This window comes from Cydia pomonella, chromosome 3 (assembly GCF_033807575.1).
Source record: "Cydia pomonella isolate Wapato2018A chromosome 3, ilCydPomo1, whole genome shotgun sequence".
NCBI lineage: Eukaryota > Metazoa > Arthropoda > Insecta > Lepidoptera > Tortricidae > Cydia > Cydia pomonella.
In genome coordinates this window covers 23,003,769-23,530,651 of record NC_084705.1, presented here as the reverse complement: position 1 = coordinate 23,530,651, position 526,883 = coordinate 23,003,769, and the positions used below count along the sequence as shown (strand labels likewise).

Sequence of the window (526,883 nt, the reverse complement as noted above, 5' to 3'; positions counted from 1 at the left end):
AAAAAAATATTATGTTACATATTAATCAAAATCACAGGCATCTTTTGTCCTAAGAGATAATGATATCTATATTTTAAAGTTTTTTCAATATAAAAGGTAACAATACAGTTTATTATCAAGTTATAAATATTTTTATTCCTATATATTAGGATCAAAAGAGCTTAATTCGTTCGAAAAACATAAAATAGGCAGGAAAAAAGTCATTTTCTATACAAATTTATGTATCGGACGGGGCTTGTTGAACTAACTGTGACACTTCCATATACCTAATATCTACATACCTATATGAATTTTATTCAATGAGACCACAGGTCGGTAATTTCGGTTCATTATTGATGTGGGTACCAAATAGTTAACCTATCCTGTGCGTGTGATTATCTTTTGATTTTTTTAAGGCGTTATTTATGTTTAGGTCGCCTATTTTTAGCGCATGTTTTAATTCCCAGATCACCTTCATAATAATAAATAGAAGTCATTAAAATCTTCATGATAAAAACAATTTTATATATATACATATACTATTTATTGCATTTAATATAGCTTTTTATATATCTAAAACATGATCTTTGGCACATCTGATTTTACTCCAACATTGCAATTAGTGTAACTTGTAATCATATCACATATATTAGCCTATAAAACTAAAAATACATGAATATATGACAGACAAAGTTGTTATTACATCTATCCGATTGTCGGACACTTTCTGCTCCACAGCTCAGTGCAGCGGTCTTGTTGATGGTCACCGGGAAACTACAACTAGTCACAATTATGTGGCGGATCCGTGCCTTTTGATTTTGAGCCTTTCCAAGGAAATGATATGACGCCCAAGGATTTTTTGCTCACGTTCACCCTCTAAAACAAAACAGTCACATTTTAAACAATACTATAACCTATGTCCCTAATAACTAACCTTGCTAATAGCTACCAGAGTTCTAAATTGCCAGCTAAAACAATGTTAGAATTTACATCTATGATGAATTTAGATTGTAATTTTGGACGCGATAGGGCGGCCGTGCGACTTAAGAGGGTGGTAAGATTAAATTTATGTATTTGAATTTGGCAATAGTACACTTATTTTATTTATAGATTAAAATATTTCTTACCTTGAAATAATTGTTGTTTCTTAGTTTAGTAAAATGGATTAAACTTTAACCGAGTCTGAGCGGAGATACTGTGCGGTGGATTTTTAATTTTAAATATTAATCAATAAATCTATTTCAAGAACATAAATCGTTATTTAATCATTTTATATGAAAACTGATAGTTTTGAAAATGAAAATAGTTTTGCGTGAATGACTTTGACAGCATTGACATTGCAGACTTTTGTCTATGTTCTAACCGGCCAGACCCAAGTGCAAGGCTTTATGGAGGGTATTTGTGCCTCTGACCTTCATAGATTTTATGAACATAGACAAAGACAAACTGAAATAGGTAATAATTTATATAAAATAATAATAATTTACATATGGTAGTGTGACATAAATCAAAATATTTGATAAAAATGATTTTATTTGTTCCCAAAGTTGAATAGACAAAGTCGGATAGGAGCAATGTTGCTGTAACAAAATATTTTTATATTAATAACTGGTATCTATTTCCAGGAGGTCAGACCACACATGCGCAATTATGAAGCGTCATGTCTTTCTAAGGAAGTCGACAGGCCTTGGGCAGCACCAAGACAGCACATTTACTTTACTCTTTGGCACATATGCAAAGCGACGAAATTAAAAACACGTTGTAACATTCTTGACAACTTTTGTAATTTGGTTGGATTCATTGTTGTGTTCACAACCTACCACTACCATACCATACCATACTAAATTCATGGTGGGAAATAAAAAAAGTGAGACTGTCACAAGGACAAAAAATAATAACGTTTTCTCTGTTACTCCTACTGAAAAATATAATAAGACTTTCCCGTTCGGGCATGAAACATGGGTGAAGGATAGAACATACGCAATGCGATTAAATTAAAAACACGTTTTAATATTTCTAACAACATACAAAAAACAACCTACGTAATAGTCGGGTTCATTCTTGCCCACCAAACACGGGTGGATAGCAAAAATATGGTGTGGCACGTAGGATTTTTTAGAAATAAGCAGAAATCAAATGGGGGTTTAGGACAAGGACATACAATTACAAATAACAGCGTTTTCTTTTCCTTTATCTTTTTTTTTCATACTGGAAGTTCCATAAGACCATCTTGTTCGGTCATCTCCCCTCCCCCCTTATCACATTTATAGTATTGTGTTCATCTGAGGTGATAAGATAACCCATGGACAATTGTCCCTCTACGAGATAACCACGAGATAACCAATATCAATCTGACACGTACATTGATTCACTTGGGTGGTTTCGTTCAAGATGTTTCGACAGGAAAAGCCTTAGCAGACTTACCTATATATTCCTGAAATGAGGGTTCATACCTACCGACTAGAATTGATTTCATGGTGATATCAGATGGGTATATTTAGGGGTCCCGAATGTCCCCATAGTCACCAATGAGCTCGTCTGCCAAGCACTCCCGGCAAAAAAAATACTGACAGATTTCGTTTTTCTATGTATAGCCCCCTTTTTCGCACTAGAAGTGGCCTTTTTTGTACTTTCGGCAAGTTCCGCCGCAAAATTCGGGCTTGGGCATCACTTTTATGGGAAAGCAGTGTGCATTTCTTCGTGGTATCAAGTCGGTAAGAAATTTTGCAGTCGGCTCTTCTACCATTGGCCCTAACGTTTAAATAAACGAATATTAAGTATAGGTATGTATACCAAAACTGTAAAAGTAGAATACGATTGGAACAACAGGACCGGCCATACCTATCAGGAGAGGATTTAGACAAGGTAACCCAATTTCCTTAAAAACAATTTTCATTACAGTGTCGAGGGAAAACTAAACTGGCAGAAAACTGGATTAAATATTAATAAGAAATACATAGACATAGTATAGTCTTGCGGAAATGTTTTAGTGTTGCAGTCGATGATTAACTGTCTTCACGAAGCAAGTCAAAAAATTTCTGCAAAACAAATATTATGACGAACTATCAGCGAACCATCCAACAAAACAACCACTTTACATTAATGATATAGATGGATCACATAGTACTTCGTATATTTATGATTTATAAACCGCCGGTTAGGTTAAGAACAGGATATTCTTATATTTTCTTCCCCTCAAAATGTAATATCAAAATGGTTTAGCACGGTTAACAATTCGAATACATATCTAATCGTATGCCACAACCAACGACCGTACATCTTATAGAAATAAGTCTTATAGAAAATTGGGCTGAATAATTAAATATCCCTAGCATAACTAAACCATCATTCTCGCTCATGAGTCGTCATGACATAAGTAGTACTCCTACGAAGGGTTGGGTTCCAAGTGGTGCCCTGCAAGATAAAGTTTGAAACGAAAACATTTGCCTACGCCCTCACATCAGCAAAATGCTTGTGCAGAGACGGCCTAATCGATACACCCATTTGTTGCTCCGTAGACCTTTTTTTTTTCTTTTATTTATTTAGGGACTTTTAATCTAAAGATTATGCCAGTCCCATCGTACCTTAAACTATGTAAATTACAATCAATCATCAATCACGGCCTGACAGTATACTGACTAATAGAATTATAGATAAATAAATATCCCTCCTTTGCCTCTTCTGAATTTGGTGTCGCCAAGATGCTTTGGAATGCGCCTACATCTAACCTATTAAGATTTATTGACTTCAACAATATTTGTCTTTTACCTTCGTTCCGCACACATTCCACCAATACATGTTGAACAAGACACCAAAAAGATTGGTTCCGCTACCTAAAGGTTGTCTGGAAGAGATCGCTTTTCAGCGATAAGTTCGCCTGTTGTTTACCTCTTCTTGAGTTGGTTTATTCATTGTATTGTTTTCTGTACCAAGGTTTTCAATAAATAGTAGAGTAGTATAATGCACCCTTTAGTTTACAATCTAACCTAGGTTAGGTTACTTTGTAATCTTCCTACCGTCAGTTTACCGAGAATTAGTCTTGCAATACAGCGAGGAAATGCTGCCAGCATCTACGGCACCATGCCGCAGGGGGATATGTTTTAGTATTTAATTTTAAGTTTAGTATTATTTATTTTTAGATTTAGCTTTTAAGTTTTACAGTTTAATTATATAATTGAATTTGTATCCACATTATTGTAATAAAATTACGTATTTGTTATTAACACTATTATGTTTAGACGAGTATATTTGTGATCAGCATAATGTCCTATAAAATCAAATTACAAAGCTGATTCTCACTGAGCTATAAAATAAAAATTTAAGCCCTGGAAAACCTCGGTAAAACAAATCCCTATGCTTCGTTTATCTACATTGGTCTCTGCGAACGAACTCATTCGGGTGTCGCAATCTGCTGGGAGATCCGCAGATATTACTACTTTGACGCCATGTTGACGGGAGCACAATCTGCTTCTACAGAACTGTGGATAGTTATTGCTATGACTCAATTATTTAGATTGCCCCAAGTTTTTCTGAATAATCCTCACTGTTTCCTTACTGTTACCGACTGATTTTGACGACTGATCTGGCCTAGTGAGTTGTGACCCTGCCTATGAAGCCGATGGTCCTGGGGTCGAATGCTGGTAAGGGCATTTATTTGTTCCTTATATATACCGTGTCTTTTTTCGTTAATTTCAAGGGTGCATCCCTGAGCTTAAATTAAGTAACTTTCTCAAAACCACCGGTATTCTAATTAACTCCATTTCGGAGATAATCAATATTTAATTTTTATCTTATGAGGCCCTTACGAGCGTGTACACTTAGCTTAGAGCATGTTTAGATATTGATTAGTGTTAAGTATGAGTTAATATATTTTCTACTAAACGAAAATACTATCTCGGACGATTGATGTTCAAAATGACATTGATATGTCACAGTTTTCAATTGTTTCGTTGAGTTAAATGTAATGCCCGTATTACAACAACGCTATATGCAATATTTAATTACTGTTTATAAAAATACAAATAATTTAAAACTCGATTTTTTTAAAAATAGCTTTATTTACAAACCAACCCAGTACCTTACAAACGAAATAAGTTTTTGGCAAACATTTCATTTTTAGTACAAGGTTTTATCGCTGACTGTATTCTTCTTACCACAGCCAACTCTCGAGAAAATTCTAAAAACCCCAAACATAATTAGGTTGCATTGTTTCATCACAGAATTACTATCGCCACCTCCTGTCTCCATCATCAGCTCAATGGTACCATAATATTGCATTGTCATCCAACACATATGTATGCAAATTTTCAGTTCTATCGGAAATCCGGAAGTGGGTCAAAATTATCTTTTAAGATTTGGCCCACATTAACAAACTAACATACTAACAGGGAAAGTTATGTAAATAAAAGCTTGTAGACATGATATTTCCAATAATTTACATAAAAAGTTAAGAAAATTTGTGAACAAAAGTAAACAACTGGTATAGGTTGGAACAGCTCAAAACTACTTTTGTGACCGGTTTCAGCGATATAATCACTACCGGGAGTAGATAATTGTTTACCGAGTTTTTATGCCCTAAAATTGGATGATATCTTCCCAGATGGCAAGTTAGCAACTTACTTAAACTACTAAATGCTCGTTGAAGCTTGACGAACGAATGTTGAGCCAGAAAGACTGCCGCGAACACCGAAATTCGAAAATCAATTATTAAGGCCTCGTAGGTTTGTGTTCTTCTCTTTACTTTCACAGAGCGTAAGCGGGAGCGAGATGGATGTGCGTGCTCAGGACCGCGAATATCATGTTTTTTAATGTTGATTTCTCGTAAATTATAGAAAAGAAAACAGTAGGTAATCGGTGAGTTACGCATTTTTTGAAGCTGTTTTCATATTTTTAGCCTTTGTGTATAAATTGTAAAAAAAAAATATGTGCGATTTAGATTTTTTTATCGAGCGAAAGTCAAAAAATCCCTAGAATAACTCCTCAAGTTTGCTAATAAAATAAATTTTTGGCAACCGTATTGTTATCTAAAAAAGATATGCGATTTTTTCAAAAAATCCGCTCTCTATACTTAGTATACCTGCCATGTTGGAGTGAATGGAAGTGCACGAAATTAAGATTTTCGAAGTACGCCCAGTTTTCCTAGCTTGCTTCATTTATAAGATTGAGCGTGTTAGTGGCTACTGTCAAGGTACATTTAATCACCATCTGAAAGCGACGATAGAGCTACGGGTAACGCTTCTATTGAACAAATATCAACATAATCTACACTTTGATCTATTCAGGATGTACGGAAGATGATGAAACCATGATGGTTGAAACTACCTACGCATTCTGAAATCGTAAGAAGCAAAACATACTATTTCAACACACAACAATTAATGTTATTTAAATGAGAAAATAATAGTATTTTTTGAAAAGTTTTTGTTAATTCATTAATTAACTAGCTTATCAACAAAAAAATTAAAAACTTGAAAAAACTAGTTTCATACTAGTTAAAATGAATCGGGCTCTGCTCAACCACACAGTTTTTTTAAAAATAATATCAGCCAAATAACGCGCGGGTGATACTCGTATAATTTTACTATAAAAACCTCACTCTCGTGCGTGGTGGGGCAGAACAAATCAGCAGTAATAACCGTTTATTTATTTATTATAAATTAATGTATATCATATATTATAGTTTAAGAAACCGTTGTTTGAATGAATGTAATAAAAAGCATACTTCTATATTACCTAATCAACGACATATGCTATTTTTGGTGTAATGGTTATTATGATATTATTGATTTATTTAGACTTCGTCTAATTTACACTACAATAATTTTTACATACTAACTAATAAAACATGTTTGCTATAACTAGTGACTTGACATAATTATTTCTTAGCCTCAGTAGAATTAAAAGCTTCTAGAAAAGTGGGTTAGATTAAGTTAAAACTGCGACTCACACAAATGAATATCTAGTAAAAAGTAAGTTAGGATAGATAAGATAGGATATAGAACTGCAACCCTGCAAAACATTTTTTTTTTTTGATAGTATTAAGTATAACGTTATTTTAAAATATTTTATAATACAGGTTATTATGCAATGTGTCTTTATGATAATTGAAAAATTTATAAAAATAAGCGTTATATTCATTATGGTTTAGATTAAATCATAATATAACAAAAGCAATGTATGATAAATTTACATTATAACATGTAATGATTAATGATATATCACATGGCATTATGGCAAGTGTATGATGGTTTTATTATAATTATATTAAACATTACACAACCTCTCCTAAGGGCAAGGATGTTTGTCACAACAAAAAGTCTTGTACCGTGCTCAACCAATGCATTAGAACCAATGCACTAGTGTCGACGCGTGCGACGAAGTGTAGTCCGCTGCGCTATCTCTACAACTGACCTAGACGCCTATTCCAACTTGCATGTTGATGACAATTAGATCTCTCTTGGGCGTAATTCGCTCTTGTATCTTGTTCTTACTTATGGCTGAGTTTCCGCCAGAGAGAGCGATAGGAAAATGCGTAGCGAAGATGTAGAACGTTGTGAATGTTTCCACCAGAGATGTGCGAGGTAGTTGTTGAGTGGTGAGAGAATGCGTTTATAGCAAGGGTATGTAGCGGGCTCCTCCCTCACAACACATTCCTCGCACACATCCTCCCTTGTTTTGTATGTACAAAAGCCTCGCTCCGCTGTTTCCACTAGAGCTGCGCTGAGCAAGGAAAGGTAAATGAAGTGTTTCTATTGGTTTATGGCAAATACATCTCTTGCTACGCATCCTCACAATTCTCTGGTGGAAACGCAGCCTAAATATCGGCAACACATTTTTAAAAACCGGTCACCGTTAGACATTTAGATATATGCAGGTCATATCGATCCCTATCTCTAACTTCACTTACATGACAAAATAGGTCAAACACAAAACACAGGACGTCCCACAGGAGAGAAAACTGTACAGTTCGGACGAACACACAAGTTTTATCTCCTGTGGGCAGAGTTAAGAGCTTGTGGGCATGTAGGTAATGATTTTATCATAATTATCCAAAATTATGGAGTACCTTTTCATGGAGATAAGGGTAAAATAAGAAAATTAACCTTTATAGCCCTTAACGTTTGAGTATGTCTACAAGAAAGGCGCGAACACAGTTTTGTGTTTGATCCAAATAGCTTTGTAATATGTTTAAAGTGTAGGACATCGTTTTTGCTCGCAGAACACGCTAGTTAGGTCATAAGATGACGCCATGCATCGTATACCTAAATATTTACAGTTCAGATCGTGAGTATAAATCGTATTCTAACGTTTGCAACAGAAAACATCCAAACGCGCTCGAAATAGAATGGCAATAAATAAATCGTTGCAGCTTTGCAGCTTGCCGCGTGCGAATTTATATTATCTAGACGAAATTAAATAAAGTTGCACCATTCTAAAACGCGTTTATGCTTACGTAAAATCTTAAACAAAGAAATAGAGTTAGATTGGGATAACTCAGCGATTTTATATCCTACCCTCTTAGAGCAGAGTGCTTAAATACTTATATAAAACAAAGTTCCTGCTGAGACTTTTTATTCGAGGTTTTTAAGCGATAACGTAAATGAATAGCACATAAGGCACTACAACGAATGAATTTACAAATAAGCGCTTTATCAATTACTGGCCACCTTATACTAAAAGGGATTCTGTTTAATAATCACACAATCTAACGAACGATCAGAACGATAGTTATTTAGTTTACTTGAATTGTGTAAAGAAATTATAATTCTTATTTTACCCATTTTAGTATAAGGTGGCCAGTAATTGGAGGGTGGCCAGTACTAGATGATTTACCCTATTATTTTATTTATTTATATAGTCGACCTGCTATTTAATGCCCTTTACTACTTTATTTAATGCCCTTCTAGCTAAACTTACGGTAAGTTTACTTATTATTATCAATAAGTTAACGTTATGTCTACTTATTATACCGTAGGACTTTAACTCAAAAGCTCCAGCCTTCAGTCAACCTCTGGCGGCAAAAGAGGTCGGACGCTCGCCTCGCTGGCTTTCCCTCCAAAACAACTTTTCGATCGGAAAAGGATATAACATTCGATTTTGTATCCTATGATGAATACTAAAGAGTTGACCACATTAGAATAACTAATAATAAGTTATTAGTGAAGCGTTTATATATAAGTGAATTTTCAGTGATGTAGGTTTATGGTTGGGATATAATAAATGCCTGGTAAGCTAAGTTTTGTCTGCCATGTTGCATGCATTACAAAAAAAATATTTTATTTTTTTCCAGTGCATATTTAAATAATATATAATACACAAACCCTCCAACTCACCAAACAAGAATAAAAAGGCCTCTTCCAAAAAATAAAGAATACCTAATAGTCGTAGAAAAGAAACCACAAGTAAAATCTCACAAAAAATAATCATTGACACTCGTTCAACACACGGAGTAAGTACCTACAATTAAGTATGTTTGGTAAATTTTACGTGAAAGATATTTATAAGATTGAAAGCGCTTGTATTACTAAGTAACTTCAACAAATGTCTTATTCTTATTCTACCTATCTTATACTTTTTTAAAGCTATCTTGTAGTAATAATGTATTTCAAAAAAAATATGGAACTATTCTATATCTTGCCACAAACACAAGAAAGATATTTTCTCGCTTACCTTATTATAAAAAAAAAAAAAAATATTATGGTACACGATGCTGTTAATTTATTTAGAGAAAAATTATTAGATTACATTTTTTGCCGGTTCACTGTAAATATAATAAACATAATACTTTTTTGCAAGCAACAGGTGGATATGGAAAAAGGTAAGAGTCCAAGAAAATGTACATAAGCAAAGCTTTGTGCATAGGTATCTTAAATACGAATTGCTTTACATTTTTTCCTTCGTATTTAATGTGGCGTAGGTCCATGCGGCGTTAAAAAAACAGTTGCCAAAAATCAGCAAACTTGACGATTTTCTCTAGGAATTTCAACGATTCGTTCCTAATACCCTACTCATAGCGTTGTGTTCCTGCGGGTGAGTAAGGTTTCCAGAGCTCAACGAGGGGAGGGAGGGTTGTTAGGGTCGGTAACGCGCATGTAACTCCTGTGGAATTGCAGGCGTACACATAGGCTACGGAGACTGCTTACCATCATGCGGGCTGTGTCCTTGTTTGCCACCGACGTAGTATAAAAATAATAATAATAAATAATAATAATTCGCACTTTTGTAATTATTTATGTACAAAAGCTAAAAGTATGAAAAAAACTCCTAACAATGCGCAATTTTATTTTTGAGGGATTAATTTTTTCTTACCGATTACTTTTTTTATTTTTTATACAACAGATTAAAATTCAAAAACATGATATCCGCGGTCTCGAGCACGCACATCTATCTCGCTCACGCTTACGCTCAGTGGGAGTGAGAGAAAAACACGAACGAATGAGTAAATAATAAATACATTGTAAGCATATTTTAAAACAGTGACCTTTATTTTCAGCAGATATAGATTCTTCTGACTTGAAAATTACTACCCATAAATCCTTTGTAAACACGGCTCCCACTCAATATGAAGCTATTATATAGGTAATACTGTCAAAACGGGTCGACATTTTCTATATAATCTCATTCAAATGGAAGGACCCGGGCACGTCCTTAAACTACGTCTAAAAGAAAGGTATGGGCAATGTGAATGTCATTTCGCTTTGTGTGGTAGGGCACAGCCAGTGGATGTCATTCCAGATCTAGAGCAGAGCCCAACTGGGGAAGTACCTCCACCTTACAGAAAACCGCAGTCAAATAACACTAGACCCTAATAGTCAGAGTTCCTGTCGGTGAGTAAGGTTGCCTGAGAGCTCAACGAGGGTCGAACCCGCCGTCGTCGTCGGTCAAACCCGCCCCGGGTTTAGGGTCGGCAACGCGCATGTAACTCCTCTGGAGTTGCAGGCGTACATAGGCTACGGAGACTGCTTACCACCAGGCGGGCCGTATGCTTGTTTGCCACCGACGTAGTATAAAATAATAATAATAATCTCAAAGCTACCAAATCTCGTGTCAGAAGCGATTAGCGTCACACACGCTGCAGCAGATGTCCCAGATGTAAGAAAGAAAGAAAGAAAGCTGCCCATAGTGTCCATGTCCATTACTTGTTTTGGGATATTATTGGCCGGTATGACTTTAAATAGTTATCATTCAAAATCATTGTTTAAAATGCCACTACTAATAGTACCTACACTAGTCTATAACAGACTTGTAGAGGTCAAATCATTAACTATAATTTCGCAGATCACAAACTAGAACTAATGTGACAGTCCTTATCAAAAGGGACCTTATGGCGGTCGGCGCTTACGCCATTATTAGCGGCGCGTCAATAGTAATGCTATGATGTGGACTGTCATGAATAGTCCAAGATCCCAGAGCCGCCAGACCTTACTTATTTTCTCATGAATAAAATGTGTGGCATAATTCCCTGAGTATCTATATAAAAATCAAAAGTGAGAATATAAGTAAAGTTACAATATTATTATGACAGTTTTAAAGCGTCTGGTAATAATTATCGCCGGCGGAAATGGTCTGGCAATAGTGGCAATGTTGATTATCAATTTTTAACAATGTTTTATAAAACATACATAAAAATCAGCCAGAGAAAAGTTAGTAATTAACCTTTAGCACCTTGTACCGGACAAATAGCCGTCGGGCCAATATAGTAAGTATGCAGACAATTAAATGTACATACTAAAGTGTTAGTATGTACATTTAATTATGAATTAAATTTATTATATTATGAATAAAATGTATGGGATAATATAGTGATATTATCCCATACATTTTATTCATGAGAAAATAAGTAAGGTCTGGCGGCTCTGGGATCTTGCTCTATAATGAATGACGTCCAATGAGGGTGCATGAACTGACACGTATTAGAAATTGAGCACAAAGTCCTGCATGCAATGTGTCCAATATCGAAGTAACCTCAATCTGCCACTCTGCGAAAACGCAATTACTTGAAGACAACGGACATAAGCGCAGTATCTTAATAGACGGGGTGCAATCGTTAAGTGTCTCCAGGCGATTATTCCGCAAACATAAAAAATATCAAATAACGTTTAATTAATATCGAAAGTACTCTACCCAATGTGTAAAATTAAATAAATAACATTTCTTGTAATGAAATTTGAAATATGCAAAGTTTAAGTTTAAACTATGAAGAGGACCCGTCGATGTATTACGTAACAAGGACGTCATGTCGAGCAACTTTAAACAAAAAAAAATGTAATTACGGCTTTATAACTACTTTTACTAAAAATACTTTTTTATAAAAAATGTAACAATTTATCATATATATCTTACTGTAGATAAATTAAACCACTTAACGAACACCGTACTTGGATATCTCTGTTTTTTTTTTAAATAAAGTCATTGGGTAACGGACTTTCCATGGCTGTTGAAAGTGTTCTGATATCCGCTATATTTACTAAAAAATCGAATGAAAATACTTTAACGATTACACCCTGTACTTTTACATCCCTTTTTATCCGTGTATTTTCATTTGCATAACGAATATGACGTGTAATAAGGGTCAATAATGAAAAGAACGTTTCCATTGAATATCCACAGTTATATGTAAATATATAAATGAACCACTCAAATAACTAACAAGCTACGATTATACGATATAGGTATATTTCATTTTTTTTAAATAATATATTAATAATATCATTTTACCCATATTATATTTATATTTCATGGAAATACATACTAAAATAAAAACTAAACTTAATCACTAAACCTAGAAGTATCAGTGCCCCTAGTGTAAATTTAGTCGATAGCGAAACGTGACGTACGCGTTTGCGTTAAGTCTCATTTTGTATGGGTTTTTGAACAGCGCGCCAAGCGGGACGTTTTGGAAAGTCAAAAATCTCATACAAAATGACACTTAACGCAAACGCGTACGTAACGTTTCGCTGTCGAAAATATTTACACTAGGGGTACTGAACTTAAACATAAATATAAACTAAATATGTATAAAATAACTACCTACCTACTACCACAGGGCTGCCCCGATGCCCATCACGCTCGCTGCGGTGCTGCGTTGGATTGCAATGGATAGTCTTTGCATCAGAAAAAACCCGGAGTGGGGGTCAAGGCCTCTTTCTAGCAGGCGACGACCCAGATCCCGGAGGAAGGACTTAGCCTCAGCGCACCAGCATCTTTAATATAATATCATTAATAATATATGTAGAAATGAAAAAGGCGTTATAAACTCTAGTTACCTACTCATTTAGTTTAGATTCATGATGAGATTGATGATTTGATAAAATAATAAATCGTAAGGATAGTAAACAAATAATAACACCTACCTACGTATTCAATGATATAATTACGTATACTTATCGTATGCATTAGTAAATGGCATTAACGAATCCTAAAAGACAGAAATATGCAGGCAGCCAAGTAAAGCCGTTTGCGAACATGAAATTCTAATGGAAAACCCACGTCAAAGTCAGCCGGTGTGAAAATGAATTGGCATACCCGTGTTAATGGGAGAATAATGTGAGCGAGTCCTTATGCACCTGTGCTTCTTTTATTTTATATGTTATGTATACAGGTGGGAAAAAATGAAATTCAAAGATCTTTTTAACTATTCGCTTGTCTAAATATATTCTTTTGTACCAAATATTCGATGTTATGGATATTTTGTGCGACAGACGAGTAAGACCTAATGTTTAAAAAATGAATTAAGTTTTGTTTCTTTAAAAATGCTTACTTTAAGTAAAATGAGATAACTTTAGGTTTTAAGTAAGTCACTTTCCTTCCAGGGCCCATTAATTTTTTCTACACTGTATATCCCTGATTAATGTAGAACAAACAATTTTCATGCATCCGCTTTGCAATCGTTTTGCTAAATAATAGGCAATACTGAAAGTTCTTAGAAACGGCCACTTAAAGATCATGTAACAGAAAAGGCGTATAGGCTATGAAAATATAGGCCGTTATATTTGTTTAGATGTATACGTCGTTCGGTCGGCATTTTTATTTCAGGACTGCTGGAAATTTGAAAATTGTTTGTAGAGCTTAATTCCAATTTAGACCCCGAGAAATTTTTCTGACATATTTTTTATGGTTGCGAGACCTGGCCTGTCCTCGGAAGACATGTCCAGCAGCTTCACGTCACCGAAATGAAGATGTTGCGATGGATGTGTGGCGTTACGCGATTAGATCGCATACGTAACGAACACATTCGTGGCAGCCTTGGAATTCGTGACGTAGCGGATAAGCTGCAGGAAAGTCGCCTCCGATGGTATGGCCATATAAGCCGCAGACCAATAGACTACGTCGGAAATAGATGCCTCAACCTCACTGTCCAAGGCCCTAGATCACGCGGCCGCGGTAGGCCTAAGAAGCGCTGGCTGGAGGTCATGAGAGCGGACATGGTGGAGAGCAATCTCACATCTGAGGATGCCGAAGATCGGGCAAAGTGGAGAAGATTAAGTAGGAGAGCGGACCCTGGCGCTAGGCCGGGAAAACGCTAGGTTGAAGAAGAAGAAGAAGATTTTTTTACAATTTTCACACTTCAAAAAATTACATGACAGTTGTGCGGTTTAAAAAAATCAGATTCTGAAGTCCCTCAGTATTCCTATTATACTAGTAAAAAACTTGCATGAATATTTATGCGAATAAAAACTTTAATCTCGATGCGTACCTAGTGAATTTCATAATTACCATAAAAAAACACTAATGACTCAAAATCGCCATACAAAAAGGGCTTTGGCAGAATGAGCCGTGTGCGTTTCAGGGTTATCCTATCGTAATGAAAATTTGTACGCGTGATTATTGATCACGCGTATGCATTACAACAAAGAAAGACGACCCAATCACTACAGTTTTCTCTATTATCAAAAAACTTTTAGTTTGTCCCTCGTAATATATATATATATATATATGTAACTAGATTACAAAAGTTTGGATTTTGAAAATCCTACTAATAGGTAAATAATTTTATGTGAAACTTAATGTATTGTTAGTTACTAGCATACTAACTCCTGCCCGCGACTTCGTTTGCGTGGGTAGAATGATGATTAATATAAACTAGTCTACTTTCTAGGGCCTCCAACTATCTTCATACCAAAATTTCATCTCAGCAGTTTAAGTGCGAAGGGGTAACAGACAGGGAGACAGAGCTTTCTCATTTATAATAATAGTAGGCATCATTTACATGGTAAACTTATTTAAATACGCAATTGAAAAAGCGTAGAACCCTACAAATTTAACTAGCTATAATGGCCAAAAAGCATAAAATGAATAAATTGTAAAACATAAGGCGGTAATTTCATTAAAAACGCACCCGTGAACATCAGTTACTCCGCCTAATTCTGTGTACCTACTTACTACAGGGTGACCTTAACCATTGGACAAACCCTGAAATCCCACAAAGGGTTACTTCTCAGGAATGCTCTGACGTTAATATTTTTTAAATTAGAACAAAAGATAAAAAAAATAACGAACAAAAGTTATTTGCAATAATCGACAACAAAAAGAAACAGACTGTGTTAATCTTTGGCATTGTTTTTGACAATTTGTTCGAAACATTTAATAATGATGAAATTTTTAAAAGTCAGAAGCTTTAGTAGTGTCATAAATAAAAAAGATAATCAAAAAGGTCGAAGAAGGTTCCATACTATTCTTTTAGGATATTACCTTAGGAGCTACTAACTCATACAGGCTGCTCCAACGTAAAAAATGGTAATTTGTTAATTTCTTCGAAACCGCTACACCGGTTGTTAAGATACTTTGTACACTGGTTCGAAATACCTTAATGCATATGTACATTTCGGCTTTGTCCAATGGCTAGGGACACACTGTATAAAGTGGAGTTCAATAGAAATTACAAATAATATAAACTAATATAGAGTATGTTCGGAAAGAGAAGAGTCGTGGAATATATTAGGCCCCATACATCCCACGACTAGTAGCAGTAGGTTAAGACAAACCAAGATAAGTTGGCAGCAATTTTGATAGCCCAGACGGTGCACGAGTTATTTTAAACGTCAAGCTTCTATGAAATTATTACATTTACTTGACAATTGCACCAGCATCTGGGCTATCAAAATCGATGCCAACTTATCTTGGTCCTTTCTCTAAATATTGTGTAAAATTTAAAAATCAATGTTTTACATATCGTTGGCTGAGAATACGTTTGTGACATATTATGTCCATTTTTGAGCAAAATCGTTTTATTAGTGATTGCTATAATAATAATATGCTATAATTGACATATTTTTTATGCCATATCCGCATTTTACCGCTATGTGCACGACTGTCACGCAACCTAGCGTCCGCAAGTCTAGGGGAAAACGTCAATTCACTACATCTTATAAAACTACTCCAAAACTAAAAACTACTGAACGGATTTTCATACGACTTTCATCTATCAATAGAGTGATTCTTGAGGAAAGCTTAGGTATATAACTTTAAAAAAGGTTTTGTGTAAATTGGTTGAAATATAACGATGTTGTCGGAAAAAATCACGCTGGTTAGGAACTTTAATCGAAAACGCTGCCTAATCCTGAGCTATAACAACACAATGTATGGTGGGATTGTTTCTCCTTCATAGGTATACAAAAAAGTTCGGGATGTTAAATATCTATCTTTTAAAGATAACTTACTATACCCATTCTTAACTTCTAGAAAAGATCACGTAATATGTGGCATTAACAAAGCTATTTATATGGATACATTATTAACTTTTATCAAATTATAGTTATATTAAACATTTCATACAGATTACAATGGTCCCTTACACCATACAATTTAAATGAATATTTCAGGAGAAAACGTAAATTGAAAATTCATTTCAAGCCATATAACTTGTACGAAATATTAAAGACGCTATCCGCAGTTAGTTCTAATTTTTACCACCTTATGCGCTGGGATCACTTTACTTACCCCCACCATGCACTTTGCACGGTCCCAATTTGACAGAAAATCATCACAAAAATGGTGACATATCCAAAACTTTGTGTCATGACATACATTGTACGTTTAACATTTGTGGCGTATGGTATGGTACAAACGTAGTCCCACCCGACGAATTTCCCTTGATCAAATATCAATGACTGCGTTTGATCTTGATTTTGCGCCTATGTGCTTTCACTCATGTGTTCCTACATTGTAGTCATGCCATGTGAAACGTAGTTAGACACCTACTTATCGAAACTCTATTACAAATGAAAAAACATACTTTGGCAACAAATAGATTAGAATAACTAGGTGCACATCTTTCTGATACATATTATTTGTTGGTATTTCCACCCACCAGCTGTAACTCTATGTATATTTAGTAGGTTATTATAATGCTCTGAAACACGAAAGAGAGGAATATTAAGAATCTAATTACTTGCCCATTTTCTGCCTAATCGAACATAGCGGGAAAACAGAAATGTCTGTTTACTCGTACGTATAACGTACCTACACAACCGATCCTTCAGAACAACCAACCCAACCACATCCGACAACCGATCCTTTATCTGGGTGCCCCCGCCAAGACGAGCAAAGCGAAGCGCAAGGGCCTTACAAAACGAAGTGAAATCACATCAAAAACATTTTCTTATAAAATGTTGCTAAGACGAAACCATAAGACTCGCACTTTAAAAAAGTAATCAGATCTTTTGTAGAGCCAAAAGCTTCTAAATCTACAAGCCCTAACTTCAACGGCCTTGTCGAACGAAAACAAAACGGCCAAGCCACATATTTTTACTGAGGTGTAGAGTTTTGTAAGGCTTGTAGACTTAGGAACTTGGCTCTACAAAAGATCTGATAACTTTTTGACAGAGTTTATGAGTCTTATGGTTTCGTCTTGGCAAAATTTTACATGAAAATGTTTTTTATGGGATAAAATTCACTGGAACCATCCTATATCCCGCTCCCTTACCGAAATACCATTGACCTAGCAGAGCAATTCGCTGTTAATTTCATTTCACCTTGAGCTCTTTTAATCTTACCTTTTCATTAAACGTCCTTTATTTCAGGAAATTGCTTTAGATTCTTTGAATTCCGTGGGAAAATCTGGATAGCCATACAGTATCTAGATGAGTATTGAGAAGTGATGCTCAATAAATATGCTGTAAAATGTTGCGCCAGGGGAAATTTCATTATTATGTGCCCGTGTTCATGCAGCAACGCCGCGCCTGAGACTTCGAAACTTCGATTTCTTCCTAGCGCTGTATGCCGGAAATTTCATCATATATACCAGTAATACGTTTCCTTTTTGAGATGAAACCGCCCGCAGAATTGATTCCTTTTCATCAGCTCACAAAGTTAGGTTCAAAAGTTTTTCGTGGTGAGTTTGTAATTCGACCTATTCCTTAAGATTGCTCTCACAAAAAAGTCGAAATAATGTAAAATTGAAAATAATGTAAAATTCCTCGTTGAAATTCAGGACTTTACGCTTATTATTAGAAACAATAAGTACTTGTTCCAGTAAAAGCGTCTTCTTATCTTTAGGAATACAGGTTTAAATATTAGAAAAGTGACTTATTAAATTAGTAATGATTTTTTTTCCGATGGTCGTTGAAAAAGGTTTGGTATTCTAAATCATGGCCAACTTTTCTTTAGGAGCTCGCAAGATTTTTTAAACGCGGCATGCGTTAATTAATCCCGCCTTCTGACAGTTTTCATTTCTGAATACGCGACGCGCCTTTTTGCAACGTTTAATAATAATTTGGTTATGTATGTGTCATGTTTTACTTAATTGTAATTTAAGCCTTTCTTAAATAAGTTCATTCACATATAAGTTTTGACGACCGGTCTGGCCTCGTGGGTAGTGACCCTGCCTATGAAGCCGATGGTCCCGGGTTCAAATCCTGGTAAGGGCATTTATTCGTGTGGTGAGCATGGATATTTATTTTGTTCCTGAGTCATGGGTGTTTTCTATGTATTTAAGTATTTATAAATATTTATATATTATTATTAATATATTAATATTTATTTATATATTATTTATAAATATTTATATTAATTAATATTTATATATTATTTTAGTTGCAGGCGTACATAGGCTACGGAGACTGCTTACCATCAGGCGGGCCGTAAGCTTGTTTGCCACCGACGTAGTATTAAAAAAAATTGTTGTCTTAGTACCCTAAACACAAGCCTTATTGAGCTTACTGTGGGACTTAGTCAATTTGTGTAATAATGTCTCATATATTTACTTATTCATTAATTATTATTAATAAGTGATCCGAGTATAAGGCGCGAGTAACCGCATACGGAGCTTGCGCTAGAATACGAGTAACCCCCTTTTTAGGGTTCCGTAGTCAAATGGCAAAAAACGGAACCCTTATAGATTCGTCATATCCGTCTGTCTGTCCGATTATGTCAAAGCCACTTTTTTCCGAATCTATAAGAGCTATACTGTTCAAACTTAGTAAGTGGATGTATACTATGAACCGCATTAAGATGTTCACACAAAAATAGAAAAAAATAACAATAAATTTTGGGGGTTCCCCATACTTGGAACTGAAACTCAAAAAATCTCTTTTCATCAAACCCATACGTGTGGGGTATCTATGGATAGGTCTTCAAAAATGATATTGAGGTTTCTAATATCATTCTTTTCTAAAATGAATAGTTTGCGCGAGAGACACTTCCAAAGTGGTAAAATGTGTGTCCCCCCCCCCCCCCCCCGTAACTTCTAAAATAACAGAATGAAAAAACTAAAAAATATATATGATATACATTGTCATGCAAACTTCCACCGAAAATTGGTTTGAACGAGATCTAGTAAGTAGTTTTTTTTTAATACGTCATAAAATTTAAAAAAAAAATTTTTTTCATCAAACCCATACGTGTGGGGTATCTATGGATAGGTCTTCAAAAATGATATTTAGGTTTCTAATATATTTTTTTTCTAAACTGAATAGTTTGCGCGAGAGACACTTACAAAGTGAAAAAATGTGTGCCCCCCCCCTGTAACTTCTAAAATAACAGAATGAAAAATCTAAAAAAAATATATGATATACATTACCATGCAAACTTCCACCGAAAATTGGTTTGAATGAGATCTAGTGAGTAGTTTTTTTTTAATACGTCATAAAATTAAAAAAAAAAAATGTTTTCATCAAACCCATACGTGTGGGATATCTATGGATAGGTCTTCAAAAATGATATTTAGGTTCCTAATATCATTTTTTTCTAAACTGAATAGTTTGCGCGAGAGACACTTCCAAAGTGGTAAAATGTGTGTCCAAAGTGGTAAAATGTTGAACAAGATCTAGCAAGTAGATTTTTTTAAATACTTACGTCTTAAATGGTACGGACCCTTCATGCGCGAGTCCGACTCGCACTTGGCCGATTTTTATAAACCGAACAATGAAAATGTTATTGACTGTTTGACTTTCATTAAGCGATATCTTATCTACGGGGAGTATGTGCATGTTTGTATAATAACCAAAATAGTTATCATTTTCTTTGATACGTTACCTTACCGAGAACAGAAGCGCGATTCAAACTTTCTAGGGAAAATGTTCACGTTTCAGAGAAACGTTTCATAACCTGGATAACGGTTTCAGCATGTAGAAATCTCACTGTTGACAAATGGCATCTATAACCGTTTCATAACAAGAAATTTCAATCTGATTAGGCCGCCCAGCCAGCGTGTACATTTGTGTTTTGAGCGTCTGGTCCAAAAATTGTGTAGATGCCTTTTTCCTGGGTTAATTCTACCTCTATATGGCGTTTCCACCTTGTGGCATAACATTCGCACGGTGAAGTGTGTAACTTTTAATACTTTCTGTGAAGCATTTTAAACGACATACATACAGTAAATGAATACTTAGGTAAAGTTGTAATAATTTAATTCTCAGATGTGAGTTGTAATCACGTTATAACTTCTAAAACTCCTATTAAACTCCTCTTTAATAACCAACTAAAGTATTAACGTTGATGTTAGCTCGGTTATTGGCCTAACCTTTAACGACAAAGTTGTCACACATTAGTAAGTTTTAATACGAGTTAACGTCTGTTTTTGTAAAGTTAAATACTTGTTTCAAATTATTAGTACGAGTATTATACAATGCCCAGAGCGATTACCGAAATATTTTTTGATATTGCGAAACGTCGATGCCCATATCAAATGACCCTTTGTTCTAGGATTTTACCAACTAGACTTATATTATAACGACCGGGATATTGACCGTGATTGATTACCTTTTGTATTATTTTAGAGCTCCCGATATTTAACAACCGACCAATCTTATGCATATTCTGCATTGAAATATGGGAACTCGAAAATAAAAATAATAAAGAATGATAAATAATAAAGATTATCACGGTAATATACAAGTCTAGTGAAACTAGACGTAAATTATTTAAAACTGTTATTTGCAAGCTAATTAGCAATATCAGTATCTTCACATTAAAACTGACTTGTTTGATCCTCGTTTTTTTTTAATTGCACTATAAAAGTCATTGAATTTGTTGTATTTTTTGTTTAGATTATTTAGATTTATTACTCATTAAGATAAGTATTTTTGAATTAAATGTTACAATGTTATATTGCATACGTATAATTCTATCAGTCTGGTTGACGTAACTGGTGACCGAAGAGCGGGCGGCTTCATAGCACAACGTATCAGTATGCGATACGAGGAAATGCCGCCAGCGTCCCGTCCTTGGAACACTGCCTCGAGGGCCCATTTTAGATTTACCTAAGCTAATTATAGTAATCCTCTGTATGTGTCCATTATGTATGTTGTTATTGTAAATAAAATGTTAATCCTTATTCCATGTATTATGCAGATCAATAAAATTATAATTTGTTCCATAGCGCTGTCAGTATTAATTCCAGTCTCGCTGCAAAATTGACTGGAATCCGCGGATTTACATAATGCTTGTCACGTGACAATTATATTAGATATTATTTATACCTAAGAGCATGGCAGTAAACTTTTACGTAAGGCCTAAACTAAATAGTATATTTCAAATGAATATGCGAATACACATCATTAATCTAGCCATGCAACGGCATTGTACTCGTATGACTTATATCCAGTTTGTCCCTAAGCACCATGAATAGCAGTTGGTATGGCAACGACGGTCAACCGTGTAGCGTGTGGTTAATAAATTACCAATGTCAAGATTACCTTGGATTATCGAAAACTTATTTGAAAGCCGCGAAAGGCTTAAGTTGTCCCTAAGTTTATACATAAGACGACTGACTTAGACCGAGACGTTCTGTTGAAGGCGCTTTTCTGCGAGTATGTACGTAAAACTTTTTACCATTCAGTACCCCTAGTGTAACTAAATTCGATTTTGAAACGTGACGTACGCGTTTGCGTTTAGTCTCATTTTGTATTGGATTTAGAAAGAGCGCGCCAAGCGGGACGTTTTGGAAACTCAAAATCCTATACAAAATGAGACTTAACGCAAACGCGGTCGTCACGTTTCAAAATCGAATTTAGTTACACTAGGGGTACTGATCTCCTACCGCAAGGTTCTCCCAAGCAGTCACCATCAGCATGATAATCTTGAGAAAAATGGACAGATACGAAGAGTAACCACGTCCTGACGACCCATCCCATAGGTATTTGAGTCGTCCCTCTGACGACTCAAATATAGGCATATGCCACGTGATGTGGTTCGTAATATTTCCCTGCTTAACATAATCGGCAAATCGATATTAGTGTGAAACCCTGTTAGATCAGGCTATTATATATTAAGGGCGGTAAACAAGAATTGACGAACAAGCCTTAATTATAAGCCCGAAACTGAAGGTGAGGGTTTAATTAACACGAGTTCGTATTTCTTGTACCGCCCGTGACACACACAATGTTTTTCATCACACTTGTGAGGAAAAGACTAAATTTTTAGCGAAACAGTTTTTAATACCGTGACATTTCAAACATTTGTCCGCCGTGTTGTAATTTTTGACAGATAATTGGCATTCAGCAACGATTGAAAATGATTAAAAATATTTTAAACGACTATTATATTCATATTAAATATTTATAATCATACATAAAAAAAATATTAAGCGTCATTTAAAAGAAATACTCATTTAAACTTACATGCATTTTTTTAAAGAAAAAGTAACGACTTTAATGAAGGAGACCGGTGAAAGAAAGATTACTTATTGTTGACTTTGGATTTCGTACAATGAAAAAAAATGTCTTGATAATCTAATTTACTTGCCAAACCCAACTAAGAGGACAAATTGCCAAACGTGAATTATGCGTCGTTGAAGAGATCCATCCTGATCATCATCAGCAGTTCCATTTCATCAAATATTACTTTTTTAAATGCTTGATTTGTTGAAGAAAATACAGAAATCACTATATGTATGCCTTTCACATTTAAAGAGTTCCCTTGATTCTTTATAGATTCAACCATCAATCTCGAGCTTGACAAAAATTTGTCTTGAAAACCTATATGAGAAAGACGAGAAATGTCAAGCGGGAACTATGAGTCGTAGAAGAGTTCCATTCTGATCAGCATCAGCAGTTCCACTGCACCAAATGTCACTTTTTTAATGTAAATGCTTTATTTATTGATGAAAATTCAAAAATCACTATATGTTACGAAAGCAACTTATTATTATATAAAAATATTCCCAATGCAGTAGCTAAACGCAGCCGTCGGGCATAGCTAGTATTCGGAGGCTTTTCAAAAGCACCAATAGGAGTGCTCCATATATATTGTAACGCGGCCAATTAGAGGCACCTAAATTTAAACCACCTTTTGTACTGATCAAATATTGCCAATCTCTCTCACGGCGGCTACACTATATGTTATGCCCTTCAGATTTGAAGAGTTCCCTCGACTCCTCATGGATCTCCTCATCAGAACTGACTTTTGACTAAAACGGGGCCAATCTGTATATATATAAACTCAATCAAAAAAAAATTCATAATCAGTTCAGAAATGACGGAGTTATAAAGTAACAAACATTAAAAAAAACATACAACCGAATTGAGAACCTCCTCCTTTTGGAATCTTGAAGTCAGTTAAAAAGGATTATGCCCAATATGCCCATGAGCACAATGAATAAAAAAAGCTATTACACCCGTGGGCACAATGTAGGGTATTCTATTTCAGTATGCTGGCATACAATAACACCGTTCACGAGCTAGTCTGATGAAAAATAAATTTCGGTATCCATTTTTTCTCTTTTAAAACATTAAGCTTCCACTTGATACTTTATCATTTATTATTTCAATATCGGCCGCTGAACGCGCTGTTATCTAATGGATCGAGAAACAGAGTGTTTTTTTATCACTTTTTTACATCAATTACCTTCGAAACCATGAAGCTTATTCACATTGTAATAACAAGTTACGAATTAGATCTGCTTTTTTTTGTAGTTATGACCATATTTTTGTGTTATGAACTGTCAGCGTCTTTTTTATACTACGTCGGTGGCAAACAAGCATACGGCCCACCTGATGGTAAGCAGTCTCCGTAGCCTATGTACGCCTGCAACTCCAGAGGTACTCCTCATCAACATGCGCGTTGCCGACCCCAAACCCCCCCACCTTGTTGAGCTCTGGCAACCTTACTCACCGGCAGGAACACGACACTATGAGTAGGGTCTAATTAATGACTGGTATTATAATTTGGATAACTCTCTTACTTTTGTAGACAATTTTTAGCTCCTAACTGCTGAAGTAACTCTGTCTGTTTGTTACCTCTTCACGCTTAAACTGCTGTCAGTGCTGTCACTGAACCGATTTAGATAGATAAATAATCTCCATAGGCAGAATAAAGGGGACATCAAAGTTTTTTTTTACAAAAGCTATCATATTTGCCGCCCGGCACGCTCTGCCGATGCCGATGCCGCCCGGCACGTTCTGCCGATGCCGTTCGGCACGTTCTGCCGATACCGCGTTTTGTGTGTGATTTTAGTTATAGTTTTGCAATACCCTAACAGGGTCTCATGTTGTGCCTTAATTTTGTAAGCTTCACCTGTATTTGTTTGTACCAACATGATCGCAATAAATATATGATATGATATGACCGCTCGACACGCTCTGGCGATACCACTCGGCACGCTCCGCCCGCTATTTTGTCCGAGTACAAGTCGTTATAAACTTTTAACCCAATTCTGGCCCCCTACCTTGTTACCTTTCTTAGTAGTGCTCTACATCATTTGAAGAATATACGAGAATAACGTTACAAAGGGGATCACATATACTTAAAGTTTACTTAATAGCCCCAAGAAAATCATAGGTGAACTAAGTATATTTTTAGTTAACTTAATTGACCCGGGTGATCTGAGCTCGGTGAACAGAGTCAACTATTACTCACTTTACATATATTATTATACTCTTTGGCCACCTACAGGTTAAGGCTGTGCATTGTCTGTCAGGTCAATAAACGAATTTGTTTTATAGAGGTGTAACGATTTACCAATTGGTAAAACAAATTGAATTTGACCTCTACTCATTAAAACCAAATCGAACCAAGCTGCCGGTTGGGAGTGCCAATAACGGCTGGGATGAATAATAAAGGATGACTCACGTTAGAAATCCCAAACCCCGTTTATATCGTTTGATCAAATTGAATTATCCTTTTCAATTAAGATTGGGAATTCGCTGGTCAGTTTGTAAACCTAATTTTTTCCAATCTGTTATAGAAAAAAAAGGAAGATTCAGTTACAATATCACAAGTAAACGGTCAAACCCGCCTTGCGCAACGAGGGTCCCAAACAAATTTACCAATGTAAATAGTTTGATTCCCGATCCTCTATTCATGAAAATCATTCTTCATCCGTTGTATTGATGCTGACTGTACCTTGTGTAATGTCTAGGCTACATTTCTTTTCTTCTTAGAGGGAAATTATATATTTAAAAAAACGTATTGGGTTTAAGTTTTTTCAAACATTTTGTTTGTTTTATACTATACGTACAGTAAGTAAAGAGATACAACTTAAATATACGAGAATAGCGTGTTAATGTTGGTGCACCATAGCCACGTTTCAATCAAAGCTTATTAAGAGAAGTTTCACTGCAATTTAAATATATTTTAGTAAAATTAAAAAGGCAACAAACGTTGAATTATGTAAGTAGATTATAAAAGTTTTTTTTTATGTATGTGGAGTAATAAGGCTGACTGAGCTACATCCAAAAGTAATAAAGGGCCTATTCTACTATCTATTTCTACTTATCGGCGTTCTAATACCTAAGTAGCAAAAAGTTGGACATTTTTTATAGAAAGTTTTAAGTAAAGCAATTTGTTAGGTTTAATCACACTTTAGCATTTGCCAGTTCTTGCTTATTAAAAACAAGCTGTCTTTAACTTACCTTAAAGTAAAACTTTGTCATGGTATTTTTTTAGGAACGTCTTTGAAACCATAGCTTCTAGATATGTTACAGATCCTTGAAGTAAAACCGCTGCTGTAATAGCAATTTAGTAATTTAAATAACCGGGTTGTATGAGTATAGTACTGTAAACTTCAAAAAACTTTCGTAAAAAAAAACTTTTAATAACGTTGATGAAAGCCTTAGTTACCCGCGTTATACAAAAATCGCTTGACACCGCACTAGTCAAAATCGGCTTAGTAGTTTTGGTGCTATGGTGGAACACAAAAAAAACATCCTGTCATCTATACCTACATGTACAGTATATAAGCATAAAGCCTTCCCTTAGTCGTGTAAAGATATTCAGTAGTCATTATAAAATCTCCGTCCGATTATCTTTAAGATTACTAAGCTGTGATGCAGCTTAATTACTTTAATTTTTTCATCATTATACGGATAACTGCCAGAAGTGCTGAAACAAGAAAACTGAATTTATGGAAGTTAAGAGTAGATATATATTTTCATTAGGCACCTACATTTTTTCGGACAAACAGGGCGAAGTCCGCTTGAAGAAAAATGGGTCCCTTGAGAAATTATTATGGCAGTTGCGTAGGCGTTTTAGCCTGGAAATTACGATCAAAATATGTTAAATGATTCCCTGGTTAGGTATTTAACTACAACTTTTATCTTATAGTGTTTCCGCAAGCAGTGATGTGGTCGCGCAAGCAATCAGTGTGTAGCGCGGTGAGCGGCGCGTCGAAGGGCGAAGACGATCCGCTCGGCGGCGGCCTGCAGCTCTACCCCTTCGCCATCGCTTTGCGGGTGCGAGTGCTGCAGGTAAAATTAATACGGATAAGTGTGGCTGGCGTTCACATTAGGACCTGGTTACACATTGGATGGTGTTTATTGCGAGTTCATACATTTGCCACTAAACGAAATGAACTCGCAATAAACATTAATACATGTGTAAACAGGCCCCTGTGTGAGCGTCAGCCATAGATCTTACAACACTTCCATCATTATTTAGTTTCTAGCATGAAGCAGCGGTTAGTTTTTCGGACGGTGTGCGGCGTCGAAACGCAAAGATGACGCGCGCAACAGTAGCCTACGGCTGCGTGCTCTGGAGATAAAATCACATTTTCTGCACTAGTACATTACCATCACACACTCACTGAGCGCATAGCTGTTACAAATTTCGAGGTCACACTTCTGCTGGTTCATCAGCATTGAGCAATAATCGTAAATTGATCCTGCAATGGTTCGTAGTCCATAGTCAAGAACTTGGTAGTTATACATCTCTCTTTTTTATGAACAATAAAATCTCCGTTTAGCCAACAAATAAGTTTGAAACAAAGCATTAAAACAGTATTTTGTATAGATCGTGTGCGGTATCGGCGGAATAGTGGTGGGAGCTGTGGGCTGGTTGGAGGAGAGACAGCAGGTCGAGCTCGGGCTCGGAGTGCCGGCGGGGGGCATCACAGTACTGGCGGCAGGTAACCACTATAATACATTGTTCATACACAGAGCAGTAAGCCGGCTGAAGATTGATTATAGTTATGCGTGACTAACTTCTTACATTAAGCTCTTATCAATCTTACCGATTTCACAGTTAAATATAAGTTACATCCCATGAACCACCAATACCACTAGATTTACAATTTCTATCACTCGTATTTCAATAATACGCTTACTGAATTGAATGTCTTAAAAACCACTTTTAAAATTTCGTAATTAAATGTTTTGCCAAGGATAGGTAATTGCTTTCTTACACATAATAACTTGCGGACTCTTATTTCTCTCTCATTTTACCGTTTCATTCTGAAAACAACTTTATTACACGTAACGATGGTTTACATTTCAAGGAAAACGAGCACGTAACATCATTAATTGGTTTCGCGGATTGTCTTTCGTATAATTTAGGGCTAAATATATTTTACTGAAGGTACTTTTGACGTGCCTCAGGAAATCTCATTTACTCGCAGACCGACTTGTTTGAAAAAGCAGTATTAGTTTCAACGAGCTTTATGAACAAACGGGACTCAAAGACATGCAAATTTCATTTTTGATACAAGCAGCAAGTAAAAGTACCTACTACTGTACTGGCTGTACTTTTCTTTCAACAGGAAATTAATACTTATCGTAACAATTCTAACAAAACCCAAAGACAATTAGGTTGCGTTGTTTTATCACAATATTGTATTGTCACCCAACTTACATAATGTATATGTGAAGATTCAGCTCAATCGAATAATGGGAAATGGATATAATTTAGCTTGTAAGATTTGACCAGAACAAGCATAAAATATACAACAAAATGTACCGTTTTACATTAAATAAAATATACCATACCGAGTTGAGTAGTTAGTTTAGGAAATCGGTAACTACTCAACTACGGTATATTTCATTAAAAAGAAAAAAATAAGGATTTTATGAAACGTGATAACTGGAAATTTCTATTGAAAGTTGTATCCCCAACTTGCATTTTAGATTTTAGAATGTTCATATTATTTCCACTCAGAACACGAGCTCTTTCATAAAAAAAACCGTTTTGTTACGGTATATAAGGTTGTATTGAGAAACGTAACCAAACGAACCAAACATTTTCGGAAAACTTTTTTTCTGAGTAAAAATAGAAAAAGCTCGTGATTCTGAGTAGAAATAGTAGAAAAATTCCCAATTTTAACAAAAAACATTTTGGTACAACTTAAAATAGAGATGCTTAATTATGTGCCCGCTCACTTTAAATTTGCTTGCATTTTATAAATAAATAAACTCAAACACGAATAACATCGGTTGGAACTCGCGTGACTCAAATTAGGTATAACCAGTATCAGTGAAACCTGCATAAAACGAATTTTAAATGCGAAAAAAATCGTTGTAGAGTCCTTAGGTATTTATGGAAAATATATAATATATTACAGGTTCTTCTTCGAGTTATACTAAATGGCAAGCCATTCCTGGCCCCTGAAGAAAGACCTATTATTCTCTGTTATGAAAGTTCTCAAAATTAGGCCCTTAAAAGGTATGTGGCTCACCTTATTGGCTTCCAACGGCTTAAGTTACGTAATGCTTTAGGAAAGCATCTGGGGATACCGCCGGGATTGATCGGAATCGGCAATAAGGCTTTGAAAGGTAAAATAAATGCTTCCAAATCAATGGCTTTTCTTCAAATACTTACCTTGTCTTTTTTACGCAAAGGGAAAAACAAAATGATCTCAGAATTTAATGGTCAAATATTCAAAGGTAAAATATTTAATGTGGCCTGACAGACGTTTCTTTTCATGTATTCAAAAACTTAAGCAAAAGGAAAAACTGGAAACCATAAATATTATACAAAAAGAACGATTAAAAACTTTGTTGCATTTTGTGGCCTTTGATACAACATTGTCGATGTAAAGTGAAAATTGCATGGACACATTATGAATGGAATTCATAATGCATTTTTGCAGCTGGGTGTACGTGGACAAAACTTTTTAAATGGCAAAGCTAAGTTTGTATCGCAATTCAGTTTGTCTTTCTTGGTGCCTACTTTTATAATTCATGAATTTGTGTAAGTAGTTTTACTTAGCTATACCTACTGAACAATACAATAATTTAAGAATTTACACGAATTAGAAATTAGGAACATATAAACAATAAAGTTACGGTAAAACATATTTCTTAAAAAAAAATTATTAAGGCCAAAAAACTGGTAAGTACTTATTTTTACATGAACACTTGATGGAATTAGTCATAGAGGCCATCATTTAAATTCGACGTGACGTTTAATTTAAGTTCGACGTGAAAGGTCGAACTACTTACTAATATTATAAATGCGAAAATCTGTCTCTTCTGTCTGCCTGTCTGTCCGTCTGTCTGTCTGTCGGTTACCTCTTCAGGCTTTAAGCCACTGAACCGGTTTAGATGAAATTTAGTATGAAGATAGCTTGAGGCCCGGGAAAGGACATATATCATCACACGGACGAAATCGCAAGCAGAAGCTAGTAAATATACTCGTATACTTTGTATTGTACTTATAATTTTACTTGAGGTACTTTCAATTAACAATTTATGTTAAAGAATCGTTATTTATGGATCAAGTTAATGAATATATTACCTATATCAAAAATCTATTCAGTTAGTTCTCAAAAAAAAATTAGATCGTATTTGGGAAATAAAACGCCCTAGAACTGAAACGTATTACTTTCAATTATGGGCGTTTTTCAAAAATGAAAAAGTATTTTTCAGTTGGTATCTACACTGTCGCATGAAGTTAAAGTTGTATCTTAAGCGATGTCACGAGCTGTCATAAAACGAATTTGAATTGAGCCACATTTCCCTTTTTATCTGGAATCTGGTAATACTTTACCGATTTCCATGGGTTGAGTTTTACGAGCACCCTGAATTTGTAGAAAGCCCTGCATGGTTGTAAAGGGGCCTTCCGGCGGTTGAAGGCCGTTTCATAGGGTTTTGATTAATTGGATGGCATTATAGTCAGTTTTTTAGAGTTCCGTACATACCAAAGAGGTACAAAAGGAAACCTTATGGTGCGACTCCTGTCAGTCTGTCCGTCCGTCTGTCGCATTGCTAAATATCTCAAGAACTTTGAAATTTGGAACAGTTATGAAGAACGCTAACCCCGACACGTAGAAAATGTTGATTTTTATTTTATTTTATTAATTATGGAAAATGTCTAGTATGAAGAAGGGGCAAAATTTTGAATTCTAGTTACTTACAATGTTAAATGGGGTATCATTTGAAATATGTAGCTTAAATTGTACATGCTAATACTTTTTTTTTGCGTTCCATTATTTCATGAAAGTTCTATGAAATAAAATGTTAAAAAAATACCCCCCGCCCCCTTATCTTCGAAATTCACCAATGAAAATGATTAAATTTGTACATTACAGAAACAATATAATCACACCTCTATCTTGATAACGTGTTATTTAATGAAAAAATTGTGACGTGTTCGAATAGACATTTGTTTTGTTTGTGTGTGTCTTTTAAACATGTATTGTCTTTTCGAACACGTCACAACTAACTACATACAACAGGTGACTTAAGTTTTTTACCTATATTTGATTTCAATTATCTAGGTCCTCCTTAGATTTTTTTATGCTCCTCTCTCATTATTCTTTATCCTTTTTTGGTGTTTTTTTATTCCTATAAAAAAAAAAAACAAATGAATAATATTATACAGAATATGTTTTTTTAATATCGGAATCTGATTATTCCGTGAAGAAATATTTTTTGAAGACGGTTAAATCATGGCGATATAAAAGTCGGTGGTTCTATTCGAACTAAGTGCCAAACAATGTTAATGTGTAGGCTGGGTTTGAGTTTGAGCCTATTTTACGAGGAGAACATAAGTAGCACAAAGTCAAGGCTGCTCTGTAAATGTAATGATTCTATACCTAGATATTTTTGTAGCACGAACGTTGACGTCTAAGTGTATGACAAAATAAAAACATCGACAGTCCTGTTATCGATAAGTGCCACTTCAACGTGATAGAGGTAATGCAAAGAAAAATATAGGGTAATAGGGTGCGTTAAAAATAGATAATAGTAACAAAATTATAAATTTATTTATATTTTACATACTTTAGAAAACAAATTGAAACCCTTTTGTAACTTTCTTTCTTCGTGTCACTGAATTAATTCTCCCATAAGTCACTCCATGATAAACACACACCCAAATTGTCTTTCAAATTGACGCAGAATGATACAACATGTAGTATATTAAACCCATTTTTGATCCCATAGTAAATCTGTGTCTGTGTCTCTGTATATGGCTACAGTGTAGGTGTATCTTAGTTTTTTATTATTAACAGTATCGCACTGATGTATTAATGACCCTCTTTCTCTTTTACTTAAATATGTATACTTCGTTGAAGTAGTATGTACTTATCGATAACAAGATTGTCGATATTTTTATTGTGGTAAGCACTAAGCAAATTCTGTTCCTGCTAGAAAAATATCTAGGTATACAGTAATGAATAACCTAGTAGAGTGACACCAACCATACGCGACAGTAAATATGAACTATAGGCTAATCAAGCAAAGAGCTTCGTATGCTAAATGACCAATATTTAGCAAATTCAATACCTATATTAATGGATATACGGCCTCGATCCTAGCCTAGTCGGCAGTGACCCTGCCTAGGAAGCAGGCATTGATAATTATAAATAAATGTCGGGTAAGCGCAATAAGACTACGTTTGACCTTGCAGCAACTTCAGTGTACTACAGTCGTGGCTTCGGCGGCTGGCCGTACTCGAGGGCGGGTGCGCCGCGCGCGTGGGGCGCCCCGTGGCGCGCGCTGGGCCCCTCGCCATGCGCCGCCGTGCCTCTCACGCTGTTGTGGACGGCAGCTCTAACAGCCCACGTTGCCATGCTGGCCTTTTGTATCAGATCGCTCTTAAATATCGGGTAAGTACCAGAAATATACTGCACCCGTAGCTACGGCGGCTGGCTGTCGTCGCGGGCGGTCGATCCGATATCAATTGGTTTAATCATGCTTTAATTTAACATTTCAGTGTCACCTAAGTTGCTATAAGTTTCAACTCAATCGGCAACCGGGACGAGAACAAAATTTTACGTAAGATTTGATTAAAAACATTGAGACAAGTGGTGACAGAGAAAAGTTGAATTTGAAATAATATACAATGTACGATACACGTGGTTCCCCTTAATGTTACATTTTATTAGGCATTAGTAACATTATTAGGTGTGATGAACACGGATATTTGTTCCTTAGTCATTATTCTTCGGTGTATATATTATATATGCAGCGAACTGTTAATACTTTATAAAATTATACACTCCAAAATTGACTGTTCCACCCTTCTTTCTCTTCTAAATTTTATCACTCGATACAAATGTCACAACGCCTCACTTAAAATATTTCATCTACAGATTTACAAAAACAATACATCATTTTATAACACGATAACAAGAATGAGTCGCTTATATAACGAAACCGTTACCGAGAATCCATCCTTAGATGTACATATTTGAATGCAGCTTACCCACATTCAAAAATAAAATCCGCAAAATGTTGTGTCCATAAGCTACGTTCATAATTATCAATTTTCGATTTATATTTTAGTTTTACTTTTGACTTTTTATAATTTGGTTTTAGTATTAGACTTAGTTTAATAACTAGCGTATGCAACTCTATTTATGCTAAATCTAGCTACTGTTTATTTTACCTTTTTGTCCACAATCTAGCGTAGAAATTACATCTCACCTCTCTAGCGATAAATTGTACTTTATATGTCCTTATCCTTCTGTGCACACATATTTTCGAGTTATAGCCTAGATCTGAACTGTATGCTAATACTATAATTTCCGATATTGTCTGTAACTTGTTTTGTGAGCCAAATAAATAAATAAAATCAAAATTTCGTTGTATAAGTATCCACAACACAAACGTTATGAGCTTACTGTGGGACTTATTGTCAATTTGTGTATTAATGTCCTATAATATAATTAGCCGCAAAGAACGTTTACGCCTTACAAAGAAAGGAACGAAATAAATTTAGCTTGTTGTAATACAACAAATTCATAGACAATAACCAAGAATGCTGAATATAGAATGAAAACGTTAGCAAGAGCACAATATTAGATATTATGCAGCAGTCACGTAAACAACTATTACAATTTTGACGCTTTTATATGTCGAACATTATTGAACCCGACTTGGTTGGATCTATTATTCGAGAGACATAATGTAAAGTTGTATACTCGTAGTAATATACTTAAAGGTACAAAAATAGTGTCCTCAGAACTAAGACTCACCAAGACTGATTCGATCACGATTCACATTTTGCATTAAATACAAGTAACTAACTGAAAGTAGACTTTAAAAAACTAGCTACAGATAGCTCTAATAACTCTTTTCTAGAACCTAACATGTTGACGGAATCGTATTTTCTGTGATTTGGAACAAACGCGAGCGTAAAACTAAAACGTTGTCGTAAAGGAAACGGTTTCAAAGTGAAACACGATAATAATTTAATACCTAGACGGTAAACTTTATAACAACGACATGATAGTACTCAGAATGATCAATTAAACGATTTAAAGGAGCAATAAGTCTCAAAACAAGAAAGAGCACTCCAGTTAATAGCGCATTGTCGGTAAGGCCACGCATTGTTTACGCGAGCCCAAGCGGTTCCTTTATTTATAGACGATTGGATCGCATTTCTACGGTTTATTCGTAAATTGTTTGGCTTGATGGACAATTCTAATTGAATGCTCTATGTTCGAATAAGCCGACAGATGTAATTGTTTCTTTGTTAAATCGACTAAGCAAGGGTAAAAATCTAGCATTGATGTTACAATGCAATATTTAGTGTGCAAATTGGAATAAAGTTGTCAAAAGGAACAAATTGGGTAGAAACTAACTAATTAACTGATGGCTACATCATACATTTACCTGTGCAGGTAAATACTATGTCGAACTCAGATGTGACGTGCCCAATTAGATTAATCGATCATTATTTTTGGAGACAAAAATCTGTCTGGTCAAGATCTACCTATTTAGGTAACATTACTATATTAGGTATTTACCAAAAATCAATTAATAAATGGATGCCAAGAGTATCGAAACTACCAACCAATTTCATTTAATATTATAAGCTTAATAATTTTAATCAAATGGCCCAAAGAAGCCATCCTATTGAAAATGAAAACCTAATCAAATACCTAGTAGATATTGAAGCACAATCTGTGTAATTAAGTAGCTGTGGATTTCGGCGTAAAACTAAGTGGTTTCAGTTACAATTACAGTTGCTACTGGAAGAAACATTTATATCCCGTTCAATTTGCCTACGAGCTTTACTATCAACCATAGCCGGGGATTAGAGAAACCCTGAGCCGGTTGTAATGTGCGTGGGTAAAACGGAGATTTAGATCCTAATTTGTCTTTCTAGTTCTCAGTTAGTCTTGGGAGTGCAGTCTGTTGTTGTTAAGTTGGAGTGATGTTTACCAAACACATGAGTCCCGTAATTCTAAAAATATGAAGCATTTCCAAAAGAGTCTTAGTAACCCGGATTTCAAATTATTGTAAGCGAGTTTCGAAAATCGAATTTCTAATTATTGAAAGAGAGAGGAGCTCTCTCTTTGCTACTGTCAATAACGGATACAACAAAAACATACAATGGATTTACTTTGACAGATGCGGCAGCAGTACGTGCATAGGCGTGGCGGGTGCGCAGTTGTCTGTGTCCGTGTCGACGCTAGCGGCTGCCGTGTTCATGCTGCAGCTCGACCTGCGGTACGATGCGTCGCTGTCCCCACCGCCGCGTCACTCTGATATGCACACCTGCACTGCTGTGTCTATGGTATTTAGCTGCTACTATCTTGCCACAGCAGCAGCAGTTCACATAAGAACGTGTCCGTGTCAACGCTAACGACCGCTGTGTTCATGCTGCAGCTCGACCTGCAGTGCGACGCGTCGCTGTCCCCGCCGCTGCGTCACTCCAACATGCACTCCTGCACTGCTGTGTCTATGGTATTTAGCTACTGCTGTCTTGCCCCAGCAGCAGCAGTTAACATAAGAACGTATCCGAGTCAACGTTAACGTCCGCTGTGTTCCTGCTGCAGCTCGACCTGCAGTGAGACGCGACGCTGTCCCCGCCGCCGCGTCACTCCGAAATGCACACCTGCACTGCTGTGTCTATGGTATTTAGCTGCTGCTGTCTTGCCCCAGCAGCAGCAATTAACATAAAAACGTATCCGAGTCAACGCTAACGTCCGCTGTGTTCATGCTGCAGCTCGACCTGCAGTGCGACGCGTCGCTGTCCCCGCCGCCGCGTCACTGTCCCCACCGCCGCGTCACTCCAACATGCACACTTGCACTGCTGTCTCTGTGGTATATAGCTGCTACTATCTTGCCCCAACAGCAGATATTAACATAAGAACGTGTCCGTATCGTTGCTAGCGGCCGCCGTGTACATGCTGCAGCTTGCCCTGCGGATCGACTGTTGCTGTTTATATTGTATGTGTACCTAGTAGAATAACATTTGATCTGTCACAATTTTAACATTTATTTCCTTATTATAAACATGTTGTACACTTAATACAGAAATAATCATAAAAACGCTGCTTACCGTAAACTGCTTTAAAGGTATGTTTGTTCAGGACTGTCAGGAAACAAATAACACTCGTCAATGCACAATGTAAAAAAGAAGTTAAGGAACTGGTTTGCTTCCCTCTCATACAACGACACGGAAGATATTATGCGAATTTAAAGCTATGTTAGTGGGTATAACTCACATACACACACACACACACACACACACACACACACACACACACACACACACACACACACACACACACACACACACACACACACACACACACACACACACACATACACATACACACACATACACACATACATACACTACACACATATGTCAAAGCTGAAAGATTCCAATTTTATCGTTAGCATAGAATAAGTACTCCTTTTCATTTACTTTGTTCATCGTTGTATTTACCCTAGCTCTCAACCTTATAATGTAAAATGTAATTTACTTTAACCAACCTAATAATGTTAAATGTACTTGTAATTTACTTTAAATGTAATTTAATTTAACTTCTGATAATTTGTTATACATCCTAGTATATAATTGGGTAAAATGTTTATGTAGAACCGGCTCGGTGGGTCCCAAGATACAGGCTCAGCCTAGTTTGGGACACACAGGACAGCATTTGTGCAACTTTTACTATGTATTATTTTATGATAATAAATTATTCTTATTCTTATTCTTATTCAATGTCAACTTATCTTCCTATAAACTTAAATTGTTCTCGTCCAAAGTTGATAAACTTGGTTAACAAAGTATGGATAATTTCTGTTAATTAAAAGCCGTAGCTGTAATGCAGGCTGAAAATATCAAGTTATGATATAATTAAAAAGAGAGACCTCTAATTGGAAACTTTACTCCACGGCCACTAGAACGGGTAGTTATAAAAACTTGTTTTATCGTTAAATGCGCAATTCACAGACACCATATAAATATTACAGTATAAGAGTCGAGTCTTACGCAGTTTTCACACTACTAATAGCGCAATACACGTAAATAGAGTCAGACCAAGATAAGTTGGCAGCGATTTTGATAGCCCAGACCGTGCAAGTGTCAAGTAAACGTCATCATTTCATAGAAGTTTGACATTTAAAATAACCCGTGCACAGTCTGGGCTATCAAAAACGCTGCCAACTTATCTTGGTTTGACTCTAGCAATGTACCGCTCGCGCACCGGAGCGGCGTGCGTATCCGCATTAAATGTAAGAACGTCTTACCTTGAAATGGCTTGTAACAAAAGTTGAGAGCCCATCACATGGTTATTGTTTTATGTTGCTGATCGACAGGTGCCGCTGACGTCGGTGGCGGTGCACAGCGGGAACAGCGGTGACGCGGAAGGCAGCCCACACGAGAAGACCAAGGAGGCCCCGTCGCCGCTGGAACCCACCTGATGCAGCAGCACCTAAATCCATTCCACATGCGAGCTTGTACATCGGATTCCTTACTACAAATAAATCGAATGAATCGAGTGAATGTGTCATAAGGATATGCCGGTCATAGAAAAACTCGCTGCGTCATTTTCTAACGCTCGTGTAGTGTGTGCTGACTATAAATTATTGAGGGTTGCGCCAGCTTGGGCAAGTCAATTACTGGGCAAACAAATAACGTGACCTCAAGATCCGAAATAACTGCATAATGAAAGATCGTTCTTATACTGATTCGTCAAAGCAGTTAACTCGCTCGCGCTCGGCGAACGGCTGAATGTTGCTGGACTCAAAAGCCCAGTAGAGCTCTATAAATATAGTCAATGTGGACTTACTTGCGTTATCAAAGCTTTTGACTGAAACTATAAGTTACCAAAATAAAGATATATTTTTTTGTAAAAAGAGTATTCTTGATGTGTTTAATTATGTATCATAACCTGTATTTAGACCAATGTGTTTAGATGGTAATTCATGTAAAATTTGAATATAATTAAAACCAAAATAAACTTTTACAGTACATATGGTACTACTTTCCCGCACGCGTGCGGGAATGAGCACTTTCCATACATATGTCGAAACTTTAAAGAGCCATATGAACTGTAAAAACGTTGTACGATACACGTGCGAATAGGTAATTCGCAACTCGTGTCGATTTAAAACACTTCCTTCGGTCGTGCTTTAATTTATCGCCACTCGTTGCGAATTTCCTATTTTCTGCACTTGAATCGTAAATAAGTTTTTTTTAGAGCGAATAATAATGAACTATTAGAATAAAATTACTTCTTGGTGTACAATAACTGCCCAAATGTTTATTTTACAATACAATACAATACAAATACTCTTGATTGCACACCTCAATACAGAAACAGTACAAATAATACAACACATAAAGAAGAGGTAAACAACAGGCGGTCTTATCGCTAAAAAGCGATCTCTTCCAGACAACCAGATTCTCTTCCAGATTCTCTTCTTCTTCTCTTCTATTTATTTTAAATATTTATCGAGATATGATGATGTTTATTTACGGTGATAAGTACATATTAATTTCTCCTGTAAATATATTTATTGCATTTTGTTGTATAAGATAAATTCGTTACCGCAACAATGTAAATTTCTGTACCTTGTATGTAAATAAACGTTTTACTTAACTTATGTTTCCTCTAATTAACTACAATATGCGCTCCCTTTTCATGCCATATAAGATTACGTATATAAAACAATAGCCGTGGCAGGATAAGAGAACATCTTGTCCTTTAATAATAGCTTTCCGCCTGATTTTTTACCCGTAAAAAAATACCCGTGAATTTGTCTTATTTTATATAGAATGTTAACCTGTTTATTGCTGGTCTCAACTAAGTGTACATATATAAAGCACGAAAGCATTCGTTCCATTGAATAGGAAATAGGTATTCGTGAAAAAAAAAACATTTTCTTATATGCAAAAATGAGAAGAGACGAATGCTGCAATTTTATATAGCGCTTACTAATGACGTGGCACAAAATCATATAAAACCAGACGGAAAAACTATTAAGGCACAAGATGTCCCCTTATCCTACCACGGCCTTTGTCATTGACACTGCTTACCCAAAAATATTACAAGGAATATTTTATTCCTTAAAAGTAATATTAGGTATTCCTAAGTCTAACGTTAACCGTGTATCTACTTTACTTAGATATATCATGTTATTCTTTATAAAGGCCCTCGCTTCTTCGCGATAATCGTTTCCCGCTGATGTATATTCTGAGTCGACCTTAATCGACAATGCTCCTTATAGGCAAACATGAAATTCATTATCCTTTGTGGTAAGCTGAGGAGAATCTCTTTATATATTTTTATTCAAATGAAAAGCCTATACACAAATCAAATTTGTTATAAGCGCTGAAAGTTTTCAAGAACCAACCTACTTTTATTTAAGTACACAACATAATCTCCGAATTCTTTTAAAATTTCAGTAAGTACATTTGAACGCAATGTACAGAAAATTATTAGCTTAGCACCCCTGCATGCATAAGTATTGAGGGTATGGAGGGTTGCAAGCTAATAGCTAGGTTTTCTTACTGAACCTGGTCAATGCAATATAATGCATAATATGTCGGTAAGCAAGAAAAAAAATATTGAATTTATATTATTACTGGTGAAATACAAATAATATAACTTAGTTAAGTATTACTCAAAAACTGCTGAAGGAGCATTCCACGGGCTGTCCCGTACGGACGCATTTTATTTCCTGTGTTGCGACTTTTTTTCGGCATTCCAAGCTGGCGATTATTTTTCTCTGCATGTTTATGACCATTAGTCACAGAAAAGGAAACTCTTGTACCTGCAAATATTCAGAAAATTCGCGTTTGTACACTTTGTACGGGGCAACGGTAGACAATTTCATGGAAAGCTCTTAAACCGATGAGGTTCGTTATAGTTTTCCTTGAAAGTATTTACTAAGCTTTACTTTCGCGATTTCTTTTATATTTTTTGGACCCATGGTTCAAAAATTAGAGGGGGAACACAATTTTTTTTCTTTCAGAGCGATTATTACCGAAAATATTACGTTTATCAAAAATGATTCTTAAAGACCCATATTCGTTTTGAAAGACCTATCCAACGACTCCCCACACTATTAGGTTGAGAAAAAAAACATTTCCATTTTTGGTGCAGGGGAGCTACCTTAAAAAATCATTTTTTTAGTTTTTATTTTACGTCTTTTTCGGCGTAATTGGTTTACCTACACATTCATGCCAAATTTCAGCTTTCTAGCACCAAAGTTAGCACTAACGGTCACGGAGCAAAGCTGCGGACGGACAGACGGATTGACAGACAGAGAGACGGACATGGCGAAACTATAAGGGTTGACTACGGAACCCTAAATACGAGTAATTACATATAAAGAGTTACCTCTATATTATATTTAAGCGTTATAAGAAAGCTACAATTTGGCATGGATATATAAATGATACTTACATAAAACCTATTTTTTTTTTTAGTTTTTTGCTCTAACCTAATGGTGTGGGGTATCGTTAGATACTTATCCTCGGTCTTAATCTTCTTCCTTTCCTTCTTTTTTCCTTCTATGATAAAAGAAAAGGTTCAAGTCGTGTCACACCAGAAGGTTAAGCAGTTTTCAGAGGACCGAATCAGTTGGAAATTGGTCCACCAGAAAGAGCACAGCCCTTAAATATGAAGAAGAAGATACTTAATGGGTATGCGCGTCTTTGTGCATAGAGGCACAATCCTTCAGAAGTTGCTGCCGTCATGGCCCACGTCAGCTGTCGCAGATGTGGTCGCAAATGTCGGTCCCACATTGGGTTGTACACGTACAGTCACGAGAGATATTGTCCCTCGCGTACAGACGCTGCTTAAATCATCTGTCAAGATTTAACAGGCCTCATGATGATGTTGATGATAGTGTGTAACGTCTATGATCCATTTGTTTATTTCTCTAAGCCGCTTGACTCCCACGGATGAGATATCGGGCCGGCAAAGAGAAGCAAAATTCAATTCTAAGTTTAGAACTCCAAGTCGTTTTTAGTTGGCAAATTTAAATCTCTGGAATTGAGTCAAAAGGATTCAAATTTATTTTATTTTAGGTACCTGGGAAAGCCGATCAACCAAAGAGGATTTTGATTAAATTGTAAATTACATCTCAGCTCCAATTAAGGAACGAACGTAGTTAGTTAGATTGTATTTTTAAATTATACCCAATACCAGAACTCTCAAAATAGTGAATAACGTTCTACCTATATAAAGGAATTGCATTCAACAGCATGGTAAGAGATAATGTTATCGATATCGCTAAACATTTTTTAAGGTGAATTTCAACTTTAGGATCCACAAAATATGAGTGATATTTGCAAATTCAAGAATGAGTAAAGCTAGCTTCAATGATACGTACCTATCTATCGGCAACAGGATTGGATCGGAGTTGAAAGAGAATTCATCGTGGCGTGGGACGTGAGATGTGATTAAATAAATGTTTATTTACTTCACATATTTACTAACACTTTTCTGGTTAGTACTCATACATAAAGGTAAATATAAAACAACTTTTAACAAAAATAGACGTCACAAAATTTTTAAATGCTATTATTTTACGTAAAAAGTAATGAAATAAACGTATTTGTATTTATAAAAATGGAGGAACACGTAAAAAAAAACTAAACACTTCTTTTTCCTGCTCGGCGACTGTAATGGTTGAATTAAGATAACGTATACCAAACTGTAATTGGGTACTTTTGATGTATGGACTTTCGAAACGGTTTAGTCGACTATAATGAAATTGACCAATCACAGCTCACCGCAGTCAAGAGGACGAAACAAAACGATAGCTCAAATTAATTATTTACTCTAGGTTGTATAGTAGAAACAATTGCTTCATAAGTTAATAAACGCACATGTGACACACTTAATATAGCAACATCCATAGACTACGAAAACCGCTTACCGTTGCTATTGTTAGTCTCCACAGGCCACTGTGGCCAAAATCGAAAAAAACTACCAGCTTAGGGCCTCATCAGTTACTAGAATATGTTGTTGACCACCCCGCCGGGCTAGGCCCCGGCGGCGGCGGCCGGGGCGCGAACTAGTATGAAGGTATCGCGGCCGCTCGCGTATACTTTTGGTTTGTTTACCTGTATGATTTTATTAGTTTAATGTATTATTTTTGTTGACTCGTAGAAAAAGTATTGTTTACAATTGTGATACAATAAAGCTTTTCAATCTAGTACCTCACCAAGCTTCGTTGCCTAATAAACACGGTACTCGACTGAAAAGCTCTCCATTATATCACAATTTTATAAAATACTATTGTAATTTTGACATCAGTTAAAATACATCTTAACGAAGATTTTGGACCATAGTTGACAGAGGTATGGAGTACGTATAGCTAATAAGTAGTTTACAGCATTTAATTCTGTTTTAAGCATTCGTATTTATGACTTATATGTATTAAAATTCATAAATACACGTTATACCCTACAAATGAATAATGCCTAAATAATTTGACATGTAATATTTTATAATATTATAAATAAATGACTATGAATACACGAAATTTGCTAGGTACGAAAAAAAAACGAACAATTGCCAAAGTTGGACTAAAGTCCCATTTAAACTTGAAAGGTTCAATTTTCCTTCGGAGCTTACCTCGGCCCAACAAACAAGATAAGTATGGTAATGACATAAATTGTGTCGAAATCAAACACGGGTCATAAAAGATGGTTAATAAAATAAAATTAAGTATCACCTAGGAAAGGTGCTTCACCTGCGGTTGAAATATATTGTTACCTATTTAAGTAGCTTATTTATTTTCTTGACATTATTCGAGTCTTTTCTGTTTACTAGCCGTTAGAATAGTGTAGAGTCCTTAAAGTATCAGTAAATAAATCCAAATGAGCGTAAGCTAACGTTTTTGAAGTCTTAAGGCGAGTGGGGTGCAGGCCGATTGGTAAAATTTCCGATTAATTTTATATAAAGCAAACTCTATGCGTGATTAAACCAACTTATACATTTACATAAATTAGCCTAGACCCTCGTTAGCTTAAAATAAAATACGAAAACGTGTAAAAAAATCATAACTTTTACAAGATTCGTAGTGAAACTGGGAACCAATTATACTTCCGTCATATCTTTATTTTATCTGTCGGTGGTTCTAATGAAACACCAAAAATAATATTATGGTCTGTTAGTATGGTTTATAATTGTTACATAACACATTTTTTCTAACGTTACCTATTGTACGTACCTATATCAAATAGACCAGGTAAACATGGTGTTTCTAATCCGCATTCTTACAGCCATCATATTTCTTACCGCCACACCCATCGCACACACCATTAAAGCAACAGCGCGAAATGTATGGCTGCCAATAAAGTCTAGAACTCATTACTCGTCTACTAGCTGGTGGCCTGATTCTAGTCCATGGAAACACAAACATAGTTACAGACAAATAGCTACTATCATAGCATCTATTGTTTGCACCCGAAGTTGAGTTATAACTTCGATTATCACTTGATGGGCAGTAAAATATTTGACTCATTCTGGTGCTCATAAATTATAGTAAAAGGTGTACTCTGCCCCGCCACAATAGCCATAACTCGTTCAATTGTTAACTGTAATCGCTAGAAAAAAATTCCAAATAGTAACTAATTTCCTAATGGCTATTACAGCTGTAATGCGTGGGAGACTGAACATTACATTATTTTCCACTATTCGACAATATATTCTATACAGCATGTATTTTTGATACGAACGCATAATGAAAGGGTAGTTAGTTTAGGCTTTAATTTTCCCTTATAATATAAATAATTCAGCAAACAATGTACCAATACTTTGTTTAATTCAAAACGGCGCAAAGTTTGCGGATGTATCAAAAATAGACACTGTATATATAATATATAGCTATCCTTGAATCATGCCGTAATCGGCAACGGCAACCCTAGCGAATTACGAGCGTGAGTTCTGCAGTGGCTTGCAAAACGGAACTTACTTTTAAAAACTCTATCGCAAGTGGGGCAGTAAAGTTGGCCAGAATTATTGTAGGTATAATTATAGGAGAGTTTAGGTCGGGATTTATGGATCTGCCGTTTCGCATCAAGGTCAAAGTCCAAGTTCTTAACGCACAGCGATATCGCGCTCGCACACCGGAGGTGCGTGCGAATTCGCCTCCAAAGACCGCCTAATAGGCGTATTCTAATTTTAATTATAGGATATCAATTAGATCAGAATTAGATATGGATCGGATCTGTCAGTGTCAAAAGTGATGTTTTTGGTTGAAGAAATGTTTTTTTGACACCGACAGACCCGATCCACATCTAACCTATCAGACATAATTCATATCCTATATTAAAATTACAATACGCCTGCGTATGTAACCGTATTTGTCGTTTCCGTTTTTTTGTATTTTCTTGAAAAAAACAAGCATAAGCATTTGCATTCAAAAAGTGCTATTTGATGAAGTGCCACTATTGATGAAGACCATAATGAAGCTCCTCAATAACGCGTAGGTATTTCACGATTGGCGATTTGTCTTCTTCGTTAAATTTGTTATGCAAGTAAGTTTTTAAGGAATATATTTGTCAAGGTCCAGTTGTAATGATGGATTCCACCAGGAGAATACTAATCTTCATGGATTCAGATCCAGACCTTGGAACTTGAAACGTACTCGATGCTCATAACTAGTTAATGGCATGACTCTGACCAGACAGAGACAAGTCCTGTAGAACACTGCGTCACTCATCACCAGACATAGGAATCCGTGGGGCAAAATTGTTTGACAAGTAGGGAGTTCCTGTATCGATAAACTCGACTATAGATACTAGTTCTATATACTAGTGATCACTCAAGGGTTTGCTTGTAAAAATATGTTTTTATTAAGTGTAAAAAAATAATTGTATAATAATTCAATATACTCTTCTTTGTTTTTAAGACAAGACAATTTTATAATTTTACTCATCCCAATTTTTTTCTTCGTGAATGCCCCATTTACTATTGTTAAAGTAAACGACCAGAATTTGTTCCATATTTTCGGGAATTGGGATGAGTAAAATTATAAAATTGTCTGGTCTTGTCTTAAAAACAAAGAAGAGTATATTGAGTTGTTATTTAATTATTTTTTTACTCTTAATAAAATCATTTTTTTACAAGCAAGCCCTTGAGTGATCACTAGTATATAGAACTAGCATCGATAGTTGAGTTTATTGATACAGGAACTCCCTACTTGTTAAACCATTTTGCCCCGCGGATTCCTATGTTTGCTCATAACAAAAACTTAAACCTAAAATGGGAAAATGAAACCCTTAAAAAAAGAAAACCAACCTCAAACAGGATAAAATTAAATATTATCCCTTTGATTACAACGTCGGTGGCAAGCAAGCAAACCCATGGACCCCTGCAACTCCAGAAAATCAAGTTCAAAAATTATACAAAATATTATCCCTGTTATCTGCGCTAGCAACTGATATGTTTATAGTCGATGCCAAACCAAATAGTTACAATGCAGGTCAATAAATACTATCCATAAAAAACTAATGGACATCATTTTTCTTTCTTATCGAATAACTATAATCAAAGACATCAATCAGTCATGTAAACTCGTAAAACGATCTGTTCATTTTGCCTCCAGTCTACTAGTAATATACCTAACTTCTTGTTAACAACATCTATTTTCATCATAACAAAACAATCAACGGTTGCTCTAAAACCAACAACATTATACTGAAGCGTAAAATAAATATTTTAACACGGAACAATGAACACTTTACAATAAATTGTTTAATTTAATGCCGAAAACATAATTTTCGTATATACCATTGCTTCAAACAGTAATGCTGTGGCAAAAGAAACCTTGCTACAAGTAGGTAAAGAGTAATTCGGAATACCCACATATCAATTACACGATAAAAGTAAACTACCAAATTTTTTCCATGATTTCCCTCCGGCAAAATATAATACTTGTTATTCAGTTTTAGTTTGAAACGAAAATTACCCATAACAGCGGGCGTATTATGAACCCAGTTATTCAAGAGATAATGCACCTGTCACTATTTAACACCGCGCGATTGAAAGAAACGGACACTGTTATTATGACACTGTCTCGTAGAAGTGCGACCATTACATCTGTACAGTAGGGCTAAGATGGTCGGATCTTTATCATTTGTCACCATGCCTGTCACGTTCTAACAAGTATGTGAGTGCGAAAGTGACGGGAATAGTGACAAGTGATAAAAATGGAACCATGCTTCCACCGCAGGTAAGTAACTATTTTGATACTGCACAAGCCACCGTTTGTTTCGTGTAGAAAAATAACGAAATATTGTTCAATCTCGTCTTTTGGACAGCTCGTAACATACATATAAATGGTATATAGTAGGTAAGTGAAATTACGAAATTGACCATAACTGAACGTTCCGTTCTGACCAAACAGGACATATAGGTACTTTGTGCAAGTGCAATATAACCTGATATAGCAAGTCAGTTAGGTACACAATGTACCGTACTTAATATATGGAATGCCACTGCTCTGGTATGCACGCCTGTAGTTTTCGCCAAGTGTTAATTTTACCCCAAATATTTGCTAGACCTATTACCTAACGCCGCAATGGTCGCAATTAAGTCTACGACTTAATTGCAGAGGAAAATTTATAAGTTGTGTATTTATGTAGGTGTTTTGCTTTCCTTGTTTACCTTTTTTACGGTTTAGTGGCAAGCAGAGATGGGCATTTCGTACTTGATTCCTGATTCCATGATTACTCGAAATTGCTTTTGGAATCTGATTACCGATTCCCAGATTACTTTGTAATCTGACTAGCTGATTACTAAGTACAATTACGTTTGAGGAATCAGGAATCATCTGTTGGAATATTACAATTACTAGTAATTGGGAATCACTGTCGATTCCTTATTACAGTTATGGATTACTTGATTCCTTTCAGATTACTTCAAAATATACTTTGTTATAAATAAAGCTATATGTCTGAGTACCGACGTAAAAGTACATTTCGATTTACTATAAAGATGCATCTTATTTGTATCCGGTGTGCAGATTTCAAAAATGATGACCCAACATGGCGGCCATGCACTATGTCTAGTACTAGTACTAGTAGGTTTTAGGGAGTGCAGATTTCGAAAATTATGCCCATTTGAAAATTTTCGAAATCTGAATTCCCTAAAACCTATAAAACGACATCCATGACGACTTTTATGGCATACTGCACGGCCGCCATCTTAGATTCCAAAATGGTCATCATTTACGAAATCTGCACTCCCTAAAACCTATAAAACAATATCCATGACGATTTTTATCACGTAGTGCACGGCCGCCATCTTGGATTCTTAAATAATCATTATTTTACAGTAATTATACAGTTTCACACATAAAATGTATTTGTCTTCTGGGATAAGAACGAAGGAAATTATTTTGACATTAAGTAATTGTAATTTAGTCTGGATAATATTACGTAATCAGATTACTCGAGTAATTGATTACCGAGGAATCACGATTACACTTGTAGTTAGATATATTCAATTCCGAAGGAATCAATTACGCAAGTAATCGGCGGGATTGATTACAGTAATTTAGATTACCAAAGGAATCATAATTACTGTAATGTAATGTGTAATTTAAATCCAAAAGTAATTGATTACGCCCAACTCTGGTGGCAAGTAGGTAAGCAACAGGAACATGGACTGTGTTAAGAAAAAGAAAGTATTTTCATGTAATACTTATGAAGGAAAACTGTCTCATATGTTTGGTTTCACTTTCTTTGATAACTGGTGCAGAAAAACCGTGTCACGGTAGCGGAAACACAATACTGAGTGAGTGATATACTTGAACGTTGTTTATACAGTCCATTAGAGTATTTCTTAAGAGGAAAGGGGACGGCCGCTTCTTCATACAAAAGTAGTCCCCATTTTCCTCTATGGATATTGACATTATGGAGAATATTTTTACATCATTTGCTACATATTAACCTTGGACTTTTTTAGATTTTTTTATATTCCAAAAATTAGGAGCGTAAAACAGATTACTTACATACAAATTTTTAAATGCTCCTAACTCTTATAATAATTAAAAATTTGAAAAAAACGTAGGGGCATAGCTGTAGTTGATATTCAACAATTTGTGTCAAAATATGTTCAATAATGATAATATCCAGAGAGGTAAATGAGGACTACGTTTGTATGAAAAGGCGATTTCACAGGGATCCTCCACTTTCGTCTTAACCACGAATAGTTTATAAATACGTGTCTTTCGATAATCATCAAATATTACCTACAGCCCGATCCGAACTTTAAGATACATCAATGAGTTGCGGTACGGCATTCGTACGAAACAGTCGTGCTTGGTTAATTACTTTGTTTACCTGTATCGTATTGTTATTATCGCAGCGGCTTCTTATCTATTAAGGGGCCGGCCGGCCACTACGTGTGGCTGGTTGCTTTGCTAAGCAAAAATGGCCGGTAATGACCAGGAAAACACAGATGCCTTATCGGTAGATGGATCGTTAAATAGTTCGCCAGAGAATGATGGGTATTTAAGAGGACACCAAAACTCGGAGGAAGAAGAAATGGAAGTAGGAGATGAATCAAACCTTAGAGCGGATAAGAGGGAAAGGGATGACGATAATGGAGAGGAGGAGTGGATAACAGTGAAAAGCAATAAAGAGAAGAAGATGAAGACCGCTGAGTCAGAACTTTACATTTCGAGTGTAAATAAACTGCCAAAACAGTTTGCATTTGCAAAAATATTAAAAGAATTAGGATTAACAGATATTAAAAGAGTAAAATACCTTAACCCTTATAAAATCAATATATCTTGTTCTACAAAATGCGCAGAAAGTATCGAGAAGTGTCAAGCGCTTATTGACAAAGGGTGGAGAATTCAAAAGGTGTGGGAAAACAATGTGTCATACGGTATTATAAGGGATGTCGACCTTGAGCTGTCGGACGAAGAAATATTAAAAAGTATTGAGTGTAGGCATCAGTCAAAATTGGTTTCAGTAAAACGCCTTAATAAACGCAGTACAGAAGGTATGGGATGGGCTGCAAGTGAGTGTGTACGTCTTTGTTTTGAGGGTCCATGGTTGCCGCCTCACGTTTTCGTGGATAACTTGCAGATCCAAGTTGAGCCGTTTGTTTTCCCGGTAACACAGTGTGCGCGTTGTTGGAAAATAGGTCACACTACGAAAAGATGTCCATCGAAAGAAAACATATGCCCAAAGTGTGGTGACAAGCATGAAAATTGTATGGCAACAACATTTAAATGTGTGAATTGTGGAGGTAACCATATGGCTTTACAGAGAATATGCCCTGTATTTCGCAAAGAGAGGAGACTGAGAGAAATTATGGCGGAATTTAATTGTACCTATAGAAAAGCCTTGCAGGTATATGTTGAACCTGAACATGCCATACAGAAGCCAAACGAGATGGATCTAAGTAATAAAGTATTCCCTCAGTTAAAAACTCAAACTGAAATCACCACGGTGAAAACCTCTGACTGTACGCCATTATTCACAACAGTTCTGACAAAAGCACAAATTCATGAAGAGTCTAAACCGAAGCAGTCAGCGAGCCCTAGACAGCGAGTACCAAAACAAGTGAGACGTCACATATTAGAAGAGAAGTTTACAATCGACAGAGATGAATGTTTAGATCAATCAGGTTCGCGCGAAGCGGAGGCAGAAAAAGAAAAGAAAATAGACAAAAATTTTCTTAGTGAGCTTTTAGGCAAATTAAAAGACATAATATTTGTTAAAAAAATAAGTTTTAAGGACAAAGTGTTCCAAGTTATTAAGTGTTGCATCGAGTGGTTTATTTTGCTGTGCGTGGAAAATATTTCAGACTGGCCGGTTGTTAAAAACTTAATAGATATCTTAAATGGGAAGTTCACGTAAACAAGTTAAGTTAAACCTATTGCAGTGGAATGCTCAAAGTCTTCGACCGAAAGTGTTGCTTTTAGAAAATATTTTAATAATGGATAAAATCCATATTGCAGCCGTGAGTGAGACGTGGTTAGAACCTAACAGCTACTTAAAGGTAAACAATTTCAATATTTTCCGACACGACAGAGACGACTCATACGGTGGTGTGGCCCTTTTAGTTCATAAATCTATAAAATGTAAGGCTATAGATATAGAAAATAATAATCCGGGCATACAGATAGTCTGCTTAAAATTATTTAATTGCGACCGATTAGAAAATATTTTATCAGTGTACTGCCCTTCTTCGGTCAAAACTAGTCTTAGCGATTGGGAGGTCCTATTCTCAAGATTTAATAGAAAAACATTAATTATGGGTGATTTTAATGGTCACCACACTAACTGGTCGTATAAAATTGACCAGAGAGGATCCCAGTTACTAGATAGTTCAATTGGTAATGAGTTTGTGTCTCTTAATAATGGGGAGAGGACTCGTATACGGTTAGCTAACAATCATTTACAACAGTCGTCGCCAGATGTGACTTTCGCATCGTCAGATATCGCACTGTGCTTCGATTGGAAGATTTTAAATGAAAGTTTGGGAAGCGATCATTTTATGATTAAAATTTCTGCCAGTTGTTGGGACAACTCCACAGGTGACGCAAGTTTGAGTCGTAGAAATTTAAAGGCAGCTGATTGGGATTCATATAAAAACCTGCTAACTAATCTGTTTGTCAATTTTAAAGTGACGAATAATTTGCAATCTTCATATGACAGTTTTATAGAATATATTTTTATGGCAGCTGACTTACATATTCCATCTATTAAAATTTGTTGCAAGCCTAACAGTAATTTTTCACCAAAACCTTATTGGAATCCAGCCCTGTCGAAATCGGTAGCAATGCGGCGGTTAGCACTTTCACAATTTAGGAAAAACCCAACTCCTAACAATTTAGAGCATCTTCAACTCAGAGTACAGGAATCCCAGAGATTAATTCGGAAAGCGAGAGATACATCATGGCAAAATTTTTGTTCATCGCTAAATGAAAATGTTACACAAGCTGATATGTGGCGAAAAATGAGGTGGTTTAAAGGGTATAACAATAGGGGACCCCATGTGGACCAAGAACGGGCGCAACAACTCTTATACAGTTTAACGCCGGATTACGTCAGCAGAGAAGACTTACTTTTCAGCTCTAGTAATTCACTAGTAGAACGTCCTATTACAAAACAGGAATTAGAACGAAATATCCGCCATAAGGACACCTCACCCGGGCTTGATAATATCTCCTATTCCATGATAAAAAACTTACCTGATAACGCAAAATGCATCCTTTTAAATTTGTTTAATCATTTTCTAAGTACCGGTTTTGTACCAATACAATGGCGAGATATTAATGTTATTCCTATACCTAAACCCCATTCGGAATCTTTACGACCCATATCGATGATGTCCTGCTTATGTAAATTGTTTCATATTATCATTACAAATCGCATGGAATGGTATGTGGAAAGAAAAACATTCTATCGCAATACACCACTGGTTTTAGGAAATGTAGATCGACCTTGGATAATTTAACTTATTTAGTATCGAAAATTCAAACCGGTTTTGGGGATAATCAGCACACAATAGCATGTTTTGTAGATGTGAATAGCGCATATAACAATGTAGATGTTTGTTTCTTGTTAGGCATACTGGATAAAATTGGAGTTGGGTCAAAAATATGTCGTTATATTTGGAATTTTTTGAAACACAGGAATTTAAGTATATTGATAGATGACAAATCTATTATCTGTAGAAGTACTAGTCAGGGCCTAGCACAAGGGGATCCTATGTCTCCTTTTCTTTTAATTTAGCAACCTTAAATATATGTAACACCGTTAAAAAATACGAGGATATACACGTCTCACAGTACGCAGATGATTTTGTTATGTTTGTTACGGGTCAGAAACTAGGCGAGAGTGTACAAAAACTGCAAGCTGCGCTTAATATATTTTCAGTGTTATTGTCATATATCGGGTTGGACATTTCGACATCTAAAAGCAAAGTTTGCGTATTTAAAAGAGGTTTTTTGAGGGACTCTGTTTGTCTTCAAATAAATGATATTCCCTTAGAAACAGTAGAGGACATAAAATATTTGGGCCTTTGGCTGGACAGACATTTAAAATGGAACAAACATATAAAGGTTATTGTAGAAAATTCTTACCGATTTTTAAACGTTTTTAAAATTTTAGCTGGCCCTGGGTGGGGTATGCACCAAACATATTTAAGGAGACTATATATAGCATCTATTCGTAGCAGATTGGACTATGCCAGTTTTCTATATGACACTAGTACCAAAAAAAGTTTGAGTAGGTTAGATAAACTTCAGAATCAGTGCATGCGTATAATAGGAGGATTCATAAAAAGTACGGCAATACATGTTATGGAATATGAACTGCACCTCCCACCGCTTTATATCCGTAGATTATATCTGGCGAGTAAATACTGGCTCAAGTCGAAGTCTTTCGTTCGTGCTGATAATATTGATATTGTAGACAACCTAACCATAAACACTCAAAACCGGTTTTGGAGACGAAAAAAGAAGCCATTGTTAGTAGAAACACATGAGTATTTCAAATCGAAGGTAATGTACTCAACTAACCAATTAGAGATGTTTTCCTTAAATACGTGGGTCAGTGATATAGATTTAACTGAGGTTTTAAAGTTTAATATTAGTAATATAAATATACCTAAACGTCAATGTGACCCAGTCAGTTTAAGAAAAACATGTACGGACTTTATTACATCAACTTACTCAAATTATTATCACATTTATACAGACGGTTCTAGGGATACCAGTGATTCCGGTCTGGCTGTACTTGACCCTCAGATAAATAGTAGTATTAAGTTGCAGTTGAAGGTCAAGACATCCTCTATGAATGTTGAATTGCTGGCAATTGCAGAAGCCCTCTCCTACATTGAGTCGCTCGATACGGGTAGCTTCGTGGTATTTACAGACTCAAGAAGCGGTTTACAGCACTTGGCTCGATGCACCTCGAACTATCGAGGCGCACCGATAGCCTATAGCATATTAAGGTCGATTCGCAACTTGCAGGCAAATAAAGCAGTCATAGTTTTGCAATGGGTACCGTCACATATTGGGATACCGGGCAACGAGGCGGCAGACCGACTCGCTAAAGAGGCGTCCACGGACGGACTTGTAACTAGGTGGTTACCATGCCATAGTGATCTTTTGTATGCAGTAAAACAGAAGTGCTGTGATATGTGGAAACAATATTTTAATGAAAGATCACTAAGCAAAGGTATCTGGTATAGGACTATACAACCCAATCTGCTACGGATTCCTTGGTTTGCAGGGTTAAATATGGCCAGATCAGATGTTGTTACTGCTCTCAGGCTGCGTTCCGGACACATTCCACTTAATAGTTTTGGATTTATAATGGGTAAGAACCAGTCACCAAACTGTACCGAATGTGGAGTGAAAGAAGATGTGTTCCATATCTTGGTGGAATGTGTTCGAAACGAGGCTGAGAGGATAAACTTCATGCAAAAATACAATTGTGATTTATATGATATAGGTGAAGTTAATTTAATTTTGGCCTACCCGCAATCAAAACAGGCGAAGAAGCTATATGAGATTGTTAACCTAGGTATTAAGCGTAGATAATTATTAATAAGAGTTGATTTGTTTTGCTATGTCACAATAAGGGTGACATTTTCAATTGTGAAAAAACCCTTTTTTCAATAAAGATTTAAAAAAAAAAAAAAAAGATACATCAAATATTATGTCTAAATACGATATCCATCAGTGTGAAAAGTGACATTTTTGTTTGAAGAAACATCACTTTTGACACTGACATATCCCATCCATATCGTATCTAGACCTAATATTAGACGTATCTTAAAGTTCTAATCGGGCCGTTAGTATTTTTTCCCCTTTTTAATCGAACTCTAATGGCCAGCAAAAAAAATGCGAGTTATGTTATGTCTTCAACTATCGGCGATTAAGACTGGCAGGCCAATCCGAACCTGCACTAACATCAAACCGATATTAGAATGATATCGGCATCATATCAGCTGTCATCCTCGGGGGGGTATCTCTCGCAATAATACTTGCGAATTGAACGCGCGAATGACAGGTAACTGATATGATTCCAATATCATTCCAAGATAGGTTTGATGTTAGAGCACGTTCTAATTGGCCTGTGGGAGCTGTCTTTTTTACCTTCGAGTCGACCCGTGCGGGTATTAGTTTGCTGCGGCCATGAAAAACTACGTAAATGATACAGGCCAACTCGAGTTTTAGTTATAAAATCTAATTCCAATAAGATACTGATCTGATACTTATCTGTTAGTGTCCAAAGTGACGTTTTTTGTTGAAGGTTGATAGGTAGTTGATAGAATGCGCACATTAGCAAGTCTTATAAAGGATATTTGAACCATCTCATATTGGAATGCTACTTGCTACATGTTAGATTCATGTATATTTTAGATTCATGTAAGATCAGTATCACATTAGGTATATTGTTAGAATTGGCCTGATAAACGGGGCGTAGAGCTTGCTGGGCGTGTGTATGTGCATGCGTATGTGGATGTGTTTGTATATTTCTTTCTTTCATTTCGCATAACGTAAGGCCGCCTTTACACCTGTAAGTTTTACTTACGTAAGTAGGGACATAGCTATACTATAGAGTGAGAGATGAATATCATTATCTCATTCTAACAAATAGCTTTGTCCTTACTTACGTAAGTAAAACTTACAGGTGTAAAGGCGGCCTAAAACACATGTCCTAGATAAAGGCTAGGTTTATTATCATACAGATGCTGGGGACTTTTTGTAAAGTATATTAAACCAACAAAATTATTAAGGCTAATCACTGCGTTTTTGAAACAGATGATGATCCCTCCGATAATCCTGTTTTTGGGTATATAGTATTTTTAGAACCGGAACTAGTTTTGACATAGGTATGTCATTTAGCATTGCAAATATATTTTAAAGTTTTGCTTCTAAACGAATTTAGTGATACCGTTTTACACTATTCAGATATTAAAATTTATGATATTATACTTTATTTATGATATGTTGCTGATAGGCACCTACTTTGCCCATCTACTCTAGATCGTTGTGCAGTGGACAATTGATTACAAAAATAAAATGAAAGTTTATCGCAGAAGACCTATATACCTAAGTGTTGTTAAAGTTAATGTGCCTTCCCACGATCAGGACGAGGGCTAAGCTTGCTTATTGTCTGTATTGTGTCCGTTATCGACTCGCTGCAGACGCCAAAGAAAGACAATCGGGCCCTTTGCGATCCGTGTAACGTGCAATCTTGTTACATCAAGCGGAATGAATTGAGCAAGTCCGAGAGGGCTACGATAATGGCCACTACATAAACAGCGGGTTATTTGCACCCATATACCTATATTTTATATATGTAAGTATAAATCAGTGCATATGAACAGTGAGCTGCGAAATTGTATGAAGAAATTATGAATGAATTCATTGATAAAGTCACCATGCACGGCTGACGGTACCTACTACAGCTTTAATGAACGGATAATCGTATGTGTTAGAGCGCACTCGTTTAATTGTACCTCTTTGTATTTATATAGATTAAATTAATAAGCTAGGTACCTACTCAAAGATATTTGATAAAATGTAATAATTTAACATTATGCTCGTACATAAATGGAAAATGGAACTGGTAATATTTGGTTCCTTGCAGTTATGTCCAATACACACAATAAGCTCGGCTTAGGGTAACCGGTGTAGATTACGGAGCAAGAGGCATATACTCGTATGATAAAGTATTTATCTAATAAAGGCACATGTTAATAGTATCATAACGGGAAAATGAGATAAAATATGTGGATAACGACAGTAAGCGCAGTAAGACGGCTTCGTGCTATGAAATGCACAACGGAGCTTTCCTGGCACACCTCATTTAGCCTGCACTGCTTCCATTAGGGAAATTGCATCTCCTCGTGTCCCGCGAGTTCCGTGTGTTCGTCTTGAGCGTATTAACTTCATCTAAACTATATGAATAGATAATGAGCCGAGGTTGAAGATTCCGCTAAACAAGTCTATAACATAGTAAGTATCATCAAGCCCTCGTCAGCACGTTACACTAAAATACCTATTTTTAGGGTTCCGTAGTTTTATAGAACTAGACACAAACAAAGACAATTCATCGAGAATTATAATTGTTTATTCGTAATTTCACAAAAAAACCTAATTTTAGAAAATACCTATAGTTTAAAATCGTTTAAGATAAGAAAACATGTTTTGTGCTAGGTTTTTTAAAGACAATTCTAATTCATTAAAATGTAGGCTAAGTACTTACAAATTTAAGCGATGAAAAATAGGTTTAGATGATCCTGGTAAAAGAACCACGCGTACTTATCACTAATGCTTGCGTACTTGTACATTACGATTTGGGCTTCTTAGTCCTTCTGAAAAGCTTTTTCCTCTCAGCGCAGTGCTTGGTCTCAAAGCACACCATGGCTTTGCGCCGGCAGTCGACGACGCACGCGCAGCCCGTCGGGCACTCGGGGGGAGGCTCGGGGCACGCGCGGGGAGGCGCCGCGCCCAGGCAGGGGAACGAGCAGCTCACTGAACCACAGTTCATTCTAGGTGCTACAACAATTTAAATTAACTGTCATGCTTTATGGCTCTTGTGCTAGTTCCTAGCTTTATAAATAACCGTAAGATCTTGTAAATATTACGGTAACATAACTGTGTCAAATTAGGTAACCCTGTATTTTTTAGTTTCCATTTTACATCGATTTATAGTCAGTTTACACTTTTACTCCTTTGTAGTAAAGCGTAAAACGTAAACATATCTTTTACTTCGACTATACCCCAGTGTGTTGTCACGGCAACCCATAGGATTTGACAGTTCGTGGACTAATAATATTAGTCTAATACCGTTCGAGAAATGGGCCACTGATAAAAATACAGATTAAGTAGGCATACGAGTATTACAATGCCGTTGTGAACGTCAAATAAAGCTACACCGGCTCTAACCCTACACCTCTGACCCGAGAAGATTTAAATCCCCCCTCAATTGGACGAACGAAGATATTCAAGTTGATTTTGGACCATACTTGAGAATTAGCGGCTTGGGGTTTTTACGCTTACTTTTTTAACGAGTGTTTGCCTACCACTTGTCTGAGGCGGTTGGCGGTTATTTTCTAGTAGAGGTAGCTGATTTTTGGGATTACAACTAGTTCATATATTACATTTATACTAACTTAACATAATACAAATCAGCTTCATTCATGCCAAGCCTTCAACCAGTCTATAGTGCACCATAATAACTTCTTACCAACAACCTCAGATATACTGTTGATCTGTAGCTAAAAAATCTGCAGAACCAATATCCTGCTCATCACGCCTCGCCGCAATGCCTCGTCTGTTTCGCCGGACGTGGGCGATCAAATAAACAATGATGGAATTCAAAGATAGATAGATAAACCATTTATTCGCTTGCCACAATGCAGACATCTAAACAAAAAATAATACAAACAATAGCAACACCAAAATAAAAATTAAATTCAAAGAGAATCAATACGGGCTAGACTTAGTGAGTAAATACTCAGTATTTAATCAATATTCCAATTTGGGTATAAACGAGTAAATACGGTACTCGTTTATACCCAAATTGATGGTATACACTATTTAGAGTGCTGAAAAGGACATACAAATTTATAATCTTAGGTAGAAATGAAACCATGTATATTATGATGATATTATTATTGTATAACTTACCTACAGCTTAAATTTGTATATATTTAGTTATAGTACGAGTACCTAGCTAATAAGAAAGATGTGCATGCTTCTTCAAGTAAAATGTACGCATTTCAAATTACTGTCCACCTATGTTCATCACTACATTTATGCAAATAAATATATCTTTATCTTTAATATAGGTGTATTTTGTAAGCCCCTACTGGAATAATTAGGCACTCAAAATTGTAGGAAATATATTTTTAAGAGGGGCACTCCATACATGTAACTAATTGCACAACAAAAAATCAGAAACCACCAACGTGTTGCACATCGTTAAATGGGTCTCAATAAAAGGTCTGTCGCGAACGTATTGCGAACCAGCTAATATTTGCCAACGTCATGGAGTAGATGGCGTTAGTAGTCAACTAGTCACGTTTAAGTAACCGCTTCTAGGTTATTGGGATTTTTTGAGGGAAGTTGAGAGGGTAGATGAGAACGACAGTAGGAAAAAGGAGGTTGTGTGCGAACAAATCGACGCGGCAGTGATACTTGCTTTTAGATCAAGTCAAGAACGTTCTTATGGTGTTATTAGAATAATGATGTGTCTCTGGTATATTGTGACCAACGTTCTCAGTACTCAGAGTGAACAGTGATCCAGTGATGCTAATATGAAGTTAAGGTAAACTTTGTGTGAGGAATGGGGTCGCTATAAGGGGAGGTTTGGAGGCGACTATTAAGCTCATGAAACCAGGTGGATAATCATGTGATACTCATGTTATATGTAGGTAATAAAGTCGGACACCAGCACAACTCATATCGTCATCTCACTAACATCCAGGCCTCATAGGTATGTAGTACATTTACATATCGCTTTCCAGTATCCGTAAAAGCATTAGCTCATTCGATAGGTTAATAAGTATGGTGAGCTTGACGACAAGGTCGTAAGTGCAGCGTATCATGCACTTTTGCGCGACATGCAATTATCTAGAATATTGATAGAACTTAAGTCCCATATTTTTAAAGGGGTACCTATCATTTAATCGATCTACAAAATATTCCTATTTTGATGAACAAAAATATATATTTGGTCAGCCAAAATATATATTTGGTCAGCAACTTAAGGTTAGCACGTATTTCTAAACCAGTTTGCAATTAATGACATACTGAGCTACTCTAAATTGATTTGGTTGGTTAATTATTTGATCGGCAGTGCGAAATTTTGCTAAGCAATCAATTATTTTAATTTTAATAACAAAACTTCCGTGAGACACAGACATATTAAGTATCTTACATCAGGTCACTCACGTATTTTAAGTCGAAAACGCTCGCTCTAAGCTGAAACATTCACTCCGTTCCGAGTAGTATCGTCAGGAGCTTGCGTTGACGGACCGGCGCAGAGGGGCCGCAGTCCTCTGGGTCCGATGACTCGGCGCGGGCGCCGGTAGCGGCAGGTATATATATATACCTATATATATAGTGAGTCGAATCCGAATCCAATACCGCGACAGCCGCCGCAGCCGAAAGGCGGAAGCGACCCCTCCTGCGAGCACGATGATGGTGCGAATCTGCCCTCAGATATCGATCATACGCATAACCAAGACATCCAGAAACGGCAGTTTTCCTTCGTTTTCCTCCTCCACTGTGAACTGGATCGTATAATGTCTAGTATTAAGGTGCTCCGTGAGATCCCTTAGGCCGGTTTTCGAGACAATAGCGAAGACGTCGTCGACATACTGCCACCAATATCTAGGTCGAACAGGCTCGCTATTCAAAGCATTTTTTTTTCAAACCCTAAAGATATTGGCGGTCACAGAAGCTATCGGTGAGCCTATGGTCACTCCATCAACCTGAAGGTAATATGCCACAATAAATATCTCGACTTTAGCCATAACTCTATTGCTTCCATGTACACGGCAGGCAAATTAGTCTGACTCACGAGGTTACAAATAATCCCAATAGTCTCATCCACCGGCACATTGGTGAACAGAGACGTGACGTCAAAACTCACCATGAGTTCGTCCTCCTTTAGTTGGATATTCTGTAGCAGGTTGACGAAATGCCTCGAATCCTTTACATTATTCGCAAACATGCCTGTGAATTTCAGTAATACCGACGATAAATGACGGTCAAGTTTATAAGTCGGCGAGTCAATCTTATATGAGGCTTATGGATTTTAGCTAAACCATAGATAAGGAGATGTCGGATTCAGAGGACGCAGGTAGTTGGCTAAGTGTTTGTCCGGTAAGCCTTGCAACATCTTGTTGATCTTGGTCGTCACTCTAGACGTAGGGTTGTATTTTACCTTCTTATAAGTGGTTTCATCACTCAACAAGTGAACCAACTTATTTTCATACGTAAAAGTGTCTACGATTATCGTCGCGTTCTCTTTGTCCGCTGGCAATACCAACACTTCCAAATTATCTCGGAGATCAGCCTTAAACTCCTCTCGCGGCGTGTTATATTTAGGCAGACTCGACTTACGTAACAGGACAGGGATGCAATATCTTGTCGAATACAATCAGCGTCAGTGGCCGGAACACTGTTACGCAAAATTGCACCTTCTACACTTATGATAATTACCTCAGTGGTTAGAGTTTAACCTTTCCGCCGCCACGACTTCATATCAGGTTTTGGTCGGGTTTGTATACCTAGGTGCAAGTTTGACGTGGTGTTGATGACATTTTATTACTTCATTGACGAGGCGGCAAAAAGGTTTAAATGTATACTTCCTTTGCATCGAACGTTGGAGACCAAAATGTTGTGAACAAATGCATTATAATACGCATGCATATAATACTGATTACGAATTCACCCCCTAAACGTATCTCTGTAAATTGAGTTACAGGGTCGTCGAGCTGGCTCAAATTGATTACAGGATTGAAACGAACTTATTTCCTCGCCTTTCCTTTTTTTATGATATTTCTAAACGCAAACCGTTTGTAATAAAAATAATAAAAACGTTTCAATTAAGAAAACAAATTACGCAAATTAGGTGTGTATGATCATCATCATCTTCCTATCGTTGTCCCAGCTTTTTGTCATGGAACATGAGAGCCTGAGGTCTGCTTGATACATCAAGAAAATAACTAGACAGTAATTATTAAGCATTCCTAATCCAATCGGCACTTTTGACTCCGAAACTTTTATTTAAAAAAACTTTACAAGTCAGTTCTGAGACAACAAAAATTGGAATCGTTCGCGGTATCAATAAAAACTACCAAAACGAATCGAATGACACCCTAAAAATCGAAATCGGCTCAATCGAGTCGCAACTGAAACAGACGATGCAAACATACCTACATATCAACCCACATACGTAGATTATTAAAATCAAAACCCATAGAATTTCATACTCACGATTGAAAAGCGCATTCATTATTGGATCACCAAAAGAAGTGGTATTCGTCCGAACTGCAAACATTGAACATGGAATTGTGAAGAACAGTATAAGAAATAGTAAAAATCTCGCCGCCATATCTTTGCAATTGTAATAAAAAATTTGATACAATTTTGAATTTATTATAAATTTGAGCAATTTTAATCGAAAATCATAATATTACATGAACACGACGTCACTGAATCATAATTTATAATGACAGTAAGAAGTCCCAAGATAGGTAGGTACCAAAAGTAAAGTAAGTATAGGTACTCTTTGGTCACTAGATAAATATGAGGTAAATAAACAATTATACTTTATACTAAGGCCCCCATACACGTCGGAATGTCTTCCTTGGAATTAATAATCTGATCTCAGATTCATAATTCAGAAAGGTTTGCCTCACACATGTCTTAAACATCCAGTCCCACTTATGGAGGGTAGAGGTAAGGAGAACAATTTACATACCTATGTGTATAAAAAATGTCCATCAAAAAACATCAAATAGGTGGCACCACAATACATTGCGAACAAACTTTTGACTTTGATAAAAAAAATCAATTCACTGACAGCGCACTTCACTCCGTCAATAACGTTCATGTCAGAGGGTGTTGCCTCTTTGTCACACTTACGTACAAATTTACAAGTGCAACGGAGGTCGTTGTGCTACCTTAGCGCCACCGGAGAGATTTCGAACTATTATTTACAGCTGCCACATCTGTACACTTTAGCAACAGTTCTCGCATAGTTAGATATTGTACATTTTAAGAAAGCGTTAAAATCACTGCTATTCAAGAAATGTTACTATAGTACCAAGTACAACAGTTTTTGAATAATAATGATTTATAGCACTTTTCTATTTTTGACATTACTTGTGGTTCTACAAAATATTCATTGTTGACGTTCTTTAATATTTTATTGCTCTTGTGAGTTATCTTTCTGAAGTAATTTATTATTTTTGTAATTGATTTGACTAAAGAAACATGAATACTTTAGACCTGTGCATGTTTAATTAATTTTATACACATATTTTATAAACAAATTCGTACGCCAAGCGGCAAAACATAGCGTTCGCAATATGCTTTATCTTTAAGACCAATACAATGTACCTATGTTATAATATAACGAATAAATACATCAATCAATCAATAATAAGAGATTGTTCTCCTTACATCTACCCTCCATATGTCCCACTGATTCCAGCGTGCGTCTGCTCGTCCACAGATAAAGTATGGAATAAGGGTTCCGTTTTTTGCCATTTGGCTACGGAACCCTAAAAAGGTACGTCAGGAATTCATAATCTTAATTTTCCTATTCTTAATTCAGAACGCTCGTCATATGGAAGGTAGAGGCAAGGAACAGAATCTCCTTAGGCAGAACTGTTGCAAAAGTGTCCAGCTGTCAGCTATAAATAATAGTTCCAAATTTCTCCAGAGTAGCGCTAGAGTAGCTACTCTTATGAACCTAGGCATTATTGACGAAGTGAAGTGCCCCGTCTATGATTCAATTTTTTTCTCAAGTATTCTAGGTATTCTAGCGCCGCTATTTATAATAATAATAAAAGATTTTATTTCGGATAAAAAATCCATAGTTGTTAGTTACATTTACAATTTATGGTTTTCTGTCGGACACATTTTGGTATATGGAGATTCTATTCCTTGTCTCTACCTTCCATAGCTCGTCAGTATCATTCTTACAGCTTGATCTGAGAAATTCGTAATCTGAAAAAATCAGACGTGTGTGGAACATAATGACATTGTATGGAATTCTGGGTTTTCTGCATTAAGAATCTGAATTCAGATTATGACTTCAGAAACATTCCGGACGTGTGTGGGGAGCCTTTTTCACATATATATGAGTTACTCTATTGTCAGGGCAAAGAGTTATTGAAATAACTACACTCGATCGTCACATGCGTGTCAAAATATATGTCAAATGTGGTCAAAATAGATGCCAATAACAATACACTTTGGATGCACCCTATTTCCCCGAAAATATCACTCCTTAATGATTCCTACAATCGCTCTCGTTTTTGGGCTAATCAATCTCCTCCATGTTTAGTTATCAGCTTTAGAAGGTTTAAGTCCATAAAAGACCCAATGTTTCACTCCCCCAACCTTCCCATGTTCGATCACTCATACCCCGTGTCCTCCTAAACTTTGGCTCTGCAAAAGGCGATATATGCGCAAAAAATCATCTTCAGTTTGCCCTTGGAAAAAACTGGAAAGGTTGGCACACTTTGTTTTCTGATGCTTCTAAATTTTCGCCCGCCGGCTGTGTAGGAGTTGGTACCTACCACTCGCAATATGGAATAGTACAGAAGGCGAAGTGTCCTCCTGAAAGCTCGGTTTTCGCTGGAGAATGCATGGGTATTCTAAAATGCCTGGAATACTGTCGAGTGGCCCGCCTTAAGCAGTCTCTAATTTTTTCGGACTCGAAAAGTGCTCTACAATCTCTTCTTTCGGATCCATTTTCATCAAAACTACATAACCCATTAATATTCTTAATCAAAGAGGAGATTGCGATATCCTACCGTCGGGATTGTGAAATCGTGCTCGCCTGGATTCCTAGTCATTCAGGTATTCCGGGAAATGAAATTGCGGACCATACAGCTAAACAGGCTGTAGCATGTGGGGACAAAATTCCTTTCAAAAATTGTGCTTTCGACTTGCTCTCTCTTCCTAAAAAATATCTTTATAATTCCTGGAACGCCCGTTGGCATGTATCGAGTAGGACTAAGGCTAAAAATTACGGGTTGTTGCAGCCGGACATAGGGCAAAACCCCTGGTTTTATAAGCTTTTCTTGAGCAAAAGGGCGACTTCAACTATTATCCGAATGAGATTAAATCACTGCCTCTCCCTAGTTCACCTGTCTAAGATGCATTATCGGGACACATCCTTATGTGAGTGTGGCCTGGATGTTGGAACCCTGAACCATATTTTCCTGAATTGCCCCCGTCTTAATCATTCTCATTTGTACTCTCGTCTCATTTTTCAAAAAATTCCTCTTCCGACGCATATGCCCTCTCTTTTAACTCCTAATCCCTCTGTATTTCGAATCCTTTCAAATTTTATCAAAATTAACAATTTAAAATTATAACTATTCCCTGCTCCATAATCTGACCAACACTTTCGTGCTAAATTCGCAATCCCGTTTTATGTGGAACTATATTGACGTGATGCTGGCAAATGCCTTCGTGGCGATAGCCATTAAAAAAAAAAAAAAAAAAAAAAAAACAAAACAAAAAATAAAAAACAAAACACTCCTCTTTTATGGTGTAAAAATACAATTTGGTCTGAAAAACTTTGATTTGATTTATGTTGAAATGTTTTAAAATTCTGTAATTCAATTGGCTTGGCTAGCAGTAGATTTAATACAGGTCTTAATAAGATCCGCCTCATAAAACATCTCTACCTATTGGTAAGTATTTCGTCATCCACGCTACTTATAATTAGCCACATACTTAGCGTATGCAGCTTAGTTGATTTTTATGAAATTGTATAGATCGCTTACTATTTTTAAAATCAGTTTAATATTAGGCTGTTAATACGATTTTAATGTACAATTATTTACTAGTATAGACCCAAATTAAAAAAATCGACAGGAATGTTTTTTGGTCGTTCTAATTTTATTAGTTGGTCTTTACAATACCTACTACATCAAAATCAAATTACTCTTATGGACCAAGTATTAATCAAGCAAGGCTATCCGGAAATAATAATCCTATATTTTAAAAACACTTACCTAGTCATACCTACTAAAGCATAGTTCATATAGAATTGGTACGCACTAGAAGATTGTTATTTTTTTAGGTAAATAAAATAAGAAAGTTATGAATGGTGAATTATATTTATTTATTTAATCTTTATTGCACAATACATGAAGGTACAAATGGCGGACTTAATGCCTTATCGCAATGAATTGATACCCTGGACAATTTGACTAGTCTTGTTTAATTATTTTTTTTCATGATTGCCCAGTAGTTTTTGATAGATTGAAATTGTGGACAATTCGAAGGATTCATCTCGCGGGGTATGTAATTGGCCTGATTATTAGCATACCATGCCAAAACTTTTTTTGAGTAGTGGCAGCTGGCTAAATCTGGCCAACATTTCACAGGACCGTTATGCGTTCTAATAAATGGCAATACTCATTTCTCTAAGCACTCTTTAATATAAAGGTCCGACTTCATTGTTGACTATGTTATAAAACTTTTCGTCTTACAGCCGCAATTATAAATTCCTTGCCATATCATATGTTTTTTTGCGAACTTGTCAAGTTTCACGAACTTATATTTTTCGGGTACATTACCTCTATTATTGGCCATATAAAACTCCGAACCGAGTAGTTGATTAAAATCGAGTTTTACATACGTCTTGTCGTCCAACAACAAGCAACCTTCGAATTTTGTCAATACTGGGTCGTACAATAGTCGAGATAGTGTTTTAGCTTGTCGGATCTGTTTAACAGTCCGATTTGGCTATTTTATTGTTCGATACCTCTTATAGCCACCTCTGAGGTGAATCATCTTTATCTTTGTAGAACTTTCTTTGAATTTTTGGGATAAATCGTAATTAGACCGTCCTGAATTTTGTTTGAGTGACCTTGGGACTTTTTTCCCAAAATCTTGTTATTTGTCCCAGACCTCCGATTAGTTTGTACTTTCCTGTCGTTTGATAGAGTCTCCTTGTAACATTTTATGACCCTACAAATACTAGCTTTTAGCATCTTAGCAAGCAGCTTTTAGCGACTTAGCGGTCTTTGTCCGGGATCGATAAGAATTTTCGAAGTATTTGTGCACGATCAATCTCCTGCTCTCTATTTTCATGGTCGAAAACTTTAAAATGCATGAAGCTAGAATAATAATATTTTCACCATTAATACTTTGAAGGTTGGTGATTGAACTGTAACTGTAATTTTTTTTCCGCCATGGAATTATTATCTTTCAAACATTGCTAATAATGTGCCAATTCTATATGAACTAAGCTTTACTTATCTATATTTAATTCCATGGTTATAGTAAAGTGCAATATTCCTAATCAAAAATATTTATTTTTGTAAAACGCCTGTTTATTTATACATTACAGACCGGAAGTACCTTACTAATTTCCTGTTTAGATTTATTAAAATTCTACAAATGCACAGAGAGAAACACAATTTGTTTGGCCCAATCTCTTTTCTTCACAAAATTAATTCTAATCCTGACAAGGACGGGCCGGTCTTTGAGCGTACGAAACTTCAAAAATAAATTAAAAGTTTAGCGACTTCGGATGTAAGAATGTCGAATGTCGCTCTTGGAAGCTCTTCAAGGTTCTATACTTTTAACCGTGTAATTTTGGAAATAGCTATTTAGCTTTGAGTTGGAAACTCAAACTTTTTAATCTAACATACAAAAAATTAAATAACTTACAGGGAAATAAGCATCGCAAAAGTTTTTTAGGGTTCCGTAGCCAAAATGGCAAAAACGGAACCCTTATAGTTTCGTCATGTCCGTCCGTCCGTCTGTCCGTATGTCATAGCCATTTTACTTGGAAACTATAAGTAAGACATATTTTAATAAAATTTTAGAGATTCATTTATTTAATTAGTGATATTAATTTTATAATCAAGAAAATTAATCTTGACGAGTGCATAAACAATCCTTTATTTTATTCTTTCATCTCTTCTTCTTCACAAGCACCCGTACACAAGGAGATCCAAACGCGCAAATGGCATTGGATTGGGCATATCCTCAGGAAGCCTGACACCCACCTATCCAAAGTGGCCCTGACCTGAAAGATGCCCGGAAAACGGAAACATGGTCGCCCTAAATTTACTTGGCGCCGTTCCGTGGAGCAAGAGTTGGGTGTATTGAGGATGAGGTGGGAGGAGGTTACTCAAGCTGCCCAGGACCGGAGTCAGTGGAGTAACAGGATGGAAAGAAAAAGAAGTCTCTTCTTCTTCTTCAGCCCTTATTCTCATCTCTATTTGGGGTCGGCTCTCCTAATCCTTACTCCACAATGGTCTTTTCTGGGCTGTCTCTGAGTCCGTATTGGAGTTTTTGAGGTCTTTCTTTATGACAGATATCCATGTAGTTCAAGATCTCCCGCGATGCATTGGTTACGGATCAAGTTCCAGCACTTTTCTTGTTATGTGGTTGGCAGGCCTCCTCATGACATGACCGCGAAGTTGTGTTTCTTCCAGCTTTTCAGGTATAGGCCTTATTTTGAAACTGCCTCGTATATATATATATATATATATATATATATATGTACATATATACCATCAAGTCAAGAAGTGTAATCCCTGACGACCACCTCAGCATTCTCATTTCAGCAACATGAAGCTTGTTAATTTGTTGTTTCTTCAAGGGCCAGCATTCCGCTCCATACGTCTCTGCTGGTCTCACTGCTGTTTTATAAACTTTTTGTTTGAACGTTACTGACGTTCTAGTGTCGTACAGTCAAGGTATTAAATATCGAGACGGACAAAGTCACAAAAATATGTACACACTATCTTAATATAAGGCCAATATAAGGTAATAAGGTCGTATACATATTTTTGGCACTTTGTTCGTATCAATATTTAATACCTTGACTGTACAGCACTCTCGTTAGGTCTCTCCATTTCTGACATACGGCGCCAATTCGGCTTGTGATATCAGCTTCAATGGTGCCGTCGTTTGCCAGTATGCTTCTTAGATACTTGAAGACGGTCACGGTACTTATAAATGCAATACATTGGACGTAAATCGTGGGCTAGATGTTCTTCTGGGAGGAGTTGCAGTACATGTATTTATCCGGAGTCCGGCCCTTACCAAAACTGATCCATCTATTAAGCGTACATTGGAGGGTTGCTGGATATCTGAGTGGATCTCTGGTCTTTGAGTACATAAATATTAAAAATATGAATAATCGCAATTTTTTGTATTAATGTATTACGAAATTACCGAAAAAAAAATGAATATTAAAGAATGAAAAAATAATACGTATATAGATTAATAAATGCAAAATAAATGGGTATTATTCTTGTATGAAAATTAAAGCATCACTTATAAACTCGTCAAGGTTCTTGACCTTGATTATAAAAATCAGTCAATAAAATCATGAATGAGTATGAATATGAGTTGAATTTTATTGCTAATGTCGACTCTACAGCTCACTAACGTGTCTCACCGTGCTATAAAAACTCCGATGCCAGTCATCAGTCTTATTTTAAAGATGTAAAGTGCCATAAACTTAATAACATCGTTTGTCTAATTTATAGTATTTTTCAAATGAGACATAGAGAGAGAGATACATTGTCAATACAATTTTGCGAGATTTAACATTTTTAGGGTATAAACTATATGGAGATGACATCTATCAGCTTACAGCGTGTTTGAAAAATACTATAAGTATTATAACAAACCGTTGATAATCGTTTGTCCCTATCCATCACATTGACATATATTTTTATTTGTTAAAAAGAGACAAAATTTTACAGAGGTTTGTAAGAGGTTGCTACATATTATACATAAATGCGTTAGACGTTTGAATAACATTACCCACCTCCAGCTGTCGAGTAAAACGTAAGGGTCGCGTCGATTTTGATGCTAGAGCTAGAGCAATGGGGAAAGGAGCTTGACTTACCAATTTGCTGATGTTTATGAGCTGTGACTGCGGCGAATGCAGAGCAAGTACACGATCTCGATAACGCTAAGTAAAGATGCTCCGAAGAACACTCCGCCCACACCACCAATGTCCACTGTAAATATACAGTCAAATTAAGAGGATAAGCCACGGCAACTTCTCCATACAAACGTAGTCCCCATTTTCCTCTCTGGATATTAACATTACGGATTTTTTTTTTACATATTTTGATGGATGTTAACCGTAGCTATGCCCCTATGTCTCAGTTATTAAGATTTTTTTTATTTGTGTAAAAATTAGGAGCGAAAGACAGATTTCATAAAAAAAATTAAATGCTCCGAACTTTTATAATAATTAAAGATTCGAAAACAATCAACATAGGGGCATAACTGTGGTTGATATACAACAAACTGTGTCAAATTATTTTTAATAATGTTAATATCAAGAAAGGAAATTTTTGTATAAAAAGGCGGTTTAGGGGCCGCCCTGACCTATCCTCTTATTCAAGTTCTTATAAAATGTATTTTGTCTATAGTTAAAGCCTGCAGCAGTTTCTTTGTGCTAGAAATAATAATTAGAGACACACAATGCTGCAAATTGATATCTGGAACACGCTAAGGAGGGTTTATAAATAGCCTAACTATTTATAAATAGGTTGTATGTGAATGTAGGACACTGTTATACGGTGGATACAGATACACTACATATTTTTAAACTTTATATTAAAATTTTGTCTAATGACGATTTATGCAAGCGTGAAGCTTTGCCATTATTTTACATTGTTACATGTACTTACCTACTTTATGGCTTGTCAACTATCTCCAACATCATAAAACAAGTGGAGAGTAACACGTCGCAAAGAAGTGTGATATAATCGCGAGTTTGCCACGCTAGTTAAAACTTTCACCAACAGTCTCGAGAACTATTGGAAAACCAACTTCCCTAATGATGGCATTTAGGGAACTAATCCATATACGTACTTTATGAGTACAGTTGAACTAGAAAATGAACTGACTGACTTTTATTTTGGAGTCAGTCCAAAGGAACGCCTTTTCTTATGGAGCGCCGTTTCTTTTGGACCGCCTTTTTGTTGGAGCGCCTCGCGCCTGCCGGCCTAGCCAAGGTGACAATCGCTATCGCTTCGACAACGAATCGCTTTGTGTCTCTCTATCACTTAACCCATATCAGTGAAAGAATAAGGATCAAAGTAAAATGGCGTTCTAAAAGTTTTAGTCATATGGCCAAAGATGGCAGTTTTACTGTGGCTACAAAATTTTCTTTGACAATCCACCTCTTTCAAACTCTCTTTGATGTTTATAACTAATTTTTAGACATAATTTACTCAATTTACTTTAGTATAAATAAAATGCTATTACAGTCAGTCAGCAATACTACTCGCTTAGCACCTTTGCATATAAATTTCTATGCAGGGGGAGTATCTTTTCTCTGAAGATGACTGTATGTGCAATTAAATAAAGTTTCAATTACAAAGAGGTATTTTTTTTTATTGATAAAAATGTTTACAATGTATATGACGTGTGTATATGACGATGAAATTCCAAGCATGTCGTACCCACTTCCATTTGATGTTTTGATTGAACGTAGTTTCAAGGAGATCGGGTAACTTTCCAGCATGAACGCGAACGTTAAATTAAACTTGCTCCAACTAAATTGGTTTACCAAATTTTTAGTATAGTTATGAACCGTTGGTTCACAACTAGAAATAAAGATTCATAAAAATACGCTTTGTTGAAATTGTTCATCTTTCATTACTTCTTGGTGTAAACTATTTCTTAAATGCTGATTTTCACTTCTCATGTTTGTAAAGCTGTTGGGCCTGTTGGTAGCGGCACAGCTGTACGCATGCAAGCGGCATAAAGTTGCTTTTTATGCTCTATTAAGTTGTTAAATTTTGAACATTATTGACTTAGCAATAAGTCCAAATCCTGCTATGCAAACTGCCACTGCTGCAGGTGGCGACTGGTGTGCGACCGTGCGCGGTCCCGAGTACTCTTTGCTTAATCTTGAATAACCATATATTTGATATTTCTGTATTAATATTTTCATCGCAATCAAAGTGAAAAGCAGAGTAAGTATACTCGGGCATAGATTACCATTTTATCCTCAAGTTATATCGCATATTGCCTCAGTTAAATTGCGTTACTTAAATTATTTTATGCATTTATTGTATGTGGTATGAAACTGTTTGGTGCGATTTTTTGTAGTCGACGCGTAAGAGTTATGAGAGAAAATACTTGTTCCCTGCGACCGTCAGCCGTGACGCAGCTGTCTTAGCCCTGCTGAATAGATATCCTATCTGATGTAAATAAGTGTACCTAATTTCGTTACATGATCGACCTAATGGGCCTTAGTTTAATGTCAAGTCATGATTGGATACTGATTGCGGTGTAAGGAAGGAATTTTCTTGAATGTAAACCTAATTGATTGTAACCTAAAAGATACGGACTACTTATTTTTATTCCGCCTTTTTATAATCTTATTATACTTCGTGCCATTCACGATGACGCACAGATTTGTCAAATGTAGCCTTCAATAACATGACAATACGAGTCAAGGCACGCGTCTTCGTGAATGACACGATTTATAGTCGTATTACTTGATAATTACAGCCTCCTGTATTTTATAGATGCTAATGAAGTATCGACATTGAATGGAAAGCTTTTTCGTTACTCGTTTGCAACGCAAAGCCCAATGTGTAAAAGCGCAATGCACTTATAATTCGATTTAAGAGCCCGGTAACGATTTTAGAGCAAACATTTAAAATTGATAGATTTAGTCGTTGAAATTGTACACCTTTTATTACGTAATATCTAAATAACAAGTATTGGTTTCTACTAGCACGTCTTCTCATTTTGCATTTTAATATTGAGGTCGCAAGCGTGTGTCCCCGGTAATATGTGACGAGAAGGGACAGTTTTTAAAAAATCATCAAAAAATTATGGTGGTAAATTATACAAAATGATGTATAAGAACAGTTTCAGCAAATGTTGTAGATTGTTAAAATTACTTTTTACAATTAAGTTAAGTTTACTTTTTACAATTAAGTTTTCAAAATTACTTTGAAATTAAGTCGATTTTCAGAAAAAATAGTTAGTTGTTTTGAAGTAATTTCTGGAGAAAATTGATTTCGTCTAACAAAAATGTAGTTTATTAAATTTGAAGTACAGGATATATGTAATACAAAATTACCATTTTTAGCAATCCTTACTTTACGAAATTTATAAATAAGATCGACAAATTTCAGTGCTTTACGCACGTTTACCTAAACGTCCATCAGAAAAAGATCATTACCAATTAAGTGAGTCAGTATTCAATTTTTTTTTTATTAAAATGAAAGATAACAAGACGTCGTAATGGAAACCAGTACTTGTTAGTTCCAATAGTTAACAAAAGGTGTACAATTTCATCGACTAAATCTATCAATTTGACATTTGTGCGACTAAAATCGATAACGGCTTCTCGTTGAATATATGCCTTGATGACTTGTACATAAAATGAACTAGCTATATAAAAGAAACTCATCGTTTTTATGGCTTCTCAGACATCACATCATTCACGCCGACGTCTCCACTCGATTATTAGCCTCATGAAACGCAAGCGGTCGCTAAGCTGCTTTTACCACTTCATAAACACCCCGCCGAGACAGGCAACACATAGTTGTTGAATTAATGGAAATCGCCAGAACAAAGTTTGCTAAAAGGGTACTGTTGGGCTCGTATAGAAACTCGATTATTTCAGTATTAGGTACATTATGTTGAAATATTTAATCCGACCATATTTAACAGCATTAAGAATAAAATAACCAGGTAATTCTCGCACATCGCCGCTTAGTTACGCTACAAGTGCTACACCTAATAAACCTGTAGCAAATTTTTCACTGTGTGGTGAAAATTATCAAATTATTAAATCACACAACCCATAACAGAGAATCAGTAAATTATAATTAAAATAGGGGTGTGTTAAAAATAGGCTTACAAAATTGATACCAACATGCCTGTTCCGGTCTCTGTATGTCTGGGGGCGGCAGTGTAGGCTCTAACTATAGACACTTTATTAAGACAACCGACCATCATCGTAACAAGCAGTTATTATATAACGTAACTACCTACTTGCTTATTTATAGGCTACATAACCAAGCCTTGCTTCTAAAAATGCCATATTTTTTTTTGAGAAAGGTCATCGATTGAATTATTTACAACAAATTACAATGCAAAAATATGATATCCGCGGTCCGGATCACGCACATCCATTTCGTTCACGCTTAATTACGCTCAGTGATAGTGAGAGAAGAACACGCCTACGGGGCCTTAATGAAAACTAAGTGAAGTAACCAAACTTCGGGTGGGAAGGATAGTTGCTTTCTTAAAACGTAGCAAATAACAGGAGGCCTATTCTAATTTAACAATATGTTAAAGTTGTGACATTTTATGATAAGACCTTGGCGATAGCTAACGCTGATTGGTGAGCGCTAGATTAAATTCGTGTCATCACTCATTATGCATCTCGCTCGCCCTTATTACAACAATAACAAATTGTGACAGAATCTGCTATAGGCTATGGTAGTTGAACTAGTAGTTACCAACTAAAGCCATCTTATCCCTGATAGCATGACGCCGAACCCGCAGCGTCGGCAGGGTGTTCAGCCTCACCACACCGCGGGAACCTCGAGCTATTAGCTCTTTCGAAACGGGACTAGCCTCGCGCCTAGAACAAAAAATATCTTTAGTTACGATGCCTTTTCTCGTAGTCCTCATTTTCCTCTCTCGATATTAACATTATTGAAAATATTTTGAAACAATTTGTTGTATATCAACCACAGCTATGCCCCTATTTTTTTTTTTTTTATAATTATAAGAGTAAGGAGCATTTAAAAATTTGTATGAAATCTGTTTTCCGCTCCTAATTTTTACAATGATAAAAAAATCTTTAAAAAGTCAAACGGGCATAGCTATGGTTAATATGCATCAAATTATGTAAACATATTTTCCTGTCAATGTCCAGAGAGGAAAATGGGGCTACTTTTGTATAGAGAAGCGGCCGTACCCTTTCCTCTTAACGCGACAGTTATGCATGAAATAAAATTAATTTTAACGTATTTTATCACGTAATGATGAATATTAAATACATCCCGACGTTTCATTATTTTATTATACGCGATATACCTAATCCATTTAAATTGTTTTAGAAAAAACCGGCCAAGAGCATGTCGAGCCATGCTCATTGCAGGGTTCCGTAGTTACCCTTCTAGCACAATAGACTAAACGGAGCCCCCGTTCATCAGAAAGAAAGAAAGAAAGAAATGACATTTATTCCATAACGCACACATACACAGGACAAGAAGATGAAAGAAATAAGATAGAAAGATAATGATAAGAACAACAAAACAAAAACAAAAAAAACAACAGATAGAATTATGTACACATTAAAATCCAAAAATTACACACTTGGGTCCAGCAATGTGTGCAGTAGGGAAAAAACCCTGTCTCAGCATATTGTTGCTATTCGCAAACGAGGCAAATTGCAACGCTGTTATTCTGCCAAGGCCTTGGGGGAGTCACATATAAATGTTAATAAATAGGTTTATATAGTAATATAAATAGGTATGCGTATCACTAAGTATTATGTACATTACAAGCAAGAGAGCTCTCGTCTCGTCTTGGCTCGCACTGTCAAAAAATAATCAGATCTCATAATATAGAGTCAAGCTTCTAACTGTACACGCCTTAACTCTACAAGCCCGAACTTTACAAACTCTACACCTTAGTCAAAATATGTGACTTGGCCGTTTCGTTACTACAAGAATTTCAGATTCACACGAATGAACTTTGTATAAAAACTTACTGAAATGAAACATACACAGCTTTGTAGTTTATTTCCTCGCAAGCCATTGGGCACCCGCAGTTGGTGTTCGAATGCAAGCTTTCTAAAATACAAATTAAACGCAATTAATTATCTTATCCTCGGTTATCGCCACAGTTCTTTCATAAGTAATAACGATAATAGGCTTGACTTATTCATTAAAAACGGAAAGTAACCTTTATTTTTATAGAGGCAGCCAAGTCCAGAGACGTTGCAAATACTATATCCATCTGAAAATGTATAGAGAGATTTTAATTCAGGAAGCAATACAACCACACTGGAAAAAATAAACAAAAACATCCTGCTATTCTTAATTTCCACCAATAAAGGAATTCATTACGTACAAAGCCGACGCGTTGTTTGTACTAATTAAGAGATTGTAGGTGCTGGAATGTACGAATTAAACACGGGTGGGAATAAATGATTATTTGTCTTGATTTCCTCTTTTCACATACCGAGAGTGTACGTTGTTATATCACGATTCACGATCGCACGTTTACGTATATGTAAGTCTAAGTTAATCTGCCTTAAAAGCATAGTTTGTTAGACATATTTTTTTCCTTCATAAATAACTATTGGCACATGATAGTCCGCTACCACCAAGTGGGTCTTAAAGGCAGATTTATGGCGAGGTATAAAACATAAATTATGTATTACCGCATTATCCCTTGGGTTAGGTAATGCTCTAACCGTGATAAAGACTTAACTTACGTACTCGTATGAATTATGAAATATCTAAAACGAAACTTATTAAGTGATGCGTGTATAACTACAAAAGGTGGCCTGTATAGGTATAGCATGGTACTGTTGCAATAGTGCTGGAAAAGACAGAGCTGCATGAACTGATCTCACTTAGCCTGGCAATGCAGTAATGCGTGCAGTTACACAGGTCGACTCGGAGTGCAACACGCAGACGCTTAGTTCTGCAGTGCAACACGAAGGCACTGTATGAGTATTCCTGGAAAGGCCAGAGCTGCGCGAAGTAACCCACTTAACCTGAACATGAAGTGATGCGTGCAGCTACACGGGTTGACTTGGAGCTTGGCTCTGCAGTCAACACGCAGGTGCTGTATGAGTATCGCTATCGCTGGAAAGGCCGGAGCTGCACGAACTGAACACAATAAACCTGACCATGAAGTGATGTGTGCAGTTACACAGGTCGACCTGCAGTTTAGCCCTGCAGTACAACAAGCAGGCGCTGTAGGAGTACTGTTGAAAACGCCGGAGCTGCGCAAACTGAACTCACTTTGCTTGACCATGAAGGGATGTGTGCAGTTACACAGGTCAGCCTGGATTTGTTAACCCTGCAGTACAGCACGCAAGCGCTGTAGGAGTACCGAAGAAAAGGCCGGAACTGCGCGAACTGAACTCACTTTGCTTGACCATGAAGGGATGTGTGCAGTTACACAGGTCAGCCTGGATTTGTTAACCCTGCAGTACAGCACGCAAGCGCTGTAGGAGTACCGAAGATAAGGCCTGAGCTGCGCGAACTGAACTCACTTAGCTTGACCATGAAGTGATGTGTGCAGTTACACAGGTCGACCTGGAGTTTAGTCCTCTAGTACAGAACACAAGCGCTGTAGGAGTACTGCAGAAAAGGCCGGAGCTGCGCGAACTGAACTCACTTAGCCGGACCATGAAGTGATGTGTGCAGTTACACAGGTCAACCTGGAGTTTAGCCCTGCAGTACAACACACATGCACTGTAGGAGTACCGCTTGAAAGGCCACTGCTGCGCGAACGACGGCTTCTCCTGCACGAGCAAGCAACCGCGTCGGAGTGGGTCCAAGCGGTAAATACTCATGTCGCTCGTTATTGCTTCCGACTGTACAAATATTATGATTTACGATCATTTCATTATCTAATGTACTGGGTGCAGTCAAGTACAGTACTAAAACATACATTTATTCACTTTAGGGAACGTTACATATACAAGCCGACAACTGCGATTCTGTCGCAAATCTAACAGCAACTTTTAGAAGAAGAAAAAACATTTTATATGGATTTCGTCTAAAAACTGGGCTACGTGAAAAATAATTGCATAGCTTACAATCGTCAAGGCTTAGAAAAATAATATTATTTAAAAAATATAGGTACAAGTGTTCGCCTACCTTCAAGGTTGCATTGAGTTCAGATACGAGGGGCATCGTGTCGGTGGTCACTATCTTCTCCACTTTGACGGATACCACGTCATCAGGTGCGTGTATACGCAACTAGAACAAAAAAGTTTATAACGTTTAAAAATATGCCAAAGATTTTGCGATTTTATTAGTTTTTCTCAATCAAATCTTTTACAAACCGTAATCAACCGACTAGCTGTGAACACGAGACTCGGCAGACCGGTGGTCCTGTTGATGTGCCTGACAAACCCATCGCCTGTCAGCCGCGAGTTAAACGCAAAGCACGGACCGTACTCCGTTTTTAAGGGACTAAATCTGTAGACAATACACGGTTTTCTGTAGTTAACTAGTTAGGTATTTTGGTTATATTGGTCAATAAAGAGATCATACTGTCTTTTCTTTCGTCAATAGGTGCTAAGTATCAATCACTCTTAATAATGGAATGAGTATTTTAGGTTTTGCTTTTACTAATACAAAAAAACTGACCAACCAATCTGTACTTATAAAGATAAGTATTTAACGCCTACTTAGCAACGTAACCCGTCAAAAAAATTCGGAGATTCAGAGAGTTCAAAGCATAGATTTACCTGTTCAAGTACCTACTGTAAGATAATTTTAGAATTGTGGGTAAGCCGGTAGGATTTAAAGTATATGGTAGTGCTTAGCTTTCTTAGCTTTCTAAGCCTATGCCTTTTTATAATCTTTAATTTTGTGTAGGTATGTACATACTCGTACCGATGTAGCGGTAAAACGACTGACCGAACGGATTTCAACCAATTTTACCCAAGGGATAGCAGCGAACTCTAGAAAGGTTACCTACTGAACAATTTTCTGTCTCATGGGAAGTGTGCAGAAAATACAAGATTTTGCTCTTGTATTACCGTAGCTGAATGAGCATATTATTGTTGTCGCAGTTATAATCTGACATCTTTTATTCGAAATGCTATTTTTAAAAAAAGCGGCCAAGTTATATTTGTACGCGCCATCTATCAGCAAATTTTCTAACTAATTTGCGCGAAGTAATGCACGTATGTTGGTAAAATTACAAACTAAATTCGGAAATGTTTTTTGTTAATTAAAAAAAAAGTTATCAAGATAGAGGTCTGATTATATTTTTCCTGTAAAATTTATAGTAATGTTAAAATTATGTAAAAAATAACAATCATCTTCGGAGATAAGAGGCAATGGTATTTTTTCACATTTTGCTTCATAAATCAATGTTTTTTCTCTACTAAAAAATAATAAGAAAATGTTTTGGTATGGTCAATTTGAGCTCTTTCAAATGATACTCCACATGACCTACGGCCCGGTTCGAAGAATGAGATATGATAACGATAACTTCTCGTTTAGATGAGTTCTCATTTAGATATCGTTTGCATGTCGTATAATTGACAGAAGCAGCTGGATTCGGGCAACCAATGTCACTTTAACGTTAGAAATATCGTAGATAGATCTTATTTGAATCACAGAGGAATCGAAATAAAGGTCAATTTTGACATGTCGTTTAGTTATCGATCTTTTAAAGATCTTTCCAAGATCTTAAACGTGTCTTAATCATTCTTCGAATCGGGCCGCTAGTCACTAGACTGAAATTTTGCCCCCTCTTCATATTAGGCATTTCCCATAGTTATTTAAAAAAATACTTTCAATGTATTGGGGTTAGCGTTGTTCATAACTCATAACTATTCCAAATTTCAAATCTATAGCTTAAGTGGTTCTTGAGATATTTTGCGTTGTGACAGATGGATGGCCGGACGGACAGAGTCGCACCATAAGGATTCCTTTTTTACCTTTTTGGTACGGTAGCTAGGGATTGCAAACCGGATTGATTTCCAATCCGGCCGGATCCGGCCGGACCGGATCCGGATTGGTATAGGGATATTAAAGTTAATTAAATTACATGTTTTCTAGTTTTTTGCGTAATACGTATTCCTATATCTATAATTTGAAGTTAATAAATAACTTCTTAACATTAAAATAGAACTTAGTAGTAAAAAGTGTTACAATTTCAATATCACTATAAAAACAAAATATGAAATCGGTTTTTTATTATATTTAACCATTTCAAGTGCTCAAATTTTCGATTATAATTATGAATTTGATTAGTTTCCAAAGCCTGATGATGGGATGTGGGGTGGGAAATGGAACTCCTTGAAAGGACAAGTTTTCGTAACTGTTCTTTGATTGAATTCTTTGTAACGTTGACATCCATTCTAGTAACGAAAGAAGATATTTTACTTTTAACCAAAATTATATTAAATGCGCTCCAATATTATCTTGCTCTCATTTTTTTGTGCGAGAAAGTAGTAGACTGTTTGATTAAAAAAAAATATTTTTAGGGATAGAAGGGCAAATTATAGGGAACGAAACACGACTCAGCGATCTCGTGCAAAAATAACAGAGTGTAGGATTAAAACCATCACGGAAAGGGACTCTCTAAGAAAAGTTACATGGATCAAATAAAGAATTGGCTAGACGTAGAGTAGAATGGTTTTCACAGATCAAAAATACATTTTTATAAAAATTATCTGATTCATAACATTGATATATTTTCATCTATACAATACATACCAGAAGATGAAGGAAATTGCATAAAATTGGATGAAATTGTGAAGACAAAAGATTCTCTCTTAAATTTGAATAGAAAAGAATCTATATTCTATCATATATATATATATATATATATAATCGGAGTAAACTAAAGACTATCAATATTATCATATATTTATTCACACATATTGATGAGCTCAACTCATGTCGGTTGAGTACCGCCGACTTAAACCTGTTCATTTCTTGAGTTTTAATGTCCTATCACAACATTAACCTTCTCTCTAATTACAAATGCCTTCCATAGCATCTCCATACTTTAATTTTTCCTTCTATTACAGTATTTATGTAATCGTCAAATCATGCCACCAACATGAATGAAAAATAAATTCTCTCCTGTTCCCAAGTTATCGTCATAATAAATATATTTTTATCTCACTAAATTTAAACTTGTTGATTCGTTTTTTGTTCTATTCAACTTCATACCGCTCATCCGTCGCTTTTTCCTCATCTAAAACGCACAGCACGTGCTGTATTTAGGCGTTTTTTTATTTTACCGGATCCGGTCCGGATCCGGCGATTTTTACCGGATCCGGTGGCTCCTGAAAAGTGCCGGATCCGGCCGGATTACCGGATCCGCCGGACCGGATTGCAATCCCTAACGGTAGCCTAAAAACGCACCTGGCGTCTAATGCTCCGTAAAAATAGGTACAGCAAGATGCAAAATTGCATGGGCACAGTAGTCACATTATAAATTAATTCATTAATGAAGTGGCCATACAATTTTGCGGCTGTGTGTACATTCACACTAAATTCTAGAAAGCTACAACACAGTTGTTTTATGCGATAAATGCAGCGTTGAACGTATGCGATCAACGGAATGCAGGAAAAATTATCTGATTTAAAATGGTTTGCGACAAAGGCATTGCGTTTAACGCTGCATTTATCGCACAAAATAATCGCGTGCTTTAATACATTACATTTCACAGCAATTGTAAGGCTTCCCTGCCCACCAGCACTTGTTCAACATATCCTCACACTTCAGTCGGTAGTCTTTCACGTAGTCGATGTAGTTGTCGACGCAGGTGGTGTTCTTGCAGTTGGTGCACTGTTTGCACTGCTGGTTGCTGTAGTACAGCACATCCCTGAAGAATGCCAACATTGTAGGTGGCAGTTTCTTCCTGGTAAAAAGAAAACGGATATTAGCAATAATATTGATATTATCATGAATAATGTTGTTTGTCAAAGGTAGCCATAAAGGGGCTTGATTACCAGTTCGCCAGACGATATTGGCCTATTAGTTATTCACAAAAGGTGACAATCGCAAATAACTGAAAGACCGATATCATCCGGCGATTAGTAATCAGTGCGCCCCTTAAGACAAAAGGACCCGTGCGAAATCGACATTTCATACAAACGTAGTCCTCATTTTACTCTCTGAATACTGACATTATTGTGATTATTTTGACATAATTTCTTGTATATCAACCACAGCTATGCCCCTACGTTTGATTTTCTAGAATTTTTAATTATTATAAGAGTTAGGAGCATTTAAAAATTTCTATGAAAACGGTTTTTCGCTCCTAATTTTTAGAATAATCAAAAAATAGAAATGTCAAACGCAGAGCTATGGTTAATATACATAAAATTATGTAAAAACATTTTTCATAATGTCAATATACAAAGAGGAAAATGGTGGACTACATTTGTATGGAGAAGCGGTCGGCCCCTTTCTCTTAAGACTCAGATTTAATCATTATCTTTCTGTAAGTTTATATGTAAAAGTACAGTTAATAGTGTTAGATAGGTTCTGAAGAATTGAAACACCCAAACTATAATAATGAAAACCCTAAAACAAAAAAAAAGAAAACAAAAAGAGAAAACTAAAAGTTTTCTGACCATTAAAAGTGTGTGTTTTTATTGGTTGATAAAAAGCAATAAAATTTTCTTAATTATTCACTAAGTACCCTTTTCGTTATGTTATTATAGCTTCAATAGTTTCCAGTCAAGTATAAAAACATACGCGGCTAAATAACTTCTCAGCCTATCGGTATCCAGCTGTTCACACAGCGTCACGGTCGGAAAGGGGGTGTTCCAGGACAGGTAGTTGGTGTCCACTGAGTAAGACACGGAGCCTTGCGTGTAGAGATCCAAAACTTCACGAAGGATGCTGAACGTGCCCCAGCAACTGCCCAGCAGAATAGACAGCCAGCATAGTCTGCAATTCGTTTAACTATTGAGGCATACTATGATATAATATAAGCTTAAATATAAATAAAAATTACATTCTGTCTAAGTACTAGGTGAAGGTATGCACAAAAATAATATGTTTTTATTTATTTCAAATTATATTGATTTAATTTAATTATGAAAAGATAAACTCTTCTAAATCAACAAAATCTACGGCTCGGGAGAAATAATGTCCCAGGTTCTAGTAAAAAAATTAATAAATAGTGTTTTGCTCATTAAATATAACTTGAAATAGATATTATCATAAAAACCCTATTGAGAAAATTCTATTTGGATCACTATTCTAAATTCAATTTTAATACCCAAAAACAAAGAAATAAACAAACATAATAAAACTTACTAAGTACTTAAAGATAAAAAAATTGACCCAAATCGCCGCTAATGGGCAAGGTGCCTAGAAGCCTGGCCGTATTTCCCCGCTGTGTGGCGATACTTATACGCTGTGCGAAATAGTGGCCAGCCCTCTGGTCGCCTGAGGTCTCTATTAGGCACGCCGACAAATCTTTATAAAGCCGACGCGCACTTGGTATCAACGCCAAACGCCGCAAACACAACTGCTTCCTAGTGCTGCATTCATATTATATCTGTTTCACTACAAAAATCATTCATTTAATCTGCCATTCTCATGCCATACTAGCGTTCTGTAAAATGACTGAGATAATTTAATACAGGGTGATTATTTAGTCACCTGCAATAATTTACGGGGTGAATATATAATAGGTACTGAGCAACGTTTATTATGGAACCAACACCAAAATCGCGAAAATAAACTTTACTCTCTCAAAAATGTCAAGGTTAGACGGCCAAAATGTACACTTAGGAGCAAAATTGTCCCAATAGTAGCATATTAGTAGACTGTGGAGAAGTTGATGTCGATCAAGGGGAGGGGCACATGGTTAATACATAACAGTACTCCTTGAAATTTTCTAAAAATCGGCCTAACATATGATGTACTTGGCATTGACGGTTGTTTTGTAATTTCGAATCGAAAAGTAGAAAAAAACAAGTTTTTATTTTTTGATTTTTCGCGATTTGGGGATTGGTCCCGTAGTAAAAGTTGGTCATGACCTATATATTCACCCTGTAAATTATTGCAGGTGACTAAATACGAGTAACATCCCATATACTAACTCCGTATCTCATTACTACATATGACGATGTGATCGTAATTAAGAGAATTGTGCGATATTACATTTCGAGCAGCGCTATTAGCTCCTTGAGCACTGAAGAAGTTAAGGTGGTTCGATTTTCATACAAAATACAATCGCTATTTATTAATTAATTACACAATATTATTACATAAATTGTTGCGCATCGATCTACTTTCTAATATTCATTTGCGCTAAATTAATAGAAAAACTTTGTTTCATACAGAAATCATGCAATAATCAACGTTATATTTTTATAAATTTTACTCATGTGTGTGTGACAAATGTCGTGTACAAATACATTGCGACGTTGCCACTCCATGCCCCGGGCGGCCATCGGCGCGACGTTGCGATGTTTGACGCGCTTTTAGCTGACTCTGTCGACACTGACACTCAGTGTGACCAGGCGTACGATAATTGTCGTACATGTACGATAATTTGGGCCCCGGTATGACGTAATGTTCCAAAGAGCATTATCGTACACTAAAGTACTATAATTTCAGCCCTTGGATGATGCCACCTTAAAAGTCTAGTAATTTGAAGCAAAATATGACACTTTCTCTCAGAAATAGGCTAAAATTAGTATCTTTTGGGTGTTCGGCTCCTTGGTGTAAGTTTAAAGTTTAAAATGTCACAATTTCCTGTATACCGTTTGAGTCTATCCCAAAAATACACAAACATAAACAGATTTTTTGCGCAATTTAGACGAAAATTGTATTTTTTTTATTATTAATTCGAAATTTAAGCTTATTTTGCTAGACATTTTTAGGGGCTGCCTTTTTGATTGGCGTACGATATTTTTTTCAACGGTACAATAATATTGACACTCAAGTACGATAATTCTCTTCCGCTCACCTGGCAACACTGCTGAAACTTGACAGGACCTGGGGGCCTACCGCGAAAACCGAAATTCGCAAATTGCGGGGATCTTTCTCTTTTACTCTCACTAAGACGTAATTAGAGTGACAGAGAAAAATGCCCGAAATTGACGAATTTCGATTTTCCCGGTAGCCGTCCTGGTGCTTGAGGTACTTGATAGAAAACAACGCTGCCGCATGTTCTGAATTGTGATTTTATGTGTTTTTGGTTTGAAAATGATAGCAACGTCTAAATCAAGTTACAAAAATCATCGATATTCTGGTCCGCGAAAAACCAAGAAAAGTGTAACTGTAATTGGAGTCTACAAAAATGACCAATTCATAGAAAATATGACCTAGAAACTAGTTCACTTTTATAAAACTCAATTTTGCCCGAGATTGTACTTAGGCGAATACCTAAGGGAGCTAAGTGTATTGATCTTGAATAATTACCTAGTTGGCTAATACATATTTATATGACTCCAACATGATATGGACATTTACATCTTAACTATTATACCTAGTTGGTTACTAAGTTCTGTTACTCGATTTCTTTCTTTCTTCCTAGCGTTGTCCCAGCATATTGCCACGGCTCAATGGAGCTTGGGGTCCGCTTTGACAACTAATCCCAAGATTTGGTGTAGGCACTAGTTTTTACGAAAGCCACTGCCATCTGACCTTCCAACCCAGAGGGTAAAACTAAGCCTTGTTGGGATTAGTCCAGTTTCCTCACGATGTTTTCCTTCACCGAAAAGCGACTGGTAAATATCAAATGATATCTGTTCTGAAGTTCTGTTACTCGATTTGCAATCTCTTTATTTCCGTTAAAACAAATGCTACCGAAAAAATAAAAAAAGACTGTTACGAATCGTTCAAAAATGGACTCATTTTTGATCCTTCATTCGTTAGGTTAAGTCATTAATGTTTGCAATTAAAAATCAATATTTTTTTATATAATTTAATTTAATGTATCCAAATATTCTTATAATTAATTTCATTCAGATTGCATATTTTTTAATTAAAATATTCAATGAAATGTATAAATTCAATCGTTATTCAATATCTCTATGTTCTAATTTCACTATGGTAATTTTATATTCAAAACTTTGACAGTTTACAGAGCTTTTAAAAACTTACGGTTGCTATCCAATTCCCAACGACTGTTCACTTTGCTACTTTTTGTATTCTTGTATTTTTTGAAGTAAACCAGCGTCTATACTACAGTCCACTATTATTTATCACCTCGACAACACCTGAGACCAGCGAAGATTTTACAATGACATAATGTGGTGGATTTGTGAGCTATAATTATATACCACACATAACGCTTATCTCGTCGTATATATAATGAATTGGGGCCTAAAAGAGAATCGTATTCCAATTTTTTTAAACGCTTGTATTACTTTCTATATTAACTAAAAGTTGCCTTAAAATTCAGCTTTTATACTAAAAACGGCTTTAAATATGTTAAATTAACAAAATATATTTTGACAGATGCTTTCGCGCCCAAAACGCTCTTTGAAAATTGTATGACGTCACAGTTTACGGTTTGACACATAACTACATACACACGTAGAAGATACGAACTGTCAACTGACATTTGTCCTTTGTTGTTTAACGCCTAACTGTCAACAGTGTATGTTAATCCGAGAGTTGTGACGTCATCAGAATCTTCAAAGACGTTTCGAGTTTGGTCACGTGACGTGTGCCAAAATATATTTTAAATTCAATATTTACAAAAATATGGTCATTACAGGTCCCCTAAAAGTAGTTTAACATGTTCTTATAATCCAAAAGAATTTATTGGGATACAATTATGCCCTAAGATTTGTAGATGGAAACAACCCTATTGCGATACACAAATGTGGGCACCCGCCAAACATGATTTTGGGTGTGTCATACTCAGGGCTAACACAGATTCATTTCTGTGAAAAAGGTGTGAAAACCGGAAACTGGAAACCGTTCTCGAACCAATAGTGAAGCCCTTAAGCCACACCCTATTTCAAAACCAGCCATGGATCTTTGAACAGGACTCAGCTCCTGCACATAAGGCAAAAACAACTCAAGCCTGGTTTCGAAGGAACAAAATTGACTTTATTGCCCACGAAGACTGGCCGTCCTCCAGCCCGGACCTTAACCCCCTGGATTATGCCATATAGCAGGTTATTGAAGAGAAAGCCTGTGCTAAACCCCACACAAATCTTAACTCCCTCAAGCGGGCCATAGTTAAGACAGTGACGGAATTAGACATGACAATCGTGCGTGCCGCTATTGATGACTGGCCTCGTCGTTTGAGGGCCTGTGTCAAAGCCAGAGGAGGCGATTTTGAATGATATTGTCATATGTAATTCCTGATTTTGTGTACTTCATTTTAATATATACTTTATTAAATTTTCGTTGGTATATTTTATGTAGATAAAGATTATTGCAGTAACAGAATTTAATAACCAACTAGGTAGAAAACAATGCAATACATAAACACATAAATTGGATATGATGTGATCCGTTGAATGAAATTGACAATAAATAAAATAAATAAATAATTTTCTATCTCTAGGCATTGTGTAAAACTTCTAGTTGTGTCAAAATATCGGGAAATCAATAATATAAACAAACATGGTAAATATCTCATTTCTTTTTATAATGGTTATAAATAGAAGGCCATGCAATTTTGTAACTCACTGTAATTTAATTAAATGTATCGTAATTTTTTTTTTATTCTACTGTAAAATAGTACCTACTTTTTTAAAGGCTGGGCAGTAAGTGATTGCTTTAATTTTAGAACAAAACAGCGTTTTTTTTGAAAAAAATACCGGAAAATCTGACTTACAAATTTGGACTTTTTTAGGTTCATTCTACTTAGAATCTTCTCCACCCTAGCATTAAAAAAAGATATCCTAAAATATCCATACCATTACGTCACATTTTAGTGTGAAAGAAATTTCAGTGTAAAACTAAAATTTCAATACAAATTTTCGGGTTTTTTTAGCACGAGGATTGATTATGCTAGTGATTCTGAGTTGGAAGAACTCAAAAATATCATGATGTGTGAGAATCAGATTTTTAATATTTTTATGGAAAACGCTCAGATTTCTCATAAAATAATTTATTAATAATAGGTACTTGATAATACTGATAACAAAAAAAAATTAATGAGTCTCGAACCCACATCCTCTTGCATGTATTTCCACGTACATACCGCAACGCTATTGAAGCCTACTCACGCTGTGCCAAATTGTCTACTACAAGGATCCCAGTAAGACTGTTTGAATGTGTGAGTGATACTTAGAAATAGAGTCAAGAAACATTCTGTCGACATTAAGGGGTAGTTTTTGTACAATGAAGTGTTCAATGTTTGTTGTAATAGTTCAATATTTATTTAAAGAGTGCGCTAAACATAATTTACAGTATAGAAATACCAAGACTACTCCACAAAAAAATTAAAACTCAAAATTTGCAATTGTGGCACCATCTAATGAGGTTTAAGCTTTGGGTAACCTAGTCGAACCACCTTAAATTGACGAGCCATTTACGGCAGTGATTAATATTCAGGCCTGCGTAATGACATCATTAAGTCGGCACATTGACATAACGAGCCACCCACTTTGCCTCGACTTTCATTTTATAACCACTTGTGAAAGAAAACTGATAATTTTTATTAGCATTTTTAGATGACGTAAAAGAACCTTTTTAGGGTTCCGTACCAAAAAGGTACATAAGGAACCCTTATGATGAGACTCTGTCCGTCCGTCCGTCTGTCTGTCTGTCTGTCACATCGCTAAATATCTCAAGAACGACTTAAGCTATCGATTTGAAATTTGAAGGCACAACGCTAACCCAGTCACATTGAAAGTATTTTTTATTTTTAATAACTATGGAAAATGCCCAATATGAAGACGGGGCAAAATTTCAAAGTCTAGTGACTCGGTCAAGTGATATCGTTTGAAAGAACTTAAAGTGAACATTCCAAAGCAATTTTTCAATATTTTTTTCATACTGGAAAAACAATGATTTATGAAGGAAAATGGGAAAAAAATACCATTCCCCCAGTTTATCTCCGAAGTTAACCGATGAAAACTTAAAAAATTCTTACATTATATCAACATTACTTTTTTTTAATTAACAAAAAAAAACGGATTTAGTTTGCAATTTAACCAACTTTATGTGTATTTATTACACTTGAAATTTCTATGAGATAACATGAAAGACACCTTACCTTTCAAATAAAAGAACAATTTTTGAAAATTATTACTTTGACGACCGTTTTGGCCTAGTGGGTAATGACGATGAAATAATTCTTAAATAAGGGGACATATCAAACTTTCCTCCACCATTTTGTAATTTCTTGACAAGTTAGGTTTCGAAGGCACAGACCTACTCGGCATTCAGCCACTATTGAAAATGATGTAAAAATATTTTAAACGGCTGTTAAATTAATCAAATTAAATAATTTTAAACATTAACAAAAATATTAAATTATAAACGTCAGTATTTTAAAAGTATTTCATTTAAACTACTTGGTTTGTATGAATAAGTGATATATTTTTTTTAAATAGGCTTTAACTTCCTTGGGAGCTATAGCTTTTTTTTTCACAGTCCATAACTCCCACGAGAACAATTTAGGCCTTTGACCTTCAGTACACCTGCATGAAATACATGATCTTTTTCGAGCAAGTGTGATGAAAAATACTAAGTACGTTTATGTGATGTTCCACGGGTAAAGGTACCTTATGGCGATTGGCGTTTACGTCGCGTGGCACCGCATATTGGAGCGTCGTTAATAATAGCGTAAGTGCCAACCGCCATAAGGTACCTTTACCCGCCACATATGTATGTGTTTTTCACATTATCTCTTTTGCAAATTATTATATTTTGAAAAGGTTTAGTTACGCATTCCAAGATACTGTCTTAATATTTCGAAATTCCATAACACTTACCTTTTAAAACTTGGTATGTGCGATAAAGAAATCACATGTCCGATCCCGTGAAGATTGCTATTACTGCCAAAATAATTAACTGCATACACGATCCGGTTAAGTAAGGAATTATTCTTCGGATTTTTCATTTTATTTAAGAAGAGAAAGAAACATAAAACTGGTGGCTTTTGTTGTGGAGAAATTTTATAAATACAAACACAATTTACACTTATACATACAACATATTGTATTAGAACAATACTGTTGTAGGGAATCTCAATAGAACTAATAAATTGTGTCAGTCCAACAACATTGGAGTTCACCCTGATTCCGTAATATACAATTTCTACTCATATGGGCTTGTGCACAAATTACGCGAGGTTTTTTCGGCTACTTTTTGACTCCCAAACCCCCACATAACCTCACGTGTATTTTTTTCATTCGGGCTAATTTTGAGATAAACAGTACTGTATATAGTAAATCTTGTTTGTTTGTATATTTTCGTTATGAACGGGATGCATATTAATTATACGCGCTCCAAAATTTCGTAAAATAGACTCGCAATTTTGAAGTGCGAAGTGAAGAATTATGTTCAACGAAACCGAGAAAAAGTATCAACTTATGTGGTAGACATTTTTTCTTATATTTGTTCACTGTAGAAAAATACAATTGAAGTCTCCTTATAACCCTCCCTCCCCCAACGTGATCTGTCGTGATTTTTTCGTGACCCCCTTCCCCCCTATCAAACCTCGCGTGATTTATGCACAAGCCCTATACTACAAGCCTATCAATTGTCCATCCGTACAGCAGTTAATGGACTTTACATGTAGCTGACCTAATAAACCATGCTCACGAAACGCACGCAGGACATAAGAATGCCATCAACCATGCTATTAATGATACAAATGCAGAAATGCTCTATAATTTAATTACCAACATATTGAATGCCATCTTTTGCACCTACTCGTACAATTATGTAGAACCTAAGTGGGGTACCATTGCTAAACTAGTACTGCCGTTTTAAAAAGATGGCGTGTAAAGATCCCATATACTCGACTCCCAAATGCAAAGTTCATTTAAAATGGTGGCCTGAGGGAGACTAGCTACATAAGTCAAATTTTTGAAGTTGATATATTCTCGATTTCCCGGGATCTTTGTTTTATTAGTTTATTTATTTAAGTACCTATAGTTATTCCCCGATATAGAAGAGGGGGCGATTTTTTAATTACGAGAGTTCTATTTCGTGACTTGAAAATCTGTGGAAAACGGCGAAATGCTATTTTTTTAATACGAGTGATCTTAAATGCTTACTGGATATATTATTAAAGGGAGAACACGAAATCGAGCGATCTGAATTCAAAAATCGCCCCTATGGGCTTGCTTTTCTTTAAAAAGGCCACAATATGCCACAATTAGTCCCACTGTCATTAAGTCAGGCTCTGACTATGGTAATCTCGAAAAATACTATAAACACCTTCACTTTCCTTTCCTTTCCTTTTTTTTTATTTACTTACGAGTATTATTTTATAGTTTTGGCTCCTGTTACAAACGTTTTGCCTAGCTCAGAAGTAAGGGACTTTAACTTTTATGTGTAATTCACATGTCATTTTTTTAATACGTATTGTTCGTGTCATCCACGATGATGTGCAGATTTGTCAAATCTAATTTTTAATAAGATAACAATAAGAGTCAAAGCATGCGTCTTCGTGAGTGACGCGAACTATAATAATACTATATATTATAATATTAATAACTCGTGATTTTTTTTGGAAAGTGGCCTAGTTTGATATATTTTTTAGTATATTCTTGTAATAAACTTATTTTTTATAGGATTTCATCTACAAAAGTAGCAGTAGGCAGGTATAGGATCCTAAAATGAAAAGCGCCTATTAAAAAGTAACAGCAATTCTGTAGCTAGAAGAAAAGTATAACAAAGCATTATTTCTGTTATTTACTAATCTGTACTCGTAGTTTTGAACACTTTAATTTTTTTTACATTAAAATGCAATGACTAAAAGTATTTTCAAAACGTAAATATTTATTATTTTTGTATTCAAATCAATCTCGCAAGGTTTTAGGTTTAATGGTGGTTCACATTTAGCACCTTAATGCAAATGATCCCTAATGTACGATTTCTACCGACCGGGCCGAGTCGTATCGGCTGCCGCTGCCGACGCGTCGCATAAGTGTCGCAACAGATGCTCGAGCACCCGGTGGCAGCCGACCCCGTCCATTAACCGCGCCGGGCTGATTCGGCTGCTGCCGCCACATCGCGGCGGATGCTCGAGCACCCGGCGATAGCCGACCACATCCGTCCGAGCGCTGAAATCTACTAGAACGACCTCTGACGGAATGGAGCCGACGACAGCCGAGCGTCGCCGTCCACGTACGCGAGGAGTCGAGCGCCGCGCCGCCGCGCCGTCCGCGTACACGAGGAGCCGAGCGCCGCCGTTCGCGTACGCAAGGAGCCGACCAGCGGGAAGCGGTGCCAATAACATTAAAAAACCGGCCAAGAGCATGTCGGGCCACGCTCAGTGTAGGGTTCCGTAGTTACTCTTCCGTCACAATAAGCTAAACTGGAGCTTAAAGTATAGTAAATTGTTAACCAAGGGATGAAACGGTACTTTTCACCTGAGTTAAACAAATAGGCAAATTTGCATAATCAGTACCTAATTAAAATAAGTCTTTTTACTATGAAGGGAAAACTTTTTGCGATAACTCAAAAACAGCTAAACTGATCATGTCCGCTATAGTTTTCATTTAATGTCTTTCTTAAGCTCTACTTCCACGATTTTTTTCATATTTTTTGGACCTATGGTTTAAAAGTTAGAGGGGGGGGGACACATTTTTTTTTTTCTTTCGGAGCGATTATCTCCGAATATATTCACTTTATCAAAAAATGTTTCTTGAAAACCCCTATTAGTTTTGAAAGACCTTTCCAACGATACCCCACACTCTAGGGTTGAAGCGAAAAAAAAAATTTTACCCCCACATTACCTGTAGGGGAGGTACCCCAAAAAAAATTAAATTTTTAGATTTTATTGCACGACTTTCTCGGCTTTATTGATTTATATATCCATGCCAAATTTCAGCTTTCTAGCACTAACGACCACGGAGCAAAGCCTCGGACAGACAGACAGACAGACAGACAGACAGACAGACAGACAGACGGACATGGCGAAACTATAAGGGTTCCGTTTTATGCCATTTGGCTACGGAAACCTAAAAATGGGATCTGACTACTGTGCAAACGCTCTAAATTCCTTTGGCAACTAGTAAAGTGCGCTTCGGAGCGCTCCAACTCGGCCCGTTCGGTGGGAATCGTACTTTAGCCTAGGGGCTTATAAATATGATAATTAAAAGGTTAATTATCATATTTTACAACTGCCTTTACACGAAATGTATTTTTATCTTTCATAAATTTGAACAAAACGAAATTTAGAAATAATTAAGAAAAATGCGACTTCTTGGCCAAAGCGGAAATGTTTAATGTAAATACCAAGTTCCCTTCTAAAATAAACCCAACTCTGATTACTCGGAGTCTCGGACCACTGTCATAAATTATGTAGGTACTAAAATACATGTGAGAACCAGTCATCTTGACTTGAGATTTTGAAAATTCAAATGCCCCTAATAAATATAAACCAGCAAAGAAAGCAGCTCGGGTACGACACGGTGTAGTATCAGCCGATCTTTATTCATATTTACAAAACAGTTGACGCTCTACCGCTCAATAGCGGATCAGTGTCGCCAGGGTCACAGACTACCGACCGAGGCCCCGATTCCGAGTAGGTACTTATAATATTGTCGTTGTATGTCATTTAAATACTATGCGTATAGCAACAGTAGATTTTTTAATCATGCTACCTAATTTCGACCGTGCTATATGAAATTGTATAGGTAGGTATTAAATATAATGATAAGATAAAAGAGTAGTGATCGCAAAATTTACGTTTGGAGGGCCCCCTGCCAATCTAATGATAGTAACTATAATAGATAACTATAAATATATCAGCTGTTGTTGTTTGACGCACGCACTGATTTTATTTTATACTCAATATAACAATGTTATACACGCTCGTTAACAAGTTTATATACCTACCTTCTTTAACACACTCTTCATGACCTAAATTTTGTTAACTGAGAGTAAATTAAACGCTCTTATCATATTTAATCACAATGGTATCTTCCCATAATCATATTGTTATGACGTAACAATAAACATAATATCATTGGTCGGTCTCCTTTGCACGCGTTCAGTAACGATCGGTCTGCGCTGGGGCACACTCAAGCGCATGTTTTTATTTTTAAATATAACACCTTGAACTCTAAATATCCGTAAACATCTTAAATGTTTTAGCTTATAGCTAATGTTGTGCAAGTGCAAAAAGTGCAGTGAAACAGGATGTACGGATTCAGTAAAGTGGGAACGAGGCAGGTGATGAGATGGAGGGAGTGCCGGTTGTTTGACAGAGTGAAATATCATTCTGGAGCCGGCGTGTTCGGACATCGACCTCGGACAGAAAGCCAGTGTGGTAGGTCAAACAAAAACCCACTTTATTATGCAGTTCCCGGTGCCCCTTTTTAAAAACTGTTCATTAATTTTGCTCTTATAACCCTTAGTATTGGCACATCTGCCTTGGTGATGGCGTGAACTTAATATTAAAACCCATCCTAATGAATTCATCATTTTTGGTGTTCCATAATTTGGCTATAAAAATAAGAGCTCTGATATTTCTGTACAGGATAGATTTAGCATGAACAAAACATTATTTTCAAAACATATAGCAGGACATTGTAGTGGTCATTAGTCAAGTTATTTTTTATTACAGAGCAAGTGGATAAGAATGTTACCACACAATAGCTGAATTTATGGAAGAATGGTAAAGCTTGACCAGGAATATATGATCATTGTCAATTGGGCGCTATTTTTCTCATTTATATGGCAACAGTTCAGCATAGTCTGGACAATGTGGATTGGCAACTCGTTATTTTGACTTACATACTTTTATTCACCGTAATCAAAATCAAATTCCAAATATTTGGTGTCCACATTTTTAAAATCGTTGGTACTTGTTTTTTTTCGTACAAAATTCATGTATTTTCTTACGTATCACACATAGATCAAAATAGTCTAAGTGTTTCTTCTTTTTTATTTCTGGTTTGTTTTTCTTTGGCAGCCTAAAATCTTAGGAGGAACGACCTTCTCTCGTTATTCGCGTAATCGATGCCCCTGATGTATCTAGAAATTTTATTAATGACTATAATTACTGCAGATAGTTACGTTACCTATATTTAATTTAGTCGTAACATGCCATATGGTGTGGCCACTATTAGCCACACCATCAGCTCAGCTTATTATTTCGTCTATCATGTTACTACATCCACGATTGGCTCACAAAAAGGCTACCATGATGTTAGTTGGTAGGTATATTCCGTAACCTTACATAGGTTCTGGTACATAGTCAATGAATAAGATTGATCGTATCCAAAGCCTGGTAAATATTTTTCAAACTCATTTTTGTTACTGTAAGTATTTCCTTGCTTGTATAATATGTTGTCGTCCTATGGTACCCCATTGGTCCAGAGGGCCTTCGTGAGACGTTGCCATGCGCTCCTGTCCCGTGCCTCGCGCTCTGCGTCCCTCCAACTCAGTCCGGCTGCCCGCAATTGTATAACACAATACTACAATAACCAAGTCCTAATAACCAGACTATAATGACATTTTGATTTGTTTACCTGTCAGCTCTGATGTTAATTTGGAAATGTTTCGTAGCGAAATAGTATAATTTCCCGAAAGATTATTTTCCAGCAGTTAATTATTTACATAATTTACAATGTTTCTATCTTGATTATGTATAGTTTTGGGCATTTTTGTCATTTATTATAAATATTCAACACTTAAGTATTATTCAAGTAAACCGCCACAATGACACTGACAACGGTGACAACCTATCATTAAAATTATTGCCAGTGTAAGAAATTAGTTCCAATGAAATTCTGCAACATGGCGCACGATCATATATTCCTGGTCAGGCTTTAATATGTAACTTGTATAAATATGTATAGGTATATCATAATAAACATAATATCACTATGAAACATACCCTAAATTAATACTTTAAACAATGCACTTTAATAGGTATCATAAATTGTAATTTATAGGAAATAAGCAGGCATCGGAGTTTTTATTGCACGGTAAGACTAAATAGCGAGCTATGGAGTGGACATTAGCAATAAAATTCAACTCATATTCATACTCATACTCATTCATCTATTTAATAAGTAATTTTAATTTTTATAATTAAAAACTAGAACTTTGACGAGGTATATACTATCCTTTAATTTTGTCTTTGAATATATAAATATTACAATATATAAAATATAGAATAATTACCATTTTTAGGGTTCCGTAGCCAAATGGCAAAAAACGGAACCCTTATAGATTCGTCTTGTCCGTCTGTCTGTCCGATTATGTCACAGCCACTTTATTCTGAAACTATAAGAGCTATACTGTTCAAACTTGGTAAGTAGATGTATTCTATGAACCGCATTATGATGTTTACACAAAAATAGAAAAAAAAAACAATAAATTTTGGGGGTTCCCCATACTTAGAACTGAAACTCAAAAAATCTTTTTTCATCAGACCCATACGTGTGAGGTATCTATGGACAGGTCTTTAAAAATGATATTGAGGTTTCTAATATCATTTTTCTCTAAACTGAATAGTTTGCGCGAGAGACTCTTCCAAAGTGGTGAAATGTGTGTGTACCCCCCCCCCCCCCCCCCCCCCCCGTAACTTCTAAAATAACAGAATGAAAAATCAAAAAAAAAAATATGATATACATTGCCATGCAAACTTCCACCGAAAATTTGTTTGAACGAGATCTAGTAAGTAGTTTTTTTTTTAATACGTCATAAAATTAAACGGTCACGATTCTTAATCATGAGCAGAAGGCAACTACGAAAAACTAGTAATTAGGCGGTATATACCCGCAATTTATGTTGATATTGATTTAGCCTACTCGATAAAAGCAATTTATCTTACCGTCTTTACAGAACATCAAATTACTTTCAGTGAAGTTATCTCGACGCAGTTGTATCGTTTGAAAACCAACCCTAGTGCTATGAAGTATGCGCTAAATTTCAAATAAAAAACATTCCTTATACACGAGATTGCGATAGCTAGACCATTCGATAAATAATCAAGGATAACTTTGCACGGTAATTTTCCTAGTTAAATTGGAAAAGTTTATTCTTTGCCGTATTTTGGTTCAACCTTACACAATTGTTCTTATATTATAGGTATATTTAAATATGTAACTATGTATGGCTAAACCTTTACGAGTATGTGTACATACAAAACCAACATACAAAATACAATGTACATCATTCCATAGCATAATTAAATATACGTTTTGTGTCAAAAATTTCATCACTGACCTACAATTCTTATAATTAGGTTACGTTCAAAGAGCATATAATCACTACGTTCTATGGTTACGTTGTTTTATCACAGATTGCAGAGTTGCTATGGCCACCTCATATATGCATGTCATAATATTATATATTCGACCACAGCTTGTAAAAAATTGTCTTTGTTTGCCGTAGTAACCTTTCACAATTTTAGAAATGAATAGGTAATTAATCTAATATGAATCTATAATTTCAAAAAAATAATAATCTAGTAAACAAAATTCTAGGAAATTGAATAACCAAGCAAGCCCTTTTTTCATTGTAATAGTAACTATATCCATTCTGTGGCTCGCCTTATTGCTACGATCCAAGAGATTGACAATTGTAAAAACTCTTCCATATTTTTAACCGACTTCAATTTCATAGAACCTCCTCCGGTTCTGTACATAGAGTAAAGATATTATCAGAGGTAATTTGACTTATGACAAACTGTGACACCGGAATGGCGGATGGTTTGAAAGTGTGCGCGTAGACGAGTGATACCATGTAAAACATATTCTCCCTGATGTAATAATTATTTTTAAAATAAAAAATTGCACTATTTTATGTTTGAAATATTAATGAATAAATATGTACCTGATGTAATAGATCTTGAAAATGCGTAATATTGCATAATTACTTTTGTGCAAACATTATTTAAAATAATAATATTTAGCATCGGAATGATATCAGTTCGTTTTTTTTTAATTTATACATTTAACTTGAAACATATATTTAAATCATAAGTTTTAAACAAAAAAATATATTACTGATCGGAAAATATGATAAATTATGATCGAAAATTGATAAATATCGATTATTTATAAATTTATAAATAATTCTGAAATTTATTTATAAATTTATAAATAATCGTGAAATATCTTTTAAACAAATATAGACTAAATTACAAACATCTACGTAGGTATATGCTTTTATGTCTTAACGCATGCGCACCATATCTACGGACTCAAATTACATGCACTGCGTGCAAATACTTATGAAATCATAATATTTAATATTAGATGAAATCAATTGTTAAAAGACATTAGAGACATTTGATTTTGAACAAAAATATAATATACATAACAAACAAAGGTTTACTATCAAATATTAGTCATAAAAGTGTCTATAAACTCATTATTTTCGCGAAATTACCATACCGACTTATTTTGAAATTCGCAATCAATAATTTATCCATTTACCTAAATAATCTCTTATAAGTACATAACGATTTAATAAGAAGGGCATCAATTACCCTGCTTTCGGGAAATTACCCTATTCAACCTACTGGTCATACTCCTGTTCCGCAGAAATTGAAATTGAAATATCTTGATTTTACGTACGATAACATGATAATTGATAAACTTGCCTATGAAAAGTTATCCCATCTCTTTTTTTCGTCTGATCTATATAATTCTTATAACACTTGACCACTCATGTCGGCATATTTTAATTTTTCTTCCACCAATTTACTCAAATGACATGTCGATCCGACTGACGGCAAATTGGTGGATGAGGGCATAGATATAACTGTCAATGTATGTGTCACGCGTAAATACTAGGAAATTGGTGGATGATAGAATCCTAGTTGTGTTTTACCGATACTCCGTCCGCAGTATTATTAGTCCAAGGTTCTGTATTCGGTTGTGGTGGCTATTTTTTTTTTATGTACGTTCACCGAACACTCCAACTTCCGATTTGAGTAATTCTTTTTTTGATTGAAAGAACTTATCCCCAAGGTCCCATATTCATATGATTCTGATGTGATGAAGTGATCCATGAGGAATTGAGGGATCTCCTCATTTTTTAAAGGCACGTTGTATGGTGATTTGATTCTTTTCTTAAGCAACACGAGCATTTTCTCTCAAAAACTATCTCAGCACCCATCAGCCACTTTCTCATATTTAACAAATTGAACACATATCAGTGAAATAATAAGGATCAAAGTCAAATGGCGTACTAAAAGTTTTAATTATGTGTCGAAAGATTTATTTGACAATACATCTGTATTTCAAATTCTCTTTAATGTAACTAAGAACATAATTATCTGCATAAGTATTACTACCGTCGCCTTGTACAAGCTTTGCTTAGTTCGGGGCTAGGTTAGATTGTCCTCAAATACTGATTTCATTGTATTTCTTTATTTATCTTTCTTCTTATTGTATTTATTATTATTTACCTCAATAAAGTAATTTTGAAATGTTTAATTCTCGTGTTCTTAACAGAAACTCCACAAGAGGTATTTGTGAAGAGGTACGAGAACTGCCGCGCGCAACAACTAGTGGACGCCTATCGCACCCACGGGCATCTTAAAGCTACCGTCGATAACGTCGAATACAAGAGCGTTGACAGGTACTATCACAATAACGCGTGTGTAAATATTTGTTGTCGTTGAAAGTAAATAACCTGCCTGAGTGATACGATTCTGAGGGACTAGAGCAAAAACCCATCCATGTTAGTGTTTGTTACGGTTGTATATAGCTTACTCATCAACGTCAGTAGAGTTGAGGATTCGCTTGATGTGAAAACGTTACTAAACTAAGAACTTGTGTGTGTAAATTACCAACTCAAACAGTGCGGAAGACACTGACGCTAAGTTTATAAGTATTTAATCAGAAATCTAATGCCTCACTGGGAACGTGTATCTATAATGTGGGAAATCAGATTAAATGTTACCAAATTTCACCTTTTTATGGAAGCCATCGAGAATAATACTACCCGTACCCCTAGTGTAGTCGATAGCGAAACGTGACGTACGCGTTTGCGTTAAGTCTCATTTTGTATGGGTTTTTGAACAGCGCGCCAAGCGGGACGTTTTGGAAAGTCCAAAATCTCATACAAAATGACACTTAACGCAAACGCGTACGTCACGTTTCGCTGTCGAAAATATATACACTAGGGGTACCGTTAGCTTCAAGTTGGACGTGGGCGACCGTTACGTCAAAGAGAAAGAAGTATGAGATCTTTATTAAGAAATGTCACTTTTGATACTGACAGGTCATATCCATAAGAAATCTATATCACATACATACATAGCCTCTGTTACAATGAAAATACGTCTCTATGCGTTCTCCAGACAGTCCTTTGCCAAGTTCAGATCTTTTTAATCCCATCCTATTTATAAATAATGCTGACTATTGACAAAGCTCAATAGTGGATTGGAACTATTGACAGCATCTGAGAGCGGCATTCGGCATTTGATCTTTTGAAATAAGGTCACTGTGGGCAAGACCGTCTACAAGGCAAGTCCGTCAACACATTATAACTCTTGAATTAGAAAGCGTTTGCCGCTTTGGCGTCGAGTTTATAAGTCAGTTTTTCGCGCTAGTTCCCTCACTCTAAAACAGATGGCGCTGTGACAACGAACTTCAGAGCAATCCGCGTAAACAAGTCATTACGTGTATGGAACTCGAAGTGATAGTGCGACAGTCTTTGCAAATAAAATTGTTAAAAATAGTTTGTGATCAGATTTTGCACCAGAACTCGACTACGTAAGTAATATAAGACCCGGCAATCTTTATTATGTGTTTAAATTATAAGATATTGGCCTAGTTTTGTAATTATACGTTCCATCATTCATCACATTAAAATTTTGCTAAGTTGGAAAGTCCGTCTACTATGCACAAGGCAAGTCCGTCATATGCCGGACTTTCCTTGAATCAGAGGTTACCAACTGTTAAATGGCTTCAATATTATTTATTGCGATTTTATAAGGTTACTACAGATACGCATTTTTACGACATTGCGTATGATGTTTGTATTTTGTATTTATGAACAATTTTAATCTCGAAACTAGTAAAGAAATGTGTTCTTTATCCTCAGCACTATGTAACCGAAAATACAAATAAGAAAATACCTATTAAGTAAATAAATGAATAAATATTGGCCGCAAGCTAAGCATAGCTTAGCTTTTACTATTGATGCTAGGCGACGACATATAGAAACTCATATAGATAAATATATAAAAAACAAACATGACTGAAGGAACAAATATCTGTGTAGATTATACAAGCAAATGCCCCTACCGGGATTCGGGCCTTCATATGTTATATTATTATACCTATGACACATATTATTACCCTTTTTACTCCTCTTGAATTTTAGAATACGGTTGTACAGTCATATTTTCTTGATAGTTTTGAAGATTAAAATCACTGCAGCCATACGAGTCCATACGTATTTTTTATTTCGGAACATTTATTGTACTTATCGTGATTTAGGCGATTTGCCTACACCGTGATACAAGGTTACGCGCCACGCCAACGCTGTACCGCGTGTGCCACGCCGCTATGTGACGTGGGTTCTTCGCCTTACTTATCCTGAAAATTTACGTATGTAGGGTACCTACTTGTGTTATGGAATTTGATTTGCCAATCACTATTTGATTTAAACTTGCTACTCCTATGAGCTTATTTATGTAACCCTCTTTGATCTCCGTAAATTTAAAACAACGAGTAAATTTAAAATGACTATTGGTATTTTATTTGAGAAGAAAAAAAATAAGTACGTATAATTATTTTCCAAAAAAGGTTTACCACCCCATTTACGTAGTATATGCCGGACTTACCTTTTAATAAGAAAAATTGTGTTTATTTCGAATCTAAACCCTATATTAACAAGTTTAGAGTACACTTTTCATTGTCTGGTTTCATTCTTTGTAAGGATTCTAATACGAACACATAAGCACCCATAGTATGGCTGATAACGTTACTAGACGGACTTACCTTAAACTACACGGGAAGTCCGTCTACTCGCCGAATTTTTAAAAATACTATTGTTTTTGCTTAATTAATGATTAAAATGATCTGTCACTATAGCTTAATTATTATATATGAAATTCTTCATCGTATGTGATTACAAGCGGTCACGTAAGTGAATAATTAACGGAGCTAGAATACTCCAATGTAAAAAATAAATAAAGTATGCCGGTCTTGCCCACAGTCACCTTATGTGATATGTTATTTACTAGGTACTCGCAGGGCATCGCGTACCAACGTATCAATATGGTAGGAGCGAAATGCACGTGCGAGTGATATCAAAATGAGATCAATAGTTAGTTCATGTCAGGATTGCCTAATTACCGTGAAAGAAAAATTATGAGAGCAGTAAATTGTGAAGATATTAAGCAACATAAATTTGCTGGAATTAGCATTCAGGCGGTGTTTGAACGTTACTTTTACAATAAATCTAGCAAATCGCTTGCTTGAGCTGACATACTTAGTTACTTAAAAATCGACCAAGAGCATGTCGGGCAACGCTCAGTGTAAGGTTTCGTAGTTACGATTCTGTCAGAACAGGCCAAACGAACAAATAAATAATATAAATATTATATTACAAGCATAAGAGGGAGTAACTTCGCAGCGCTTTGTACGTCTTTTTACTAAGAAGAGAAGATTTTTGAAATAACTCAAAAACGGCTAGACCGATCATGTTCGCTATAGTTTTCATTGAAATCTGTAGAATTGGGAAAAATTCAAGTTAGGGATTATAGAATTTCTCATTGAACACTTATCCGCATAAAAGGGGTATTTCTTGTCTTTTTACCTTTATTATACATCACTCATCTGCACACAAGCTGTTAATTATTGTTTGTTATTGCCATTGTTTCAGGAACGTGAAAGTACTACAGCCGTCCCGATACGGGCTGTCGGCGCGGGACGCCGTGGACGCAGGCATCGTGTACGGCGCCGACGGCACGCGCCCCGTGGCCGACCTCGTCGAGCAGCTCGAGCGGATATACTGTGGATCGATTTCTTATGAATTTACACATTTAGAGGTTCAATTGATAACATTTCTTAAATTTTGCTATTTAAATTATTTTTACGTACTTACTTCAAGTCGTTTTTAGGGTTCCGTAGCCAAATGGCAAAAAACGGAACCCTCATAGATTCGTCATGACCGTCTGTCTGTCCGATTATGTCACAGCCCCTTTTTTTTATTAATTTAACTATGTACCTTTATAGAAATTAAATGACTATATAACTCAACAAGAGGTGTGTATGAAATGTATGAATCGTAGTAGGTGATAAACAAAAATTTTTGGTTATTATATGATTTTTAAATTGATTGTTGCATGATATGACACCAAATTTTTTTGCTATTCTTTTTAATGCGGCATCCCAGCCTCATAAACCCAGACTAACTGGATTAAAATATGTAAAACAAACATTGAACTCCAATTTGAATGCGCCCAATCAATTCTCTCCGGATCACGTCAAAATCGGAAAAATCCGAGTGGATATGAAATTCAATCAACGGCAACGTTTGTTAACAGCGTATCGCGTCCAACAGTTCAGCCAGCTGTACCAGCAGACAAAATGCGGAAAATCGAATATATAGCTAAATTGCAGGGGAGCCAACTTTTCAACTTTTTGAACATTAATGTAAGGTCAGGTAGGGTAAGAGAAACATAGTTTATTTTATTTGGGGCAAGAGACCGTATGAGGAAAGTCCTTCTACGTAAGTATTTTTGTATTAGTTTTACTTTTAATATTATCATTTAATTATATTATTAATATCTTTTAGTGTCTCTAACTGTTTATTTTACATACAAATGCTTTTTTAGATAAAGATAGTTTAACAATCAAGTAGGCATACTACAATGCACTTATGAACGACAAATAAAGCTACGCCGTCTCGAACCCTACACCTCTGACCCGAGAAGATTTAAATCCCCCCTCTATTGGAGGAGGGTATCACAATATGGTACCGGCAAGAAACTCGGAGGGATACATCTTTTCAAAACATTACATGTTAACATGCATTAAATAAAAAACATACTATTTTAATTACTATAGAAATCATGCAATTATATACAGTAGGCACTTTTCTTTATGGAAATTTGATTTCAAAATATATATAAACATCAAATCATACATATGCGTAGCTATTTCAGAAAACATAACACATCCTTACAAAAAGAAAAGAAAATAAAATGAATTAAAAAAATGAGACTATATTTTAATCCTTTAACGGGCAGACGAGTATCAGAAATTACAGAAAATTGAACCCTGTCATTTTAAAATGAAGTTTAAAATTATTGTTACCCTATAACATTTTAGCCATATAGAATCGAAGTTTGCCCGTTAAAGGGTTAAATCTTGACTGATTGCTATGAAGTACCTACATAAAAAAATTGATGGCTTTACCTGAGCTGTGTCAACTATAATTCTACACATAATACAATGAATTTAAATGCTACTTCTTTTTATTACAGTTTCTGCTTTTGTTCCTTAGTTTATCTTACCCCACCTAACCTTACTGCAGTCCCCGAGATTGTGAAAATTGACTGAGCGAGTGACCAACCTGTAGAAAGTGCACACTGCACAGTTTATAAAATCTCATTGAATAAATTTCATTCACATCGATAGGAGTGACAAGATTGTTTAAACTTTAAAGCAAAGTAAGTAACGAATGCAAATCTTGACGTGAAATTACAAATGTATATGCTACTTCACCATTACATAAAAAAGAGGCTTTTACAAAGTTATTTACTTTATATGCTTGCGTGCTAACAAAATGCGCGCAATTCGTAATGTTTCTAAAAACCAGTACTCACAAATTACAAGGAATGTTACTGGCAGGTGAAGTGAATTTTATGCAATAATTCATGCTTCAATTTGCAAAATAAGTACATTGCCTTTGCAAAACGGGCTTTTCTTTTTTTCTGTTTTTTGTGCTTTAACATTGAAAAAGAAATATGTTTGCGCTCCGTTTCGTGTAAGATGACTTTAAGGTAAATATTAAAACGATTATAAAATAATATATTGTATAATCCGAGTAACTAAACTACAAAACTTTATAGAAGTTTTATTGAAGCGAGTGGTTCGGAAAGTGGTATCTTGAGCGTTGTAAGGGTTTCAAGGCAGGGGTTAAACAAACTTTGCTACTGAGTGAAACACACCATTTTTACCACACCAACGCGAGGAAAATACTAGCTCTTAAACATGATAAATCAAATCCAAATGGACGCTATTAAATATTTATAATTCAAAATCATGATACCCATAAAGTCAATTCTACCAGCCAACATGAGGAAACAACTCAAAATTTGCATCCAATTACTCTGCCAGTCTTATGGATAAAGTGCAACTTTCTCATTAGTTCTTAATGAATAAAGAGAATCTTTACGAGCTGGTATAATATAAATATTTTTTTGCTATTCACAGACAGAAGCCGAGCGAGAATGGTTTGCACAACGAGTGGAGAGCGGAGTAGACCAGATAGACAAGACACGTCGTCTAGAAATAGCCAAAGAGCTGCTGCAGTCACAGGCGTGGGATAAGTTCTTAGCGGTGAAGTTCCCCTCCGTAAAGCGGTATTGCGGGGAGGGCGCTGAATCGCTTCTAACGTTCTTCTCGACGTTGTTTGAACTGACTACCTCAGGTGAACAGTTTATAATAATAAAGATCTTGTATGCATAGTCAAAGATCTGCTGCAACATGAGATCTTAGAAGTCAAGCTTTTATCATTATTTATTTATTTATGACAGGTAGCTCTTACCGTGAATTTAAGTGTCTAGTCAGGTATTTATTCCCTCTATGCAATATTTTATAAGGTTTACTCAGTGTTAATTAACAACGCGTTTTTTTTTAAGTGTAGCCCTATTCCAAGGCTTTCGTAAGTGTCACAATTCCTGAGCTTTTACATCTGTTTTCTTTCAGAGGGAGTCCAGCATGTGACAGTGAACATGGCACATCGCGGAAAACTGAACACGCTGACGGGGCTGCTGGGCTGCCCGCCAGTTAGGATTTTCCACAAATTCAGTGGGCAACCCGAGTTCCCCGAGGAGGCCGGCGCGGCCTGCGATACGGTCATGCATTTCAGTAAGGGTTTACACTAATTATTGTAAATTAAAATACGATTAGTTAGAAAGAGCTTTATATTCATGATCATGAAATAAAACAGAAAAACCGGACAAGTGCGAGTCCGTACTTTTTAGTATTTGTTGTTATAGCGGCAACAGAAGTACATCATCAGTGAAAATTTCAACTGTCTATCACGGTTCATGAGATATAGCCTGGTGACAGACGGACAGACAGACAGACAGACAGACAGACAGACAGACAGCTACGTACCCTTTGGGTACGGAACTCTAAAAACCGACTCGAAAGCTTTCATCGTATCCGCTCATCGCTCATACAAAACTGCAACAAAACAACCGACCGACCGGATCCAATCGCGCAATTCAAAACTATTTGGCTGGCTTTTGTCGGAGTTAACGTGTGTATTTTTACACTACGTACTTGATGACTAAATTATTATTACTTAAGAAATGTCTACGGCATTGGAAATAAATATGTAGTTAAGTACTATGCGTATATTCGGTACATTTTACGATTTGGAAAATATAAGATAGTAATACAAAGTATCTTAGTTTTTGGGCTTTTTAAAAGCTTTTGTAAAGTAGGGATTTAATGTAGGAAAGTAACATATCTTGTGTATCGGTATAGAAAGATATTACGACTCAGGAAATTCGCCTCTAATACGGCTTACATTAGCGTTCCATCTCCTCTGTCGATCAGCGTTATCCTAATTTCGCTTTTTATAATATAATACGATCTTAATAATATTTCACTTCGACACGATAACGTACCTTTTTCATTTCAATAAAGTAATTTATTGTACAGATACCTACACCGTGTGTACGAATAACCCGACAGATTTTAAAGATGAGTTCTTAACCGCATTTATAGACTAAAATGTCGTACAAAGTTTTCTGAAATCGGTCTTGTTTTAGAGATAATTACAATTATTGTGAAAATTTGGCTGCAATGCTGCCACTAAGGGACTTGGTTTAGACATACATTTTAACAGACATTAAAGTGTTGAAGGAAACTTGCAATATTTTTCTGTAAATATAAAAGCCAAGATGTAAAAAGAAATAATGCAAAAACAGAAATATAAAACTGAAGATGTAAAAAAAAAATATTTTTGCCTTATTTGACCAAAATTCATAAACATTTTTTGCTCCTTATGACCTCAGGAATGTGGTTAAAATCTGTCGGGTTATTCGAGACCAATAGTTGTATATTAATCACACGTGAATTATATACATAGATATATAACAGTAATAATACCGAACAATATTTTAGCCCCACATTACGTTTCGATTGATTTTTGTTGAGCTATTGGCTAACCATTTGTATTTTTGCAGGTTCTTCGTCAGATATAGTCCGGAATGGTAAAACAGTTCGATTTTCCCTGATCAACTGCCCGTCTCATTTGGAGGTATTTTCGTTTTGGTTAATTAACGCATTTAAAAAATATATTCAATTTGATAGAAATTATTACTGCTGACATTATATGTTTTAATGGGAGTGACCAAAACTTCAATAAGAGTCGATTTCAACCTAACGAACCCTAATTCAAAGGAGTTAGATGTTACAGTGTTTTTATAATCATCTTCCGATCCCATCACGTACGCTTCGAACAATCTAGAACCAAATTAGGAAAAAAAACAACATAACTAATGCCACTTTCAAAATATCCTGGCTTGAAAGGATAGGATCAAGTATGTAGTGCAAACTTTTTTACAATCGCAGACAGGTGCAAAAATACTATAGTACAGTCGCCATCAGATATATCGGAGCGCCCGAGGTGCATAATATAAGGTGCTAGGTGCGAGGTGCTAAATTTTGCAAACGAGGTCTTTAGATGCACGATAGCAGCAGGCTGGAGACAATAAAGACTCGAGTTACATACAACTTGCGAAGAAAAATCTAAATTTTAAGTGATACTGATAATGGTTACCATACTATACCTGTAATAAGATCTTTTTCGAGTTTTCCCGAGGGTCTACAATATAGGGTTCTTCAAAAAAGGAGTGTACAGGTTTTTAAAGGGTCGGCAACGCGCATGTAACACCTCTGAAGTTGCAGGCGTCCATTGTGTACGGTGACTGCTTACCATCAGGCGGGCCGTATGCTTGTTTGCCAAAAAAAATACTAGTCGGCAAGAAGTAGTTGGCCTTCCTGTGAAGCTGGGTTCAAATCCCGGTAAGGAAAATTATTTGCATTGTGAGCATATAATTATACACATATATGTAGAGTCATGAATATTTTTATTAACTTCAATAAGGCTTATGAATACTTAGATGAAGATAATAAGTAGGTACCATAAAATAGTGACACTTTCCTATATATTTGCAGGCCGCCAATCCAGTGTCTATGGGCAAGGCGCGATCCAAACAATTGCAGCTGAAAGAAGGAGATTACTCGACCGACGGCTCCTCCAAGATGGGCGACAAAGTATTAAATTTGCAAGTAAGATTCCTTAAAATAAATATATCGTGGCCCTTTGGCCTCCGTCAGACGGCATACGAACGTGTCTTGAATATTGACGACGGATTATAGAACAATTCGGGCAATAACGTTTTAAGAAAAAACATCCAAAGACTTGTGAAGAAATAAGGCATAACGGCGTTATGCGCGTTGTCGTACATAGTGCGTATACATAATGCGTAATGTATAGCAGCATACTATTTATGTTTTACCTAAACAAAGGTTCAGTGAACTGAGTAACTCCGTAATCAGTCTGTTATATTACAAAAAAAAAATCGTCAAAAAAACAAAATATACAATTTTATACCGCAACATACAAAATATGGATTTAAAAAATCATTTTTATCTACACACATATCATAAACCCTCTAAAATCCGTAATCCGCCTTTAAAATCCGTAAATAATGGCCAACATTACGATACACTGTTTTGTTAAAACTTTCTTATCTGTGATAATGTTGTAATTGCTTCATAACTACATCAAAATCGATTTGGTTATGACATTCAAATTTGGAACATCTCTGAAAAAAAGCAGTTCGATTTGACCTCTGTTCTAATATCAGTCGAGATGCCTTTTTGTTCGTAATGGAATGTAGTTGTATCGAATGATACGGAAATAGGCGCCCGATTCTAGTTTGTCACTGAATTAAAAAAAACTACGAATGCATGACATGCGTGAAAAAAGTTTTCATTTACCGCCATTTGACGTACAGTTTATCTTTTAATTAGTTTTAAGTATGAAATGATGATGAAAATATCTGAACACGCATCTATTGTCAAGGAGTTAGAGTGTGTGTTCAGATATTGTGAACACCTTGGCCGCTCCGATATATCTGATGGTTACTGTACATAGGTGTTACAATTAAGTACTTAGTATCTCTATGTCTTACCCGTACCAGCATTAGGTGTGCAAATTTTGTTTTGTGTTGTTAAGTTAACAATAAATTGCATGCTTAAATTTTACCTTACTCTAAACAATAAATGATTTTTAATATTGCATTAAAACAAATCAATGTTGTCTCTTTTATATTCGTTAATTGAGTAATACTTTTTGTTTGATAAAAATGCAAACAGACGTTTCTTAAAAAGACTACCAAAGAGAATTTGAAATAGAGGTGGATTGTCAAAGAAAATTTTCTAACCACAGTAAATTTACTGCCATCTTTCGACACATGATTAAATCTTTTAGAACGCCATTTGAATTTAATCCTTATATTCTTTCACTGATATGTGTTAAATTTGTTAAATATGAAAAAGTTTTCGATATCCGACATTAAGTACGAAAGATACCGACCTGAGCCGGCCTGAGTGGCTATAATGTGTATTTAAATTATACGATACCTATACTAAATGGTACACAGGTAATCTATATAAAAAACAACCCACAACTGTCTGTACTTATCAGCTCTGTCTTCCATTTCGGTGCTTATTGTATAGGAACAATGTTTTTGAGCCTTTTGATATGTAGATAACTTTGACTTGAACCACTTGAACCAACCCATCCCAATTTCCTGCCTCGGACCCGATGGCTGCTCCAATATTGAGTTAGGATGGATGTAATTATTACATATTTGCTATTTACATTCATAAAGTGAAACCCATTATCGTATGTAAATTGTTTTTCTGTGGCATATTTTAAGGTACTTTCCTTGTTAGTTTCGCTCCAACTTAATTAGTTTATTTTGGCTTTTAGCTAGGTCGTCCAGTTTGTTGTTGTTGGTCTAAGGCACAACCTAAAACTAATAGTTATTCATTTTACAAGGGGGCAAAGTTGTTGTTTAACCGCTCGTGCTAATATTGATACCCAAGCAAGTGAAAGATTCCAAAATTAAACCACGAGCGTAGCGAATGGTTCAAAAAATTGAATTTTGAGCGTTGCGAGTGTTTCAAGGGATGAGGGTTAAACAAAATTTGCCCCGAGTGAAACACAACATTTTTCACCACACCAACCCAAAGAAAATTTGAACTGCAAGATATCTAACAAAATCAACCCAAATCAAATCCAATTGAACATCATTAAATATTTATCATTTAAAATCATCATTTCAATCATCAAAAGTCAATTTTACCAGCTAATACAAGGAAACAATTCAAAATTTGCATCAGATTACTTTGCCCCAATCGTGGATAAAATACAACTTTCTCATAAGTTTTTGAAAAACATATTTAAACTTATAGCTCATTAGGTTTACTGTTGGGTAAAACCTCTAGTAGAGGTCACACAACAAAAAGTTACTTACTGATTGAAGAAGAATAGACGAGCACGATTAGGGCACAATTTATCTATAGGCTTTACGTCATACCACATCAATAAAAAAAAGAATGTCAGCAAAATGTTTTGTAAATGAGAATAGTACGTTTCTGTACCCCATTCGAGTTGGGATCTGGAATTGAAATCCCTAGCTAATGATACCCAAAAACCTCCCTAATAGGATTAAACCACTCTTACAGAATTTAAGTACCTACATTCAGTAAGTAGCAACGCGAATGCAACTTATTATTGTATAAAAATCAATGCAGTAGCTAAACGCATCCGTCGGGCTCGGCTACTATTCGGAGGCTTTTTAAAAGCACCAATAGGAGCGCCCCACATATTTTCTAACGTAGCCAATTAAAGGCACCTAAATTTAAACCACCTTTTGTACTGATCAAATATTGCAAATGACTCTTTCATCATCCTCCATACTATCAACACCCACTTTCTACATTTAACCGTTTTGGCAAGAACCCTTCTAAACCAGTGCCTTTTGGAAGATTATACTTCACTTTATTATCAATCGAAGATTTATTTGAGTCGTGGAGACCCTGACCTGCACGGCGGCTACATAATATAAAAGCTTTCCTAATAGCCTTCCTTGCTAACTATATTTAGTTAGAAAACAAATCAGACAGCATTTAAAGGCTACAAACCCTTTGTAAAACGTGACCCAGATAAAAAAGGAATTTTCTGACAACAACATTAGGTATACTTCAATTTATAGTAAATTAATTCAATACTCAATCGTTTTATAAATCCATTTATCCAATTTTCGTTACTAACTGTACAATCATATCGTATATCGTTAGCAATCAGAACAAAGTGAAAGGTTCACAAAACTCTGAGAGCACACTAACAGGGTCCAGCTCCCGTATTCCTATGACATGACAGCCTTTGCTACTTGTTAGGGTTCCGTAGCCAAATGGCAAAAAATGGAACCCTTATAGATTCGTCATGTCCGTCTGTCTGTTCGTTTATGTCACAGCCACTTTTTTCCGAAACTATAAGGGCTACACTGTTTAAACTTGGTAAGTAGATGTATTCTATGAACCGCATTAAAATTTTTACACAAAAATAGAAAAAAAAAACAATAAATTTTGGGGGTTCCCCATACTTAGAACTGAAACTCAAAAAATCTATGGAGAGGTCTTCAAAAATGATATTTAGGTTTCTAATATCATTTTTTTCTAAACTGAAAAGTTTGCGCGAGAGACACTTCCAAAGTGAAAAAATGTGTCCCCCCCCCCCCTGTAACTTCTAAAATAACAGAATGAAAAATCTAAAAAAAATATATGATATACATTACCACGCAAGCTTCCACCGAAAATTGGTTTGAACGAGATCTAGTAAGTAGTTTTTTTTAATACGTCATAAATGGTACGGAACCCTTCATGGGCGAGTCCGACTCGCACTTGGCCGCTTTTTGTATATTAGGTATCGGCAGGAGAGTTGAAGTAGATGATTACACACAACACAGCTACACAGAGTAGTCTAAATCTAAACTAATCATGTGACTAGAATAAAATAAGGCAACCTTTCGTCAGTAAGGTAGTCTTAAACTCTCATCATCATCATCATTTAAGAGCATGGCTCTTGTCGGTGGAGTAGACGCCAGTTTTCGCGGTCCTCGGCCAAGTTCTTTAGGTCCCTGTAAGACACGACATTTGCTTTTCCTTTTAGTTGCTGCGTGTAGCTTGCTCGTGGTTGTCCTCTTCCCCTTCTACCTTCGATCTTGCCTTCCAAAATAGTTTTAAAGAAAGTGTCGTGTCTTATCAAGTGACCTATCATTTTTCCTAGTCTATTCTCTATGACCCTCAGTAGGTTTTTTCTCTCTCCAACAATTCGCTCGTTCGTTTTTTTCTCAGTCCAACTTATTCTCTCCATTCTTCTCCACAACCACATCTCAAAAGCCTCTAATTGCTTCCTATCTTTCTACCTCATTGTACACGTCTCACACACATACAAAGCGATACTCCAGATGTATATCTTAATTAGGCGTTTTTTTGTATTAAACTCTCAATGCGCCCTTAATGAAATAGCATAGCATCTAACAATGTCCATATTACTGTATAACTAAAAAAAGCGCATTTAACCCAATAGAAACCTACCACGGTTAACCTTAATTCTTTCTAGACACATGTGTAGCTGTCACTGTATTTTATTTTCTTATTCTTGTTCATAAACTATAGACTGTATTTTATTCGCAGATCCACGGTGACGCGGCCTTCACCGGGCAGGGCATCAACCAAGAGGCCCTCATGCTATCCCGCGCCCCGCACTTCGACATCGGCGGATCCATACACGTCATCGTCAACAACCAAGTAAGATAACATAACTACTAAACTTTGCCTGCCTATCTGTTCTCTCTTTTGCCTTTTCATGCTTAAACCGCTCAATCGATTTAGGTGTATAGTAGGTAGATGAAATTTGGTAAGCTGATAGTTTGAGTAAAGGACATGGGATAATTTTTGTCACGGTACATGTATAATACTGCCTCTAGCAATACTCATATATGCAGCGCTGGGAGGGTAAGGTTTTTTGGTATCGGGGATTGCCTATGTTCCCTATACCTCTCAGTTAAGTTGTATTTTCCTGCTTCAATAGGCTCTATTTCGCAATTTTTGTCTCAGCCGTTTATTCACAATGTACCTTCTATTATAACTGTCGATACACTTTCATTATGTTTTGATAGATTCAAAAAGTTTTGAATGTTGTTACCCGACAATGTTGAAGTAAAAGGGTGTGAGTCTAATCTATCATCTCATGTATTCCTAAGTTATTTCAATGTAAGTTTCATCAGTATGAATAAGAATACGAAGTTCTTGGACAAAATCAAAGTTCTATTCAGAAAATGCTTACTCGATTTACTTATTCACGAAACTTTTATTACGTACTCGTAAATGTACGAGTCATGAAAAAGCAAACTTCAATACAATTTTCATAAAGGATAAAGGATCCACACGCGACACTAAAGCAGCAATTCATCTTAGCTTAACCAACACTTTTTTTTTACACACGTCTCCGTCGCAAGTGCCGTCATAAGGCTAACTTATTCCTTATCAACTTATTATACAATTATACATTAATATACATACATGATGTATATTATATCTATTTAAGGGTCTACTTAGGTAATTAACTGTCGTCTGCATTCGTATTAGAGGCCACATATGATGAAGTTAATAATGATTTCCACCGAACACATAACAAATGTTATACAATTTTACTGATTGGCCGATTGGGTTTTACTTATACCGAAAACCCTCGTTAGTAACACAAGAGTTACATTCGGGGTCTCAATCTTTTATAATGAAGTTAAATTACTGCTTAGTAGAAACAGTGTACGTAAATTCTTTGTCCAGAGCTCGCTTTGCGCGGCTTAAGCTTGTTATACATGTATTACACTACACAATATTTTTCAGGATAGAATAATCTTGGTTTACAAAATGGAAGAAAGGAGCAAAACTCTCAACGCTGGAACAAATTATTCATGCGAGGCTTTGTGGGAAACTATACGGTTAGCCGATGCATACATTTTCTAATCCCGTGTTGTTATAGTATTTTATGCAACAGTTGTATAAGAAGGGTCAAAAAAGGCGAGTGGCGTGAGTTACAATGTGAGCCGCAGCCGAAGGCGTAGGCGAACATTGTAAAGGAATACGCCACGAGCATTTTTTGACCTACTTATACAACGTTGCATACAATATTTTTCCTACGAGTCAACAAATAAATCTTAATTTAGGTAAACAAATTACAGCAAAAGTATATAGCCAAGACGCGCGAGCATACCTTGTTACGCGCCCAGCCCGCCCCGGGCCGCGGCCGGCCGGTCGGCGACACCTCGTAACTCATGAGGCCCTGGTACTTGCTACTTGCTAAATTAAATTTTTGGACAGTTTTTTCTCAATTTTGGCCACCGTAGCCTAAGGAGACTAACAAGCAACGCTAAGCGGTCTTCGTAGTCTATGGGTGTTGCTGTATTACGGGTGTCACATGCGTGTTTCTGACTTATGAAGTAATTATTTTTACTATGCAACCAAATTAATATTTTGTAAGTTGGCAGCAATGCACTTAGTTTAAAACTGTATTCGTTTTGGTTTTGTTAGGTTGGTAGCCATTAATCGCAGTAACGTTATAGCGATTAAAAGCACAAGAGCTTTTATGAGGAATAGACAATATAGACTTTTCTTGAAACCTTTTATGTATGTTCTTATATTCGTGTTAATGAATGCATAAATGACAGATAACAGTAGAGGAGTAGGAAAAAGTACATAATGAACTTTCACTTGCATAAGCCGCTTCATGAAGCAGAATACTTTAACCTACCTATTATAATTTAAAGTAAATAATATTATTGTTTCTGATTATATAAATAATATTGTTGTTACTATTATAATTTGAACTTTTATACATTGATTTTATAATGAATAATTAATTAATTCAACACTGTGTTTTTATAATCGTAATTACAAGGTATAAAGTACAGAATGTACTCACTATCAAGAAATGACTTGTAACTTTTTGTTATTAATAAATATTTGTATTTGTATTTGTATTTGAATATCTTTACGGGCTGGAATGATTAAATGAGTCTGCACGGGCTAACAACACATCCTCTGTCATAAGATACTACATTGAAAGATTGTCGATCTCTTATTTTTATTAGGAATCAGAAAACCCAACGCGAGCTGATCATCTCTATCAACTCTAGATAGTATCGTAAAGTAGGGGTACTTTGAATCGCGGGGCTTGTCATTGAATTTTGAGAAATGGAGAGTTGATATTTGAACGCACGCTTAAGAATTATATGATTTGGTTGGCAGCATTAACAGAAATACATGATGAAATCGTTTAGAAACCAATTCCTTTCATTTTAAAAATCAATGGTTAATGTTTCCCCGCGTTTCAAAGTAACCTCAGTTTACCAGTAGATCACAAATCGAAGGAAAGTTTTCTAATATTTTTACAGTACATATGGTGCCACTTTACCGCACTAAGTACATTACGTAACTATATAGAAAATTAAAGGGCCATATGTACTGTAAAACGTTGTACGATACATGTGCGAATAGGTTCCTATTTTTCGAACTTGCATCGTAATTTACTATTGCGTTGAGCAATGACATGTAAATACCTATTAAAGCAGTTTTATATCGTGTCTTAAATTTATCTATAAATATTACATACTTGCTCACTTGCTCAGTGATAAGTGATTACGATATTCTTTACTGTTTAATTAGAGCCATAGAGAGATTCCCTCGTTAAGTCAATATTTAAATTCCGAAGATAATCTTTGTACTGGAAAACGGCTGCACGTACAGTCGCGGACTTAAAATGTTAACCCATTAGAGTTCAAGTTAATTTGGTTGGTAATACTAACGGTATGAAATGTGCAATGTAAAGTAAATCCTAAATGCCTCAGCAATTTAGTTCCCTGACTTACCTACGTATATGGCAGGCTCGTGATCCCCGTTATTCCGTCCGAGACGCAACTCAATTTCCACGGAACACTGTAACGGAATTGTGCATTGGGGAGATACGCATTCCAATTATTCAGCAAATCTCGGATCATTCGCTGGCGCTGCAGGTGAAGATGTGGGCAGAAATAATTATCGCTGAAACAGATAATCTTGTGTGTAAGTGACAAACTAAAAAAAATACCGGGCTTATAGTAAGTTCCGTTATCTAAAATCCCCATTTTAGGCCCTCAAGAAAAAACAGCAGCCTCTACTCTAAACCCTCTGCTATAAAATCCCAATACACCTTAACCTAACTAATAACTAATGAGTGTGCGGCCTACCTAATGTGCGGTCAGAGATAGACAACCTTTGGATATTTGCAAGTCCAAAGTTACATTTACGTGTGCTTCAAACCCTTTCTATTTCTTTATGAATAATGAATATTTAATGTGTTGACAGCCAAAATGAAATATTTAAGTCCCTGTCGTACCCTTAATAACGGAGGCCCGTTTTTTTTTGTATTGTGAAATTTGTAAGTATGTAGTCTCAAACTACAGTTTGAATAATAAAAGAGCGTCCTGTCCCTAGTAGCGATAAAACTTAGTTTTCTTGATTCTTGAAAAAAATTGCATTGCACATACTTGAACACGACGAAATACAATTAAGTATGTTTACACTTCTTGTGAACATACTGTCTTATTGTCGAGTTACAATATAATGTCACGAATTAGGTTCTTGGCTTAGAACGACGGTTCTAGAATCATAATATTCATGCATGATAATGTTCTGTGCGAACATAGTGTTGTAGATACATGATCGCTTCCCTAAACTCATCGCTTGACCTAGCACAGATTGTAGTCTGAGGCAACAAGGAGGTCAATTCTAATTTATAAAATGATGGCAATTTTATCTCATGTTGATATTTTTATACCTATGCACCTCGCTTATAGGTACTTACACCTTAGTGAGAGCGAGATGTTGTGCGTAATAATAATAACATATTCATATCTACTGGCTCGAGCTAGATCTCGCAATCACCCATAGCTCCGCCATTTTGAAAATAACTGAATGGACAAATAAAAAAAACATATATTTATTTATCGAACCTACTCACAAAATTTCACTAGAATCAGTTGATAAATACGAACTGTACTGGACAGCCGGACAGCCGGACATAACAAAGCATTTTTGCCCAAGCTGAAATGGAGACGCTTCGCGCTCGCTCCGTAAATGGGTATATTTTTTAAAGTTCGAATGTCACTAAGGGGCTTTGTAATTTTCTCGCGCCAAATATGGCTGAAAATCGAGTGTTCCGCTTCTGATACATTCAATTCAATGTGATCGTGATTTATTTTACAGGTATAATATATAACGATTATGTCCATAAAAATGGAGCGACAGGGGTTTATTTACATCCTACTTGTACCTACGAATTGAAATAGTGATTGATGATAGTTGCCTGGTGCTTCAGAGTTGTTAGGTTACTTTGAAAGTAGTGCTTCATTGATAGATACTAATTATTACAAGCAACTTAGGGTCAAGCAGAAATCGTATATCAATTCTATATGTGGGGCCGGAGAGTCAAAAATTATGCAACATTATTGTTGTTAGAATTTGAAATTAAATTATGTAACAGAAGTGTTATATTATTATTTACTAGATATATTTTACAGGTCGGATTCACATTGCCTGCTCATCGAGGACGGTCCTGCCGTTACGTCACAGACTTGGCGAAGACTATAGCGTCTCCCGTCATACACGTCAACGCCGACCACCCAGAGGTCAGTGTTTAGAAAATATATTGTATAATTATATGTATAAATGTTAAAATATATAACTAACGCTATACCGATCACATAAGTATCGGCTAGCACTCGGACCACACATATTTTCTGAGCTGCACTCAATTTTCGAGCAAAATTGTAATATTCATAAATAAAATTCGGCTGGGTATAGACATTAACTAATCAATTATATATGAAGATCGTGTCATTCACGAAGATATGTGCCTTGACTCGTATTGTCATGTTAATAAAGGTTGATTTGACAAATCCCGATGACGCGGGAATGACACGAAGTATATGCTTTAAAACATATTACTTAGGTAACATATAGGCAGTTTCCGTAAAATTATATTTCTCGAAAGTGACACGTACAGGTCAGTGACTCTGACAAGTGGGCGACATGCTGTATCCTCTGTTTACTCGTATATTCTTGACTATCAGAAAATTGTGTCAATCAAAATTTGTGCGTACAGTCGCCAGCAAATATAAGCCAGGAGCAACCAAGGTGCTTAAACATGCACTTTAACGTTTTGGCAATAGAAGTTCCGATATATCTGATGGTCACTGTACCTATACAGTGACCGCCGTATTGATCGAACTTTTCCTAAGCCGGCTTAGATCGGGAACAAAACTGAAAAGCAAAGCGAGGAAAACCACTCGGAAAATATGGCACCGTCTTACCAATTTAATCTTGCTTGTTCATGAAGACTTGCATCGGGCGAACTATTTTTCTGTTTAATATTTTTATACTTGGTCACATACATTGACATATCGTCTCGCATTTGTTTATGGTACACAAACACTAAACAATAGGAAATGTTGATGGAAAAATATATTATCATTTATCATTATTTCCATTAAAGTTTCAAACAAAAAAACTTATGTTTTTTTCATTTCTCATGCTCTGAAAGCAGGCCGTTGTTGTTTTAAAAAGTGTGCAGAAAATGATACTGATCTGCTCTAGAGCACTTTACTTTAAGTACGTTTTTTTTCTCTTTTCTACGATAGGTAAGCAATTACAATTTCCATTCTGTTAATTGCCTCACCATTCCATATATAAAGATATTTTTACCTAAATTACGATCAAGAAATACTACTGAAGTTTATACTTAGCCGTATTTTTAATGCACATGTATTTTACTTTCTTCGTATCCGAAATAAAAAGTAGAGCGTTTAACTCTGGTGAAAGGCACCATTTCAGTCTTGGAGGACCTTACCTCTACAGAATTGGGTGCCTTTTATCCCTTGGTTAACAATCTACTATTTAAAGCCTTTTGATTGATTTTCTTGACGTTACTTAGTTACTTATTTAATTTAAATTTGACTAAAAGAAAATCGATTTATTGTGAGGTATCCCCTATTCCCAATTCAGTGTCCACCAAATTCATGGCTTTAGGTATAAGGTGACAAGATTTTTGTTTGACTTCCGACGTTCAATCTGTTTTAGCTGTTTTGCTCTTTACGTTTGGTTTACTCTTTCTCTTATTATGCAGTTAGTCCAGAAGGCAACGAACATAGCGTTTGAATATCAGCGGCGGTTCCGCAAGGACGTATTCTTGGACTACAACTGCTTCCGGCGCTGGGGCCACAACGAGGTCGACGACCCCACCTTTACCAATCCTCTGCTCTACAAGGTCATACACAACCGCAAGTAAGTCTGGTATTTAACTCAACAATACAGTTCCTCTTTCCATGCAGGTCCCTCCCTCTTATTCCTTATTAATTTCGGCTAAAAGAGAATGATGGCAAAGCTGAGAGCACTGGGGCCCATTCCTCGAATAATGGGCCCATTTCTCGAACGGTATGAGTCTAATATTATTAGTGTGTTGCCATGGTAACCCATACAACTTGATACGATTTTAAATTTTTGATTCAAAATACTAAACCGAATGAATTGACATATTCACTGTTTCAGAACAATTCCTGATCTCTATGCAGAAAAATTAGTATCGGAAGGTGTTATGAAAGAAAAGGAAATCCAAAACATTTCAGCTGAATACACCAAATATTTACAATCACAATTAGAAGCTGCAAATTCTTATAAACCTGAGGTAAGAAGTTAAGAACACGAAAATGTTAAACATTAAAAAAATATACATCAAAACTCTGTTTACGACTCTAGATATTGTGGTAGTAGGTAGGCACTCTTTGCACACAAATTAAGCGTCATCACAGCGTCATTGTATTTTGCTATCTCTATCGGTTGTTCATATATAATTTTAGTCGTTTAGTTGGATAACTCATGTCATGTCTTTACCTAAGTACTATTTTAGAATATCAAAGGAATATTCCCAATGCAGGGCGATATTTAGAATTATAAGTATACCGGTAACGACCTTAACGGCAACGACTTCTCATAGCTTATTCTCAAACATATATTGCAGGCTTCGTACTACCAAGAGCAGTGGGTCGGCATGGGCGGTGCGCCGCGCGCCGTCGAGACCTGGGACACGGGTGCGGACCTGAATTTACTGCAAACCGTCGGACGCGCCTCTGTTCACACTCCTAGCGAGTTTGTGAGTATGTGACCTTCCTAACTTGGCCGTACGATACCAAGTTACAGAACGCAGTATTTCTTCGCATCTCATACCGTTCTCGGGTATTTGCGTCAATCAGATAAAAATAGGACTGATGTAGTGCCACTTTTTTACTGCCAACTCAGAAAGGGTTGTCCCGTATTTCAGGCACGAATTTTGACACGTAACTTGACGAAACCAATATACGGGATAGTACATTGTCCCGTAATTTTATGATTCAATGGCATTTAATGATAAATATACTTACCTATGTTGATTATTTCACATTTTCCTTTCCAGATAATATAAAAATTGTTGTATTTTAAAATATTTAATATTGTTTTTTAAAGTATTTCATCAAGATATATTTAATTGATTATGCCAAATGTTAGTAATAAAAAAATTACAAAACTTCCGTGTTCCGTGAGACACAGACATATTAAATACATATATTAAAAACGGGTGCGGCCCGCAGTCTGCGCCGGACGCCAACGCAAGCTCCTGACGACCTGCTCGGTACGGAGTGAAACGTGTCGAGCGTTTTTCGAATTAAAATACGTGAGTGACCCGTTTAAAATAGATTGAATAAAAAAATTAATGTTGATTTTTAATAAAAAACGGCCTCTCCCGTATTTTAACCTCGAATCCCGTAATTTTCAATGCAGTTGTCCCGTAAAACCGTAAATCAGATCTGGTCACCCTACTTACCCTCGTCTCTCCTTTCACTTAGCGCTTTCCTGGTGGCATGAAAGAAAATCAGCCCACAATATTGAATTAGCGTATGAATTAGTCGACAAAGCGACTGCCGCGGAAAATTAGACCTTATTTAATAAGGGTTAGATTTCAACAACTAAATTTGAAACTTCACTGTCGGAAGTTTTCACGGCTTCTCTGCGATTGTCTTTACGGCTGTTGTCTTACACAATACCTGATCAACGGTTTATCGAGCCAAAGCATGGAAGTAAGTAGGCAGCTACAATACCTACATACACTAACCCCCTTATTCATAAACGTATACTAAAGTTACGATGCCGCTGATCATCGCTTGTCCCTTTCCGACGTATTGGTATGATGGAAAGGGAAACGATGATCAACGACATCGTAACTTTAGTACACGTTTATGAATAAGGGGGTACATGTTTGCAAACCTCAGCCATTAGATTCTGAATTTAGTGCAACAATTTCGTTTGACGACATTTTCTCGCAAGGCTTATTTAGCACCCTACTGATAAACCATCTAGATATGCCTTGAGCTAAAAACAGACAGATATGACACGAAATATAATGGATCCTCTCACTCACCTGAAGTGTAAGTACTTTAGGTAATATTACACTTATCTCATTTAATTAAAGGCTCTTGTAAAAGTGAAATATTGCTGTTTCAGAACATCCACCCACATCTAGCAAAGATGCACGTGAACAGTCGCATATCAAAATTAACAGATGGGAAAGCGCTGGATTGGGCAACAGCTGAAGCTTTGGCATTTGGTAATTAACCTTTTTTTTTCGCAATGATGTCAACAGTCAAACTCATGTTGAGTTCGCCTGATAATAAATGAATCCGAATATGCCAGCTGCTGGTTTTCAAAGGGAGGAAGTCCTTTAGTTAATTTAGTACTTAATTAATTTAAATAAATAAAATAGTTGGCTTGGTACCTAGCCAAGGTAACAATCGCTTGCGCTACGACAATGAAACGCTTTGTCTCTCTATCACTCCTCCTTTTTTTTTTTTTTTTTCCACACATACAATTATCATTACAGGCTGAACCCAATGCGATAATGTAGCAACAAATTATTGCGACAGTGACAGTTGTGTTTCGTTCGCTACGGGAGCATAAACGATTAGCATGTAGGCTACGCACCCTGTTCGCCAAATATGAGCAAATGAGCATTTAATTTACACAGTAGGTACCCCGACTAAAATAATAAAGGGAAGGGTAACTTTTTGTCCGTAGGTATTTTTCGCCAGCTTGGCAAGGGTATTTTTCATATCTCCTGGGGACCGAGATAAGGAGTAGCCTGTGTCCCTTTCAAGGAAGCTTTCCATAAACTATCTCCTTACAAAATTACGGCGATTTACATCCGTTGCTCTAAGATGGACAGACTCAGTGTAACAACTTTAGCATTTTGTATAGGTATAGTCTATCTTGCAATTGCTCTTACTTCCAGCAGTTTCCCAGCGCTAGACCTGAATAATAATAAAAAAAAACAATCGAGTTTCGTATTTCAAATAAATTAGAAAAGAAATTCTCGGAGTTTAAGATCAATCTTAACTGACCGAGAGTTAGCGAACGTCTCAGTTTCAGCTTGGGTAAAAAATGCTGTCGTATGTCCGTATGTTGTCAACAGGTCGCAATTCTCAACCGATTCTCGTGAAATTGTGTGAGCAGGTTCGATGATTTAATAGAGTTTTTTAGTCGATTCAGTTTTTGATAAGTTTCAACATTTATTATTATTATTCACCCTATTATTCAGTTTAAAGTTATGCTCGCAAAGTCCACAGCTCACAGAGCCACTACTAGTAGTAGTAATAAATAATAAAATAAAGTAAAATAAAAAAGTAACTTATTTCTTGCTAGTACAATGTCAAAACACAATTCATTTTATTTTTAATAGTCAGTTTTAAGTAAATTCTAGGTCACTTATAGAATATTATTTATTATTTTGTTAACTTGGATATAAAACTGTGTAGGGATGTTTGGTGTTGGTGTTATTTGCAGCTGATGTATAGTATAGTTTAAAAAATTTAAAGTATCAGATTGTTGTTTCGAACGAGATTCGGAGATTTAAATAAATTTTTGGCAAAAATTTCATTTTTGGAACAAGTTTTTATCGCTGACTGTATTTTTTTTTCCACAGGCAACTAATACTCATCGAGACAATTCTAAAAACCCCAAAAACACAATTAGGTTGCGTTGTTTTATCACAGAGTTCATATGGCTACCTCCTGTCTCCATCATCCGATCAACTTGGTGGTACCATAATATTGCATTGTCACCCGACTTACATATGTATGCAAATATTCAGCTTCATCGGAAACCGGGAAGTGGGTCAAATTTAACTTGCAAGATTTGATTACAAACAGACAACGGTCAGGTGAAAGTAAATAAAAGCTTGTAAAAACATCTAACTTCGAGAACGTTCCAAGTGAATAGGCTGGCATGAACGATGTAAATAAAAAATCATGGTTAACTTAAATTGGCCAAAATACGAAAATCATGTAAGTTTTATTGCGGTCATGTTAAGCTGGTTCTGTGCCTCTTGTGCTGAATTACCTTCAGTGTCACTATTTATGAGACATACGAGTAAAATGGATACAGATCCACCGCGTACAGATCTTTTGAAGTATTTTAATGTTATCTTGGAGTATTATAAATCTTATGATCTTTTGGAGTATTATAAAATTTGTCCCATACATTCTAACAGTGCAAGTTAAATAAAAGCTTGTAAAAACGTAACTATACACGTAATGTTATCACAGGTTCGTTGCTCATGGAGGGTGTAAACGTGCGGCTGAGCGGCGAAGACGTGGGCCGCGGCACCTTCTCCCACCGGCACGCCATGCTGGTCGACCAGGCCACCGAACACATCTACATACCGCTCAACCACATACATCCCGAGCAGAAGGCTTTTCTAGAGGTAACCTGGCAACTGGTGTAGTCGTTGGCGGACAAACATTAAAATCATGGCTAATCACTAAGTGTTATTTATGTTGCATATAATAGTTAAGACAAATTTATCTATGTTAGGCTTAGAACGCACTGCGATTAATTTCTAGCTGTTTCAGAACCGCAAAAAGTGTAACGTACGGCATGCTTCTTAGATAAAAGCTAGCACTGACTGTAACCGCAAAAAATTAATCGCAGTGCATGCTAACTTGCTAAGCCCTACAACAGAAAATTAGTTCAAATTTGAGCTTTATTGGGCGAGATTAAGGTATCAAATTGAATAAGATTTCTGATTTTTGGGTTGTCATGCCTGGTGGGTCAGTACCGTCGCCATCAGATATATAGAAGCTTTATTTAAATATTTGTGAACACCTTGGCCGCTTCGATATATTTGATGGCGACTGTACCTATACAAGACATGAAATCACCAGCCATTTTTAGTATTCTTATTTATCTGCATGCTTGTGCTCCTATAGATATGTTTATTTCCACTTTTCCAATAATTCATCATTCGTTTCATTCACCTCTCTCTAAGTTCCGAGACCATACCTACTCGTTCAATAATGAGTGGCCAAACTAAGTAAATACTCAAAACATGATGTCGCGAGAACCTTATCCAGTCATTTGTCAGTGTCTTTTACAACAAATGAAAATGAATTTAAAATCCATACAGTATCGTCGTATGTATAACAATACATTCCGTAATGTAAAGAAGCAGACCAAAAAAGACAAGGGAACATTTGTGTTATATGTAGTCAATCGTCAGTACTACTTAGTACTAATAGTCGTCTTTAAAAAAAATATTTCTATAGGAACGTGAAAGAAAAAAAGGTATAGGTACCTGCCTGTAGCGATGGGGGTCAGATGTCTATGCAGGTAACTGTAGGTAAGTACTTACCTCGTATAGTCCCTCGAGCTGCCGGTAGCGGGCCGCATAGATCAATCAAACTTGATTAATTGATTCATTTCAAGTTGCTGCTTACTATACTGAGATAAATGTTACACGTTCATGGATATTTAATATATACATATTGTGTTCGGTCCTTTTAAACATATTTCTACCTGGTACAGAAACTACCAACATTAAATTATATGAGATGCATTTTGTCGAAACCATTCATAAGTGTGCTGGGTGTGCAAACGCTACAAAATTGTATATTCAGGCGCGAACCGTCCCGTTCTAAAGAATTTTAATCTCCGGCAAAGTAAACAGTTCCGTCCGTTATGTACGTCGGTAATGATTCTTTCCTTTTTGCTTTTTTTTCGCTATTTTAAATGGTGTAACCTCTAGTTTAAAAATTCGAGAATACATTTACGGAGTCATCGCCTTCTCCATACAGTGGGGTAGTAATTTCCGATACAAAAGACTGAAACACAAAGACAAGTTATTCTGAGGAACAATGTTATGCCACAGCACAGAGTTAATATAATAGGTATGCAGGCTCGCTTAAACGTACAAAACTGATTTCATAATCATATCATAACACTCCGATGTTTCTGTGTTTGCGTTCCGTGCGCGTAACGCGCAGACAGGGCTGAGTGGAGTTAAAAAATACATAGAAAAGACAAAATATTTCTAAACAAATATGACAGATTTTGTTAGCATTGTCAAATATTTGTATAACCTAAAAGTTTTACGAATAATGATATGATATGATATGATATGATTTATTTATCTCACAATATACAATTTCACTTAAAACTACGCGTGGTAAATTCTTAGGAATTTATATTGTGATTGTCGGTTTGTCTTACTTTATATACATAGGAAAAACATGTGACAATTAATAATTCATTTAAAAAGACTAAAGTTTTTAAAATTCAATTGTATAAATAAATTCACCAAGAACGGGTCGTCATTAAGATAGAAAATAAATAGTTACAGTTACAGAAATAATGTCACCATTAGGGTCGTCATTAAGCTAACAAAGAAGTAAATAATAGTTAATCTTAAAATACAGTTGTCGACAATATGCTTACTATTTAAATAAATCTAATTGGTAAGGTCATAAAACTCTTTTATAGAATACAATGGGTTATCCAATAAAAAGTTTCTCAAACGGCTCTTAAATTTTTCATTAGAGGGCTCGTCTTTTAAGTCTTGGGGTAGTCGCTCGTAGTAAGTTGGACCGATGACACGCGGGTTTTTCCCTGCAAGTGCCATGAACAAATGAACATATATTTCAACTAGTAATTGATATCAATAAAAGGTTTAAATCATAAACAAAATCATGTTTGTCCACAAAAAGTGATTATGAAGAAATGAAGTTACTTAAATTGGTTTGTTTACATTATTTGTCTTTTCTATTGAACTCCACTTATATGTATGTGCGTGCGAAATCGGCTTGTCAATATCAGTTCGTTTCAAGCGAATCGACCTCTATTCTCAACTCTGTCTTTTATAATGAAAATTTAGGTACTTAAAAAAAAAGAAAACATTTTCAAAAAATGTTTTATATAAATTATGTATATTTTCGACTCTGAACTATCTTACCAAAATGCATTTTAAAATTCAATAAGACTGATTACTAAACGATTTTGTTTTTACTGCATTTGTGCATATTATATTTTCCGCTAGCAGTTCACTAACCTTTTACCAAAGATATCATCTTGCGTTTGTAATAAAATCAGTCAGAGTCGAAAGTAGTCATAAACTACCGGGAACTTATACTAGGTACTATACTTCAAAGGGATGTCAGTGTAATCCCAGGGACGGGCGAATTGATGTCGCCAACCGCTTTACGTCGAAAAACCTTTTTAAACTCGGGCGCTGAAGGAGGTTATGAGATTAACGTCCATGTGCGTGTTACTGAATGGTTACTTCAATAAAGGATTTAAAATAGAGCGACAACGCTTATTTATCGCGGAGATTGTCGTTATGTATTCACGTCATAAATCCATACATACAATATAATACAAATACTCTTTATTGCACACCTCAATAGAAGAAAACAATACTAAAGAATACAGCAACACAAGCACAGGTAAAGAACAGGTAGTTTTATTTTATTACTAAAAAGCAATCTCTACTAATAATAAATGATAATTATTTTGTTTTCTTTCCTATGCCATGATTATTTCAGTAATTTCGATATATACTGTGTTAGATTTAGCACTCCTAAAATACTAACCTCTGACGCGCCTTATCTAACCCGTATCCATTCGCCGTGTGGTGCCGGCGTCAGAATAGCACCACCCCATCTCGTCCCGTGGGTGTCGTAAAAGGCGACTAAGGGAAAACCGACGTATGGGCAGCAGCGTCCGTCGAGTATTGTCATCAACATCTACTGCGGTCCCAAATCGTACATTCAACCCAAAAATTTCAATACAAACCCCCACTTAAAAAATCAACCCCCATCATCTCTATCATCTCTAACCCGCCGTGTGGTGCCGGCGTCAGAATAGCACCACCCCATCTCGTCCCGTGGGTGTCGTAAAAGGCGACTAAGGGAAAAACCGACGGACGGGCAGCAGCGTCCGTTGAGTGCTCTATTTATATCTACTGCGGTCCCTCCAACCACAACCAATTTCACCAATTCAAAATCCAAACTAATTCTCTATCCAATATCAAACACTTCGCAAATTTCACACTAATTATAACACAAACCAAATTAAAATTCACCAAAAAAAACTAATAAAAACGCAACAACCTAAAACATAACTAAAATTTCACAAATCTCAACCTGGGCCCATGGCCGCCCATACTCAATGCGGGGACCATGGGTCCATCAAAGCTCACACACATAAACAACGCCGGGTCTCAAAAAATGAGCATCACCATTGTTTGACTGATGGTGATGCCGGACCCGGCATCGCATAAAACATGAATATCATTCGCATATGTCACCTCGGGCACAGGGTCGCCCGTATCCCTAGCGAGGACCCTGTGTCTTCAATTGACACATTAAAACTTTCAAAAAAAAAAAAAAAAAAACCCGTATCCATAACCCGGATTGCACAGTTACACACCCGAAAAACAACGTGTATACCGATAGCGCCGAGTTTTCAGAACCATAACATTGGACAGGGTGGAGGGTTTTAGTCCGTAGGCGGCTGGAGCAATCCCAGCTGAGTCGGCTATGCTGCTAAAACTGGGCTGGCAGTATCCAATGATGATTACCTCCGCACCTCTGACAAAAAAAAATCTTATCCGTTCTAAATTAAAACACGATACCTACACACACTACATTTACAACCTGTAATTGTTTACCCCAGAAAAAGCTGATTATTCAATATTGGAAATCAATAAATTCAACTCTATAATGGACTGAAATTGATAGTAAAATAATTAAGTTAAAGTATAATATATTGTTGGTGTTTCTAACAGGTAGCAAACTCCATCCTGTCAGAAGAAGCGGTGCTCGCCTACGAATACGGGATGGCGTACGACTCGCCCGCGAACCTGTGCATTTGGGAAGCGCAGTTTGGAGACTTCTACAACGGCGCGCAGATCATCGTTGATACTTTCATCGCTTCTGGAGAATGTAAGTAAACTACTGTTGCAAGTTGGCACAGCAAAGGCCCACGATTCTTAAGCATCTACATACTTTGTTACGAACAATTGCCCCACGGCGGGAGTTTAGGCATGCTACCTTGGCAAAACACCACTTCGGTACCTAAATACCGAAGAGGTGTTTTGTCTAGGTTTCCTTCAGAGATTTCCAAATTCCCTAAGTAGCAGTACCACAGCTCCACGGCCAAGGGTTATAAAGGCTCCTCGCACGGCGTTCCCGATAATATTTACTTGTGTTTTGTTCTCACGTCTCATTGATATGGTGCATGGACTGCATGGTTACAGTAGGTCCTTTAAGTAATATTCGATTCAACTTCAATCTGAAGTCATAGTAATAACTTGAAGTCTTCATCTGATCAGAATTTAGATAGAACTGTTCTACTTACAATTGTGTAAAATGTAATTTTTTTTTAACAACAGCTAAATGGATGAGAAGCAACGGACTAGTAATGTTGCTACCACACGGCTACGACGGTGCATGCTCAGAACACTCTTCATGCAGGATGGAGCGATTCCTGCAACTATCTGATAGTAAGGAGACATCCCCGGACTCCGAGACTGTGTGCCTCCACATCGCCAATCCTACTACTCCAGCGCAATACTTCCATCTTTTAAGAAGACAGGTATAACGCGTGGTCCAAGCATTTCTTCTGCAGGGTTGAGTGATTTCTGCAGCTATCCGAACATAAAGAGGTGTGCCTGGACTCCGAAATCGTATGCCTCTACATGGCCTTTCCTACAACTACATTAACAGTCTCCTTAAGCTTCATTGCTGACCTCAATTTTAATGTTTTAAATAGAAAATCTGTAAATCTAAAAGTTACGTGCAAACATGCCAAGTTTGATGTTTTGGAGCTTAGAACTTTGAATAAACTCGTATTGTTAAATAACCTTGATAATATAACATTATCCGGATACAAAATTCATATGCAACTAGCAACTACAGTAAGTAACCTTCGCTTGTTCGAATATCAGATAGTGCGCAACTACAGGAAGCCGCTGATGGTGGTGGCGCCAAAAATACTGCTGCGGTTGGCCGACGCGGTATCGCCTCTGCAGGACTTCGCGCCTGGCACACATTTCAATCCTGTTATTGGTAATTTTGAACCATGTTTCTTTTTAATACATGCCTTCCAGAAGGCTTACTATGGTCGTTCTTATCACGGCCTACGTGATAAAACGTATGTGCATTATTAAATATGTGTAATAACCGCGATCATAATACGCCTGCTGAAGGTAAGTGGGCACCGTACCTCATGGAGGCTGTAAGCTCGATAGGTAACATAGACAGCCTATGGAACAAATGGAGGTCCTTCGCTGTCAACACATCACATCTTCGCTGTCATCTTCAGTAATAGCTATTATATTTTTTATAGAATTTTGCATCCCTCACCAGTACTAACTAGTAGTGACCTTGGTCAGCTCTGGCCAGTCGTGCCACTCCGGGCTTTCGTTGCTCAATTTTGCCATGATAAAAACATTTCAGGCGACCCATTAGCCGACCCCCTAAAAGTGAAGCGGGTCATCCTTGTGAGCGGGAAACATTACTACGAGCTGCATAAAGAGCGAGTGCGCGCTAGGATCGAAGATGTAGCCATTGTGAGGCTGGAGGCACTCAGCCCCTTCCCGCTGCAGGCGCTGCAGACCGAGCTCGACAAATATGCCAATGCAAGAAGTAAGTTACATTTAGGGATAAAAAACCTTTCACTTGCCTTGCTGGATTCTCGAGACGGATATAATTATAGAATTTTCTCAATCCGTGTTTACACCATACTTAATATAGTGAGGAGAGATTTAATTTCTCTAACCATCCCTAAAAGATTGTTCCCTCGGTTAGGCCGATGAAGTATTTTCTACTTACAGTAAATTTGGAAGTGTTACCATTATAAACGTCACATTCATATGACAACATGACATTTTAGTGACATTCCACGCTTGGTTACGTCAAGGTCAGTGCAGTTTTTGCTTAGACGGACTTTAGCTAGGTGCGTCTCCGGCTAGTGGAGATAAAGCTAGTAAAGTCGTATCTATTTACCTAGCGATCGACTATTTTCGTGCAAAAAAAAAACGAAACCCCAGCTGCAAAAACAATATTTATTTATGTTAGATGTAGATTCAGTCTTTTGATTGCTTCAATTACACTGTAAATACATAATAATCGCTAATATATTATTTTCTAAAACACTCGCTTGTGTAGAAAAACTTGCCCATCGTTGTTAGTACTATTAGTTAGGTACATCGACGCCGATCGGAAACTTACCGAGAAATAGCGAACTCGCGAAGTTTATTTTGTGCTAAATAACTATTTTTGTTTTTTACAGCTAGGGTTACGCTAATAAAGGGTTATGTCATTTATTTACATTTCTTTTTCTTTTTAGAATTTATATGGAGTCAAGAAGAACATAGAAATATGGGAGCGTGGACCTTCGTCAAACCTCGTTTTGAAAATTTATTAGGCAGAAAGGTGGGTAAAATGTTAACACAATGCCTTGGGAAACGAAAAATCAGCTATATAACACAACACATAACGGTTCTTGAGATAGAGCCCGCTGACATGCAGACGGACGGCCTTATGCTTAGTAATAAGATTCCGTTTTTCACCCTTGAAGTACGTAAGTAGTATTAAAAATGGTTATTCATATTTTGTATGCATGTCTATGCCTCGGTTTCCGTAACGAAATTTAGGCGCTCTCATGTTTACACGCGGGTCAGTGAAGCGAAAACGTAGACTTTGTTCTACGAATGTAAAAATGTCTAAAAAATAACGAATATAAATTTGAAGAATGAAGAAATGTACTATTGGTGTTCGATTCGTAATAAATACAATTACTCGTGCGTTAACGAAAGCGAAATCAAATGCTGAGCTGAGACACGAGTGAACAGAATTGTTTTAGCGCCAGTACACGTGACACCGCGACATGTTCGGTGCCAAGAGCGCATCTTAATTAATACCAGAGGCATCTGGTACAAATTATTACTCTGCCAGTCAACTGGCTCAGTACTAAACGAAGTGAAAATCTACTGAACTTGATTAAACTCGTCTTTGCCAGGTCAATGCTCAATTTGCACTGACTCTGACTAACTTGCAAACTTCCGCACACTATTTTATATTAACTTCATTGTTACATAACTTAGAACATTTGTCGAAGAAATTTAATTAAATAGAGCTTATAGGTAAGTGTATTAACATGAGCTTTTAAGTTTATAAGGCGCTATTCGAATTTAGTAAGTAGATGAATTGACAATAAGGATGACTGACTTCGTGTTCAATTTTTCCAAACCGCGAAGATACGCCATAGATATGAGTCATGCATATCAATTACATGGAAATAAATTCAATAAAGTAGGCGACATGACACGTTGTATCTTTGATCCTATTGATCAAAAACCGTACACGTGCTTACTTGTAAGTTGCCTTGCCCCGTAGGCACATTATGTGGTAAAGTAAGATTTCAAGAGGTAACTTCAGTTGCCAGAACACGTGTATAGACCGTGCCTGTTGGAGGGTCTGCCATCTCGTGACCTGAATCGAAAACGAAAACAATTCACGCTCCTAAGTAGGTAACCTCCCCCCCCCCCCCCCCCCCTCCCGCTCCCGACAATCCACGCTGGCTCTATTTCGCATAGTAGGGTCTGCCGTCTAGTGACTTAACTCTAAAAATGTAAACTTAAAAATAAATATAATGATTCGCGCCAATGAATAGAGGGCGCCTGTGCTGCCGTCTACAATTCATGCACGCTCCCTATTGGATCGTGTAACCCCGTCTACTTCAGCTGTCACAAGCAGTTGCAATATATTGCATTGCATCTCAATATACATGTATTTATACATCACAAAACAAAACTGATTTTTAAATCACTTTCGAATGGCATCTATATATATTATTATTTGTTTTCAGTTGGTATACACGGGTCGAGCGGAGGCTCCAACACCGGCAGTCGGCGCGAGCGTGCTGCATCGAAGGGAAGTTGAACATATTCTCCGAGAACCACTTTACAACATCAAATGATGCGGTCCTATTCAAAATCAAGAGTCCACGGGAAAAACGTTCAGACTCGTTTTTATATCCACTCACATTGTTATTCATAAAGTGGTATATAATGCAAATATTTAATATGTGGTAAAATATCTAATTTGTGGTTATTAGGTAATTGTTTTACTATCATATGTAACGAACAGGGTATTATAAAGATGCATTTATTTTTTTATACTTGTATACACACTTAAAGCGCGCGGTTGTTTTATGCGATAAACGTATTAACGTTAAACGCGATGCGTTTGCCGCACACCCGTTTTAAATCAGATATAGGTAGGTATTATTTTAGGTACGCGGTAAACACAGCAGTAAGCGCATTGTCATTTGCCCTACATTCCGTGATCGTATGCGTTTAAGGGTCTCCCCAAACCAGTCGACGCGGAGTCGGCTTTCGCCGAGTGTTTTACACCACACTATTCGCATTTAGCCGATCGACCGTCTCCGCGGTTGGACACCTGCGTTTAGCAGTCTCATCCTTCTTGCGGCCGTAGAGACGCCCGATCGCCTGCGACTTGCTATCGCAACAGTTGTAAAGCGACGGTCGGCTCTCCCGTGCTCCGTCCTGCCGTCGAGACGTCAGACAGCACACGTACAGCCGTTGAGTCCGACGAACAGATGTAGGACAGCGGGTGATCGGCAATCGTAAATCTCATTTTTGGAGACTGGTTGTTAGTAACAACCTGAGTTTGAAATTGAACAGACCTGTAAGATTATTTTCCTTGGTAATTATTACATATTATATAATAACCTGTGATGATGGATATTTTACGTAGACGGGCATGGAAAAAAAGGCTTACCAGCATTTTTATCGTAGCCTACTTGTTGGAAGAGCTAGAACAGCAGCAAAAGCGGAGGCGACCGTGGGTTAATTTTTTGTGGCAATATAGATTAAGTGAAGGTGAATTTAATTTACGATATCCTCGTTTGAGACTCGATCCAAAAATGTTTTACGATTATTATGGAATGACCGCAACAAAATTTGACTTCTTATTGGATTTGCTAAGACGAACGGCTTCCGCCAGCTCTGACCGGTCCTTATCGTAGGTACTCGGCCGTGATCGGAGCCGTTCAACTCTTTCCGGCACCGTACGGCGGTATAAGGAGATTTATGAATGCGAACGTGTGCGGTAGGCTGCAAACAGCTTCGTACGAACGCGAACAGCTTTACGGCAAAACGCCGTTTTCCCGTCGAAAGACGTCGTTTCGCGTGGGCCGAGCCGATTTACGACTTATTCGCTCTTATTGCGTTGACATAAAGCTTTTTCCGTACGCGATTTGCCGAAACGGCGTCGACTAGTTTGGGGAGACCCTAACGCTGCGTCTATCGTATCGTATAAAACCACCGCGCGCTTAAAGATTGTTTTTAAGGTGCTTTGGGATGATTTCGAACGATATAACCTACAAATAAATCAATAATATTATCCCAGCAGTGGTATTATTGTTTGAATGGTAGTATGTATGATGTGAAAAATATTTAAATTTTTTGCACTAACAGTCGTTGTGAGTGGACTAAATAAAACTCTAGTCTAGACCAGTTTTTTTCTATAATAAATTATACCTTTTTTATACTCCAAAGCACCCTTGCCAAAATTAAGTTGTAATTATTTTTGTTGCCATAGTAAATTAAGTTTCAAATTATAACAATGGTACATTTTATTACCTTTCCTATAAAACTTCACATGCTTAAGGGCAGTATGGCTAAATATATGTTCGAGAGTCCAATCATGTCAAATACAAAACCGAAACCTCTCGGTACAAAAAGTACTGACATTGAACTAGCCCTTAGGTCGCATGGTCCGACTGGCTAGTCCGATCAATCGGAATACGAATATTTTTTTTCCCCGCTGGCTCGATTGATCGGAATATAAGGACTTCTCTAATTCTCTTAGTCCTACTATCGGAATAACGGGATTTTAAAAATTCCGAGAAAATACGATGGAAAACATTATGCACTACATCGTAATCTACATTTTCTTAAATCTTTTTAAATTCAATTTTATGACTTATAACCACATGAGTTGTATTAAGTACCTACTGCCTTCCTTTGGGGGAAGTATAAGCCCCCACTTCCTTATCGCTTACATGGAAAAACACCCTTTAAGATCAATTGATGTAAATTATTAATTTAAATCCTTGGTAATTATTCAAAGAATTAGATACTAACGCTTATTATGTTTAAACTTTACTATCGCACGTTTTACGTAACCTACGTACCAAATAGCAAATGTTGATTTTGTTCAACCTCCGATAAAAACTGAATAGGTATAAGTCGACACAACATTACTTCTTGCCCTTCTTTTTCTTCTTGTTGAAGTCCGGCGGATGGAACCCCCTGGCCTGCAGCAGCTCCTGCACGTTGTGGCACCCATAGTACACGTTGTCCATCGCCGCATCAGTCAACATATCCACGTTACATCTCCCCTTACTCTTGCCTTTCTTGCCTCTGCCGCCACCTTTCTTAGCCTTCTTACTATCTCCTTCTTCCTTTTCCTTCTTTTCCTTTTTCTTTCCTTTACCTTTGCCAGCCATGATTATGTTTAGTGTGTAGCGAAGCAGAATCGATTAAATACTGTTTAGAGAAAATGCCATGGTAACCAGCATGTTTATGACGAGGAAAAACTGCCAATATCAGGGCGCGATTTTTTACCGCCTGTTGATACCGAACAAGCAAATTTTTACCTTTTTCTTGGAATTTTAATAAGGAGTTCATAAAAAACATCCATGACTCAGACTCACAAAAATAAATGCCCTTACCGGGATTCGAACCCATGACCATCGGCTTCTCAGGCAGGGTCACTACCCACAGTACCCACTAGGCCAGACCGGTCGTCTAAAGTACAGTACCTAGTTAGCAGTGGTGTCTATTAATGGCATCCGATAACATACTTTTGCGTACAGTTGACTTCCGATTATGCAAACTACATCACCAGATGTCACTATAAAATTGATACAACTTAAAGGCATGAATACAACATTAAGAAGGTTGCATATACCTCGTATGTCAAGACTTACCTTTATTCATAATGTTGTTACCTAGCAACTGTTGTTAATTGTTGAAAAAATGTAAACAGAGATATGATTGATATGAACTTATTATTTCTCTATTCATTTTAAAGTGCAGAGCAGAGCAGAGTAAAATCGGAGCAAGCATTAAACCCGAGTCAAATATAAATAGGCAAATTAGAATCCCAATAGTCCCAATGTTTGTAACATGTTATTAAAGAAAAACAATTCCAAACAGAATCAGAAGCTGCAAGTACTTACAACACCTAGTCTATTATTACTATCTTGTATACCAAATTTAAAGCAATAAACATATACTTGCTTTACTATAAAGTATGTCTTTTTTTGGATTCCATTCTTTTAAAACTTTTCTACATAATATTTAGATCTACTTGGGCGGCTTAGGTACAAGTTAGTATTTTGTTTAATATCTTGTAAACAAAAAAACTGAAAGTTTCAAGAAATCAAACAATAAAATTAACTTGTAAACCACCCAAGTAGACCTAATAATATTAGTACCTACCTACACAGACGAATGCATATGTAGATGTGCACACACACACATACATAGCTAGTTTCGGATACAAAATAGAGATAGCGCTTCGAAATTAGTTTCTATAAAATGCTTCAAGAGGGCTCACTTTTCCTATATACTTACTTTACTCTTTGTACTCTACGCAGAGTTATGAAGGATCTAAGTAACTATACCTTCTACTGAAATTTGAGATCGCGATGCGATGATAATGATTTTATGATAAGGTAATTGGTAAATGAGGTCAAAATACGAAAGCTCCATGAAAGCTCCCTTCAACAGGAGTCAAAAATTGGCATGTTTTTGACGCATTGTCATAGTCAAATTTAACGTTAACATCGGCCAAAATTAATATAAAACAACTAGAAAGTAACATAAAATAACCCACAATGGCTTAATATTCTTGAATCAACCATAGCTATCATACAACATGCAGATTTAAAGTTTACAGTAGATATACCGGTACAGGTACGTACAAAGTTTACACTATCAATAGATTTTGGATCACCTACGTTCGTACCTACCGTACGAGTATAAGCGATTATTATAAAGCTCTCTACTAGGGCCTGATTATAACTAATTAGTAGGTACCTCACGTACCTGTTGCCGGGAAAGTAAACAGAAACAACGGTTAATTCCGTTCTACTTTTCTAATATGTACATAGCTTCCATCAGTTGCAGCTCGGAGCTTTTTCTAACGAGTATTTTACTTGTATCACTAAGGCTAGGCAGGTTTTATGTTGAAAACATGATGTGTGCTTGTAAATGAAGACTCCCAAAAAGATGGCCGCGATTTACTAAAATTGTGATTTAGTGTTGTTTTCTATCTTCTAAATTATACATAAGGATGACTTGACCAACAATTGAACAAGCCTTGAACATGACTTGACCAAAAGAATCTTATCACGATAAAATTTGCCGAAGTGCCGCGTAAATATCGAATATCGATGAAATGCTAATTTGTCCCTACCTATCTACTTGTCACAGCCTTAGGCGGGACCAGTGCTGTAAAATTCGTAAGCCATTTTAGGGTTCTGTAATACCTACTTATAATTCATTATCGACATTTTTTTCTTTCACTTAATCGGTTTTTTTCATGTATCCTTGTTTTTCAAGCGACATCTACTAGCGACTCGCGAGGCGATTTTGTGCGATTCGAAAACGCGCTAACAGACTGCAAGTCTACCACTTAACTCAGTCAGTTGGTTAAATAGTGCGGTGGTATTTTAAGCATATAGATAAATACCTATTCTATATTGATTAACTTAATATACATAGTTAACAATAAAATAACCACAAATATAAAAAAAACCGGGCAAGTGCGAGTCGGACTCGCGCACGAAGGGTTCCGTACCATTATTTATAAAAACGCCAAAAAAATATGTTTGTTGTATGGGAGCCCCCCTTAAATATTTATTTTATTCTGTTTTTAGTATTTGTTGTTATAGCGGCAACAGAAATACATCATCTGTGAAAATTTCAACTGTCTAGCTATCACGGTTCATGAGATACAGCGTGGTGACAGACGGACGGATAGCGAAGTCTCAGTAATAGGGTCCCGTTTGACCCTTTGGGTACGGAACCCTAAAAATAAATTGTCACGGACCGCCTCAGTTAAATGGAAGACCGATTAATTAGATGCTGAATGTTTCTGACACAACGTGTAAAAAAACGTAAGTGATTGAAGTAGATAGGGCAAATGTATTGATACTGAATACTGGAGTTTCATCTTACAAAATTAAATTATGAAAGTAGTATGTTATTTAGATATATGCTCCATAAGAAATACTAATTAAATACTATTTTGTTATAAAAAAGTGAGATTAATGTTTAATTTCGATATTAAAATTGTAGTTTAAAATATCTGTATGTCACGTGACCGAAAATGTCGACTACCATTTAATTCTCGTGAGTGACGTCACTACAGCACAGACAAGTCTTATTTTTTTAACAACGGCGTTTCTTTGTTTTGTTACTGCACTGCTATCACGTCACTAGTATGGTGGCTAACTTTTTGGTGACGAACATTTATTGTTTAAATTTTAAACAATTTTTTCTTTACATATGTTCAGCGATATTAATTTCAGGAAATAAAAATACCAGTTGGCTATCGTATCTATACAAAATTTATAAATATATATTTTTTAATTTAGAATAGTCTATTGTAACTGTATCACAGCTGAAGATTCTTGCTTTCAGCGCTACCTCTCACTAATACATACTACAAATCTCTTTCAGTGACATTGACTAGTAACAATGAGCGTCCCACCGGTGGGAATCGACCTCGGCACAACGTACTCGTGCGTGGGCGTGTTCCAAAACGGCAGGGTCGAGATCATAGCCAACGACCACGGCAACAGGACCACTCCGTCTTATGTCGCCTTCAACGAGAATGAGAGGTTGATAGGAGATGCTGCTAAGAATCAGGTAGGTAACATAGTTAAGAGGAGTTGTACTTACCTACTTTGCTGTTGGTTTGTCTAAGTGCGATATGATAAATTATTTCATTTATATAGGTTATATGAACATGATTTATCTTTTAGGCAGCAACAAACCCAAAAAACACAGTTTTCGATGCCAAGCGGTTGATAGGAAGAAAATTTGACGATCCTTATGTCCAAAATGACCTTAAAAATTGGCCATTCGAAGTCATTGCGGAAGGTGGCAAGCCAAAAATTGTCGTAGAATACAAAAAAGAAAAAAAGAAGTTCACCCCAGAAGAAATATCCTCGATGGTGTTGACAAAAATGAAAGAAACTGCTGAAACATATTTAGGAGGGACTGTAAAAGATGCAGTTATAACAGTCCCTGCTTACTTCAATGATTCGCAACGCCAAGCAACCAAAGATGCTGGGACGATTTCTGGACTACATGTTCTTAGAATTATCAACGAGCCAACAGCAGCTGCCCTCGCTTATGGCTTGGATAAAAATTTGAAAGGTGACAAGAATGTTCTTATATTTGATCTCGGTGGTGGGACATTTGATGTTTCAATTCTCACAATAGCTGAGGGATCGCTCTTTGAAGTTCGGTCGACATCAGGGGACACTCACTTAGGAGGTGAAGATTTTGATAGTCGAATGGTTGATCACTTTGCTCAAGAATTCGAAAAGAAGTACAAGAAAAATTTGAGGGACAACCCTAAAGCAGTCAGAAGATTACGCACGGCCTGTGAACGAGCTAAAAGAACGCTTTCAACTAGCACTGAAGCCAACGTGGAGGTCGATGCGTTATTCGAAGGCATAGACTTTTATTCAAAAATCACAAGAGCACGTTTCGAAGAGCTGAACTCTGATCTGTTTCGAGCCACGCTGGCGCCTGTAGAGAAGGCTTTAAAAGACGCTAAATTAAATACAAGAGAAATACACGATGTCGTATGTGTAGGCGGTTCAACGAGAATTCCTAAGATACAAAGACTGTTGCAGGCAAGTATCTAATAGTAATAACACAATTGATAGGATTTACTTATATCGATTCTTAAACCTAACTTTAAACGTTGCATTTCAGGAGTTTTTCGGCGGCAAAACCTTAAATCTTAATATTAATCCTGATGAAGCTGTAGCTTACGGTGCTGCTGTCCAAGCCGCTATAGTCACAGGATCCAAAGACGAGCGTATAGCTGACGTTCTTTTGGTGGATGTAATACCGCTGTCTCTTGGTATCGAGACTGCTGGAGGCGTCATGACAAAGCTGGTTGACAGAAACACCAGAATACCAATAGAGCAGAAGCAAATATTTACGACATATGCTGATAATCAACCAGCAGTTACTATTCAGGTAAGTAAAACAACGTCTGAAAATATCGATACGAAAATAGTGCCAAAATATGTTATATGGGCAAAAAAGTCGTGTATACATATTTTTAGCACTTTTTTCGTATCGATATTTTCAGACGTGACCGTATAATTAATTAATTACCTGCTCACTTAGGTACCTATTCAGAAAATTGTCATTTGCAGATATACGAAGGCGAGAGAGCACTGACGAAGGATAACAATTTGCTAGGGACATTTAATTTGTCAGGCATACCTCCCGCGCCAAGAGGTGTGCCTCAGATTGAAGTAAGTTAAGTACATACATTATTTATTTCTAGTAAAGCCTGTAGCTATCGGACTACACGCGCTACTCAAGAATGTGAGGTTCGATAGCTGAACTGGTGTGTGACTGCCGGTTTGGCGAGGTGCCGATAAGGGATAAAAGAAGGATTTGGGAGGGTTGGATGCTAGTTCTTGAATGTAGCGAATTTAAATCCTTGTATACTTACTTAGTTTAGTACTTGTGAATCGTTAAGAAATAGGCACCTAATAAACACAAAACACATCACAACTTATTTGTTTTTTATTCGACTCAGGTGTCATTTGACATTGACGCCAACGGCATCCTGACTGTGAAAGCCCAGGACCGAAGCACTGGGCGGTCGGAGAACATCACTATATCGAACGACAAAGGTCGTCTGTCTAAGAAAGACATAGAGAAGATGCTACACGACGCTGAGAAATTCAAAAAGGAAGACGAAGCCGTGAGAAAACGCGTGGGGTTGAAGAATCAGCTTGAGGCGTATGCGTATGGGTGCAAAGCGGTTAGTTAGACTGTTTTTTAACTTACGATACGATAGTTCTATAAACACTATGAAAATAAATATATAACTAATACCTACTAATTACCTAATTAATGTTATTATGGCACGACCCACCCACCACTGTAGTAAAAGAAAAAATCTAAAGTTCCGCGATGCTTTAATCACAAATCTTGGAACCCGTTGAATTCCCGATAACCTAATTTGAATATCAATATTCAATCAGGACAGAGTTCCGAACGATCGTAAATATGCGATATTGGAGAACGAATTAAACACGAATTGAACGGAATTCATCAAAAACTTTTAAATGATACTATATGTATAAGTAATAGAGCCACTTTTACTTTTTTATCCCCGACCCAAAAAGAAGGGTTAATACGTTTAAAGTCAATGTCTATCTATGTATCTGTCTGTGGACTCATAGCTTCCGAACGGATGGATCGATTTCGATGCGATCTAACATTAGAGCGAGTTTCCAAGCGGTGGTTGTTTGCTATGATTGCTAAAAATCAATCCAGCAGTTTAAAGAGTATCTTTTCTTTTCAAAATGATGTAAGGTATTTTTTGACGTGGTGGAGGTTTAATATTTTTAATTAAAAAAGTCGAAAGTAGTAGAAAGGTGCGAATTTTAAACCGGAGATCGTGGGTTGGAACTTCAGCTCGTACCTTCAATCGGTTTATCTGAATTTATGGTTATGATGAATATCATTTGATGATAAGTAACATAATTGTCTTTCATACAGGCAATAGAAAACGCAGGCGCCCGTCTTACAGCAGAAGAAAAAACCGCCGTGGAAAAAGAGTGCACAAACCAACTGCGATGGCTCGAAGAGCATCCGGACGCGTCCAAGTCAGACTTAGAAGCTCACTTGAAGCAAGCCGAGAAGGTTAGTAGTTAGGTAGGGGATTTTTATGCGGTTTTTATCTATGAATAGAGATTGTGGAATAGATTGTGGAAGGTTTAGGTCTATAATAACTACACAAATTATTTGTTGTAAGTGTTGTTGTTTTATGTAAGTTGGTTGAAATATGACGATGTTTGCTCATGAGGTCGGAAAAAATCACGCTGGCTTGGAGCTTTAATCGAAAACGCTGCACAATCCGTTTGAGATATAAAAATACAATGTAGATAGGTATGGTGGAACTCTCTTTCATTGGTTTACAAAAAAGTACGCGATGGCTTGGACTAATAACATAAGTCTATCTTTTGAGATTCTTAACTATACCCATTCTTTATCCCATCACGCCGTACACATAAATAACTTTTTGGCAAAATTTTCATTTTTGATACAAGCTTTTATCGCTAACTGTACTTTTCATTCCACAGTTAACTAATTCTCATCGAGACAGTTCTAAAACCCCCAAACACAATTAGCAAGGCAACCTTGTTTTATCACAGAGTTCCTTTGACTACCCCCTGTCTCCATCATCAGATCAGCTCTATGTCATAATAATATTGCATTGTCAGCCGATTTATACATGCATGCAAAATTTCAGCTAAATCGGAAACCGGGAAGTGGATCAAATTGAACTTGCAAGATTTGATTACAGACCGACAGACAGACAACGGGACAGGTGAAACTAAATAAAAGCTTGAAAAAACCTTCTAACTTCGAGAACGTTCCAAGTGAATAGGCTGGCATGAACGATGTAAGTAAAAAAAACATGATAAACTTAGATTGGCCAAAACACGAAAACCATGTAAGTTTTACTGCGGTCATGTTAAGCTGGTTCTGTGCCTCTTGTGCGGAATTACCTTCAGTGTCACTATTTATGAGACAAAAATGGATACAGATCCATCACGCACAGATCTTTTTGGAGTATGTTAATGTTATGAAGATAAGAGTATTTAGTGAAATATTAACCCCTCATATGTATTCATTCTGTAAGGTGTGCCAGCCGGCCATGATGAAGTTACATGGAGCAGTGAGCAGCGGAGGGCCGAGCTGCGCCCGCAGAACCAGCGATGATGGACCTAGAGTCACCGAAATTGATTAAACATTATGGTAGTTAAATTGGTCAGTCGTGTAATAAGAAATCATTCATAATGTGCCATATGTTTAAAAACAAAAAGGATAAATAAAAACAACAGTAAAATAATAGGGCTCAAAGTATTATTCATGCCATTCGCAACTCCTTCGAGAACTACGCGATGAAAAGGTGTTCTTGAGCAGATAGTATCAGCCACAGGAGCATACCTAAAAAAGTCAAACGCAGGGGCATAGCTATTGTTTTTTTTTAATACTACGTCGGTGGCAAACAAGCATACGGCCTGCCTGATGGTAAGCTGTCTCCGTAGCCTATGTACACCTGCAACTCCAGAGGAGTTACATGCGCGTTGCCGACCCTAACCCCACCCCCCTCGTTAATTCCCCTCCCCCTCCCCCTCGTTCGTTAATATTAAAATACATCAAATTATATAAAAATATTTTCCATAATGTCAATATCCAGAGGAAAAGGACGTTTTCATCTTTCCTGTTCGGAAAGTGTGATTTTCATGAGCATGAGATAGCCGGGTGGAAAATAGCTTTTCCCATTTTCTGTATCTCCATTCATTTAAGGCGGTACAGACACCTATTGCTATTTCTTTCTGTCTCTTGAAAAAAGCTATTCAAATCATTTAACTATTCCACTCATTCACGGTGGTACAGACACCTATTGCTATCTCTTTCTGTCTCTTAAAAATAGGTATTAAAATGTCTGAAACCATAGACAATCTAGCAATTGAACGAATGAAACAGGCTGACGCAACTAGGAACAAAATAAGTTTTGTATGGAACTTGTTTCGCAAATCTTTGCCAACGAAGAAAAATAAAACGTCAGTGCTATTTATTCTGTCAAGTTTACATCAAGTCAACTGTCAGCCTAATTGTTTTGTTTGTTATGAAGGCTTCAATGTTTTGTTCGGGTATATCGTGCAATTTCTTTATTATTTAGTGATAATATCGAAAATAGTGAACCGTGATCAGAGTAAAGAACGAGTTTGTTACAATGCCACCGAGAAAACGGTTTACTAAGTGTGAAATATGTGGCCGGCGAGCCACTCGAGAAAATCACGAAAAAAGGGATATTATGGCGAAATTTCCCTTGGATAAATACCGGTACGTATTGCTTTAGATACTTTTGACCTTATTTTGGTGCAGCAAGCTTTAAACACATCGAAAATTTGATATTTTATATTATTTTTAGTTGTGAACTAGGGATGTACTAAAACTATCGATAATTGTATGTTTATTTGTATATCAGTGTAAGTAATTGAATAAAATATGTGAAATTTCCTGAGAACTTGCATGCAATTATGACACAAAATTAATTCGTCGAAGATTTTCAGTGGAAAATTATCTATCATCTATGCATTAATGGTCATTATTTAACATATTTTTTTTAATCTAATAATTATTTAGTATATAAATCTGAAATGTAAATAAATTAATCTCTCTTTTTGTGATCAATAAAAAATAATATACGACATTATTACACAAATTGACTTAATCCCGTAGGAAGCTCAATAAGACATGTGTTGTGGGTACTTAGACAACGATATATACATATACATACATAGAAAACACACATGACTCAGGAACAAATACGCATGGTCATCACATAAATAAATGCCCGTACCAGGATTTGAACCTGGGACCATCGGCTTCATAGGCAGGGTTACTGCCCAGTAGGCCAGACCGGTTCTCATGATTAACAGACTTCAAAATACATAAAAAGTTAGAGCATTGATAAAGGGTTGTTGATAATTGGATGCCAAAAAAACATGATTTATAGATGCATATTAGCGCTAGTAATAGTTGATAATCTCATTAGCAAACACTTGGAATATAAACTGTACATAACCAAGGCTGTATGTTTTCAGATGCAGGCAGTGGGTCAAATCTGTTGGGAACGAAGACCTGATACATCTTCCCATAGAAAAGTTACATTTATTGAAACATGTATCTGCAGATCATTTTGAAAATAGTGCTTTTAATAAAAAAAAAATAAGAAAAAATATAGTGGAGGATTTTATAATTACATTCGGAGTGTAACGAGGTATTCTAAAATAGAATCCTAGCGTAGTGAGGGATTCAAGTGTTAACGCTTGAGGGTGATATTCCACCTATACAATTTCTTTGTCCAATGTGTATTGCGTCTCACATTTTGCTTAATAACAGAGTGAGACGCAATAACATTGGACCAAGAAATTGGATAGGTGGAATACCACCCTAAGGTGGAAATATTTTTGCTACCACGTGATAAATTTACACACTGCTTTTTACATCACCTATGCGGAAATTATTATGGTACAAATAAAAAATAAATAAATTAAACAAATTTAATTAATGTTAATTAAATTAAATAATTTAACCTAAGAAGTATGCAAAAAGAGGAAAAAAAAGTGATCCCTCCTAGTAGGGAAGAAAAGTGCTACTTTGATCCTTCCTAGAATCCTAGTGGTGAAGAACAACAAGGTGGTCTTAAAAAAAATCGGGTCCACATTAAGCTTGACCACGTATTAGTCCACTCATAGAACTATCCACTGAATAACATACAACTTAAATGTGGACTCGATCCTAACTTGATTTCGAGTACAAAATTTGTAGACAAGAGTCTATATTTCAACCCTTCCCATTTTATCGATATCGATAAGAAACGCAAGCGTGTAGCGTACTACACTATTTAAATTGCTTATGTTGGTACTATGGTTCTTTGACAGTTCTTTGTCGTACATTTTGGTAATGATTTGCGAAACAAACGGATTCCACTCGCTAGTAGTGAAGTCCCGTCTCTTAAAACGTAGTGATTATATGCTCTTTGGAATGAAATGATTGAATAATGGGTTTTATAGGCTGAGTTCGTACCCAATTTATCGGGATTGTATCAAAAATCGTTTGCGATTTGTTGCATGTGTTTTGTTTGTTGTTTATAGAGTAGAGCCCATTAAACAAACTTTTTAATTGGAAACAAAATCATAGAAAAGGCGGGAATAACGGATAAAACAAGAAAATTGTTCAGTTCTGAATAAAAATTGATTTATCGTGCGATTCCAGCGACGAAGAAATTAATTCATTTCCCGAATCGATAAAAGTAGAGGCGAAAACGGCGATCGATAGTTTGTTACCGGAATGTTCTAAGGAGAGATATGAAGGCATACGACCACTTTATAAACTGGAGAAGCGCTAAGAAAGTAAAGTCGCTGTCGCAAACCGTGTTTCTGGCATATTTCGCAGAAATATCGAAGACATTAAAACCATCTACAGAGAGAGATTCTTAAACGACGCTCATAATAATTTGTCTTTTTCGAATTGTTCAAATTTCTTTGTAAACTTTAACTACTTAATGTAATTTCATTGTTGTTATGTCGTTTACCCATCGCTGTAAGTATTTGTTCTAAAGCAATATATCTATAATAAACCTACATTTTTTGTGTTTGACTTTCCTCATAATCAAAATTAAAAGTAGAGTGTTTAACTCGGGTAAAAGTAACCATCTCACCCTCGAACTATTGGCGCTCTCACGAAATATCTCGGTTGATATGGTTCACTTTCCACCCTTGGTTAACAATCTCCTATTGTAAGGAGGAACGGCCGTCCTCTTTCCTCTTAACACAATTTGTAGCGTTTTTTGGCGTACCGCTATCACTATTTCCTGGTAATTATGAAATAAAAAAAAGAGTAAAGCAGGGTCGCGATTATGCTCGACATAAGTTATTTTCGACCTTTCGCTAATCAGTACGTAGGTACATACTAGCTCTGGTGTGATCCTGTGATAGAAAAATAAATGGCGTATGTCGGACATTTACTTAGTTGTTTGGATCAGGGATCGGAAACCGGTATTTTTTGTATGGGAACGAAAACGGTATTTTTTCGTTCTTTGTTAATTACTTCATTTCTAATTAGGCAATCTTATAATTCGAAGTCGTTATCTGAAAACACAACTGAGTCCTACATTTAGAGTATAAAATAAATCGAAATATATGGTTATTTCGATGTTTTTGCAAAAAACCGGTTCCGATCCCTGGTTTGGATCGCAATTCGATGTGCATAAATAATAACACGTTTGTTATAAAAAGACATTTTATTACAAAAATATAACAATCACTAAGAGAACAATTTGTAATCATTAAAGAACAATAATCCCAAACCGAACTTGTGCTTATCGGTACAAATAAATATAGAAAATTGCTAATTAATATTCGACTTAGATTCATTATTTGTGCTATAGTTCTATTACTTTTAAAAATGTCATAAATGCAATTCTTGTTCAGATGTAGTGAATAATCCGTAGAATAATCCTTTCCCATCGTATTTTCTTGGATCGTTCGTACCTATTTGTCACGTTACTTCAATCAACCTCAGTACTTTTTGTATCGAGACTGACTGAAATAGCAAGACACGGTCGTACGTTTCCGTGAAAATACGATGGGAAAGGATTATTCATTACATCTGTACATGTAACCGTAAAGTCAGATGCTATTAAAACTTTTACAGGATGCTAAAATAGAATCGTGTTGAAATAAATATTCGCTGTTGTTTATGTTATGTGCTTAGAGATTTATTTGAGAGCGACTTAACAGATGAACTGAATAATTCTTACCCATCATATTTTCTCGGAATCATTCGTATTTATTTGTCACTTCAGTCAACCTCAGTACTTTTTGTACTGAGACTGAAATAGCATAACACGTACGTACGTTTCCATGAAAATGTGATGGGGAAGGATCGTTCACTACATCTATACACAGATTAGTTGATAATCTTCGTAGCCTATGAAGTTGTAAGCAACATGATCAGTCTCCACCGTAGCATGATTGTCATTGTTTCTACGATCGTTTGTAACTTTTTGTAAGCCTTATTGTAATGCCACGAGGTTAAATTAAACTTCAATATATGATACAAAGTTAAAGTTTTCAATATCGCTCTACTCAGACATAATCTACGTTTATATTATTTGTTATTTAACGAATTCAAGGCCAGCAACCCGCCAGGCGGGCGCTCAGTCCGTAGTCGCTTTTCGCAACATACGCATTTTCCCTTGTAGCGTAGCGCGTAGCAAGCGCTGGCACTGAATTTGTTAAAAACTTTAACATTATATCATAAATTAACGTTTCAATGTTCAGATATGAACGTTCTACTACATAGCAAATACCTACACCCTACACCTTGTGTTTTATTGTTCAAATTACTTAACCATTTGTAAATATAATTTATTACAAAGAGACACATTAGCTACTTATGGCTTGTCTTTCTTTATAGGTTAACTAAACACGAACAAATAGTGAGGTAGAAAAGCAATGGTAAAGTTGCCAAATGATTAAGACACGTATAGAAGAGAACATATGATCAATGCAGGCGTTAATGTCACGAATGAATAACTTAAACCATCCATTACGTACAGGGAGCTACGTAATGGATGGTTTACGTACATTAATTCATTCATAAAAAGGCCATGTAATTTTGTGGCTATGTGACCTTGATATAACAGAATGTCATTCGTCCAGTTAATTTCTTTCGCTACAGTTTTAGTAGATTCGGTGTGCTTGAAACCACGGGTAGATTAGGGACAATTGTCACACGGCACGTCGCCAGCGACGTCGGGTGCAGTGCCACAACGTTATCGGACTTCGCTCGACATCAATGTAAGGCGCGCAATGTCGCCCGACATGTTGATCGAAGTCCAGCAACATCGCGGCATTTCACCCGACGTCGCTGGCAACACGTGCCGTAAGACAATTGTCTTTTGTCTGTCCGTGGCTTTAAAAAGATTTACATTTTTTTTTTATGTAACACAGTATTCTAGAACCGCTTAAGGGATTCGACAAGCGCTTTTTAAATATTTTTTTTACTCGTAATACTCAGATAAAACATACAGGATTATAACTTTCATTGTGTATATATTATAATTTGTTTTTTGGGCAGTCTTCACTTTGGAAGCAAGCAGTCTAACTTTGCAGTACGAAGTCTTATAATAATAAGGGTGCAATAAATAGTTTTTTTCCAAACTTATGTCCAATTTCACGATAGCATGAATATAATCTCGTTAATTTAGTCTTTAACTCCAGCCCTCCCCTTTACCGCTTCAATACGGATTGGACCATTCATTATTTATGTCATGATCTCTGACACATTGATTACTCGAAAAATCAAAAGCACTAAACGACGGTCAAATTAATAAAATCTTTTTCAAGGCATACACAGTAAATAATCGTATCTGTGTACTTAATATAAAATAAACACATATTTTGTGATATAGTTGCGTAGTGTACATGTTTCGAGCATTCATCAATGACAATCAAGACAATATACCTAAGGTAAAAGGACTATGCGTTATAATGGTTCAAAAACCAACAGAGTTGAGAATTAGGTAATTATATGTACTTCATTTCGTTCTATGGGCACCAAGCGGAATTCCATTGCAGAATTGAGATATTTCCATTTTAGTCAAAATGTCATAACTCTTATTACCTAGGCGATAGAGTCCACCGCTGTGTGAGCACGGCGAACGCGTGTGCGAACATCTACCCTGCAGCAATTAATTTACTTATTTGGACACTGAATACCTATCTAATGAGTAATAACCTAACTCTTATTTCTGTTGGTTTTTAGACCAGGCTCCATACAAAGTTGCCCATGGTCCTTGGCTTCTATTCGATGTTTTGTAGCTCTATATTTATATCTATCAATAATTGTCTATACTGACCAGTGGCAAAGTATTCATAAAACCATGTTATCACTAGGACTACCGCTCAATTCACTCTTCTTATGGAATGTGAATTTATTATAGTTCACTGTGATTTCTTTAAGTTTGGCGGTTTGCAACTGATTTGTGTGATGCTGTTGAGTCGATTTTAAATTTGTTGTCGAATTTTTTGTTTCAACCGAATTCGAATAAATTTAGTGAATAGATAGTTTCCTATTCTATACAATATAAGCGCACTTTCACCGTCTGTCCTAAAAAATCTTCCTCTAAGTTACGAAAACGTATGATATTTTCGTAAAAGCGATGGTTTGACTTGATGTCATGAAAGCAGATAGTGTCTGGCTGGCCAAATATTGTTGACAGATATTTCCTTGTGGTCACCAATGTTTATGATTTAAAAAAAAAAGCTAAAAGTCTGTTGTCAATTTATGTCATTCATTCAAATTGTTCGCGGTTTTTAAGGGGTTTATGTTAAATAATATTAATAATGACTATACCGAGTGAGGTCCGCCAACTATCGTATAACGAAAGCGAAGCGTTGAAATTGAAGCGTTGTATAACGAAAAACTGCTATGTTTACAAGATGTAAACAATTTAGTGGATTGGTGCTCTAAAAATAATAATATTTTGATACTTTAAGTACTAGTTCTAACATTTGCTTATAACATTGATTAAGTACGTAAATTTTGTAATTTCTTCAGACAATAAATACTCTTTAAACCGAAATTTGTTAATACCTGAATCTCATGAATAGTCGTAAGTGTGTAAAGAAACGGATAAACCAGAATTTCTGGAAAATATCAATAAAATCAAAACATGGGAACGTAACGAGTTACTGAAAACCAATATTTACAAGAAATCTGTGAAGTGACTGGTCAGTAGTAAATTGATATAACATTTGTACTTTACATAGTGGTAGAAATTATGCGAGCTGACTTTGAGAGCACGTCAACGTATATTTAACTTATTTCTTTAGGTACCATACGTGTACACAGAAAATAGAAAATATTTTTCAGCATCAAAACTATAATTCCTACTACACAAAGTGTGACCAGCCCAAGATTTTTTGAATTTTTCGCCATACATTTATGTAATATTCAAGTAGCCAGACTCTATGAGCGTAAACGGGCTCACACGAGAGAGCACGCAGCAGGATCGCGGCAGGCCGGGATAACACTAGGTAGAAGAAATCAGCCAAATTTTGTCCAAATCTAAGGGGAAAAAATCGACATCGGCCCAGTTAGCAGAAAATTTTAACCATTAGTCCCAAACTAAGCTACTTTCTTTTAGCTTTTGAAGAACTACCGTGCATCTTCCTGACGAGCCTTCTGAGTTGAGCGGTAGGCCCGGTAGGGCTGTAGTTTTCCCTACATCTTAAATAATTAAGCACTACTAGTTTTACGCGGTATTCACTAAAATAATAACTAATATATTCTACGCCACTGATCTTAAATCTTACACCTACCATCACCCTTGTAAGGCAACCATTGATAATATTTAATATGGAAACAGCAACTGTTTTATGAGGAGCATTTGGTATCAAACACTTAAAATTAGAGATTAGTATCATCGATATTGAAGTGATTTACTAATATTTGAATATCCTCACAAAATTCCTTATAAAATAAATACAAATTACCAAACACCGTCAACATAACAACAAAACAGAACACCAAATTAAAATTAACCCTGTACCACAAATAATAACGTAATCATCACAGCATCGCTAAGTAATTTAACATCGTAAGTCGTAACATAAATAATATTGTAATGTTATATATAATGTAGCGTTACATTTTCCTAAAAATAAATAATTTCAATTTTGTGTATGTATACTATTATAGTGCTTTCAAAACTTTTTGTACAAAACCTTTCTGGATTTCATCGGCTCTGAAAAAATGGAAAAGAAAGTATTAGACTCGACACATTTCAGCCCAAAATGAACACATTCACTGCCAGCACCCCGCTAGGCGGGTTCTCTGTTCGTAGGCACTTTTCGTTTCAATGCGGAAAAGACATGCCATCGGCTACTCTCTTAGCGCGAAGCTCGCGCTGGCAGTGAATGTGTTAAGCTTATCAAGTTGTCATTAACTCTACCATCACCTTGAACCTTCTACCATGTAAACTATATCCCGTATGTAACCCAATAGTTGCCCCTTTATATAGTGTCTATTTTTGTTAGGATTTCGCCATTGTAGTCGAATAAGGTTAAATGTAGGCGGGAGTATATGAGTTTATATAGTTTAGTAATAAGGAGTGATATTTAGAACTTTTCTGGTACTGGACAGAACACATTCAAAATCGATGTCTAAAAAGCTTACTGATATTTGATACGAAACATTCGCCATAGTTTAAAAATTCCCGAGATTTTGAATAACTTCCAAGTCGGTTCTTAGGGCCCATCGCACTAATCCGTCAATCAACGACATTTATTTCTCTATAGGATCTGCTACCGCGGTGCGATCCAGCTTTATGCGGTTATGATTATCACACTGATGCGGATGTGCAGGCTAGCGTGCACGCTCTATGTTGACGCCGGTCGCCACCGCACGTTTGTTTGTTTTCGGTTGTTTGTTTGTTGTATGGTGGTCGGCATCAACGTCGAGCGTGCGATTCACAGCCGAAACGTTAGTGTTTCATTGTGGAACTTTTTCTTACCGGTTACTAGTGACGCTGTGCATCAAGTTGATGATTTACTAGCGCGGACAGACATCTTCGTGCATGACCCGCGCGTGGAACAGCAGGCCTTGGCACAGGCAGTACAGGAGCTCCACTGTGTAAAGGCCTCTTTAATGTTTCATTGTGGAACTTGTTCTTACCGGTTACTAGTGACGGTGTGCATCAAGTTGATGATGTAGCGTGGACAGACGTCTTCGTGCATGACCCGCGCGTGGAACAGCAGGCCTTGGCACAGGCAGTATAAGAGCTCAACTAACGGCAGGTTCTCGGGGATGAGGCCTTTCTGGTAGCCCCACGAGCCCAGGATCTGTGGTACAGATAATAAACAAGTTAATGGCGTGACATGTAGAGGTGGGCTCATATTTAGCGATATCACCGCACGTGTGCTAGTTCGCTGTTGAATACGCGCTTTATGCGCACGACAAAGACATCAAATGATGAAAGTCGAAGGTCGTTTGAGCCCAGACTTATTATTAAACTGGGTTAGTTCTATACTTTTGTTAGTGCCTTTCCAATGTCTAATAAAGCCTGGGTCGTCAAGTAACTATTTCATGTCATCCCACTTTCAACATATCATACATAACCGCTCGTCTTATGCAAATACGCGGTTTCGGAACATCTCAAAGACGCACTCTTATGAGCAGTCGGCAGTTTTGAAGTCCGTTACCTGCAGCGTGGAGGTGAGCGGCGCTAGTGCGATGGGCAACCCCACAGGGTCGCGTGCTACGTTACCTGCAGCGTCGAGGTGAGCGGCGCTAGTGCGATGGGCAACCCCACAGGGTCGCGTGCTACGTTACCTGCAGCGTCGAGGTGAGCGGCGCTAGTGCGATGGGCAACCCCACAGGGTCGCGTGCTACGTTACCTGCAGCGTCGAGGTGAGCGGCGCTAGTGCGATGGGCAACCCCACAGGGTCGCGTGCTACGTTACCTGCAGCGTCGAGGTGAGCGGCGCTAGTGCGATGGGCAACCCCACAGGGTCGCGTGCTACGTTACCTGCAGCGTCGAGGTGAGCGGCGCTAGTGCGATGGGCAACCCCACAGGGTCGCGTGCTACGTTACCTGCAGCGTCGAGGTGAGCGGCGCTAGTGCGATGGGCAACCCCACAGGGTCGCGTGCTACGTTACCTGCAGCGTCGAGGTGAGCGGCGCTAGTGCGATGGGCAACCCCACAGGGTCGCGTGCTACGTTACCTGCAGCGTCGAGGTGAGCGGCGCTAGTGCGATGGGCAACCCCACAGGGTCGCGTGCTACGTTACCTGCAGCGTCGAGGTGAGCGGCGCTAGTGCGATGGGCAACCCCACAGGGTCGCGTGCTACGTTACCTGCAGCGTCGAGGTGAGCGGCGCTAGTGCGATGGGCAACCCCACAGGGTCGCGTGCTACGTTACCTGCAGCGTCGAGGTGAGCGGCGCTAGTGCGATGGGCAACCCCGCAGGGTCGTGTGCTACGTTACCTGCAGCGTGGAGGTGAGCGGCGCTAGTGCGATGGGCAACCCCGCAGGGTCGTGTGCTACGTTACCTGCAGCGTGGAGGTGAGCGGCGCTAGTGCGATGGGCAACCCCGCAGGGTCGTGTGCTACGTTACCTGCAGCGTGGAGGTGAGCGGCGCTAGTGCGATGGGCAACCCCGCAGGGTCGTGTGCTACGTTACCTGCAGCGTGGAGGTGAGCGGCGCTAGTGCGATGGGCAACCCCGCAGGGTCGTGTGCTACGTTACCTGCAGCGTGGAGGTGAGCGGCGCTAGTGCGATGGGCAACCCCGCAGGGTCGTGTGCTACGTTACCTGCAGCGTGGAGGTGAGCGGCGCTAGTGCGATGGGCGTGGAGGGCGCCACGCGGAAGGCCGCGCCGGCGAGGAAGCCCGCGGGCAGCGCCCACAGCGCGCTGTCGCGCCCGTGCGCGCGGCACAGCAGGCACACTATCAACTGGAACCAAAATAATTACTTCAATATACAGTAAAAGGACGGAAGTTAACCTTATAGGGACCGTGCGCGTTGGACGAGCTGCTATCTTGCGGCCTAAATCGGAAACATAAACTTGACATTGAGACTTCACGTTAAAGCTGGTGGTGCCACCTCCTACAGTTCACGCACGTTATACCTTGCGAGTTGTAGGTTCTGCCATCTTGTGGCGTAAATTAATAACTTAAGTTTGACATTTACATTTCGCGCCAATAAACAGGGGGCTCTTGTGCTGCCTCCTACAGTTCATGAACGCAGGGAGCGAATCGCCGATTCCACTCATTGCGGAATAATGCGTTATGAATGAAATCGAATTTGAAAGAAGGAAATATGTTATTCGTAAACAGAGAAGAAAAAACATACAAAAAAGAAAGTGCTACCAAATAGCCTTATCTCAGAGCTTATCTTCCGCTGAGACCATCAGATAAAAAGTTCACAGCAGGTAACATAAAAATAATCAGCGAAGGGGAAGAAACAAAAAAAAAATCAGAAATAAATTTACCTACAGTAAACTGATGATCAAATACATGTATAGGTAGATAAAAAAAGAAGAAACACAGATATTTCGCGTTCCGAACCGTTTGCGTTTCTGTACGCTAGTTAGTTAAGAGTGCTCATAAAAACTGTAACGAACTACGGTTACGATTACAGATGATTTGGACAACCTACCCTTAATGAACGCTGTACATGTACGGAGCTTTTTTGCCCCGGGTGCCCGTTTTTCCTCGGCGCAAACACCACAAACAGTAACATGAAAACGCGTACAATAATTCACCTTGTCCTTTGCAAGGTGAAAAACGCGAATAAGAATTCTCCTTATCCTTTCTGGATTGCCTCCTTCATAAAAACTATAGCTTTTGAAACAATTCGCAGTAGAAGTTGTATAGCGGGCAACATTTCTACACACGCTCATACTCCCTCAACAATAAAGGTGTAAGTATTTAGATAGTTTTGGACCTACTTATTTTACCTGACTTATTTTTCATTAATTGCGGAGAGATAAGTTTACGCCTCGAAGTTGATATAGATACTTACCCTATAAATTCCAATGTAACCTCCGAAGAAAATGCCAAGTTTCATATGCGAGAACTTCAAAGACTTGAACGCTTTAGCCGGAGTCAGTATCTTCGGGATGATCTGCCGGAGCATCGTCATTGCGCAGCCGACGCCGAATAGCTGCGCTGTGCCCTGCAACATTTGTTCTCTTTTAACAGTTTAACTCTCTTTTAAGCGTAGTTAAAGAGGATTTTTAAACTTATAATTATCTCCGTGTTACTTGCGTTCGTTCGTTTTGTTGGTGTAGAAACTAGAAAGTTTATAAAAACTAAAATGGGGATATAAAAGTGGAGATAGGGAGAGAAACATAACATCTCGGCATGTTTCTACTCCCATTTATTCTTATAAACCTAAAAGCTACCACCATACCTCTATACTAAATCGAGCTAAGGAGCCGCACAGGTATGAAAGAAGTAAGGTATGCAAGAGCCAATTATTGTCCATGATTTCTGTGTAAGTTCCGTAGTAGTACGAGGTGGTATAAGTTGGTATGACCTATATATTCATCTCGCAAATTATTGCCGGGAGTTAAAAAACCGGCCAAGTGCGAGTCGGACTCGCGCACCAAGTGCATTATCTAAAAATCACTTTTTGGTATGGGAGGGTTTTATTTTATTCTGTTTTTATTATTTGTTGTTATAGCGGCAACAGAAAGATCTGTAGAAATTTCAACTGGCTAACTGTCACGGTTCATGAGATACAGCCTGGTGACAGACGGACGGACGGACGGACGGAAGGACGGACGAACAGCGGAGTTTCAGTAATAGGGTCCCGTTTGACCTTTTGGATACGGAACCTAAAAAATATCCTATATAACGCACGTGTACATTTTCATAAGCAAATTAAAATCATAATACCACCTGTTGCCGTTCGCCACTTAAGTAATGCTAGGTCACTAGTGTCACGTTGGTGAAGGCCATAATATTAATATACTACACGTTTTGCGGATAGATACTCGTAACATAAAAACAACGGAATACAACTTCTTAACCTAAAAGGTTTTATTAAGGTATTTGCAAATTTGTCAAAAGCATTGTTTTAGACCGCGGCTCCGACCGCTCCTGGCCAGGAGCACATTATATCGTCAGTCATCACCTCCCGGCAGATACTTTTTCCAATAATAGTTTAAATGCTATAATGCATTGAAAAAATAGTCGCCCGGTTGTATCGCGGTGGAAAGACCGTCACTTGATGACATGAACATGTAAAAAAAGAAAAAATGATATTGTGCCAGGAGATAGTTGAGAATGTTGAGATGCAATTAAAAAATTAAACAAAACTGTCTGCTGGTTGTATTGCGGTGGAAAGACCGTCAGCTGGGCACATGAAAACACACACTGGCAAAGTATGCGTAATGCGTAATCCGTTCATGATTTTGTTAGTACTATAATAAAAAGGTAAAGCGCTTATTTTTTACATGTTCATGCGACCAGCTGACGTTATTTCCACCGCGATACAACCGGCTGACGATTTTTTTAAATCTACAATCAAACATTCTAAACTATAATCTGACAAAGTATCAAACGGGAGGCGATGCAAAAATGGGACCAAACTGGAAATACTTTTTAACGAAGAAAAATCAAGATTGGTTCAGATATGACACAGTTCTGAGGTAACAAACATAAATATAAAAAACAACCGAATTGAGACAACCGAAGGAGGAGGTCCTCCTTTTAGAATATCGAAGTTTGTTAAAAGCGCACGGTTAAAATAATACACACGAGAAAATTCCACACGATGAGCAGTGGATGAGTATTTTACCTTCAACACGTAGTTGACACAATTCCCCGCGTGGGGACAGGCCGGACTCCTGCCTCCAACACCCTCCACCGGCTCGCCTACTTCCTTCGACACGCGGGGAGGCGTGAAGAACCTGCAATTTAGCAAATATGGTTGATATTTTTTTTGTCATCATAATGACAAAAAAAACAGAAACAATAGAATCCTTCATAGCTATGTTGGTCGTGTTATTACAGTATAGAACTCAAGTTAAACTAAGGTGCCCGTAAATCTGACAAAAGTGGCGCGAGTGTAACCAGCTGTTACAAAACTTTTAATAGTTTGCTGTATTCTCGCACAATCAACCAAATTCAAACTTGTTTTCCAACGGCTCGTGTTGGTTATGCGTGGCATGGCAGCGTTATACATCGTAATTCGCGGTCGCGTTCGTAATGCTCTTAAACAGTTAAGCCCGTCTCAAACAGGCGCATTCGTCTGTGGCGGGTTCGACGGATTTGGACACACCTTTACTTTTTTTAAAGGTACGCGCGGATATAGATGGGAGACAATAAGGACAATTGACCCCCTACAGATGCCATACAGCTAAGTAGGTTGAGACCTAAGTTTTTCAAGATATGGAAGATTATCCTCGGAGACTGGTGGGAGACTTCCGAGGATAGGGATACGTGGAAGAATAAGAGGGAGACCTTTGCCCAGCAGTGGGACAATATGGGCTCATAATAATAATGTAAGATTAATTGCCCCAAGCCGCAATCAACGAAATCCTGATGAGAATAAAAAAAAAGTAAAAGGAGTTAAGGGGATTTTGATTATATTATTATATATAAGACTTAATATAATATGTGGTATAACTAAGCTTTAGTTACCTATATTACGTATGATACTTACCAAAACAAAGGAGTCCGTTTCGGATTATCTCGTTCTTTTCGCATTAGATAGAAGAAGACAGCACTTCCAAGCATGAAGATAAGCGTTTCCCTGCCAGGGGAACGTCGGAGCCATCCCTTCATTTCTAATGTCCTTAACCAATATTCAAATACCTAAAAATAAATGTTGTTTATTAAAAACTACTTAGTATGAAACAAAGTTCAAACTATAACTACATAAGTTACGTAACAATAACGTATACGGTTTACGATGTGTAAAATGTCCTATGTGACCTCGCGGTTCATATACGGCTTTTTCAAGTACTCGATGTAATAATTAGTAAGTAGTAATAAAATAACAAGCAAAAGGGAGTTTGCAGCGCTTTGTACGTCTTTTTACTAAGAAGGGCAAACTTTTTGCGATAACTCAAAAAACGGCTTAACCGATCATGTTCGCTATAGTTTTCATTGAAAGTCTTTATAAGTACTTACTTTAAGATTTACGAGTACTTTCACGATTTCCTCATACATTCATTCAGAGGATTTTCATTTGTCTATAACAGAGATCCCCAATTAGTTTCTTCAGGGGACCCGGTAAACTAAAATGACCATCGCGGTCCGTTTCTACTGAGTTCATTAAAAGCAAAAAAAAATTAAATAGGTCGGATCGCCATTTGGTGACCCCCTAGTCTATAAATTGCAAAGATTTTTCCAGCGCTATCTCTCCGTCTAGTTTTATGTACAGTCACGTCTAAAAAATATCAACACGAACAAAGTCCCAAAAATATGTATACACGACCTTATCGCCCATATATTAAGGTATATACATATTTTTTGCACTTTGTCGTCCGTACATATTTTCAGATGTGACCGTACCTACTAAACAAACAAAACCGCATGACTTGGTCATTGAGCCAATGACATACAAACCATCGAGCCGCATATATATATTTTTAAGTTTCTTACACAAGTGTTATATTTGAGTTCTATCTTACCAAGTTAACGAAAAGGTTAACAACCATCACCCTTCGGTACGGTGGTTCACAGTACACTGCAAGCCCACTGATGGTGCAGGGTAGCAATACTGTCTTATAGTAAGTGAACTCGCTGAAGAACAATTTCCTGCAACAATAATTCATTGTAAGGATCTTTTCTTTCAAATAAAATATTAAAACCTACCTAGAGCCGGACCGAACTAACTCTGCATAGCATTTGCAAAGACAAAATGTGGCAATGTCAGCATTAATGTCAAATTTCTATCACCTCCCTCCCTCTCTCTCTCTCCCTCATTTTTACAAGCTTTTATTTAACTTGCAAAGTAGGTATATACTTACTGTACCTAAGATGTAACTATGTATGTACGGGTCAAATCTTTCAAGTTAAACTTGACCCACTTCTCGACTTCCAATGAAGCTGTAAATTTGCATACATAGGTAAGTCGGGTGACAATGTAATATTAAGGTACCATGGAGCTGATTTGATAATGTAGACAGGAGGTGGCCATAAGAGCTCTCTCTGATAAAACAATGTTTTTTTACACCATAATTTTATTGACATTGACTCAGTACATTTCATTTCTCCTTGCACTTTTTTAACATCAAACCAAATTGTATAGTCAAAGAATTTAATTTCGTACCTTGTCACAGTGACAATAGTATGAGGCCTCTAGCAAGTTTCATGTTGTTTGTCACTGTGACAAGGTACGAAATGGGTAGGAAATTAAATTCCTTGACCGTACCTGTGAAACCAGGGTATAGTCATCTATTTGGGCATTGGCATTTATATCAATTTACCTTACCAACTGACAATTCTGATATGTACTAGTTATCTGTATTCTGTATCATAAGCTTAAAAAAAAACTGTTTTCGTTATTGTCATTGTGTAGCATCATGCTTTCCATTTCCAATAAGGATGATTCCTAATAGGATTAGAGCTATTGGCCCTAACACACTATAGTGTTTAGCTAACAAAGTGCCAACCATTTGTCTGAAAGTGTCACAAATAGATCTTAATATTGAATGTTTCATTTGCAGACTGAATTTCGCTTTAAAAAATATAATTGATTTCTAATTAAGATTAATATTTTAGTTATTCAAATACATATTAATAATATAACCGGCCAAGAGCATGTCGGGCCACGCTCAGTGTAGGGTTCCGTAGTTACTCTTCCGTCACAATAAGCTAAACTGGAGCTTAAAGTATAGTAAATTGTTAACCAAGGGATGAAACGGTACCTTTCACCCGAGTTAAACAAATAGGCAAATTTGCATAATCAGTACCTAATTAAAGTAAGTCTTTTTACTATGGGAGAAACTTTTTGCGATAACTCAAAAACAGCTAAACTGATCTTGTCCGCTATAGTTTTCATTTAATGTCTTTCTTAAGCTCTACTTCCAAGATTTTTTTCATATTTTTTGGACCTATGGTTCAACCTATAACCTATGGTAGCAACAAAAACAGAGCGTCTTTTGTCAATGCGCTTGAATCAATAGACTGGTATGAGCTGGCTAATAAATATCACGGCGAGTGTGAACCATTCGCAACAAAAGTTATTAATATAATGAGATATTTGCTTGATATACACATCCCAATTAAAACCATAACCCTACACGCAAAAAGTAGTCCGTGGATAGATTCCGAAATGATAGATCTGAAACTATTAGCATTCGATTTTATAAATCTCTCAAAAAAATACCCCAACAATCTTTCCTTTACCGATTCTTCAAATAAAATTTTAAATTTATACAACCTGAAACTCAAAACTAAGCGTACAAATTCTTTTAACAACTTAATTAGCAATAATCCAAACAAAAGCAAAGCAATGTGGAATGCTATTAACACCGAGCTGGGACGTACCCCCCGTGAGCGAGTTGACTACACGGACCTGCTAGTGGACTGCGCCGGCAACCCGTACGCCACGAAACAGCTCGCGGTGGACGCGCTCAACCGTGACTTCGTGACGGCCGCCACTGCGTGTGGCGCGCCCGCCGCCGACCGCACCATCTCCATTACCACCTTATCACACGAGCGCATCGCCACCAACTGCTCAATAAGGCTCAGACCTTTCACACCAGACGAAGTCGTTCAGATCTTTAAAACATCTATAGCACCAAAAAACAGCACTGACGTGTACGGCCTATCCGCCAATCTCCTCAAGCAAGCTAGCCTAGCGATCTCATATGCTTTGGCTCAGCTATTTAACTGCTGCATGAGAAAAGGTGTATACCCGGAGAGCTTGAAAAAAGTCAAGATAAGTCCACTGTATAAAGGTAAAGGCCAGAAATCTGCTATTAAATCTTACCGTCCCATATCTTTAGTACCGTGTCCAAGTAAGTGTCTCGAAGTAGGATTAAATAAAAGACTTCTTGATTTCTGGTCGCCTAGGAATGTATTCACTGACAGTCAATATGCCTACCGCCAGGGTCGATCTACTACCGACCTGGTGCGAGAAGTGGTGCGCTGCGTTATGCTGGCTCGCGAGACAGGACACAGCGTGGCGGTGATCTGCTGCGACCTGTCCCGCGCTTTCGATACGGCGGATCACGCCCTCGTTGCCGACAAACTCGCCCATTATGGCGTACGGGGACCAGCTTCCCGACTATTATTATCATTCATGAACGAGAGAGCCCAAATTGTAGTCGGCGATGGCGGGAAAGTCAAATCCTCAGAATTACAAAACTTAATGGGTGTCCCGCAGGGATCGTGCCTCTCCAACACATTGTTCAGTATTCTGCTAAACGACTTGCCGAAAACCATAAAAGGCGCTCAAATTTTTATGTACGCCGACGACGTAACGGCGGTAGTAAGTACGACTTCTGGACGGGAGTTGGAGAGAGCACTAAATGACGTAATGAATCAGCTGCACGAGTGGTTCCGCACAAACGGTTTGGCACTAAATAAAGAAAAAACGTCCTTCATGACGATCAGACTGAACGGCCACGCCAGCTCACCCCTGAGAGTGTGTGCGGGCGGTTCCCCTATACAGCAGGTGACCTGCATACGACTTCTCGGGTTTCAGCTGGACAATGCTCTAACTTGGGAAGCGCATATCAACGAGCTGTGCGGCAAGCTTGGGCGCGCGTGCTTCGCGTTGCGGAGGCTTACGCACACCGCCGGAAGACCCGCGGTGCGAGAGTGCTACTTTGCCACAGTACACTCGCTTCTCACCTACGGCGTGGAACTGTGGGGCCGCGCAGCAGACTGGAAACGCGTGTTCGCCATGCAAAAAAGAGCTGTCCGCGCTATGGCCGGTAAAGCAGCGGATACCCCTGCACGTGACCTCTTTCGGGATATAAAGGTCCTTCCCCTCCCATGTCTGGTTATACAACAGATAGCGGTGTTCACGCGAGAAAATATTGCCAGGTTCAAATGTAAAGGTATTAACGACAAGTACAGACTTCGCAGTAACAAACATAAAAATAGGCTGGTAGTCGAATCACACCGACTCGCCAAATCAGCGAAATTGATCCATATTTTGGGACCATGCGTCTACAATCGCTTGCCCGACACTATTCGAATAGCAGCTACCACCGCAGCTTTTAAGAAAAAGTTAAAAATGTGGCTCATGACTCACTTATTTTATAGCTTTGAAGAGTTCCTTAACCTACCTATTCTAATATGAATCATAAGTAAGTGTTGTATGCTTTGCCTTACGCGTAATAATGTTTAAATCATGAATTAAGTATGTATAATACCAACAATGGTAGCTGACCTGTAACTATGTTATGTTATTAATAAATTATTTGTATTTGTATTTGTTCAAAAGTTAGAGGGGGGGGACACATTTTTTTTTCTCTTTCGGAGAGATTATCTCCGAATATATTCACTTTATCAAAAAATGTTTGTTGAAGAACCCTATTAGTTTTGAAAGACCTTTCCAACGATACCCCACACTGTAGGGTTGAAGCAAAAAAAAAAAATCACCCCCACTTTACGTGCAGCGGAGGTACCCTAAAAAAAATTAAATTTTTATATTTTATTGTACGACTTTGTCGGCTTTATTGATTTATATATCCATGCTGAATTTCGACTTTCTAGCACTAACGAGCACGGAGCAAAGCCTCGGACAGACAGACAGACAGACAGACGGACATGGCGAAACTATAAGGGTTCCTAGTTGACTACGGAACCCTAAAAACCAAGTGAGTTTTATTCAACAATTTCTAGTATAATAAAAGTAAACCACAGTGATACCACAGTGTTTTTTAGAAATTGTTTTGATGTTTCATAAGGTGCTGTTTTTGACTTGTAAAAAGCACACAATTACAATTTATTAAAACATATGTAAAATTGTGTCTATTGCGAATTTATTTGAATATATTTATTTCCGACATATCGAGGCAGGTTTGACTGGTTGTTTTGGATATAAAGGTAATAAAATAAATTTGCAAAAGACCCGGTTTTTGTAAATGTTTCTGTGTTCAAAGTTTTTATTATATATCTTCAAAAGTTATATATTGTAATATAACATGAATAAATTTTATTTATTGTTTTATAGATACCTGAATATGCAGTTCAGTGTGACAAAAGAGCTACCAACAGTAAGGCCAAATACTCCAGACTTAAGATACAGCTTAAACTGTTCCAGCATCTCTTCCTTAGTCAGTTTCTTGCCTTTCATCAATATTTGAATCTGAAACAAAAAAAATTAAGTACATAAATTAGACAATAAAAGATTATTGCCATTTATTAAAAGATAAATATCCTATACCAGGTGCGCTATGGTGGAATACTGAAGTACTTCCAGCTTTCTAAATTAATTGTACAAGCCAACAGCATTGTTCAGTATGTAAGAACCACAGAGGTTGCAACCCAGATTATGTTTCATGCAAGTATGATGTTTATGTTTATTTATTTAAACTTTATTGCACAAAATATATACAACAATGTACAAAACCAATGTATTCTCTACCAGTAAACCATAGGGCCAAACAGAGACACTTAAATTGGGGCAGAGAGAGAAAAAAAAACAATCAAGGATCAAAGATGATGATCAATGAAAGATGTTTCTTTATTAATTATTAATTCAGTGTTGTAAAGCTTTCAACTAATTCGGTTCAATAAAGTTTATAAACTATTTGCCGTAGTTTGATTCTGAAACCACAACAAGTACAAAGAAAAAGTACAATAGAAATATTCTGTCTAAAGACTTACCAGGTATACCATGGCATAGAATTTGTAAGCCCCTTTAATGTTACTTGCTAGCATGCTTATTGTCGCATCACTACACTTGTAAGTCCATGGATGGATTAAGTTGTGACACTCCCGGTGCCCACAGGCCTTGTCGAACCAAAACTTACTCACTTCCACCATATTTATAAATTATCGCCTAAATAGGAATAAACCTAAAGCTTACAAATGGATCACCAAAAAGCATACGTCTTAAAACTTATACCAAGTCAAAATACATCGTCTTGATAAACAAAACAAAGTTCTGAGAATTATGTATTTGTCATTTAAATTACAAACAAAAACAAAAAAGACGTTTTTAATATGACTTATACAATTCCAGTCATTTTATTATTCAGATATTGCGACAAATGATAATAAGAATGAGAGTCGCGACTGTCGCGAGTCGAGATGAGACGAGACTATAATGAGACGAGCATACTTAATTAGAATGTGACAGATCTGTTTAGAAACGGGACAAAACCAACGCATTTGATAGATTTGTTGTCGATGGTTTTGACAATCTAAAGGGCCAATTACATCCAGACTTCCTTAATTAAATTTAAATCTTATACCTTTAAACGAGCAATTCTTGTATATATATATATATTTCTATGATCTCGGAAACGGCTCTAACGATTTCGCTGAATTTTGGTATTTGGGGGTTTACAATCTATCTAGATTAGGGTTATGTTTGGGAAAACGCGTGTTTTCGAGTTTTCATGCGTTTTTCTTTCAACGCAGAATATGAGGGCCTACGGCGAAAATCGAAGTTCGTCAATTGCGGGATTTTTCTCTGTCACTCTAATTACGTCTTAGTGAGAGTAAAAGATAAAAATCCCCCCAATTGGCGATATTCGGTTTTCGCGGTAGGCCCCATGGTCGCTAATTTCGTGTTGCCGGCCACTGTCCGTCTGGTCCAGCGGGTTAAGTTAAGACGCGGACTGCTAAACGAGTGTTACGGGTTCGAATCTCGCCCGGAGACTAACTTTGTTTTTTTTTTTATATGTTCAAGTTTATATATAATTTTTTAATTTTTATTGTTTTAGACAAGTTTAATTTAGTAAAAAAATTACCTATGTAATAAGAGAAATTGACAATAGATGGCGTTACTCTGTGACAAGTGCTGTTAGTTAAAGTTTATGTAGATTATCACCTATACACCACCATATTACAATAAATAGTTATAACCAGCCCAGGTACTTTTATTAATAATAAACAGATCATTAAAAATAATGTGCTGTTATTCCGTGTAAAGTGCCAATTACATCCACACTTTATCAGGCCTCATATCAGACCCGATTTCGGGCCCGAGAAAGAGTATTTTTCCGTTTCACCAAATATCAGCACATCGTTTTCAATATTTGAAATGGTTTATATGCAAAAATATCAAACATTGAACATTTTTGGCAATTAGATTAGACAAAGTATTGTTTATATTTCAAATATTGTTAACGTTGTCCTGATATTGGGTGAAACAAAAAAATACTCTTGTTCGCGCCGGAAAACGGGTCTGGGGGCCTACCGTGAAAACGGAAATTCGCAAATTGTGTGTCTTTCTCTTTTACTCTCACTAAGACGTCTCTTTTACTCTCACTGATAAAGTGTGGATGTAATTGGCACTTGATATCGGGCCCGATATCGGGAAGTGTGGATGTAATTGGTACTATAAAGAGTGTGGATGTTATTGGTAATAGCCCTGTCAAGCCTGTCAACATCAAAGGGCCTACCGCGAGCACCGAAGTTCGCAAATAAGAGGACAGAGAAAGATGCCAGCAATTTGCGAACTTTGGTAATCACGGTATGAACGCAGAGTATTATAATCATTATTTTTATTAAATATTGTCTGGCCCTCAGTCACATCGAAGAAAAACAGATTGATTTTTGATCTAATATGCCAAATAAAGGCGCAAAATCAAACATATGTATAGGAGTTAGAGCACTCGCGCCTACGTTTTTAAAATTTGCCTCATTCTACTGTGCAAATTTTGTGTTCATTTAAGCTTTTTTAGGCAAAAAAAGGAAAAATCCCACTAGATTCTTAAAAAAACTCTAAGGGAAGTTCTAGCTAAAACCAGACCAAGATAAGTTGCCAGCGATTTCAATAACCCAGACAGCGCAAGTGTTACGTTTACTTAACATATGCACAGGCTGGGCTATCAATCTCGTTGCCAACTTAGCTTGGTCGGACTCTAAAGTTCTAACAAATACAATGTTAATAAAACATATGTGAAAGGTACTTACCACCTCATACCTACTGTACTATGATAAAAGCCGTTAGATTTGTAGCTGGCCCCGAGCGGCTTATCCTTTGTCTATTGTTAACTAAAACCGTGCGTGCCACTACCTGCAAAAAAAAGGGTCCGGTCACTTTAACCGGTTATTGAATTACAACTCTTATGGCAATTGAAATAAGATTCAAAATGAACAAATGGAAAAATAATTTGCGATTTCTTGTGTGACCACTCTACGGTTACTGAGTACCGACGAGTTGAACGCTTTACGCTACCGAACCAGTCTAAAATGTGTCCTCGATATGCGGAACAAAGGCGCGTTACCGGAGAGCGCACCTACACTGGTTTTTTGAGCGTTGGACTAGCCCTCGCTCAAGAGCCAATTAGAATTATTATACGACCTTTTTTTTTGCAGGCGCGGTTTTAGTTAACAATAGACAAAAGAAAAGCCGCTCGGGGCCAGCTTCAAATCGAACGACTACTACTTATACTACTACTACTTTACACCACATTTTATCTTTGTATATTTGTAGGCTATATGAGATAGCACACACTGTGCAAGTTCAATTGATAAAAAAACTAGGTATCTGTAGGTACTTACTAACACAACCGCATGAATCGGAGTCAAAAAAATGACGCTTCCTTTTGCACATCCCACAAGCATGAGCCAACAACCCTCAGCACATGTCTTCCCCCATGGGTGGATCAACTCGTTGCAGGGCAGCTGGCCCACTTTCGTATATTCCACCATAAATTTACTGATTTCAGCCATTTCAGACTACGTTCACGCACAGAGTGCATCAGGCACGATACATTTCGATCGACTGCTTCACTGTAGTAATAATTAAGTATGTAAATAGGTAAATTACAAAGTCTAATCGAATGGATCCACGCCCTTTTGTTTTCAGAATTATTAAGCAACAGCCTATTATTTTAGCGTTCCAACAAAAAACAGGCTTATATAAAAACTACATAGGTACTAGGTACCTTGTCATGATTTTAGAATCCGAGATATAAAAACAAGCTCTGCTCCCGCCTCACTGCACACCGCTCGCTTATATTTGAAAAAGACACTACACATCCTCGCGCCGCTCAGCTACCTCGCTCGACTCTGGTGGATACATTCACATCTTTCCACATCCTCGCTACGCATGCCTCGCACAGCTTTGGTGGAAACGTAGCCTGCAATATATCTATTGTTCTTGATTCAATTAAACGAGATGGCGCTGTGCAGCTCCATACATTTTGCGCAATTATATCTATGATTTTGCGGGTTTTGCGGTGACTCTGTTTGTCAAAAGTTGACGTTTGACAATAGGGTTGTTTCAATTTTTTCGAAACGCTTGTAGGTATTACGTTCTATATTAACTAAAAGTTGCCCTAAAATTCAACTTTTATACTAAAAACGGCTTTAAATATGTTCAATTAACAAAATATATTTTGACAGATGGTTGTTTCCATCTACAAATCTTAGGGCAGAATTGTATCCCAATAAATTCTTTTGGATTATAAGAACATGTTAAACTACTTTTAGGGGACCTGTAATGACCATATTTTTGTAAATATTGAATTTAAAATATCTTTTGGCACACGTCACGTGACCAAACTGGAAACGTCATTGAAGATTCTGATGACGTCACAACTCTCGGATTGACACTGTTGACAGTTAGGCGATAAACAACAAATGACAAATGTCAGTTGACAGTTCGTATCTTCTACGTGTGTATGTAGTTATGTGTCAAACCGTAAACTGTGACGTCACATAATTTTCAAAGAGCGTTTTGGGCGCGAAAGCATCTGTCAAAATATATTTTGTTAATTTAACATATTTAACGCCGTTTTTAGTATAAAAGTTGAATTTTAGGGCAACTTTTAGTTAATATAGAACGTAATATAAACGTTTCAAAAAATTGGAAACAACCCTGTTAATTTATTTACATTAGTCGTTCGTCTTTGGGTCATATGTTTACGAATGTGTACCAAAATTTATACTAATCGTAGTTTTCAAACAAGACGGGTACGGTGACAGGTCTCATCTCGCTAGACTTAACTACTACACTTAGACTTTTTGAAACTGTTAGGTCTCATCTAGTCATCTCCATACATTTTATACCCTTAAAACGCCAAATCTCCTAAAATTGTGTTGCAATGACATTTATCACCGTACCCTTCGTGTTTGAAAAGTAAGTACTATAGTTGCGGAGCAAATTGGCTGTGACAGATGGAAAGACATCAGGGGGCCTACCGCGAAAACCGAAATTCGCAAATTGCGGGGATCTTTCTCTTTTACTCTTCGTAAGACGTAATCAGAGTGACAGAGAAAAATGCCCGCAATTGACGAATTTCGATTTTCCCGGTAGCCGCCCAGTATGGAAGGCGGAGGTAAGGAATGGAATCTCCCTGTACCAAAAAGTGTCATCAAAAAACCTTAAATAGGTGGTGCTACAATACCTAGAATACTTGAAAAAACAACGGGTTGCACTCCGGGAGTGCCGGCAGAAGTGAAAACTTGAATATTAACGTTGTGCATTTTTGATATTTTGGAGAAATTGAGTATCGGTAATATAAAAAGAGATAATTCTCTATTATACCTACGTACTTAAATTTTAGTGTTAATATATAACATATACAGAGTAATTCATGAGACGCAAGCAGGACTACAGCCTACACAATCAGTAAATGTTAATTAATCGTTCACCAACAATCGCGCCTCTTTTCTGTGACAAGACTGACACACGAGTGATTCTATGGAGTACTATGGAGGATAGAGGTAAGGAGAACAATCTCTTATGGGAGAACGCAAATAGCATATAATCACTACGTTTGGGAGAACTGTTACAAAACAAGTGTCCAGCTGGCAGTTGTAAATAATATTTCGAAATCTCTCCGGTGGCGCTAGGGTAGCACAATAACGCGACATGAACTTAGACGTTATTGACGGAGTGAAGTGCGCGGTCAGTGATTTTAACTATTTTATCAAAGTCAAAAATGTATTCTTTTACTAAATTAAACTTGTCTAAAACAATAAAAATTAAAAAATTATATATAAACTTGAACATATAAATAAAAAAAGTTAGTCACCGGGCGAGATTCGAACCCGTAACACTCGTTTAGCAGTCCGCGTCTTAACCCGCTGGACCAGACGGACAGTGACCGGTAACACGAAATTAGCAACCATATTCTGCTTCGAAAGAAAAACGCATGAAAACTCGAAAACACGCGTTTTCCCAAACATAAGAATAATCTAGATAGATTGTATACCCCCAAAAACCCCCATATACCAAATTTCAGCGAAATCGTTAGAGCCGTTTCCGAGATCACAGAAATATATATAAATATATATACAAGAATTGCTCGTTTAAAGGTATAAGATTTACGGCATCATATCTTTTTGGAGTTTCGTAGTACCAAATTTCAGCGAAATCGTTAGAACCGTTTCCGAGATCACAGAAATATATATATATAATATATATATATCCATCCTAAAACGGTTCTGTGTTCCGATGAATTGAGAACTCCTCCCTCTTTTGATTTTGATTAAAAAGCATATCTTTTTGGAGTGATTTGGTTGGTTCTAAAGATTTGACAATTTGTTTACATTTTAAATCATAATTTTCGCTTCCATTCATCAAAACAACGACAACTCGTTTGACAACTTTTATCTTACTCTAATTATACTACTCCCTCACTCTGTTGTATAGATACATCACAACCATCTGTAGAGCCTTTTAGTAAAATTATTTGTCTATGGTCGCCACAACACAGAATGAGTTTCCAGAATTAGCCGCTTCATGGCTGTGTCGCTGCAGTCGGTAAATGAACGTTTGATGTGGTGTTTGTCAAGATTGTGCTTTAGTGTGTTTACAGTGAATTATTCCACAATAGTATAATCCTTATTTAGGTTAAAGCTTTTAAGGAGTAGATGAAGGTAATTTTTATTCAATTAAACGTAAATTGTGCCCCCAATGAGCTGTTAACTTCGGTCGCGAATTCGCGCTTGGATTGGACGACGTCTGCGTCGACCCATCTCTTTATGTCAGCTGTGTACCAAGATGATACGCATTTACGCGGTTTTACTTATATTAATGAATTAAATCATGACTATTTCTCCAAAGTAGACACCGTATTATAATCAGATGCTAAACGTGACGCTTACTACTGTACTATTCTTTAGGCTTTCCTACCCAACGGCGGAGGTTATGGAACGGTTCTATTGCCCTTATTTCGCAAATGAAGACAATCGTTTATCAAACAAAGTGTTTTTAGCACCCCTAATGACCGGTGCTAATAAGGTACTATTATCATAACTATACGAAGTGTATTATCTCATTGAAAAGTATTATGTATATGTACAAACAAACTTATCAATGTTTACAGAGATTATTGTTGAATTTAACGTATTTCTTTACTGGTATAGCGAATTAAGTAGTCAGATAATAATATTTTTGTAGTTTAATGTAGTCAACCTTATTTTTATTCCATAATATGTAATTACCATCAGTACTGGTAACATCATTGGTTATGAGGTTGTCTGTCCTTCAAAAAATAGGATAAGTTTTATTGTTGGATATGGTTGATAATTGCAGGGATAGTTGCTACACTAATTCATCCTAATTTTACACCAGTAAATGTCATGACAACTATCATTTATCTATAAACTACAACTGGACTAGTGTCATCATGGCAGTGAAACTCATCATTATTCCAACATTGATATCACTAATGTGAGGTATACAATTAGAATAGGTACATTTTTATTTTAGTCACAATACTTACAATTTGTTTTATCAATCCATCTCTTTCATCATATTGGCTCAAATCAAGTTATCAAAAAAATAAATATAAATCATTTGTGACAATAGAACAAAAAGGTTCGCTTTATTTGTATGTCAATAATTGATTTCTAATTGTATATTTATGCCTACTGCATCTTATTGAATGTGGACTCAGTCGCTTTTTACCTTCATGTTTTATAACATATTGTAATGCAAATTTCGAAACCCATGGTAAATATTTGTGCATGATGAAATTGATGAAGTTTTCATCAATGATTTTTGTAACAAATTATCAGAGAATACATACATTAATCAAATAAATTAAAAGTTCATTTTTAATATTTGCAAGAATAGTATACTAAAATTTTTATTACAATTTATTCAATATTGAAATGTTGCATGTATCAAATAAAACTTTATGTAAGTGCAATTGCATTTGGATTAACTTAGAGCCATTATAACCTGGCCAATGGTGTAATAAAAATCAAACTTGACCCCTTATTCTCAACGACTGCATATCAAAATTTGTCCAATTAGTTTTATTTTGGCAAATTTATTATTTTATATGCAATTAGAATAGGGCCCAAGATTTACTATTGGACAATTTGATCCCTGACCCACTGCGGCATTTTTTCACATTTACTCTGATGTTGATGTTTTAAAAAAAAACATATTAATACATTATTAAAAAAAAAAAACAAAATAACCAGAAGCCTCTTAATGTCTTGGGCCTTCCACATCCAATTGCCCCCAGCTACTTTTATTATGTTGTCAGCGCGCACCAGTGGCCTTTTTCTTTTTCCATCTGGGCCTTGCATTGTTGTAAGGTCCACCTCTCGTCCTGGAGTCTATTGACATGGCCAGCCCATCACCATTTTTGTTTGTGGGCCTAGCTTAGTGCATCTGTAATCTTGGTCTTATTTATGATTATGGAAAGGATGATGTTCTCTATTTTTCTTATTTTAAACATACTCTGTTTCATTCCCCTTTGGCAGTAAACTATCATCCTTTACACCTTAGATGAGAATTTCCATGTTTGACATGCATAGATTAAGGTTGGGAGAAAGTTGGTCATTGGCATTAAATTGATTTAAAATATAAAATTATTATGACATTTACTGTTAAAACATTCTATGGTGTTTAGTTGTACATCTCTTGGTCAGTAATCCACCATTTATTGATGACTCTTGCTTGCCATATACCATTGTCACTAGTTGTTAGAAGCAGATAGATATTTGGACATTTCAGCTACACTAAGCTTTAGTTTTGATGATGTAGCAAGATAAAGTTTGCTTTCCCATTCTAGATTTTTTAAATACTTTTAAAGTACAGTAGCATCTGGTTAGTACAATCATGTTTTAATATGATTTCATGCGTAATACACTATTTTATACTGGTCCCTGCAACTTGTTTTTATAAATTTTTATGTTTAATACACTTTCTCACTAAGATGTGTTTTTAGTGTGTTACCTTTAGAATTTTATTCAGGATTTACTTAATAGTTTTGTAAGTAGTCAAATAATCCTCACCCCTGAACTTATAATTGGACATTGCTTCCAGGTGACGGTATGTCTCGCAACAAAGACAAGCATGAGGGCGCAAGCGGGCGCACTTATCATATCATGTCGGAGGCGGAACGAGCGTCAGGCCGGCGCGGCGGTTGGACCTCGCTTGAGGTATGTTGAATCTTTTTATAAGGACATCCTGAAAATTCTCATAAACATTGTATTAAAGGGTTTATGTCCCAGAGTTTAAACACGCCATTATTAATCAGCTAATATAGTATACAGTATACCTAACTATAAAGGCATGCACTGCAAAAGCACCTTTACAGGCATCTACATAATAAATAATTACCATTCTTAGGTTTGTCTGAATCCAAAAATTATCTATGTCCATATTATCAATCAATGAAATCAATTTGCTATTAAGTACCTAAAAAGTTATCTGTTTCTATTCACGGTTTCGTTCGTAACACTATGGTGAAATTCTGCATGAAGCGTACCTATACTGCACGTAGTGCCTTACTCAAAATAAGAATGCCTACGAATTCGCATTGACCTCGGTAAGCGGTAAAATACCTACATACGTATTTAGGCTCGATTTTTGAAAGATCCGTTAGGCCTTATTTCATTTTACGGTACATACGCTATGTATAGTATCAGCATTGAGGTCAAAGGCATCTAAAGATTACGATTTTTTATATCGAGTTTGCACGATTCTGCCGTGATCCAGGAGCCCTCCTGTATTTTCATACAACTATACTATTATTGTTTTAATAGAATTAATGCAATCATTTATCACTCGAGTCCTAAAGCTCTTTTAAAAATAATATATTTTTATAATTATAAATAAATAAATAAAATAAAAACCGTTTATTTCAGATCACTGATCCATACCGACTATTAGTATAAACTTAAAACTATGTTAATTAGGTACTTAAGAGAAAAATAAAAATAAGAAAATATAACTAAAAACTAACATGTGTGGAGCGGAGGGGCGCAGGTTGTCATACTTTATTTCGCTCTCCCAATTGCCACCTCCAACACGCTGCTGCCGCGCACCCGTCTCAGCATGGATGCGATTCTTTTTCGCCTAATGGCAAAAAAGTCATCTACTCGTGCCTCAGCGAACATGCCGGACGCGCTGCTGTGCTTCGGCAGCCGCAACAGCATCCTCAAGATGTTATTATATTGAACGCGCAATGCGTTATAGGCTCGTTGTGTAAACTTTACCCACAGGCTGCACGTGTAGAAAGTCTGACAGTAAGCTCTAACGAGCGTCAATTTAACTGATTTATTACACCGTGCGAACCTGCGAATTAGCAACATTTCGAAATAGTACCTGCCTTAACTATTCGAAGGAATGAGTGAATTTGACAGAAAATTTGGTTAATTCCAAAATATACATTACAGCAATCTTACGATTCCTATGGTCACCAAAAAAGTAATATTTAGCTATTCACTGCAGAAAGTCACTGGAGCCAGTTCTAACGGGTTTTGCCGAGCCTTGATCAAATTTCGATATTAATCCTAAGTCTAGCGAACACGATATCACGGCGAAATGACAATCTAAATGAAAATATTCTTGATTTTTGGGTGGTGAAATAACAACCATTATACATTCCAGGTAACAGGAGGTGTCCGCGCCCTGGCGCCCCAGCTGTTCCAACTGTCGCACCTGACTGCGCTGTACCTGAACGATAACTCGCTGCAGCGGATCCCGCCCGACATCAACATGCTCGTCAACCTGCACACCCTCGACGTGTCCAACAACAAGCTGAGGACGCTGCCCGCGGAGCTCGGCGATCTCATACAGCTAAGGTACCTTAGTTGAAACAATAAGTTAGTAACTACTGTAACTGGAGTAGATGCACCTAGCATTAACGAAAAAAAAATTAATAAATAACATGACAGTACTAACATACACGTAAAGCGTAGCCTTCGAATTTATAAAAAGACAACGCCTTGGATCATGCTAAAACCGGTCACAAATTCGATATGACGTAAAATCACGAAGTTCTTTGACCTAATGGAAGATGTGATTTTCGTTACATTGCGGTATTTGGTGGATCGACTGAATTCATTGTACTCTGTTGTTAGACTAGTTAGCTATGTATCGGATATTGCAAGCAAGTTCTTGCACTGTCTAAATAGGGCTTAAAGACCAAATCTTTCCGATACTACCATTTAAACAATAAATGGCTGTAGAATCTCCCGCATATGAACCACAACTCACAACGTAGGGGGCTTTTTACCAGCATCGAAGATGTATGATACGAGTTGTGTACAGGCGAAGAGCTATGTCCATTAGCATCGAATCATTGTCAAAGGGTGAACTATCACAACCCAGACCTGCGCTGTCCACTACTATCATAAATTCACTTCATCCCCATATATCAATATCATCAATCGTTAAATGTCTGGTTGGTCTGCTTAGCAGGTCCACGACCACCTCCGTTGATGCTAGGAAAGGGATACTCAAATACTCATATCCTGACATATAACAACCTCACTAGAGTAGTCAGAGCCAGTACAGCGTACAAGAAAGTATCTATCTATCGAAAGTGGTCCGGAAAAATAGTAGCAGGTAATATGTGTACAAGATTATTAAAACAACAGTTTGACGAATCTTCATTGCAGACATAAAATACCCTACATTACAGTGATGTAGGGAGCTTACGTTAAGAATAAAATAATTGTTTTGATCTACACTAAAACCTTACAAATGGATCTTATCGACGAGTTTCCGCTAGAAGACGTGATACAATTTGCCATTCGGCAGTTTTTGATTTAAGTTGCTCTTTTTGTTCTGAAATATTTACTCTTAATTAAAGCTTTCATTAAACAGTTAAACTATTTCTGTTGATTCGGAGAATCTTACCTATTAGTTCGAGATGTATTTCAATATTTAGCAACTGAAACTTATCGACTACCGAGGAGATTTTGCAGTGTTTTGTTCATAATTAATTGCAAGAAGTAAATCAAGACCTATTCTGTCATTTATCTCGAAAACCTATATTGCGATTATTACTATTAATTAGTTGAACGTAGAAAATGATTCGGTGCTACTTTTTTCGGACCACTCCTTAGATAGCTCTTTATTGGCACACCTTATTAGATCTATATTTGGACTACGCAAATTTGACCATATTTCCAACTTCCGTGCCCAGCTCTAGTGGCTCCCTATATGTCTTCGTCGTAATTCTCATATTCTCACTCTTCTTTATAGCGTTCTTTTCAACCTCTCTACTCCCCCATATCTTAAAGAGCGTTTTATCTATCTCTCCTCCGTCAGGCCTTCACGGAAATATCTACTTGTTCCCCCTCCATCCTCTACAAAATATTATACTGACTCTTTCACTTTTCGAGCTGTTCGGCTGTGGAACAGCCTGCCCTTAGATATTAGGTGTGCGAAAACTCTTCAAAGCTTTAAAACCCTACTGAAAAATCATTACTTGTCTCTTTCTTAATGTGCCGCTGTGTTATATTATGTATGTATGTATATTTAGATATGTATCTAATATTTATTTATTTTAATATAGGTATGTATTGTTATATTTATATGTTTATTTAAATTGTAAATGTACTGTATGTATTGTCTGCTTAATGTATGTGTAATTTTCCTATTCCTCTAATTAATTCGTACACTACATGTTCTAAAACCTTACTGTTCTTTATATCCTGCTACCCTAAGGTTGTCTGGAAGAGATCGCTTACAGCGATAAGACCGCCTGTTGCTACCTTTCTTTACATTGTAAATCAGTTAAATTTGTTTTCTTTGTGGTGCAATAAAGAATATTTACTTACTTAGTAAAAGATGCAGCTTAAAGAAAACCAATTGATTGAAGATACTCGTAGAGGCAGACAGCAGACGGTCTTTTCGCTAAACATCGATCTAGGCTAGTTTACCTCGAATGTTTTATCCACGATAAAGGAAAATAGGAAAGCCAAAAAGGTAAAAATGTAAACTCTCGTTAGCAAAGGACTGGATATGGGGAACATGAAACTCCCGCTTGCTCGAGTTAATTTCAAGTCCCAGTTGTCTGAAAGGGAAAACTTCGCGTTGTCTTGCTCTCCCACAGTTATGTTATGGATATTCTTTTTGGTATTATGGAGAAATATTTATAAAATTAACATGTAAAAAAATAACGTTAAGTCAATCATCTAAAATAACCACATAAGCGCCAAAGAGGCCTTTACAGGCTCGATCCTCCTCATTTTGGCGATTTTCCGGTTGCATCCTTCTTAGGCAGCAAGCATTTTCTCTTGCAAGGAAGGGAGACTCCTTGGAAACGTATTCCCAATTAATTGGCACAGGCACGTGTTTCTACCCAGAGGGCAAAACTAGCCCTTATTAAAATTAATTGGTAAAATACCTATTGGTAAAGTATCAAATGATGTTTTGTATGCAAGTTCCAAAAAACTCATTGGTCCTAGCCGGGGTCCAAACTTGCGATCTCTGCGATACGTGCGACAAGCTTCGTAGGCAGATAACAAACAGGTGTGGTTGCGGAAAATCCTATTGTTTATAAATTGGTTAAGTTAATTTGTTACATATTTAACTTCATTCATTGACGCAGATCAATGGCATTTGTTTTATTCACATTTTTTTTTTTTAATTTTACACCTAGATGATAGATTTTCTTCCAAAAAGGAATAATAAATTGCGTACAAATTAACTTTCTCTTCTATTCTATGGCAACAGAGTAAAAAAAATGCTTAGACAAAATTGACATCGATTCATATCGCCGAATAAATTCTAATAGACATGGTTTTGTAACGCGTTTGTTCAGGACTTAGTAAAATCAAATCATCAATCCATAGTCCGTGATCACTTGATTAGAAACGCAGGCCTCGTCAAGTGGATACAAAAACAAATCAGCTACAGGCTATGTAAATTCTAATCAATGAATTAAACTCGGTTAAGGTGCATTTATTTTATGAACATTATTTTCATTATATGAATAAATATTTTTCTGATATGAATGAGTAAGTGTCGAGATCGATACACATTATTTACTCTCGGGCAGGGATCGGAACCGGTTTTTTGCAAAAACATCGAAATAACCATATATTTCGGTTTATTTTATACTCTAAATGTAGGACTCAGTTGTGTTTTCAGATAACGACTTCGTATTATTAGATTGCCTAATTAGAAATCAAGTAATTAACAAAGAACGAAAAGATACCGTTTTCGTTCCCATACAAAAAATACCGGTTTCCGATCCCAGCTCTCGGGTCATTTTCGTTCTTGACAATCTTGACTAATCCATTTATATAATGATTTAGTGTCAGTAGGAACATAAAACCGTGATTTATGATCCGCTCAGACATTTCATTGGACTCTAAATTAGATTTTCTCAAATACATTGTTACATTCTTTTTAACCTTTACCGACATAATTATATTGTTTTTGTCTGTCTTTTTACTCTCTCTCTCTGTCACTTTTTCTTCCCAGCTACACCAATTAGGAAAGTCCGAATGAAGGCGGCGAAAATCTATTGAGAACCTGAACAAAAGACAGACGCCACGAAGTGAACAGAGCTTTATTGTAGCTGTTAATGACTAGTCGAAAACAAAATAACCTCGCAATTACAATGAAAATAAACTGTAAGGAGTTGGGAATAGAGTTTAATTTTATAAGTTAAGTTGGTATATAGACGAATAAGTGTCGCAACTGATGGGACCGATTTTCATTTTGTTTCTGTAGTAATCTGGAATAAAAATACGTAAAGCGGAGTTCAACAAAAAACATAAATAATGTAAACAAGTATGACAATGTATGTTAGCATTTCATGTACAACCTTTTACGATGGTTGTTTTCATTGAAATATTCATAATTAACATATTTTTTAACTAGTAATTGATATAAATAAAAGGTTCAAGTTTATTAACTGTTGATAAAATCATGGTTGTCCACAAAAAGTGCGAGATTACAAAGAAATGAAGGTTAATTGGTTTGTTTACATTATTTGTCTTTTCTATTGAACTCCACTTTATTTATTTTTTATTTCAGGCGACCAGTCATAATATGTATTAGTAAATTGTTCCATATGGGATTATTGTTACTTTAAGGTTTATCAGATGCATTTTCATATCAGATCATTTTCATATAAGTCTGAATTTCTCATCGCATTCAACTCGTATGAAGCGATTAAATCTTATTTTCTAGCCGCTACAATGAAATGAACTTCCATTGTGACATTTGTGACGACCTGTGGCCTAGTGGGTAGTGACCCTGCCTATGAAGCCAATGGTCCCGGGTTCAAATCCTGGTAAGGGCATTTATTTGTGTGATGAGCACGGATATTTGTTCCTAAGTCATGGGTGTTTTCTATATATTTAAGTATTTATACATTTTTATCCAATTTTCTATATTATACAAGGTGCCCGCGATGAAAATTAAGCACGTTAACCTCCTGAGGTCATAAGAAGGAATAAATCTTATAAAAGTCAAGTGTTTTTTTTTTTACTTTTTGTATGTTTTTATACATAAGTACATGTTCTTTAAAAAATATATGGATTAATATGAATTAGTACTATTTTTTTCGAAAAAACTAGTCTATTCAAAGTGTTCCTTGTCACTTTGATATCTGTCAATAAGGACGTCTAGACTAGGTCCCATAGTGGCGACATCGCCATCAAAAAGGCGTTATGCAATGAAACACAATTAAAAAAACGATTTTTTTAAATTGGTATTAACTCTGAAACTAGGCGATTTAAAAAAAGTTTATATGACATTTTTGTCTGTAAATACGATTCGGAATATACTGTTATAATATTTTCGTTTCCTCGTGGGTACCGTGTATATATCGTAGTCTAAGTACCTACTCACAACACAAGCCTTATGGAGCTTACTGTGGGACTTAGTCAATTTGTGTAATAATGTCCTATAGGTAATATTCATTTCTTTATTTATATTATCTGAAGGGCAAGAGTTAATAGGCTGTTACCAAAGATCTAGTGATTGTATGTGTCTAAAACAAAGTCGTGCCTCGAATTTGACAGGTGCTTTATATAGCTCTATATGGCTCCATAGAATATGCGGTGAGTTTGGCTGTCAAAAGTTGATGTTTGAAAAGTCAGTGACCGCAAGAAATATGCCCTGTACACACTGAAAAAAAAACCTGGTACTGGTAACCAGAATCTGGTTAGCTGTACTATATTGTCTTGTTGTATATGTGACGACAGGACGCTTTGTAAACAAAACCAGACCATTCTGGTTAAATTAAATTTGTTAATTCTATGAAGCGTATAGTAATTCATAAAGTGCAGAAATGTAATGTATACCCATGCACCCTAGTAGTGGGTATAAGACTTTTAGTAAACCCAACTAGCCGGCCTGTTAATGGTTACTAAATAATACAGTAACATGTACGTTCCTGTCCTGTTGTTATAACAAGGTATTTAGTTTATGTAACGGAACGATTTGTGCGGTGTACTGGTTTTATATTGTTCACGTAACCAGACCATACTAGTAGTAGGTATAAGACGGATTGTAATGGTAACTAAATAATACAGTAACATATACATGCCTGTTGTGTTGTTATAACAAGGCATTTAGTATGTGTAACTAAACGATTTGTGCGGTGTACTGGTTATATTGTTCACGTAACCAGACCACACTAGTAGTAGGTATAAGACGGATTGTAATGGTAACTAAATAATACAGTAACATATACATGCCTGTTGTGTTCTTATAACAAGGCATTTAGTATGTGTAACTAAACGATTTGTGCGGTGTACTGGTTATATATTGTTCACGTTACCAGAACGCACTGTGCTAATGGGGCTTCTAAACGGGCCATATGTTCACTGCAATATGTGGCCGGCAACTATTGGTGGCCGGCCACATATTGCAGTCAAAATATGGCGCGTTTAGAAGTCCCTTCAGCACAGTGGGTTCTGGTTACGTGAACAATATATAACCAGTACACTGCTCTTCTTGTAAATATAGATCTTTATAAGCGTGTGCCTAACAAAAAATTGAGTTCATACTTCACCCAGCCAATCTGTTATATTAGAAAAGTTGTTTTGAGTAACCAGTATCAAAAATTTGGCACATCTAATAGTATAAACAACAGCCCTCTCAGACCATTGGTCAACCTTATGCCAATGCAATAGGATTAACTGGTAAATTAACTTTGTCGATGGTATCTATCACGTCACAACTTTTGCAATAAATAGACTAGCCGAGTGTATGGACACAAGTCTTTAGTATAGTACACGCAGTATAAAAAAAACCCAGGCTAAAACTACCAAAAATGCTGTTGTCTTTTTTTATGATTATGATCTAATAATACCTATACCGATGTAAAATATCCATTGTTTGGCTATTAAATTTAATAGACATGTGTAAAGTATCTCTCAGTCACGAAATTCATAAACAGAGAACAGCATTTCGCTCTTTAAACTTAATTACGTGTTTTACAAATGGTAGACAATTTAAAAGTAAAATAATACGAGTAATAAAATCAAACGCTTTATTATTGGTTTTCAAATTATAAAGCATCTTCAAGAACAGTATGAATTGGGTCTAGCAGGCTAGGCTAACAAGACTGACCCCCACGAGGGATTTGGTTATACTTTTAGGTAGAGTAGTGGCTGCACCTGAGAACATAATATCAGCCTTCGATTTTCTTTTGAATCAGATTTATTCACGATTTTGTTAAAAAATCAAGGGTAAACTTTTATTTCAGCTCAAAGCTCAACCAAGCCTGCGAGAGAAACCATATACATAACGTATGGAAGAGGATATAATGGGGTTAATAATGAATATTTTTACATCATATCCTTAAACTTAGATAAAAAAAAAATTGTCATTATAAATATTTACATCATATCATATCAATAGAATAGTAGTAGCAAATGAGCGGGTAAGTAGGTATAACATCGTCTTTTGTTCATTATAAAATAAATCATTGACATTTATCAATGACATATGTCACATACAGTGTTTTTATATTTATATAGGTACAGATTACATAGACTATACTGAGCAGCTTTTACTGTATGGCCAACCCCAAATATCTCAAAAGAAAATTTTCTGACGAGTCTGAAGTGGACATTATGTACGGGGGGGCAAAAATGTTTTGAGATTTCGGTGTTGGTCCATAGCAACAGTTGCTGAGTATGACCTAAGTAATTACCTCGTTCAATATGATTAGACGTTGGAATAATACTCTGTATATACATAACATATGTCATTAATCAATGGTCCTACCTACTAATGTATTACATACTCATTTGCTACTATTACTCTATTGATAATATTGATATGATATAGTAAATGTTTTTTTGACATGACGCATGACATTTGAAAATATTTTTGAATGTATTACGTTATTTGGTAGTTGTGTCTCCATAAGTGGCAAAAAAAATTACCGAAAAAACGTTTTTTTTTTTTTCACAACTTTAAGGAAATGATGGTCTGTAAAAATATGCATTATAAGCCCTATTACATCCTCCTCAATACGTAACAAAATCGTGAATAAATCTGAAACAAAAGAAACTCGAAGACTGATATTAGACATACACAGTGTTCTCAGGTGCAGCCACTACTCCACCTAAAAGTATAACCAAATCCCTCGTGGGGGGCAGTCTTGCTAGATTAGCCTGCTAGACCCTTTCCTTGCATATTGTAGTAAGGAATGTATGGATTATCAACGGATTATCAGAGTATTAAAAAAAAAAGGAATCTTCTAACAATCATTACACTGATTAACAATCTCTATTGTTTTAATTGTGACTTAATAATCATTTGATGAAACGAACTCGCCATATGTCAAGTGTAAAATTTGTACTTTCTTATTAATAAAGTCAGGTTGGGTAAGTAAAGCATAGTTTTTTTGCTCCGGGAAATTGAAACAGTATGAAGATTCCATACAAGTATTCCACTTATCCAACTTGACCTTGTGTATAAATCATTAAAAAAAACGGTTTGCAGTAGGTACACAGCAACCATCAGTAACATCCGGGCAGCTAAAGTGCTCCAGAATATCTAAACATGTACTCCCCCAAACATGAGCACCGAGGCAATCAGATATTGCTGGGGTAACTGTAAATAACGTGCTGTTTTAGAAATGTACGAATTAGATATTCTATGAGCTAAATAATAAGTATAGTGATACTGTTGCAGCGGCGAATAATAAATCACCTTTTGCTATATACTATCAGAGAGAATAAAGACATAAGAGTGACAAAGTCTAACAACATTTTGATGCTAGGTTCCGTGGCGCCACCTTTTCCATAATCCACTTAACTGCCACCTTTAACTGTTGACTAAAAAATGGCGACACCTGGTGTCGGATAGCAAAATAACGTCTAGGTAAGTTCGCTAGGACTTTTTCGTGAAATTTCACTCTATGTCTTTATTCTCTCTGATACTACGTACAGTCAACTTTAAAAAGATGTATCCACTTTTGGATCTTATTCCAAAGCAATAAGTTGAAAATATGGATACATCTTTTTGTAGTTGACTGTACATATATAACAAAAAACATTTATGAATAAACCACTGCATGAAATCAATTATCCTCACCCCTCGCATAAAAGTACTATTATTACTGAGGTGGAAGACATTTACAAATATTTAAAAAGTTGTACCGACAAAATAAAGGTGATATTTTATTGGCCGGTACTGTAGTCTTATAATTATATTGAAGACCTCAGAGTAACGTAAGTTGTTCTACTGTCACGACTACGTGTCATGGTATTTGGGACATAGCTATAAAGTTTGTCGTACATGAAAAATTCAGTCTCTGCATTACTCTTAATAACTACAAAACAACAAAGTCTTTCATCAAAATACTGTGTTTCAAAAAGGTTTACCTCAAATAGTATGTCATCATTGCACAAAAAAATGCTATTAATAGAACCAAAAATAGGCATCCCATCGTTAACTACATCTAACGTTAACACTAAGTTGCAATTGTACCTAGTTCCGCTAATAATCAACCAATTATACTCTTCAATAAATGCAGAGTTTAAATTTAATTTGTTCATAATTTTTTCTTTTATATTGTCATCTACTGGCCGGTTATGTCCCATCTGTACTTTCTTTTCAAGGTGTTTATTGAGAAACAAGTTATTCAACTTTAGTTGGTGCCTAATAGCTAGAGATTTGCAAACGTTTCTTCTATTGCTAGATACATTTGCAGAAAGTTTTGATAATCGGTGCTTAGCTTCAAACCTCATTGACCAGATAGATACCAATGGACCAAATTTTTGTAACATATCATGATAATGAGTTAAGAAATGAAATTTTGGTGTTAACGTTTTGTTAGTAATTCGTAAATATAATTTGTGGTGTTCAGAAATTAATAACTTAAGAAAATCAATAGTACCTTTTTGCAATTGATTAGAAATCACAATGTCAAGTATTTTTCTAAGATGTAAATATAGCTCCCAAAGGGTATCATTCGTTGGTATCAAATCCTCTACTAGCAAACTAAAATACCTTACAAAACAAAGCATTTCCGATGCTGACATTTTAATGGACTGATTACGAAGGTGTTCTTGAAGTATACAGGGTGGTTGATTGCTACGATCAGGTCCATAATCAAAACAAGTTAATCTTCCATTCAATGTATCTAATGAGAATAATTTTAATTGTTCTATGTAATAATACAATATAAATGACATGTCGTATTTACAAACACCTTCGAGTAAATCGTGCATTATATCTACCCCCACGTTATTGATAACGGAAAAACCATCGATATCATGCCATACACATTCTTCTTTGATGCCCGTCTCTGATACATTTCTTTGGTTTAAATCAATTAAATATTGTTCCATCGTACGATACAAATCACGGTCACATTCATGAGCATACCTTAGGTCTTCTTTACGTATCTTACAAATTCGACATGAAAAGTTACTAGAAAAGGATTCAGTAAAACCAATTAAGCTATGTAAACCTAGATTGTCACCCAAAATCACAGCTAATTTAAAGAAAACTTTACTATGCGTTCCATCGGAAAAAGTCAAATCGATTCCCTGGCGACTCAAAAAATTTAATTCTGATATTATAGGACCAAAAGTTACTCTATTTCCAAAATGTTGACGGTCGAATGAATGGAAAAGTAATGCTAAGAAAATGTTCTGTAGCTTTGACAAGTAGTGCGGTGGCAGACAAAGAATAGATATATATACAGCACCTAGTTTATGTACACCAGCTCTGCTACCAAGAGGATTACCTACTTCATAATCGTCAAAATATAGTCCAAGGGGTAAAACAATTTGTCCACTACAAGAAGTAACCATTTTTCGCCATTCAGAACCCTGGACTATATTTTGTATAACGTCACAATTGGAAGATTTTAAATCATTATAGTGTTGGGTAATCTGCTGATAGTCGTTACTTGATTCTAAAAATTTTTTTAATACATGTCGAAGTGGTATGAATTGGCCTGTGGATGTAGTAGGTACCAATTTAAAACTATTATTAGCATAGCTGGTTTCTAATCTTTGACCAAGAACATATTCTTCAGGCTCTATGTAAGTACCTTTTTCCTTGAACAAAGCAAAACGTACATGTTCAGATCTTACATCTTCAAAAGAATCACTAAATTTATCTAAATGGCTCTGCAAACGTCCAGCCCATTCGGCAGATATTTGCCTTTGCGACAAACACTGCGACAACATATTTTGAAGAGGTTTTATTACTGAGTCGGAGACCAAGGTATTCATATTTTCAGTAACATATTGAACTACATTTCTGGGGATCAAAGTATTGGCATGTAAATTAGCTGTGAATTTAAGTACAGAACTCTCAAAATCTATCGCCGTTTGGGCAGTGCCTGAATCGTGAGCTGTTGACAAATCAGAAAACTCAGAAATTGCTTCGTTACAATTATTATGCTGAATCAGATTATCAGAATTAAAGTTGTTTACATTTTGATGTGCGTTAAGGTATTCGGCATCATCACTAATTGAGGTATGGATTTTTAAATGTTTTTTAAATGAATTAATTAAAAAATATTTTCTATTACACCTTTCCTCAGCACACTCATAATAATCAAAACTATGATTACCATGCATGTATTTGAAGTGATGGCATAAGTCTTTTATAGAAGAAATGACCAATTTGCATATAAAGCACTTAGGCATTTTACTCAAGTAAATGTAAATCAGCAAGTAATGAGTTAACCGAAACAAATTCTTTGTCATAAGATGTTCTTATTTTATAAAACCCTCTCTGTATAAACAGCCAAATAAGTTCGCTTTCAACCGGATATTTACAATTCAGTGCTTGGAAAGCTTTAAAACACACATCGACCGCTTGCATAATGGTATGCATAGTGTAAAATGTATTATCCACAACAACAAAATACTGCTCAATATGTTGCAAATTTTCACCTACAATAAATATCGTAGGTTGGAAAGTAATACCATATTGTAGATATTTTTCTCTTCTTTGTTTGATGGTCTCATTTAAGTTCATGTATCTTGTAACATGGGTAATAAACCCATCCTTAGACTCCTGTTTTGAAGGCCTCCAGCTCCTTTTTTTTGGTTTCTTATGCAGAGGTTGAGCAACTAGCAGCGTCAGCGTAAATAATGCATTAATATTATCAGCTTCTTCTGCATTGACTCCTAAAAACAAACAAAATAAGTTTTTATTAAGGTGATGCATTGTATAGACAAAATTGGTGATTGTTAGGTATATTTGTCGTTTGTGTGTGTAGCCGGTAAAGAAAACAAAGCACGGCCCAAGCCGTTACCGCAGGCTGCACCAAGACAGCCGCCACGCGCCGGCGTACTAGAGTTGCGTACTACTATCGCAGTGTGAATAGTGTGATCAAGATCAAGCTGCGTCTAACTCACGTGTTTCAATACAGCACAACACGCCGACGGCATGTTAAAAAACCTTAAGTGTAAAGGCAATTTTTAAATATATAAGAATAGGCGCGGCCATTATTTATATAAGAAAAGGCCAGCAAAAAGTAATTAAATATTGTTACCTTGGAATTTTTCTCTAACCAACTTATGTTTGCTGCTTGCCAACTCGAAAATAGATTTTTTTGACAGCATGAAGTACTTGTATAGATTGTCTGAGGTCCCAGGGTACATAGTATCGAAGTCTATAGTCAGCAAGTGAAATCCTGTGGGTTTCTTTAAACCTGGATATTGTGCCATATATTCTGTTACAGTCATGTTTTTTGTTTCTTCAAGTCTATGTTTTGTAGTAGTTTTCCATTTTTGTTCGAGTAGTTTCCACGGCTCAGTTGACGCTTTAATCCAAGCCACATCGTCCGAAACGTCCTCTGAAAAGGAAAAAAATTATATCTGCTCATATTTATAAATACAATGCTATAGCTCTTGTCAATATAACAGTGTAAGTACAAGCTGAAAGTACACATGAACTGGAAGTGCATATGACTAAAATCGATTAAGATAAGTTGACAAAAAAGTAAACAATATTAAATTATGGAGTCTATACATCTCTGTAATACTAATAATTGTAACTTAATTTTTAACCAACTTCAATTTCATTTAATTGGCTGTTATACAACAGTGTATTAAAAATATTACAATGTATGTATATACTTTCATATTACTCTCGTCATATCATTATAATATTTAAGCCTGACATGTAAGAGTGCCCACGAAGCCTATTGCATAAAATATATTTGAGTTTATAAATAAGTCAGAGTTGATTTTACCTGGTTCAGTCTCTTCATTAGTTTCAGTGGTAGAAGATCCTGGAGTACTTGTATGTGACATTTTTCTCGCGGCAATACGATACTCCCTTTTTCTATTTTGCAAACAATCATATAGCTTTCCCTTAGCACATCTTCTGATTTTCAATTTCTTGTTGTTGATGTACGGAATGAAGTATGTGCTTATGTTCTCTTTATTAAAAACTTCTTTGATTTGACTGGCCATATCAAACAGAACAGAACTTGGAATATTGGTTTTTGAGGGGTCATCCCCAAGTAAATGTTTAATTATTATGTTACATATCCTTCTCCTAGAGCTGCTGCTCAACAAACCGTCGTCCTTGTGCAGGGAAAGTATAATTTTGCCCTCTGCGCTTGACTGCAGTAAATCCAGAAGTTTCTGAAAACCAAAATATTTTTTAATTGCTGTACTCTATTATGTCAGCATGATGAGATACATACATCTACTGTAAATTTTGGTTGACACCCAAAACTGTGAATAGCACCTGATGAGGGGCTAAGGTACTTAAATAATCAGATTGGGATATTTAAAACCCTAAACATCATACTATTAGATGATTTATTTTTCACCTCAGAAGCTCGAAAATGGTTACTTTTTTATTTGAATTCAATGAGCCAAGTTCAATTTTAGCTCACTTCTTAAGAGTAAGGTAAAACGATTTTGCTTACTGTTCCATACTAACACTACTATGAGGATAAGTTGATTAATTACCACAATCATCATCTTTCTAGCATCTTGCATAGGCTGATAAAAGAGCTTAAGGATAGTTTGTGAACCTAATCGCAAGAAAGGTTGGTGCAGGCACTAGATTTTGCAAATAATGATATTCAATATCTAGGACCAGTAGCACCGAAGTGACAATTTTCTCACTGCTGAGGTGAAATGTTTTATGTACAACACAAGATCAAAGTTATTTACATGCATGCTCTTGTGTCCATCACCTTTCACGCACTTGGGACTCAAAATTAACACTCAAAACAAAAACGAACTTTGCTCTCTTGTTGTACAAATAACTAATTATAATAACTATATAAAGAAACTGTCTGTCAATCTTGTCACCTTACAGACATAATTCACAATACACTGCATATTCAAGTAAACTTTCATATGTGCTAAAAACCAAACCACAAGTTATTTTTAAAAGTCGCTGAACAATCGTCTCGTTTGAGAAGTAGAATCTACGTTTTCATTTTTTGCTTATGTTACAAGCGGCACTTTGCCATACCTACAATTATAATGGGGTTTTTTCTACCTCTAGCCATATTCTACGTAGTGATTAATTAGGCCATACTGACTGAACTGTAACTTTTACTATCAGGCAAACGTTGAAAGTTAAAAAATTTTTTTACCCCCCATACAAAATGTTTACATCTGATGATAGAAGTCGAAATGTATGAACTAGTAGTCCGCTTCGAACGAAGAACTCGCTTATTGACCAGAATAGAAAGACCTCTCTGCTAATTGCTTGAGGGTTTTCTGGCTCCATGCAATCTGTTCAAATTCGAATGGTGAAATTTGGTGCGCCTCAGCTGTAATCCTACCAAATTTCATAGATTGGAAAAACTATACTCAAGTTATCAATTCGTTTGTTCAGTATGGCCTAACTATCACCACATTCCATATGGCTACCAATAAGGAAAACACTACCTTATTGTACTTACGTATTTAATCACTTTATTGCACCTAAACAAGTAAAATTAAATTAAAAATCTAAAAAAAACCCAACTTTGAAACGGCTGAACCGATTTTGATTGAACATGTCTACGAACCACCACTAGAAAACTGGCTTTCAAATAAAAAAACCGCATCTCAGATCACCTGTTTAGGAGCTACGGTGCCGCGGACAGACAAACACAATTAGCGGTCAAATTTATAAACCCCTTTTTTTGGTCAGGGGTTAAAAACAAAATACAAGTATATTATATAAAATATTTGCACAAAGGCGAACTTATCCCTATAAGGGATATCTTCCAGCTAACCTAAAAGAAAATGAGAAAGGAGTAAATAGTATGAAGTGACACGTACATTATCTTTACTTTGTTGTATCCCTTCTTGTTTATTTTCTATAACTTTCAAAGGAGAGACTGGATTTGGGGTATCACTGTTCGCATTTTCAGGTGCATCTTCTGTATTCATCAATGTTTGAAATAATTCTATGTTTGTCATTTCAGTTAACGGATTCCTATGCTTTTCTTGGAGTATATCAACATCCATGTTCATTACTGAAAACTGGCATAACAAAACAATAAGTTAAAATTATCGTGTGGACATTTTACATATTATGTGGAGTCTATATGTGAGAGTGGTTTTTCTACTTTAGTAACACTGAAAACAAACTCTTACCATACCAAATTTCGTTCATATTGGTACAGTGGTTTAAGCGTGAACAGATAACAGACAGACAGACAGGCTTTCACATTTATAATCATCCCTTATAGTTCACAGGGGTAATAATGTTGAAAGTTGAAAAAGGTTAGGAACCCACTGACATAGACAACATTTTTTCTAAACCTATCGAAAACTAAATGCATCATATTTAAAAGAAGTAATAGCATGATTAACTGATGTGTGTTGGCCATATTTCTAGTTAGATGAAATATACATTTCTAATTAAAAATAATATAGGTATATTACAAAAATTTTTTTAGAAGTAAAAATCTGTGATCTGAGCTACAGAAACCCTCTAGTTGATGGCAGCAGAATTTAAAGTAAAATATTGCTAACATTTTAAGTAACTATAGTATGTTCTTTATGTTTTAATAAAGGTATTAAGTTAGCTCACCTGTCCAAGAGCAATAGATTTCCAATTTTGAAAATTTTTTTGAAATATGGCTCTGTCACCAATAGTAGGAAACAATTCCCGTATCATGCTGTCATCTAGTAAATTGAGGCAATCTACAGATATTTTGTTTTCTGAAAAAAAAAAACAGTAACTGCACATAAAGTCAAAAACGGTATGTTGTTTACACTGTTCGCAGACCACTACCAGTACCTTCAGGGACCACTAGTGGTCTGGGAACCACTGGTTAAGAACCACTGTGTTAATGGCTTAATTAATTTCTTTAAAGATGTATTACATTATTATTTAGGTATTATGTACCCAATATATGATGATCATTGAAGTGAAGATACAGTGTATATCAAACGCAAATATTTCCAAACTCATGTGAACAAAGTCGTACATATGTAAAGGTGAGTAGATGTTGTCTCATCACAATGGAATATGGAAGGTTCAGATTAAAGCAAAGCTGATAATTTAGTTTGCCCTTGACTGTAGGTACTACGGTCTAAGGTTTGTGGTTGCATCTCTATCATATGCCAAAGAAAGAAAAATGCAGTTGTAGCCTAAGTAGTGACATTGTCAATTTATACCTACGCAAAACCGTAGCAAATGACAGTTGAATGTAAAGGTTGGCGGTCATATGTCATGATGTCACTATTTTTTTAATTTTAAAGTTAAAGTAGTGTCTCTGGAAAGTAAATTATTAAATTACTTCTTTAATTTTTTGATTATTTAATCACAATTTGTTTACTCTTAATTTGAAGTCCAAAATAAATTCTACCTACTTATAACATAATGATGGGTCCATATTGGGTTGCATAAAAGTTTAAGTCATATCTTTGATACGCATAACAGTGTCATAATCATCATTGCGCATACAAATTATTTTAAGCTTTGAAATTAGAAAAGTTAGCAATAACACGTTCATAAAGCATACATAGGTTATATTACATAGTTACATACATAGAGATATTTTGTTGGTAGAAAAGCACGTGAATTCTATTTTTTTTATGATTAAGGACACCGCCTGTTCAATACGCTATTAGAAATTCGAGCACGTGTTGCTCATTCATATAATGGGCTCGAAATCGGCCGAAATCGGCGAAAATAAGTAAATATGTTCTATAGGGACCGTGCGCGTTGGAGGGTCTGCCATCTTGTGGCCTGAATCGGAACAATAAACATGTAAATTTACACGTCACGTGTTTTGTTGTGCATGTTAGGTTCTGCCATCTCGTGGGCTACATTGGAACAATAAACATCACATTTACGCCTCGCGCCAATAATCTAACGGCTCCTGTGCTGCCTCCTATAGTTCATGCACGCTCCCTATAGAGGTCACTTTTTTGAGATAAGTACTTGTTGTTTGTTTGATTATTAAACAACCTAGTTAGAAAAGGCAAAAGAATTGCTCAAGCTACTTGTTTTATGAATACATGAGTTATAATACCACTCCCGTCGATAAATGATATGGATAAAATGCATAGCCATCAAATGACGCCATTATGTTACAGTAAATATGGCGTTTGTCGTAACGCGAAATAATTATGTAGATATCAAACACAAACTAGGTAAGTACAACCACACCTCGAGTATATGGCTAAAATTATTTTGCAGCGGAATTGAATACAAAGCATTCATAATTATTTATTAATAATTAATACAGGCGAGTCATGACAAACATTAATTTCGGGCATAACTTCAGCTTTTTACTTACTTTCGAAAATTTCCATGTATTCCTCGAGGTTCCATGTGATTAAAAGTTTTCTTACATCTTCGTCCATGTTCACAAGTTTTTAAGCACACTTTTACAATAAAATTATAGACATAGAAACACCACCCGGTACAACGAACGAAAGACGCTGGCGCAATGGCCGTTTCATGTGACATGCGCAATTCCTTTCTCCCTCCCCCGCCCCCCGCGCAAACACCGTGGTGTTGGCACAACTGTTTGATTCGTTCAGAATACAATGCATTATAGTAACCATAACATAATAATTTGTAACGTGTACACTCGCATCTTTATTTTTACATATCAATAGTTAGTGTTACGATGCATATATTAAAGGAGACAAACGTTTAATATTTACAACACTTGCATCTTTACATATACAACAAAATTGTAAGCAGTACTAAATTGCATTTAACTAGAATTAAACAGTGATGTTTAAAAAACAAGTTTTACACGATACAACATTTTTTGTTATTACTACCAGATTTTAGTAGGTATAACTATATTTTTAACTACTATACGTTCTGGTAGTATTGTAGAAAAATATTTTTTTCGGTGCAGCGCCATCTGTTTCGGATGTCAAACTATGGTGCACGATTATATCTTAGTCTTGACCTCTCTATTACAATCACTCGTTGCTATTACTGAACCAGTGACCTCAATCGTTTTCCCTTTCATCACGTCAATCAAGTCAAGTGCTGACACTGCAACACCGGCTGCAGCAAAATAACTTCGTAATAAATTTTTAAATAAAGGAAAAAAATAATCTTCTCGGTCCAGATACGAACTCGCAGCTCTGGGACACTACAACCACCAATTACATCTGAGCTACCGAAGCTTGCCAGACCAGCTCGAAGTAATTATAAGGTTGGGGATATTATTATTGACAAACATACATATGAAAATTTTATTTGCCAATTACCCAATTTTAGTTAATCAGAAACCGGAAAAAAGATTTGTAAATACTTCGCACGAATTTCTCACTGTCTAACAAAATATAAAAAAGTGATAGACAGGCAGATAACGACATTTCGATTGCAGTTTTTCGCGATAGGCCCTCTGATATCTGACAGCGGGTTCCCTATCTTTGGCATATTTTTTTTGTAATAATTCTATTCTGCATAATAACTTTAGGCATAATATACTGTTAGCATAAACTCACTTGGTAAGTACTGGATAGTTGCGCATACGTACACTACGCATAATTTTTATTGATCGAAGTATCTTTTGGCATAAAATGTATGTCCAAATTGAGACCTCTGAAGTCCGAAGAGAGATCTGTTTCATTTCGCATAATTATTTGTGTTATAATTTACTTTTGCATAATTCGCTATTAAGCATAAACTACTACAAGCATAAAATCTTATGGCATAGAAAAGTTTTGCATACTTGCAAGAGTCATATATGTTTGTAGGACGAATATTATTTGGCAGAAATAAATTTGCCGAATGTTTCGCAATTCACGACTAAATGAAGCTGTTGGGTGTGGATAGATAGATAGAGCAGCTCTTCCGCCCTCGCGTGACGGAGCACGGTCACTACACTCGGCTTCGCAGCTTCGGCTTGCGAGAGCTGCTCGCCTAGCTCGTTTTCGCGCTCCGTCACAGCAGGCGAGGCTGCGCACGTCTTAGCAATTGCTCTCTAGGGGTAGGACAGACAAGACCATGTGGCTAGCGGGGTGCTCTGATTCGGGTTTAGGTGACCTTTTGATTTAAAAGGATTTTTTTGCAAATCAGCTTTAAAAACGGGTGATAATTTAATTACTTGCTATTACAAAGTGACAGTTTAAAAAACAGTTCTACCAAATGTACCTATCTTATGACAGACGCGTTTTAGGTCATACACCTACGAGTATTATGCTAAACAGATTATACCAATAACGTTTCGGACAATTGAACAAACGCAAAATAAAATTATTCGTATCAAAAGTCGGCGAAGATAATTACCTATAGTCTATTTAAGATTTGGACTCGCAAACATTCGGGTTATAGTATATTATATACAAACAAAGCTTTCTGCAAATTTACGTCGTCGAAAAACAGTTCTACCAAATAGGTTATGCCAGATGCGTTTCGGGTCACGGAAGCTATGCCAAATGGACGGAACCCCTGACAGCGGGAAACTCACGAATCATGATGTCCCTGCCTATCGCATGACATATGTTACTCGATGCCTTAATTACTGCTCGAAGCAATTGCGAGCCGATTGACTGCTACGATTGAATATACAACTTGAAATAAAATGGCCCAACAGCCTATTTGCAAATTTAAAATGAACATGTCGAGCAAATAACGAACCTGTAGAACTAACCGAACTGTTTTGTTCCAGAGAGTTACTCCTACACAACAACTACCTCAGAGTGTTGCCGTACGAACTGGGCAAGCTCTTTCACCTCCAGAAGTTAGGATTGCACGGAAACCCGCTGAGCAAGGAGATGCTATCTATATACAACGACAGTAACGGCACCTCCAAGCTGCTGACGTATATGCTGGACAATTTACAAGGTAAGGAATATACAGAGCATTATTATCTGGAATTAACATTCAGACCGCAATGATAGCAGATTTTCGCGAATCTTGCGATATGAAAATTTCTTAAGGCATAAAGGCATATTACACGAGGACGACGACCGATACCCAAAGGTTGTCTGGAAAAGATCGCTCTTAAGCCATAAGACCGCCTGTTGTTACCTCTATCAGATTGTCTTTGTTTGTTTATGTACATTTATTGTAAACTATGTGAGGTGTACAATAAAGGGTATTGTATTGTAATGTATTGCAATGCGCTTAAGAACGTCAAATAAAGCTATGCCGGCCCTATCTCTCCTTACACCTTTGCCCGAGAAGATTTAAATCCCTCATAAATTCGAGGAGGGTATCCCAATATGGGCCCGGGAAGAAATTCTGCGGGACACATCTTTTCAAAACATTACATCTTATAATTAACATGCATTAAATTAAATAATATAATTTTAATAACTTTAGAATTTATAACATACAGTGGGGTATCAGATATGACAAAAAAATGGATACAATAGATTCCTTGTGCGGGACATTTTTTATTCATTTATTTATGCTTTATTGCACATAAGGAAACTCACTGTACAAAAGGCGATCTTAATGCCATAAGGCATTCTCTACCAGTTCTACATTATCATTGCCAAACATCCCCCTCCATGATATAATCGCTTTTTTATAGTATGCTTGCGAAATAAGTTTTTGCTTACCATTACGTTCTACGTACGCTAACTGCTACGTCGAAACCAGAAACGAAACACGTAGTAGATTGAGTGTGTGTAAAACATTTGAAATAAATCATAAGACTACCAAGTGGCTGAGACATCAAAGTCAGTGGCGACAGTTGTTACATAGTAAGTTTCATAGTTTTAATTTCCACAGACCTCGAGGCCTTGGTACCGAAAAACGTTCAACCCAATCTTAATCTTAAAAGGCCCCAAACCGAAAAAAAAAAAACAGATTTTTTGGTCAAGCTTAGGAGTGGATAGGATTTGAAAGGGTCGGCAACGCGCATGTGACTGCTTACCATCAGTCTGGCCGTATGCTAATTTGCCACTGACGTGGTATTCCAAATAAAAGGTTTTTTGCGCGCACGTTTTTATAAGCGCGTATAAGTGTGTGGTCCTTTTGACATTGAAAACGCAGACGTAACAATATAAATAATAATGAAACGAACATTCAATACTTGATACATGTCATTTAGTCGTATTATGATTCATACAAACATTACGTCATTATCTAGAAGTGAATGCTTTTAACATTCATAAAATCAATAGTATTGTCGCTATGTGGGTGTTCATGAAAATATTTGTGTTTTAATTGGTCGTAATAACCTACATTCCCGTAAATTCAAAACCAGGAAAGTAATCGAAGGGAATGTCAGATGAACGATTATTTAAAGTACCTCGGTGTGATTGTGTAAAACATAGCATAGTTGTCACATTGGCACTAAAAGCACACTTTACGAGTTCTTCTATTAAATAAACTTTCCCGTGTTAGTGGTTGCTGTCACGGGTACACGGCTCTCCGTATCTCTTTTACGTTTTGTATCGAGAGTACAAGGCACTAATCTAAGATATTTATTCGGCCCAGTGAGCAAAGGCAACAGTTTCTCCTATCCAATCTAATCAGGCCTGAAAGTTTGCAGTTGAACCGCTGGCGTGTACTAAACGATTCAATTTTGATTAAGGTATTGGGAAGTTTGAAACTAAAGTTCAGCGTTATTGATGTTACGGTTAGCAGTCTAAGTATGTATTTACAATATGCTTCACGGATTTTGATAACAGACCGAATTGTAGTTCTTGAGGGTGCCCTCATTCTGTTCTTGCTTACTGTTTTTTCTTTACGTGTAGATTGACTGAAAATAATTGTCCTCAATAACTTACTTAATCAGGTACAACCTCAAACAAACCTGTCGTAATGGCAATTTCACTCGGCCAACTCTTTTTAGGGTTCCGTAGTCAACTAGGAACCCTTATAGTTTCGCCGTGTCCGTCTGACCGTCTCTCTGTCCAAGCTCTTTGCTCCGCGATCGTTAGTGCTAGAAAGCTGCAATTTGACATGGATGTATAAATCAATACGAGTAAATTTGATAGTGTTAAAATAAAATATAAAAAAACCTCCGCTACACGTATGTACGTGGGTTGGGGATGTTTTTTTTTCCGCTTCAATCCCATAGTGTGGCTGTGGGCTGTCGTTGGATAGGTCGTTCAAAACGAGGAGGGGGTTTTCAACAAACATTTTTAATTAGGTGAATATTTTCCGAAGAAATCGCTCCAAAAGGAAAAAAATGTATCCCGCCCTCTCTAACTTTTGAATCCCGTGGTCTAAGAAATATGAAATAAATCGTGAAAATAGACCTAAATAAAGGCATTCATAAAAACTGTAGCGAACATGATCAGTTATGCCGTTTTAGAGTTATCGCAAAAAGTCACTTCATAGTAACAAGACGTACAAAGACCTACATAGGTACCTACTCCCTTTTGCTTGGCAAGGCAATCTACTGTGATGGACGGGTAAACTACTGAACCCTATACTGAGCATAGCCCGACATGATCGTGGCTGGTTTTTCAATATAACGTCAACTTTAATTGTTTAATCTGACCAATCATCAACAAAACATTTTTAGTAAAACAGAAAACTAGTTTATCTAGCAATTATTGAATTCATTGGTTCTCAACCTTTAGGTACTCGACGAGCAAATACCTCGATTATTTTGTTATTGGCAGGGACTAAAGAGATTCAAAAACAAAACAAGGTGGTCGTGAACATTTTAATGGCTTAAATGGTGGTAGTAGTTACGATGCTCTTGCGGACAACTGCCAAATCTTTATGGGGCCACCTGGGGGCCTAGCAAAGCGCCATAGCGAAAGAGACCCTTATTTGGAGGAGTGCTAGAGAGACGGCGCAAACGATTGGCATCTTGGCTAGGCCCTCTGGTCCGCGGTTGGGAAGCACTTGCCCAGTCTTTCGCGACCTCGTCAAGACCTCGTGCTCTGCCGACAGTTGTTACTTTCGGTAATTGTGGAATAATTCGATTGTCTACTTACTGTCACGCGTAGTTCTTTTCCTTTTATTTTCTTAATTGCTAAGCCTTTGTTTTCACGTGCATTTAATACCTGTCATTAATGTGCAAACGATGTTATTTTTTTCTCAAGCCGATAGTGACTTGATATCTCGCGACTTAATTATTATGTAGGGTAGGTATATCTTTTGTCAGGTGCAGGAAACAAAGTGTTTTTTTAAAGAAGTTTTTGTATGTGTATGGCCAAGCCTTTGTATCAGAGGCAATGTGAAGCAAATAAAATTACGGTAAGGTTACATATTATTTACCATTTTACCAAATACAGTGACACCTACGAGGGGTGATCCAAAAGTAATGAATGAAATGAAAATCATTTATTTCGAGCTAAAAACTCATGTAATGGCAATCAAATACTTTTAGTGGTTGACAACAGCAGAGAGAGATATTCTTTTTTAAAGCGGTTTGTTGGCTAGTAAATTAAAAAAAAAGAATGTTTAAAAATATATCTCTGTCAGTGAATTTAATCCATTTATTTCCCTGCCTGCGCTGTGGATCTGAAGGTATGCTATTTTTCTTTATCCAATAAAGTTTATAATAAAAGTTTATTGGTTAGTTGTCGGAAAAAAATACGTGGAAATGAGAAAAAATAATGAGATCCGTTACCAAGTACCTCTGTTTGTAAAAAAATATGTACTAAGGACATACAATACACTATACATCTAAGTGGCGGGAACATTGGGGGACTCTGCTCCTCGGAATTCTAATACCTGCATGGGGTACAAGGAGTTTAATAGGAATAGTAAAGAGGAACGCCACAAAGACCGCCTTACTATAAGAAAACGTCAAAAAAAGACGATCTGGTGTTAACAGATAGATGGATGCCTATCAGGCATCTAGTTGAGCTCACGAAGATCTCTTGTGGCCTGATTCATAAATTCTTAACGAATGAATTACTCATGAAAAATGTCTCCGCTCGTTGGGAGGCTAGAATGTTAACAAAGGACCCACCTACAAGGCTGATGTTGCAGTGGCTGCCATACGTCATGCAGAGTTCAAATTGTCAGAAACCCTCCATATTCGGCAGATCTAGCTCCCAGCGTATTTTGTCTTTTCACTGCTGAAGGAAGATCATAGAAGCAACAATTTTTTGGACGATAGCGAAGTAATAGCCGCTGTGAAGGCATTTTTATTTAAACTTTTTATTTTTAATGAACAGAAGGTCTAGAGATTCGATGGTCTAAACGTGTGAAAGTGTCTTTCATACTGATTATCATTACATTTGGATCACCCCTTCTAAATATATTATTTTGAATTTTCCGCCTTTTCGAGGGACAGAAATTGTTTTATTTTATTTTATTTATTTTAGTTTTTAGGAAAACTTACAGCTAAAGTAACAAAATAGGTTTCGAAATTAAAACAGTAAGCCAATTACAAGTTTCCACAGGTAGAGGTGGTAGTTTTCCAGCCAGACTAACTGTTACTGCTCGATAAGAATAAGTAGATAATCTAAGACCAGTTAGTAAGAAATAATGGATTATTAGATCATCAAGTCATGTCTGTCTATTTTTTCGGCTCGCCTGCCTTTAAGGCTTATTTAGCGAATGTTTAGCGGGTGTTTCGTCATTAAATTCTTCACACCTGTGAGGACCGGAGTATAACATTGGCTATAGGTTTTGTTAACCTAGCAAGATTTTCCGCGTCTCGCGAGCATGCTACGCCTCCATAGAGCATAGAGGCACGCCCCGCTGATTAGGAACTCCTAAAACCTATAATGCTGTTACACAATTTGAAACTGAACGAACAATATATAAAGGCTCTCTTAAGAGAATCGCGTTATATTTTACCTACGAATCTTATTAGAAATTATAACTAGAAGAACTTTTAATACGACACGAATCGTGATGTTCCAAATGAAAGTCAATACAACACAAGTATCCCGGTTTCCAACAAAAATAATGTCGTGACTACTGCACGACAATAAAATCTGCTCAAGATATGATTGTCTCACTCGGATACAATGGCGTTAGAAAGTGTGGGAAGACAGTCTCGATAGTTGATTGTTTTATTTGTGCGCAATCTTTTAAGAGAATGTTTGTGGAACCTTTTTGTGCCCGTTTAATTGATTGTTTTGACGTTGGCGGTAATTGCGTTTTTTATCGAGAAATAACTGAGATCGTTTTTAATGAGAACAAGACTTAGTTTATTACCAGAATTACTAAGAATTACCCCTACAGCCTAGACCAGATACGATTGTATTATTAAACTCTCATACGCGTCTCTTACTAAAAAAGTGCGTACAAGAGAACATCGATAGAAATATTAATTTAGCAAGCTTCGGTACCTCAGTCGGTTCAAGAACAGTAGGCTGTGTCTGGTAAAAAATAAGTACAATAAGGTTGTTTATTTATCTATTTATTTACTAAATATTATTAAACATGAGCGCCCCGGATCTACGACCTAACGGAATTGCCTGTTATATTCTCGGAATTCATTCGAATTTAAATTTTATGTTTTCGTGTATAAGTACGTAGTACGATCTACTGTACAGCCAAAACGGATTGAGAGATTTGATTTACCTACTTAAGCTATATGTATAGCTCTTACAACATAAAAACAATCACTCGCTTACTTTTAGTTCTTTACTTGTTCGTTCAGGTATTTTTACACGACTGCCCAAAAAAAGAAGTGTATTGTTTTCAGAGTTCATGTTTGGTATGTATTTTACTTTGTTATTTTTACTTTAAGTGTAACAAGTAAATTTGTGATTCAATTTACATATCGGGTACATGTTCACTCATGCATCCGGTGAAATTTGGCTAGAGAGCCCATAACGTCTTATTTCTTTAGTAATAGTATGGTGGCCATAATGATACCATTCGTAGAGACCGTTACTCATATTGTTTTTTATTGGTAGGTATATACATTTGATTTTCGAAGCTATAATATTCCAAAATTTTCAGCTTATACGAATAATGTCTCAATATGATATTTTTAGAGTGCGGCAAAGCTAAAACAGGCAGGGTTTCTATTTGACATGAATATTTATGGCATTTCACTAAATATCTCTATCTACCAATGCTGTTCATACACAACCAATTTGTAATTTACAAAGCCATACGAGAACAATTAAGTTACCACAAAACATATGGCGCCGTATATAGCCTTCGATTGTCAAATTCGAGGACATTTTTCGTAGACTTTACTCCTAGTTTACAATCAATAACTATGCTATATTATATAGGGACCATGGACGGTGGAGGGTCCGCTACCTCGTGACCTAGGTGCGTAGGTAAAACGCCAATCGTTAACGCTCCGTAGCGATAGGGAACGAAACGCAACTGTCTCTGTCGCACTAATATCAAAGAGTGATAGAGAGAGATAACCAAGCTACGTTACGAAGCGTGAACTATTTACATCTAGTCTACGGACCCTGAATCGTAAACTTTAACGCTTAAAGCCTCTGAGCAGGTGCTGACCCCTAAAGCTCAAGCACTTTCCCTTGCGCATTGTAGGGTCTGCCATCTAGTGGCGTAAATCAAAAAGCTAGAGTAGCCATTATACTTGCAGTCAATAAGCAGAGAGCACCCTGTTGCCCAGAGAGCCCTGTGCTGCCCCTTACACGCACGCTCCGAGGAATACCACTTTTAAATTCTGAAGATATTAAGTATTTCTGCTTTGGATTTTTTTTAATTACCAAAACATTGATAACGTTCTATCAAATGTTTACATAATAAAAACACACTTAAAGCAAATGCTACAATCGCGTGGTCACTGCGGCGTGTTGACCGAATAAATTATCAACTTTGTTTTGGTTGCTCATCGATTCTCACCAGCCGAATGATAATGCCTATCGCAGAGGTCGCCAACTTTTCACATCATATAAAATGGTTTGTCCAATTTTACCAAAACCTGTTTTTTTTTGCATGGAATTTAATAAAACCTCATTACCTGAATATATGAGATTAGCATTAAGATAAGTAGACAGTTACAGGCATGTGCGGTACTAGGTACGTGATGCTGTTTAATGACAACAGTGACTAGGTTAATTACCTGAACAAATGTAAAGTTTAATATGTGTAGAGTAAAAGTTGCAGTAAAATAGCGTCGTACTTAATTTAATAAACGACATCATAAATTGTGTACCAATTTCGTTGGAGCAGATCAAGTTGTGTTAAAGGTATTTTTTTTTTCAAAACGATATGCTGTATTTTTTATAGAAAACGCATATGTATAGTTCGTTTGTTTGAATAACCAATCGATTCCAATAAAACTGAACATTGTCTAGTCCCAAACGTTACTGAAGTTAGAACTGAACATTGTCTAATCCCAAACGTTACTATAGAAATGCGTACCAACGTAATATGGAGTTATGTTTATTATACGATCCCAAAGGCTGGGTACTCCTGGCCGGCCGACGCCGGCGCCACGGACGGGTGAAAGTGCCTCGCGAAAGTGAAGCCGGAACCGAACGGTGACGTCACGGATTTGCGCAACACCTCCTCCTACGGCGGGTTGCGAAACGTTATCTCGCTTTGTTGCCATTTCGAGCTGCCCGCTTTTGGTCATATCCTTATGTCATATACTTCGTATTATGGCGATTAGTGTCGTGGAATGTTCATATTTATAATCATAAGTATCATAACGCTCTTAATCGAACCGATCGGAAATAAAGAAAAAAATGTCTCCTGACAAACAAAATATATAAGAAGCGCTGGTGGCCTAAGCGGTAAGACTGCGCGACTTGCAATCCGGAGGTCGCGGGTTCAAACCCCAGCTCGTACCAATGAGTTTTTCGGAACTTATTATGTACGAAATATCATTTGATATTTACCAGTCGCTTTTCGGTGAAGGAAAACATCGTGAGGAAACCGGATTAATCCCACAAGGCCTAGTTTACCCTCTGGGTTGGAAGGAAAGGTGGCAGTCACTTTCGTAAAAATTAGTGCCTACGCCAAATTTTAGGATTACTTGTCAAGCGAACCCCAGGCTCCCATGAGCCGTGGCAAAATGCCGGGCCAACGCGGGGAAGAAGAGACAAACAAAATATGGTAAAGAAATTGTAACAAGTCGCCTAATATCGTAGGTTCCTAAACTAGGTAGTTGGGAGCCTACTATATTAGGCGAAATTAGGATATTAGACTAGGTAGTCTAGCCATAAATTTTGCAGCTACGTTAACTACCGTTAACGTTAAGATATGTTATGTACACATAACAACTACGAATTACATGCCTAATGTGTAATGATTTGGCGATATTGTCATCCCTTGCGTTAATACGTGTTTTTTAACGAACGAGATGTGCCTAATAAATATGTTCCACTTACTCATCACCTCTGTCGGGTCGGGAATTTCGATGCCATATCTTTTTTTCGTAAGAAACTAATTTTTATGTGTCACGTAGGGCATGCCTTAATTATTTTTAAGATACACAACTTTATTTTTTATCCAGAAGATCAATTTTTTTTTCAAATGTTGCCTCAATAAACTTGTTCAATAAACATATTCCGGTTTCGTCTTCTAGGTATGAGCTTTAGCAAAATGTTAAATTTTTATCCTGGAATATGGCGGCTAATACGGTATTTCGCTACACTCGTGCACGTGTGTTCACTAAAATGGATCACTTTTTCGCGAAAATTGGGGTCAGTGACCCTCTTATCTGGGTCTTCTCACAAAACCATAAAATACACGGGATGATAGTCTTGCTGGCAGCACTTTGTTAAATACATCTGTCGCTTCTTTAGATCTGTATGCTGATAAGAAATGCATTGAAAATCGTACAAATATTGGTAACTTGGTCAAATTAAAAAAAAATAAACAATACGCACTGCCATTAAGCACAATACAAAAAATGGTGCTGAAATTAGGCCCTATTCGCTGCTCTAGGCACATGCCATATTAAGGCTAGAAATGACAACATGACATAGTCGTATTTACTAGCCGACCTTTAAAAAACTCACCTGTTCTATTGTAATTTAAATCTTTAATATCTGGGAAATCAAGCTTTGCTCGGAAAACACATAAAACTTAAAAATGCGCGTTTTCCCAGAGATAAGACCTTGCTAGGTCGATTTTTCGCCCCCGAAAACCCCCCATACACCAAGTTTCATCGAAATCGTTAGATCCGTTTAGGAGAGAATTGCTCGTTTAAAGGTGTAAAGTATAATATAATATAATCTTTATTTGACAAATCAAAATTGCTTTTATCTTAGCAAGTTTTGATGTCTGGACGGCTAGAGGGTATGGCATTTTTTAATTATTATTACTTTTTAGTCCCATGATTAAGTTTATAAAACAATTAAATAACTTTTAAATTATAGCCTCTAGGGCCAATTAACTGTGTGCCCGAATTTATGGCTGGACTAGGTATACATGTAATATTCGCGTCTTTCTAGAATTTCATATTGAAATGGGATTGTTTGCAAATCCTGTAGGTTTTTCCAAAGGAAGCATAGACCACAATGTAACGTGCATTGCAAACTAAATGTAGGTTTAAAGGTAACTCAATGCCGAGCAAAACACGGTGGCCAGATATTAGCAAATATAAATGGAATGTCAAGGAAATGGTCCATTGACCCTTTCGGAATAAAATTTGTGTGGTAAAAGATCTTATTGGAGTTTATTGCGAAATACAGCCCACTCAGACCATTGAGTAATTTGCTTAGTGGCTGTAAAAAGATACGGCTGTTGGGAAGGTTGCCGCTACTTTTTTATTTTCGAAAGTGGCTATCAAGTTTTGGTTAAAGTATCCGTTTCCATCTCTTAATTGGCCAATGATTTTGATTCGATATTCGTTGCGTAAATGCAGTTGCTTTCGGTGGTTGGTTTAAAATTGGACAGTTGCAGAAAGCGATACTGAGGTTAACATTTCATGAATGTGTCCGAATTTTAATTTAATCAATTTAGCACAAAATAGACTATACAAATATAAAATGCACGAAAGTTCTCCAAATCAATGGACGATTTACATGCCTAAGGGCCTCATAATAATGCCTGTCTGTCGTTTTATACGATTATACTCAATTTGAACTCGCAGACCTCAAAGAATTTATTAGACACCGACTTCTTAATATGCGTGAAACATAATTATTTTCAAAGTACCTCTGTGTCAATGTCTGTAGCTCGTTTACTACTAATCAGAGACAAGTAAGTAAAAAGGACTGGTCTCCATACAAAATAACATGATTTTAGATTATTTTTATGTCACATGAATGAAACCACAGGTGTTATATTTTGTAAAGCGCTTTGACCTCTCTTTAACACCTTAATGGCGTCTATTTTAACTCTCTCAAATGTTGCTCAATGGCGTTACAGTGTTAAGCGGAGGTCAAAGCGTACGCCAGAGACCTCGTTAAGTGGCGCTTAGTGTTTTTTGTATAAAGATTGACAGTTGATTATTTCCTTGTCTCTGCTCTCATCAAGACGATATGCTAAACAATTTTCGGTGAAACTTTACGACTGGTTAACGATCAGTCGTAACGAGATGCGACTAGTAAACATGTCACGTAAGCGATCATAACAAGAGAAAGCGACATATTCGACATGAAACGTTTTATTGTGCAGCAAATTTAATGACTTGGGCTCTGATGACAATGACGATTAAGGCGAAGGGTAGGGCAAGCTCGTTCCATAAAAACTTTGTGCGTGTTTTTCTTCGTTTGTGTTTGCGCTACAGTTATTATTTTTTCCTACTCCTCTACTGTTATCTGTCATTTATGCATTCATTAACACGAATATAAGAACATACATAAAAGGTTTCAAGAAAAGTCTATATTGTCTATTCCTCATAAAAGCTCTTGTGCTTTTATAAGCTATAATGTTACTGCGATTAATGGCTACCAACCTAACAAAACCAAAACGAATACAGTTTTAAACTAAGTGCATTGATGCCAACTTACAAAATATTCATTTGGTTGCATAGTAAAAATAATTACTTCATAAGTCAGAAACACGCATGTGACACCCGTAATATAGCAACATCCATAGACTACGAAGATCGCTTAGCGTTGCTTGTTAGTCTCCGTAGGCTTCGGTGGCCAAAATTGAGAAAAAACTGTCCAAAAAATTAATTTAGCAAGTAGCAAGTACCAGGGCCTCATGAGTTACGAGGAGGTGTCGCTGACCGGCCGGCCGCGGCGCGGGGCGGGCCGGGCGCGTAACAAGGTGTATGCTCGCGTGTCTTGGCTATATACTTTTGCTGTAATTTGTTTACCTAAATTAAGATTTATTTTTGTTGACTCGTAGGAAAAATATTGTATGCAACGTTGTATAAGTAGGTCAAAAAATTGTCGTGGCGTATTCCTTTACAATGTTCGCCTACGCCTTCGGCTCCGGCTCACATTGTAACTCACGCCACTCGACTTTTTTGACCCCTCTTATACAACTGTTGCATAAAATACTATTCTGTTAGCTAGGGCTTGATGTATTTTTTTTTTTGTATTTTTTTTAATATAGAAAAGTTCTACATCAAGTTCTGCGTATGTCCAATACATACAAGCAAAAAATTAAATTAAATGCTCTAGTGCCAAAACTAACGAATAAAACGTGCACAATGTTTGTATGGTGAATGCCTTGCCCTACCCTGCGCCTGATATAATTGCACTTTTATAAAAACAATATTTATCTTCATCGAAATTTATGAGTTGCATGGGTTACAGTTTTCTACATATTATATTGTAGTTATTTCCCAGTACTATTCAGATATTGTATAATTATAGCATTTAGATCGCTGTATAATTGTATAGTTAAGGGAATATCCCGTGGTGTCACCACTACATATAGCTATTCTATGATAACATGATGTACCTTTTGTCTATAGACGAGTAAAAGGCGGAGACCTATTAAAGTATCTATTGTTCCAGCATCTCCTTATTTTACTTACACCGTCCGAACCCTACATGGATCCTGGCATGGGTCGCCATTACTTATTTCAACTAACTCCACTTAAATGAATCCTTTAATTTTATTTTTAATTATTATATAATATATACCTTAATTGACCATCTCCCTTGTAATTGTTTGTACTGCCTCTCTTGTAATTTCTTTGATTACGCTACATTACAATTGCAATTAAGTGGTATTTACAGTAACATAGAGTAAGTGAAGCACGTACCTACTTCATGAGAACACCACACTTGTGTCCTTAATTTTGAATATCAAAATGTATATTATTGCAAAATATTTTTTCAGAATACTTGTGATGTAATTGAAAATACTTATAAATCGACAAGCAAGTAAAAGCTAGATAAATAATATATGTTTGACAATGCTTACGTAGTTAGTTGCATTGTCTTATATACCCTCGATACGGTATTGTATTTATTATAACGCAGATTACGCAGACAGCGGACGATAATATTCCGCACAACCCCACTATTTTCCAATATATCTGGACCCTGTTATTCCAAGCCTTATAAAACGCGAGCGAGCGTTCGACTCCGTACATGGTATGCTGTAAGATGAATGACAATAAATTAATAGTTTGAAAAACACTAGAAAAACACACACAAGTGCAAACACGACTATGATACGATATTCCATCATGGAATGCCAGTGCCTATCTTCCGGCTTCATAGCACTGGACAGAGATCAGTGGAGAGATTGCGGGGAGGCCTTTGCCCAGCAGTGGGACACGACAGGCTCCAAATAATAATAAAAGAGGGTAATAAACTTATACACCGTGTCCAATAAGTTCGAATACAGTTATGATCCTTAATAAAATAAATTTACGCGTAGTTTATGTTATGAAAATTATATTAAATGAAAGCCACATTTATATACAATATTTACAACAAATGTTTTGGAATAACTCCACCTTTAACTTTTTTTACAAGTTTCAAACGTTTCTCAAAAGAGTCACAAGCGGCACGCACCGCATCCATCGGCATATCGTCCCATATTTGCATGATAACCTTTTTAAAATGGCTCAGGTTTGCGACTTTATAATTATTTAGTTTCGAGAGCATGTATGACCATACGAAATAATCTAGTACGTTTAAATCTGGAGAACTTGGTGGCCATTCAGTTTTCGGCAAAAAATCGGTCAAATTAGCCTTGCACCAAGCTTGAACAGCGTTTGCCGTATGCGACGGAGCTCCGTCTTGTTGGAAAACATAATAATCGTCTGCAAACATATTTTTTAAATTTGGGGCAACATTTTTCTCCAAAACCTCCGATTTATAGTATGCCGCATTGATTTTGACGCCTTTATCAATAAAAACTAGAGGCAGTTTGCCCCTCTTACAAAGAGCACCCCAAACCATCACTGATGGTGAGCTCTGGAACCTAGGCACATTCTTTTCATACTCTGGAATGTCTTCTATCCGTGCTGCCCACAACCGGTCGTTCTGGGCGTTATGAGGCTGCTCTAACACAAAGAGTTTCTACTCTCTTTTTCTTGGTTGCATCTGAAATGCCATGTACTTTTCGTTTTTTATAAGCATGACATCCAAGATCTTTTTTCAATATATTATGTACAGATCCCCTGGAAATTTTCAGATCAGCAGCTAATTTTCTAATAGATCGGTGTTTTTTCCGCCGAATTCGCTCTCTTATAGCCTTTACCACTTTTTCAGTTCTAGCTGAGCGGGGCCGACCGGATCTTTTCCTGTCCTCTGTAGAAGAGATCTCTTTATACCTTTTTATAGTAGTATAAACCAGATTCCGTTTAATTCCATGCGGTTGTAACGCCTTGAATATAGCACATGGCCTGTCGCCTTTAAGGAATTTTCTAATAATTTCTTCACGAACGTACTTCATCGTGTATTCAAGCCAAACTAAAAATACGTGACTCATGAAATTATAGTACTATGTTTATGTCAATATACTTTTTAAATTAAAATAAGAATTTTATATCCAGCGATCCGTATGTCTATACAGCAAGTGCTAAAAGTTTGTATTCGAACTTATTGGACACGGTGTAGATCTACAGTTTCCTTAAATATAGTATGAATACCATATAACCTAAATACATAATATTACTAAAATAAAGCTGAAATTCTAAGTTGCCAAATCGTAGTTACAAATAGTGCTCATACATCCTAACAAAAATAAAAAACAAAGATGAAGTACATTGCAATAACACTAATAACAAACAATAATTGCAATTAAATTAAAAATAATAATATTATTGTATTGTCATCAGAACTACATACTGCTGCCAATTTTCATGACGCTATGATCCTTGGAAGATGGTTAAATTAGTTACCTTTGATTCCATTACATAGTTACATACAGGTCGACCTAATAAAAGCGTGTTGAAAACGCAGTGAACAAGACGTCAGTGCGTCATAATTTTACATGTACGATTTGCGTTTCGTAGAGTCGAATTAAGATTACAAATTATATTACAACATTTCAATTTAAATCATCAGTTATTCTAACGAAATTTACATTACACACATCATTGCGTCTGTCCTGAATGATTTGAAAGAAAATGAAATAAGATTAACGATGTGTGGTTATTATTAAGGTCATATTTACACTGGTTCGCTTGACTAAGTCGAGTTCTCAGACAATATGTAAAGTGATCTCGATATCCATAACAACTAGCAAATAACCTACTCTAGATTCTCAGAGCTTACTCACTCTAGGTCGGTAAGCGTTTTTAATGGCACCCCAGAATAGCAGTGCCCCTTGCGACGAAGGGCGGACGTTAGGTGAAGTGCAAGGGCACAGTGACGCCCTTGTTGCTAGACGGGGCGCAGTCTGGAGGTCACTGATGTACCCTTGCCACGAAAATCGCAGCCCTTACCGTTTGTTCTACGTTCAATCGACCATTCCGTAGGGCGAAAGGTCGAATTTTGCGTCGATATAATAGTTGGCTTTTATTGCACTTTATGCGCTGGAATGTAGGAGATAGAGATTTCGTTATTCCCTTCTTTTGTCTTGTTTTTGGAACGGTTATTATGACAAAAAAAAACTTTATTGACCGAAGCGTTAGCGAAGGTCTTCGTTTTGACTGAGGCAAACTGCTTTCGTATGCCCGGATGTTCTCTGCAGGTCGCAATTCTCAAATAATTTTCGTAAAATTTTGTGACCAGGTGATTAAATATATTTTATATTCATCTACTTTTTTTTTCAAAATAAAGGCATAAAGGACTAAGCGCCAATAGCGTCATGGCGCCATTCCAAGACCAATGTGAGTTCATTGTGATAATGACTCAAATAAAACCTCCTTATTCATAAACGTCTACTAAAGTTGACAAGCCGCTAATAATCGTTTGTCCCTTTCCATCATACCGATACGTCGGAATACGGAAATACGTAGTTATCACTTTTAAATTTTTTAAGCTTATCGCGAGGTCTGCAGCTCACAGCCACTAATTTATTTACCGAGAGTTAGCAAAGGTCTCCATTTCAGCTTGGCCAAAATGATTTCGTATGCCCGGATCGCCGGATGTTCTCTTCTACAGGTCGCAATTCTCAACCAAATCTCGTAAAATTTCGTGAGCAGGTCCGTACCTACCGTTAGTTAGATAAAAATTTTCTGTCTGTTCGTTTTTTGGAAATGTTCAAAATGATATATGACACTTAAGACCATGTTGTTAGTTCGCTGTGCTGTGATAATTAATGACTTGACGACGTATTTTATATTTTCCATTTTTTAAGCTTATGAATCTTATCGCAATCTACATCGCACAGAGCTACTAGTAAATTATGTGTTATATACATGTAATTGAAATTGCGGTTGGCTTCAGGAAGATGAGTTAAAGTCAGAGATGTTTTTGTTTCTTCCCTTTACATAGTGACGTCAGCGTCTCAGCATGTTGTAAGCGTCATCAATTAGTGGCTGATTCTTTAACTTTTAACCGACATTTCTTATAATAATTTCAAATATTTGTCAATAACAGACGAAACAATGTGACGTGAGAGTTTTTAGACATTAGAAGAAAGAAAGTGCTTTGTTTTATTAGACCAAGGAACGTAATAGTTATTTCCCTTTCCCTGTTCCTACTCATTGTAATAACGTATAAATAAATAAATAATAGGCTTATCCGTTCGAGAGCTGTAGCGCTGAGGTTGGCTGTTATTTTCCCCAGAGTACTATTGGAACTCCCTGCTTTGTTCGTTATTACCTACTACCATTTGTCTTGGCCCGATTGATGGTAAATAACCAGGCTAGTAGGTAATCTTTTACTCAATCTTAATGACATCAGTAAAAAAACAAGTTGCAGAATTTTGAAACAATTAGGTATTGTAAAGCATGAGCAATGAAAATGGATCACTTGATATGAAAATTATATTTACTAATTTATAGGTGTGTACAGTTACTTCTGAAAATATTGATACGAACAAAGTCCCAAAAATACAAAGCGTCTCGAGTCAAGATATGTGATGCGGCTTAAAGAGGTGATTTAGTTTGCTATTACCTAATCCTTCATTTAAAACGAGCTATATATAAAGCTTTCCGTTTTACATGAGTGTTAAGCGTATGAAAATCTTTATGCTTTTGGCTAGTAGGTTGTTTTATAGCTTAGCGGCCAATAGACGTGTGTTCGTTTAATATTAGCTCAGCGGAAATAGTTGTCATTTATGTCATAATATCTAGGTGACTGGCGTTGTCATTGGTCGTCCAAATTTCTTATGCATGAAATTAGGTAGGTAATTTGGGCTTACGTTCAAAGGTTTTTGACACTTTTTGCAAATTCGGAGAAACGTACCTACTATCCCAAGAATTGAAATCAACCTTTAATTAATTTCTCTAGTTAGTCCTTATACTTGTTCTAATAGTGAAATCGTTATAGCCGAGAATTGAATTCAGAACGATATCATTGCGAACGATTGTTTTCGCATTAGCATTTTGTCTAAAAAAACACATTAATTCCTCGGCAGGAACTGGGATGTCTTGCTTGTAAAGTATTTCGACCTTGACAGCAATGTATTGTTTTGATAAAAACAGGTACTTAGATATACTTTAATAACATATCACATACAATTTCGATATAAAAGCAAGTGAAATTATGTCATTCTTCTCATTCACTGCTAAGCTACGACGGTCCTAGCTTTACGTTTTAGCAAATGAATATGATTTATACCTAGGCATAAAAAACTTAACTGTAGAGGTAACACAATTGGCGGTATAATCGGTATATAATGAGTATGTATGTAGTATGTGTTTTTTACTTCTTATTTGTTCTGCGTCACCCTTTAGAAGTATAACAGACACAAGACAGAACTTCATTCATTCGTACATAAATTTTGTTTAAATCCCGATATACTATCAATGTATTCAAGGAAGGGAATAAAGGGCAAAGACATAAAGCCTGCGTAGATATTGCTTCTGCACGGTTATAGCTTCTTGTTATATGACGGAATGGAATACAAATGAGCACAAATCAAATTGACAACTTTAAATATTAGGGGCTCACAGGCCTTCGACACTTCGTTGTTTATTACGTCGTAAAGAAACTGGTGCTAAAGGCGTTACTTAGAATCCAGTTACAGTTTCTTCGTTGATACTTACTTATACAAATGAAATTTGCTTTCACTACTTAAGGCTTGTATAAACTCTGCGACAAGTAGAGACTCGGGTACTTAGACCCTAAATGGTTAGTTGCAGAAAGAACAATGAGTTAGGTGCACGTGGCGACGTTTAGTGAAAGTGCAGTTGAATGCCGCTAATCAAAAACGCATTAACCTGCAAATCTGCTTGCGCATGCGCTTACTAAGCAGCCTTGTTCACAAAGCTTGCTGTGCTCGTCTCCTAGTAAAATTACCTCATAACAATAGGAAAACGGCGTAAAGTTTTCTGGGTTCATAATATTTGTCTCTCTTTTTTGTTAATATTGTTTTTGAGCATGAAGAAGGAAACAGCAACTTTTAAGTATATTGTTTAACATTTTAACCGCCGGAGACTGATATATAAGAAATTCAATATCCAGTTAATTTCGCCGCAGTCTGATAAATAAGACAAAACTTCGTGTAACTTCGTACCAGCGGCGATACGAGCACGCTCGAAGAAAAATTCTAAGCGGTTAAAAGGTAAACAAAATATTGAATTTTTTAATCGTAGTAACAGAATTTTTGAAACATGTTCACGAAACATAATTATTAACAACTACAATATTTTATTCAAAAAATATCGACTAGAATAAATTACATTTTATACTAGTTGTCTTAAAGATTGAAAGAGAATAGTCTGACTTTCAGAAGTTCTAAATTATTACACGTAATCAAAATTAAATACCAAATAATTTTCCTTTGTTAAGTTTGATATTATTTTTGTTTATAGATAGCCAAATTAGCCATGCACTATTTGCTACGGTAAGTTACGACTATTTAAAATTCCTTGGTAATGCCAATTTAACCGAGTTTTATATGTTTAGTGAAATAGCTTATTTTGTTTGTCCTGAATTAATATTCTTATATTATAGTATTTATTCGTTAGAAACTAGGCGTATTTTGATGCAATTATGGCAAGCCAGTAAGTGCTCTGTTTTGAATGGCCGTCCGATACCCACTGCTTGTTCGTGATAGCTTGTGTAACTTTATTGTTGGAAGTTCGAACTACCATTTAGAAACCGCAATGACGGTGGCACCATTTAGGAACGTAAGAGGCATGCCTGTTTTACGACGGTATTCACTATTAAACTACGATTGCGTACTTTCGGTTGAGAGAATAAATGCAAAAAGCTGGGAAAATCTTCAGAGCGAGTATTCCAGTTTTAATATGCTTCTAGTTTTAGTACGTCAGTACCCAAGCGAAGACTTTACATAACTCCGGATACGTCGTACGCACCATTTGTACCAAAATGGGGGTTAATGTGTTATAGTTTAGTATATAACGGGTTAAATTGCTGTATAATAGACTCATTACCGTTGTGGCGAACACGAAAAGTGGAAGTGAAATCTGGTCGTGTTGATGACGTCTCTACATCGACGCCTGTTGAGAAATGTTCGTATTACGTGATTCAACTGTGTGTTATGATTATGACTGACTTGGTTTATTAGTTTCTCTCATTTCTAAATGACTTCGGAAAAAAGAAGGCTACCAATTCGACTGTTTCTCTTATGTTTTTATCTTGTAGGTTCAAGTATTACCTATACCCCGGAAACCATTGTTTTTGTTTCAGAACAGTACCCCTAGTGTAAATATTTTCGACAGCGAAACGTGACGTACGCGTTTGCGTTAAGTGTCATTTTGTATGAGATTTTTGACTTTCCAAAACGTCCCGCTTGGCGCGCTGTTCAGAAACCCATACAAAATGAGACTTAACGCAAACGCGTACGTCACGTTTCGCTATCGACTAAAATTACACTAGGGGTACAGTACCCCTAGTGTAAATAAATTCGATTTCGAAACGTGACGTACGCGTTTGCGTTTAGTCTCATTTTGTATGTGATTTAGAAAGAGCGCGCCAAGCGGGACGTTTTGGAAACTCAAAATCCTATACAAAATGACACTTAACGCAAACGCGTTCGTCACGTTATGATGTCGATAAAACTTACACTAGGGGTACAGATCAATAAAATTTACTTTAGTCAGCTAATACCTATTGATAATTCTTGAATTTAAGGTTTTTACTATTTGTTATTATGAATTCGTCATTTTACTCAAACACTTCACCTTATTTAGTCAGACCAAGACAACATACGTCATAATTTCATAGAAGTTTGACGTTTAAAGAACACAATCTTGCTTGGTCTGACTATCTATACCGGCATTATTCGGCCGATTTATGTCGTGACTCATAAAAACTATGTAACATCGGTTAGCTACCATAATTCACGCAAATAAACGATATATTAGCTTAATTATTATAGTACCTTTATTTTGTATATTATTAGGTTCAATACTGGTCAATAAAAGTCTTAAAAAGTTTTCATAGTTTCAAAACCAATAACTTTAAAAGCGACACTTTTACATTCAAGTTGTTTATTTTCAACTTAAAATCGAAAGCAGTAAAAATGGAAAGTGTGTGCGTTAATGGTGATAATCGCAAAGTGAACGTTTTCGTAAGTTTTGACAAGTAGATGGCAATGACAGTTAATTCATGGTGCGTGAATCTGTGACGTGCTGGGCGGAAAAATGTCAAGTTAATAAGCGTCGTGACTGGAAGTGGGAGGGAGCGAAATAAAAGTTACGCACGCCGCAATATAATTCTGCCTGACCTGGTTATTCCATTCTGAAATGGATTTCCATTTGCTTTAAGTAATAGAAATACTGAAATGAATTTCGCAATATCTTAACTTTTGGTGTCTGTAGAGCCCATGTTTTATTGGACCACGTCCAACATAAGATGATACTAAACAAGATTTGTGGCCGCTATCATTATTATTACAGAAGTTTCAAAATAGATTGCGTAGCGTCAGAACATTCGCTCATGTTATGTTATGTTATATTGACCCATGGCATACGAGTCCACCGGATAAGCTCTCATAATAACTTTCACTTATCTCGAAACGATAATAATCAAGCCTGTGCTCGTAATAACTATCATACGTCGTAATAGCGAGTTGCGTCGCGTAACGCATCTAACCGAGAGCGAGAGTGGCTAGAAAATTAATTTGGTCTAAACACGCGACGCTTCAGCAAAGGTCGACGGATCGGGTGAGCACACCGATCACTTTCTCTGCGTGGCTGCTGTTGCGTTGCTAATCTGGATATCGAATCAGAACTAAACAATCGATCTCTATTTTAAATCAAGATCGGTATCGACGGGCTTTCACACTAAACTCAAGATTTGCTATCGCTAGTGCCACCGTCTTTTATTTCTGTCATGACATTGCAACAAATACTCCAGCTTGAATAGCTTTTGTTTTTTCTGAGATGTGTCAGATGCATTTATAGGCATTGAACTGGAGGAAATAGCCTGTCCAGTGAAGTGCTTTTAGACATACCTACCCACGTATCCCTCTCGGAATGATTGGCTCATAAAATAATGTCGTTGAACTCTATCTTAAGCAGTGATTTCGTGATAGGTCTAATACTTGTCACCAGTAATAGATACACGTCAGTCGTATGATCAAATCCTGTTTAATTTACTTTTATGTAGGTAGCCTCATGGTTCAAAAAGCACCCACGTTACTCGTATTGAACTGTTCCGTACATTTACTAATAAGTGTAGGTAGGTACAGGTACTTTATGCTCAGGTAACTTTCGATACAAATATGAAAATTATGGGATAATAAAAATCATATTTCTAATCAAAGGGTATCTTAACAGGAAAGAGGATAGCCGCTTCTCCATAAAAGCGTAGTCCTCATTTTCCTCTCTGGATATTGACATTATGGAAAATATTTTTGCATAATTTCATGTATAAGAATACGAATAAGAATTGTGTATTTAAAAGAAAAAAACCCTATTAACATTAAAAAGATATCCTGCGGCCCCACACTAGGCTATGCCTGTCACGTGGCAGCCAGCCAACCGTATAACTTTAGCTATGTTCCTACGTTTGACTTTTTTTTTCATTTTTTGATTATTGTAAAATTTAGGAGCGAAAAAATAATTACACACACATTTTTAAATGAGCCTAACTCTTATAATCATTACAAATTCGAAAAAAATCAAATGTAGGGACATAAGGCTGTGGTTGATATACAACCAGTTGAGTCAAAATATTTTCAAGAATGTTAATATCCAGAGAGGAAAATGAGGGCTACCTTCATATGAAAAGGCGATTTCGCGCGAGACCTCCACTTTCGTCTTTGAAAAACGCTGAAATTAGTTTCCTTGCTTCTTATTTTATCCTGGTAGGTTTTCGCTTGAAAAAAAATTACATTCACAACACAAACATTCAATTTCTTTTTATAATAAATTGTGCAAACCTCAGTGGAAAATTTTATAGAATTAAGAGTAGGTCTTTATTTTGCCAAGACGAACAGACGTGGGCTCAAACTTTTTCACATGTAAAGTAATAAATCATAGGATTAGGATACCAGAATTCTGACCAATTATAAATGTTATAATTATAGTCCTTGAAAAATGCGGTCTAAGCCTCTTTATGGAACCCATATGCCTTACTTCGGCCCTGTTGTCACTTAACGGGTTGGCTTAATTAAAGTATTGAAAAGTTCTATTTTAGAACACACAAAAAAAAGACCATAAGCTATTAGTTTTTGGATTATATATTGACGAACTGGAGCATATTCGACATTATAAGCAAACACAATAATACCGTTAACATAAAGTCCAAATTAATTTTAATTATTTCGGCATAGTAGCTTCTCATTCATTAAAGGCCATCCTTCACAATATTATTTCACTGAAAATATTAATTCACAGATCTGCAATTGATGGCGCTTTAGAAACGTTCCGAGAGTTGCATGTTTTAGTAAAAATGTATGTGATGGTGTTTTTCACTAATTTTAGGCGCTAGTGGCAAAAGTACGAAATGATTCCATACTTCCGAATGTCCTTAAGACTCGACTACTCGAAGGGTTTTGGGCAATTTTAAGTACATTTATATGTGTATAGCCATAGGTGCTAAGTTATTTCGCGAATAAAATAAAATTAACAATGAAAATTCAAAAATAATTAAAGAGATTCGACTTGAAAGTTGTCCTAAGTGTAATGCAAACGGTCAGAAGCAAGTTACGCGAAGTTAAAGAAAGGGAGCATTTTGTTATATTATAGCATTTGCTTTTGATGCTGGAATATGTTCTAGTTTGTCATTATAAAATCCATAAAATTATAGCTATTGTCTTTATTATCTGGTTTTCGAAAATAAAATTTCTCATTACTTTAAGCCAACCCGTTATACCGTCAGATGTTACTAGAGTCAATTATTCCAACCGCGTTTAAACTTTTAAGTTAACTATTTCGATAGATATTTCGAATTAAGCCGCATTAAATTCCGCCGAACATACATGGGGTCAAATCGGTAGATCTTTATCCTCTGTCATTAGCTTTTGTTAAATTAGCACTGAAAGCCTTAATACCTTTTCTTATTGTGAGTTTATTGTGTTAAAATTTGATTCATTAATACGAAGTAAGTAATAGGTATGATAATATAATGAATAATGATACTAAACACACCCAGTTTGTCAGTAGAAAAAAGCGTGAAATTCAAATTTTCTATGGGAGGTTAATCCTGCGCCTACATTTTTTTTAATTTGCCGCCTTTTTCTACTGACAAAGAGGCTGTGCCAGAGTCTAATAATTAATTATATTTTACTACAGGTACAGACTGTTCCGTTTATATTTTATGGTTACAATATTTTTTATATATAAAACTATATTGTTTCAGGTAAGCTTCCCATGCACTGTTATTCATTCCTAAGAATCCTTAGAAATATGGTAAGTTAAATTGCTTATAGGGTGAGTATGTTATGGCTTTTTACAATGCAGTTGTATTAATAATGCCTTACATAAGAAACGAACTCGGGTGTTTTCTCTTCATTTCTGTACGGGTCAGTTTAATTTAGTAATTAGCGCTCGTTAATTGTTGTTACTCATCGGTTGAAAAGTAAACAGCGCGGGCTCAATAGTAAAGCGGCTTTGGCAGCAAAGCTTTCCGCTGCATCGGCGAGACGGGCGATATAGTCAGTCGCGTGGCACGCTGGCACTCCCACTCGGCACTCGCGACCAGCCCGCACTCATTCACTCCAGTTCTCTGCCGACGGCCGCGGCGGACGCACGCGATCATTCTCCGCGCCGCTTCCGATGTTACACTACGATTACGACATCGTTTCGCACATACAACTTTTACCGTGACAGTGAAACTTATTTCTGTGAATATGGGTTAAACGTCCTGCTCAGACGTGATGAGTCCGGGCGAGCGCGCCGCCTTAGGGCGCCGCGAACCCGCTCGCCCACAATATGCAACTACCGCACCCGGATTCCCGCCGCCCTACTATCCGCCCTACGGTGTACCGCATCCAAACGCGTGGCTGGGCGCTCCTCTCATTTCTATGGCAGGACGTGCTCCGCCCGCCCGACAAACACCGGTTTCCAAGTTGGCTATGCACGCTCAAGGCGCTCCGCTGATTATACAAAACCGCCAGGATCGCCGAAAATTCATGACCGTGCCTGAGCAACGGATCCATAGACCCCTTGCACACACTGATCATGTCGCCAGGGAAAGGTGCGAGGGAAACGAAGGAAATAAACTTCGTAACCAACAGCAACAACCCTCGCTCCACACGAAGCGGACGAAACAACAACACGGATGCGGTCAGTGTCGCTAGCGACGAAAGTTCCGGTTCCACTAACTCTGAAACAATGTTGCCAAGGATAATAAAACCAAGGAAACGCCGTAAAAAAGACCGGAAACCCAACAACATTTTGCCACATGATTTGTCCCCTACTGCTTTGGAACTTGGTGAAATCGATCATTGCACGGTTTCTGGAATTTCATCGACTCCGCGAAATATTTATGATGAATCTTACTGCCGTGACTTATCGATGTCGTACAGAGCGGATGTAAAAGTTTTGGAATACCCAGAACCGGTGCCGGAGACTTATCGTGTGTCAGTGCTCGGAGAAGCGTTAGAAGCTAGCCGCTTTGGTCTGGCGGAGGCCGCTTCGCCTGCGGAGTCTGCCGTTACGTCGTGTCAATGTCGGTACTGCGATCCTGTGGGACAAATATGGGACGCGGATTCAATTGCAGATCTGCTGAATGAAAACTCCAGTGGCGATTTTGCTCCTACGAAATTAGAAGATTCTATGAAGGTGGTAGGCTCTCTTGGTAGGCGAGGCCCTGACACAACTCTAAGACGCAGCTGGAGCGACCCGTCTTCACGAATTCCCGAACAACGAGCAGTAAATAACAGTGACACATCTTCAGCTCCAAATCTCTACTCGCTTTTTCCCCCCACAAATAGGGCTTGCTCTCCTGAGCCACGCTCTCCGCTAGCTTTGGAAATTACTTCAGAGATTGTGACTTCAATGAACGGTCATCGCGATCTAGAGATCAAACTGTTTTCGACCTCGCCACCGGCCAAAAACCTTGATCAGCGTTCGTTTTTCGCTGATAAATGTGAAAGTGCCGTTAACAAATGTACGATATCGGACCACGGTCCAAAAGTAAAAAGTGCGGTGATATGTGAAAAGGAGGAATTAAGTGTGGACGTTAGTGGAAAAAGTGAAGGTGCAACTGAATCGGCGTGTTCTCCCCTTGGACCTGCACCGGATGAGCGCAATATTTGTGATTTGCCTTAGTTACTATCTAAGGCTTGTGATCGTGCTTGATATGTTTGTGTAGATGTACGTGTCGTCAATCGGTCCAGAGAACTCTACGCTCGCCATTTGAGCTGGACTCAAGTCGCCATGCCGCGAGGCATGCACGGAGCGTGATATCGCGACCCATAATGAGATCTCCGAATCGGTTTCCTGTAGATTTTATAATAATTTATTTTTAACAATAGCATAGGAAACTGACGTGGGGCTTTATCTGGAAACATGTTTGTTGTTTAATGATTTGCCGCTTGTCAATGCCGCGGACGGATGCGCAGGAGTAACTTGCATCGTGCAATTAGCGTTTCACACTACTGACACGATTCTCGCGGCTGCGGCGGCGCGCTCTTATTGCGGTTTCCCGCCGTTTTCTCCGCGCGCGTCGTTCCGGGTGGCGCCTCGCACTCACACCACCGGTTCATACCTCTAATGATCATTTCACTCCAACTTATATCGCATATATGTATCTCAAATTATAAACAAAAAAGGTTCCCATATTGTCATTACTTCATTAGTCCCATTACAACTAAAACTTTATTTAGACATAATAATAATAATTAATAATAATTCAGCCTATATACGTCCCACTGCTGGGCACAGGCCTCCTCTCATGTGCAAGAGGGCTCGGGCTATAGTCCCCACGCTAGCCCAATGCGGATTGGGGACTTCACATACACCTTTGAATTTCTTCGCAGATGTGTGCAGGTTTCCTCACGATGTTTCCCTTCACCGAAAAGCTAGTGGTAAATATCAAATGACATTTCGTACATAAGTTCCGAAAAACTCATTGGTACGAGCTAGGATTTGAACCCACGACCTCCGGATTGAAAGTCGGATTATTTAGACATAACATAAAATTAAAAAAGACTTGTTTATCTTGTACGTGAAACTAAATACATAGGGAATAAATGTATTCGCCGTGGATCTCATAAAAAGTAGCGGGTGAATTATTGTCACGGTTTAGTTTAATATTTTTTTATGTAATATTAAATATTGATCATTCAATCTATTTTCCTTCATAATGTGAAATATGCATTTAATTATAGTTATCAAATCAAATCACTAACAAATAACATCCATACTGGCCAAAAGAGGCGGAAAAATCATTGTTTCCTATTCGAATATTTCGTTATTTTTTACGTCATCACTTTCAACACCAGAACTCGCCGAAGCTGACCAACTCGCATAAACGCAACAAACGTGTTTTTTTTATTTACTGGTTATCAAGCACTTTTACAGCATGGGAACATTTTAAACTCCTTAATGTTCATTGACAAGCGGCGATTTTGAAAATATCTGTGTCCGATTGGCTGACAGGTCATTTTTGTTTAAATAAGGGTCCAACGTCATAAGTTAAACCAGATAAAGTTCCACAATGTAGATATTGTGAATATAACTAAGTTATTCATGGACTGTACACCGTCTCTATCGTTGGGTATTACACACCATGGGCTGTCCGATGTTCTCTATTTTATTTTTATGTGTTGTGTTTGCTTATGTTTCGCGGCGCGTGCGTGGGAAGACATGATAAATTGTTTCTTGCTAACTTTTTATTCTTCTGTACGACAAGCTCGGCGTACGCTAGCAGTCTTTACATAGCTTTATGTTTTGAATTCTGATTATAACGCGTATTTAGTAGTGATTGTGTCCCTTGATTTACAAAACATATGCGGTTGTAATTTTAAATAGCCATTCAAGTTGGGCCTGCTTCATTTTGATTATACTTTTTTACTAAAAGGAAGAAGGCTTTAGTTTCAACAAAGCACGTGGTTTTAGCTTCACGAATATTTTATAACTCGACACATGTAAATTATAATCAGAATTAGTAATCTCTTGCCGAGCTTGTAGTTGTGGTGGGATCCAAAGAGAGTCACCAGCACGGCTGTAAGACTCAACGATACATCGTCTTAATGTAAACAATATAGGCTATGTCTAGCTTACTGTGTGAATGCATTTTATGCATATGTAGTTACATAGGTATAGTATTTCGGTTGTGTCGGGCGAGAGGCATGAGTTACACGCTCGCACACTATTTTTGTACAATAAATACCAAGTCCAGAAATAATAATCCTTGTTTTATTTATCAAACGTATATAAAAGAGTTAGTTGAATTACAACTTAGGCAAGTGAGCAGGAACGATTTATTTACATTAATTCTATATTATTTGCTGGGTTAATTTGTTAGTGAAAATGCAAACGCAAAATGTTGAAGTGAAGCTTCAAATTCGACACGACTAGGTGTGTAGTGTATGCCAGTTACGTAACGCGCATAAAAGACTTTCAATTGTGGTCGAGCAGCTGTTGGTTCGTTACGCATTTGCTATTGTATATTTGTTTACATTTTGTATGTTTTATGTTCGGGATATGAACGTGAAATCATACCATATGCCATAATCGATAAATGTTAACTATATATTTGCTTCGTAATTATTGCAACTTGCAATAATACAGTTTTTAGTAGTATTAGAAATTACACAGAAGTTGTTATACACACTTTACATGGAAATTATGAAATTAATATGATATAGGTACTATTAGTTTGAGATTATACGAGTATGATGTAGGCTCGACGATCTGGCAATTACGAACTAGAGTCGGACCAAGCTAGCCCTGCATGGTATTGGCAAAATGTGGTAATATCATCATAATTGACAAATTTCTATGAAAATACGACGTTTCTAATGACAATTTCACACTTCATTCTGTCAAATTCGTTGCAGAGTTCGTTTAGATGGATCTAGATACCCTAGGTGAAATGTACGTGCTTGGGTGTCGTATCCAGTGCTGGTTTTCTTGTGAAGCGTTTCAGGATAATTTCTGGGACAAATAAACTACAATTCATTCTTGGTTTTGAGTATGTAAGATAAGTACTCAAAAATATTTACTAATATCTTTGTTTTCTGTTGGTGTACAATGAAAACTTCAGACCTTGTTTTTATTAAGAACATACAAAGCGAACGACACATTTGATCCTAAGAAGGAAAGTTTGGATTTTAAATTGGACCTAACGGCGAATGTCCTTTCTGTTCTAATTTGATTTACGAAGCGTAGTAACACAACAATGGTTTATTTCAATAGGTACCTATTCTACAAAAGTTTTGATCCTTGTAAGGAACTAGCCAAATAGGCTAGTTAGTAATAATGTGAATTAGCATCCATCATTACCATCTGTACTATTGTAAATGCTATGCTTTTTTGTCACAATATTTGTAAAAGGATTTGTGTTCTGTTTAGTGACGTGATAAACGTCGGCTTGTTTGTCTCATAATCGCAAAGACGGCGCGGACCAATGTCATGGTCTCTATTTTATGGGTGTTGAAACACTTGAAACTGCGCAATGCCTTGTTTTGTTTATAGAAGGACAAATTCGTATAGCTAAAAGTTAAAGTAATAACTGTCAACAATTTGCACATTGATAGATGATTGTTTATGTGAACCGCTTTTAAATTTTGACGTAGGAGACAGTAAATCAAAGACACCTAAATTTACCCGCCTCATTTTATAAAACCATGATAAACATAAGGAATGACCAGAGCCCATAAACCTAGATTGATAATACGAGTAGTAGACAGATAAGTAAATAAAAGTTGAACAAGGCAAAATTTGGGCGCACGTTTTTGTTTGTCATGGATGACATAGTTGTTTTGTATACTTATGGTCCAGTAAATTCGTGTTCTTCTTTCACTCACTGAGCGTAAGTGTGGGCGAGATGGAAGTCACGCACGCGCCCGGGAGCGTGTATATCGTTTTTTAATTTTAATTATTGTACGTTAAAATAAACCTGTCCTGTCTGTCTGTCTGTGTGTCCGCCTGTTGTTACCTACTAATTTAAGTCCTGTCTTTGTTTGTAATATGAGTTTTTCTTTAGTAGTGCACAATAAAGAATTTTATTATTATTATTATTATAAAAATGTTGCCGATACGTTCCATCGAACACCAAAAATGACAGTTCATCAATGCCTAAGCAGTACTTTTCGTGGATTGTCCTAGATTAAGGCGGACAGCAAAGGATTGGTCCACAACAACGGTAACGTGCAAATAACTCTGGCTTAGACTACTTGGACATACAGTAATCATGTCGTCCATAGTGCCTAGTGTCATCACAAAGTCTATGGTATGTCAAATCCTGAGGCTGACATGAAATTCGAGTATATTAAGTACTATGATAAATATATATTTCGCTCCAGTAGACTTTTCTGCTGCTTCTTTATTTTCTTTCTATTTATTTGTTACACGTCCATATAGAGCGTGAAGAGCGTAGAATTTTGGCGTGATCAACCTTTATCCTTTGTCTAACTCATCATCATCACGTACTTATCGACCTTTGTGGTGGACACCTAGACCGTTCTTGCACTTTACCACAACTCTATCTAGTTTGTTACAGAGTTCTGTTACGAGATAAATATTGCTGTTCTGGTTATGCAGAATTCTTTATAGCACTCGGAAAAATGGAGTAAAAAAAAAACACGTCAAAAGTACGCACCATTTTAAGGATGTATCAGTCTTGCTCAATTCGATAGCTTTATTATTCATCTTCTTTGATTAAATACATAGTCTACACAGTTTTCCAATCTTACCTCCTGCATAATTGTCTAAAATAATGCAATTTTTGGAGGAGTACATCTTAGGTATAAACTAGTTAAAAGGAAATGGTGGTCAACACATTTGCGGCAATAGAGTAGAGGCTTCATTAAAACAAGAAATTGAACCTTCTGGCAAATATGCGAGATTGCATTGTATACATTATTGTAAAGTATAATTTTCATAAATTGTCGGCGTGTTTACGTCTTCAGGGAATGTGGAGCTTTACAAGGATTCCCATAAATTCTCCATCTGAATTATATATTATTATATCATTGCATCAGGTTTTAATTTAACACATTCACTGCCAACGTTTTCGAAACGCTAAGCTCGTAGCCGATCTTAGCGTTTTCCCGCTTTAGAGTATAGCGACAACGAACAGTGGATCTCAGCAGTCAATGTGTTAATGAAATACTCTAAAGACGCACTCTTTCTCGTCAGCATCTTCATTTTGATGAGATAATTAAATCTTTATTGCAGGTTGTTGCGATTTCAAAGAATCTTAATATTCGTAATGCGTTTTAACATACACTGAACACAAAACATGAAATGCACAGACTAGGCCTCAATATTTGAGCCTTGACTTTTTTATGTCTAGACTTTATAGTCTGGCAAGCATACAACTATGTTATCCTGCCCTTTTACTTATAATGTCAATTTTCTTGCTCATAAATATATATATATATATATATAAATAGATAAAATATTTTTTACCTTACAGGTATTGTTAGTGCGGCATTAAAATGTGCTTTATATTGATATATGTACAATTAAAAAAATACAGTGAAACTTGGTTAAGTGGGACCTCGATAAGTAGGAAACCTCTATAACTGAGATTAGTATTTTGGGTATTATAGTCACATTTACCTCTATAATTGAGACAAAGAGTGTATTAACCTCTTTTACTGAGACTATATTTGCAAAAATAGTTTAGCTCATTGTTTTTAGGAATTGACCTCTGCATGTGAAATAAAGCCAATGTATGACCTTTATAACTAGTACTTTATTCTAGATGATTATCGTTTTTTATTAATTCTTACTTTACCCACAAATACTGCATGTGGTTAATTGTGTCTAAACGAATTCAAGTTTTATTTACTTAGTTTAAGTAGTTAAAACTATAGAAACGAAATCTTAAATCTTGGTAAGTAACATGAAAAACCAAAAATTAATTTACAACTCATACCTACATAATGTTTACAAAGTAACTTACTAACCACCTCTTTAACTGAAATAACCTCTATTCTCACCTCTATTAATGGAACCCTCTGTAAATGAGATCGAAATTTATTTATACCTGGTTAACTGAGAGCCTGGGTAAGTGGGATACATTTTTAAGTGAGACAAATTTGCAGGTCCCTCGAAGTCATAGTTATCCAGGTTTCACTGTACATATTTTACAAATACTTGCTTCTGGAGACAAAAATACTTGCAGTAAAAAGTAGAATTAACTACCTATCGAAGTTCACAAATGCTTCTAACTTTATGCAGGTCCTGTATCCTGTTAACAATGCAAATATGAACTATTTTAGCGTGACAAAATTCTAATGTGCTTTGACAGGGGACTGGGGAGGCTTAAGACTAGACTAAATAAGGGACTTTACTACTACCTTGATAATATAATACGCAATGAACAATATGCGTGAATGAGCGCTTCTTCAATTGCTCGTAAGCCCCTTGTGTTACCATGAAATGACTCAAATTATTGTTATTAGAATTACTATTACCGTCGTAAAAGGCAATGCAGTGCTAATAAAATTTATCACTAGATATCCGCCTGCGTAACTTTCGCGCTAAATTTGATAATTGTTTAAACTTCTCTGAATTCACATCTTATGAGTATTTATCAAAGCAGAACGTATTACCTTAAAACACAATAAGTTATATTCCGTTCACTTACACGGCTTTCAGATTCCAGATGACACCAACTAATTGAAGTATTTACTATTCAGTAGGGAACCATATTTTAGGTTAGCTCAAACTACGAGTAGGTTGTGTTTATGTGGTAATTTGACGACCATAATACTAAATACGTTTTTCTACTCGAGCAATTCTATTTGTCAATGAAATGACTGTCAGTAATATCTAAATCAACTTCATTAGAAGAGTGGCGCGTGGGGTGAGCCGGCGCTTGTCTATAGGATCATAATAACAGTGTTTTTTTATGAATATTCATAATTACTACATATATTACAATATTACTTTATTACAACTGTTGTATTTTTTTTAATGTTTACTTCTATAAACCACATTAATTTACTATATAGGTATAGGTATATACTTAGTATCATTTATAATTTTACATAGTTTGCTGATGTCTAAAGGAGCCCACAGACATATCATACTAATAGTTTACTTTTGTCACTCTGTAACCAACTAGGTTGCTGCGTTGTCTATTTCAAGGTTACAAAAGCTACTGTTTATCATATGAACTCTGTTGGCCTTGGTCTACGTTTGAATTGGTTCGACCTGTCGTCGTATTGTAAATATAAATTGAATAAATTATTTCGACTTTACATCGGCACTTGAGTACAATTTATTTTCTGCCCATACTGGAGTCATTATTTAACTCTGGGTCATGTTTAATTTTCCTTATATCTTTTTTTTATATTTTTAAATAATGGATATATTACATAATGGATGAAAATAGGTAACACAGGTTAAGTATGCCTCTACAGTTTAGATTATAACACAACATTATTGGTAAAAATAATTTCCATGAATATGAAAAGGCTATATGGCCTTGAGTATCTAGTCCAATATACTCAAGGCCATATCGTCATTTGGAATTTCAATAAATATCTATACTAGATAGTTTTACTTGAAAGCTCTATTAGTATTTGCATGGCTAGGTGTGTAAATGAATTAGGTAAACATTATGTCCCTAACGAAAACGTAAAAAGTTTCTGTGTAGGGCAATCTCGTGTAAGCATAGTAAATAACTGTAAAATTTACATTTATTCAAAGTTTATTTATTCCAGATCATACCTTCGTAAAATTCGACCCGTGTAGTTGAAAACAAAGTCATAAAACCTATTTATCCCTTACATTAGGTACGCCACAAAGTCCAAAGACGAAATAAATCAATACGCATTACGCAGCGACAAACTTAGGATTCAGACCAATATTTCCATTACCCGTTCGCATTCAAATTCATAAGTTCTCTTCAGTGTCAATAGAAGATGGAGAAAAACAACTTTCTCGTCGGACAACAATGTACCACTCGGAGCACGTGGCGCGCGACCTTGCTCGCGCCCGCCGCGGAGCGCGCGTCGTCTCTGTAAACACAAGATGTTACGCGTTAGCCGTGAAACACAGACACGCCAGTTTACACATTTTACAGATAACCGTGTGTGTAGTTTTGCGATCAGTACCCCTAGTGTAAATTTAGTCGATAGCGAAACGTGACGTACGCTTTTGCGTTAAGTCTCATTTTGTATGGGTTTTTGAACAGCGCGCCAAGCGGGACGTTTTGGAAAGTCAAAAATCTCATACACAATGACACTTAACGCAAACGCGTACGTCACGTTTCGCTGTCGAAAATATTTACACTAGGGGTACAGGAAATCAAATCGTGGACCATTCGCATAACTTCAAGTAACGTAGGTTCGATTTTGTGGTGCCTGTTTCTGCTTACAAGCATTGGTGGGTTATTCCCAATAGTTACCAGTGGTAACTACTGGGAATTTTTTTTTGGGGAAAAAAAATCCCATTAGTTACCACCAACTCGGTTTGGTGGTAACTATTGGGATTTTTTTTCCAGTAGTTACCACTGGTAAAAAAAGGTGGGAATTTTTTTGAATGAATTCTGAATTCTGAATTGCGTACCCCTACCAAGAGTCTAAATTTTGGTACCGAATACAATGTATGGAACTTCTTTTTTGTATACCTATTGAATAAAAAAATGTTATTCTAATGCAAGGCTGGCACCTTTTCCCTTAAGAGGAAAGGGGATGGGACGGCCGTTTCTCCATACAAACGTAAACGTATTCCCATTTTCCTCTCTGGTTATTGCCATTATGGAAAATATTTTTACATAATTTGATATATGTTGACTATAGCTATGCCCCTACATTATACTTTTTTCAATATATTTCATTATTGTAAAAATTTGCGAACGAATTCGAAAACGAGCGAAAAACAGATTCAATAAAAAAATTTAAATGCTCCTAACTGTAATAATTAAAATTTCGAAAAAAAAAGACTGTAGGGGTAGCTGTGGTAGATATACAACAAATTGTGTCAAAATATTTTCAATAATGTTAATATCCAGGGAGAAAAATGAGGACTACGTTTATAACGTTATGAAAAGGTGATTTCGCGCGGGTCCTCCACTTCTGTCTTAATTATCGACATTATTATTCTTCCCCGAGTGGCACGATTCAATAAGCCAGACTAATATTATTTATCCAAATATAATATATTATGTATATTTATTTGCTAACTTGTGTCCCACTGCTGGGCAAATGCCTCCCTCTCAATCCTCATACTAATCCTCTCTAGAATAATATAATGAGTGTAAAAACCGTAGGCATGCGAAGATGACCGGCTCCGAGGCGACGGGATCTGTACAGTTTTCTCTATCGTATCAAGCTGTCGGGCTTGGTCACCCGTTTAAGTACAGTGCCCTCTCTAAAAGCCAGGGTTAGTTTTCTTCAACGGCAGGAGGCGGGGTAGAAAGCCGGCTTCCGCTCGGAAGTTTCACCCGCTTTCACTCGCCCGAGCTCTCGTGCTACCCGCACCGTAATATTACTCCTTATCGTCTTAATATATTAATAAATTTAATACCTACTCTCATAGACCGCTTCCTTTTTTAGTAGCCAGTTGCGCGGATGGAGCTTTCTAATATACACTAGTCCATTGAATGTAAGAAATATTACGGAAATTACGTCATAACGATTTCGCTGTTGCTACTTAAGTTATAACGAAAAAGTAGGTACAGTCGCCACCAGATATATCGAAACGGTCTACACGTTCATAAATATGTGAACATGAACTAACACCTTGGTGACAAAGGAGTTTTCAAAAATATTTCAGCATAGAATTTATCCGAGGAATACAGACACAAATTTTATAATATTTAATCTAAGGTTATTGGATCTTTCGAAACCGAAACAACGAAGTGTTGATCGTTTGTCACTGAAAATTACTTATTTTGTTTTTCAGTAAGACAAATGATGGTCAGTCGAATATTCTAATTTAAAATCGCTTAAGTTCTTGCAGCGGTCGGGTCGTTGCTCGAGAAATGATCGTACATTATTTTAAAGGGTCTTAATTTGGAAAATTACCTCTCCTTCGTCGGGCTCAATTTACATTAATGAATTAAATATCTTTGCCAAAGTGCTAACTCATCCATCAGAGTATGATGAAAATGTATGAAACGTGGTTTGAAAGAATCAAGCTGTGTTTAGTGCTGGTCTATATTTAAACGATATGGATCGTAACTCCGATCCTATTTCGGCCACAAAATACCTCTTATACACCGTGTTTTTATTGAATTTCGTTAACTTCGGGGTATCGGTAAGTACGTTTAAGAAAACTAAATGGCATAGTTAATTTTCAAAAAAAAAAAATTTTTTTGTTTTTTTTTTACTATTTTTATTTTTATAATAAGTAACTAAATGTTGCATATAGCGTTGTTGTAACACGGGCATTCGAACGTCGATCGTCCGAGATAGTACTTACGTTTAGTAGCAAATGTATGAACTCGCACTAAACACTAATCAATAAGTAAACATGCCCTAAGGCAAGTGTACACGCTCGTAAGGGCCTTATAAGATAAAAATTAATGATCGATTATCTCCGAAATGGAGTTAATTAGAATATCGGTGTCTTTGAGAAAGTTACTTAATTTAAGCTCAGGAATGCACCCTCGAAATTAACGCAAATCAAAAAAAACACGGTGTATATATATTTATATTTTTTATTTAGGTCATAACTATTTTAATATATTGTTAATATGCTGGGAACCATTAAACATCTTAAGACAGTAAAAATAGGCTATTGGACCATTTAAACCTGATTACTCGTATAATATGGCAAAATATTTTTTGTAAGGTTCAGTTTCCTCGCAAACTATGGTTGTTGAATGATGTGATGATACGCAAATTTGAATATGTTCACTGGAACTGATTCTGCAGTGAGATAATTTATTAGCAAAGACTGTTAAGTCATCTAATGAAGTATTCACGGATTGACTCGTAGGCTTGCATTCATCCCGTCCGGTTTTAATAACAAATCATCGCGTGCATTGTGATCTCGACCGGGATTGCTCGCCACTTTAATTTTCTGCCGTCGCTATATTTTAAAATAAATCATTACGATTATGATTTATGCTGTATTTATATTCACTGTCTTTCCGATTACTATGGTAATATTTGTTCGTATTTCACTCAGATTTATATAGAGCCACGGGCCTTGCACTTGGTGTTCCTATGACATGATCAATGCGTTTTCGATGTTTTCCTCCTGCCGCGGACTGGACATATCATATTGAGTCACGATTACTGTTATCGCAGTAATGTTTAATAATAGTACAGTTGAAATGGTTTTAAGATAGTTTGAAAAACAGTCTTGTATTATTAGTTAAAGAGCCAGTAACAACATATATTTAGGTGCGTTAGCAGCGTAGACATAAGTAATATGTGCTGTTACTGATAACGAGTAGAAATTGAACAAGTATTGAATTCTCAACCATCAATATCATTCCCACGTGTGTCACGGAAATGAACGCTGTGCCGCAGATACTTGTCACCGTGTTTTCTCTGGGCGCGGGCTGATGAAGTTGCGAACGGCGAGAGAAAGCCGATATTGTGCGTTTCCCGACATCGGCATCGCCTGAGCCACTCACTACTCTACCGTGCTAATATTATAAGAGGAAGCGAATGTATATATATGCACATCATGTCGGTATTGTTAGAGTCCTGGTTAAGTTTAAAGAAGAACAACATGTTGTGCGTTTTATTTGCAACAGTAATTACTTAAGTTATGGCAAATGTTAATTCCTAAACCTATAAATACCTTTTCTATAACCTAAAACTTTGAATCTTTGCAATTTCTATGGATTGACCCTCATTCCCTGGCAAACGGGAAGGCCTGGGGTACCACTTGTATTATGGTTACACTAGCGCCGTCCCATTAAGCCTTTAGCCTCCAAATCGCTGTAAGCTCTGCTTAAGCGCTGCAACTATGCTGGTCTAAATCGCATTTTCCTCGTTTGCCGTAGCGTAGAGAATTGATAGAAGAGAGAATTGATAAGAATTTCTATACGTATTTGAATTTACATATCTCCCTTCGTCTTACCGGAATAAATTGGAACGATTTCAGTGAATTTTCTAATAATAAGCATGAAATAAAAAATAATATTACTTGCTTGTGCAGTTTTATCCGACTTCCCTGAATTCGTCAGTATCTTTTTGTTTTGTTTTTTTATGTTCCCTTATTTCTCGAAGACGGCTGGACAGTTTCGGGATTTTTAAGCATTTTTGTACGAACGTATTCATCAAGGACTTTTGCTATTATAGGAACTTGATGATGATTTTGTTTTCGAATAAGCAACGTGACGTTCTACGTACACGTAGAAGTTAAACCCCATACGACGGCTTTGAGAAACGAGGTTTGTAATGTGTCAGAATCCGCATACTCGTGTAACGTTTTCAAGCGTTTTGGTTAGTTTAGATTAAATGACAACTCGCTCATTAAAACACATCCTCTTTGGCCTTCGTTTCGATATTGTTTTATTTTTCGATACAATAGATTGCTGCTTAGACATATTAGGTATGCTCATAAGAAATTGTATAGATGGACGTAAAAATAAACGTTCAGATATTCTTACTCGTCTTCTACATCTATACAACGTGCTAATTTTGGGCTTACAGTACTGCAATTTATTTACGTTCATTAATGTTTTTGATTAATTGTATTCTGAGCACGCCAGTCCGTTCAGTATAGTTCGTAACGTCTTACATTCGAAATGATTCCTAGCATCTTTGTCTATTGATTGCAAAGTTACTCCTTACATCAACAAAATGAGTGTCTGACTTTCAGAAGTTCCCAAATCTGGATTCGTTAGATATACATTTTTTGCTACGGCGACGGGGACGTCTGAAAGGCACGATTGATTGCGGATATCCATAAGAACAACATCATTATCATTAAGTTTAGGATCAACATCGAGTTGATGCTATGTTACCTATATAATAATAAAATTTTAGCGATGTCCTACCGCTATTTTGAAAACATTAGACTATTTTTCAAAATCCTTCTTAATTTTTCTCATTAAGATCACAGATAAACTCATTATTTTATTTTATCGTGCTACTACGTTTAGTTCAGACGCTAGTCATTTACCACTCTACCTACGTCATATCTCTCGTAATTTACACCGACGGTTGCTGTGTCCATATTCGTACGCAACACTAGTCTCACTCGTTGATACAAGAACCGCGAGAAAGTTGATCTGTTGCTCTCTAGACGCGATTGACGAAGCTAACTGCTACCTCAGTACTTGCTAAGTTGTGTACAGGTTCACTATGTTTTATGTTCTTCGTTACACCGTGGTAAATACTTACCATCCACAAACTTAATTATCGATTTTAGTTTGATTTTTAGGTTATTTCTAAGGCTCGGTTGCGCTTTAATTAATATTTTACTTGCCAGTGCTGAAAATTTACAGAAGTAAAACTAAAGCTTCACAGTACAACCAAAAACGGATGGAGGGTCCGTACAGAAATAGACGCTCCGCGTAGACTCCTGACTATTAATTGAGTGCACGTGCCGGTGCCGGTGGCGTGGAATCCTTGTCGCGTGTGGGATTTCTCACACGAGCACGTCGTTTACCACCAGCTTAGCCTAATTTTACGGTTTCCGTATTTTAGATCTTACAACTATTCTACGTCAATTTACTTTGATAACATTCTAAAAAGTTTACTTCATCACGCATCACATAGCGCTTAAGACATACCGGTACCCATTCTACTTCCAAGAACTGCTATATTATTTTGAAATGATCGAATACAAGACTCACACTAAATCTAGGCTTCTACCTATCAGTTTAACGGAAATATGTTGCCTTTTAGATTAGTTTGTGCTCAGAATAGTCGGAATACGTGTCTTATAATTGAAATGCCTCGGGCTCAGTTTGACCCAGAAACGAACGACATCGAAAAATTATTGCACCGATGGCCTCCGCGTTTAGTTTGACTATAGATTCAATACCATATCCTGATTTATTGGAATTATCATTGGCCATATCTAGGAAGATAGCTGTGGCCTGAATGCTTAGCTTGGCTGACCGGGTGTTGGGCAGTAAGTCGTTTTTATCTAGGATCATTTCTTGTATCAACTACTTGGGGTTAAACCTCGTAGACTGACTTCTCCATAAAAAGTAGGTATTGCTTTGCAGAATATTAAAGTTGTCTTAAAAATTTTACTGACATTTAATGTTCTTCTTGTAAATTGACTTTTATTTACTATCTTAATAGAAACAGTTTATACAATTTAAAAAGAGCTCTTTCAATTAAAAAAAAAAAACAAAACGAAGCCTGAATAAAGGTTATTTCCTGACTTGTTATACAGCAATATGATATATGTACATAAGACGTGATATCCAATTCAATATGCACAGTGCGATATAACGGAAATTAAGCTATAAAACTATTTTACTTGTCCTCTGTCTCACAATGTTTTAGCTTGAGTGGAGTTTTGTCAATGCTTTTTGCATGGTCATGTCGAGAAATTAAGATTTTTCATTTTGAAAACATTGCACATACGTCGGCCGTTTTTTATATTACCTATTTCCAGCACAATCGTAATATGACATTGACAAGAAATTATGTCGTGAGATAGCCACATTGAGGAAGGCGCCTGTATACAAACCACAATCAAAGCGATTTGAAACTGATTGACCTTGCGTACAATATAGATTTAATAGATTTATTATTCGTAACTCTCGACTGACATAACGTAAGCTCGGGTGCTCATAGGAACCATTATAAAATTGATTTCCGATTACTTATGCACGTACGTACATCCAGGTCAAGTAAAATTAGTGACGAACTTAACATTGGAACAAAATATTTGGTGTGAATATTTCGAATACACACAATTGATAAAATATTACTTGCATTTAATACTTCGAAGAGCAAGCATTTGTTTTCTTAAAACCTAGTACAAAAATTATAAAAGTACTTTGGAATTTGAAATCGATCAAAATCTCACACATTCATTTATTTTTGTGTAATATTTGTTATAAATTATTATATATATACCTTTATATTGAAAAAGTGCGTCTTCATAATTATCATAATCCGATATTAATAAAAACATTTTCTATAGTCCGTTTTGTTTAGCATTAGAAAGAAGGTAACGATTTTGACTTGTCTTTTTATTGAAAAACAAGTCACGGAAATTATTTTACATTTATAAATCATATACGATCATTTACATTATTTTGCTTTCATTAACACCATCACATTATGACAACCGGTCTGGCCTAGTGGGTAGTGACCTTGCCTATGAAGCCGATGGTCCCGGGTTCAAATCCTGGTAAGGGCATTTATTCGTGTGATGAGCATGGATATTTGTTCCTGAGTCATGGGTGTTTTCTATGTATTTAAGTATTTATAAATATTTATATATTATATATATCGTTGTCTAAGTACCCTCAACACAAGCCTTATTGAGCTTACTGTGGGACTTAGACAATTTCTGTAATAATGTCCTATAATATTTATTATTTATTTATTAATAATACTTATTGATGAAATGAACTATAGATCATTGATACCCGGGTTTTATCCAGCAAAAATTACTCAATTAAATCTATAGCAAAAGTAAAAGAAAATCTTGCGCTTTAAACACACGCTGAGACAGTAGGTACAGACAGCAACAAAAGTAGCGGATCAATTAACGCTTCATTAGTATTTACCATTCTGTAACAGTTTAGCTTGATGTCTTTAATATAGAACAAGTAAGACTGTAAAAGATATACTTTGAAAGCGAATTTTAGAAATGTATCTACGAGGGCGGTTTGAGAAGTCAGTGACTTCTCAAACAGATGTAAAACAAAAATCATTTTAACATATAAACTTTTTAATTACAATTCTGAACTCCTTGGTAGCTGGCAGTTTTTTTTTGTTTTAAAGGCGGGGCAATAAAAATGTTGTTGAGGCATATGTCAAATACGATTGGAAAATGGAGAAAAGCGAATTTCGTGTGTTAATTAAACATTACTTTTTACGTGGAAAAACTATTAAAGAGACTGAAAACTGTTTAAAAAATATTATGGGGAATCTGCTCATTCTCATGGAATGGTACATAAGTGGTTTACAGAATTTCGTTTTGGACGTACCACTACCAATGACGCAGAACGCTCTGGAAGGCCGATTGAAATGACCACTGATGATGTCGTGAATAAAGTTCACGATATTGTTTTGGATGACCGTCGAGTGAAGATTCGTGAGATAGCTGAGACTGTACACATTTCATCTGAACGAGTTTTTCATATGTTGCATAATATTTTAAATATGAAAAAGCTTTCCGCAAGATGGGTGCCGCGTTTGCTGACAGCCGATTAAAAACGACTTCGTGAAACAACTTCCGAGCAATGCTTAGCCAAATTCAAGCGTAATCCTAATGAATTTTTACGTCGATTTGTGACGGTAGATGAAATGTGGATCCACCATTATACGCCAGAGACAAAAAATCAGTCAAAACAGTGGACTTCTGCTAACGAAGGTACCAGTAGGCCACTGTTTTTTGGGACAGCCAAGGGGTTATTTATATAGATTATTTAGAGAAAGTTAAAAAAATAAATGACCCTTATTATGCTACTTTGTTGGAAAAATTTAACGCAGAAGTTGTGAAAAAACGGCCACATCTGGCAAAGAAGAAAATCCTTTTTCACCACGACAATGCCCCTGCACACTCGTCAGCAGTCGCAACAGCCAAATTAGTAGAATTGCGTTACGAAAAATTGCCCCACCCACCTTTTTCTCCAGATTTGGTCCCATGTGAATTTTTTTTATTCCCAAACATGAAGAAATGGCTCGGTGGGAAAAGATTTTCATCAAATGAGGAAGTCATAGCTGAAACTGAAGCATATTTTTCAGGGTTTGACAAAAAATATTTTTTGGAGGGGTTGAAAAAACTGGAACATCGTTGGATGAAGTGTATGGAGTTGAAAGGAGATTATGTAGAGAAATAAAACTAAAAAAAGGTGAAAAAGTTTTTTTTTTGCAAAAATTCACTGACTTATCAAACCACCCTCGTATTTTTTGAAAAGTTGTCCGGAATATCAGATTCTTTTGGCGCGTTGTTTCATCCGCTACTTTTGATGCTGACTGTACCTATAATTCATGCATTAGTAGCAGCAACGTCATATTTCAGTTTGTTAACTCGACATCTGTCCCCTAAAGGACGGTCCCTGACCGTCTAGTAGTCGCAGTAATCCTGCAGCTTCCGTCTCTAAAGACCTCACGGCGAATGTTGTTATAACTTTACGAGTGACTCTTATGCATTGTTGTATTGTCGAAGATCCTCGAATCGAAGTTTTCTTATTAAGAGGACTTATGGAATTTTTAATGACTAATGAGGAAGTGAACTCTCATTTTATGTCACTGGATATGTGCAATATCGTATTACAGATTATTACTGCATTAATTAATAGGTAATTATCACATTACACATACACATAGCTGCATATGAATTGAAGCTAGGAAAATAAACAAATAGTGGAAATAAGCCATAATTAATGTTTTGTCAGATCGTGATGGATGGAGGGGTACCATAGCGGAAGGCTGTGAAATTAACGACAATGCGTGGATCCAATTAATCAACATTTAAAAGTGCGTACGTTTTACAGGATTGTTATTTGTTATATATATTACAAAACACAAACATACCTACATGTCAACTATGAGGGAGGTCCTAAATAAGTCGCGTTACCTACTGTGAACACGATTCACCAGTATCGTTAGCGTGACTCAGAACACTTTGGTAATCGAAAAGATGGCAAAAATAAAGTCTAAGCGTACCTAAAGGTATTTTCACACAAGACCACAAGGTTTAATTCACTAATATCTATAATGAAGATACCTACCTAATATGGACGATGGGTGTAATTTTTCTCTTTCGGTATTTATTAAAATTTTACACCTGTAGTCAGCGTCTCTCGTCTTCGTCTCGTAAGCAAGTAGGTAGAGCGAGCTGAAAAATTGCATGCACACATTATGAACGGAATTCATTCATAAAATGGTCATGCTCTTTTACAGCAGGGTGTACGTAAGAACAGGGAAGGTTTAGTTACTATGATAATATCGATTTAGGTGGTGTTATAGTACATTGTGCAACGAGGGGGGTAAGTGAAATTTTGGATACGAGGGTGATACTGTAGGCTGGAGGGAATTAAAGACCCGAGTTTACAATATTTTTACCCCCGGAGTTAAAATGTTTTTTATCACACTTGCGAAGAAAAAACTAAATTTTAAGCGAAATTATTCTTAAATGCGGTGACATATCAAACATTCGTCCGCCTTTTGTAATTTCTTGGCAGGTGAGGCATCGAAGGCAGAGACCTATTTGGCATTCAGCGACGATTGAAAATTATGTAAAAATATTTAAACTGCTGTTAAATTAATCAAATTAAATAATTTCAAAAATAAACAAAAATATTAAATTATAAACGTCAGTATTTTAAAAGTAAAACTCATTTATGCTACTTGGTTTGTATAAATAAGTGACATAATTGAAAAAAAAAAAAAAAAAAACTTGAACTCCCTAGGGAGTTATAGCTTTTTTTCACAATCCATAACTGTCGCGGGAACAAAATAGGCCTTTGTCCTTCAGCACATCTGCCTGCAATAAGATCTTTTTCGAGCAAGTGTGATGAAAAAGAAGTTTGATACAGACTTATGTCTTTTAGATCAGCGAGTTATTGACACAACTAATTTCATGTCGTCATAACGTCATATTAACTGATGGATAAAACACGTCGGTGAAGTCTCGTAAACGACTGTTAAGGCGGACATAAACGTACCCTAAGCATTAAAACTTCGAGGGCCATGGCGATATCTCCACTTGGTTACTCGTGGCAGCGCATCATGTAAGTTCAGCCTGTCTAGGTATATTGTCAATTTAGGACGAGGAAGTTGAAGGACTTGTTTGTTGTTTTGGTGCCTATTTCCGTATCGACTGGTGGAGATGTCTCCGCGTCGAATGGAAAACAAGTTACACAAGATTGTGTCTGCACTGTTTCGTTTGTAAGTTGGGCCAAATATGCATTACCCGGTCGGTAGCTGCTAGAACGATCTCGGAAGCCTGGTTGATTGTGTAAGCCATAGGGCATCTATGCCACCTGCTGTTTCCTATACGGATGCTAGTTTAGTTGAAAATTTAATTTATTTAATGTTATACATGTGCCTTTATTGCTCAATTGCGAGATCCACATCCAGAGATCATCCACATTTTTTCACTTAAGATGGACTGCTGCAGAGTACACATTTCACTGAGCACAACAAGCCTATTTTATTATAGTTGTTTCTTGTACGTGACTGTTTGTTAGCATTGTTGTGTGGTTCGCACTTTATATCATGCGTGATCGGATGAAAGTACGATTGTAGCTTTATCTTACATCTTCCCACGAGTGATGCACTGCTTGTATCTGGCCATTGTAACCAAAGATATTATATCAAAGAAAACACTGAGACAATAATAAATTATAATAACTAGTTCTCTTGTTAGTGATAAGTATGTCATGAATATCTCTCCTGGCGGTTTGCGTTCTGACTGTTCTGAAAGCTTGGGCAACCTGCTATGATTGCTTAAACACAAGTAAACAAAAGTGATGTGAGCAAATATACGAATAAAGAAACTTATTAAACCAATAAAACTAACGTGCTTTAGTATTTATTATACTAAAATCAAACACTCGTTTCATGCGAATACGTCGTCGTACTCGCCGTAGGTAGGTGTGACAGAGAGCACACTACGTATTTGCGTGCAGCGAGTGTTTGATTTTAGTATAAATGATATTTAAAATATTTATTGTTCGAAAATATTAAAAAATACAGAAAGTACCTTTGTTCCGAAAACAACACCTGTTGTCGACACCTACATATTTAATATTCCTCGAAGGTTTCTATAAAACTTGACGTAGCTGTTTGTATAATTATCTACCTACCTAATAAAGTCTGCATAGGGTTTTCGTAATCAGAATTCAGTGGGTAATCCTTATAAATACGTTGAAGCGCGTGGACATCCGCCGAGACCCGATTTTTTGTCAACTTGGCGTTATTCAAGCCATGGCATCGATTAAAATTCCACGTTTCGACTGTCCATTTTTGGACAGCTGACATATCGTTTCTTACAACACAAGCATCCTAGTATTTATATTGAGTGAGAATAGTACCTACATCCAGTTCTATGTCATAACGTCCCATAAGTGCTTTCGATAGATCGAGTTCTCAGCGGAAACATATAATGAACATGTTGCGGTAATAACCTAATAACAGACATACAGACAAGGCTCAAGAGAATCATAAGCAATAAAAAAAAGTCAAGTGTATACAGAGAAGTCATCAAGTTATCGGCCATGAAGCTTACAATTTGTTTGTTAGTGTTTGCTGTATTTGGAAAAACAATAATATCGAATATATTTTAATCAACTATCATAATTATAGGTCGTTTTAATCACGAAGACACGTGCTTTGGCTCGTATTATCACCATATTACAGGTTAGATTTGACAAATCTGCGCGTCATCGTGAATGGCATGTTCTATATTTACTTTTTAATAATATACAAATTAAGTAATAAAGAGGTAGTTAACAGGTAGGTATTGTATACTCCTGTGATCACGGCTGTAGAACTCGTATTTCTGTTACTACAACTACATATTTAAAAAGTTTATTGGCAGCTTCAATAAGGCCCTAAGCAGTTTGACTTGTAATGGTCAGTAGGAAAGTCGCTAAAATACCCAAGTTCGTAGCAAATTGCTCGGTTGTAAAGCTATCGATCTATCTGTCCTGTGCCTCGGGTGGCGTGCCATGGCATAAAGGCGTGACGCGCGAACGACACCGACGCCCGCGTCGTTATCCCTTCGCGAGCACATTGTGTGGCTTGCCCGGGAGCAGCAATTGTGACTCGATTCCCTCGCATTTCCCGTAATAACTCGCGCTCCTTTCAATTGCCCGTACGTGATACTAGCGCGTGCCGCCAACCACAGCCATCGACGTATCGTTGCCCACAATTTCAATAAATCCCTGTGTTCATCGCTTCGTCTCGACTGACCGAGCCGCCCGACCGTGGTTGGCGCTGATACTTGTAAAATTCCCTTCCACACGTAACTGAAATCTCTAAAACGGTCACAGCTTCCGTATCCCGTTTTGTGTTACTATTCGGTTTAATGTAACATGACCACATGTGAAATTCCAAAGGAACGATTTGGCTTATAGCCAGAGTGTCTACGCCATCCACTGAAATCAATTTGATTGATTGCTAATGACTATTGTTACGTCGTAACCGTTCCCTCGGGGAGGTGCCTTTACTAACACCGAACATGACGGCAGATATTAGCATCATTTTCCGTGCCGTGAAAACTACCTTCAAGCAGCTTTGCACTTATTTTACCCAACTTATACCCTACGTGAGGCTAGGAAATTATTAAGATATGTATACCTAATGCCTCGGTACCTGAAGATGCAGTACATTTTATTATTATTACAATATAAAGCTATAAGTTCGTAAATTTTTTTCAAGGTCCATAAGTAATGAGTATACGAACCTTTAGATTTAATTATGCATAACGAATAAATATTGTAGTGATGTAACTGATAGATAGTATATTAATGACGCCGTCAAGAAGCTCTACAACATTTAGTCGCTCGTTAAACTTAGTTTTATCCTTCGCTAACGAGCGATTAAATGATTCACGGTGGTAACACCTGAGGCCTACTACAAACCAATTTAAAATTACATCGATCTGCGATTGCTACATATTTCACAGAATAAGTCATGTCCATGTCGGTCTAATAGCGCTCTCCGGTTCCCGCGGGGTACTATTACTGTTTGATTTCATTGTAATGCATTATTTTAGTATTGGTTTTGTTTTATAATTATTAATGCCATCTTCACTTGTGTTTAAAACAATAAAATATACCATGTATTGTTTATTAGATGAAAAATACGACAAATCTCTTAATATATCTTGTTATTACTGCTGTTAAGTTACTGCTAATGAAAATACGAAGTATTACTTGTTGTTATTGTTGTGCCGCGGGTAGTTATATAATTCGGTTTATTGCTCGGCGAAACGTGACAGGTTTTTGTGTACTCTCGTGTATTGCTCGGAGACGTAGCGTGTAGCATATAGATTTTTTGCTCAAATGAGAATTAATTAGATGGCGCGACATTGCGTGCAGTGTGTGGCCTGATTCGCCTGCAGCTCGTGACGCGCGATAATCGATCCGCGAGCATCGCAACCCGCTCTGCCCAGCGACCCGGCAGACCTCGATTTGAATCAGCACGCGGCCGATTCAGTGAACGTACAATCTGACCAAGTTAAAAACGTACAACAGCCACACCGCCGCCGTGCGCCGACTGACCAACCGGCCTTCGAATGCTGCGATCGCATCGATGCACCGCAGCGTTTCCCATTATGGCCATTTAGGTGCCGATTGTATCGATTGTGACGTTGATTATTTATCGAAAACGCGCCGAGGTCAGTCCTTACAACAAAAAAAGCTTAACAATTCCATTCACATGAATGAATTACTTAGAAATATGGAATAAACACACCTTGTTAACAGCTTGGTAAGTTAACTAAAATTATACAATGATTTGTTTATAAAATCAGTTCTGCTTGTTATGTTTTTGGTACTATGCGAGGGCGATCACGATCTGGGATGGTTAAAATAAATTTGAGCAAACAAAGGCAGCAGGGTCAGATCTTGCCCCGCCGAGGGCGATATGCTGCTTGATTACTCGATACTGGAGCTCTTCCGCGGTGTCCGGTGACCACATGAAGCTGTACCTTTTACTTGAAACAATAAAGTTATGAGCTTTTACACTTTTAAAATAAAAATAAAGGATATTTCTATTATATTAAAATAATAACTATTAAAATTTAAAATTATTTATTCATTGGTTAATTAAGGACACTGCTTAGGTTTAACAGCATTTTATTATACGTTATCTTTTACCTATTACTTTAATATGAGTCCAGGTAATAACCACTGCCCGTCTTTACTTGACGACATTATTAACGAGGATCTGCACGCTACACCTTACTGAATTGATGAAAACTGACAGAAACCTTGTATTAAGTCGTTAAGAACGACGGGTCATATCATCCTCCACTGTTAAAGCATTAATCGTTTGCGAAGCGTGAGGTAACCTAGTAACAATAGTGGATGCAATATGAGAAGGCCTACCGGTGAAATTGACACAAAGTGGAATGAATGATACGAGTGCGACTAAACATGTTCTTAAGCCACCACAGGGCGCTGCGGTTTCTTCCGGCGGTAACATAAGTAGCACAGGACGGAATTAATTATCCGCAAACCCGCCTACAACTCTTAACGGTTTCTTGTGTAAAATGAGACGATGTGAAACATATCACACGTCCGCAGTCTAATATAAAATACGCGTAAAACTGATGATAATGGTACCTACTTAAAGCGTTTGAAATATCTATTCCAATCTGCTTACAACCCTGTTTTAGACAAAAAGTATAAGCGAAGTAACCTCTCCCGGCTGTTTGTAATAGATTTTTTTTATCACGGTAATCTTTGTTATTATGGTACATAACGTATGGGTCGGTGCTGTGCTGCGGTGTAGGGTATCGTAGTAATTGGATACACTTACCGTGGCGGCCGCGGGCGGGTCTGTCCCCGTCCGCCGGCGGATTTATCGCTGCTGCAAATCATTGCGTTCATCTCACCAACCACTGACTTCTCTTATTCTCCCCGACATTTTGCTCGCATTGCGGGTCATTTGTACTTACGAACTACGCCAAGCATTTACACGGTCATATCCACTACTTCTAATCTTTTATCGAGCATTGACGTATGTCGTATATCGTACGTTTGATAAATCGTTTCCTCTCCCAAGGAATGTAACTGAGATTATCTGTCTCGAAATATTTTGTTCCTTAATTAACGCGTTAAGTTATAGTGATACAGGATACAAGACACAAAACGTACAGATACCAAGGTTCAGATTATTTTTGTAACAAACATATAAATAAGATAACGATTGCATCACTCTCGAAGTTCTACGAAGCCGTGGAATTGATTATCACGGCTGGCCCATTAGGTTTAGATTTTCCTTTTATTTTAACAGTTAAAATAATCCCTTGGAACGAAAACGATAAAAATTACAGGATCATAACATTATTTCAATACATTGTTGCAATTTACGTGGTATCTTAGATCTCGTGCGCATGCGCAAGAGTAAACTATTTTTCTTTTTCCCAATACCTACATTTACACGAAGAAGTTCGAGGTTATCCTATTATTTTAATAGTAAAATAATCCCGGGAACGAGAACGATACAAATAACAGGATCATAACATTATTTCAATACATTGTTGTTATTTACGTCGTTTGTTAGATCTCCTGCGCATGCGCCAGAGTAGTGCCCTATTCTTCTTATACTTAATACCTTCATATATTTATGTTCACGAGGAAAGTCGCGAAGAGGAATGCCAGTCGTTTTGTGGCATAAAATGCTATTCAAAAAGTATGAGGAAGAAATGTCTTCAAATCATGAGGTATTTACCTTAATTTGGCAAAAATTTGGGCCAAAAAATTCATTAAAATAAAGCACGGGGTCTAATAATGGATGTGGACTAAAAGTAGTAATTAGTCTTCTATAGCGATGGTAGAGAATGAAGTCAAAATGAAAAAGTTATAAACGTCGCCGTCGGAAATTAGATATAAGTACCTACGACACTGCCCTGTGACAAAAAAATAGGCATTTTAAATTGGAATTATATGAGTAGGTATTAATACTACTAATAAACTACTCGCGCCGGTATCTTTGCCCTGACCTGAATTAGAAAAATCCGTCAAATAAGAGTTGGACTCGCGCCCTAAGGGTTTCGTTCCATTATTTACAATGTTTTAGATTTTGTTCTTAAATGTGTAATACTTGCGTATAAAAACACATAATATTTTCGTAACATGTAATTTTTTTTAATATTCATGTTTTAAGGTTTAGGTGCGGCGTGTTTCACTTTTACTTTTCGATATAGTATTTTGTATATCTTTGATTCGTTATTGTCATCCGAATCTCACTAAATCTGCTATTTATCATCCATTCTGTCTGCCGCTTAAAATGTTTCATGAAAATTACTCACGTCAATCGCACAGCTATGAATGAGCGTCTTTTCAGTTTCCATTGGTAAAAGCAAATGCTTAAACATCATGCATTTAATAATGTTTTTTTTATGTGTTTGGTAATATTACTTTGTCCTGCAGATGAAATGTAAATGCAAGATAATGCTAACCTGTAAACATCGGCATGTTAACTCGGAAAGTATAGCTATTGTATTGTAACCTCTTATTTCTTTCGTCGGACTAAGCGGCATTGGAATATATTGTTTATTTAAATTGCCGAACGGATATCAATCACTTGTTAATGTTTCGTTGATATTAATATATCACTAATGTAATCAGTCATTAGTGCTAAGAAGTCGATAATTTATAAACTAGTTTTTAGAATGACATATTAATTCGGGTCGATGTGCTAAATACATTTCATTAAATAAAATCTTTATAATATTTATGCCTACATATTAGAATATATACTCGAATTCGACTAAGTTGATACCAGTTGCTTTCGAGTTTATAGTTGGTCACGGTTTATTGTCTTCTGAGTAAACATACCTAATATTGAGTGTTTTTGATTTTGGTGAGGTTGAACTTTCTAGTAAGGTTTAAGTTTTTTTTATTCGAATCCCTAATTTAACAATGAATATTTAAAATATCGATTATTAAGAAAAACTGTTTTATCATGTGCACAATGTAGTTAATAAATATTATGTGTACCAAAACTAAAATACTTGGTAACTTAAAATATTTGGTATCTGTCATATGCTTGCAGTTGCACCTATATTTATGTATACTAGTAACAGGGTACAGTCCAGAATGTAAGGTTTCCACGCAAATCGCTGACACCTGAGCTTGCTTACCGTTTCACAAGCTTGTCGGAAATTTGATACCTTGCTTCTCACGTTTAAAAACGGGAACCCTGTAGAAACTAATTGCTGATCCCTGCTTTAACTTATTAGGACGCTATTATTCCAGAGATTCAGGAAATAACATTAACAAATTCGTACATTTCAATATTCATACCTACACACAAATCTAATATAATTTTAAAAATAAAAGCGACATCGCTGGACATGTTTAATGGATGTAAAAAAATAAGGTTATTGTATCTTTGTAATATCAATTTTATCGAGGACAACATGTAAGTAGCTGTTTCCTAAATTTGGCTCCTGATATAAAACAGATAACAGACATGTAGAAAGCAGTGAGCGTGTAAACCATTTATATTTTAATCGCAATCATATAAACGCGCCATCATTAAAAAAGTTACGCGAGACCGTACTCGACGAACCACCGTGGGGTTAGGCTCCAGCTTCCCGGTGCGTCACCGGATCACGCGGCGGCGGGGAAACGTGACCACTCGAAACGGGGTGAAACCACGGTGCCGGCCGCGTGACCGCACCTGCGGTAACTACACTTCAAACACAGGGTTGTATTGATCATAACGGCCGACATATTGTAATTATGACACCTGAAGTCCGAATCTGGTTCCATACTGTTGATACGAACAATGATAATGATATATATGTATAGCTGTAAAGTTTAAAAGACAATTCAGCAATGACCGCTAGTATTGCAGAAATATAAAATGCATTTTTTTATGATATAGCGAGGCGAACGAGCAGACGAATCGCCTGATGGTAAGCGATTACCGTCGCCGATGGATACCAAACCTGCTAGCATGAGTTGCATTTTCGCGCGCGTCTTTATACATCTAGCGCAACTTTAAGTATGGAATCGCGCGCGAGAAGCAATTCATGTTAGCCCGGCTGCAACACCAGAGGGGTTGTCCGTGCGTTGCCGGCCTATAGGCAAAATTGTAATAGATGGGAGTAATAATGCTTTTTGGCATGTTATATTAACTAATAAACACTTACAAACTTTTGTTAAACCAAAACACCTTTATCGACAGTATCAATAAAATCGAGTTAGATTTATTTATTTGATAATATAAAATTACAATATAGATTCTATTAAACTAATCTATATGAATTCATATTATGATCGTCAAAGAAATAATCTCATTATTCGCTTTTTAAATACCTTACTCTCATGTTTCGGCAGGAATTTGTACTTAAGTCGGGAGTCAATTACGAATATTAATTCTCACATAGAGAAGCGGTTCGGCGCTACCTTACACGATACGCCGCGGGCATAGCAAGCGTCTTGCAAAATTGAAAAAATAATTAACTGAGACCACGAACCGCTTCATTACAAAATTGAACTGTCTTTTGAACGCCTACTGCATAAATTTTATTAACATAAAGCAGCTGCAACCCGCTTTACGGCTCGTTCTCTTGCATATAGCTCGTACAGATAACATCGCCATAACTTATTCAACGATTTTTACAGAACTTCATTATTTATGCTAATATTTTGTCCTCAAACATATTTTTTTAAATAGCTGTAGTGATGACGATTAATCGAAATTAGTCGCTTTAAAATGGGAATATGCCTGTCGTCTTGTCAAGTTGTCACGCGATCTGATCGTTAATGACGAAGGCAAAAGATAACATAGATTCGAAAATTCGACGTAATTGTTGTTTTCGTGTTTATGTGGTATGTTATGTACGTAACAATCCTCCTCCAATGCTAATGCAAAGTCATTGTCTACGATGCTTTCAACTCATTATTAGACTGTACTCGTATAAAGGTAATATAACAAGTTTCTAGGAACGACCTTCCGCACTTTATTTAAATACGTACCTATATGCAAATTATGGAATACAAGAAATATATTGTATAAAGAATAGTAAAGATAAACTTCTGCATATCCACCGTAAGTTAAAAGTGCAGAATAATCGGGTTTTACATTTGATTTGGGATAGAAAACAGAACATGTTTTTTTACTTTATATTAGGTCAATTCATTTAATGTTGAGATCGCTCTTCATATTAGGGACAAGGTTCTCTTGAATTGTCACAGAAGGTCGCATAGGTGCCCGTGAATATCTGTCAAGAGGGGAAGAGATAACTTTATAGATTTGCCATTGGAGCCCAATAGAATGTGATTGAGGTGGGACGTTTGTCGTCTTCCTATTTACTTTTACAATATGGTCTCGATCTTGTAAAGGTCGGCGCTAGCCAGCAGTGCAGTTGGGGATTTTTTAATATTCAAACAACAATTAATCATAGTCAAAGTGTTTATTTGTAAAACATAGGTGCATACAATTATCAATTTGGTATCACTATGGTTTGCCTGTTGCAATTCAATTTTGTCCAGACTACTGCGGCATCCATAAACATTTTCATACTCACTGCAATCAGTACAATTTGTAGCATCATAACATTTTGGAAGGAATTCGAATGTGCCTTCTCTACGACTTACTCGTAAGCGGGAGACAGAGCAATAAGAGCATCATTACCAATAAGTGTAAATTACTAATACTATTTAAGAGGGGGCGTAAAGCCAGGAAATTAGAAGGAAATAAAAGACATGACGCGCTGCGCATAACTTGCTTATAACTTGACGTAAGATATGGCCATTCCGCTGGTTTAAAGTTTTACCTCAATATATCTGAAATCTGAAAATATACTTCTGTTTAAAATTTTGCTCGTCACGTTTCTCGGGTAAGACACTAGCTGTTTTATACTAAAATTGTACTGCTGTGGTATGTATGTAACGGAATATATTGCAATTAAACGAATATTTTTGATATATTGGTTTGGGGAAAAAATAATTTCGGGTCTTTCTAACAGATGGTGTTAGAGTTGTATGTTTCTAGTAATGATTATTCAGTGAAGTCATTCTAGAGCATGTTTAGAAGTTTCGAGTCTATAGAACATTTTAAAGCGCGAATTAGCGTCATTTGTTTACTTATTCAAAAATTATTGCGTATTGATTATGGAGATTCCAGAAGGCCACTTTCGTCACATTTTACTTTTTTACTTCCGGAAAGGAAATACTGCAGCCCAGGCTCATCGAAAATTGTGTAGTGTTTATGGTGATGACTGCTTAAGTGAACGCCAGTGTCAGAATTGGTTTGCTCGATTTCGTTCCGGAATCTTCGATCTTAAAGATGAACCTCGCCCTGGTCGGCCAACCGTTGAAAAAGTTGATCAAATTCTTAATGAAATCGAGGTAGACCGATATATTTCATCTCGTGACATTGCTGTGAAACTAAACGTCGACCATAAAACAGTTTTGAACCATTTACATAAGCTTGGATACCAAAAGAAGCTCGATACTTGGGTTCCACATGAATTAACATTGAAAAATTTAATGGACCGAGTTTCCATTTGTGAATCCCTGCTGAAACGAAACGAAATCAAGCCATTTTTAAAACAAATGATTACGGGCGATGAAAAGTGGATCACGTACGACAGTAAGGTGCGAAAGAGATCGTGGTTGAAGCCCGGAGAAACTTCACAAACAGTAGCGAAGCCCGTATTGACGCCAAGAAAGGTGATGTTGAGTGTTTGGTGGGATTGGAAGGGTATTGTTTATCATGAGCTGCTCGAACCTGGCCAAACCATTAATTCAACTATCTACTGTCAACAATTAACGCGATTGAAGCAGGCGATGGAAAAAATTCGGCCAGAATTGATCAATAGGAAAGGCGTTGTCTTCCATCACGACAATGCTAGACCGCACATATCTTTAGTGACTCGTCAAAAGCTGATAGAGTTTGGCTGGGAAGTTTTAATGCATCCACCGTATAGCCCTGACCTTGCCCCGTCGGACTATCATTTGTTTCGGTCTCTGCAAAACTCTCTTAATGGTGTAAAGTTGGTTTCAAAAGAGGCTTGTGAAAATCTTGGTTCAGTTTTTCGCCCAAAAACCTCAGAAATTCTACAGTGACGGAATTATGATTTTACCAGAAAAGTGGCAAAAGGTCATCGATCAAAACGGCACATATATCATTGATTAGTGTTAGAAATTTATATTAATAAATTAACTTTGAAAAACATAAAAAAACCGAAATTATTTTTTCCCCAAACCATTATTTTCCGTGTGATTTTTGTTCATGGAATTTGACTTTTTAAAATAAAAACGTATTAGAATTCAATATAAAAACTACAATTCTGCTTTTTCGGTGGGTATTTAAGAACGGGTTGCTTGAACTAAAAGAAAACATCCTGGAGGTATTCAAGAGGGGGCTACCCTCTTAAATACCTCCAGGGTGTTTTTAGTCACCTCCAATAATTGAATTGTAAAGTGAATGTATCAGGTCATACTGAGCAACTTTCAGTATGGGACCAATATCGAATTAGCAAAAAAATGACTATTCCATACAAAATATCACAGACCAGCCAAAATGTATGAAACAGACATTTCTTTTTTGCGATTTTGGGATTGGTACCATAGTAAAAGTTGCTCGGTATGATTTATATGTATATTCACCCCGTAAATTATTGCAGATGACAGAAAAAACAGCCTGTATATTTTATTCTCTGTCAAATGTAAGTCTCCTGAGCAAAGCTGGATCGTCCATTGCTTGCAACTCGCATATGATTGTATATGCTATGTTAATAAGGTTTCTCTTTTATCCACAGAGCCAAGCAATATTGTTGACGGCATGTCTTCATCGAGGTCATAAGGTTTACGATTTCACTGCATAAGTCTAAATAGTTAGTAACTGGTTTTGTTGGTTTTGGAAAGCGTTTTTCATGCAGATGAACGTACACAGGAAATCGTTTATAAATCGCTTTGAAGACAATTCTAAAATTATCATAAGTAATAAAACAGATTCGATTTGGTTGCGATGATTTTTAAATATGAAAGCGGCTTAAGCAGCAACACTGCAAATGGCGGTGTACCTATCTATATGTATTTTCTATACATATAGGTACACCGCCTATGCTTACTACATCCATTAGGTATTTGATCTGTCAGAAAATAATGCATTATGCACATTCATATATATAAGGAAACACAAAATTTGAATTCGAGTACAGAATTGTATAATATACGTATTGGAAATAGGAGACGTCCTGCAATTTATCTCATTACGTTTTTAGGTCTAGCCCTTGCATTTCATAATCGCTGTAGAATTTAATAAATGAAATCAAGCGCAGCAATTGTCGTTGGTTAGCGAGTGATATTTAATGACCGCTCAGACATTGGCGCGCACCTCGTCGGGAGAATGGAAGGTTGTCGATCCGTACACACCTTACCGATCCGACGTGCAATTTGCGTTGCTGCAGCATTCCTGCCCTCAGCTATTGCAGTTTACCGCATAATTAGACCAGCTTTGAAATGTGCTAGCTAGTTCACTACTGCTATACCTACATTAATCGTTATTGACGGATTGTCTTTATCGGCTTGAAAGTGCCTTATAATTAACACTGAATCGACGTAAAAACTATGCTGCTATATTAAATGCACAAGCGGTCTGGTATGTATTTCCATTTTACCTTGAAAGTTTTTTTTTTCTTATAAGACCGCTCTCCTGCTTTAAACTATGTTACTTGACAAGTGTATTGGTTTGTTCCGGGCGTTTTTTTAGTTACTTAAATGAACCGTATGTATTATGTTCTCAAATAGACAAAAAGTAGCCTTGCGTTCTTAGTACTCACGAAGCTATTTAGATGTAATGTAAATCTAAAGGGCAAAGGCGTGGCGGAACCTACTCGTAAATACATCTGGGCGCAGCAGGCAACCTTTTAGGCGTTATTCAAATGCATCCCAATCGAAATTATGTTCGAGTCTTAGAAACTACCTATAGATCGTGTCTCGTTTGACTCTAACAACGCAATGAGTTATCTTTCTCTTTTACAGTCGTAAACATAATTTCATACTTCATTAAAGTATACCTATTTATTTGACACATCAATAGGTAGGTGTGTAACTAAATGTTTGATACATTACGTTGAGTTATTGGCGTTATTGATATCTTTAGTAACTGTTGTTCCTTTATGCTGGCATTTGACATTTGCCAATTAACTTAATTTCATGTAACACAGCACCTGTTTATACGAAATCCGCGTGGGAACGTCGGAGAGCTCCGGGCGGGCGTGTTGCGCAAGGCTCGGTGGCGCTGGCACTCTGCAACTAAAGTTTCGAAAATGGCTGTGCCCGCGCACCATGCAATGTTTCACAGGCTGCCGAGACTGTTTCATCAATAGAACCATAGGTTTGGTACGAGTACAATTACTACTGGAAGACTTTCCATTATACCTAACTATTATACAGGCTGCTTTTTTAATTACCTGCAATAATTTGTGGTGTGGATATATAGGCCATACTGAACAACTTTTACCATGGGACTTATGGGAGCAACCCCGAAGCCGCAAAAAAAATTAGTTGTATATACATTTTGGCTGGTCTGATGTTGATATTTTGTATGGTAGACTTGGGAGAGTCAATTTTTTTTCCCGATTTCGGGGTTGGTCCCATAGTAAACGTTGCTCAGTATATATATTCACCCCGTAAATTATTGCAGGTCATTAAAAGAACAGCCTGCATGCAACAGGTAGGTTTAAGACTACCTATGTTAATGTGAAAAGTAAACTATGTACAAGTCTTAATCAAAGTTTATTCAATTCACTTAAATAACTTTGGTTTATTTTATGCAATTCGATATCTATAGTATAGGTACAAGCCTTGAACCAGACCATAATACCTTTTAGTCCTTGATTAATGTTAACCGTCTTTTTTAAATATAATAAAATAACACACAGGAGTTCCTTGTCTTGATCACTTGATCAGGTTCCGTGTATTTTTCAATGCAGTCTCGAGCGATGTGAGTACGCGCGAGCACGCGAAATAACATTCTTAAACGCTCTGATTGGTCTTCAATGGATGCCTGACTCCGTTTTTTCCACTTCTATCATCTGAACCCTCTATGCAGGCGCCGGTATCCTGTTTGGGGTAATTTGCGATGAAAGAATGTATCCAGGAGGCGTATTCTGATTGTAATAACAGATTACAAATTTGATCTAGATTTGTTATGGATTTGATCTGGCAGCACTTTTAGTGAAGTTTCTGGTTGAAGAAATGTCACGTTTGACACTGATAAATCATAACCATAACAAATTCATCTTAACCTGTTATTACAATCAGAATACACCTCCAGGTATTTAAAGTCGTCGGGGATGCATGACATTTTTTTCCTTTAAACAAATGAAATTCTGTTTTTTGCTTAGTGCACATTTTTATTTAGAATACTTACTACTACATCAAAAATATGATGTAATCATATGTTCAACACTTTCAGCAGCTATGACCGTTGCCGTATTGCTGTATTTGTACAACAACACATGTATGTATGATGCATGTGCCTATTAAAACAAAAAATAGGTATTAACCTGCTAAGTTTTTCGTAAACTACTCTTGCTTTGCTGCTTTGCCTTACAGTTATACCTTCCGTTACATATTTTACGACTAATTAATTCTGTTTTGTAGTTAGAAAGATGACGTGGATATATTATTAATCACAATCTGCTAGTTTTCACTCAAACTACCATTCATAAATTACTAACAATGCTCCACAAGGTAACTAAAGGGAGATTTCTGTAAGATCTAACGTGAGAAAAATAATTAATTTGAAATAATAATGGCATTATGCATTGTGTGACTGAATAGTTGCGTGCAATCAGCTTTTATGTTTCACCTCTATGCGACAGTTCAAGCTTCGACCTGCATTAACTAGTATCGTTTCTAATGTATTCAAAAATATACTGAGTATATCAGTGGGCGTGTAGGTGAACGGCCGACTTACATTTGCTTATCAGACTTATCACGGGTTCAATTCCACATAGTTTCTGACAATTAGTGACATTACAAACTTGCGACATGCTTGCCATATTACTCAATTTTCTATTTTTTTTTCTATTTATTATTATTTACAGTAAAAATTCACTTTAATAGTACTGAAGTCGCATTACTTAAAAATAATATGACTTGTTCGGCTGTCATTTCGCCAGCAGCCATTGAAATAGTCAAACCAGCCTCTTGCCAACGGCCGGCAGCCATGTCCAACCACCTGTCGATTTCTACATCTCGATTTAATAAACGGCGCCTTCGCGGTTTACGAGAAAGTTCCGGTCCGCGGCTAATTTATGTCCAGCAACGCGCTGCGACTCCTGATGCCCGATAACGCGGCGCGACATTCATCGAATGCCCTATTATTATTATAAAGAAACTCACAGCGACTGGCCTGATATTATGTATCTTTTATCTATTTCTTACTACCACGCCAACGGTAGGCGGCCTGACATGTATTGAGAACTAAAATATATGTTTTGTTTTATACAATTTTTACGGAAAAGCAGTATGCTTGTTAAAAAATGTTTTCATAAAAGTGTATGCATGTGCATATTCTCATATTATGGTATCGTACACAGGCGTACAGTACCCCTAGTGTAAATAAATTCGATTTCCAAACGTGACGTACGCGTTTGCGTTTAGTCTCATTTTGTATTGGATTTCGAAAGAGCGCGCCAAGCGGGACGTTTTGGAAACTCAAAATCCTATACAAAATGAGACTTAACGCAAACGCGTTCGTCACGTTATGATGTCGATCAAAGTTACACTAGGGGTACAGGATGGCTGAGTTACGTTTACGTTCCGCCACTTTCCAAATAATATGAGGTAAAAATATTGACGACCTCAAAGAGCCAAATAAATATTCCAAAGCATTATTACCTTGAATTATCATATATTTTTTAATGCCTTTTGTAATTGACTATAATCGAAGCGTTCTAATTGTGCCCTGAGTTGCAACGAAGAATCGATAACTAAACTGGTTCTTTTTATCTTTACAGGTATATTTCCACCTATGGCTGCTTGAAATTGTTGATGAAGTCAAGTATGTTTATAGTATAATTTAAAAGTTGTTTGTAACTGCTTGCTAAATAATAGCTTTTCTCCGGTTTCTAGCCTACACGAATGAATCAGGTAAGATTTTAACTGTTTTACCGGGTTATTCCCACTTGTTACCAATTACCACCAAAATTTTGTTAAATTTCAAAACTAAATAAAAACTATAAATTGGTATGGTATAAATATAGAGTAGTACTTTAATAAATAATGATATGTAGATTAATGCTCCAGTGAACTGCTTTAGAGTGATCAAAAATAGTCGGTTTGACTGATTTGTTTCTTCGTTCGTATAATTAATTCAAATTACAATCAAAAAGATAAAAAAAATTCAAACGTTAATTTCTCCTTGACTATTTTAGTTTTTGCACTTGTGCCTATAAAACTGTTTTAGTTTATTAACTTTTAACGCAGTTTACTGAAACACTAATCGACTTATTCATTTAAGTATATATACGGTGTAACATGAGGAAACCGAAAGATTTTGACAGTGTGTGTGTAGTGTGTGTGTGATCACATTTAGAGACTAAAATGTCATATAAACTTTTCTGGATTCCGCCTAGTTTCAGAGTTAATACCAATGTAAAAAAAAAAACATCTTTTCGTAACTTAGAGCAAAACGCTTTTTGATCGCGATGATGCCATTATGGGGCGTAGTCTAAATATCCTTATTGATAGATGTCAAAAAGTGACAAGTAACCTTTGCAAGAACTAGTTTTTACAAAAAAAAATCGTATAAAATTATTTTCAGTGCCAGTTTTACCATAAATAACATTAACTATGTACAAATACGTTCAAAATTTGAAAAAAAAAAACAATTTTTTTTTTTTTGGCGAAATTTACTCATATAACATTTTTTTCTTCTTTTGGCCTCAGAAGTACGTGATTTAAATCTTTCGGGTTCCTCGTGAGCACCGTGTATACTGTTTTTATTAGTATTGAACTCTAACAAAATTTTAGTGGTAACTACTGGGAAAACAATTCCCAGTAGACACCAACTCAGTTTGATTCGGTTTGGTGGTAACTACTGCGAATGTGTTCCCCAGTAGTTACCACTAATAAAAGGTGGGAAAAAATTCCTAGTATTTACTATTGGTAATAACTTGGTGGTAACTAGTGGGAATAACCAGTTTTACCTACGTAAGATCGTAAACTTGTAACTTACAATTAGAGGCCAAACACAGATCAATGTCATAATTAGCATTTATCTTGTTTCGGACTGATAATGCAAAGAAGTAGGCTTATATGCCTGCACACCTTGGGTACGGCGGATAAGGCGATGCCCTCGTTCGGTTGCCGCAACCTTCCAGCTAATGCGGTGTTCTAGAGCGAACCCTGCATAGTCTAAGGAATTCACTACACTTATCGACTCGGAATTGTATTAAACCATAAAACAATCGTTTATTTCTGTGCGAAAAGAGCGAATTAGTTCAGGATATCCAACCGCCAATTTTGCATCAACAATACTCATCAACGTCCCCATTACGGAACACCGAATATATGCACAACATTAATACAACGCTATGGGATATGTGATCAGCTAAAGCCGATTTTGTGTTGTTATGAATGGTGAACCTAACCGAACTAATCCAGAGTCTTAAAAGATTAATAAATACGTATCATCCACCACGCTCCGCTCGTATTGCCACATTTCATACATTCGCCTACATAACGGCCAAGGACATTGGCGGATGACATTGTTTATTGTTTCTGCCTTCACTTGTTTTATTACTAAAGAATGACATGCCATGAACGACGCAAAAAGCTCCAAACACTTGGGAACCCGCGATGGAGTAATTGGCGATTGTTTCGCTAGAATAGGATGTCAACAGTTTTGTAAAATGCTTTATACAATACATACGACGGTTAAAGCACAAGGTTGCCTGGAGTTAGCTATCTAACTGGCAAGATCTTTTTATTCAGGAAATGTAATTATTTGACATAACGCACATGAAACTTAAAGAAGCTCAACACTGGTTAATTGGGCTGCCTTTAGCTAAATCGTGTAAAACTATGCGTAAGTTCAGTCGCTTCCTGAATTTCAGCAGCACAACGAAAAACCGAGAAGTCTTTGTTGTGCTATTCAGAGGAAAGCATGTCGTTTGCATTCGCAATTGCGATCTTGGCTAATGTTGCCGCGTAATTGTGATTTGTATTATAGTATGCTGTATTAGCCTTTCACCCGCGCTGTTTGCTGCGGTTTCGCTGCCTTGATCATATTTTATGGATGCGGGATGCTGCTCGATTGTACTATATGTTGAATACTTGCTGATCTCGAACAATACGTGGTTCTTCATTTTAACGACCTCATTTATGCGTCTAAGATGGTTCAAAGTTGTTTTTATCGCGCGATTTAAACTTCTTTTACATCAATCTCAGATGTGAATGTGAATAAATGTTATTAATAATGATCAAAATAGGTACTCGTATTGAGCAATGACATCTTGTCACGTGTCGTTCTGCCATGTCTGGCTGGTCACGCTACGGGATACGTTTTGTATTTCACACACAATATATGGATTAATAATTATGGCAAGTTACTACTTATTTTACAAAATATATCAGCCAATTCGTAAAATTAAGTTTCTCATTTTTAAATTACAAGATTTATCCCTAGGACCTACTACTACTAAAAATGTAATACTAAAAAAGTCACTGCCGCTTAAGTTATCCCTGAACCAATTTCGAAGAAATTTGATATGAAAGACAGGATAGTTTTTATCAATTATCGCCATTCCACGCGGACGAATTCAAAGGCAGAAGCTAGTATATATAATCAGTTAAAGAGACAATACCGAAAGCCTGTAAAAATAGTCTACCATATTAAATAAAGTGTTTGAGAACCATTTCTTTGTATACATTTGTAAACGGATAAAGTGCGCGTCAGTTTAGTCCGCACTTATCCCACAAGGGAAGTCCAGTATATATAAAACACGTATTATGTATATTATGTATCCGGAAAAAACTTACTCAACTTTGGAAATTCACGACCTGGTGAAAATGAGCATCTCAGGTTAAACGTTGTTTTTTATAGTACATTACGATACAAGTGCGAAAAATAGGAAATTCGAAACGAGTGTCGATAAATTAAAACACGACCGAAGGGAGTGTTTTAAATCGACAAGAGTTGCGAATTACCTATTCGCACATGTATCGTACAACGTTTTACGGTACATATGGCCCTTTAAATGTTCGGCACAGTAACGTAATATGCAAATTTTCGCAATAGTGCGATAAAGTAGCACCATGTGTACCTACTGTAAAATATGTTTCATCACACTTGCTCAAAAAAGATCTTATTTCATGTTATTATTATTCATACAAACCAAGTAGCATAAATGAGTTTTACTTTTAAAATACTGACGTTTATAATTTAATATTTTTGTTTATGTTTAAAATTATTTAATTAGATTAATTTAACAGCCGTTTAAAATATTTTTACATAATTTTCAATCGTGGCTGAATGCCGAATAGGTCTGTGCCTTCGATGCTAACCTGTCAAGAAATTACAATATGGCGGACAAATGTTTGATATGTCACCGTATTTTAGAATTATTTCGTTTATAATTTAGTTTTTTCTTCCCAAGTGTGATGAAAACATTGTGTGTAACTCCGGGGGTAAGAATATTGCAAACTCGGGTCTTTAATTCCCTGCAGCCTCCGGCTGTCGGAAATTACCACCCTCGTATCCAAAATTTTACTTACCCCCCTCGTTGCACAATGTACTATAACTTGTACAAACAACCTGTCGCCTTAAATGTATGCGACTAAACCGTGATATTAAGCCAAAAAATAGTGTTGGAATGGAAGGTGTGTAGCTTTCAATCGAAAATAACGCTGAGTTTTGTAGATAACTGAATTATCCGCACTTATCCCAACATTCCGTATGTTAATGAACCTAACATAGGGTGAAATAAGTAAAGACATGTTTGATTTACGGTTGATATTGGTATGTAAACATAGGAATGATCAATATCTACACAAACAAAAAAGGAAGGTTCGGTACACACATCAGACTTGTTTTTTATTTACAAATAATATCACTACTTTAGAACCACGCAGAGAAAAGTCACCTCGTGAAATAATAATTTCATGGACAACAGAATGTGCTTAACGCTCACCCTCGTTTGCTCCAGTCGGCTTTAATAATTTAAAATTCTTTGTCCCCGAACGAAGCCCGACACCACTTTTTTCAACAGCGTGCAAACATACGAAGATAACCACACAGAAACCCATACACTTATTTCCTTGTTACTTATACATAGCTATACTTATTGTTATCAGCGCTATGGTGTGCATGGTTTCTATTTATAGAATCATACTTGTGTAGACGTCGGTCACGTTGTCTTCTTTAGAACTATGGTACCTAGGTACTCTACATTAGTACATTTTGATGCAAATGTCCAAGATGTTAATTTGTGCGAGTTCCGAGTTACGTGGTTTTCCGCGAGCACGTGAGAGAAAAACCAGAGATGATTGACGAATGAAAATCGCTCGTTACAACGTGTCTGCCTGCTGGTTACAAGTTTAGATTGTAGCTCATTGTTACTGGTGAATTGTCAATAGAATCTGGGACCCCGGCGCTTTTATGATAGAATGTTCTTACGGTAATAGATTGCCAGTGGGTCCCTCAATTTACGAGTGAAGATCTTGTTTTTTTTTTTAATTTTCACTAATTTGTTTGATTTGACATGTATTTGACAATAATTCTGGCGATACAAAAAATTGGTATCTTACTTTACTACCTCTTTACTTAGTTTTATTCTTTCGTCTCTTGTCGGATTGTGCGTTTAGCGACAATAGACATGTAATAATTAATGTGCATTAAAAAAACGATTCACAATTGCTAATTTCATACAAAAACACTAACAAAATTGCAATTAATGATTCATTTTTGATATATGTACAATGATATGGAAATAGTTGTCCGATCTTGTGTTTTACTTTTTATTTCTTCTTATCAGTAATATCTATAGGCCACCGTGGCAATTGCTTGGCGTCCCTTTCGTCCATTTCGACATAAACTGTCTTTAAGAAATTAATATATGTATACCTAGTTGGTTACTAAGTTCTGTTACTCGATTTGCAACCTCTTTATTTCCGTTAAAACAAATGCTACCGAAAAAATAAAAAATTACATAATGTGGTGGATTTGTGAGCTATAATTATATACCACACATAACGCTTATCTCGTCGTATCTATAATGAACTGGGGCCTAAAAGAGAATCGTATCGCAGTAATTATGGGCACAAATGTGGGCACCCGCCAAACATGATTTTGAAGTTGCTTGAGAACCTAAAAGTCAACAAACAATTTGTTTATCGCACAATTAATAGATACAATAGTACTCAGAGCTTCGATGACAGCAAGAGGTATGGGAGACCACACACAGGCCCTCAAACGACGAGGCCAGTCATCAATAGCGGCACGCACGATTGTCATGTATAATTCCGTCACTGTCTTAAATATGGCCCGTTTGAGGGAGTCAAGATTTTTGTGTGGGGTTTAGCATATGGCATAATCCAGGGGCTTAAGGTCCGGGCTGGAGGACGGCCAGTCTTCGTGGGCAATAAAGTCAATTTTGTTCCTTCGAAACCAGGCTTGAGTTGTTTTTGCCTTATGTGCAGGAGCTGAGTCATGTTGAAAGACCCATGCCTGGTTTTGAAATAGGGTGTGGCTTAAAGGCTTCACTATTGGTTCTGTTTTTTGCATACACTCTGTCATTCTGGCGGTTACAACATTCTTCAATGGTAATTTTTTTTTCATCTGTAAATAGTATTTTTCGGTGACCATTTTGTGCGTACCGCTTCAATAGCATGCGACTTCTCTCTAGCCTCCTAGTCTTTAATCGTCCATTAAGCAAATGACCTTTTTGTCTGCGGTTAGCGTGTAGTCCAATGTCTTCATTGATAACTTTTTTTAGGGAGCTTCTCTTCACAGACGGGGTTTTTTGCAATTCTCGCCTTCACTGCCTTTATTAGAGCTGGGGTCCGAACGGTGCGTGGTCTCCCAGACCTCTTGCGGTCATAAGCTCTGAGTACTATTGTATCTATTCATTGTGCGATAAACAAATTGTTTGTTGATTTTTAGGTTTTCAAGCAACTTCAAAATCATATTTGGCGGGTGCCCACATTTGTGCAACGCAATTACTGCGATACGATTCTCTTTTAGGCCTCAATTCATAATAGATACGTCGAGATAAGCGTTATGTGTGGTATATAATTATAGCTCACAAATCCACCACATTATGTATTTTTTTTTTCGGTAGCATTTGTTTTAACGGAAATAAAGAGGTTGCAAATCGAGTAACAGAACTTAGTAACCAACTAGGTACGTTAAGTACGTTATAGTTATAAATGTCAAATGATGAAGCGAATCATAAATAAAAGTTTTGAACATTCCAACTAATTGGAGTGGACGTATGGATTAGAGTAAGACGCGAGTCGTAAAACGAGTCTTTTTTTTATTAATAAGCAAAAACACCGCTTCCTAATAACGAACTTTGCGCGTGCGAAACAGCTTACCTGCTTAAAATACTACTTTTAGCATTGGTATATAAACAAATATTTGTTGAGTATTCGTCTTTCCATGATTATTAGGAACATTTCTGACTTACTTGAATGTGAAGTCTTTTGCTGTTTTTCTTAAGTTTATATCTAAAACAGTGGTTCCATATCTGTTGTATTTGATGCTAGTGCGTTATTTTGAGTGTATGCATCGTTGAAATCATCAACTTAATGGAGTGAATAGCTCATAAAAAGTAGAATAAAATCACTTTTCTATTAGTTTCGCTTTTTATTACGGGTTTAGAGATCTCCTTCCTTTGGTCGGCCCAATAAATTGTCTCGCACTAGCGTAATATTAGCTACTATTTATCGGTTTACAGTAAGCAGGTAATTGATAATATTATTTTTAACGACGTAATATTGTATAGTCATTTTAGACATCCGCCATATTAAACAGCTCCATCAACTTAATTGTCTCATCGTTTCTTAATTCGAAGTTTCCAGTATTAAAATTGCATAGTATTCTTGTCGCGAATATCGAATAATTTTGCCTTTAACAAATTACAATCTGCAGGAACAAGGATATCATTCGAATACTGGTAAAGGTCACTTGGTTTGAGGAGACCGGTCAGCCTTGAGCGGCGTGGTTCACTTTCGTAGGTACTCGAACTTCGCATGGCCCTTGTGGCCTCATTTCTCAATGTTTGCTTCGTTTTAACCTGCCGTGTGCCGCCATTGTGGCGTCGTGGTGACAAATTTATTAAACTATCATATTCCTGCCAAACTGCCGTAATTGTTTAATTAACAGACGAACAAAATTTTCACGTTACGAACTTACGATTTAAATGACCAATTTGTTTGATACTTATCGATAAGGGTCGACGTCAAAGAAGTGTTTACAGTGGCACACCTTATTATATTGACTACTATTTATAATCTTACCTTTCGAAGCTGTGTATAATTACATGGGACCGAGAATCGAACTCGGTCAAGTCAGTCAATAATTCAAAATTCGTTTTATTAATTATATGAATCAAGTTTTTATTTATTCTAAAATCAGCCTTGTAATTCCTAAGAACAAATGTCCCATCTCGTATAGTTTCAAAGTTTTCCCTCACTACGCCATTTGGATGAAAAACCCTGTAAACTTTTCCTAGTCGGTCACTAAGTTCTGTTCTAGGGTTTCATCGGATTAAATATAAAATAAAGAATCCTTGGAAAGCTCCACATTGCCTGAAGACACGCGGTAAATTTATGAAAATTATACTTTACAAAAGTGTGTCCAATGCAATCTTGCATCTTTGCCAGAAGGTTCGATTGCTTGTTGTAATGAGGCCTCTATATTACCGCAAATTTTGTGACCACCATTTTTTTTACTAGTTTGTACTATACCTAAGATATTCCCCTCCAAGCATTGCATATTTGTCAGTTTCGCACGAAAACGTATAGATTTAACAATTGTGCAGGAGGCAGGCTTGGAAAACTCTGTAGACTATGTATTTAATCAAAGAAACTCACGTAAACTATATATTTAATTAAAGATGAATAATAAAGCTATCGAAGGGTGCAAGGCTGATACATATTTAATATGATTAGATTTCCTTTTATTCCGTGAAAACTCTGGTTACAGAACTTAGTTACCAACTAGGTATAAACATACATTGTAATTGTAATCAACCTTAACGAACCTTAGGTTGCAGCACCTCATTAGAACGTAATAGTATCAATAGTATCATCGTTACAAAATCGTGATAGAATGTAGTTTAGCGGCCAGCTAAACATCTAGCATTCTGTGCTGTGAAATGTCATATTGAATTGATAGTAGATTGTTAACCAAGGAATGAAAGGCACCCATTTTTGTCGGTGAGAGCGCTACTAGTCCGAGACTGAAATGGAGCCTTTTACCCGAGTTAAACATTCCGCTTTTCATTCCGAATAACAGGAAAGTAATATACATGTGCTTTAAAAAAACACGGCTAAGTATAAATTAAAAAAGTACTTTCAATTAACAATTTAGATGAAAATAACATTATGGATGAATGAATGAAGAGACTTTAATCATCAGAATGGAAATTGTACAACAAATCCATTTAAAACCATAATTTTAAGTGCTTATCGAAAAAATAACATACTTAGAAAGTACAGTGCTCTAGAGCAGAAACGTATCTTTTTCTTCACACTTCTGAGAACAACGACCCACTTTCAGAGCATGAGAAAGGAAAATTAATTTTATGGCATATAAATCATAAAATATTTGATTCGTTTTGGTTTCAAGATTATTTTTTCATGCCAACTTTTGATTACAACTCTAACCATATTTACATCCTTTTAAAGTGTTTGATAGTTTTAAAATAACGTTTAAATTAATTTAATGTTGATAATGCAGATATCATAACAATATGTAGGCATATCTAAACCTAATTAACAATATTTTTGACGCATGCCTAGTGAAATTTAATATATGAAAATGAGACAAGAGACAAACTGGAAAGTTCTTAAGAGGGAAGAATAGCTTTGCGATCCTAGCGAGATAACGGTATTTTTTCTATGAAATTCCATTTTAGGAGAAAGCAAACGTGTTCCACTAACTAAATCTTACAAATCACTTTGACTTTGATGTCGATCGTTTCAGCATAATATATTCTATTCTAGGTTTATAGGTTTCGCTTTTTTTGTTTTGCAAATAAATAAAAAAACGAAAACCTATAAACCTAGTTTTTCATTGTGTCAATAACATACATACTAAAAAGTCACGGAGAATGGAAAATATTTAGAAGTGGAAAAACGTTTTCTCTTTTTGTATGGACGTTCACTTCCCTCTTAATTTTAACCATTGACTTTCATATTTGTTATAACTCCATAATAAATCCCAATCTATATATAATAAAATAGGAGGGTAATTAATATTACAAATACTGACTCATTTAAGATGCATTATAATTAAGGCAAAATATCACTGGCACAATTATCAATTATGTATAACCATCCGCTACAGTCAATATATCCTTTAATTAGTCGTACTAATTGTGATGATGCATTTTGAGTGTAATTACTTGCCCATTGCCTATGTCAATTGTCCTGTTCTCCATATCGCCCTCTTCCGATTCCTCATCTTTGTGTGGAGATTGATAACTGCTAAAATTGTCTTCGAAAGTTGTATTGTCGTAAAAATTTTGATCAGCCTTAAAAATAATATCACATATTGCTTGTTGTACAGAATTTTTAGTGGTCTCGCTGTACTTTTTCATCTTGTAAGCTATGAAGTTAGTGAATGATTTAATTTCTTCAAGAGTATCATCTCGTTGCCGATTAGGCATGGGTAACAAGGGTGGCACAGTCTTCGGCGGTGATGCAACCACTTGCACTGGTGATGACACTGTTGATGCAAAGTCTTCTGTGTCGGCGGCCACTTGATTCCGACTAGGTTTTGGGCAAACATTTGGATGAACTGTACCTATCTTGGAAGTTGTCGATTTTTTACCTTTCTTTTTGATTTCGGTTTTCATTTCATTGTAATGTTCTACTAATGATTTTTTAATAGCTGTAGGTCCATCCTCACAGCCGTCGTCTAACATTCCCTGGGAACCATAACAAGTTAATATAAGCATTCATAGTAATAAAATCGAGCAAAATTAGGTCCACCGAGTAACTCCAAAGTGGGATGTGTAACTCCATAACTACAAAGTGGAATGTTCGCTCAAAAAATTACACAAATAAATCTAAGGTGCTAAAGTATATAACTGTATGGCCGCGCAATCGACATGACAAAATGACAATGACAGTGCCTGTCTTTGAAAATCGCGCGATGTTAAAAAGTGATATCACGATGTCAGTATAGCCACTACCCACATTTACTTGTCATCGCTACTCACCGTTGCTTGGCGTTTTCTTTCCGATTTTTTGTCGATCAAAAACGCCATTTCTTCGAAGGCAAACCAGGTACTCGTGTACGTCGCATCGTCTGCAAGTAAAGATAATATCAATGAACACGTGTTAAAGATAAGTAAACATAAAATAAATATTTATCATGTATTAGGAACGGATTCGTTTAATTTCAATGCTATTGTACAATCGCCATCAGAGATATCGGAGCGGCCAAGGTGTTCACAAATATCTGGACACTCATTCTAGCGCTTTGACAGATATATCTGATGGCGACTGTACCTAATAAAGGATTTATTCATGAAGCAACAGAGTATTTACATATTACATAGGTACCTAGTTACTTTAATAATTCGATAATTATCATCATTATTACCTGGTGAGTCCCTGATGCTGTGCATAATTTTGGATTTCTCTCTTCTAAACGACGATTGCAAAATTACCATTTTATGCTTGCAAACATCTGCTGGCATATTTAACGCTGCGCCAATTCCTTCCCACGCCTCGGGCTTCATGGCCTTTTTGAAAAAGAACGGATCTTTAGGGTCCCATAGCATAGGACGTTTCCTGTATTCGTGTATCAATTTAATGCAGAGATCTTCTGTCCAGTCATCGTTGGGTGCTGTCACCATAATTATATTGTTTATTATTAGGTATCACAAGTTCCAAAACACGCGTCAGTTCGAGTTCGCAGGAGCGATTCACTGACCAAAAATGGCGGCGCGCTCGAGACGTCGGTTGCTGTAACCACCTGCCTTTATTTCCATCTCGTTCACGCATAGCGCCGTGGAGCAAGCGCAAAAAGGTCAGAAAGTGACGCGTGCTGTTTGTCCTTTATGATTGGCGCTCGGTCAACGCTCCGTTGCTGTAGCGTCATAGCCGTGTGCGTGTGACGAACGTTGTATCTACTGTGCTGTGTGGGTAGATGGCGCGCTTTTCGCGGCGCGCTATGGTTTGATCGTATGTTTGCGTTTGCGCGCGGGCATTATCGTTATTAAGGCCCTGCATCAAAAAAGAACGTGATCTTTGAAGCGTGGTAGTGGCTAGCCCCGGAAACAAATAGACGCGATTTTCGGATATATGTATCTTGACTATATGTCGGAACACAAATGCTTAAAATTTCCTCGATAGAATATAAATCCTAAGTTACATCTACATGTTTAGTTTTTACCTTAGTGCAACTAGAAAACGCATCTTTATCCAGCATAATCCACTTTAAAGTAAAGGTTTTTCATCTCATCTTAAACTTCATGCAACTAAATATTAACTTATTATCTTATACCGACTGATTTATTCTCATTTTTGATTTTATGAATTCTAGTTAACTAGTAACTGAATCGGAGGTCTACTATGAATGGTACTATCTTTACAGGCCTATACGTTACGCATGTGTGCGTGATTGCTTAGCTACTGCGAAGTCTAATACTCTTTGAACAATTACAACGGGTAAGAAAATTTCGACAGTTTCTGTAATGTATCGGTAGCTGTGTGGTCGTGTAGACAGCAGAGAAAAAACGCGAGATATCCATAGACCGATCGAATCTAATCGTAACTTTTTTTTTTACTTACCCAAAACAATTACTTATGTTAAAAAAATATTGAATGCGTGTAGTGAATTATAACTATAATAGATGTTATGATATGCTAAAGATAACGTGACCAAGCCCTCCGGTGGCCGACGCCGGAATTGAATCTGCTTTTTCAGCTTACGCGGCAAACGACATGACCACTAGACCACCCGGTCCGGTCCGTTTTCAATGGTATATGATGTGTATTTCAGTTTATAAGGTGTGACTACTTAAAAGTCTTAAAACACATTTTTTTAAATAAAGTATTTTGATTTGTTACTAGTTTTTGTCTAGTTGTGTACGAGATGAAGTCGAATTCTAAAATTTAAAATGCTAGTGAGAACTATTTAAATAGGCAGGCAGCTTCTAAGAAAACCAAACAACCAGTGAACATAATCACAATGATAACGGGCTAATAAACATGATCTGTTCAAAAGATACAATACGTGTAATGGCATGGAGACGCCGGTCAAGGCCGTTTAAATTGATGGAATATGTTATGTGCCTGCGTAGTTCGCGTAATATTAAGTGGACTATTACCTTAAGTGTTGAGTACGTATTTTAGTTATGTGTATTTAAATTAATTTAATGGATAGCTAATGAATTCCAAATTAATAAATGTGTTAAATGAAAGTCAGCGGATTTAATTTTTATGATGTAATTAGAATTAAAAAGCGGCCAAGTGCGAGTCGGACTCGCCCATGAAGGGTTCCGTACCATTTATGACATATTAAAAAACTACTTACTAGATCTGGTTCAAACCAATTTTCGGTGGAAGTTTGCATGGTAATGGATATCATATATTTTTTTTAGATTTTTCATTCTGTTATTTTAGAAGTTACAGGGGGGGGGGACACTTTTTTTCACTTTGGCAGTGTCTCTCGCGCATACTATTCAGTTTAGAAAAAAATGATATTAGAAACCTAAACATCATTTTTGAAGACCTATCCGTAGATACTCCACACTTATGGGTTTGATGAAAAAAAAAAAATATTTTTTTTTTTAATATTATGACGTATTAAAAAAAACTAGTTACTAGATCTCGTTCAAACCAATTTTCGGTGGAAGTTTGCATGGTAATGTATATCATATATTTTTTTTTAGATTTTTCATTCTGTTATTTTAGAAGTTACAGGGGGGGGGACACACTTTTTTTCACTTTCGAAGTGTCTCTCGCGCAAACTATTCAGTTTAGAAAAAAATGATATTAGAAACTTAAATATCATTTTTGAAGACCTATCCCTAGATACCCCACACGTATGGGTCTGATGAAAATAATAATAATAATAATTTTATAACGTATTAAAAAAAACTACTTACTAGATCTCGTTCAAACCAATTTTCGGTGAAAGTTTGCATGGCAATGTATATCATATATTTTTTTAGATTTTTCATTCTGTTATTTTAGAAGTTACGGGGGGGGGGGGGGGGACACATTTTTCCACTTTGGAAGTGTCTCTCGCGCAAACTATTCATTTTAGAAAAAAATGATATTAGAAACCTCAATATCATTTTTGAAGCCCCACACGTATGGGTTTGATGAAAAATGATTTTTTGAGTTTCAGTTCTAAGTATGGGGAACCCCCGAAATTTATTGTTTTTTTTTTCTATTTTTGTGTAAACATCTTAATGCGGTTCATAGAATACACCTACTTACCAAGTTTGAACAGTATAGCTCTTATAGTTTCGGAAAAAAGTGGCTGTGACATAATCGGACAGACAGACGGACATGACGAATCTATAAGGGTTCCGTTTTTTGCCATTTGGCTACGGAACCCTAAAAAAGGTAATTTTAAACGCCCCACAAACGCATGCTCGTTTATTCTATATCTGTTTCTAGTTTCTCTCTAACTTCCTTGTTTAGTTGTAAAGTGCGGGCGGAACAACCAACATTACACGTCTTCTCAATATGGTCATTTAGGATAATGCACTTGTTTACTTAAGGTGTTGTTCTCGTATAACTAACTGTAGTCTGTACTTACTATTTTGCAAACAGTGCAACGTGGGACTTAAGAAAGCGGAGGCTCTTATAAACAGGAAATGTGCAGTCGAGTAGACAAGTAAATTTAAACCCTTTCGCCGCCAAAAACTCGAACTCAAGTTCGTCGATGTTGTGGCCCACCTGCCAGCAACTGCGAACCATTGACATATATCCATTTATAGTTCAGTGGTACTGTCACTCACGAATTCGAGCCAATCGTGCAGTCTAACGCACAAAACGCACACGTAAGTTTTATGTCGTGCTCTTTCAACTTCGTTTGCAGCATTGACATATATGATATATCTAAGGACGGGCCTTACGGGCAATAAGAATGGAGCCAGTTCATTCGAGCATGGAAAGAGCATTTTGATCAAAGGTCGGTGGAAAGGGGAATATGGTATAAAACCATTCAACCCGAGCCATGGAAAACCCCGTGGTTTGATAGTAGTGACCTATGTAGATCTCAACTTGTAACTGCTTTCAGACTTCGCTCCGGGCACATACCACTCAATAAATTTGCATTTTTAATGAGAAAAGTCCAGTCACCGGAATGTTCAGAGTGTGGTAAATTAGAAGATGTCTATCATATCATGATGGAGTGTGTTCGGAACGAGGACAGAAGGAATGATCTTTTGCTCCAAGGCATTAATATTAAGGAGTTGGACGGCTGTAACAGGATTTTAGCTTTCCCTCAATCAAGGGAGGCTAGAGCTCTGTTCAGTATGGTGATGGTGGGCATCCAAAGACGAAAATAATGATCTGTTTAGGTTTTAAATGTTTTAGTGTAAGAACACATCTCGATGTGTACTACTGAGCGGCATCGTCTTTTAAAAAAAATAATAATAATAATCACGCGTGCGATTGGTCGCAACTTGTTAAGTATGTCACATCGCTTTTTTTTCGTGTCCTAAATTTGAAAATTGATTTGGCGTCCAGTATTTATAATACTAAAGGCCATATTCTAATTATTTGGGCACGTGGCCCAGCCGACTTGGTAATTGGAAAGCTCTTATGCTGGCTCGCCTGTGCTTTTAACTCATGTATTCTCTGTAAACTGTTGGAGTAGGACCATCTGTTACGCTGACTCGCCGCAAAACGCAAAACAAACTGTGTCGTGCGCTACTCCGGCGCATCTCGTATGTGCGTGTTTTGTTGATTTAAACCACGGCCCTGTGGAAAACTTCGCTACTCAAACTGCTATTGCGGCTTCCTCGCAGTGTCATGATGACACACGACTACAACACGTTGGTCATTGCTATATTGACGCTCACGTCTTATTAAAACCAATGGCTGCTTTATTGTCGATTGATTTTCTGTGTATCTCATAATACGTATTCTAAAGTAAGATTCACAAGTATTGAATACAATTTCACGTTTTACGACGATCATAGTGTTAGATGTAAGAGAAAATAAGTAAAATTAAACACGTTACTACCTCGAAAAACTGATACTCCTCCTAGTTAACTTATGTTAAGGTTTAGATTTAGGGTCGATTCCACCAAAGCATCTGTCATCATTAGAAAGTTCGCTAAATATCAGTTTTTATAGTTCACTGCCGATTGACCGAAATGACCCTTGTCCTTCTCGCTTTTTTCCCAAGACTAACCTAACCTAACCTATCTCTATTATTGCGTCATTTTATTCGATCTTCGGTTCATTGCAACCAGTTTCTTCCAACTTAAGACAGTTGGAACTCTTTGTCATCACCCCATCTTGCTAATTACTCACATTTCGACAACCACGCTATGTAAAACAAAACTCCCAAGAGACCGCAGCAACTAGAGGGATAAGTGAAATTTTGCAAACGAGGACTGCAGGTTGGAGTGCATTAGAGACTCAAGTATACAAAATTCTTACCCCCGGAGTTACACACAATGTTTTTCATCACATTTTGGAGGAAAAAACAAAATTTTAAGCGAAATAATTTAATACGGTAAAATTTCAATATTCGTCCGCCTTATTGTCATTCTTTGACAGGCACTGACATATCCAGCATTCAGCCACGATAGTGAAAATTCTGTACAAATATTTTAAACGGCTATTAAATTAATCCAATTAAATATTTTTTTATAAACAATAACAACAAATTAGAAACGTCAGTATTTTAAAAGAAATACTAATTTATGCCTACTTGGTTCGTATGAATTAGTGACACAATTTAAAAAACAGCTATAACTCCCTCGGGAGCTGTAGCTTTTATTTTCACAATCCATAACTCCCCTGGGAACATTACATGCGTTTGTCCTTCAGTAGTTATACATGTATGAAATAAGATGTTTTCTAGCAAGTGTGATGAAAATATGTAAAACGGGTCACTCACGCATTTTAAGTCGAAAAATGCTGGACATGTTTCACTCCGTACCGACGAGTGTCGCCATCAGAAGCCGAGAAATGGCCCGTGATGAAATGAGTGACCCGTTTTTAATATTGGTATTTAACACGCTATATATCCTCTGGCCATTTATTGCAGACCCATGATTAATTATTTTCGTCTTTTACCTTGCTTTATACAAAATCGGCTCTTTGCGGAACTGTACTTTAATTTGGTTAAACTAAAGTACACAAAATCATGTAAAATGTCAGCAAATATATCGTTGGGTGTCGCCGCCGGGTACGCGTACGCGGTCACGTTCTAAATAGCCCAGTTTGTATTATATTTCACGTCGTTTGTCGCGACTCGTGACAACGCTCCCATCGGTATCATCGCTCATGTTGTGCAACTGGCTCGGTCTGTTCCACTCTATGCTCTTTGTAAATGCATCTAGCACACAATTATTTATGAAATCATATGTGTATGATTTTACTTGTAAACCAATTGACGGCACACCTGTGTTAACGGCACTGATTAGTGATTAAAGTTGGCTAAATCCATGCACTCTTCACTAACATACTCGAAGGGTCTCGGTCTCTTGGATTTAATTAATGCATTCACTGCTTGCAGTGTACTTGTAACATCAAAATTGCATAAATTCATTCATGATGTATCCGCGCAGTTTTGCAGCCCCGCTGTACCTCTGTGGTGAATGATTTAGTGAATACAGCCATTCGCTTCAAAACGATGAAACTACAACACACTCTAAAGCTGGTGCTTAAACTATTTTAAATGCCGCCGTGTGTGTGGTTATGTAAGATATTATTGAGTGCTCGTAAGATACTCTGTAAGTAAGTCTACTGATAACAATTAGTTAGAAAACTATATTAAATAAATTCTTAATAAGAGAAACTCAGACATATCCAACGTCAACACGATACAATCATTCAATAAAAACCACGATGCTGTAAACTGTAATGTATGCCACATAAAAACCATATTCACCCGCCTAGATACATATGTACAAACTGAGGCCATATACACGAACTACCATCCAATATGCGGCACAATGGTAGATTAGTGAAGTGAGAATATTGTATGGTTGGGAGTTTATTATTTATTTGCACTTGAGCTTATTCAGGAATAAACTAAACAAGTCGTAATGGTTTGCTCGAGCCAGTGTGCCTGTTCACAGACATTACCCAACCACTTTCAGAACGGCATTAGGGTTTCCTAACCCTAATACCGCTCTTTTCGAGCCTTTGGTTGCATCTGCTAAGCCGTGTGGTGAAAGTATATTGCGCTAAAGCAGAGTACTGATTGTGTGAAGCGCCAGGCAGTTGTGAGGTGAAACTTCAGGTCGATGTCGAATCGATTTCCGGAGTCTTTCATTTAACTAATTGGATAAATATTAACAATTAATTTGTTAATATTTATCCAATTACTTGACGTAACTGGTGACCGAAGAGCTGGCGGCTTCCTCGCACAACGTATCAGTATTGCGATACAATATTTACAGTATTTTATCTTAAAATGTACCGCCCTTTATTTACAATTCTTTCACTATCTCTACAAAACGAGAGCATTCACATCGCCAGGTAATCCCATGCCATCAGGCGGTCCATACTTTTGTTTGACGTAACGTAATTTACGTAATATAAAAAAGTAGTAACGTCATTATTTAAGGTTACTATGTGACCGTGTATAACGTAACATGAGGCCTGGAAAGTTTAAGTCGCCATGCAAATGCAGCATATAGGCGACTCTATGTCACAGCCTAAGCCCGTGTCTCAATAGGATGCTCAGAACGTCGGGGCGTGAGAAAATATCACGTTCGTCACGTAATCCGATAGCAGACACATGGCGATTAACTGTCGCTGTAATACGCTGAAGACGAGCCAGAGGCCTTGGCACGGATTTGGAATTTCGTGTAATATTTGATCATTAAACCCTATTAGGACTTTAGGACGTACGAAACATCATTTACCATCGCACTGTTCCAAGCTTACAGGCCATCATGGTATGGCAATATATTATATGTAGTATTGATGCGTAGTCTTTTAGTCACATAACACCACATGCCATAACTAGTGAACCATTAGTTTTAATAATAACAAATAAATTTACGGACAAAAGTCCGAAAGAAGATTCGACGTATTTCGTATTATAATCGTGTTGATTTGTACACATACATTTTCGAAAGCGAAATACGCGTAGGCACGACCGCAAATCACTAATAATTAAATTGAAATGGAATTAGATTTGAATTCAAATTGTTTACACTCAGCGATGATATTCTAACAAATACGAATATCGAGTACCTAACTAGCTAATCATCATTATTTAGGTACAAAAGTATATGACGCAAATATGAGATGAAAAAAAAAAACAGCAATAACTAATTGCCGCATCGTCCCATGTATTAGGCGAGAAGGTGGAACAGCATTTCCCTACATGCGCCAGTGAGCAGGTGAAATTGGTGTCCGTGTGGCTGGACGTTCAAAGGGGGCATCTGATGAGGCGCGCACCGGACCGCAATTCCTGCTACATGTCCCCTAGCAGGGTAATGATATAGTTCAATGTAATGCAATTGCATTACCAAACAGATAAACTTGCCTTATTACAAGCTTTTATTTCACTTGCCCTGTTAGTTATTTTGTTAGTGTGGATCAAATCTTGGAAGCTTAATTTGACCCACTTCCCGATTTATTTATTTACTTTTTTAAATAGGATGTCAATGCAACATTATGATGGCATGGAGCTGATCTGATGACGGACATATTGGAGGTTGCATTTGTGTATGTAAACGTATTACGATACATACGAGTATATGTGACAGCTATTTGAATTTGTTACATTTTTGTACAACTGTCTGATGACAATTACTTGCTATATATGATTTACCACGGAGACTAGTGCTTATACCATCAGCTCCACTATATCTGCTTAATAAGCCAGTGATCGGAATAGGTAGTGTCATTTTGGGTGAATGACCTTAAACATTTACTTAACATGGATAAGACTCCAGATTCCGGGACTCACATTTTTTCACAGAAAATTTTCTTGAAATGTAATTAACTGAACTAATATGAGATAACGGCAAAATGAAAGATATCTTAACTGTAAATACATTGTTTATTTAAATAAACTATGAATTGTTACTTCGTTTAACAGTTACAAGTAACACTGGTACATGGAATCATCACAATCAGGTCGAAGTAAAAAATATTTTTCTTGTGATGCGATACTTTGTGTATAGGACCTTCAACCTGTCTCTTTACTGTACTCTTTCTACATCCCATATCAACTTAACATTTTGTACAATATATTAAATCGATAAGACCTATGCAACATTCCATATGTCTAATCCATGTTCAGCTAGATAGGAAGGTCTAACACTGTTCTTATTTAAACCACCAACTCTTCACTTAGTCTAATCAGCCAAACTTGCCGCAATAAGATGATAACAAATATAAGAGCGGTTCGAGCACAAACAACTTTGATAAATGCAAAACTAAAGTGTCTACATATTTCGTCAATGACATAATCTATACTTGAAAAATAATTGTAAAATTATAAATTTAAAACATTTTTGAACCAAACACATATTTTAAACTTTTCATATGAAATCCTACAGAGGTTACAAGCTACATCCATACTAAGCTTACGCACTGAAGTCCCGCGAAATGGCACTACCTAATCCAAACAATGTTAATAACCCATAGTAAGTTATTTTAATAAAAGACAGGAGGTGGCTATGGGAACTCTGTGATAAAACAACGCCTACCTATTTGTGATTTGTTTGTGAAATGGTAACAATGGGATTGGTAAAACTGAGATTGTTAGAATTGTCTCGATGAGTATTAGTTTTAGTTGCCTATGAAAATAAAAGTACAGTCAGCGATAAAAGCTTGTACCAAAAATGACATTTTAGCCAAAAACTTATTTACTAGAGTTTTTTCTTGGTAATTCTGTACAAAATTTACAATTTTCTTTTCTTTCTTTCTATCTAAGGACTGACGAAGTGGCAATATCGAATTTGGGTTCCAGGAAATCATTTCGTCCTCTCTTTTTCTTCTCCTTTCGTACATCTTTAGCGGCCTAGATTAATTTGATGGCGACTGTACAAGGGTACAAAATGTTATAAAATAATTTAAATTTTTGATAATACATATTTCAAATCGTGGCACACCCTGGCCATGACATTATGTGGCGTGGCATTCAGGTATTTCACATAATTATAGTAAAGGGATGAATGGTAGTACCTACTGTCGTAACCCATTTAATGATCGACTCAAATGGGTGTGGGTGAGCGCCGATATTCGCACTGAAAGCTGATTGATTAATTTCCGTTCACGTCCTGTTCTGGAAATAGATGTGTTACTCGAGCGGTGAGCGGGCTGTCCCTGCGCGGCAACTGATAATTTATGCTGTTTATCTTTTTGACCTACCTACCCTAAAACTGGCTAGGCTATTGCGAAAATTTATCAATCAATACATATTATAAAAAAGTCCCCCGCCGCCTCTGTTTCTATGTCTATATGTTCGCCATAAACTCAAAACTACTGAACGGATTTTCACGCGGTTTTCATCTACAAATAGAGTGATTCTTGAGGAAGGTTTAAGTGTATAATTTGTTAAGGTTTTGTGTAAATTGGTTGAGCTACTCGTGCGAAGCCGAGGCGGGTCGTTAGTCGTAGATAATATCGGACGATAAATAATTATACCATGGCTTAGCAATTACTTGATTTGGAATTTGGGGGGCTTCATGGGAGTCATTTTGGCTATAGAACATTAAAAAAAGGCAATCATTAAAACAAGATGAACCTTATAATTATGTAATACAAATGTTACTTCGTTTGTCGGTATCAAAAAATCCTGAACAATATAATTGTGTATCATCTTAAACTGTTTATGATTGGGTCGGCCATTTGGTTTCGTCAGAATCGAGCCCCATCAATTCTCACGTAACAACGTTGTAATTTGTAATTATATTTACATCACATAATCCTTCGTCTTGCTACATTTGGGCTTCTGCCAGTACTATCAAATCTTTAAAAACATTTCCTAGTGCGTTTAGTGTAACTGCTTCGCTAAATATCTTAGTAATTGCGGAGAATACGTTTTGGATGAAATACGCTCCCGTAGATTAAGCTTAACGAGCATTTTGGCCAGTATTTTTTATTTTAACCGGGCTAGATGCCAGAAGCTGTAACGAGAAATTTAAAAAACCGATCGTATTTTAATCATGGATGGTATTCAAACTAACTCGTACGGCATGTGCTTACGGTCATCAGTCGGTCAGTTTACGTTTATTCAGTGACGGTATAATTGTAGAATGCGACCCATGGTCGTGGTGGTAATACCAAAAATGACAGACCAACTACTTATTGTACGTGCACTAGACTGAAGTAGTTATTGGAAAATAGAATAAGCAGGAACAAACATCTGTCGGAATAATCCCCATGAATGAAATGAATCCCTGTGAATGAAATATCCAAAATTTTCCACTGAAATTTGAACCTATAGTGTAGACTCTACATTCAGTGGTCATAAACGGCCGTGACATAAAGTTTGAAAAACACTGGTGTAGAAAATACAGTTGATTTTATTTTGTTTGAAAATTTTACGCAACAAAACAATTTAAACAAATGGAATTCTGTGATGATTTTAATTCATGTGCAATTGCAACACAGTCAAAGTCCCATAAGAAGGACCGTGGGCCTTACGAGGTTAACTATAAATAGGCAAGTATAAGTATCCATACCCTATGGTGTACTGCCTTTTTTTTGTTAGGGGGGAAAATGCATTCCGCATACCACCCGGGTGCGGCGGGTACCACCCGAGTGGTTATGTGGGACTCCCGTCTAGGCTAATGAGGCCCACGGTATACTAAAAACCCCCCATATGCCACCTCACCGCCCTAATGGTGTGGGGTTACGGGAACTCTTGCGTACTCATCCGCGACCCCACCGGCGGCAGCCGCCATCGAGCGGCTCCTACGCGAATGCCTGAAGGCCCTTCACGCTAGGCGCGCCAAATGGTCCGGCGCGCCTTCCTCCTCGGCTTCCGTTGTGCAATGTAGCGGACCCTCCCGAGCCCGCCACAAGGAAGCCACGGGTGCCAGAAAATTCCGCGCCGCCCGGCGACAGACCAGGTCTAGGTTCTGCCGCAAAACCACAACTCGGCTGCAGAGGACAGGGAGAACGACACATCGTAACACCGACACTCCTCTTCCTCTGCAGCCCCACCAACGCCGCTACAGCGGCCCCGCCAAGTTCGCAGGGGATAAGGGAGAGTGGCGCATCGTGATACCATCACGCCTCTTTCCCTGCGATCTCACCTCCGCCGCCGAAGACAGGGAGAAGGGCTCACCGCAATACCGACACTCCTCTTCTTCGACGGTCCACCTCAATGCGTCACAAGCGGACTTAAAAAGCCCACTTGGAGCGTCCTCCTCGGGCCAGTCCGCACCTCAAACAGCATTTTTATTAGTTTTGTCAAATTATCATTTGGTATAATTATTTTACTTTGTCAAATTTTATTAAAACAATTAGCAATAAAAACGTTTTTTTTTTGCTAATATTACATCCCATGAAAACTTTGTCACTTATAGTTTGGCAAATGATAATTTATTTTTACTGATATTAAAGTATACACGAAACCCAAGTATGAAACGAACAAATTACAGAAATATATTTAATTGTATAAATAAAGTAACAGATTTTTCACCACACCAACTGGTAAAGGCCCACTTGATTGTTCAAAAACTAATGAAAAAGTTGCATTTTATCCACATGCGGAGCAAAGTAATCGGATGCAAATTTTGAGTTGTTTCCTTGTGTTAGTTAGTAGATAGAATTGACTTATAATTATAAATGATTATTTTGAATAGTAATTTTTTCATTACGTTCATTTGGATTTAATTTCATTTGTTTTTTTTTGGTATTTCATAGTTCGTATTTTCCTCGCGTTGGTGTGGTAAAAAAATTGTATTTCACTCGGAGGCAGTTTGTTTCACCCTCGTGCCTTAAACTCGCTACGCTCGTGGTTCAATTTTGGAATCTTTCGTTTGCTCGGGTGTTAATATTAGCACGAGCGGTTAAACAACAACTTTGTCCCAATTGTAAAAGAAACAACTATAATAATTTAGTACCAAGGCGTGAACTTGCCTGTAAACAAAGTGTATCTCTTAATAATTGATAAGTTAGGTTAGGTTAGAACTAAGACCCCAACACAAACGAACTGCGACAAGCAGTGAAAGTAGGTTAGGTTAGAAATTGTTAGGTTATATTATTTTACCTGTAACAAACATCCATGCTGTATGAAATTTTCAAAATTAGATTGTAAGCTTAAAATATAAGGTTGGGAAGAGTAAGTTATGCCAAACGATACATTTGCCGAAATAATACTTGGTAGTATGACCAAGTAATTATATATGTCATTTGTTTTGCTAACTGTAAAATTGCGATACCTTATTTTAAAAACGTTTCTTTTGTAAAATTGTTTGCGACCTTGGAAAATGTTTAAGTACGGTAGTAAACCATGCCCCATACATACAATAAGTCATTTCAGCACCCGATTCGTGTATGAGGAGCTTGACCAAAATTCTGTGTACAATGGCTGCATATAAAAACGTGCACTAAAAATGAATGCCCGGACGGTGCGAACGCCTGGAGGTCAAAGCGACCGGTCGTTTGTAGTGCACTGAAAATAATTAAGGCAGAGTGCGTCACTCATTGACACTTTTGTAGTACGAGTGCCACTAAAATTTAGACTGCTATGACATTAAACTAAAACGCCACATCCTGTACTGAATACTTCATACCAAAACAAATAGCGTATGACGTTTTGACATTTCGTGAGAAATGGGATGAAATGATTCCCACTTATTATATACACTGGATAAAGTTGATACTGCTAATAGGTAAATAAATACGTCTTGTCGATGGTGTGATCTGGACTTTTTTTGTCACATTACTCCTGGGATTGAGGATTTATAGCTCGGGAATATGGTTCCCCATTAGTTAGGAAATATTCCGGGGAGGGAAATAGCGGCTGGGAGGCAAATGGGAACAGGCCACATTGTCATGTATTGCTTCCGGAAATGGTGCCTTATTGACAGCTGATAGTTACTGCCATTTTCTCGAAAGCGGCAGAAGAATAATAAAATCTCTTATAGGAATAGGAAGATGGTAAACAACAGATAGAGGAGAGGACTAAGTATCTGTTGTTTACTGTTACTTTTTTTAAGCATTTGAAAAAAGGTAAACAATCTTAACGCGTCATTTTATTGAAAATTATTGAAAAAAGCTTTTTAAAACTTAGTTTATTACTTATGAAATCAAAAGAATGTAAATAATCGTATACGATTTATAATTGTTACATATTTGCTGTGACTAATTTTTAATAACAAGACACGTCAAGATAGCTTACCTTCTTTCTAATGCTAAAAAATGAACTATATCTGTTGTTGTGTTGTGGATGACATGATTTTTTTAGCTTTTTTAAAAGATTTTTATTGTGTATTATTTAGTTTTTACGGTATGTATGTATGGGTCTTAGATGCCTGAAAATAAACGATATTTGATTGATTGATTAATTTGTTACCCTTGTTGGTCAGTTAAGCCACTTTTAAATTAACGATTTATATTTTGCAATAATTACTGTCGCTATTTTTGTATTACCTGTCAAACATAGGTATATTCTGGATCTGAATCAAATAATAGACGATAGAAATACCTTATTTCTATCATAGACTATGATATGATTATGTGAGACTAACCTTTGCCCGCGACTTCGTTCCCGTTTAGGTCGTTTAACTCTGTGATATTTAATATAATTTTTAAAATACTAGCTCAAAAAGTGCTACTTTACGTAGTTGTTTAACGTTCGCAAACAAGTGTTTTTGCCAACTAGTGCTTTAACACTTCCGACTTTTTTTCAATTATCACTGACCACAATCCGTATGTCCAAACCAAAGAGTTTGAATGCCCAAAAACTTTGTATATTTTTTTATTTCGCCATTGCACTTTTATTACGTCCAATGTTACACGATATATATTAAATATTTATTTGTTATTATGTAAATAAAATGTTATTTAACGATATTTCACTAAAACATGTTTTTAATTATTCAGCCATGAATGAGACTATCATTGCCACGTTGGCAGTCGTTTACAGAAAAAATAAAAAATTAAAAGTAAAACCGGCGCCCGCTAATTTAAATATTTTCACTTAAAAGGGAAGAATAGCTTTTCAAATCTAACGAAATAATGGTAATTTTTCTATGAAATTCCATTTCGGGAGATAACGTTTTCCACTAACTAAATCTTAACAAATCACTTTGATTTTGATGTCGATCGCTTCAGTATAATATATTCTAGGTTAATAGGCTCCGCTTTTTCGAAATAAAAACAATGTTTTGCAGATAAAAAAAAGGTAAACTTTAAACAGTGTTTTTTTATTGTGCCAATAACATACTATAAAATCATGGAGAACGGAAAATAGAAGTGGAAAAACGTTTTCTCTTTTTGTATGGACGGTCACGTGCTATACTTCCCTCTTAAAATGTTGTTGTATCAAAATAATTCAACTTAAATTGCAACTGTGAGATTGTTTTTGTATTAAACGAGTTGTTGTGATTAATTTTTGCAATGTAAATCAGCTCTGAACGTAGTGCATAGTGCTGAATCAACAACATCATTCAAGTTCAAGGCATAATTCGTAACTGTATGGTATGTAAGTGTATGGGTATGTACTCACATAACCGATATTTGTTTTATTGTGATTTCTTCGCAAATGTATTAAAAAACGTCTTTCAATATACGTGTGAATGTCATTATTTACTTGTCCCGTGTCTTTTATTCGCATACGGCACATAAAACATGTTTTATATGAATCCTGAAATGTTTCAGGACCCGTAAATAAAGACACACTTTGCACACTTGCATTGAAATGTACTATTACTAATATATCGAAAATTTAAAAGGCCATATGTACTGTAAAACGTTGTATGATACATTTACGAATTTTCTATTGTACGCACTTGAATCGTAATGTACTATTATTTCATTATATTAGCGATGTACCTATTCGTATTTTACAAGTAATACTATACATCCGAATTACAGTCGCGTCACGTGTCACTAAGGAATATTACCGGCCATCTGTGCAAAGTCTAAATCTACAGTTTGATATGTATTATATTATGCAAAGGTTAACATTCTGGCGATACCTACAATCGCCATCCTTAACTATCCGATTTAACGTGTGTGGGAGATTGTATTACCCGACTCAGGAATCACCAACACTAACGTTTGCTTAACTTTTATTGGTTTTTCAACCAATTCGCTACGCTTCCAGTTTTTATCTCTTTCAAAAGTTTTAATAATGAAATTCCATTGTTACCTCGATAAATTTATTTCTTATGTTTGGTCATTATCCGCTTTCATACTGTACCAAGTAATCTACTTTTTGTCTTTTATCGGGAGTCGCCGCTTATTTTTATTTTCAATAAGTAGGAAAGTATAAATGTCTGCCATGGTTTATCATCGTAAACCATGAAACAATTCCTTTCGATGACAAATTATATTATAATAACCCAAAAGTTTTTGGTTTCAAATATTCGTATTGAGAATGAGGATAAAATAAATTTAAACATAAAATAGGGCTGCCAACTCCAACAATAACGACGGAGCTTAAAACAATGTCCTGCATTTCTCTGGTGGCAATGATACAATTATATTATTATAACATGCGATAATATTAACATTTATATATATCAACAAGAAAGCCTGCATTGAAAGGATCACTCAGCAAATTGGCTGTTACTGCTTGGCCCAGATATGATCGCAATTGTTAACTTTCTAACAACCCTCTAAGATCATATCTTTAAGCGTTTCTTATTAGTCTTGGATGCCTCGACAAAATTCGTTTATCTTGTTAATTAGAGAGCAACACTACTGCTCTTCGCTCTACTCGGTCTCATTGTTTGCTACGCGACACTTTCTAACCTAAACTAAATATTTATCTATAATGGTATCGAGGCTTTGCCGAAAACCAATTTTATCTCCCGCGCGTTCAGTGCACACTTAACACTAATCAAAGTATAAATACACATTGTAAATAAGTTTAGTGGTGTTGTTTGTAAAATAATGCTAAAAACTGCTCGCTAGAAATTATCATTTTTAGCTATAATCAGATTATTCACAACTACTTTAAAATATGCCTTAATGTGCCTAAAAGGTTTTCGTTGTTTTTTTTGCTAGCTATTCGATTCTACCGGGTTCAAACTTAACCTAACTTACTTTTTGATAGATATATTCGAGTATGTGATAATTATGGCAGTGTATATTAGAACAAATGTGTATTATACGTTATTCAAAATAACGGTACCTCAAAATCCTCAAATATATAAAATGAAGTGCACCCATAAATATTCGACGACCGGTCTGTTCTAGTGGGTTGTGACTTGTGACCCTGCCTATGAAGCCGATGGTCCCGGGTTCGAATACCAGTAAGGATATTTATTTGTGTGATGAACACAGATATTAGTTTCTGAGTCATGGGTGGTTTTCTATGTATACAAGTATGTATTTATTTATATACGTATGTATATCGTCGCCTAGTACCCATAGCCTAGCCTAGTAATACTACACATCCGAACCGCTTTGCTTAGTTTGGAGCTAGGTCGATCTGTATAAAGTTGTCCCCAAATATGTATTTATATATTTTTATTTTGTTTTATAAATCGGGCTTAACAACGACTAGAGTGATTAGTTAAAACTGGATATTTTAATTATAATTACGGATAAATGGCGCGAGACGAGTAGATAGGTATACTTAGCTTTTTATCAACTGGGCTGCTAAATCATCACAGACTCGTTAATTTAGTTCCTGATTATTGACCTTAATTTCAATTTCGACACAATTATCGTGTATTATTTGTGCGTTTCTTATCTGACTTTGCTCGGGTGAGTGGGTGGGCACGAAATATCTCCAACATAATTACGATCTCGGCTCAGTTCTAATTCGTGAGTCACGGCCAAGTGAAATGGTACGCGGCCCGCGTTCGCTGGCTCATCGCTGGTTCAATTACTGTGCGTGATACAACCTGCATTGTGTACCACTCAGACTTGTCAGCAAATTCACGAATACTTTCCCAAATCACCCTAAATATAGATAAACAGTATCTGACACACATAAGACGTCACTCGTTAGTGTTCAGCTGTAGACCAATTAAATAATGGGAGATATACTTTCATGCGTCACGACGCTATCATAATAGACGCTTCGTTAGAGTAATGCATCTCAACACGACATTTAATGAGTGTCAATATATGTTCCGTATAGTAGTTTCATGCATCGTTCCGATAAACACACAATCATTATATTGTCACAGGCCGCCGATGGGTGTGGGCTGGCTGTAACGGTGCGCCTCGAAACTGGGACGCTTCGGACGTAATCCTATTATGAACTCGTTAATGTAATCCCACCTGGACCTTAATACACAATACCTACGCGAACCACGCGTATAATATGTCTTCTAATCCCTTTTCAATCATTATTTTAAGAATTATATCTACCATGATTATTTGAAAATTTGCTTTTCAAATAAATAAAATAAATAACTGTGTAACTAATCTTATCTAATTGAAAGATTGACCTTAAGACTGGCAGAAAGACTCCCTGACTAACCCTAAGACTATCCTGTTCAAAACTGTGTAAAAAATGGTTTCGTTTCCACAAGTAAATTAATCAGTTTTCTGACGGTGACTAGTTTAAACAAGATTGTAGTTATTTTTACGTATTGATTTAATTGACATTAAATGAAATACATATAATACCTCGTAGATAAATGGTATGTATTTATGTGCAAAAATCGTTGATTCATCGTACTATGACGAACAATCAGCAAGTCTCGCCTTTGTTTCCTCATCATGTAATAATGAGAACTGTGTCAGATTTGTATTCGCGTTGCCTTTATAACGATATCGATTTGTAGACAAACGTATGAGTTATTATAGAGTAATAAGTCAGTAGGGAATTAGGGATTGGTAGCAATGATATTTCATTTACACGATTTAAGGCGTTAGGTATATGTATGTAGGTGTATAATAATATGTTGGTGTTTTTACAACACAAATCGATTACCACGAATCTAAGGTGCGCTAGTAAAAATTCTAGTACATGTTATTTAGGTTTATTTATGTATGCACTAATTTACTAGTGGCTCTGTGAGCTTTAGAACTTGCATAACCCCCTCCGCCATATTTAAGGATTTTCAAAAACTGAATCGACAGAAACACTATTTAATTATCGAACCTGATCACAAAATTTCACGTGAATTGGTTGAGAAACGCGACCTGTAGAACAGGTCACATACGTAACCATTTTGCCCTCACTGAAATGGAGACGCACTCACTAGCACTTCACGCTCGCTTGGTTAGTTATAAACTATATGGTATCTGTGCTGCGTGTATTTAATTGAATGCTGTCTTGTTTATCCTATGTACAGTCAGCGTCAAATACTTCGTAGCAGTCAAAATATTTGACGCTGACTGTACCTAGAGTTTCCTCTACCCATTCATCCAGAAAGATATAAAAATTGATCCTTATGCGCGGTAGGTTATATAAAAAAATTAATTGTATTATGTATTATTATTTACCGGCTTAATTTACCGGTTTAATGTATGTATAAATTGTATAAGGCACGTCCTATGTCTCGCATGAAATCCACAAATTGCTTCCAAGTAAACGTTCTAGAGGCCCAATTGTTGCGTGCCCATTGTCGACGTCGATGTTATCTGGCGTGGGCGTGGTCATGATAAACCTGCCTTCACTATCATCACTATGTTTAATAATATTTTAATCTGATAGTGACTTGGTAAACATGTAAACTGGCATGTAATTGTCTGTCTCGTAATTTAGAAGTAACTCATGACTGTTATATATATATGTTTGTCATAGTTCATCCTGTAGTTTCTTCTGACCAATTAACTTGTATTACATATAGATCTAAATTTCGTGAATTTATTTAAAAAAATGAATTTTAGAATGGCTTGCTCTATTTTGTTACATGTTCGCGACAATATGCCGAAGCCAGCGGAAATCAAAAAGGAAAGAACAGCGTGTACCATTACCCATTACAAGCGATATGACAAATATTTTTGAACGCGTAATGAGAACACTCTCAACAAATTGTTTCTTACGGAATTAGAACAAGTCCTGCCGACAGGTTGACGGTTGTAGATTTTACAGTAGATTGCTTTCCCGGCGGAAATATTAATCGTTTATGTGAAAGTCGCATAGTGACATTTTGCATATTTTTTTTTAGGTCAGAATAAATTACTTTGTTCCACTTGCTTTCGTTCTTCGTGTTCATTGTGTTGAGTTTTTCGTTTTGTTAAACATATCCTTATTTAATTGTTAAGCATTCTTGTGTAACATAAGTCCAGATGGGGTAAGTGTCACCGATAGGTATGTACCAGAGAACAAGGATCTGACTCTACACCTACTCGTAATAGTAGGAGTAGACAAGGAGCAAAAGCTAGTTTTGTAATAGACGCACATTTCTCTTTACCCGATTCACGTTTCTACCTTTATCCTTGTTTTATCAAATTTGTCACGCAGATCTGACAATTTCTTACATTACAATTTTGGTCCAAAACCAAGATTATTTAGTAGTAAATTGGCCAATAGAAGTGTAATATTAGTATCTTGGATATAACATCCGAGTACCAGATATAACATACATGTAGTAGTACATTATTATTATTATATTATTATAACGAGCCCATAGTGTCCCACTGCTGGGCAAAGGCCTCCCCCCTCTTCTTCCACTCATCCCGGTTTTGAGCAACGACCGACCAGTCCCTCAAAAAGGAGTCTAAGTTATCCCGCCATCGCCGACGAGGTCTGCCAGATCCCCGGTTTGATTCGTGGGGCACCCAATCCGTGGTTATCTTGGCCCACAAGTCATTCGGCATGCGACAGGCATGCCCAGCCCAGTCCCACTTTAACTTGGCCACTTTTCGAGCTACATCTATAATCTGAGTTTTAGAGCGCAGCGTGGTGTTCCGGATGCGATCCCTTAGTTTAACACCTAATATGCTGCGCTCCATGGCTCTCTGGCAAACCCCGAGTTTGGACTTCTGAGCTTCTGTCAAAGACCAAGTCTGAGCACCGTAAGTGAGGACTGGAAGTATGCACATGTCCATGAGCCTACGTTTGAGTGACAGAGGTAGGTCTCCCTTCATGAGGTTTTTCATAGACCAATAGCTCTTCCATGCGTTCTCGGTCCGTCTGTCGACCTCTTTTTCTTGTCGCGCCTGGAAAGAGACTATTTGGCCCAAATAAAGGTATTCATGGACATATGCAATGTGCTCTCCGTTTACCTCAATCTTACGTTTTGTGCCGTTAGACATGACTTTGGTCTTTGACATGTTCATCTTCAGTCCGACCTCGAGGCTTGCGTTGCTAAGGTCTTCTAGCATATGATGTAGCTCGGATGCTGTTGAGGAAAACAGGACTATATCATCGGCGAAGCGAAGGTTGGTTAACCTTTTCTCGCCGACAACCAGCCCTAGTAGTACATCTTATGTAGTAATAGTTAGATAGATAGATAGATAAAATCTTTATTCAACCACAACTTACATTCTTTGTGACACAAACAAATAACAAGAGAAAAAGAAAATTGACAAGAGACAAAAGAAAAAGTAACATACCATTTGACACTAATATCAATAATTACGTCAATAATCAAATGTATTACGTGTCTTATTTTTAGATTAATAGAGATATTAGTAGAGGGTCATGTGTTGTGGTAAAGAATAGGCGCTGACTCAGCATAAATGCTGCGGAGACCACAGCGCTGATCTTCCGTCAGAACCTTAAAACCTACACTAATAAACGACCAGTGCAGCACTAGTCAATGTACTTATATGTTTAGATATATACTTATGCATGTTACATATATTTGTACTGTATGTATGTAGGTACTGTAAATATTTGCAAGAAAATATGACACGTAGTTATTATACTTATTAATTTACAAGATGTGAACGCAAGTGGATAGGTAACGGCAGGTAATGGTGTGGTCAGGTGGGGTTAAGTTTTAGGCACCTAGTTTTTGAGTTTCTAATAGGTATTGGCGTAATTTAATTTTAAATTGAGGCTTACTTTTTAATATTCTGATTGGTGGAGGTATGTTGTTCCAACATTTGGTGGCCCGATACCTAAAACTTCCCCTAAAGGCAGCAGCGCGGTATTTTTGAGGCTGCAGCATCAGAATACGCGGGGCTCTAACCGAGTGACAGCTTCTGTTTGTTGACCAAACCAGTTTTTTGTACAGATAGCTTGGAGTCTTGAGTGTTTATTACATCAAACAGTAAGCATGCCAACATTAGATCCTGACGTGGTAGCATTTTGAGCCAGTTTCCGTTATTTATAAATGAGGTGACATGAGTCCGCGGGGGAATATTGTAACAGAACCTGGCACATGCATTTTGGACCCTCTGAATGCAGCTTACAAATATAGTTACATTCTATATTTTTAGAGTAGAGGCAGACTACGGCTACAAGTGTCATTGTTCGTTTATATCCGAAAGTCATAAGATAAAATGTATTGTTTCCAAAAGTAGGTATCTTATACTTTTGGAAACAATTAATATCGGTAACGTCCGATATTTTCACTGATCCTTGGCCCTGAATGACAGGGCATTTACCGCAACCAGCTTTAAGTGACACGAACCGGTGTCTCTCACGGTGTGCCCCAAGCGATGTTCTATTGGCGGATGAGCTTGCAATCGGAAGAAAATGCCACTTAAATATTTATTAGTTCATAAATCATTGTCCCAATTATCGGTTATAATGTAATAGTACATTATGATACAAGTGTGCTAAGTTGGTCATTAAACACGAGGCGATATTATGCGCGCGAGCTGTAAGCGAGCCGATGTGGGTTGACCAATGGACACGCGTTTCATACCTACGAAGTTTTTAAACACACTTGCGAGGAAAAAACAAAACTTATAAATAAGATTTTTTTTGTCAAAACAGTAAATGTACAATTTTCAAAATGGTGGCTTTAGGGAATGCAGAAACCGGAGGTTTTTCAAAACCGGTTTTTTCTTCGGATTTACAAAAAAAAAAACCGAAAAGAACTTTAGAATCAACAATTCTTAATTTCATCGCCATGGAATAAAGAAAAGATTGCTTCACGTGTAAAAACGAATGCTAGTATAGTATATACACGATTTTATCACGAAAGTAAAGACAGAATATCTGACTATTTTATTGTATTGTATGGGAATTGTCAAATGACTTAATGTTATTTGTAGCTAGGAATAGGAACAAACCAATTTTATTAAATTATTTTTTATGGTTTGTTAGTTAGACACCGATGGGATAGGTCATTTTTTCTTAAATATATGACAATATCAATTTATAATTTAATGTTATTTGTCTTAAATCAAATGGCCCAATCCGAAATCTTGCTCTAAGTTTTTCGCTGTCTCCTAGTATATATTCAAGTAGTTAATTCGTTTACTGTTACTACCTTCCTTTATAAAATATTTGCTAAGTTATTATGGATTTGTAAAGTAGGAAATAAATGAAACAAGCTAATACAACAATTCACATCACGTGTTTCTTCTCGAAAAGTCAATTAGAAACTGATGGTGTTAGCTTAAACTGGGCAAACACAGGTAGTCAATTAATTCCATTCTTTAGGGTTTGAACTACCCTTTCCTATTAGTGCGAAAGAGACAAAAAAGGTTGTCGGTAAGTCGTTATCACTGAATCAACAAAAGACTCTAAAGCTGCCATTGATATAATTGATTACGTGGAATTTTTCTACAGCGCATCGCATAATAAAATTATAAGTAAGACCTTTTATACCCATTTTTATTAAAAAGTACTACTATAAAATTCGTACACCAGCACGGAGGTCCTGCCACTGCCAGTACTTTATATTATTTAAGTCTTTCGTATCTTTGTATTTTGTACCGTAAAAATTCATTTAGCGTTACAAATGATCAAACTAACACAACACCACATTATTTGATTTGATGTAGATTCAACCGGTTTAGAACCGATTTATACCCTTATAATGAATAAAACATGCAACTTAGGTAAATAAAAAAACCGAATAAAAACGAAACCGGTTTTTTCAAATTCTAAAAACCCGGTTTTGGGTTTCCGTCAAAAAACCGGTTTTAACCGGTTTTTTCGGTTTCGGTTAAAACCGGTTTGCATTCCCTAGGTGGCTTACAGTTTTAGCCTCGAATAATTGCATCAATGCGTGCTGGGCTTGTAGGCACTTCTTCGCCAGTTCATTGAAGTAAGCTACCAACACGTTTTCCAAGAAAGACTGGGCGTTTTTGTTGAGTTTCATATGCCGTCAATTATTTTTCACCCGATTTTGATGGTAAAAGGCTATCGTTCTTGGCTCTTGCCTCTATTAGTATTACTGGCAGCGTCAATTTTATGTGATCTTTATTTTCAATGCTTGAAAATAAAATTTTCGTCAATATATAAACTAAAAACATGCAAAACTATTCGAATTTTTATGACAAATACGGAAAATGGCCTTTTTACGCACGATTCCAAAGCGCGCGCAAGGCGAAACGCGAACGAAATAGACAGAATCCAATTAAAAAAATGAAAAAAGCTAATATTTTCGTATTTCTATTCGGCGGATGGAAATTAAATCTATAAAATGTTATGTTTATTCATTAATGTAATTTACGAGATAATTAATTCTATAAATTATGTTTGATGAAAATGATGAGATAAAACCTCTTTGAACTAACATTTGAAACCTAATAGTTGGTTCAAAAAAATGTATTACTGGACCAAATTAAGAAGGCTCCGTTTCCATGCATATTATTAGCAATCTTCTTAACACAGTCGGATAATATAATGAAAAAGCACGAGTGTTATAATATACTGAAAAAGCACGCGTGTTTAATATCTAGGATCATGTCAGGCCAAAAATCGGTGGAATAAAAACGTCGTTTTGAGCAAGTGTGTTGAAACCAATATCCAAAAAACCAATATCCTCTTTTTTTACCATCTTCCTATGTCTGTTTTTTTCCCCCAATAAAGAAAATAAAATAAATAGCGCAATACTAATATTAATTTATTGACATATACCTTGGCTTTCCTAGGATAGCCGTGCCGTCATATAGCGGCCGTCTCCATACAAAATACTAGTCATCTATATTTAGTCGTATTATTTAGTATGGAGACGGCCGCTATATGACGGCACTGCTGTCCTAGGAAAACAAAGCTTAATAATTAGACATAACTTTGTCCCTAAACTCTCAATCTGCGAATTCTAGTATCATATTTTCGGATTTACGAAACGTCCACTAAACACCGTGAAACGAACCCTTTTTTTTTCATTTCCGTTTTTCTTTCTCTGTTATACGATGACTATACCTACAACCCTGCTCATGCAGAGCAGCAAAGTCTATAGAGTGAGTCTATCTAAGCTAACTTTCCACGGACTTTGACCGAAATAAATGTTGGGGTGTCATATTCTCATACAACTAAACTTATGTTGCAACACTCGTAAATGGTTTACTGTTCTAAACTACTTTTAAACAAACGCACTAAACCTATTCAATCATTATTTATACTATAAACCTCATTCCGACCCCCACCCTGTCCAAACGTGCCAAAAATACCTGAGGCATTTCGGCGCTCTGGCAAGCGATATTTGTTGGACAAAGTAGGAACCTGAACGGCGATCGCAACCTCTAATATCTTGTAAACGCCGCCCCTAGTCTCTTATCAACTTTTTCACTTATAAATTTGACGTTTAAGATGACATCACCACACTTAGTCGTAGCAACTGCCATGCAAAGTTAGCTTTGGACGTCTCTACTTTGTTCATATTCCATGCAAGATTATTGTTATTCTTTTTTAGTTTTTTTTAGTAGTTCTCTCTGGTTTAGTTAAGGTGTTTTGTACTTATATTATATACCTATAGGTAATTAAATGCAAGTTATAAATTACTCATCTGATCCGGACGATTACGTAAATTATGTTCATTAGGTACACAATCGTTGTGACTTATGACAGTAACTTGGACCCGCCCCACTCCCATGTGATTCATGCTATCGACGAAGAGGTCGTCCTATGAATGTGAATGCTTAAAGGGCGGATTAGTCATGCAAAGCACTCCCTATGTTGTTCACACGCGGCCTCCGACACGGGTCTTCGACGGATAGTACTTTCATTACCACTACACAAGCTCCGACAGGTGCCGCCGGCGCTGAACAAATACTCTTATCTGTGATAAATATCAGTGTATTGTGCCGTTTTTAATCAAAGGCTACAAGAGCTATTTAAATTGCATCTTTATAATGTCTTATTGACAACTGTCAACTTAAGATACCTTTTGTTTAAAATACTACGTTTGCAGTCCCAATTTATCATCAATTTATCAGTAAAGATTTTAATGACTCACGGATAAATAGTATTTGGTTGATGAAAACAGATTTTTTGAGTTTCTGTTCTAAGTATGGAGAAACCCCCAAAATTTATTGTTTTTTTTTCTATTTTTGTGTAAAAATCTTAATGCGGTCCATAGAATACATCTACTTACCAAGTTTGAACAGTGCTCTTTATAGTTTCGGAAAAAAGTGGCTGTGACATAAACGGACAGACAGACGGACATGACGAATCTATAAGGGTTCCGTTTTTTGCCATTTGGCTACGGAACCCTAAAAATGTAGTACAAAAGACATAAACGCGCGTTAAATGAATATAAATAGTTGCCCGCTTCTGTCTTTTCTATGGGAGCGCGGCAAATTCTTTATAGTTGACTACATCGTAATCGAAATGAATATTATAGTTGAGTTGGTAGTTCATACATGAAGTACGCAATTATAATTTGGTATACGAAATCTTAATTCAACCATTTTACAGTCGACGACTAGAAAAAAAATATTTGTTGTTTCAAACTATGTAAAAGTTTTCGTCTTCTGTTTACATAGGTATATGATCAGATCTGCTTCATGTCATCATAATATTGCATTGTCATTCGATTTACATATCTACCGTCAAACTAGCCACCAGGGGTATCTTTGCGTAAAACCACATTTTCAAACAAATACGTTTATGTAGACAAACGTTTAACAGTTATAGCAACACTACTCTTTTTAGTAGAAAATATATGTAACAAAATAAAAATAGATGTATAATATATGTGACAAAACTATATAACACACATGTGCTTCACTTGACTAGGGAATTTTCAGCAAGTTGTCAAAGGTAGGGTATATTACAGCGGGCAAAAAATTATTGAAAAATGGATGCAAGTATTAACCCTTTTCCAGGCCGCACCAATCTACAAGGTTTTAACAAAAAAATCTAATATATTCCAATAAATCCAGCTTTGATGATTCATTTGAAGACAAGTCACATTTTCCAAAAGTGCAATCTAATTTGAACCTTAAATCGGATGGCAGCAAGGTTGAAATTCTATTGGCGCGTATGTGATCGATAAATCGTACTATGCCTGGAAAAGGGTTAAAAAATTGAGAACCTTTTGACAAATATTTCCAGTTCCAGTTATAAAACATGACGCATAGATTATTTCTACGGTGGGCAATGTAAACCGGTAATTTACAGGACAGGCATATGGAAAGCAACATTGCCCATCACCGAAAACGGCTTAGGCTTGTTACTTTCGAATAATTTATCCAACTGCGGAAGCAAAAGAAGGTAATATTTGTACATCAAAGTAAGTTTAAAAATATAGGAGTCTCTACCCTCTGGACTTAGATGAATAGGACGTGTCGATTAGGATATTTCTAACCCATGTACAAAGTTTCATTCCAAATGCCACAGTATTAACGGAGAAATTAATGATTTTCGATTTAATACTTCGGAACAGCCTGCATGTAGGTAATTAAAGAGTGTCATGTACGACTAATATACAGTATGCTCCTATTTATTGATGATTTATTTGAATTAATTTAACTGTAAAAAAAAACTCGGTCAATGTTCAGAGAGTAGAGACACGTTGTCTACTGTATTAAATTCTTCTCCTTATCCTTTGTTTAGATGTTTTACCCCGTTAACGTATGATAAATACAGAAAAGATCATATTTTCGGAAATAAAATTATGTATATAAAATATTACCCTTGTTTCAACGGCTTACGATATGTATTTATATTATATATTGATGTGGACAATGTTGGCGGAAACCCCAGATAACTTTACCCGCCCTCAAAATTGCCAGAACAGTCGGTTTTTAATACTGATTTGTAAAATCTCAAAATTAGCTTCTAGTTTTGATCTACACTAACATACATGCTGACTTGGTAAGTTCAAAAATAGCTTGTAAAAAAATTGAAGAACAAGTAACACGATACTTAATGTATGCACAATGCACATGATCAACTGTAGTAGTCGCTCGAAATAAATTTCAATTTAGCACCTAGCTTTCCATGCAGATACCTACCGACTGACAGGCATTTATCGATTTATTTACGATAGTGTCTTTGTGCTCAATTAACACGATTAAATTGTCGCGGTAATGTTTTACTTCCATCAATTACTCATGCAAATGATCTTCGTGGTCTTCGTCGTGAATATTCATTTATCCATTTACTAAGTTGGAGAATAAAATAAAAAGGTGCTCTAGTGTCGTGGCTACACTTATAATTAAATTAGTTACCATTGGATAATAGTTAAGCTATGTATAACCATATCTACTTTATATATATTAGAAATAATACTGATCAAATTTATTCATCGTAAGGACGTCATCAATCAACTTCATTCCATCCTTATTTATACGCACCGAAACGTCCGAAAATAAGCGTAACGAATAGAAATTGGCCTAATTTCACGTGAAATGGTTCAAACCTATTTTGGTTTCAAGATTTATTCATCGTTTAAAGTGGAAGAATAGATGTTCAGCACACTATGTTCAGGACGTACATATACAGGTCTACAGTGCGACATAAAATAGTAGAAAATAAATAAGGGCGCTGCTTTCTTCGTAATGGTCACATTTTGAGGTAAAATGCTTTAACATGGCAACAATTTTGTATGGAAATTGTTTAGTTCCATTTTATTTAATTTCTACTCTTTCATGTCGCACTGTAACTGATCTTTCTCCTATTTTGTCAGCAGTGAAATCGTCTAGCTTTATTAGATTTATGTTTAGTGACACACTGACCAACGACCCGCCCTCAAACCTAACTCGATGACAATTCTTTACAAGTGAGACACCAATCAATCGCATGAATATTTAATATCCATTGTTCTTTCTCGTATGCTTCACGTGCCACTAAAGTAGGAAACAAAATTCACACAACCAGGTTTCTCGAAACTGTTTCAACATTAGGTGCTATTATTTTGACTAAGTATGTACCTAGAGTACATCACGGACACCATATTTTTTTTTATGAAATCACTAGCTATGGTAGCGGTTGTTTATTATTTTATTGTTCTAAACCCTTTTTATCGTACAAAAAACAAAATCGAAACCCTCGGAAGTTTCAATAAATTAAAAACGAGTTCTTTATTTTGTTGCAGGTAAGCTGTACATCCTTAGCTTCAGTAAGTGCTCGCGTTTAGAGTCAGACCAAGCTAAGTTGGCATCGATTTTGAAAGCCCTAGGTGCAAGTGTTAAGTAAACGTCATAATTTCATAGAAGTTTGACTCGCTGTCAAAATCGCTGCCAACTTACCTTGGTCTGACTCTATAACATTTGCGGTATGGGATTGTCATTATACATATGTACGTTTGGGGTTGAACCAAAACTCACAAAAACTTACCTGGATTATTGTATGTTATCGACAAATATAACGTAATTTTATTTTTTCCGCAAATAACAGCATATTTTGCCTGAAATTTTCACAAAAAAAATTATTTGAAAGTTTTTGTTCATCTGAGACGTACCTAAATGATGGACGCTCTCTGTACTACCGTAAAATATTCCTACCTATACAAACGACAATACGACACTCCCAGGCACTTCAGACTATTTTTACCAATTTTTGCTCAAAGTGCTTTAATGCCCCTATCTTTGTCACATAATCGTACTATTCTCAGCATCTAGTTCAACACAGACGAGATATAGGGGAGAGTCGGCTATATTGTACCACCGGTTAAATCTTACCAACTCTTGTTTTACCATTAAATAACTCAATTTATTTACACGTAAGACACCAAAAAGTGCTCCAATGAATTAAGATTATTAATCTGATCAAACATGGCATACGAATATATACGAACAAAAGAGAAAAACAATACCACTAGATCTAACTTTTAATGCAGGTTTGGAATTGGACCACATAACTTGTGATCTAAATAAGTTAAAAATACGCAATCAACAGTATTTCACTCTTAATATAAATGGGTTTATTGCGTAGGTTTTAATAATTGTAATTTTTTTGCTTTTTTGTATCTCGTCTCATCTCGTCTCGTTTAAGCTAATCGTTTAAACGACCGAGTATTTTTGAGTCGTATAAGTATGATTGTGGGCTCCTGGCAATAAATATTGGTTATTTAACCCTAAAATAAGCAATATACTTGCAAAATTCTTCATAGATACAATTATGATATGGATGGTACGATTTAATCAACTCGTGGGCTAAATCGTACCGATCGATGGCAGTGCCTCCGAAAAACATCTTTAGTATGTTAATTTTATCGCAGAATGCTCATAAAAATATAAAAAATGTAGCCAAGATACCTACAGAACCTTTATATGCACACTCAAACATCTTTATAAACAAAATATCCGTGCTTTAGTAAAAACTGGTACGATATAACCGACTCTCCCTTATTTAAACTTGTTTCTACCATTGAAATGCACCGCGAGCTGATACAAGTGAGATACATACATTTTACTAAATTTATAGCTTTTCTCCTGTGTGCCCTTTGTGATCTTTATTTATTTATTTTTTCTTCTAATTGTTTATGTATTTTTATTTTTGATAGGTTCTCAAGAAAAATAATATTAGTTAAGATGTAAATTATGATAATGTAAATTATAAGGTACAATAATACAATATCAAATGTATATTAACGTCAACATTAAATTAAAATTTCCTTAACGTCTCGTCTTTCATAAGCTCATGGCGTTCATTACGCTTTCTAACTCAAGCCCCGAACAATCAATTATTTACTTGTAGACTTTCTAGATTATTTGTCTTTTTGTTGTTGTGGATTAAAGTACCTAGTTTCATTTAGTTCAATCTCAAAACGGCAGCATAACTGTGAAAAAGAAAAGAACCTGAGGTCTAACATGTGTCATTCACCGTCATTGTTTTTTTCCTTACGGCGCATACAGTCAGCACGCAATGTGCAAGTCAGTAATTAAGTAACAAATTGCATGTTTAACGATAAAAAAAATTACCTATAAATTGTAAAGAAAATGTAAGGTACTTACTCGTAGTACTCGTATGCGCTATATGTACATACATATGAAACTTTCATCTGCAATTGCCATTGAGTAGTAGGGTTTCTGGTTTTTTGTCCTTGTCTCGGGGCGCGAGAATTCTCCTTTCTTATTTCTCGAGGCACGAGAATGTAATTAGGCACGATATTATAAAATAAAAAAAGGATTTGTTAAAAACTAGACTGGTCAGACTTGCGTTCTTTTAATAAGAGATAAGTTGTTTCGACTTTCGAAGAGATTATTTTAAAAACATACTCATCAAATTGCTTTTTTCAAAGTTATCTAACCTAACACCACTAACACCTATCAAATAAAGTGTCGCACGTTGATATATGTTGTTTTTTTTCTTACACTAGCTATCGTCGTCAAATCGTTTCAATTAATTGTAAAAATAATACAAGAATCCATGAAGTAAGAGTACTTAATAGCAATACTAAATAAGAAGCGAAACAAATAGAGCATTCCCTTGTCCCCGGTCCGATTGCGAGGCTATAAGGAAGACGTGTAAGGCCAATGAGATTCTCATTACATCCACATACGGTATCTAACATACCAATAAATGAAGCAAACGATCCATTCGATACAAGTTATTTCCGTGTAGATTCTTTATTTAGAAGTTTATCACATGGATTCGTGACCTCGCGTAAACCAAATTAAACGATCGTTTTCGATTGATTTAATAAGGCCATATTTTATTATAGTTATATCTATTATTTCTGTCGCACACAGGCGGATTTTCCTAAATTTCTGGCCAAAAGTCCAATGTACCAAATCAACGATAATAGTCACGTGACTTTATTTTTTGTATCTGTATCGTTCCTATGATTTAATGACAACCCTCATAACAATTTAAACGAACGTTTTCATAACTACCCACATTAACGAAGTATCGACTTCTGACCAAAGGTTAATTACTTGTTAAAACTAAGTGTATTTATATAACTTATTCTATTGTTTTGGAGTTGTTTGGTGTGATTTATATAATGGATTGTGAAGCTGGAGGTATGTAACTATATATTTAACATGAATGTTCATACTTTTCAGTTTGTTTATACACAGGAAATTTTTTTTTAATTTACAATCGAATTTTTACCTGTTGGTTACTTATATTAGTGTATAAAGTTCAATATTCAATAGAATCTGACTACTGAATGAATATTATAGTAAAGACAAACATATTAGCTAAACTATTTTGATAGTTTAGGTTGCTAATACGTGCTAATCTGTTTTTTATTAGACAATTATCAGTTGGAAGTAAAACTCACGAAAACAGTTTATTTTTATTTTTTCTTTGTTTTTAGGTTCATCTTCTGAGAATATCATTATAAGTCGTCAACAATTGCTTGAATATTATAGAACGTGCAATTCGAAAGATAATAATGAAAAACTTAACAATCTTTTTAACCAAGTAGCAAGTTTCTTAGGTGTTGAGGATGGTCTCACAAATGACTCAAAACAATTATTATCTAAGTTCGTATTCGACTACAAACAAAAGTGGGCATCTGTTAGAAGAAACAATGCTAATTTATAATAATAATAATAATAATTCAGCCTATATACGTCCCACTGCTGGGCACAGGCCTCCTCTCATGCGAGAGGGCTCGGGCTATAGTCCCCACGCTAGCCCAATGCGGATTGGGGACTTCACATACACCTTTGAATTTCTTCGCAGATGTATGCAGGTTTCCTCACGATGTTTTCCTTCACCGAAAAGCTAGTGGTAAATATCAAATGATATTTCGTACATAAGTTCCGAAAAACTCATTGGTACGAGCCAGGATTTGAACCCGCGACCTCCGGATTGAAAGTCGGACGTCATATCCACTCGAATGCTAATTTAAAAAAAAAAATTATATATCGCTTTCTTATAATCCTTTTGGCACTTACAAGTACGTTTCTAGTTAATCCAAATAAATTTAAAATTTATTGCTGCAAGACAGCTGTTGTCTTTATCAAACATTATCCATGGGGGTACCCCCTACCAACAACTGTACATAAAATCTTATTTCATGGCCATGAAATAATGAAAAATTGTATAGTGCCTTTGGGATTACTTCAAAAGAAGCTCAAGAATCCAGAAATAAAGACATAAAAATGTACAGAGAAAGTTATTCGAGAAAATTTAGTCGGATCCAAAATGTAGAGGATGTGTTTAATAACCTTCTTGTATCATCTGATCCTTACATAACAGATATTTCACGAAAACATTACAAGAAGGATTCAAAAGTAAATGATTATCCAAAAGATCTTAAGTATTTACTGGACATGTAAGAAAAAAACTAATAAAATAAATATAGAAACAGTGAATTGACCTTAAATAAAGTTGTAGTTTAATTTAAATATGTTTTTATTTGATTCCTAAAGCGTTTCTAACTTTTAATTCAATCCATTAGTTTTGGCCAGAAATTTAGGAAAATCCGCCTGTGTGTGTCGGTTCAAACTTTATGGAAAAGAAAACGAAATAAATAAATGGTTATCAAGATTGAAAGGAATCTCGACACGCACGAGTAGTCCTCAATCCTTTCTAATCCTCCAATTTGAATCAATTTATATCTGTCTTCATTTTTGTAGTCCTTTTATTGGTTTCTGGCGGGCCTTTTAGTAACTGTTTATACCTTTTAAATTCATCCTTCTTTCTTTGTTTTTAATTTATATATTGTACTGTCTAAATTTTAAATAAATAATTTTCTATTGAAATAGGTAACGAGTTTAGGGTTTCAACCCCATCAGTTTTTTGAACGCATTATGTATATAGTTTTGATAACACAATGACGATCGCTCACGCCGATTGGTGCATGCGAAATGAAGTCGTGCGAGAGATGCGCGCCAATCACCAAGATGATCGTTCCAAAGGTCCAAAACCATAACAAACTCAAATGCAGTGGATCTCGCTTACACTAAAGTCCGTACGAGGGAGATGCATTGTGAGTTATTAACGCAGTCGCTAGCGAATATGTCAGTGTCAAACTTGTGGTAAAGATACATGTCTATAGCCACTACCATCAAAGGTTAAAATTGTGTCTTTATTTTTTAAATAACTCCCTTTTCACAATAACTATACGTATAACATGTCTTTACAGACTTGCAACTCAGTACTATTTTGCAGCAATACCCCCTATTACTACAATGTTCTGCCGCCTGCTTCTTTATAGCTCGAATATGCAAGAGTGATAGAGTGGAATATTGATTTTCTTGTTTAGCGGTTGACTCTCAGAATGTGGTAGTGGCAAACCCCCCCCCCCCCCCCCCCCGAAACGCAGAGTTTCGCGTAATATTCTTTATTGCCAAGAATTTCACGTTCTGTGAGGGTCAGATGATGAAAAAACTGACTCGGAGGGACTGACTTTCTCTCACAGGAAGCTTGTGGGTGGTGAAAGTCGGCCGACTTGTCCTTGAGTCCATGGACTAAACGAAAAGAGCTCAGCGAGAGATTTACTCACCAAGATATTTCAACAAAAGTATCGCCTGTATGCACATAATTATATGACAACAATTCATTCCATCAATGAAAATTCTGCTATAGTTCGAGTAGTACATTTAGCATGTAATACCTACTTCGTTGTTTATTTTTCCTCAAAAACAAGAGGAGCGGGACTTCCTGTTACAGGTAGTATCAAATTAAAAACGCAATATTCAAATAGTAATAAAGAAATATTGTAGTAAGCGTCTCGCTGATAACTTGTACCGTTGCATGAACTGTCTAAGCAACGTTGCCTCCACGGTCGATGAAGTCAAAAACGGTCGGAAAGAATAATTACCATAACTATCACGGTAATTAATTCTTTCAACTTCGCCGCAATGCATCAAACATTCTAAAGAAATGTCTCGGCAACTCGTAAAATACGAAAGGGAAGGCCGCCTGGGAACGGGAATATTCTCAGCTGTTTAGAGCAAACGTTTTATGATAAACATAGAAAACTATTTGATTGAATTGTCGCAGACTAGCCTATAAATAAAATCTAGTAACCATTGTATTCATGGCCTGGCGGCTAACGTTTATTATTTATTCGACAGTTACCAAAATCCATTTTTTTTTGCATCTGTCTGACGTTTTTCCGAGCTCCCGTACATGTCCCATGTTCCGCGGCAATTCAAATTTCAAATTCAAATTCAAAGCTAAGTAACGTGTGTTGATTCGAAAAAATCCCTGATTCATAAAGAATTGGAATAAAAAACGTATAAATGTGGTCTGTGTTAACTCGATAAAGTTAAAGAAACCTTATCCAAACGGACGGTGATTCTGGAACTGTAATGGAACTAATGGACATATGCGTGTCTCCGTTAAGTAGGAATACTTGTTTTTATAGACTAATTATTATGCTCAGTGACATTATAAAAGGTTTATAATATATTCATTCATTGTGTCAATAGGCACAGGCCGTTTCTTTAATACCTACCCAAATTGTGTGAGAATTGTGAATATTTAATTTGAATATATATTGTGAATTGTGATATGTAATTTTTTAGTGCGCCGTCTTGTTTCTTAATTTATTATCGCAACCAACCATTATGGGTTGTCATTTATTATTCAAATACATTAGCAAGCCCTGAAAGTAAAGATATAGTTATAAATAATAAAATTTGTACTAATATGTTTAAAATTTCATATACATCGCCCGTTTTTATCCTGTTTGTGGAGACTGGTCTGTTTAAGCTAACTTTATTGAGTATATTACATTACATTATTTTTATTTTTTACAGTGAGACAGCTCATTCGGTTCTCGTATGTTTCTTTTATCCTAATGAATGTTTTAATTATACGGAATTTTGACTCTTAGAGACTCTATACACCTCTAAGGATAATTGGATAAAAGTCATTTAGTTCTTACATTTAGAGATATTTACACCTCTAAATAATTTTAGTTTTTTTTTGTATCTGTTTGTTTTTTATTATTATTATTATCTCCTTTATTTATTTTTCGTCTTAGGCTAGGTCATTTATAATATGAATATAAAAGTAAAATATAAAAACACTTCAAAAACAATACAATAGATACAAACACATTATAAAAAACCTAACCTAGGGTGCCGCCAGCAGCGGGGCAGGGCCCAAGCTGCCGGTGGTCAGGGCCGCAGAGAGAGGAACCGTCGGACTATCCGCGCCGTGTCCAAGATCACCGCCTTCTGCATCTGACCCTTGATCCAACCACCTAGCGAGAGTCTCTCAAGGTGTTGGTCGAGACTCTTCGCTATGAGACCGTTCGCTGAAACGACTATTGGGACAATGATCGTCGAATCAACATCCCACATGGCGGTTATCTCGTGGGCCAAGTCTAGGTACTTGCTGGACTTGTCCTTCTCAGCTTTCACGAGATTCTCATCATGGGGGATGGTGATATCGACGAGCACGGCCCGGCGTTGCGATCGAACTATTATCACGATGTCAGGCTTATTGGCTACAATAGTCCTGTCAGTGATAATAGATCGATCCCAATAAAGCGTGGCACGACCATTTTCGAGAACTGGCGCAGGTGAGTACTTGTAGTACGGTACTTCGCGGTCCACAAGGCAGTATAGAAGAGCAAGTTGCTGGTGAATAATTCTAGCTACGAGATTATGTCTGTGCAAGTACTCGCCGTTAGCAAGATGAGAACAACCGGAGATGATATGCCTGAGTGACTCTCCGGGACGACGGCATGCCCGACAAATGTCGACCGTACCGTCCCTCAGGATATATTTCCGATAGTTGTTCGTCATCATAACTTCGTCCGCAATTGCACAGGCAAAACCCTCGGTTTCTCCGAAGAGGTCCCCGAATCGTAACCAGTTCACCGACGCGAAGCAGGTCCACGTCAGGTCCCGTGAGGGCCTTGTAGAACCGCCCGTGTAGCACCTTACTCTCCCATGCCGCCTTGCGATCCGCAGTACTTAGTACCACAGGTTTGCGCCAGTTCTCGTTTGCCAAGGAGAGCGGCGTGAGGTTCCTGTCTACTGCCACCACATCACGATGCATCCCATGCTCGTTGTTAAGGAAATAATCCCTGAGATTGCACACCTCGCGGTTGTGGAGATCTTTGGCGTTTAGGAAGCCTCGACCTCCACACTTCCGTGGGATGTACAATCTCATAACAGACGAGCGTGGGTGTAGCATACGGTGTGTGGTGAGCAGTAGTCGGACCCTCCGATCCAGGGCGTCCAGCTCGGTCTGAGTCCACCTTAGTATGCCAAAGGAGTATGTGAGTAGGGGCATTACCCAGGCGTTGAAGGCGCGCACTTTGTTGCCTCCTGACAAAACACTGTTAAGGACTTTTGTGAGCCGACTGAAAAAGCGCTCCTTCACCGACTGTCTAATACCCTCGTCCTCAATACCCAACGACTGTGACATACCAAGGTATTTGTAGGTTTCTGATTCAGAGATAGATCTGAAAGACATTGTCTCAGAAAGTTGTAAATTTGTTGAATTTACAACCTTCCCCCGCTGTACATGCATAACCGCACATTTATCGACACCAAACTCCATGTTGATGGCATTACTGAAGACTTCGGTGGTTTTCAGTAGCTCCAACAAATCTTGGCTATTTGGTGCAAATAATTTGAGGTCATCCATGTAAAGAAGGTGAGAAATGACTTCACCCTCTCTCCGAAGCCGGCAACCTAGTCCCAAATCCTTCAGCAGGGTGCTGAGGGGATTCAGAGCTAGGCAGAACCACAGGGGACTCAGACTATCACCCTGGAATATTCCTCGCTCAATCCTTATAAAATCCTGCGGGCCAGGGCGGGCATCCCCGCCTCCTGGTTGACGAAGGACTGTGGTCCACTGCCTCATACACGCGCTTAGAAAGGTTCTTAAAGCTGTATCAACTTTATACAGCTCTAAGACCCTCCCCAGCCATGAGTGAGGCACCGAATCATAGGCCTTCTTGTAGTCAATCCAAGCGGCAGAGAGGGCCCCCCTGTTCCGACGGATTTGTTGGCAGATGGTCATGTCTATGAGGAGGAGCTCTTTAGTACCACGGGACCCAACCCTACATCCATTTTGAGCAGTGGCCAAAATGTTATTAGCGACAACATGCGCGTTGATTTTTGATCTCAAAATGGATGTAAGGAGCTTGTAAAGTGTAGGCAAGCACGTGATGGGTCTGTAGTTCTTCGCTTCCGTGGTACTACCGGACTTATAGAGCAGGAAGGTGACACCAGTTGTTAAGGAAGATGGGAGAGAACCAAGCTCGAGGGCTTGTTGAAATTGTGCTGCCAAGCGCGAGTGCGAGCATCGAAACCATTTTAGCCAGAAGTTGTGCAATCCATCCGGCCCAGGGCTTTTCCAGTTCTGGGCCGTGCGAATGGCACAACTTACGTCATCGGGGCTGATGGTGACTGCCCCCATAGGTTCGATGGACTCGCACTCACGCTCGACAACACTCATCCAACTCCCCTCGGTGTGTCCGACAGGCACCGACCAGATGCTACGCCAAAAGTCAGTCATGGCAGTAGCATCCGGCGGCTGCGTATCGGACGCACGAGGGTTGGTTTCCTCCCACTTCCGGAACACCTTCCTTTGGTCACTCTGAAAAAGACGATTCTGCTGGAATCGATCCACACGCTCTCTGTAGCGGCGAATACGGTTAGCCCATGCATAGACTTTCTGCTTCAGAAAGTCGATGCGCTCCGTGACATTGGCCATGTAGTCACGGGGCCTGATATCCGTCCCCGCGAACGCCTGGTTCACAAAGCGCATTACTCGGGGGCGATTGTTGCCCCCCCCTGAAGCAGGTCAGCTTTGAAATGAGAGTCCTAAACGAGCTGATACGTCGCTCGATCCGTGCTTGCCATGCAGGGACACCTCCGGCGGTCCTAGGTGCACGTTCAGCGTCCGGGAACTTGACTCGAGCAACAGGGCACGCCGCGATGGCACCGCAGTACATGATCGAGTGCGTATCATCTAAATCTTTACTAGTCCGTAAATGTGGCTCTAGTAAAGCGTTTAGGGCTCCCATTAGCGCTAGATTGCGTCTATTCATAGGCAGAAGTGGTAATCGTGGCCTAGAGTTGGTTGTGGTGCGATACTGCGTAATCGCCTCTTCCAAAGTCCTCCTCAATTGCTCATTGGCAGATGTACTCACGCTCTGACTCGCAAAGTCCCCCTCATCGGTACTGAAATCAACCCGCGGCGCCCCCGATGCCAGGTCGGGTGCAGGCACCGGATCCGGCGACGTGGCGGGCAGATCCCGCACAGAGGTGAAGTCCGCGCGAGCAGAGAGAGCCTCCTGGCGAAGCCGATCAAGTGTCGCGTCATCCAACCGCTTTAGCCGCTGAATGACACGCACCTGATTATTATTTTTTGTAATTGTATTTTATACTTAACTGTTGATGTGCTTGTTTTTGTTTGTATGTAAATTCCATGTTGACGTGTAAAAGTGCCCTTGTGGCCTATTTGCTGAATAAATGTTGAAGTTGAAGATCGTTATTCGAATTCTATGTTTTTGTTACAAATGCTGTGTATATTTATTGTGTTAAGTATATTTTTTTGGATATTGGTAGCATCTAGTTTTTTTTTTGTTTTAGTTCTAGGTTTAGTTCTAGTCTTATAATTAGTTTTAGTTTTACCAGGCTTCACTGAAAACCAGCGTCCCGTAGTGTGTCGTAAGACTAACTTCGGGACATCAAGCTGAGTGAAGACCTTTTAGCGCAATTTTCTGTGAGTACAATTAAATATTAATCTAAATTTTGTAACTTTTTGTGCTAATAAATATTTCTTATTCTTATTCTTATTCTTATTATTGAATACAATACAATACAAATCCTCTTTATTGCGCAACCTCAGAATAAATGTACATGGAAACACACAAAATACATGAAGATAGAGGTCAACAACAGGCTTTATTAATATTTGAATAGGGGTTGAATGTTTTATTTATTTAATATGAAAATTAAACCGTTGGTACAATATAGCAAATATTTATATCATCTACTTATTTCAGTTGACACTATTTGAAGTTATGTGTTTACTCGAGTAGGCACGACATAGCAGACGTCAGCCCGAGGGTAAATGACCACCTGACCCATATCTGCTCGACTTTCACCGGCGGCCGTTCACCCGGGAACCGACACGTAAACACCCGGCCCGATTTCAAAATGGAACCATCCCGAGCGAACAAAGTCCACCATTAATTGGGGCACATTCCAATTAACATCTCATTACGTCCGTCTCTTATGCAATTAACGACATACATTTCATTCATTAAGGCACTAATGGAGTTATTTTTAAATAAATAGTAATATTATGCCACGACATGTTTAAAGGCACATTGCAGTGTATACGAGTAAACGAAACGTAGAGCAACACTTAACATGTTGTGTTTATATTTGATATCTGGTTGGTCGGTTGTAGGTATATTTATTTAATATCTGGCAACAAATCACTTTGACTCCTGATCAGAAATCGGAATTGCGGATGCAAATTTACCTAAAGGTCTCCACGCAGGATGACTCCAACGACTTAACACGAAAAACTATTACAGCGCGTTTAATGATGTTATGTCATGACTGTTTTGGAACCATTTCAATAACAAGTACTTTTTGTGTAGCATTAAATTTATTTTTCGCATTTTTTCTTGTTATCTTAGTTTTCGTAGAAAAGTGGTGCGCGTTAAAACCGGTTAAGAAAGAAGAAATAACACGGTTCGTGCTATTTTTCATACACAGTAAAAATAAGGTAGGATCTGAGCGTTGGATCGGCGCGGCATTAATCATGCCGCGATAAATCAGCATGCTATACAACCGACTCACTGCCCAGCTGAGCTTGAAGTGCAGAAATTTCTATTTTTTTTATACTACGTCGGTGGCAAACAAGCATACGGCCCGCCTGATGGTAAGCAGTCTCCGTAGCCTATGTACGCCTGCAACTCCACATATATTGTTCGAAATGATCCTAATTAATTAAGAATCTTATTCATCTTCGTATTTTATGCTAGAAATGCACATGCCTATTGTATGAATGTTTTTGACACCGATCAATGATCTTCCGAACAGCAAAATGTTTATGCTTTAATGTTAATGATAATATTACCACATATATTATTAAGTCATACATATTAAGTAGAACAAAACGGTTTAAGACAAAAAGCAATCCTTTGATTTGAAATCTGTGGCAACCGGTATATTATAAACGTGTTACAAGTGTTACAACTATTATTTTCCTTAAAATGGAAATTAAATGACTCGATAAAAAAAAAAATGTGGTTACATTATTTAACGGTACGGCACGCTCGAAGTTATTAATCTATTCTCAGTATGTAAGATTGGCATCTACTTACTATTCATACGGTCTAAAACAATGACGTGTGTTATTGTCTTCCTGCCACAAAGAGGTCCTTTTGATGCCGGTTCCAGTACAATGATCTGCATTTAACCAATTCATACCACCATTGTCCATGTGCCAGGGCTGCGCGTACAAAGAGTTGTTTGCATAACGTTATCGACGACACCATCACATCGATCAAATTGTTTATTTATAGAAGCGCATTCAAAAAACAACATTAAATTTTCTACTAATATCGGCTGACGTTTGTGCATTAACATAATGCAATGAAAGTTAACATCGGGTACCCAACCACGAACTCGGATAATATAATAGCTATTACACTTTCTAATTCATTTCATACTACCAGGGAAAATGTCTATTGTGTTCCAAGTGATTTAAACGTTACTTTCATGGTGACAAATCGATTATGTTAGGTCAAGACATTGTAAAAAAATCACAAGTAGCAAAGTGAGTTCCCTCGCTGCTTTTCTTTCACAGTCTAAGATACTTAGTTAAGTGCAAGAAATATCGTTTTCACGTCACTGCTCAAAAATGTGGCAATAGATGGTCTAAATCTTGAGTAGAAAGTAGGACTTAGTTGTACACCTAAACCAACAGTCCAACAATGTATTTTACGCACTAGTTTAATACACTTTTACTTTCCACCAACTGATTGGTTGACATTCAACCAATGTCAGCGCACCAAGCTCATTAACTCATATCTTCTCAAACCCACTCGGCCTTCTATATCTATCACTTGCTTTTCTAGCCTCTTCAATAATGAAACATTTTGTAGAAAAACAAATAGGTTTATCCTTCTGAGACCCATAAGCAGTTAATTCATTTAGAACCTTTACAACTTTGGGAACAATTCAGATTATTTTATTAAATATTCATATTGATCACATTCTCTTTAGTAGGTGTATGACATATGTATATTTTAGTTTATAATTGGAACCTTTAATTAATTATAAAATATAATATCGGACCACGAAGCTTTTAACTTAGAATTCGATTTAAATATAACTTTAAGCGACACTACTGCTACATAAACTAATCAACGTCTGGCCAACTATACACGGTGTAACACGAGGAACCCGAAACGTTGTAACCACACATTTCTGAGAAAAATCAGTTTATGTAAAATTCACCAAAAAAAAATTTTTTTAGGGTTTTTTTTCAATTTGTACTTTTCATGTACAAATTGAAAGTAAATATTATTGGTAAATCTGGCATTCGAAATGATTTTTCCCTTTTTTTCGGTAAACCTAGTTTTTGCAAAGTATCACTTGTCACTTTTTGACATTTATCAATTAGGTTATTTAGACTACACCCCATAATGGCATCATCACCATCAAAAAGACGTTTTGCACTAAGTAACAATACGAACCTTTTTTTTATTGGTATTAACTCTGAACCTAGGCGAATTCCAGAAAAAAATATATGACATATAAAGTCTTTAAATGTGATCAGGAAATCATTGTTATAATCTTTTGGGTTCCTCGTGTTGCACCGTGTATATACACCACTTTGGGAAACAGTCGCCGTTTATTCTTTATAATCTGATCTTGGTAAGACAGGTCATACTTTATAAGGACTTGTTGGTTTTTTGATCAGCCCTCTAGTATATATGCGCTCGCTACTTACGGTACGGTAGAGCTTGCGATGTTTGGAGGCAAACCGGGTCCGTATTCAGAACTGAAGGGACAAGTGGGCCTTGAAATTGACGCCGACCTGACCGACCGCAGCCGAGATGCGGTAAAATATCATGCAAAGTTACTAGTCAACATTATTATTTCAATATTCGTGCCGGTTCTTTGACAATTTCTGCTCCGTATTGTTTGATTTAACACTCAAATTGTCATTGTAATACCATTCCTGTTGTACACAATATTACGAACTCCTAAAATGATAAATTCAATCGAAAGTATAAAAGAGTAAATCAATTTTCTGTGTTGATTTTTGTGAATGTTTCATTTAACTAAGTATTTCGTCGGCCTTGAATACGCTTGTGCCTATTTGTGTTTCTTAATTATTCCTACAGAAAATTATCCCAAAAGTTGTGATATATCCAAAACTTTGTGTCATGTCCATACACTGTACGTTTAACATAATTACTCATCAAAAACGGATATAGCAATAATAAAAATGCTTTTCTTTCATGATTACCACTATATTCAAAATATGGTACTATAAATAGTAAACCCATGTGCTTAAATGATAAATAAGTTGGATATTTCGTAAATATAAAACTTTTCGAAAAATATTTTGTTTTGCTTCTTTTCGCTCTCCTGCAAACCAATGTAAGTGGCGTGTGGCACAAACGTATTCTCACCAGACGATTTAAGAATTTATACACAATAGATAACTGCATATTTTGTAAAACATTTGCGTAAAAGTTTTTACATTGCATAGACACTAGGCCATGAGCCGGTTCTCAATAAAAATTTTTTTTTAATTGCGGCTGCATGCAAGGATCTAGATCTGAATGTATCTAAGTTGCTTATGTCAAACGCGAAAATGATTTTGTTTTAACAGCGAGAAGTTGAAAACGAAAAATATTGTCTTCTCGTGGTAGAGATTCCCCCTTTTTATTTAAAATAAAAACCGGTATCTCGGCCAACATGCCTGTGTACTGTTATGAACATTAAAAACACAATTCACATTACAATTGCTATATTTATTTTGATATCGTGAGTGTAGACTAAGAATTCGGTTTGCAGTTATCTGAATTAGATCATGGCTATGTTTCACCTGAACAAAAGAATACTCTAGACCCCGTTGATTGAGCGCTTCTTTGTTGTTTTGACAATCTGGACATACGGGTATCTTTTAATCGTCTGCATTGTAGGTATTTGCAGTACCGCGATAAATTTTGATAGATAATTAACAAGGTGTGGCGAACCTTGTAGATTCCTTCCTCTTTATAGATATGTGATTTTTATTATTTTTCATAAAGGACTTAAGGGGTTATTAATAAATTTCATTATCTGAGAGTGAGTTCTGTATGAACTTTAGTTTTGTATCGATACTTAGTGCATTTATTGACGTGTGTTGAATAATCAGTTTTGCAACACCGGTCGCGTTGTGGCGGCGCGTGCGGCCGGCGGGGGCGTCGGCCCAGTGAAAGTGTGAAAGTGAGGCGAATGCTCTTGCGCATCGCATACAACCAGCTTGCTGCCAGATCCAATATTATCCTTAATGCATTTTTATTGCACTATTACGTAAAAATATCGACACTAACCACGTGGCTAAAGCGTAATCAGGGGTGAAATAAAGGTTTAAAGTTAGTGTGCTGGTTTAATGTAGAAACGGGATCGAATAAATTTCTAAATTTATAGTTTTTCATTAATCGTTTTAGTATAAACAAAGACACGGTTCATAATCTTTTATATGAATGACTTATGAAAACAATAAACTAACTGATTCCTGATTAATGTAGAATATAGCTAGTAGTATTTTAAATAATATATTATACCGAGTGAGGCCTGTAACACAAGCAAATAACTTAAACATATTGTACCTACTCCTCCAACTTTTGTTCAATTTTTTTTTTAAATTATGAAGTCTTATAACTGAGTGGTAAAAATCTAAACACAAGTTATTTCAAAAAAGTGTCTGTTGGTCAGTATGATGAGTACAGTACAGTTTATTTTTTTGCACCTGTTACAGGCCCCACCCGGTATGTATTTTTTAATGTTAATCATGACGAATTACGAAATGCACGTCAAATGCCTACATAACGTTGCATAATTTTGGTTTCTTTTAAAGTGTCACGATCCAACTTCACTAACAAGACAAGAGGGCAAAAAATTAACGAGCTTCGCAAATAATGTATTTAGAGCGTGCCGACTCACAGTTTATCCGTTTCCGCAAACTGTAGCTAAGCTGTCTTCATAAGATATCCGCCAACAACGAGATTTCCGTAAATGAATATCTAAGGATTTTATTTTAAATAATAATTAGGTCAAGTAAAAGCCAAGCCTGTTTTAGAATTAAGCTTACTATAAGGTCTGATGTAATACCTAAGAATTTTTTTATTAATTCTATTAAAAAATCCAACAATTATATACAATAATACCTACAGTTTCCCCTAACTGTTTGTCAGTTTATTTGTGAAAAACACTGAATGCATGGATGCATTTTGATGGTTAAAAAACTATTAAAATGCGGTAATTATTTATTTAATTTTTATGTTGAGAACCAGAAACTGTGAGTAACAATAAGATTACTTTTAAGTAATGAAACTACTTTTGTCAGTTTACTGATTGGAATGAAATGAAAAAATAATAGGTAGATAACCTATTTACAGATTCGATGTACTTATATTTTCTTCCTATTCCTATTTATATTTTCCTATAGATATAGGCAATTACTGTGACCTGTAATTTTTATTATTAATAAATTGATTATGATATCTCTTTGGATTTCACGGGCCTAAAAATTCCGGTCTTTTGATAGGCTTACGTGAGGATATAGATCCAACACGTAGAGACCCCTTGGAGAGCTTTAATGTCATGTAGAACGCCTGCTGGAACCCGTTCACAGGCGCAACAATAGACACCCATGAACCGGTCGCAGCAGGCATTGGGACTATTGTAGTAAAAGTGAACAGTATAACGGTCTATGGATTGAAATTTGGGAGGACAATGAGACTGGGTTATTGCAAAGACGTCCGGACACTTGCCATAACAATGTTTTCACTAGTTATCGAGGTAGGCGGTGACTCGCCGCCCACTAGATGGGCCCCTGAAAATGCCGTCGTGAAGACGACCAGGAGCAACACCGGTGTGAGCGGCTCAGGGGTGTCGAGAGGTGTACGCCGCTTTCTACCCAGTGGCTGATAACAGCCACTGTGCCAACTCGCGTCTTATGCAAGTTTTCACTTCCACCCCTGGAGCGTGGGGTCGTTACTCCCCAACCGCTCGCCACAAGCTGCCCTGCGGATTTTGATTATTATTATTATGATTATAGCCTCAAGAAAATTAATAAAATCAGGAGAACTAATTCGTGTAGTTTTGAAAATTGGTATAGTTGTACCTTGTGGTCTCCAGATAAACATACTAAAAGTCCTCGAGGCGTCGTGGGGGTTATGCTGAGGGTGTAGGGGGACGTTGAAGGTACCTTTTTTCAGATTTTTGCTCATATCTTGAATATTTTTACAAATAGCATTGTAATTACTTCGGACAATAGATTTACCATAAAATTCCCTACAAATTTGGTTATGTTTATTTTTACTCTACGATCAATACTTTAGCAGCTACAGGATGTTTAAGTTAACAAAGAGACAAAAAATAGCCAATTTAAAAAACGTCGTTTTTTTTATGTATTCTTCATTATAACTCAATTTTTTTTGGTTAGAATAAGTAAGCTTAGTCACTGCTGACCAAATATAAAAAAAACAGCCACGAGCATGTCGGGCCATGCTTAGTGTAGGGTTCCATAGTTACCCATCAACATAGACTTTTTGCAAAAACTTAAAAACGGCTAAACCGATCCGAACCGAAGGTTCGCTATAGTTTTCCTTGAAAGTCTTTACTAAGCTTTACTTTCACGATTTTTTTTTATATTTTTTAAACCCACGATACAAAAGTTAGGGGAAGTAGAGGGCGAAACATATTCTTTTTTCTTTCAGAGCGATTATTTCCGAAAATATTACGTTTATCAAAAAATGGTTATTGAAGACCCGCATTCGTTTTGAAAGACCAACGACACCCCACACTATAGGGTTGAACCCATAAAAAAAAATCATCCCCACTTTTGGTGTAGGGGAAGCCACCCTAAAAATGTTTTTCTTCTAGTTTTTATTTTGCGACTTATGTTGTACTTAGTGCAACTTAGAAAAAACAAGAGCAATCGATTGGTGGAAATTCGTCAAAAAACTGAATGTTGACTGGACACTGTAAGTGGAACAAACACATGTTTCAAATTCGAAAGAAACAAGATGCGACATGCAGATTCTGCCAGGAGTCAGAGGAGACTGCAATGCACATTCTCTGTTCCTGTGGACCACTAATGTCAAAAAGGAAGTACCCACTTATGGCGGCACGTTGCAACCCTATGAGGTACAGAACATTACGGCCCAAGGAATCTGGAATTTCCTGGATTCACCGGGCATTAGTAATGAACTTTAAAGGGCTGTCACAATAGATCACAGCCTGGTCGACGTGGCACTCAAAGGCCCACAAACGCCAATAATAATAAATACTTAGTGTAATAAAATTAAAATTGTAATCTAAATATATAAAAGAAGAAACTGACTGACATACCAACGCACAGCCTAAACCGCTACAAGAGTATTCCTAACGATAAATGAGTGAACACGTGTTTCAGGTTTTTTGAGAATTCAACATGGTGACAACATGGGGAAATATGGTGACAAAGTCTAAAAATCAGACATGGGTATTATTTCTATGGTTTATCGGGTCGGTAATTACGAAAATAACAACGATTTTAAAATCTAACGAGGTGGACGTGAAATACAAATCCCTGTTGGGGTGCGATGGGGTTGAAATGACTAAATATCAATATGGGTGTCGTTTTTATGGTTTTTTTGCTCTTCAGGCCGGACCCTGATATCGAGGAGTTAGATTCAATTTAATCGACGCTCAAAGTTTTGACGAACAGTCGGAAATACGAATGCTACATAGAAATTAATATTGTTGCTGACAGAGAGCGACTCGATTTATTGTATTTAAATTGATTGTGTTGTAATTTGAAATAAGTGGGATACATTAATTTCTATGTTAATAACTATAAATTATGATTAAAATTCGAAATTAGTCATGTTTTCTTTTCTTCACCCCAAATCGGTTGATTTTAGCGCACAGCGCTGGGGGCGATGTGATGTGACAGAGTGTGCAACCCGAACGCGGGCAGACGCGTGAGGGCCGACGTCGACGACGTCGTTGTCAGTCGTATGATTCTTTGGTCATATGCTATAAATGATGATATGAAAATAGTTACTTATCTGTTATTTAACGTTCTTCTTTACCTTTGGTTGGTAGTTAGGTGTCTTTTTCACACTTATTATTCCACTTTTGTTGTTTGTCGTAGGATTAAGCTTTAATTATATTATTATAGCGTATTACTGCAATATTCTGGCTTCCGGCTTGAAATTTACAGTTTTTTTTTTCGATACGGGCCTTAGGCCTAACAGAAACATTGTTTTGCGGGATATGTGAAGAACACAAAAAAAACTGACTAGGGTAAATTATGTTATTATAACAGCTTGTGCTTGAACGTAAATTTAGTTTGGATTTAAGTACCTATTCCCTTCTTTAGAAAGTGCAGGGCTGCCGGAAAAGCGATGTCACTTAATATTCCTGATAAAACCATTACTTTTATTGCTCGAGTAGGTGCTACGCAACATTGTACGCTACCAGTTAAAACTCTGGGCGATAAACCATACAACGTCGTGCACGGCGCTTTCAAATTGTGTTTATACGACACGCATAATATCCATAAATTATCTATACGCCTTGTCGTGTAATCGTCTTGAAATGGATTTATTGAGATGCGACCTCCGCTGCAGTAAAACATCTTTCGCCACGATGAGGTGTGGCGAACGCGATAACATAAACTTATTATCTCTAATAGCGAGATGCTAAGAGATTCGATCAGTTCGCAACGATGTATTTCCTAGCATTGCACACATTGATCATAAATCCTGCAGCGGTACTGTATTATACGTTAATTTAAAGCATATCACTACTATAGCCATAACACAGTACTGATTGAATATTAACGATACACATCTTTTGCATTTCGAATCCCAAACGGACTTTTGAGTAACAACTTGTCAAGCAATCGAAATTTACCATGAAATGTGGTCACATTACGATGCACATGCAGAATCTGTTTTCGGTTTCCACTCCCTTTCATCTTCAAACGAGTGCTATTTCAAAACATCTGTTCGTGATCGCAACATAATGTGTGGCTTGTATTGTGTCTGCGAGATCCCGTTCTACTGTATCACGGTCAATACCTGTTATTATTGTTGTTCTTGTCCTTCATATACTTGTAGATACAGAGCGTTATGGTTGACTGGCGACTTGTCCACACATTTGGAAAATTATAAGATTTTAACATTACACACAGTATAATATACACACAATATTCCGTGTAAAATTTCACCTGTTTCATTTTCATTTGTTTGTGTACAGATAAAAAATGTAATCGTTTGAGCTAGATTCCTGTTAGCATTTTGCTTGCTGTGAGTAAAGTGTGAAGTGCGTCATTATTTAAATAACTATAAATGCTATTATTTTTTGCTATTATTTAAAACATAATATCAAACGCATTGGTACCGTGATTAGTAACGCATGATGCTCACGATCATGTCGCTCTCTCTCTATTGTGCCAGCGACTCGCATGACGTTTCACAATCTTTTGTACCTTGTACCAACGCACTCCTTGTCGTTATTTAATGGCGTGCACCATGCTTGAACTTTTTATAGTTTTAATCTGGGCCGCGTTGTGCCGGTTGGGCATTAACTAATGTCGCCTGTCAGTCAGATGATATCGGACTCTCGTTAGTAGTATTGTAGCGCCCACGCTTGCTACACTGCGCTTTAATGGAACCCTGACAGGATTACACACTGTCCGTGTCCAACCAGTCGTCCTTCCCAACGTCACCTTCACGTGCTTACTTCTACGGACTGCGTAGCTTTTGAATTGCTATAGTTGAATTTAAATCACGTTCTGAAGTCTGACACGAAGCTACTGAATGTAAAGATGATTCACTGACATCAAACAAACGTGCGTAGGTGTGTGACGGAGATACATATGGATAGTGGAGAGCGTGTGAACGGCAATCCCTGATGTGCTGGGAAGGAGGCGAGACGGATCGGTCTCACGCACCGCTGATGGTATCGGCCGCTTGTACCGACCCCGCTTAATCATTGATCTTTACGTGCGTTATGAAATTCAATTTTAAGTAAATGAACTTAAGTAAAAAGGAAATTGTCTAAGCGTACCCTATGCGTCTGATAATAAACACTAAATACAACTCTCACTCTTTAAATTTGAATTCGAAAACACGAAATCGCTGTCATTGTCTTGTCTGCGCTTTCCGAGCACGTTATCTAATACACTTCCCACAATGGATCTGCCAAGCAAGCGCTATTGCTCGAACACAATGCTTCCGCAGACGTCGGTTCCGCTCTCGTGAATTGGGTAACTATGGCATTTGACGAAACTTCACTCTTCCAGTCTACTGTTCCAATTTACTCATCGTTATTGATAAATCTGTTATTTGCCGTCGATTAGCAACGGAGTTAGCTTAAAAGTTGATTTGCACGCCTAGGTACTGAGAGGTGTAGGTATTTGAGAGCTGGCGATTCGCAACGCGAACCGTTCGCACGACAATCGGGAGCGAAACGCTGCAACTGGAGCGATTAATATTCAAATGTACTAGTTTTGGATCAACTCGGGCTACGACTAGCAAAACGTTCTGCACGTCGTCGGTGCATTACGTTGGTCTGTCAGAAATATATAACCATGACTTACATGATTTTACAATTCTAAATTGGCTACAAATTTAGTATAGGTATTATATTATACTATTCGCAACGATGAACAGCCATACATGTTACAAATATACACGTTGGTAGTTATGAAATGATACGATTATCTTTATTTCAGACAACTAGTGGCACATCAATAAATACCTTAAAACTAACATACATTTTAAAATTAACAATATATTTTAAAACTAAACACTTCAAATCACATCATGATTATGTGTACAATATGCAAATCAGAGCGTGATATCCACTGCCACGGAGCGCTTTCGCTGCGCTCTCTGTCGGACTCGTTTGCATTTTGGGAAACTGACGTAATAAATATGAATCCCGGTTTGTATTGTACTACCTGCAATACGTGGCATATTCAATTATTCATTCAACTTATACATACTTTCCTACTTACAGTCAACATGACGAGAACGACCTGTTGGAACCTTTTTACGATACGTTTCAACATTAGTTGTATTCCATTACAGTCGCAACGTTCACCCAGTAAGTAATGTGTGGGAAACGGGCGTTCCAACTTTTTCTAATTGCCTTGTGTCGGTTGTACGGTGTGTTATTATTGCGGGGCGTAATGCAACACGGGCCACAGAAGTAAGACGCCTAGCTGTCTCCGTCCAATTTCGTTGTTAATTATCTTCCATCGGCTGGCTGCTCGACGGCACGTCTGGCCGTAACTGCTGCCTCGAAAGTAGGCAATGCGTGTGTAGTGTGTGGGCTCAGCGCGGATATTCCATGATGCAGCCGAAGCTACAATAAATTGTTTGTAATCTATTCATTACAGGTTATTTGGTTACGCAATGGCTCTCCTTGGCGTCGTATTGTAGTCTATAGAGTCTATTAAATACCTACTTGTATGCACCTCCGTCTACAACTGTAGGTAGATCGCCATCATATTACCATACCGCCTCACTCATATCTTTATTACAGCGCTTCGGGCCGATTAAGTTGAATGATTAAAACTTAAAGTATGATACTTATAAGCGCTTACGAATTTGCCCTTAGGTATAAACCCCTACCCTACCCTAAAATATTGTAAGTTTAATTTATTTCAATAATAATATAATATAATTTTACAGTACATATGGCAGTACTTTATAGCACTAGTGCGAGAAGTAGCATATTATGTTACTGTGTCGAACATTTAAAGGGCCATATGTACTGTAAAACGTTGTACGATACATGTGCGAATAGGTAATTCGCAACTCATGTCGATTTAAAACACTCCCTTCGGTCGTGTTTTTAATTTATCGCCACTCGTTTCGAATTTCCTATTTTTCGCACTTGTATCGTAATGTACTATTTTTTAGAGTAAGTCAAACTACCACTGTATGGACCAAGGTCTGAAATAAATGTTTTTTTTTTATATATATATAAATAATGAACAAGCGGTGGTGGCCGAGTGGATATGGCGTCCGACTTTCAATCCGGAGGTCGTGGGTTCAAATCCTGGCTCGTACCAATGAGTTTTTCGGAACTTATATACGAAATATCATTTTGATATTTACCACTAGCTTTTCGGTGAAGGAACACATTGTGAGGAAACCTGCATACATCTGAGAAGAAATTCAAAGGTGTGTGTGAAGTCCCCAATCCGCATTGGGATAGCGTGGGGACTATAGCCCGAGCCCTCTCGCACATGAGGAGGCCTGTGCCCAGCAGTGGGACGTATATAGGCTGAAATATTAAATATTATAAATATTATAAATAATGAAATAAGCTTTTTCGAGCACGCCCCAAAAGCGCAACCGAATAAGCAAGCGTGAAACAAGTGACCTAGTTCAAATTGAACCGTTTCATCCTCATCTCGGAGCCTGCGCCCGCGTCGAATCCACTATCGCATTTGACACAGCCACTAATTAACTCGTAAAGGTCACCCACAGAACTGTTTTTATTCCTCGCTCGCCATTTATTACACTAACAAACAAACTTCCTTGAAAATATCGAGGTCGCCTTTAATTGCCTCTAGATGAAATACTGAACTCATTAATTCAACGACTTTATATTGCTAGGTTTTAATCGTTTTTTATTTCAATGAATAGGCACTTAACTACTCATGCAAAAACAATTGTCCCTATGTTCCTTATCTAGTGTTGTTGACATTTTTTTGACAATATAAAAAAATTGTGTCCAAAATAATTGGTAATTGATAATTTTTCGCAATAAATATCAGTGGGATAATTTATTAGCTCACAACACACACTTGCTCCTCACATCATACTGTGGCTATACAAAATGGTAATAATGCCAATGATCAGCTACGGCGCGGTTGTATGGTGGCCCCGCACCACAAGCTCACCAAAATACTACTGAAAATACCTAGACACAAACTACGTAAAATAGTAGGATTATATAATAACAGGACACAACACACTAAACAAACACCTACACAATATGGTAAAAACAGACAACCCCATGTGCAGAGCGTGCATGAAAGAAGAGGAGACAACAAAACACATTCTTCTAGACTGCAAACAGGTAGAAATATACAGGAGGAAATACCTAGGGACTCCATACACACTAAAGGAGGCAGTTAGCAACCTGAAAACATTGCTAGGCTTCGTGGAGGAGCTGGGGTGGTTAGAGTAGCGCTACCTCGTTTCACGCAAAATAGGCACAATGGTTGTCGATTTGCGGAAAATGCCCAGAAGCACTAACTAACTAACTAGCTCACAGCATTTTAGGGAAAATCTATCTAATCACAATGAAAATGTAACTGTACCATCTTGCCATTTTAACAATGATCCAAGAGAATTGAAATTGGTAATGATAATTAATGGCTATGAAAAAAAAACCGACCAAGTGCGAGTCGGACTCGCACAGGAAGGGTTCCGTACCATTACCTATAAAGACGGTCACCCATCTAAGTACTGACCCCGCCCGACGTTGCTTAACTTCGGTGATTGGATGAGAACCTCGAGATTGGAAAGAAAGATTTATTTTATTCTGTTTTTAGTATTTGTTGTTATAGCGGCAACAGAAATACATAATCTGTAGAAATTTAAACTGGCTAACTATCACGGTTCATGAGATACAGCCTGGTGACAGACGGACGGACAGCGGAGTCTCAGTAATAGGATCCCGTTTGACCCTTTGGGTACGGAACCCTAAAAATGAAACAAATAGTTATATCTTCAATAAATTTACTTTTAACTATTCTTGTATTCTACTAAGTTTATATACATCATCACATGCGCGTCGACGATCCTCAGTGAACCTGTACAGGTCAAGATCATATATAACGTATGCGGAGTGAATTTAAAGTCTATATATATGTGTCAATTAATCCGGTAAGTTTCATGAGCATTGAATTCTTTCTCTTGAAATTATGGTCAATTTAGAAGAACACCGTCGCGAAACTGTATGTAATTTCTCCAATACTACTTCCCTATGGTCGAAAGCGAAGATAGTGGAACATTTTGTGGAAACAGGTTAGAGCTGAAGGTCTGTTTTTAATATTTTTGCGTTATTTTTTACAAAAACTAGAACAACGCTAGAAATTCTGGTTCAGGGAAACATTCCAGCATTAGCTAGTTTTCTGGGAGAGATCGATTAAAGAAAAGGAAGGCCCGGCGAGTCACAAAATCTTACAGAGAGGTCACGAGAACATTCAAATGTTGCAGTAAAACTGTTTAAAAATATCTTAATGATATGGGCATCGGCAAACGTTTAAGAAAAGTTAAGCCCACCGTCTCCGAAAAAGGCTCTGAAAATGCGGATACGTCATTTGGTCAAAAATGTAAAAAAGCAGCTGTTTTTGCATTATAGGATTTATGGGGGACTAATCATATGTCAATTAAAGTAGAAATGCATGGTAAGGTAACTATTATTTTGAGAACACCAATGGTTCAACGGACGACAATGTGAAATATGTCGAGCATACGTTACATAAGTTTCCTAAAAAAGATTCCCTACGGAAGATAAAATTGTAATTAAAAAAAATGCCTACATTTGTGTTTCTGACACAAATGGCTTTAAAGTATCATAACTGTCGTTAAAAATCTCGCATTGGAGTAAACTTTATCTGGCATTTAACATTGTTAAAGACGTTATAAAAAAACATGAATATTTATAAAAAATAACCATGTTGTTTTTATTTAATACGACATTGAATTTTGTGCAGAGCTCACTCCGCATACGTTATGTTATGGATTGAAACGAGGAAACATGTGTTTTTTGTTTAAAAAAAAACCTCTGCAGGTGTTTCCGCTCGGCGGCGGTCCAAAGTTGAGTGGACCTTATCAAACCACCTCTACCCTTCACCTTGCTAGTTATCATCATCGCTCCAGTTGTGCCATTCTTTCTGACAATGTGACACCAAAAAACTTCTGTGAAGGCTATCTAGTCTTGATGCCAAGATTTGAACTGTTTGTTGCTAAATATTTTGAATCTTTTTTTAAACATAGTGATTAACCGTTCCATATTCTCTAATTTTGTTTTTTTATTTTAATCGCTCGAGGAGCTACGGTGACTGCTTACCATCAGGCGGGCCGGGCCGTATGCATGTTTGCCACTGACGTGGTATAAAAAAAAGCTACTGGCCTATCACTTTGACATGATTATTTAAATATTTTTTCTACTAGTATTGTACACGGTTTAGTATCTAGTACAACGTTTATAATTTATTTAAATCGATCTAAAAAGTATTCAGCTACCCCTAGCATTAATACATTACAACTATCGTAATCAGTCATATAATGTTTATTGTGGAATTAAACCTGTTTTATGTTCAGTTTATTAACAAATCGTTTGTTCGCCGTTACAGAGGCCTAGATGGCAACGCGGCTGGAAAGGTACGTTTACATTCAGGTATTTGGCACGTAGTGCCGCTCGCTGCGAAATTGGAATTTCTCTTAATAAGCCGATTGTTCCACGGAATAAGGCACACGACCTTCATTATCCGTAGCACATCTGCCTTTGATTAGGATGGTGATTTAGAAAATCTCTATTGACAGGTAAGGTAAGTTTCCTAGGGAACAGCGTAGGAAGTTTGTAAACATGTGCACGCCTGCCTCAATTTTAGGCAATACACTCGCCAGTGTGTCGGAAGGAGTAATACGTACGACAATACCGTTCTATTGTCTTAGGTATTACTCCTTTGGGATAGGTATGCTATTTTTTCCATTTCATTTAGTGTATAATATACATTTTACAACCTTCCTACGCTAGTCCCATAGAAAGTTTAGGCCCTAAATAAAATCAGAGGACGTACCAAATTATGAGAATAAACTATGTAATGATTCAACTCTTTGTTAAAGTTGTTCTGCTAGCAGGCATACTCATCCGAGATGAGTCACCTTTAATAACAAGGTAATCGTGACATAGAACATGTAATCTTATGAAAGATTAATGGGATGAATTTCTAACAATAAATAATTCTAGTAATTTTGCTGGCACTTGCCTAAATGAAGAGATCATTGCTAGCACACAATGTTCCGTGGAGATCGTAATTCATATAATAAGTAGTTAATTGTATAATTAATTTGCTAAGCGTCTTATCTGCGGCCAACGTTGAAATTGTAGACAAGTTCAATTCAGGTGAGAGTCAGAATGGCGGGTGTACAAAATGATTTTTCTTAGGAAGATTTCTTTGAATTGGCGCCTAGCCTTTTTTAAGACATGATTTACTGAGTTATTTGAACTTAACAGATTAAACATTACAGGTACTAAATCCTGGCGTAATAAAAATAATTGTACCTTAGCGTTTTTTCTTAAAAATGAAATCGATAATTTGAAAAATTATAACGCCTGCAAAATTGTAATAGCAAGCAAAATATAAAATGAGTAAAACTTGGAAACCAAAAATAAAATGACTCGTATTATAATTGAATATGAAGGTACAAAAAAGGTACAAAAATTTGGCTTTTATAGAATTTATCAATAACCACGGGAACATAGCGTAATTCTGACTGTCAGGATGGCGGGTGACCTGTTTTTTGGTGATAACTTCAAGTACCGTGAGGTACAATTTTTTTTAAAGGAGGTACTAAATAGTACATATTAGGTACAAAAATATGGTATGGTTTTCATTTAATTTTATTTAGGTACACCGCCATTCTGACTCTCGCCAATTCAGATCAATACTATGTGGATGTAACTGTAATTACACAGTATTATTAAAATATTTAAAACAATAAAACGGATACTTATATTTTATGTGTAGGTATATTTATGTATAGAACGTAAAAGGAAATCTAGTACGATAAAATACTATTTTATTATTATTAATGTTTTGTTATAGTAACAATACCCAGTGAAAATAAAAGTTGAAATACCAACACCAACAGTGAACTGACTGGTAAATCGTATTATGTTTTAGGTATAAATAGTCAGTTAAAGTATCTATTTTAGTACAGTTAGGATTTTTTTTTAATTTTTTCGCCTTATTACGAAGTAGTAATATGCACAAAAGTGTAAACACACTTTTGACGTCGACTGTACAGCCTGCTGAGTTATGTTATGGTTAAACAGACCGACAAAAAACGCTTAGAAATATAGTTGGGGTACGTAACCCTAAAACTTATGTACAAATTTAACTATGTTAAGTCACGCACCACGCACGTGTACAACTAGCTGCAAAAGTACTGCCAGTCTACACCGTTTCAAACTTAGTTTGCAAAAGAGTTTTTATAGTATTCCGTCTTTATTATTACTGCTGCACACTTACAAATTGGTAAATCGTGCCAAAAGAGATATAGAAAGAGAATAGGGTGTTTTAAGAAGTTAATTTCGCGGTAAATTAGGAATAGGTAAGTATAACATATTTTTCTACTACATATAACCGTAGGATTTGAAGCTCCCTAATTTGTTCGTAGGAACAAGTAAGTTACATCAAAGTCAAAGATTGTTTTATTTTTTTGAGAATAATATCGTATTATAAACATTTCTCCATTGACAAATAAAATAACGATTTAAAAAATCCAACGACATCGAAACAAAAGCACCTCGCGTCAGACGATCTCAAGTTCAAATATCATCCACCAATGAACCCATTCTGTCCCTATTCTGTCGTACACGAAATGCTTGCCTGAAGTCAACGCACCGTCTCGCCGGGCTCTGTTACAATAATAAAACGTTCAAGTTTAAACCCCTTTCCACTCACTTGCTCTTTTCTTGAATGTCCTGATACTCCTCTCACAACCAGCGAAATTGGTGCTGTTGGTGCATGAAAGTTTCTGGTTGCCTACCTAATTGTTGCCTAAATGATACATGTCTATGCATCGAATAAAATTGGTTATTATTTTGTTCTCAAGTTACCAGCTACCCAAAGGTATGTAAAAGTCTATTCTACAACGAAATTTAGATTATATCGAAAATTGCCATGCCAATGTTTCTTATGGTGGGTGGTTAGAGGATAGGTATCTGGCGCATATACCTAAATGTCGTCAATGCTCATAAAATATTCGATAGAAATTAAACGGGATGTAAAAATGAATAAGAAAGAAGCCAAATAAGAAGTTAGAGAACTGTTTTAGTACCTCCTTCTCTTCCTTTTTTAGGGTTCCGTAGCCAAATGGCATAAAACGGAACCCTTATAGTTTCGCCATGTCCGTCTGTCTGTCTGTCTGTCTGTCTGTCTGTCTGCCTGTCCGTCCGAGGCTTTGCTCCGTGGTCGTTAGTGCTAGAAAGCTGAAATTTGGCATGGATATATAAATCAATAAAGCCGACAAAGTCGTACAATAAAATCTAAAAATTTAACTTTTTTTAGGGTACCTCCCCTACACGTAAAGTGGGGGTGTTTTTTTTTTTTTTCGCTTCAACCCTAGAATGTGGGGTATCGTTGGAAAGGTCTTTCAAAACTAATAGGGGTTTTCAAGAAACATTTTTTGATAAAGTGAATATATTCGGAGATAATCGCTCCGAAAGAAAAAAAATGTCCCCCCCCCCCCTCCCTCTAACTTTTGAACCATAGGTCAAAAAAATATGAAAAAAAATCGTGGAAGTAGAGCTTAAGAAAGACATTAAATGAAAACTATAGCGGACATGATCAGTTTAGCTGTTTTTGAGTTATCGCAAAAAGTTTTCCCTTCATAGTAAAAAGACTTTAATTAGGTACTGATTATGCAAATTTGCCTATTTGTTTAACTCGGGTGAAAGGTACCATTTACTACACTTTAAGCTCCAGTTTAGCTTATTGTGACGGAAGAGTAACTATGGAACCCTACACTGAGCGTGGCCCGACATGCTCTTGGCCGGTTTTATTGTTCTTTTGTTCTAGGACCTAAATATTTTTTGACTACTATGTGCCCCAGACTATAAAAACAAATTGATCTAAACGGGATTAAAATCAATATTATTAGAATTCGCTCTCGTACAGTCGGTGCATAAGTATCCACTTTACTATACAGCTAGAATGGCGACGCACTTACGAGTACATAGACTACTCCAACAATTACCCAACTATTTGGCTTTGCCAAAGTCCGGTAGGCAAGATACGACCAGACTTTAAATTGAAAATTGCATCTATATAAGTTTGTTTGCAACTTATGCTTATAATGAAAACTGAACAAGCGAAATAATCACAAAATGAGCCACTGGCATTTGTACTGGCAGCTAAAAACATTTTTAGGGTTCCGTACCCAAAGGGTCAAACGGGACCCTATTACTGAGACTTCGCTGTCCGTCCGTCCGTCCGTCCGTCTGTCACCAGGCTGTATCTCATGAACCGTGATAGTTAGCCAGTTGAAATTTCTACAGATTATGTATTTCTGTTGCCGCTATAACAACAAATACTAAAAACAGAATAAAATAAATATTTAAGCCCCACTTAAATATTTATTTTATTCCCATACAACAAACATAACTTTTTTGCCGTTTTTATAAATAATGGAACGGAACCCTTCGTGCGCGAGTCCGACTCGCACTTGCCCGGTTTCTCATTTTACCATTCCAAGGAAAATATCGACTAGATTAAATATTAAACATTTACAATTAGCACGCTAATTCCCACAATAGGTATATAGCCGATGTATGGAAAAAACGAAGCTAGATATGTATTGACTTGTTTTTCCGCTCTTAGGGATATAATGGTCCTGGCGTGTGGTCCTGGTTTCTAAGAATGAAAAAGTTATTCCTAGCTAATGAGTTGGACAGTATTTTATTATCTTAAAGCAGAAGCAAATATGCTCAGGTTTAAATACCTCCACTAGTCAAGTTATACGGCTATCGACTGTGTCAACCCTCGTCATTCCGGTGCTGATAACCCACGCCGACGTCTTTACTGCCCGGAGGCACTTGCCAAAACCCCTTCACTCAGCGCAATTAGGATCAACAAAATACACCCACTTGTCTGCGAGTGCTTACTATCGCGACTTAATAAACGACACTTATTTGAGAAGCGTTGTAACGCGTTTCTAAATGAGAGGCGTTGAACTGCGTTTTTGCATGTTTGTAGAATATTTTAACAAGGATTTTATTTTTAAGGAGGTTTAATTTTCTGATGATTATCTATGATATTCAATCGATTGATATGTATGACATAAAATATATGAAAACGCTGTGCTGTAATAGGATAAGATGAGATAATGATAAACTAAAATCAGTCAACCTTTATGAGTCACGTTTAATTAAAATGTTAATTTGATTTTACTAACCAATGACATTTTAATAAATGTACGTACCTACTTGAAGCTTGGATACAAAAAACATTCGACCTGAGTACGGGCGATACCGGTACAATAATGATGTCTCACGTCACAATATGAAGTCCCTGCTTATAAAGATAACGTATTAGGTTATTCACCTTCTACAGCGCTCATTGTGCTAGTTGAAACATCGCATGATAAATACAATGAGACTATTCAATGCCTACCTATTTTAAGTATAAGTTCAAAGCACCGCGTAGCTCACCGCCTCTGTTTTCGAACATGCTCATTAATTGTTTGATTGATATGATGAACCTATGAGTTAAATTCTAATATTTCTAATCAACGTCCCTGGACAAGATTTTTAAGGACGTCAAAATACTGATGACAATAACTTCCGGCTACTGGAATTATTAAATACACTAGTGTATCAGACATTTAATCATATTCAATGATAACATATTATTTATTAAGGATTTATTTCACAAGTCTTTGTAAGTTCGTGAGACAGACAGGCTTTAATTTTTAATATACGAAGATCAAATTAGAATTATTATGCAATACGCCAGACAAATTCATATAATCACCGATTCAATCATCTATCTATTCATCATCTGACGCAACTCGGTTCTGTAACATCTCCCGAACACTTTCACTCCGCCCGCGGCGACCTCTGCCATGAAAGTTGCGATTCGCGAGCCAGCGCCATATCCGGTTGTGAGCACTAAGACCTTTCATGTGAGTTTCATGTTTACTGTCAGATAATCTTGTCTAACGCTAATGCATCTCATCATCATAAACTTAGAGCACAGCTCTTATCGGTGACGTAGCAGGTATTCTGGGGGCCTAGCCAAGATGACAATCGATCGCCGTGACACGAAACGAAACGCTGTCTCTATCACTACTATGTTGAACTGATACATTACTTGGACTTTGCTTCATTTATAAATACACATCTTTGGGTCTCTCTGCTACTGCTTGCTAGCTTCTGGTATTCCATTAATGTAATTTTTGTGTATTTTTTGTCTCTCGGCATGTTATCTCTTATGCCTTCTATAATTCTTAGCTGCCTAATTAAAAATTAAATAAAAAAATCATCGTTTTTTAATGACTTTTTTGTTACATTAATATGTTTTAACATTTTTTATATAATGGGTGAAAAGCATAGTGCACTACGTGGTAGCAAAATTACTTTTACAGTATACATATATGGTATGGTGCTACTTTTCCGCACGGGTGCGGGAACGAGCTCCCTTCGGTCGTGTTTTAATTCATCACCACTCGTTGCGAATTACCTATTTTCTCTAGGCACTAGTGCGGGAATGAGCACTTTCCGTGCGTATGTCGAAAGCTTAAAGGGCCATATCTACTGTAAAACTTTGTACGATACACGTGCGAATAGGTAATTTGTTTCCGACTTTCCGCACTTCTATCGTAAATAACATTATTTCGGAGCGACACGTTAGATCCGAATACCTACATCTGTAATCGTCACTACTCTAAAGATTCATCACACCTTCCTCGAATTATTACAGTTTTTCTATCTTGTACTTATGTAAAACACACATTTAAATATGTCGAATTCAATAGTACAATACAAACTGCTCTCCACTTTTGGCATACACTTTCTATCCATCATCAGAACTAAACCCCGAGCCATTAATACCGCATTTGAGTCATTTTCTTGTAGATAAAGTACGGTAACAAGTGTAACAACCTATCTATAATTTGGTAAATAAAGTAAAAGTTAGTATAATGCATGCTAATGTCCTATTCTTACTTTCGACAAAACCGTTTCGCCGTGACTACTTAAAAAGAGCTGAAATTGAGGTCAAATCGGTAATGGCATTATCAATGCCCTGTATATATGAAGTCTTACGGTTTAACTTTTACTTTCTTTGTTCACAGTTTATGACATATCCAAATAAAAAGTCCTTAGGGCTCGATTAGATTACATCACTATATATTCGGAACTGATACGGGATAATGGGGTAGTAACGGCATTATGGTACAGTTACGCGGGGGGTTGCAAAGGAAACAATCTGCTTAAGCAGATGATTGTGACCATTTATATAGGTATTCTGCGTATTCTACGATGGGATCCGATATACGGGAAAATATACAGGACGTGATACTTAAAACAAGTATGGCAACCCTAGAAATAACAACTGGAGACGTCTTGTTTGTAATTTTGTATACAAAACAGTTTGCCGATATTTGCGGGGGAGGGGCAAGTCATTTTTTTTTAACATAGACAACAATGGTCCATAATGGTTAGTAACATTTAAGATTTAAAACTAAGTAAAAACATCGTAACGTAAGTAACGTAAAAAATAGCCATGTCAGATAAACGTTATACCATAGAAAACATATGACCATTGGCCGAGATTTTCGTCAGAGGGGTAAGATCTTAAAGGCCACTCCAGTTGTTAAATCCTCCATTTTTTTTTTTTTATACTACGTCGGTGGCAAACAAGCATACGGCCCGCCTGATGGTAAGCAGTCTCCGTAGCCTATGTACGCCTGCAACTCCAGAGGAGTTACGGGCTCCATGCCCTAATACGAGAAAATACATTACTGTTATTCATATTTTATGAAAGTACGGAATCGTCCATTCAAGATTCTCAATTATTAGTATTACCTCGGTATTTAAAATCTAAAACATCGTCCTAAATATTCGTGGACTAGTAAACTACACTACACCAACTTTTTACGTAAATATAGTATGTTAAAGTTATCCGTCATCTACATCACATTATACAATGTGGTCGTCCACGTATAGTGGAGCCGTTAACTATAGTACGATGAATTTTATCGATTATCTACAAATCAGCCCCCCATACCTATGTTTTTCTCAACCATTTTAAAAATGCACCCTTTTAAAGTTTTATGATGCCAAACACTACTGCACTTTGTTAATGTACCATTATCTGTCCGTTTAACTATCGTACATTAAAAAAAAAATCATTCGATAGCTCATGAATTAGAGCATAAATTCGAAGAATAAAAGTCACAGAGAATTTTCCACAATTACCCGAGAATTCCGAGACTTAATAAGAAAGATAAAAATTGTCTTCATACATTTCCTTTTTTTTTAATTTTATCTTTTTTTTTACTATGTGGTCGTTGACTTGTCCTTTTATTTATTGTTAAATGATAGTACAGGATATCAACTGAAAGATGACATCAAAATTATAGAACATTTACCTAAGTTACACGAGTCCAAACAAGACCTCTAATGAGCATCTACTTAGTCCTAAAGAATAATTGCCCGCCGCCCGAATTATGATTTTGAACTAAAGCAACTTAGTTCGACGCACATTACAGAAGTTCTTGTTTGGTCTCGTGTAACTTGTGAAACGTTTTAACTAGGGCTATCATTTTGATGACAAATTTCAGCTGATATCCTGTACTATTATTTAACAATAAAAAGAGTACAGGTCAAAGACCTTTGTATTTGAAAATAAAAGATAAAATGTAAAAAAAAGTAATCTTAGTTATTAATTCTCGAATAATTGTGGAAAATTCTCTTTAACATAATTTATGCTTCAAATGTATGCTGTCGAATGATTATTTTTTAATGTGCGATAGGTAAATGGACAGATAATGGTACACTAACCAAGTGTAATCGTGTTTGGCACCATAAAATTTTGATGGAGTGCATTTTTAAAATGGTCAGAAAAAAACTTCGGTATGGGGGGGTAATTTGTCGATAAAATTTAGTACTATACGTGGTTAACGGCTCCACTATACGTGCACAAACACTTTGTATAAAGGTAAGTTACTACCTTATTTGCGGGCAACCTTACTATTGCAGTCGGAATTACATGTTTACACCATTTACGAAATGGCCCTACATCCATGTCATTTATAGATATAGTGATACTGCCAGCCATTAGAGACATTTGATGGAAGACTATTCTGTGAAACACACCGGGTCAGCGACTGATATTACCGCATGTATGCATGCAAACTATTGTAGCATGCATGCATGTAGAAGGACACAAAGAAATGTAAATTACTAAAATCAAAATTCAGAAATATGGACGTCTGACGTCGAATTTCAGTATAAGGACTTTTGCCCATATTGTACTTTATACTAAAGTGTGGTAAATCACATGGTCTGTGCATTTACACATAATAAGAAAAACAACACACGATGCTCTACCTACTGGTACCATTAGTCGATTGATCTGATGGTAATCAATCGTGCGGTGTTTACCGATCGTCGGTTCGTTCACCTCCACATCAAGGTCCCCAGTTGAGCAATATTTTCGCGTCCGACGAAACCCACTCATGCACAATGATGCACATTTCCAAGTACGATGCACTAGGTTGGAGGAATGAGAGCGCGTGATATGCATGCGAGAGCGAATATCTGTCGAGTGTAGATCTTATCCGAACGCAAGGCCTTCAAAACGCTCCTTGTGAACCGGCGTGCCGCCAAATAAAACATCTTCTAACTGCACAGACTCCGAGTGTTTTTCCATAATGAATACATTTTTGAAATAAAAAAAAATTAAGGAATTATGTTGTTTATAATGAATTTAAAAGGCATCCCGATGTTTCGAACCCTTAACTCTTTAATCCTTAACTTTTATTGAATAAAGAATATAAATGATCGTATTGATCGTATATGATTTATAATTATTACATATTTGCTGTGAATTATTTTTCAAATGTTTTTCAATAAAAACACGTCAAAATCGCTTATCTCCTTTCTAATGCTAAAACAGCGGACTATAGAAACAATATGAATGAACCACCAGAATCGACAATTTTGAAGTGGATTGAACCATGAAAACCAAAACGATACCTTTGTCTACGACTTATGTGTATTCCTAATTGCGTGCTGCTTTGATACGAGTAAATCATCCAGAATTTAGAAAGTTCTTTGAAAAATATCTCGACCAAAACAGAAAGCTTCCTGAAGAGACTGTCTTAAGACTGTCGTAAAGTACCTTGCTAAAATTTATAGTGCAACAGTTCACAAAATAAGAAATATTTTATTGGATTCTAACATATGGCTTGCAGTAGATGAAACGCTTGATGATGTTGGCAACTGCGTGGTAAACGTAATTATAAAATCACTAGATGATGCATTACAAATACCATATTTACTAGGATGTAAAGTCGTCAAACTTGTAAACGCTAAAACAATTGCATCTGTGGTTGACGAAAGTTTAAAATTTTTGTGGCAGGACAACTTTTCCGAAAATTTCAATAATTTTTTAATATTCTGTACTGATAGTGCTGCGTACATGATTGCAGTTGGCAAAATTTTAAAGAAAAACTACAGAAAAGTAAAGCACGTTACTTGCTTAGCTTATGGGTTACACAGAGTCTCAGAACAGGTACGGTCGGAACATAAATTAGTGAATTCTGGCGATATCAAATGTCAAGAATTCTTAAAGTCACCCCATCGCGTTCGGTTTTTAAGGACCACGCTTCAAATGTGCCTTTAGCACCAGAACCTATAATAACTAGATGGAGCACCTGGTTAAATGCTTGTATTTACTACGATAAACATTTTGATGTTATTTGAAACATCGTAATGCAATTGAACACAAACGAGGCCATTGCTATAAAAAAAAAGCTCAAGCACTGTTTAGGAATGAAAATTTAAAGGACGAGTTTAATTTTATAAAAGAATCTTACCAAGTTATACCTGAATCAATAGAGAAGTAAGAGTGTACAAAAATTCCAATAGATGAAAGTTTTCTGACAATATACATAGTAAGGAGTACATTAAGCTTGAACGGAAGTAACATTGTGAGAGAAAAGCTAGAAATGGTTTTGGATGGAAATCCGGATATCGATATAATCAGAGAAATGGCTTCAATGAAAGAGTGTAGGTTTACCCTAAAACATGCAACGCTAATATCAGTAGATGTTGAACGATCATTTTCGGCACACAAATGGGTTTTTAATAAATTAAAAAACAAATTTACCCCCAAGAACATGGAGCAAGTTGCCATAATTCATTCAATTTACAACATGGACACCAATTTAAATGAGTACGATGAGGAAGATTTTGAATCCTATGTCCCAGTCGCCATTTGCAATTAGGTAAACATCGCAGTAGATACTATAATTTGTAACTACATATTATTTTTCTTAATTATGTATAGTTATTTTTGACATAACAGTTACGTGAGTTTCCTGGTGATAAATAAGAAGTATTAATGTAGGCACATGATTTTATTATTTTTTATGTAGCCAATTAATGACTGTCCCATTTCTGGGTAATGGCAGGCCCTCGTTTTTTCTCTAGACTATAGCTCAAATTTTCAATTCCTTTTTCGACTGCCTTTGCCCCTACTTATAAAAAAAATTATTTTTAGTCTAAAAACTTTGGCACTACTTGAATAAGAATTAAAAAGTGTAATAAATATGTCTTCGAAAAATCATGTAATCGTTAATCATTTAATCATAAAATACACCTAAACGACTCCATTTCCCGCTCTGTTCAAAATGCCACCACTTGTCCGTACGCTACTAATAAGTGATAAATAAATAATAAATATTATAGGGACATTCTTACACAAATTGACCGAATCCCACGGTAAGCTCAACAAGGCTTGTGTTGTGAGTACTCAGACAACAATATACCTATGTAATATACATACGTAGAAAACATCCATGACTAAGGAAGAAATACCTGTGCTCATCACACAAATAAATGGCCTTACCGGGATTCAAACCCAGGACCATCGGCTTCATAGGCAGGGTCACTACCCACTAGACCAGACCGGTCGTCGATGTGATATAATCCGTTAAAACAGTTTTATATCACGAGTACTTCTCGCGGTAACTGAAGACTATAAAAAAATATTGTTAAGCCTTTATTAATTAGAACTTATGACGACATATCCTTAACCTGTTGCCTGTTGGTAATTTGTCCTAAGTATTATTTATGGGTGGCAGGAACGTATTCAGGCAGCGAGTCAGATGAGATAGTTAGTGAATAATTTTATTTTAACAGTTATGTTAGAATTGAAATATCGGTAGAGACACAATTTTCTAATTGACACTCGTTTGTGAAAAAGGAAGTTACGAAGAATAATTATTAATATAAACTTTTAGCATAGTATCATTATGTTTATTACAGAAACCAAAATACCTTAAGATATATAACCGCTGTTTTTTTTTTTTTCAAAAAGGCATTGTTTGAGAAAAGTTATGACTTAAGCAGTCTACGTATGTAGGTAACATGTACTTACGTGTACCGATATATATTTGTGTCGTGTGGTCAAATGTCTAGTTTGTCAATAGCAATTTGATTGAATAACGAGTCAGTCGACTCGTTTTATGATGCGGGTGACATAAGTTACATTTTTACCGACTTCATAATGGGGAGGTTACCAATTACTCGAGGTTTTTGGTTTTTTTTTCTGTTCTACGTTCTTGCTCGAAGACGGCTGGTCCGATTGGGATTTTTGGGTTATTTTACTCCACAGTTGTAGTAGGCATTTCGTGAAATTCTTGGTTTGTGATCTATATGTACTAGTTTCGGGCCTTGTTTTCGAATATGAATTTAACTTATCAAGATTGATAAATTATAATGATAAAGTATTGGTTGCGTGCGATCGTGAGGCGCGGCGAGAGACGCATTGGAATTCGTATAAAATTAGTATATCAATATCAGAGATAATATCAATTATCGGCTTGCGCTGGTTTCATAAAAGTTCACCTGCCCGTGTAGCCAGCATACCAAGCGTTAACGCTCCGTAGCGGACGAAATGCAACTGTCACTGGCGCACTAATATGGAAGAGTGATAGAGAGAGATGACTACGCTACGCTACAGAGCGTTAACGATTGGCATGTTGGCTACGGGCTGATATTAGCACGGCTATAAGGTGCTAACAAATTAGTTACGAATATTTTAATAGATGGTGCTTTACATTAAAACAAGTTTTACAACTTTACATTAAGGCAAGTTAATGCCGCAGGGAGATAGTTTTTAATTATTTATTTTAAGATTAGTTTATATTTATTTTTAGATTTAGATTTTAAGTTTTATAGGTTATATAATGTGTAATTACATCTATTGTTAATGAGAGATTAAACTGGTTTTAATGACTTTGTGTGTAACGTATTCGATTAATCATCAAACCTGGGTGTAAATAAGTAGTTACCGTACTGAGAGTACTGTAAAGTGTGACTAGACGACCTACTATGCATTGGGGCTTGTACCGACTGACTTTCCGAAATTGGCTGAAATTCAACAAAAAAGGCTGAATCTCCTACTCTCAATTTGTCGGAATATTTTTTTCTTTCCACAGAGCCATCGACTTTTGCCACGCGAAGCATTTTCATGACAATGAAGCGTTGGAATAGATACTTCGGTAGCTTTGTAATTTTCCGAGTCATTAAACGTTGTGAGAGGCTCATAAAGACTCCCCACGTGGGCCTGCGCGCGCGCTTGTTTTTTGCCTGGTAGCACGTCGTTCATCATTGTGCGTTTATTTATTATCACTCTGGCCTTGGCCGTGAACGGACGCGAGGACATGGCGTGGGCAAACGCGATGATTACATACAGAGTTAGTCGCGATGTAAATTAAGATTGACCCAGCAAAAAATGCACATTGTACTCGCCGCCGCATGGGGCGGGCCGCAATCAACAATATTTTAATCGGTGCTCGGCACAAAAACTAAATTAATATTAAAAGCTGATAGATATATTTGTGGTTATTCCCGTGAGTTACAACTCTTATGTCAATTCGTTGTATTGCAATATTAACTATAAAGTTGCAATACAACCAACATGCTTATTGCTTAATAATTAGATCATTGGTCCATTGGAAAGAGGGAATATCTACCTGTTATTAAATCCTTATAATTTTATTTTTAAATATATATATATATCTTCCTGACTGACATACATTGTATTAACAATCATTAACTACTAACTTATATTTTCCAAAATGCAAGTACATAATATACGTCTTAACTTAATGCTAGGGAAGTAAGTGCATTTATCCTGAAGGAATGCAAATTAGAATAGTTAAAATTCATTTTGGCGACACAGTTCACGTCTTCACCGATTTATCTGTTGGCGAATTGCTTCATTGCGCATTTAAGTCATATTTATCCGTTACTACCTTGGAAACATTTTATGTATATTATATAGGTAACCGTGTAACCGTTTACATGCCCAATCTAGTTCTTAACTTAATAAATCTTTAATATGACACATCGCAACACACAATCTAACCTAACCTTACTGTCCTCTTGCTAGACAAAATTGAATTTCAAACACGTTGAATAATTGTACTTTGAATACTTTTATTCGTTGTCAATTCAAAAGAAAACGTAGCTCCGTGTTTTGATCTTCGTCAAACCCATAGCATCCGATATTAAAATTGTAAAACAGCCCCCTGCTGGGGCTATTGGAGCGCAACGACAAACGATCATCAAAATAGCGTGACGCCAAATAAAGTAACCGTGATGTCATCCCATCAGTAATTATAGTAAAAGTTCGTGACCGTGGTTCGCCTCGCAAGTTTCGCAGACGTGCATTAAATAATATAATTATATGCTGAAGCAGATGAACAAACCATCATTCAATAAGTAGGCATAGCGATATTCGATGCGATTAAAAAATAGAGATATATACGTTTTTGGTAGCTAAATAAAAGTATACCATACAGCCAGGCAAGTGTTAAAATAAGGAGGAGAAAATACAGGGTATCTTGGTTATGTCTAACCATACTTTGAGGAGTTAATGGGTATTATTAGGTAATTTGGGGTAGGCCCCATAGTAAATTTTGTTCGGTATAACCTAAAGGATGGCCCGGAAAAATTGTAGCAGGTAGGTATGTGTACAAGTTTATTAAAACAGCAGTTTGATGAATCTTTATTGCAAACATAAAAGACATTACAATCATGAAGGGACTCGCGTTAAGGAAAAAATAATTGTTTTGATCTACACTAAAATCTTACAAATGTATCTTATCGACGAATTATTTGTGCTAGAAGACGTGAGACAATTAGCCATTCGGCAGTTTAAGATTTAATTTGCCTTTTTTATTCCCAAATATTTAGGTACTCTTAATTAAAGCTTGCTTTCATTCAACAGTTAAACTATTTCTGTCTATTCGGAGAACCTTTTATACTGTTCGAGATGAATTTCAATATTTAGTAACTGAAACTTATCGACTACCGAGGAGATTTTGCCGTGTGTTGTTCAGAATTTATTACAAGGGGTAACTTTAGGTATATTTTTTTAAATGATATTAAAGGTAATCAAGATCGGTGACTTGAATTTTCACACCGGCCTACTGTCTACAGCTTTATAAGGCGCAGGTGCGCCTACACATAGAATACTGTTCTCATCTATGGGCAGGGGCACCCCAGTAGGTACCAGCTTCTCCCTCTGAACTACATCCAACGAATAGCGACTTGAATTATCGACTGCCAGCGTATTTCGGATCGGCTTGACTCTTTGGCGCTGCTTAGAGATGTGGCTTCGCTCTGCATTTTCTATCACAGCTCTGCATTTTCTATCGCAGCTCTGCATTTTCTATCGCATGTATAACGGGGAGTGTTCCGAAGAATTGTTCGTATTAATCCCTGCCGCTTCTTTTCGCCATCGCCCTACGGGACAACATTTCCATCCTCACCACCTAGATGGTTGGTAGTCCTCAACTGTGCGTTTCTCCAGAAACTTCCTGCCTCGCACAGCTAAACTGTGGAATGAACTGTCGCTTGCGGTATTTCCGGACCGATACGATCTTGAAACCTCCAAGCAAAGAACGTACTCCCATTTTAAAAGCCGTTGGTGTTGCGGGTGTCCATGGGCGGCGGTAATCGCTTACCATCAGGTGATCCCTCTGCTCGTTTGCCTCATATATCATTTAAAAAAACTCATGCACCTATTCTGACATTCGGAAACGCTAGATGGTGATATTATTTTAAATTAGTCGGGCATAGAAAATGTTTCGCCGCTACTTTTTTCCGGGCAACTCCTATTCATACTCAGAGTATGGTGAGACATCAAAAACACCCTGTATGTCCGCAACTTAACTGCTTCAATCAATAAATCTGTGTACGGCCCTCGAATATTATCGTTTAAGCGAAAAGCAGTTCAACCTGGTCAAATGCATTAATGTTTAGGACAGTAGAGCCGCCCACTGCTGCCTATCGCATGCGCACTTTGTTCGCCAATCGCACATCCGCTACATGTAGCCTGTCAATTGTCTTTGCTACTTGAATTAATCGCTTGCAATTATAATCTCTCTACTTATAAGGATTCGTTTTTTGCGCAATCTTAAACTATTCTTAATGTTATTTATATAGACGACAAAAAGTAACACCAGTGTTTACGGAGTTATTGCTGAATATTTTCGATCTTGTTTTGACTTTCATTGATCCTTCTTTTTAACTCATCTACAAAAAGGTACGAATCTTACGCATTCGTAGAACTCGGTAGTGTAATTGTCGCATTAGCCCAAAGTGATCTAACTATCCCCCATTTTGAATACCTTCGACAACGTCCTTTAGTAAATACTGGAATTTTCTACTTCAAAAACATAAAAATACAATTGTGAGTTTTATTTTTAGGTATTATTCATCAAAATATCTTCTGTATACAATGTACATAGTGCGACGAGGGGGGTAAGTGATACGAGGGTAATAATTCCCGACAGTCGCAGGCTGGAGGGAATTAAAGACCCGAGTTTGCAATATTCTTACCCCCGGAGTTACACACAATGCTTTTCATCACACTTGCGAAGAAAAAACTAAATTTTAAACGACATATTTCTAAAGTACGGTGACATATCAAACATTTGTCCGCCATATTGTAATTTCTTTACAGGTTAGCATCGAGGGCACAGACCTATTTGGCATTCAGCCACGATTAAAAATTATGTAAAAATATTTTAAACGGCTGTTAAATTAATCAAATTATTTAATTTTAAACGTAAACAAAAATATTTAATTACAATTACAAACGTCAGTATTTTAAAAGTAAAACTCATTTATGTTACTTGGTCTGTATGAATAAGTGACATAATAAAAAAAAAGCTATAACTCCCTAAGGAGTTGTATATATTTTTTCACAATCCATAACTCCCGCGGGAACAAAATAGGCCTTTGTCCTTTAGTAGGTACACCTGCATGAAATAAGAACTTTTTCGAGCAAGTGTGATGAAAAAATAATTGTGTTGCTGTTGTTGTAGCAGTCTTGCTGCTTTTGCGAAATACGTTTTTGTCGTCAAATATTAGCTTTATGATAAAATCACCGCCGGAGGTCATCGTCCTAATCTTGTGACTTTATTGTCGGCTTAATGATTTATAACTTGTTGTCGTTTTAAATAAATTATGCCTGGTTTTAGTTTATTCGCACAACACTTAAGCAGCACACCAAAATTCCTTTCAACACTGCATATACTAACAAAAGGCGCAAAGATATTATATGTATACAAACCGTACAAAGAAAACACGTATTTTCATCTAGATTTTTTGTCTTTTTGGGCCCTTATTTGTACAACAGGTTAAATTCAAAATTAGACTTATACCCACTTAGCTATGTTGGTTGTAAGAATATTCTACGACGCGCCCTTCAAAAAATGACATACGATGATACAGAGAACTTACTAATAGTCGTAAAATGATTTCTTACTGTACTTTGATATAGAATACTTAAATAAGTTATTTTGTTAAGGTTATCACCCTACCAGATTTTTATTGTGTACTATTTATAGTTATAATTAAGTAAATAATTACAAATTAATTAATATGGTCCTATTCTGCCTGAAACACAGGAACTCCTAGTTCAGGCATTTGTAAACTTTTCCTTATCCTTAATCCTTAGTCTTTAAGTGCTAACACTGTTTTCAATACTGTTTTCACTAAAATTATTTGTATTTTGTATTTGTATTTGGTCCTCATATTTTCTAGAATACCTAAACTTGTTGGGTGCCGCCATTACGCCTTTCATGTTTACTTGTAACAACAACACTCATATTAAAAATATATGCAAAACTCTAATTATTTTTAATCAAGAAAAAACCTTAAGACTTGAAACAGAAGTTAATAAATTAAGAAAATTGCAATACGTAGATGCAATGACTTCATACGACTGAGTAGAACGATAGAAGACATTCGTGCGTGTGCGTTGAGCAGTCTGCTCACGCAGAGCAGCACGATCCGAGCGGCGAACTCAGTATTTTGCTCGTTAATCCAGAAGGACAATGACAACTTGTTGTAAACGGCTCGGTCACGTATACTGACGGAATTCGTAAACACGTACACCAAATGACGGATTATTAGACGAATCCATTTGTTGTATCTGTAGCTATTTCTTTATGTAGCTATCGTTTAAATTTCTAAATCAACAATTAGTTAATCTAAGATAGTGATATTGTTCATTTTTATATAGTGTAGCATAGTTGTTTTGCTCTAATATGAGATGCAATAGCTTGGATATACCGGTTTTCGCTCCATCGGCTCCTCAGCGTCTAGCGAAGGTGCTTATAGTAAATGGACTGAAAATGTTTTGCAATTGGAATTGATTAACCCTGTGCCCTTGGGCCGTATCACATTATTTCACGCTTACAAATAATATTGAATATCCCTCTATTATTAACACCATTGACTTCCTTGTTATTTACCGATTAAATTTGCTTCATTACCGACATAAAAGAACATTTCTTTGTATCGTACCTATGTGTGCTGTAATGGTCGTAATCTTTTATTTATCTCTGACTAGTAATTGCCTAAAGAGTGGATGAACATTTGGATAGTATATATTCACAACGCAACGTACATCCGCTGCTGGGGAACCGTAAGTTGTAGTGGATAGTGATCATAGTAAGATAAAAATAAGCCCCTGTTTTGCAAATGTAGAGTCATAAACTGCGACGCATCTTCACGGTAGCTCACGACAGACGAACGGAGAAAGCCTTATCTCATGTATCGGAGCGCGAACAATGTGAAGAGTATGTTGATTCTTATCATTGAGCCTATCTAGCTAGTGCTTATTCGACTTTCACTCGATTCACCACTCGCATGTTGGTTCTTGCACCATCTTGTTGTTTGGCTTGTACCACCTTGTTAGCGCTGTCGGAACTCGTGACGAGCCCGAGAGCTGTCTCGAGAAAGTCGCTGCGGTGCGAATCTTTGCCTTATGCAGCTATCAGCATCCATAAATGGCGATAACGAAACGTCACGCAAAGCCCCGACAGGGTGAACAAACTCGACGTACCTACTGTTGTTTACCTCAAAATATGTAAAAGGACATCCTTTTAAGAACATATTTTTTTTACATTAAATATTCAATAAGCCGTGGGTAAAGAGGTACATACATTGTGACGCTGTGAGCTATGCCCGTTCGGAGGGCGCCGGTCGCGCATGTTAAACCAGGTCTGTCGTGATTTAGTGCAGGGCCGCGGCTTGCACGCAGCCCACGGCCCTAATTACAAAGTGTAATGAGGCGACGCCCGCGCGCCCGTTGCACCGGCTTCACGCCTCTGCCACCTCTGCCCGTCCTCTAGCGACTGCTAGCATCGATGAGTCTTCACCACTTGACAAATCTCACCTATCCTTTAATTTGACGATTACTTATATAAAACACACCATCGGTAGGAAAAACATGAACAAGAACTTTGCTTTAAAAAGAGTGGCTTCATTAAAAAAAAAACACTTCTATTTTTAATAACTCATCTTTTGTAAGGCTTAGAACAGAAAATACAAATTAAGTAGGTAACATATTTTTTTATTAATGCAAGCCGTAGGGATTGTTGGATAGCAACAATTAAATCGGTCGTGAATATTTATGTTAATAACAAAGAGTTTTTTCACGTCAAATTAGTTGTATTATCGAATTTAGCAAGATCTTTGAAACGCGCGACATCCAATCTCATTGAATATGGTATTTGAACTAAAGTCTCTATGACAATGTGTACAAACAAGTCACACCCACCGGTGAGCCCAATACCGAACTCGAAACTATTTTGGTCTATATGTCGGCAGGATGATAGCAAACTCACCACAAAACACTTGGTAATAAATGTGTTTTATCTTATCTATCGTCTCTTCGACTGCAAGCCTATTACGATGGCTACGTTAAAATATTTTTTGTTGTGCCTGTCACTAGCTAAGATGTGCTTTTTCATAATTTGTTGGAAAATTTATTTTATGTTTATTTCCGGATGAGCTGCGCTCTGCTGATACAGGGTAAAATCATTTATTAAATGACTTCCATTTTTAAGTAGGTAGCTTTTTACTTGTTTTTATTTTTACTGTATATACTGTTTTTTTTTAAACATAAAAATATATATGTAGTTACAACAAAAATTAAGAAAAATACGTGGTCAATAATAAGGGAGACAGCTGCACTGATGTACCTAAGAGCATATTATCCCATCTTCCTAATAATTTGTAAAGGCTTATCAAATCAATAGTGAATATCATAAATTGTATATCTTCTAAAATCACGTCCTAAGTCCAAGCAAACAAGTTGTTATTAACTGAAATAAATTTTACACATATGACAAGTTACTCAAACGTTGGCGTATTGATTTGCAAGTGCCGTTATTGTAGCAGTGGGAGTTTCCCTATGTAACTCGCAATTTCTCATTTAGTGTGCAAAGTAAGGGAAACAATAGATAGGTTTTTTCAGTTGTCTTTGTTCAAACAGTAACAAATGTAAATCGAACTCGAGAGATGTTAGCAAGCGATTGCATTATCAAACTAGCAACTTTTTGCTCCCTCCGCGAATTATGAGGGTTCGCTTATTGCAGAATGTACGCCTTTAATTGCGAATAAATCTACAATGTACTCTCGGGCACGAGCAACAGTAACGGTATGGATATTGGTAGGTTTTTGCGATTGTTCGGGAGCTTGCAAATTAATTTTTTCTTCGTTCCGATGTTCAATGGATCAGTTGTTTAAAATTAATAGCGGTAAAGCGGTTCATTTTTTTAATTTTTTGTTTCTTTTGTTGCAGTAACTGCCACCTTGCCACCACAGAGGCCTTGGATACCCTTAACGCGACCTAACAGAACTCGTCCTACATGTAAGTACATGACACCTCAATTATTTTTTAATTATATTGCACAATTTATCTCAAAATACAACAGCTATTCTTGATGCTCATCACAAACCATCACTTACTCGTAGTTCGATTAGTGTGGTTGGCAGCTTGAAATGTTTTTATTTTATTTACCGTCACTTCAAGCTTAGTTTAGAGCGATATGCGCGTTTGCGTACCTACATGTTTTAATTTGCAGTAGGCCTAATACGTTACATGTTTCTATAAGATTCTTAGCGAGTGGATCATTAATAAAGTGTCATAGTGGCACGATGGGCGCGGCGCACGCGGCGCGTCCCATAAATATAATCAACCGCGGTCCGCCCCGCCATCACTATGGTAATGTTCCCATACGAGAGCTCCGGGATACAGGATCGGTCCCGATCGTGACTCGTACATGAATCTTTCATACGTGCCGGTACCGTTATATCTGTGGGTATACGAACAATTGGTAACTCACCGTTTATATACACACTGGCTTTAAACATTTAACGTTTGTTTTGATGTCAATATCGTGACGTTCGCGATAAGCGAATATGGAATGTCATGGCATATCGAATTATAGGAATAAGCTTATCTGCTTAATGACCATGGCATAGTTACTTTTGAGCCAAAATAAAAAGCTAGGGTTATTAGCAAGTAAATATACTAGAAAATTCCTTCTAATTGGTTTAAGAGGAACCTCAGCGAGTGTTATAAGTAGGTATATATATATCGGAAATAATTTAGTTCGCGGTTTTTGTAGTCACACGAAGATGCCTAGATGCCATGGTAAAACATCATCATCATCTTCATTTATTCATTTGCAAGAATAGCAACATATAGTTACATTGTTTGTTTTATGCTTCTTTTGCGTACCTACCTAATCCGCAATGGAGCACACCGTGATTAACATGATTTTTGCATGTATCGTATTATGGTTAATAATGGTCCTCGTACCATAAGTATAGAATCAAAGAAAATTGAGTATAGAGGCGTATTGTAAAAGTAAATTTTGTAGTCCACTAAATTTACTGCTATCTTTCGAAACAGGCCGTCGGTGGCAAACAAGCACACGGCGCGGCTGATGGTAAGAAATCTACGTAGCCTGTGTACGCCTGCAACTTTTAGACCCGGGTACGTCCTTAAACTACGTCCAAAAGAGAGGTAATGGGCATTGTGAATGTCAACTCGCTTTGTGTGGTAGGGCACAGCACAGCGGATGCCATTCCAGATCTATAGCAGAGCCCAACTAGGGAAGTACCTCCACCTTACAGAAAACCGCAGCCAAATAATACTAGACCCTACTCATAGTCTTGTGTTCCTGCCGGTGAGTAAGGTTGCCAGGGCTCAACGAGGGTGCGGAGTGTTAGGGTCGGCAACGCGCATGTAACTCCTCTGGAGTTGCAGGCGTACATAGGCTACGGTGACTGCTTACCATCAGGCGGGCCTTATGCTTGTTTGCCACCGACGAAGTATAAAACAAAAAACTCCAGAGGAGTTACATTCGCGTTGCCGACCCTAACACTCCGCACCCTCATTGAGCTCTGGCAACCTTACTCACCGGCAGGAACACAACACTGAGCGCATGACATATGGCTATTTGACCTATCCATGTTCTTTCACTGATATGTGTTATATATCAAACGGTGTCGCCATATACTCGAGTATAGGCCAAAGGTAGATATATCGCCATCTATTCGAGCATATGTTTTTCTTAAATTTTCGAGGCCTTTTTTTTCTTAAACTTATACCGAGTTATCTTTAGTACCATCAGTTCATTTATCTGAATATGTGTGCTATTGATACCAATTATAAATAACAAAACCGGTCTGTATTTTTTTTCTACAAGTAGGTAGGTATATAGAAAATCTTACAAAAAAATTATGTTTTCAATTTATGTTATATATATTATTGTCGTTTGATGTTTTAAGTAATGAATTTTGAACTCATTTAAAAAATATATTTTAATTTGCCCGGTTTAGATGGATGATATTTTGTATTAAATCCGTCTCCTATGTCCCACTGCTGGGCACACGCCGCCTCTTGGTAACCAGAGGATAATCCCTAATGGATTATGGTCCCCATGTTGACCTAAGTTCCAAGAAACTCATTGGTACTACCCGTGTTCGAACCCGCGATCTCCGGATTGAAAGTCGTTCTTATTAGACCCCCTACGCTCATGCAATTTCCATTTATACTGCATTTAAACATCGTTTATTTACAAGAGAAATTTTTGAATTGAGGTTTCAATTGTATAAAAATGGGAGTTTTGGCTCTGCGAAGAATTTCACCTATATCACTTTTTACGGTGGAAATAGCGAGCGCGACTTGGTGTACGTGCTTATTTATGTTTTTGCGAGGGGTGTGATTGGGCGTGTAGTAAATCTTGAGCTTCAGTTTTACATAAGTCTCCATGACCCTAAAGGTATCTCCATAAATCAACTCACATTTTCCAGCCAAGTAGCCATGTTGCGCGAAGAGTTATACGAAAAGCATCTCATCAATCTCAATCGACGTAAAGAATATGTAACGTATTGCGTAAAGAATGAGATATTTTTAAATTTTACTTTTCAGCAGCTAAAATATCGACTCTACTACATTCCAAAAAAAAAGAGGACTCAATTGATCTTTTAAATGTTGTTTAGTGCGTTCAGTATTAGTAAAATACAACATTTGTGCATTTTTAAAAATATGTTTAATTTAACTTATTAGTTCGCTTTTTTAGCATTAGAAAAAAGGTAAACAATGTCAACATGTCTTTTTATTGACAAAACAATATAAATGATCGTATATGATTTATAATTATTACATATTTGCCGTGAATTATTTTCCAAGTGTTTTTCAATAAAACGACGTCAAAATCGCTTACCTCCTTTCTAATGCTAAAAAAGCGGAATATAATTACATAGGTAGGTACCTACTTTCTGCGTTGGATCGGGTCATTGGAAATTCATACATTTGTCATTTATGATTTAGCATAGTTATTGAAATATCAAATTTTGTTTACTACAAATACAATAGCGCTGATAGTATAACAAAGTGTCTTACGCTGTTCTGCTAAGTGTCACAATCCATGATTTAGGTATGCAGTAGGCACGAGTGGTGTTTTATTTATTTGACAGTAAAATGTATTTATTCTTCACGCAGTTTTGTCTCAGCTGTCGCAGTTGTGTTGGTTCCACTTGCCTCCCCTTTCTGACGCTTAATTTCTTGTGGTAGAATTAGAAAATTGATTTCGAAAGGCGTCAACTTGTACCCATATGTCTAACGCGATCTGTTGCAACACTTAGCACTTCCTATAATAATATACTTCTCCTGCGCTCCCTGATTGACAAAGAGCGTGGCCAATAGATTTACGCATACTCGTAGTATGGTTCCAAAGGGCGCGGTAGGATCATACAACACTGAAAACGAAAACTAAAAAGTCTCTTGCTTTTCCCGGCATCATCTGCTTAAGGCATATTTCAAACTGAAAAAGCATACATGAAAAATGTGTCCGCTTGTTCTTTTGCTTATGAAATCCCGCTGAAGCTTCAGCCCTAGAGCCCTAGATGTAGATGTAGATGTAGTGTAGGGACGCCCGGCCGGAAGCAGCCGGGCTGTCGATTGCGTGTTGCGTTCATTCAGCCCAATTCCCTGAAGTTGGAGCTGCAGGTTACTGTCCCGGCGGCATTCCCATACCAATCTCCTCAAATCTTCTTGTTTTCCTGCAGAACAGAAGGACATCATTGAATTCGACCTCGTTTAGTTCGTTTTCTATTAGTGAGTCTCTACCGAATGTATTATATCGCAGTGTCGCGTACATGATACATTCTGCTAGTAGATGGAAGCTAGTTTCCTCCTTACCACAGTGTGGACAGGAGGCGTCTCTATTTATCCCTAGAGCCCTAGTCACAAATTCTTCAATAAGAATAACATTTCGTGCTACTCACTTCAAGTGCGCTGCCCAAATTGCCCAATTAACCGTGACAGTGGCAAGTACGTGCCTTATAGATAGGTAATGTTTGTTTCAATACGTACACAAATAAATATGTGTTATTATTTTTTGCTTCACTTAAAGATTCTGTCCTTTGCAAGCAAATATTGCAATTTCATATTCTACTAAGATAAAAATAAAAGAAAAAGCTATAGGTACCCAATTCTAACTCCTCAACGGAACGCTGACTTAACATACGGTAAATCATTCACGTAAGGCCTGATGCTATTCTCGTGGTAACTGCAATTGCATTTAACCCATTACATGTGATTAATGGCCATACATGAATCTTACAAATGCGATCCGTACTTTCCGCACACTCATATATTCCCAAGAGAAATCCTATGGCTACACAAACCCTTGATACAGCCGACGAACTTTTTAACGCAAACAATAGGGCTATTATGGTCGGTGTTTTATCATCTGTCATTATGCCTGTCACGTTCTAACAAGTATGCAAGTGCGAGAGTGTCGCATAATATGACAAGTGATAAAAATGCGACCATGATACCGCCGCTGGACTTATTTTTATACTTCGCAATCTCGTCGTGCAGGAAACGTTTATTCTGTAAATTACTTTGTATCAAAATTAAGATATTATCACATATCTTTTGTCAACTCAGTTTGTATAACATATTAAAAGTCGTATTATAAAATATTTTGTATTATATATACATACCACCTCATTAAGTAAGTATACTAAATTCAACCTAATATTTTTATACAAGAACATAAGGAGAGGCTGAGAACAAAATAACATCATTTACATATCAAAATGTAAGTTTGAATTGGCTCTAGATATTTGCTCTGACCAAAACCTTTTTACATTAAAGTTGTCTCGATAGAAAAAATCACGAAAACACGTCTAATTTTTCCTTCATTTAAGTAATAAATCGTTTGCCAAAATGGCAAATAGGTTGGGTCATTTGCTATCTACTCAGGCCTCAAAAAAGTCTTGTGCCTACGGTTTTTTGGGTTCCGTACCAAAAAAGGTACAAAAGGTATCGGTACCCTTATGGTGCGACTCGGTCCGTCCGTCCGTCCGTCCGTCTGTCTGTCTGTCTGTCTGTCTGTCGGTCTGTCGGTCACATCTCTAAATATCTCGAGAACCACTTAAGCTATCGATTAAAAATTTGGAATAGTTGAGAACAACGCTCTCACTTGAGTTGTTGTTCAACTCTGCTCTCAGGCGTCACTCTGCTGGATAAGATTAGAAACCAGTACATCAGGGGCAGTTTCAAAGTCACACCGATACTTGTTGAGAAACGTCTACGGTGGTACGGGCACATTCAAAGACGACCTCCTGAACATATGGTCAATGTAGCCTTAGCGATGCCTACGACGACGCGAGGAAGCGGGAGACCACCTGCCACTTGGTTGACGACGGTGGAGAAAAGCCTGAGAGAGCAAGGGATTAATGACGCACACCTGGCACTAAACCGTGCAGAATGGAAGAAGAGGACAGGGAGGGCCGACCCCAAGTAAATGGGATAAGGTCTGGGAAGAAGAAGAAGTTGAGAACAACGCTAACCCATTGAAAGTATTATTTTTTATTAACTATGGAAAATACCCAATATGAAGAAGAGGCAAAATTTCAAAGTCTAGTACCTAAAACTAGGTCAAGTGGGGTATCATTTGAAAGAACTTAAATTGTACATTCAAAAATAATTATTTATTTATTTTTCATATTGAAAAAAAAAAAAATTATATATATATATGAAGGGAAATGTGAAAAAAAAATACCATCCTCGGGACCTATCTCCGAGGTTTACCGAAGAAAAATTATGAAATTTTTATATATTATCATTATCAACATTGCTATAAATTTTACAGGAAAATATAATTAACAACCTTTTTCAAAATAAAAGAACAATTTTTGCGCATCGCGCAATTTAGTTGCCGACAGACGGCGCTGTACACAATTATACTTAGTATAAGTTTTTCTGATAAAAAAGTCTTTATACACGATATAATTCAAAGTTTGTACGGAACTCACGGTGCGCGAGTAAAACGAATACAGTAGGCACAAATGCATGTGTGATTTACGAAAACATTGCATATCATTATCAATTATGAGCCTATTAGTGCGTCCTATACACAAACTTGGCAAGTTAATTAAGTTCCTGAAAATTTTTGGCATTATTTCACGCCATTACAAAAACAAGATTTCAGGAAAACCTTGTTTTTGCAATTCGATTAACATCGACTTGGCTTCGGCTTCGTAAAATTACTCGTCAAACGTAATAATTAGAACAGATGTGCGCTCTCATACGAACCAGCCATATGTTGCATTGCACTGCTCGATGCACCGCGTTCAATAGCGCCTCGATCCGCTGCAATTATAGCCTTTCTTATGCAAATTATTATGAACGACTACGGCTCTATGCTGCAATCGTAGAGAATACCTGTCAATGTTTCGCTCCACCTTATGATTAACTTTCTGTTTATATTATTCTTCAAACAAGTTGGTTCACAATTTCAGTCTACAAGATAAAGCATACCAATAATTAAACAAGAAACCTTTGTAAATGGAATGATGATTCATTATTAGCAAAGGTGAAATCTTAAGCTGAAGCCGAGCAGGCACGTTTCAAACACGATCGTTAACAACGCCTTGTTAGCACCTATTGAGTTCTTACGATATACTGCAGTTTGAGCGGCTCGTGCCGCTACCAATAATAACACAATACAAATATTATTTATTGCTCACCAATATGAAAAGAACATAATGATATACAAATACTGCACTTTGCTCTGTTTGAGCTTAAATATAAAATAAATAAATGTGACCGAAACCGGCAAAACGTCCCACTTTGTCGCTTGCATAAGGACAAGATTTGCTTGTATCTTTATATCATACGAATAACCTGTCAAGGTGTCCTTATGGCAAGCGACAAAGTGGGACGTTTTGCCGGTTTCATACACAAACATTAAGGGACAATCTTACACGGATCGACTTAGCCCGAAACTAAACAAAGCTTGTTCTATGTAATGGGTACTAGGCGACGATATACATACTTATGTACATGAAAAACATCCATAGCTCAGGAATAAATAAATAACTTACTTACTCCGTTGGCTCAGCGACCCAAAATGAGACTTGGCCTCCGACACAAGACAGCGCCACTTTTCTCGGTCCTGTGCGACCTCTCGCCAATTGTCGACTCGAAGCTCGCGCAGATCCGCCTCCACCATGTCGCTCCAGCGATACCTAGGGCGTCCGATAGGACGTCCTCCTGCTAGGCGACCCAGGTACGCTCTTTTTACGTTCCGATCTTCGTCCATTCTCTCAAGGTGGCCTAACCAACGGAGTCTGTGGGCTCAAAACACACACAAATAAATGCCCTGACCGGGATTCGAACCCGGGACCTCCTGCTTCATAGGCAGGGTCACTACGGTCAAGTTAGGATTTCTAGGAGGCCGTTTATTAATAGATTGAATAAAAAATAGTTTAATTTCCATAAAAAACATGACACGGTCAAAGAATAGTTTATTCTCTATATCTCTCGCGTCGATTGATGATTCCTAAGACGGTTTTTTTATGTGGAGTAGCTGTCACGTAAAAAGTTTGTACTGTTTGGAGACATTTTTTGGAATAGCACATTAATTTACTTATTAATTTATCATTTAAGTAATAAAAGTACGGTAAACATATATTTTTCAATTTTTTAACTAAGCCTTAACAAAATAGACTTGCAGGAACCGTCATACGGAGCATCATTCGACGCGATAGGTATTTGTATTTTAAACCTAACCATAGTCTTTTTTCTAGTCAAAAAATAATAAACAATATAAATAGGTAAGATTCGTTTCTGTTTTTATACACATCTCACAGCGAAGCTATATCATGAACTAGTATCGCGAGATGAATCCTACCTACTGATATCTAATATAATCGTATAGATATTATAAAAAAAATACAATATTAATTACGTATTGGAAGGCTGCCGACGTTTATAGTGTTTACTCACATTAATCACGCTTCGTTCCGTAGTAATTAATTATCTACTAGAATATGAGTTTCTACGTGGGCCGGGCTGCTGTGTTGTGGACGAAAACCGGTGCGTTCTGGTGTGGCACGATCGCGGTAGACACACCCACACTCATCGTGACATGCTTCACTTGCTCGACATCCGCCGCTACCACGCCTTTTCCGATTGCTTCTTTTTGCTGCACACATCACAGGACGCAACAGCCTCCGAACCCTGCATAACGTGCAACATTCTGTGAGTGGTATGGATACTATCGATCCATAATATTGTAGTCTACTGAAATGGAACCCTATAAAACGCATTAAGTTTGTCATACAATGGGCCTGTCCGTCAAAAGTAATGTAACTGCCCGTAGCGAGACACCTTCCTCCATTGTTCGCTGATCGATGCGATATTTACTCATACACGTAATATTTCATCATCGTTGTCCATTTATTTTGGAATGAAAACACGCACCCATATTTTAAAGAAGATTAATCTTTATTTTCATGCGGGTGTTCGCTTCGCTTTGTTTCCACTATAATGTTCTTAAAAAACCTGTCGTGTATTATTAATGCTTGTTATTTGTGCCGGGTCTCTTAAATTGCATAGCGCATAAAATAGACATTGCCAAAGTATGTGCTGCGGCAGCATTGTTGGTTTTTGGGTTACATTCACTCCTTTACGATTAGCATGAACGCGAATGCGCTTTATGATCGTTATCAATTTGTCCGTGCCACAGCTCTATGCCCATCACCTTCTATTGTCCTGTCTCTCAACTGTTGTTCTTCTGTTGCGACCTCTTTGTCTTGAACTTACACTACTGCATTGTCACTACATTTTCTGTTGAGTGACGGGGGCGCGATTAAATCCAGATAATTGCACCGCCAAGGTCTTCCACGAAGTCGACATTTAGACGGCTGGTTTCATCGTCCCAGCGCTTTTTGATCCGCGTAATGAGACGGGTGCGACTGCGAGCGCGCCGCGTCCGCATAAATCTGAGATAATGGCATGCAGCGTGAGAGAGCAGAGTCGTGCTACGTTAGTTTACGTAATAAGTGTATACGTTGAAACAGCCCAGCCAGAGGACCCTCATGTCTAATTTCCTGTCCGGTTTCTAAGAGGTAGTTGTTGTCTTCTTCGTACCTCATTTAGTACCTACCTACTTCTAACAGATTTGTATGTCTTTATCGTACTAAGATGCTTGCTAGCTGTTAAGCGCTTCCACACAATTGTATACGCCATTTTCTAATCATCGACAATGATTCTAATACATCTTACACGACTAGCCCCCGGGCTCACAAGATGACGGCTTGAGTGACTGCTAAACGGCTCATTTTCATCCCCATTCTAAAGAATACAAGTGAAACCCATAATTGTAGCACGCTAGGAAAAGCCGCGGAGTCACGATATCTTCAAGCGGCCCAAGATATGCAATTAGACAAATACTAAGACTATTCCGGCGCGTGCCAACCAGAATATTGTTCGGTGGGGAGGTTATAGTGGAGATGGATAATAGTACAACTCTGGCACGCAACGTGCGCTGCCATCGTAACAAAACGTCAACGTCGACTAATTGGTCTCGCAACGAACACTTGTCGCGAAACTGTAATTGGAACAATTGCTTGCCAATTAACTAAATGAATTTAGATAAATTATTGGAGTTGAGAATTGCCTTTACGTATTACGCGGTCTTTAAGCAAAAAAAAAAATCATAAAATAAGTTTTTATTTTATTGCTGAGCTAACCTACATAAGTATTTTGATAATATATTCGTTTGTTTACTCATTATTATAAGTTTGTTTAGTACGTAACCAATTCCCTACTGCACTTTAATTACGTATACGCATCAACCATCTATCTACGTGTAGGTATTTTCGAGTACAAAGAGCAATTTTTATATCAAAGGAATAGATGCCACCTACTAGATTAACATAACCAAATGAAGCTCAAAAATGTTGAAAAGGCGATAGATGCGCTGTTAATGCTTACATGGTCGTTTCTTTCAGGTATCTTTACGGTTATGTGCTACAACGTCCTCTGCGACAAATACGCTACGAGACAAATGTACGGTTACTGCCCCAGTTGGGCGTTAGAGTGGGATTATCGGAAGAAAGGAATTCTGGATGAAATTAGACATTATTCCGCAGACCTAATTAGTTTACAGGTTAGTGGTTATCTGCCTAATTTTACATATTTACAAGATACACTTTACTAACCGGCGTCACGACGGCGGCGCTTCTATACAAAATCTATCGCTAATCTTGACGCGCGTGTATGTACAAAAGCACTACCGTTGTAATGTTCTTAGTTTCTTACTTATTGCGATGATATAAAAAATATTTATCTACACTCATATCTTAAACCCTCTATGATGCCCTCAAAATCCGTAATAATGGCTAACATTACGATAAACTGTTTTCTTATCTGTGATGATGTTGTAATTGCTTCATAATTACATCAAAATCGATTTGGTTATGACATTCAAATTTGGAACATTTCTAAAAAAAAAAAAAAACAATTCGATATGACCTATCTCGCATGTTAGTTTGTATTGAATGATACGGAGATAGGCCCCCGACTCTAGTTTATCTCTGAATTAAAAAAAAAACTACGAATGTGTGGCATGCGTGAAAAAAGTTTTCATTTACCGCCATTTGACGTTTATCTTTTAATTAGTTTTAAGTATAGAATGAATATGTTTAATTTATTGATTTAATCTTTATTGCACAATACATGGAGGTACAAATGGCGGACTTAATGCCTTAAGGCATTCTCTACCAGTCAACCAATATATATATATATATATTTTGTGGTTTTAAAAGTAACTATAGCAGAAGTTTCGTGTAAAATGAGCGATAAAAATATTTCGGTGACGCCACCACATATCCGCGAGTTCCGCCAAGAGAGCAACGATGTCCCAACGTTGGTTGTTATTTAGGTTAGTGAATATATCATAGAAAGTTTATAATATCTGTGTAGATAAAATAGTGTATGTAATTGTACATAATTAGGCATCAAAGCACTCGTATATTTTAATGTCTTTTGTTACGTAGCAGTCACATAAACTACTATTATACCTAAATTATTACTGTGTTTGCAGGAAGTAGAAACCGACCAATTTTACAATTTCTTCCTACCAGAGCTTAAAAGCGACGGTTACGATGGCATTTTCTCACCAAAATCGCGAGCGAAGACCATGTCCGAGTCGGAAAGAAAATACGTCGATGGTTGTGCCATCTTCTTCAGATCTGCAAAGTGCGTGATAAGTAGTTTTATTACTTATATTTTCCCATTATAATTACTGCTACTGTTAATATTAATAATAATCTTTTTATCAATTAATTTTTAATGTAAATAATCTATGCACTTAATCTATGCAATATAAATTGTTTTGTCAATACCAATATAGTGATAAGTAATATTGTATTTAACTAATCACTTATGGACCTGTGATGTCCGAAATAAAGTATTAATAATAAATAATCGATCCTTATACTAATAAAATAAATAAATGTCAGTCTAAATACTTGTGAAAATAATAAGCAATATCTTTTTTAAATGATCATGGTGATTTTATTGCAGATTCGCGTTAGTAAAAGAGCACCTAATCGAATTCAACCAGCTCGCGATGGCTAACAGCGAGGGCTCGGACAATATGTTGAACCGCGTCATGCCCAAGGATAACATCGGTTTGGCTGCGCTGCTAAAGACCAAAGAAGCGGCTTGGGAGAACGGTAGGCACCTTACAATTCAATGTATATTGTAATTTACCGTTTATAAATACCATTGTTGGTCTGGATTGCTATTGTTTATTGCTTAAAGTTATCGTTTATGTACTTGGTTAAAACATTGGTCACTTTCACTCTTACAACAATATCGGCAGTCTATCTTGAAGACAACCATGATAAATCGTTAAAGGATAAAGTTGATTAGGGCTTTAAATTATTATGATTATATTTATTAAAAATATAATGCGCCAATGTATACTAATTGTAATTGACAGGCTTACCAACGGACTCGTCGATGCTCGGGCAGCCAATTCTAGTATGCACGGCACACATCCACTGGGACCCCGAGTTCTGCGACGTGAAGCTGATCCAGACGATGATGCTGAGCAACGAGCTACGCAGCATCCTGGACGACTCGGCACGCACGCTGCGGCTAGCGGGCCATCGCGACAACGTGCAGCTGCTGCTCTGTGGGGACTTCAACTCGTTGCCTGACAGCGGTAACTATTGGCAACTTTCTTATTGTCACATGAGCTTCTCCACGTGAAGTTGAGCCAGACAATGATGCTCAGAAACGAGCTGCGCAGCATCCTGGACAACTGGGCGGGCACGCTGTGGCTGGCGGGCCAACGTGACAACGTGCTGCTGCTGACCTGCGGGAGTTTCAACTCGTTGCCTGACAGCGGTAACTATTGACATCTTGCTTATTGTCACGTGAGCTTCTCCAGGTGAAGTTTATCCAGACGATGATGCTCAGCAACGAGTTGCGCAGCATCCTGGACGACTAGGTGCGTACGCAGCGGCTGGCGGGCCAGCGTGACAACGGTAACTATCGACAACTTCCTTATTTTCATATAACTATTGACAACTTCCTTATTTTCATATCGTAAACTTGACAAAGTAACAAAATGCAAATAAAAAGTGACGGGCATGGCAAAACTAAAACTTTCTAGCTTGAATAAGCTAAAATACGGTATGTTAATAAACCTAATCAAATAACCTGGAAGCAGAACAGTTTCATTTATTCAAACAACTGCTTGTGTATCCGTCATTTTGTTTGTTCATTATTTTATCAATCAGGGAAAAATATGTATTTTAATCTGAAATTCAATTTTCTGGTCCATCTTTTGTTTTCCTTATACAAATGCCTGACTCATTAGTTTCTTTTTTTAACCGACTTTAAGATTTCAAAAGGAGGAGGTTATCAATTCGGGTGTATATTCTTTTTTTTTTGTTTTTTTTTTTAATGCTTGTTTCATTTCTGGACTGATTTTGAAAATTATTTTTTGATTGAATCTATATACACATGTATATACAGATTGGTCCCGTTTTTGTCAAAACTCAGTTGAATCTATATATATACAGATTGCTCCCGTTTTTGTCAAAACTCAGTTCTGATGATGGGATCCATGAGGAATCGAGGGAACTCTTCAAATGTGAAAGGCATACATATAGTGATTTTTATATTTTCATCACCACATCAAGCATTTACATTTAAAAAGTGACATTTGGTGAAGTGGAACTCTTCAACGACGCATAGTTCACGATTGGCGATTTGTCCTCTTCGCTGTGTTTGTTAAGTAAATTAGATTTTCAAGACATTTTTTAATATAATATAATAATCTTTCTTTCACCGGTCTCCCTCATTGAAGTCGGTATTTTTTTTCTTAAAAATTATTTAGCAAAAATAACTTTTATCACGAACAAGTTATTATCTAAGTGTTTATTTAGTCACCTGCAATAATTTACGAGATGAATATATAGGTCATACTAAGCAACGTGTACTATGGGACCAACCCCGAAATCGCGAAAAAAAATTGTCTGTTGCATACATGTTGGCTGTCTGACCTTGACATTTTGTATGGGAGAGTAATTTTTTTTTCGCGATTTTGGTGTCGGTATATTCACGCCGTTAATTATTGCAGGTAACTAAATAAACACCCTGTATTATGAAAGAGATTAATTATAAAATCAGGACATCAATTGTTAAAGTTGAATCAAACTAACAAATGAGTTTAGCTTTAAGATATTCACGACCTAGATTTCAACGGTGGGACAATACAGAATGCTTAGTTCGAATTAGACGGGTCAAATCCTCGAGACAAACAGACCAATTAACGGTTTTCTCGGCAAATGGGCTTGTTTGTCCGTCACTTGGAAATAAATTAACGATTTCGGAGCGCGCCGCAGCCGCAACCGCTAAGGACGGTTCGCTTTCAACGTATTTCTACATTACTTAGAGAATGATGTTTACTTCGACGCTTTCATACGAAAGCAATTAGATTTATTGGTATGGTTGGCCGCGTTAGCTAAGATTTATTGCACTGATTTGAATGGAAGTTCTAAATTACATCTTACTTGTTTTGAAGGTTATTTAAAGATGTATGTGCAATCAACTGTTTAGGTGCAATGATCATTACTCAGCAATTTGTCTCTTTCCTGACTATCTACTAACTGTTTTCGAGGCCTAGTACCATTCCTAACAAAATATCAAAAGTTGATTCTAGTTACCATGCCTGAACTATGTTTGATATGATATGGTATCGTATATCTGGTATGGCATTAAAAAAAAATCAAGCGATTTTGGGCAGCTGTATCTCTGGACATATAAGATCTGTAGACCAAATTTGACTCATTTTGATGAAAATTTTGTCTGCTTTAAACTTTTCTTGGAGACTTTCGCCGTAACATAAGTCTTTAGTAGAGAAAATTGCCAAAATCAAAAAAAGATCGAAAATTTTATGGTTTTTCTATTTTAGTATGACCCGGAGGGATTTCAAGGTCAGAAAATTGAAGAATTTATCAAGGGCATTTTGGCAAAGGTCTATAAGCATATAAAGACACCGGTCAAGTGCGAGTTCGTTTTACTCGCGCACCGAGGGTTCCGTTCAAACTTTGAATTATATCGTGTAACTATAAATGCGAAAGAGTTTTGATCAGAAGTACGAGGGGCGTTCAATATATTCTCAGTATTGATACCTTCCGACCTTTTTTAGTAACTAATTTAATACTGGCCACTATGAGGCATTCATCGACATTATTGATAATTATTCCAAAGTTAGACTCGATAGCTTAAGTGGTTCTCGAGATATTTAGCAATGTGACAGATAGACGGACGGAAGAAGGACAGAGTTGCACCATAAGGGTCCCTTTTGTACCTTTTTGGTACGGAACCCCAAAAACCAGCTGACCCTTATTCAATGCAAGACATCACTCCTTATTAGGAACGCTTTCTTCTATTTTTTTCAAAATTGGGCCTACCAGTAATTTTGAAGATATGGGCGGGGACAGATAGACAGATACACGAGTGATCCTATCAGGGTCACGTTTTTTCTATTTGAAGCTCGGAACTCTAAAAATGCGGGAAAACTAAAAATAGTCGAGTATAAATGATTCGTTGTTTACGTTTCAGGCGTTGTGGAGTTCCTATCGGCCGGGCGCGTGTCGTCGGAGCACCGCGACTTCAAGGCGCTCGGCTACGCCACGTCGCTGCGCCGCATGCCGGGCTCCGAGCACGAGTTCACGCACAACTTCAAGCTGGCCTCCGCCTACAGCGAGGACATCATGCCTTACACTAACTACACGTGAGTGTTATTAGTACATAAGCGAGGGTGGTAATTCCCGACAGCTGGAGGCTGGAGGGAATTAAAGACCCGAGGTTGCAATATTCTTACCCCCGGAGTTACACAGAATGTTTTTCATCACACTTGCGAAGAAAAAACTAAATTTTAAGCGAAATCATTCTTAAATCCGGTGACATTTCAAATATTCGTCCGCCATATTGTCATTCTTTGACAGGTTAGGCATCGAAGGCACAGACCTATTCGGCATTGAGCCAAGATACATATTAAATTATTAACGGCAGTATTTTTAAAGTAAAACTCATTTACACTACGTGGTTTCTATGAATTCGTGACATAATTTAAAAGAAGTTAGGGAGTTATAGCTATTTTTTTCACAATCCATAACTCCCGCGGGAACATTATAGGCCTTTAGCTTCAGTATACCTGCTTGAAATAAGATCTTTTTCCAGCAAGTGTGATGAAAAATAAGTAATGAATTTTTTGTTCGGGACTCGAGAATATCGTCTGCCATTACTTTAGCTTCTCATCACAACATTCATTAGGATTTGTATCACGTAGAATACCTTCCTTACTTGTTCATAGAATCTGCCTAAGCTAATTCTGCACAGACTTTGACGTGACAAAGTGTGTAAGTTCCATAATAAACGTCATATTTTCATATGAATTTTACGTTTTTGGCGACACTCCACTCGGTCCGAATCTATTAACGAAGGTATATTAAAGATGCAAAAGGTTTTATTTTGCATAATATACATATGTACCTACAAAGTATACTAACTACCTATCTTATATCCTGCCGACTGCGCCAGTAAATGATGAATACAATGTATCAACTTAAGTCGTTCTTCAACACTACTGGAATAGCATTGTCTTATACCTCTCATTATATCTCGTTAATAAACTTGATGTGGATTGGTTACATAAAACCAAATAAGAATAAGGTTTTGTATTGTTTCGTTTCCAGATTTGACTTCAAGGGTATAATCGACTACATATTCTACTCGAAGCAGTCGATGACACCGCTCGGGCTGCTGGGCCCGCTGTCGCAGGACTGGTTCCGCGAACACAAGGTGGTCGGCTGCCCGCATCCGCACATACCCTCAGGTGAGTCCTTGCCGTATCTTATTTTTGTGTATATATTATAGAAATTACTCTATAATAGTAAATCATAGTTAATTTTGCTAGTAGGAACTTATGTAATCGTACCAAATGTCCTTGTGAACCAAACATTTAATTTTATTCGGAATATCTTTCTTTTTTCGATTACTAATTAACAAGTGAAATCTTATTCATATCTCTATTATTATTTGAAACGGTACATAATTTTTCACCACATCAGTGGCTCTCTTGATTTTTCAATAACTGATGAGAAAGTTGCATTTTATCCACATGTGTGGCAAAGTAATTTGATGCAAATTTTAAGTTGTTTCCTTATGTGGACTGATAGAATTGACTTGTAAATGATGAACTTGAGTAATAAATATTCATTCGGATTTGATTTGATTTTGTTTGATGTTTTACAGTTAGTATTTTCCTCGCACCGGTGTGGTAAAAAACTTTGTGTTTCACTCGGAACAACTCTCGTGCGTTTAAACCTTCACGATTCCATTTTTCAATTTTGGGATCTATCGCTAGCTCGGGTATATTAACACGAGCGGTTAAATAACAACTTTGCCCCCCTGTGAAAAATCATATAACTAGTTTTATTGAGTAAGATTGAGTCGTCAATCGCTGATATTGCAGATCACTTCCCCCTGCTGGTGGAGCTGGAGATGTGCCCGGCGAGCGGCAACTCGAACGGCCTGATCGGGCGCCGGTAGCACGCGTCGCCGCGCGCCCGCCGCCGCCGCGCCGCCGCCAGCCCGCACCCGCCGCGCTAGCGCCGCCGCCGCCGACCACCACGCCTGCCACGTTTCATACCAAGTTTTTAGCAGTTGCGAGATTTTATATACGACCGGTCCTAAGATATAAAGTCTCGGACTGTGTATTTTACTTATAGTTAGGTGAGAGGTGGCTCGGGTGATAGTGAACGTTGCCGGACGATCATGTTCAACGGACGATCATCATTACGTGATGGGTTTGGTTATTTATTAATATATTGTAGCGCTTCTGTTGAGCGCGAGCGACCGTTTTATAATCCACACGAATTTCGCTACGCAATAATGAATTTGCGAATGTGCCGTGTTTCGTTGCTCCCTGATTTTCCTCCCCGTCGGGTGACGATTTTAGTGTAATAGTAGATTTTGTAGCAGTACTCATTTTATCCGCTTAGAAAGATAGACGGTGATGTTTGTACAGGTAAATGTGGTAGTTGGACGTTCGTGACATGTTATTTGACGGCTGGAATCAGAGAGGAGCGAACTATCTGTGCAATGTATTCCGCGTGTCGACGTGTGACGTAGTCAGATTGGTAATGAGTCGCACGAGGTGAGGCGATCATCGCCACGGTATTGACAATTGAAATAGATGGCACGTGCGACGTCGTATATTTTGCAGTAGGTAAAATTACTACAAAACATGGCGTCGTGGAATCCTATCCTTAACAATTAATACCTTTTAGCTGTCAAAACCCAGCCTACGATATATCGCACCACTACGTGCGTCTTATCATTAATTTGGCTATGACGTGTGCCGAGCGTACACTGCAATCGTATGCAATGCATATTATTATTTAGTGGAGTATTTCTCTGTAGAATCATCTACAAATCAAATGTTAAGTAGTGCTAATTTTGACGATTCTATTAAAAATGTATTCAATGAAATAAATCAGACCTACGCTTATTGTGTCAATGAATATTTATGATGAAATAATGTAAATGGTACATGAAGAATATTTTTTCAATAGTGATAATCTGTGGCGGATAAGCCTAGGTTTTTCGATGTTACATATTATACAGTTGAGGAATGGCTCGAGAAATATATTAATTTTTAAATCAAGTTACAATAAGACTAACGTGAGGTATGTAATTTTATCCATTTTGACGTTGCCGAGTGGGCGTGTGTCGTCAAACGTCCATTTACCATTGCTAGTTATAAAATACTTTTAATTCCTCCACTGTATATTATTTAGATAATATTTGTATTCTGGTCATGCATCGCAGTGTATGTGTGTATGAGTTAGTAGCGAATAGAAAGGGAGGCGGGAAACAGCGGCTTTCGCGGGACTTCCTTTTTATTTGTATAAAAATCTTTGAGACATCTATACCACAGTCTTAAAGGGGATTTACTTATCCTTTAAGATTAAAACAGGTAGTTTTTCAGGCAGTTCATATATGAAATGACAATCAAATTAATGTAAAAAAGCTTCTCTTATAAAGTGCAAGTATGTACAATATTGCTAACAGCTTAAATGTAAGTGTCTCTAATCAATAAAAACTAAGTTGTTAGTAATAGTATACGACGCACTGTAAGCTAGTTTCGTTACCGACAATATTAGAACCAAAAATTAATGTTTCGTGATCTGAAATCGATATCATGTTTTAGAAGCTATTTACAACAATTTGTTGTGTCATAGAAAGTTTATATCAAAGATCCATTGATTGTGTAAGAGAGGTAAAGTCTAAGACAAATTCGTGCCTCGAATATGATAGGTGATGCAGATGGCGCTGTAGGGCTCCATATAATATGCGGTAACTTTGGTTGTCAAAAGTTGATGTTTGACCTTAAAAATCTGCGCAGTACAGCGTCATCTGTCACACTAGAGTGCACCTTTATTTCTTAAACTTGAACTCTCTATTACAGTCAATAACTTTTTGGTTATATTCAAATTATACCTCTCGCCTCGAATGGTGGTCCCTAGGACAGTTCCTTAACTCTTTTGGTTGGGCTTAATTTAAATAATAATTGAAGGAATATGTTTTTCCGTATTTTTGGTACATAAATATTACATTTCTAAATAAATGAACGCGCTAAACTTTCAAATGTCTACAAACATTTTAAGTGACAGCTATTCCATAAAAGTCGGACTCGCCCACCGAGGGTTCCATACTTTTTAGTATTTGTTTATATAGTGGCAACAGAATTACATCATCTGTGAAAATATCAACTGTCTAGTTATCACGGTTCACGAGATACAACCTGGTGACAGACGGACGAACAGCGGAGTCTTAGTAATAGGGTCCCGTTTTACCCTATGGGTACGGAACCCTAATAGGAATCATCATTCGACGCGAGGTATAGAACCAAGAATGAATGTGTGCGACGGCATACGGTATAGCTGTCTCGCGGCCGGCGCGGACGTGGGTTGGCGGCTCCGAACAAAGCGGCGGCCGACCAGTAGGTTAATGTCGCATTGTGTGTACCAACAAACTTCTCAGCGAGACTATGTTTTATATGTTTTTAGCCCATCTACCCCCTTCCTTGGTATTCTATACACCTCTATGTAAGCGGAGAATAGATTAATATGATAAGTGCATTTTCTAATGTCCCTCTTTAGGCGTCGTTTGCCTCTCGACATGCCCCTTTAGTTTTAAGTCAATATATACATAGTAGCTATTCTGCATGTGACCGAGATTTTATGCCCGTTTCACGAAATTAAAAGCGTAGGGGCTTGAAAAATCTCTAAAACAAAAAAACCCCTCTCAGAGACGCTTCTTAATGTGGTTGGCAACTACCTGTCCCTAGTTCTGTTCTATTAGATTTTTTTTTAAAGGGCAATACAATTAAAAACAAGAACTTGACACTATACGTAAGATTGACAGGTGAAATCTATGCTGGTATCATCTTTAAAATACTTTGACCGGCTAACCCCATGGGTATACTATTATATAAGCTTACTGCGGACGGACGGGTAATCTATCTCGCCGCGAGATACTGTCGCGCCAATTATGTGCTAGGCCTACTGACTGATCATAATATTGGTATTTGTTATTGTTTCTTATTAAAGTCGTGTGACTTTTTGTTACTATGTTAGGTACTGAAAAATACGTCAAAACAAACCTTTTGGAATATCTGAACTTGTTTGATATTTGAAATTATGAGATTCATAAGCCTTGATTTTTCATAGTTAAGCAATTTAAAAGGATCAAAAACTTGCATTAAATATTCGATACATTGCTAACTATAAAGTACAGTGAATTCAGTAGATCGACCAAGTACCGTAACGTAACTTATTATATCAAACTATTTTAACTTTGGCTCCATTGCTGTTGCTATTCAATACTAATGTATCGTGCGTGACACACTATTCACACACTAGGATCATTCAAACTAAAAAAAGCCCTTCCTACAGTCAAAACAAGGTTTCCTGTGTCTTTCTTAAGACAACATGCTAGTTACCGTAAAGATCCTTTGTTTTATTTAGTCCATCACAATGTTTAGGTTGTTGTTAAAGTCAAAACTCGTCAGTATTTTTTTTTCTCTCAATTTGGTCTTAATCGAAACATAATATACTTATTGCATTTTTAAGTTAGGTTTTAGTTTTTTCATCGTCTATGTTTAAAGCAGGGCGTGTCGCGAGGCAATGCACCTTTTCGTTTTATACACCTAGCAGGGAACATACTGGAGTAGTACAAATGATTGTATGAATGTTTAACTTTTTGTGAAGTGATAGTCTTTGTTCATATAGAAGACCTACCTCGCAGTTACACATTCACGTGAGATGATGCGAAAGCCAAACAACTCACAATAATGTAACTGAGAGGCGTCTTCAATGCCCTTTTTGGTTAGTGTCGATTTACCTGTGACCTGTTAGTCTTTACGACAGTCTACATATGATTGTTAAATCTTACCAATCATTCATTCTTAAATCCTAACATTTCTAAGTTAGTTGAACTATCGATAACACGCAAACTCTTTCTCCTGATACAGCTACCTATATGTGATTGCGAAGAGATGAACGAGAAGCTAGAGAGGGTGTCAGTATAGTCACAATATGTACCTCCTCGCGACCTTCCATAAAAACGACGTCGAGGAGACGTCCCGTACATATTATGGTCATCGACGCGATAAGCGCGGCCATAACAAGCAGGAGCGAGCAATAATTAGGGCGCAAGGTCTGGCCTCGCTTACGCTCGCGGCGTATGGACTCGTTGTGCGGCGTAAATCGATACTCGGAATGGTAATATTAGTATTGCCAGTAACAAATTTTGGACCACTGCATAGAAATTACGCTTATATTTTTCACTCCATCGAAATTATGTAATATTGTAATACCTAAATATTCATTTTTTTATTTTATTTTAATTTATATTTTACACATATTATGTATATCAAAAGATAGGTGCTGTTGTATTTATTTTGTAATTTAAAACACAATTGTGATAGGGATAACGTCTCTCTTGTAGTCTACTGCAGATGTATCTGCACGCTCGAATAGTGATAAAAGATTTACAAATAAATATATTCAAGGATGTGTGAATGTGTATAGATCTGTTTGACCTCCTCGAACATGTGGATATATCTACTGTACATAACTCTCGGATGAATTGTAAAAATGCCAAATCATGAAAAGGGTATATTGAATATTACTTTTAGGATAAATGGAGTGAAATGAAGTTTTATATGAATCAAATTTTTACTAATGACGCTGTATAATTTTCTAAGTACCTGCAGGTAGATTTTGAAATCATATCAAGGTGATCTTCTAGTTCTCGTATGAATAATATACTTATAGAAGTTTAAGACAAGTCTGGTGTTGAAATTCTTCCGCGAAGCGATGGGGGAGCACAAACTAGTTCATAACAACTGAAGGGTTTCAACCACAGTACTCCATGTTGCCTTTGCTATCTAAACGCTATTTTCAAATTCAATCGTCGTCTCCAAACTGGTTTTACGTAGTGAGTGTTTTTGCATTTATTAATATACCTGTTCATTTCTGTCTAGAAAAGCATAATAATAGTAGATATAGTCTGAACAATGATAATTATAATAGATGAGCCACAAATAAATCCACCAACTATGTTGAATTAGTTACATTGCAGTAAATAATCATGCTCGCAACTCTCGCAAGGCTTCACGACTCGGCACGTGCGAGTATTGTAGCCTTGCTTGTACGATTTGGTACCATGTTCAGTTGTAAGTTATGCTTTCGCATTAAGTATTTTTATTTGAACCACTCGCAAAATCCAGAGCAAAATTAAGAAAAATGGTCGAACTATTTTTGTTTTACTTAATAACATATGATTTCACGTGATATTTCCCCAAAAAAGAACATATGTTTACACCTACTCATCAACCGCCAGTGATATGGAATCCATCACGCATGAGTATCATCACCATTAGTCACAAGTGCAGTTATTAAGAGATTTTTCGTATGGCAATTTCCAGTAGAACTTCCCATTTAAATCACACATGAATGCGAGAGTATCGCTTACGGATAACGAGAGCTTTATCATAACAAGTGTATCTTATTTGTAGTTGAACATATATGATCTCTTTATTTTAATAGAATTTTGATGGACATTTTACTTACTAGTTTTAGCCGTGTGTAGTTGAAAGTAAACTTTTATAAAGATAGCAAATTACTTTGGTTACATGCCAGACATTTTGCCTGATAGATAAATCAAAATTGTTCAGTTTATCACTATTAGATTAGCGCAGTCTATTTTGTCAACGAGGTGACGGAGCTCCCCAGGTGGCTAACATCGAGATGTATATCCTTACTGATGAAGTGAGTGAGCTACTTATGTGCTGAAATTGAAAACTGTACATATTTGTTGTAAAAATAAAGTCTGCGTTATTTTTATTTGTAAATAGTTTCTAAAACCGTATTAATAAAAGAAAACAATCAGTCGGCTGGGAAGCTACCGATGCGAATTTGCGCTTGTATAATTTGGAAATTTCGAATTTACCAAAAGAAGCCTTCATGTTGTGTGTACATTTAATTTGTAAATATGTTATTTCATAACGATTAATGCTAAACAACGAGCGAGCCGTCGCGGTTGTCAGCCGTTTGGACTTCTGCGCACACCACTACGAGCGCTAGCCGCCGTCGTCGCCCACGACTCGAGCTACGCATTCACCCGAGTTGCATCTAGGCAGACATTCCATAGGCCCTATCGAATTAGCTCAAGACTAAAGACTGTTTGAGACTTAAAAATATCAAGTTATGAAAAAAATATTTTCTGAAGCACCTTAACTACTTACTTAAATTAACTGTGTTATGGGTGATTTAATGATAAGATCGAACAGTGTAACTCACTAGAATCTAAGAAGAAATGCTTTACGACACTGTGATAGACAATACTGCTCTACCTGAGAGACACTATAGAGAGCATTTATTCATTGTTTCGTCTGCAAATTCGCTGACTGCACTGTTTACGATCCTGACATAGTACCTCTATTCTTACTGAAATATATAATTATATCAATTCTACCGAAATGCATCAACGAATATTGCAGGCGGAGCGACGTTGTGAAAATATAAATTGTTCTTATGAAATGGCAATGTTAGTAATATATGTACTCTCAGTATTAAACAGGTTTTGCTTGATTTCGTAACCAATACTAACGGACCCGAAGCTATCCTCTAACCGAATTTACGTGGTTAAATTAAGTTGTACTACTACTTGTAAATTGAAAACATGAGAAACCGCGTGCAAATGAATTCGGCAATATTAAAATCAAGTAGTACCTGTTCCTGTGGATGTGTGTAAAAATGTACAAAGCGTATGTGCAGAAGTTCCGTCGCGGCTCGGGCCCGAGCGGGGCCGCGTCTCGCTGTGCTGTTTGTTGACACATTATGTATATTTGAATGAATCAAATTATAAGAGAATATGAATTTTACGCATGATTTTCATTTACGCACCTTTTACTCACCGAAGAAGCATGTTCCAAGTACTCTAAATTGAGCCGTAATTAGTGTATGTAATGGCTCAATTGAAGTGAATGGAGAAGTGTCATGCTGCACAATGTCAAATTAAACCATATATCTATACCTTTATGGTTCAATATAGAGTCCAGTAGGGCTAAGATGGTCGGCTCTTTATCATTTGTCACCATGCCTGTCACATTCTAACCAGTGTAAGTAAGTATAAGTGCGAATGTGACACCATGCTGCCACAGCAGGTTAGCTTTAGCAAAAACACAGTTTTTAAAATTGTCCTACACTTACTCTTAACCTTGAGGAGTATTAAAGTAATTAAATTATTATTAAAGCTTTATTTGTTCTACAGTCATATTATTGTTTTTTTTTTTAAACTTTGTTTTGGGGCTGACTGCAGATCCCATCTGCTGGGTAAAAGCCTCCTCACTTTTTCTCCACTCATCTCTGTCTTGGGCTTTTTGGAGCCAGTCTTTTCCTGCGATGTCGTCTATCCACTACTTTTTGGGCCTTCGGAGCCTCCGTCCTGCCGGTCCGGTCGATTTTGTTGCTACTAATGTCCATCTTTTGTCTTTATATCTGGATATATGACCTGCCCATTGCCATTTTAGATGAAGAGCTTGTTGAAGAGCGTCTAAGTTTGGTCTTTTGACGTATTATTTCGCTTCTAATTTTCTGTATTTTCCTTATATTCAATATCCTTCTCTCCATAGATCATTGACAGGTAGGTCGTTATAGCTTTACGTACTTTCTTTGTGTATGTCCAAGTTTGGCTTCCGTAAGTTAGACTAGGCAGGATACAGGTGTCTATTACGATTTTCTTATGGGCTATGCTGTATTCCCCTTTCAAGATTTCCTTCTGGGATCAAAACTTTTTCCAGGCTGTGTTTATGCGTCTGTCCACTTCTTCCTCATTGTTAGATGGGCTAAAAGATATGTGTTTTCCCAAGTATATGTATTCATTAACATAATCAATTTCAGTCCCTGCCACATTAATTAGTCTTCTTCGACTATTGGTCATAGCTTTTGTCTTAGATGTGTTCATGTGCAGTCCTACTTTCTTGCTCTCCTTGTCAAGGGTATTCATTATGTCTTCTAGTTGGGTCGCAGATTCTGCAATGATTATAATATCATCTGCAAAGCGTAGATGGGTTAGACGTTTATTAAGTATACTGATTCCTTTATTCTTCCACTGTATGTTCTTAATAACTTGTTCTAGTACTGCTATAAACAATTTCGGTGAGATTGGATCTCCTTGTCCGACACCTTTGCCTATAGCTATCTCCTTTCCTTTCCATTTTCACTCGGCTTACACTTTGGCTATAGATGTTTATGTATGTTTTGTTGATTTCACATGTTTTCAGAGCTCGCCAGATAGAGCTATGTGTAATGCTATCAAAGGCTTTCGAATAGTCTATAAAAAGGCTATATAAAGCGGGTAATTATATTCTATGTATTTTGCTATTACTTGATCTAAGGTAGGAATATGGTCTATAGTTGAATATACCGATCTGAATTCAGCTTGTTCAATTGGTTGGTGTGCATCTATACTTGGCGTTAGTCGGGTCTGTAGTATGGATGTGAAGAGTTTATAAACACTGGACAGCAAACTGATTGGGCGTAATTAAATATCAAAGTTTATAACTGACCACCTATATTTACATTGACTATATTATTTACACCAATTTAAATATATTTAAATACTACATCCTTGAAACTATCCACAGTCTGAAGCTCCAAAGTCACAGGGCACTGGAGCCAATTGGAGAGCAGTTCCTCAGTGTAGCCCAACAGGAAATACATCTTAGTGGGTGACACCGCTCGCCGTATGATCGCTGCTACTCTGATATGGTTGAATTGACGTTTTATAATGACCTGCAACAGTTATTGATACAAGTGTGAAGTGAAGATAGGTACTAGTGTGAGTGACATTTTAGTACTTTGAAAATGCACACCTCGCTGCACACAAGTCCATGCCAGGTGCCAGTTATGAACCTGCGGATGAACTCGTCTTCCACTGCTGTCTCAGATCTTCGCAGGCCATCCTTAAGGCTAGCTAAAGAACAAAATAAAATATTTATAAGATATACACAAGACAAGCAAACTGCCATAAAATTTGTCAAATAAAATAATTATTTTATAGACAAAATAAATACATAGAAAACACTCTTTAACTCTAGATTGAGCCCCTGAGAGAAGTTTACATGCTCATGTACTCATAGGAAGAGTTGCTACCAAAATGGTCGTACTTTAAATAAATCTGCTAAACATGAATACAACATATCATTCTATTTGTAACTTACAGGTGTTCCACGAGTTCCAAGACTTTCGGTGAGCAATGTAGTGTGGAGGGTTAGCCATTTCATAGGTCAAAGGTCTGTCCCGTTTTTTTGTTATCCTGTATTTGCCCGACACTACACGACATAGGGCAACAGACGTGTGTAACTGTGAATTCAATATTGACCGATATGCTAGAGAACCCAAACTTAGCTTAGACTGAAAACAAAACACGAAATAATTAGAAGAATATAGGTACCACACTTTTGACACCAAATTATACATATCATGATAATTACTTGAAATATCTTTATTATTGATGTATTCATGTTGAACACAGATTTATTTCTAGTGTTAACAAATATTTATATTGTAATTTGTGAGGTTAGGTGATTACTTGATTATAAATAGCCTAACATGAAATGTCATTTCACAGGTCACATTTGACGTTTGACATGATTATGTTTGAGAAATCAGTTTTGACGCTTACTCCTATGTGTTACAGTGTGTTCAACACGTGCACCGAGAGTTTAGTACAAACGTCTAATTAGGAAAATTAATTAATAGAATAAAATTAAATTATGACTACTTATGAACTAAACTAAACCTTCATAGAAAAAATAAAATACTTAAAACCAACCCTGGCCTCTTGGCATTCCCACGCTGCATCGCGATGGCAAGCCTTTGCGCGAGAAAGCTGCCTGCGCGAGGGTCTCCCGTTGCCTCCCTCAATCGCTTTCCAAGCTCCCTGTGGAGCCCACGCGCACCAACGCGGACCAAGTGTCTCGACACCAAAAGCTACGAATTCGTAGTTGGTGCCGAGATAGCTATATTTATTAGTTTTAAAACGCTCTTGTGCGTCGACCGCCGCCCCGGCGTTTCTGCTGGTCGCTGGCAAGTAGGACGCTGCCAACGTATCGGCGCAGGTAGCGTCCCACACCAGCGCACGGCCCATCCTCCAGGGGATCAACGACATCCCGTCGGGAAGCTTGCCATCGTCCCGCACGATCTGGGGCTCCAGAGCTGCGGGGACGTTGGCGCTGACGAGCGCCCTTCTCAGGATGTCGTTGAGTGCCGCATGGGATAGGCGGCCAGCGCCCGAAGAGCAGGCAAGTCCGTGGTGCCCCAGACGATCTACGGTTGCCCCACAAGAAGCGCAGCTGTGGTCCACACATACATCAGTCCCCACTCTGAGACCGATGGCTATTCGAAGGGTCTCCGGATCAATAAATGTGCCTGTGTTTGGTGATGGGAATGCGTGTAGCCAGTGTCCAGACTATGTGTTTGTATTTGGAGCCGAGCCACAAGCCCACCGTTTATATACATACCATTTACCAATAGATATTGTTGTTGTGAATAATAAAAATAAAAGAGAGGTCAGATGAAAATATGCGTTAGGTACTTACCTATGTCAACGCCAAATGTCATATTCAAACGTCTTGTAATCTGAATGACCGAAAGGGATAGTCTTATGTATCTTTCTATAGGAGTAGCAGAGAAAGCACTATTATTGTGTATCCTTGTCACAGTCTCATTTTTTTATTCCCCACCGTAAATTTTAGTATGGTTTATGGCGGGAATCTTATAAGTCCGTGAACAAATAACCCGACCAAATTACGTAGGTTATTTTTGGTATATTGTCAGGAAAGTTAAAACGTGTTTTTAATTTTGTCGTATTGCGTATGTTCTGTCCGTCACGGGCGCACGTGTGTAACATAATATGGGACCGTGCGAAGTGCATGGTGGGGGTAAGTAAAGCGATCCCAGCGCATAAGGTGGTAAAAATTTGAACTAACTGCGGATAGCGTCTTTAAGAGGAATTCCTAGTTGCGATTTTTCCATACAAACGCTCTCGACTGATTCCTCCCTGGATTTTTAACCTAGAGCAGTGATTTTTTCAAATAAGATCAATATCATCAATATCTGTGCCTCTATGTTTTGCTTTTTTGGATTATTTTATTTTGAAGAAAGATACAGCGCCTCGAAAATCGCAAAAACGGCTAAAATAAATTGGCTGTAAAAAAAGGCACAGTATACAAATATGACAAAAAATATCCAAAAAATCAAAACATAGCGGCATAGATTATTTCTTCCTCTTGCAATTTCCAAAATTTCATAATGATTAGTTGCGTTTTGAAGGAGGAAACAGTCGAGAGCGAAACCTCGATTTTTGAGTTTTTTGCGAGTGAATTTCGGTCCGAGCTGCAGTTGTCCTTATCGCACGAATTGGAGGCGGAGACAGTTTCTAAATATACGTACACAGAAGGAATAGTGATGGGCATAACATCCTTATTAGGGATTGCAGAACCGGTACTGTTTTAAAGAACCGGGATTTCCCGGTACTTTTGGAACTGGTCTAATTATTTCATTATTTTAAATAAAACGACAGCATTTTGCGATTTGACCACCTTTCGTATTATAATTTAATAATCACATTTTCTTTTATTACGTAGTAGGCAATTTTTTTTTAGAAATATAGTATTTTACATTGCTCACACTTGTGCGTCACAAGTAAAAGATAACTACTTTGATGTTTGCCACTAGATAGCAAATTTAATGAAATTACATTGACGAGGGGATTTATATAATAAGTATCGCAGTCGTATTGTATAATCCGCCGTATTACATTACGGCTAGCCGATATCAAAATAAGGGCCATTTTGAAATGCGGCGGTTCAACGATTAAGGTATGATGGGTAAATACCGGATGCGGGTGAAGAACGTAGGACATTCATTTCCCCTCCTAATTTGGCTTTATTTTTTAATGTAGGCAACATTGTGTAAGACGCCATTTCATTGCGCCTCGACTGTCAGTGTCCCCGCGTCGCTCAGGGCGTCGGGCTTGTGATATGTGCAATCACAGAGAGCAAGGTAAATTTCTCGAATTCTTCCTTCTATCCGATCTTCGCTCTGTAATTTATTTTGCGTATTGTGATGAAACTGTGTTTGTTTTTGTAATTGTGTTAACAGACCTAGCACTGCTGTAGACCGATATCCGATCTTGACCCTTCCAGGAAATATCGGACCAGAAACAATCAGATCTTTACCTATTTAAAAAACAGCAGTGATTATCAAACTTTAAATTTTCTTCAATTTACCTACTGACCTTAATTATCACATTTATTGTTTTCTTGATCACACTTTCGTACCATTATTTTTATCCAGTACCACTACCAGCGCGACGGTTACTGACAATGTATTTTTTTTAATTTCCGCAACCCAAAGGTTGCCTTTTAGCGATAAGACCGCATGTTGTTTACCTGTGCTTATGTGTTTTAAATTTTCTTTTGTATTGTTTTCTTTTATTGAAGTGTGCAATAAAGAGTATTAACAAAATCGAGTAAAATAAATAACCAATGTTTCGCAATAAAGTACCTACACATACGGATGCATATGTAGATGTGCACGCATACATACATTGCTAGTTTCGGATACAAAATAGAGATAGGGCTTCGAAATTAGTTTCCTTAAAATGCTTCAAGAGGGCTCTCTTTTCCTATATACTTTACTCTTTACATACGATCCTTACATTTTATCAAAAAAAAAAAGATTGTATATCAACTATATATATATATATATATACATAATTGCAAAATTAAACCAACAAAATCGCAATTTTAATTAATTTCCATACTTCAAGATGGGCTCTCAGTGACCTTGACCTTTTTAAAGAACTACTTAGTCTTTTTGATTTCTAAGTTTGATTCTTATTTTTTTGGCGACCTTCATTAAAAATGACTGAACACGATTATTTTTTATTTTGATTTTTGTCCCTCCTACTTAAGTACTTAATATCTTCCAGTACATTCCATTCAATAAACAATACGAGTACATTTACACTTTCCCTAAACCTGTACAGTTCACGAAATCTTAAATTGTCAAAACTTCGCAACGTATCTATTATTTTAGTGGTTTTTTTTTATTACTTCGGGTAAACCTTACAATAAGAGGTTTCTTAGCACATTGTTTACTTATCAAATTGCCTTATGACATAGGTATCAAAGTTTGAGAGCCACAATTTTATCAATTTTTGTATCAGGGTTAAGATCGGATACAAAAGGGTAGACACCGGACCTATTTCTTTGTGATACCTTATTCTCTTTCCATTAGAAGCAACTTTTTTTCACCATCCAATGTTCTCCCTTGATGGCAAAACACTCGTTACCCTAAAAAAGTATGTCTCATCTTTACACAGGTACAAAACTAAAACCGTTCTATATTGAAGATTACCAAAATTCAGGCCGAATCTACGGTTATTATTTAACGATTCGCTACGTACTTCAAGAATCTGTCACGTGTTGAGATCTCGAAAAAACATTTTTTCACGAGTTCTCTCAATTAGTCCCAAAATTGTCCGGCATTATCCCAACATACTTTACCCAGATTGTCATTGCGATACGTTCTTCAATAAGGCGGCCCAAGTTTAGCCCCATCGTACTACAAGTTAAATAGATTGTAGTTTAACCATAGGTATATTTATACCTACTTACAAAATTTCACAACACACCATGATCACTCCCAACTTACTGATACGGATAGGTACAGTCAAGTGTAAAAATATGGGTGTACACATCTTACTCAAAAATATGTCCCATAGCATCTTATTCCAGTGTAATAAGAGCGTAGTACCATATTTATGAGACGATTCTTTCGATACATATTTTTGCACTTGACTGTACGACGACAACCGAAGCTGAGACATCATTCTTTTTTGCAGTTTTTACTTATATGGTAATTAATATCAATCAATCATTTATTATTTTGTCATCATAGGTGTAAAATACATTTAGTACAGGTGATAGGGTGTTTGGTATTAGGGTGTAATAGATACAGTATAATATAAAAATGAAAAACAATATTACGTGGTAACAACAAAAACAACTTGCGTCGGGGCAGCGCAGAATAAATTCCGTCTGCCTCGCGGGCGATGTCGACGGAACGGCGCGCAATGAGCGAGCGCACGAGTCTCGCGTCTGTGTGCGCGCACTCACACAGATAGCTCCGGCTCCCGCCCACCGCAGCGCGACAGAAACATAGCTTCAAAAATTCGAGATTTGAAAAGTTGCTCAGCTAGGAATTGCTCTTAACATTTCGTACAATTATATGGCTTGAAATGAAACTTTGATTTACGATTACTCCTGAAATATTCCTTGAAATTGTATGGTGTAAGGAACCATTGTAATCTGTATGAAATGCTTAATATAACTAACGTATTTATTTTGATAATTGTTAATAATGTATCCATGTAAATAGCTTTGCAAATGCCACATATTACGTGATATTTTTCTAGAAGTTAAGAATGGATATAGTAAGTTATCCTTAAAAGATAGACATTTCACATCGCGGACTTTTTTGTAGACCTATGAATGAGAAACAACCCCACCATACAGTGTGTTGTTATAGCTCAAACGGATTAGGCAGCGTTTTCGATTAAAGCTCCTAGCCAGCGTGATTTTTTCCGACAACATCGTTATATTTCAAACAATTTACACAAAACCTTAACAAGTTATATACTTAAGCCTTCCTCAAGAATCACTCTATTGATAGATGAAAGTCGTATGAAAATCCGTTCAGTAGTTTTTAGTTTTGGAGTAGTTTTATAAGATGTAGTGAATTGACGTTTTCCCCTAGAATTGCGGACACTAGGTTGCGTGACAGTCGTGCACGCTCCCAATACCATCTATTATATGGGTCCATTCCATGAATTCCATCTACTTTTTGTCTGTGTGTGTACAGTCGGCATCAATATAGTAGCGGATGAAACAAAGCGCCAGAAGTATCTGACTTCCCGGAAAACTTTTCCAAATGTAGATAAATTTCTAAAATCCACGTTTGGGTTACAATTCTGCCCTAAGATTTGTAGATGGAAACAACTCTATTGTTCTATACATGTTACAAAATGGTAGGTACTTTTGAAGCGTTGTTTGGTCCCGTACTTTTGATGCCGACTGTACATCAGGCAGGATGCAAAAATTGCTTTGCCTCAGTAGTCCGCTGTCTCTACCGCCAAGGCGACCAAAATAAATCCAGATCCCAGAGGAGTGCAGATACCTACTTCTGGCACTCCAACACCAACTGAGTCAGCCGCCGCTCCGGCTGTGTACACAACACAAGACAGCTGACTCACTGGGGACTGGGGACACGAATAGCATCGCACAACAAGCACCGCCTCCCTTGCCACGATAACCGCGTCAGTCCGTCAGGCCGTTTGGCGTCCGTGCGGATAAGCCCTGGTGGCTCAAGCATGGACGGGAAGCCAGCAGACCTCAATCAGATTATGGGTATACATCTTTTTGACACTTTTTCCGTGTCAATATTTAATACCTTGACTGTAGGTACCAAGTATTATTTATGCAGGCGACAATCACGTGCGTTTAACACCACCACCACAAATTATAAATTCGATATTGGCCTCTCTTTCTAAGAACCTTATTTGTTATAAAGAGAAGTAAACAGCGAACTTGTAACTTGTATTACTTCTAGCCTTATAAAACACGGTCCTGTAAGATGTAGTTGATGCATCCTTGAGTGGATAACCAAGATTGGCAATTTGGCAAGGGGATAATGGATGCATCCTTCTCCATACAAACGTCGGTAGTCCCTATTTTTACCACATTATATTTTTACCACATTTTTACACAATTTGATGTACATTATAAAGGCTACAGCTTTGGGGTAGTTTGCCTTTTTTATTTTTGATTATTATAATAACAGTTAAATAGCGAAAACCAAATTTCACAAAAAATTAAAAGCTTCAAACTCTAATATTAAATAAAAATATTGACAAAAATCCAACGAAGGGGCATAGCTATAGTTAATGTACATGAAATTGTATAAAATGTTTTCTATGATATTAATATCCAGAGAGGAAAATGGGGTAATTTAAAAGCGGTCGTCCACTTTCATCTTAAAAATAGGCTGCTAGTTTTGCCAATATAATATACATCTATATTAATAATTCCGTCGAGGTTAACGGTAGACCCGAATGAAATTATACTCAAATGAAAGAGCGTTAAAAAATAAGAGTTTTGAATCGACTACATATATTGGCAAAATTCGGATTATCGCGTATTTTGCATTTAAAAGTGTTAATTTAATGACAAACACATGACAACAGGTAGGCAATATTTAATTTGGAAAATGACAGCGACGGGTGCGTTCGGAAATTGTGAACACGTTTGCGACGGCATGTTGGTTGGCACCCAGTGTGTAAGATGCACAAACTTTTTTTAAAGACTGACTATGTATGTTACTGTTTGTAAATGATGTATAAAGTAAGGCGCGGTAAATAAAATTTTCTATGGAAGGACCACCCTTCACGCCTACATTTTTAACCGACTTCAAGATTTCAAAAGAGGAGGTTATCAATTCGGTTGTATGTTTTTTTTTTATATTTGTTACTCCATAACTCCGTCATTTCTGAACAGAATTTGAAAATTATTTTTTTGTTTGAATTTATATGTATACAGATTGGTCGCGTTTTTGGCAAAACTCAGTTCTGATGATGGGATCCATGAGGAATCGAGGGCACTCTTCAAATGTGAAAACCATACATATAGTGATTTTTGTATTTTATGTAACAAATCAAGCATTTACATTAAAAAAAATGACATTTGATGAAGTGGAACTGCTGATGATGATCAGAATGGAACTCTTCAACGACGCATAGTACACGTTTGGCGATTTCTCCTGTTCGCTGTGTTTGTTAAGTAAATTAAATTTTCAAAACAAATTTTTGTCAAGTTCGAGTTCTGACGATGGGGTCCATGAGGAATCGAGTGAACTCTTCAAATATGAAATGCATACATATAGTGATTTTTGTATTTTCTTCAACAAATCAAGCATTCACATTTAAAAAAGTAACATTTGATGAAGTGGAACTGCTGATGATGATCAGAATGGAACTCTTCAATGATGCATAGTTCACGTTTGGCAATTTGTTCTCTTTGCCAAGCAGTTAGGTTTTCAAGGCACATTTTTATATTTCTATCCTATTTAATTTTTTTAATAATTATCTGGTGATTCATTTCATGCATGGTGTGAAATAATTTATCATAAATACAGTCGAATCGGGTATCTTACCAGTCAACCATAGGGCAAATCTGAAATGTGTCAAGGTGGGTGCAGTGGCAAAAAAAAAACATGTTACCTCCTTTTCTACATAATTAGGCGTAGGACGCTGTCTTTTTAATTTCATTGTATGAAATCTAAAATCAACAATAATCGTTCTTTCACCGGTCTCCCTAATTGAAGTCAGTTTTTTTTTCTTAAAAATTATATAGCCGCATTTTTCTACTTACTAACCGAGTGTGCCAGAGTTATTATTTTACCCGAGCAAAGCCGGGTTTTCGTCTAGTATATGTATAATTCAATATTATGTTGTTACAGTTACGTTAGTAACGGGACTGTAACCAGCGTATAGAAAATGGTTTCGTGGATACATCAGTACCCCTAGTCTAAATTTAGTCGATAGCGAAACGTGACGTACGCGTTTGCGTTAAGTCTCATTTTGTATGAGATTTTTGACTTTCCAAAACGTTCCGCTTGGCGCGCTGTTCAAAAACCCATACAAAATGAGACTTAACGCAAACGCGTACGTCACGTTTCGCTATCGACTAAATTTACACTAGGGGTATTGGACCGAATAATAAGCGTTATTTTCATAACTCATTTCGTTGTAGGTACCTTATACATAAATAATCACCTTAACCATCAAGAGACTTAACTACGAAAAAAATAACAGTGAAGTGGAACAAGACTTGCTTACTTTACCTATTTCATTAACTTTATGGGTTCTGCCATAATTAAACATAAAACTATCGATTCAACTGTAAAAAGTACTTTAACCATATACCTATTAGCGGCCGGTGCCTAATACGATACCTACTATACTATCTATAGTCTAGAAATGAAGTTAACGTTTTTAACGGGAATATTGTTCATTATTGTTACTCATATTCATGGTAAGTTTTTATCAGACCTTGCTAATTTTTGATGATGTATGGCTTAATCATGATCAATACGAAATAGTTTCAGACTGTAACAGTGCGAAGAACAATTATGATAAGTCTCCCATGGAACGTCGCCAGATATTGGTAAGGAACATAATTAACAAAATCACTGATTTATCGTTGGCCTCGTTTGCAAATGCTTCTCTCAAAGAAATACCACAATTAATGAAAAATATAAGAAACCAATTGAAATCGGCTTCTAAATTCACTGGAGCACGTGGAGATAGATACGTAGAACTACTAATGGATGGCATAAAATCAATTGTAGCCAGTAAAAACAAGTTAGGTGAAATTGAGTCCGCAAACGCACTCGACTCTGATGATTTCGAAAAATATGATCTAAAAAATACTCGTGACTCAAACGATGACTCGAGCGACAAAGTAAAAACATCACACGTGAGTGAAAAATATGAAGAGGATGAGTGTGATTGCAGTTGTGTCGAAGAAAGACTTTGCTTAAAAATATCATATTTGCATAAATTTATCTGTCCTAAAGATGGGAGTGTAATATCGTTAGCACAGGTGTGCGATGGAGAGAACGATTGTACAGATAAATCTGACGAAGAACGATGTAAAGTTCATGGTAATTTATTTTTCCTATTTTGTTCGACATTAATATAAGCAGGTTCGCATACACCTTACTAATATTCATTAAAACTACTGCACTTTTCAGCCAATAATAAACTTTCCGAAGCTAAACGAATAATAAATGAAATAAGAAATATTTTGCCAGCACACTGCTTAGAAGTACAAAATAGCTTGGATAAAGTTGTAATGAAAACTCGAAAAGAAACACTAACCAATGTCCTCAAAAAACAATTCGAAGTCTTAAATAGCGTGGCACCCATTAAAGGGCAAAAGAAAAAAGGAAAGCTATTCAAAAAAGTTAAGGAAATTGCTCAAATAGTGAGTTCTGTGGAAGAAGCACTTGAAGGGGGCTTATGTATACGAGAAAAATATAAAGCAGAAATTAGTCGCAGAAATGGTTTGTCACTAGATGAGAATGTAGACGTTGAGCAGAATAATAAAAAAACATGGGCCCCTCCAGTTTGTACATGTACTGGACAGTTTTGTCTACTAAACAACTGCACATCTGCGTGCAATAACACTTGTTGGCAGCGATTTAGTCTATGGCAATGGGGATGCGAATCTGTTGTTGGTGAGCGCAGTGTGCCACTAGATCTTGTATGTGATGGTAAAGTCGACTGCTTTGACGAATCCGATGAGAAAGAATGCACTGCAGGTAATATGAAGTAGACTTTATTTTGAAAGTATTTGTCGATTCTTGAGTTAGATCATTACTAAAATAATGAATTAAATCGCTATATCTACCTACTTATTGGTCTTACAGGTGCAGGGGCAGATAAATTTAAATCTACACAAATTTACAATTCAGTTATTGAATTACTATCTATTAAAATGGCATCTAGTCCTCAGGTTAACAAAATTATTAACTTACAAGAAGCGGTGAAAAACTTACAAGCACAGAGTATGAAAGAGGTAACAGATGCGGCAGCCTTAAAGCATTGGAGAAACGAAGCATTTTCAGGGCTATTTTCTATTTATGAGGGTATATTGAATATGGCTGATAGTATTTTGGAAGTAGATGCTGGGTATGAGTCTTTAATGGCCGTCAGCCGAAAACTTGTTGAAGCAATGAAGTATTCGAAAACAGGAAACGAAAGAGTCGTACCCACCAACGAATGTCACTGCTTGGCTGACAAGTGTTTGTTAGCCAATTGTTCGGTGGCGTGTGTGCGTTTCTGCGCCGTCAAAGCTATCATCACCGAGTACTCGTGCAAAGGAAACTCGAGTACAAGAGTACCTGTGCAAAATATGTGTAACCGGAAAAGGGATTGTCCAGAAGGAGACGACGAACAAGAATGTCAAACAGGTAAATGGGAAGACAATGTAAAAATAATTTCCGAGACCGAGACGAGAGTTTTTAATGTTTTCTCCACTTAGGTGAGTACATCGTGTAATGAGTCACACGCCAGCATCTTCGAGCAACACCGGCTTCCAACAAAGGCCAGCATATATGTCTTTTGACATCTTCTGTCTACGGCTAAGGTTAAACTTTTAAAAACACAGGTACAAATGGCAGTAGGTACTAATGGGAAATCCCGGGTTGCAAAACTTTTGAACGATATTAAGAGGCTATATGCCGAAAATCCAAAGATTCAAGTCCCACATCATTAGCCGAAGCCAACAAGCCCTGTTGGCTTAGGCCCTGCCTAAAAAATTGAAGACTAAGAGAATGTCGGGCCATGAGCAGTGTAGGGTTCCGTTGTTACTATTTTGCCAGAATTCAAAAAATGGTCGTTTTGAAAGACCTATCCAACGATACCTCACATCATTGGTTTAAATCTAAAAAAAAAAAATTACCCTAAAGTTTTTATTTTACGGATCTGTTGGCATGTTTGATGCCCCCAGGACTTTTCCGCATGAACAGCAACTGGAACATCAACATCGTCGCTTGTCAACGCGGCAATACCGAGAGCGTAATGGACACCTTTGCAACTAGGAGTGTTTTTTTTTGTTTAGTTTAGGATACTTTTGTAATTTATCTGTGGATGACTACTTTATTTAATAATATATTTTTGTAGATATTTGCCGTAATCATCATCTACTGGTGCTTCGCAATAAAATCCAAAATTACAGAGATGACCGCTGGGGCCACGCATTGGCAGAAATACTTGACAGCTGGAAGACTAAGGTACAGTAAGCTGTAAAAAACTGACCCCCTTGCATAGAAACTTGTTGTTGTTTGTTCCTTTTTTGATTGATCATGTGGTTGTATCAAAATGCATATAGTTAAAAAAATCCAGGTCCGTTACTATGATTTCGAACTTTAACTGAAACCCTATCTGATCTACGAGAACAAAATTAAGAAAGTAATGTTACGAAGGTTTACTAGTACAAAGGCAGTGCTCATCAATGTGACTACTTACTGCAGACCAAAGAGAATTTGAAATAGAGGTGTATTGTTAAATAAAACTTTGTAGCCACGTAAATTTGCTGCTATCTTTCGCAGATTAAAACTTTTAGAACGCCATTTGACTTTGATCCTTATTCTTCCACTGATATGCGTCCAATTTTGTTAAATAAAAATAAGTGGTGCCATCTTACCGGGCACAACCTAAAGTTTATGGCGTCATTATTCGAAACTACCTTAGAAAAAATGTTTTCACTGACGATCACGGAGCAAAGCCGCGGACGTACAGACCACGTACAGACAGACAGACGGACGTGGCGAAACTATAAAGCTTTCTAATTGACTACGGAACCCTAAAAACTAACATGGCAATTCGACAGTTGTTATAAAGCAGTATGGTCTATCGCTCAGTTCCGTCGTGACATCCCCACTTATTTACAAAAATAGCCATATGTTCAAGTCATCTCTCGGGTCAAATAGGCCCTTTTCGATCTGGACAGCCGTTAATTTTAGCATCTAATGAATGTGTATTATTTGTTTAAGTATTTTTATGCTATTCATCTTTTTCAGACTATTTCTTCGATTCTGGTGATCGAGAGGATGAACCGATTGACACGGCACAGGCTGCAGAAGCTGGTAGCGGAGATCCTGCACGACCTGGCGCAGGCCTACGCCACCCTGCCTAAGCTCACGAGGCGGAGCACCGATGGCACCATGCCGGCTTTCCTGGAGCTGTCTCGACTTATTCGAGATACACTCAGAGATTGCACGATATAAGTGCACTTGGGTTTTATTTTTACTGTGGATAACGCGTACACAACCACTTTTAAATGCAAACATTCGAAATAAATTAGATCTACATGGTGCAAACTTTAAATTGATTTCACTTCCCATCGTCCTTTTTATCAACAAAAATAGATTAGGTTCACATTGTTTCTGTGTAAGTCTGAACTATTCACTTTTCTGAGGATACCAACAGACACTGAGAGCACCTACCAAGAGACAGTACAAAAGTTGTTCTGCATCCTTGTAGCTTAACTTAGTCGTGTGAGAAATAAACAAGGAATTCGATAGCAGAAAATTCGTAAGTTTACCCCGAAAAAGATAATCAGATCACACATATCAGCACAGCACCATACCACACTTTTCAGTGACTGATAGAGCAAGCGAGAAATTTATCCACGTATATCGTTGATAATGATAACATGTGAGTCACACGCTTGTTAAATATTTCGAAGCGCTTGTGCGGACACCAGTCTGTGAGGAGACTTACACCATGGCAGGTAAGTGCCCGATTTCGATTACTGATAGTGATAACTGATAACGCCAGTGTACTAGAATAGTGCCTTTGAATCATAACCTCGCCTTGATTATTCATTTAAAATGCGTTTTAACACAATGTGGCGACATCTACCAAATGTAATCGTGGTAATAATAATGAACAGTATTGATATTTATCGGTAAATAGGATCTAACAAGAAACAATTTGGGATAAAAGCTAAAAAAGGTCGATCCTCCTTATTACTTATCAATCCTTATCGTTTAATCAATGAGAGCCATACTTTTTAAAATAGGTAGCTATTTTAAATAAGAATTACTGCCTCATGATTGATCGTTAAAAAAAGGATTTAAAACTGTTGTATAATTACTCATTAAGTTGTACTTACTTTACCATTGTAAATGTTGGTAATTTGAAAGAGATTTATGCTCGTTAAATTTTACGGTCGTTTAATTTGCATGTACGTTTCTAACACTTCAAATGAAATTATGTAAAAACTTACTTGCTTAGAAAATAATCTAGGAGGCTCTGTAACTACTTATATGAAATATAGCGATGAGTCTTGAGTGGCGCGGACGCATTGTCATGCTAATCGAAACCGTGCACCAACGCCGCCCCACTTACTCGTTTTCTACAGAAAATAATTAAGCGATCGTGCTGACTAGTCAAGTGGACTAAACCTAAGAAACCACAGGAAAAATATATATCACTTCAAATATGCATTGCTGCCTTAGCCACGTCACCTGTCACGACATAAAAGAAACACTATCTCTTACAAATAAATGTCTACTACTATAGTCTCTCGATCACTAAGGGCCACTTGCACGTTCCAGGGTTAGTAAACTAACTCGGAGTTAACCTTTTATAAGGGATTAAACTCTACTGTTAGGTAACTCCGAGTCGAGTTAGTTAGCTAACCCTGGAGCGCGCCACTGGCCCTAAGTTGACCCTAAGACATTCTGATAAGGCTAAATGTACTATTGTTAGGTATAAGTTATAACTGCTTTTACACTAGGAAACTCTTGCTTACCTATATCCCTCAATCAATCAGTTATAGCTCGTGTCATCTACGATAATGAGAATATTTGTCAAATCTCACCTTTAATAATATGACAATACGAGACAAGGCACGCGTCTTCGACAATGACACGATCTATAGGCTATAGACCGGGGCGGGCTAACAACATCGACTAAATTTAAGCTCATCTCAAACTAAATAGCGACGTAGATGGTTTAATTACTTTATTAGTAGTAGTTTTCTCTTGGGTATTTCAATTTTAACTGGGTAATCTTCATATTGCTTCATAGTATTAACACATTTGTTTTGTAAGATAAGTATTTTTTTTTCATTTTCTTTGTTTAAGCGTTATTTTAACAAGTGACACTGTGAAATGTAAATAAAGTCGGTTCCTATTTAAGGCATTATTAAGTTTTACGCAAATACACACCATACTTCGCAACAACTCCGTGAAGATACCAAATGTACGTAAGATAGAATAGATACCTATTTATTCCAAAATACGTGGGGGTATTCCATGAGAGTGTCGCTTGCGAAATTCGATTTTCCTTTGTAGGGCAGCTACCTCAATCTAATGCTTAAAGCTCGAGCCAACTTTTTAGCTAAGTCATAAAATTAGAAAGAATGGCATGTCGTAAGCGACATTCCCGTAGAATGCCCCGTACCGTGCATATAAATGTAGTAGGTACCTATTTTATGGGACTTATAAAATACGATGCAGTGCGTTAGGTATTAATGATTCTCTTCAGCATTAAGTATGTAAGTAAATATTCTTTATTGCACCACAAAGAAAACAAATTTAAAAACAGATTTACAATGTAAATAAATGTAGCAACAGGCGGTCTTATCGCTGTGAGCGATCTCTTCCAGACAACCTTAGGGTAGCAGGATATAAAGAACAGTAAGTTTTAAGTATTGTTGTGATTCAAGTCATAAGCGTGAATTTATTCTGTCACTGTTATTAGCATTTAAAAATAGGCACCTACGTACCTTATAAAAATTCGTTGTAACGGCCAACCTAGGTACTCGTATATCCGTGTTGCGTATTATCTTCAGCGAATTATGGATTAAAAAGATAAAATAGTTATTTGTTTTTTTGGTATGGTGAAAGTTTTTGTCACTCGATAGCAAAGTTCAGCTCCAATAATAAGTCTAAGTTTACGTGCGATAAATATCACAGGTATATTTATTTCCATTTTATCATACATATACGAAATAAATATGAATAACTATGTATTGCTAAACATTCTATGAAATAAAAAGATAGTCAGTTTCAGGTTGCTATCACTTCAATCCCTCCAAGTCAACGATAAAATATTGTTTACTCACATAAGGTTGTGTTGTCCAGGACGTCCTGGAGGTTATTACGGCTACGGCGGCCCACCGCCCCCGCCCCCGCCGGGTCACCCCCCACACATGTTCCCCGGCCCTCCCGGGGTCATGTACTATCCTGTCCACCCCGCCTACTTCTATCCCTACCCTTCCCAACCTGAACCGGTCCAAGTGGTGGACAGCCCGCCCGAGGAGGCCGTCCCGGAACTTCCCGGAGAGACGGTCGAGCTGCCGTGGAGTAAGTCTCAGGGCACGGTTTGGAGAGATAACACCTTTATGTTACCCATTTCATGTAGAATTCAGGTTTCTAGTTCACTTACTTTTGTTCGAGCCTCTCGTTGATCTTTTGCCCACAGGTCTGGCAAGTTATTATTATATTTCTACCTAATTCGACTCGTGTCAGGTTCATGTAGAATGTTTTTCAATTATTGATCCCATGAATGTTACGATATGAAAACTATTAACCTATTTATTTGTAGATTACTGGTTTTGAAGTTTCGTAGAACCGCACGCCTATAATTCAATGTCGCAGAAAATGTAGATAATCAAGGACATTACCGATAATACAGCTCTTTTTATCCCTGATAAACTATACCTATATCAAAAATTTATTGACTAGGTATATATATATATATTTGGTATTACGAAGCAAACAATATTTGTATCCTTATCAGAGAAGTGCCTTGTGGTGGTACTTGGTAAGTGAAATCAAATCATCAAAATACCTAAATACCTAGGTATATAGGTGTAAGTAGATAAAGGTGTTATCTTATTTCCTCTAGCTTGGGTGTAATGTCTGCCAATGTTGGGCCAATCCTCTCTATGGACTCCTTTGCCCTTTCCATTTCCTATTCGAATCCATCATTCCATGTCTGAAAGATTTTTTTTCTGTCTGTTCAATATACTCCATATAGAGTTTTGGCCGTAGCTTTTATGTGTTTGTCTTGCAAAGTTGTAATTTGGAGTATATTGCTCTTGTGTCACCAATCAATTTTAATAAACTTTTCAATTTGTATTCCAATATTAAATCACTAATCTTATTGTCGTGCATTTCTATCGTATGTTGTGTAAACAATTATAGGTAAATTCTAGCGTATTTCGTATATGTCTAGTTTTATGAAATTGTTTACGGTTGTCATCCCCGAGCAACAGTTTTAAGTGGTATCACTTTGTGTCTATCTAATGTATTTTTATTAACCACAATTCACGATTTATAAACTAATACATATTATCTTTCTTTACTTAATAAATGAGTGCGTTTAATATTTATTTATACTTTCATCACCGTCTCCTCACTGTAACTATAAATGTTATTAAAAATATACGTGGTTGTAAATATTAATTGTACCTGAATAATTGGGTAATTTAATTAGTAGTAATTTTTTCATCTCTCCTAACCACAAAATGGTGGAATTTTAGTGCAAGTTTAAACTTTCTGTAAATTAATATAATCATAGTATGACGCACCTTTTACTTTATTATGAATTTATCATGTTCTACTTACTTGCCTACTCTCGGGTTTTTCGAATCCGGACTTTTATTAGGCGTACGTGGGGTATTAGGCGTGCGATGGGATATACTTCGATCCGACGTAGAGGTCGTTTGGAGAGCTTTGATGTCATGTAGATCGCTAGTGATCTGCATAATTATTATTATTTTTGATTAGATCAATCTATTACTCGTACAAGCATGTTCTTTAAAAAAATTTCACTTACCATACGCATGTGCAGGTACATACCGTTGGGTCCCAGCATGCCTTAGCCAGCGCAGCATCCCGCCGGGCGCGCTGCGCGTGGGCACGGACGCGGACGGCGACGAGATCTACGCGGGGCGCGCGCCACATGAGGGCGACATCCTGCCCGCTAAGGTCATCCCCAACAAAAACGCCTGCTACGTCGCACACAATGGGGAGGAAGTTCTGAAAGATCAATTTGAGGTGATTTGGAACACATTTTTTGTTTTGTATACGTCATTTCCACTTTTCGATATCAACACATTGTACAAACCGAGGACATGGTTATACAATTTTCAAAATTGAAATATATAGCTATGTGTGTAGTATGTTAACGGCACCAATCATGGAAAATTTAAGAGAACATTTGGAGTGTTTTTGATATTTCACCGACACCTGTAAAATTTCTGCCACTTTACGCGTTAAAAGTTGAATGTCCAATTCGTCCTATATGGTTTCTATGTATTTAATGAAAGCTACTGCAATTGGTTTCAATATTATTAACCAATTAAAACTGGTTTTTTGCTCCAGTCATGGAATGTATTATTATTTATTTATTTATTTAATCTTTATTGCACAAAAGAAAACCTTATAGTACAAAAGGCAGACTTAATGCCATGAGGCATTCTCTACCAGTCAACCTTAATGCAAGGCAGAGAGATTTTGGGCGATATTGTACTAATCACAAAAGCTAATCTAAAATTGAATCGTTCTGTACAATAATGATATAATTGTGTGTCTGTGTGACAGGTGCTGGTGCCAGCCATGTTCTCGTGGCAGTTCTCCACGAACGGCGCGGTGCCACCCGGCGCAGTGGAGGCGGGCGTCACCGCCGACGGCGAGAAGCTGTACTTCGGCCGCGTCACACATGACGGCTGCGTCACTCCTGGCAAGGTAAATACCGTCTGCTGTCAAAAAAAAACACTAAATATACTCGTAAATAATGCACATAACATAAAAGTTAGAAAAGATAGAAATATGTCGAAACTTTAATGTTTTAAAATGTTTTCCAGATACACCCCAGCCACGGGTCGTGCTATTACCCGTTCGACGGTGAAGAGAGGAGCTCAGCCGAGTACGAGGTGCTCGTGCTCATGTAGATTTATTCAAACATTAGGGTTCTACGTACAGCCTTGAATAGTCCCAAAGATATTAAATTACGCAATATGTTGTTAAAAAAATAAGTTTTAGTGATGATCGGCTGTGGAATTCTCGGAAGTACTTGCCATTTCAGTTGTTTATAATTATCTCCAGTGATATTTAAATATTATAAATAAAACGATGTATGTCATTAATGTAATAACTCAATAATAACATCCAACAATTTTCAATGTTTATTTATTTCGCAGTTATGATTACTTTATATTACTTGTGTCGTAACAACCAAACGAGTAAAGGTTAGCAAAATTAGATAGGTACGTACTCTTTCAAAATAATAACTGACATATGTTTTATCTACATAATTTAATTAAGTTTTAACTGCACTGTGGTGAATTATCTTTTTTTAACACAGGTTATACTTTAGCGAGCTTATTCGTAACAATACGATCTTCACAGTACGAGGATAACACCACTAGCGAGAAAAAATGCGTAATACAAATGTGTTCAATTAAATACCTATACTTACTAAAAAACAGCCATGACAACGAATGTCCCATGCAGTGCGCTTTTGCTCTATAAGTTTTATAGAATTTTACCCACAATTAATGTTTATTGAATTTGAACTGTTAAGTTTTTCAGTATTTCTAGAATTGTTACCCTCCCTATAAATAGTGATTCGAAAACAATTTTTTAAAGAAATAAATGTAAGGTTAAATGGTAATCGATCCAATGAGAGACCTACAAACACGAATCATTTCGACATCCCTTTCCGGGCATACTGCTATAGGATATTGGACATATTGGTGTCAGACATATAGAGGACGAAGTCACGTGACTGATTCTACACAATCCAAACGTAATCCCCGTTTTCCTCTCTACTACCTACCTACCACTACCTACCAACATATTAACATTATAGAACATATTTTTACGCAATTTGATGTATAGGTATTGGGTCCATATTGGGTTGCATAAAAGTTCAAGTCATATCTTTGATATGCATAACAACTTGTGTTATAATCATCATTGCGCATACAAATGAAAAGTCATATTTTATTGTGTCATACATTTGACTTAGCCATAAGATTTGATGACATACATAGCAGTTGTAATATATTTTTGGACATACCTAACGAACCTAACCTAAAATTTTATGCGAATTTAATTTATGACTATAAAAATTATGAGATAATTCATTTATGACAAAAACCCAGTTATGCTCAGGAATAATTCTGACTAAAGATTTTTATGACTTACAATTTTATGCATAAATTGTTATGAAAAAAGTTGTTATGCGACCAGAGGGAGTCCTATGTATATTAACAGCCCTTCGTTTCATTTTTTTTAATTATTGTAAGAGTTTTTAAAATTTTGTATTGTGTTTATTTTTCGCTCTTATGTCATAACAGTTAATCTCTCTCTTTTAATTTAATCTCTTATAATACTTAATCAAAAACTCGAAAATAGTCCAACGAAGGGGCTACGATGAATATTCAATAAATCGTGAAAAATATTTTCCATAAAGTCAATATCCAGGGAGTAAATTAGGGACAACGTTTGTATGAAGAAGAGGTCATCCCCTATTGTCTTATGCGGACTACACACTCGTCGCGAGACACCCCGAGACGGGTCGAAAACGAGTTTGTACATACTGTTTCTCGTTTTGCTCTTCCTCGTCTCGTGTCGCGGTCCTCCGATTGGATCGGAGCGTTGCCGAGATTCTCAGCGAGAGACTCTTGACGAGTGTGTATAGCCGGCATTATAGTTTGAATGCCTCTCCTGGCACTGACCGTGGCAGAATATGGAGATGAGAGCGCGGCTTATCTCACTCCCCAGCGGGCAAGCGACTGCGCCGCTCGCTCCAACCACACGGCCTTTGGTCACAATACAACGCCAGGCGCACCAAACAAAAACTTAGGAAATTAACTGTTTTTAACTCGGAAGTGCATCGACCATGAAGGTTCTGCTGTGTTTTGTGGCGATCCGTAAGTATTTTTGTTAATTTATTAATTATGTTGTATTTTTTCCTTTTATTATAGAGTAAAACTCTGATTACCTTCCTTTTTAAACTACATATATGATGCTGAGGTCGATATATTTATTTAATATTAGTAGTCGAAATAAAAATTATATTTACAAGTAATATTGTTTACACAACATGCGATTTGCGCGAAAATAAAAAATTATTAAGAAAAACAAAAAAGTCATTGTGGAAAGTAGAGTCATAAAAATGTTGTGGGCGGAAATGTGTAGTAGTTAGGATCAAATCTACGAGTAGTTACATATTCGTTATATATATCTAACCACTCATGGAAGTCTGCTCTATGCAGTCTGTAACTACCGTAATTACGCAGGTGTATAACGCAACCACGATGTAAACAAACGCCTATTGAATTATTACTGTAAGCCTTTGACTTGTAGGTAGAACTAGGAGGGCTTCGGAAGGCATATTCAACGTGATTCTATTCTATTCTATTTATTTTTATACGCAACGAACTAAACTCTTCTAGATCTAACTCACCTAGGCAGGTAAATGCCGTACTTAACCGTAAAAACTTCATCGTATCTATTGAACGTTACAGTCGTAAAGTTCCCGTAAAAATTCTACTGTTCAAAATACTACCCAAAATAAACATGCCAAAATTAATGCCTAGGTATTTTCTGTGAATTCATGGTTCTAAGGGTGTTTAATAATTCATTCGATGTGTGTTGACAACGCATAGTAATTTTCTAGGTCAGTAATACATGCAGGTGTACAACTTGCCGGCATTATATAGTTCTTAGCTTATCATTGTTCGCGATTTAAATTTTATTCTTATAATATATGATGGTATAGCACAAAACACCGAAAAAAAAGTATTGAAGAGTCGATCTTAAATAATAAAAAAAACACTGTATACGATTATAATCTCCCATGGATATTCACCACACTGCCCTAGTTTTAAAAATATTAGGACTTTAGGTAATGTAAATACCTAGTATACATACGGTACTAGCCACTTGAGAATGATAATATTTATTAAATACATATATCTCTCATGGAAATGGAGCATCAACCTAACCAACACGATTAGATTACATAGGTACCAGATGTTTCTACTTAGCAGTGAGCCGTGTTTGCCCATTTCGATATAATAAACATGATTAAAATAATTAACGCAATGAACGGTTTATTCGTATAGAACTTCCTCCATTTAAGTAGGAGATATTTATGGCTTATGCTATTGGGTACAAAGAAAGCGAATTGATTAACACGTCATTTATCAAAATCTGTTCAGTAGTTTTGACTTGACACTACGCTGAAACACATGATCTTTGGAATTGGACATTTGCCCATTTCTAATAACCACATTAACTTAAATATGAAATACCTAGGTTATTTGATAAAAAGTCTTATTTTTTCTTGTAACAAGCAAAATAAAGCGCAATGCTTAATTCTGAGAACAAGGAAAACAGGAACTTAGTTTGACCTTTGCTCCTTCCTCTTAGGTTAGTATCCGCGCAATTAAGTGGTTCTGTACTCTATGTAGATACCTATCTCATAGACATGCTCAAGTAAGGAATTTGCTTAGTTATATGCTCATAATAATATACATACCTACTCGTACTTTAAGGAATTATGCAGTTCGCGTTCAATACTTAACTAATTAGAGCATGAATAAGTTGATGCTATCTTTCTTTAGAAAGTGAACGTATTTACAAACCTACCACTACCGCTGCCATCAACCTACTTACATAATAATGTAACGACGATATTTTTTTCTTTGTCAGTCATACGACGATAATAATTCAGACAACAATCTAAAAAACAAAATTAACTTCTGCTTACTTACACACTCCCCCTACCCGTACCCCAGGTAGAGCCGTGGACATCTCATTGGCACTGCACTAGTTAAGTGTCTCTACTCGAAATGAATGTACGACCAATTCTTACCCTCCACGGGTACTTAAACTCAGTTCCAGCTTACTAGTAGATGAGAGGATCGTCATGATTAGCTAAAAAAAGTAGTAACTATGATGGGCAGATACAAATATTTATGCCATACTGGCCATATAGGGAGTCAGAGATTAATTTGTTAAAGATCCCAGTAGGTAATGAATGCCTAGGTCTGCTACATTCGTGACGGGCATTTCGTGGTTGATTTGGCGGTTGGATTCCTCAGTCTTGACTCTTGAGTACTTAACCGACAAAGAAGTTGTGACCAACGTAAAATAGAATTACACAATGGTATAGACCTGAGTGTTTGTGTTGCAGTGGTGGGCTTGGCGCAAGCGGAAATGGGCGGCGAGTGCGATCTGGCCATGTTCTACTTGGAACTGGGCTGCACGGCGGCGCCGCGCGCCGACGACGCCGCAGGATGCCCGCAAGCGTTCACCTGCCCCGATTTACACCCCGACCCCACCAAGTGCTACTACCGGTATGTACCTGATTTTAGCAATAACTTCTATATTCTGAGATGACCGGGGTAATTTCTTGTAAGTTTTCCCTGGCTGTCGATTTGCTTCCTAATTTTGTTGAATTAAGTCGGAATTTGGAGAAATCTACGTTCATCGTGAATTATGGAAAATTTTGAGATAACAAAATAGCAGATTTTTTCATTGTACCTAGCCGCGGACACTATAACGTATATATAGACTCTATAGTTCCAGTAGCTACTTACAGTAAGTTTTTGTATTGTAACCGTGACCCAACCCTATTCATTTCATTTTTAAACATCCAAATTCGCAATCAAAGGCAGGGTCATCAAAACTTAAATGAATCTATTCAACCGGACGGCATTGACAATGACGGCTACTTTTTGCAACCACAGCCGTGGAGCGACGCGACCTCCGTGGCTTTCCGTCTGCGGCAGTGTATTGGTCAATAATAAGTATTATGTTAAAAGAGCAAACTACAAGTAGCCTCTTGACATAAACATTGGGAAATGCGAAGGCCTTGGTCGTACGGAGATAAATGATGTCTTGCAATTATACGAAAATTGTACATATTAGCAATATATATCTATTTATAAGAAAATAATATTATTAAATATCGTTTTTAGTTTTAATTAGATTTATATGTGTTATAGAACAATGCGATGTAGTGAATATTTACCTACAGTTCCCTAATAGAATATACATATTTTGTTTTCACCCCTATTTACTAATTAAATTCATATTTACGAAGAAATAATTGATTTCTTTTCTTCGCATATACAGAAGATGTTTTTATTGTTATTTTCAGAGGTGTGGCATATTCTAACAACGACGTGCTGCCCCAGAACCTGATTAAGAATCCGTGCTCGCAGCGCTGCACGTGCCAGGTGTCGGATGAGCCCCGCTTCGAGTGCGCGGCCGTCGACTGTGTAGAGAGCTTCGACTCCGACCTGCAGCAGTGCGTGGCCACCTTTGAGCTGGACTCCTGCTGCAGTGTGGGAAACGTGTGCGGTAAGAACATAAGTACTAAATAGGTCTGATAGTTTCTACTCTAAAACGTTACCCACCATCTCACTTAGTGTTATCACTATCCAAATTATTTGTTGACTTCTTGTTACCCACCTTCTGACTGAATTATTGTTAACTGTCCAAATAAAGCTTAAAGCGCTCAAGACTATTCGTTTACGTTTACTTTATCTCATTAGTACGTTAGTAGGAAAAGTTAAGAAGACCGACTACTAAAAGTTTATTCTTATTCTTTTTTACTTCTTGGGCAAACCATCGGTATTTTTATCCATCGATCTCATTGTTTGTATGTCAAAATTCAAAATTCAAAAATTTATTCTGCAAGTAGGCCTCAAGGGCTCTTTTACAAGTCAATACAACATTTATAGTAACATCATATAGTGACATGAAAAATACATAACAACATTTATAAATACAACAGCCAATACCTGGGCAAACATTACATTATAATAATCTTAAAATAAATTAATACAATACAATATAGATGTATAGTCTCTATGGTTAAAAACACATTAAATCTGGAGATGTAAAAGGTCCCCAATGTCAGAGTACTAATAATAATAAAATTTGGAGGTGTAAAGTCTCTCCAAGTGTCAAAATAAAATTAATACATTATAAATTAATTTATACTAAATAAATAAACCGCGTCTGGACTGTTAAACTAGCAGTCTCATAAACTAATGCTACATTCTGTACATAACTAGTATGTACCAAGTCAAGTACATTATACAATATGACAGAGACGTATAGTCTCCACGGTTAATACATTAAGTTTGGAGATGTATAAGGTCCCCACGGTCTGAGAAAAATAATAATACACAATAATAAGATTTGGAGGTGTAAAGGTTCTCCAAATGTCAAAGAATAAAAAAAATAAAAAATTGTTGAAATACATATTTCACGTCAAGAGACTGTTAAGCTAACAATCTTAAAACTAGTTCTACAGAATACATAACTACTATGTATTTAATATGTCAATATCATCATCAAAATAACTAAAACATAACAAACATTAATACATAAGGTTGAACAGCTAGAAACAACAGCGCCATATGCCTCTCCGGGACACTGCACGCCAAACTATTACAGCTTTTGAGACTGGATACTTGGCCATGATTCCGTGTCTCCCAAGTAGTCATCTATTTTATAGTATCCCTTTTTGAGAAGTGCATTTTTGACGTATTGCTTGAATGAAGTATAGGGCAGGTTCCATGCCTCTAAGGGTACTTTGTTATAAAATGTTACACAGTTTCCCATGAACGATTTTTTAACTTTCTGTAGACGAAACTTGTCAGTGCTATTAACATCCTGTACTATCCTGTAACAGTTCAGAATTTTAATCAATCTATGAGAACTACTTAACAGGACGCGTAGCCAACGTGCAAATCGCTTACGCTCCGTAGCGATCGAAACGAAACTGTCTCTGTCGCGTGTGTGATAGAGAGACCCATAGCGTTTCGTTGTCGTAGCGATAGCGATTGTCACCTTGGCTAGGCCGGCAGCAATTGAAACGCCACCCACGAAACAATGGCTTCCTAAACCGTCGTTGACGTAACGCCATTACTGCACCCTAATGTGTTGTTCAATGTGTGCAGTAAATAGCCGTTATAAATTTATAATGGATCCGTCTGCACCGAACAAATTCGTCACATTGAATAAAAGGACACAATTCTACGATAGAGTATTATCAAAGGTAAATGATAAAAAGCGCCCAAGTGCGAGTCGGACTCGCCCATGAAGGGTTCCGTACCATTTATGACGCATTAAAAACAAACACATTTTTAACACTTTGGAAGTGTCTCTCGCGCAAACTATTCAGTTTAGAAAAAAATTATATTAGAAACCTCAATATTATTTTTGAAGACCTATCCATAGATAGCCCACACGCATGGGTATGATGAAAAAAAAATTTTTTTTTTAATTTTATGACGTATTAAAAAAACTACTTATTAGATCTCGTTCAGACCAATTTTCGGTGGAAGTTTACATGGTAATCTACATCATATATATTTTTTAGTTTTATCATTCTCTTATTTTAGAAGTTACAGGGGGGGGGGGACACATTTTACCACTTTGGAAGTGTCTCTCGCGCAAACTATTCAGTTTAGAAAAAAATGATATTAGAAACCGCAACATCATTTTTGAAGACCTATCCATAGATACCCCACACGTATGGGTTTGATGAAAAAAAATTTTTTGAGTTTCAGTTCTAAGTATGGGGAACCCCCAAAATTTATTGTTTTTTTTTTCTCTATTTTTGTGTGAAAATCTTAATGCGGTTCATAGAATACATCTACTTACCAAGTTTGAACAGTATAGTTCTTATAGTTTCGGAAAAAAGTGGTTGTGACATAAACGGACAGACAGATGGACATGACGAATCTGTAAGGGTTCCGTTTTTTGCCATTTGGCTACGGAACCCTAAAAACGAATAATATACGAAAACAAGACAAATCCACATAGACTGGAATAAACTGTCATCAATTATTATCTTTGTCAGCACGCATTCCTTAGTTGTTGTTGACCGAAGCGTAGCGAAGGTCTACGTTTTGACACTTTTGACTCGGGCAATCTGCTTTCGTATGTCCGGATGTTCTCCTCTACAGGTCGCAATTCTCAACCGATTCGCGTGAAATTTTGTGACCATATTCTATGATTAAATAGAATTTTTTTATCGATCCAGTATTTGGAATTTTTTCAAAATGGCGGATTCATAGTACCTCGCGCCTAACCAAATAGCCGTCTCGTATCATAAGAGTTTCTTCCTTGTGAGACATGTTAACAGAGTTATTTGAGAAAAACTCAAATATTTTAGAACTCTGGTTTAGGGGGTATTTAGATATTTAGGTTTTATTCTAGAATAAGTAGCCTAATTTCACCATGTGACATATATCCATTCTTGGCTCAGTTGGAATACGCTCGCGTTACAGTGACGAGGTTCCGGGTTCCCATCCCGAACAATAAATTTGGTTTTTGTTTTTGGACTTTAATTTCCTATTTTTAACCGACTTCAAGATTTCAAAAGGAGGAGGCTATCAATTCGATGGTATGTTTTTTTTAACTCCGTCATTTCTGAACCGATCTTTAATTTTTTTTTGTTTAAATTTATATATATATACAGATTGGTCCCGTTTTTCTTAAAACTCAGTTCTGATGATGGGTTCCATGAGTAATCGAAGGAACTCTTCAAATGTGAAAGGCATACATATTGTGATTTTTGTATTTTCATCAACAAATAAAGCATTTACATTTAAAAAGGGTGACATTTGATGAAGTGGAACTGCTGATGATGATCAGAATGGATCAACGACGCTTAGTTTACGTATGGCGATTTGTCCACTTCGCTGTGTTTGTTAAGAAAATTAGATTTTTAAGATTTTTTATTTATTTCATTGTATGAAATTCAAAATCAACACTAATCTTTTATTTACCGGGCTCCCGCATTGAAGTCGTTTTTTTTTCCTTAAAAATTATTGATTGACTTAAGCTTTGTAGCAGGGAGAGAGAGGTCGCTGGATCTATCCCCTGAATTGTAACTTATTGTTTCTTTTTCCATTTAATTTCGTATTGTCGATAGATAAAGTGAGTCCGAAGGGCGAGATAAGCGCATTCGTTTCAGTTTTATTGTTTAAATTTTTTTTCACCCGTTAAAGTTCAAGGAGACGGTCAGTTGCGCAAGGTTGCGCAGGCCATGTTCAGAATTTTTCGGAACAGGTTTTGCACTTACATTAATTTATTAACTTTGGCTTTTCTATAGATTAGTTGTAGATCGGTATATTGATATTATTTTAGGAACAGAAGTTTAAACGTAAATGTATGTTATATTGCTTTAAGAGGCTGTCAACACCCAATGTCCTTGAAATTGATGTTACTTAAACAGTTTTTTAAGGAAGACTATTTGTTTTAGTCAAGTAAGAAAAATATATGTTCATATTAATTATATTTCAAAGACCGTGGTTGTACTCGATACACGATTGAACGAAATCGGCTCGATAGAAAATAATTGCAAAAATTGGTCTTAAAATCACAATTAAACGGTTTTATGTCTTTATTGTTTTGACTTATAGGTCTGCAATTAAATTCACAATTTCAAAACATTTATATCTAAACCGTGGTTGAGTAAAATATTATACTAATAATCCACTTTTTTATTTAAATATTTTTCTTATTATTCCCTTGCCCAGGCCCAGTAACATGCGACAGTGCTATCTCATTTACTCCGATACAAATAGACAGTGTGCGCGCTTTAGGTATTGACAGCCTCTTAATTACCAAAATGAATAGCATAGCTAAAAGAGGGAAACAGTTTTCTAGCATTTTTCCCCAGCCACGGCAGCAATGTTTCAAAATGGCTGTCGCGGCAGAAAGTAACGGTACGGCTCGTGGCATTATTTTAGATAATTTTAGTGTATATAGATTACTAACAGCCAGCGATGCCTGCTATAGATCTTGTCTACAAAAATGCAGGGCACGAATTTACAGGAGCACAGTGTTCCGACCATTTATTAAAATCTCCTGTTGACATTTTAGGAAAGGTATTCGTTGTAGAAAAATGTTATTTAGCGGATTAAATTACCAAATCCTATAGAGATAAAACACTACAAAGTGAAGCTCGGCCCTCCTTTTGCCGACGAAGATGGAGTATACTTTTACCATTCAGGGTATGACCGACTAACCGTGGGCGTTTGGAAATGGGAAGGGGAGTATTTTCTCTTCCATTCCAATTCTGTAGGTACTGTAGTTGTTAGCAAAGAGAATTTGAAATATAGGTTTTATTTTTTTATTTATTAAAGTTCCAACTAGTTTTAAAAAAAAATCGCAGAGTTCCATGTTTACTTACTGCTAAAGTCATGAATGGCTTAATTACAGCAAGGGTTCGGACTTATTAAAGTGGTATAAAGGTGGATTGTCAAAGAAAACTTTGAGCTTTGTAGCCACAATAAATTTACTGCCATCTTTCGAAACACGATTAAAGCTTTTAGAACGCTATTTGAATTTGATTATTTCACTGATATGTGTTAAATTTGATAAATATCAAAAAGTGGCGCCATCTAACAGATCAAAGGCCAAAGGTATAGCGACATCGTTTCGAGCGATGGCGCCATAACGGTTTCCGATATTTAACTAATTGAATACATATCAGTGAAAAACTAAGGATCAAAGTCAAATGGCGTTCTAACAGTTTTTAATAATGTGACGTCTCGCTTGCGCCAATACATGTACGGAGTATGAGCGAAATGCATGATAGTTATTTATCTTTTAGATGTGAATAACATTCGAATTGGCCTGTTAAGCAAACAGTACCTGGGCGACCGAGCTTTGCTCGGTTATAACTATTTATGGTAATATGGTGGTGTATAGGTATTTATGGTGGTGTGATAATCTTAACTACATTTTTTTACTAAATTAAACTTGTCTAAAACAATAAAAATTAAAAAATTATACATAAACTTGAACATATAAAAAAAAACAAAAGTCAGTCACCAGGCGAGATTCGAACCCGTAACTAAGGTCCGACCGAGACCGAGATTCAATTGGATTCTCGGCCGAGACCGAGAACGAGAATTTATAAAATAGAAAAAAAACGAATTTTGCACTAAAAATGTTTTATAATTGAAATTCAACGATTTATCAGAAAAAAGTTATCATAATCAATCCGTAGCGCTATTAAATAGTATTTTTAGGGTTCCGTAGCCAAAATGGCAAAATGTAACCCTTATAGTTTCGACATGTCCTTATGTCTGTCGGTCTGTGCGTACGTCACAGCCATTTTACTCATAAACTATACGATATATTTTATAACCTTTGGAACGTAGGTGTACATGTATTATGTAAGTCGCTTCTTAGTTTCGAAAAAAAATTGTAAAATATATTTTCAAATATATACTCCATATAAATGTAACTAAAAATTTAAAAAAATCATGTGGCTCATCATTAGATAGGTATTTAAAAATACATAAAGGTTGCTAAAAACGTTTTTTTTTATTAAGTAAATACTTTTGGAAATAATCGCTCCAAAAAAGTTGTGTGATCCCCTCTAACTTTTGAACTGGGAGAGCAAAACCATTTAAAAATATCTAAGTAATAAAGCTTAATAGGCAAATAATTTTTCAGGAAAATTATTTTGAATACCACAGTTCACAGGTCGGTTAAGACATTTAAGAGTTATAAAAAAAACTGATCTGCTTATTAAAACGACGAAAGTGCCACTAACGGCTTTTTTGTATTGTATGAAGGTACGGAACCTTCCATTATGCGTGGTCCGACACACACTTGGCCGGTTTTTTCAGTACGGATGTGGACAAAGAGACGTACAATAACAAAATAAAGAGTTCTATATTGTAAACCAAAATATCCGCCACAGGTGTCGTTTTGTACTTAGATACTGCTTTGCGTTTTCCCGTTAACACAAATATATTTAGTATCATAATATCCAGTGTCATCTTCTACTCACAACAAGTTAATCTAAGTTACATCCCGATAACAATATACACTTATTTATTCATCAATAACAATAACCACAAAACGAAAAGACCTAAATGAACTAGTCATTACTTGCAACCGCGCCTATCGGATCCCAACACTTAGTATTTGATAAGTAATTGGCTTAAAATGTGGGTACGAAACCAATCAAAATCACAAAAAACGTCACACCAACCGGGCGATGCAACCAGCGGGTGGCTAAGAAACGGGCGCTCGTGCAGGGAAAGTTCAAATTCACCAATGATAACTCATTGCCTATTCTCAGTCTCGGCAAGAATCTCGGCCCATTTTGGCCGAGAGCCGAGACCGAGATCTCGGCTCGATTTTTGGCCGAGAATGCCGAGACCGAGACCGAGATCTCGGTCGGACCTTACCCGTAACACTCATTCCTAGCCGTCCGCGTCTTAACCCGCTGGACCAGAGGGACAGTGGCCGGCAACACGAAATTAGCGACCATATTCTGCGTCGAAAGAAACACGCATGAAAACTCGAAAACACGCGTTTTCCTAAACATAAGACTAATGTAGATCGATTGTTTACCCCCAAAACCCCCCATATACCAAATTTCAGCGAAATCGTTAGAGCCGTTTCCGAGATCACAGAAATATATATATATATACAAGAATTGCTCGTTTAAAGGTATAACATTGTTTCGTATGTCCGTCTGTTCTACTCTACAGGTCGCATTTCTAAACCGATTTCCGTCAAATTTGGGTAGGTTCGATAATAGGGTGGTTTTTAATGCGGGGTTTTTTTATTCTAATATACGTAAAAAATATTCCTAGCAAAATGTAGAGCAATTAAACGTCATTTAGAAGTCGCTATAAATGAAACAATTCTGCTATACAAAATTGTATGAAAATAAATTGACCCATCAATATTTGCTTTGGAAATGTCTTTAAGGACTTGTTATAAGTTTTATTAAGTACAAATGTACGAGAATATTGCAAATCACAAAATCATAGCGAGTACAGCGACTACTAAATCATTTGCAAATGAGTTCAAATTTGACACATAGATTACTATTCCATAATATAATAAAAGGAGCCTTGTGAAGATAAAATCTATTCCACTTTTTTTTCTATATATACAAAGTTGGACCACCCTATTCGATAATTATGTATTTTTGTCAGTATAGTTTTTATAAATTCTTCTAAACAGTAGAGCCATGCATTTATTCACTTTTAAGCTATGCTCGCGAGGTCTACAGCTCACAGAGCTACTAGTAATAATAAGTGAGTTAGAAATAATAGTACATTTACTAAGTCCATTTCCAATAGGTAAAGACGCCATCGCCAAGCTAGCGACCTGCGAGATCGACAGCAAGACGTATCGCGAGGGAGAGTCCTTCGAGCCTAAGGACTCCATGCAGAGCTGCGTGTGTACGCCCCAGTGGAACGGGACCGTCAGCCCCGCGTACTGCCGCGACATCAACTGTGGCGTTGAGATACACTATCAGAAGAACCTCCTGGACAATTGCGCTCCGATCTTCTTCAAAAACTCACGCAGTTGCCCAATCGGTTTCAAATGCCGTAAGTATTATTTCTTCTTTTCCTGTGCAAAAATTGATCTATCGTTATAACTTGGATAGCCGAAATAGATTTTAGAAATCTGGGTTCACTGCTGGCTTTTTCTTTTGGACTTATCATCATCTTCCCCGCGTTGTCCCGGCATTTTTCCACGGCTCACTGGGAGTATGGATTCCGCTTGACAATTTATCCCCAGAATTGGCATAGGCACTAGTTTTTCGAAAACAACTGCCATCTGCGACTGGTAAATATCAAATGATATTTCGTACATAAGTTTCGAATAACTCATTGTTAACCCGCGACCTTCGGATTAAAAGTCGTACGCTCTTACCATTAGGCCATCAGCGCTTTGGCTTTTTCTTCTGGACTAATTAAAACAAAATTGTTATGCTTAGTACCTATTAAAAAAACTAAATTCCGAATTCAACTTTTTCATATGTATATTGTTATTGTAAATGTTATTCTTTGTTTGTAATATGCTTTAGGCATAGTAGAAATGTATTAGCGAATCAGGGTTATTACCACGAACACCGAAGTTCGCAAATTGCAGGCATCTTTCTCTGTCACTCTATTTAGACTGCGTTTCCATCAGAGACGAGGAACGCATCCTCGCACATATCTGGTTGATACGCAGCCTTACACTTTAATTGGTAGGCCTTCTGTTCAGGGTTACATCAAGAATGTAGTTTCTCTTGGAGATATCTATATATTACTTACCGCAAGTTATTAATCGTTGTCGACTATGTGTTCCAGCGGCATCGGACACAAAAGTCGTCCGCGGACTAAACCTGAAGGCGGTGAGCGCGCAGTGCCTGTTCGGGAACGAGACGCTCTCAGTCGGCGACGAGGTCACGGTGGACGAAAAGTGCACGCGTTGTGCTTGCGAGGTGCCTCCCTTCGTCTCTTGCACCCAGCAGAGCACCTGCAGCTAAACGACAACACGATTACCAAATGTGCATCGTCTAATAAAAAGCGAAGACTCCCCGCTGACGAGGTGAATGGCAACAAGTAAACAAGTCCTACATGCGCCATAATACCTGCAGATAGAGAATTAGCACCACCAACGAAATGCTCATCATCTTATTATCCTGACTCGCTGCAGTAACGACAACTATACGCGTGCGACGCGACGTGTTATCTTTTGTGTTTTAAAAGCACCAACTGGGTATATACTCGTCAACCCTAAGATTATTATGCTCTTTAAGTTTGGGGACGACAAATTTTAAGAAAAAGATCCCACTGTAGTCCCTTTAAGCAGTAAGATAGCATAAAATGTCCGACGTATCGGTAGAAAATAGCTTACTTACTGCTTTGGTGTGTAGACTAGGTATGTACTCTATGTAGGTTAGTGATATTATTGTAATTTTCAAAATAATTGCTTTTACATCATTCGTTCGTTCATAGGTATGAATGTGATAAAAATGATTGGTTATAAGAATACATTGTGGCCTTAAAAAAACAAGGTGATTAACACACTGAAAGTATTTATTACTTATTCTCTAAAATTAATCATATCAGATATCACTTTTGCCTTATAAAATATCAAGGACATATTTACAATTAACTGTGTACACAGTCTTATAAGAACCTTTGTAAATACTTAACTAATTTAATTATAGATCATTGTGACGACTTGTTTAATTTAAGTACTTAATTGTTAAAATAAATGCAATTATAATTACCGACCTAAATTATATGAATTACATATTGTAACTTAGGATTTTAGCTAAAAAAAATTGTAAAAAAGGAATAATAAAAATGTTCCTATAACTATTATTTATATTGATTAAAATATACTAATAGCTACTAAATAAAACTAGGTAAGTATTATCTCATTTTAGCACATTCTACCGCAAGAATGTAGATTAATACTAATCTTTGGCATATGTAACATTTTAAAACCTAATTATACGAAACGAAATAATTATATATTGAGGAATTCAGTATTACAATACCGCCTATCATACAGAGCCGGTAGTTCGCCTAGCTCAATTCTCCTAAACACATTTTCTATCTCCTACCAGTGCGACGTAATAAGTACAATAAAAGAAAGTCTAGGTTATAATTACCTAATGACAGTAATGACGACCATCAACTTTTCATAAGTAGTTCCTTGGTTGGTATTGGTAGTTATGATGTGTAAAGTTTATGATAAATTCGTGCTTAGAATTTGACAACTGGTAGATAACGCTGTACGTACATTATGATATGTTATCACAACCAACCCACCAACCAACCCCAACGCCAAGTTATCACTTAGGTTGTCAAAAGTTGGCGTTTGACAATCAAGTGACCACTATACATATGGCGCTGTACTGCACCATCTATTTTAGATGTCAAACTAGGGGACACGATGTTTCTTAGACATCTCTTCCACTACTAACGAAAAATTGCAAATTTTGTGATCTCGTCATTTGGAGTTGCATCTTCACCGCTACGTGAAGCAGGCCAGCCCCAGTTCGACGCGGAAAGCCTGCTGCCCGCGGCCCAGGTCGCGCACCGCCACGTCCAGCAGCGGCAGCCGCCCGGACTTGTCTGTTGAGAACTCCACGATGGTCTTCGCCCATTCTTGCGACTTGTACTGTAAATAGACGTTAAGTTAGAATAATACACTAAGTTGGGCTATATTACTCCAAATTTCCATTTGGCCTAAAGTTTTTTTAATACGTTTGAACGAACATTTTTAGAAGAGTTACAAACCTAACCTTACCTTTAATCCTAATGGCTTGTTACATCTACATCTACAAGATGGCTTTTTCAAGTTGAGAAAAAATTCTTCTTGAAATAAACATGAAAATTTGGCGAATGAAACATCAGACAAGAAAAAACTGAAGTACAGTACCAGGTTCGAGATAGACTAATCTGGCAGTTATCCAGCATAGACGACTGGGTCCTGGATCTCGGCGTCGTTGTAGGCGAGTAACTTGAGGACACGGCGGTAAAGGCGCGCCTCGGGGTCGTAGTAGTTGACAGTTGCAACGTTAACAAGGCCGTAACTAGGCTAACCTGGCAGTCATCCAGCACAGGCGTGTACCGCAGGCGGTTGTTTGCACGGGGCAGAATCTCGGCGTCGTTGTAGGCGAGTAACTTGAGGCCGCGGCGGTGATGGCGCGCCTCGGGGTCGTAGTAGCCCACGGTATTGCGGCAGTGCAGAGTCACATTCTGCGCGGCGCGGCGCGACAGCAGCTGCAGGTACATCAGCTGGCTGTGGTCCGCCTTGTAAGTGATCTGAAAAGTATTTCAGATAAAGAGGTATTTATTGATGAAAACATGTAAGAGGTTTTCTAGATTTGAATACGTATTCGAGTCAGGATCATTTTATAGAGTCAATGACAAGCTGAGAGAGACTAACTTAAACCCATTTTATAATATTTACCATATTACTTAACACGTTAAAGCTACAGGACATAACATATTAAATAAATATTATAAGACATTATTAAATAGCTAAACACCTACATGCCTAATATGGGTAAAACGGATGTGCAGCCCCATGTGCAGAGAGTGCATGGAAGAAGAGGAAACAACGAAACATATTCTCCTAAATTGTACAGGTAGAATTATACAGGAACAAATACCGAGGGACTCCGTGCATTCTAAAGGAGGCAGTTAGGAACCTGAAGACACTGCTAGGTTTCGTGGAGGATCTGGGGTGGCTAGAGTATTGCTACCTTGTTCTCACGCAAAATAGGCACAATGGTTGTCAATTTGCAGAAAATGCCCAACATAATTAACTAGCACGTTAAAGCTACCTCCGCAAAGACATTACAGCGCAATTTGTGGAAGTGTAATATAAATAGGAAATTGAAGTTTTTGATAGTATTGGCACCCCCCTAATCTGTTACTGGCCAAGTTGGTGAAGAATTAGCTTAGACCGACTCGAATTTAGTAACTAATACTTTGAGTTAATACTTAGTAAAAACTACACAACTTTCGAACACTCACAGTGAAACCGTCTTCCAGCTCGCTGAGCCAGACCTCCTTCTCCTTGCCTTTGTAAGAGATGTTCTTGGACTCCATTGGCTTGGGGTAGATGCAGCTGCTGCCCGTGTCCATGTCGCAGTGCACCAGGATCGCGTCGTTGATGTCGCCGCCGTTCGGGTCGATCCAGTACTGACCTGGAATGTAAACATTTTCGTAACATCCGATGCTTAGGTACTCCTTATAATATGGCTATATCTGCCATCTAAAATCATTTTCCTTAAACGAAGTTTGCCCGACGAAACTTAGCCTTTAGTCATATCCAAAATTTCCTTACCAAGTTTAGTGCATATTGCGTATTATTAATGGGATCTAGATATTAATCACTTGAGACTCCTCTTGTTTATAAAGCAACTCCTTAATTAGTTTTAACGCACCACTCACAAATCCAGGGTGATGATATTTGATGTCCCCACAGGTCTTGCCGGGCGCGTCTTGCGAGCCGTCTGGCCTTAGGAATTTATCCAAGGACACCTTTAGACGTTCGTATGCTTTAGTCACTATTTCTTTGCGCTCTGCAGCCGTCATGTCGTCCTTGAAGAAACGCGATGGCAGCAAGTTGGGATCGTCGTTAAGTGGGTCGGGGCCTTTAATTGAACCTGGAAATTTGGAATTATTTATTATTAAGGCTATTAATCATACTTACTTTAATTGGTTGAAATGCAATTCTACGCATAATTATTCATTATTTATTTCAAGAATCTCTTTTGCCTTACCATAAGAGGATTAAAGTAAAATTTATCCACACATATGTCTCGTACCTTGTTGCATCATTGCAGCAAGAGCAGCAGCGTCGTAAGCCAGGCCTTCACCGGCAGGTCCGGGAGGACCCGGCGGCCCGGCCGGTCCGGGAGGCCCGTGTCGTCCAGGCTCGCCTGCGGGTCCTCGGCCTCCGGGCGGGCCCGCCGGGCCTTGAGGGCCAGGAGCACCGTCGCGCCCGGGAGTGCCTATATTTAAATATTAGTTAAATACTTCCAAATAAGTAACCAAACTGAACTTTAGTGCAAACGAAAAGAGTTTCCTTTCAATTCGACCCAACTAACTGGGCCATAATAAAGATGAGCAAAAGATCTGAATTTTTAAGAAGCGTTTAACCGTTAGATACCTCTAGGGCCAGAATCGCCGTCTTTTCCTGGCGGCCCCGTCGGTCCTGGCAGGCCTCGTTCTCCCACACGTCCCGGCGCACCAACCGTTCCCGGCAGGCCTGGGAGGCCGGCGTGCCCCTTGGCTCCATCTAGCCCAGCTTCACCCCTCTCTCCTTTAGCGCCGTCGAAGCCAGGAGCTCCCTGCTTGCCGGCAGGCCCTCGAGGCCCGTCCACGCCAGCAGGACCAGGTTCGCCGCGTTGTCCGCGTTCACCCACCGGACCGGGAGGTCCAGCTTGCCCCGGAGGACCCTAAAATTAAAGGTAGGCTGAAGACCCTGTGCATGTAGCATTCGACTCGTCGGTACTTAAATAAGAATGTATGTAAAGTTTATGGCAACCAATATAAAAAGAAGATTTACTTATTTACCTGTAATCCAGGTGTACCGGGTGGTCCAGAAATTCCCGGCTGTCCGGCCGGCCCCTTGTCTCCCGGCCTGCCAGGGATGCCCGGTTGCCCCAGTTTCCCGGGGCGGCCCTCCGGCCCTTGCTCTCCCATGGGACCGGGCGGGCCTTGCAGTCCAGGAGACCCTATGGGTCCTGGAGCACCGTCAGCACCTGGTTTGCCGGGGGTTCCACTTTCACCCTATTTAAATACATTTTATTAATTTATTTAACAAATACATATAAACTAAACAAATCATTATGAATTAAAAGACATAAAGTAAAGAAGAACAATGGATATCAATTGATACCTGAGCTCCACGTAATCCTTGAGGTCCGGGCTGTCCTGCCATCCCCGGCAAGCCACTTGGTCCCCTCTCTCCAGGCGGTCCCGCAGGTCCCGCAGGACCCTGGGGTCCGGTCTCGCCCTCGCTGCCTCTTTCGCCTTTGACGCCTTCTGGACCCTGAGGACCTGTGAGCCCTTGGGGCCCCGGGGCGCCTGGTCTGCCAGCATCACCGGTTGCTCCCTTTGGTCCGGCAAGACCAGGTGTTCCCGCCGGTCCAGGGCTTCCTTGAGGACCCTATGAATATACAACGATTTAAGTTATTTTTTTAGGCACGTACTTATTTAACCGGTCAACTAATTAATCGGATTTCTGTAGCTTAAAAAAATAGAAATAGGCACTAAAAGTAATAGTTTGGCGACTAAATGCGGAGCCTTAAAATATTTAAAAACGAGAAATACTTTAAGGCAAGTACCAATTATTTATTTGGCAACTGAATTATTTATTATATTGGAGACTACTTATATTATAACTCCCGAGGGAGTTATAGCTTTTTTCTTTAATTAAATGTCACTTATTCATACAAACCAAGTAGCATAAGTGAGTTTTGCTTTTAAAATACTGACGTTTATAATTTAATATTTTTGTTTATGTTTATAATAATTTAATTTGATTAATTTAACAGCCGTTTAAAATATTTTTTACATAATATTCAATCGTGGCTGAATGCCGAATAGGTCTGTGCCTTCGATGCCTCACCTGCCAAGAAATTACAAAATGGCGGACGTATGTTTGATATGTCACCGTATTTAAGAATTATTTTGCTTAAAATTTAGTTTTTTCTTCGCAAGCGTGATGAAAAACATTGTGTGTGACTCCGGTGGTAAGAATATTGCAAACCACCCTGTATCCAAAATTTCACTTACCCTCCTCGTTGCACAATGTACTATTGTATATCGACCATCATTACCTGAGCTGTCATTTTAATATCAATAAACCGGCCAAGAGCATGTCGGGCCATGCTCAGCTCAGAGTAGGGTTCCGTAGTTACTCTTCCGTCACAATAAGCTAAACTGGAGCTTAAAGTATGGTAGATGTAGATTGTTAACCAAAGGATGAACTGTGGGTGCACGTGTTTTTACTATGAAGGGGAAACTTTTTGCGATAACTCAAAAACAGCTAAACTGATCATATCCGCTATAGTTTTCATTTAATGTCTTTCTTAAGCTCTACTTCCAAGATTTTTTTCATATTTTTTGGACCTATGGTTCAAAAGTTAGAGAGGGGGGACACATTTTTTTTTCTTTCGAAGCAATTATCTCCGAAGATATTAACTTTATCAAGAAATGTTTGTTGAAGATCCCTATTAGTTTTGAAAGACCTTTCTAACGATATCCCACACTGTAGGGTTGAAGCAAAAAAAAAAAATTTTAGATTTTATTGTACGACTTTGTCGGCATTATTGATTTATATATCCATGCCAAATTTCAGCTTTCTAGCACTAACGACCACGGAGCAAATCCTCGGACAGACTGACAGACAGACTACGGAACCCTAAAAATGATCCTTAAAAAGTGATTGTAGTCGTATAAACATCGGATCTATGGGTAGAAAACTTATGGTTTCTGATTATGTCGTGGTTAAGATAATGTTTATGGAATAATAACGGAATGTTAAAGTGTGTACCAACATCACTTTTACATTTTATCACTTATAATTTTGACATTTTGTTAGGCTACTAGTGTGCCGCGATAATTTCAAGCGTGTGAAATATACTAGGTACAGTCGAGTTCATAAATTATATACCTACACTTATTTTACAAAAATGTATGCAATGTATGTATAGGGAATTATTTGTCTAATAATTTCTTTTAGTATTATATTTATACTTATTCACTATTAAATGATTTAAATACGCCGTGAAAACATTCACAACAAACGCGGTGGTCGACTTGACTAGAAACGACTATTAGCCGATGCTCGTCCCTTGGTAAAACAAAGCCACATCTACGAAATCTCTACTTTTCAATGGAGACGTTTAAAGATTGCGCGAGTGAATTTTGAGGATAACTTTTTGGTATTTAAACGAAATTCCTTAGAAATGTGTGTTTGTGTTTTTGTAAATGCAACTAATTAAATGCGTTATATTCCTTTTTATTTAATGCATTTTTTTTAAACGTTTGGTGGATATGCACTTATGGCATTGTTTTACAAAGCATCAGCTAAAGCATGTGCTGATCTGTCATTATTTGACGAAAGACTACGAATCGTATGTGCATATGTCTTTGTTTTATGGAGCACCCTATGATGCATGTAACGTTGTTTTTCCGCTAAAAATTATCAAACGTTAGATAGGACATATACTGAACGTGGTCTCAGATAAGTCTGATTAGTAACTACAGGGCGAAAAAAAATCTCAAGGAGTTTATTAGCTCGTTAACTACATATTATCGTCTATTTCTATTCACACCTGCGGTCCAAGGTCACCGGGTCTTCCCGGAAGACCAGGATGTCCTGATTCTCCTTTAAGGCCATGCTCGCCTCGTGCTCCCTTAGCGCCCGCTAAGCCTGGAAGGCCTCGCAGGCCAGGTTCTCCAGCAACGCCTGGGCTGCCAGGAGCGCCTTGTTGGCCCTTGAGTCCGCTGTAGCCCCTGTCGCCCTTGATGCCGGGCATGCCCGTGAGGCCAGGAGAGCCGGGCAAGCCTTGCGCGCCCTGCAGGCCGGGCTGCCCGCGCTCGCCGGGCGAGCCGTTGGCGCCGGCTTCACCTGGAGTGCCGGGCGCTCCAGGCTCGCCTCTCTCGGCCGGCTCACCAGGGGGCCCGGCCGGGCCCACAGGTCCTTGTGGACCTTGTTCTCCTTGACGTCCTAAAATAAAAGTAAAGGAGTGTAACGTAACTAGCGTTCCGGTTTCATACGTTCTTTAGAACTAAGACTATGTGCTTTGTGGACCTAAGCGGGTTAGAATGATCTACAATATCTACACCGTACGAGAAAATGAGCCAAGCGGGCACGTACTCGGTGAATTTATTCCTATTTTGTTTTTTCAGAGCTCCATCTCTTATATTATGGATCTTAAGGACACAACGATTCATTTTGATCTTGCAAAAGCCCCGAAAATCCTGTTGCCAGAAAAATAAGCTAGGACAGAAGAAGAAGAAGGACTAAGACAATGCAGTAAAATCTTGTTGTGGGGATATGACGGAAATGACAGTTGTTTACTCACCAGTAGGTCCATCATTGCCCGCGGGGCCCGGTGAACCGCGTTCGCCTTTTTCGCCTGCTGCTCCAGTGGGTCCTCTTGGTCCCGGCAATCCTAGAGCTCCGGGGTGTCCTTGTTGACCTTTGCTCCCTCTCGGACCTTCCGGACCCTAGAATTAAATATTTATAAGGTTACATTTCGTCATGAGTAGGTTGAAATTATTAGGTACTTAGCTGATAATAATAAATAATACAATAAATACATATTTGAGGACAATCCTGCACGGATCGACCTAACCCCAAACTAAGCAAAGCCTGAGTACTAGGCGACGATGTACATACATGAATAGAGAAACATATACTTAAATACATAGGAAAACATCCATAACTTAGGAACAAATATTCGTGATACTGATAACTACACAAATAAATGCCCTTACTGGGATTATCTAGTATGTTTACCGCGGGTCCATCAGGTCCTTGCGCTCCCACGTCGCCTTTCTCGCCGGACGCGCCCGCCGGCCCCGGGAGGCCACGGTCGCCGTTGAAGCCCCGCTCGCCCCGCGGCCCGGCCGGCCCCGGCGTGCCCGCCGGCCCCGCCACGCCGGGCTCGCCGTCTTTGCCCGAAGATCCGGGTAAGCCGGCAGCTCCCGGCATACCCTAAAATGATAGAGGTAACATATCATTTATTTCATGATGAATAGGGCATTTCACTGACTAATCGAATCAGTTTCTTTTTTCGAATTGTCAAAACGATCAGCCACTATGGTATCACTAAAACAGAACAAGTGACATTACGGTCAAGTTCTTTCGGATTTCTTAAATAGAAATTGTGTCAAAACATAACTGCGGTCTAAGTTTTTCTAATAATTTTCTTATGCTTTATTTAGTCCATAGTGCCTATATACAGTCGGGGACGATTTTGTGAGCTTTATTACGTTTTGTGTGTTTGTTATGTATTGTGTTTGCATACCTACTTCGCTTTCAATAGAGCATTCTAGGCGCAAAAAATAAAGAACCGCGCTTCGTGTTGCTGATAACTGTGATATACTCATAGCTGAGGTATCGTAAAGTACAGTAACTAAAACGTACAGGGAAACCTGTCGGCCCCGCTGGCCCGGCCGGTCCCCTTTCACCAGCGGGCCCCGGGAGACCCTGTGCGCCCTGGATGCCAGGGCTACCATCCCGTCCTGCATCACCCTTCCGGCCTTCAGGACCAGGTTGGCCCATCTCTCCATCTTTTCCGGGCTCGCCCTAAAAAAAAAGTTATACTGTCAGTATGTTTAATCCTTCGAGCAACACCGGCTTCCAGCTGCTTCCGGCTGACATGTCGGAAGGAAGGAGGCTATGCGATATCTTACGGAACAAATCATTCTGCCATTTTTTGCGAGGGGAAATGTGCACACAGTCGCACTGCTCACTCACTACATACTAAAACCAATCTGTAATGACGACACAAATACATAGAAAATGACACACGTCAAAGACAAATCTTGCACACTTCGATCTCTTTTTGTGTACGGACAAGTCACAACATGCATCGCCATAGGTACAGTTGTACCTATGCTTCGGCAGAGGGGAAATAGTATGAATGCCGCCTCCCTTCCTAGTGTTGCTCGAAGGTTTAATCCGTCTGATTTTCACATTAGAACACAGTATTTATTACTAACTTGCATTCCTCGTTCGCCAGGGCTCCCCATGGGTCCAGGGGTTCCTTGTAAACCTTGAGGTCCCATTTCTCCGGGCCTGCCGTCTGCTCCGGGTATACCACGATCTCCAGGCGGCCCTTGTTTGCCGGATATTCCTGGTCGCCCTACTACACCTCTAGGACCTTGCAATCCTTGAGGGCCAGGTCTTCCAGCGTCACCAGTAATACCCTTTTCACCAGGTAAGCCAACATTTCCTCTTTCACCTGGTTGGCCCCTAGCTCCAATCGGGCCGTCAGGACCTGGCAAACCTCTCAAACCTGGTTGACCTCTTTCTCCTTGAGGTCCAATGTTACCAGCAGGTCCCCGAAGTCCTCGCTTGCCACGTTTGCCCTCAGGCCCTACACTTCCTGGAAGACCACGTGGTCCCGGAGCACCTTGTTCTCCTCTAATGCCCGATTCACCTCTAATACCTCTTTCTCCAATTTGACCCTGAAAGAATTAAAAAAAAAAGTCACCAAGTATTATTCACCACGTGAAAAGATAAAGTATAGCATTTTTAAAATACACAAACCGGTTCTCCTTTGGCGCCATGAATTCCTGGGTCGCCAGCTACACCGGGTAAGCCTCTGGGGCCAGGGAAGCCTTGAGGCCCCGCATTTCCTGGTTGCCCGGCCACGCCTTTCTCCCCAGGGACACCGTCGCGACCAGCGAGGCCCTGCGGACCGGCTTCTCCCGGTTGCCCTGGCCGACCTGATTCTCCCCTAGGACCTTGCATGCCTTGGCTGCCCTGGGGGCCAACTGCGCCTTGCTCGCCTTTTAGCCCTGGTGCGCCTGGAAATCCTGGAGCACCGGGTTTTCCAACGTTGCCCTTAAACACGATCAAATTTGATTAAATTTACAATTTAATTCCAAAAAAAAGCAAGAAAATATTTCCATAAACACCGACAACCATACAACAAAGTAGTTTATATAGCAATGGAATATCAAAAAGACCTAAAAATCAGGTACGAGTGTAATTATACTGTTAAGTTCATTAAAAGTAATGTACCACAGGTCCTGGCGGTCCTGCCACACCGTCGACGCCGCGCATGCCGGGCGCTCCCGGAGAGCCTTCCCGACCTCTCTCTCCACGGGGTCCCATCGGGCCCTGGATAGTCACAACAGAGAAAGTAAAAAGATTAATCGTAGAAACAAATATTACTAATAGACCCTTTATGAACTTCAGCAACATTTTGCCGACAAATCTTTTAGTGGAATAAAAGTTTAATATACAATTAAGACGTTTCACAGGAATAATCACTTACCACAGGTCCAGGTGGTCCCATCACTCCAGGCTGGCCGGTTGGTCCCTTTTCTCCAGTTGGACCCTGGTCACCCTTGGCACCGTCCTTGCCGTCGTAGCCACGGTGGCCCTTCAGGCCCTGGATGCCGGGCAGGCCCGGGGCGCCACGCGGGCCGGGCTGCCCTGCCGCTCCCGCCGGTCCGGGCTCGCCGTCGTCGCCCGGAGCTCCCTACAACATTACTGTGCTTACCGGTATTGTATAACTATAACATGTCCGGCTATCAACTTCTAACTTCTACTAGCTATGTATTATGATCGTACCCAAATAATTATGATGCTTGGAATGAGATTAGATTATTATGAATTACTTTAACTGACTAAAATGGTAAAGTTGTGATTTAAGACCATTTAATGTGGTTATTAAAACGCCCTGCCGCTCATCTTGTCAAAGTTGGCTGAAGATATCAATTATACATACCTAATTTTCTTAAGCTAGCAATTCAAACATAGCGGTGTTTTAAATTCTCACATCTTTTCCAGCTGACCCTTGGGGTCCTCTTTCACCCGGGGGTCCTTGCTGCCCCGGCAAACCCGGCTCCCCAGGCTCGCCTCGCGGTCCCTGAAATCCTTGCGGTCCCGGTGGTCCTGGTGGTCCTGAAATGGCATTTAATAGTGACATAAGTGATTATGGTGACTGCTGGTGCATATATATTTTGCGTTTTAAGGGTAAAAATTGTATGTAGATGACAGCTGTCACCATACCCAAGCTATGTGAAAAAAAACTATATCGTCTGAAAATTGCACGATAAATTGCGGGATGCGGGTGTGAGAAAAAACCTGACGTCGGGATAACTCGATCGGATTTGACTGCACAGTTCTCAAAAGAATACCTACGATGTTTCTTCTTACCCTGTATGCCTCTGATGCCTGGAGCGCCTACAGAAGCTTGCATGTAGTTATATGGATCGAATGGTGGTCCTTTATCTCCGTTACTTGCAACTTGTCTTCTCAGATGATCATTCACCTGTAAATATCCAATTAAAATGATGGTTTACACTACATCCAACTCGAAAGGTTTCTAGAAAGAAAGAATGCTAGAAATTAGTTTTTTTTTATACTATGTCGGTGGCAAACAAGCACACGGCCCGCCTGATGGTAAGCAGTCTCCGTAGCCTATGTACGCCTGCAACTCCAGAGGAGTTACATGCGCGTTGCCGACCCCCCCCCCCCCCCCCCCCTCGTTGAATTCTGGCAACCTTACTCACCGGCAGGAACACAACACTATGAGTAGGGTCTATATAGTGTTATTTGGCTGTGGTTTTCTGCAAGGTGGAGGTACTTCCCCAGTTGGGCTCTGCTCTAGATCTGGAATGACATCCACTGGCTGTGCCCTACCACACAAAGCGAGATGACATTCAAACCTCTCTTTAAAGTCAATTTAGTATTTTAGTTTTATAGTCAATTTGACATTCTTTATAATTAAATACTTAATTATATACTAACATTAGCTTTGAGATAAAAATTTTCACTAACACCAAAAATGATCTAAGTTTCAGTCGTGAATAAATAATTTATTATTATATTATTATGTCTTAACTTAACCCTTAAACCGTTTGACATTCCTATCTAAGACTCCACTGTCCGTCTATCACGTGTCTGTATCTCATGAACCGTGATAGCTAGACAGTTGAATTTTTCACAGATGATGTATTTCTGTTGCCGCTATAACAACAAATACCAAAAAGTGCGGAACCCTCGGTGGGCGAGTCTGACTCGCTCTTAACAAGTTTTTTTCTTTTTCAATTTCGAACCGTTTTTCTTTTTAGGGTTCCGTAGCCAAATGGCAAAAAACGGAACCCTTATAGATTCGTCATGTCGGTCCGTCTGTCCGATTATGTCACAACCACTTTTTTCCGAAACTATATGTGCTATACTGTTCAAACTTGGTAAGTAGATGTATTCTATGAACCGCATTAAGATTTTTACACAAAAATAGAAAAAAAACAATAAATTTTGGGGGTTCCCCATACTTAGAACTGATACTCAAAAAATCTTTTTTCATCAAACCCATACGTGTGGGGTATAGATACTACGGATAGGTCTTTAAAAATGATATTGAGGTTTCTAATATCATTTTTTTCTAAACTGAATAGTTTGCGCGAGAGACACTTCCAAAGTTAAAAAATGTGTCCCCCCCCCTGTAACTTCTAAAATAACAGAATGAAAAATCTAAAAAAAATATATCATATACATTACCATGCAAACTTCCACCGAAAATTGGTTTGAACGAGATCTAGTAAGTAGTTTTTTTTAATACGTCATAAATGGTACGGAACCCTTCATGGGCGAGTCGGACTCGCACTTGGCCGCTTTTTTACTTGGTTGCTTGCTTGTCACCGAACCGTAATTATGATTGTAGAGATGCGTTTTTGTTTTAAGTATGATGGCATACATGCTATGGTCTTGAAGGTTAAGGAGACCCTTGGGCCGTGAAGGCCTTGTCCCCCGCCTGCAGGGCAACGTCGAAAGATGACTACTCACATCTGGCAGGGGGCCCGTAGGGCCGGGCAAGCCGGGCGCGCCGGGGACGCCGTTGGCACCGGGAGTGCCTGGCGGCCCCGGGGGGCCCTCCTCGCCGACTGCTCCAGGCACGCCGCGGACGGATGTACCCGCTGCAGCTGCGTGACCATGACCTGAGGAACACGGGAAAGCCCATTAGTGTTCTGTGAGACATCTGACTCCTATACAAAGCCGAATGGAAAGCAGGAGATACCGCGACAGCCTTTCGACGTAATGGACAAAACAATACCTCATCAAATCGAAGATGCAACTGTTCACTCACGTTGCAGAGTGTGTGGAGTAACACGGTAGAGCAGCGGTTACAGCAAAGAGTTAAGTAAGAATGGTTACAGCTTATGAATGGCTCAATTGATATGTCATTGGTCACAAACACGACCGCTCCGTTAAGAGCGAGAAGCTAAGCAGAAGAACTTATTATCTAAATTCATATTGATCCTCTTCTTGAATCTTGAGGATTCTTTATGCCAAGTGCTGTGGTTAGATGAAGTAAGGTTACTAAGTGAGATAACGCTCAGGTAATGTATGTAACAAAAACAAGGATGATGTTATGAAGCAAAAAGAAGGATGGATGTATAACCACAAGATTGTACCTGCTACTATTTCAAGAGTGAGGTACTCGCTGACGACAGGTCTTCCCGCCACGACCCCGGAGCACACGTAAGTTCCGCGGTCATCATCATGGGCGTCAGTTATTACCAGCGCATTTCCACTTTGTCTGGTTCCTTTTCCGAACACGCCCCCTTCCTATGGGAATTCATAGCGAATTTTTATAATTAAATATAGTTCGGTACCTACATCACTTAATATAAGCAGGTATATTTAAAGATTATCCATCTACATAAAATAATGCGTTGTCGTAATTAGGTATGGCAAAGATTACCTTGCTCCATTGGATGATCGGCATAGGGAATCCTTCAGGAGAGCACTCAACAGCCCGGCTTTGTCCTCTTACTATCCTCAGCTGCCTCTCACTAATTCTAACTCTGGAGGGTCCCGCTTGTTCCCCTAAAATTAAATATATTTAAATGATATAGGTGGTCGCAGAGAGTTTCCACCAAAGATAAGCTTGGCAGGACAGTGGTTTGCGAGAAAAAAAAAACACCAATAGTTGCGCACTAATCGGGACAAAACTTTGCACCGCTCCGCTAATAACTTATGTAGTTACCTGTAAAACAGGCGGGCAGCACGGAGCAGTTGGTGCGGCCGCCGAAGCACTGGCAGAGCGTGCAGTTGTTGGGGCTCCAGGTCTCGCCCTCCCCCCACGAGCGGCCTTGGTCGATACAGCGCGGATTTGTATCGCCGCCTGTGCCAGATGAGCTAATTATCGCAGTGATCCTTGTTATTTATCGATTAGGAAAGGTTTGGATCTGTCATAGGATCATTTATAAAGTTATAATGAAAATTACATATGTTACATAATCGGTTATAATCGGTTACTGTTAATTTGGACAAAAAATTATAAATGGTAGAATTATTGTAATCATTAGAAGATCAATTTATAAAATTTAAGTCATAAATAAATAACCGAAAATATTGCCTATGCCGACTAGGTCATCATCATCTCCTAGCCGTTTTCGACCACAGCGACTGCGTTCTACCGCTGAGAGTGTCGCTGGTGCTCTCTCAGGTGACTGATATAGCCAATTTTTGCAGCAACTGTGCGACCAGACTCGCTGCAAGTCAGCACCCCTCCGACATAATTATAAAGTATGGCCACAGGTGGTCTGGCCTTCAGCTCGTCGCGCTTAGCGTCTAGTTCTGTGCGCCGCCTAGCTTCAAACTGACGCACGTGCGTTTGTACAATATGCTTCCAACGTGGACGGTCACTGGCTAGACTCTCCCATTTCGTTGGCTCTATATGAGCTATTTTCATATGCCGCTTCGACACATGTTTGAACCGCAAGAACTGGCCGCCTTGTTTGCGCTTTCCATCTTACAGTTCGCAGTAGAAGATGCGTTTCGCGACTCGATCTTGGGATTGAGTTTGTAGCTTGACAGTCTGCAAATTTGTGTTTTGGAGTACGTCCACACTTTCTGCAGCAATCTGAAGTTCCAGCTTGTTTTACAGGTTTCTTTGCACTCATTCTCTTGTTTATATAATGTACTTCGGGGGCTTGTACTTGCTTGGGATTGAGTGTAGGCATATTGGCCTCCGCGTGTCGAACCCTGTTGATCACCATTTCAAGTTTTGGTTCTTCGTCCAGATTTCGGAGGGCCTTCGAGAGCTCCATGTCCCTCATGCCGGCGACAATTTTGTCACGTATGAGTTCGTCCTCGAGAGAGCCGAACTCACATTTTTTTGCAATGTTGTACAAGTCTGTGATCAAATCGTCTATGGACTCGTTTTCCCTTTGCACGCGTTGATTAAACCTGGGTCTGCTATACATTTTGGTTTTGCGGGCTGTGTAATAAGATTCGAATTTAGCTTTGACGATGTCATAAGATTTCATGTCGCTTTCACTTAGTTTTATCGATACGATGACGTTATTGGCCTAGCCACCCATGATGTAAAGTAACGAATTTACTTGTGTTTCGCTCGGTAGCATCTTTAAGCGTGTGGTTTCTCGGTATTGTTCAAATCAAGTTATCCAGTTTTGCCAGTCGACCGCTTTAAAGCTGAAAGCAGAATTGTTGGGGCGGCGGCGTGGTCATGCCGGGCAGGAAGTTCATAGCTTGAGCACCTAATGATGTCGTTGTGGCAGGTTGAGACGCGAGTTGTGTCTGCAGCTGCTGTATTAGTAACATTTGGGCATCTATTTGCTTCTTTAACTCTTCCATTGTGGTTTTATGATATTTCACTTTGAAATAAAAATATCCACCGTGTCACCATGTGTGTTGATCATAGATAATATCTTTACCTAAAAGTTGTCTGGAAGAGATCGCTCTGTAGCGATAAGGCCGCCTGTTGTTTACCTCTATCTTCATGTATTATATGTGTTTCTATGTACATTTGTTCTGAGGTTGTGCAATAAAGAGGATTTGATTTGTATTTTCCATAAACCTGAGTGTTGCCACTCTTACAGGCTAAGTATGTAGTCACACAGAGTACAGCCTACAGTTGAATTTATTGCTCGTGTTATAGGCCAAACCCGGTATATTTCCAGGCTAATTGTATGTTAGATAAGGATAAAACTTTCCCACAATTTTACACTTTGAATTTGGCACCTTTTCTTCGAATATGAGGAAAAATATCTTCCGCACGACAATACAGGCAAGGTAATTAAACATTGGTTACTCAGCATGTTGTATTCGAAGCATTTTTCAATATTTTAGTGTATAATTTGATATTTTATCTATTACAGTTTCCTTCTACCTACTCCCAATATTATCCGCCCAGTAAACATAACATTTTCGGTATCGTGCCGGCACCCCCTAATTAAAAAAACACAGAAGGTCATTTTATATAAACTCAAATTAATACTTAATTACTTATAGTGTGGTTGTTAAATAAAAATATTGATCGTATAACATTTCAGTAATTGAACTATTTGAGATTACCTACCTTCGTCTCAAAACTTATTATCACACGAAGTATATGTAAAGTTAATATAAGTGTAGGTACTTATTAAAAAATAAAATAAACAGTATATACTCGCCTACAACATCGACGGTAAGATAATCGGTATAGACGGAAGTTCCGTCCACAAGTCCGGAGCACACGTAGTTTCCCCTGTCTTCGTCTTGGGCGTTAGATATTATCAGTAGATTCCCGCTTTGCCTGATTCGTTGACTGAGTCCGCCTTCTTCCTGTATATGTTATTATAAAAATCAGTTTTTACTACTTTTGATTCATAAAATGATGATTTAAACAAATCATGCAAGAAATACCGCACATATTATACAGTGATGTACTCAAATTTCAAAACCGATTTTTTGTATGAAGGTTACCGGTTCCGGCCCTTGATTTAAATAAAAACAATGAAGTTTAAGTCGTAGACAACGTGACACTAGATTGTATTAAGTTTGCATTTAACCTAACCTACATTTTGCCAACCTTACCTTAGTCCACTGGATAACCGGCAGAGGGTATCCCTCGGGAGTGCAGTCTACTGTCCTGCTTTGTCCCCTCGCCAGCCTGAGTTGGCGCACACTGACTTTAACTCTAGAGTATCCTGCCTGTTCACCTAAAATTCAAATTAGCCTATTATCAAAAAGCACCTATTAAAGTAGCAAAACGCGTACTTACAAAGTAAGCGAATTATTAAGTATTTTCTTACTTAACTTCATAGAACCATTTTTAGTGTTCCGTACAAAACTTTGTCCACGGAACACTTATGTAATTACTTTGGTTTTGCAAATCGGTTATATGCGATTTTTTATACGCCACATTTCCCAAGCATTACAGATTTGCTCCGTTAAGATAATAAAATAACCATGTGTACTTATTGTGTAGGTATAAGTATTATGTACTTATTGGATTTATCCAATCCAATAACGGCGAAAGCAATTTCCCTCTTGCTTAGTATTAACGTATTAGGCCTAAGCCTCGACTTACGAACTTTATCACGCAATTGCTGCCCTGTAAACTGGAAGGCTGACAGAGTATGCACAAGTAAACGTTACATATTTTGTTACAATCCAGATCTAAAAGAAATTGCAACTCTCGGCCCGATTCGAACTTTAAAATACGTCATCCATATCGAATCTAGACCTAATATTTGACGTATTTTAAAGTTCGAATCGGGCCAAGAGTTGCAATTTCTTTTAGATCTGGATTGTAACAAAATATGTAACATTGTGACTTATTTCCTAGCGCTACGCCGTAGCGCGTAGGACCGGTTGTAGGGACGATGCTTCGTAGCGGAATCGTTAATTCATTCACTGCTAAGCTACCTACGCTTGTACACAATACAATATTTTTCACGGTATATAGGAAAATGCTTTGCAGATTAGGGATTATAACTAAATTGATTACAGGACACATGAAGAAGCATTTCTAACTCTCACCTCTAACTCCAATAGACACAGGTCTGCGAGTAGGTCCTGGAAAGAAAGACATTTCATATAATTTGTACTTAATATAAATAAATGGAAGATGCAGGACAAATATGTCTAATAAAGCCTTTGGATAAACACCATAAATAGCGTACGGACATGTGATGGCAATATATCTGAACAGAGAAGAAAATGGAGTCGTTATCATCTACAAACTTTTTATGATTGAATGAATAAATTCAAATTTTATATAACAATACTTATAAAATTAAAAAGTTAACATTTCTGACATACCTAGTCGGAATGTCGGAAATGTTATATTTACATATGCTTTTCTATTTTTTCTACAATTCTCACACTTAATCGATATACTTCCTAAGCATACCTACCTACATTACTGGCCAAAAACTTCATAGGGTAACAATACGACAATATAACTAATAATGATGTTGTCAAGTTAGACAGCTGTTTATTAATTTTGTATTTCTATTGTCGTTTTGTTATACATTGGTGTAATTGAGAAATAATATGAAAAAATAACAATTTACATTCAAACAACTTTCGCACTAAGTAATTGAATAAGAAGAGAAGAAAAAAAACTAAAATAAATCATTATAGAAATCAATTACTTAATCGTTATTCATTCAATCGTAAAATATTCCTAGGCGACTCCATTAATGCTACAACGTTATTACATGTACAGGTCACTGCACTATATCTACGGATACTAGATATTACACAATATGTACTGGAAACGATATTAAATATAAAGCTTAGGCAAGTCTGAATTAATCACCTGTTCCTAATCCTCGAAAGTCTCCCAAATCCGCTTCAGTTTCTGAAAATATATTTTTTTAGAAAGGAAGGAAATTCTCTATTTACTTACAATTACACCAAAATAACTTTTGCTGTAGCTCTAAATCGTTTTGTAAAATATTAAGAAGTAATAAGGCGTAAGTTTTTTACAGTACAAACCACCAAAACGTATTGTTAATATTAAATTAACCCCCTCTAATAGAAAGCGTAATCTACGTAACTGGTTGATCACTTCGATGTCAAAAATCCAAAGTAGAATCCGAACTCCGAACCGACAAAAGAGTTACAGCTATACTTTGTTTACTATGTTGAAAAGGCTCAAAAACGTATTTTAGACGCTTTACACGGTGTATGCTTAATAATCAGAACCACTAAAAAATTCGAGCCCAAACTCGAGCTCTCTCTCATCTGTTGTCATCTAGATTACATAAAGTGTGTTAAAATATGGATACCTACCGTACTCGTCATACGTAGTGACATCTCCGTCGCTGAAGTTAGGGTCCTGAGCTTGCGGCAGGCCCTGGTCGTTCGCGGGCTCTGTCAGCTCCTTGCAGGAGACCTGTAGCAGTAGCAGTGCCAGCGCGGCTGCCTGCCACGACATGTTGCCTAAACAGGATCGTATCCCAGTTTAATAAAAAGTTACCCGCTTACTACAGTTAGGATCAGTAATCGCAGAACGTATCTTTTCGTAGCGATATCTAAGTAACCGTTTATTAGACTTTCAGAATTATTATGCAACCATTAAACTGAGGGGTGTTTCATGTTTCTAAATTACCCTACCCAATGTCGAGTGGTTTACGCAATTTACTGTAAGGAATGCATTTAAATAGGTATTGTATTTAATTATGCATGAGACGAAGAGAGCCGTTTGAGATTAATGTAAAGACAAGGAAAGGTGAGTTGGTCTCTTGTTGATCTATTTGGACGACCGCCCCCTATATTTTTTTTAAATACCTTTCGCTCTCAAACGGTTCATCAATATTTCTGTTATACTATGTATAATAAGATACAGGATGAACTAGTATTAAAGTTAATTTGCAACAAACAAATCCCTATAAACAAATTTTCTAAAATAAATGGTTTGCAAGATACCTGCCAAAATATTATTAAACCTTTCTTCTAAAATTAATATCGTCATAAGTCAATATTTTAAATCAACTTGTCATAAATTATCAGTTGCGCCCTATTTTTAATAGACTGGTACAATAAATATCAATGATTGGTCATCAACTGGTCCAAATAAATCTGTGCATAGACTTGGTCTGTTCCATAGCGACGAACCGGGGCGGCCCACTGACCCGCGCGCCACTCTACATCTGTTTGTGTAGAGATGACAGAATCAATTGGCGACTCATAATTAATTTTAGCAATGCAACCGTTGCGTGAATGAACCAATTTGTTTATTGGACAACTATGAGAGGCCGTTGTCCACTTTCGTAAAAGATTTCGGCAGCGCAATGAGAATTGACGAGATTGGTCCATTAGTGGCGATGACTCTAATGATGTTAACAAAGATTGTCGAGTGATTGTACTGTCCAGGTTTTTTTTGTATATGTTTCGCACTCTCTCTTTCAGGGCCCTTATGATAAATCCCATCCCAGAAAAATATATCACGAAAACATGTCTAATTTATCCTTGTAAGTTATGAATCTCTCTTGCACCAACATATACACCGTGCTTTTGTTATCACTGACCAAACTCCGAGGGGTGAATATGTAGGTCATACTGAACAACTTTTATTATAAGGCCAACCCCCTAACCGGGAAAAAAATCTGCCTTCTCATAATGTCGTTGAATCAGAGTCAATGTTTTTTATAGAGCAGCTGATTTTTTTGTAGTAAAAGTTGTTCAGTATGACCTACACATTCACCCCTTCATCCCGAGTTTAGTCAGTGATAACAAAAGCACCCTGTATGTCTCTGTTTGACTGGTAGCGAATGCTTTTGGCACTAAGTCCGCCATTTGTACATTTTTCTTTGTTTGAGCAATATACCTAGTTTAAATACATTTTACAAAACATTTAGGTAAACGTTACCTTACATTCCATAGCAGTAGGCATAATTTTAGAATGAAATAGCTGTGATATTGCCAACGGATTTGACTGGCAAAATCTTAAACAGAAGAACGTTCAGGGTTTTTGAGGTAAAACGTTAAAACCCGCGCGATCGCCACATCTTCCGTCGCAAGTTTCGCTTGAATTTCCAGGCTTTACGCCCCTTTCAACAAATCTCTAGTAAACATAACATGTATAAACAGAAATTGCATCTAAATGGCCTAACTAAAAATGTGGAAAATTTGCATAATGGTGCGAAAGTAGCTTTCACGGCAAATGTCTCTTGAAGAAGATTTTTTGCCTCGCATATAAGAGAACAAACGACACGTGTCGAAGACTAATGGTCCTAATGGACTCCTTACGTATGAATCCCGTGTGATGCTTAAATTACACATTGGTCGCAAAATTAACCAGTTCCATATGTAACGGGCCACAGGTAAAGTTATTTTTTTTTTATTATATTAGGTTTATTTTATCTTAAATGCTATACATTCTTTATTTAAGTATGTAGTTCCATTGTTAATAACCCCGATGGACTTACGTCTGAATAAAATATTTCTTTTTTATTTATTTAAATTATCACACTGCCGCGAGTATGTACTTTTATTAATAGAAACACTCGCCTGCGATAAAAACTAACAAATCGCCGGTCGGCAATGTATTAGCTATTTGTAATCCTATGGATGTAGAGTATGTAGACTCTACATTGTAGAGTAAGTAAACGATCGCACAGTGACAGGTGTCAGAAACTGCACAAACGTCTCTTTTTATAACGAATGTTTTTTGACGATGTGTACTACATACTGCGACTATCATGCACAAGCATCGAACAAAGTTTAATTTTAAATAAAGTAAATAGGTATGGAATTTAAAGTAGGTATGTTTTTAGGGTTCCGTACCAAAAAGGTACAAAAGGTATGGTCCGTCTGTCTGTCTGTCCATCACATCGCTAAATATTTCGAGAACGACTTAAGCTATCGATTTGTAATTTGGAATAGTTATGAACAACGCTAACCCAGAAACATTGAAAGTTTTTTTTTTTAATAACTATGGAAAATGCCCAATAGTCAAGTGGGATATCATTTGAAAGAGCTCAAATTGACCATTCCAAAACCATTTTTATTATTTTTTGTAGTGGAAATAAAATGATTTATGAAGAAAAATGTAAAAAAAAACCATTTCTCCCCGCTCTTATCTCCGAAGTTTAGCGAAGAAAAATTAGGTTTTTTTTTACATGTATAATATTAACATTACTATCAATTTTACAGGAAATATACAATCAGACCACTATCTTGATAACTTTTTTAATTAGCAAAAACATTTCCGAATTTAGTTTGCAATTTATATAACCAACTTTACATGTGTTTATTACATTTTCTATGATTTTACATTAAAAACACCTTATTTTAAATAAAAGAACAATGTTAAAATCGGTTGACACGAGAATTATCGTCGAAAAACCAACACACGTGCATTACATCGCACAAATTAGTTAGACAATTTGCAGATAGATGGCGCTGTATACAATTATCATTAGTATAGATAGATACTTCTGATTAGAAGTCTTTCGCCTTTATAGTTACACGAGATATTTCAAAGTTTGTACGGAACCCTCGGTGCGCGAGTAAAACGAACTCGCGCCTGACCGAATTTTTTTTCTGAAATAAAACAGGCAGTAGTAAATGGGATAGGATGGCCTGAATATGTTGCATGTATATTTTTACACAATTCCAATTTATTAAACTAATGATACTAAATGTTTTTCAATTTTTATCTAAAATTGTATAAATAAAATATCTCCTGCATCTAAATTTTTGGGGAGGAGCGCTGTTTACCCTAAAGTACAGGTTGTACCTATTTAGGAAGCAGAGTTTCTAATTTAATGAAATCTATGTAATTTGATGTTTATGAAATAAAATCATTCATTCATTTAAAAAAAATTGGATAGAAAAAAGTAGGTACTTTGACCGTGACGTTTACATATTTATAAATTATATAAATTCCGTATTGGCAAATCGTTTTGACAGTTCTAAAAAATAAACTGATCTGACTAGTCGGAGAATACCCTACAAAGAGTAAAGTAAGTATATACCCTATTCAGTAGGGTATTCTCATAGGCTCTATTATGAGCGTCTTATTCGTTCCAATCTGATTTCCCTCATATGCGTAAATCTAAATTTCACAAATAAAATATCCCATCAATCATAAGTCTTTCTTTGGGTTGATAACCAACATAAACCTTTCCTAATGGATGAGAAGATATTTTCGTCTGGCTGTCAAATAAAAGGATATTGCGGTAAAACGAAATGCTGCGATTTATTCGGCCAGCTCAGCCGTTAATCGCTAGCGTTTGCTTTTCAAGATATGAGGGTCGAACGAGGACTAGCGATTTCAGGCTTGGAGGCTTTGGCGCTGACATGTAGTGTTTCTTGACCGGGCGCCGGCGATAATTGATAGCATACCTACTTATATACGAATTTTTGATATTAGGTAGTGTGGTTTGTGTTTATCTTGTAGTATAGAGGGTGCTCCCGAGTCGATGAACAAACAACAATTTTCGCAAATAATTGGCGTAGGTATTTGCAAAACATTTAAGTACTATAGATCACTTTATCTCGCTTTTATTCTTTATCTCGTTAGCGATAAATTGCTAAAATTACCAGATACCAACCCTATAGCATATGCATTTGTTTGTTGAGATTAATTATGTTTATTTTTAATATTGAAAAAAAGCTAAATTTTATTTAAATAATAAATGCATTGAATTGTAACTAAAAACTTCCAGCTACTCCTCTCTGAAAATCCTATCCTAACAAACAGCTACATCAATAAAAAATATTTTCTCAAAGCTGCAGCTCCGTTGGTGAGTTAAGAAACGGTAGGCACCCAAAAAGAAATTAATGAACTGAAAAAACAATTTTCTTCTCATTTCCTCAAAATTTAAAATCTCAATATCAAAAAAAAATCAGCTTACTATAGCGTAGTAGTTTTTAAGTCAGCAGCCCGCTTAGCAAACACGCCAATCGTTAATGCTCTGTAGCGAACGAAACAAAAATTTCACTGTCGCACTAATATGGAAGAGTGATAGAGAGATGCCAACGCTACGCTACGGAGCGTTAACGATTGGCATGTTGGCTAATCGGGCTGGTGATTGTCGGTACGTTTAAGACCATCAATTATTAAACAGGTACTCTACATTTTTCGAGACTTTGTTTTAAGTGTTTGATGAGATACCCTTAAACTTAAAGTAAATGATCATTACTTATAGAAAGTGCACTCACCTATGGCGTGTGTGGGGGATGTGCGGGCGCCGGCCCGCGAGTACCGCGTCGCTTGCGCGTACGAGCATAAATACCACCGCACTGGCCGCGCAGGGGATCCCAACCCATCCTAGACAAGGGACCTTCCTTCCCGATTTAACAACTCTCATCGTGTCATCTTCATTTTTCAAGTTACTTGGAAAAATGTGGCCTACTTTTGTCTTCTGGAACAAAAAAGAGAACACCTCAATAATTAAGACAGTTATGTAACTTTCAATTACCTTTGAACCTACGGTGAACAAGATGATATCATAATACGAACCCACACGCAATTAACATACATACCATACATAAACAACTGAAATCAATTATTAACCTTTGTTTTTGATTTATAATCAGCTATGTCAGTGCAAAACCGAATACTAATCCAAAAATCAAATAAAATTAAAGACTTTTTAAGTCCAGGTATACGAGTATAAATGCAGAGCCAGTCTAAGCTAACTTTGCATAGATTAGTATAGAACAAAGTGAGGGAGTGACATTATAAAAGTCATATTTTCATCGGAATTTAACATTCCTCCACTTTGTCATTGTCAAATGTCATGCAAGTTAGCTTAGTTTACGTCTACTTACTCAAAATATTATTAGAGTTGCGTAAATTGCTATGGATCCAATCACTCAGTAAACATAAAAAAAGTATAGCAGGCCATTGCGTGTAATGTTGGTAGTCCCATTTTTCAGGCAATATTTAGGCCGCAGTTTGGCGATGGCGGCGCGCACCAATTCCTATCCTGTTGTTGAATCGCTTCTTGGGCATTCGTCATAGCTTTCCACCATAAGTGTGGCATCTGAATCCACAACAACAATGCTTTATCGGAGACCATGCGTGTGCTGGTCTGCTTGATTCATGTGCTCAATAAGAAAAGGAATATCAGTTCTGTGATATGGCGATGACCGCTTTTCAATTACGCGGGTCAAACGGCGATCTTTTTATTACTATTTGAATTCATAGCCAGTCCAGTGAAAGCATTTGTTGCAGTTTAGTCTAATTTCTTACAGTTCTATCAGATAACACTAGTTATATTTAGATCTGGTCCTCATATTTTGACTCATGTTTTCGTGATATTCGGTATACATATTCTGAATATTTCGTGTTAAAGGATTTTCTTTCTTAAACTTACATTTCAGTTGTATGACAAACATTTTCCTATACAATTTGATGAATACATTTTTACATATTTGCTCGCTGAGATTCAACTGAGATATTATGAAGATAATCAATTAAGTATTTAGTATCTTTACTTTTATTTTAATGAATTTTGATCTAATTAAAAATTAATGCATCGAACTAATAGCATAGCCTACCCATTAAAAAATTAACATGTACTTCAAAGTATTGAATCTAAATTAGACTAGTTAAATGTAAAACTAGTTGTGTAAAATATGTTTGTCAATGAAGCTCGCCAGCGAGGTAATAATAGTTATAATAGGTTTCTGTGGGTCCAATTATTCTTCCGCGTGACATCACAGGGGAAACAAGCTTTCCGCTTGAGGCCGCTATTTACTTCACCAATTGGTAAATCACATTTATACAATATTAAATTTCACTTCATTCCGTTTATACTTCAGATGTAAATAAAGAAGGTAGCCAGGTAATTTCTGTCCTTGTAGTTTGTATTTTAGATTTTTTGTTCGATATTTTATTAATTCATTCCAGTGGGTTATATCCTCTTTGGTGGTATACAAAGTTAAATTTCTTGAAAATATACATGAAAACGCTTCTCGTCGGAATCGTTATTTGTCGCAATTGTACAGAAGAATTGAGGTATTTTTATTTAAAATATGTTAACTTAACGAAACACGTGAAAAAAAGCAAAGAAAATCTGCAAACACACTAAAATCGGTACAAGTATCATATCATCATTCAAGACATACGTCGCTTTATGAGATAATTCGTCGGTATCTTGCCACCATCAATGTGGCCTGCTCTTCTTGAGCAACTGACATTATCAGGGATGATGGCAAGAGGCCTGATGGGGTGTCCTTGGTTCCTTGGAGCTTGGGACGGATGTTAAAGTGGGATGCTACCTACATAGATACGCTGGCAATACCTCTGTATATATATATATCTATTATGTATGATCATTAATTCATTATTTCAATTTATAAAATTTGATCATCATCATGACATTGACATTGACATTTTGTCTCTGATGACTGCCAGGCTGACGCAACTAGGAACAAAATAAGTTTTGTATGGAACTTGTTTCGCAAATCTTTGCCAACGAAGAAAAATAAAACGTCAGTGCTACTTATTCTGTCAAGTTTACATAAAGTCAACTGTCAGCCTAATTGTTTTGTTTGTTATGAAGGCTTCAATGTTTTGTTCGGGTATTTCGTGCAATTTCTTTATTATTTAGTGAAAATATTGAAAATAGTGAACCGTGATCAGAGTAAAGAGCGACTTTGTTATAATGCCACCGAGAAAATGGTTTACTAAGTGTGAAATATGTGGCAAACGAGCCACTCGAGAAAATCACGAAAAAAGGGATTTTATGGCGAAATTTCCCTTGGATAAAGACCGGTACATATTGCTTTAGATACTTTTGACCTTATTTTGGTGCAGCAGGCTTTAAACACATCGAACATTTAATATTTTATATTATTTTTAGTTGTGAACTAGGGATGTACTAAAACTATCGATAATTGTATGTTTATACACAAATAAATGCCCGTACCAGGATTTGAACCTGGGTGTTAACGCGCCCCACTCGCGGACTCGCTGATCGGGTCCCCGCCTCCCGCGCTCGCTCCCCGCGGGCCGCCACCGCCGGCCCGTCGCCTCATCGCGCGCCGGCATTTCATTCCTCCAGCGCTCTCGACCAGAGCGCGCGCGCACACCGCTAATCAGTGCTCGCGATACACGTACCTATTTTTTATGTAATTTAATCGCTCAGACCAATATACGGTTTTAAAGTACAATTTGGTGTCGTCTTCATCATTTACGAACCTTCGTCAACAAGTTTCGAGCCGGATTCGACGTAAAGCAACTTTAAAGACGCCGTTTCGACGAGGTCCATCAAACACAAAGAAGATAGCGCGCCTGGCCGAGACTACAATCGCCATTTTTATAACATCGGAGTGAATCACCGCGAGCCAACCTAAGCTACAACTACTACAATAAAGCGAAATTTGTGAAGTCATCGTCCTGCCCGAGAATAAAGAAACGAGACATTCAAAACCAGAAAAGGGTTCCACAAACCAAGAACGGCTCCACATACCAGGAAAAGGGTTTGCAGTGTTTATTTGTGAGTCGTTCCTATTTTATTTCTTATTGCGCAGGTATAATTTGACCACCTTTATTTGGTACTTATTTCTTTAATTTTCAATATTTTAATTCTCTTCTAGCTACTAAAATCACATTCCTGTTTCACGTCACCCAACTCTTAATCAGTTTACATCTTAGTTAAATCGTAATATTTTTTAAATATTCCTGTTTTAATTTACAAGCTTTCTTATCAAGGTTAACATTCCCGTTCATATTTTGGATATTTTTATTACAGTTTTCGTAAAATTAGCTTAAAATTAGTAACCACATTTCAAGGCCTAATTAATTGTATTGCAACCATTTGTGCCAACCGTGTGCCATCATTGCTATATTTTAATATTTACTTGGAATATTTCAGAAATCTGCACGTGTTCGTATTTGTACCTACACGTAACCAAGCCGTGCCGGGGCCGGAGCTACAGCGTGCACGTGCACGTGTACACCTGCTTCCGTCATTGTTCGCGCTTGCTTGCCTGCCTCCGCCACGCCACGCCACGCCATTGCCTCTCGCACGCGTGCTATTTGCAAATTTTCAAAATTTACGTATCGCTTCACACACTATATTATTTCACATTTTTTTTTAATTTAAGCACTTTCTAATCACATTTTCCTATTGCAGCTGGAAATTTGAATTCTATCGCCATTTCTATAACTTTTAACTAAATTTCACATTCTATCACAAATCTTTTGTTTTCTCTAAAAATTTGAATTTCTCAATACTTCACGCATTGCCAAAATGGATTTAAAAAATCTCAAAAAAACACGTGCCTCTTTCAAATCAAAGCTTACCATATTTAAATCATATTTAGAGCCTCTTTTGTCATGCCATACGCTAAATAATTTGCAAAATCATGAGCTGAATACCAGATTCATTAAAATCCAAGATATGTACAATGATTTTGATTCCGTTCAAACTGATATAGAAAATTTGACGGAAATTCCAGGTGACGAACACACAGAACGGGAAAATTTCGAGACAAGCTACTTCGGTGCCTTGGCTGCTGCGCAGGAACTGCTCAGCAGGCACACCGCGGCTGGTGCTGCTTCTGCGGCGCCTGAGGACAATCTGGTAACGGGTTCCAATGTCGTTACTGCACTCACAGGTGGGCCAAATATTAAATTACCTACAATTCATTTACCTACCTTTTCTGGGCGCTATCAGGACTGGTTAGAATACCATGATACCTACAAATCTCTCATACACGATAATCAATCAATTCCAATTATCCACAAATTTCATTATTTGCGAAGTTCATTGAAAGACGGTGCTTCACTCGTAATTAAATCACTAGAGTTCTCGTCTGATAACTATAAAGTCGCGTGGGATTTGCTTTGTGAACGTTACACAAACGATAGAATATTGGTAAATAATCACTTAAATGCATTATTTAACATAAACCCTGTGCTTCAAGAATCTTCAAGGGCCTTACGAAATACTATAGATTTAGTCAATAAAAATCTCAGGGCTTTGAAGACTCTTAATTTACCCACAGAGCACTGGGATATCCTCATAATCCACATGGTAACTAGCAAACTCGATTCAGCCACTTTGCGCGATTGGGAAACCGAGCGCAATAATATTAAAAAACTACCAACATTAACGGAATTTACCACTTTCTTAAGAAATCGCGCAGATTTGCTAGAAACCATGGAGGAGGCACAAACACTAAATAAACCACGTCGACACAGCGACATTACTCACAATCGTCCTAAATCATTTCTTGTAAACCATGCTCAAAATCAGACTCAGTATAAATATAAGTGTCCTGTTTGCAAAAATAATCACTCAATTTATCAATGTACTAAGTTTAAAACAATGCCAGTTGAATCCCGCATTAATAAAGTGAATCAATTGAATCTTTGCACAAATTGTTTGCGATCAGGACATGACGAACAACGTTGCAGGCTGAGGTCATGCCGGCTTTGCACACAAAGACACAATACCATGCTACATATAAACAATCAAGCAAAGGCAGACCCTAAGTCTTCCACATCCAAACCTAATGATTGTGTAGCATCACCAACTCTAAAAGAGCATACACAAGCTCCACAACAAATTACAAACAGTGCTGCTTTATGCTCCACGTTCGGTAGCCATCGTGTACCGTTATCTACAGCTGTCATCAACGTCAGCGACTATGATGGCCACACACACCAAGTTAGAGTTCTCTTGGACAACGGAAGTATATCTAGTTTCATTACCAAAGATCTTCAAGCAAAATTAAAATTACCTTCTTATTCCACTAGCATATCCGTCACAGGGTTAGAAAAGAAAAGATCAAGCATCACCGAACATTGTGATGTAACCATAACTTCACGTACGCAAGATTACACAGCAGAAGTCAATTGCTTCGTTGTCCAAGAGATCACTGATATGATTCCATTCACCAAACTAAATTGTGATTCGTTCACTATTCCCCCTCACATCCACCTAGCGGACCCGAACTTTCACGAGCCATCCGAGGTGCAGATGCTGCTGGGTGCAGAACTCTTTTGGGAGTGCCTTACATATAATCACATATCCCTGGGCAAGAAAAAACCCGTCCTAGTTGAAACAACACTCGGATGGCTTGTTGCAGGTTCTATACATACACAAAATTCTAAACAAAAGCAACCCTATACAGTCCATTGCAATCTAATCAACAACATTGAGCTCGATGCAAAACTAGACAAGTTTTTTGAACTAGAATCAGTTCCATCCACTCAACAAATCCACACTAAAGGTGAGAGTGAATGCGAACGCATATTTACACAAACAACAACCCGCCACCCAGATGGTAAGTTTGTTGTCACAATACCATTAAAAGAATCTCCTGAATGTTTGGGCGATTCTAGAACACAAGCATTACTTCGATTTCAAGCATTAGAGCGTAAATTCAAGCGCACCAGATGTCTTGTACAGTTGGGTCAAGAATGCGCAGAAAAAAATGTAAGTGAAACAATCTTACACGATTTCTATGTAGATGACTACATCTCAGGAAATGATGACAAAGCCACTCTGTTAGAAACATGCAAAGGCGTCATTAAAACACTAGAAAGTGCTCATTTTCATTTAAGAAAGTGGCGTTCAAATGCACCATCATTACTAGATAATTTAGTTGCAGACAACAGTAGCGATGAACTATTTAAATTGGACACAGAAAATCACTCGAAAACCTTAGGTTTACTTTGGTCATGTCAATCTGATGAGCTGCTGTTCTCTGTAGCTGAAAATCTAAAACCCAGACCCACAACCTTGAACCCTGCCGACATAGGTGGTAGGGGTCAGAGCGCATCAAACCTCAAAAATTCACTTTTGTGGTGGGAAGGACCGCCCTTCCTTCATGAAACGGAAATACAATGGCCTACTCAACCTCAAAACTTACCTTTAGAAAATTTGCCTGAAGTCAAAATACAATGTCTCGTTTCAACTAAACAATGCGAGGATAATTTTACCTCTAAATACTCAAACTTTTGTAAATTGCAACGTATTATAGCATACATGAATAGATTCGTTCATAACTGTAAAAATATAACAAACAAGAATACAGGTCCATTAAAGGTGTCAGAGCTTAATCTGTCATTACAAATGTTGTGCAAACAAGTGCAGACTGACAAATTTAGCGAGCAACTCTCGCGTTTGCTAAATAAGTGCCCACTTTCTCATAAAGATACTCTGTTGAAATTTAATCCATTTGTAGATACTTTCGGAATTATGCGAGTAGGCGGTAGACTTGCAAGTTCATATTACGATTATAACACAAAACACTCTATTTTATTACATGCATCGCATCACATCACTAAAATATTAGTACACCATTACCATCGAATGTTGATGCACACTGGACCACAGCTGATGCTAACAACATTACGTCACAGGTACTGGATAATTAACGGCCGTAACCTTTGCAGACAGACTTCACAAAGCTGCATTACATGTTTAAGATACTCGGGTAAAACTCATCAGCCAATTATGGGCAACTTGCCACTGCAAAGGGTACAGTCCGAATATGTATTTGCTAACACATCCTGTGACTACGCTGGGCCAATCCTGATAGCGAGCAGAAAGGGTCGTGGTTGTCAAACGAAGAAAGCATATATAGTTGTTTTTGTTTGTTTGGCAGTGAGGGCGGTACACTTGGAGCTCGTCACTGATTTGACAGCCATGGGCTTTATTGCCGCTTTAAATAGATTCATAGCCCGCAGAGGCAAACCAGCCACCATTTTGTCAGATAATGGTACTTGTTTCATAGGGGCTAGTAACGAATTAGCAAAGTTCCTTAAAAATAATTCTGAAGAAATAACGTCATATTCAGCTACAAAGGAAATAGAATTCAAATTTTGTCCTGCTTATAGCCCACATTTTAATGGTTTGGCGGAGGGCGCAGTTAAGCAGGTAAAACATCATTTAAAACGAGTTACCTCAATGGCTCACTTAGATTATGAAGAGATGGTTACATTTTTGGTTCAAGTTGAAGCTTTGCTTAATTCTAGGCCTTTAACCCCTATTTCATCTGATCCCTCAGATCTTACTCCTCTCACCCCTGCGCATTTTTTGATAGGCCGAACGCTCACTATGATACCTGCTCCCTTGGTGCAAGACTCGCCGATACATACCCTAACGAGATATCAGAGAATAGAAGCACTAAAAGCGCATTTTTGGAATCGGTATTATAAGGAATTCATTTCAGAACTGCAGGTCCGAAACAAATGGCGCAGGGATGGAGGCCAGCTGAAGCTTGGCGAGATGGTTCTCGTCAAAGACGACCGCTTGCCCCCCAGCAGATGGCTGCTTGGGCGAGTCACCGCAGTCTACCCGGGCAACGACGGAGTCAGCCGCGTCGCTGACGTCACCACCACCACAGGGACGCTGAGAAGGGCCTACAACAGGCTCTGCCCGCTCCCACTGACATTGGACCAGGATGGTCCAAGGGGGCCAGCTTGTTAACGCGCCCCACTCGCGGACTCGCTGATCGGGTCCCCGCCTCCCGCGCTCGCTCCCCGCGGGCCGCCACCGCCGGCCCGTCGCCTCATCGCGCGCCGGCATGCATTCCTCCAGCGCTCTCGACCAGAGCGCGCGCGCACACCGCTAATCAGTGCTCGCGATACACGTACCTATTTTTTATGTAATTTAATCGCTCAGACCAATATACGGTTTTAAAGTACAATTTGGTGTCGTCTTCATCATTTACGAACCTTCGTCAACACTGGGACCATCGGCTTCATAGGCAGGGTTACTGCCCAGTAGGCCAGACCGGTTCTCATGATTAACAGACATATAAATACATATAAAGTTAGAGCATTGATAAAGGGTTGTTGATAACTGGATGCCGAAAAACATGATTTATAGATGCATATTAGCGCTAAATAATCAGTTGATCATCTCATTAGCAAATACTTGGAATATAAACTGTAGATAAAGTCATGTTTGTCCAAAGCTGTATGTTTTCAGATGCAGGCAGTGGGTCAAATTTGTTGGGAACGAAGACCTGACGATACATCTTCCCATAGAAAAGTAACATTTATTGAAACATGTATGTGTAGAACATTATGAAAATAAAGCTTTAAATAAATAAAAAAACACGACTTAAAAACACATTAATATTAGTCCACTCAAAGAACTATCCACTATATAACATACAACTTACATGTGGACTCGATGCTAACCTGATTTCGAGTACAAAATTTGTAGACAGGAGCCTATGTTTCAACCCTCCCCATTTTATCGATATCGATAAGAATCGCAAGCGTGTAGCTTACTACACTATTTAAATCGGTTATGTTGGTATTATGGTTCCTTGACAGTTCTTTGTCGTAGATTTTGGTAATGATTTGCGAAACAAACTGAGTCCACTCGCTAGTATGGAAGTCCCGTCTCTTAAAACGTAGTGATTATATGCTCTTTGATGACTGCCTCTGAATCCATAGAGAGGTTTAAAAAGATGAAGAGGTTTTAGGCAAGAACTGAAGATAAGCCCCTCGTATACTGCCTGTCAAATTTGATAATTGAAAAAGTGACCTTGACAATTAAAATAATAGATTTAAATTCCCACGCACGGATCCGTGTCTAAGGGCCGGTACAGACGGACTGCAACTCGACTGCAACTTGTATGGGAACTGCATGCCGACTGCACTCCAACTGCAACGGCCCCAAGCATACAAGGGGTAAAAGCAGTTTATCAAACATATACTACTCTTTATAAACTATCAGTTTATATCTATGACAGTAAACATGGCAATGAATGTCATAGAGTAACATATATCGTTATTTAAATGAAAAACTAATCTTGAAACCCATGGTTTAATCAACACCCGGCTAATCCATCGTGGCGTTTAGTAAAGTCTTTTAGAACGTAGTGATTATATGCTCTTTGGTAAAGTCCAGATATGGCGGATGTCACACTGCTCCGCACTTCGCAGCGACGTCTGGTGCTGCGGTTTTTATTTCAGTACTGCAGAATCTATATTTGTATACAAAAACCGCATGGTATAGGTAACACAGTGGCCTTCGGACGGCGATGCGGTGCGGACCGGAGGGTATGCCACACCGAACTCCGCAGTTCCGTCCGGATTTTTGTGTAAATAGAACGTGATCGGAATGAATCTCGATATAGATAAGTTTATTTTTGAAATTAAAAGCCGTCCAGCAAATTGGAACATGAAATGTGAAGCGTACAGTGATCGTGTGTAAAAAGCAAGACAATGGGAGGAGGTGGTATATATATATATTTACCGACCCAGATGACTCAATAGATGATAAGAAAAAAAAATGCGACATTCGGGTGCAGTTAAAAAAAAATTCTTCGTGTTGCCTTAAATCTTCAAAATCTCTTACAAAAGATTCATTTATGGGTCTGGTTTGTAAATAGGGGTGTACCCAGTATCTTCTGCGTTTTTTTAGTTCATTATATAAAAACCAAACTAAAATTTGTCGCGGTGTTTTGAATAAGTTCCGTTTCCATTGTATTAAAAAATTAAAACCTCGACGTTCGAATTTCAAATGAACATAAAAGGGAAATGAACGCGGTTCGTCGTGCGCCGCAACTCCGGGCGAAGATACGAAGAAAATTGTCCGGTTGTGCGTCATCGCCGCACGCGAATTCGTCGCTCCGTATGCTGTAACGAAATACGGCGTCAGTGTGACATGCGCCACTCTTTACTAAAAGCAACTACCGAAAACAACGTCATGCTCTACAAGCACACTTAAAAGTTACCACTGAATAACGACACTTGACATTGGCAAAATCATCATAGATTTGATGGAGGCCATATTTTAAAAGACGAAGAAATTGAGGATGAATCTTTGGGATGAATGTTAAATTGTTAAACGCCTCAAAAAAAGTATAGTTATTTCTAATATTGTTCCTCTGAATTAAACCCAAAACTACAGAATAATAAATAATTTGATTACTAAACATACAAATTACTTATAAACTAAATTAAAACCTTTGCACCAGGAATGAGCCGGAGTGCGGGTTAAGGCCCCTTTCCTGCAGGCGGCGCCCTACTTCCCTAAGGAAGGTTTCTGCCTCTGCGCACCAGCAACCGGGCGTTTTTACCGCTACTGGGATGAAGAGCCCGAACAAGCAATTTGTAAGCACTGAGAACTTTTACCGCTTTTGTAAGACCGTCAGCTCAGCGGCTGCACCCGCCGTCCTGATGGTACGACCGTGGTGCGAGGGGGCAAAGGTACTTACGCACGTAACATCCCATAGCAGACACTCTCCTTTCTTCCACGGCATCAGTGTCAAACCGTACGGCCTTTTGCTATCGGACCATCGGACCAGCTGGGCTGAGGCCTGGCATCGCAGCCCAAATGAAGAGCAACGGCCGAGTCGTTGTCGGAGATTGTTGCAGACCCGTATTTGTTTTGAAAGTCCTACCAATGATACCCCACACCAATTAAAGCGAAAGCGAAAAAATAAAAATAAAAACATTTTTTATGGGAGGTACCCTGAACTCATTTTTTTTTGTGGTTTTTACTTTACCGTTCTTTTGCCATGCATGATTTATGTATCCATGTCGAATTGCAGTTTTCTAGCACTAATGATCTCGAAGCCAAGCCTCGGACGGACAGACAGACGGACATGGCGAAACACGGGTTCCTAGTTGACTGCGGAACCCTAAAAGTAAAAAAAAGTAAAAATAAATTCTTTATTTGCATTAAATGTGGTTAACAATACAGGTCTTATTATAATTATAAGTATCACACATTTAACCGTATTATAGCATGCAAAATATGTACAATTACATCTTAAAAATCTATTTACATTTCATGCATTTATTTTTTTATCAGTCAACAACAGTGATAACAAATAAAATGATAAAATAATAATAATAATGAAGGAAATGAAAATGTCATTAGCTAGTGTGGAAGTCAAAATATTCTTTAATATTGTAAAAATTATTGTTTAATAGCCAGTTATACAATGTCCGTTTGAATCTTTTTATCTAATGGTAAATTATTGAATACTTTAATTGACATTATGCGACAGTTATTTTTAAATAATGCACTTTTACACATTGGTCCTATCAATTTTGTAGGATCTCTGGAGCGTAACCTTGGATTTGCAAACGAGTTTTGTAAATAAGTTAGGGTTAGACTTAACAAAAATGCCGATTTCTAAAACATACATACTAGTTAAGGTCAGCAATTTAAGTTTTTTAAATAGAGCTCTACAAGATTGTAAAGGTCCTTTCCCACAAATAGCTCTGATACATTTTTTCTGGCTAATAAACACCCTTTTTATGTCTGTTCAGTTTCCCCAAATAATTAGTCCGAATCTAAGCAATGAAGCAACATAGCCGTGATATGCAATAATAGCGGTTTTTTCGCCAGTTAAGCGTTGTAATCGTTTCAGAGCATATGAAAATTTTTCTAATCTAATACACAAGTTGTCTAAAAAAATTATATGTTATTCAATGTAAGCACTTACTAAGTCAACCGGAGAATTATACCTACGCGAGTTCTGTAAATTATTCTAAATATTTTATAAGTATAAACTATTTAATCTATTTAATCTGATGTTAATCTATTTAATCTGATTTTAATTTTCATTTGAACTTGATTTTAATTGTGATATTAATTTAATTTATATATTAGGTATACACTAGTTCATTATTTAATAACAATTTTAATTTATTTATTTATTTGTGACTGATTATTTATTTTTCCTACTCCTCTACTGTTATCTGTCATTTATGCATTCATTAACACGAATATAAGGACATACATAAAAGATTTCAAGAAAAGTCTATATTGTCTATTCCTCATAAAAGCTCTTGTGCTTTTATAAGCTATAACGTTACTGCGATTAATGGCTACCAACCTAACAAAACCAAAACGAATACAGTTTTAAACTAAGTGCATTGCTGCCAACTTACAAAATATTCATTTGGTTGCATAGTAAAAATAATTACTTCATAAGTCAGAAACACGCATGTGACACCCGTAATATAGCAACACCCATAGACTACGAAGACCGCTTAGCGTTGCTTGTTAGTCTCCGTAGGCTACGGTGGCCAAAATTGAGAAAAAACTGTCCAAAAAATTAATTTAGCAAGTAGCAAGTACCAGGGCCTCATGAGTTACGAGAAGGTGTCGCCGACCGGCCGGCCGCGGCCCGGGGCGGGCTGGGCGCGGACAAAGTATGCTCGCGCGTCTTAGCTATATACTTTTGCTGTAATTTGTTTACCTAAATTAAGATTTATTTTTGTTGACTCGTAGGAAAAATATTGTATGCAACGTTGTATAAGTAGGTCAAAAAATTCTCGTGGCGTATTCCTTTACAATGTTCGCCTCCGCCTTCGGCTCCGGCTCACATTGTAACTCACGCCACTCGCCTTTTATGACCCTTCTTATACAACTGTTGCATAAAATACTATAAAATTAATGTAATAATTATACTGTGGATACTAAGTTACTAACATAGTCTTAAAGAAAATTTGTAACTAAATAACATATATGGGTATAATACCTGAAATAAATAGTTCAATTTCAATTTCAAAAACACTACGAATGTATATCTTCTACTTTAGACGTTTTTAGGGTTCCGTACCAAAAAGATACAAAAGAAACCCTTATGGTGCGACTCTGTCCGTCCGTCCGTCTGTCACATTGCTAAATATCTCGAACAGTACTTATCGATTTGAAATTTGGAATAGTAATGAACAACGCTAACCGAGACATATTGGAAGTGTAATTTTTTATTTTATTTATATTCATTATGAAAAATGCCCAATATAAAGAGGGGTCAAAATTTCAAAGTCTAGTTACTAGGTCAAGTGGGGTATCATTTGAAAGAACTCAAATTAAACATTACAAAACAACTTTTTTTTTTCATAGTGAAACAAAATTAACTTATCAAGGAAAATGTAAAAAAAATACTATTCCCCCTTTTATCTCCGAAGTTTACGAATTAAAAATTATAAATTTTTTACATAATAAAAATATAATCATAAAGATCACAGAGAAAAATAAAATCAGACCTCTATCTTGAACTCTTTTTTTTAAGTAACAAATAACATTTTATAATTTAATTTGCAATTTAATCCCGTTTGTGGGTGTTTATTATAGTTGAAATTCCTTCCAAAAAATATTGAAATCGGTTCACATGATAAAGAATTATCCCTAAAAAACTAACATACATAAGATCACACAAATTAGTTAGCCAATTTGCCCATAGATAGCGCTGTACATAATTATGATAATAGTATACTTCTGGTCAAGTCTTTTTTGATTATAATTCCATGAGAAAATTGAAAGTTTGTACGGAACCAGAACGCACCGAGCGCGAGGAAAACGAACTCGCACTTGACCGGTTTTTTTATTTCCATTCTTAGCTAAGATTTCTCGCAGAAGGCAATCGTATCGGAATGTAGCAAAGAGATACTTTGCTACTACAAGGAATGTGCATTATTACGATACTTTACATGTTCCAACCCTTCAAATAAATACGCTTCTCTATAATAGCCCAAACTACTTAATTTCAGTGTTTTATTTAAGCCAAGTAGTTTCAGTAGGTATTTTTTATGTAAGTACCTATACTTAATACGTCATCATATGCAGTTGTGATCCTTACCCACAGTTTCCCTGATACCCATACTAATACAGCGAAATTACTCTTGTATTTCTATAAGTAACCTTTTCACGGCAAAACTATCAAACGGCTGTTGATGAAACTTGGCACGTAGAAAGCTTAAGCCAAAATCCACCACCTATTAGGGGTAGAAAACAAATGGCTGAAATTGTTTACGTTTTCCAACTAAAAGTAATCTTTTAAGTAACCCTCTGTCTAATCTAATCGATCTACCAATTGAAACTTTTGTAGTTTGTGTTTCCTTCTATTACTCAAAGTGTCACTTTGGTTAATTAAGTTAATTAAAGGGTCAACGTGTACAGATAAAGTGTCAATATTGCGGGTAGGGCAGTAGAATGCAGTACGACCTTTGCCAGCTTTGCCGCCGCACGTGACACAGGTCTCAGTATTTCATTAATTCGAGACTCGGTGAAAGCGTCAGCCATGTACGGGATTCTTTTGGAGAATATACGCTATTTTGTTTCGGTAAGTCGAAAACGCTACCTACTATTCTAAATTACTGTATTTAAATACAACGTTTACTGAGTAAAGTTCAAGAAAGCTTTCTTATCTTGTGTCTATTTATAATGGTCAACCGAGATAGTCGAAATGGTTTGATGGTTTTTTCAATTATTTAATTTTTCGCCCTTTAATTTTTTACGACATATATGACATTCATATGATATTCATATGGTGGATATGACGTCCGACTTTCAATCCGGAGGTCGCGAGTTCAAATCCTGGCTCGTACCAATGAGTTTTTCGGAACTTATGTACGAAATATCATTTGATATTTACCACTAGCTTTTCGGTGAATCCGCATTGGGCTAGCGTGGGGACTATAGCCCGAGCCCTCTCGCACATGAGAGGAAGCCTATGCCCAGCAGTGGGACGTATATAGGCTGAATTATTATTATTAATATTTAATTTTTTACGTGTGTGCTCAGTCTAGTAACATGGTATTTATTATGTGGTGTACTACTTATTCAATTTAATTGTACATACTCTATGATTTTAAAGCAAACAAGGTAATAAGCTATATACCCAATTATCATATAAAAAAGCTATGTCTAAGGTCTGTTTTTTTATTCCGTAGACTAAAATGACGTTTCATATGTAAGACATGACATTTCTTAGCACCACATGAAATGTCATTTTAGTCTACGGGATAAAAAAACAGAATATATGTTATAATGGCAACACTTTTAATACAATATGTAGAACTACCGCGAAAATTGAAATTCACAAATTGCAGGGATCTTTCTCTTTTACTCTCACTAAGACCTAATTAGAGTGACAGAGAAAAATGCCCGCAATTGACGAACTTCGATTTTCGCGGTACCAGAATTTGCACCTGCGAAACTTGAGTTTCATCAAAGCTACCTAGATTAGAATCCATAACTCCACGGATTAAATTGACATAAAATTATACCAGGTCAACTTTAACGATCAAGCCGTACTAATTGAATTATAGTTTCACCAGCACAGGTTTCTAACGTACGTTAAGTACTTTAATGCTTAATGACAATGAATAAGTACTAGAACGACTCATACTCTTGACTCAAATGAATGCCGTAAGGTATCAACATACTGCAACCCAATTCAGCACGATGGCAATAACCCGAATAGGCAATAGAGCCGCGTCCTTCGAAGGGCGCATGGCCAATTGGCCCCAATGCGTTTCACCGAACCAACTCAACGCATTCTCCGGCTTGATGACTTCACTGTCGCTATGAGACTTAACATTTATTTATATGACTGAAGTACTAACGGACTGCACGGTAATGGGTATACGTATTAATAATTACATGATACTATTTTATCTCGAGTTGATTTATTTGTATTTATATGTGCATTAAATAAAATGTACAGTCGCCATCAGACATATCGGAGCGGCCAAGGTGTTCACAAATATCTGAACACGTACTTTAACGCCTTGACAAGAGAGGCGTGTTCAAATATTTGTTAGCGCCCTGGCTGCTCCTATAATATCATTCCAGTAAACGATAAAAGCGAGTTATTACCACAAGTTATACAACCACGCTTACAGCCGCTGTTAAGTATACTGTAAATTTATATTGTATAACACACACTCTTTAAAATAGATCAGTAAATCACGAGCACGCGATGGTATCAATTACCCACTTGTTGTCAAAACCGTCGCCCCTAGGCGCCATTTATTATATCTTACCGGTCTCGTAGATTTATACCACAGACCTAAATTTAAAGAGAAACCATGCGTGCGCATTTTAGTGCGATGTTGTGATGTTATCAGTGTTCATTTAGTCACCCACTTGCGCAAAATATGTAGGCTTGTTAACTGTTTCCTTAAAATTTCGATTCTGCCGGGAAGGATCAATTATTTATTGAACTGGGGAAATCTAAGTTAATTACAAAATGATGTGCGCTAGGAAAAAACTACTTTAATATTCTGTGGTCTATAGTTTCCTTCGATGCTCAAATCATTATCGTCGTTTGTCTTATCCTATTAATTTTAACTAATAATCTTATAGGTAGATCGTTACTACTAGAAAATAAAGATGCTAGAAAATCGCGTAGGGACAAACGGACAGACAGTCAGACGGACATGGCAAAACCATAATGGTTCCTATCCTACCCTAAAAAATATTATCGTTTTATCATACGATAAGTATGTAATGTAACCAATAAAAACTCAAAACAGAAATTTTATTACTTAATAATTTCGTTCACTTGCGTTTGTGGCTTTTTATGAGATATAGCTACGTAATTCATTAGATATTCGTGGAGATTACTCCTGTACTGGTGTATTAACATGTTATACACAAAATCGGCCTGCTTGAGACAATGATAATCCAAATGTAGCCAAGATGAGACCATTAGGCTTGCACTGTCAAAAAGTTATCAGATCTCTTGTAGAGCCAAGCTTCTAACTCTACAAGCCCTAACTTCACAAACTCTATACCTTAGTCAACATATATGGCTTCTCCGTTTCGCTACCGACACATGGGGTATGGTGAAAAATGTATTCACTATTCATTATTTTTTATTATACAATACTTCTTGTAGTAACGAAACAGTCAAGCCACATATTTTGACTAAGGAGTAGAGTTTGTGAAGTTAGAGCTTGTAGAGTTAAAAGGTTGGCTCTACAAGAGATCTGATAACTTTTTGACAGTGCAAGCCTTATTGTCTCGTCTTTGCTACATTTTACATGAAAATGTTTTCGGTAGGATCAAAAAGGTTTACATGGTGGGATTTCACTTCTTTTTATATGTCGTTTATAACAATCTTCCATCCCCTAATTTATGGGGTTGGGGGTGATTTACTATTAAAAATCCCGAAATACGTATCTCGGGGCATCTTTTATACAATCAGCTTTTTTTTACTGATCTCTCATACAAACTTCAACCCCTTTTTCCCCCTAACGCCCATTTCCTCCTCCTTTTCGCCCTTACGGGGTGATTTTGCGATTGAAAACTATTCTATATCCTTCCCCGTTACAAAAACTATCTACATACCAAAATTCAACTAAATCGGTTAAGCGGTTAATGATTCCCCATACAAAATTCAACCCCCCTTTTCACCACCTTAGGGGCTAAAAATTTCAAGTTTTGTTTTGTTGTTTATGTACTAATACTATCCTACAATACCAAATTTCAGCTTCCTAGGACTTAAGGACGGACGGAAGTACCCTAAGTGTTTTGATGATCATCAGTAAGTGAGTGAGTCAGTGACGAAATCGGGTTTTTTTTAGATATGAATAAAATTTAAAGTATGAGAGCTATGCAATGGAATTTTTTTATGCTTAATAATTCCACTATTGACATTATATCCCGAGAATTTTGATTATCTGGTTTACTCCAAACCCAAGTTATACGGGTTCAAAAAAAGCAGCCAAGTGCGAGTCGGACTCGCCCATGAAGGGTTCCGTACCATTTATGACGTATTAAAAAAAAACTACTTACTAGATCTCGTTCAAACCAATTTTCCGTGGAAGTTTGCATGGTAAACTAAAAAAAATATATGTATTTTTTTTAGTTTTATCATTCTGTTATTTTAGAAGTTCCAGGGGGGGGGGACACATTTTACCACTTTGGAAGTGTCTCTCGCGCAAACTATTCAGTTTAGAATAAAAATGATATTAGAAACCTCAATATCATTTTTGAAGACCTATCCCACGTATGGGTTTGATGAAAAAAAAAAATTTGAGTTTCAGTTCTAAGTATGGGGAACCCCCAAAAAAATTTTTTTTCTATTTTTGTATGAAAATCTGAAAGCGGTTCATAGAATACATCTACTTACCAAGTTTGAAGAGTATTGTTCTTATAGTTTCGGAAAAAAGTGGCTGTGACATAACCGGACAGACAGACGGACATGACGAATCTATAAAGGTTCCGTTTTTTGCCATGTGGCTACGGAACCCTAAAAACGACGAAGCACTTCGAGAAAAGGTAGGTAAGTATAAGGGCGCTTCGCTTTGCTCGTCTTGGTGGATTTGCGATTGCGCGATTTGCTCTTTAGCGATAAGACCGCCTGTTGTCTGCCTCTATGACTAATCATTTGTTTTTCTTTAACCTGTATCTTTTACTGAGGTGTAAAGTGCCAATAAAGAGTATTCTGTCTATCTATTTGCTTTCAAACGTGTGTATTCAGGAAGGTATTTTCATGTTTATTATTTTTTAGGATCTATCTATATCAATCTTTAAAAGATTGAGCATCCATTAATTGTGCGTCAGTGGATTGACCTCGAGCCGCTCTCAAAAATATCAGGTCCTGTAGGCATAGACTGAAAATGCGAATAACAAGGCCTTCTGATTCTGGAGGCATTTCGTTATTACTGAGCTGTCTGCCGCGAGGCGGACTCACAGAGAAAGGGTATATTGTAAGAAGGAGTATTTATAGGGTTCTGTGTCCTTAATTTGATTTATGACTTTTCAAAAAAGTGTTTTTGTAATCATTTCCTTATATAAGTAAGTAGTTGTAATTTATAGTATTCTAGTTATACTATTGGTTTCATGTGTCTTCATTCTTGGCAGAGCGATAAGAAATCAGAATAAATTTTTGAAATGGGTTAAGTGTCTCGGGGTCTCGTCTACCCTAAAAAAAATTATGTTCTAGGAGCGGGAATTTCGAGATGGCCGCTTTACTAGGCATCCTTTACATGAACGCAGAGGCAGTCGGGAATATAAATCACGTCGTAATAATCGAACGAGCGAGCGAAACGAAGTTCTTACATTCAACTTTGAACACACGGCAACGGGCACGTTCCGGCATGTCGATGTTTTTAAGCTGAATTATCAGAGTATAGTTTGATGGACAATAACTTAAGTAATAATTAACTTAAGCTGTAACAATTTGTGAGGGGTCTATGGGGTGTTTGATATCAAAGTGCTCGGGTTACACATTTATAATTTTGTTTTCTATTTTACGATTTTAAATAATTAGCAGATACAACTCAAAATAAAATAATTATAGATACCTATTTGACAAGAAAGATTACGGCTTACCACAGATACTGTCAAGGGCGTCGCACTGTGGGCTGAAATTCGACTCTCATTGACATAGACACCGAAGTTGTTATTGTTATGTTTTTATGATTGAAATAAATGTTGCCCAGCATTGTTATGGTAATCTATGAATTTTAGACGATTTAGAATGAAAATTGTCGTGTTACGATTTTTTTTTAAATAAATGTATGGAGCAGGAACAAGAAATCATTATTACTCAAGAACCGCAAAACGAACCGTAATATCCTCACATGTGATTATACTACGAATTATTAGTGATTTTTAAAAAACAACGGTTAAACAGCTCTCAAAATTGTCACTTAAGGACCTTAAGGTCCTAAAAAAGGATTGGAGGCTTATTGGAAGCGCTAAGCACAGAATGATAGGGCACCGTGGCGGCAGTGCCCGCGCGAGAGCCTCGCAGGCTACACGGGTGGTTGCAACCAACTAACTTAGCGTTCTAGTTAGTAACTTGAAGTGTAGTAGTGCGTTTTATGATATGACCTCGGTCTCTTTAAAGCAAGTGTGATTAGGCTACTACTGAACCGGCGAGCTCCATCTTAGGCCCTGTCTTTACTTTCCATCAGATGTGACTAGGGCTAATCGCCGATCAGTTTATTAAATAATAAAAAAAGGTACACCATGTCATTAATATAAACGGTTGAGTTTGGCATCTTGAGTTTGTCACCGTTGCTTATTGTTGGGTTGGTTCTGTTGTAAATATTCGATGCTGATTAAAATCTTAATTATATTTGTATTCGTTAAAACAAAAAAAAACTATCTTTCTAGCATCAGGAGGGTGTGTATAAATTCATGAATTATAAATAAAAGTTACTATATTGTAAAGAATAAGCAAAATTTTTTTTTTAATTTTTTTATTAGATATTCTGAACCCCTTCTTGTTATTCTATTTTTAAATAGCAATCCAATTGATAATTAATGTAAAGGCTTTATTTACATCAAAAAAGGTTTATATATATATTCAGCTATGACAGTTGTGAGTTAACTTTATATAACTATTTTCACTTCGAATTTTCCTCCCATGCGTAAATAACGGACTTCTTAAATAAGGCCTACCGGCGCCCCCGAGCCCTCGAAGAGCGCCATGTACGGGTGGCTACTGGAGAGCGTGCAGCACTTCATAGTGGTAAGACACATTTGACACGATACGGGTACTTCCTGATCTTAACGTGGAGCTGAAAACCTATACAAAACGAAGTTCATTAAATACACGTTCAATATACTAAAGATCCGTGTAAAGGCTAAAACTATCAGTTTGGACTAACAGATTGAACTAATGGGAGCTATAGCTTGCAATTGTCCAAATATTATTCGTATAATTCCAATCCATACAAAGTGTAGGTAGGGTATCCGGATTCCGGATTAGAAGTACCCAGTGATGAAGCTGATGATAAGAAAAAGAGAAATACCTACTTAAAATAACACTTAATTTGTTAGAATATTTATTTGTAGATGATGAAGAATAATTAATAAAGGTTAACTGGAAGAGATCCCTTAAAGGGATAAGTACGCCTTTGTACTAATGAGTGATTTTTTCCTGTTTTGTTTTCATTTTTGTACAATAAACTGTTTTACTACTACTACTAATTAATCTTGTAATATTGGCTTGTCAACAGGGCCGGATTTAGGGGAGGGCAACCGGGGCTACTGCCCCGGGCCTCCACAAAAGAGCCCCCCCCCCCCCCCCACAATAGAGAATTCGGTAAATTTACCATTTTATTTGGAAAAAATTTGGGGCCAGGGGGCCTCCACTCCTTTATTGCCCGAGGCCTCCAGACCTCTAAATCCGGCATTGCTTGTCAAGTCATGTACTCTCCGTCGACTCGTCAAAAATGTTGCTTGGTTAATTCGATACGCGTCTCTCAAAGTAACTTGAGGTGTTTACTTTGAAAAAAAGAACTATTCGCGAGTTGTAACAAATTGTGTCCCCAAAGTGTATTCACTCCATCTCCGGTGAACTGGTCAGTATTTTACAGTCACCGTGAATAAATGTCTGAACTAATCGCCTAATCAGGACACTGCAAAATATCAGAATATTAACTTCATAATGTCTTATTTAGCCTTTTTAGCACTATGTTCACTCAGAGATATAACTAAACACTGTACCATTATATTGGAGACATTAAATTTAGTAATGGCCCTTTTAAGTCTCCTTCAAGGTGAAGGCTAACCAAAGTCAATTAAACTAAATATAACTTACCCTCCCCCACTTCACGAAAGGGGGTAAAATGTCGAGATTGCTTCTCGGCCGCCTACACCCACTTGTTGGTATAGGTAACTTACATTACTTCCCAGATATTCTTAAAAAACCGGCCAAGTTTGAGTCGGACTCGCGCACGAAGGGTTCCGTACCATTATTTATAAAAACGGCAAAAAAAATATCTTTGTTATTTGTTGTTATAGCGGCAACAGAAATACATCATCTGTGAAAATTTCAACTGTCTAGCTATAGCGTCTAGCTATCACGGGTCATGAGATACAGCCTGGTAACAGACGGACGGACGGACGGACAGCGAAGTCTCAGTAATAGGGTCCCGTTTGACCCTTTGGGTACGGAACCCTAAAAATTAGGTACGATTTTGACATATTTATGATCGTACACACAGTTGTAAAAGTGCATACCTACCTATCCACTTTTTGAATGGAATTCAATGAAAAAGTGGGTATACACTTTTGCAGCTCGTTGTACATATCTATGTAGATATACTCTGGCACACCCACTTTGTTAATTGTGTTGTTGAATCTATATGTAAAAACAATTAAGATTATACATTATATAATTCACATATATATAATTGTCCTAATTATTTATAAATAATGATTAAAAATAATTTGATAGAGCTATTAAAAGTCTTGTAAGTATACTTACTTACTGGTGACCCATACAATTATTTTATATATTTACGAGTATAAGGGATTCAATAAATTTGAGAGAAAAATCTTGTGCATTATTGTAATGACAACTTATGAAAAACTATGACAAGTAAAAAAAAATAGGTACTTAGCTTTAACCTACCAAAACGTTGAAATAGGTACCGTTATTCTTACGTACTTTTAGATGCATGTCCGAATTGCCCGATGCAGGCTCTATAGTTAATAAATAAATAAATAAAATGTTACAGGGACATTCTTACACAAATTGACTAAGTATCACGGCAAGCCCAAGAAGGCTTATGTTGTGAGTACTCAGACAACCATATAAGTATATAATATACGAATACTTAAATACATAGAAAACATCCATAACTCAGGAACAAATATCAGTGCTCACACACAAATAAATGCCCTTGCTAGGATTCAAACCCAGGACAATCGGCTTCATAGTCAGGGTCACTACGCACTAGGCCAGACTAGTCGTCAAATAGTAGATTGTTAACCAAGGGATGGAAGGCACCCATTCCTGTCGAGGTAGTGTGGCCAATATTCCGAGACTGAAATGGTGATTTTCACCCGAGTTTAACACTAGACTTTTCATTTTGAACACGGGGAACGTAAAATACATATGTACTAAAAAAACGGCGAAGTGTGAGTCGGACTCGCGCACGAATTCCATACCATTATCTATAAAAACGAAAACGACCAACAAACCCATTTAAAACCAATTTTTGATTGCTTATCGTAGAAATAAATAAAAAAACGTATTTGAAATGTAAAATGCTCTAGTGCAGAAACATATAAGTAGGTATCAATTTCTACACACCTTGTAGAACAACAATGACTCACTTACAGAGTATAAGAAATGAAAAATTCTTTATTTTATAATTTCAAATTGCGGCAACGCCCTTCACACAAAGTTAATGCATCATATTCAAGATTATTTTTTATGAGTGTCTAACTATACCGTTATTACCAATTAAAATAATCGAGTATAGCATCAACTAATTACAACTACATATCGCATTATTGTTGCATAATGTGTCTATTGTTTAGTTCAATATACGCACGTAATTTTGGAGTGTCACGTCCTTCGCTGTCCAAATTGTTGCCAAATAGTGCTCTCTATTCCATGCCAAGCTAAACCACTAATAGGTCACCTAGGCAGGAAAACACTAAAATTTATCTTAGGCAGCTATGTGTTGTCGTTGTGCCATTCGATTCGGGTGCATTCACCAGTGTTTTTTTTTGACTGATAGTGACGTGGCTTTTGTTTACGCGATATGTATTACCTGTCACAATTTCTTTTTTTAAATGCTTTCCTATTTTTAGGGTTCCGTAGCCAAATGGCAAAAAACGGAACCCTTATAGATTCGTCATGTCCGACGTCCGTCTGTCTGTCCGATTATGTCACAGCCACTTTTTTCCGAAACTATAAGAGCTATACTGTTCAAACTTGGTAAGTAGATGTATTCTATGAACCGCATTAAGATGTTTACACAAAAATAGAAAAAAAAACAATAAATTTTGGGGGTGCCCCATACTTAGAACTGAAACTCAAAAAAACTTTTTTCGTCAAACCCATACGTGTGGGGTATCTATCGATAGGTATTTAAAAATTATATTGAGGTTTCTAATATCATTTTTTTCTAAACTGAATAGTTTGCGCGAGAGACACCTCTAAAGTGGAAAAATGTGTGCCCCCCCCCCCCCCCCCCCCGTAACTTCTAAAATTACAGCATGAAAAATCTAAAAAAATATATGATATACATTACCATGCAAACTTCCACCGAAAATTGGTTTGAACGAGATCTAGTAAGAAGTTTTTTTTTAATACGTCTTAAAAATTAAAAAAACAATTTTTTTTCATCAAACCCATACGTGTGGGGTATCTACGGATAGATCTTCAAAAATGATATTTATGTTTCTAATATAATTTTTTTCTAAACTGAATAGTTTGCGCGAGAGACACTTCCAAAGTGAAAAAAAAGTGTGTCCCCCCCCCCCTGTAACTTCTAAAATAATAGAATGAAAAATCTAAAAAAAAATATATGATGCAAACTTCCACCGAAAATTGGTTTGAACCAGATCTAGTAAGTAGTTTTTTTAATACGTCATAAATGGTACGGAACCCTTCATGGGCGAGTCCGACTCGCACTTGGCCGCTTTTTTTATGAATATTCGATTACCAAGCTTTCACGAAAACAAACTGAACTACTACTATAGTTAAATGTATATTTCATTTCTCATGCTCTGAAAGTGGGTCGCTGCCTTTTGTTCTAAAAAGTATGCAGAAAAGAATACGTTTCTGCTCTAGAGCACTGTACTTTCTAAGTACGTTTTTTCTATTTTTTATACGATAAGCAATTAAAATTTAGGTTTTAAATGGGTTTTTTGTACAATTTTCATTCTGATAATTAATTTCCCATTCCATAATTAACGATATTTTTTCCTACAACTTACTTTCCAAGAAATACTACTGAAGTTTATACTTAGCCGTGTTTTTTCTTTTTCTCGTATTTGAAATAAAGAGTAGAGTGCTTAAATCGGGTGAAAGACATCATTTCAGTCACGGACTGTTGGCCAAACTACGTCGACAGAAATGGGTGCCTTTCATCCCTTGGTTAACAATCTACTATAAGCTCTTTGTTTTTTAAAACCGTTGATTATTGATTTTCCTACCTTGCAAAACCACACGAACACTATTTTCGATGCGTCACCAGTGTCACCACGGAGCTAAGGTGTTTTTGTCATCAAATCGGAATCGTATTTGTTCCCCAGCAAGAGTGCGGAGAGGAGATATGGGAGACCATCCTACGGGAAGCCGGCGCGCGGAACACGGTGTTCAGCGCTACTCAGGTACCAAACACACATTTGCTTTAGGAATTCACTCACGGATAAAACTTAGTCCGGAAACACCGTAAACTTAGAACGGAACACGGTGTTTTTTTTAAAGTCCTTTAATTTCAAAGGTGCATTTCTAAGCATAAATTAAGTAACATTCTCAAAAAACCGGTATTAACTCCAATTTGAAGATAATTAATGTTTTATTTTTATTCTACTAAGGCCCCTACGAGCGTACACACTTGCCTTAGGGCCTGTTTACATATTGATTAGTGTTGAGTATGAGTTCATCTGGAGTTCATACATCTGCTACTAAACGCAAGTGCTATCTCGGATGATCGATATTCGAAATGTACCATTGATATATTATAATGTTCAATTGTTTGATGGATTTAAACATAATGTCCGTGTTACAATAATGATATTAATTACTTTTTATGACAAATTCAAAACATTAAAAGAAAAAATAATTATACCGTTCAGTTTAAGGTGTTGGTAAACAAAAGCTTATGGTTTTAACAATAATTTATACATACTACACATGTAGGAAAATAGACATACACTACATCTTGACAACTATATGATACAGGTTATGTATTCTAGCAATACCCAGATGCTTTGATGTTACGTCTCGCCTGCGCCCTGGCTCGGCTGGTGAGCGAGGAGCCAGCCTGCGCCGCGCCCGGCAGCCCGGCGTCCCGGAAACCCTCCCTTAAGTCCAAGCCCAGCTGGCGCAGCGCCTCCCTTCATAACGACAACAGGAACCCAAACTTCAAATGCCCCTTCACAGCCACCAACGCTCTCACTGCGGCCACCAAAAAGGAAATAGAAGCATACAACTCTCAAGAAGAAATCAGAACTCACACATCAACGGACAAAATTCATATAAAAGAAGATCTTACTAATTTGAAAGACGTTACTAACAGTTGCCAGGAAATCGTTATGTATAACAGGAGGAGCTTAGGTTTCAAACTTGAAGACAATAAGACTTTCTCATGCGTCCCTTCAACCTCGTCGGAAATGACCTCTAAAACTACTCCTGAGGATAAAGAAGAATCTGGTGACTCGTTACCGACCTCACCAGTATCTGACAGTGGAAAAAAGACCAAACCCATAAGGAAGAATAGTGTTACTCTGGCTATGGATGGGTACCGGCGTCGCGGCAGCGTGGCGAAGTCCAATGCGAGGATGAACCTCGGCCTTATCCGCGAGAATCAGCTACCCGGCATGAAGGAGAAGTTTGGAACACCCGAAAAAGTTATGCATTTCTTTGGGCGATGCTTTGTGAAGTTCTTCAGTAAATATGAGTAAGTATAATACACGGTACGTTTGTTATTAACTATACGTACTATAGTACCTACTACTTAATAAAAGTACCTACGCATTCCACTTAAGAGGAATTCCTAGTAGTGATTTTTCCATACAAACGCTCTCGACTGTTTCCTCGCTGGATTTTTAACAATGTTTTTTTCAAATAAGATCAATATCATCAATAACTGTGCCGCTACATATGTTTTTTTATTATTATTATATTTGAAGAAACTTACAGCGCCTCGAAAATTTCAAAAACGGCTCAATTGAATTGGCTGCTAAAAAAGCGCAATATACAAATATGACAACAACTATCCAAAAAATCAAAACATAGCGGCATAGATTATTTCTTTCTCTTGCAGTTTCCTAAATTTCATAATGATTGGTTGCGTTTTGGAGGAGCAAAACAACCGAGGGCGAAACTTCGATTTTTGGGTTTTTTCGTGCATGCGATGTCCTTATCGCACGCACGCACTCCCGCCCACCGCAGCGCAACAGGAACATAGCTTCAAAAATTCGAGATTTTAAAAGTTGCTCAGCTAGGAATTGCTCTTAAGACGAAAGTGGAGGACCCGCGCGAAATCGCCTTTTCATACAAACGTAGTCCTCATTTTCCTTTCTGGATATTAACATTATTGAAAGTATTATGACACAATTGATTGACAACACAATTTTTAATTATTATAAGAATTAGGAACATTAAAAAAAATATATGAAAGCTGTTTTTTGCTCATAATTTTTACAATAATCTAAAAATTGAAAAATGTTAAACGTACGGGCATAGCTTTGATTAATATCCATCAAATTATGAAAAAATCTTTTCCATAATGTCAATATCCAGAGAGGAAAATGAGGACTACTTTGTATGAAGAAGCGGCCGTTCCCTTTCCTCTTAAGAGTATTATTTAGTGTAAAATGTATCAAGCAGTGTATAAGACAAAGTTTTTGTTAGGCCAAGCATCTGCCGGCCTAAGGAAAATTTTTCCAATAACGTGTCAGTCATCGATAACATCTCCGCGTATTTTGACGCTATAGGAAACGTTGCGAATCATTAATCAAAGTGAGCACGTAACACGTGCAAGCGTGATCACCCGCCGCCGTTCGGGTCATTGGAGCGAAAATAATAAGGGTTAATTTCCTAATTTGTCCAGAAGCTGGCCTGGGGGCCTAGCTCATAGCCTAGACAATCGTTAAAGAAAACGCCAATCGAAACTTAAATAATGTGTGGAAATAGTCACGTGAATTTTCGTACCAACTGTCATCCCGTACATATCTTTTTTTCGTTAGGCGTTTGTCGATCTACAATTGGCTACTTGACACATGTGGAATATTATAACAAAATTAAGTTAAATGGATAGAAAATGAGCCATCCATTATAAAAAAGTGGAATTTATAAAAATGTATTGAGATTATAAAAAAATACAATTTATTTTTTAGAAAAATAAATTGTATAATAACTATACACATAAACGCAATATTTCAGGGTCAAAATGGCAATTTCCTTGATCTTCCATACATTTAGGACAGACTTATATGATGTGACGTCACATCACCTTATCATTTTTTTAGAGGCGTTTCAATCGTCGAGTGCGAGCATCAGACTTTAACTCTCATTTTTGATCATTGTGTTGCTTAAATACCATGAGTCCTATATAGACAAAAAATCAAGATCGTTTGACATTATTTACAAAAAACAGTCAAGTAGCCAATTGTCATCTTGGCTGGCCCTCCTGTTATTCCTATTGCTCAATTTGAACGGGCAAGCCAAGTATAGTATAGATAATATGAGTACTAAATAACGTATAGGCAGAGGCTGTGTTAAAAGGGAAGAGTTATAGAATGTATTGTGGTTACCATATTATCTACGACTCTTTCCGCACAGACTAAAAGGTTTAACCAGTCATCTACCAAATGCGGATATTACCGGCCAAGAAATGCCAAATACATTTATCAAAATTTTCAGAAAAAACGTATTCCCTATCTACCGCGACCGGAGATCTCAGTCCAGTATTTTGTCGCGTCGTCCCATATTTGTTACGTAAGTAGTTTTATTTAAATCAAAATAAAGCTGCTTTTCGACTGCGAATAAGCTCGCGTGCATAAAAAAATCCGAAGTGGACCGCGCGGGTGGGGAGCACGATGACGGGGGTAACAAACAATTGGCCGGTAATCTCCAGCCTCGGGAGATAAAGGGATGCTTTTTTTACCGTTTGGTAGACGACAGATTAATAAATTTATCATCTAGATCTTTCGCGCGCGGTTTTCATACAAACGCAATATAATATGCCCATATTATACGCAAAATAATGTGTCCCAGGTACGACCAAATGATCCGCGCGACGGGACGCTACTTCTGCACGTTCCTGCAGTCGGTGGACAACATCCACCAGCGCATGCAGTTCACATTCCCGCGCATGCGCTCGCCCAGCATGCAGCTCACGCGCGCGCATCGCCACGGCGCGGAGCTCGTCTACAGCAGTACGCGCACCGGCTTCACGCACTATCTGATGGGTATTTATTTCTCGTTTTTTTTTACAGACGTATAATGGTTCGTACATATGGGACATTTTAATTTAATAATTGAAGATCCAACAGCCAGTTAGCGTATTTCCCAAATCTAGTCTAGATTTATAATGTCAAACGCAACACGGAAAATTAGAAATGACCCAAACATACTCCAGTAAGGATTAAAAGTACTAGTTACACCGTAAACGTCGCATACAAATCGGAAGTCGGCGAGATGCATCTGCTTATGATAACACCGATAGCTGGCATTGAAAAAAAACAGACAAGTGCGAGTCGAACTCGCCCACCGAGGGTTCCGTACTTTTTAGTTTTTATGTTGTTATAGCGGCTACAGAAATACATCATCTGTGAAAATTTCAACTGTCTAGCTATCACGGTTCATGAGTTACAGCCTGGTGACAGACGGACGGACGGACGGACGGACAGCGGAGTCTTAGTAATAGGGTCCCGTTTACCCTTTGTGTACGGAACCCTAAAAAAGCTTGAAACTTATCGGAGAAGCGCGCGTATATTGTGATTTTCCGTTTACTGGCTTTGTCTCTTCTCCATATACATAGTCTAAGCTGATAAGACGGAATATTCATATAAGAATAGTAATCTAATAATCCTTATTAGAATAATAAATTTATGACAGGTCAACTGTATGAGATAGCCGAGGACATTTTCTCGTTGAAGCTGAAGGTGTCCATCATGAAAGAGAGCATGGAGGGAAGCTACTATGTGGCGGTGCTGCGGCTCGAGTTCGACAATAGTGACTATGTAAGTTACTAGTAAATCAACAAATATTGGAGATAAATATATATATAAGAACAATTATTTATAGATATACTCATCTAGGGTGACCATATGTTTTAAATTTTAATTTTTCAGGACGCTCCCATTTTTCACCCTTGAAATTTGGCCACGTACCTAAAACTTAAACAGCACATTCCTGGTTACTTAATTTTGACGACTTGCGAATTTTCATTCTGCAATCTCGTAATTCCCAATTTTAATGCCGAAAAATGACAATTTGCATCTGGTTACCCTTTACCCATCATAAAGTTTGGCAAGAGATGCCTGTCGGTAGAGCATAGGTAGAGAATATTAGTGTCTTATTTAACCGACTTCAATGATTTTCGATAAACCTCATACTATAGACCCTCGGGAAAACCTCGGCAGGTAGCTTATTCCACAGCCGGAGCGTCCGCGGGAGGAAATTCCTCTTAAACCGCACGGTGCGCGACCATTTGGGTTTTAAGGTGTGAGGATGAACACCCTGCCGACGGCGGGCGGCGCGATGATAGAAAGTAGCCGTGGGCATCATGTCGAACAATTCTTCAGAGCACAGCCCATTGTACAAGCGGTAGAATTATGATTTTTGATGTAGGTAGTGTTGGTAATAAGAGGTGAGTGGTAGGTGTGAGAGGTGTGTGAGGTACAATAGATGGTGGTGGTGAAGGTAGACGGGGGTCTGAAGTTGGGGGTTGAGGGGTTGAGGGTTTACGAGTCAGGGTTTGAGAGGTTAGGGGGCTGAGGGGGCGATGGGTTGATGGGTCGGGGACTGAAGGGTTGGGAGTTCAGGAATCGGGGGTAGGAGATGAGTGGTCGGGGATTGGAAGTTGAGGAATTGGGGGTTAGGATTAGGAGTTAAATGGTCTGGGGTTGAGGGGTCGGGGAATGGCGGTTGGAGGTTTGGCGGTTCAGGGTCAAGGGTTTCAGTGATCGGGGGTTGATACTGTGAGGTTGAGTGATCGGAGGGTTGAGGGATTGGGTCAGTGGCGAGGCGGAGGCTAGATTTAGAGTAGTGGCGGGAATGATTTTCCAGACAGACTCGAGGAAAAACCTGATTATTTATTAAAATTAACGAATTTAGTGTTAAACATGATTGTGTTTTTCATTCATGCGTCACGCGTCACTCATTAACTCTTAAAAATGCCTTAAAACTAATGGAAAAATAAAAACTTTTTACAAAAAAAAGCAAACCGACATCAAAAAGGTTAAAATAAAATATTATCCTTTTTAAGTATATGCGTTACCTGCAACTGATATGTTTGAAGTTGGTGCCAAGCCAAATAGTAACAATACCGGTGAAAAATAATCAGCTTAATGTCTACAAATCACATTACAACTGTAGTAATAGGTATTATAAACGTGGAATAAATTTGTCTCTTTGTTACCTTTTCACGGCTAAACATCTGAATCAATTTAGGTGAAATTTGGCATGAAGGTAAAAAGTTTATGCCCTAAAGACGGTCCTTGAATTGTTTTATATTTTGAAATGAAGTTCTCTGGATAAGGGACTGGAAATAACTCAGTCTCAATTCCACACTTGCGTACTATGGACAGTTCGAAAATTAGTAAAATAGCTCTTTCAAAATTACGACGGCAAATAAACGCATTGGATTTATACCAATATACCGACAAACATGGTACGGACTGCGCTAAGAAGGTTTGACTGTGTGTTCTTAGGTACCTACCTACATAAAGTATGTTCATTGCTGTCGTAGCAAGGCAATCCAACGTATTGTACATACTTATATAGCCGCATCTTTATCGAATTGCACCAAAATCATGGTATGCTTAAATTTGTCTTGGCACCGACTTAAAACATATCAATTGCAGGTAACCCATATACTTAAAAAAGGATAATATTTTATTTTATCCTTTTTGAAGTCGTTTTATTATTTTTTGAAAAAGTTTTTTATCTTAAGTACGAGTATACTATTAGGTATTATAACCCCAAAAGGTGAGATGAGTAAAGTTTTTTTTCACCACACCAGCTCGTAAAGGAATTGAGAAATTGACCTCTATTTTGTTTTCTGTGATTAACTTGTAACAAAGTTGTATTTAGTTTAATACATTGTTTAAAAAAATATGTAATTAGGCACCTGCTTCGATTAGTAAAAAAACTACGCTAACAATATATCTGCTGTCAAGGCCGCCGTTTGGTGCGTTTCAATCTTATATGTATGAATATTTTATTACGATTTCCCACTTGTGAAATAGAAGCAAAACGAGTACGCCGTATTCGCTAGCACAATCTTTAGCTATTGTTAGGTGTAAAAGCTTTTATATGATCAATAAAAGAAACCAGACACACACGTAAGGAAATTATCTATTATAATGGGATGTCCCTGAAGTAAAGAGACAAATTTATTTCCATAAAATGTAATATCAGGTAAACTATAAAAGTTATAATTTTGGTTGTATTTTTTGTAGAAAATTAATTAAATTATTAGATTGATATCGCTTTTGCGCCCACGACCTCTTAAAAAATTTTTTTTCTTAAATTGTTCGTGGCCCGTCATCTTACGGCGTTTCACGATTTTGCAGCCACGCCTTTGGCCATACAAAATGTTTTGTCAAAAAATTGGCTTTTGATACATTTTTTTGGTTCTATGTCACATATATATGACTGAATGGAAATTAATGAATAGTTGTATGGAAATATTGCCTTCATGAACATCATTGGGGTTCGCCGGAACATTGGTTCAACAAACGTCAATAAACGCCGAGTACTTTTTCCAGTTAACTTTTATAAACTTTTCGTCTCTCTTTTTGCACGTTTCTCTTGGTCCTTTATATGTCTGGAAGTAATTTGGTTCATATATGTTTTTAAACCTAGATCGTTCCTTTTTCATTCTGGCGACAGACAGCTTTGATACTTTTAATTTATCCGATGCCACTGTGACGGACGTTAACGGAGTCTTATTAAAAATCGATTTAACTCGGTTAATGATTCGAGGTAGCGTGATTGTCCTATTTCTTCCCAGAACCTTCTTAAAACTAATCTCAACCGTTTCTTCATAATGTCTTTTTATTTGTCTAGCTCTTCCTGGAAGAAAGTGTTTGAATATATCTTTTTTAATATGAGACTCGTAAAATAAAGGCAATTGTGTAAAACCCTATTAGCAAGTGCTTCATATTCCGATGCTTAAATTTGAAAAAACGAATAAGCAGTAGAAGCAATGACACCAAAACTTTACTTTTGTTTTAATAAAATTTTCAGCCAGTAAGACTTTGAAAAGTTGTCTCTTTACTTCCGGGACACCCTTTAGCTAGTTTTTTTTACATCAAATGTAATCAAAACCTAACTTTAATATACTTACTAAAAAATAAAATTTAACATACTGTTTTGTATTCATCTCGATAAGTGAATTGTAAATTCTTATGAGAATAAATGATCTTAAACCTAAAAAAACATACATAACCTACAGCTACAGTAAGATTCGTATGCAAATATTACATGGGCAACGTAAAAGCTTGCATACATCCTCGGTGCCTTTGAAATTTAATCAAAATAGGATTGACAAGGGACCCGTGCTGCGAGGCTTTATTATCACGTTTCTTAGCTGAATTTTATTGAAATCGATTTCCAATAATATTTAGGTACTTAGGTAACCAATATTTTGGCCTGTAAACAAGTTATGGAGGGTTTCTAGGGCACGAGGAGTTCGTATTAGCGTATATAAAGCCTTTCCAAATGTCTCAATTGGGCGGCAGGCACTTGAATGTAAATTAACTCATTGTTATGCCACTCGCGAAGCTATTGGGCGAATTTAGTGCGGTTCGTATTTAGACCAAACTAAATGGAGAAATGTATTAGTGTGCCTATTTATACACTAAGTCTACAGGAGTTATTTACCGAGTGGTTTTCTCAATATCATTCATTTAGTTTTGAAACCTCTCGACTAAACTTTTACTAGTGGCTGGTTCGTAGATAGGTACTATAATTTATAGGTATGTCTGTCTTTTATATATAGGGAGGCTTGCGCGGAGTCGAAGCCAACCCTTAGAATTTTTAGAACGTAGAGGTCCTTTTAATGTAAGGGGTACACCGGCTGCTGCCCTTGCCCTTATTATTTATTACACTCTTTGCAAACTCCGTGACAATTGGATGCTAATAAATTCAGTTAGGTACTTGAAAGTTATTCGGCTCGACAGTTACTTGTAAGAAACTGTACCCACTCCACGAACACACCTCACGCACCACATTAGGTACGGTAAAATAAGTCGGTATCATAGGTATATTTATTTTAACCAACAAATAGCCCTTTTAAACTCTGTATACTTTTTAGATAGGTACTCTTAAATATCCTAAAATGTCAGTTCAATTAAAATATATTTATTTCTCTAAGATTATAAATCACTTAAACGAGAAACAAACAAAATATTACCAATAACACAAATTACAACTAATCCATAAACGAGCATGAATATTTTAATTTAATACAAATGGATGTCGGTATTTTTAAATTCAATTTCTATAACTAATTTAATAAGTAAATGTCTGCTGATCAAGAGTGCGTGGGGGCCTAGCCAAGATGATAATCGTTTGCAGAAAACGAAACGAAACGCCTCTATTACTCTTCAAACATCAAACATTTATTAAAACGTAGTGATTATATGCTCTTTGCATTTATTCAGCAAATTGGCCATAGCGGCACTATTACATGTCAATGTTTTACAAGCAATACAAAAAAAAATACAGAATACAATTACAAATATGGAATGAATGCAATATTAGAAACGTCTCTTTATGTCGAGTTACACAAAAAAAAAGCTTTGATAAAAAAATACAATCAACAAATACTTAAATTCTAAGTGTCAGAGATAAAATATAATTTGAAAAACGTACATTAAATTATCTTTAGAGATGTAAAGGGTCTCGAAGACTTGAATTCTTATATACATAATTATAAGACAATAAATTTAATCGGACATACAGACAGACTACCATATGAGTGCCATAGAGACAAATAGCGTTTCGTCTGATCATAAGTTCGATATTTCTGCAGAGTAGGTACCTAACCTGGACTACATAAAATGTTCATTTTCATAGGCAACTAGCTTTAGTTTTTCCCGCGACTTCACCTGCGTGGAAAGATGATGATGAGTTCTTGTAGTAGGGGAATACTAGAGACAACCTGTAGCCCCCCACAAATCACAACTTGCCAAGAAAAATGCAATTTTGATTAGTCATAATAACGATTCAAAATTCAAGGCCGTTATATGTACAGGCGTCTAGGCGACTGGAGGGTACATATATTTTGGTATATAGAAATATCTAATCAATATTATGAACAGTGTCTACACAGACCAATTACGTTTATCACAAAGGACGTTATTTGCTCCATATGGGGTGTTAATGTGGCCTGTAACGATTTATTGTATTGTACAGTATTGTTAAGTATGGTTGGTGCGGTGCCTCACTATTATTCAGAGAAAGCCTTGAACTTTATTAGCATCCTTATATTACCGAGCTCCGAGACACCGTAAAATGCATTAGGTATGTTTGTTATCTAAATAATTCTCTTGAGACGTCATTTCCTGAATCGTTCGTATATTTTCGCTACATACTATGTTTACATTTGGTATTACCTATATGGTTTACGCAAGTCGGGGACTATCAATCACTTCTTCATTTAGAGACAGATAGAATGTCACACAGCCAAACCTGCAGAGTACTGCAGAGCCTTAGAATTTTTAGAAAAGTATAAAAAGTATAAGTACCTATGTAACATATACCTATCCGGATGACAGATGCAACAAAAAGTCACGCAATTATTTTCAACCAAGTTTCGATTGGCAGTAAGCAATGGTAACTTGGCCTATCCCCCGAGTGTTTGAAATATTTCTCTTACATACGATACATATCCTTATTTAATATACAATCTTAGAATGTGACGTAGAAGTTTTCGGAAAAGGTACCACATAATATTCATAGCGATAGCGAATTAATTATACCTATCATATTTGTTTGTAATGTCCTCGCACAATACTGTATACATACATGTCATATAGGACGAATTTGAAATAAGTACCTAAATAAACATTGCAGGTGCAATCACTGATGCTCCGCAAGTCGCTTCCGTGCCCGCTGCCGCCCGTGCCCGTGGCCCTGCTTCTGCAGCTCTTTCCGTTCGGAGTACTACTGGATAGAAGGATGAAAATTATGAAAGCAGGCGAAAAGGTAAATTCCGTTGCACTGTTCTGTTCAATCTTTTTCTGATCTGCCACACAAGGATATTTATGGCTTTAATGAATATTAAATTTAAACATATTTTGTAACCTGACCTAAAAATTGGTTATACAAATGAACTTGAATACAATGTCTGATCAATCCTCGCGTGATGCCCAGTTCACATCTATTCTAGTGACATACTAGTTCAGTGACCCAATCTAGCGCTGGAATGCTACTGAAATAATGTGAACCGGCACTGGAATATAATCATTCCAGGGAGAATTCCAGTCCAGTGACAGAATGATGGTCTACTTTTGATTCCAGCTCGCTCAATCCAGTGTCACTGGAATTATATTATGTAGATCCAGTGCTGGATTAAACGTTAAATAGTGAAAATGTATTGTCTTTTTGTAATACTTTCCATAAATTCACTAGATGATGAAAATTACTGGGATACTACTGGATTAGATGTGAACGGGGCATTATGCCTGGTTCGCATTTATTTCAGTAGCATTCCAGTCCAGTGATCGAAACCAGTGCTAGACTGGATAGTATTGTTTGGGTACATTAATTCCAATAATTTAAGAGTTATTAAAGCGGTAACATGGATTGGACGAGGTGGAATCAAAAAGTAGACCGTCAATCCAGTTACTGACCTGGAATGCTAACTCGAATGAGTATATATTCCAGTGCTGGTTCAGTTAATTCCAGTGATGCCACTCCTGGGATGCTCCAATGTTTTCGATCACTGGACTGGAATGCTACTGGATTAGATATGAACCGAATATTTCATGTCAGTTCAGCAAAAATAACCATTTGATATGATGAATTTCGGTTTCAGCTCGTTTCAGCCTGGGGTGGCCCATACAATAGTATGGTCAAATCACCCATTTCAGAGATACTACGCCTGAGAAAACCAAAAGTTTCATTCACTTGGGACAAGGTATGTAACGACCACTTTATTACAGTGAGGTAGGTACATTGCAGTTCTTCTATGGAATTCCAACAAATAATGTCCATAAGAAATAGGTAGGGTTCCTTTATCTACACACTTAAAGTTTGGTCCGTTTGTTCAGGTAGTGTGCATGCAAACCGTGATGTTCGAGTTGGAGCTGATGCGATGGCGAGGCAAATGCCCCGCCGACGCGCGTCGTGGTTCACAGGGCGCGAAGGCTATCCTCCTCAAGGGGCCGATTTACTTCCTCGAGGAGATCGATGCCCTCATCTTCTTGTGTAGCCCAATGTAAGTAATTTTCAAAGACGGCCAATGTCAAGTAATGCGCAATTGCGCATCGCGGCTCACAGAGCGCAAAAGCTGGAGACCCATTCCTGGAAGAAATCAATTCCCGCATCTTTTTCCGAAATGTCCGAATATGAATCTGAGACTTAGACACACAGAGGCTGACGCCCACTCAAACAATTGTTAGCTAACAACAGAACCGTTTTGCAAGTCAGCCCGCTGCTATGAATTGAGCTGTCTTGCAATTAGATTAATTTTAACTTTATTTTTCCGCTTCCAGATTTAATGGCCTCGACGAGTTGAAACAGGCAGACTTGTACCTAGCCGATATGAATGGCCACGGGCTCTCCAAAGAGATGATTCTTCACGGCTGGCAACACCTGTCCAAACTGGAGCTCCTCTTCGAAAGGGCTGAGAGCCGGAGTCTCTCCCTGGAGAAATCGTGTCGTTTGCTGGACCAGTGGAAAAAACGGAGCGACCAGCTACTATACTCTATGATACCGAAAGCTATCGTTGACCATTTAAGAGCAGGGAAAGACGCAATGTCTGCTTGTCAGGTATATACCTATGTCAATTTATCTAGGTACGCCTCTCCAATATTGACTGTTTAGCGCATGCCATCAGCTGTATCACGACTGTCCTCCTATCGTATACAGAAAAGAACAGACGAAAAGTCATGGGTCGACCCTGACCCAGGATACCTTTAATACCCCTTGGAATAAAAGTTGAAATATGTTGGTTGCAGGCGTTCGACGTGACAATAATGTTCTGCGGCGTGCAGCTGGCGGAGGCCGGCACGCGTGCCGACGTCATGCACACGGTGGCGCACATGAATGAGGTGTACTCGCGCATCGACCGCCTTCTGGACGCGCATCGCGTCTACAAGGTGCACTTCCTTCGATAACATATATCATTAGATTAGAAACTAGTGGCTCTATGAGCTGCAGATCTCGCGAACCCCTATTGCTCCAAAAACTAAGCCGGTTATCACTCTGCCGCCGCATTTCGTTGTGAAGCGAAGTGATGAATACGACGATGGTACGAGGGTGCGGTTTGCTCCATATCTTTGCCCGGAGCTGCTGTGCACGACGAATCTCGTTTTTAAACAAAAATCCGTACGGTACTCAGGAACTCCGTGTGGCATACCCTGTGGGGCGCGCACCGCATCTCCGTCCGAAAGCGCGAACCGTAGGGCGATTCACACCTTCGCAAGGAGAGGCGGAGCCAATGTGTTATACCTAATACCATGCGGTTTTTTCTACAGTACAAAGTTAAAAATCGCAGCGCCGGACGGCACTCCGAAGTGCGGAGCAATTTGATAACATCCTAAACCGACAAAAAAATCTACGTCGTGATCTTGACATTGACCATCTGTCTGTTCGTCCGTCCGTTTGTTTGTCAAAACCCTTTATCTCAGGAACGCGTGGAGCTATCGAGTTGAAATTAAATATATTCAGGTCTACTGTCCCTTTTAGTTGTTCAAAAATCAACCAAATCAAATCTAAGTTAACGTAAAAAAAGATATGGCCGTTTATGTCGCAAAAAGGATACTATTTCGACACTCTGCAGGGAATCAATATATATATAAATACTTTCTGGTGATCTAGAAGTTTTAGAACATGAAATTTGGCAAATATAATAACGACTTACACTAAAAGTATAAGGAAATTCTGAAAACCATACATTTGTAATTAAATCATAAGAAATATAATCTTATCTTATTTAAATTACGTAATCAATTTCGGTGTTGTATTTTGCTCTGGGGAAACACATATCATGTATTAGCCCAAAAACAATGCGTCAGATCAATATCTAATGTGGGAATCGCAACGTTATGCAGGCCATTATAATTATTAACAATTAAAACTGTACCATGCCTATACATTTAATAAATTTGCTATATATTATATCAATATTCATCTATGTATTGCGGCTCAATTGGAACAATGCTTATAAAATGTCACTGCGATATCAATCTGTCAGTGTCAAAAGTGAAATTATCGGTTGAAGGAATGGTTACAAATTCATTTACCTTAAAAGACCTTGCACCCTTCTGGTTTAGCCCATTGGTTGACTAGTAGAGAAAGCGTTACGGCATTAAGTCTGCAATTAGTATTATTATGTATGGTGCAATAAATGGACACAGGTCTGTTTAAGCTAACTTTATTTTTGAGTATAATTACAGTGAGGCACCTCATTCGGTTCTCGTATGTTTCTTTTATCTTAATGAATGTTTTAATTTTAATTATACAGAATTTTGACTCTTGGAGGCTCTATACATCTTTAAGGATAATTTGATAAACTATATAATAATTTAGTTCTGACATTTAGAGATATTTACGCCTCTAAATAATTTTTGGATTATTTGTTTGTACCTATCTGTTTGTTTTTTTTTCGTTTTTTTTTTGTATTTCGACATTACAGACTTTATACATCTCTGAGTAATAATAATACTTTAGTTTGCATTAATATTTTCAGTTAATTGTATTTTATAATTATTGATGTGCTTGTTTTTTGCTTGTATGTAAATTCCATGTTGACGTGTAAAAGTGCCCTTGTGGCCTATTTGCTAAATAAATGTTGAAGTTGAATAAGTTGAATGAAATATTTTATTCCAGCAATAATGTTCTGTAGCTATGTTAGGTATGTATATGTATTAAATAGGGAAATAAATAAATAATAATGCTTGTGATGGTGTTTATCAGGTGGAGACGGTAGGCACGGTATACATGCTGGTAGCGGGCGCGCCAGAGCGGCGCCGCGCGCACGCCGCCGCCGCCGCCAGCGCTGCGCTCGCCATAGCACGCGCGCTGCCACGCCTTACCATTGGTGAATACAAGACGCTTCAACAAATACAAAGTCATTTATCGAAGAAAAATTACTAATTTACTACTATATACCTAGTAGAAATAGCGAATACCTAGTGTAAAAAAACATGTTCTTTCACAAAAGTTATTTTCAATTAAAAAATCTGCCTTTTGCCCTTTGTCTCGTTTTGGCTTTTTTATTTATTCATATATTTTAACTTATAATTGATGTAATTAAAATATTTAAGAACCTAAATAAACTTTTTATAAGATCATGATTGTCATTAAAAAGTACTACGAAGTAAATAATGAAGGTTATTTGTTTACATTATTGGCCATTTTTACGAACTCTGGTATACAAACATCGCAACTCGTGTAGGGAATTGATTAAATTAAGTTGCTCTTTGCACGTTCGCAGGCGTTCATTCGGGCCCTTGCGTAGCGGGCGTGCTGGGGCTGAAGTTACCGCGGTACTGTCTAGTGGGTGACTCCGTAAACACAGCTAGTCGTATGCAGACTACGTCCGAGGTGATTTAAACGTACCTTTATTTTTATTATATGACATTCAAGCGCTGGCCTTATGTAGGTACTTACAAGTAAGCCGCACACATGAACGTTAATTAATTAAGTGCACAGGATCGCTGTGCACAGGGGGCCTACCGTGAAAACTGAAATTCCCAAATTGCGGGATCTCTCTCTTTTATTCTTACTAAAACTGAATTAGAGTGACAGAAAAAAATGCCCGCAATTGATGAACATCGATTTTCGCGGTTAAGTATAGCCCAGGCATCCCTAAAGGACGACGGAAACTGGTATGTCCAGAAGATTAAACGATCAATTACATCGTAACGATAGCGACGCTGGTGACATCTCGCGGCGTTGAAAAAAAGTGACACGAAAATGAATCTTCAAATATGAATCACGTGTCATATGGCAGTCACATTGTAAATTATTTTATAGTAAATTGTATATATTTTTGCTGTAGCCGGGTCGCATACAAATATCGGCAGCTACGGCAGCGCAGCTCCCCGCCGGTCGCTTTCGACTACGGCGCCGAGGACTAATCAAAGTTAAGGTATAAACTTATTCGATTCAGTAATTAACTTCTAACAATAAGTACAAAATATCTAGGTTAAAAAATATACAGGCCTTTTTTGTGTTTTTTTTACCCGATGGAGTACGAAGTGTTCATTTCACCAAAACAAATAGGTATCAAGAGATTCTTTAACATTTAAGTTTAAATAGGAAGCCCAATCCCCACATACCTCAGTCTCCCAGAAGCCTCTGCCCAGGAATGATTGTGTCTGCATTGTTTTTGCGATAAGCTCCACGGCGAGTGCGTACAATATTTCATATCTATGTACTTGAAATGGCATAGCTTTTGAAGTGGTATTAATTTAATATTTATATTGATTGTATTGATACACTAAGTGCACGAAGTACACATCCAAGAGTCAATTATCGCTATTTTGTGTTTATTTTTGTTAAAATAAATAAAAGGCTTCTATCAATGTCAAAAAGTATAGTCGCTCTTACACCTTTTATACCTCACACACCATGATATAAGTACTTAGGTTTCTTTTTAAATATTTTTTATGTCATGTTTTAATTCTATTACTTTTTTATGACATTTGTATTCGTGAGTATTATAAAAAAAATATTTTGCAGCATGAGTAAATACAGTTTTCCTTTTTAGGGTTCCGTAACCAAATGGCAAAAAAACGGAACCCTTATAGATTCGCCATGTCCGTCTGTCTGTCCGATTATGTCACAGCCACTTTTTTCCGAAAGTATAAGAGCTATACTGTTCAAACTTGGTAAGTAGATGTATTCTATGAACCGCATTAAGATGTTTACACAAAAATAGAAAAAAAACAATAAATTTTGGGGGTTCCCCATACTTAGAACTGAATCTCAAAAAATCATTTTTCATCAAACCCATACGTGTGGGGTATCTATGGATAGGTCTTTAAAAATGATATTGAGGTTTCTAATATCATTTTTTTCTTAACTGAATAGTTTGCGCTAGAAACACTTCCAAAATGGTAAAATGTGTCGTCGTCCCCCCCCCCCCCCCCCGTAACTTCTAAAATAACAGAATGAAAAATCTAAAAAAAATATATGATATACATTGCCATGCAAACTTCCACCGAAAATTGGTTTGAACGAAATCTAGTAAGTAGTTTTTTTTAATAAGTCATAAAATTAAAAAAAAAAAAATTTTTTCATCAAACCCATACGTGTGGGGTATCTCTGGATAGGTCTTCAAAAATGATATTTATGTTTCTAATATAATTTTTTTCTAAACAGAATAGTTTGCGCGAGAGACACTTCCAAAGTGAAAAAAATGAGTCCCCCCCCCCCCCCCTGTAACTTCTAAAATAACAGAATGAAAAATTAAAAAAAAATATATGAGTTACATTACCATGCAAACTTCCACCGAAAATTGGTTCGAACGAGATCTAGTAAGTATTTTTTTTTAATACGTCATAAAATTAAAAAAAAAAATAATTTCATCAAACCCATACGTATGGGATATCTAAGGATAGGTCTTCAAAAATGATATTTCGGTTTCTAATATCATTTTTTTCTAAACTGAATAGTTTGCGCGAGAGACACTTCCAAAGTGAAAAAATGTGTGCCCCCCCCCCCCCCTGTAACTTCTAAAATAACAGAATGAAAAATCTTAAAAAAATATATGATATACATTACCATGCAAACTTCCACCGAAAATTGGTTTGAACCAGATCTAGTTAGTAGTTTTTTTTAATACGTTATAAATGGTACGGAACCCTTCATGGGCGAGTCCGACTCGCACTTGGCCGCTTTTTTATTATTGTTGTGAGTGTTATTTAAGTGTTGTAGGCCTATTTTATCATTTGGGAAATATTTCAGAAAAAAATTGTAAGTAATAACTATGCCGCGACTTAGGTACCTACATTCATTAATTTCATGATTAGGCATCTATGGATATAGGTACATACCTGAGAGCAAAGATAAATTGATTGAGATACATTGATGCGTAAAATCTAAGACAATTTCGTGCTTCGACTTTGACAGATAGGTAAACGAGATAGCGCTGAACAGCTCCATACATTTTGCGGTAACCCTGATTGTCAAAAGTTGATGTTTGACAATTCGTGATCGCAAAAAATATGGCGCTGTACTGCGTCTCATTAAAGGTTTTAAAGTTATTAGACTTTTTCAAAAAGCCGTCAGATTTTTGGCGCGAGGCGTAAATGTGATGTTTATTGTTCCGATGTAGCCCACAAGATGGCAGCACTTACTGTGCACAAGAAAACACGTGACCTGTAAATGTACATGTTTATGGTTCCGATTCAGGCCACAAGATGGCAGATCCTCCAACGCGCACGGTCCCTATGGCATCTATCCGGGTTTTACCCTTTATCAGGTAGAATCGTGACTTGCATTGTTGTATCGTCCAATTACTGATTGATAGCGCGCTCTTCTCTTATCTGTATCGCATATCTTTATACTTTAAAGAGCTTATATTCAAAATCTGATTTGTCACCGTGATGTCAAACTGTGATAAATAGAAAAAAAAAATATTTCGTAATACATTGATACAACTGAAAGTTTGCGTTGTTAATTAAAATAATTATTTGTTTTACAAGGGGGCAAAGTTTTTGTTTACACGAGGGGTCGTGCTAATATTGATACCCGAGCAAGCAAAAGATTCCAAAATTGACCCGAGCGTTAAAATCAAACCAAATCAAATTGAAATGAACGTAACAAAAATAAAAGCGGCCAAGTGCGAGTCGGACTCACCCATGAAGGGTTCCGTACCATTTATGACGTATTAAAAAAAACTACTTACTAGATCTGGTTCAAACCAATTTTCGGTGGAAGTTTGCATGGTAATGTATATCATATATTTTTATTTTATTTTTCATTATGTTATTTTAGACGTTACAGGGGGGGGGGGGACACACTTTTTTCACTTTGGAAGTGTCTCTCGCGCAAACATTTCAGTTTAGGAAAAAATGATATTAGAAACCTAAATATCATTTTTGAAGACCTATCCGTAGATACACCACACGTATAGGTCTGATGAAAAAAAAAAATTTAAATTTCATGACGTATTAAAAAAAACTACTCACTAGATCTCGTTCAAACCAATTTTCGGTGGAAGTTTGCATGGCAATGTATATCATATATTTTTTTTAGATTTTTCATTCTGTTATTTTAGAAGTTACGGGGGGGGGGGGGACACACATTTTTCCACTTTGGAAGTGTCTCTCGCGCAAACTATTCAGTTTAGAAAAAAATTATATTAGAAACCTCAATATCATTTTTAAAGACCTATCCATAGATACCCCACACGTATGGGTTTGATGAAAAAAGATTTTTTGAGTTTCAGTTCTAAGTATGGGGAACCCCCAAAATTTACTGATTTCTATTTTTGTGTAAACATCTTAATGCGGTTCATAGAATACATCTACTTACCAAGTTTGAACAGTATAGCTCTTATAGTTTCGGAAAAAAGTAGCTGTGACATAATCGGACAGACAGACGGACATGACGAATCTATAAGGGTTCCGTTTTTTGCCATTTGGCTACGGAACCCTAAAAAGCGTTTAAAATCATCATTTAAAAGTCAATTCTACCAGCTAACACAACAACAGGAAACAAAAATACATCTGTTTACTTTGCCCCACATGTGGATAAAATGCAACTTTCTCATTAGCTCTTGAACGATCAAGAGGGCCTTTAGCAGTTGGTGTAATGAAAATAATATTGCAGACTTATACCATTTTAAAATTATTCGGTTTAACTACCCATACAAAGTAACTTAAATTATTGCGATAAAAAAAAATTGACAAATCGTGTTTTGCTTGAACATTTTGGAGAAAACTTTTTATGCACGAACGTTATAAGGAGAAATCATATTTTGTTCGTAACACCAAATCTATTTTTCGGCTTGGCGTATGGGTACCTACTTTGAAAAAGTTTTTATCAAACAAAAAGAGTTTTCTCCATATGCACAATGGCGGCAATAGACTGTTAGCGATTAGCTGAAGTGACAATGACAAATCACTTTTTGCGTGGAAAATTCTTTTGGACAAAACTTTTTTTTGCATAGGTATGATCCCGCTATACAAAATCAAAATACTATGGGTGATATTATTTTTTGCGACGAAACATTTTATAGAGGTGCTATTTTGGTGACAAACCAGGTTTTGAATACAAGCTCCTCACACATGTACTTTTATATGTAAGAATCATGAGCCCTGCCTCGGTGCTCGTATCTACTCGTTATAAAGCATGATAATGAACTAAAACATTTTTGCAGGGCAAAGGCATGATGGAGACGTTCTGGCTAGAAGGCGAGGTTGAGGAGGACGAGGCGCATGAGGCGCTGCAGCTCTTCTCTGCCCTCTGCGGGGACGCCTGAGGCCTTCGAAGCCGACGCTAAAATAAACCTTAAGGTCCATATAACTCCTTATATGGCTTTGGAACACGTACCTACCTAGTTAGGGCCAAACTCAAATTACTTTGACCTAAGACTCCGGTGCCGCCGGTGCCTAATTCGAACAAAAAAGCTATAAACGCGTGCCCAGATTCCTTTTTACTTATTATGTAAGTAGGTAACTTACATAATAAGTAAAAAGAAATCTGGGCGTCAAACGCAGCTCGATGTATAACTATTTGTAAATTTCTATTACCCTAGCACGACCTAGCTGTTTACATTTAAAAAATATTACTTATTGAAGTCAAATTGGAACTACATTACACAAAATACCTAGATCAGTAATACGAAGTAAGAGGAATTCGGGTTATTGGTCACCACACCACCTTGTAATACCTAGTATCTAAAAATTCTAAAATATAACATATGTAGAAATTGGAGATTGTAAGTAAAAGATAACTATTACTGTAACGTGTAGTTGTAATGTTAAGAGTATAAAATAAGTATGTAAAGTATCTATTCGTTTTTTTTCTATCTTTGTCACTAATTTCAAATTTGTACTGAGATTATTTGAGGTTACTTGTAAATTGATCCATCTATAGGTATAAAAGCGGCCAAGTGCGAGTCGGACTCGCGCATGAAGGGTTCCGTACCATTTATGACGTATTAAAAAAAATCTACTTACTAGATCTTGTTCAACATTTTACCACTTTGGACACACATTTTAGCACCTTAGAAGTGTCTCTCGCGCAAACTATTCAGTTTAGAAAAAATGATATTAGAAACCTCAATATCATTTTTGAAGACCTATCCGTAGATACCCCACACGTATGGGTTTGATGAAAAAAAAAAATATTTTTTTAAATTTTATGACGTATTAAAAAAAACTACTCACTAGATCTCGTTCAAACCAATTTTAGGTGGAAGTTTGCATGGCAATGTATATCATATATTTTTTTAGATTTTTCATTCTGTTATTTTAGAAGTTACGGGGGGGGGGGGACACATTTTAACACTTTGGAAGTGTCTCTCGCGCAAACTATTCATTTTAGAAAAAAATTATATTAGAAACCTCAGTATCATTTTTGAAGACCTGTCCATAGATACCCCACACATATGGGTTTGATGAAAAAAGATTTTTTGAGTTTCAGTTCTAAGTATGGAGAACCCCCAAAATTTATTGTTTTTTTTCTATTTTTGTGTGAACATCTTAATGCGGTTCATAGAATACATCCACTTACTAAGTTTGAACAGTATAGCTCTTATAGTTTCGGAAAAAAGTGGCTGTGACATAATCGGACAGACAGACGGACATGACGAATCTATAAGGGTTCCGTTTTTTGCCATTTGGCTACGAAACCCTAATAAAAACCGGCCAAGAGCATGTCGGGCCATGCTCAGAGTAGGGTTCCGTAGTTACTCCTCTGTCACAATGAGCTAAACTGGAGCTTAAAGTATGGTAGATTGTTAACCAAGGGATGAACTGTGGGTGTACGTCTTTTTACTATGAAGGGGAAACTTTTTGCGATAACTCAAAAACAGCTAAACTGATCATATCCGCGATAGTTTTCATTTAATGTCTTTCTTAAGCTCTACTTCCAAGATTTTTTCATATTTTTTGGACCGATGGTTCAAAAGTTAGAGGGGGGGACACATTTTTTTTTCTGTTGAGCAATTATCTCCGAATTTATTCACTTTATCAAGAAATGTTCGTTGAAAACCCCTATTAGCTTTGAAAGACCTTTCCAACGATATCCCACACTGTAGGGTTAAAGCAAAAAAAATGTTCACCCCCACTTTACGTGTAGGGGAGGTACCCTAAAAAAATTAAATTTTTAGATTTTATTGTACGACTTTGTCGGCTTTATTGATTTATATATCCATGCCAAATTTCAGCTTTCTAGCACTAACGACCACGGAGCAAAGCCTCGGACAGACAGACAGACAGACAGACGGACATGGCGAAACTATAAGGGTTCCTAGTTGACTACGGAACCCTAAAAACGTACCTAATTATCCCATATTCCCACGATCATAGCAATCAATATATTAATCCGTATAATTTATAACTAAATTATAATTTAGTTTAAACAAAATAACAACTTATACGTTCACTTTTCAGTCTTTATAATCAATAACATTTGAGCATATTAGCGCCAAATTAGTTGCAGGAGTCTAGGATGCACGCAATACTAAAATTAATAGGGCCAACATTAAGTAATAGAGTAAGTGTGGTAGTATTTGAGAGTCATAGTAATAATGTAGAGTCTAGGTACAAGATACCTAAGTGTTTCTTCATTAGAACTGAACTAAGTATATAGGCAAATAAGGCAAATTAGATATCTAAACTAAGTAGAGTTTTAAGTGAATAGAGCCGTTACTTCCTCTATAGTTTTATTCTTCGTTTCGGGCAACTTGATATAAGTAAATATAAAGAAGAATATGAGGAAACCAGTATACGGCAAAAATAAATAATTTCCTAATGCATCCTTCATTGGGATGAACGTTATGCCGACGATGAAGTTGGCGAACCAGTTGACGAGCGCGCCGATGCTGACTGCGGAGCTGCGGGCGGACTGCCCAAACAGCTCCGACAGGATCATCCACGGGATCGAGCTCGGCCCCACGCCGAAGGACGCCACGTACAACAGCGTGAATATGACAGCGAATACGCTCATGGTTTGGTTATCCTCATAAGTAAAGAACGCTACCGTCATAAGGACCGAAAACAGGGTCATACCGGCAAGGCCGCCAAGCTGCAGTGTCCGCCGGCCTAGGCGGTCCATCAGCGGAATAGACACCAGCGCCATGATAAATAACATGCTGCCCACACCGATAGAAGCCAAGCGGGCCTCATCAGCCTCGAGACCGGCGCCTTCGAAAATAGTGGAAGAATAATACAACACAGCATTGATACCTCCCAACTGCTGTGATAAATGCATAACTATACCAATTATGAGCGGAGTACGCAGGGATTGGTGGCTTAATAGATCCCAAGCGGTAAACTTTCTTTCTTGTTTCTCGGCTTTGTCTTCCGCGTTCATGTCGTTAATCTCGTTTTCAATGTTTGGGTGGCCTCTAATTTTAACAAGTGCCGCCCTAGCTTTTTGTTCATCACGAATTGTGAGCAACAGGAACCTTGGCGATTCAACAGTGAAAGGTACCATCACGCATTGAAGGCCTGAAGGAATCAATGCAATTCCGAACAGCCACGGCCAACCCTCATCACTCCCCAAAATAGCATCTATTCCTAGAATCTGTGCGAAGATTAAGCCGAAAGCGACTGCCAATTGATTGACTGTACCAAAAGCCCCTCGTAGATTTAATGGGGCCACTTCAGACACGTAAGTAGGCGAGACAGTCGTGGCAAAACCGCAGTTGATTCCGATAAGGAATCTACCGATGATTATCATTTCGACAGAGCCTGCAAGCTTGCTGAAGGCCATTAAAGCGACCGCTATGACACCAAATGCTGCATTCATAAGGAGAGCATTTTTGCGTCCTTGTCTCTCCGCAATCCAGCTGGCAAGCGGACAGCCGATCATGCCTCCCACGGCAAAGATGGAAACAATGATGCCGAAAAGAAAGGAGCTGCGGGTGTCATCTGTCTGGTACTGGTCTCTGATGAAGGTCTCGATGAATTCGCGCGGCGCGTTGATGACGCCCGTGTTAAAGCCGAACTGGAGCATGCCCAGCACTGCCGCGCTGACCGAGTACAACAGTGGGCCTGTTATGTCAGTGGCCATCTTCTACACGTTCGGCACTCTGGAAAACAACACCAAAGCAATTTAAGTACGTGTGTATTTTGTAATAAATAAAGGTAGGTATAGAATTCAGTAAGTAAATAATTTTGTGGAGCGACTTAAATACCTCAAGTACTTAGCTCCCTTTTTTCATACGTTTTCTGACTAATTTTATCTACTGGTTTTATTTTAGAAATCTAATCTTTAAAAATTCCGATCAACTTTTATACCAGATCAATATGTCAAATATTACTTATTATATTAATGATAATATCTAAGAGGCAGAAATGTGCAATTTTAACAATAACCCATAATTTTATACAAAATGTTAGTTACATATATTTTTATGCTTATGCAGGAGTGTTAAGCTAATAGTTTTGCTGACTGTACATGATAATGAGAACAACGAAACTTGACAGTTGTTATAATATCCTTATTACTTAGAGATCCAGCCGTCGTGCAGCTGTTCATCGGTGGATGTCAGAATTACAGGAGAAACGTGATTGAAACATACACACACACATCTATGGACCCTATAGTCGCCTATACATAAAACACTTCTCATATTACACGATTAAAAAAGTATATTTACATAACATTACATCAATAATATGTATTTGAACACAAAAAACATTTTTAACACCAGATCGAAGGAGTTGAGGTACCTATAGGATAGGTACTACATAGATTGTCTGGAAGAAATCACTCTTTAGCAAGAAGACCGCCGGTTGTCTGCCTCTATCATTAATCAATTGTTTTTCTTTAAGCTGTATCTTTTACTGAGGTGTTCCAATAAAGAGTATTCTATCTATCTATAAGGAAGTAAGATCGCATCTTTGTAGGTAAAGGTAAAACACCAGGTTGGAGCTTTATGAGAACCGAGTAGATTTACAATATTTTATGTATTCGGCGAGAGCGTAGCCTGGCCACCGAAACCCAGGGCTGGATTTACGCCTAGGCCCATAAGGCCCGGGCCTAGGGACCCAGGCAACCTAGCAACGGTTTTGTGATGGAGGAGGGGGCACCTTAAATTATAAGTACCATAACAAGTACCTAATGGCCCTAGGTCTCTAAATCCAGACCTGCCGAAACCTCAAAGGAACTGCGGTGGCAGCATGGTTCCATTTTTATCACTTGTCACTATACCCATCACTTTCGCGCTTACATACTTGTTAGAACGTGACAGCCATGGTGACAAATGATAAAGAGTCGACCATGTTAGACCTACTGGTCTAAACTATTAGACTAAAGAAACTGATACTGCTTGATTTTATATCCATTGCGTTGATTTTTGGTCTATACAAATATCGAATAGGCAAAATAACCAGTACTTCATTGTATAGGATTTTTATTCAACCTCTACAATTAAATACATCACTTACAACCTTATATGAACCCTAATTGCTATCACCATTGATTAAAACACCATCACCACTTAAACCTCGTAATCGTAACACTAAAAAACACAATATGCAGATGTGAGGACAACTTACAGATGAACCGTCTATTTTGGCCAGATGCCGGCTAATGTCTAGAAAAATATCAACGAAATCCAAGTTTTGCTAGTACGGCGTTAGGTAATGTATATTATCACTGTTATCCATATGGACTTATTTCTTATATCAAAAGATTATTTTGTGAGAGTATCTACAATCTACATCATGATGTAGATTAGGAAATAGCATCAAAACCTTAATAGATATCGGCTACGTGCAACTTAATTTTAAAATAGGTAAAACCGGTCGAGTATCCTACGTGGTGTATAGAGTGCAAGTATACTGCCAGGTGTACGCCGTCACGATTCCATTAAAGGTAAGTTTCAGAACCGCAAAAACTGTAACGTACGGCATGCTTCATAAGCGCACGCACTTGCAAGACTAAAATCTATCGACGAATCGACTCACTAATGTGCGTTGTACATTTTTTTTTATAAACTGAATAGTTTGCGCGAGAGACACTTACAAAGTGTGTGTGTGCCCCCCCCCCCCCCCCCCCCGTAACTTCCAAAATAACAGACTGAAAAATCAAAAAAAAATATGATATACATTACCATGCAAACTTCCACCGAAAATTGGTTTGAACGAGATCTGGTAAGTAGTTTTTTTTAATACGTCATAAATGGTACGGAACCCTTCATGGGCAGGTCCGACTCGCACTTGGCCGCTTTTTATTTCTCGCGGCACGGGAATTATCGACCAGGATTTCTCGCGTTCCTCGAGTATCTCGAGAAATTTTGAGAGTTTCAAAAAACACATGTTATTTTTAGTTTTATTTTTTTCGGTATTACAAATCAGACGCATAGGAGTCGTAGGTGAGATCAATAATCAAACAAATGGAAAAATTTTAGTTAACATAAATTGCATAATCAAAAAATCAAATAAATAGGTAAATAGGTATCTCATAGGTAAGCGTGCTCCACCGTAGACTGCATCATCACTTACCATCAGGTGAGATCGTGGTCAAACGCTTGCCTATCGTTATAAAAAAAAAAAAAAAAAAGAAAAAAAAAAAAATAATAATAATAATAATAATGTCCTATAATATTTATATTTATATATTTATTAATTCAAGTCAATTTTTAATTAACTCAATGTGACAAACTTACTGAAGTTTTACCTACTACGTAATATTTAATACTTACTCAACGTAACAATGAAGCTGCTAAAATTGTGTTATTTTGCTAATGAATGATGTTGATTGACCATTCGACTCCTTACATTTTATTAAATTGATTGTTATATATATACATATACATGTGACCGACCATAAGATCAGGCAGATCGGGAAATTCCTAGGCATATCATGATAATCTTTGTCTCGATCCCTGAGTGGACGGGCTCCTATTTCTGGAGAATCTGGAGTTAGCCGTTCAAGCGTCTGAAGCAACCTAACGAGCCTATCCGTATTAAACCAATAGGTAGGACAATTGGTTTAAAGTGACTACCGTCAAGAATTATACAGGAACTTTACAATCGGCCAGATTTAACGATTTTGTATTGCCTTAATGCAATGGGTATCATATAGACATTCGATCTTAAAAACAAACCTGATCGACTGATACCATTAGTACGAGTAAAAACATGTCATCTAGCCTGTAACACAGGCAGATTGCAAACGAAGTACGGAATAGGAGATTGTTAAACAAGGGATGGAAGGCACTCATTTCAGTCGAGGTCGTTTGACGCTCGAACGCTGTGAGAACGCCAAGAGTCTTGAGGCAAAAATGATGACTTTTACCCGAGTTAAATACTTTACTTTTCATTTCGAAAAAAAAAAATACTAGAAAAATAGAATACTTGCGTTTAAAAAACATCACTAGTATAAACTTTTAAAGTATTTCTTAAGGGTACTTGCGATTAACAATTTAGGTAAAAGTATCGTTATTTAGGAATGGAGAATTAAATATCAGAATGGAAATTGTACATGTATAACAAAATTTAAAACCATATTTTCATTGCTTATCGTAAAAAAACGTACTTGAAAAGCAAAATGCTCTAGAGCCGAAACGTAACACTTTCTGCACACTTCATACAAAAACAATGACCCACTTTCGGAGCATGAGAAATGAATTTTTGTTGATTACAAAAAAATATATAGAGGTAATGTTAGCTATATTTTTCCTTTAATATTTAAGATAATGTTAATGTTGTTATAATTTTGTATTTTTTCTTTTTGCAACATAAGGGGGTAATTTTTTATCGCATTGTTTTGGAATGTATAACTGTGGTATAACTCAAGTTCTTTCATATGATCTTTCACTTGACCTATTAATTACAAACTGACTTTGAAAGTTTCCAACAAGTCAAGAACGAACAGCTCGCGTAGCCAACAATCCAATCGTTAACGCTCCGTAGCGTAGTCATCTCTCTCTATCACTCTTCCATATTAGTGCGATAGTGGCAATTGCGATTCGTTCGACACGGAGCGTTAACGATTGGTATGTTGGCTACGCGGGCAGCAAAAGATAATTTTCGAAAGCCGACCAATGGGGGTAAATGGTTAAATGAAATATTTGTCATTCGGTAAATAAATTATAATTTCATATCAACAAAATGACAATATAATTTTTGTAAACATGTCTGTGAAGTTTTCCTTATTCTAATTATCATTCGATTCGATAAGATTCATAATCCATAATACTAATAAACAGATTGCACTTGAACTTTGATTGGGACAAAATCGTATATAGAAATAAATTATAAAACCTTGGACTTTTTGTTTAAGGTAAGTACAGATGTACTGTTGCAAAGTCTCCAAAATAACGAAAATCCCACATGAACGGACAAAAAGGATTCTTTTGATTTTGTTTTTCTGAAATTTCCTTTCCAAGCAAATTGGACGTCTGTAAATGTATGTATTGTTAATATTGTTATTATCTATCGTGCATAATTTTAGGTTTTCATTTGCCTTTCCTGTTCCTGGCAGTTAAGAAGATGATATAGATATTAAACGACTACGTCGGGATATACACCGTGGGATCGCATTTTTTAAAGGTGTATTCTTGACCGCATTTAGAGACTAAAATGTCATACAAAGTTTTTTTTTTAATCGGCCTTGTTATGATTTGGTTTAGCATACCTATTACTGACATACAATTTTTAAAAGAAACTCGCAATATATGCATATGTATTTTTTTTTTTAAACTTTACTTGTTGTTAAGGTTTCTGTTTGCCAAGATGTAAAATGAAATAACTTGTCGTGTTTAGAAAACACAAAACATTGTTTTTGCCGAACATCTTTTGCTCCTTATGACCCACTTATGACCTAGGGGATGCGTGGTTAAAATCTGTAGGGTTACTCGATCCCACGATGTATAATAATAGAAAATGACATGACATGATACCTATAAAAATTAAGTCAAAAATTACGGCTTTGAGATCCTTAACTCTTTTTAACTTCATTAAGAAGTTAACTGCCGGGAATAGAAGACCTTTTCAGACTTAGTTTGGTCAAGGAATTTAATTTCAGTACCATTTCGTTGTCAGTGACAATAGTATGATGCTAAGGACCATATCGATTCATATCGATTGTCACTGTAACAAGATAAGAAATCTTAGTGAAATTAAATTATTTGACTGTATTACAAATTGACAACAAACCAGCTAATTAGTGCAAACAGTTGTGCACATTTACCCTTTACTTAACAATATTCAATGGGTACTGTAACTATTAATTAAGAAGGAGTTTAGTCTACATAATTAATAGGTATATAAGGTAATCGTCAACGATCCGTAGCGTAGCGATCTCTCTCTATCACTCTTCCTTATTAGTGCGACAATGACAGTTGCGTTTCGTTCGCTACGGAGCGTTACCGATTGACATGTTGGCTACGCACTCTGAGACGTGGTCAGAATTAACAAAACAAAACATGATTAAGAACTTAGAGAGATTCATGTTAGAGTTGTGTTGGCGTCAAATTTACGTACCTACATTATATGAGGTTTTCCAACAGAGAAGGAATTTCCATATATATTATAGGTGAAGGAACTTTTTCTTCAGAGAAGTCCTTATGCTGCATTTGCATAGGGAACGTTTCCATCAAAGAGTCCTTATGCACATGAAGCTTAAGGACCCTTCTCTGATGGTTAAGCCACATATATGTCGTGGTATCCCATGACACGTACATTAACATACGATACGTATCAAAAGTTATAGGTCAACTATAAAGTTAGTACTGAGTTTTTAGTAATTAAACTTTTTTTAAATATAAAATTGTTTTCTTGTATATACCTATTGCTTATCGCATTGAAATGGGGGCCCTGTATTAGTAGTAACATGATTTTTGATTGCATCTCTGTATGTCACCCATACTTAGAGTCAGACCAAGATAACTTGCAGCGATTTTTATAGCACGTAAGTGTTATTTTAAACGTCAAACTTCTATGAAATGATGACCTTTTTAATAACACTTGCACGTCTGTGCTATAATCGCTGCAGAGTTGTCTTGGTCTAACTTATAGTACATTCTATGTAAATATTAAAGACTACCATTTTCATAAAAATGTAATTACGTTAAAATAAGTAGGTGTAAGAATTCAATACAGATATGCCGCTGGAAATGTTCCAAAACTGCGAAACTTAAAGGAAAACTTCGGAAAATCCACATAGGTATTAATTTTTTTCTAATCCAGAAATTTCTGAAAACATTACCTACTAACCTTTGGAATTTTTAAGTGAGAGTAACTATATTTTTATAATTAACATGATCCCTATCTTTTCTAGCAGGTAAATCCAAAATCTAAACCCATGAATTCCTCAAGACAATTTTCATGTTTTGCGTACATAATACCTACGAAAATGTTGAAATCATCTGATTGAGGAGTATTTACTTCTCGTTAAAGCGGTCTTATATTGCGGTTGAATTTCCAAAGCTATTTTTTTTATCGACCGTAATGACCTGAGTCATTGATCGATAAGTAATCCAAGATCAAGTGGTCAACCCTAATATTCTAAATTCGTTATTGGCACTAAATTACTCTAGGACGGTGTTCGTTTTATACAGATGGAAAGACAAGTACAACGTATTCAAAAGTTTATAACAAAACATAAAGTTAAGGCACTGTAGAATCTTGTCACAAGATTTTTGTGACAAATACGTAAGCACCCATTCATCAAAACTCATAAAATATAAAATACTAGAAAATGTACAACCCTGGCATGAGAAACATTAATATCAAATAATATAAATATGTAAACGGGCAAGATAACAAAAAAAAAATTGGACCTCTAAACCTATTATACAAACAGACCGAAATTGCATCGCTAAAAGAGATGCATTATTACACTAAATTATTAAAACAGTATCCATTTCGTAAATGAACATAGATTATAAAGAATTTCATTTGTATTATCACTTAAATAGGGTCACTGCATCTAGCTATAGTTTACATTATTTACCTATATAAATATGTGCTCCTTACAATTACTAAAAATAAACTCGAATAAGTACTTAGTATTTTCAAATATCAAGTAGGTAGATCTAGGTATAAATGATTATAATAAGTGAGATGTTCAGTCTTCTTAAAAATTATGCAAAATCGATAACCGCGGCTGCCAGAAAATTGTATCAAAAGCCACTGTCTAATCTACGGCTCGCCTTAGTCCGTACTTAACGGTCATCGTCAGTGGTGAAAAGCTGACATCGATTAATTGTTACTCCTTTAGACTCGCGCTGACCGCCAGGACAAGAATGAATACAGCATATGTGCCTATACATAGAGCTACCCATAACCAAAAGAAGGTTTGCTTACAATTATTTAGGAGCTATCACAATTTTTAGTGTAATTAAACTTTTTACAATATATTTTGGGCAACATTAAGGAATGTGTCATAAAACTAAGTAGTATCGACTCAGATTTACTTCTTGAAAAATGCCGTTACTTCCTCGATAGTTCTGTTCTTTGTTTCAGGCAATTTAAAATACGTGAATATATAGAACAATATAAGAAATGCCGTATACGGCAAAAATACATAGTGTCCAAGTGCATCTTTCATCGATATAAACGTTATGCCCACAATGAAATTGGCAAACCAATTGACGAGCGCGCCGATGCTGACTGCCGCGCTGCGGGCGGACTGCCCGAAGAGCTCCGATAGGATCATCCACGGGATCGAGCTCGGCCCCACGCCAAAGAACGCGACGTATAACAGCGTGAAGATAACAGCGAATACGCTCATTGTTTTGTTACCCTCGTAGGTGAAGAACGCTATCGTCATGAGAACTGAGAACACGGTCATGCCAGCTAGGCCGCCTAGCTGCAGCGTGCGCCGGCCCAGTCGGTCCATCAGCGGAATAGACACCAGCGCCATGATGAACAACATACTGCCGACGCCGATGGAAGCTAAGCGAGCGTCCTTGGGCTCGAGGCCGGCACCCTCGAAAATAGTAGAAGAGTAATACAAAACAGCGTTGATACCTCCCCACTGCTGTGATAAATGCATGACTATACCGATTATGAGCGGAGTTCGCAGAGATCGGTCGGTGACCAAGCCCCATATGGTAAATTTCTCTTCTTGTCTTTCGGCTCTATCTTCCGCGTGCATGTCGTTGATCTCGTTGTCGATTTCAGGGTTGCCTCGAATTTTAACAAGCGCCACCCTAGCTTTTTGTTCATCACGGATCGTAAGCAAAAGAAACCTTGGTGTTTCGGGAGCGAAAGGCAACATCATGCATTGCAGGCCGGAGGGAATTAACGCAAACCCTAGAAGCCACGGCCAACCTTCATCACTGCCTAATATGGCATCTATTCCTAGAATTTGTGCGAAAATTAGACCGAAAGCGACTGCTAATTGATTAACTGTACCAAACGCGCCGCGTAGTCTCAGCGGGGCCACTTCAGACACGTAAGTCGGCGAGGCAGTCGTGGCAAAGCCACAATTGATTCCTATGAGGAATCTGCCAATTATGATCATTTCCACTGAACCCGCAAGTTTGCTAAAGGCCATAAGAGCTGCGGCGACGACACCGAATGCCGCATTCATGAGTAAAGCATTTTTGCGTCCGTGCTTCTCCGCAACCCAGCTAGCTAACGGACAACCGATCATGCCGCCTACGGCAAAGATGGAGACAATGACGCTGAACAGAAAGGAGCTTCGGTCGGCGTCAACCTGGTGCTGTTCTTTGATGAAAGTCTCGATGAAAGCGCGCGGCGCGTTGATTACGCCCGTGTTGAACCCGAATTGGAGCATGCCCAGCACGGCCGCGCCCACCGAGTACAACAGCGGGCCTGTTGTTCCGCCAGACATCTTCGTCAGCTTTTAGCACTCTGAAAAGAATTAAAAGATCCATTATTACAGCTTTCATATCAATATAAAAGCATTATTATTAGTCCTCACTGTTATCTAAATGGAGACCGATACCTATATACAGATCAAACCCGCAGTCAGGGTTACAACGATAATTAGAAATTTTAATTGATATAAGTATCGCATTGGCCTAATAAGTATCTAATTCTAATTTTCGAACGAAATTGAAGTTAACTATGGTGGGAGCTGCATTCCATTGACATAACAAATTACTTGAATCCGTTTTTATCGACTAATGATCTGAATCCGTATAAACATTTTACGTTGTTTAACCGATTTTATCGGCGCACCTATCAGATGTAATTATTATTTTATAAGTACTTCTAAGTATTACCGGTACCTTTAATAAGTAGGAGATAAACGCTAATTAACTTAATTTATCTAACAATAGGATAATGTATGTATTGCCGGCTTAACATCTACGTGGCAATTTAGCAAAGCGGTGATTTACAGGTATGAATAGGTATGGTGTCTCCATTTTAGCGGTTCGGGATATGTATAAAACTATTTGTCTTCTTTTTCCTATGCCATCAAAAGCATACCTAATCATTGTGATTAGTTTTAGGTAATATTCTCGTTACCTACCTGTATTTTTCTATTTGGGAATATTAACAGTAAGTTCCTAATGTTACCGGTAATATTACCAGAAGCTATATTACCTATAGATACGAAATGAATGATTTTTATGAAACTTGATGATTATTTTGTGATTTCAATAAGTAAAACAGGGACTAGTCGCCGACTAATCGAAGAAGACAGCTACTAGGCGCACTGTTTTATTAGGGTTCCGTAGCCAAATGGCAAAAAATGGAACCCTTATAGATTCGTCATGTCCGTCTGTCTGTCCGATTATGTCACAGCCACTTTTTTCCGAAACTATAAGAGCTATACTGTTCAAACTTGGTAAGTAGATGTATTCTATGAACCGCATTATGATGTTCACACAAAAATAGAAAAAAAACAATAAATTTTGGGGGTTCCCCATGCTTAGAACTGAAACTCAAAAAATCTTTTTTCATCAAACCCATACGTGTGGGGTATCTATGGATAGGTCTTTAAAAATGAATGAATATTGAGGTTTCTAATATCATTTTTTTCTAAACTGAATAGTTTGCGCGAGAGACACTTCCAAAGTGGAAAAATGTGTGTGTGTCCCCCCCCCCCCCCTGTAACTTCTAAAATAACAGAATGAAAAATCAAAATAAAATATATGATATACATTCCTATGCAAACTTCCACCGAAAATTGGTTTGAACCAGATCGAGTAAGTAGTTTTTTTTAATACGTCATAAATGGTACGGAACCCTTCATGGGCGAGTCCGACTCGCACTTGGCCGCTTTTTAGTTTTTTTTTTGTTGAAATGGGATTTACCCAGCATTGTTATTCTTACCTATGAAATTCAAATAATTTGGAATGAAAAGTGTCGGGTTCTTTTTTATTTTAGTGTATGGAGCGGGAACAAAACATCCAAATATCTCAAGTAGTATCAAAAATAGCCGTAATACCCTCGCAGATGGTTATACAATAAATTATTTGCGATGTTATACTACATATCTCCGTAAAAAATATCGTTAATCGTTTCTATGTAATAAGTTAATAAACACAGAAACCGAAGTTAATGTTCTTAATTTTTATTGGTTGAAATGCGATTCGCCCAGCATTATTAAACATTACAGTGAATTTCAATCGCTTGGGCAGGAAATTTTTTAAGTGTGAATATTTTTAATACATTGTATGGAGAAGAAAAAAACTTACTTATCTCAAGAACCGCCAAAGTAACCGTAATATCGCAGATGATTGCACTAGGAATTATTGTTAAGTTTTTGGCACAGGTACATATGGGTGCGGATTTAAATGATTTAAAACAAAAATCGTTAACCGTTTCTTATCTAACTGTACCTAATTAAAATTATTTAAAACGAAAGTGGCCGACTGCTTCTCCATACAAACGTACGTACTTACGTATTTTGTTCCCTGGAAATTGACTTCATCGAAAATATTTTTACACAATTTATTATATGGCAAATTTATTTTTTATTGGTGTAGCTATCCGGCCGTTCTCCATTTGGCTTTTTTCTAGAGGTTTTGGTTATTATGAGAATTATCGAGTGAAAAAAAAACCTAGTTTAATAGTGCATGTTTATGTGTTTGTAGTTTGTGTAGTTTAATAGTGTATGTCCACGTTTTTTTTCTATCGAGCGAAAGTTGTTTAATCAGTTTTCGAATCGACGAAGTTAGAAGTTAAGAAACGCCTTAAGCTAATGGAATGCTATTCATATTGCTTTGCGACCGTAGATGTATATTATGATTTAAAAAAGCGCTACGTTTTCTCAAAAACTCTGCTGGATGAACCCACTGCATCTTAACAAGTTTTTATTTTATTTTTCACGTGTTTTTCCTGGGCGTTTTGATTATGATTCTAATATTGATAATCAAAGTAATATTTCCAGTAAGATTGGTTACATAATAGGTAATATTGGGAATATTACTGGTAGGTATCAAAATTGGTAATATATGTACTTCCTGAGTCCTGAGGTTTGTGTATTTGTTTTAGTTGTAAAATAGTGGCAAACCACGACATTTGCAGATCCTAGCGCGAGTCATCCTTTATAGCGAAACGCGCATATTTATAAACAGAGAACCTGCCTAGCGGGTCGCTGGCCAATTCACTAAAGTTTTTTATATATTTGAAACTGTGTTGTTAATTTTTCAAATAGTGTATTAGATATAATATTAACTAAACATAGATAGTATATTAGTATATTTGTTAGAATCTACAATTCAGAAATAAAATTCTAACAAACATCGTGACCGGACAGCTATGAGTACCTACATACAATTTTGCCCTTCCTTGTCCAGACCACAAGTAATCTTCCTTGAAGAGAGCAATTATATGAGCATTCAGCTACAGTTAGTTGTTTATTGCACGTACGGATTTGAAGTATGCACAGTTGGCCTAGGACAGATCGGTGCATATGTATGTGTTCTTAAATTACACATCTTTCGTAAAAATACGCAAGTCGTTTTGATCCTAAACTGGTTTGCGGTCTACGTGCGAGAGATACCTACATGTAGTATATCTACGCCAGCAAGTCGGTTGTGATAAAATGACTCGGCTTCTTCCTTGCTTAAAACATGTATGCTTAAAACATGATGACTGAAACTAATCATTCAGTATATTATATTTTCTAGGTATGTGCAAGTGCTTGATAAAATAAAACCTCTTGCTAACTGCTGAAAAAACGGCGAAGCGCGTCTTGGACTACGCATAATAGAGGGTTACATAGAGTACAGTTCATCATAACTTTATTATTGCTCCTAAGTATTTACGTACCGTACTCTATGCATTGACGAAAGTGGAGGACCCGTGCGAAATTGCTGTTTGAATATATCGCAGAGATTACGAATTTCATATTTCATTATGACAAGTGTAAATAATGTTTAATACAAAATTATAAAATTAATACCTCGTTAGAAGTATGTACCTGCCTACAGCATAGTAAAATGAAAACGTATCTCAATTTGTCGATAAACCTTCAACTGTCACTCACCGAACTCAATTCTTAAAGACAAATCCAGGTTAGTTCGCCACGAGCTTGGGAAAAACCATTTGCAATCACTTACAAGGGAAAATGTCAAGTGCGGCGTCGGCGGCCGAGCGGAACGCACTGGCCGCGCGCGCCCGCAAGACCAAACAACTTAAGTCACAAGACATTCTGTCACTATTGTGAGCTAGGGCATGATATAACTTGACGCAGCTATCCGTATTATTTATTTCCAAACAAAGATCACACGTATACTGGACCGCCTGTGGCGAGTTGCGATGTGTAACTGAATAATATCCGAGGACACAACACCACCTGTTTATTTACCCATAGATTGTATACGACTTGAGTTTACGCGCCATTTTATGTGTTCCCTAACAAAGTTGCTTTCTTATGCAAGCGGAGATACTGTACACTCATAACAGACTACACGATTTCGCTTTTAGTAAATTTCTCCGTAACCGTTAATTTTCGCTGATAATACATGGTGGTCAAATCGGTCCTCGGCCTTCGTTTGTCCGTACTGTACCCCTAGTGTAAATAAATTCGATTTCCAAACGTGACGTACGCGTTTGCGTTTAGTCTCATTTTGTATTGGATTTCGAAAGAGCGCGCCAAGCGGGACGTTTTGGAACCTCAAAATCCTATACAAAATGAGACTTAACGCAAACGCGTTCGTCACGTTATGATGTCGATCAAAGTTACACTAGGGGTACTGAACGTCAATGTCAACAAACCAAAAGTTTAGATGTATCCACATAAATACCGATTGTAATGTAAAGGGCATTGTATGTCCGATGCCATAACGCTGTATGGGCTGTATCGCGCTACGTGGCACTTGCGGTTACGATTACGCGACGCATGAGCTACACGTTACGTACGTTTGTGGTAGAGACCAAATCTTTTCCATCCGTTGGTGACTATATCTGAATTAGGTGTCTGTTCTATCCTATGCGATATCTTCCAAAAAAACAAGGAGACTGCCGCAACTTACAAACTATTAGCTTGTGTATGGAAGGTTTTTTTTATTGACCTTAACATTATTTTATCTCAATATGATATTATCTTGATTATACCTGACAAGTACTATTTGTTACTATATCTATCTCACTTTATAATGTGTTTTGTTACATCTAAAAACATACAAAGATTACAGAATGCCATAAAATGAAAGTACTTTGATGTAATAAATAACCAGGATAGTGAATGTAGGTAATAATAGAGTACTCGTAGCATCTAGTTAATGCTCCTCTTGGACAGCTCGAAGGTAATACTTATCATCATAAGAAGGCAACTATGGTCATACAAATGAAAAAATATTTTAGGCGCCTGTAGCGTTTTTATAAGTAATAATAAGCATATTATAATTTTAGCCATTTCGAATCTTAGTTTAGGTTCTTTAAAATGCGAAAATGTGTCTGCCTGTCTGTTACCTCTTCACGCTTTAAACCGCTAAGCCGATTTAGTTACAAATGGTGTAGGGATAGTTAGTTTGAGTCCCGAGGAAGGACGTAGAATCTGTTTTAACTCAGAAATCATCACAGGCGTTATCAAATAAAAGGAAGTTTGTATGGGGAATCAATAAAAAGCTTATTATATAAAAAATAAGCCACCTATATTAATAATTCAGCGGACGAAGTCGCAGGAAAACGCTAGTATGAGTGTAGTATGTGTGTATTACTTTTATAGTTGTCCTTTCTTTTGAATTATTTTTCTCACTGCACCCACATTCGAGAATTTCTGTTTTGCCCTATGGTTGACTGGTAGAGAATGCCTTAAGACATTAAGTCCGCCATTTGTACTTATTTTTATTGTGCAATAAAGTTTAAAATAAATAAATAAAAGTAAAATATGTAAACACAAAACAATACAAAACACCAATACTCGTACAAACACCTAACCTAAACCTAGGATGCCGCCGGAAGCGAGGAAGGGCCCCAGCTGCCAGTGGTTAGGACCGCAGAGGGAAGAACCGACGTACCCACTATAAGCGACGACGTGTCCAAAATTACCGTCTTCTGCATCTGATATGATTAATCCAGCCACCTGGCGAGAGTCTCTGTAGGTGTTGGTCGAGACCCTTCGCTATGAGACCGTTCGCTGACACGACTATCAGAACGGTGATCGTCGATTCAACATCCCATATGAAACTTATCTCGTGAGTCTATAATAGGGAATACTACGCAAAACTCTGCCTAGGGGGCGCCACTAGCACAAACAGAGGGCTTACCGCAAAGCATGAAAATTTGAATTTCGTTATCTGCCTCTCTACCACTCTTGCGTATTCGAGCGATAGAGTGGCAGATAACGAAATTTCGATTTTCGATTTTGGTGGCAGGCTCTCTGTAAACAAACCGTCTTGATGCATCAATTTTATATTTATTCGTAACAAATTATCTAGCTGTGATTGTGACTAGGGCTTGCAATTCGAATATTCGAATTTGTCGAATATTCAACCTATTTTGATATTCGAATGTTCGACCGCTCAGTTTTCGAATAATCGAATATTTTTTATTACTCGAAATACATCAATCATCCGCTATACTTACAGTTTCTGTGTGTTTTGTGTTTTTGGTATCCAAATGCAAAGGAAATAATATTTTTATTGTTTTCCTCTCGATAGGTTTCGTGAAATTACAGCTAATCCTAACTCGATTTGAAAGAAAACAAAATCAAAGATTATCAGAATTTGCCCGATTTGATCAAAGTCTGCTGAAGTCTACCCCTTTCAGCTCCGTCTTATACTTCTCCCGTATACACTCTCTTTATTAGCCTTCTTTTACTCATTCTTTCCACGTATCGAAACCATCTCAACATACCTTTTAAAAATAATTGTCACTTCGTTCAGTAGACACGCACAGAACATTGCAGTAATACCCCCTAATTCTAAACTTGTCCTCGGCTTTCACGATATTGTCATCATGGGGGATGGTGACGTCGACGAGCACGGCCAGGCGCTGCGATCGACCTATCAGTACAATGTCTGGCTTATTGGCTACAATAGTCCTGCCAGTGATGATATATCGATCCCAATGGTGCGCGGCACCACCATTTTCGTGAACTGGCGCAGGTGTATGTAGTACGGCACTTCGCGGTCCAATATTATTATTACAATCAATAACGCGCTATTTTTAAACGTTGAAAAAGTACGTGTTCTTGTATATATATATTTACTGTTTAATTAAAAATACGACGTTATTTAAGTTAGCGAGACTAATTCACAAGCCGAAGAATAAGCACGGTCATGATTACCGCAAACTGTAATAAAGCTACATGAATGAACTACGTGAGACGTGACGTGATAAGATAAGATATTGCTAACAAAAGATTAGATAATTGTGAGATATAATACGACGACCGGTTTGGCCTAGTGGGTAGTGACCCTGCCTACGAAGCTGATGGTCCCGGGTTCAAATCCTGGTAAGGGCATTTATTCGTGTGATGAGCATGGATATTTGTTCCTGACTCATGGGTGTTTTCTATGTATTTAAGTATTTATATATTATATATATCGTTGTCTAAGTACCCTCAACACAAGCCTTATTGAGCTTACTGTGGGACTTCAATTTGTGTAATAATGTCCTATAATATAAAAAAAAAACAAACAAAATTTAAAAAAGCAAAACCAAAATAACTTAATTTCATATCTTTTTTTTTAAAGGGAACCGCCTTCAAAAAACTAATCCACTGAAAAGTACAAAATAATTTTTATATACCCCACCCCACCCCTATCCTTATTCAGACTCTATCACGTCGTAAAGCAATTTTCTGCCAAAAAGTAATTAATACCAAGTAATAAGAAAATTAACAACCATCCTGGTTATTAGGTTATTACTTAGTTTTTGAAGTCGGTGCCAACACTTTAGAGAACAAAATTTTACACAATGAAGAACTCGGCGCTTACTTGCATAAATAAAAAGCGGCCAAGTGCGAGTCGGACTCGCGCATGAAGGGTTCCGTACCATTTAAGACGTATTAAAAAAAAATATACTTACTAGATGTTGTTCAACATTTTACCACTTTGGACACACATTTTACCACTTTGGAAGTGTCTCTCGCGCAAACTATTCAGTTTCGAAAAAAATGATATTAGAAACCTAAATATCATTTTTGAAGACCTATCCATAGATACCCCACACGTATAGGTTTGATGAAAAAAATTTTTTTAAATTTTATGACGTATTAAAAAAAAACTACTCACTAGATCTCGTTCAAACCAATTTTCGGTGGAAGTTTGCATGGTAATGTATAACATATATTTTTTTTAGATTTTTCATTCTGTTATTTTAGAACTTACAGGGGGGGGGGGACACACATTTTTTCACTTTGGAAGTGTCTCTCGCGCAAACTATTCAGTTTAGAAAAAAATGATATTAGAAACCTAAATATCATTTTTGAAGACCTATCCCTAGATACCCCACACGTATGGGTTTGATGAAAAAAGATTTTTTGAGTTTCAGTTCTAAGTATGGGGAACCCCCAAAATTTTTTTTTTTCTATTTTTGTGTAAACATCATAATGCGGTTCATAGAATACATCTACTTACCAAGTTTGAACAGTATAGCTTTTATAGTTTCGGAAAAAAGTGGCTGTGACAGAATCGGACAGACAGACGGACATGACGAATCTATAAGGGTTCCGTTTTTTGCCATTTGGCTACGGAACCCTAAAAAGACATAGTTTACTTATTAATTTAGTTCTTGCACTACTACTATAACTACTGGTATTATTTTTTCAGTTCGGAAGCAAAGAATGTTTTTGTTGGTTTGGCACCGCCTTCAAAAACTAAGTAATTACCAGGATGGTTATTATTTTTCTTTATTTATTTTCCACTTATTTTAGGTTTTTTATAACATGAATATAAAAGTAAAATAAAAAAAAACACATACCAAAACAATACAAAAACATATTAACACAGTATAAAAAAGCTTCCGGTGGTCAGTGCCGCAGAGAGAGAAACATAGGATTAATTTTCTTATTATTAGGTATTAATTACTTTTTGGCAGAAAATTGCTTTACGACGTGATAGAGACTGGATAAGGATAGGGGTGGGGTATATAAAAATTATTTTGTACTTCTCAGTGGTTTGGTTTTTTGAAGGCGGATCCTTTTTTTTTAAGATATGAAAATAAGTTATTTTGGTTTTGCTTTTTTTAAGTTTTGTATTATCTTTTTTTTTCTTTTTACTTTTTAGTGATAGGTACTTCATTTATTTTACGTTGTTATTATCTTTTTTTTTCCTTTTTAGTGATAGGTATGAATGTAACAAACACTTTTTTCTAAAACCGCATCAAAATTGGTAAAGCCAAACGCTAGATAATCGCGAACAAACATACATACATACATACATACATACAAACATACGGGTCAAACTGAGAACCTCTTTTTTTTGAAGGCGGTTAAAAATAGTACTTAATTATTAGTTTGCATTTCTTTGCTTAGGTAGGTATATGTATGTTTTAGTATGACCTAGATGTGTTACAATGAAATTCAATGAATTCTGTGAAAAGCGTTTACTTATTACGGACAAAAATTAAATAAGACAAATAACATGATAATGGCGAGCATTGCAAATGGCATCGAGGGCGCCAGAGACAACGAAAAGCGATTGCGACTGCGTTCATTGATGGCCGATATTCCTATTGAATGCACAAGTGAGTTCTGGGGCGAACCAATATAACTCATGACTTAGAAATTGGAAGGTGAACATACAATGGTTGACCTGCGCTTTCGACTCGTGTGTGTGAAGTAAGGGATGGAAACGACGCGTGCATTCCGACGCGATGGGTGCCGTGATGCCGTCGCGATATTGCGCGCGTGACGCTAGTCTCCATTCGCACCCCATGCAATTAGGTGTGGTTCGAAAATAATAGTGTTCCACTATATTCAATGATAACCTTCTTCCTCGCGTTGTCCCGGCATTTTTGCCACGGCTCATGGGAGCCTGGGGTCCGCTTGGCAACTGGCGTTGGCGTAGGCTCTAGTTTTTACGAAAGCGACTGCCATCTGTGCTTCCAACCCAGAGGGTAAACTAAGCCTTATTGGGATTAGTCCGGTTTCCTCACGATGTTATTCTTCACCGAAAAGCGACTGGCAAATATCAAATGATATTTCGTACATAAGTTTGTAAAACTCATTGGTACGAGCCAGAGTTTGAACCCGCGACCTCCGGCTTTAAAGTCACACGCTCTTACCGCCATAAAATAAAAACAGACATTTTTGTACAAAGACTTTTGAAATAGAAATCGTTGTCATCGTCAGGTCATCCAAGTCGGCCAACCCCCCATACAAAGACCAGAAATTTTTCGCTTCAAAAAATGTTTTCTTCTACTTTTTCCATATATTACTTCGTAAAGACCGGCCTTACGAGCACTACGAATGGGGCCGATACATGGGTGTCAAAATCTCATTTAGTTACACCGCTGCGCTCAGTCGTGTGGCGAATTGCGCAGTGAAAAGATGTCACGCAGCATAACACAAAAATGCCTAACTGCGTTGTAAAAGGTTGTAAAAACCATTATAAAAAGTGTAAGAAGAAAGATGGGATCTCATATCATCGGGAAGTTATTTCCAATTACGTTTATTTATTGCTTAAAACAAATTTTGAACGATAATTTTATTTCATTCTAATGCGCAACCGATGTTCGCTCGTACGTCATAACGCTAATGCATTAACCTTGTAAGGACGTCATTTCTCTTTGGAAGTTATTATGAAGTAGAATAGCATTATGCGTTATTTACATTATATATGGATAAATATATGTACTTAATATGGTTACCTACTACGGTAGGTTCGGTAATTATATACGTATAATTACCGAACCTACCGTTTCTTTTACATAATGATTAATAACATTCAAAATAACAAGAACACGGGTTTGTTATTGTTTTATTCGTTGACTTAGGTATATATTTATTCTTATCATATATAAAACTTATAATGAAACGTAGGTAAAAGTATAAAAGTCCATAAATCCATATTATGCATTTTAACCAGTGGATCGTCACTAGCCACGGATACGGACTCATGCTGTTTCATATTTTTCTACATTATGTCACATTAATACCCGTACATTTTAATACAAGAAATACAATATTATCGCTCCGTCTGTGACGCGTAACCCGCGTAGCGTTAGCCTTGTATGTACGCCCGTACAAAGTTATCGCTCCGAGCGCTTGGTAGGCGGGATATGGGCGGTGCTCACGTGGTTCTACTTCAAGGCCGCAATGGCAATTCGTATGCAAGGGCTTATCCCTAGTTTATATCTATGCCCTGAAGTGGATCCCCAATACCCTGCAATTTTTGTTACATCTTGTACAATTACACATTAAGTTACACTACACCAAAACTTTACCCTTGCAGGTGTACAGTCGCTATCAGAAATATCGGAGCGGTCAAGGTGCTCACAAATATCTGAACACGCCCCTATTGTCCAGGCGCTATAGAGTGCGTAAGCACCTCGGCCGCTCCAATATATCTGATGGCGACTGTACATACATTTACAGTTAGTATACATAACATTTTATTCACTTACATATTTCTAGGAACACTCATGAGAAAAACTATGTGAGCTGCGAAATTGCATGGAGAAATTATAAATGAATTCATTGATATAGCCGCTATGCACATTTACGGCTGATGTACCTGTCATACTTTTATGGCCGTATATGCCGAAACTTTCGTGTTGCATATTTTTCCTGGGTACGCAAACGAAAGTGTAGCTGCCATATTTGCGCGAATACAGCAGCTAAATGTGTGGCGAATACTAGAGAATACTTCATAAATATTGTTAAATTATTGTGGGAAAAGACACCCTGGTCACTGCGAACGAAGCGAGTCTAAATAAGCATTATTTCTAGAATTACTATTCCTGGAGCCAAACCAGTGCATCGCTTAACTTAATCCAGTATCAGTGGGACCTTCAAAATCCATAACAACAATGCGCAATCAAGATCTCACTTATCCTGGTTTTCCCGCGATGATGATCTTGGTGAGCAATGAAAACAAATCCAGTCGGCAAGGCTAAGGTGACATCAGCTTAGGCGTTTCCGCGACGAATTACCCGTACATGCAATTTTTTGCGGACTATATAGCATTATAATTAACTTACAGAGACGTAAATAACTTCAAGACTTTGTTGTTTAACATGAATAGGTACTATATCAATGCCATTACTTATATGTATTGTGTAAACATTAAACATGTTGTGAGGCCGACTCCTTACTTGGTTTTATTTGCGCGAATATAATTCTTGGGGTAAATAGTGACGGCAACATATAGAGCAGCTTGTACGCTGGCGTTCGGCGCGCTTGCCACGATTGTTCCTTGGGTCAAAGTAAGCTGATGTAATGCCCTAACCACGCGTTTGATGCGTTACGCACTGCCTGGCTAATGACTACCCCTGAAAAAGAGAGACGGAAAAGACAGGTCTAGCGGTCTACGTTACGCTCTATTTCTATCTATCTGTAGCTATCAGGTCATGTATTTGTCGTTTGGTGTGAATCAAGGAATTTACATTTTAAATTATATTTATAACAAATAACATAAGATCCAATATACACATACCTATTGCTATGCGATCACTGTATTTTTTAATATTCTCACGTCCATTTACATATGTCATATTGATCAACTTAATAGAAAAGCTAATGCCCTATTGGCAGCGACGGCTAAGGCACTTCCGTAGCGACAGTGCAGGTATTCCAATGAATAAATAAGACTCCTGCAATAGACGACCTACTTTCCGGTCAGAAAGTACGGTCATTAATCATTATACTCCTCTTTGATACGACCACGAGACATTATGTATGTATACGAGTAAAAAAAAGAAGAAAAAGGTAAAAGTTTATAACACTTTTTTTACAGACCGTTAATTTCAAGGGTGCTTTCCCGAGCTTAAATTAAGTAACTTTCTCAAAGAAACCGGTATTCAAAGTAACTCCATTTTGGAGATAATCAATGATTTATTTTTATCTGATAAGGCCCCTAAGAGCGTGTACACTTACCTTAGGGCAGTTTACATATTGATTGGATAGTTCAGATATTTAATTACAAGTACCTAATCTGTACCCCTAGTGTAAATAATTTCGATTTCGAAACGTGACGTACGCGTTTGCGTTAAGTCTCATTTTGTATGGGTTTTTGAACAGCGCGCCAAGCGGGACGTTTTGGAAAGTCAAAAATCTCATACAAAATGACACTTAACGCAAACGCGTACGTCACGTTTCGCTGTCGAAAATATTTACACTAGGGGTACTGTATGCAGGAATAAAGCCGTACTACACTAATTATATACGGTCTACATAACATGCTAAATGTAAAAATATTGCGTATTGTATTTAAGTGATAATTGCTAGGTGATTATTGTGCAAGTCACATACCTATGCCTACCTACTGCTAAGCTACGCGTGTAGGCCGATATCGTAATTTTCTTAGGATGTTGGTAGAAAAAATAATTCGTAGAGGCGGAATAGATCCTAAGGGGGGGGGCTTGTTTGACTTTCGGGATCCTTGTAATAGGCCCTCATGTGTAGCTGTTGTACGAGAATGAGTCGATCTATGAGCAACAGAGATCGTTGTCAAACTTATTTCCTCGGCGCTGTGTTGGACTGGACTATTGCCAACGTCTGGCTTGGTACTCGTGACCTGTTTGGTTTTCATTTATAGTGAAAACCATTTCCATACTAAGGAAGTTTCATTTAGTACAACTACTTAATATAAGGCATCGCTGTCAAAGACGTGATGGAGGGGCTACGTTCCGTTCTATCGGCCTTTAGGATTTTAATAAGCATAAACAACTAGACCAGTTAAATGGTCATCGAACTTGTCGCAGTTGCAGTACTGCCTGCAAAGTACAAACGACTAAGGTACTTGCATCTTGTTAGTTCAGTAAAATATGCCGCAAATCAATAAGTAAAGCCACTTCCGCCGTATACTTTCCTGCAGAGATGACCCAATATGAAGAAACAACAGTAGTAGGTAGGTATATCATCAGAAAAAGAGCCAGACAAATAGACGAAAGCAACAGGGCCTATTGACTCATTTCGGCGTCTGATAACGCCAACGACATTGACCAGACATTGAACGCGTCACCCGCGCAGGCAAAATTTTACAGTAAAATTGGTACAAGTAGGTTAGTCATTGCAATAGTACAGTACCTATTAACCATTTCTCTGATTTTAAACTAGTAATATTGCGCCATGTGACTACAATTAAAGGGTCAAAATAGCCGAAAAGTCTGTCAATAGCATCTCAGTTCTTTACCAATATTGTTATCAATATTCACATGAACATTTAAGTTACCTACCCATCAAGGTCATCGTAACCACAATGACCGGCAACTAACCTTGAAACACAAGTACTTTCCTGTTACCTACCTACTTGTTTGCATACAAGCTTGAAAATAGATTAACCACACCAGCTAGTAAAGGCTCTCTTTATATTTTGAAAACTGATGAGAAAGTTGCACTTTATTCATATGGGTGGCAAAGTAATCTGTTGCCATTGTTGGCTGGTAGAATTGACTTCTTAAATAAGTGATGATTTTTAATGATACATGTTTAATAACGTACATTTGAATTTGATTTATAATGTTTTAGTTATAGTTGTGGTAGTGTGATACTGATATTTCTGTTTTTCAAGATTCCACTTTTCAAACACTCGCTACGCTCGTGGTTAAATTTTAGAGTCTTTCATTTGCTCGGGCAATATTACAATATTAGCACAAGGGATTAAGCAATAACTTTGCCCCCTTGTAAAACAAATAACTATGCAAGTATTCAAGTAGTTTATTTGAAAAAAAAAGCGGCCAAGTGCGAGTCGGACTCGCGCATGAAGGGTTCCGTACCATTTAAGACGTATTAAAAAAATCTACTTGCTAGATCTTGTTCAACATTTTACCACTTTGGACACATATTTGACCACTTTGGTCTGGTGTCTCTCGCGCAAACTATTCAGTTTAGAAAAAAATGATATTAGGAACCTAAATATCATTTTTGGAGACCTATCCATAGATACCCCACACGTATGGGTTTGATGAAAAATTTTCTTTTTTAAATTTTATGACGTATTAAAAAAAAACTACTCACTCGATCTCGTTCAAACCAATTTTCGGTGGAAGTTTGCATGGTAATGTATATCATATATTTTTTTTAGATTTTTCATTCTGTTATTTTAGAAGTTACAGGGGGGGGGGGACACATTTTTTCACTTTGGAAGTGTCTCTCGCGCAAACTATTCAGTTTAGAAAAAAATGATATTTGAAACCTTAATATCATTTTTGAAGACCTATCCATAGATGCCCCACACGTATGGGTTTGATGAAAAAAATTTTTTTTTTAAATTTTATGACGTATTAAAAAAAAAACTACTTACTAGATCTCGTTGAAACCAATTTTCGGTGGAAGTTTGCATGACAATGTATATCATATATTTTTTATAGTTTTTTCATTCTGTTATTTTAGAAGTTACGGGGGGGGGGGGGGGACACATTTTACCACTTTGGAAGTGTCTCTCGCGCAAACTATTCATTTTAGAAAAAAATTATATTAGAAACCTCAATATCATTTTTGAAGACCTATCCATAGATACCCCACACGTATGGGTTTGATGAAAAAAGATTTTTTGAGTTTCAGTTCTAAGTATGGGGAACCCCCAAAATTTATTGTTTTTTTTCTATTTTTGTATGAACATCTTAATGCGCTTCATAGAATACATCTACTTACCAAGTTTGAACAGTATAGCTCTTATAGTTTCGGAAAAAAGTGGCTGTGACATAATCGGACAGACAGACGGACATGACGAATCTATAAGGGTTCCGTTTTTTGCCATTTGGCTAAAAAAGAAAGAAAATTCTTATGAAATAAAAGTTTCAAACATTCATCATTCATTCATGTTTTCATTCTATTAGAATATTACAATACATATTATCCCTAATATCCCTATCCCTACGCCTTTTCCAGGTATATGTTTTTTATTTCCTCGTCTTGGAATAGTTGGAATTGATTTGATTACTTTCTACACTTTAAGACGAAAGTAGAGGACTCGTGCGAAATCGCCTTTTCACACAAACATAAAGCCACCAGTAATATATGATCACGCGCCATATTGCGGAATTTCATTGGAATTAAATTTTTCATACTAAACTGAACTGTCACCCTATACATGAGAATAGCAGCGCCCTCTTGACAATGATCATATATTTCTGGTCGGGTTTTAGTCCTCTCTGAATATCAACATTATTGTAAATACTTTGACAATTTGTTGTATAACAACCACAGCTATGCTGTTGTTGTTGTTGTTGTCCTAAAGCACCCCAGAGGTGCAAAGGGCCTTCACAAGCTCACGCCACGCCTTCCTATCTTTAGCTCGCCTTCTGGCCTCGCTCCAGCTGTTGCAGAGTGTACAGGACGCCCGGAGCCACGGCTTCCGTCCTGCAGTTTCCACGCGAAAGCTATGGTAGCACTATTCGTTTCCCGTCTTCGTTTGTCCTATCCATCTCCATTTCCGTGTCGCGATTTCTTCGTCAACCACAGCTATGCCCCTACGATTATTTTTTTTCCAATATGTAATTATTATAAGAGTTAGGAGCATTTATAAATTTGTATGAAATCAGTTTTTCGCTCCTAATTTTTCCAATAATCAAAAAATCTAAAAAAAGTCAAATGTAGGGGCATAGCTGTGGTTAATATACTTCAAATTATGTAACAATATTTTCTATAATATCAATATCAAGAGAGGAAAATGGGGACTACGTTCGTATGGAGAAGCGGCCGTCCCCTTTCCTCTTACCTACTTAGTTAGTAATCACAAAATTCACAAACAGCTAAAACTACTACGTAATAGCAGTAGACGACACTGATCCTTACGGCCAGCCTTACGGCACCTTTCGGGCATTCTCGGTGACGTTCGCCTCAGCATTGCTACGAGCAATTATTAGGGTTGCCACAGGGTTGACGTCCCTTAATTTGCGTGCACAACCACAGAGTCCACAGATGAGATAATGACTTGAATTTTGATAGCCCTAAATAGCCGAAAGGGATAGTGCCATACATTAGAATGGGACAGCATGATTCGTCCCTGAATCGCTGTCAAGCTTCGGTTTTGACTTTTGTACAAGTGTCATTTCTGTAAATTCTGTACGGTACCTAGTACTTTTATTTATTCTGTGCCGTGGTTTATTAGAATCGGGGGTAGTTTTTGATACTGATAAAGGCGTTGTAATTGTTGTAAAATTGTAATATGCCTAAATTGAAGAATAAAGACTTTCACTAAGACTTTTTTGCCATGGCTTACTTGGGGAGCCAGTGGTCCGCTTGGGAACCTAATCCCAAGAATTGATACGGGAACTAGTTTTTACGAATGTGACGTCCTGCCATCTGAATTTCCAACCCAGAAGGGAAATAGGCCTTACTGGGACTAAAGGGGAAAGATACGCCCTTTTGCTGATATGACTTTACATATATCGTATGCAGGTACGGAACCCTCCATTATGCGTGGCCCGACCCGCACTTGATCGATTTTTTTTTAAAACATAATATTGTCAAAATATGTATTCCATATCAAGTGAGACATTTATGAAAATCAAAGTACACTGCTTTTTAGAAAAACCTGATAATGGAGACTACACACACAATAATAGAACAATTCCTTAACTTGTCACAAGTTTCTTATCTATATTGCGTTGTTAATTATACACTTAGAAATTACAACTTGTTACCTAGCTAAAAAATTACAGTATTGTAAAATGATGAGGATTTGAAATAGGTATAGATAATTGAGAGGCTACAACAAAACTTTAGTAATCTAATCCAACTATAAATAAATAAATAAATAAATAAAATAAAATAGCCTTTATTTACAGGACAAAGAACAGTACTACTATCTCTCTATTATCTCCCATCTTTTGTATTCTTTGCCTGCTTGCCCTTCGGCAAAGGCCTCCTCCAACCTTCTCCACTCTCTCCGATCTATTGCCACTCTGCTCCAGGTACGGCCAGCTACCAGCGCAATGTCATCATCCCATCTCATTAGAGGTCTCTTTGCTCCTCTCTCTCTCTCAGAAAACCATATAATAAAGACAGGCGGCATTAAGAAAGCATGTAGATGTAGATGTAGTGTAGGGACGCCCGGCCGGAAACAGGCGGGCTGTCGATCGCGTGTTGCGTTCATTCAGCCCAATTCCCTGAAGTTGGAGCTGCAGGTTACTGTCTCGGCGGCATTCCCATACCAATCTCCTCAAATCTTCTTGTTTTCCTGCAGAACAGAAGGACATCTTTAAGTTCGACGTCCTTTAGTTCGTTTTCTATTAGTGAGTCTCTACCGAATGTATTATATCGCAGAGCCGCGTACATGATACATTCTGCTAGTAGATGGAAGCTAGTTTCCTCCTTACCACAGTGTGGACAGGAGGCGTCTCTATTTATTTTCATTACCTTGAGATGTCTGTTGAGAGTATTGTGACCAGTAATGATACCTGTCAATATTCTCAGATTGCTCTTACCTAGTTTCAGAAGATACCTGGTTCTTTTGTGATCAATGCCCTTGACCATCATCTTAGACTGTCTGCAGCTGGTCTCTTCTTCCCATTCTCTCTGTGCTTCCAGTTCTTTTACCTTTTCTATGACTCCCTTCGTGACATCCGCTGACATAGGCAGAGCCGGTTCCGGACCCATGTACTCCGTCTCCGCCCCTATCCTCGCCAGCTCGTCTGCTCTCTCGTTTCCTGTTACTCCCTGGTGCCCCGGCACCCATGCTACCGTAACACTTCTTTGTTTGCCTATCGAGTTTAGCTCCTCTCTACATTCTCTCACGAGAGCGGAGGTGACTGATATTTTCTTCAGTGCCTTCAGTGCTGCCTGGCTGTCGGTATATATTACAACAGCACCCTCTTGTCTCACACTCTCTTGATTATACGTGCACAGTGCGCTATTGCACATACCTCAGCTTGGAACACGCTAGCATATCTACCCAGTGATATTGATACTGTTTCTCCCAGTTTAGGGATCACAATGCCCGCTCCTGCTAGTTTCGTTGAGCTTCTTCTCGAGCCATCCGTGAAGCAGATTGTCGTTGGGTGTTTGACTTCCACTTTCCAGTTGTCTCTGTCTCCTATATGTACCCTGTACTTCTTGTCAAATATCTCCTGCCTTTTTATAAGGTCGTTGTTGGCCATCAACATCTCAAATCTTGATAGTGCCTCTCTTTGTATCAGCGCGTGTCTCTTGTCTACGCAGCTTCCTCTCCATTCTTTACATGCTTTCATTCTGTACCACTGTTCTGTGGCTCTTTTCTCTACCTCAATCCAGAGTGGCTTCAAACCTAACATTACCTCCATTGCGTGTGTCGGGGTCGTTCTCATGGCCCCCGTCATCATTAGGCACGCTAATCTCTGTACTTTGGTTAGGTCTCTTTGGTATTCTTTGATATGGGCCCTGTGCCACCATACCACGGCCCCATATAGCACCCTGGGTAGTATGACCGCCTTGTAGATCCAGTAGATCATTCCCGGCTTCAACCCCCAATTCTTCCCCACTGCCCTTTTACATTGATACAGTGTTCTTATGGCTTTTGCCGACTGCTCCTTGATGTGAGTTCTGTATCTGAGCGTTCTATCCAGAGTAACGCCCAGATATTTTATCTCATCCACCATTTCCAGTTCTATATCTTGTATCTTTATAGGTGTTATCTCTTTTATCTTTCTGTTCGTGAACAGCACAAGCTTTGTTTTCGACGGATTGAGATCCAGTCCTCTATCTCTGCACCATCCCAGTACCTGTCTGAGACTTCTTATCATTATCTCTCTTAGGACATTCAGAACCGTCCCTCTCACTAGTAGCACTCCATCATCAGAGTAAGCTTGCATATACATGCCCCCTCTATTGACCTTCTTCACCATCGAATCTAGCAGTAGGCACCACATCAGGGGGGACAGACATCCTCCTTGTGGGAACCCTCTTTTTGGACTAATCGTCTTTGCTACTCCGCCCAACTCCGCCGTTATGGATCTACCTTTGAGCATTCTTTTTATCCATAGTGCTATTGTCGGTCGGATACCTTCTCTTTTCAGGCTTTCCTCTACGGCCTCGAAGGTTGCCTTATCAAATGCTCCCTCGACGTCGAAGAAGCAGCCTAATGCAATTAAGAAAGCATACAAAGAATTATGCCAAACAAGAAATGGATTGTTAAAATAAATGACCACAGGAAAAATAAAAGATATAAAAGACTAGACATCATCGAAACGGCTACAGCATATTACAAGGAACTCTATCAAGACACTACAGAAAATAGCAAAACAGAACTCAATGATACCACTGAGGTACCTGTCATCCTGCCGGAAGAAGTCGAGAGTGCTCTAGACAGCCAAAGTACTGACAAAGCCCCAGGGCCAGACGGGATAAGCAACGAGATACTGAAACAAGTCAAAGAAGCAATATTACCTATACTTACAGACATCTTCAACAAGATCCTAACAACTGAAACCATCCCAGAGCAATGGACTCAGTCTACTACAATCCTAATATACAAGAAGGGGGACCAGCATGATATAGGCAACTACAGGCCCATAAACCTGATGTCCAATCTATACAAGATCTTCGCAAAAATTTTATTAAGGCGACTAGAAACAAGACTAGATGAAGAACAACCAGTAGAACAGGCTGGTTTCAGAAAGGGGTACTCAGTACTAGATCATATTCATGTTTTGAGGCAGATACTAGAAAAGTACAAGGAATACAACCTTACATACGACATAGCGTTTATTGATTACAGCAAGGCTTTTGACTCCCTCATACACGAAAAAATCTGGATGGCACTAAAGACGCAAGGTATTGAACACAAATACATCAGAGTCATCAGCAAAATATATCAACACAGCACATCACGCATTCAACTGGAAAGATATGGGGAGACTTTCAGAATAGAAAAAGGAGTAAGGCAAGGGGATCCCTTATCCCCAAAACTATTCTCTGCTGTCTTGGAGATGGTATTCAGAAACCTGAACTGGGATCGGCTTGGTCTTAACATAGGTGGCCGCCAATTAACACATCTAAGATTTGCGGATGACATTGTTCTACTTGCTAAAAACCCAGACGACCTAAACAGAATGATAAACGATATTGAAACTAACAGCAGAGAAGTAGGACTATCAATGAACCTGGAAAAAACAAAGGTGATGACAAATGGCGAGAAGAACATCATTAAAATAGGAGAAATGACAGTGGAATATGTGGACGAATACATTTACCTCGGTCAGATTATATCACCTGATGAAACAATAGAGAAAGAAATAGAGAGAAGAATAGTGAACGGGTGGAAAAGGTACTGGTCCCTGAAAGAAGTCTTCAAAGATAAACAACTCCACTCTAAGACAAAGGGTAAACTATTTAACACATGTGTTCTTCCCGTCCTAATGTATGGTAGCCAGACCTGGGCGCTGACAAAAGCTACTACATCCCATCTAGCATGCTGCCAGCGTGCCATGGAAAGGAGCATGATAGGTGTACGGAAGACTGACCGGCTATGAAACACCCTAATTAGGAATAGGACGAAAGTCCAAGACATTGCCATAAAAATTAGAAGACATAAATGGAAATGGGCTGGCCATATCATCCGAGGCACAGATAAATGGAGCAAGCGAGTCACCCAATGGTACCCAAGAGAGGGAGAGAGAGGAGCAATCCAACTATGGTCATTTAAATTTCAACCAAATACTCTGTGTCTGTTCAAAGATATGTCTGTCATGGCGTCCCCGGACTCTACCTGCCAAAATGCCTGGCTTCCCTAGAACTAGGTGACCACACCATAACCACCAAATAAAGTCAGCATCGATGGCAGCGTAGGAGACTGCATCAAAACTATTTATATTGCCTGATGGCTTTATAAAAAGATATTATTTCTATGTAAAATAATTAAAAGCGTTGCAGATACATAGTTTTGGATGCAAACTTTAAAATTAAATTAAATATTATAGGACATTATTACACGAATTGAGTAAGTCCCACAGTAAGCTCAATAAGGCTTGTGTTGAGGGTACTTAGACAACGATATATATAATATATAAATATTTATAAATACTTAAATACATAGAAAACACCCATGACTCAGGAACAAATATCCATGCTCATCACACGAATAAATGCCCTTACCAGGATTTGAACCCAGGACCTTCAGCTTCGTAGGCAGGATCACTACCCACTAGGCCAAACCGGTCGTCTAAACTATACAGTACAGATAAGCAGACAGACAAAGTACGTGTACAGATAAAGTAAACTATACAGATATTTGTTGCGCTTCATTTTATCCGTTGCTGTTTATGTTGACAGTGGCTTGTTAATTGTGTAGCCAAAAGTAATTATGATGTACTAGCAGTAAAACGGATAATATTTCATGAATAACTTATAATTTTACCTAAATATTACAAAAAAATATATAAACATTTAGCATTCTATAAAAATCAAATCATAATGCATTTTTTAATTACCAAAAGCTATTAAGGGATAACATATGTAAACGTAAAGTAACTAAATTCAAAAACATTAATAATTATTTAAGTTTATTATATAAAATATAAAATAAATACCTAGGTTTCACGTTATAAAACAAAATTATTGAAAATAATAAATATTAAGTAAGGCTCATAATCATTCTAATCTCTAAAACTGTGGGGTAGTTTCTAGGTAGTACTCACATAAAAATTTAAATAATAGTTAAGCAAATTCTAATAAGAATTTCATCCAAACAGAAAATTACATGGTGCCCTAAATAATTCATTACTGCGTTTTGGTACAAATCTGAATAACCTGTTTATTCCAATTATGAATCAAAACTAATCACTATGTAAATATGTTGTTTTACACGTAGCACAGTAATTTAATAGTAATTTAAATACAATACCTTAAACAGAATCGGCCAGTATCAGGGATGTGACTCCAAAACCATATCACAATACTTCTTCCAAAAAGCCATTCGCCGTCGTAACAATAAAGTATACAATTTTAATTCAAAATTATTGAACAAGTTAAATTATGCACTTTCCCTTCACAATACTCATGCCGTGCAATGCAAGGCAAAGATCAAGCTTGATTGGTTAACTTCTGAATGAAATCAAGCCAATCCGATCAATTTATGTGAAATATCAAGTAGCAGCAAGTTTCACTATTTTAGTAAAATTAAGTTTTATTGTAAAAAAGACCTTTCGCAAATCAAGATACAGATGAATTTGAAAATTGTCAGAATTCTTATAATCACAGAAAGTGAAAACGAATATTTTACCGTGTTGTCACTTATGACAACACAGTAGAACTTTATCTAGAAAAGCTATAGAAAAGCAAAAAGTTAATCTAAAATATTTATTTTTAAACAATAAACACAAACTACTAAGATATTACTTAGTTATGTTATAGTTCTAGTTTAGCCAGAGACTGTCTCATTTCAAACATAGAGAGAATCATACTCTACATCTTTGTCTTATTCTCGTACTAGTAGCACTTAAAAGAAAGGGATGAGTATAATTTTTGTTTGGCATATTAAAGAAATAAATGCAAATAACACAACTCGACTCGATTGTACTGTCTTTATTAAGCCATTAGGGTTATACATTTGAATTAGACATTAGACAGTTCCCTGTGCAGGTAATAAGTACTATTTATTTATATAGCTAATTTTGAAACAACCTACCTACGCGATAACAATTAAAATTGAACGTACCCTTGCTAGCTATCTGTCACAGTGACATCCCGCTGTCATGAAGTCATGTCGATAAGCTTTTTGTTTGTTGCGCAATTTAACATAAGCCAAAACCAATAAAAAACACAAGGACTTCAACTGACTAAAATCACAAAGTTAAATCCACAATGACCAACATCCCCTTCATGGATAAACTACGATCATTTCTAGGCATCGGCCAGGAGCCACCAAGAAACGATTTTCGTAACCCGATTTGGGGAGACGACGACGACGACGATGGCGACGAGCTTTACTCGCGCACGTACCTAGACGAACACCGCGAAGGTGTCAACGTGTTCGCCGACCCGCGCGACATGCACCACGACATCGCTCGACAGATGCACGACATGTTTCAGGCGTTTGGCTCCATCTTCGGAGACATGAAGACGTTTATACAAGACTTTGAAACCGGACATACTGAATCGTCCACGAACACGCCGGCTATCCTGCCTCCTTCAGAGCCAGATCAATTTGACAGCAAGAATATCAGAGCCTATTATCTGAAACCAGGCTACCACAACAATAGAAATCACCAAGATAAGGAAGATATTGATTTGGATGGTAAGATCTCTTCACAAGACATAGCAGGGTTATTAAAACAGAAAGATGATGACAGTAAGTCCCCTGCAACTCACTTCAATAGTGACCTTGTGCCGGGAAGGTCATTCTGCCGAACCATAATTACAACTAGCATTACTAAACCAGACGGTTCAAGGGAGACTAAAAGAATTGTCAAGGATGGCAATGGAGTTGTTGAGGAAACAATTACCACTACAGAACCTGACCCGAGGGGACTTACTTCAGCGATGGATTCATTTTCTCCCAACTACAGCAATGTCTTTTCAGAACTTGGCTCTGTCTTTAGAAATTTTTACTAGTACTTGCTAATGTCATTATATAATAATAAAATTCTGTAAGCATTAGATTATAAGAGTTGATTGGAAGAGCCACAATAGGTAGTAATGCATATGCATATTAATTTACATTTGCCTAATTTAATAATGTCTGATTTGGTACTAATTATATGAAAAGTAATGGTCAACCATGTAGATAATCCAATAGAATCAATTATTTATTATTCCAAAATGAAATGAGTCTAATCCAAAATTTAAACAAATGATTATCAAAGTATTTGTAATTTTTGGGATTTATTATCTTAGTGGGGGATTTAAATATATTATTGAAAGGCTAAAAAAACTTACTTCCTGTCAGTTATTCACTTAAATTTAAAGTTTAGTGTTATTAATTAAGACTTGTGTGACTAGGGTTATAGTTTCAATAAATTATGGGACAAACAAAACACACTTGTTTCATTTGATTAGAGTGAATAAAGTACACAACATAAACATTCAATAATTTAATCATTACTTAATAAATTAATTTAAATAGAGAGCATTATTATAAAACAGTTAATAAGGCTTATATTCATTTGATTAACCCACAAAGATTGTCTAACTAGCAAACTTACAAAATCAAACCTGCAAGAGGAAAGTACAAATAAAACAGACAATAATAATTTTCTTTTTTACAAAATATGTGGGAAAGGGAAACTAATTCAATTTAATAAAGTAGGTATACACATTTTAAACAACTTGCCTATTTGTCAACTAATAGCTGGTATAGCTATTGTAGGAGTTATTAAGCCTCTCTTATTCTATCACTCATGTTTGTGAGACATGAGGATATTTCCTCAAAGGTAAGATTTTTTTATTTGTTATGTCCTCTCAGATGGACTTGGTAGGTTTGCAAACTAGTCCGTGCAGTAGCAGGCGTCGCGCGTATTGCTGCGTATCCAGGTGAGGTAGCGGTTGACGCGCGTGTAGACGCCGGGCCGGTCCGGCCGCGCGCAGCCCTCGCCCCACGACACGATACCTGCAACAGCGCCACATTAGCTCCTCTAGGTGCAGTAGCAGGCGTCGCGCGTGTGTCGGCGCAGCCACGAGAGGTAGCGGTTCACGCGCGTGTACACGCCCGGTTTGTTAGGCCGCGCGCAACCCTCGCCCCATGACACAATACCTGCAAAACACATTACCATTCTATACCACAAGCTCACAGCCTGACAGATGTAAGCTCTCACCATAACTCATATTCACGCTGCCGATCTGTTCTCTCCTTTCTATGAAAACCTCATCTTGTCGTTCCTCTAAAAAAACTCAGAGGAAATTGATTTGAAAGTCATGAAACCGTACCGTACCTTCGCCTAGTATAATAAAACTATACCAATAGGTAATATGCGGTCAGAATTGTTTGGAACAGCAGGTAATCGCATTATAAACACTTATGGATTACATATTCTAAAGTACCACTACCTGTTGTAAACCAGCAATAAAATATGGAACCTATAAAAATTAAACTTTGTTTAAACTTCAAGGCTTAGGTAGGTGGTTTAATAAGATCTAAGCGACGTTAGCAACACCATGGATAGGCTAGAGGGCGATCTTCACATTGAATGCGAATTCGTATGTCGCTCCGGTATGCGTGCAGGACATCGGTATATACTTACGAACATAGCGCTGACACGCTCATACACCGGAGCGACCTGCGTATTCGCATCAGTGTGATAACTGCGTATGAGCGCTATCGACTATTGGGGCATTCCATGAGCTGTCCCGTACAGACGCATTTTATTTCATATATTAAGTACCTGCATTATTTCAACGTTTCAAGTCGATGATTATTTTACTGAGCATTTTTCACAACCATTGCGACAGAAAACAGAACTATACCTGTAAATCTTCATAAAATTCGCGTTGGTACGGGACAACGTTAGGCCACTTCGCAGAATGCTCCTACTATACAACTTTATATAAGATGATATAACTCTTTAAAAAATATATTGACGCCACACGGCTAATGAACATTAGTGTTCAAAAGGTTAGACAAACTTGCAATCATAGCGAAATGCGGAACCAGGAAGAGGACTTCCTAACTTCACCGGTATTAATTAACTAATTGGCCGTTGCGCTATTAGAAAAAGCCGTTTCACTTGTTGATCGCCTTGTTTTCTTGCACAGTGAACATGCAAAACTAAATCCATATTTACTTAGAATAACACCTCAGTGCCTTCCCAATGCCCGTTAGTAAAAAATATATTGGTTAAAAAATTGAGGCCCATTTTCGTACCATCTGTTTTATTATAGATGAGATGCAACCAAGTATTCCGTCTTACCTTGCAGTGCTTAAGTAATACCCTTGTGCGTTCAATGCTACGCGCCGTTCTGACCAACTTCCTGCAGTACCCCCCCGTTGAAGCCCTAGCCAGTGCCCCGCCCGCCCACAGTGTCGCCGTATTTTACCCGCGATACTTGTCCATCAGTTAGCTGATCACATCGAGACTACGAGCCGTACTACTGACCGACTTCCTGCAGAATGTTGGTGTCCGTGTTGAGGATGTGCAGTGGGCCGCCCGAGTCGCCTTGGCAGGCGTCCCGCCCGCCCTCGGGTTCGCCAGCGCACAGCATGTTGTCCGTGATGCGCTGCTTGTATGCCGTCTTTCGGCACTCTGCGTTTGAGATTATGGGCACGGACACCTGAAATGGTCGCCAGATTTCTATTTGATTTTGCCTTTTCGAACGTTGTTCCTTATTTCATCTTATTATTTAACTCCGCTTTATCTTAGTTCCCTCTCATCCATTTGAGAAGGCCCGACGTGTTGGTGGGTAGGTACTCATGGGTACGAGCACTGGATGTTAGGTACTACGGTTATTAACTTATTAATTAGTGGTACCAAAGACAGATTATTGGTGATCGGCTACCGACAGGTGTGTGTTGTGGTGTGGCACACAGGCCGCAACATGACTCTATTTTCCACTAACTTACATAAACCTGATAGCGTGCTGATAGAAAAGATGAGGAAAGTCTAAGGTAATTTGACAGCGCCATCTCGCTGCATGTAGCTGCCAAATTTGACGATTGACAATTCAGTAACCACAAAACATATGAATCATATTATGATGCAGTACAGCGCCATCTGTTCGGCTGTCAAACTAGCGAGCGCATTATTATCTCCTATTGAAAATTGTATTCTTTGGTTATTATCTTAGAGTAGACTACCTCTTTATTACAATCAATAACTCTGGTGAAGGTAATTGGCTGGTAGCCAGAGATGAGTGAGTATATAAATGCTGTAGGACTGATGACCAAGGTTCACGGGGCGCCAGTGCTCGCTGTCTGGGCCTCCTCTCCTAGCTCTTACCTCCTGCAAGGCATTAGAGACGGATCCGCCCTCCGTAGTGGTGCCCCACCCGGAGGCCAGCCCCGAGTAGTTGGAGTAGGACAGGCCCGGACTTGCGAGACATACGGGCCGCAGTCCCGGCTGATCTTCCTCGTCGTTGCCCTCCTCGCCTGAGCTCTCAGGGTCGCTGCGCAGACGTTTCACGGCTTTGTTCAGATCTACCTACAAATATATTTTACTCATTACACTCATGATGTCATTGAGTAATGAAAACGGTTCAGTCTGTAAAAAAATCTATGAAAACATTATCATATTGATTGTTACGCGTAGTGTACTCGTAGTAGAGTGCATGGTGACGGTCTTTAATAGCTGAGCTTGAGATTTCAAAGTTAATTTCAATAAAGTATATGCATATCCCCTCTTCCCCCCGGACCGCCGTAAGGCGCATACGTATACATAGTTCGCGTAATTTTATTTTAAAATAAATTTAATAAATTTGTGTTACAAATATTTCGTCATAAAATAGGAGTGCATTAACCGCTAAGAGGTGTTCTTATTACTCCTGGTATATCGCGAACATGTGAGTGAATAAGACTAGTTTGATAAGCTACGTGCGCGCGCGCAAGCCAATCACGTGCGCGCCGTTATCTATACCACGCCCCGCCTTCGCTATTGGATACGCCTCCGCTTATCACAGCACCCCGGGCAAGTTACTGGTTATTGACCTCCGCTATTCTCTGTCGCCCTAGTAACCATGAGCCACTTAGACGAAAAGCGGGCAGCGTCAGATGATGATTTATTAAATAGAGATGAAAATAATACTACACCGCCAAATACTTACATCACAGCAAGGGCAAAAAGAAAGCATGGGGATGACATAGCAACAGACTTAGCCGCATTCAAAGAAGAAATGAAAAAAATGATTAAGACCTTGTTGGGCGAGCAGCTCAGTGAAATCAGAAAAAACAACGAAACTTTACGAGAAATCAAAGAAACAAACAAGAAAATAGAGGACTCCGTGACATTTCTGTCCGCAAAATATGAAGATTTTAAAAATAAAATAGACAACCTTGAGTGCCAAATTACCGAGTACAGGACACACATACAAGACCTTGAATGCAAACTCGAGGACATCCAGCGAGAATCCCGCAAAACCAACCTAGAACTAAGAAATGTCCCAAAAACACCAAAGGAGACCAAAGAAGACTTACTGAACATGACTATTGAACTTTCAAAAACGATCTTGAGTCCAATTACCAAAACGGACATCAAAGATATTTATAGAGTACGCCCGAAACAAGGAGGAACAATCAACACGCCAATTATCATCGAATTATCATCCAATCTGATAAAAAACGATTTCCTCAAAATGTGCAAAGCACACAATATTAAGCAAAAGGGCAGTCTACGTGCCTCGCATCTAAGACTACAAGCTCCAGGGAACCCTCCGGTTTTTGTTGCTGAGCAACTGACTGCAAAGGCGTCAAGACTATATTTCCTTGCCAGGGAGCTAAAGAAAAGAAACCTTTACAAATATTGTTGGACAAACTATGGCAGAGTTTACCTACGCAAAGATGACCACTCTCAGATCATACTCGTAAACAATGAAGAACAAGTCGAAAGACTAAGCAAGGAGGACCCGCAGGCTTGTTTATTTAATATCAATAGACCCCCTACCACCAGAACCCAGACCGACCAATCAACCGTCAAGGATACCCCAGCCCTTGAGCTAGACGAAAGCGCGACCCAGAATATGTGACTATCATACTTACTTGTATTCATGTTTCTCGCCTATACACTTGCATGTTATCCTGGTACTAACTTACGCTCGTATCACTTAGTATTAAGACTAGCTTTAAATATTATTAGTATTTCTAATACACTTTACACTCTTCACACACACAGAATCTTTAAATTTAATTTCTCTCTGGTAATAGCATCATTACAAATCATGCTTACTACACCCATCTGTCATCTATGGGTTCCTAGTACAAATTTGCTATTCATTCTCACTTTAAAAACTCTACCAAACAATCAGTCGGTTGCTTTACTTACACGATATTCACCTAAAACACACACCAACATAAAACCGCTCTACATTCTACATAATAAAACTTTTGTCTTTGCACATTCTACTACCATCTATAAGGTAAGTAACATTATGACTCTTTTAAAACCCCTTGTTCACAATTTCAACTTAATATGAATAATATACTTACAACAATAAGTGACTTAGATACTTCTGAAATATCGACGTCAGTTCAATGTGACATTCAAGACTTAAACAAACACATCACAATTTTCGATAACAGTTTTACTATAATATCGCAGAACATTAGGAGTATTTACTGCAACTTCGATAATTTTATTATTACACTTTCAGAGCTAGAGTTTAAAACCGATGTAATTATATTAACGGAATGTAGATTAAACGACACGAAACCATTACCCTACTTACCTAACTATACTGCATTATCAACTAAAAATAACCTAAATCAGAACGACGGAGTTGTGGTGTTTGTAAAAAACCATTTAAAGGCGGCTTTAGGCGAACTAGAGCTTGAACAAGCTTCTGGTATATACATTAAAATAAATAACATGATAATACTAGGTATTTACCGGTCACCTTCAAATACAAATGCAAATATTTTTATCAACTCTCTTAGCAAATATTTAGATATTATTAAATCGTTTAACAACATAATAATAACCGGGGACATCAACATAAATCTTATTTCCCGTCACCAAGATTCCCCACAGGAATGTTTAAACAGACACCAATATCTAACTATGCTCTCCACCTATGGCTTACTTTCTGCTCACTCACTACCTACTCGTATGAACAACTGTTTAGACCATTTTATATTAAAAATACAAAGTGACAAACTAACTGCCTCTGTGGCTGTTCTTAATACTACTGTGACGGACCACAATACCATTTTTCTATGTTTAACGGGTTACAAAGCTTTTGAAAAAACCCCTAAAATTCTAACAACTTACGACTATAATAAAGCCCTCGCAAACTTACAAAATAAAAATCTAGACTTTTTGCTATTAAGTAATGATCCTAATTTTATCCTTGATCAATTAACAAACACTATTCAAAATTCATTGGACGCAAGTAAAAATATCAAACTCATACCTAAAAGTCGTAGAATAATAAAACCATGGATTACTCCTGGAATCTTGCGCTGTATCCACAATAGAAATAAAATGCAACTTAAACTTCGTTCTGACCCACTAAATATAATCTTGAAGACTACGTTTACTAGATACCGTAACTATTGCAATAATCTTATTAAAAAAATAAAGCGGAATTATGAAAGGGAAAAACTTGCAAGTTCGATGAAAGACTCCAAAGCACTTTGGGACTCAATCAAGTCAATTACTCACTATAAAAAAGCTAAAAATAATAATAATGAACTATTAAAATGTAAATCTACCCCTTTAAATGCAGTTAATTATGTAAATAACTATTTTGCTAATGTTGGTAGAAACTTAGCCGGAGAAATCAATATCGCAGAATCAAATTCCTCCCCTAGTAGTGTAGCTCACCCAATAAAATCCAACCTTTCCTCATTTTTTCTTAGTAGCACTGATCCTCATGAAGTGGACAAATTACTTATGAACCTAAAGACCAAAAGTGCTCCCGGACTAGACAATATCCCCACAGAATTTCTAAAACTCTCCAGGCATCTCGTGGTCCCAGTAATCAGTCACTTGGCTAACCAATGTTTTATAAATGGAGTTTTTCCATCAGCTCTTAAGAAAGCTGTAATCACGCCTGTGTATAAGAGTGGGAAAAGAGATGACGTCAACAACTACAGACCTATTTCCGTTCTGCCTGCAATCTCCAAAATTTTAGAAAAACTAATTAATACTAGATTGATTTCATATTTAGATAAATATAAAATTTTATCTAGTTCCCAATTTGGCTTCAGAAAGGGTAAGTCTACTGAGGATGCAGTGCTAGCGCTCACTTCAGTAATAACTAAGCATGTAGATAGAGGCGACCGTTGTATGGCAGTCTTTTTAGACCTTAAAAAAGCCTTTGACACCGTCTCGATTCCCACTCTTGTGCACAAATTAGAGCTGATTGGAATTAGAGGTAAACCTTTGGATCTGATGAGTGATTACCTGCAAAATCGGCAACAGCGTGTTAAAATTGAGGATTATGTAAGCCACGACTCAGACATATCCTATGGTGTTCCTCAAGGCAGTGTACTGGGGCCGACGTTATTCTTGATTTACATAAATGATCTGACCAACCTGCTTGTAAAAGATGGACAAGTGTTTTCATATGCAGATGACACGGTTGTAGTGTTTAACGGGAAGTCTTGGGATAGAGTCTACAATAGCGCCGAAATTGGTTTAAGCAAAATAAGTAATTGGCTAAAATGTAATCTCTTAACGCTAAACACATCTAAAACAACTTATACCTGTTTTACAAAAACCATAATTACTCAGCCATCTGATAATCACACTCTAAAAATACATACGTGTGATCTTATTAACACCAACGATTGTAATTGCACGCAAATAGAAAAAGTTAGCTCTACTAAATACCTTGGCATTCTAATTGACCAACGCCTTTCATGGTACTCACATATTGAATACGTAAATAATAGGATTAGGAAACTTAACTGGATTTTTAAAACTCTTCGACATGTAGCTTCAAAGCCATTACTTAATCAACTTTATACTGCTCTAGCCCAATCTGTAATGTGCTACTGTATTACGGTTTGGGGTGGGGCAGCCAAAACGAAATTCCTCGAAGTAGAGAGAGGACAGAGAAGTTTAATTAAGTTAATGTATTTTAAACCTTATAGATATCCAACTGAAGAGCTTTACAAATTTTCCGAACTACTTTCAATTAGAAAGCTATTTGTCTTGCAATCAATTTTAAAATTACATAAGTCCTTACCATATCCAATCCAAACCAATCTCATAACTATAGGGAGACGTAAGCAAAATGTTGCACCGATACCCCCGACTAAGTCACGATTTGCCAAGATTCAGTATAGTAGAGTCTCAGCTCATCTGTATAATAAAATTAATAATAAAATTGTTATCTATCCTTTGCAGTTATTTAAATGTAAAAAAGTTGTGACAGAATGGTTAAAATTACAAAGCTATGATGAAGTGGAGACTCTCATATTATAATATACACAACAAATAGAGAATAGGCCAACTAGCATATACATACATAACATATACACACACACATACACGCACACGCACACGCACACACACACGCACACGCACGCACACGCACACACACACGCACACACACACACAGTTTAGGAAATTTGTATCACATTAGATTACAATTTACTCAAAGTTAAATGTATTAGTAAAATTAAAATTAAATGTATTGATATTATAAATATCAAGATTGTTATATTTGTTCTTTTTACTCAGCAAAACTGCTTGTTGTTTATATTATTTGTTAATTCAATTCTACACGTGTTGTTATGGAAGAGCGGGGTCTTCTGTCACAGGTATTTTATACTTACTAGAAGACTCCAACCTTTACAATTGAACCCTGTATCATTAACAAATAAAACATTTTTCATTTTTCATTTTTCATTTTTTCATATGAATTTCGTTGTCCAATACCTACTTACGATATGAATTATCCAAGATAAAGATAAACCGGTCCGTAACTTTACAGTTTTTAAATTATACACCATTGGGAAGTGAAAAATGAACAGTAGTAATTAATTTTGGCAGTGTACCCTCTGATCAAGCTTCAACAAGGCGATGTCGTTGTCGTAGGTGCCCGGGTTGTAGCGCAGGTGGCGGATGATGGCCTGCACGCCGCGGTCGATGGTCTTCGTCTCGTTGGGCATGGAGCGGTCGTGCTCTAGCAAACGCACGGTTATTCTCTCCTTGCGGAATCTAGAAGAAATAAGCGCTATGCAGGTATGTAGGTACGTTTATCTGGAGCTTAAAACATCTATACGTAGACAAATGTTTTTCTATTGCTAGGTACCGTAGAATGTGCCTACTGTGCTCGCCTCTGGATAATTGTGCTCCCAACAGTTTTTCTATATGAAAACTATACAACTTCATTTGCATGCATGATGATGAAAATTTCCATCATAACATTGTCCTATCAATTAAAGGTAGGTACTTTTGAAGGTGATTGATATTTATTTTTAAGACTTCTTCTTCTTCCTCGTGTTGTCCCGGCATTTTGCCACGGCTCATAGGAGCCTGGGGTCCGCTTGACAACTAATCCTAAGATTTGGCGTAGGCACTAGTTTTTACGAAAGCGACTGCCATCTGACCTTCCAACTCAGAGGGTAAACTAGGCCTTGTTGGGATTAGTCCGGTTTCCTCACGATGTTTTCCTTCACCGAAAAGCGACTGGTAAATATCAAATGATATTTCGTACATAAGTTCCGAAAAACTCATTGGTACGAGCCGGGGTTTGAATTGAACCTGCGACCTCCGGATTGCAAGTCGCACGCTCTTACCGCTAGGCCACCAGCGCATCGGTCTATTCGAACTTTTAACAACAGTACAGCGAGAAATGGGACGTAGTTGAGAAAAAATAAACATAATTTAAACATTTTAAATTTGAATTCGCGGATTCCCCGTTACGCGCCAATTACGAAAACGTTTTACTTTCAAGCTGTATTCTGCGAAGAATATGATTTACGCGGGATAATAAATGTGTATCAGGTAAGTAATTTGATACTATATTACTTTTTGTGTATAGGTACATTTTCAAAATTCAAACATAAAATAACTTGAAAGTATGTGATGGAATTTTAAAATATAATTATATTCATTATGCAACGACTTCGCTCGTAAAGTATGGCGAATTATTTATTATGAACGAATACATAACTAATAAATATTTTATCTACCTAGTCTAGCCATAATTTCTGTTACAACGTTATTTATACATAACTACTATAAATTAAACATTATTGAAATATATTATATAGACAAGCTTATCACGAATTTAAAATGCTCAATGATTAATCGATTTTGTCATCTCTTGGATAAATACGTGGTATTTAATGAAGTAACGACGTGCCTCAGAAAAACGCAGGACTTTATCACCACCTCCGTCAGAAATGTTGACCCCATAGCTTTTATAATTTTCTATAACAAACTATTTTTATGTAGGTATCGCGTAGAGCAGGCCTTGTTATCTAAGATACATAACTTTTTTTATGCACAGGATCAAACATTGACTTGCCGAGAGTCTGTAAGTTGCCTCAATAACTTTGGAAATTTAATTCATGTCCAGGTTTGGGGAGTAGGAGTTACGTCCAGAAGCGGCGTTAGGCGTGGGCGACGTGGGCCTCCGCCTACGGCCTCGCGGTCCGAGGGGCCTCGCGCCTCAAATAAGTATAATATCTCGGACACAACGTAAAAATGTTCGTTATTTCTTGCACCACCAGAGGGCCTCGCTAAATGTACCTTGCCCACATAAAATTTTGGTCTTGCCCCGCCACTGGTTACGTCCTCTAGGTATGAGCTTTGACAAAAGATCAATCTTTTATCCTGGAATATGGTGTTACAAATAGGTTAAATTTAAGCCTCTGATACGGTATTTTATTACACTCGGGCAAGTGTATTCACTAAAATGTATCACTTTTTCGCACAAATTGGGGCTCAGTTATCCGTTTATCTGGATCTACTCACTAAACCATGAAATACACGAGATGATAATCTTGCAGCACTTTGTTATCTACATATGCCGCTTCCTTAGGTCTGTATCTGTATTCAGGCAAGGAATATATCGAAAATCGTAAAAAATGTAGTCACCTGAATAACATTTGTCAGAACAATAATGTCATATTTCCACAAAAAATGGTTCGTAAATTAGCCCTCTTTACTTGTTCCTTAAAAGGCATGTATTAAGGTATGTATATATGTAAGGGCTGGCATCATGGAATAATAATTGGGGACTTTTTATTCGTTATTAGTCCCTTTATTAACTATATAAAACTTTATAAAATAACTTTAAAATCCTAGTCTCTAGAGACAATTAGCTTTGTAACGGAATGTGTGGCTAGACTAGGTACACACATATCATAAGCCATATATGATGCCTTCAAAATCCGTAAATAATGGCCAACATTACGATAAACTGTTTTGTTACAACAAATTTCTTATCTGTGATTATATTGTAATTGCTTCATAACTACATCAAAATCCATTTGGTTATGACATTCAAATTTGGAACATCTCTGAAAAAAAAGCAATTCGATTTGACCTCTATTCTAATATCAGTCGAGAATCGAGATGTCTTTTTGTTCGAAATTAAATGTGAATTGCATACAATTTGACATATCTCGCATGTTGGTTTGTATGCGTGCATGCGTGAAAAAAGTTTTCATTTACCGCCATTAGACGTACAGTTTATCTTTTAATTAGTTTTAAATATAAAATTAATATGTTTTGTTGTTTTTAAAGTAACTATAGCAAAAGTTTCGTGTAAAATAAGCGATAAAAATATTTCGGTGACGCCACCACATATCCGCGAGTACCGCCAAGAGAGCAACGATGCCCCAACGTTGGCTGTAATTTGGGTTAGTGAATATATCATAGAAAGTTTATAATATGTGTGTAGATAAAATAGTTTATGTAACTGTACATAATTAGGCATCAAAACACTCGTGTAATCATTTTAAGAAACTCACTTCGTTCGTTTCTTAAACCCACACTCGTGTATTTTGATGCTTTTATTATGTAGCAGTCTCATAAACTACTATTGTGAGTATTGTATACAATAAATAAGAATTATTAAATAAAAAATATGTTAAATTTCTTTACTCCTAAGACTTGACTTTTGCATGATGATGGATATTTCCATCATATTAAAAAATATACATACCTATTCTGTTTATCTTATATTATATATTTTTTAATTTTTTCCTTAATCAACTAGCATTATCCTCATTTCTTTCACAAATATAAAATAACATGCAAAAAAGGGTTAAGTGTTACAGCATGATAGAAGTGATAGTCTACTTTGAATCGGCATACATATATACAATTTTAATTTAATTTTGAGTTTTTGAGCATAGTTCATTTTATGATCATTCAGATTGTTTTGACCATGCGCATAGATCTCAAAAATCTGGAAAATTTCATAAAAAATGAAGGTCAGAATCAGAACTTTAAAAATTTTTGGAATTTTTTCGCAACTCGAACATCTGACGAATTGATAATCTCCTGTTTTTGATTCGATTAAAACAAAAAACTTGAGTCTAATGATACATACAGAGTCAACTCGAGACACAAGGCCTTTCTTTTTGTTGGAAACAACGCGATGCGGGTTGTTAGGAAGATACCATTAACGATATAAGTATCACGGACTTGGACATACCCGCTCGTGCAATGGGCCGCAGTCAAGATGTAAAAGTCGTTGATGAGCGAGCCGCCGCAGTAGAAGCGGCCGTTGTACATGAGCGCCGCCATCCAAGGCAGCTCCAGGACCTTGGTCTCGTAACCGCCGACGATGCGCGAGCGTGTCGGTACGCCGCATTCTGAGGCACAATAATTACTTGTTTTACAAGCAGGCAACGTTGTTGTTTATCTCTTCGTGCTAATATTGATACCGAGCAAGAATAGATTCCAAAATTGAACCACGGGCTTAGCGAGTGGTTCTAAAATTGAAATCTTGAGCGTTGCGAGTTTTTCAAGGTTTAACAAACTTGGCTACCGAATGAAACACAACATTTTTCACCACACCAAGGCGAGGAAATTACTAACTATAAAACGTTACCTACAAATCTAACGTTATTAAATATTTACGAGTAACATTCAAAATCATAATTTTACGTTATTTTTATGAAAAATCGCCTGATGAAAACGCCGTTGCCTATTGCCGCTGATATTGATGTGTCGTTCCGGAGAAAACTCCCTAGGTGGGATTATTCCTGCAAACGTTCCCGAGAATATTCCCCGATTAAGGAAAAATAGGGGAATTTTAAAATTGTGCATAAATATACTATTTTATTATGAAAAATTCAGTCAACAGTTGGGCTCTTGAACTTTAAAAAATAACATTATAAAGCGTAGATACGCTTAATGAGATGGAGGAGATTATCCGCCAAAGTAAATTTCCTGTACTCCCGGGAAAGTTCCCAGTCTTCCTGGGAATTTTCCTATAGTTACTGGGAATAATCCACTGGCCATAATTAAATATTTTTTAGAATAATAATTCTTTAAAATCAACAAAAACGAAACAAGTCATCACAGTTTAATCAGAGTCAATTACCAAGAAACTCTGTACACATGCCTACGTGTATTATGCACGAGTTTTCGTGAAACCTTTTGCATTTTCTATTCAAAAGAACCAAAAAAAATTTAGCTATTATTTTTTGCCGACCAGACTTTGTTGAAATTTTGCGTCCAGGCACTTCGTGGGCTTAAAGTAATGCCGTTTTTTAAATCCAAATTGGCATCTGTTTTAAGCAAACCCACTTTTCAAGTAATTTTGGTTGGGAAGCCGCTTTGCAGTTTACGGTTTATGACTACTTTATTTTACTAAACGCAGTTATTTGTCGTTATAGATAGCTTTAATTAAAGTGTTAAATCACTTAGTCTATGTTCCAATATTCCCCTGTTTGGGGAATACTCCCGGGAGCAGGAGAAATTTCCCAATGATATTCCATAGGGGTATATTCCTTGTTCCGGGAAAATTTCCACGGCACATCACTAGCAGCTGGCGATTGCGCTGAATCACATTGTATCGTAACTTTGACGGGAGTTCGGCCACAACATAGCTAGCTGCCAAATTGCATGGCCACTTAAGAACGAATTCAGTTATACTATAATATCATGCAACTTTACAGCTCGCAGTACGTACCTACAAGGTATTCAAAATAAACTAATCAATTAGGCAATTTAATCAGGCTAATTTCGACGTGGCTTAACTATAATATCTGACATAAAGACCGCTGACTAGTAATTTAGAAGAGTGACGGTTGCCGCCGCCAGTGCCAATTTATATGATTGAGCAATCATCTGGACGATCCTGCGAGCATTGCAGCGTGGGGAGGTGAGAGATGGATGAAACCTTTCATCCCTTTTCTGGTTTTCTTAAGGTGGTGGTATTGGTGGTGTTTTGGTATGATCAGTGATCACCTACCGCTCGCTACGCTCTCTATTAATTAAATGTACACAGGGACAGCCATTAAGTTAATCCTTACGGCAAGACGGGCAGTCATCCGGAGGGTCCTGCGTAGGACGGAGCGTGGTGGTAGTGGGGGATCCCAGGATACTGTTTATCCAGTCAATAAAGCCCTTTTCCCCCTCTTTCGGTGCCTCGGTGGGATGTCCGCTCGCAACCCCCACTAAGCATACTAACAGATACCACCGCATGTTGTCTCTGAAATAAATATTAAGAATTAAATCCTATATGATTTTTTATGGGAGTAATGCTATTGCGAGTAGGAGTATCTATTGTTTATGTTTAGAGGTAAAGATAAATAACGAATTACCTGAGTTCGAATTATTCATTAGGTCAGACGTTCCGTTAGTCGTCGCAGGGTCCAGAGTTGGACCAAGCTAACTTTGCAGTGACAGAATTTGAAGTTTTTGGTAATCCAAAAACTTCAAATTCCTATGAAAATATAACGTTTATAATGTCACTTCCACAGTTTGTCACGTCAAAGTAAAGTCAGAGTTATACCTTGAACGGCCTCTTTATTGAATAGTGCAGGTAAGCATATATAGACAAATTAAAAGTTTGAAAACTAGTTCTGTTTTTTGTTGATTTAGCGAGATGTGGGGAAGGACTTAGGTCAAGCACCCTGAGACGATATACTTGTATGTACCGCTACCAGCCTCATTTGCATACCGCTGACTGACAGACCTGTTTCCGTGAGATTTCCACTCAGTTTTAAGTCAAAGTCAATTAGGGCTGTGCTTACATCGAGGACGCTTACAATTGAAGCGGCCCATTGATTTCTTGTGGATCACATAGCTTAATATTATAATTAGGGTTCCCATACGTCCGGTATATACGGGACTGTCACCGTATTTTAGTATCGCGTCCCGTTTTTGTCCCGTGTATCAATAGAGCCAGACCAACATAAGTTGGAAGCGGTTTTGACAGCCCAGACAGTGCAAGTGTTATTTCACGTCAAACTTCTATGAAATTATGACGTTTACTTGACACTTGCACAGTCTGGGTTATCAAAATCGTTGCCAACTTAGCTTGGTCTGACTCTACCGCTGTAGAAAAACTACATAAATGGCCACAATCATTTTCGTAATGCCATTATTACTCTAATGTCCCGTATCAGTACCGAAAAATTACGGCAACCCTAATTGTAATGCATGAAATCTCAGATTCGATAAAAGTGTGACAATTCAAGGGGTTTAAACTTTTAAAGTATATATAATTAAATTACAGAGAAAATAAATCTATTTATTGACAATAACAATATACATAATGGATATATACAGATGAATACTATAACTAGCTTATATCTAAAATAGGCCCTTGAGGCATTGTACCAAGGATGCTGGCGGCATTTCCTCGTTGTATCGCAATACTGATACGTTGTGCGAGGAAGCCGCCAGCTCTTCGGTCACCAGTTACGTCAACCAGACGTTTCGCGATTTCTCCAAAAAACTTGTGCGCGCTGGGACCCCATGGACCTAGAGTTTCAACGCCAAAAGGTACAAAATGGTACTCTCTACCGAGGCTCTTATATTTAGAGAAAATACTTAATATTTTACCGAAATCGATTAGGCAACAACTTCTGGGTGTCAGACAAAAAAAGAATAAATAAATTGTTTTTAGAAGTTTAAACGACATTGACCTAGTCAGATACGATAGATATAGTGTTGGACATTCAAGAATAAAATCATGATTGGAATAAGAATTTGTAAGAATAAAATCACTTTGATTTTATTCCCGTCAAAATTATTTCAAATAATTCCGTCTGGAATAATTCTTCGGTGAGGAAATTGAATGGAAATAAATTATTCTTATTCGAATAAAAAAAAAAACATTTTTTATTTGAAATAATATTCCTTGAATAGAATTGTAACGTGAGAATTTGAAGCTGGTATGTAAATATGTCATGTATGAAAGTAGGTATGTATAGTTTGGATGGACTACGGACGGACGCAAATTTTTAGTAAAACCCATGGGAATCGGGTTGTATGGAGCCGCCGCTACTGCAAAATACATTTGTTTAAGTTATGATGACTGGATATATTTTCATGTTTTTAAATTAACTTCGGTGCTTTTAGTGTCGTTGTTGCTACCGAACTTTTGAGTTATTACATGAACTTTGTAAATGCCTGGTATTTAAAATTTCTTCATATTATTAAACGGCAAAATAACATGCTCAAAGATCTTTTGAAGTGCCGCCAGCCACAGGTGTTCAGTAAAACCATAAAACATCAAAGTGTTTGCCAAGACACATCAAATGAGCCGAAACACGGTGTCTTTATTTTGTCTACTTTAGGAGTTCCTTTGGCCACCTTTTGGCTCCATCATCAGACCAGCTTTATGGCACCATAATATTGCACACCTAGTCCACCAGATACTCATGTATACGAAATTTGAGCCAAATCGAACGTCAGGAAATGGTAGTAAATCGACTCGCAAGATTGACCTAACGATAACTTCAAACTTTATTCTAATTCTAAATAACACGTTATTCCACTAAAACCTTATTTAGAATAACTCCATTTCTGGAATAATTATTTCGTCTTTTATTCTTCATTTAAATTAAAAATAGCATGATTTATTCAATTTCATGTTATTTTAAAATAAAAACGGATGGATTTATTCTTATTCCATTGTGTTGGAATAAGACGAAAATTTCTGTTTTAGTTCTTATTCGAATTGATTTTTGCCCAACACTGAGATACGCCATGTGTCCACTGTCCAGTACCTACGCCGGCGCGGCGTGGGCGCCTCTTCCCGATTGGTATGCGTACCCGCATGTCGGACTCCCGTAGAGAGCTTGACCGTTGTTTTTATAGCATACCGAACGATAGCCTAATGCGAGCCAGAATTCCATGATCTCCAACAACTCATACTTGTTATGTATCACTAGATCGGGTATTCACTGGATTGCCTGAGACGATAGGTCCTCGGGCACGTTGGGAATAAGAGTTCTGTATTTTCCTGTTCCCCTATACTGCATTAAACGGAAAAGAAAGTTGGACTCGTTTAGGTTTTATGAACGTTAGGGCAATAGATCTAGGTAAAGGTGTGAGTGAAGATCTAGGCAGGTGACAGGAAAAAAGTAAACATAATAAAGTTCTTATAGGTAGAAGGTAAAAGTAGGCAATAATATTAATTATTTGAAATATAAGGCAGCTCTAAGTTTTGGTGATAAAATAAAACAAGCTCAACCATAAACAACTACATGTAAGTTCTGAAAATCCCTGGACGCCTAGAAATACTTTTCTATTCAATTATATCCGGATTAATTTTTACAATGCGCTAGTAGGTATATAGGCTGTAATTACCTACCTACTTAAAAACCTACTTAATTAAAAATAAGCTTCATATATTATAGAGACACTACGTTACACTAATGTTAAAGATTTAAGTAATGCTACCGGGTAGCAAGAACTGTAATAAGGTACTGTACAATCACACATTAATTTGCCATACCTATACGTATGTGTATGATGATTATTACCCCGAGACCACGGGGACAACGCCGTCCTCGAAACGTCGGAGGTAAATTTAAAACTTAAAACGCGATTTAATCCCGTTTATATTAGTTTATATGTGTAAAAATCGTGAAAGTTTAAATCAATGATTATTAGTATCACCATCCCAATTTGAAAAATGAATCACCAGGAGACCTTAAACAAAAGGAGTCCAATAATAGTCATCGTGTATAGGAAATTCTTGTTTTTAAAAGTGGAATCTCCTGTGTGGGGAGGTATGTTTTCCTAAATTGGCGGTTGATGATATTGCATCACATGGTACTTTTATATACCGCAAAATCGATACCATTAAACACTCACATCAATATTGGGTTGAAAAACAAAACACTCTAAGTGAACTCACACTTTCAATCTAACTGTTCGTTTGAAAAAGGCACGCAATCGCGCAACACACTCCTCGCGATTCCGTGGGCACACTGAACGGACCAAGGAAATGCTCTCCACTTTCACTGGTCCTGGCAACACTCCCAAATGTGCCGCAAAATCGCCCGCACGCAGTTTTATGCGGCTCCGACAACCACCATGCATTCCATGTACAGATATACCATATATTAACTACAATTATTATCTTCTAATGGTGTAATTGTAGCATTCATGACAATCATGAGGGATTCAAATTGGTTTCAGCCACATGCAACAGTTTAGTTTGTTGCGTAATAAGTACCTATGATGTTGATAGGTACCTATTTAACAAGTGTTTAATACACTTAATAATTATTGTTTGCTTGAGTAGCCTTGAGTCAAGCCTTCCGGAACCCGGAGTCAGGGATGCAAGTCTACTTTAATTTTGACAGTACGAGTCACTCTGTGTGCCATAAATTTAATGACACACTATTCAAGACTTCCTTATACTTTACTTGTAACGAGCTAAATAACAATTTAAATATATAATAATGATAAAATTGTCGTGTTGATATTATCAACTAATGATTGCGCTCGTTAGTTTTGTCTTGACTACTTTTGAGGAGTGAAGTACAACGTGGTTTGAGGGCGTAGATTACAGTTAGCAATAAAATATGCATTTGGAATTTTGGACAAATGCCAAGTACTTTATAATTTTTCCCATAAAGAAGCATCTTATCAACTTGATTATTGAGTTGATATTTTTTTTATACCCCGTCAGCATTACCAAGATGGTACTAATCATAATAGATAGTCACAATATAAGATATAGGTAAGTAAGTAAGTAAGAGAATATCTTAGCAGCCTAGTTGCTATGCCTTTAGCAGTAGGTCACGGGTCTTTAGCTTGTAAATTTAATTAGTTACAGAGGTGTCGTCAGGCAGCATGCATCTGAAATTCAAATTTGTATGTCGTGTCAATACCCAATAATAAAACTCCCCAATGTCTAATAGAACGCGGTCATTGTCAATGTCAGCATTATTTGTGTCTGCTATGTGAAGTTTTCATGGTTCATATTCTTTACAAATGATTTCTTCAATTCAGTATTTATTCATGCGAGAGTTAAATATACGGTTATGTTGATTATAAGTTCTCCTTATCATAAATACGCTATGCGCCTGATCGCTTCGTAGGTGATACGGATTTGTGCGCAGACCGATGCTAAACTATTTTTGTAGGCGCTATGGAGACCATACGATTTTACTTCTTCTTTTCCTCGTTTGCCTCGTTCCCATGAGGTCGTTATTTATGCTCCAAGGCTCTCCATTTTGCACGATTTTATGCCGTCCTAATAAGATCTTTGTAGAGGCCTATCCTATATGCGTTAGATGTTGGATGGTCTACCAATTCGTGACCTGAGGGTCTACCACCAAAATTGAAAAATCGAAAATCGGTATCTGTCATCGACATGTAAAAGCGATAGAGAGACAGATAACTATTTTCTATGTCTGAATGTTGGCGGTAGGCCCACTGCAATGGCAAAGTTTAACGCTTAAAGCAGGTGTTGGCCTCTACAGTTCAGGCACGATTCCTTGCACTGTAGTCTTGCGTTGTAGGTCGGCCATTTAGTGACCTAAATGTATAAACCGGCCAAGAGCATGTCTGGCCATGCTTAGTTCCAAATTTATGCGTAGGGGAGGTACTCAAAAAATGTCGGCATGATGTTTTGTACTTAGGTATCTCCGTGCCAAATTGCAGCTTTCGAGTCCTAATGATCAAAGAGCAAAGCGAAGGACATAGTTGACTACGGAACCCTGAAAATTGAACTCGTCATTATACTTCGCGCCAATCAACAGGGGGCTCGTGTGCACCTACACTTCATGCACGCTATACTCACGAGCGAGAAAGTATGATAGATTTGGCTGTTCTGTGTAACTGTCGTAACTGCCCTGAATCCGGCTAACTGGATTTTTCATGGAGTAATGAGAAATGAAATTGAAAATATTTATTTCAGACACCAGTATCCATATGTTCGTTTACAACATTATGTTAGTTATATGATAAATATATTACCCCGTTATCAATTAAGCATACCCTTTGAAACCGCAAAGGTTTCACTTAATTTTACCGACAGCGCGGCCCAGAGGAGGCTTATTTATATTCATTTAGATTAAATTTATAGAATTATATATATTATACAGGGTGGACAAATAAGAATGATACACTTTGTTTTTAAATTTTAATTACATTAAGTGGAAATTTTACTAAATATTTTTTCATAAATATATTATTCAGGGTTGGCAATTGTATACGGAAGATAA

The 526,883-nt window shown here is 37.1% G+C and overlaps 21 protein-coding genes and 1 long non-coding RNA gene across 32 annotated transcripts; 12 read left to right on the top strand and 10 right to left on the bottom strand.

Annotated features, from left to right (window-relative positions):
* The first annotated feature begins 9,001 nt into the window (after positions 1 to 9,001).
* Positions 9,002 to 38,197, top strand: LOC133516361 (uncharacterized). The gene is made up of 6 exons (XM_061849269.1): positions 9,002 to 9,205; positions 26,959 to 27,101; positions 27,643 to 27,757; positions 32,476 to 32,674; positions 35,427 to 35,592; positions 37,629 to 38,197. Exons 1-6 carry the CDS (start codon positions 9,199 to 9,201, stop codon positions 37,731 to 37,733), a joined length of 735 nt encoding a protein of 244 aa, XP_061705253.1. The 5' UTR covers positions 9,002 to 9,198; the 3' UTR covers positions 37,734 to 38,197.
* An 18,481-nt stretch (positions 38,198 to 56,678) lies between these two features.
* On the bottom strand, positions 56,679 to 89,699 carry LOC133516360 (sodium channel protein Nach-like). Of its 3 annotated transcripts, none has more exons than XM_061849267.1 (11): positions 88,637 to 89,699; positions 81,468 to 81,662; positions 80,425 to 80,625; positions 77,077 to 77,212; positions 76,889 to 76,990; positions 76,404 to 76,602; positions 74,955 to 75,008; positions 74,776 to 74,842; positions 73,499 to 73,623; positions 68,899 to 69,013; positions 56,679 to 56,816 (listed from the first exon to the last, which is right to left on the bottom strand). In XM_061849267.1, exons 1-10 carry the CDS (start codon positions 88,762 to 88,764, stop codon positions 68,913 to 68,915), a joined length of 1,308 nt encoding a protein of 435 aa, XP_061705251.1. In that variant the 5' UTR covers positions 88,765 to 89,699; the 3' UTR covers positions 56,679 to 56,816; positions 68,899 to 68,912. The 3 variants fall into 3 exon arrangements, 2 of the variants coding, with proteins under 2 accessions (XP_061705251.1, XP_061705250.1); XM_061849266.1 differs by having other exon boundaries at positions 74,761 to 74,842; positions 88,637 to 89,698; XR_009799206.1 differs by lacking the exon at positions 73,499 to 73,623 and having other exon boundaries at positions 74,761 to 74,842.
* Positions 89,700 to 92,715: 3,016 nt separating this feature from the next.
* Positions 92,716 to 133,218, top strand: LOC133516357 (probable 2-oxoglutarate dehydrogenase E1 component DHKTD1 homolog, mitochondrial). Its single transcript, XM_061849263.1, has 20 exons — positions 92,716 to 93,150; positions 98,297 to 98,423; positions 101,682 to 101,847; positions 104,240 to 104,456; positions 104,735 to 104,896; positions 106,228 to 106,301; positions 107,222 to 107,335; positions 111,818 to 111,931; positions 116,743 to 116,850; positions 118,347 to 118,504; positions 118,769 to 118,904; positions 119,238 to 119,369; positions 120,755 to 120,857; positions 122,851 to 123,008; positions 127,365 to 127,521; positions 127,971 to 128,173; positions 128,526 to 128,646; positions 129,037 to 129,225; positions 129,929 to 130,014; positions 131,450 to 133,218. The coding sequence occupies exons 1-20, from the start codon at positions 93,021 to 93,023 to the stop codon at positions 131,558 to 131,560; spliced, it is 2,766 nt and encodes a 921-aa protein (XP_061705247.1). The 5' UTR covers positions 92,716 to 93,020; the 3' UTR covers positions 131,561 to 133,218.
* A 649-nt stretch (positions 133,219 to 133,867) lies between these two features.
* Positions 133,868 to 134,135, bottom strand: LOC133516359 (small lysine-rich protein 1). The gene has a single exon (XM_061849265.1). The coding sequence runs from the start codon at positions 134,114 to 134,116 to the stop codon at positions 133,868 to 133,870; it is 249 nt and encodes an 82-aa protein (XP_061705249.1). The 5' UTR covers positions 134,117 to 134,135.
* Positions 134,136 to 135,288: 1,153 nt separating this feature from the next.
* On the top strand, positions 135,289 to 141,801 carry LOC133516358 (heat shock protein 68-like). The gene is made up of 8 exons (XM_061849264.1): positions 135,289 to 135,590; positions 137,361 to 137,549; positions 137,666 to 138,547; positions 138,630 to 138,899; positions 139,082 to 139,183; positions 139,474 to 139,701; positions 140,445 to 140,588; positions 141,592 to 141,801. Exons 2-8 carry the CDS (start codon positions 137,379 to 137,381, stop codon positions 141,697 to 141,699), a joined length of 1,905 nt encoding a protein of 634 aa, XP_061705248.1. The 5' UTR covers positions 135,289 to 135,590; positions 137,361 to 137,378; the 3' UTR covers positions 141,700 to 141,801.
* A 3,947-nt stretch (positions 141,802 to 145,748) lies between these two features.
* Positions 145,749 to 163,422, bottom strand: LOC133516352 (transmembrane protein 135-like). The gene is made up of 9 exons (XM_061849258.1): positions 162,833 to 163,422; positions 162,181 to 162,311; positions 157,675 to 157,801; positions 156,702 to 156,853; positions 155,835 to 155,946; positions 154,053 to 154,205; positions 152,841 to 152,981; positions 151,209 to 151,375; positions 145,749 to 150,279 (listed from the first exon to the last, which is right to left on the bottom strand). Exons 1-9 carry the CDS (start codon positions 162,989 to 162,991, stop codon positions 150,228 to 150,230), a joined length of 1,194 nt encoding a protein of 397 aa, XP_061705242.1. The 5' UTR covers positions 162,992 to 163,422; the 3' UTR covers positions 145,749 to 150,227.
* A 5,145-nt stretch (positions 163,423 to 168,567) lies between these two features.
* LOC133516349 (CCR4-NOT transcription complex subunit 6) lies at positions 168,568 to 363,933 on the top strand. Of its 2 annotated transcripts, XM_061849254.1 has the most exons (13): positions 168,568 to 169,009; positions 171,417 to 171,532; positions 172,986 to 173,179; positions 192,889 to 193,064; positions 252,950 to 252,967; positions 339,882 to 339,950; positions 349,904 to 350,061; positions 350,998 to 351,152; positions 351,480 to 351,631; positions 351,901 to 352,125; positions 355,038 to 355,209; positions 356,174 to 356,313; positions 356,953 to 363,933. In XM_061849254.1, the coding sequence occupies exons 2-13, from the start codon at positions 171,425 to 171,427 to the stop codon at positions 357,027 to 357,029; spliced, it is 1,644 nt and encodes a 547-aa protein (XP_061705238.1). In that variant the 5' UTR covers positions 168,568 to 169,009; positions 171,417 to 171,424; the 3' UTR covers positions 357,030 to 363,933. The 2 variants fall into 2 exon arrangements, with proteins under 2 accessions (XP_061705238.1, XP_061705239.1); XM_061849255.1 differs by lacking the exon at positions 252,950 to 252,967 and having other exon boundaries at positions 168,570 to 169,009.
* Positions 181,217 to 190,715, bottom strand: LOC133515966 (uncharacterized). Its single transcript, XM_061848620.1, has 6 exons — positions 190,546 to 190,715; positions 188,829 to 188,959; positions 188,072 to 188,275; positions 186,028 to 186,424; positions 185,326 to 185,628; positions 181,217 to 184,957 (listed from the first exon to the last, which is right to left on the bottom strand). Exons 1-6 carry the CDS (start codon positions 190,610 to 190,612, stop codon positions 184,473 to 184,475), a joined length of 1,587 nt encoding a protein of 528 aa, XP_061704604.1. The 5' UTR covers positions 190,613 to 190,715; the 3' UTR covers positions 181,217 to 184,472.
* Positions 216,607 to 220,285, top strand: LOC133516350 (uncharacterized). The gene is given in 2 exon segments (XM_061849256.1): positions 216,607 to 217,168; positions 217,170 to 220,285. Coding segments are annotated over 2 exon segments (1,395 nt in total). The 5' UTR covers positions 216,607 to 216,806; the 3' UTR covers positions 218,203 to 220,285.
* On the bottom strand, positions 262,317 to 265,681 carry LOC133516347 (uncharacterized). The gene is made up of 3 exons (XM_061849250.1): positions 263,655 to 265,681; positions 263,269 to 263,357; positions 262,317 to 262,974 (listed from the first exon to the last, which is right to left on the bottom strand). The coding sequence occupies exons 1-3, from the start codon at positions 263,908 to 263,910 to the stop codon at positions 262,417 to 262,419; spliced, it is 903 nt and encodes a 300-aa protein (XP_061705234.1). The 5' UTR covers positions 263,911 to 265,681; the 3' UTR covers positions 262,317 to 262,416.
* A 1,674-nt stretch (positions 363,934 to 365,607) lies between the features above and the next one.
* LOC133516355 (small ribosomal subunit protein uS3m) lies at positions 365,608 to 366,701 on the bottom strand. Its single transcript, XM_061849262.1, has 4 exons — positions 366,547 to 366,701; positions 366,274 to 366,466; positions 365,926 to 366,026; positions 365,608 to 365,845 (listed from the first exon to the last, which is right to left on the bottom strand). Exons 1-4 carry the CDS (start codon positions 366,574 to 366,576, stop codon positions 365,657 to 365,659), a joined length of 513 nt encoding a protein of 170 aa, XP_061705246.1. The 5' UTR covers positions 366,577 to 366,701; the 3' UTR covers positions 365,608 to 365,656.
* A 2,373-nt stretch (positions 366,702 to 369,074) lies between these two features.
* On the top strand, positions 369,075 to 375,707 carry LOC133516356 (uncharacterized). The gene is made up of 3 exons (XR_009799205.1): positions 369,075 to 369,118; positions 374,929 to 375,210; positions 375,278 to 375,707. It is a non-coding gene; the product is annotated as an uncharacterized LOC133516356 (long non-coding RNA).
* Positions 375,708 to 375,714: 7 nt separating this feature from the next.
* LOC133516351 (uncharacterized) lies at positions 375,715 to 379,063 on the top strand. The gene is made up of 5 exons (XM_061849257.1): positions 375,715 to 375,841; positions 375,932 to 376,501; positions 376,610 to 377,152; positions 377,865 to 377,974; positions 378,764 to 379,063. Exons 2-5 carry the CDS (start codon positions 376,033 to 376,035, stop codon positions 378,968 to 378,970), a joined length of 1,329 nt encoding a protein of 442 aa, XP_061705241.1. The 5' UTR covers positions 375,715 to 375,841; positions 375,932 to 376,032; the 3' UTR covers positions 378,971 to 379,063.
* A 349-nt stretch (positions 379,064 to 379,412) lies between these two features.
* LOC133516354 (protein TonB-like) lies at positions 379,413 to 384,885 on the top strand. The gene is made up of 5 exons (XM_061849260.1): positions 379,413 to 379,476; positions 381,839 to 382,060; positions 383,553 to 383,758; positions 384,305 to 384,448; positions 384,568 to 384,885. The coding sequence occupies exons 1-5, from the start codon at positions 379,470 to 379,472 to the stop codon at positions 384,652 to 384,654; spliced, it is 666 nt and encodes a 221-aa protein (XP_061705244.1). The 5' UTR covers positions 379,413 to 379,469; the 3' UTR covers positions 384,655 to 384,885.
* A 1,593-nt stretch (positions 384,886 to 386,478) lies between these two features.
* On the top strand, positions 386,479 to 399,355 carry LOC133516353 (uncharacterized). Its single transcript, XM_061849259.1, has 5 exons — positions 386,479 to 386,640; positions 388,911 to 389,073; positions 389,880 to 390,082; positions 397,861 to 398,112; positions 398,863 to 399,355. Exons 1-5 carry the CDS (start codon positions 386,610 to 386,612, stop codon positions 399,039 to 399,041), a joined length of 828 nt encoding a protein of 275 aa, XP_061705243.1. The 5' UTR covers positions 386,479 to 386,609; the 3' UTR covers positions 399,042 to 399,355.
* Positions 399,356 to 399,576: 221 nt separating this feature from the next.
* On the bottom strand, positions 399,577 to 425,889 carry LOC133516348 (collagen alpha-1(I) chain-like). 2 transcript variants are annotated; one of them, XM_061849252.1, is made up of 29 exons: positions 424,307 to 425,889; positions 423,695 to 423,897; positions 418,817 to 418,966; positions 418,341 to 418,382; positions 417,557 to 417,592; positions 416,609 to 416,733; positions 416,206 to 416,356; positions 413,775 to 413,912; positions 413,490 to 413,614; positions 413,200 to 413,353; positions 412,571 to 412,722; positions 410,939 to 411,053; positions 410,559 to 410,683; positions 410,052 to 410,258; positions 409,796 to 409,894; positions 409,319 to 409,615; positions 408,769 to 409,236; positions 408,191 to 408,352; positions 407,561 to 407,758; positions 407,124 to 407,268; positions 406,371 to 406,765; positions 403,928 to 404,197; positions 403,603 to 403,818; positions 403,196 to 403,484; positions 402,852 to 403,037; positions 402,468 to 402,689; positions 402,055 to 402,227; positions 401,116 to 401,337; positions 400,014 to 400,690 (listed from the first exon to the last, which is right to left on the bottom strand). In XM_061849252.1, exons 3-29 carry the CDS (start codon positions 418,959 to 418,961, stop codon positions 400,544 to 400,546), a joined length of 5,004 nt encoding a protein of 1,667 aa, XP_061705236.1. In that variant the 5' UTR covers positions 418,962 to 418,966; positions 423,695 to 423,897; positions 424,307 to 425,889; the 3' UTR covers positions 400,014 to 400,543. The 2 variants fall into 2 exon arrangements, with proteins under 2 accessions (XP_061705235.1, XP_061705236.1); XM_061849251.1 differs by lacking the exon at positions 424,307 to 425,889 and having other exon boundaries at positions 399,577 to 400,690; positions 423,695 to 424,224.
* A 541-nt stretch (positions 425,890 to 426,430) lies between these two features.
* Positions 426,431 to 432,148, top strand: LOC133516346 (uncharacterized). 2 transcript variants are annotated; one of them, XM_061849249.1, is made up of 2 exons: positions 426,431 to 428,104; positions 431,672 to 432,148. In XM_061849249.1, the coding sequence occupies exons 1-2, from the start codon at positions 427,738 to 427,740 to the stop codon at positions 431,926 to 431,928; spliced, it is 624 nt and encodes a 207-aa protein (XP_061705233.1). In that variant the 5' UTR covers positions 426,431 to 427,737; the 3' UTR covers positions 431,929 to 432,148. The 2 variants fall into 2 exon arrangements, with proteins under 2 accessions (XP_061705233.1, XP_061705232.1); XM_061849248.1 differs by having other exon boundaries at positions 426,431 to 431,376; positions 431,672 to 431,862.
* Positions 432,149 to 438,411: 6,263 nt separating this feature from the next.
* On the top strand, positions 438,412 to 470,062 carry LOC133516326 (soluble guanylate cyclase 89Db-like). Of its 2 annotated transcripts, none has more exons than XM_061849214.1 (14): positions 438,412 to 438,544; positions 449,224 to 449,301; positions 449,890 to 450,593; positions 452,915 to 453,108; positions 453,758 to 453,882; positions 459,947 to 460,078; positions 460,911 to 461,012; positions 461,146 to 461,312; positions 461,590 to 461,866; positions 462,055 to 462,195; positions 464,015 to 464,138; positions 464,535 to 464,644; positions 465,102 to 465,191; positions 469,431 to 470,062. In XM_061849214.1, exons 1-14 carry the CDS (start codon positions 438,503 to 438,505, stop codon positions 469,530 to 469,532), a joined length of 2,388 nt encoding a protein of 795 aa, XP_061705198.1. In that variant the 5' UTR covers positions 438,412 to 438,502; the 3' UTR covers positions 469,533 to 470,062. The 2 variants fall into 2 exon arrangements, with proteins under 2 accessions (XP_061705198.1, XP_061705197.1); XM_061849213.1 differs by lacking the exon at positions 438,412 to 438,544 and adding an exon at positions 444,559 to 444,694.
* Positions 470,063 to 471,862: 1,800 nt separating this feature from the next.
* On the bottom strand, positions 471,863 to 474,989 carry LOC133516332 (glucose transporter type 1-like). Its single transcript, XM_061849224.1, has 2 exons — positions 474,784 to 474,989; positions 471,863 to 473,312 (listed from the first exon to the last, which is right to left on the bottom strand). Exon 2 carries the CDS (start codon positions 473,291 to 473,293, stop codon positions 471,908 to 471,910), a length of 1,386 nt encoding a protein of 461 aa, XP_061705208.1. The 5' UTR covers positions 473,294 to 473,312; positions 474,784 to 474,989; the 3' UTR covers positions 471,863 to 471,907.
* A 5,161-nt stretch (positions 474,990 to 480,150) lies between these two features.
* On the bottom strand, positions 480,151 to 504,764 carry LOC133516331 (glucose transporter type 1-like). Of its 3 annotated transcripts, none has more exons than XM_061849221.1 (2): positions 504,534 to 504,764; positions 480,151 to 482,055 (listed from the first exon to the last, which is right to left on the bottom strand). In XM_061849221.1, the coding sequence occupies exon 2, from the start codon at positions 482,033 to 482,035 to the stop codon at positions 480,647 to 480,649; it is 1,389 nt and encodes a 462-aa protein (XP_061705205.1). In that variant the 5' UTR covers positions 482,036 to 482,055; positions 504,534 to 504,764; the 3' UTR covers positions 480,151 to 480,646. The 3 variants fall into 3 exon arrangements, with proteins under 3 accessions (XP_061705205.1, XP_061705206.1, XP_061705207.1); XM_061849222.1 differs by lacking the exon at positions 504,534 to 504,764 and adding an exon at positions 485,648 to 486,153; XM_061849223.1 differs by lacking the exon at positions 504,534 to 504,764 and adding an exon at positions 485,721 to 486,153.
* Positions 504,765 to 505,340: 576 nt separating this feature from the next.
* LOC133516341 (uncharacterized) lies at positions 505,341 to 506,664 on the top strand. Its single transcript, XM_061849241.1, has one exon. The coding sequence runs from the start codon at positions 505,493 to 505,495 to the stop codon at positions 506,240 to 506,242; it is 750 nt and encodes a 249-aa protein (XP_061705225.1). The 5' UTR covers positions 505,341 to 505,492; the 3' UTR covers positions 506,243 to 506,664.
* A 44-nt stretch (positions 506,665 to 506,708) lies between these two features.
* Positions 506,709 to 524,763, bottom strand: LOC133516335 (trypsin-like). Of its 3 annotated transcripts, none has more exons than XM_061849233.1 (7): positions 524,564 to 524,763; positions 520,722 to 520,900; positions 518,894 to 519,053; positions 515,277 to 515,439; positions 509,560 to 509,760; positions 508,720 to 508,894; positions 506,709 to 507,236 (listed from the first exon to the last, which is right to left on the bottom strand). In XM_061849233.1, the coding sequence occupies exons 1-7, from the start codon at positions 524,746 to 524,748 to the stop codon at positions 507,115 to 507,117; spliced, it is 1,185 nt and encodes a 394-aa protein (XP_061705217.1). In that variant the 5' UTR covers positions 524,749 to 524,763; the 3' UTR covers positions 506,709 to 507,114. The 3 variants fall into 3 exon arrangements, with proteins under 3 accessions (XP_061705217.1, XP_061705219.1, XP_061705218.1); XM_061849235.1 differs by having other exon boundaries at positions 524,521 to 524,660; XM_061849234.1 differs by lacking the exon at positions 506,709 to 507,236 and adding an exon at positions 507,243 to 507,380.
* Between the last annotated feature and the right edge of the window lie 2,120 nt (positions 524,764 to 526,883).

What these genes read in the sequence shown, in the direction of transcription:
- LOC133516349 (XM_061849254.1), top strand. Translation starts at nt 171,425, where the DNA reads ATGTCTCGCAACAAAGACAAGCATGAGGGCGCAAGCGGGCGCACTTAT. An exon ending in TAACAGAACTCGTCCTACAT is followed by an intron (nt 339,951 to 349,903) that starts GTAAGTACATGA and finishes CGTTTCTTTCAG; the next exon opens with GTATCTTTACGGTTATGTGC. An exon ending in ATGCCTTACACTAACTACAC is followed by an intron (nt 355,210 to 356,173) that starts GTGAGTGTTATT and finishes TTTCGTTTCCAG; the next exon opens with ATTTGACTTCAAGGGTATAA.
- LOC133516326 (XM_061849214.1), top strand. Translation starts at nt 438,503, where the DNA reads ATGTACGGGATTCTTTTGGAGAATATACGCTATTTTGTTTCG. An exon ending in AAGTTCTTCAGTAAATATGA is followed by an intron (nt 450,594 to 452,914) that starts GTAAGTATAATA and finishes AATGTGTCCCAG; the next exon opens with GTACGACCAAATGATCCGCG. An exon ending in GTATGCAGACTACGTCCGAG is followed by an intron (nt 464,645 to 465,101) that starts GTGATTTAAACG and finishes TTTTTGCTGTAG; the next exon opens with CCGGGTCGCATACAAATATC.
- LOC133516348 (XM_061849252.1), bottom strand. Translation starts at nt 418,961, where the DNA reads ATGTCGTGGCAGGCAGCCGCGCTGGCACTGCTACTGCTACAGGTCTCC. An exon ending in CACTACGTATGACGAGTACG is followed by an intron (nt 418,383 to 418,816) that starts GTAGGTATCCAT and finishes ATATATTTTCAG; the next exon opens with AAACTGAAGCGGATTTGGGA. An exon ending in GGGCAATGATGGACCTACTG is followed by an intron (nt 406,766 to 407,123) that starts GTGAGTAAACAA and finishes CTTTTATTTTAG; the next exon opens with GACGTCAAGGAGAACAAGGT.
- LOC133516347 (XM_061849250.1), bottom strand. Translation starts at nt 263,910, where the DNA reads ATGGTGACAGCACCCAACGATGACTGGACAGAAGATCTCTGCATTAAA. An exon ending in CAGCATCAGGGACTCACCAG is followed by an intron (nt 263,358 to 263,654) that starts GTAATAATGATG and finishes CTTTACTTGCAG; the next exon opens with ACGATGCGACGTACACGAGT. An exon ending in AAAGAAAACGCCAAGCAACG is followed by an intron (nt 262,975 to 263,268) that starts GTGAGTAGCGAT and finishes TATGGTTCCCAG; the next exon opens with GGAATGTTAGACGACGGCTG.
- LOC133516335 (XM_061849233.1), bottom strand. Translation starts at nt 524,748, where the DNA reads ATGCATGGTGGTTGTCGGAGCCGCATAAAACTGCGTGCGGGCGATTTT. An exon ending in CGAACAGTTAGATTGAAAGT is followed by an intron (nt 520,901 to 524,563) that starts GTGAGTTCACTT and finishes TATTTATTTCAG; the next exon opens with AGACAACATGCGGTGGTATC. An exon ending in TCTCTAATGCCTTGCAGGAG is followed by an intron (nt 508,895 to 509,559) that starts GTAAGAGCTAGG and finishes CGACCATTTCAG; the next exon opens with GTGTCCGTGCCCATAATCTC.
- LOC133516355 (XM_061849262.1), bottom strand. Translation starts at nt 366,576, where the DNA reads ATGAATACATCAATAATAAAGATATTTCAA. An exon ending in CAATAATAAAGATATTTCAA is followed by an intron (nt 366,467 to 366,546) that starts GTAATTATCATG and finishes TTTTGTTTTCAG; the next exon opens with TCTAAGCTAAGTTTGGGTTC. An exon ending in ATGGACTTGTGTGCAGCGAG is followed by an intron (nt 365,846 to 365,925) that starts GTGTGCATTTTC and finishes TAACTGTTGCAG; the next exon opens with GTCATTATAAAACGTCAATT.
- LOC133516346 (XM_061849248.1), top strand. Translation starts at nt 427,738, where the DNA reads ATGGATTTAAAAAATCTCAAAAAAACACGTGCCTCTTTCAAATCAAAG. An exon ending in CGGAGGGCGCAGTTAAGCAG is followed by an intron (nt 431,377 to 431,671) that starts GTAAAACATCAT and finishes AATTCATTTCAG; the next exon opens with AACTGCAGGTCCGAAACAAA.
- LOC133516331 (XM_061849221.1), bottom strand. Translation starts at nt 482,035, where the DNA reads ATGTCTGGCGGAACAACAGGCCCGCTGTTGTACTCGGTGGGCGCGGCC.
- LOC133516341 (XM_061849241.1), top strand. Translation starts at nt 505,493, where the DNA reads ATGACCAACATCCCCTTCATGGATAAACTACGATCATTTCTAGGCATC.
- LOC133516358 (XM_061849264.1), top strand. Translation starts at nt 137,379, where the DNA reads ATGAGCGTCCCACCGGTGGGAATCGACCTCGGCACAACGTACTCGTGC. An exon ending in AGATACAAAGACTGTTGCAG is followed by an intron (nt 138,548 to 138,629) that starts GCAAGTATCTAA and finishes GTTGCATTTCAG; the next exon opens with GAGTTTTTCGGCGGCAAAAC. An exon ending in GAGGTGTGCCTCAGATTGAA is followed by an intron (nt 139,184 to 139,473) that starts GTAAGTTAAGTA and finishes TATTCGACTCAG; the next exon opens with GTGTCATTTGACATTGACGC.
- LOC133516361 (XM_061849269.1), top strand. An exon ending in AGATCGCTCTTAAATATCGG is followed by an intron (nt 32,675 to 35,426) that starts GTAAGTACCAGA and finishes TTACTTTGACAG; the next exon opens with ATGCGGCAGCAGTACGTGCA. An exon ending in CCTGCACTGCTGTGTCTATG is followed by an intron (nt 35,593 to 37,628) that starts GTATTTAGCTGC and finishes GCTGATCGACAG; the next exon opens with GTGCCGCTGACGTCGGTGGC.
- LOC133516352 (XM_061849258.1), bottom strand. Translation starts at nt 162,991, where the DNA reads ATGGTGGAAGTGAGTAAGTTTTGGTTCGACAAGGCCTGTGGGCACCGG. An exon ending in ACACTGAACTGCATATTCAG is followed by an intron (nt 157,802 to 162,180) that starts GTATCTATAAAA and finishes TTATTGTTGCAG; the next exon opens with GAAATTGTTCTTCAGCGAGT. An exon ending in CACACCGTCACTAGTAACCG is followed by an intron (nt 150,280 to 151,208) that starts GTAAGAACAAGT and finishes CCATTTTTTCAG; the next exon opens with AGCCGATGAAATCCAGAAAG.
- LOC133516357 (XM_061849263.1), top strand. Translation starts at nt 93,021, where the DNA reads ATGTACGGATTCAGTAAAGTGGGAACGAGGCAGGTGATGAGATGGAGG. An exon ending in TCGGACAGAAAGCCAGTGTG is followed by an intron (nt 93,151 to 98,296) that starts GTAGGTCAAACA and finishes TGTTCTTAACAG; the next exon opens with AAACTCCACAAGAGGTATTT. An exon ending in TTTCATCGCTTCTGGAGAAT is followed by an intron (nt 127,522 to 127,970) that starts GTAAGTAAACTA and finishes TTTTAACAACAG; the next exon opens with CTAAATGGATGAGAAGCAAC.
- LOC133516354 (XM_061849260.1), top strand. An exon ending in TTCTGAAAGATCAATTTGAG is followed by an intron (nt 383,759 to 384,304) that starts GTGATTTGGAAC and finishes TCTGTGTGACAG; the next exon opens with GTGCTGGTGCCAGCCATGTT. An exon ending in GCTGCGTCACTCCTGGCAAG is followed by an intron (nt 384,449 to 384,567) that starts GTAAATACCGTC and finishes AATGTTTTCCAG; the next exon opens with ATACACCCCAGCCACGGGTC.
- LOC133515966 (XM_061848620.1), bottom strand. Translation starts at nt 190,612, where the DNA reads ATGGACGAAGATGTAAGAAAACTTTTAATCACATGGAACCTCGAGGAA. An exon ending in AATCTATTGCTCTTGGACAG is followed by an intron (nt 188,276 to 188,828) that starts GTGAGCTAACTT and finishes TTGTTATGCCAG; the next exon opens with TTTTCAGTAATGAACATGGA. An exon ending in TAATGAAGAGACTGAACCAG is followed by an intron (nt 185,629 to 186,027) that starts GTAAAATCAACT and finishes TTTCCTTTTCAG; the next exon opens with AGGACGTTTCGGACGATGTG.
- LOC133516359 (XM_061849265.1), bottom strand. Translation starts at nt 134,116, where the DNA reads ATGGCTGGCAAAGGTAAAGGAAAGAAAAAGGAAAAGAAGGAAAAGGAA.
- LOC133516360 (XM_061849266.1), bottom strand. Translation starts at nt 88,764, where the DNA reads ATGAAAAATCCGAAGAATAATTCCTTACTTAACCGGATCGTGTATGCA. An exon ending in CTGAGAAGTTATTTAGCCGC is followed by an intron (nt 80,626 to 81,467) that starts GTATGTTTTTAT and finishes TCTTTTTACCAG; the next exon opens with GAAGAAACTGCCACCTACAA. An exon ending in CAGCTAGTCGGTTGATTACG is followed by an intron (nt 76,991 to 77,076) that starts GTTTGTAAAAGA and finishes TTTTTGTTCTAG; the next exon opens with TTGCGTATACACGCACCTGA.
- LOC133516353 (XM_061849259.1), top strand. Translation starts at nt 386,610, where the DNA reads ATGAAGGTTCTGCTGTGTTTTGTGGCGATCC. An exon ending in GCTGTGTTTTGTGGCGATCC is followed by an intron (nt 386,641 to 388,910) that starts GTAAGTATTTTT and finishes TTTGTGTTGCAG; the next exon opens with TGGTGGGCTTGGCGCAAGCG. An exon ending in CAGTGTGGGAAACGTGTGCG is followed by an intron (nt 390,083 to 397,860) that starts GTAAGAACATAA and finishes CATTTCCAATAG; the next exon opens with GTAAAGACGCCATCGCCAAG.
- LOC133516351 (XM_061849257.1), top strand. Translation starts at nt 376,033, where the DNA reads ATGAAAACTCGAAAAGAAACACTAACCAATGTCCTCAAAAAACAATTC. An exon ending in TGAGAAAGAATGCACTGCAG is followed by an intron (nt 376,502 to 376,609) that starts GTAATATGAAGT and finishes TTGGTCTTACAG; the next exon opens with GTGCAGGGGCAGATAAATTT. An exon ending in CGAACAAGAATGTCAAACAG is followed by an intron (nt 377,153 to 377,864) that starts GTAAATGGGAAG and finishes ATATTTTTGTAG; the next exon opens with ATATTTGCCGTAATCATCAT.
- LOC133516332 (XM_061849224.1), bottom strand. Translation starts at nt 473,293, where the DNA reads ATGGCCACTGACATAACAGGCCCACTGTTGTACTCGGTCAGCGCGGCA.